Source organism: Phasianus colchicus, chromosome 8 (genome assembly GCF_987193195.1).
Source record: "Phasianus colchicus chromosome 8, bPhaCol1.hap1.1, whole genome shotgun sequence".
Lineage (NCBI taxonomy): Eukaryota > Metazoa > Chordata > Aves > Galliformes > Phasianidae > Phasianus > Phasianus colchicus.
In genome coordinates, this window is record NC_143443.1 from 11,959,731 (window position 1) to 12,427,507 (window position 467,777).

The 467,777-nt window shown below is 47.0% G+C and overlaps 23 protein-coding genes and 3 long non-coding RNA genes across 77 annotated transcripts; 14 read left to right on the forward strand and 12 right to left on the reverse strand.

The window, feature by feature from the left end:
- The first annotated feature begins 8,321 nt into the window (after positions 1 to 8,321).
- On the forward strand, positions 8,322 to 12,261 carry PCBD1 (pterin-4 alpha-carbinolamine dehydratase 1). Of its 2 annotated transcripts, none has more exons than XM_090144929.1 (4): positions 8,322 to 8,393; positions 10,478 to 10,605; positions 10,953 to 11,033; positions 11,557 to 12,261. In XM_090144929.1, exons 3-4 carry the CDS (start codon positions 10,965 to 10,967, stop codon positions 11,653 to 11,655), a joined length of 168 nt encoding a protein of 55 aa, XP_090001055.1. In that variant the 5' UTR covers positions 8,322 to 8,393; positions 10,478 to 10,605; positions 10,953 to 10,964; the 3' UTR covers positions 11,656 to 12,261. The 2 variants fall into 2 exon arrangements, with proteins under 2 accessions (XP_090001055.1, XP_031458944.2); XM_031603084.2 differs by having other exon boundaries at positions 8,364 to 8,393; positions 10,474 to 10,605.
- Positions 12,262 to 13,038: 777 nt separating this feature from the next.
- On the reverse strand, positions 13,039 to 40,171 carry SGPL1 (sphingosine-1-phosphate lyase 1). Of its 2 annotated transcripts, none has more exons than XM_031602921.2 (14): positions 40,111 to 40,171; positions 34,626 to 34,791; positions 32,707 to 32,774; positions 30,679 to 30,826; positions 29,060 to 29,139; positions 27,461 to 27,589; positions 21,254 to 21,342; positions 20,047 to 20,152; positions 19,462 to 19,560; positions 18,286 to 18,435; positions 17,805 to 18,043; positions 17,263 to 17,409; positions 16,174 to 16,294; positions 13,039 to 16,077 (listed from the first exon to the last, which is right to left on the reverse strand). In XM_031602921.2, exons 1-14 carry the CDS (start codon positions 40,111 to 40,113, stop codon positions 15,937 to 15,939), a joined length of 1,686 nt encoding a protein of 561 aa, XP_031458781.2. In that variant the 5' UTR covers positions 40,114 to 40,171; the 3' UTR covers positions 13,039 to 15,936. The 2 variants fall into 2 exon arrangements, with proteins under 2 accessions (XP_031458781.2, XP_031458783.2); XM_031602923.2 differs by lacking the exon at positions 40,111 to 40,171 and adding an exon at positions 39,600 to 39,850.
- A 6,337-nt stretch (positions 40,172 to 46,508) lies between these two features.
- On the forward strand, positions 46,509 to 55,742 carry LOC116235037 (microsomal triglyceride transfer protein large subunit-like). Of its 2 annotated transcripts, XM_031602924.2 has the most exons (18): positions 46,509 to 46,663; positions 47,560 to 47,741; positions 47,831 to 47,956; positions 48,203 to 48,310; positions 48,424 to 48,540; positions 49,154 to 49,293; positions 49,507 to 49,657; positions 49,932 to 50,089; positions 50,207 to 50,372; positions 51,050 to 51,157; positions 51,267 to 51,479; positions 51,577 to 51,791; positions 52,185 to 52,282; positions 52,952 to 53,073; positions 53,280 to 53,507; positions 53,689 to 53,813; positions 53,912 to 54,082; positions 55,069 to 55,742. In XM_031602924.2, exons 1-18 carry the CDS (start codon positions 46,597 to 46,599, stop codon positions 55,217 to 55,219), a joined length of 2,646 nt encoding a protein of 881 aa, XP_031458784.2. In that variant the 5' UTR covers positions 46,509 to 46,596; the 3' UTR covers positions 55,220 to 55,742. The 2 variants fall into 2 exon arrangements, with proteins under 2 accessions (XP_031458784.2, XP_090001056.1); XM_090144930.1 differs by lacking the exon at positions 47,560 to 47,741 and having other exon boundaries at positions 46,535 to 46,663.
- A 1,894-nt stretch (positions 55,743 to 57,636) lies between these two features.
- On the reverse strand, positions 57,637 to 59,198 carry LOC116235038 (uncharacterized). Its single transcript, XR_004168268.2, has 4 exons — positions 59,157 to 59,198; positions 58,397 to 58,500; positions 58,193 to 58,300; positions 57,637 to 57,725 (listed from the first exon to the last, which is right to left on the reverse strand). It is a non-coding gene; the product is annotated as an uncharacterized LOC116235038 (long non-coding RNA).
- A 344-nt stretch (positions 59,199 to 59,542) lies between these two features.
- On the forward strand, positions 59,543 to 62,574 carry LOC116235110 (steroidogenic acute regulatory protein, mitochondrial-like). 2 transcript variants are annotated; one of them, XM_090144932.1, is made up of 8 exons: positions 59,543 to 60,034; positions 60,387 to 60,491; positions 61,161 to 61,297; positions 61,380 to 61,538; positions 61,610 to 61,785; positions 61,866 to 61,959; positions 62,032 to 62,164; positions 62,292 to 62,574. In XM_090144932.1, the coding sequence occupies exons 1-7, from the start codon at positions 59,905 to 59,907 to the stop codon at positions 62,131 to 62,133; spliced, it is 903 nt and encodes a 300-aa protein (XP_090001058.1). In that variant the 5' UTR covers positions 59,543 to 59,904; the 3' UTR covers positions 62,134 to 62,164; positions 62,292 to 62,574. The 2 variants fall into 2 exon arrangements, with proteins under 2 accessions (XP_090001058.1, XP_090001057.1); XM_090144931.1 differs by lacking the exon at positions 62,292 to 62,574 and having other exon boundaries at positions 62,032 to 62,225.
- A 79-nt stretch (positions 62,575 to 62,653) lies between these two features.
- On the reverse strand, positions 62,654 to 83,015 carry ADAMTS14 (ADAM metallopeptidase with thrombospondin type 1 motif 14). Of its 2 annotated transcripts, none has more exons than XM_031602926.2 (22): positions 82,902 to 83,015; positions 82,055 to 82,464; positions 78,999 to 79,137; positions 78,206 to 78,396; positions 73,429 to 73,512; positions 72,187 to 72,334; positions 70,710 to 70,815; positions 70,456 to 70,599; positions 69,969 to 70,101; positions 69,702 to 69,815; positions 69,067 to 69,215; positions 68,792 to 68,967; positions 68,573 to 68,706; positions 68,275 to 68,398; positions 68,066 to 68,149; positions 67,748 to 67,911; positions 67,462 to 67,627; positions 66,743 to 66,875; positions 66,399 to 66,606; positions 66,178 to 66,304; positions 65,817 to 65,927; positions 62,654 to 65,341 (listed from the first exon to the last, which is right to left on the reverse strand). In XM_031602926.2, the coding sequence occupies exons 1-22, from the start codon at positions 82,969 to 82,971 to the stop codon at positions 65,037 to 65,039; spliced, it is 3,420 nt and encodes a 1,139-aa protein (XP_031458786.2). In that variant the 5' UTR covers positions 82,972 to 83,015; the 3' UTR covers positions 62,654 to 65,036. The 2 variants fall into 2 exon arrangements, with proteins under 2 accessions (XP_031458786.2, XP_031458785.2); XM_031602925.2 differs by having other exon boundaries at positions 62,655 to 65,341; positions 72,178 to 72,334.
- A 3,436-nt stretch (positions 83,016 to 86,451) lies between these two features.
- Positions 86,452 to 100,404, reverse strand: PALD1 (phosphatase domain containing paladin 1). The gene is made up of 19 exons (XM_031602928.2): positions 100,272 to 100,404; positions 97,722 to 97,913; positions 97,431 to 97,533; positions 97,176 to 97,355; positions 96,785 to 96,949; positions 96,306 to 96,542; positions 95,366 to 95,514; positions 95,186 to 95,282; positions 94,995 to 95,099; positions 92,741 to 92,836; positions 92,447 to 92,581; positions 92,100 to 92,216; positions 91,841 to 92,020; positions 90,911 to 91,108; positions 90,646 to 90,786; positions 90,310 to 90,381; positions 90,004 to 90,144; positions 88,104 to 88,259; positions 86,452 to 87,355 (listed from the first exon to the last, which is right to left on the reverse strand). The coding sequence occupies exons 2-19, from the start codon at positions 97,904 to 97,906 to the stop codon at positions 87,203 to 87,205; spliced, it is 2,610 nt and encodes an 869-aa protein (XP_031458788.2). The 5' UTR covers positions 97,907 to 97,913; positions 100,272 to 100,404; the 3' UTR covers positions 86,452 to 87,202.
- Positions 100,405 to 102,015: 1,611 nt separating this feature from the next.
- Positions 102,016 to 103,648, reverse strand: EIF4EBP2 (eukaryotic translation initiation factor 4E binding protein 2). Its single transcript, XM_031603088.2, has 3 exons — positions 103,470 to 103,648; positions 103,093 to 103,266; positions 102,016 to 103,019 (listed from the first exon to the last, which is right to left on the reverse strand). The coding sequence occupies exons 1-3, from the start codon at positions 103,606 to 103,608 to the stop codon at positions 102,988 to 102,990; spliced, it is 345 nt and encodes a 114-aa protein (XP_031458948.1). The 5' UTR covers positions 103,609 to 103,648; the 3' UTR covers positions 102,016 to 102,987.
- A 236-nt stretch (positions 103,649 to 103,884) lies between these two features.
- On the forward strand, positions 103,885 to 106,603 carry LRRC20 (leucine rich repeat containing 20). Its single transcript, XM_031602941.2, has 4 exons — positions 103,885 to 104,055; positions 104,211 to 104,360; positions 104,744 to 104,911; positions 106,336 to 106,603. The coding sequence occupies exons 1-4, from the start codon at positions 103,974 to 103,976 to the stop codon at positions 106,485 to 106,487; spliced, it is 552 nt and encodes a 183-aa protein (XP_031458801.1). The 5' UTR covers positions 103,885 to 103,973; the 3' UTR covers positions 106,488 to 106,603.
- A 131-nt stretch (positions 106,604 to 106,734) lies between these two features.
- NPFFR1 (neuropeptide FF receptor 1) lies at positions 106,735 to 110,680 on the forward strand. Of its 2 annotated transcripts, XM_090144937.1 has the most exons (5): positions 106,735 to 107,318; positions 107,639 to 107,782; positions 108,207 to 108,497; positions 109,292 to 109,391; positions 109,701 to 110,680. In XM_090144937.1, exons 2-5 carry the CDS (start codon positions 107,743 to 107,745, stop codon positions 110,473 to 110,475), a joined length of 1,206 nt encoding a protein of 401 aa, XP_090001063.1. In that variant the 5' UTR covers positions 106,735 to 107,318; positions 107,639 to 107,742; the 3' UTR covers positions 110,476 to 110,680. The 2 variants fall into 2 exon arrangements, with proteins under 2 accessions (XP_090001063.1, XP_031458796.2); XM_031602936.2 differs by lacking the exon at positions 107,639 to 107,782.
- A 660-nt stretch (positions 110,681 to 111,340) lies between these two features.
- Positions 111,341 to 119,462, forward strand: PPA1 (inorganic pyrophosphatase 1). Its single transcript, XM_031602937.2, has 11 exons — positions 111,341 to 111,500; positions 111,654 to 111,718; positions 113,119 to 113,172; positions 113,353 to 113,472; positions 114,561 to 114,647; positions 114,937 to 115,063; positions 115,850 to 115,977; positions 117,017 to 117,102; positions 117,306 to 117,375; positions 118,271 to 118,310; positions 119,114 to 119,462. The coding sequence occupies exons 1-11, from the start codon at positions 111,437 to 111,439 to the stop codon at positions 119,143 to 119,145; spliced, it is 873 nt and encodes a 290-aa protein (XP_031458797.2). The 5' UTR covers positions 111,341 to 111,436; the 3' UTR covers positions 119,146 to 119,462.
- A 169-nt stretch (positions 119,463 to 119,631) lies between these two features.
- SAR1A (secretion associated Ras related GTPase 1A) lies at positions 119,632 to 123,835 on the forward strand. Its single transcript, XM_031602938.2, has 7 exons — positions 119,632 to 119,760; positions 119,892 to 119,966; positions 120,380 to 120,499; positions 120,915 to 120,980; positions 121,972 to 122,075; positions 122,394 to 122,525; positions 122,954 to 123,835. The coding sequence occupies exons 2-7, from the start codon at positions 119,909 to 119,911 to the stop codon at positions 123,068 to 123,070; spliced, it is 597 nt and encodes a 198-aa protein (XP_031458798.1). The 5' UTR covers positions 119,632 to 119,760; positions 119,892 to 119,908; the 3' UTR covers positions 123,071 to 123,835.
- A 351-nt stretch (positions 123,836 to 124,186) lies between these two features.
- On the forward strand, positions 124,187 to 127,009 carry TYSND1 (trypsin like peroxisomal matrix peptidase 1). The gene is made up of 4 exons (XM_031602935.2): positions 124,187 to 125,399; positions 126,192 to 126,322; positions 126,479 to 126,658; positions 126,735 to 127,009. The coding sequence occupies exons 1-4, from the start codon at positions 124,435 to 124,437 to the stop codon at positions 126,938 to 126,940; spliced, it is 1,482 nt and encodes a 493-aa protein (XP_031458795.2). The 5' UTR covers positions 124,187 to 124,434; the 3' UTR covers positions 126,941 to 127,009.
- Positions 127,010 to 127,104: 95 nt separating this feature from the next.
- On the reverse strand, positions 127,105 to 130,683 carry SPOCK2 (SPARC (osteonectin), cwcv and kazal like domains proteoglycan 2). Of its 4 annotated transcripts, none has more exons than XM_090144936.1 (10): positions 130,471 to 130,683; positions 129,837 to 129,882; positions 129,593 to 129,707; positions 129,421 to 129,508; positions 129,263 to 129,356; positions 128,882 to 128,992; positions 128,600 to 128,806; positions 128,045 to 128,107; positions 127,784 to 127,924; positions 127,105 to 127,705 (listed from the first exon to the last, which is right to left on the reverse strand). In XM_090144936.1, exons 1-10 carry the CDS (start codon positions 130,666 to 130,668, stop codon positions 127,560 to 127,562), a joined length of 1,209 nt encoding a protein of 402 aa, XP_090001062.1. In that variant the 5' UTR covers positions 130,669 to 130,683; the 3' UTR covers positions 127,105 to 127,559. The 4 variants fall into 4 exon arrangements, with proteins under 4 accessions (XP_090001062.1, XP_090001061.1, XP_090001060.1 ...); XM_090144935.1 differs by having other exon boundaries at positions 129,421 to 129,526; XM_090144934.1 differs by having other exon boundaries at positions 130,360 to 130,683.
- A 548-nt stretch (positions 130,684 to 131,231) lies between these two features.
- On the reverse strand, positions 131,232 to 158,593 carry ASCC1 (activating signal cointegrator 1 complex subunit 1). Of its 5 annotated transcripts, none has more exons than XM_090144938.1 (10): positions 158,510 to 158,593; positions 156,932 to 157,066; positions 155,912 to 156,011; positions 154,990 to 155,087; positions 153,476 to 153,654; positions 146,962 to 147,098; positions 144,872 to 144,991; positions 141,661 to 141,788; positions 140,327 to 140,406; positions 131,232 to 131,565 (listed from the first exon to the last, which is right to left on the reverse strand). In XM_090144938.1, exons 2-10 carry the CDS (start codon positions 157,038 to 157,040, stop codon positions 131,449 to 131,451), a joined length of 1,068 nt encoding a protein of 355 aa, XP_090001064.1. In that variant the 5' UTR covers positions 157,041 to 157,066; positions 158,510 to 158,593; the 3' UTR covers positions 131,232 to 131,448. The 5 variants fall into 5 exon arrangements, with proteins under 5 accessions (XP_090001064.1, XP_090001068.1, XP_090001067.1 ...); XM_090144942.1 differs by lacking the exon at positions 158,510 to 158,593 and adding an exon at positions 158,223 to 158,241; XM_090144941.1 differs by lacking the exon at positions 158,510 to 158,593 and adding an exon at positions 158,016 to 158,171.
- ANAPC16 (anaphase promoting complex subunit 16) lies at positions 158,288 to 165,126 on the forward strand. Its single transcript, XM_031602942.2, has 4 exons — positions 158,288 to 158,387; positions 159,778 to 159,935; positions 162,924 to 162,998; positions 164,879 to 165,126. The coding sequence occupies exons 1-4, from the start codon at positions 158,332 to 158,334 to the stop codon at positions 164,992 to 164,994; spliced, it is 405 nt and encodes a 134-aa protein (XP_031458802.1). The 5' UTR covers positions 158,288 to 158,331; the 3' UTR covers positions 164,995 to 165,126.
- A 3,381-nt stretch (positions 165,127 to 168,507) lies between these two features.
- Positions 168,508 to 169,836, forward strand: DDIT4 (DNA damage inducible transcript 4). The gene is made up of 2 exons (XM_031602940.2): positions 168,508 to 168,657; positions 168,799 to 169,836. The coding sequence occupies exons 1-2, from the start codon at positions 168,561 to 168,563 to the stop codon at positions 169,278 to 169,280; spliced, it is 579 nt and encodes a 192-aa protein (XP_031458800.2). The 5' UTR covers positions 168,508 to 168,560; the 3' UTR covers positions 169,281 to 169,836.
- Positions 169,837 to 172,040: 2,204 nt separating this feature from the next.
- On the reverse strand, positions 172,041 to 187,231 carry DNAJB12 (DnaJ heat shock protein family (Hsp40) member B12). 2 transcript variants are annotated; one of them, XM_031602949.2, is made up of 9 exons: positions 187,056 to 187,231; positions 186,045 to 186,219; positions 184,531 to 184,676; positions 180,406 to 180,591; positions 179,121 to 179,200; positions 178,259 to 178,368; positions 175,715 to 175,887; positions 175,016 to 175,167; positions 172,041 to 173,789 (listed from the first exon to the last, which is right to left on the reverse strand). In XM_031602949.2, exons 1-8 carry the CDS (start codon positions 187,186 to 187,188, stop codon positions 175,046 to 175,048), a joined length of 1,125 nt encoding a protein of 374 aa, XP_031458809.1. In that variant the 5' UTR covers positions 187,189 to 187,231; the 3' UTR covers positions 172,041 to 173,789; positions 175,016 to 175,045. The 2 variants fall into 2 exon arrangements, with proteins under 2 accessions (XP_031458809.1, XP_031458810.1); XM_031602950.2 differs by having other exon boundaries at positions 172,041 to 175,167.
- A 137-nt stretch (positions 187,232 to 187,368) lies between these two features.
- Positions 187,369 to 279,182, reverse strand: MICU1 (mitochondrial calcium uptake 1). 5 transcript variants are annotated; one of them, XM_090144948.1, is made up of 14 exons: positions 279,093 to 279,182; positions 276,585 to 276,681; positions 265,810 to 265,971; positions 251,902 to 252,079; positions 246,311 to 246,473; positions 237,765 to 237,808; positions 224,619 to 224,684; positions 223,288 to 223,402; positions 214,403 to 214,485; positions 209,893 to 210,090; positions 200,351 to 200,488; positions 194,506 to 194,614; positions 189,206 to 189,295; positions 187,369 to 187,716 (listed from the first exon to the last, which is right to left on the reverse strand). In XM_090144948.1, exons 3-14 carry the CDS (start codon positions 265,968 to 265,970, stop codon positions 187,556 to 187,558), a joined length of 1,506 nt encoding a protein of 501 aa, XP_090001074.1. In that variant the 5' UTR covers position 265,971; positions 276,585 to 276,681; positions 279,093 to 279,182; the 3' UTR covers positions 187,369 to 187,555. The 5 variants fall into 5 exon arrangements, with proteins under 5 accessions (XP_090001074.1, XP_031458807.2, XP_090001071.1 ...); XM_031602947.2 differs by lacking the exon at positions 224,619 to 224,684 and having other exon boundaries at positions 279,093 to 279,181; XM_090144945.1 differs by lacking the exon at positions 224,619 to 224,684 and having other exon boundaries at positions 279,037 to 279,097.
- Positions 279,183 to 280,951: 1,769 nt separating this feature from the next.
- MCU (mitochondrial calcium uniporter) lies at positions 280,952 to 362,873 on the forward strand. 6 transcript variants are annotated; one of them, XM_090144951.1, is made up of 8 exons: positions 280,952 to 281,125; positions 349,485 to 349,554; positions 354,163 to 354,333; positions 355,497 to 355,601; positions 357,727 to 357,887; positions 358,338 to 358,541; positions 359,673 to 359,789; positions 360,890 to 362,873. In XM_090144951.1, exons 1-8 carry the CDS (start codon positions 280,997 to 280,999, stop codon positions 361,004 to 361,006), a joined length of 1,074 nt encoding a protein of 357 aa, XP_090001077.1. In that variant the 5' UTR covers positions 280,952 to 280,996; the 3' UTR covers positions 361,007 to 362,873. The 6 variants fall into 6 exon arrangements, with proteins under 6 accessions (XP_090001077.1, XP_031458813.1, XP_090001078.1 ...); XM_031602953.2 differs by having other exon boundaries at positions 280,953 to 281,125; positions 360,886 to 362,873; XM_090144952.1 differs by lacking the exon at positions 280,952 to 281,125 and adding an exon at positions 294,730 to 294,917.
- A 6,495-nt stretch (positions 362,874 to 369,368) lies between these two features.
- On the forward strand, positions 369,369 to 393,039 carry OIT3 (oncoprotein induced transcript 3). Its single transcript, XM_031602954.2, has 9 exons — positions 369,369 to 369,871; positions 373,479 to 373,853; positions 374,360 to 374,470; positions 377,893 to 378,015; positions 381,139 to 381,261; positions 386,204 to 386,364; positions 386,877 to 387,292; positions 390,677 to 390,776; positions 392,135 to 393,039. The coding sequence occupies exons 1-9, from the start codon at positions 369,808 to 369,810 to the stop codon at positions 392,312 to 392,314; spliced, it is 1,653 nt and encodes a 550-aa protein (XP_031458814.2). The 5' UTR covers positions 369,369 to 369,807; the 3' UTR covers positions 392,315 to 393,039.
- A 2,303-nt stretch (positions 393,040 to 395,342) lies between these two features.
- Positions 395,343 to 404,699, reverse strand: PLA2G12B (phospholipase A2 group XIIB). 3 transcript variants are annotated; one of them, XM_090144968.1, is made up of 4 exons: positions 404,331 to 404,699; positions 399,892 to 399,968; positions 398,397 to 398,562; positions 395,347 to 397,449 (listed from the first exon to the last, which is right to left on the reverse strand). In XM_090144968.1, the coding sequence occupies exons 1-4, from the start codon at positions 404,560 to 404,562 to the stop codon at positions 397,331 to 397,333; spliced, it is 594 nt and encodes a 197-aa protein (XP_090001094.1). In that variant the 5' UTR covers positions 404,563 to 404,699; the 3' UTR covers positions 395,347 to 397,330. The 3 variants fall into 3 exon arrangements, with proteins under 3 accessions (XP_090001095.1, XP_090001094.1, XP_031458820.1); XM_031602960.2 differs by having other exon boundaries at positions 395,349 to 397,449; positions 399,880 to 399,968; positions 404,331 to 404,697; XM_090144969.1 differs by lacking the exon at positions 399,892 to 399,968 and having other exon boundaries at positions 395,343 to 397,449; positions 404,331 to 404,495.
- On the forward strand, positions 401,705 to 407,058 carry LOC149917024 (uncharacterized). Its single transcript, XR_016468756.1, has 4 exons — positions 401,705 to 401,774; positions 402,170 to 402,245; positions 405,329 to 405,461; positions 406,875 to 407,058. It is a non-coding gene; the product is annotated as an uncharacterized LOC149917024 (long non-coding RNA).
- Positions 407,059 to 410,601: 3,543 nt separating this feature from the next.
- On the reverse strand, positions 410,602 to 436,002 carry P4HA1 (prolyl 4-hydroxylase subunit alpha 1). Of its 6 annotated transcripts, none has more exons than XM_031602959.2 (15): positions 435,879 to 436,002; positions 432,143 to 432,264; positions 431,151 to 431,247; positions 429,341 to 429,492; positions 427,153 to 427,290; positions 424,824 to 425,063; positions 423,901 to 424,091; positions 422,492 to 422,668; positions 418,595 to 418,665; positions 415,640 to 415,739; positions 414,372 to 414,425; positions 412,512 to 412,577; positions 411,947 to 412,015; positions 411,469 to 411,565; positions 410,602 to 411,089 (listed from the first exon to the last, which is right to left on the reverse strand). In XM_031602959.2, exons 2-15 carry the CDS (start codon positions 432,228 to 432,230, stop codon positions 411,019 to 411,021), a joined length of 1,611 nt encoding a protein of 536 aa, XP_031458819.1. In that variant the 5' UTR covers positions 432,231 to 432,264; positions 435,879 to 436,002; the 3' UTR covers positions 410,602 to 411,018. The 6 variants fall into 6 exon arrangements, with proteins under 6 accessions (XP_031458819.1, XP_031458815.1, XP_090001081.1 ...); XM_031602955.2 differs by lacking the exon at positions 414,372 to 414,425 and adding an exon at positions 414,489 to 414,542; XM_090144955.1 differs by lacking the exon at positions 418,595 to 418,665 and adding an exon at positions 419,768 to 419,838.
- NUDT13 (nudix hydrolase 13) lies at positions 435,775 to 465,210 on the forward strand. 17 transcript variants are annotated; one of them, XR_016468745.1, is made up of 14 exons: positions 438,577 to 438,800; positions 438,890 to 438,998; positions 439,482 to 439,621; positions 440,220 to 440,327; positions 440,694 to 440,803; positions 441,702 to 441,827; positions 441,977 to 442,088; positions 442,682 to 442,836; positions 457,963 to 458,164; positions 458,394 to 458,458; positions 459,451 to 459,548; positions 459,900 to 459,995; positions 460,943 to 461,032; positions 462,271 to 465,209. XR_016468745.1 is itself a non-coding variant. In XM_090144962.1 (10 exons), the coding sequence occupies exons 3-10, from the start codon at positions 438,919 to 438,921 to the stop codon at positions 443,599 to 443,601; spliced, it is 1,035 nt and encodes a 344-aa protein (XP_090001088.1). In that variant the 5' UTR covers positions 435,832 to 435,851; positions 436,257 to 436,345; positions 438,890 to 438,918; the 3' UTR covers positions 443,602 to 444,345. The 17 variants fall into 17 exon arrangements, 11 of the variants coding, with proteins under 11 accessions (XP_090001089.1, XP_090001088.1, XP_090001087.1 ...); XR_016468747.1 differs by having other exon boundaries at positions 457,963 to 458,089; XR_016468748.1 differs by lacking the exon at positions 459,451 to 459,548 and having other exon boundaries at positions 457,963 to 458,089; positions 462,271 to 465,210.
- LOC116235058 (uncharacterized) lies at positions 440,910 to 454,916 on the reverse strand. Of its 6 annotated transcripts, none has more exons than XR_016468754.1 (8): positions 454,848 to 454,916; positions 454,413 to 454,595; positions 452,144 to 452,269; positions 451,406 to 451,491; positions 444,920 to 445,080; positions 444,352 to 444,838; positions 441,931 to 442,133; positions 440,910 to 441,261 (listed from the first exon to the last, which is right to left on the reverse strand). It is a non-coding gene; the product is annotated as an uncharacterized LOC116235058 (long non-coding RNA). The 6 variants fall into 6 exon arrangements; XR_016468751.1 differs by lacking the exons at positions 440,910 to 441,261; positions 441,931 to 442,133 and adding exons at positions 443,396 to 443,482; positions 453,256 to 453,428; XR_016468752.1 differs by lacking the exons at positions 440,910 to 441,261; positions 441,931 to 442,133 and adding an exon at positions 443,396 to 443,482 and having other exon boundaries at positions 444,920 to 445,031.
- Positions 465,211 to 467,777: the final 2,567 nt, after the last annotated feature.

The window sequence follows — 467,777 nt, forward strand, 5'->3', positions numbered from 1 at the left end:
TGGGTGACCTGTATGCCTTGGTTATCTTCTTTCTCTTCTCCCACAAACAGAAACAGCCCCAGCAACCTCAGAAGGGACAGGTTTAAAAAATACAGGGCAGGCTATAGCAGGGAAGGCTCCCCTTCTCCCCTATCTCCCCAAACCTTCTGCTTGTGCCGGATCGCCCTTCCTGCTCACTGGAAGGCTCCAGGCAGCTCGCCAGCTATTCTCACCCATGCCTTCAAGACTTTCCATTGCCAGAAGAGCTTCCAAAAGAATGAGACAGGCCAGAGCCAGCTGGAAGCCCTTCCTCCTCTGGGACAGACACACCAGGCCACATGCAGCTCCAGCTCCCGTGCACAACAGACACCGCTAATTAGATGTTGTAGGGAGGGAACAGTGCTGGGCTGGCTTGCAGAGTTCAGCTTTCTCCCACAACAGGGAAATTTGTGGCATAATTAAAATGAAATGTTGGTGCCTGTGTTCCATGTTGAAATATTGATGGAAGGGAGCATAAAGCATTTTATGAGTGCGTGCTTCCATTTTGTGATTTACTGCCCCCAAACACCGTTTTCACAGAACCAACACAGGAAAGAAAGAGGGAGAGAAGTAAAGGCCATGGTGTTTTTTATTGATGTGGAAAAAAAGGAACGGAACTGGAGCAAGTTAAACACAATGCACCAAGAGATACCCTTTCACTCTGAAGTTCCTGTGCAGCAGGAGCTCCCTCACACCTGGAAGGTTGGCTCAGGTCAGTGGAAGCAAAGTGACTGCAGCTGGTGTGCAAAGACACTCAGGAGGGGCTCTGGACATCAAGACCATGTCCATCACCTCCATTTACCCATCACTGTGCTTTTCTCAGTGGCCCTGCCAACTCTGGTTTGGCCCAGTGAAGGGTGGAGAGGAAATATTCAGAGAGCTCTAATTAGCGATCTAATTATGGCACAGATGAAAACAGCAGCCTTTGCAATTGCTGCAGCAAGGGCAGCAGCTAACTCTGCCTGTAGCATCCTTGCCACAGGAACAAGTAGCAAATTTGCCTACAGAATGAGTGAAATCCCAATTACTAGCCAAAGACAAGACTTCAGCATCCATCAAACCTCGGGCAAGGAGAACACAGAACAGCAGGGTACCATCAGCAACCAGCTCCAAAGAGGAGGAAGGAAATTGTGCCAGCATCCAGGAGGACAATTTAAAATACATAGTTTCACTTCAATCAACTGCTACTGCTTTCCTTTTTGCTTTGCCAAATCAATTAATGGGCTGCAGCAAGCAGGCAGGAGACCCAGAAAACACTGCCAGCCCCAGTGATGGTCGGGCTGGTGGCAGCACTGCCTTCTCCTTTCAGTCCCTCCTTTTCCTCTCCTCTCCCTCAAACCAGCTCATTGCAAGAGATGGGTTTCTTTGGGAGCAGCTCTGCTACAGCAGCAGGGACCAGCAGGCCTGCACTGAAGTGCACAGAGCTGGAAGAAGCTCATGTCCTGCCCCCTTCTGCATCCCAGCCTCCTTTCCTCATCAGCCCTACAGAAAACTCCGCCGCATCATGCAGAGACTTGCTGGCTCCATCCAAGCCAGTCACAGCCACATTACACAGATGTACTGCAGTACTTTGCTCCAAACCATACAAAGAGCACTGTTTTCAAATGCACAGCTAAACAGCCTCCCATGTTGCAGACTGACCACGGCTCACCAAACTGACCGCGCACCCAAAGCAAACGCACTCTTGCTCCTTCAGTTGCAGACCCAGGTATAATCACTTATTTTAATCATTACATGCTGAAAAAAAATAAAGTTTGTTTTCATTAAGACATCATTTTCTACATAGTATTCTTCCAAGCTGCATTCCCTTTGCTAAGCCCAAGAACTTGGCTTTCTGAGATAGCTTAATACATTAAATTCTGACCATATCTTTGAATTCAAGCATTTACAGGTACAGCTTTGAACCTTCAGTACAAAGCACACGTTGTCTCATAAACACACTATAAGGAGAAGCAAAAGAAGCAAAAAAACAGATGCAAACCCAAATTGAATATTCAAAACTGGTTGATTAGAAGATTGCTTGCTAGCTACATACGCTGTGAAAAAAATAAATTTCACTTTTTTAAACACAGATAAATGGGCTTTATACAACAGGGCAACTTTTTTGCAAGATGAATTTTTATATTCAGTGTTCCCTTTGCAAATAATTCACCCATTCCAATGCGCCAAAACACTTTTTGAAGTCCTTCGATTTAGCATTTACTCAGCAGAAAACATCATCCAGAGAGGTCTGTAGGAAATTAAATATATGCACACATTGAGAAAACCGGTAAGTGATAGATACTGCTCAATGAAACTTTATGTGACCAATAGCTGCTGCTGGATACGTGATTTAAGGCATGCATTAAACATCTGAAGCTTTAACTAATCACTGTATAAATAACTTACAGTGGTGGCCCAAAGCAAGTGACTGATAGAGGACCTCAGCAGAGACATCGGAGGTGATCCTGAGTTAAGTTCTATGGTCCAACGGGAGGGGGGACCAACTCCAGCATCCCAGGAGGTCTGAGTTCTTTTAGATCAGAGTCACATTAATATGACAAAAGGAGGAATTCTTTCCCTGAAGAAAGGAAATTACATGGCTTTCCAGTGTGAGCAAATGTTTGCCACGTTACAGCAACAGTTAGGAAGCAAGTTCATAGATGGGTGAGGACAGCAACGCCCTCTGCTCCTGGAGAACAAAGTTGGACGTGCATTGGTGGCTTCCAGGAAAACACCAGGAGTTTGGTGAGCAGCAGAACTCCTCCTTCCTGGTTTCGAGGTCGCACATGCAGTTTTGGTCAATTTTGTGCCACCTACACATAGACACAGTAACACCCCTGGCAAAGCTGGGTTTTGGTATGGAGGAGGGTAATTCAGACATCAATAAGTATCGATCTTCACTTTATTCCTTCTTGACCTGAGTATGTTTCTCAGGTAACTTACTAAATGAGGATGATTACATGCTGTTTACCTACCTTAAAAGAGCATCCTGTCCACTTTTTTTCCCCTGAGGATAATCACCTGGGATAAGAGGACAGGAGCTGAATTTACTGCCCGTCTTCTCCTTTTACCTTTTCTGCCCTCTACTCATTGAGGATAAAACTTTTCACTGAAAATTGGGTCTTCAGCACCACCGAGGGCTTGATTTTTCCTTGTCTCAATTTCCTAGCTGTATAAATAAAACATCTCCACAAGCCATTACAGGCATAAGCCACTCACAGAAGGAAATCTGTCTCCTTATGTGTCTACAGAGCCTTGGAAGAAAAAAAAAATTAAAATAAAAAATAAACCGACTTGTACCAGGGCTTTTCTACATTACTGGAAAACAAACAAAAGAAGAATTAACAAAAGTGACCCCTGGGAGAGAAGAGCTGCACTTAAGATAAGCTTCCCAGGTATCTGGAGGAGTGCAGGGAATGATGATGGAATAGCTGTATCATACATACACACATTTGTTAGAGCAAATACCGACACAGCTGGGAGACATTGACAGCTCTGCGGAGTAAGACTAATTTCCAAGCACTGAAAATCATCTTGGTGGAAGGCTTAGGAGTAAAAATTATCCAGCCAATCTGACAGAGCGGCCGTAATTTCGGTGTCTAACACCTCTGTGATGCCTGAGCCACAAATGACTGCTCTGCATCAGCAGAAAGCAGAGGTCTCAATGCTTTCTGTTGACACGGCAGATTTGATCACAGGCAATAGCGATTTGGAAAATAAGATGGGTGCTGCTTGCATTTTGCACCACGCTTACTGTCAGGGAAGATACAGGCATAGGGGAAAAGAGGGAGAAGATCGTTCTCCCATTTAAGTTTCCTCCAAGCTACAAAAGCAGCTCTGTAAAAAGAAAAAGCAATTCCACACCCTAAAGCAGAGCTAAATCCCCAGCAGCATAAATGAAAGCAAAGTAAAAGCAACGCAGCATTCCTCCATCTTAAACTAAACACGGAGCAGATCTCAGGTCGCCTCTGAAATCTAATTGCAAGATGGGTAAAAGGTTTTCACTGTCTTGTGGTACCAGCTCCTCCCTGCTGGCTGGTTATTTTTGTCAATGAACTGCATGCAAAACATGACCCAGAAGCACAGCGATGAAAGCCCAATTCTTCTGGTTCAGAGCTCGTATGGCAACAATTTTGCAGCACAATTTGATGAAAGCTATATGCCCCTGCTACAAAGAGCAACACTAAGTCGCAGCCTCTGCACCACGGAACTGCGGCAGCACCAGGAGGATTCCCAAATACACAGGTGCTTTAAGAAGTATAAAGCAGTCTTCTCTCCCTCCAGCTGCCTTGAGAGGTAACAGAGATGGCTGGAATTAAACACAGCTCTATTTTACTGTAGCAAACTTCTCTGCCCAGTCTGAGCATCAGCGACAATTTGCAGTATTTCATCTCTCCCCTCCTTGCCATGCTTGCCACAGGAGCTCTTTATCCTCAGACTTTGAAGCGAGCTGCTACGTTATTTAATTTCCTACCCCCAGTGGGTGAAGCATAGTGGCATTTTGTTTTCATATGATTGCTACGTACACTGTTTTCCCATTAATTTTTATCCTGCTTTGAGCAAACAGCATGGTCCAGTGGTCGTTCCCACTGATAGCAAGAACAAGCAAAGCAGATGAATTCTGTTTGTAAGGATCAGTACAAACTCATTAGGTTGGGGAAAAACAGAGGTGGTAATACGAATAGCAGAGTAACCTCATCAAAGGAGATCCAGGAAATAAAACTCACAATCCAACTGCAGAGCAAAGGTCCTGGAGTCAGTCACTGTCCCCTCCAGCAGCCTCACCTGACACTGTCTCCAGGGAAATAATGCCTTAGCACTTCTCTCTCTCCACTCGCTGGTCATCCTCTCTGTACATGGCAGTCACTCTTTCCTTCTAAATCGGCCACACACGGTAAATATCTCCCTAATCTCTGAGCAACAGCTTTCAGTTCATTTGATTTGAACCCTGCCTTCACACTGGAAGGACAGCTATGACCCATAACTTGCCTACCTATTCTAATCCTACGTGCTGGCCCAATCAAAAGGGTGTGTAGACCACAGCCAGCCCCCCTCCTATCCCCACCTGCAAGGCCTGAGGTTAGGAAGCTGGACATAAATCAAGGAACAGGAGAACAGGAGTGGTAGCCCAAGACCTGTAGCAGTCTGGCTGCTAAGACCTGCACCCCAACAGCTGTATGAGTCTGGCCCCAAAAGCATCCTCAGTGCTTTTGGGGTTATACAGGAGAGTGTGCTGCGGGACTGGCAGTGAGGCTTGGCTGGAGCACCAAGGGGTGCTTCTCACAAGAGAGTCTGGCAGTGAAGATTCCTTTCCACTTCACTGAAATTCAGAGCATTCCGGGAAGCTCTCCCATTTCTCAGCATTTTCCTGACCCCTAGTGACAAGACACGGCTGTATCACAGCTGCTTAACATGCAGCACCCAGCTCTCCCTGCATAAACAAGGAGCAACACTCACTTTTTCAGACAGAGAAAGGCTTCCAGATCCATCAAGATACTCACCCTCTGCAACCCTTGTGAGATTTGCCAGAAAATCCAACCTGCTTAGCAAAGAAACACACACGTGTACCAAAAGTCGGGAAGCACGCTGAGTCCCTTTGCAGCAGGCTCCAGCTGTGTCCACAGAGGTCAGTTTATGTGATCAATCTATTACCAGGCTGGACAAAGCAAGGGCTGGGAAGAAGGTAATTTGGATGTATTACCTTCCTCCAGGGCAAACACATCCTGTCACAGGAATCAAAGTCAAAGCAGTACTGTAGCACAACTCTTATGGGGAGCGGCTGAGGGAGCTGGGATGGATCAGTCTGAAGAAGAGGAGACTCAGAGGAGACCTTATTGTTCCCTACAACTGCCTCAATGTGTCAGTGGGCAGGTGAGGATGGACTGACAACTGGACTTGGTGATCTAAGAGGTCTTTTCCCACCCTAATGATCCCATGATTCTATTTGTAGCAGCCGTGATTTACCCTCTCCATTCTGCTGTGGCAAACTCCACTTTAAGGGAAAAGCTCTATGAGCAGAAGGCTCACACAGGGATAATCAGCAGTTTATCTCTATTTATTGGGCCCTTTTGTCAAATTAAACTTGTCACGACCACCATAAATCCCCCCTCCCCCTCCCAATGCTAAAGATATTCTAGTTAAACCTATTGTACCAGCAGAGCAGTTGATGATGGAAGGACAGTGCTCAGCTTGCTGAGCCCTACCATGGGACCAGAGCCCACTCCAAGTCACTCACTCAGATGCAGCTAACATGGATGCAAGCTCTGAAAACATTCCCACTGCATTCCTGAGGCACTGCAGCTAGTTAATTGTTGCCCTGCTGACTAAGCAGCCATCCCTCCCTGCCCACAACACACAGGTTTCAGCCTCATCACAGGAGCGACCTCAAAACTGTCAGCACAAACCTCTCATGCAGCGCTGGAGGACGGCCACCCTTCCTCCAAAGTACAATTTAAAACAAACACACAGCCCTGAAAATTCACCCTGCTTGCCCAGAGCAATCAGCAAACACCACGGAGCTGGGTCAGCAGCTTTCCTAACAGCCACAGCAAAGCCGCCGCTTTCTTTGCTGGGTAATCCTATTTGCCTGCTGAGAGGGCCCAAGATGCAAAAAAATCAGCGTGAATTTAGCAGTGACTGGAACCACACTAATGCTAACACTAACCTCACGCTCAGCTCTTCCTGAGGGATGCCCAGAAAAGCACACGTGCTGGAAGATGACCTAGACCAGTCCTTAATGCTGTTAAGCTGGAAGCCAGCACAGACTGTTAAAAATAAATAAAATAATCACTTGTTACTGTGTCAGAACCCAACGATCCTGCAGGGCTTCCCTTTTATAAGTAGCAAGGGCCATGATTTCCACATCTTTTACTTGATGGCAGTCCCACTGTTGCATCTGGTACACTCACAGGAGGGAGCTGGTGTCCGTCTTTCTCCAAAAGGGACCATCAGGAGGTTTGGGGACTGGACAACAGAACATTAGGAAAGTCAAAAAGCAAATCTTGACATGGATGCCAACTGAAGGAGCTTCCACAGCCAGATGGATTTTGTTAAAAAGGTACAGACAAAATAATAAACATAGATTAGTGATGTGAGATCTCCCTCCATGAGTGCAGAAACCCCCTGGGTATGTTACAGCAATGCACACAAGTTAAGTTGACACTGACCTAGCCTCTAAATAAGCACAGCTCTTAACTAGGCAAGAAAAGAGGGGAAAAGAGCAGAAATCTCTGCCCTGTGACAAGCACAGTCCCACCACAGGGCTGCAAAATACTCTGAGCAAACACCTTACCCAACAGCGCTCAATTAATCATTTAGCAAATTTAGAGTCCCATCTGAATGAGAGAAATGAAAGCAATGCAGAGGGGAATTCATGCAGCCAGCCAAAGGATCGCCCAGCCCCGATTTCACACACACACAGAGGAAAAATCACAACTACCCTGTTGACACTTCTCAGCAGAAACATGTGAGATCACTCTGCCAGAAAGATGTGCGAGGCTGGCAGTTAAAGGCAGATTTATACCCTAGGAGAGAAAATAGTGTTACAAAGGAGCTGGGTAATCAGTAGATACACCGTAATTAGTGTATCCATGATTTTCCACTTTGCTGCTTCCTTAACCTGCCTATGCCACCGTTCACAGGGGTCACGATGCAACCCAAACCAATGTCAAGAGAACACTCTGCTGGCCTTTTCCAACCTTGCAAACAATCCCAGCTCCTGGTTTCATTGCTGGAAGCTGTACAGCACTCCTCCTCCTGTATTCCACATCTAAACCTCCAGCTTGTACTGATCTACCCAAGTACTGAGCTGCCTTCCAAGCCTCCTCTCCCCACACACAGGCACAGGACAGAATAGATGCTCATTTTTCCGTTTTGTTACCACAGCAAGTTTACAATGGACAACAAAGGAAGGATGTGCTTTCCTCTAACATTTCTGCTGGAGAAACAAATTGTCTGCGTGGCACTCAGGGACTCTAAAAGCAGAAAGCAAGATGTGCATGAGCACGCAGAATCCTTAGAGTTGGAAGGGACTTCTGACGGCCATCTAGTCCAACTCCGCTGCAACGCACAGGGACACCACGGCTCAGTCAGGTCGCCCAGGGCCTGATCCAGCCTCTCTGAAAGCCTCCAGCATCAACCACATCCCTACGCAACCTGTGCCGGCGCCTCAGCATCCTCGCTGCGGAGCGACGGCCCCGACGCCCGCAGGAGCTCGAGGGGCTCCCGGCACCAACCCCGGCCCCGGGAGACGCGAGGGGCCGAGGGCAGCCGCCGCCGTGGGTGGACCCGACCCCTCGCCACGCCTCCCGCGGCCCCGCCACGCCGCCCGCCCCGCCGCCCGCACAGCGCCCGGCCCGCACCGCCGCGGAGGCCACGGACAGCCGCGGGCCATGGTAAGTGGGCAGCGGGCAGCGCGGCCGCCGCTCCGAGGCGAGGACGGGGAAGGAGGGCTAAGGCGGCGGCCGCGGCGCTCGAGGAGAGAGGCGGGAGGAGAGGGAGGAAGGAGCGGAGCCGGGCGGTGCGGTTAATGAGTAACGCGTGCAGCTCTGCTGGCCGCCGCCGGCTTACCGGAGTGCTGGGGGAGGGAAAGGCTGCGGCGCGGCGAGCGCGGCTCTGCCGAAATCCTGCCCTGCACGCGTGGCCCCCGCTCGTGCTGCTCCGGCTGCGCAGCCCACGAGGGGCCTCGGCACAGCCTGCTCGTGCCAGGGCCGTCCCTCTGCCTAAGGCGGGTGGCACAACACCCTCACGGGGGCGATGCTGTTAGGGCAGGGAGGGTCGGTCTGTGTCCGGAGAGCCCCGAGAGGTGAGCTCTCCCCATTTCCCGTGCTTAGGTCCTTCGTCTGCTTTGCACGACACCGTCCTGCGGGCAAGGAAATAAACAACCAAACGACGCCTCCGTGGTGGAGAGCCAGCGAAGGAAAACAAAATAATTGCATTCCCCCCGGTGCAAACGGTGTGTTTTAAAAGAGTGAGCACATGAAGGCACGGACGCGGCCCACCAAAGCAGCTCACTGAACGGGGTTCGGCAGCAGTGCCCGGCCCCACGTTGCCCAGTTGCTAAGTCACCCGCCTTACCACGTCACCGTCAGGGCCGAGGGGTTATTGCACTGAGCAGTGTTTGCTCGCCGCCTCGAAAGGTGGAGCTCTGGAGGGGGTGAAAGCCATAATGTGGCACAAAGCAAAGGGCGACATCGGGGGCTTGCAGCAAGGAAAGCTGTCCCCAAATGCAAGAGGGGAGCACGGTGTTGCAGGGGTGGCATCCAGCCCACACAGGTGACTCAGTCTTCCTTAAGTACAAAACCAAGGAAGAGCCCGCAAAAGCAGCATCAGCTCTTCGGCTGTCCTTCAGTGCTTTGTTGACTGGAGGAAAGGATGATTTGCCTTCTCTGGTCAGCAGTCCGAGGAACTCCTTAGGACTCTTTGCTTGGGCATAGACGCTCAGAAGCTGCTCCTCAGAGAAAGAACTACTCAAAGAATGAGCAGGCTGTGTTGGTTGAGACTAACATCTGACTTGCCACACTTTGTCCTTAAGCACAAAGGAAAACTAATTAGAAAAACATGTTGGTCTTTGCTAGTGAGAAGCAACAATCCTCATCCATTAGGAAAGAATTCAACTGCCAGAACAGCATCTTCCATAGAGCAGCACCCATCCCCACTCACCACTGCCCTCCCCACTGAGCTAGCAGGCAGCCTGAAGAACCCCCTGCTTCAGTTTCATCTTTGCCATATGCACTAGCTGACGCCAAGAACTGGAGCTTTTTCCCCCCTTTTAGACCAAAGAATAGCAGCTGTGCCAGAGAGCGGAAGACAACACTAAATCACAGTCCCTCCCTCTGCCCTTTGTTACTCGCAGACAAACAGCCTCTTAAAATCCATCATAACATAAGGGAGACTGAAAAGGAGCTGAACTCCAATGAAGTGTGACTCACCTATGATTCACATCGCTTTTCTTCTCCTCTAGAGGAGGTTTCCAGCACAATTGCCCTGCAAATAATCCTCCTGCTTCCAGAGGGTAACTCACAAACTTCAAAAGCAAGCAGGTCTCAGTTCTGGAAGTCATTACAGATTGCTTCCCCCCCCCCCCCCCCCCCCCGACAGAAGATTAAATATTTTGGAGCTTAACCACACACAGATATCATTTCTTAGTACTGCAGGCTATATAATGAATACATACATACAGCAGTAAAGTGTCCCAGGAGGCTGTATTTGTTAGGTGATGCAGATCAAAAGACAGACTGGACTTCACTTGACCTAGGTGTGTGCCAAAAGGTACCCAAGGTGGGGAGCAGAGGGCAGCACTGGTATCTCCCCATCCTCAGCAGCCTGCAGTTCAAGGGCTGCACATGCATTCCATGCCTCCTAACCACCATGACCTGCAACTCCACAACCCATGGGTTGCCTCATTTCTTTGTGTATCTGCTTTCTCCTACCTCTGCCACGCTGATCTGGTTCTCTTCCCTTCCTTGGTGCCAGGCAGGTAAAGCCCACAGGCTGAATACAGAGGAGAGGGAGCAGCTGCTGCCAAACCTGAGAGCCGTGGGGTGGAACGAGGTGGAAGGAAGAGATGCCATCTTCAAAGAGTTCCACTTCAAGGACTTCAACCGGGTATGAGCATCGGTGATACCAAGTTTGACAGCATGGAAAACCTATTTTACAGAGCAGGGAGTCCCACCTGCATGGCTCAACCACAGATACCCCTCTTTTTCCTAAAAAACAATGGCCGAGCAAGATAATCTACCCAAGACAACTGTCCAGCACACAGTTGGTCTGGGAAAAGTTCCCCAAGGAGAAGACCCATAGAAAAGCCCAACAAGATACAGAACATCCCACGTCTTGCATTTACCTAGATCCCTACAAACACAGGGTCTAAAATTAATAGTAAAGAGGTGAAAAGCAATATAGCACGAGATAAGTGGTTCAGAGCTAACTTTTCTTTTTACTCCACCGAACAGGCCTTTGGCTTCATGACCAGAGTGGCTCTACAAGCAGAAAAACTGGATCACCACCCTGAATGGTTCAATGTGTATAATAAGGTAAGAAGCGTGGATGGCAGGGATGCTCAGAGCTCTTCAGGGAGCCAAACCCATTTGTCAGGCATAAAACAGCACTCTGAGCAGCAACTCCTGGTCAGATCAGCAGAACTTCTTCCTTTGGATGCTGTTCCCTTGGCATACCACAGACAGCCTATAGCTATGACCCACAAACCCTCACCTCCCCCTTTTTTCTGCCCAGCTGGGCAGTAGCTATGGGTGCACTAGCACCAGAGTTGTTTTTTTAAAGTTAGTAGTGGCAGCAAGGGAAAAAGCTTCTGGAGAAGTGAATTGAAAGGCAGGCACAGCTAGATGCTACGACCAATGCAATGGTAGCAGTCACTGCTTGTGGCCAGGAAAAAAACGAGGCAGAATCCCTCAAATCCTCTCCCATCCCAGTAAATTTTGCTAACCAGTTTGGAGAAACTAATAGTGCTACCTGCCTGACCAGATGCAATCAGTTGAGCAGTGGGGGAACGTGCTCCTGCTCTGTCTGCCAGCAGCACTCTCTTTCTGTCCGGTTTAGGTTCACATCACCTTGAGCACCCACGAGTGCACAGGTTTATCTGAGAGAGACATCAACTTGGCCAGCTTCATCGAGCAGGTTGCAGCTTCTCTCTCCTGACCAGAGGGAGAGACGTGTGAAGCCAAAAATCAGCCCTGCTGCAGCCATGACCTGCACCTTGCCTCGCCTCAATGACTGCACCTCACATTTTCTCCTGTTTCCCAGCCAGTGCCTACAGCTAGACTGCCTAAGACTGCCCCAAGCTCCCTGCCCCAGCTTGGCATTTCAGACAGTGGGGGCATCCAGCAAGCCTTTACTCCTGTGCATATACTTCTCTCTCATCTTGCCACTTCCATACTTAAACCCTTCTTTATCTGTGCACTACCCACCTACAAATTGCTGACTCTTGGAGGCTTTCAGGAACCATGCCCTTCTACCAGGAGTAACATTACACAATTGCAGGAGTAAATCTTTCCAGAATATGACCCCATCTAGTCACTTCTATTGCTTCTTACATACCAAAATATGCTTTACTACTCAAAACATGGTACGTTAACCCTTTGGTATCTCTATTACACACTGACAACTGTGATGTGCAATTTGGTTATTAATGTAACCTCTCTCTAGCAGTATTATAAGAAGGCATGTGATCTCATCCCTATTGTAAGTGGCTTTTAGTAGGATACCAGCTGAAAATGTTTACAATAAAGTTCTAGGTTAACCTCATGTCAGTTTGGAAAGTGGCCTCATTGTCAGAATTGTCCCAACAAGTTTTCCCAAGCCAGATGCTGTCCTGATTGTCTCAGGAAGGTGCTTCTTCCATGGAAAAGCTTGATAAAGCAGCATGGAGAAGAGGCACATTGCTTCCCTGGTCCACACTTCAAAGCAAACAGGGTCTGAAAGAGAATGAGATTTTCAGAGCCTGTTTAGAAGCCAGAGCGGATTTGGAAAAACTGCTTGTGCTAAAATCTAAAGTGCAACTATCATATCCAAGGCACAAACACAGGGGAAGCACAACAAAGAGACAGAAGCAGCCAGGCATCAGGCCAGAGGCTGCTTGCTGTGGCATACCTCCCATGAGACGTTTTAGATGGATTTGGTACTGCAAGATCCTCATTTCAGTAACTCATTGTCTTGGCATTCAGGCAGGCTGCAGCCAAACTGCTGCTTTTTGGAACAAGAAGAAGGATTTGCTATGAAACCTTCAGTAGTTTTCAGCAAAACAGCCTGGGAGAAATATTTCTGTAAGTAGTAAGGGAAAATCCATAGCTCTTGAAACACATACAATTTTTGGTACCCTTCAACATCATATGCAAGCAAAAGTCACAGACACCACTTTCATCTTGACAGAATAACAGAGCAGCTCTTGAGAAGATTTAATATAATTCATAAACCATTTCTCCTGCCACAGACTAGGATGAATATAAGCAAAGATCAAGAGCAATAGGTCCCCATCCATTCAAACCAGCACCAAAGCAGAAAAAATAAAGAGTTCAACAAATCTAGGTAGCTCAATGCACCACTTTAATACAAACTAGGCCCATCTTCACCATCTTGTCAGCTATTTCAGCCTACAGTTTTACACTGGCAAACTAGAGCAATACAGAATACTGCCATCAGAGGAACTGATCCCATTCATTCATTAAAAACATTCAGTGCGAGTTTATTGGGCAAGATATTATTGTATTGTATGCAACCCTTCCACTCTTCTAAGTCATCAGAAAAGTGCAGAGGAAATCCATGGCATGAAGACAGACATCTCTTCTTGGTCCATCACACCGGATATTATTCAGTCTAGTACCTTTTGAGCACCCAACTCCTTCAGGAGTGCTTTGTGCAAGTAACAAATCTAGCGTCTCACCTGGAAAACCTGGCCAGTCGGAAATCTCACAGGAATTAACAGTTGGGAAGATCCCTCCAGGTCTAAAGCCATATCCAATTCCAGATCAGAATCCAGTCCATACAATTGTTCTTTTTCACATTTTTTTTTTCTTCCTTTTAAACAATTATTGAACCTGTTACTCTCAATTTTCACTAAAACCATTTGGCATGACAAAGGAGATGCAGATTACATGTTAGATAACAAGGATGAATAAAGACTACACAGCAGTAAATTACAGTGGCCTGTTCTTGACCACAAAATTACATTTATAATAATAGAACAAATACATAATAAACAATTAATCCCACAGATATTACTAGTAGGTGAATCCAGAATAGAATACAGTGATTTACAAATAACATCTTGAAATACACAGGAAAATATGAAAGGGAGCACTGATCCATCAGATCCATCAACCTCCTCTGGGGGAGAAGGCAAGCAGGGAAGAGGAAGGAGTTCCTCTCCTTCACCCCACTCTATTCCTTCCCCATTATCTTTGAAAGCAGGAACAAAAAGACCAGCTCCCTTTTTATGTTTTCCAAATGTTGGTTCAAAGAGAACCATCACAGTAGCCAGACACTTCAGACTCTCCACAGTACAGCAAACTCAGAGATGCAATAATGATCACATTAGTAAGATGTTAACAGAATAAGGAGGTCCAGCACAAATGCCAGAGCTGGAACACCACCAACAGACAATTCAAATGTGATGTTTCCAGAAGAGCTCAGAGCCATGCACAGAGTCATCAACGACAGGCGATGGCCAAAATACTTCATCTCCTAGCACTGAGAATAAACCTGTTAAAAAGCAAGTTATTCTTCCCCACTGGGCAAAAGGCTACACTTGCGTGTGTGATAGCTGTTCAGAAGCCTTCTCACTCTGCATAATTATTGTGCAAGTGTGTGCTTGGGCTTGTCAAACCAGTGAGAGTCGGGTTAGGGCCAAGCAGCCCCTGTGGCAGAGATGCCTTCAGATGCTGTAGTCACGGCACAGTGTTCTCCCAAATGCTGAACCATGCCTGGGAAACTCTACGTAACTTGCAGAAAGCTGAGAGCAGGCACATGGGAAAGACCTCCAGGAGTAACTCCAGCCCTGTTTAACAACTCGAGAGAATCTAGCTCATCCTTAAGGCAACAACCACCTCACGTTGCTCTGTCCCAGTAAAAACAGTGGAGAAAAACAGGAAGGGTGAGACATATGCCCAAAGCTCTTTTACCTCCAACTTACTGCATCCTATCTTCTACCTGTCAGAACTATGCCAGCATCCTTGTAATACTGTGAAGGGACTTGGCTCAACAGCACTACTATTCTACCTTACAGGCAAGCATAGTTTACCTGAGGCCAGTCCACCTTTGAGGTTTTGTTTTCAATATAGTACCATAAGGAAATGGCTGCAGCTAACCTTGCAGTCAACAGCTGACCCCTCAAACCCTCCCTGGCATCCCATAAAAAGCCAGAGAAGCATCAAGGCACAATGGTGAATGCCCTTTCGAGAATGTGCCTTAAAAGAATCAGTGCAAAGAGCAGAGAAATTGCTAATTCCTATTACAAAAGTCACCTTGTTATACTAAAGGACTATGGTTTAAAAAAAGGTCAGCTTTGGTGCCATACATTTGCACATTAAGTCCCCAGCTATCATCAATGCCAGGGCTTGACTGACTCAACTACAGCATTGTGAGATAGTGCAAAACCTTCAAGTTTCAACAGTGAAATCACTGTTTTGCACATCCCTCCAGAACTGTGCAAGGTGCAACAGCACTCTAGGTGGTAAACGCATGTCTTCCAGAAGAGGCAGGGAAGCAAAACAGATACTACGTACCTAAGGTTTTCAGTACCGTTCAGTTCCTCTCTGTATACCACCCACTGGGTTTCTATTTTTGCTGTTATTCAAATGGAGAGATTCCAGAAAAGGATTGTGTGTTGTCCTCCCCTCCCCATCCCTCAACAGATAATGATTGCAGTCAGGTCTCCAGAGGGGATTTTAAAGAGTAACGCGACCATCTTTCCTTTGAATTACATAGATATATAAGGCTTCCAGTACAGTTTGTTAAATGCAGTAGCTAGGAGGAATACTCAAAAGAAAACAACATTTTCGATTTATTTTCTACCTTCAACTCCTGGGAAGAGTGAAGCTTTGGAACACAATGTGAGAATTCAAATCTAATGCTTGGCTTGGCTGGACACCAGCTGAATACACAGTCTGAGGAGAAGAAACAGCAAGGAATAAAGAGACATACAGAATACCTGAGGAATCTGGAGATGTGGAATGGACATTTAGTTCATCATCGGTAACCATGATGAAAATATACAGGGGGAGGAGAAGAAAAGCCTTAGGACTAAAGCTGAGTATGAAAATAATGCAGATTTCAGAGTAGACAAAGATGGGGAACAAAGTTTGACATCAAGCTGCCGACACACCTGCAACTTTAAGAACAAAGGCTTACTGCAATCTCCTTCCTTAGAAAACGTTTAGAACCACCCCAGTGCTAGCTGGCAAGGCACCTATTGTTGTGCTACAGTCAGTTGTGGCCAGGAGAGCCGTTCATGTGCTTTTCACTGCCAGGAACATCCGTGCTGTACAGGCCGTCCAAGTATGCCAGGGAAATCTCTGCTACCAAGCTCCTGTCTGGGATGGACTGGGCCATTCCATAGATGGCTCCCTAAGCAGAGAAGAGGTCATTACATGGGATCATTAATGTCATTCAAGAAACAAGCTCACCCTGCACACACACACTGATCAGGTTCTGGATCCTTACCATGCCTGTGGTCTTGGCGTTGAGATTCTTCATTATGTCCTCAATGCTGTCTTTGACATCTTTCAGGAACTGCTCAGCCACACCAGGTTTCGTGTGCAACTGTGTGATGCAAAGATGAATGCTGGGCAGGCAGGGCAGAGAGGAGAGATTAGCCACTTTGTGTATGTCAGCTGCACATTTACACAGCAACTGACAGCTCCTTCTCTAGCCAGTAACAACTGCCTACCTCCTTAAATTAACATTTCAGTGGTATTAAGGGAAAAGATTATTCATTTCTTTCCAGTTATAGATAACCCCTGCAAAATACTTGTTAGAACCAACCTGCAGGAAGTTCAACTCTTCTTTTGCAAGGTGGCAGCTCACCTTTCCTTCCTGACGTCAGCGTAGATGGTTAAAGGTCTGCACTACCTTACCAGCTACCCCCAGCATGGAAGTCAGCACCCACCAGGAGGAGCAGAGCTACTCACACCTCCAAGCTATTACTTCAGGCTCTCTAGTCTCCTCTTCAAATCTACAACTGCAAGTCTAAAATTTTCAGTGCAGCTCCATTTTAGAACATTTGTCCCTCTCACCCCCAGAAAGGCAAATTCCACCTATTCAAAAAAAAAACCCGAAAACCAAAAACAAAAGGAAAACAAAAAACCCAACCAACTTGGACAAACATTTCTTTGACATCAAGCTGGAAACATCACTGAAAATGACTGGTCCTTCACTGCTCTTTCAATTACCTTTCTCTTCAGTGGGCAGGAATAACATATTTAAAAAACTAACCAAATAAATCTACGTGTACTCACTAGCAGACATGAGATAAAGCCCCAGCAATCTACATTTTTCTGCTTGCACTAAGCAGAGATAAATAGAAAGGGAGCCCAGTTATGCCCTCTGCCAGGCTCATTAATATTACTATCGCTGCTATATAAGAGCAATCACAAACATAATTGCTTCTCCACAGAGAAGAAGTCTACATACAATTTATCAGATAACAGGCAATACCACTCAGCAAATTAAGGTGGCCTAAAGACGACTATCTTGCATACTCTGGCAATGCACATTGCTCCTCTGTCTACAACAGCATGACCACAAACTCACCTCGGTGGGAACTGCAAGATGTTCAAGTTCCATCCTTTTGCAGCTAACAAATTAGATAACCGATAAATGTCAAACATGTCTGAACCAATGGAGAGGACAGACACCTCAGGTTTCCCAAAAATGAAGATGCTGTCAATTTTTCTCAACCTTGAAAGAACATTAAAAAGAAATGACTAAGCAGGGTTACAAGGAAATGGCAGGAAGGGACATTTAGTCTATCTATCTGGGGTCTCAAGGGAAGAGAGGAACAGACCAGAGCACGCGCCTACCGAAGGAAAGAAGAAAAAGCAGAAAACACTCTTGAAGCAAAGAGTCAGAAGAAACTCTTGGAGCAAAACCAGCTAAATAAAGATGCCAGCACCCCTCCACTCCAGGCCCCTCAACAGTCTGGCACTGGGCAGACAACCTGGGCATAAACAAGTATCTTCTCCTGTCACTATCCAGTGGATCCCTGAGTAATATGCAATAGCTTCTCTAGGAAAACAACAAAAAACCCCAGAAAAAAAAAAAACAAAAAACAAAAAGCTAAGGCACACACGTACTCTGATTCAAGGAAGCGAGCTGTTTTTATGATCCTTTTCGTGGCCTCAACGTAGCCCGATTCCCCCATGTGCATCAGAGTTGCCCAGCACGCAGCTATGATTCCACCAGCCCTGGAGCCTGCTATGGAGGGGGAGGCGTATATGCCCCCTTGCCAGTCGGGTGCCACAAAGTACTGGTAGCTCCTGTACTTCTTGTCGCTGTACAGCACCACAGAGGAACCCTTGGGAGCGTAGCCATACTGCAAGGGGGTAACAAGGCATTAAAAAGCAGCAGGACTCAGCAGCACCGTCAAGCGCCTACTACACACGGTTACCACAACCCACTTGCCCACAGGCATGTTGCACAAAGCACCCGAACCCTTGCCCCTGCCCTTCAGCACTCCTCTACATTGCAGGAAAGAAATGCCTGGTGCCAAGGATGGCATCAGAAATCGCTCCCCCAGAATGAAAGCATTGGAAGAACTCTCTCACTCATTTTTACCTTGTGGGTATCAGCAGAAATGCTGGTCACACCTTTCACTCGGAAGTCAAACAGACGTTTCAGAGGGAACCCGGCCTTCTCCATGAAAACAATGAGAAAACCACCTAGGCAGGCATCGACATGGAAGGGGATTTTGTACTTCACTGCAAGCTGCATGCAAATGAGATTTGAGTGAGTAACGCAATCGGAAAAGAACATGAGTTAGTTGGGGTAGCCAGTATTTCACACTTGAAAGCATTCTGAACCTTTTCAGAACATCATGCCACCCTCAACCCGTTGAGGACAGGAGACCAGGAAGGACTGGCTACTTGTTGGATGCCTTCTCCAGCCTCTTCTGCATGTTTAGACAGCACCAGCAAGATAAATCTTTGTGTTTGGGCAGCTTGCTGTATTTGACACAGAGATGAGACGACTTGGTCTGACAGCAGTATCCACGAGAAAGCGTGAGGACATGCTCCAAATGAAAAGAAAGTCAGAAGCCCTGGCTGGTTACATACAACAGAAATAACTGGAACAAGGAAAGCAAAACCAAGAGGCGTGTTTGAACCGAGATCCCGGCCCTTTGATTTCTCCTCACAACACATTCCTCTGACTTCTGCACCAAGCTTGCTATAACCAGTGGCCCTAAATCAAAGCCTTTTTACAAGGTGGACTATTTTGCTGTTATTTCCTCTCAGATATCAAAGGACAAATCCTTTTGGCTGGTTTCACAGAGAGAGCGGCAAAGCTTTAAGTTACAGAAACAATACTTGCCTTCAGTGAAGCAGAAGTTCATGGCAGAGGCTTGGGAGTTCAGAGACAAAGCATGTGCTTGTCACTTTGCCTTGCCACATCACACTGCATGCAGCAGCTTAAGTCCAAATCCAGCACCACGCAAACAGTTATATGACAATGCCCAGAGGTAACATCTGGTATTTAAAGCCTAACCTCCCACAGAAGTTACTGAGTAAGTGCAAAAAAAAGGTAATCCTGCATTCCTCCATTCCAGATCATGTCCTGCATATGCTGCTGTTGACTAACAATTGATTTAATGGCAGTAGCACATTCCCACCAATTTGCGTCTCTCATCAGATTCATGGGTTAGGATCCTGGCACACCTCTCTGCTTGCTCTTCTTGTGTAGAACAATGCAAAAGTATTATTGCTACAGCACTTAGAAGCCCCAGGAGCATCCTACCTCTGCCACCTCTTCGATGGGGTCCATAATTCCATGTGGGAACTGGGGAGCAGAACAGACCAACATGGCTGTGTTCTTCGAAATAGCTCTCCTCATTGCCTGAAGATTTAAAGAGAGAAGATGCTCACATTCCATTTACCAAGTGCCACCCTGCCAAAAAAGATAAAAAAAAATAGAACATGCAGCGCCTGGTCTTAAAATCTAACAGAAAGCCCACAGAAAGCAAAGTGATGAGCTATAAGCATGAGAAGACAGCAGCTGAGTCATTTAACTTATCCACTTGGAAATACTAGAACAGGTTGTTTTGTTCATCCTCATCTGAAACCTGTAACTATTTCTAAAATATGTAAACTATTTCATGCTAAATGAATGGCAGAGGACAAAAGGATGGTTTACATCCACTTATTTCAACCAAAATCTTGTATGCAATGACACTTTTATTCTCACTGTCCTTCCTTATACTCATGAAGCAGTTCATCTCTCTCCATCCACTGACTTGCTACCTGGGTAAGTAGATTCTTTGCTATTACCTGCGTAATGCTAATTTCCCCACAGAAAAGAGTTCCACACTGACTGGAGTGATACCTGAACATCCACTTCCATAGCCTTGGTCAATGGGATGTGAATCAACTTCATTCCAAAGTAGTGTGCTGCCTTGTCAAATGCTGCATGAGCGCTCACCGGGACCAACCTAGAAAAGTAACATATCACATACTTCAACCCAGCCAGCATGTAAGTCTTAACACAGACAGGAGAGTAAAGAGAAAAGAATTCAGCCTGCAGGTATTTCAGTGTTTCTTCCCCTTGGGGACAGGTCACAACCAGGCCAAGCACGTGTTTCAACTGGCACAAGAAAGACCAGGCGCTATTCTGGATGAAACAATCCAAAGAAAGCCTAATAAAGTCATTCTGTTCCAACTGCATTCTCTCCCGCGAATCAGGAGCTCCTAAGAAAGTTAACTTCTTGTCATATCAAACAATATCTTACTGTCTCCAAACCCTCACCCTTCTCAGGAGGGGCACATGACAATACAAAAGCAAGGAGCAAAAAGTACACTGAAATAACATAACATTTGATGTCTGCCATCTCCAGTGGCAGTGTCTGAACCGCTTCAGTTAACCTTGTTTTCTAAGGCACCACATCTTTACCGGGGCCTTTAATAGCATACAAAATTGTTAGAAAAGGAAGAAAAGAGCCACAGGAATTCAGCAGAAGATGAACACCATCATTTTATCTCTCTTTATGTGTTCCCCTCTTAAGCAATTAACCAGAGAAACATTTTTGATGCACTGTCTAGGAAAAAAAAAAGCACATTAGAGAGCAAATCCTCTATTAGAAGTCTAACGATTAGCACAGTTCCTCATTTCAGCCCCAATCAATCCCGGAGTTTTCAGGCTAAACCCTCTTTGATCTGAATAAATCAAAACCCTTAAATACTTCAAAGTGCCTTGCAGTCTCAGCTCAAGAGGAGCTCAGAGCGGCTATGAGCAGGCCCTGGCTACAGCTGCACGCAGGTATTGCAAAAATACTCTGCATGGTGTAGCTACAACAGCTCCGCAGCCAATATTCACACCTGGCACCCCAGCTGCTCCAAGGTCCCTGCGCTTCTGCAATTCCCCTCAACCCAGGGTTCCCTCCTGTATTCAGGGCCTTCAGAAAGAGATGGACAAGGAAGAGGTAGCAGCAGCCTATGAAATGAAGGAATGCTGGGGCCTAGCAGCCACCTCAACTCTGAAGGATAGCGAGTCGCAAGGCCACAAAGAAAAATCCCAGCCACAAAGGATTGCTCACATTTCTGGATGTTTGATGCCTCTCTCATAAGCCAGGTCTCGATACGCCTTGCAAGCCATCAGAATACTCTCTGTTCCCCCAGATGTCATCTGTTGTGAAGAAAAGAAACAAATAAGGAAAATGGCCTCTGATGTGGATGCTGCAGCAGAGGAAAACAGAAAGTGGGATGCTGCCACAGCATCTCTGCCCAGCAGTGTTTGGAGGCAGAAGATGCATAGGACAACTCAGGCTTTCAAGGGCACTGAGCAGCTTAAGGTTGTTTTCTGACATCCAGGTTGAAAGTGCATACTTAACTACATGTTGACTTCTCTGTTTCAAGATAAATAAAATAAAAGCACAGATGCCTAATGAGAGGGAACCATACTGCACAGTCACTAGCTGTCAGAGATGACCATTCCTCATGAAACTACAAGCACATACTTACCCCCTTGATTACCCGGGCACTGTTTATCTGGCCAATCAAAGTACAGCAGAGTTTATTAGGTTTGGAGCAGTGCCACACTGAGGCCTGGAGCCAGCTTGGTCTTGGCACTGCTCCTGAGCCAGGAAACCTTCCCAGATCTGGGAGCGATGCAGAGTGCTGAGCCCGCTCTGCAGAAGCCAGCCAAGGTCTGGTCCTTACAAGGCTGGACCTTGTAAGCCCTCAAGGACCTCAGAAGGAATTTCTGCATCCATACAACCCACTGCCCATGCTGAGCTCACATCCTTCATCCTGACCTCAGGTGAACAAGGAGCTCTGCATCACAAATGGAAGAGAGGAGGGTACATGCCAGCTGTTTGACTAAGTTTACTACTGCATACTCAAGAGCTTCCTGCAAATAAATAAATGAAACGTAAGTTCCTCTAATTGGACAACTATCTCTCTTCAGACAACATTTATGAGTCCTGATGTGCAAGGGACAGAAAAGTGTGAGTGCAAACCTTTCAAAGTACAATTTGAATCCAGTAAAACATGAGGTTGGTTTATCAAGCAGCCTGCAGGCGCCAATGCTTCTGTCACTGCTGAGCTGGGAGAGACATACCTTGGGGAGGCCTGGTACCTGAGACAGGGGTACAGGGTTGGGTGAAAGAAAGGCCAATGTGACAGCACATATGGAGGACTGCTTTGAGATCCCCAAATCTGCAGAATACTCTGATACTTCTCCTTTTAACACCACACCCCAAATAAACAGAAGAAGCATGCAATCACATTTGTATGCCTTGTGACTTCTGCCAGTCTGGGTTTTCTGCTGGTTTTCCCCCACTGACATCGCTGCAAAATGCCAAAACCCAAGAAAGAAGCGTGACTGTGACAATGACTCAACTTTAAGCACAGAGAAAAGGAACAAAGTTCACAGGCACGAAAAGCAGTCTGCCACATATCTTAACAGAATGCAAGCTAGCAGCAGCTGCCACCACAGGCAGCATGGAAGTCACTGTCTCACCACTGAACATTTCTGCTTTTTCTTTCCTCTCCAGTTTGTAAAGCAACAGCTGTTGTTGAGTAAACCTAACGGAGCTTCACACTGGGTAAAGAAATCACTGCATTTGTTGTGCAGCAAATAGATGGCAGGAGAAACACAATGTCCTAAGCATTTTATGGCCTGCGTCATTCACTTCTCAATCCTTGTTATGAAAAGATCTGTAAAGTTGTCAGCTATCATCTTTAGAAAATAACAGCTGGCATAACATGGACTCCCTACTGTGGGGTGGGGGAAGAGGATCAGAATAACTGTATATTTGCAATATAGCTTGCAACACTGCTTACAGCTTTGCAAGGATTGTGAAAACAGTACTGGGCACAATTTGGGTATGTTGGGATTCACAGTGCTGAGCAACAGACACCGTGCATGACCATGTGTGTCCTTGTTGAGCAAGCAGCCCTACCTCTATCCTCTCCAAGAAGCAACCTCCGCAAAAACAGCCTTATTCCTGTTGCAGTCTTTCCACCAACGCCTTGCCCTTACACACAATGCACCGGCTCACCACCTGCATGCAAATATTGAAGCACACAGCACAAGGAGGTCAGTGTCCCACTTTGTCACAGATCCAGGACGGATCCTCCTCGCAGGCACCAGCCCAAGCCTGAACCACCATCACAGGACCCAATATCCCCACCACCCACAGCAGCCAGCCAGCATGCAGTGATTCAGCCCACAGCACATGCAGATGTGTTTCCCCTTCTCAGAATGGAAGTCCAGACGCACAAGCAATGCTGTAGGGAGAAGGGCTGGGAGCTGGCATTGCTTTCAGCAGCTTTCCAATCCCATACTATCTGGGGAAGCCAGATGAACCACATGGGAAAAAGCAAACAAACACACTTTCTTTGTTCTTCCTTGTTTTTTCCAAGTGGAGAGAGGAAGGAGAAAGCACAGGGGAAAAAATATCCCTCCTGCTCTTTAAACTTGTTATGCCCCTCCTACTGCTCACTCCTTCCAGACACCGGCACTCTGGAGCCTCAGCATTAAAACACCAAGAAGGAACAGTCCCCAAAGCAGGCCTTCTGCCACACCACTGTTAAGATGCCTGACACAGAAGAGCCCTGGCTTAGCTCGCAGTCTCTAGAATGTTTTGCTTAGTTCACCACGTTCATTCAGACCCTGGAGACAGATCTGAGCAAAGTTCCCCTGAGGTGAGCTACGTGATGAATAAAATAGTGAGCTACGATTTATTTCTACTGCAGCATTAGAGCCAAAGTGTACCACAACCCATAAGGCCATTGCATAGTGGCAAGCTCGTGTAAAGCCCCTGTAAGCCCACTGCTTGTAAATTCCACCCATTATCTCTCACAAGGTGACCTACTTGTCATCACAGATAAAAGCTGACAGCTTTGCAGAAGGACAAGGCAGAGTCTAAGCTCCCCAGGACACAGCACTCACATCCCACTGCTCAACTCCTGTGCCAAATGAGCAGGCAGCTTTGTGACCCTCTGTGACCAAGTCTGGAGCCCCCAAATTTGGGAGAAAGAGACAAACCAGCTTCTGTAGGAGGCTTGGGTCTGTATCTTCTGATTCTGGCTCCTCGCCTGTGCTCAGCTGCAAAGCACAAAGAATTCACAGGGAGATTGACATCAAATAGACACATGTGCCCCACACACAATTTTCCTCTGCACTTTATTCAAAATTGCCCCTTCTCTAAGTTTAAAAAAACTGCTTACAAATACAAACAAACAAAACACACAGAGGCTTGCACAAAACCTGTGATTTCCCCACATCAGAGGGGAGATCTTCAGAGCCACCACTGCAAAACAAAGCACCTTGTGAGCAGGAATATATCAGACAAGAAAACATTCTCTTCCCATTCCTCCTGTATGTACTGAGCTTAATTAGTCTTCCCCAATCACAATTAGTATTTCCTGGGAGCCAAAAATCACCAAACCCTGTCTCTTGTGTGATGTGATTAAAAGAAAGAACTAAGTCGTAGCTAGTGACAAATAGGAAGCATCTACTCACTGCCAAAAATGATTGCCTTTAAACACTACTTGAAAACCTGGGCCATCTCTTGGTGCAGCTTATGGCAAACTGCAGGCTTGCACAGCCCCCACATAGGAATTGCTAGCATTTTTATGTTCGCATTTAAACTTACAGAGACTTACAGCCCCCACACCTCGCATAAAGGCATCTCCTGTAAATAATGCAAGCTGCTCACCTAATACAACATTCAGAAACCTGAAACATGTTTCATTTTAACATCTGTATAAGATACCAAATATCTTCCAGGAGGAAGCAGACTGATCTCCAGAGATGCCCTCAGGAAGGCATCCACACATTGCACTGCAAGACTGCGTGGAGATGCCCAGGCTGCAGAGAGCCCTGGGAGCAGCACCAACGTGTCAGCTTTTCCCAGACAGAGCTCCAGAGTATTAACCCCCCAAAGTGCAATGTGTCATGGAAATTAGAGCACAAAAAGGAAGTGAATTTGCCTTACTGAGAAGCTCAAACTTTTCTTCTTTGACCCCCAAATAGCAAGCTCTTCAGAAGCACCAGCTCTGTCTGCCTTACAAACCAACAGAACTGGACAGGTTGCCCAAGGTTCCTCCATCACATCAGTAAATACAGCAGACAGGGACCTGGCAACAGACAATGCTTCTCAGAGTGGTGGTGAAATTCAGAGGAAAAAAGCTTTTCCTCTGTAAAAAAAACTTTACAACACTGCAAAACCAAATCAAGAAAACCAGAAACCTCCCTGGAAAGAGCCAGCAGCACAGATCTCCTGAACAGATCAATTCAAAGATAAAGATAACTCACAGCACTATGCCCTGCCTGGCTCAGCCATCTCTCTTTTACAGCTTCACTGGGTACTGGAGCAGAACTGCAGAAGCACAGCCTTGCAGAGACAGAAAGAACAGCAGCAGTTTGGAAAAAAACATTCTTTTTAAATGGCTTTGTTGCTGCCCAAACCTTCAGAAATCATTCTGAAATACTAAATCTGTTTAGGGAAGAAGAAAATAATAAGTCCCTGAGCCCAACTGCCCGAAGAGCACGTGATCCCTATCTCCCCCCATGTCTCTCCAACAGCTGTTAGCTCCACCAGACACAGGCAGGAAGGCAGAAAGTCCAGTGGAGAGACTCTTTTGGACAAGATAATTATAGGGATACAGTTAATCTTTCATTTCCATTCAATCATCTATTTAGCCCTCCCCCAGACCCTACGGATTTGTCTGTTCAACCAGCTATAACGTAGTTTCATGGCAGGCTACACACCTCCCCATTCATTCACACACCCTCCAAGCTGCAGCTCTGTGGCACAACCCTCTGAAGGAAGGGGAAAAGCAAAGAGAGAGGGAAAAGTGGGATTCCCAAGAGGAATAGCAGAGGTCTCACACAGGCTATGATCACTGAGTGATCACTGTGGAGCAAGTTTTTACCATTTTGAACACTTCTCCTCCCATACAATCCTACTTCCCCCACAGACGCACTCCCAGGGCCAAGGTTGACACTTTTACAATGCACAGTTAACATAACAAAAACTGAACAAGCAGATTACCACAAGCAAAGTTTTCCAACTGTATAATTAGCAATACAGAGCTATCTATTTGATTTGTATCAATTAACATCTCCACTATTGATAAAGACGACTTTCAACATCTTTAGAATCAGCCTCTCCCCTCTCCATGGCCAGCCTCAGTTCTGCAGATCAGCAAGGAGAAGAGGTCAAGCTATTTTGAGACACAAAGAAATGCACTGCTTCTCTAAACCTGAGGGTGGCACAAGGAATACATTCTCACTCAGCACGTGGAGGGGGTTGAAGAACTCAGAACCCAAGCCAGGTCACAAGGTGCAACCTCCTGCTATCGAAGGCAATCACACCTTAAATTGCTAGTCACTGCACGATCCAGCTCTGTCTTCAATACAGCTGGAGTTTGGTCCTAACTACCCCTACCATTCAGCTAATCTAATACTTAACTCTTTAACACAGTAAAGTTTCCAACAACCAATTAAGCCCATTCAATGCCAGCTCACCCCATAAACTCGTGTCAACACTGCCTTTCCCCACCGATCTTTAGCCTCTGCAGGCCTTCTCCCTCCCTGACTTATTTACAGCCAGCAGTCATATCATATCACACCCAGCCTCTGAAAAATCACATCTGTATGCTTCTCACAAGCAGAACTACTTCTCTGCAACTTATCAAGCAGTCTCTGTGTCAGCTGCAACACAACACCACGTTAGGAAATAAGACCTCACTGTCGCAGACACCACAAAGAGGGAAAGAATGTGGCCTGAGGAATTTAGAACTCCTATCAGAAAGGCAAACCAAGAGGGAGGAGTGTAAGAAATTATGGCTTATTTTTACAACAATAATTCACAGTGCAGGTTCACAGTTTTTGTTCTTTGACCGGCTTTCAAAGAAATCAGCATTAAGAGATTAAGAGACACATTTGGACTCTTGATATGAACTCCATTGAGGCTTTAGAACTGGTTTCCACTTCACTATACTGGAAGGTCTCATAAATCTGGGAAGAACAAGTGACAGTACAGTACCATGCCTGCTTGATCACCAGTACCTGGAGCCATTTGCTGGTGATCAGCCAGCCAGCCTTGTCCTCAGTCTCAGCATTCTGACATGTTCACAGGTTTCCAGCTCAGAGACGAGACTTGACAGGAGCTACTCAAAGCCCTGGTACACATCAGACTCATAAACTAGAATCTTTGCCTCAGACGGATGGCTAGCACCTCAAGTCAGAAATACCCAAAAGCTCATGTGACACTTGGATACAGGTTACTTACAGCACCACAAGAGCTGGGGCCCCCATGGAAGAGACTACAGGCAATCCTCACTACTTCTGCTTCCATCTTCCTCAAACCAGGGAATATATCTGGATGGAGGGGATTACTCCAGGCAAACTCTTCATACACCTTCAAAAGAGAGACAGAAAATTAGCTGTGCAGATGTAGCTTTGGATTATCAGCAAGAGGTCCAGATTTAGGAACACACTACACACACTGTGTATATAAGCAGACTACCTGTAGTATTAACTCCTGCTGCGAGTGCATACCACAAGCTGGGAAGCTATTGCTGGGAGGAAAAAAAAAATCATTTGTTTTTCTAGGGCATTCTGATCTCTGGAATGCTTCTGTAACAGCAATATTACATGTTGTAAAGGCAGGTTTAATGGTTTAGCTATTTGAATAAGAACACAAACATCTGTTGTTCTTTTGTACTACGCCTAGACCTGGTGTATGCACACCTTACAACTGCTTTATGCAAAGCAGGCCAGTATACAGTTCCCAAAAATTGCTTTGCAGAACCAGTTTTTGAGTTCACTATTAAAGGGCAATTCCAACACAGCCAGAAAAGCACAACTGACCACCCACACTGCAGCAAAAGTGGCTGTGGAAACCAGTATTTCATGCTCGTTCTGCAACTGCAAGCTCACAGGACGAGGCTGGAACAGGCCAGTTCCGACCTCCTGCAGCCACGATCAAAAAGCAACTGCAGGGATGTTGAAAGAAACACTGCAAAATAAGCCAGAGAATAATCAGCACAGACAGAGGGAATGTTTCCACACAGCACTCAGTCCAAGGTGACGCTGCTCTAGCAAGGCAGCTCTGAGCTTTATTTTTGTCCAGAAGAAAACAGCAATAGCAACCACCCAACAGAGCTCATTACAGCTGTTACAAAAGCTGTTCCCAGGAGCAAGAAAGCTAGATTTTCCTTTAGCAAAAACAACTCTTGAAGTACATACACAGAAAAACAGACCTGAGGGCTGCTTATTTTTTTTCCAACCTTCTCAAAGGGGAAGGTTTCAGACTAGGTAAACAGACCTAACAAAGACTCCACTGAAACATGCCAGTGCCCCATTGTTGTACAATTTGGACTGCACACCAATGCGAAACACATTTTACAAACATCCTTTTTTGCTTAAATCAAGACCAATTCTGTTTTGCTTAGTCAAGCTTTTGCAGCCCAAAGTCCCACAGCAACCCAGTAGCAGGAGAGCCAAGGATGCTTTCGCTTCAGCCTACAGCAGTTATATCCATCACAGGGCTTGCTGAAGCTGACCTATGAACATTTTATGTCAGTACCAGTTTCCAATTCACTTGCACTCGGCTTCTTACTTTCTTACTCAAAACACCTTATCAGATTGGATCCTAGTTATCTCCATATTGTTTTCACAGCGGCCAGCTTTGCAAGCCTCAAATGCTTGGCTAATAAATGCCTTTCTACCTACATTTACCCTTGGCTCTGTCTTCAGAGTTGGGCTATCTCAGTTTCAGATCTTTCCTGCTCATCTTGAAATACAGTGGAACAGCGTTGAGGGTTTCTGGTCACCCTGAAGTCATTAAAAACCTCTAAGATGCCAAGTTAGACTGCTTGCACTTTACCTTCACTAACAGACGGGTAAGTTTCTCTTCACCGCTGTACACAGTCCCAGAGACTTTCCCATCCTCCCAGCGTACATCTCCTGAAAGAGAAGGAAGAAGCACACTGGTTGCAAGCACAGCCATTCTCAGAAAGCACATGGAAGAGCACAGAGAAAGCCTCCACAGCATTTCTGCAGATGAGGATTCTGCTTTTGGGTTTCACTGATGAGGAACAAGTATAATTTTTGTGCCACAGAGGTAGCGCCCTGTAATGCTATGCCTCTGGCATCTTGTGCCCCATAGGCACAGCAAATAACAAATAAACAATGAAAAAAGTGTCAGCACAAACAGCTAGCTGCAGCAAGAAGTTACATAACATGCAATCCACTTTAATCCCTACTCAGACTCCCCAGACCCCCGTCCACAAAGCTGAGCTCTTGTTGCTCAAGTTAGTCACATCCAAAGAGCACCCGTCACACTGCTGTAAACTAAGATGGAAAGGCCAAGATTGTATTGCTCAAAACTACAGCGTGGGATATCTCAGTTAAATGCCCCTGATACATTAACAAACAAGAGCAGGTGGATGGACTAGCATCAGTTGGGCACCCTGTGTAACAGTGTTTCAACACACTTAACCAGGCTACTTTCTGTTGCCAAACATCCAAGCAAAGCCTTTCCACCTGTCTCTTTGTATTCTCCTGCATAAAACTCAATGGCATCAGCTTCACAAGAGTACACGAAGTCACAGTCCAGCCTTCAAGTAGCTTTCAAAGGGCATAGCAAATGTGTAAGAAGCCAAAGAAAAAGGAAAAAGGAACAAAAGCCCGGTGAAGGAAGGGAATAATCACAAAGAGGAATAACACAGACAGAAGACAGATACAGAAAGTTGCACAAACAACACAGAAGTAGAAAAAAAGGAAATTGTTAGAGCATATTCTATAGCAAAACTGTTCCTGTATTCAGAGTAGTGTTCCAGCAGAAAATTCCAAGTATTTCTCAGACTGGGGGTAGGGATAGGCAGTCAGTCACTCACATCTGCTCATTAGAAGTAATAGGTAGGTGAACCAGGGTGGAGACATTTACATCAGTCAGCTAACTCAAACTGAGTTTCAGACACTGCTTTTATGGATTCAAGCCAGAGTGGCCTTGCCTTCCTTAAGTGGCATTTTGAAGGTGCAAACCACCATGACTTTGATTAAAAGAGTCCTGGAAATTCCCTAAAAGCACTGCTTGGAAGTTCTTTTTGTTACAAGTATTCCATTGGGCTTCACAGAAAACACATTTCTGGTAAAAGCCAAACATCAAGGCAACTGCTCAGAAATGTATTCAAAACTGCATTCAAATAATTCCCTCTGTATTTCTCTTCTTCTCAGCTCTCCCATCACTGATAGCTCTAAACTCCTAGGGAAGAAAGGGAACTTCAATGTAAATACTTGAATAAACTATTAGAAGATGTAAATACTGGCTTTTGTAACTTCCAGAAGGAAAACAGACATAAATTTGTAAGTGAAGAACATCAGCAAGGAAATATGTAAGACAAAGCTACGAGCAGGAGTCATTAGATCTCATTTAGCAGAGTAAGCCTAATGTTAGGCCTGTGAAAGGGACCCACCCCTGCTGCAGCAGTCTCACAGTCGTACCTTTTGAGCTGTACTCTTTCATCTTCTGTAGTACTTCAGGCTGGTCCATGCCTTGTTCTGGCAGCACTTTGATATAATTCTTCTCATCTTTCAGGAAGGATAAACTGGAAGTGACATCATTCAAGGCTTCATCAATCTTCTTTTGAATCTAAAAAAGAAAGAAAAACCCTATCAACAAAGGTACTGGCCACATTATAAACTATAGTTCAGTGTGTGTGACGTTGAACTCACCGGCCACTTTCAAACCAGTGAGCAGAACAGTTAGGATCTGTTCCATCTCTATGACCAAAACGCGTGGCAGAGTTCACAGTTCCCCTTCCTACCAACCTCTTCCTCCAAAAACAAGCTGTCCTTGTCCAAAACACCTCCTGAAATGCTCACAGCCATGCACTAGTCTCTAAACAGCACTGGGAACTGCCTAAAGGAATGCTACATGGCACAGAACAGAACTGTACCAAGTAGCTAGTACAAGAGACTGCAGAGCAGTGCTCAGCTGCATTTAACATAACAGGGCAGACAACACCACCATGTTCAAAGAGATTGTACTTTAATGGATACTGATGAACAGTGGGAAATCTGAGTCCTTTCTTTAATAAACGAGACAACAAAGCTTAAGGCAAAAATATTTCACTATTATCCACTAAGGCTTTTTAAAAATCACAGTCCATAATTTACAGAAGTCTTCAGATTCATTGTATTTTGTACCTTGTCTCATCTGCCAACACACACACAGTTTAGAGGCTCATGAAAACTGAAACATGAAAGAAAACTCCCTTATAAACATTGTTATGAGATTTCTTCCTTCTTAATCACACCCTACATCCAGGAGGCCCAGAATCCTTCCCAGAAAACATTTCAAAGCATTCTTCTGAACAACACAGGTGTTGGAATATTATCAGCTTTAAAGACTTTTGGACATTGGAATGCCTCAAAGTCAAGGCCTCCTTTCAGCAACTGATAGGTTATCAGGTATCAGCCTAGCAAAGAGCAGGAAGAGCACACAGATAGGACACAGCATGAGTCCTCTGGCACAGGAGAGCTTAACAGTACTAAGCTCTGAGAAGGTAAACCTGGACAAAATAGAATACAAAGGGCCAAGAAGGTGTCCTTTCCTAACAGGCAGGAAACAAACAGAAGCAGGGGGCAACTAACACTTAGTTCATCTGACCAGCCAGAAAGTAAAACTGGGGCACAACGTGAAAAGAAAGAGAGATGTTATTCCCAGAAGGCTGAGGGAGAAACTTGATAGCTGCAACCATAGCAAGGTCAAAAGGAAAAGGTTGCTCTTTACTACTTCCATCTGATAAAGTCACCCACAACAGAGCTGGCACCTTCGTGCTGCCCCAACTGATTCAACGTGTAAATCTGTCTACACACCAAAAAGAATGGGAAGCATCACTGACTAGGGGAAAAAAAAAAAACAACAAGCTGAGCATTTCTTGATGATTAAGTCATGACGTGCTAAAACATGCTGACATCTGTAGTTTCAAGTTTTTATGTAAAAAACATCTTCCAGACACTAAAGTCCATCTCATCTTAATGATTACAGTTACAGCAACTTCTGATATCTTTGTGCTATAAAGCTATTGCTAACAGGTATCTGAGCTCAAGACATGGACAGCCATCTGATTAAAAGATTTATCTTTCCACGTTGCACAACAGACACCTGCATATCTCACACTTGCTCAAGAACAAGACACTGTTTCAGAAGAACAAGAAGAACACACAAGTTCATTCGTGTCCCCTTCTCCCATCAATCAAGCAATTCTCTTGACATCTAGCAAAGAAGAAACACGACTGGAAAATTCTGCCTCTGGACTCACTGATACTTGGTTAAGTGGTACCTCCAATTTATGAGTGCAATATTACTACAAAAAGACTAGGCAGAAATTATGTCTTTCATTAAACCAGGTAGTGGCATCAGTATCCTTGCATCATTATGATTACAGGAACAAGAGACAACAAAGACACACAAAACATAGCTTTGCAGGCTCAAATAACATTGCAATAAGTTGTTCAAATACTTACTATAGCCCCAACAAATGGCATTTTTCTCAACAGTCTGAAGAACTGTTTTTTAGTTCGGGATGTTAAACCTGAAAGGGAAAAGTCGTAAGTTAACCTTATGCTAAAAAAACAAAAACAGTCTCAGAGCACAATAATTCCACTGCAACTCACCACACAGGCTTAGCATTTCTGATCCATGCTAAAATAAGGCAGTCACAAAGGGGATATGGTGAGAGAGAATCATATCAGGCTGCTGAAGGAACTGGTTTGCCCAACAGCAGTTACCTACGGGAACCAACTATTTGACTCATTTTCTTAATTTACTGCTAGGGCTGCTGAGAAAAGTCATGTCAACTGTGAACACAGGTGTACGAAAGGACAGCACCTACTTGAATGGGAATTTACACCCACACATGGAGTTTTACAAAGGAAGGGAGTTTAGGATGTGCTAAAGGCAAGATCTCCAGCAGAAAGGGAAAATACTTTTTGAAAGTATTCTCTGCATCTTCAAACCAGAATAGAACTGCAACACGCAAACGCTCAGCAATGTGAGACAGGCTCCCAGGCCCCAGCAGGATGAACTGAGCTGGAATGCAACAAGTATTCTTCAGGATTCAGCCATCCAACACAGGAGGGAAATGCACCACTACTGCCCAAATACTGAAATGAGAAAAGTCACTGGTGACAAACACCGGAAAACTCCTGGGGCAACTTCAAAGGCAGGAATGCAAGCAGGATGACAGAGATGGTTTACAGCCACCAAAAATGCCTTTTGAGTCATCTGGACATTTCAATCAAGCACTGGCAGTTACAGGACACTTTCAGCAGGAAAGAGTAAATCAGCTTTAAAAAAAAAAAAAAAAGTAGTCAACCATTTTAAAACTTCACAATCTTGTCTACAGCATTAGACTGGCCCATCATTTTCCATTTTATATATGCTTCTATCTATTTTGAGAAGCTACAGGAGGACAGCAATTGCAGCTTGGCACGCTCTAGAGCAAATATTTGTTAGCACTCTGAAAATAACATTTCTGTTGCACATTTCTGTGCAGACCATTTAATTAAGAACTTCCACACTGAGGGAAAAAAAAACACAACTGTAGACTCCCAAAAAAATTCAAACAGCCTTATTAGATTTCCTAACCATTAGTAAATATTTTTAAAACATTGTGCAACAGTACAAATTTTAGACAAGAAGTGAGTGTGACCCTACACTGAGCTAAAGCTTTGTGTTCCCAGTGTTCAGTTATTGAGAAGTAGGCATCAAGTTAAAAACTGGACTATTTTTAAAAAGCTGTCACTACAGCATAACCCTACGGCACAAGGGATTGGCAAAGCACCTTGCTCTGCTCTGGGGACAAGGCAGCTCTCCTGACCATCACCTAGCAGAGCAGACTGCAGGTTCATCAAGAGGTCCTACAGAAGAGCTGTCAGCATGGCAATCACAAAGCAGGAAGAGGCTCGACCACACACAGTTATTTTGAATATCCTGAGGATGAAACATATTCCCAACATCACATCAAACTTCCCTCCTCCGGAAGGGAAGCAATTGAGAGCAAGTACTATCCAAGCACTTGGCTACAGTGCGTGGATATATACAAGGCCCTAAGAATCTGAATCAAATTCCCCAGGTTTTGAGCTGGAGAGCACTGTGACAAATAAGTGAGGTAGCCAGAAGCTCACGGAAGCCCTAAGGAAGGGAAGGAGATGTGGGCACATTCCAGGCTGGCCTGCCACACCCTCTACAGGAATGGGGACATTCCATTGATTAGACAGGACTCGTCCTTAATTTGGAAAAGGGTTTTATTAATTCTCATGGGCAGCAGAAGGCATGTTTTAACAAATGCTTGCTCTCATTCCATCCTTTTCCCTCCATTACACGAGAACAACTGCATCCCCTTCCTTCCCCACACAGGGCAAACCCCATGCCAAGATCTTACTCTCGGACTGGAAGAGGAAGCCATGCATCCATACAGCTAGAAGCGTGGAGGAAAATGTCAGCCCAACCAGCTGCCAGGGCTCCAGTCCGTCACAGCAGGCATTCACGAAGCTTGTCACTTTCTCCCAGTACATCTGGAGGATCTCCTTGTAGGGAGTGATGGCATCCTATGCAAAGGGAAACACAGATGCTGAGAAAAACTCAAACACACACAAACATGGCAGCAGAAATGCTTTAACGACAGAACTCCCTTCCATGTAAGTGGAGTAAAAAGGTGCTTTTCAGCAAACAGACCTCCCACTTTCCTTAACTCCTGAACAGAACACAGAGGTGTCAATGACTTCCAACCAAAAGCCACTGATAGATGTGTAAGTCTCAAGGTCCCAAGTCAGCATCAACAGATCATACCATGGCCCTGGGGAAACAGTTGTGTCAAATCACAATACTATTTTTCCAAGGATCTGTCTGTCCACAGAGCAAGTGAGAGCTAAACTGCCACCACTCAGCAGGTACCACAAAAACAGGGCTATTTGTCCAGCTAAGGCTGGACATTTAAAGATAAGAGTACGAAGCAACACTCCAAGGTTAAGAACTAATTATCATATTCCATACAAAGGAAGGTTAGGTTAGATGTTAGGAAGAAATTTTCTGCTCAGAGGGTGGTGAGGCACTGGCATAACTGCCCAGAGCTGTGGGTGCCCCATCCCTGGAGGGATTCAAGACCAGGTTGGATGGGGCCCTGGACAGCCTGACCTGTGGTTGGCAACCCTGCCCATGGCAAGGGGTTGGAACCAGATGGTCTTTAAGGTCTCTTCCAACCTAAGCCATTCTATGATACCATGATCCCAACATAGTTGGAGAGATTACAAACAGCCTAAAAAAAGCCAAGAGCTTCCAAACAGTCAAAGGAGAAAGTACTTACAAAAAAGTACTAATGAGAAATCACTACACAGGAAAAGCAGTAAAATATGTATAATACAAGAGAATTTAAAAAACAAAAAAAAAAAAAAAAAAAAAGAAAGAAAGAAAAACAAACCACTTAAGCATCCCAAATATAAGGCTAAAAACTTCCAGCAAACCAACAGTGCCATGGCATCACAGAGAAGCAGTGTCACTCACACCCCAACACAGGCAGGAGGAAACAGAATGAGTGGGGCTAAACCAGGTGTCTGGCAAGAGGAACAGCCCTCAGCTACGGGAAGCCAAATTAGCATCCATATGCCTGGCACAGAACAGTTTCCAAATGCCCCAGCCACTTCAGCCCCAAAAGAAGCCAGCCACATAAACCACTGCAATTAAGTAGTGTGGGGTTAGCGCCCAGTCCTCCAGCTCCAGCACCACAAAGATGACTTAACCCACAGATTTAGGGCATTTTTCAACTAACCAAAGGTACTTCTCAAGTTTCATCAAGTTTGCACAGCTTTCTCAGCAAAACCCCTGGAAAGGAGTGCTTAACCAGCAAGGACAGCATTGGTCCACCGCCTGAGAGCTCACGTCTGGATCGCAGCCAGTGCTGGAAGTGCATTTACACGTGTGGAAACCGAGCCATTAATGCACTGGTGCCTCCAGAACTGCTGTTAAGCAGTGGCAAGAAAACCCTACTGTATCAGATACACAGCAGGATGTGGGTTTTCTCTTGACAGTGGAATATTCTGTAAGATTCGTGCCCAAAATGACAAGGGAATGCAAAATTAGACAGAAGTTACTCATGTCAATGGCCAAGTTAAAAACGATATCTGGCAAGACATTCATCTCACTCTTGGAGAAAACTCTGGACAGAAGTTGCCAAATCCATGTTCTGGTGTCAAACCACATGCTCTCCACTGAAATCAGTAGTCAGCAGCACATCAGCATTCCATAAGAAACGGAGGAAAAAATAAGTCAGCGTTCCAGATTCAGCCCAGCTGCACAGCTCCAGTGGCAAGTCCTGCTGCCCAGCACAGGGGTGAGCAAATCCAAGGGTCTCTCCTTTTCAAAAGCCCTCAGCCCAGATGGGATGTCTGCAACCTGTGATGCAGCCTTACAACTATTCCTGTACAGCAGCATTTCTTCATTGACATGATCAGGGGGAAGAGAAAAAAAAAAAAAAAAAAGGGCAGCACAGGTGCATAATGAAGACATCACGGCTGAATGAGCAACACATGCACATTGCCCCATCTTTGTCTCTGAAGTTCAGAAGGCTGGTTAGCAATGCAACACAATTTCTCAGCTCCTTGATAAACTGCACGCTCAGCATTTTCAAAGTGTTTGTTTGCCCCAAAGTATCTACTAAGATATGAGACCTCTGGACTATCAATTACTCACAATACTGATGGTACCACTCAGACATACCCTGTGTCTTCATTACACTCAGCTACGTGCAAAGACATTGCTCCCTCTCTTAGAGAAAGCAGGCGAGGGAAATAAACAGCCTACATTTAGCCCCACTGGAAGATTTATTCTTAATTGTCAGAGCATTAAGACAAACCCAGGTATTAGATATAATACTAACTGCCCCCATTAGGGCTTGCAGTATTCATCTGTACTGACACTAATGCACTCAGCAACCCAAGCAGTTTACATGCTGAATTTTTAGCTACATCGATTAGGAATACATCCTTAGGACTTGACTTCTAAAAGCCATTAGCCAGCTGAACTGTTCCAGGGATACAGCACTCACACCACGACAACAGGGGACAAATGAACTGCAGCAATGCTCCTCTGCCCCAGAAGGTAGGAAAGAAGGAAGGGGAAAATTGCCAAAGCTTGCTACAGCAGATTTGGTAATTTTGCTGGAACAGCACTTCCTCTGCTGCAGATTTAAACCTAAAAGATAAAAAAGATAAAGGCGATATACTGGGGATCCTCACACTGCTGGTAAAGTGCCTTCCCTTTCTGACACCACAAAGTGCAAGCACTGAAAAGTTTACCTGTGCAAAGAGTGGAAAAAAGGTTTATCAGCAGAATCTGCCCTGCCCAGGAGAACACTTCAAGCGGGACAGAAAGTAAAAGCAGCTTTTAAAGGCAAGTTTATTTTAGGTAGCAGCATGAATCTTAGAATCTGTGCGAGGAGGTACTGCTAAGATCAAACCCCATCCTCAGTTTTCACCCCAGTCTATACATTCCCCAGCTATTTATCTAAAAGCACAGCACTCGTTGCCCAGCCTAAAACAAACCAGCCAGGTGGGCACCTGGTACCTCCAGCCCCTGCACACGGTGCCCAGCGCTTGCAAGTACAGCAGTGGCTGGGTGGCCCAGGTTGTCTTCTGCAGACCACAGACAGCCCAGCCAGGTAGCCAACCCAAGAATCCCAAACCCTAACGCTGGGTTTGTTGTCTGTCTGTCCTTACTGACAGGGCTGATGAGCAAGGTGATGGCACACAACTCATCACATCATAAATTATGGAGCAGGGAGGCTGCTCGCTGCACTGCCTGGGTCAAGCCTGACATGGGACACACACATTGCTGTGGCAATGACAGCGTGAGCTGCTACGACTGGTTCTCCCAACACAGCCAGCTCGCTGAGGTCCCAATGAAAAACAAGCCGAAGAACAGCAGTTTGCTTATTTATCGCCTGCCTAAGGAGGAGGAAGACAGCAATTAGCTGTGCCTGCACAAGAGGCACGTCTGACCTGTACGATGACACGGGACCAGCTCTGTTGTGGTGCCATCGGTCTCACAGCCTACTTCCTGCCACGGAGTTGGAGGTTGAGCAATGCCCTGGCTCGCCAAGGGTGCACTGTTTTGGTTTGTGCTTCCAGCCCTCGTGAGCATGACAAATACCTTTACATAAGCGCTAGGCACGGAATATTTGTTAGTCAACTCCTAATTACAGCCCGAGTTGTGGCCTGCACGCTGCCCATCCCCAGGGACGTGGGGCCACGCAGTGATAGTAGACAGGATCTCACCAAAATTAAGACTCACACTCCTTTAGACACACAGGCTGAACCCTGAAAGAAAATCAAGGCCAGGTCACGCTTCTGTGCTGCATTTTTTTCCCACCACTACCATACTAGAAGCCTTTTTTCTCCAGCATTTCTTTTGCTGTACACAGCATGTGCAAAACGATGGCAGGCACACAAACCCACCAGCCCCAGGAGTTCACAGGGAGTTCTCAGTGACGGGCTAATTATAGCACAAAAACAAACAGGCAGCAGCCCGGAGCGGGGCCGGCAGCACCCCGGGGCTCCACACAGAGGGGAATGTAAAGCTATCAACACAAGGATGGGAAAAGGCTGATCCCAGGCTCAAAAAATGTGCAGTTCTACGAGAGCCCAAAGGGCTTTCAAAATGAGGTTAGGTTTCAGATTTCACGTGGGGGCGAGGGAAAAACCACAAAGAGCAGTTATTGTACAAAGCCTAACAGATGCTCCCCTCGGCAAGCTAAGAAACCAAACTGCCTGAAAAGCAAGTACTTAGCCCAAAAAATACACAATGCACCTCTCATTCCCTTTGCTCACTACAACAAATGGATCTATAAAGCCTCTGCACACATCCAGGCACACTCCAGACAGCACAGCTCTCTGAGGGCCTGGATGCACTCACTGCACAGCCCGTGTGAACCCATTACAGCTCTCCCTGGGGTTGCGGCTTCGGGCTCCTGCAATGCTTTCTTCTTTTCCCAGCACCCTGGAGGACATGAGCAGCACTCAGCTCTGTGCTGGGACTCATCCGGACACATTTTGCTGCTTGGCACCCACTCAGATGCAGGTCACGCAGTGCTTTCTGCATGCCTTCTGGAGAACAAAATGGGCATTGATCTGAAACAGCTCGCAGAGGTACCAGTGCAAGAAGGAAGGGGACAGGCTCTTTAGCAGGGTCTGCCGTGACAGGATGAGGGGAATCAGTTTCAGGCTGGAAGAGGGGAGGTTTAGACCAGATAGAAGGACAAAGCTTTTGTTTTTGTAGGAGCAGTGAAGCCCAGGCTGCTCAGCGAGGTGCTGGATGCCCCATCCCCGGAGACACCCAAGGTCAGGCTGGACGGGGCTACGAGCACCTGTAAGCGTCCTGTTCGCTGCAGGGGGTCGGACCGGACAGCCTTTGAGGGTCCCTGGGAGCTACGACGGCAAAGGAAACGGCTCGCAGCACATCAAACACTTCCGAGAGACGGCGGCCCGCGAATTTCTAGGAAGCATCAATCTCTTCTGCAGAAAGGAAGCCGCCGCTGCCCGGGCACCGCTCGCAGGGCGGAGAGCTGCGCTCAGGAGGCCAGAAGGGACGGGCAAAGCCGGGCGGAGAGCAGCCCCGGCTGCACGAGGGGAGTGCGCACACAACAGCCGCCGCCACGGGACGGCACCGGGCGGCCCCGGCGTCCGCAGCACCCTCCCCTCGCCCCGCGAGGCCTGCGGCCGGCTGCACGGCACGCGGAGCCGCGCCTAGAGAAGCCGGGCTGAGGGCCCCGTTGCCGGCCGGCCGAGCTCCGGAGGCCGCGTGCAGCCGCACGCCGCTTTGTCCCTGCCCGCCCCGCGCCCTCCCGTCCCCGCGCCGCCGCCGCCGCCACCGCTCACCATCGCCGCCGCTGCCGCCTCGGCCGCCGCCGCGCTGCGCCCCGAGCCGGCCCGGCCCCGCCCTCGGCACAGCGCCCCCTGCAGGCCGCGCCCTGCCATTAAAACCTGAGCGGCGCCGCGGCCCTCCTGAGTTTCAGAAAGCATCAGGGCTTGAAAGCAACCCTTTTTTTTTTTTTTTTTTTTTTTTTTTTAAGGAATATAATCTTGTTTTACTCTGAAGGATGTGAGAGGAAATCTTATTTGGGCTTTTTTTCTTTATTCCTTAAAGCCCAAATTAGGAACTCTTAGGCTGCATCACCACAAGCGCCCAGACTTACACACGTTCTCACATCACACCAGGAAACAGCCGAACACAGGCAGAAAGGGGTATTAAATCCAGCTATAAACCCGTGGGTGGGGAAAAAGAGTCACTGGGGAAGGGACAACAGTGGCATGAGGACAAAAGCCAAGTTGGGACCATGGGCAGCCCGAGCTGGTGGGGGCAACCAGCCCACGGCAGGGGTTGGAGCTGGATGGGCTTCAGGGTCCCTTCCAACCCAAGCCATTCTATAGTTCTGTGAAACGGACAGAGGTTGGTCGAGAGCTGGTGGCAACTGGAGAGCTGAGAGCCTGCAGTAGTCCTTCAATGTGAGAAAAGTGGGTCCAAAAGAAAGCCCTGCTGTGTAGGTGTGACTGCAGGCGTTATGGAAGTGTGAGTGGAGGAGCTACAGCACAAAAGGGAGCCTGGAACTGGTTTCTAAGGAGCTTTTTCCCCCCTCCATGTCCCTACTGCCCTTGTTATGGGGCAGTGTTACATATGGTCCTACCAACATGAAGAGCTGCTTTGAAAATAAGCAGGGTAAATGGGCTTGAAGGACTTTTGTGGGTTTACACAGAATGTCTGGTTTAACCTAAAATTATGCAGCTGATTTGCTTGATGTATAAGTAAAGCAGGTCCAGAAGGGTGGCTATGTTCTACACCAGCAGAATTCCTTTCCCATAATCTTAGTGGATGCAACCTTATATTGTTCACATATGGGCTCTGCTCCTCAAAATACCACAAAGTATTCTGATTTGGCAGACAGCATTTGTTCTCATCTTGTAGAAAATTCTGCCAGAATGGGTAGGATTAAGAATCACCACTTTTCTTGTTTCCAGTTAGTCTAGGACACAGAAGCTACTCCAAGTGCTGAAATATGAGTGCTTGGATATAATGTTCACATTATGCATTCTGTACACACTAAGTAAGAAACACAAAACTTGGCCTTTGTAGCAAATGTACAGAAGTTTAAAGAATTTTCATTTTCAGCATTTTCCCCCTAGAACTGAAGAAATGACTTCACTTGATGATTACATCTCAAAATCAGGAAATAGCAGACCAGATCAGTAGGTTTTTAGAATAGAAAAAAAAAAAAAAAAAAAAAGTCCAGTGGATTTTTTTTTCTTCCCCTTTTCTTGTCCTCTGCTTTTCAACCCTCCAATACCTGTACCATTTCCCTCCACTCCAGCCTCATTTTCTTCTTTCTGTTTCTGTTTGGTGTTTAAGGGCAGGTGGCACGGAAGAATGGGCTGAAGTAAGTGGCAGTAGTGTGAGCACTGTGTTCCTGGTGCATTTGTGTGCATGCAGTGTCAGCATCGAGCCCAGCCTCAACTGCCTCAGGAAAGCCTCCAGACATACACAGAGAGGTGCCAAAAAAATTAAAGGTCACGTTGCTGCTAGGAGGCAGCCTTTGGCATTCTCAGATGCACTCGGGTACCACAGTGCTGTCCTTTCTTATCAAGCATGCTCTGTGTGCACGAAGCTGAAAAGTTCCCCATCCAAACTAGGGAGTTTTTTGGTTGCTTACAGATCCGCCTTGCTCCTGTCACCCAGTTAAGTCAGCAGTCAAGAACACAGTTCAACATCCTTTGTTCTGCCACCAGCAGCCGTATCAAGCTGTGTCCTGCATGGCTCAGTGGCAATTGGCTCACACTGTAGTGGGAAGTGTATGGGCTGTGATGCAAAGGAGATCTTAATTGCACAGCACAAACAAAATGTGCCAAGGTGCATCAGAGCAGAGGTTCTTATGCTTTGAGCTGGCTTCCAGCTGTCAGTGCTTGCACAAGCACTGCGGCAGTGTTTCATCACCCTGAGCACCAGGAGCCAGCCCACTTTGGAGCAGTGCCATGAGTTACCACATCCTGCTGCACTGCCTTCGGCCAGCTGTTCAAGCTGCACACTGTCATGCTAGAGGATAAATACTTTCTGGGATGATGTTAGTGAGTGATGCTCTTAGAAGTGGTAAAATAGACCATAAAAACAAATCTGACCAGAAAAATCAAAGAGAAAACAACTCCCAGTGTGATGGCAACCGTTCTACCTTTGGATTGAATTAGATCAGTAAGTGTTAATATAATTGGACAAGACTTCTTACCACTCTGCCAGTAGAATAAGCCGAGTCCAGGCTAGAAGGCTGTGTGAGCTGTGGCCAGACAAGCCGACCACAACCGAGACAGCCTCTGATTCTTCCCAGGAGCAGCTGTTTGAGCTGGAAGAACATGATGCTTGCCAAGGCCAAGGTAGAGGCCAGAGGCACCTTTCCAAGCAGATTGGGGTTGTTGCAACAAGAACTTTGTGGTCCTGGGCTCAAAGCAGTGGTAACATCTCCCATTTCAAACTGCTGTTTCTGCAGCGCAGCAATTAGTTTCCCATTGATTTCTCCAAGCATCACGAGAGCCTGGTTCCTATGACACAGCCACATCTGCAGCCATTGGATTTGCTGCACAGATGTGCTGTAGCACTTCTGGTCCCCTTCCAAAGTCTAATCACAGCTCCAAAGTTGCTCTCAGCAGCCCCACGGTGGAGCTGATTTCATTCATTTGCAAATGCTTTCACACCTTTTGTCACACAGTGTGTATTAGCCCAGGGTCATGGTTCAATTCCCAGCTCATGCACTTGAGAGATATATCACCCGGAGTGGGACTTAACACCATAGCTTTTGGAAGATGCAAGACATCATTTACATCCGTCTCTTCCTTCCTGAAGAGCGCCTGAAGGAAGAGAGATGTCCCTCCCTCTGCTGACCATAGGGGGAGCTGACTCTCCAGTATTGGCCTTTCATTAAAAAAAAATAATAGAATCCCAGCGTGCAGCCCAGAAACGGTATTGGCTCCATTCCCCAGCTCAGCACCCAGACCTCACATGTGGAGGAAGAAAGCAACGTGGATTAAATAATTAAGGCCCCTGGATACTGTTTCCCCATAAACGACAGATGATCACAGAGGAAAAACATTTCCTTAAATATGATGGATTGCTCTTGTTGGAAGAACTAGAGAAAAGAAATCAGACAGGAATACTCTCCACCGCTCAGCTGAGGATTCAACAAACACTATAGATCCTGCATTTAAATGAATGATGAATCGCTTGTAAGAAGTGACATGTCAGTGAGCATGTTACTATTGATTAATCTCACACTGGAGAGTCTTTGTAGCCTACTGTTCTGTAAATCATCCACAGAGATCAGAGGTTTCTGTCTAACAGGCTCCTAAACTGTATCTTCCTCGTCAATCTTATCAACCACTTGTTTAATTGTAAAAATGTAAATAAAATGCAGCGGGAGTTGGCTCAACGCCTCACAAGTTACACATCAGTTCTAAAGGGAGAGGAAGAGGAGCTTCCACAGCTGCACTCAGGGCTTTTAAGGAACCACTACAACGCAAGTCTGGCCCTCCCAGAGCCACATCCAGCCTCAGAGCACAGCAGCAGGTTGGCAAGCACCATGACACACATGTCAGAGCCTCCAGGATCTCTTTCTGCCTGCAGAACGGCAGATCAAGCAGCAGCTGAAGAGCAAGTTGTCCTGGAACACAAAAACTGGAACAAAGTCACACATGGCTTTGTTCACCACTCCCGGGACAGCCCATGGTTTTGTTCACTGACCACACGACAGCTATGCTCTCAGTGGCATCAGGGGTTATGAGCAGTAGTGCTACTAAGGGACATGGGTTAGTGGTGAGACTCAGTAAGTCTGGCTCGTGGCTGGAATGGGTGATCTTGGTGTTCTTCCCCAGCCAAAATGATGCTATGAAAGTCTATCCCAGCATGGGCACCTCTGGTCACCCATGCTAACGGAGCATGCTCCCATAGCCAGCCAGCTCCAGCCACACTGGTAAATAAAACATCTCGCTTTCGACATCGGGATGCTCAGCAAAGTAATTGGATGCCCAACACAAAGGGTGATCTGGTAATTACATCCCAGCATGCAAACAAAGACATTGCTGATGATACTGCACACGTTGAAAAATTGATGGCTAAATAAGACTTGAAAAGCCTCACGTTGGTGCATGTTTGTGTCCTCTGGCTACTCCTACCTCTGTGAGCCCAACACCAGCATCTCCTCATCAGATCTCAGGACCCAAGGCTGTGAACAACTCTCAGAGAAGCACACACAGAGTGGAAGATCTTCCAGCAGCTCTCTGCCCTGTTGTTTTTTTACCAAGCATAGTTTTTTACCTCAAGGACTTAGAAAAAGCATTATCAGAGAAATAGAAGTTTCCTACAGTCAGACCTAGGTGCCCAACATAAAGCAACTTTGCAACAGAAAGTCACAGGTCATGTCTCACTGCAGGACCTGCAGTGTGGCGAAGCAGGAGAATGGATATTTTGGGAATGACCACAGCTTCCCGGGGGACCCATTGCCCCAGGCAGCACAACCCACCTGCAGAGAGAAACAGGGTTGGCTGGAGTGATCTAGGGCAGATCAGTCCTAAAACATCTGAGCTGGGTGCTCACAAGAGTTCCACCAATGCTCCCCAGGGGCACAAAGCAGGCCTGGGTGCACCCCAGAGCAGCAGAGATGGGGCAGACAGAACAGCAACCAAGACTACAGGGCAGGCTGAGAAATCCAGCCCACCTGGATGCTAGGCTTACATGTACTCTGGAGCCTAGGAGCTGGTAGGGGCCCCAGGGGGGCTGCTCAGGGCCCCAAAAGCCCATCAGTGCTCTCAGCTTCGCCCTGGGGCACACCTGGCCCTGAGGGTCCCCCTGGAAAAATGGTTCCCATGGGTGGGGTCTTCCTAGGCAAATTGGTGGCCACCAGGTTTCTTCATCTGGACTCCGTATAGATGAGCACCGAATAGTGACCCCCTAGGGGTCTGCTCTCCAGGATGTTCAGGCCAGACAGAGCAGCATCGGGGCTTGGCCATCCCCATTTTCACCCATCGTACTGTGGGAGTCTGGGTGGGGAAGCCATGGGCCAACACAAACAGGAGTCAGGCTGCATGGCTCAGTGTTGGAATAACCACTAGGATTCCCATGTCCTCAGAGACCAGCTCTCCTATCCCAGGCCTGCCCACACATTCTCTCACTGTGCACAGACTCATCATCTCAGATCCTTATGAGCCCTGTCCCAGCAACACAGCACTCAAAGCCTGTGCTCCCACCAAGGGAAACACAGGGATCAGAGCCAAACCAAGAACTGGTTTGACACAACCATCTCTCACTCCTTGAGCTGGCAGACAGATCTGTTCTCATGAGATCCACAGCAAGAATTATCTGTGACTCAGACTGGGACTCAGAACCTCTATAGGCTGTCTTTAGGAAGGCTTTCTCTCCTCCTTTCCATCTGCACCTGGGTGACCCCTAAAACTGGTAGTCCCAGGGTGAGGAGAGCTCGCCACTTCCCAAGGGTATTTCTGGTGAGAATCTGTCCCCTGCTGCCTTCTAGAGGTGCACATGGCGTGTGCAGAGCCATGCCAGCACCGTGAAATGGACGTACCTCAATGCAGTTGTCATCTGCCTTGGGCATGATGACTGCCATGGCCAAAGTCCACCTGGTGTCACATCTTGGCAGACATGTGGCCAGGGGCACAGCGACCTGGTTGTCGTGCCCATCCATGCTGTGCTGCCCTGCCAACAGGACAGGGATCTGCAGGACCCGCAGGTGGGCTCCCTGGTGGCCCGAAGGGTGGGTTCAGCAAGCTGGGGCTCTTGTCCCAGTTCTGTCCTCACCACTGCCACACAGTAGTTTCCAGGCTGGCCTTCAGGGTCAGAAGCTGCTGCTGCACCAGATGGAGCTGCACAGCAGAGGGAAGGATTCACTTCAAAGTCACACATCAAAGCTGGGAATTAGATTTTCAGCATACTGATGGAGTTAAAATAAATGCCATTAGATGGAGATTAACATCACCATGCAGCAGTGTCCGGGATAGGCAGCAGGTCCTATCATCCTCCCGAGATGCCTCTCTTGCTCTGCTTGCTGTGGAAAGACCCTCAGATGAACAAGCAGGACATTACACCAGTGCATGTTAACCAAGGGGCTTCCCTCCACCCAAAATACTTCTCACAGCTTCCCCCCACCCTGCTGCCGCCCTTTGGCAAAGTTCAGCTGATTTCCAAACCCTCTGCTGCTGGGGGTTGGTGCAGAGGTTTAATTATTTGCTTTTCCTTGGGTGTGTGGTGTGAGGACAGGGGAGAGAAGGTCAGCTCCTGTCCTGTTTCCCTTCCTTCCCCACCTCCTGGAGCCCAGCATGGGGTGGTGGGCACTTAGGGGCTATATCTGCCTGCTCTGCTGCTCCTTCCTGAGCACCACAAGAGGTAAGGGGCATCGCGCGGTGGGTCCATGCCAATGGACCCTGCAAATGACCCTGGATGGAGAGGGATGGCAAAATTTGGGGATGGTGGAGGTTCTCCCTGGGGGGAGAATGAAAGCCAAAGCTCAATAAGTAGATCAGATTTGCAAGAGAGTTTAGAGTTTTAGAAAAGAGATCAGACGCAACAGGTCATTGCAAACATGCTGCTTACCCCCAAATTTTGTGTGTATAGGAACAAGAGTGATGACCCCAAGTAATTATGAACAAATTAGTATAATGCAAAGAGGGGCTTTGGCCGAATGCTACCCCACAGCTTCATTTCACCCTACCACAAGGTCAGCAGTTTAATTAAGAATTAGTGGATCTGTACAGTTACTTATCTGCTCAGGAGGGGATAAAGGGAAAACACAAGATATGAGGAGTACAGCCTCTTCTTCCAAAAACAAAGTGAACATACAAGTGTTGCCCCCAAATCAACGTCCTTTGCTTTAATGAATGTGCACTGCTGAAAAGCCCCTACAAAACATCTCTCCTGGTCATGGGCATCCTTAAAATTCTCTTCAAGATTAAAGAGTCTTTCTATGATATTTGCCAAAAGCCCCGAAGTCCCCAAGTAGTGCCCCGTGTTCGGCTGTGGTTTATGAGGCAAGAGTGGAAACAGAGCCAGGAACAAGCTGCCACCCTGAGAACACCCACATTTCCCTTACCCACCTGTACTGCTGAACTGGGAAAGCAGGGAAGGACAGCACAGGTGTAGCGGAGCAGCTTTCTGAGTTGTCCCTGGAAATTTGGGATGTGAGAAGAATGTGCAGCTCACAATTATCCTTAGAGACTAGCATGTGGGGAGCATGGGGACAGTGGCCATGGCTGCATCCCCCTGACGCTTGCCCATGTCCCCAGGCAGCCCATGGATGCTTTCCTTCCAGCCAGGCACGCTGTACCATTACCACTATGCCCTGGCCGTGCACCTGGGCCCTGTGGCTGGCCTGTCCCCATCTGGGGGCTGGCTGCGGGCACAGGCTATGGTCAAGATGCATCAGCTCCACAGAGACCCTAGCAGGGATGACCTGCTCCAGGTGCAGGTACGGCAAGCAGTGATGCTGCATTCCCTTTCCTCCATAAAAATGCATAGCAACTTCACAGCAGACATCCTTGCCTTTTGCTGTCATAGATCCAAGACCTGAAAGCCCAGCAGGAGCCTGAGGGTGCTGGAGGTCCTCCCATGGACATTGCACTGAACAAAGAGCTACAGTCAGATCTCGAAAAGCCAGTTTTCATCTCCTGGAGCAGTGGGAAGGTCAGCTGGAGGTCTTCTGCAGAACTTGGCTATGGAGCTCATTGGAGCTCCTGGTTCTGTATTCCCATCAGATCACAAGGGGAAGAACGAGGTGGTGGGTGCAGCAGCACAGAGTTGTTGTGGTCCAGTGTCACCCCATCCTCCAAAATGGTCCCAAATGTTGGAATGTGAACTCTTTGCTTGGGTTGGAGGGGAGACGCCTTTCCACAAGGAGAACCAGCCTGATGCCAGGTTTCTCCCTCCCAGATCAAAGCCCTGTATGGGGATGAAACAGAAAGAACCCTGATCACCAACCTGAAGCGAGGTGTTGTCAGTCTGCTCCAGCTCCAGGCCCACACTGGCACCATCATGGAGGTAGGGGTGGTAAACAACAATAAGAAAGAATGCTTTTACCAAATCATCTTCCCCTGGATGAAGGAAAAACGTCCACCAGCATTTCTGCCAGTTGGGGTTTATCTGTGTTTCAGGAAGACGCCTCTGGGAGCTGCCAGGTCACGTACACGGTGTCCAACCACTCCATAGTAAAGACAAAAGATCTCCTCAGCTGCACAAAGCCGAAAATGGGATATGCCTCCGTGAACAAAGCAAGTCCATTGCTCTGATGGTGGTGGCTCAGCTTATGGCTAGCATATCAGTGAGGTCCCTCCCAAAATCTCCCAGCAGAGTGGCTTTGACAGGACTCCAGCTCTTAGACTCCAGCATAAATATAGGAAACTGCAGGTCTCCATGCAGCTATTTCTGCCCTGGTTAAAATTAATGGACCTTGTGTTTTGTTTTTGATATTTTTTTTCTACATTGTATTAAATTCTGTGTAGTAAAAAAGAGCAAAAACAAAAAGAAACATTGCTACTAAGATTCCTCGTGAGGTTTGGAGAGGTCTTGACACCTGGCAAACACCAAGTGTTCGTATAATCAAAGATTTCTGGGATGTGAATTATGGCAAACTCACTCCAGAAAATAAGTTCTGCACAGAGTATTTGTTGGAAATAAGGTTTTATCCAGAACAAGAGGTTACAACTCTTAAGGGAAACTGGGAACAGGTCAGCTTTCATGGCTACCTCTCCTCAACAATGCATCAGTGAGAGCTTGCCCAGCACTTCCAGCTCAAAGTGTGGGAGAAGCTGGAAGATAATTCTACTGGGCAGACAGTAAGAGGAATGGTTGATCTCTTTTCCTTCTTGTTTTCACTTTTTACAGATGTTTGGCATCCAGTGGCAGCCCTACAGCAGAAGCCTGTATGTGGTGAAGGACAGCCTGCTGCAGTCGGTGCTGGCAGAGGAGAGCCACGCACTGTCCCTAGTCTTGAGGTCCACCACTGGTGTCAAAATCAGCTCAAAGTGAGTGATGGTGCCATACAAGATTCCCAATTGGGCACACGATAAACACACATCTATGGAGATAAAGCTATTTTCTTCATGGAGTCCACATCAGACACCTCTTGATAGCTTTCAGCGTGAATGTCCTTCTTCAAACCTCCATCATCCCAACCATCCTCCAAACAAGGGTGTGAAGGATGAAGTACCTCTCAATGGTTTCCTCTCTCTCAACAGGCAGGAGCTCAAGCTGGTGTCCTCAACGCCTGGTCCTGCAGTGGCAGCTGAACAGAGCCTTGAGAACATGCTGGCTGGCACAGACGGACAGCACCAGCCCCTGGCCATAGCCAGCCTGCCCTTCAGGAGGGTCTGCACCCACTGCCCTTCGGTTGGTGGCTCTATGCATCCCCATAACCCTCCATGTGTTCGTCCCCTGGTTGTGGGACATGGGGTCAAACCATTGATATCGTGCACAGCTAGCACATCCAGTCAGTTTAAACACATCCCAGGTCTGAGCTCAGGAAATCCAGTCACGCTGACAAGGACCCACACATCTCATAGGGCCACTTCCACTCCTAAATATTTCCTGAAGTATAAACATGATCCCGTAATCCAGGATGTAAAAGGAAGCGGCTGAAATCCCCCAAACATTGTCCTTCCAGCTGAGGGCCTATCTGAAGACCTTTGACAGGCGGCGAGTCAAAATGGACATCTCGAAGGCAGCAACTACATGGCAGTTCCAGAAGTTCATCCAGATGCTGCGCGGTGCCAAGAAGAGAGATGTGCTGCAGCTGCTGAAGAAAGCACCTGAGGAGATGCTGTGAGGCTCCCCGTAGCTAGCCCTCCAAAAGGGGCTTTCTGCACCAGTAAATACTGTGCAGGACCACAGCATGCAGGGTCACTGATGGCACCACTGATCTTGCTCCTCTTGCCCCAGCCCCTTCATGGTGGAGGCAGCGGTGGCCGCGCAGTCGGTACCAGCCTTGGCAGCTCTCTCAGACTTCCTGGATTTCAGCAAGGAGCCCAGGACCCTGCTGGAGACATTCCTCTATGCAGCAGCCTTCTCTCCCCGGCCTACAAAAGAGCTGCTGCGTTTGGTGCTGGTAGGTGGGGATATTCCCTCCAGAAAGGCCTGAGCCCATCTTTAGATCTTTCCCACCCCACCAATCTGCTCTCAAAGCTTTCCTGGCAAAGCCTCCCACTACAGGCACAACGTACAGTTTCCAGCCTGCATACTACACTCATTCCTTAAAAGCAAGGTAAGCCGATGAAAACTCCTCAAAAGGCTGTGGTGACATCATATCATCAGGCAACAAAGTAAATTTTCTGTCTCTCCACAACTTTGAGAACTGACTTTTCATAGCTTCCCTCAGGCTACCCCTCAAAAGTCCAGGATGGGTCCTCCCACTCTTTCAGTCCAGAAGGAATGGCAAAAAAATATGCATAGATTTGTTCTATAAACTGAAATATAACTGTAGAAATAGAGCTTCCTATTTATGTGACTTTTAAAGGGATGCTGCCAATGAGAGTAGTGCACCTCAGAGAATAAGTGTTCAGCAGAAAGTGTTTTATATCAATGTGTTACAAACATTGAAAGCTTAATTAGAGCTACCGAAAAATTTTACCCCACCAAGCCATGCATTGCCCCCCTTGAAGGCAGGTGAGAACTAGTTTCTCCTTACTTTTCTGATAAATGCTTAGAAATAACAGCTGAAACACTTTCCTCCTTTATCTTTTGCCCCATTTTCTCCCATTGTATAATGCTCCTTGCTCTGCCCAGGACAAGCTGGAAGGGAAGCAGATGGTACCTGAGGTCCGGGACACAGGGATGGTGGCCCTGGGCTCTCTGGTTGGCAAGTTGTGCCGGCAGCAGCTGTGTGGGCTGCAGGTGAGTCCTGCAAACCCAGCTCAGGTCCCTCAGCCTTCCAGCTCCTTTAGGATTCCCAAAACTTCCTCTTACCCTCCTTGACTTCTGCTCTCTTGTCAAACCCAACAAGGAGGTGGAGCACAGCATGGAAACCATCCTCATGGGGCTGAGAAGTGCCAAGAAGGAGCACGAGGCAGTCACCCACCTGCTGGCCCTGGGGAATGCACAGCTCCCCAGCACCATTCCCACCCTCCTGGAGTATGCAGAGAAAGGTCCCACTGCCGTGGCAGCTGCAGCTATCAGCTCCCTGCGTCAATTCCCTGACCAGCACATCACCAGCGAGGTACCTAACATACAAACTCCTCTTCCCATTGGGGTCCTTGCCACCACTTGCATGCCAGGACCCTGATATCATCCCTCAAACTGCCCTCTCACGTCAGGTGAAAAGAACGATGAGGAAGATCTTCCATGAGAAGAGGAAGAGCTACGAGAAAACGTGCCGCTTGGCTGCCGCGGAAATCCTCTTGGATAACACACCCTTGCCCATGGATGTCATCAACATCCTGCTGGCCGCTCACCAGCTGGGAACAGAAGCAGCAACTTTCCTGTTGCTGAAGGTGCAGAGCAGCCTGCATGCCAACCACCACCCAGCAAGGTGAGTTTTACTTTTTGTCCTTCCCAACGCTTCAGCTGTAGCTTTTGAGCTGCGGATCCAGGCTCATGTTTTCAGCAGTCCTTGGAGGTCAACACTGTGGCCTGTGGTGCAGCACACAGTGTGTAACCACATTAATCTCTCTATCTGCACAGAACAAGCCAGCACTAATAGTTTTCAGAGCTAAGCAGAAGCTGCACAAAAATATTCAGATGGTTTATCCTAATTTATAGAGGAGAGGGGAATTCCAGGATAGCCTCAGACTACTTGTTTCCTTCTTTGCTTGCATTGTCAGCAAATAGCTCTGAAATTTGTATTTCCTTCTTTTCTTTCTACAGTTCACTCACATTTTCCTATCCTCCCAATCTTTTCAAACCATATCCCTCTTGCTTCCAGGAAGATAATGAATGACATCATGAGAGACCCTCGGATAAACAACTACAACCACTTTTCGAAAGCTGGCATCTCCTCCTCCTTCTCAGGACCTCTGACAGGTGACATCACAGGGACACTTGTCCCACAGCCCCCTGAAGAAGCAAAAGAGGCTGGTGGGGAAGGGCAGGCTGCAGCAGAGGCCTCAGCTTTCAGGAAATACCCCCAAAATCCCCAAAATCTTGGGTTGAGCAGTCTCTAGCACCACCCAAAGTTGGTCAATTGCTACCACCAGATATTTGCCTCCTTCTGATGCCCCTGCTTTGAGCTGAAAGACCACACCGCATACTTTTCCCATATCTTGCTGATTTGAAAGAGGAACTTCATCTGGAAAGAAAGCCAGAAGTAGGCTGTAGGTGGGAGTTAGTTCTCTCCCTGATAAGTCAAAATATTTAGCCCCATTTCTCAGTTCCTTTGGTATTTTTAATAAGCTCTTTTACTGAGCTTTTAATAAGCTCTCTTGTACTGAGATAAAAAAAAAAATCACCAAACTTCAGAGAGACTGTAGCAATCCATGCTTGCTAAATACCTGCCTAAATCTTCACCCTTCAGCCCCCATTTCAAATTATCTCAGCCTAGCTTTATAGGGGACACGTGGGGGCAAAATATCCAACATCTGCAAGAAAAATACTACACTGCCACATCCCTTGCTTATAGCCAGAATGGAAGGAGATGGCACAGCGATTTCCTCCCCGATTAACTTAGCTTCATCAGGTAGCTCTGTCTTTCAGCCACCAAGGAACTGCTCTCCACCTTTGGGCTGGACCTGCTGTTTTTGGAGGGTGGGTTCCTGAGAAAGAGCGTCTCCGACTTCTCGCTGTTCAGCCATGACTGGCATCTTCGTGCAGCTCAGGTAAGAGACAGCAACAGGTTTGGCTTCACCACCCTACCCAGAGGACCCCACCACTGCAGAAGTCACTGATGGGTAGCCAAGCTCTGACGAAGAGTGGCTACCCAAAAGGGTTGGCTAAGGGTAGCAGCTTGAATAGCATCACGGTGCCTGAAATGGACCCCTCAGTCATGCTCTGTGCAGCTCATGTCTCCATTTCTATGGTTTAGGTCACTATAGAAGCACAAGGGATGGAGTCAATGCTGGGAGAAAACACCTTGGAAGGGGAAGAGGGGCCAGAGCTCATGGCTGGGATGTCTGCCATCTTCTTCAATGTCCAGTTGCGGCCGATCATCTTCTTCCAGGGATATTCAGACTTAATGGCCAAGGTTCTGCTGAGCAGTGGGGAACCCACAAATGTGGTCAAAGGGAACCTCCTGCTGATGGACCATCACCAGGTACTGGTGGGATGAACCGTCTTCCTCCATACTGGCCTCAAGGCAGGTCCGTGGTAATGCCTAGGGAATCCCACACCTAAAACTTGCTGGTAGATACTTGTTCACCGTGGCTATACATCTCAGATCAGGGTGGCACTGCCACAGGTCTCTGGGGGTTTGTAAAATCCTCTCCATCTCCCAGGTCATCCCTCTGCAGTCTGGTCTCCAGGCAACGGTCAAACTTCAGGGTGGACTTGGGCTTGATATCTCAGCCAACGTGGATGTGAACATCTGGGAGCAGGAACTGAAGACCAGTGTTAACACCAGGTGAGCAGGTCCAGGGATCCCACCACCCAAGACAATGGTTTGTGGAGTTGTCCAGTGCCCAGAACTCAGTGCCAGACCTTCACTCTCCCTTCCTGCAGGGGAAGCCTCACCATTGATTTCCAGACAGAATTGGATGCTCCTTTCCTCCAAACAACCCTGAGGAGCCAGACTGAGGCAGAGACTTCAATCTACTTTGACACCATCCTGAGGTTTTCCAGCAGCCCTGTACTCATGTGCCTGCAGCTGAGGGAGGAGCAGGTGCCCTATAGGTAAGCTCTGGATGCAGGCTGCTGTTGGGGCCCATGAAGTACCAGTCAGTGCTTATCCCACACAGTGGCTGACAGAGCTCTTCACCAAGTGCAGACCATACCTGTCCTCAGCACCGAACACAGGTGCTAAATCTGCTTTATGTGGGAACCATTTATTCTGCCACTTATCCCTCGACTCCAGACACTGGAGCACTTCTTCCTCATGGACGCACTTGAAATATAACAGCCACTTACAGCTTTTACTGGAGGCACCAAAGGTTCAAGAATCAACGACATTGTACACAAAAAAAGAGATTGAACGAAATCCACTCGCAAAGCAGATGCCAAAGGCTGGGAGAATAACAAAGATTTAATGCATGGCTGCATAACACAGGTTTAACATATATAAGGATTAATGTATATAATGAAAATGTCTTATGAGGCAATAATACAGACACTACACTCAAGAAAACATTGTCCAGAAAGAATTTGGACAGTCTTGGCGAGAACAGTGGCATAGCAGTGTGTCACACAGAGCCCCATGCAAACCCTCCTCCAGCTTCTGCACTTCTGATCACAGCTTGGGTAGGAGCAACCCAGCCAGTGAGGGATCCACACAAGGGATCTGTGCAATGGACAGCAAACCCCATATCCCTCTCCCTCATTCTGCAGGGCAGGGAAAGGTCTCATCAACCACACACTTCCTCTAGAACCATCATGGAGGTGCCCAAGTTCAGTTTGAATGGGGCCCTGGGTAGCCTAATCTGGTGGAAGACAACCAGCCCACAGCAGGGGTTGGAACTTGATGATCCTTAAGGTCCCTTCCAGCACAGACCATTCTATGACTGTGTGCTTGATAAGGAGAAAGACTTCTTGGGGACTGGAGAGATTTAATGGGAGATAAAGGTCCTGCATGCAAATAGGTGTGTGAATAGCCTGGTAGGTGGATGAGGTTCTCCACCACCATCACAGCCTCCTGACCTCCTGCATTTCCCTTGTTCTAACAGAGAGATCTTCACCGTCTCCACATTTGCTGGGAACCAGAGCAGCACTGTCCGAAAAGGCCGGCAGGGCACCATGCCTGCCCGGGAGTTTGCCCTGCACCAGGCCAACTCTGAGATGTGCCACCTGCTGCTGATGGCAGAGGAGGGAGTGTAGGAGACAAGAACATTTGGGACAGGGCTACTGCATCCCTGCCTGCCATGCACCCTGGTTCTCCATGAGCTGGCCAAACCTCTGCCCATCCCTGCCACAACCAGATTGCTGTGTAAAAAAAAATAATAATAATTAAAAAAAAAAAAAAAAAAAAAGATGAAATCATCAGAAGAGGTGCAGGAACTGCTGCAGGGCAGCAAGAGGCACCCTTTGCTTGGGGCCAGGATCTTTTCACCCTTTAGTTTTTTCAACCCGAACTCTTCTCCTCCATGGGCACTGTCTAAGCCTTGTGATACACAGCCTTCTTTTGCAAATAAGCTTCTGATAGCCCAAAAAGGCATGCTACAGTCTGATACAATACCATGGTTTCCCTCCATTTATTAAACAGTTGGAAGGGAACAACACATCTGCAGCTGGCAAGGAGAAAGTTGCCCACAAGGGAGTGAATAACGTCACCCCACATTAATGTAGTTTTGTGGCCGCCAAAGAGTCCAGGAGCATGGAAAATAAATATATTTCTGGAGGAGGTGCAAGTTGTTTTTCTTTCCTTTGTTTGTTTTTTATTTTTATTTTTTAATACAGCCACATAGATATTCATCCCAGAATAATCCTCAGGGAGAGATAGCATAGCAAGACAAAACACTGCATAACCTGTTGCCAATTATTATATGTTCTTTCTAGTGTAATTGAATGTGTTTGAATTCATTTGCATATGAAGGCAACCCAGCTCTCACAGCTCAGACCTTTCCTCTTGTTCCTGCCGGAAAGCTGCTCTCTGTTGCCAGGGATATGGCCAGTGTCACAGCAGGCAGCAGGGATGAGGCCAGGAGGGGAACTGCTGGGATATCAATGAGGTCAGATTTGTGCTTGATGCACGAAGATAAAGAAGGGAGGCAGAGGAACGTGACCCATAGAGCTTAGGGAAAGAAACAAAACATCAGGAAACTTTAAACGCAGAGTGTCTACCCAACAGCAAACACTTTCTATAGGATAGAGCAGCAGGCTCAGTCCTCATCTCAAAGCAGGGAGAAATGTGATAAAGACAGAGCCAAAAAATGGAAACAAATGTGGGAAATCATTTGAAGAAGATGGGGTGGGGGCTGTGGAGCAGGGAATGGCTGCAGGAAAAGAAAAGAGCCATGAGATGTTTCATTACCTTTGGCATATCCACAACTGCTCTGCCTATCCCCCTCAGTATGCTGATCCTCACCAACAGTTCCTGCTCTCACACAAGATTTTAGCATGGAAGAGAGAAGAATTAGAAAGGTGTTTTGAGATTGCACGGGGCAAAGACACAGGAAGAAAACACTGACTCTAGCATAGGTAGCATGCAGAACTTGTCTCAAGTCAGAAAAACTCAGCTGGGGAAACATAAGGTTCAAGCTGTGGGTGCAGGCTGCCAAAGCGTTTGGGAAATTCTCCATCCTGTGGGTATTTGCAATGAATTACTGGTCTTTCAGTCCATCTTATGGGGCAAATATAGATGCTGGATGGTGCAGAGAGCAAGAGATCAAGAAGCTGAAGTGGTCCTTTCTGAAACTGAGGGTCTTCCCAGAAAGCCTGGCCAAGTACTACGGGTCATCGGTGGCCAGATGATCATCTCTCAATGCAGACATTATTCAATCAGAAGTGGAAAAAACAAACCACTGGGGTCACATCTCCATCCCATCCCTTTTCTCCTCCTTATGGAAGCCAGCCAATACCAGTAGACAGGCATTTTCCTTGCACGTGAGGAGTCAAAACCCACCTATTGAGCGATGGCTTCTGCCTGGAGCCTCTTGTCTTCTTTTTGATCCAAAGTTTACATATTAACAGAGAAGCCTCTGGCCCCTCTTATCATCTGAACAGCAGTTCCCCTTCTCTGCTCCTCAGGGCAGCAGATGGAGATAGGATCGCCTCAACCCCACGTGCTGAAGGCAGTGTTCCAGCAACAAAGAGATACAGTAGCTTCCCTTTCGCTTGATATTTGGGATCTTTTGGTGACAATTTATGAAAAATACAATCAGTTTGAAGTAAATATTGTTCTTCTGCTTTGCATTCTCCTCCCAAGTTGGATTGTTATCAGGCACAAATACAGAACACCTCTCCTATACTACAGGGAGGCTCACCAGGGAAAGCAGCACTTCATTCCTTCCTGATAAGAATATGCCTTTGAATTATCTCAGTCCTTCTTTCTATTTTGAAATGCGCTTTTCAGAAAAAAAAAGAAAAAAAGAAAAAAAGAAAAAAAGAAAAAAAAGAAAAAAAAGAAAAAAAAGAAAAAAAAGAAAAAAAGAAAAAAAGAAAAAAAGAAAAAAAGAAAAAAAGAAAAAAAGAAAAAAAGAAAAAAAGAAAAAAAGAAAAAAAGAAAAAAAGAAAAAAAGAAAAAAAGAAAAAAAGAAAAAAAAAAAAGAAAAAAAGAAAAAAAGAAAAAAAGAAAAAAATAGAGGGACTCTGGGATTGCAAAAACGTAGACTCCGGTGTTTAAAGTAGCACAGTCTCCTGGGTTTGTCTGCTTCTTCCTGAAAGACTAACATCATGCACTTAGGTTATGTACAGAAACAAAAGTAATGTGGCTTTTTGTATTTTCTCTTTGACTTTTAACGTTACCAGACATAGAAGTGAAGAGCATTTCCCATACACACTTCCAGCCAGCACAGCATGGCCCGTGCCATCCCAAAGCTATGCTTCCCAGAGATCTGTATTCAGAGTGCCCCAGAGATGCATAGCTAAATGCTGCAATGAGGGTGAGATGGCGACACAAGGCTCCTTCTGCTCCTATCAACCCAAAGAGCACCTTTAGGGACGAGAGCAGCCCTACAGAAGGTCTCTACAGGTCAGGGGATGCTGCCTTATCCTCTCCTTCCCATTTCTGCAAAGGTTTTGGAAGCTATCCAAGACTTGGCTTGAGAACTGGGCTTCCCCTGCACCAAGGCTCTGCTGGTTACAGGACAATCTCATACAGAACCAACCTCAAGGACACAGAAAGAAGCTGACCTGGGTCTTGCCCTCGGCTCTGAACAGGGGGATCCGGGTGACCATGAAGAGGCAGTGCCTATCTCCTTGTACTGCTCCAATTGCTGCCAAGCTGCTGATAGCCAATGGCTGAGTAGGGAAAGAGGCAGTACTAAGCCTCATCTTCCTCTGAGCCCCGCTTGCTCCCTGGGGAAAGGGCAAAAATGGGGAGGGTCACATTATCACCTGCTCCTCATCAGGATTTGGCCATTTCACATATTTCAGTGCTGTTTGCTTGGCTGCTGTAGAGTGTCTTCTGGAGCAATTGCCATCCCAAGAGTGTCCTAAAGCTTTACAATCAGAAATGATGGGTGTTCAGAACATACTCCAAAAAGAGGGGAGAGGCATGGCTGGGAAGGTTAGAGAGTGCCAGAACCCAAACTTTCCCTATTGCTTGAGGTGCTCCCACTTGCCAGCAGCTGCTCAGCTCTCAGGGCCAAGGCAGGATGCTAAACCCAGGGCAGCCCCAGGGGAGCCCCTAGGAGCAGCTCTCCTGCACAGCTCCCCAAGCAGCCTTGTGTGTGGAGCTGCAGATCAGCAGTGACCTCCAGCGGCTGCTGCCAAACCCGACGGAGGTGGCAGGGCAAAATCATCGTGCTGTGCCATACAAGGGCTGGGTGCGTATCCCACCACCAGTACCCAGGTCCATAAACTTTCCTCTTCCTAGCACAGCCCCCCTCATTCAACGGGATGATAAAACATCATCTGTGCGTCTACTGCAGCTTTCTGTACAGAGAAAACTGTGCCAAAGACAGCATGCACAAAATTGAGCAGCATACGTGTGAGAGGATAGACAATACACAGAAGATAGGCACTACTTCACAGTTGTACATTTAAAGTGTTGGGGCAGATTTCTTATCATTCACTGCTTTTCAATCCTAGGCAGCTAGTAATAAATAAAAATAAAATAAAAACACATCAGCATTTCCATGGCAAATCCACTCACCATATTTCCCATGGAGCTCTCAGGCACAGAGCACTAGGGGAGCAGCAGCGTGGGTGGGGATGCTCATGTACCCACTGTAGCAATCAGGAAGCAAGTGGGAAAGCTGTGAGGTGTAACTGGGCACAGCTGTGCCCACAAGAGTGGTGGCGGCATGAAGTTATCCCTGTGGGGACTGTGAGAGGGAGAGCTGTGGGTGTCTGGCTTGAGTGGGATTGGAGTAGGTGACCTCCTGGGGTTCCCACCAACCTTAGCCATTCTGCAATGATGTGATTTTGGACAGCGTAAGACTCTCCTTCCTTGCCTCTTTGCTCAGGAGTTGCAGTGGTCCCACTGTCATTGGGAGTGAATAAAGTAGGTGAGGAGATATTAAGGAGTGGCTTGAGGAGTTATGGTAACAGCAATCACCATCATGACTTCTAAGGAGCTCCCATAGGAAGAAGCAGGATTTTCAATAAGCAGGACTTCCAGCACCTTCAACTGCCACACAAGTGCCACTGGTTGCCTTTCCCAATCTGAGTGTGCAGCTGCCATCCCCAGTAAACCATCCAGGCTGGGAACTGCAGAAGTGTCACATTTCAGCCACATCCCATCTGTAGCCACCCGCAATGAACCACAGTGCAGTGAGTGCTCATTCAGAAGAAAACATACCCCCTTTCTCCAGCCCCTCCTTCTGCTCGCCTTGTCCTTGAGCACTCTTCATTCCCAGCTCCTATCTGTGGCACGCTCCTATAATCAGGTGCTGTCCTTCATGCCTGCTATAAAGGCAAAAGGAGATGCTGTGCGTGCATGCAGGCTGGCAGCCCCAACCCGTGACATGCTGCAGGCCATCATCAAGCTGTGCTGCGGCATTGCCCATGACCACCTCCGCAAGTTGCCCGGTAAGAACCACTCTCTCCTCACGTCCCTAGAAAAATTGTGCAGAAATGAGAATGCTATGCTCTGAAAGTTCCAAAGGAGATGCTAGGGGGAGACGCTAAAGAGATCAAAAAGAAGATACTCAGAGGGCCCTGAAGGAGATGCTAAGGGGGTCCTAAAGGAGAGAGTAAAAGATGCTGAGAGGGACTGCAAAGAGATGCTAAGTGAAAATTGTAAAAGTGATGAAGTTTTCAGCTGGGACCTGGTTGGTTCAGCCAATACTAATGTGGCTTGTTTCCAGACCAAATGAGTGCATGCTTTTGCTTTTTATGGCATACATCTTCCTCAGTGGTCACTAGCACGTCTCTTCCCCAGGCCTGAAGACAGCAGCCACTGCGGTGATGCAGGAGTTGACAGGCTCCCACTGCCTACATTCTGAAGTTCCTCCTTGTATCCAGAGACTCATGGGGAAGGATGCTGGTGAGCAGCCTGGGCAGCCCTGACCCTTGGACAGTGCATTCCTCAGCCCCACTGCAATGAGGGATTGGGAGGGATGAGCCGTCAGATGCATTGATTTTTAGGGGGCAAAGCTGCCTTAAGGATGAGAGGTAATGGTCTTAATTTGTGCCAAGTGAAGTTCAGGTTGCACACTAGGGAACATTTTTATTCAGAAAGAGTGGTGCTGTATTGACACAGGCTGTCCAGGGAGGTGGTGGAGACATCAGCCCTGGAGGTGTTGCAGAGCTGTGGAGATGTGGCACTGAGAGACATGGGCAGTGGGCAGGTGGGGGTGGACTGGGGTTGGGCTGGGTGAGCTGAGAGGGCTTTTCCAACCTGAATGATTCTATGATTCTGGTCTCTGGGCTGCTCTCCATCACTCCAGTGGTATCCCTAGTGTTGATGGGGATGCTGAAAGGTGAATGACCTGTAAAGGCCACCAGAGCGCCTAGTGGAGCTGACAGCCATGTACCAGGGTTTGGTTTGATGTCTGTGGCTACAGACACCACCAACTCACTTGAAGACCCAAAACATGGTGAATTCACCTGGCATGCACTGCTGTACCCACACCCCATCCCTCCAGATATACGCAAAGTTGGGCAGAGAGAGTGGATTTTTCACACTTCTCTGTGTTTCCACCCGCTCCTGAAGCCAGGTGCGCAGAGCCCACAGCAGACACGCAGCCCTCCAGCACGGACCTGTCCTACATCCACCAGGGAGAAAAGGCCCTGCAGCGAGCGCTGGGCATCCTGCAGCAGCCACACTGCTGGCAGCCAGAGGCCGTGCCGGTAACTGACCCGACCCCATGCACACCACAAACCCCACCCCGAGGCGCGGGGTGCAGCCCTGATGTGGGTGCTGTGCCTGCAGAACGCGGGGGCCGCAATGTCCAGCACTGCACTGCCGGGGCTGGGCCGCGTCTTTCGGGCCGAGGCGGTGCTGGCGGTGCCGGTGGGCCGGCTGCAGGGTGAGCTGTTTGAGCGGCTGGAGGAGATGCCCCGCTGGAACCCCAGCCTCAGCCACGTGGAGGTAGGCAGCAGGACTGCCAGCGGGCATTAAGACCCATTGAAATCCCACTGTACACAACGCGTGTGCTGCAGGTGCTCTGCCGCCCGGGTGAGGACACGCTGGTGACACACGAGGTGACAGCTGCCAGCCCAGTGGGACGCAGGGACTTCGTCAGCACGCGGCACCGCAGCAGGACACGGGCAGCCATCTACCTGGTGGGCACCACTGCCCACCTCGAGCGGCCACCCGCACCACAGGGCTGTGTCAGGTAACGCAGGTCACAAAATGGCGGGCTGTGGGGAGGAGGTCTCACCTCCTGTTTTGTGGTGTAACCGCCCTGTCCTGCAGGGCCGAGACGCGGCTGAGCTGTATCGTGCTGCAGCCGCTGCCAGGCAACCCGAGCTGCACACGTGTCACGTGGCTGCTCAGCATGGACCTGAAGGTAAGCTGCACTGTGGCAGTGCCCCCGTGCTGGCCCAGCACCCGCCATCCTTCACGTGTTTCTCTCCCCCAGGGCTGGATCCCCACCTCGGTCACCAATCGCGTCCTGCCGCAGTGTCAGGCCAAGTTCATCGGGCACCTCCGCCAGCACCTCTCCTCCACTGCCTGTCTCTGACCCCAGCACACTGTTATTCATTTGTGGAGAGGTAGCTTTACATTTCTATGTGTATATATATGTGTGCATATGGATAGGATTTCCCATCCTGTGCAACCACAGAACCGAGGCAGGTATCACTGCAAAGCACAGACAGAAACCCATCCTTCCTCTTATAGCTCCTTCTGGAGCCATGAAGCATGACTGCAGCCACTTTGGGGGGCTTGGAGCCTATATATCCCAGTGGCTTTGCTTATTTATTGGAAAGATGAAGCCGCTTGCAAAAGCCATGTGAAACCCCGGCTGATAAATAGGAGCTAAATAAAACACAGAAGTGGCAGCTTACTATGGAAGATCCATTTCAATCACACACTGGTCATGTGCTCCCATACCATACTATTCCCACACTCTAAATAAATCAACAGAAATAGACAGTGATGTGGATTTTTTTCTTTTTTTTTTTTCTTTACATTATGTTAGAGTTCCAAAAAAAAAGAAAAAAGAAAAAAAGAAAAAAAAATTGAACCCAACAAAATTAATAAATATTAAAAGTTAAAAAGCTCTGAATCTGGTATGTACAAAACTTTACACATTGCAGCGCTGACCAAAGAGGCAGGCAGCATGGTGTGGGGTGAAGCGGGCATGCTGCATGCTGCAGCCTCTGCATGACTGGGAGAGAGCCACTGGCACACATCAGCCCTGCAACACCTCCATGGTAGCAAGGCTGAGGCAGCCCCAAGGCACCAACCTCCTCTGCCATACAGCAATGAACCACCGCAAAAACTAACACAAGAAAGCCATAATGCCCAGGACAGCATCAAACAGAGGACTGTAGCTGACAACTTTTTGGAGGTTGGGTGAGAACACATGCATGATGCACCCTGCAGACATTACAATCCTGCACTGACACAGCTGCTGAAGCTGCAGGAGAGATCTGTGCATCCTCCTGCCCTGCTCTGCATGGGGTTGAGAGGCTCCTGGGATTGTAAACAGCACCTGCAGTGAAGCATTATCTTTGGCACAATAAATAAATGCTGGCACTCCCAGAGGAGGGCCCTGTGAGGGGCATGAGATGAGGCAGGATATGAGGTGTGCTGGTTGCTGGCTCAGACACGGGGCTCCATTCCATCTCTCATGGTATCCACTTAATGCAGCAGTCGGGTCATCCTGCCTCAGCCTAGGAGTGATGTGGGGCAAGAGCATCTTAACATCCCTTCAGCTCTTTTGGTACAATTTGGTAGCACCAGCAAAGGGTGATGGGGGCTTGCATGCCAACATGAAATACTCTAGCTTCAAACATCTCCCAGCACCACGTATGTTGTGGATGCAGCGCACTGCTCATGCACTAATGGCACTGCAGCCATTATCATCCCAAAAGCAGCGTGTCCTAAAGCCACTGTGCTCATGGGGCATGCCCAGTACTCTGGCCACCTCGCCAGCAAGCCCTGGACATGCACAGAACCACAGCTGAATTATAGCTGAGTTTGGAAAGTGAATTGGAGATAGTGAAGGACAAAGGAGCAGTTCCCTGTGTATGCACTTTGTGGGCTTCCTTCTTGGAAACTGAGCACCAAAAATAGAGCATTCTGTCCACCTACCATCCTGTCCTCAGCCTCCCACTCTGTTCTCCTGACACAAAAGGAAGGCGCCCAACACCTCCTGTGCTCCCAGGCAAGGAAAAAGTGGATTTGAGGCACCCCCAGAACTGAAGAACACGCTTACTGCTCTAGAGATGCCCATCCTGCCTCTCATGCAGCCAGGAAGGCAACACCATCACTGCCTCAGGTGCACCAAGCCATACACACCTCACAGCATCAGCCTGGCCCTCCTCAGATCTACCTCAGCAGCCCAGAGCCTCCTCTCTACCAGTGCCCACAGCCCTTGGAGGGACAGAGCGTCCTCAGCTGAGGTCCAGCTCCCCTGCAAGCTGCATGGAGCCCTATGCTTCTAAAGTGCTGTGCATATATCTAGTACTTGGCACGATATTTTTAATGGCATTAATCCCAACCCTTTTCCCACCATGGGACAAAAGGTGGAGGTGCAAGAGGGCAGCTCTCCAGCATAGCCATGACCCTAACCCTTTGGTGCTCTTCTTAGAGCTGAGCTCAGCGTGATGTTGGGGACATGGTGGCATCCCTCCCGGCACTTGGGCTTCCTGGTTTTCCCCACAAATCTCCACAGCGCCTTGGTGCTCTACAGACACTGGGCATACGGGAGAAGAGGGTCATGGTCCTGGGAATGCCAGAAGTTGGTATTAGTACAAAGCTGGCCAAGGGCATTATTGGCCGAAAAGTCACCGCTGGGTGATAGGCATTTTGGAAACCCTGTTTTTGGTCTTTGGCCTTGTCCTTATTGCTCGTGCTATGGTTGGTCCTCCTAAAAGAGGTCATAGAAGAGAGGTTTTGCAGGGAGACCCCAGCTTCCTGAGCATCCACATGCTCCTACCCAAAGCTGGGTCCCTGTGAGCACCATGACAAATGTGCCGGTACCTGGAGGAGGCAGGGGCTGGCCAAAGAGCCAGCGTCCTCCTTCCAATCCCCTCCTATTTTACTGCTTGGAGGAGGAAGAGGAAAAGGCAACCTTAAAGCCCCCGGTTTAGCACCTTGGAAGTTGGTGGCCCATGCCTCATGGGCCGGGGCTCTGAGCCACACATGGAGGTAAGAACCCTGTCTAAAGCAGCCAAGCTGCTTTTTGCTCCATTTGACCTTTTTTTCCCTTGTGGCACTGCCAAAAAAAATAATGCCACAGCTGGGAGAGGGGAAATGAAAATCATGAGAAAACAGCAGTTTCCCCAGGAATTTTGGGAAGGGCCAGGTCATTTCCAAACCTGGCCACCCAGGAAAACCACTGCTGGAAGTGGGAGAAAAGGAGAGATGGAGAAGGAGGATGGAGGAGAACGGCTCCAGCTGAGCTCTCAAGCGGGGTTACCTGGCTGCCTGGCCCCCACCCTCACCCTCTGTCCCCACAGATGACTCACTCGGGGCTGGGACCTCCCTGAGAGTGGCAGTGGTGGGGTCAGCACTGGGTGTCCCCTGCACAGAGGAGCTGGGGTCAGTGGGACCGGGCATCCCCATAGCGGTCCCCATGGGGGTGCCGGTGGGTAAGGCAGTGACGGAGGCTTTCTTGCCACAGGACTCGCAGCAGAGCTTGTTGTAGCCAGGGATAGAGCAGTAGCGTGCCAGGACCTCCATCTGGCAGAAGATGGATTTGTCTCCGAGGCAGGGCTCCCCTGGAGAGGGACAAAGCAGAGAACAGAGCATCAGTGAGCACATGCATTCACGGTGGTATTCACCTCCCACAAGGACAACAGGCACCAGTGCTAACTGTGCTCTTTGCCCCATTGCAGCAATTTTTGCAATGCTTGGATGGAAGAGGTGAGGGAACTGGAGCATAAAGCCAATCCCAGGATGGAAGCTGTGATGGATCCCCAACTCCACGAGGTGGCAACCTGGCACCAGGCTGTGCACCAAGGCAGGCTGGATGAGGTTACATCCATCCCAAGGGGGTTGCAGGATACCTCCTTCCCCCAAACACTTGCAAGAAGATGGCAGCAAGCTGGGCTGCAGGCACAGGACATGCAATGTGTGCTCGAGTCGCCTGAGATCTGCCAGCCTTGCAGCCACCTGCCCTGCCTGACAGTGGAGGATGCGTACCTAGTCTGAGGTGAGCAGTGCAGGGATGGGGCTGTGTGTTGGGGCACTTACTGGAGGAGATCTTGCTCACAGGGTTCTGGGGCCTCCCCCGGGGCTCCCACTGCCCTCCAGGTGTGACGTGGTCACTAGCATTGGCGCTGGCGGTGATGCCAGAGGGCTTCCCTGCAGAGAGAGCACCACGTATGAAGGCACTTGAAATATCTTAAAGGTGTACTTCTGGTGACTTCTTTAGATATTTTCTTAAAAACAAGGTCATTTGGGAAATGTCTGGTTGGCCACCCAAAAATAATCCAGCCGTTAACTTCAGAGTGCCCACCTCCATCCTACCCTTGCTCAAGTCAGTGTGACAGAAAATCTGCAGCCACCTGCAGCGAGCCCATGCCACAGACTGTCCCCACACCCCCACTCTCACCCAGACAGACAGCCACGTGGCAGCCCCGGATGGCCTCTGGCTTGTCCCCATGGCAGCGCCCTCCGCTCTCCTCACCCCTGCAGACCACCTGCCGCTGCTGCACACCGTCCCCGCAGCTGGCTGAGCACTGCGCCCAGGGAGAGAAACACGGCATGTGGGTGACAGCCGGGCACCCCCACGAGCAGCTCTGAGCCACACGGCCCCATCCCCACATCGCTTACCTGCGACCAGGCACCCGTCCTCCACTGTGCCGGGCAGGGCAGGCGGCTGCAGGGCCGGCGGGTCTCAGGCCGCTCGGCACTGCAGTACTTAGCGTGCAGGGTGCGGTTGGTGCCATCCCGCAGGCGCTGCACACACTGCACGGCCCGCACCTGCAGTCCCAGCTTGCCGCAGGACTTGCTGCAGGCACTCCACTCCTCGGCCACCCAGCTGCAAGGGGTTGGGGACAGCGTTAGTGGTGGGGGGGAGGAAAGAAGGTCCCTGTAGGGCAAATTGCAGCTCAGATTGCACAGCAGGGTGCGATGGGAGCACCCATCCAACCACCCATCCATTCCGAGGGACTCACGTAGGCTGGGAGCACTCCTGCAAGTTGCACCGCCGCCGGATGGGCTTGGGCTTCTTGCCGTTATCACACAGGTTCCTATGCACCATGCGGTTGTCGCTCCTCCGCCGGCAGCCGTACTTGGTGTACTGGATGCCTGGGAAGCAGGGAGTAGTGTCAGGATTCTCCCACTCCCCATCTTCCGGCAGCCCCACCAGGATGGGTCCCCAAAGCTCCAGGGAACCCAAGCACACTGCTATGATTCACCCAGGAGATACTCACAGGGGTGTGAGCAGAGAGAGGCTGCAAGGGCTGAGCAGACCCAGGGCCTCCTCCACAAAGCCACCCGGGCAGGTAGGGTGGACTGGAGGAGCTCAGCCACATTTTCGCAGCCAGGAAGAACAAGCAGCATGCAGCAAGTGCGGCCAAAGAGCTGCTGCGCTCTGCCAAGTGAACGGTGCTCGCCTGGGAGCAGAGCAGATTGGGGCTAAGCTAGCGTAAAACATGAACTGTCTGTCACCCCGCAGGCAGCCCGGCTGCAGCAAGGTCAGCAGAGCCAGCGAGGGTTCAGCTTCCATCTCCATGAGTCCCAAAATCTTCCAGCACCATGCCAGGAAGGAAAGCAGTAAGAGCCAGCACAGCCCGCTGAAGCCTTTTCATTTATTTCAGCACAGAGCCGTGCTCAGCGTGCCCAGTCAGCCTCACAAGAGCACACGGTAACTACAGTACAAAGGAAAAAGTACCTCCTCCACACGCCTTTGAGCACTGAGACCAACTCTTGAGGGCCCACTCGTAGGAGTCCATCTCCTCCAGCAGGACATTGTTGTTGCCGATGAGCGGCAGCAGGTCCTCATGGATGATATACCTGTACATCAGGCTGCTCCTCACCGCCTCTTCCCTGGGGATGAGCTGCAGGCGGCAAGAGAAGCAGGGAAGGAGGGCAGGGAAGGAAGCATAAGTGATGCCCAAGGTAAAACACCCTCTCTTAAGCCACCCATCACCTCCCACCATTGGGTGATGGCCACTCACCAGAACACTGATGGCCTCTTGCAGAGGGCCACTGGTTTTCAGGCTCTCCTTGCCTTGTTCCACGGTGTATTCCCATTCCAAGCCCATCTCAATGAACACCTTGCTGGTGATTTCTTGACCCTTGGCGTTAAGGATGAAGTTACCAGTAGCTTGATTTTTAACAGCTGGAGGAAAGAAATAAGTACTTCAAGTAAGTCTCTGATCCCCCCCAGAGCGGAAGCACCATCAACACAGCAGTGCCTCCCATAAGTCCCCTGCTCTGCTGCTCCCAGTGCTCAGCCTAAACTGCCCCAAAAGCCACCCATTGGTGGGACGCACCAATGCTGTGGGATGCTGGCTCCATCTCCTCTATCTGCACATGTCTTGCCCCTGCTGGAATCTCAAACATCTTCAGAATGCTCCCTGGATGACAAAGTGGACGGAGGAAGGGGGAAGAAAGCTTTCAGAAACTGAGGGGCAGGAGTAGTTGGTCCCCCAGACACTGCTTCTTTGGGGTGCTGCCATGGGACTGCACACAGCTTCCTCACCTGGCTGCTTTGGGGTCTTGGCCAAGGTGCCCTTCACTGTCCGGCAGTGGGAGTTGTCACCCCCACAGACCCCACACTTGTCCTCCTGCTTCAGGGAGCCGACCTCCTTGTCGCAGCCAACATGCTGTCACCCCAGGGGAAGAGAAGGCAAGCAAGGTCATGGCCCCACGCCCGTGGCATCACCATGACTCAGCCCCACACTGTACACCAGGTCGGTCTCTGGGCTTCATCCCCAACCCCATAGGGTGTAGATGAAGGGAATGCAAGAGCTCCTTCCCAGCCAGGGTCAGCTTCTTACCACGCACTCGCCCCGGACGCAGATGCTGTAGGGATCCCGGTAGCTGCACCTGGTTCCATCGTGAACAACCTGGTTCATGAATACCACATCCCCTGTCCCCTCGGACTGGCAGATCAGCTCGCACTTCTGAGCGTCTGGGCAAAGCAGAAAGTAAACCAGCAAGCTGGCTGTCACCTTCAGGTTCCCAACCTGCAGCAGGTGCCGAGGGATGGCACCCACCGTCGGGATGCTCATAGGGCAGCCAGGCATGCTTGCTGTCACGGTGGGTGTAGTACGAGTCACGCTTGGAGCACTGCTGGGCACGGAAATCCTCATAGGGCCCCGGACATTCCTCGCTGTTGCACACCTGGTGCTCATAGGTGGCTCCTGGGCAGTTGCGCCCACCGTAAGCTGGGCTGGAAAATAAAACAAGGGGGTGAAGGCAGCATAGGAGCAGGGATGCTGCCAGTGCAAGGCGCACCTCCAGCTTCAGCCAGGCTGGGAGGCAAACGTACGGCGGGTTGCTGCAGCTCCGGCTGCGCGAGCGCACACCGCCACCACACGTCCTGGAGCAGGAGCCAAACTTGGACCATGAGCTCCAGCTGCCATCCTGGCTGTAGGGCTGCTCTGATGTCTTCCAGATGCAGTGACCCTTGAAGCACCACTAGAAGAGAAAAGAGGTGGGGGTTCGTCCTGAATCATGCCTGGGTCCAAGACTGAACCAGCGTGGGAGCATCTCACTGCTGGTAGGGGACAGCCCAGGCAGCTGGCATGAAACTTCCGAACAATTTCATTTGCACCCAACATTCAGATTTCCACATCTCCTGGCTTCTCATCCTCCCATCTCCAAAGTCGTGAGCCCTTCCTTAGTCAGTACTCGCACTTTAACACTGTGCTAATGGGCATGCTAAGAGCCTGAAGTAAACCTGATGACATCACGAGCTTGGACACACACATCTCCCTGTGTCATAAAACCAAAGGAGTACTGCAAGGGCAGAGAGTTCAGGAAAAACAAGTCCTTACCAGAGCCATGCTGGGCAACTGGAGGGAGAAATAAGGAATGACATTACATCTTCATGCATGGGATATGCAAAAAAAAACCACAGTGGGCTCTGGAATCCAACCCAAAAGGGGAGAGTACAGCTAGTACCTTGCCCAAGGAACACTCGGTGCCATCCAAGGGGGGCCCTTTCTTGGTCTTGCAGAAGTAAGGGTTGTCCGGGTGGCTGCACCACAGCTGCTTGCAGGGGTCAAAAGTACGGAACTGCAAAGCAAGCAGAACATTGCTGTTGGTATCGTCCTGCCCCACAGAGAGTCTACTCTCAAGGCAGGAGAAGGTCCCAGGCTCGTGGTGAGCACAAGACAAGGTGACAGGGACTGGACAGCAGCAAAGTGGCAGCACAGGGACTATACTCACTGCTGTGCAGGTCTTGTAGCCCACGCCAAAGTCAAAGCGGCACTGTTCATCCATGGAGTAGTTAATGCCTGGCAGCTCAGGGAGTGAGGGCCACTGGTGCTCAAAAGGATCATCCAGCAGGCAGTCGTAGGAACTGCAGAATGGGACAGAGGCAGGGGATTTCTCTCCTTCTCTCACGTCCCAGCTCAGAAATCCCAGTTCTCTGAGTCCCACAAGCTTCCCGCTGCCACAAAATGTGTTTCATAGAATCACAGAATCATAAAAAAGGCTTAGGTTGGAGGGGACTTTAAAGATCATCTAGTTCCAACCCCCCTGCCATGGGCAGGGTTGTCAACCACTGTGTGCTTGCACATCAGCAGCAAAGAGCAACCCAATGACCCACTCCATCTTCAGGCTTCAATGGTGTTCTCCATGGCATTGACACACAAAACCACTCTGGTGTGCTTCTACTGCCTTTTGGAAGGGGAATGGAAAGGAAGCAACCTACTGTATGTAGCGGTTGAGCTCCTGCTTGCTGCAGCGGGACCAATGGTAGCGGTGGAAGGCAGCCTGGACCAGCGGGGCCATGATGCTGCCCATACTGGTCTCATCAGCACAGCGGTTGCCCTGGCCATCATGCTCCATGCCCAACCTGTCAGAAAAAGACAGTGAATCAAGTTGCCCATGGGATTTGGCACCCCAGGAAGGGTGTGGGAAGCCCTCTTGGCCAAGCACAGTGCCAGCTCCATTGCCATCACTTACACGTGGCCGGTCTCGTGGGCCACCACGAACGCCGAGGAGAAGCCATCCTCGTGATTGAGGGTACAGCTGCGGAGAGGGTGGCACATCCCCGTCACTGGTGCATAGCCTGCAGAATGTGAAGGAAGGACAGGGGAGGAGAGGGAAGAGATGGCTTTTGAGAAAGGCAAGAAAATAAAGAGACAAGCAAGAGCCTGTCATAATTCATACTACCCTTCTTGGCATTGAGGGGCAGGAAACTGTCAAAGGAAAAACTCACGGGTCCCAAGGAGCTTTGGCTAAAGCAGGACAAGATCACCCTGAGTAATTCTGCCACAGCATTTGGGATGAAGGCAGAGGGTGAGCTGAGAGGAAGGCTGGGCTCAGCAGGAGACATGGGGAGAGAACAGGAGGATCCCAACCCATCCATCACCCATCCCGCCAATGCAGGCTATCTGGAAGAGCCCCAAAGTCAACAGCAGTTGAGCAGACAGTGTTTGATACTCCACAGTCAAAAGGAAAGCAAAAGTCAAGCTAGGGGGCTTGAGAAAGAGAAGTGTGTAATTGGGTTTAACCGCACAGCAATGAGTCAAATTCTGGATAAGACATTTTGAAACATTTTTTTTTCCATGAAACTTTCCACAAGAAAGAGCAACAACGTGGAAAGTTTTCTGGACGAGAGGGAATATATTTTGTCTAGAATGAAAATGGGATGATGTCCCAACCAAAGAGGTTGTCAGTGTCTGGCAGGGGAATGGGATGAGGAGACACAGAAAGGACACTGACATCCACAATGAAGGCCTGGGTGAGAACTGGGAGAATGAAAGAGTTCTCAGCAGTGACACAAGTAGTACCTGAAAAACATTCAGTTGGTAAAGAGCAGCTCAGCACCTTCCCAGCTCCGAGAGGCTTTGCCACCAGTCATCCCACACTGACCACCTCTTGCCCCTGTGTTTCCCATGGCAAGGCAGTGCCCACACGTGAGGCAGCTCCTGCTCCAGCCTCTCGTAATGCAGAAAGCCAGAATTTCATCAGCTTTCCAAGATTACTCAGTGCTGGCCACTGCTGCTCTCCTCCACACTGTGAGCTGCTGCCAGCACCAGAAGTTTTTACAGGCTCCCCAGGGCTCGGCTTGGCTCTGCAGAGGAGAGCAGTGAGGCTCCAAACCGCAATGCTGCGCAGTGTGAGGATGGAGATAGCGCTGGTCCTTCTTGTGCTGAACAGCCAGAGGGGAGCCTCAGCCACCTTCTGGGAAAAACCCACCGGTAAACCCCCCAGCACTACATCTTCCAGACTCCTGCCCATATGCCAAAAAACATCCTCTCACCACTGCCTTGGGGCACAGTCATTTGGCCAGAAAGCTTCAGAAAAACAAAACAACAACTAAGTCACAGCGAGTCAAACAGAGCCAGGTTCTATAGGCCCCTGACAAGCTCCCTTGCTGGCTCTCCCTTGGCAAACTGCACGTACACGACCGAGATGAATACAGTACCTTGCATACCTGCAGGACCAAAATCTTGCCTGGTGAGGAACACGGCGTGGTCATGGTGCTCAGCGTGATCGGGGTCGGAGCGCTGCTGTGCGTGAGCCCAGCGGCACACCTGCTCCAGGCTCCGGGACGGGTTCCCACGCTCGATCAGGCTGACTGACTGGGAAAAGAAGCAAGAAATCAAAATATAATAAAATAAAATCGAGGAGCTTAGCGTATTGGAAAGCAAGGAGCATTCCGATTCCTGCTCTGGCTCCTTAGCAAGATGCTGATGCTCAGCATTTTTCAGCCTTGCAGTGCTTGAACAACAGGGTTGGAGACCCCATTAGAAAACATCTTCAATATCTTCAATTTTTGTTCAAGATGACCACTTCGCAAAGATGCACTCATGACAATCTCCTCTCTACCTGCTGGACAGACATCTGCTGAGCTCAGGAGTTGAAGAAGGGTCAGAAATGCTGCTCTTCCCATAAGGAGCCATTGCAGTTTTTATCCTGCCAAGTGCAAGGCAGAGACAAAAGGCCCAAGCGGTGGGGTTTCCTGAGAATGGTGGCAACCTCAGCCAGAACTCAGTGCAGAAGCAGAGTCAGCTGTGCTATGCTGCCTGCACCATGTCATCTCCCAGAATGTTCTCGGGAAACATCAAACAGTGGTGGCCTGGGACCTCACCCGGATCCAAACATCTGCACAAGATTTCCACATCATCCCCAAACTTAAACAGTGACACAGCCGGCCATACCAGCTGCCTCTAGCGCAGGGTTCTGCAATGATTAGATCATCCTGACCGCAGCCCCCGAGCCCTCATCCCACCTTCTCCTCCACGCATCACATCATCCTCTAGCCCCAAGCATGGACACTGCTGGGAGGGAGCCAGATGCGCTGCTGGCTTCCCCGGCCAGCAGTGATGTTCCTCTCAGCCAGGATTTGCCAAAAATGAGACTGCCTCTGTTCTCATCCTTGCGCTCCCGAGAACCATCGCCAGGTCTCTAGGATGCATTTTGTTTCTTCTGGCCAAGCAGAAACAATCAGGGCTTTTCTCTAACATCCACTGGGGCCGATTCATGGACCACACACAGACATTACCGCATCGGGCTTGTTAGCATTCTTCCTAGTGCACTTTGTGTAGTGTAGGGGCTTGCCATGAAATGCATAGCAAATTGCATTGTTCTATAGAAAACCTTCTGGCTGAAAACCAAAGAGCAACCTAAGAAACAAGAAACACTCCTATGTCCCAGTGCCTGGTGCTGCCCTTACCTGGCGGTACCCCACCATGATCATCCTGACCAGCACGATGTTGATGTGAACACCCAAGGACTCATCATGGTAAATTTCATCTACCTGAAGAATGAGAAAAAAAGATAAAGCAGAGGGGGGGTCTGAGACCTTCACAGCTAGCAAGGCAGCCCCTGGTCCCTGCTGCTCTCCACGCTCCTGCGTTCAGCATCCTCCCACCCACCACCCATCCCATGCCCTGCAGGAAGAATGGTTTAAAATAATCATCTTGTGGCTTTCCAAGGAAATTCCTGGGAGGTGGAGCTGACATGGGTCTTACGTCCTGCTCATCCAGGGTGCCTGACCCATAACACACAGGGAGGTGCCTGCAGTGCAGAGGCCAGCACGGAGATGCCTGGCCATCAGCTACATGTTTAGCTTCCCACATAAACATGTACATCCCAACACTGGTTGGCAACAAGCATTGCTCCCCAGCTAGGTCCAGCCCTGACGTTCTCATTCCTCTCCACTTTCCAAGACCAGGTGCAAAGACCGCATCTCCCTCCTCCCACCCCCAGCTGGCTTTGTTCTTGTTGTGCTTTAAAAACCACAGAGCAGACCAGCCAAAAAAGCAACATTTCCCAGGAATGGGGGCTCAGATGTTCAGTGACATCACCAGCACCAACAAGAGTGGCTGCCTTTCCCATGGGGCCCCCTCCACCACAGAGCATCTCACAGCAAGCTGCAGCACTTGGTGGATACCAGGAAATGCTTGGGGCTGTCATGTTCTTGCAGTTGGAATAATTAAAAAAAAAAAAAAGAAGAAGAAGAAAAATTGATCTTATCAAAGCAAGGGTATTACTCAGCTGTTGTCCCGGTGAGTCAAATCTGACCTACTGCTTCAAAACCCTGGGAGCAATCCGCAGGAGGAGACAGCACAGCACAGAGAACAGGGAGGGCTTGTGAGTCAGTATGGTAACACATACATCAGTGCTGCTGATAGAGATCACTTTGCAGAGGAAATCATGAGCTATTACCTTCTTTTTCTGCACTTTGGGAAGAAAGAGGTTTGAAAGGGCAGTCCTTAATGGAACTTCTCTCTGATCTTCCTTTCGCAAATACCTGTTCTGCTCAAATATGCTAACAGCAAACAGCAACATCCATCCTTTAACACTCACCACCCCATATTCTGAAGACGTATGGTCAGAATTAATAAGCTCTCCGGCCCTTCAGCAGAAAAACAAGAGGGACAGCCTGTGAATTTATAACTTTCTGTGGTTAGCAGGTATGGTGGTGATGGACTAACAGTTGGGCTTGGTGATCTCAGTCATCTATTCCAACTGTAATGATTCTACAATCAGGAGGAGAAGGACTCCAGGACTTCAAGAAATCATCACTGATTTCAACCATCTTGTTTTATTTCAGGTTCTCCTGGGGTTGCTCTCCTCAAAGCTGGGAGCCATGCGGGAGGACACGATGGTGTTGAGGAGCAGCAGACAAAACCCGAGATGAAGACACAACACAACAGCATGAATATCACGGCATCCTGCCCATGATCCAGCAGTGAAAAGGGGGAACTAATTTCCCTTGGCTCTTCCATGATGAATATTAAAATTAACGTTGTAAACAGAAGCCAGGTTTACAGTTTTTTTCCCTTGGTTTTTTTTTCCCCCTTTTCCCTCTAAGCTTCCACTTGAACAATGGCTGTGGATGCCACATGGATCCAGATGATTTTCCAGGTGACATGAGAGCTTTGTGAGGCCCAGGACTGACAGCAGGCTTCTGTTTGAGTCAGTCCATTCCTGAACCCAGCGTGAGCCAGCATTAGTGCAGCCATGTGACCACCAGCGGCCCAGGGCTATGCAGAGGTAAGAGAAGCCCACTCCTGCCACATCTCAAATGCAGCAAACAGCTGAGAAAAACAGATAACCAAATCCCCAGTCCAGTCCTGCTGAATGCATCGCTTGAGATGGTTCTGCACCACATCCTTATCTCTAAATTGGAGAGGTGTGGATTTGAAGGCTGGACTATTTCGTGGATAGTTGGTTGGATGGTTGCAACCAGAGGGTTGTGGTCAACGGCTCTATGTCCAAGTGGACTCCAGTCAGGAGTTGCATCCTTTAGGGGTCTGTCATGGGACCAGTGCTCTTCAACATCTTTATCACAGAATCACTCAGGTTGGAAAAGACCTTAAAGATCATTGAGTCCAACCACAACCTAACCATACTAACCTAACTCTAACAACCTTCTGCTAAATCGTGTCCTGAGCAGGAATATGATTTGATCATGTCATGATCAACCACATAGACAGTGGAATCTAGTGTACCCAAAGCAAGTTGGCCAAGATGAGTGGTGCAGTTGATGTAATAGAAGGAAGAGACACCATCCAGAAGAATCTGGAGAGGCCTGAGTGAGGTTTAACAAGATCAAGTGCGAGGTGTTACACTTCAGTCATGAAAACCTCAGATATGCATACAGACTGAGAGAAGAACTTGAGAGCAGCCCTGCGGAGAAGGACCTGGGAGTCCTGGTGGATGAAAAGCTGGACATGAGCCAGCAGAGTGCTCTTGCAGTCCAGAAGGCCAATGGTATCTTGGGCTGCATCAACAGAGGGGTGGCAGCAGGGAGAGGGAGAGGACTGTCCCCCTCTACTCTGCCCTTGTGAGGCCCCATCTGGAGTACTGTGTCCAAGCCTGGAGCCCCCAGCACAAGAAGGATGCAGAGCTGATGGAGTGGGTCCAGAGGAGGGCCACTAAGAAGACCAAAGGACTAGAGCACCTCTCCTATGAAGAATGGTTGAGGGAAATGGGTTTGTTTAACTTGGGGAAGAGAAAGCTCCAGGGAGACCTCGCTGCAGCCTTCCAGTACTAAAAGAGAGCACATAAGCAGGAAGGGGACAGACCGTTTCACATGTTTTATAGTGACAGGACAAGGGGGAACGGCCTTATACTAAAAGAGGGGAGATTTAGGTTAAATCTTGGGAATAAATTCTTTACTCAGAGGGCAGTGAGATGCTGGCACTGCTGCCCAGAGCTGTGGATGCCCCTGGAGATGTCCATGGCCATGGATGGGGCCCTGATCTTGTGGGGAACAACCAGCCCACAGCAAAAGTTGGAGCTGGATTGGCTTTGAGGTCCCTTCCAAACCAAACTATTCTATGACTCCACAGCAACCTCTGCAGCTGATTCAGAAAGCAGATAAGGAGCAGACTGTCAGCGCTTTGGGAGAAAAGCCCTCCAGAAAATACCTGTTGTGCAATGGAAGAGCTGGCATGCAGAGCTCCTTACCTAACAGGGTCAGATGCCAGCCCGTGTACTGCCATCATCTGGAAAGGCACACTCTCCAGCTTCATTTAAGAGAGATATACTGCAGAAGACACTAAAAGCACAGTCCAGCCATGGGCTGGAGGCACAGCAGCAAGGCCAGCAGCCTGCAGCACGCTGGGGGGCAGCAGCAGCAGTGTAGCACAGCGCCAGGACCCCGCTCCCACCACGAGCCACCCCGCAGCCGTCTAGACTCCCCCGTTCCTGAGGGAAGGCAAACACAAAGAGAGCACGAGAAGAATTTGCCAGGCGAGCAGAATCGCTGACGTTTCCAAATCCCAGGTCTCGCGGGCAGGGCGGCCAAGTCATCTTCAGCCGCTTGCCATGCGCTCGCATGCCTCCACGCAATGGCTGTGCTGTCCCAACCACACGAGCCCGTGTACGGTGGGGAAAGCGCATGCATGTGTAAGAACAACACCAGAGGTATTTGCTGTTGTTATTGCATCGCCAGCAAGGAGGCGGCTCACGGAGCTGACTTTTATTTTGCAAGCTCCATGGGGAGGGAAGAGAATCTCTGCCTGTTCAGCACAGAAGTTAGGTAACCCCAGGCTAAAAATAAAGCTGGATCTTTGCTCTTTCCCCAAATCCCTCTTATGTGGGGTCTCGGCAACACTTTTTCCCTACAAACAATGAACTCCCAATGTGCTGGAGGGAGTGCACAAGTCAAAGCCTCGCTCTGACTCATGGGGTTTCCTTAGAAACCCGAAACAATGGGAAAACACCAAGCACATCATGCAGTTACCCAAACGGCGGGGCACAAACCCTAGTGGTGCACAGGGTCCCACAACAGCCCTGCTCCCACTCAACGCAATACCTCCAGGGAGGCATTTATCCGCATTACGTTACTTTTCCCCTTTCATTGATGCAGAGCTTCCCACCCTCCTCATTCAATTCCCAGTCCTGGCGCTGCCTTTATCTGAGCAGTCGGCACCCCGGTGAAAAGCGCTGCCGCCAAACCATGAAATGGGGCTGAAAACCGCCTTTTGATGCACACTGGCAGCCCTTGTTCCCCGGTGGGAAGGGGCAATGAGCTCATCTCCGGCACCCCAAGTAGAGAAGACCCCACAACATCCTCCGTGTGCAGGAGGAGCTAATGGGAAAATGGGGAAAAACTGTCAAAAAGCAGTTTGCGGATATGGTGTTGGAATTCCCACCACCCTGCACACCAGTACATAGCATGCGGAAAGCATCAGAGAAGAAAAGGTTGCATGGAAGGCATTGGGCTATGTAAAAGAAACAACTTCATAGAATATACCAACTTGGAAGGGACCCATAAGGATCACTGAGTCACTTCAACTTCTCCATCTCCTTTATGTATTTGGGGCTGGTGGCACTGAAAACACCCTGAGGATCAACCCAGAGGAAGCTCACACCTCTTCTGAAAGGTGGCAAATCAGCACACCCCTCCTGCACTTGGTTTACCCTGCAGCCCTAAGAATGAAGCACGGCAATCCCTCCCCGCAGTCACCCCCAGAGACCCCCCAGCAGTGCCTTACGATGTTCATCAGGGTGAGGACGTAGTTCTGCACGTGCTCCTTCCCATGGAAGCGCACCACCGAGTCGTCAACGGCCAGCAGCACCTCGATGTTGTAGCCATCCCTCCTGGCGTGCCGCCGCCGGCGCTCCGCTTCACCCAGCCGCTCGGCCAGCCGCTCCAGCGAGTTGGGGAGCTCACCCAGGTGCACACCTGGCCACCAGGGGGGCAGGAGGAGAAGGAGAGGAGGTGAGGAGAGCTACTGCTGAGGGTCAGGTTTGGGGCTCAGCACAGCTTTGCTGATGCTGGGTGTGGAGAGGGTTGCAGCATGGTCCAGCGAGCCCATGAGGATGGGCCTGCTGGGGAACATGTGCTGGTGGTGGTAATGAGGTTTGGGTTGGGTTTTTGGATCCATGTCTTCAAGAGTACTACTTCTAATGAAGTCCCCTTGTAATGATAACACCTCAGATCAATGGAGGGGACACAACGAGCATCCCCCTGCTGCTGCATCCTGCTCTCCCCCCCCTACCAGCAACCCTAACCCCAAACACCTACAAGTGGGCAGGTGGGGCTAAGCTGAGTGGGTTGAGAGGGCTTTTAGAACTTGAATGATTCTGTGATTCTATGATTCAATCGACCCAGAAAGTACCAAATCCACCCCCAACAATAAGCCACGAAACTGTTGCAAAGCCAAAGCTAAGTTGTTGCACATCCTGGCACCCCAGACACTAGCAGGGTGCATGCCCCTCCCCAGAGCACCTCCAGCCTGCCACAAGCAGGTACTCTACAGAATGCAGGGGCCCATGGAGCCCTACCTGGGGACTGTGGGGAGCCACGCTGGACAGCCGTGCGGGGATACACCACATGGGCACGGCCCCGTGCTTCCGTGTCCTGCTGCCCACGTTCTAGTGGTTCAATGAAGAACTCACCGCTGTCCGTCCGGATCAGCCCAGCCTGCAGGATGCAAGGAGACAGGAAAAAAGAGGAAAAACGGGAATGTTGCATCCATTTATATACCCACAACTCTTTTTTGGGACTAAATAGGCTCGTTTGGTCACCTCCCTACTAAGCTACCCCACAACCCTACCATTGAGTGCCAGACCCTGCGTGGCACCAGGCTGACTTCACAGCCAGCTGCACGTGGATGAACCTTAATTTCTTCTGTGGGTAGGAAAAAAAAAAAAAAAGAGAGAAACCAATCCCAAAACCCTGACTACACTTCAGGTTATATCTGTACACCACTCCAGAGATCCATCTCATCTCACCAAGTTCCCCTGCATCCCCTGTGCCAGGGAACACCCAGCTGTCCCCACACACATCGTTGTCCCCCAGGCCACCAGGAAGGGAAGCTGCCATTCCCTGCTGAGATGGCAGTGGGAGGAAGGAAAGGAACGCCGCCCATCTCTGCCCTGAAGCATTTGGGATTAACACAGGGGAATACCTTTGGTGACACACTGGACAATGCCACAAGTCCCACTGCTTCCCAAATCCTGGCAAGTGTGGGCAGGACGTACAGATCAGTTCCCCAGTCACACGAGCCCATTCATACAGCACAGCACAGACCCACTGGAGCACTCATTGGGGCATCGTGGATGCATCACCGCATCCCCACGGCATCAGCCAACCTGGCTCTGTTACGCTTCAGCAGATTTCCTGCTCCACTTTGCTTTTCTCAGCTGTTTATCTCCTCCTGAAAGCAGATCTGGGATTGCTGTGGGTTTGGTCCTCCTTCTCAAGGAACCTTGGCACACCACGCTACATCCTTTCTTCCTGCATGCAGCTGCAGCCCCAGCACAGGGCTTCTGGGGTCTGTGCTCCGTAGGGACAGGGGGCTCCTTGAATTCATGGCACTGTGTTTACAGTCCCTGCTCCCCTCAGATACCAAGCAGGAAGCTCTCCCCATGGAGAGCCCCATTTTTTTATGCTTACAGCTGCCAAACCTCATTACCACTGAGGATATAAACAACACAAAAGTCCACAAGGATGCTTGAATTTTAGAATTCACGTAAAATTTCAGAGCTCCCCACCAAGGTGAGCTGTCAGCTACCCCACTGCCCAACATGAACCACAGAGCCCTGAGGGCAGAGCCCTGGGCACGGCCCCAAGCACGGCCGGCACGCCAGGATTCCACATGCGTGAATGCGCCCAGTGCTTCCCACCGCCCGGCGCCCGACACAGAGAGCAGGGCTGCTGCCTTTCCCATAGGATATTCCCCATTGGGACGCAGCGCTTCAGAAGGTCTCTTTGAAGTCAGCCCTACCAGAAAAAAAGGGAAAACACTGATATTTTTGGAAGCAGCCCTCAGCACAGCAACTGCTGCCAGCATGAAGAGAGCTGGGGAGGATGAAGGCTCTCCTCTAGTTCCTCACTGAGCCCTATGGCAGAGGAAGGGGGCTGCCCCCACATCCCCAGCACCCCCAGCATCCCCCAGGGATAAAACTCCCCAGGAACCTTGGGAAACCCTGAGCATGGAAAAAGTCACCAACTGTCCAGGGAAGCAGAGAAGGGGGGAGCGGAGACGTGCCTATGGATTTTTCCTACGCATTTCACACTTCATTTGAACAAACCGTCCCAGAAAGCGGCACTGCAGGAACACGCGCAGCCAGGGGTCGTGTGGGGAGAAGGTTCGGGGCAGTGTGCCCTGCTACCTGCTTCCTACCCAGCCCGCAAAATGGGGCAGAAAATGCCATCTGGGGTCTCACGGCTTCTGGGGGGATGCTCCGCCCAGCACAAATAGAGTCAGTCAGGTTGGAACCAGGAGAGCCAAAGATGCTCAGAGTGGGCACAGCCCCAAAGCTGCCACCCAGCATCACAACCTGCAGCTCCCACTGCAGCAGCAGTGCTACTGGCTGCTTGCTGGAGGCAGAGGAAACATCCCCACTGCTTTCAACCGCATCCAAGTTCACTGGCTGCAGAGAGCTCCGGGTCACAGAGAACTCTCTGCTGTTTCCCAGTCTCGCTGCATTCAGAGGAGATGCTTCCAAAGCTGGGGATGATGAGCTCAAACTGCTGGCAAAAAATAAACTGCCGGATGGACGCGGAGTATTTATTTCTAGCCCTGCCGCTCTATCATTTCTGCTCGTAGAGTAACACCACGCGCCGTATAAAGAGAATGGAATGCCAAATTGTTTGTGCTAGCGGCCAAAAACAGCTGCGGAACTGCCAGAATAAAACAATAAAAAAAGAAGCAAGGGAGAAAAAAAAAGCAAAATGAGAAGTTTAGAGCGACCAAAGTGCAACCTGGGAAGTGATACTGAAAGGAAATAGTAAATGCTGGCCTGGAAAAGGAGAGTTAAATTGGAGTAAATTGGCCCAGAGGAAGTTCGAAGGGCAGTGATTTGAGGCAGAGAAAAGTGAGGACAAACTCCTGAAGCTTATTCAGAGTAGAACCCCACAAACAGGTTTGGTGGTGGGGATGAAGAGGCAACGGGGCTGCTGCATTGCTGGATCACCCTCAGCCATTCCAAGGCCACCAGAAAGCCCAAATATGAGCTATTGCCAAAACCATTGGGGTTGCTCCTCAAAATGATGCCTACAGGATGCACGGGTTTGCTTGGGAGAGGGACATGCGGGCAGAGCTGTAGAACCACTGCATGGTTGGGTTGCAAGTGACCTTAAAGCCTACCCAGCCCCACCCCCTGACGTGTGCTGGGTGCATCCCAGCAGACCAGGCTGCCCAGGGCCCCATCCATGGCAACCAAGCACCTGCAGGGATGCCGTCTGGGTGAGAAAGGAGCAGCAATGCCACCCTCACCCTGGTGGCCATGGTACCCACAGGGTAGTATCCCCTGACCCAGACCTGCCAAGCTCTTCACGTTGGACACCCAACCCAAAGCACAAAGAACCCCAGTGGCGCGGGGCCCACACCTACCAGCCCATCACAGTTGCTGATGGCCACGGCTCCACCCGGCACGCCGGTGATATCCCCGGTGAAGAGGCAGTGATGTTGCAGGGGCTGCCGCAGGCGCAACCCGAAGTCCTCCTGCCACTCAGCCACGGCACGCGGTGGCACCAGGCCGGTGTTGGGCCGCAGCCGGAGGTGCAGCTCGCGGCCCAGCACCGTGACGTTGAAGTAGAGGGGGCGGCTGCCAGCGCCGTGCTGGGAGGACGCATGGCGGGCACCACGGCGGCGGCGGGTTGGGGCGGGGGGACAGGGAGCTTCGGTGGGGGCCGTCGTCGCCGTGCCACCCGATAGCACGTGGGAGAGGAAGCGGCCGCGGCAGTCGGCACTGAAGGGCACGGTCACGCCATACTCGCTCAGCTGGCCGGATAGCAGGAGCTCTGCGGGACACGTGGGGGAGTGGAAGGATGGGGGGAAGGATGGGGGGGTGAGTGACCAGACGGGTGGGTGAATGGATAGGTGAGCGGGTGGGTGGGTGGATGAGTGAACGGATGGGTGAATGCACGGACGGGTGTTTGGGTGAGTGGGTGGACAGGCAAGCGGGTGGTGGATGCAAGGATGGGTGGGTGATCAAACGCGTGGGTGAACCGATAGGTGAGTGGGTGGATGGATAGGTGGATGGAGATGGATTTGGGGTAGACTGGGGTCACCCCAGGCAGAGTTCCTCCCAGCACCACTCCCACACCAACCACCGCTCACATTTTAACCCTCTCTCCAATCCCCGCTGCTGATGCCATCCTACTGCTCGTCCCCAACCCAGCTCACCCTCCCCCAGCCCCGAATCCTCCCTACCACCCCCCGGCTCAGTCCCCCGTACCTGGGCCGCCGGCGGCCAGGCAGCCGTGCAGCGGGACGAGGCAGGAGAGCACCAGCCGCAGATAATCCATTTGGGGCCGGCGGCTGCGGGGCGGGCGGGGCTCACAGAGCTCGGCGCCCGCCTCCCCCGCGCCGCCGCCGCCGCCGCCGCCGCTGCCCGGGGCCGGGGCCGGGGCCGCCGCCTGCGGGGAACGGGCGGCGCCGAGCTGCGCGCCCGCGGCCAACGCCGCCGCCGTGAGGGCAGCACGGGGCGGGCCGGGGCGGGGCCTGGGGAGGGTGGGGAGATGGGCAGGGGACGGGAGGGGGAAATAGGGGCAGTGAAAGGGGAGGTGAAAACAAAAAGGAGACGGTATTGAAGTGAAGGAAAAGTACGCGAAAAGTTAAGGGGGGGAGGACAAATAGTAAATCAAAAGAAAAATGGGAATTTTAAAGAAAAGAGGGGAAAAAAAAAAAAAAAGGAATAAACAGCGCAAAAGTGGAAGAAAAAAAAAAAGAAAAAGGAAAAAAAAGTGGAAAAAAGGAGAAAAAAGTGGAAAAAAAAGAAGAAAAAGTGGAAAAAAAAACATAAAGGGAAAATAAAAGTGGGGGAAGAAAAAAGGAGAAAAAAAGAGGAGGATAAAAAAGAAAAAGAAGGAGGAAAAAAAGTAAAAGTGAAAAAAGAAAAAAAAGGGTGAAAAAGAGGAAAATAAAAAGAGGAGAAAAAAAAAAGAGGAAAAACGGAGGATAAAAGGAAAAAAAAATAGGATATAAAAGAAAAACGAAAAGAAGAAAAAAAAAGGAAAAATAAGGAAAAAGAAGAGAAAAATGAGAAAGGAAAAAAAAAGAGAAAAAGAAAAATGAGCGAAAAAAAAAAAAGAAAGAGACCAAAAAAGTGGAAAAAAAAAAAAAAAGAAGAAGAAAAAAAGAGAGAAAAAAATGGAGGGAAAAGAGCAAGAAAAAGAAAAGAGGTAAAAATATTAAAGAAAAGCAAATAAAGAGCATTCAAAATGTACAAAATAAAAACCAAAGGAATAGCAGAAGAAAAAGAGCAGGGGGGAAAAAAGCAAAAAAGAAAGGAGGTTAAAAAGAAATCGGCAAAAGAAAAAGCAAGGGTAAACAACCAAAAAATAAAGGCAAAACAAATTAAAAATAAAATAAAATAAAATATAAAGCGAAGATTTTGAAAAGGAGAGAAAAAAAAAAAAAGGAAAAAAAAAGTAGAAAATTTACAAAGTTGTTGGTGTGCATTTCATGCACTGCATGACCTCATCCCTCAGGCATGCCGGCCCCGATTAGATTAAAACCCAAAATATTTACTGCCGCCGCACTGGGGGCAGAAGGCACGCATTGGGAGTGCAGCCCCAGCCTGTAGGGCTGCGTGTGGGGCCTATGGGGGAAAGCCCCACGGAGGTGTGGGGAGCTGCTGGGGAGGCTGCCATGCCTGGACAAGAGCGTGGCACCGCAGGGCTGGGTGCTGGAGGCCGTGGGCTCGGCCTCCGTGCCGTGTTCCCATCGTGCCACACAACAGGAGGCCGCCATGGGGTGGGAGCAACACGGGAAGAGGGATCTGTCCGTTCTTCAAGATGGAGATGCCGGCCTTTGGGTCAGGCCGCCCGGAGCCCCAACCGACCCAACCATCAGCCCTTCCCGCGCAATGGGAACGGACCGAGGGAGGTCTGTTCCTGCAGCGCTGGGCGGCTGCCAGAGCCTGCTGGGAAAGGAGAGGGGAAAAAGTTGCTCTCCTTCTAGGAACGGCCGCTCCAGCCAACAGAAACCCCCTGCCATCCCAAATGTCTGGGGGGACCCCAATGGCAGCGTGGGGCAGTGACACAGTGAGCCATGGGTTCCCACAAGCCCGCAAGCCACTCGGCAGGCGAATATCCCAAATAAACAGCAGAGAATCGAAGAGATCAGTGCGACGAACAAAGCTCTGCGCGGCCGCCCTATAGATGCACCTTCCCCTTATTCATTTTTAATCACATCCCACTTACTGCTGCGGGAAGCCCAAAGCCACACTCTGCGTTTCCTCCTCGCCATCCCCTGGGGCTTTGCTCATCCCCACACTGCTCATCACTCCTGCACAGCCACACATTCCCTTCATCTCAGCACAGGGAAGATCAATTTTTCATGTGCAGCCCTTCTCCTCACAATGTGCAAGGAAACACTGCTTCGAGCCCACACTCTGCACCGTGCCCCCAACTTTTGTGATTGCTGCTGTTAATGGATGCAGTCTGGGGCTGCTGGGGGATGGCTTTATTTTTAGTTTTCCAAGCCCTGGCTCTGCAGAAGCATCTTAATTGCTATTCTTTAGCTGGAAAATGAAACACAGATGCGTTGCCTTACCGAGGTCCAGCATCCTCCCGCGTGGCGCAGAAGGGAAAACACAGGAACCTGCAGAGGGCTGTGGGGTCAGGGCTGTTCACCAACATTGGCCCAGCAAAAAAATCCATGCACCCTCTCAATAAATAGAGGGGGGCACCGCCCCATTGATAAATTGAGTGCCCAACGTGCAGGCAGCCCCCAGCCTGCCCTCTGTGCCGCATCTACCTTCAAAGAGAAACTCCTTATGTATATATCACCTCATTATACCCACGTATATTCAATTATACCCTTATTCGTGGCCTTTGAAATGGGAATAAACAAGAAGAAATACTTAAGCACTGGCATGTTTCAGCACACACGAGCACGCCAGCCCCCAGCATGCCATCTCCAGCAGGCAGAGGGCTGGGGAGGCGGCTGCAGTCCCTCCCCAAGCTGCAGGGTCCCACATCCCATCCCTCCCACAAAGCCCACGTTTACTGACGCAAATAGCTTTTTTCCATCAGTGGAACGTGGGTGTTTTCCTAAAGGCGTTGAGTTTCCACATCCCACCCGGGCATCCCTCTGGAGATGCTGTGGGGCACACCTCGAAGCAGAATTTCCTTTCCACTTGCAAACATCACCCTCTTTATCCCAATAACAGCGAGGGAGTGTGCTGGGGGTTGCTGGGTGCAGGCATTCCTGATCCCTGCAGAGCCGGGATGCCTGAGGGCGAGGGCTCTGAATGCCTGCACACTGCAGCCATGACGTTCCCACCCCAAAATAAATAGGGCACGGCCCCTTTTCACACCCAAACGCATTCATACCCATCAGCCCTTTTCTTCCAGACAATTGCTTTTGGCCCGTGTTGGAAATCACTTGTCAGGAAGGTGGGAAAGCGGAAAGAAGCCTTTGAGACCCCAGTGCAGGTGATGCAAATCTCCAGCCTTCAGATTAAAGGGCTGGAGGGCTGCAGCAATTAAAGACTTGCTCATTAAGCCCCTGCTCAGTATCCCCCCCCTTGTTAGGGAGGGGGCACAGCGCACCCCTGCCTCTCATTATGAGCCCAGCCCAATCAGCAGAAAATACTCAGCAAAACAACGATGCAGGCAGAAAGAAAATGCAAAACCAAAAGGTTTGCTTAAGCTGGAAAAATCAAATGCTGTCAAGGGAACCTTGGGGGAAATCGGGGCACGCGCAGCCACAGCAGGAATCAAGCCAAGGAGTTTTCTTTCTTTTTTTTTCTTTTCTTTTTTCATAAAGAATCTTATGCTATTTTTAAATAATTTTTTTTCCAGCCTCCCCTTTCTGCTCTCCACTGTCTGCGCCTCCTGCTGCTGGCAGTGGATGAAAGGAGACTGTTCCAGCCATCCTTAAGCACAGGGGTGCCAGCAGGAGGGAGCCCTGCATCCCTTCTTGATCATTTTGCACCCAATTAAAAAAGAATCCATTCATTATGCCTATTAATTATGTTTTCAGGTGCAATCCAGATGTATTTTCTGAAAGCCTAACGCACAGAGGCAGAAGTCCCACTGTTTTCCCAAGTGCTTCTGTTGGATATGGATGCTCTGAGACTCCAACCACCATTGGACATTGGATGCTCCAATGTATTGCTTCCACAGCTAAAAAGATTAGGAAGAATGAGCAAATACCACCAGCTACTGAGAATTCCCAGTGTGCGAGGAGGGGGAAGGCTGCAAGTCCCAAAGCAAGATGCAAAGCTTTGGGTGTGGATATACACATAGATGTTTGTATAGGTATGCATACAAACACTTATTTTACAAGTGTATGAGTACATACTTACAAATATTGCTGTATGTCAGTATGCAGACACACATATAGACACTCATGCTCCCTCGCAAGCACCTGTCCAACAGCTTCTTGTTCAATTTACATCTTTATTGCATCTCGAAGAACCCCTGACCCTAATTCTCATGCTCAAAGGCTCTTCCCTCCCTCCCTCTCCCCTCTTACTAGTTCTTTTTTTTCCTCCCTTCTCATTTTGGGGGCACGCAGTCTCTGTCCCTACACGAAGTTCCCACGGCTGGGCCAGCCGGCCCCGCTCTGCGCCCTCCAGCGCCCGCGCAGCCTCTGCAGTGGCTCCTCATCCTCCAGCTGCTCCAGCTCAGGGAAGCCCAGCCCATCCAGCACCTCGTACACACCAGCCACGGCCGCCACCTGGAAGCACAGCAGAGGGTGAGCTAGTTTTGCTGCAGATGAATGGCTGCACAGCATCTCCTTGCGTGACCCAAGCCCACCGCGCCTGCATGGCACCGACCCCTCCCCGAGCCTTCCTCCGGCTGCCGCTGCTGGGTTTTATAAGCAGCTTTATGGTTTGTTAGCTTTGGCGCCCTTCCGGAAATAAAGTTACAATGTGGCCTTGTTGGTTTTTTTTTTTTTTTTTTAAATAAATACTGAAAGCACAGCACTTGTGCTGGAGCCAAAGGGACCTTTGATGCTCAGTGGGGCTCAGCATCTTCCCAAATGGGGCACCTGGGGAGGACACCTCAGATTTGAAGTCTTCCCGGAGGAGTCAAGAAGTTGGGGCAGGAGCAGGGACAAGCTGGGCATCCTAGCCTGACTACAAGAACCTAGAAGCCAGGAATTTTTCCCCCATCATAAATTGGTGGCATGGGGCGAGGGATGAGGTTCTGTCACCTTGCAGAGGTGCACTATTTCCCTAACGCTCTGTGTGTCTCCATGCATATAGGTTAATTAATAGCTTATTCAAGATACTGTGTTGAAATAGGAGCTTTCCCAGCGCTGGGAGCACAGCACCAAATGTTGGGTCCTAGCAGCAAGAGGTAGCAGCAGGCTGGGTCCAACACACACTGCACACCTACATGCGAGTGATAGATAAGAACACAGGCACCCTCCCTCCCCAGGCACTGCATCATACCAGATTTTGGCCCAAACAGAAGCCTACCTCACGCATCCAGAGGCTGAAGGGCCGTTGCCAGGAGTCCTTCTTCTCCAGGTGCAGGTAGGCATTGAAGAGGATCAGGTAGATGTAGCGCTCCAGGTACTGCAGGCTCCGCAGCCGCAGCAGCCGCCGCTCCTGCTCATCCTTGCCCGACCGCCCCTGTGAGAGCAAGGAAGAATCTGCTTGGCAACCCAAGCTCTCATAGTGCTGTGGTTTGCAGCATATAAAAAGCTTCCCTTTGTGCCCTGCAGCCTTCAGAAATAGAGGAGGTGTTACTAAATGCATGCCCGTGCCCAGCATCCTGCCTCTCTCCACATGTAAGCTATGCCCTACCAGTTTTGGAAACAAGTGTTCCCATTATTGAAAACCATGCTTTGTTATTTTTTCTTCCCCAACTGATTCAGAGCCCTACTCGTAGCAATACCATGTGATCAGTTCTGCACTGGGAAAGATGTCAGGTGTATGCATGGGTACTTGCACAGAGCAGATCCTGACAAGAGTTTGGCTTCACGTTTGGTTAGAAAAGGTGGGAGAGGGGCAGGAAACAACTGCCTTAAAGACAACAACAGAGCAACATAGCCCCACAGAAATGCCCACTAAGCCAAGGAACCTAATGGATGTCATCATCTTCAGATGGATCATATGAACATGCAATTCTTGTTGGATATCTCTGCTGCTGAGACAGAAGGAAGCAGCTGGCTATTGCTGCCAGCTTCTGCAGAAGCTCCCATCAAGGAAACCTCCCAGAACAACACATCCTCCAGTAGCGGAAGGAAGGCATCAATCTATCTTTTCCTCCCAGTTTAGGATGGGAAGGGGTAGGAAGGAATCTGAGCTGAGCACCAAAACACATTTTCCTTCCATCCTGCTCGCCCTGACCCTGCAAAGGTCCCTTGCAAGAACCAAACACTGCTCCCATCAACCAAAGACGAAACAAAGAGCAGGATGCAACCAAAACCTGCCCACAGTGGGACTGTGTACACCTGGAAGCGCACACCTTTCTTCCAGTTGGAGCAGAGATGTCCCCATGGAGCCTGCCCATCCTAAGCTCAGATTTTGGGGAAAGAAAAAAAAACCGCATTAAAACATTTGCACACAATGCCTCCAGGGCAGCAATAAAAGGCTCTTTGTAGGGCAAGGGGAACACAGGGCAGCGGATGACTCCCTGCTTATCTTCCTTCCCCACTGGGCCATCAGGGCGGGCTGGATGCAGCTGGCTGGGAAACAGGATATGGCCCAGGAACACCCATGCACTGCTCCTCACTGCCAAGTGCCAGCAAGGGCCACGAGGAGGTCGCGGGAACGGGCGGGCAGCCGCCTTCCAAAAAATAATAATGCTAATGAATGGGAGCAGCTCGCACCGTCATCACAGCTCTGCAAAGGCAAGGCTGCCAAGAAGCGCATGGCTCAGCCAGCTGCGACGCCCGGGTGTTCCTCCTCCTCAAATCGGAGGAGCCGGAAGGGATGGAAGGAGAAGAGGACAGAGCAGCCCTGCCCTCTGCCGGCTGCAGCAGGAGGGATGGGATGCGAGATTCAGCACAGCAAGGGATGCTGGACTGGTTTGGACCACCTCGACCCTCAAGCCCCCATTGCTTTGGGTAAGGGACCACAATGAGTAGTAAATCCATCATCAACTTAATCTTCTGCTTTTTGCTCCTCACCCCATAACCAGTTGTGGTGAACAGAGCACGTGGGAGCTGTCAGGCTTTGCTGTATTTTCCTGTTTTGATGGGGAAAAAAAATATCAGTGAAGGAACCCCAAAGCCACCACCCAGGGAGCCCTGGTTTCTCTCTGGTGACATGCCACGCAGCTTTGATGTGAGGCCCCACCCTTATCCATGATGTGGCTGCCTGATGTGGGTTCTGGTGGTTCAGCCATACAGCAGAAAAGGGCATTGCTCACCTGCCGGTAGGTGCAGATGATGATTTCTCGGAGGTGGTAATGCATGGGCGTCATGGTCTCACTGACCGTGTCCAGGGCCATATCCACCTCCTTCTTCATCCGGTGACCGTCAGGCAGGAGTTGGACCACCTTCATCACTACCTGAAACATGGGTAGAGCAGTAGGAGCTTCACCTGCTGCTCTCAACCCAACCACTCCATGCCCACGCTCAACCCCCAGCCCAGGAAAGGACCATCCTCCCCCGAGCATATCTCACAGGACTTTGGAGACTCTACAGCATGGGGCTACACTGGCTGCAGGACTCACCTCGAACTCCCCTTTAGTGTACTTGGCATCAGGCACACTCACAATCTCCTCCTCACTCATCTCAGGGATGCCCTGCAGGAGGCAGAGAAGGACGGAGTGTTACACACTTGGCACATCTGAAGTTTTACCCCCATCTACTCTGAAAGAGAAGAACTACACCTCTCCCACCCTTAACCCTTCATTCCTGCAGAGCCTCCCACCACTCCGCAGGAACATGACAACTGGGGACACATCTCCACTCCTTCTAGAGTTCCTTTGTGGCTACATAGAGGCAACAAAAAAAAAAAAAAAGGAACTGTCCCTACAGCCCCCACCAGCTGAAAGCATGGTACCCACATTGAAGTGCCAGAGTGTGAGGACAGCAATGACCATGGCTGTGGTGGTCCTGCCCCGGCCACTGGCACAGTTGAACACAAAGGCTGTCCGTGAGTCCTCAGCCAGGGCACTCTTCATCGCCTCCAGCAGCCGGTCAAAGTCCTGTGAGAGCAACACCAAGGGTTTTAAGGAGGGTGGTCTCACCCATCCCCTGCCCCCAGCCAAAAAAAAAAAAAAAAAAAAAAAGGTGGAAGGCAGCTTGAGGATGTGGTGGCAGTGCTGCTACCTGCTCCTTTGGAGCACAGAAGTCAGGGATGGGGATGCGCCGGTAGGTCAGGCCCTGGCAGGTGCTTTTGTGCTGGTTGAAGATCTCCTGTGTAGTCAAACAGCTCTTGAACATCTTCATCTGCTTCTCTGCTTCCAGGTAGACCTCCAGCCACTTCTGTGACTTCAGCAGGTCACCCTTCAGTGTGGACTCAAGTTTCTGCAAAGGACAGAGAAAACCTCACCACTAGAACTATAAGACCTACTCCTCTTCCACCCGTTTCCCTTGTTTGTTTTTTCTTTCCCCAATATTTTTATGTTTTAAGATACAGCCTGACACAGACCCACACTCCATGCCCTGGCCACCACTTCTCTCCAGAGACCTTCAGCACTGCCATGCCCAAGACCCCAGAAAGCTTCTCCATGCAGCCAAGATGCTGCTGGCAGCAAAATCCCCTTCACCATCCAAAAGAAAAAAACCAAACAAGTAGCTATAGTGGGTGAGGGGCTAAGACTCATTTCCCAGGGTCATCTCTCTCATGAGGGCTCAGCAGAGAGAGAGATGCCTTTTCCTCATAAGGGACATGATCTACACCTCTGTCCCACATCCAGTTATCTGCAGAAAGCTCACAGGAATGTAATGCAAGGCCAAATTTAGCTGAAATGGGCCATAGAGTAAAATTTTGGAGCAAAGAGACGTGACAGAGGGAAGGAGGAAGCCTGAAGCACCAGCCATGAACACACTAGGGAGCAGATTTCACACAAGCCCATGTGAAACCTTTGTGCATCCTTCCCTTGGCACCATTTGGGGCAAAGCCCCTGTGCTTCCGGTGATCCCCAGCAAAGATGCTCATATGCAAAGAGGAGATGCCTTCAACAGGCATTGCACCAGAATGCATTACCCCAAGGCAGGACCAAGCACACCAACGTGCACCCCAAACCCCAGGCTCACCTCCAGCTGCTCAGGTGTGGATACCGGCACAGGGATGAGCTGGTCGAGGCTTCCTGGCTCCCTGAGTGTGTAGATTTGCTCATTCCCCTCCAACACCACCTCTTCTCGCAGGCTGACCCACAAGATGTGCGAGTGCTTTCTCTTTGCATCTGTCAGGTACCGCAGGACACTGCCAAGGGCCTGGGGGGAGGGGTAACCAAGGTGAGGGGATGGCACCCAAAGGGGTGGCCCTGCCTGCCACAGGGCACCTGCCTCTCACCTTGGAGCTGGGCTGTGCTGTCCCATAGATGGGCATCTTAGGCACCCGTCGGAAATTGGCTACACTCATCTCTTTTGCAGTGCTCAGCACATCCGGGCAGAAGCGCTCGTCCACCACCTGTGGCAGAACAGACAGTGCTGGGCACGCTGGCGTGCACAAGGCATCGCTAGAAACACACCCATCCTTGCTGAGGACATGGACCTGGAGGCCCAAGACTCAACACCTGCCTTACCACGGAGAACCCCTTGCTTCACCCACCCCAAATCTCCTTGAAGTTGAGCATCCCAAGACAGTGCCAGCCCCAGCAGACAACCAGCCCTGTCCCTACACCCCGGCAAGGCACTCACCAACACTCGCGTCCCCTTGGTGATGAGGTCCCCGGTGATGGTGAGCTCGGAGGAGTTCATGCTCGCCTGCAGCCGGTAGAGCTCAGGGTGCCGGCACATCCACCTGCTGAAGCTGAGGGCAAAGCCCAGGGGGTACTGCCGGCGGGGGGCCGGGGAGGGGGCGCGCCATCAGCCTAGGCTCGCCCCCCCACCGCACGCTTCCAAAAATATCAATGGTGATGCCATCCTCCTCCCGTTGTAGCTTGAGACATCGCCCTGCCCTCCCACCACCCAGCCAGGAGACGTGGCCTTTACCTGCTCATGAAGGTAGTAGTTGAAGGCAATCAGGTAGAAATAGCGCTCAAGGCTCTGCAGAGTCCTCTGGAGGAAATAGTCTTTGGTGCTGTTCCCCTAAAAGCAAACACATGGGGCATTCATCACATCCATGGTGGATCACAGGGCAGGAGCAGCTCCTGCTGGAGCCTGGGGACACTGGGCAGGAGAGCACCACATGCCTGCTGAGGAGGAGATAAGCAAGGAAAAACTGCCTCAGGCCAGCTTGCTAAGTACTGTTTTGGGGGAAAAGGAGGCAGAAATGCCATTTAAGTCCCTAAGAAGGTTTTTAGCATTTTCATACCAGCTTCACCAAGCTGCTTTCAAATGAGGATAGGATGGCAGTCAAAAAAAAAAAAAACTACAGAACTATATTTGGAATAGTATTTGGTACCTTTTTTTTTTTTATTCATATTTTAAGTGAAACATTTCAATTTTTTTTTCCATATTAAGCGATGCTTGGAGCTATAAGTTTGCATTTCAGATCAAGCAAAGCCTTCCCTTTCACCCAAGGACGCACCAGGAGCAGGTCCAACACAATACAGCCTGCCTGCCTGTCCAGGAGATACAATGTCCAGATGCTACTGGGAGAGCAAGACCCAAACAGAGGGGTTTGATCAACACAAGATACCAACACTGCCTTGGACACCACTATGGCCTCCAGATGTGATGCTCCAGCCATCAGGTTTCCCTAAGAGCCATGGGGTTTCCCCAGAAACCAATGAGCTTTCCCCTGGGGATGCAGGCTCAAAACCTCAGGACGAGCTGAAGAGAATCCAACTCTACATGAGGTTCTCACAAAGCCTCTTTGGAGATTGTGGTCCATGAGATAGACCCCAGGGGGACACACACAACCTGCCCCTATTCCTAATGAGCCCCGAATCCCAGTGAGCAAAAGCCCCATCCTGGACATGATAGAAACCCCGTTAAGACATGCATTGCAGAAGATCCTTTCCTGCATTGCAGGCAGACTTGGCAAGCAGGCTTTACACACTGCCGACGCGATGGCATTGAGTCATGAATATTTACTTGTGATCCACAAGACAAATCCGGCCTGCTGTCATTTATCAAGAGTCAGAGCAGTACATTGGCTCCCATAACTCACAACAGAGCCCAGGAGCATGGAGTCACACCAGGGTCAGGCCTGGGAAGGGCCAGGCACTGCAGGGATGGGGCTGAGCATCCCACCCAAGACCCTTCACCACATCACTGCTGCATCACTCCAGGAGCTCAAACTCCTTCCCCCCAATACATCCCCCACCCACCCAACTCCTCTGTGCCCGCAGAGTCCTTTCCTCTCCTTCTCTCCCCCCACCCACATCACCCAGCACATTTTCCTGGCCCCTTGCCATTGTTTAAACGTGCTCTTGCTACGTGCAGACTTCAAATAAACACTCCTCTGGGCTAATTTACAGCAATCCCCTGCCATTTGTTTTCCACTGTCGAGGAGGACACAGAGCAGCCCTCCCCAGTGTGAATGGAGGGTCAGCCAGATGACCCTTTGCCCCCAAAGTGCCCCAAAAGGGCACCCATGGGTGCCCCTACAGCTCTCTCCACACTTGGCCCCCTAGCCAAGAGTCCCCCTACAGTACACAACAGCATGTGCCATCACATCAAGGAGCACCAAGCAGACGCAAATCTGCCCCAGGAAATAAACAGGGAAGGATGGAATTTGGGGTTCCTCACTCTAGTGGCGTGTTCCTCACACCCCAATGGAAAAATTCATCCCCAGAAAGGCTGGAAGGGAAGTTAAAAGTGGAGGGCAACTGGGATCTGAGTCTTCTCAGTCAGCCAAAAGAAGCCTGAATGGAAAAGCCAGAGGAGATGCTGGATCCCAACCCACTCATTCTGCAGTTTTAAGGATAGCAAAAAATAAAGGCATAGGGTATGATCTGCCTCAAAGGCATCTGCCAGAATCAGAGACAATGCTCAAAATAAGAAGTCAGGTTTCCCTGAAGCCCCAGCCTGCTCAACTTCATGGCGCTTAAACAGGAAAAACCTTCACAACCTTCCAGGTTCACACACCCCTGGGAAGCTTCCAGAGCACAGGAAGTTTTGAATTTTTATAATTTACATTCTTCCGATCTGCTCATGAAAACATTTCTATAAATTACCATGCACAGAGCGGGGTTATAAAGGCAGCTGAGCAATCCTCTATCTAATGGCTCACTAAGGGGGGCCCTGACTGGTGCTCCATGGAGTTTTGGAGAGGGAGATGTCACCCTAGCAGCAGTACCTGGATCTGGTAGTCTTCTCCAATCCCTTCCAGCTTCTTCTTGGACTCATAGACAGCTTCCTTCATGTCATGCATCTCTGAGCAGGAGGCAATCACGCTGTCCACCTTGAGCAGGGAGAGCCAGTGAGCAGAGGAAGCCCACCTTGCCCACCCTGAGGTCAGCATGGGTTTAGCAGACCCCCCCTACTTACCTCCTCCACCATCTGTTGCCCTTTGGGTACCATCTCAATGAAGCTCTGGATGACCCGAAACCTGGCCCTTGGCGACGTTTTGGGTGGATGCAGGGGGCTGCCCGTGGAAAAAGGAGGAAGAGGCCATTAAACCAATGAGCACCCTGGCCATCCTGGCCACCCTGGGACTGTCTCGCTTACTCAGGCTTTGGTGCTGCTCCCCGGTGGTGGTAGAGGATGAGGGTGCCCAAGGCCATGCCCAGGTTGGTCCTGCCCACACCAGTCTGGCAGCTGAAGAGCAGTGCTGGAGGTGGGCAGCTGGGATCCCGCAGCAGCAGGCCAGGGCTCTCCTAGGAAGTGAGACAGGGATGGATGGTGCCCAGAGGCAAGGAGAGCACAGGCATGGACATCTCCTCATGGTGACCAGGCTGATGGACAGCCCAATCAGTGATGATCCCTTCTTCCATAAATCAATGATGGGATCACCATTAGTCCCACTACCCATCCCCAATCTTCCACACCAGGCCCACCACCAAAAGCATTTGTACCAAACCCAGACCATTTTTCCCAAACAGGAGCTGCGTGTGCAGGAATGCTGGGAGGCATGAGAAATGGTCACTTCCAGCAAGGACAAGCAGGAACAGCACACAATCGCATGCACAGGCTCCCTATTACATGAAGCCAAAAGGGGAAGAAGGTAACCTCAGGGACCCCTTCAGCTGGTGCTTCCCCAGACAGGCTACTTTGCACAGAAAGAACTTCTGTTTTATTTTAGAAGAGGGAAGACTATGGTGACACCGAGCCTGCACATTGGTTTAGTATTGGTATATTGGTATATGAAGGGCTATCAAAATAAAGTCCACCCAAAATTAATCAGCCTAAACAAGGAGCTACCAAGGCCAGGCTGGATGGTGCTGTGAGCAACCTGGTCTAGTGGGAGGGTCCCATAGCAGGGGGGTTGGAATTTAGAGCTCCCCTCCAACCCAAACCATTCTATAATTCCAGGAATATCTCCAGCACTCTGCCAGGGGTGGAGACGGTTCCTTTACTTAAGTGCAGGAGTAACAGCCCTTCCCACCGGTCCCAGAAAACTGGAGAAGCAAATCTCACCCTGAAATCCCCACGGTTTTGCATGGCTCACCCTAAGAAAACAGATGAAAGCATCAAACTGCTCCTCCAGAGGGGCCCCATCCACAGGCAGGGGCAGGCGGTGGTAGCGGTAGGTGGGCAGGAGGAAGATGGGCCGGCGATATACCTCCTCTGTCACATGGATGTCCTCCTCACCCTGCACCCGCACGGTGTGCGGCTCGTCCCGAAAGCGCTCGATGTCATTGTAGACGTAGTAGACTCCCTCGCTCAGCTGTGCAAAGTCGTGGATCTAGTGGAGATGGAGATTGCCATCAACGCCTACGGGCCTGGTAGATGAGTGTGGAGCCCCACGCGGCATCTGTCTGCTTCAAACCCCTCCATGAGATGTCCAAAGGCGGGGAACGGGCACAACCCCCATCTCAGTGCTTCTGATTTTTTGCTTTCTTGGACACGCAAGGATGCAGAGCTGTGCACTAGAAGATGGAGAACCCTACCAAGGCCCCAGCATCTCCCCCAGCCCATGGGGTTCACCTCTTTGCGGATGGTGAGCTCCAGGTCTTCCACACGCAGCCCTTTCTGCAAACTGTGGAGGTTCTCATGGAGGTTCTCCTTGCCCCGTGGTGTGTAGGGCACAAAGTCGCTCTCCACCCGCAAGAACAGCACGGGCTCCTCACGAACACAGAAGAAGACACACTCCTGGGAAGATGGCCACAGATGAGGGATGACACCACACATGCGGCAGAGGAAAAGGCTTCCCAAAACCCTGTGCCAGCCTCCTCCACAGACCAGCCAGCAGCTCTGAGACGAAGCCGCTCTCCCCACAGATATCCCCTCGACTTCCACGACAATCTACAGATCCTCTCCCACAAACAAGAGCAGAAGCACTCAGCTTTAAAGCCACACTTGCTCCCGCTGCACCAACCTTGTGGCCTTCTCTCTGCAGTTTCTGCAGCACAAGCTTGAAGCCATTGAGGCTGGGCTGACCCATACCAAACACCGCATAGCCTCCTTTGGCTTGCCGAAAATTCGGAGCACCACAGCTGCCGGTAGTGTTCAAGACATCCAACTTGCTGTACACATCTCTGACCATGAAATATTTCCCCTGCAGGATAAGAAAGAAGATGGAACAGGATCCAAGCATGGAAAGCGTGTAGGAGCAATGAGCAGCAATGCCAACCTGCACCAGGTAGTGCTCCAGTGTGGCCTCAGAGATGCGTCCCACCGTGTAGTTGGCCTTTAGCAGATCATCATGGATCTGGAACTCCTCCCTGCAGTTATACCTGGAGAAACCACACGCAGAAGGTAAGGTTACCCAAAAATAAATAAGTAGGGATTTCTTCTTGCCAAAAGCATGGAGAAAGAGAGGAACATGCAACAGAGGATAGAGAGGGTTTGAAATGAACCAAGAAAGGATAGTGTCCAATCTGGAGACAGCATGAAGGGCTTGCAGGTGGCTGCTGGGACTCACGTGATGACCACTGGTGCCACTTTGTTGGTGATGATGGACTTGGCCTTGCTATTGTGCAGCCCAAGGGTCTGGAAGGAGTGGATGCTCAGGGAGCGTTGGTCCTCCATGGTGCCAATGCCGTGCACGCTCTCAAAGGCGGAGGCCGAGACAGTCTGCTGAGCCGTGCTGGCGGTCGTGCCCATCATCCACAGGCTGCACGGGGACAGAAAAACAGGGTTGGGGGGAGGGAGGGAGAATGGTAAAGGGAGAGGAATTTTTTCAGCTGCCCCAGCACAGCAAGGGGAGGCCCATTTCCGAAGAAACACGAACCCTGCCCTTCCCGTGCTCTCCAATTTCCTTCCCGCTCTCCTTATGGGCTTTTTCCCCCCTCGTCCTCTAGGCAGGGTCCAGCCCCACCATGGCTGAATTCCCAGCACGGCTTCTCTGCCATCAGGGCTGGGAAGGGGAGAAAAGGAGAAACCCTGGAGCCAGCCCCCAAAATGTGATGAGTCAGCAGATGGCACTGCAGAGTGACCTGCTGCTTCCCGTCCCGGCAGGACAGCCATTAGCCTCCTGTGCCCCAGCGCGCTCCACGAGCATGGAAAATGCGTGAAGAGCAGTGAAATACAGCTAAGTGCTCCAGCACTCTGATTTCTTCCCAGGCTCATTCCCAGCACGCTGCATTTGTTGTTGCACACCAGGATTGCAGTAGGCTTTCCTGTGCTCACAGAGGCACATACATGTGCATGCCAACATGTGCACGCTCATGCATGCACATCCTCATGTGTGAACATGTATGTGCCTGCAGACATGTGCCTGCATGCATACAGAGGACTCCAAAGGGGAGCAGAGGACAGCCAGCAGCATCCCGCCACGCTCGGCCGCTCCAGGACAATGCTGTGCCTGTTCTTCCTGTTAAGCCCAGGAAGAAAAAGGCGCTTTTCTTGCTTCTGTAGCAAATGCACAGCACTGGGGCTCGGCTGCATGGACACAGCATGTGCTGGGAGCTGTGCTCTGATGTGTAACCGGCACCCCAACCCACAGATGCTTCTGCAGTCTGCTCTGCTGCCTTGCAAACAGGCTTTGTCACCAAGACTGGATTTTTGGCCACCTTGTGAAAAGCCACTTCTTTCCTCTAAACCAAAATAAATAAATCCCATTGCTTGTTTGCTACTTGCAAACCATACAGCCCTTCTCCACCAAACCGGTGGAAAAGAGCAGCGCTCCCACTCACCCGTCGGCACTCCTGACCTCGCCCCACTGTTTCCCACCATGTCAGCCCCCACACATGGGTCCAACCCCCACGGCACGGGGAGCTGGCAGGGGCCCAAGGCCAGCACTAACAATAGCCTAAATATAGCGGGTGGGCCCAGCTGCAGGATGCATCTGCCACGGTGGGAGGAAGCGTGCACTTGCCCTGGCTGCCTCATTGTCAGCGGGAGGAGCGAGGACAAACAAACCACTGCTGCACCCCCAGCGTTGCATTTCAGTTAAAATATAGAGAGATTTTTTAATGTTTTGGCGAGGAAAGCACCTCACTGATCCTGGGTGTCCCACCCAGGTTTTGCACTGTCTATAGGGGAACCAGTGCCACGGCCGCTTGTCCTCAGCTCTGTTAACACAGCCTCTCCCTGGGAGAAACCCCCAAATTACACCCTTCCCTGCAAGCTGCTCGTTTACAGCTTCCTAAATTAGGACGGCTACGCCACTACCAAGGGGAAAGCTTTGTGCCAAGCGGGCCGTGGCCCTGAGCTGCCCCACAACCGGGGATTTAACCCCAAAATGGGAAACGTGCGGTGCTCCCCGGAGGGTCGCGGGGGTGGGCAGGAAGCACCGCCGGATGGAGCGGGGAGCACGCGGCATCACCGGAGGGAGGAAGTGATGGAGCGTGGTGCTGCCCCTGCTCTCTCACCCCTTTCCCCAAAAACAAAAATACCCTATGGAAAAAAAAGAAAAAAAAGAAAGAAACAAAAAAAACAACGAAGGGATGGGACAGCACATCCTCTCTGAGGCAGGAGAGAGCCAGCTGGGTTGGAGCGGTCAGGAAGAAAGCACCGCGAAGCACACTGAGTGGCTTAAAATACGTATTTAAAAGTTGGAAAAGGGGAAGGAATCAAGGCCCAGCTCCTCTCGGATTGCAACTGGAGCTGAGCCCGATGACCGTAAGGGTCCCTTCCAACAGGGTCCTCTCGCAGCAGCCTGCGCCGGAAGGAAGCGGCTCGCTTCAGCGCAAAGAAAGCTCAAAGAAAAGGTGAGAAATACCACCGCGGGGCGTCGGAAACGCAGCGCTCACCAGGAGCTGCTCGGCTCCCAAACCCACCGAAACTAGCCAAGCCTCCAGCGCTTCGCAGCGTTCCTAGAAAGCCCGGAGCGGCACCCCGCGGGATAACGACGGGAGAGCAGCCCCGCAGCGCTGCGGGACGTGGCCAGGAGTCCCGTCCCGTCGCTTTGCCCCGCGCACGGCGAGGGCTGCACGGGGCTCCCGGCCCGCGGTTCCCCCGGGGGAGCGACCGAGGGATGCAGACCCGAGCATCCACGCAGCCCCCCGCTCCGCCCCCCAGCGCTTGGTACCTGGCGGCTCCGTGCGGCTCAGCGCTGCCGGGGGCGGCTCCGGGCCGGCCCCATCGGGGCTGCGGGGCCCGGGCTGGCGGAGCAGCCCCGCGGCCGCCCACCGCCTGCGTCCGCGCGTCCCTCCGGCCGTCGGTCCGGGTGCGGGGCGGGGCGGCGGGACGGGTTTAAGCGGCCCCGCTGCCGCCCGGCTCCGCCCGCTGCCGCCCGGCTCCGCCCGCGTCCCGCCGTGGCACCGCCCCGCTCCCGGAGGCTGAGCCTGGGGGCGGGGGGAGAGGGGGGAGGTCGGCAGCCGCGGCCCCCAGGACCCCAGGGAGCGTTGCAGCCCGCAACCCTTGGGGTCGGCACCTTTCCACTTTGGGACCTCACGGCTTACTGCAGCCCCCCGGGGTCTCCCTGGCACTTTGCAGCCCCCAGATCCAGCCCGTTTCCCCTCGAGGTATCCCCCAGAGTGTAGCAGCACCCAGCCCCATTAGGGACCATTAGTACACAGCAGCCCCCCGGTCACAGTCGCCATCCCTTGGGGACGCCCTGGCACATTGCCCCCGAACACCCTACAGCCCCCAGCACATTCATTGGATTGAATTAGAGAGTCATAAAGTTGGGAAAAGACCTCTAAGATCACTCAGTCCTACTGAGCCACGTCCCCATTCCCTCTCCGCAGGCACCCACCATCTCCTGCACCCATCCCCACTCCGGCATCAGGGAGCCACCCAGCTGGCACGTGTTCTCTCGGATGCCCCAGAGCCAAGCTCCACACGTGTTTGTCCTTCCTTTGTAACCAGACAATCCACTTGAAGCACATCGGCCACACAGGGAGGACTCAGGAGCCTTCCCCATTGGAGACCCGAAATGCCCCGGCCGTGCAGCAGGCACCGCCAGCACGGTGCATAAATATTTACAGAAGCCCAACAGGCCGAGGGAAAAGGGAGAAGGAGCTGTCGGTGTCACCAGGAAGGAGGGAAAGGAATGTAAACGCAGCCCAGAGGCAGCCCGAAAATGGTAAAGGCTGGGGAGCAGGGTGTGCCAGCAGCCCCAACACTATGGAGCACCGAGGGCTTCCCCCTGCCTGCAGGAGCCTGAGCTTTGCAGACCCCAGCAACTCAGGTTTGCAGTCTGGCCTCTGCCCTGCAGCAGACTTCAGGCAGCGGTTGGAAATGTGAACCCACAGTGAAGCCATGCCCTGATGCTAAATGCATCTTCACACTGAGCTTGAGGCAAAAATGCATGTCACACCAGCTTGTGGAATGGCTGGGAATTTGCAGTTTACTCAACAGTCAACTGCTACGGGGCACTGCTGCAAACCTCTGGGTGAGATGGGGAACCCCAAAGCACCCCTCGCTCTCCTAAAGTTCAGAAAAGGAGGTGAAAATGTGCATTGGGCAGCTATCTGCCCTCTTTCCCTGCTCCAGAAAACCTTTTATCTATGAGTTTTCTTTTCCTTGGCTGAACAGGGAGCCAGCGAAGGCCTGTGGAGCCATGCCTGTCCCAGCATTGCACCTGGTTTTGGAAGCTACCATCAGAAAAAACACATTTTGGATCATTCTGGAACAGCTTTTTGACATAGCGGCTCGTGGTCGTGCCATCTGCCAGGACGTCCCCAGCGGGACTTTCCTTGGTAGCTCTCCAGCTACACATCCAGGAACCTCCATGCCCTGCAGATGCTTCTGCCCTGCAAACATCCTGTTTTAGAAGAGCAGTCACCACGTGGATAAATGGGGCTAAGGCCAAAGAAACCCCACGCGTGTCGCTGTCGTAGAACCAAGATCTTTATTGACCTCACTGTAACAGCAACCACCGGTGGGAGCTTTCCTCCTCCCGTGCAGGAGACAGGAAAACCAAAAAACCCACCGACAACCCTGAACAGCAGAGAAGCCGCCCCGAGACGCCGGGCACTCCTTGCTTTTCAGCCAGAATCCCGTTTAAAACAAAACAAAAAGAGAAAAATGATCAGTAGAAAGTCGTAGAAACGTCGTAGAAAGCTGTAGAAAGTCTGCTTTGTCCTTGATTGTTTTTTTTTCTTGGCTCGCAGAGCAGCTGTCCCGCAAGGCACCGCGTGGCTGATGGCCATCATCTTCCCCATGCCACACTGCGTCCCCCGGCTGCTCCGGGGCTGTGCCTGACCCCCAAGGGCCAACGTTTTAAGGAAAAATATATTTCTCTCTATATAACATATATATCTGTGTGTGTGTCACAAGCACTCAGCCGCTCGCACATCGTACTTCCACTCGCACTCGCTTGCTCACAGCGTCCCAAAAAGCACCCGGCGATGAAGCCCACCCCAAACCCCATGGCACAGGTTGGGGTTTGAGGGAAGAGACGCTGCCGCTCGGCCCTCCCTTCTCCCCGTATCGTGGTTGTCCCTCTTTTTAGTACCAAAAAGTGGAAAACTGAGGGCTCCGTGCCACGTGCGGCCCCATAGAAATTGGGAGCCCAGGTGCTGGAGGGGTCTAATCTGGACCCAAGAGTTTGCACTGCACGGAGGTGCCAGTGCCTTCCCCGTGCCGTGGCTGCTGAAACTTCCCAGGGAAGGCCCAGGATAGGAGCCCAGCGGGCAGCACCTCTATTTCCAGGCACTGTTCCTTAAGACCAGTTAAGGGCAGGGGATGGAGCGGGGCGATGCGGCGAAAGACCCAAACGAAACGGGAGGGGAAAAAAACAAAACAAAACAACGGACCAATAAACGGGGCAATGGCGAAGGAGAGCGGCGGGCGCCGGGTCAGATGTCCATCTCGAACTGCGCGTCGTCCCCTGCAAGAGACACCAAGAGAGGCACGTGGGCATCCCACGGCTCGGGGACGCCCGGGAGGGGCCGCCCGCTTACCGGCCGCTGGCTTGCCGTCCTGATTGCTGGGGCTGGTGGGCTCGGCCTTGGGCTCGTCGCCGGCCCCGGGGCTGGTGACGCCGGGGATGTCGGGCAGCTGGCACGGCGGGGTCTGCGCCATGGGCGAGTTGCGGCGCTCCAGCAGGAACTTACGGTCGTAGATGATGCGGGTGCCTGCGGCGGGAGGGCCGGGGGACGCGTCCGTGTCTCCTGGGCGCTCTCCCCCGCGGCGTGCCGCCCTGAGGGACCCCCACCGACCCCGAAACCCCCCGCCCGCAGCCTCACCCCCTCCGGGCGGCACGGCCTAGCCTCCCTCCGGGGCCCAGCCGCGGGGAACGCTGAAATCCGGGGCGCCGTTTAGGGCTTCACGCTCTTACCTCCCGGCGTGGTGGAGAAGAGCGTGCCGCCGGGCGTGGTGCAGCAGCCGGGCGGCAGCGAAGCGGCGTCTCCGTGCGGCGCGGGGCGGGCGGGGATGGCACGGCTCTGGCTGTGCTGGCGGCCGCCCGCCGACGCCATGGCCCCGCGCTATTGTCCCCGCGGGGCGGGGCCGCGCCATCCCCGCCCGCCGCCACACGTGGTCCGGCGGGGAGGAGGGCTCCTGGCTCCCGGCTCCCGCCCGGGGGACCCGAGTTCGGCTCCCGGCGCGGGGAGCGGCGCCACGTGGCTCCGTCCGCGCGGTTTTATCTCGGACGGGAGGCCGCCGGAGAGCCCTCGCCCTCCCCGCCGCCCCACGCGAAGCCCCGCTCCCGCGGAGCCTCGCGGATCCCGCGGATCGCAACCCCCCCGCCCGCCCCGGCAGAGCACATGTCCCAGCGCTTTATTTTTAGCAGCGGGGAACGCCGCCTCCGCCTCGCCCGCAGTGTCCCCCCCCGGCCGCCCCCATGCAGAGAAGGATGGGCGAGGCGGTGGCCCGCGTGGCCAGGAGGGTGAACGAGACGGTGGAGAGCCAAGGCGACACGCTGGGTAAGGCCGCAGCCCCGGCGGGGTGCCGCGCCGCTCCGTCCCCGCACCACGCCGGGGTGCGGCGGGGCCCCGCCGTGCAGGAGGGCCGCGTGTTTGGCAGCCCGGGGCCGGGCGCTGTGCAGCTGCCCCCGCCGCTCACCCGGCTGTCCCCGCAGACCTGGCCGACTGTAAGCTGGTGGCTTTCCCCGCCGGCATCTACAAGGCGGTGCGCAGCGTCACGCAGGGCATCCACCGCATCTCGCTGGCTAACAACGAGCTGAAGGCTCTCGGCGCGCGCTTCGCCATCACCTTCAGCCAGCTGCGAGGTAAGCGCGGGCCGGCCTGCCGTCACAGGACCGCTGAGGTTGGGAAAGCCCTCTCGGCTCACCCAGCCCACCGCCCACATCCCTCAGTGCCACGTCCCACGGCTCTGGAACACACTTGGTGGGGGGCAGCCGGCCCACGACAGGGGAGTTGGAGTGCAGTGATCTTTCAGGTCCCTTCCAAACCAACCCATTCTGTGATTCTGTGACACTCCCCAGCATCTCGGTGTCTTTTGTGTAGCGAAGAGACAGCCTGTCAGCACAACACCAGCCTAGAGCACATCCTTGTTACATACAGCTCCGCACAGCAGCCCTGGCTGCTGGAGGAGTCCCCCGCTGGGAGCTTTGCTGCATAGAATGGAGGATCAGCTTTGTTCCCCTTCCAGAGCTCAACCTGGAGGGCAACCTCCTGCACCGCCTGCCCCAGGAGCTGGGCTCCCTGCTGCACCTGCGCACCATCAACCTCGCCCGCAACAAGTTCCGGCACTTCCCCGAGCCCCTGGCGGCTGCCCCTGCACTGGAGAGCATCAACCTGGAAGGGAACGAGATCGCAGGTGAGAGGGAGGGGGCTGGGGAGGAAAAGTAGTGGATGTGACCGTATCCCTTCTCACCACCCCTCCGGGCTCCTCCACTTAATGGCTCGTGGCTCTATGGTCTGGGACCATCATAGAGTCTACTGGGTTACTGTAGAGCCTCCCAAGGCTGAGCTTTTTGTATGATTTATGAGCTTTTATTTACATTTGCCTCTTCTTCACTGTGCTCAACAGCAGAGGAGAGTTAAGGAGAACACATTAGCATGAGCTTAGCCAGCACACATCTTCATTTTCCTTGATGGCCATGCAGGCTTTGAGCCCTCTGCCTGCTGCTGTGGCTGGTAGAAGACCAGCATCATCTCTATGTCTTCGGAGATGATGCTGAAGCACCTGAAAGTTCATCCTCATGCTGTTATCTAGCAGCCTGCACGCTTCCAGCCAGCATACCATGTCTTAGTGCTGTGGAGACGAGGGTTTGTCCACCTTTTATGACTCAGGACCCAGGTTGCACCACTTGGTTCCATAACAAACTGAGGATCCTGCTCTGGATAGAAGCATGACAGTCTACAGAAGGTGGATGGAGGTTGATTGGTGGTGGCTTTGCACACCAGGTTTTGGTGCTGCCATGCCAACCACACGTGGTTCCTGGTTCTGCCCATTCCCTTCTGCTGCACTGGAGACAAAGCTGCTCTCAGGGCCAAACCAGGTTCAAGATATCTGCTGGAGGGGGTCTGAGTCTTCTGGGAGGCGCTGAGCCACAGCTCGAGGCAGGGGGTGATGTTCTCTAGGGAAACGGGAGGATGAGTACATCGATTAGTGCCTGCCTGCAGCCCTAGGCTCCGGAAGGAGCCCTTCAGTACTGCCAGCTCCCCTTTCATTTCAAGGAGCTCTTAACCTGCAGAGTAGTGATGCATATATTAACGTCAGGGCTCTTAACTCTTTCCCTGCTCTTTGCAGTGATACCACAGTATTATTTTTCGTGCTTAAGAGTGATGCCACCATGCAGTTGCACACTCCCCGGTTGGACCATCATTGGTTTCCTCCGATGCCTGCTGGTTCCCCAGCAGCCTTTCATCCCAGCGAGCTGGATTTTTTCACTGTTATTATTATATTCTGATCAAAGGAAAATTACTGCTGGCTTTAATTGTGAAAGAAGCTTCTTGCTTTCTTTCTTGCTGTGTTTTAATGCCTGTTTTCTCCTTTCCACCCATTCTGCTTGGGAAAGCAGGACAAGGAGGGGAAGCAGCTGGCAGCAGGGTGCAGGCAGCTGCAAGCATGGGCACTGCTGCTGCTCTGCTGCTCCTTGCTGCCCATGCATATTGCCATGAGCAGCACCAGGCTTTGCAGCTGCATTTAACCTGTTCTGTTTTTGTTGTTGTTGTTGTTGTTTAAATAAAAACACCCTCCCCTTCACAAATCCTGTTCCCTTTGTTCCCCCCTTGCAGAGGTGCCAACAGAGGCACTGGCCACCATGTCCTCACTGCGGAGCCTCAACCTGCGTGCCAACCCTGTGTGCCCTGCTGTACGCCTGCTCGTCCAGCCCCTGGTCCCCTTTGAACTGCTGCTGTCACCTGAGGGCAATGTCCCCACGGCCTGACATGACCCTGCTGCCCGGCGCCTGGAGGAGTGCCCCCTGGCCCATGAGCTCCCCAGGGCTTCCAGCTGCTGGCACGATGTGCCCAATGCCTGATTAAATGTGTGATGTGCATTGTGTTCGCTGCATTGATGGATTATTGGTTGCCAGCAATGGGCTGGAAGGAGCCCGAGTCCCCACAGAGTCCCCGTGATGGGCACACGTGTGTGCACATGTTCAGAGTGGTGCCCCAAGGTCTCCCCATGGCTGCAAGGAGGGTGTCAAGGGGCGGTGGGGATGTCGCGGAGAGGATGCTGGGGGAGCTGCAGGGGGCGCTGGGCGGCTGTGAACAGGATGCAGGGGGGTCACAGCACGGTGCTGCAGGGCATTAGGAGGACCCTTAGCTCCCAGGCACTGGAATGTAGCAGGGAAAGCTTTCCCTGCATCCTCCGCCGGGAGGAAGCATGCTGGGGGGTTCCCGCAAGGGGTCGTGGGATGGCCACCACCATGCAGGGCAGCATGCGGCTTCTGGACTTGCCTTGCCCTACAGACCCAGGTGCGACATAGTTGGGGGCAAGGGGACCCGAGCAGCCAGGTGACCACATCTGCAGCGCTGGGGGCGAGCAGAACTGCTCCGGCTCCAGCCTCGCTGAGCCGCTTGTGGGTACCCCGGTATCCATGGCGATGGGAGGATGCTTCTCCCCCCCCTCCCCTTTCCCTCGAGCTGCTGCCGCATCCGCAAGCAGCGGTGACGGCGGCACAGGAGCAATGCTCAGCGGCGGGGACCCCCAGTTGGAGGAAACCTCCTTCCCCACCTCCCGATGCAGGCGCTGCGGCACCCAGAGCCAAGCGGGGGTGAGTCACAAAGCAGGGATCCCTTTTCCTCCTTTCATTGCGGGTTTTTCCTTCCCCATCGACCCGGGGATGTCCCCACCGCCGAGGAGTGCGAGGAGGACGCATCCCCATCCAGCGCAGAGCCTTTTATTCTCACCTCTCCTTCCAGTTCCCTCCCGGAGCATCCTCTTATTTCTCACCCGGCAATGCTGCAAGGGATTGCAGCCCAGGGTGATAAAGTCAGGCAAAGTTTTGGGCTTAATATAGGTATCAGGCAATGCTGCTGCGGGCTCTGCTGCTGCCCAGTCCAACATTTCCCTTTTCCTGCCTGAAAACTGCAGCCAATGAGCGTGCAGGGTGACTCTGCCCCTGCTCAGCAGCCTCCCACATCCCTGCCGGGGACCGGTGCATGGATCTGCCCCCCCAGTAGGTCTGCAGTGGCAAAATGACGTTCCCCCATCCAGCAGGAGCTCTCCTGGCCGCAGGTAATTATAATAATTATGTATAATTAAGGCTGCATGTGGAAGAGTACAGGGGGTCCTCCTACCTGGACACTCTGCATGCTCCTGTACCAACTGCGTGGGAGTCCACACAGATGCATCTCCTGCATGGTCTAGCACTGTAGTGCAGTGGGAGATGGACCATGCCCTGCTTTCCTTGCATGATCCCTAGGAAAACCCCATAAGAACAAGATGCCTGCTGGCCTTCTTTAACCTTTCATCAAAAATTAATTCTGAGCTTTGAGGAACATCCACACCGCCAAGCCAACCCACCTGCTGAGCTAACCCAGCCCCATGTGCTGGAAGCAGAGACGTGGCTGGGACTCCCCACCTCTGAGGGCATTGGGAAAATAAGGGAACCGTTGCTTCATACCCTTCCATCTTCATTTTTCTGCTTTCCCTTCCTTAGACCCCTCCAATGGTAGCTGGGCTAACACCAGCGAGAGCCACCTCCTGAAGGAAAATTATACCTTCTTGGCATACTACCAGCACTCCTCGCCTGTGGCTGTGATGTTCATCCTAGCCTACACCTTCATCTTCCTCATGTGCATGATTGGCAACATCCTGGTGTGCTTCATAGTGGTGAAGAACCGCCAGATGCGGACGGTCACCAACATGTTTATCCTCAACCTTGCCATCAGCGACCTGCTGGTGGGCATCTTCTGCATGCCTACAACCCTGGTGGACAACCTCATCACAGGTGAGCAGGGCACGGGGCGAGACGTGATGGGGAAGGGAAGTGTTGAGAGACACCATCCACATTCTCCTTGCTCTCCCTAAGAGGCCGCTTCCAAAACTCTCTCCCATTTTTTGTGCTGAGTTCAAGGAGGTTGGTAGGTGGGCATTCAGCCATATCTGATGGAGGTTCAAAGCCATAACGCTGCTTTCCATTATATTGAGTGGAACAAGCCACAGCCAGGACAGAGTATTTATGTATTGATTGCCACATGCAATTTATTAATTGTGGCCCCATGCCCAGGCAAGGCAGGGTGTCACATCCTCCTGTTTCCAAGGGGCCACAGGGTCTTTTTCCACTACACCGTGTTTCAAAGGTAAAAAGGGTTTGGGTGGTATTTTGGCTCCATGATATCATCTGCGTCCCAGTGCTGTGCCACACCTGCAGATACCTTAGCGGGGAAAACAAATTAAAGCCCAGCAGATCAAGGACCCAAAGGTCAGTCTCTCTGATAACAGCTGGAGTCCAACAGAAACCTTGCTCTATAACCTTCTGGAAAGTGTAATACACATCTTTTTTTTTTTTTTTTTTTTTTTGTACTGCTGAAGTCCATGTCTGTATGAATAAGAAGAAAAAAAATACAGCTCCCCCTCTTAGGACCTCTTAGGATTTACCATGACATGGTGGATGGGGACATCTAGAGGGAATTGCTGATGGATGTTGATAAGCCAAACGTGTTCAACCTCAGGGGTGATTTTGGGGGAGACACGGGGACAGGGGCCAGCCCACTATTCCCAACACTCCCTCTGTGTTTGCAGGGTGGCCCTTTGATAATGCCATGTGCAAAATGAGTGGCCTGGTACAGGGCATGTCTGTCTCCGCCTCTGTTTTCACGCTGGTGGCCATCGCGGTGGAGAGGTACGTTGGGATGGGGGAATCCTGACACCTCATCCTGCACGGTGTTAGGGCAACTCCTAGTGCATGTGACACTCCAGTCCCACCACGGGGCTACCTTCCTTCCTTTGGGGTATTCCATCGTGGGCATGGCCCTCTTCCCAAGCTTGGACACCATGCAGCACCACATCCCCTCTCTCTTCACCTCCCAGTTTGCCCACAAAGATGTGGTGATGGTGAACTGGAAACTCAGAGAGCCTCCAGGTCAAAGCTATGCTAATGCACCTGGCTGCCTCCTTGAGGTGTGATAAGGAGGTCCCACCAACCCCACAGGTTTCGCTGCATCGTCCACCCCTTCCGGCAGAAGCTGACACTGAGGAAAGCCCTGGTGACCATCGCCATCATCTGGGTGCTGGCCCTGCTCATCATGTGCCCCTCCGCCATCACCCTAACTGTCACCAGGGAGGAGCACCACTTCATGGTGGACACCTACAACAACTCCTACCCCCTGTACTCCTGCTGGGAGGCCTGGCCCGAGACAGAGATGAGGAGGATCTACACTACCGTCCTCTTCTCCCACATCTACGTGGCACCCCTCGCCCTCATTGTCGTCATGTATGCTCGCATTGCCTTTAAGCTCTTCAAGTCAGCGGCACCCGCCCGCAGCACCCGGCCCGAGGAGCCCGAGGGGAGGAAGGTGTCCCGTAAGAAGGCGAAGGTTATCAACATGCTCATCATCATGGCCCTCTTCTTCACTCTTTCCTGGCTGCCCCTCTGGACACTGATGCTGCTCACAGACTACGGGCACCTCAGTGAACGCCAGCTGCACCTGGTCACTGGCTACGTCTTTCCCTTTGCCCACTGGCTGGCCTTCTTCAACAGCAGCGCCAACCCCATCATCTACGGATACTTCAACGAGAACTTCCGACGGGGCTTCCAGGAGGCCTTTAGGGCACCTTTCTGCTTGCCACCACGCCGGCGGCACCGTGGGCCCTATGGTGCCCGCAACCGTGTCTTCACCCAGCCCCAGGCCAGCGACTCTCCCCCACACTCAGAATCGAGGCCGCTGGCATCCCGGCGGGCTGGCATCCCTGCGTGGAATGGCTGAGCAGCTGTGGCCACCAGCTTGGCTGATAGATGTGGGTTTGTGTGGGGACCCTCATGCATGGCACTATGGTAGGGAGGAAACCCATTTTGTTATGGTTTTGGGGTCTTGATGTGTTGATTAGTGTGTGTCCAACCCAAGGGCTTGTTGGGGAGTGGAAGGGAATAGGGATTTACACAGTTATTGAAATAAAGGCACGACCCAATGATGTCATGTCTCCAAGTCCCCTGTTTATCCAGCTCATGCCAACCGTTATGGGGTGCACGGCAGTGGGAGAGAAGATCCACGCATGGGCTGTTCCATACTATCCTGGGCCATGCCCAGAGGAACTACATCGTGTTGTTTTGGCCCTGTGCTGCCATACCAAACTAGGTCATATCATGCCCTGCTGCTATGGCCCTACTGGATTGTACAACGCTCTTGTGGCCTTGGTGGACCATGCACTTGTGGCCACAATGTGCCAGACCACACTACGTCACTGAGGCCATGCTGGACAGTAGCGTGTAGTTGTGGCACTGGCAGACCATGCCACCTCACGCTGCCATGGCCACGCAGTGCTGTGCCATGCTGAATCATGACACCCCATACTGTTGTGGCCAGGCAGTGCCGTGCCATGGTGGATCACACCACCCCATCCATACCACCCACGCCACTCTGCACGCACACGTCACCCTGCGCCACGTCATGCCACCGCACAGCGGCAGGGCAGCAGGACGGCTCTTCGCGCCTGCGCGGTGAGCTCGGGGGCGGGGCTCTGGCGACTAGGGGGCGGGGCTAGATGAGAAGGGGCGGGGTAATTGGCCGAATGGGGCGGGGTTGGTGCTGATGGGCGTGTCTAGACAAAGGCGGGCGAGGCTATGAGTGTGGGGGCGTGGCTAATCCGGGGGCGTGGCTATGGCCGTAGGGGAGCGCGGGCTGCGGCGCCTGCGCAGTGAGCCGAGCGGGCGGCGGGGAGCGTGTCGCAATGGCGGGGTACAGCGTGGAGGAGCGTGCCGCGCCGCACAGCCTGGAGTACCGCCTGTTTTTCAGTGAGTGTGGCTGGCACCAGACCCCGGCTCCTCACATCCCTTCTCTCATCCTCTTCTAACCGTCGTTCCCCCCACCCCCCTTCGGGGCGCTCACCTTGGGCGGACCCCAGGCCCCAGGGGCTGCCCCGCTGAGCGCCGCGCTTTGCCTTGCAGAGGACGCGGCCGGGCGGTACATCTCCCCCTTCCACGACATCCCGCTGTACGCGGACGCCGGCAAGGTGAGGAGACCGCCGGGGTTTGGAGGTAGGGGGTGGTGATGGGGAAGGCAGAGAGGCTGCAGAGCTGAGGGCATCCTTCAGAAAGCGGTTGGAGCCGCCTCGACGTTGCGTTTGGCTGCTGAGAAGAGGCGGACTGCCATGGAGGACAGCGACGTGCTGGTCTTCAGAAGCAGATACCGTGCTCAAAAGGTCCTCAAAGCAGGAAAATTCGGGTGATGCTGTGCTCTGCAGGTGCTATTGGAGCAGAGCAGGGTGGTTACAGGGGTGCAGTGCTGCCTGTGGGCTGGAAGGCTGCAAGGGCTGTTTCTCACTTGGCAGGTTTATTAGCAGCAGCAGGCTGTCTCACTGTGTCTGAGCACCCTGATCTTTCTCTGCAGACTGGTAAGCTAGAGAGGATTACTGCAGGGAGCTTTTCCAGCCGTGGGCTGAGAGGTGCTGACCTCATCCGTGTGTCCTGTCTGAGGGACTGACCTTCAGCTGCCTGCTGGGTGTCTCACCCGAGCCAGGTCTGTAGCTTGAGGCAGCAGAGCTGGGGGAGAGGTGTGCAGAGCCCCAAGCATCCTCTACCTGCACAGCCAATTCTTCATTCTCTGCAGCTATGTATAAACAAAACTAATAGCTATCCACTTACATTTTAATTACACGTGGGAAGTGACCCCCTGCAATTAAGGATATGCAATGAACTTGTTAGGAAGGGGTGCGAGCAAAGTCAATGACATAACAGCACTCATTACACAATAGCAATCTAATTATGGTGTGATATTGCCTGGCTGGTATTACCTTTGCAATGCTAATGCTGCTTAACCTGGGAATTAGAAGCCTTGCAGATACTAAGGGGTAAGGTTTGACTGTTTGTTAAAAGCCGTAATCTCTTCTGATAGCAAATGTTAAAGTTCAAGTGTGAAACAGCTGTTTTGTTTTGTTTTTTTTCTGAGGAAAAAGGGACTGAGTCCCCTCAGCACAGCTAGAGACAGGACTCACCCATAAGTGAGATGCTGCACAGCGTGGCTCTGTTTCCACCAACAACCCTATCCCTGCACCTCTTGACCCAGAAGGTCCCCTTCTGTGAGAGGAGGGGCTCAAACACCTGGGAAGTGATGTAAGCCTGAACATTGCACCCGTGCAGCTGTCACTGATCCACTTAAGTTTCCTGTTCTGTAGAAAGGCAACACAGACCTTTCATCTGCTGCCACCTCAGAACACCTGCATCTAGGTTATCTTCATGAGATTAACATTTGAGTGATGATGCAATGGTGATGACTGCAGGACATCTATCAGGAGTATCAAGATTGGCACTAGGGAAAACATAAAGTTCTGTTTTTCACACTTACTTACATGCGCCCTACTTTGAAGTGTGGTACTGAGGTTTCACCTGTTCACTGATGTTTTGCTTTCTTCAGAATGTGTTCAACATGGTCGTGGAAGTACCTCGATGGACAAATGCTAAGATGGAGGTAACTGTATTGCGGTTCCGGGCTGAAGTGTTGAGCTGAGCAGGCTGCTAACCCCAGGCTTTGCCTGCTCTCCCTGTGGGCTCCAGGCTCCGCAGCCTGTGGGTTAGAGCCAGCTTCGTGGAAAAAGCCACTGGTTTCCTAGAGAGCCAGACACAGAGATTTATGTAACTTCTCTTTCAGATTGCAACAAAGGATCCCTTAAACCCAATTAAGCAAGATGTGAAGAAGGGAAAACTGCGCTACGTAGCTAATGTGTTTCCCCACAAGGGCTATATCTGGAATTACGGTGCTATCCCACAGGTACTGGATGTGTCTCACTCTTCAGGTGGGGAAGAGGTGTGCCTATGTGTGACTGACACCATTTCATGAGAGAGTAGAGTCTGAAGTGGAACATTGCATCTGCAACTGTACATATAATCCTGCTAATGAGGAGAACCTGTCAGGAGAGCAGTGATGTTTGCAGGTAGAAGTCTCCGGAGGCAGGCATGTAGGCATTGTAAAGAAGCTGCTGTGATAACAAGCAGCTGCTGTATCACTCCTCACCTTGAGTTTGGCCACAGAAGTCGGTGTTCGTCTTTGGACTCAGGATGTGGTTGCTGCACAAGAGAGCTGAAGGCTCACAGTGGGTGTCTGGCAGTTCTGCGTGCTTCATTCCTGCCTGGTGGAGCAGTAGGACCTGAAGCTTTAAGCTGCAGTACAGGGCCTTGGTGTGCAGCCCCCAGGCTGGATTATCTCAAAGACCCTGTGTGCTGTGAGTTAGCAACCAGTGAATTGCGTCCTTTTGCTCCTGAGCAGAAACATGCTTTAAGCAGCTGTTGTTTTCAGAGGCTCAGCTCCAGTACCTCCTGGAGCCCTGTGTGACTTCAAACACTCACTGCTCCTGCTGAGATGCAGAAGGACACCAGGTAGCAAAGGGTATGGGATTCACGTTCCTACTTCTGCTCTGCTGCCTTCAACTGCTTAACTGAAAGGAAGCAATACACCCGTCTGTCTTCCACCTCTGTTATCTGGGGTTCAGGAAACTTCTGTTAAGAAATGAATAGGGAGAGGAACAGGCAGGAAGCCAAATTGGTGAGCATTCTTTATAGATGTGAACTTCACCTTTATGTGGCTGTTTAATTTAAGAGGAAGTCTGAAAGTTGTTAAAGGGTTTGTCAGCAGGAAAGACCAGTTTACCCTTGGCAGGATAAGAACTTGGATTGAAACTGCGTTTACAGGCAATCATAAAACAGTAATGCAATTGCTAGATGTAAAAGTGAGTGTGAGGTGGACCATCATCTGTATCTTCAAGGCAATTGCATGCATGAAATAAACCACCTGCCTTTCGCTTCTTGAGTCCCTATTCAAGATATGGAGATATTTGCTTTTTTTTTTTTTCTTTCCTGTAGACTTGGGAAGACCCAGGCCATAAGGATGAAAACACTGGCTGCTGTGGAGACAATGATCCAATTGACGTATGCGAAATTGGAAGCAAGGTAATACATTCCGGAGGGTAACTGTTTGTAATTAGTGTCCCTGACATCAGTTGTTCAGAGTCATTATTCATTTCTCGCCACCTGTATCTTAAGAAGATGATGTTTCTTCCCGCTGTCTCTAGAGATCGTTGATGAGATCTTACAGTGCAAGCCCCATGAGCTTAGGCTCATGAGCTGATAAGAGACAGCTGCCTTTGTGGTATGGGACTGCTTGCTGTGCTCTGACAACTTGTACCAATTCCATTGTGCATTCCTTGAATGTGTTCAGAGAACTCTTTTGTCCTTGTAGGTCTGCTCACGAGGAGAAGTGATTAAAGTGAAGGTGCTAGGCACGCTGGCACTGATTGATGAGGGAGAAACAGACTGGAAGATAATTGCTATTAACGTTGAAGATCCTGAAGCAGAAAATTATAACGGTAGGGAGGAACGTGTCTAATCCTTCCCTTCCTGCCTTAAGTGTCTGTAGGAGGCTTTTGGGTCAGCATTTGGACAGATGCAATACAGACCATAGCAGCAGAATAGGATGTTAAGCTCTAGCAAAACATCATACTATTTACACAAATTTAGACCTTTGCATAGCAGGGGGTAATGCTATGATATCAAGTATAGCAATGATAGCAGAGTGGCACAATTCTAGGCTGCAGCAAATAAGAACAAGCCCAAACACAACAGCTGTGGATACAGAAACAGAGGAAGAAAAACTACTTACTTTTGGAAGGCCTCAGGTACACAGGGATCTTCAGAGAGATGCCCTTACCTCCACTGCCAACCCTTAAATGAGGTCTGGGAAGGGGTGGATCCTGGCTCCACCCCTCTCAGCCACTCAGGAGCATTGCATGCACCTGAGCTCCCCTGGCTTGGCCCTGCCTTCCCACCAGGTGCTCAGTCACTGGTCCTGGCCATGACTTAGCATTTCTGATACAGACAGTATCTTGAAGAAAAGGGTGTCCTGTAAGCGGAAGGAAGCATTGTCCAGCAGGTCTCTCATCAAAGTTGTTTAAATGTGTCAGTGTGACTTTGTTCTGAGAATGAAATGCTGAGTTCCTTCTCCGTGCACAGGCATCCAGGTTGTATTTGTTGGAAAGTATCTGGGGTGGTGCTAGGGCTATGTCAGGAGCAGCTGAAAGAGCTCAAAAGACTGGAACAGTAGCAGAGTAACTTCTGCTGTAGGATCTGGCTGACCAACCTTTCTTTCTGGCCAGATATCAATGATGTCAGAAGGATGAAGCCTGGATACTTAGAAGCTACGGTGGACTGGTTTAGAAGATACAAAGTTCCTGATGGAAAGCCAGAAAACCAGTTTGCTTTTAATGGAGAATTTAAAGATAAGGTAGGGTCAGCATTCTTTGTGACTGTGAACGGACAAAGGTATGCTGCCTAAAAACTGAGTTCTGGTGGCATGAAGATGTGAGTGAGTAGTTGCTGACAGAGTGGGTTTCCACAGCACCGGAGGATAGCCACCTTCATTCTTCCTGCTGCTTTTCCAGCCCACCGTTCTGCTTGTTTCTGAGCTGATGCTTGCAGAAATACTAGGAGAAGAAGCACAGGGTTGTTGCCCTGCTATGTTGTATACTATTAGTCTGTCTTCTAAGTGATGTTTACACAAGATCACTTTAGGGCTGGCAGTCTCCATATCAGAACAACAGAAAACGTGGGGTTTATTTGCTCCTAACTGGAGCAAAGGGTATATGATGTCATTCTTTGACTTGCAATAGGCTGCAGTGGAAGGAAGCCAGGAAAGGAGGGAGGCAAACTTGAGAGTTAAAATGTTTCATCATTTCAGGCCTAAAGAGCAAAGCTTGTCAGGTGTTCCCTGGTTCCCTTAGAAAAAGGGCTCTGCCGCAGCAGCATGATCCCTTTGTCTCTGTTTCTTCTCTGTGTGTAGTGAAGTAACTTCCTGCTCCTGAATGAGAGCTCTCTTAACTCCTTGTGTAAGGTTGGGTGGACTGGGACATCTCATTGCCCCTCAGCATGGGCAAAACTGTAATTAAGGCAGAAGGTAGCAACAAGGGCCCTTGCACACGTTGCTGCAGTGTTTTACTTGGCTTTGTGTTGCGTCAAACCAGGATGTTTACTGCTGGCCTTCATGCTGGGACAATTGTGTGTGCTTTCATCTCCAGCTGGCCAGTTAATGTGTGAGTATATACTACTGCTTTAAAGGAAAAAAGCTTGCTATGCTTGGAAGTAGACTCCTTTTCAAACAGTTACAAGCCTAGAATAGCTGTGCATCTCTTCCCGTTGATAGACACAGCTGTTGAATGATCCACCCAGAATGGGGGGAGACCATTTATTGCAGGGAACTCGGAGGTTAGAGAAAATGATTTAGTGCTTATGCCTAACGCAATGTTTGTTCTCATCTTCAACTTTAGGATTTTGCAGTGAACGTTATCAAAAGCACTCATGAACACTGGAAAGCTTTGATAGCTAAAAAAACTGACGGAGGAGAGATCAGCTGGTAGGTTAATGCTTGTGTTGCTATGCTCTCTCTTTTCCCAGAAGCAACAAGGAATTTCCTTTTCCATCTACCAACACACTTTCTGTTAGCTGCTTGCTATCTCTGCAGGCAGCTACAATGATGATGCCTGGTACTCTGTCATCTGATGCCCTTGTGGGATAGACTTGAATTCTGTGTACTCACAAGCAACCTTTCTCTTCCAGCACAAATCTGACAGTCTCGGGCAGCCCCTTCTGCTGTAGTCAAGAGTGTGCAAAAGCTACTGTGGATGCAGTGAGTACAAATGGATGTGTCCTATCCCCAGTGTCGGTGTGAGGCAAGACAGTGTGATTTGTGTAGTACCATAAACCTTCATCTTTGAGTGAATAGCACTCTGTGTGCTCAGAAAGTTTTGGATGACTGAACACAGCATCTATTTCTGGTTAAATAAGATGAACGTGGAGCAAGTAAGATATTTTTCTAGAGGCTACTCTTCACTCTTGGTCATCTGGGAGAGGAAGCCAAACCAGGCTTTGTGTGAGGGGCTGCATTTCTGACCTGTAGCTTGGCTGTCAGCTGCTCAGTGCATGTTCAAGTATTTGACCTTTCACAAGCTTCATAGTACACATTACCCTTTGAAATAAGAGAGTCTACTTTCTGAGATACTCACCACCATGGACCCTGAATGTTTTGCAATGAGAAGCTTGATGTTTCCAGTTTAAGTACCATTATTCCAAGTCAGGACTCAAATGAATCTCCCTACGCTTATGAAATATATAAGCAACTTGAAAGTGGTTGGAGGGGCAGCAAGATTAGAACAGCAATATTGCTTCAGTGCATAGAAATACTACTGGAAAGGAGAATATCTCCTTAGATTTCTGTCATGGTCATCTGCTTAACTCATGGATTGAAAGCCTTGTGTCTTCTGGCCCTGCAGTATGAGCAGGACAAACATCTACCTAAAGCAAAGCACTGCTGGCACGTGGCAGGAGGCTGTGCTATGGCCAGGCTCAGCTGAACATGAACTTGTATGTTCCTTCATAGCTGGCCAGCCCTGACTGCCACAGACAAATTTATGTGGCTCATGTCTAGAACTGTGTTTAGAAGTGATTTGCACAGCTCAAAGTGATCTCTTGTGAGATTAGTCTGCACTAACAGCTGCTACCTACTCTTCTACTTCTCGTTTCAGGCACCACCATGTAAAGCTGCCAACCCAATCCCACCTGAAGGTAAGTTCCCAAACTCACATTCATTCTGGTGAGGACTTCCTCAGGGAAACTGTCAGTAGGAAGAGGAGGATCAAGACTGATAGTTATGGGCCTTGTCAGACATGTCTTGTCTCAGTAATGCTGTTCAGTTGCCACATCACTTGTACTGGGGCCTTACTTCCTTGCTGTGGTACGTGATGCTGGGATGTAAGCAAGAGACCTGGGATGCCACTTCACTGTGAAGTTTGATCTGTAGTAGTCCCTCAATACTGGAAGAAGAGCACTTCAGAGGACTGAAGTGCAATGATAGCAGCAGCGTTTTCACTACTTCCTCCCAAGCAGGGTTTCATCAGTGTCATCAGTCCAGGTGAAGTGAGAAAGGGAAGCACTTCATCTTCACAAAGAGAGGCAGAAAATGGCCATGAGCGCAGTGCTTCAGCGGCTGCTGACAAAGGCTAAGCAAGTGGCAGCTGCAAGCTGGTAGTAAGGTTTTCTGCGTGTCAGGACCTGGTCTGTTGTGCAGTGCACAGCTGCGTAGGAAAATGGCAACTGTGGGACAACTCCTAGACCTGCTGAGTCAGATGGGTGCGAGGGAAGCTGAGCTGGAGATGATGTGTACAGCACCGTGCAAGCCAGCTTTGGGCCAGTTCACACTTGAATCATTGTGCTGGAAAAGCCCTTTCAGATCACCTCATCTCCACCTCCTTTCAGGAGTAGCAGTGAGCGATGAGGTCCCCCTTGAACCTGCTGTCCTCCAGACTGAACCATCCCAGTTCATGGAGTGGCCGTACAGGACTAACCCTGCTTTGTTCTGCCCCATGCAGTTGACAGGTGGTTCTATTACCAGAAGAACTGAAGGCTGAGGATGCCTGGTGCAGCAGCTGCATCCTTCCCACCGCGAAGTCACCACGTGCAGGAGTAGCCCAGAAGAATAGTGCTGGTGACAAGGCGGAGACCTTGCCTGTGACTTACACCAATTAGAACCGCCTGTCTAGCCGTGACGCCTGATGTATTGGCTCTTGCGGAGGCTAGAAGACATAATTTGTCAATCAAAAGCTGCTGCTTGTGCGTGGTCTCGTGGTGTTTTGTAAGTGTCAGCACCTGCACGGCTTTATGTTCAGAGGCTCACCTGGTACGCGTGCTGGATGTTAGAAATAAAACTACTGAACTCTCTTCTGTGCGTCCCGCGCTCCTTTCCCTGCTCTGAGGGAGCGGGGAGGTCGCTGCTCCGGCGGTGTTTGATGGAGGAGCCTGATGTTCGCCACGCTGCCGCTCGCGGGACTCGAACCCGCGCTCCAGAGGCTGGCTGGGCGGGCTGTGGTTGAGGCACGGTGGCGGCGCGCCGTGACGTAGCGCCGCAGGGCCGACGTGGGAGCCAGCGCGGCGGACCGGAAGCGGGCGTGGCGCAGGAGCGACGCACTTCCGGCGGGGAGCTGGCGGCGGAACGGGAGCGGGGTCGCCGCGGCCGGAGGTGGGCGCCGGGCCGGAATAGGCCGTGGGGAGGGCCGGACCGGGGGGACGATCTCGGGGGAAGGGGGGCTTGGAGCAGCGGGGGGCGGGCCTGGCCGCGTCACTGATCCCGGCTGCCGCTGTGCCCCGCAGGCGCTCGATCGTCAGCGATGTCTTTCATCTTCGAGTGGATCTACAACGGCTTCAGCAGCGTGCTGCAGTTCCTGGGTGAGGCCCCGCGGCGCGGCTCCCTGCGGCCCTCCGGCCGCCGTCCCGGCTCCTTGCAGATGCCCGTCTCGTCGTTCTGGGCGAGGGGAGGGGTTGATGTTTAGGCCCCGCTGGCAGGAAGCCGGCCGGCCCGGGGCAGACGGGCTGTCTCCTCAAGGAAGCGAAGCGTTACTCTGTGCCCGGCCTTGGTGTCAGCAGCCTGCTGTTGCCTGATGCATTCTGCCCATCTTCACGTTGAACCCCTCTCTGGGGTAACAGATCATCACATTACCGTACAGCGAGCTCACAGATTTGCAGGCACTGTTTTAGCAAGATTCGCGTCTTTTATTTCTTCTCGGAGCAGTGTGAATGCACAGGTGGCAGCCAGCTTTGGAGAGGGACCCATAGATGTGTTTCTCTCTGCTTGCCTCCAGGGCTCTACAAGAAGTCTGGAAAACTCGTCTTCCTGGGCCTGGATAATGCGGGCAAAACCACGCTGCTGCACATGCTCAAGGACGACCGGCTGGGCCAGCACGTCCCCACACTGCACCCCAGTACGTCTGCCTTGCGCGCTCTGCTCTGGGGCTGATGTGAATCGGTGTTTTACTTTCAAATATAGTGGCCAAGAAGTGATATGGGTTAGCGAATATCACATACCACACCTGGGGAGGGAGAGGGCTTCTGATAAAAATCACAGAACATCTCAAATTGGAAGGGAACCATAAGGATCATTGAGTCCAACTCCTGGATGCACGGTAAGGGATGAAAAAACACAGATTAATAAGCATGTCCTTAAGTAAGAGGCAAGGAAGTTATTTTCTCCCATTTGTGAAGTCATGAAAGAGTTTCAGTGGCTGAGTTCATCAGGAAACAGGGATCTGACACAAGGGCTGTATGATGCTGGTGCACATCCCCAAGAACCACTAGCTATAATAATTCCTTTCTTTTTTCTGTGTTTTTGCTTTCCAGCCTCAGAGGAGCTGACAATTGCTGGAATGACCTTCACCACTTTTGATCTAGGTGGCCACGAGCAAGGTAAGTGCCAGCTCACTGAGAAGGGTCTGCTGATTTCAGTTGTGTTCCCCAGCCACCTTTGGAAAATTGGAAAAATCTCCCAAAAAGAAGTGCTAGGGAGCGATGGGAATTGGCAGTATCTAACTGCTTGTAGCTTGAAAGTGGTTGTGAAGTCAGAAAGATCAACACACTGGAAAGGTGATACAAGTGGTATAGTGATAGAGGGACTAACACAACAGAAAGATGTTATGAGGAAAGGAAAAAAGACTACTTACCTGAAGATCTAGGGTCACAGAGGAAAACTCCATAGAGAAGGAACCTCCAGAAAGAGATCCTTCCCTCATGGCAGTCAGCCCTTAAATGGGGTGTAAGAGAGTTGCAACCAGGCTCCACCCCTTACAGTAACACAGCTGAATTGCCTTCACCTGTGCTCCTGGGGCTAACTGGGTCCTTTTCCCAGGTGATCAATCAGTGGTCCAGGCCATGGCTCAACGGTTACCATACATTCTATTAGTGGAAATGGCCTGGCTCTAGGAAACTGGTTGTTTCAGTGGCTAAATGCTTGTGCTTTATTTTGGCAGCTTGGGAAAAAAAAAAAAAAAAAGCTGCCAGCTCATGCTCTGCTGCCTTAAATATTTTTAGCTGTAGAAGGCTTGTATCTCACAGGCTTATTCTTTTGAATAATCACTGAATTTTTATCTTCAGATTTCCTTTCTAAAAGTCCTAAGAGAAGTTTTTTCTGTGTATTTTTCTGAATACCCACAAGCAGGCTGACAGTCAGGGCTGTTGCTGCAACAGGAATAGCACTCATCAGTATTGCATAGACAAACTCTCTGTGCACAAGTGTTGGCTGCCTGCTGACAAGCGTCTGTCACACAGCAATTATCTGATCACTTGTGAAAGTGGGGAGAGCACGAGCAGCATTGCTGGCTGGCTGTCCCAGCCTGCCCCACGAACCCCAACACAGCAGCCCTGCTGTTCTCACGGGAGTTGTTTGTCTCTTGCCTTCCAGCCCGCCGGGTGTGGAAGAATTACCTGCCTGCCATCAATGGGATCGTCTTCTTGGTGGACTGTGCAGATCACTCCCGGCTTATGGAGTCCAAAGTTGAGCTTAATGTAAACTTCACTTTTTTCTCCTTTCCCTGACACCTGACTAGCTAAATTATAAAGAATGTTCCCTTTTGGTGGCATGGGACTTGAGGCAGCCTACATGCCCTTGCTGTGGGGTGACTGTAGGCTCCTGAGCACACTTTAAGGAATTTTGGAAATGGCCCATGCATCCTGCAAAGCCCTTCTGGGAAGACCCCTCCCACGGGAGCACTGTAGCACCAAGGAATAACCCTTGTGGGTCACAGGGCTTACCGAAACAAAGCTTTCCTCAGATGACAGATGGTTATTCTGCCTCTGTGTAACTTAAAGATGTCTTGCACGCAGGCGCTAATGACAGATGAAACAATATCCAATGTGCCAATCCTTATCTTGGGCAACAAAATTGACAGACCCGAGGCCATCAGTGAGGAGAAACTGCGGGAGATCTTCGGGCTTTACGGACAGACCACGGGGAAGGTAGGGAGGCACGCGGTCTGGGCATTTACAAGTACATGTTCCTTGCAGAGGGAAGTGCCCTCTGGAAGCCAAGTGGTTTGTTCCTGTGGATTTGTCCTAAACATTTGACTAGGCTGAACCTTTAATAAGACTGATGCCCTCAGGCAAGTTTTGAAACATCCAGAGTTGTGCAAAGCACAGCACTCCTAGTTAGGAAATAAGGTGCTGTGCTGGAGTTTGACAGTGGCTAACACGTTGTCAGGCTCTTCTGGTTTTATTACTCCAAATTTTGTTCAGCTTACTGCCTCACCCCGTTGTCAGTGCTTAAAATTAGAATTGATCAGAAGTGCTGGGTAACAGTAGCAAAGCATTCTGGATGCTTGCTCAGCCACTGGCTTCGGGAATCGCCTTGGGCTGGCTGTGCTCCTGACTTGTCTCTGGGCCTTCAGGGAAACGTGCCACTGAAGGACCTGAACGCGCGCCCCATGGAGGTGTTCATGTGCAGCGTGCTGAAGAGGCAAGGCTACGGCGAGGGCTTCCGCTGGCTGTCGCAGTACATTGACTGATGCAGAGCGCGATCCCGGACTGATCCTGCTCGCAGCTCCCTATGGACTGTCCTGTCGGGACACAGAAGGCTTCCCAACCCCAGAGCGGCGCGACTGTGGGACCTGGTGAGCGCCCATCCTTGCACAGTGGTGACACAACTCCTTTCTTTGCTGCGGGGACGCGGTGTGGCTCCATCCCTCGGGTGCCGCGGTTCCAGCAGCGACACGGCCGGCGGGATCAGGACGTGGCACCACTCCGTGCCGCTGGAAGGAGCGCGTCTCACCACTGTGACCAGCTGACTTCAAGAACAACGAGAAAGCAATTCTATTTTTTAAAGAAAGTGTTAATGTAAACGGCGTCCCTTCTAACTCTTTAGTTTTAACATTCATCTTGTTTAGTCCAGAGTCTCTTTAGGGTTTTTTAAAAACATATTTAGACTTTTTGCAAAATTACCAAACAAAGCATCACGATGTGGAAGTCCTCGATGAGCAGCAGCCGGCTCCGGCACTCCGTGGGATGCCCGCACTGTGCCATGCCGACACACAGCGAGGGTCTGGGACAGCACGTGTGGCACAGGGCTGCAGCACTGCCCGCCCTCGGAGTGCCACTGTGGGCCACAGGGCCGCCGGCAGCGGCTGCAGCATGGAAGCGTTGGACGTTGGCATATCATAAGGTTGTTAGTGTAGGCCGCAGCGGTTTCTTTTCTACTCGGTGGGTTTTTTGTCGAAGTTTCCTTGCTGTCTAGCTCACGTTGCGTTCAATAAAGACGTGTCTTTTTGCTCTCGCTGGCGGTGCCCAGCAGGTGTTTCACCCACTGGCTGCTTGGAGGTGCACGAGTGCCGCTGGCTGCGAGCACCTCCTGCCCCTGCTGCTCGTCAGCAGTCACACTTTCTGCCCTTCCAGGAGTTGAAGATGGTAGGAGGAGGAGAGATTTTAACTTTGCCTTCGATCCTGCAGGTGGAGACACAGAAAAAGCAGCGTGGGCGCTCCCTGCTGCTTTGCATGGCGCAACCCTGTGCAGCGCCCACCTACCGTTGTGCAACGCCCCGCCCGCGCCCGGCCTCTCGCCACGTCGGCACGCTCAGCACCGCCTTCGCCAATGGGGTCGGGCCGCGGGGCTGCCGGTGGCCAATGGGCGAGCGGGGCGGTGCGGGGCTGTGCGGGGCGGTGCGGGGCTGTGCGGCCATGGCGGCGGTGGGGCAGCGCGTCGCTTTGCTTTGCTTTGCTTCCGGTTCCTCTGCGTTGCTTGAGTTGCTCCGCATTGAGTTGCAGCGTGTTGTGTTGCTCTGCGTTGCTCTGCGTTGATTTGCTCTGCGTCACGTCGCTCTGCATTGCGTGCTCCGTGCTGCATTGCTCTGCGTTGCTTCGCCCCGCTGCCGTGCAGATGGCTGAGGACGGCACCGCCGTGCCGTGGGAGCTGCCCGGCTGCGTGGTCAGTGTGTCGGACCCTTCGGAGGCGGACGTGGAGCCAAGCAGTTGCAGCGGGGCCATCCTTTGCCGCAGCCCGGGCCTGGTGCTCTGCCCTGCTGCCGTCTTGGTGCCCTACCTGCAGCCCGACGTTACGGCCTGGCCCCGTGGCGATGCCCTGCCACCTTCGGCGTTGCGGCCCGGGCTGCACATCTCGGTGCTGCAGGCTGCCCCGCCGCCTGAAGCCGTGCAGCAGCACGTCGCGTGCCCGCTGGCCCTGCTGCGCTGCGATGCCTTCGCCCGCGCACTGCCTGGCACGCTCAGCACGGCCGAGGAGAGCACCGAGGCCCTGCCCTGGTTCTGCTGGCTGCGGGTGCCCGGCCTGGACACACCTGGTGGTACCTGGACGCCCTGGGCCCCGGCAGCCACGCTGCGCAAGGGCGCGGCGCTGCTGACCTGCGGGACGCCCTTCGGTGCGCTCTGCCCTGAGCTCTTTCTCAATGCGCTGAGCACCGGTGTGCTGAGCAATGCCACCGGGCCTCACCGTGCCCTGCTGCTCACCGACGCACGCTGCCTGCCCGGTACCCAGGGCGGGCCCGTGCTCGCCCTCACTCCCGCATCCTCCCCACCGCGTCTCGTGGCCGTCGTTGCTGCCACTGCCGGCTGCCAGGGCGGCCAGGGGCTGGGGCTGGCGCTGCTCTGCTCCCTGCACGCCCTCCTGCAGAGTGCCCGCGGAGTGCTGCCCGAGCTCAGCAGCCTGCCTCCGCCACTGCCGCTGCCCGACGCCCGCGGCAGCCCAACACCGCGCTGCGCCGTGCTGGTGGAGAGCGGGAGCAGCTGGGGGTCGGGCACGCTGGTGGCCCCGCGGCTGCTGCTCACCTGCCGGCATGTGCTGCAACTGGGCGCCCCGCTGCGCGTCACCCTGCGGCACAGCACCACGTGGTGAGTGTAGCCCTGTGGGGTGATGGGGGCTGCGGGTGGGCAGTGTGTGATGGGTGTGCAATGGTGGTGAAACCCAACATGAGTCTTGCAATGGGCGTGTAACCAAATGTTGGTCATGCAACCCAACATCAGTCGTGCAACCCAGAATGGACCGTGCAATGGGTGTGCAACCCAGCATGGGCCATGCAACGGGTGTGCAACCCAGCACGGTTGGGTATCGCAACATGAGTCATGCAATGGGTGTGTAACCCGACGTAGGCCATGCAATGAGTATGCAACCCAACATAAGCCATGCTACGGGTATGCAAGCCTGTGTAGTTGTGCAACCCAACATGGATCGTGCACAGGGTCTGTAATCCAACACAGCCGTGCAACCCAGCATGGGTCATGCAACTCAGCATGGGCCATGCTATGGGTGTGCAACCCAGCATGGTTTTGCAACCCAACATGGGCTGTGCTGTGCAATGGTTCTGCAACGCAACATGGGTGTGCAGCCCAGCAAAGGTCATGCAACCCAGCATGGGCCACACAATCTGAAATAGGTCATGCAATGAGGATGCAACCCAAAATAGGTCATGCAATAAACGTGAAAGAGCTGGGGCACTGCAGCCAAGAGCTGCTTCCCTTTGGCCACATCCAGTTTGGAAGCAATGTAAGATGCAGTGCAAGGTGCGACTTGCATTTTTGCAGACCAGACTGTTCAGCATCCCCAGGGCCATGACCATTGCTTGACTCACCCCTAACCCTGCTTTTTGCTATTTTCTTTATTTTATCCCCATTTTGCACCCACAGTGACACTATCCTGCAGGCCCGCCTGGTGTTCGCCACATCTGAGGCATCCCCCTTCGACGTGGCAGTGCTGGAGCTGCAGGACAGCGTGCCCAGCTTCCAGCCCCCTGACCTTGCCACAACTTTCCAACCCGGTGAGTGCCAGCTTCGGGCTGGGAGGTACAGGGCACAGTGGGATGCCATGGGGGAGTGGGGCTGGGACAGTGGCATCCTATGGGGACAGTGGGGTCCTGTGTAGGGGTGCCATTGGGGGTGTGATGGAGTGTCCTAACACCAATGTTGTGGTGCAGGGGAGGCGGTGCTGGCGCTGGGCTTTGGGGCGCTGGGCCGTGCGTGTGGCCCCTCGGTGACAGGGGGTGTGCTCTCGGCCGTGGTGGGAACCCCGCCGGTGATGCTGCAGAGCACCTGTGCTGTGCACGCTGGCTCCAGTGGCGGCCCCCTGCTCTCTGCCCGCGATGGATGTCTGCTAGGTGAGCCCCTGTCCCCGCTGCATCCCCCAAGTGTCCCCATTGCGTTAATCCTTTTGGTGACATCTCCCTCCTCCAGGCATTGTGGCCAGCAACGCACAGGACAACGCTGCAGGGACCACCTACCCACACCTCAACTTCTGCATCCCCATCTCCCTGCTGCACACACCCCTTGCCCGCTATCGCTGCAGCGGGAACCCTGCTGCCTTCGCCCCACTCAATGCTGCCAGCGAGGGGGCACAGGCAGCATGGCGGCTGCAGCAGCGGCCCCCCAGCAAGCTGTGACCCCTCCCCCAAAATTGGAGTGCTTCCATAAAAGCCCTCACCTGAGCCCTGGAGTCCCTGGTGGTGGCTGGGGTCAGTGGAACGTGGTGGCCCCCCAAGCGGGGCACATATGGGGACAGAGCCCTAGGGAGGGGGCTGGAAGGGCCAGGAACGGGCATGGAGCGTTCGACACAGCACGGGCGTTTATTTCACAACACCGCAGCAGCAAGCACAGCACGGACAGGGGGTCAGGGGTATGGGGGGAGGAGCAGGTGGGGAGGGAAGGGAGTTGGTGGTGGTGGGTTTTTTTTTTTTTTTGCTTTTTTCCCATTTTTTTCCCAATTTTTGTTTATTAGTGCACTTTCTGACCACGCAGCAGCACGCTAGGTTCTACTCCCCTCCCTCCCACCCCCTCCCCCGAAAAATAAAATTAATTAAAAATAAAACAAAAAAAAGCGCAAACGGGGGGGTGGGGGGCACGAGCTCAGCCCCGCGCTGCTCGCCCCCCGCCCGCCTTGGGGCCCGCCCGGGCGAGCGCCCCACAGCCCTGTCCCGCTTGGAGCGAAGGGCTGCCCCTGCGCTCTGTGCCGGGGGGCAATGGGGTGACGGGCTCCCCCAGCCGTGCCCCCTCCCCCAGCCTCTACCAGATGTAGCCACCATCATCTCCTTCACCCGCCTCGGCCTCCTCCTCCTCTGCCTCCTCGGTTGCTTCCTCAGGCTCCTTCTCCTCCTCGTCCTCCCAGCCCACGCCGCTGCCGAAGTCTCCTGAAAACCCCGCTGCATCCTCTGTGGACACAGGGATTACTCAGTGACGGGGCCCCCCAACCACTTGGGGGTGTCACCACACAATCTCCCCCAGCTCACCACAATCGGGATGACCATGGGAGCGGGTGCCGCTCAGCTCGGTGCCGTGCTGTGGATCCACGCACCAGCACTGCGCGCCGCCTGGCTCACACTGCGCCCGCCGGTAGTAGCCGTCCTCATCGCAGCTGGGCACGAAGGTGCCTGCAGAAAATCGGGCCCCCGACGCACCCCAGAAGACGTGCAGTGCCCGGACTCCCCTGGCACAGAGCACCCCAGCCCCGCCGCATCGGAGGGCCAGGACTCCCCGGGACCCTGACTCACCAGGCTGTGCCTTGGCTGCCTCCTGCATCTGCAGCCGCTCCAGCTCCCGCAGGCACGGCGGCTCTGCGGCACCCGCACACGTTCAGGGGGCAGCCCCATGGTGTGAGGTGCATCCCCACAACCCTGTGGCATGCCTCCTCCCTGCACTGCATCCACCCCCCCATTGTGTCCATCCTCCACATGTCGCATACGTTCCCCCATGGTGTGCATCCCTTGACCCTGCAACGTGCATCCCTCCATGGTGTGCATACATTTCCCTGATGCTGCGCAGTGCATCTGATGACCCCATGGCATGCATTCCCCCAACCCCATAGCGTGCCTCCTCCCAGGACTGCATGCACCCTGTGTTGTGCACACAATGCTGTGCAGTGCATCCCCCTAGCACCACCCTCCCTGCATTGCATGCAACCCCCCTTGTGCACATTCCCCAACCCTGCAGCATGCATCCCCCTAGCGTTCTGCATCTCCCTAACCCTATTATCTACATCCCTCCCCTCTGTCACACCCCAAAACCACAAGGCATGCACCCCCCTGTTACTCTCCAGCCACACGCACTTTCTCTCCAGAAGCAGAGGCACCACTCGGCGGCAGTGACGCGCCCATCACGGGAGGTGTCGCAGGAGTTGAAGAAGGCGCGGATGCACGCCTCGTACTTGTCCAGGTTGATGGCAGCCAGCTCTGGCTGCTCCAGGACGCGGTCCCCGCTGGTGTCCAAGCGCCCGAACATCCACCCCACCGCCTCCTTGCAGCCGGCCGCCAGTGCTGTGGGCAACGCCACCGTGGGACCCGGCCCCAAAGGGACATGGGGACAAGGGGGATGTGGGGTTGGGGTCGCACCGGTGCCGGGGGTCCCTCCGGAGGCATTGTGCTTGGCATTCTCACGCAGCAGCTGGAACCAGTCCCGCAACCGCTCCCCCAGGTCGGCCAGGTCCTGCCCAGTGCATGGCTCTGCGGGAGTGAGGTCATGTTGGGGTGGGGGACACTCCCACAGTGCACTGATACATCACTCCATTGCACACGTGTCCCCAGATTGCACGCGTGTAACCCCGTGCCACCCAAGGGCATCCCCAAATTGGTGGGAACACCTGCACGTTGCATGGGTGCACCGCTACATTGTGTGGATGCATGGGGGCACCCCCACATATTGCACAGGTGAATCCCAAAATTGCACGAGCGCAGCCTCCCGTGGCACGCATACATGCACGTCCCCCCACTCACCCTGCGTGCTGCCGGGGGTGGGGCAGGGGCAGTGCCCATCGCAGCGCACCGTCAGCTGCTTGCCGGCCAGACACGCCTGCTGCTCCAGCTTGCACTGGGGACACAGCGTGGCGTCACGGGGGGCTGCAGCGCCACGACCCCCCCATCCCCGCGCTTACCGCAGAGCTGTACGTGTGTCCGTCGGAGCCGCAGACGGGCGCCGGGTGGGCGGCGTGGCACGGCCTGCAGCCCCCGTGCTGTTTGATCCTGGCGAGGAGAGCCACGCTGAGCTCCGACTCCAAATCAGCTCCGATTCCAAATGCGTACCTCCCCCGCCCTCCCAGCTCCTACCTGTGCTCCAGCTTCTTGCGGCTGACGCAGACGGCGCGCTGCGGGCCCTGCGGCACGCACACCTTGTGTCGACTGCACTTCACCTTCTGGCACGGGTCCTTGGTGCTGTCCTCCCCTGGGGAGCAAGGCAGGGGGGTCGCTTACGAGCCCCCAGGGAATGCAGCCGCGCACGCCCAAGGCTGCCGAAGGCTGGGACGGAGCCGTGCTCCCCTCCCTCCAGCCGGCACCAACCCCCCCCCGGTACCTTCATCCGGGGGCTGCCCGTCCTCCCAGCTCCGGATGTAGTCGTCCTGCGGGCACAGCGCAGGGTGATGCAGTGCACGCAGCCGCTTCACGCGGGGTGCGCTGCACACAGGCTGGCACCGCGCGCGCACGGACGCTGCACGTGCACGGGTACCGCACACGGCTGGGCGCCGCACAGATGGGCGTCGCGCACACACAGGTGCAGAGCACGCTCACGCACCGCACGCGACCGGGCATCGCGAGCTGCGCACACGCACACGCACGGGCACCGCACATCCACCTGCTCGCCGCACGCGCCCGCGAGCACCGCGCTATGCACGCGCTATGCGCCCTCGTGCACTCCGCACGCACCCGCGGCACACGGACGTGCACCACGCACACGCACACGCGCGGACACACGCGTCGCACGGCCCCGCGCGCCGCACACCGCCACGCGCTCACACGGACACCCGCGCGTGGTGCAGAGCGCTGCCCGGCACAGCCCCGCGCACCGCGCACCGACGGCGGCGCACCGCCCCGCTCACCTCCACCTCCTGCGGCGCGGCGCGGGGCGGCGGCGGAACAAAGCGGAGCGGCGGTGAGGACGGGCGAAGGGCAGCACCCCGTGCCCGCCCCCACCCGCGCCCCGCACTCACGTCTCGGAAGCGGTTCCAGTGCCGGATGCGGCCGCCGTACTGCGCGATGGAGGACAGCCACTGCTCGTCCTCCAGGAAATTGCCGCCGGGCGAGGGGCCGGGGCCGGTGGCGGCGGCGGCGCCGGGCAGCAGCAGCGCGGGCAGCAGGGCGGGCAGCAGGGCCGGCAGCAGGGCGCGGTGCCCGCCGCAGCCCCGCATCCTGCCGCAGCGCCGGCGGGGGCCGAGCCGAGCCGAGCGCACCGCACCGCACCGCTCCGCACCGCGGGGAGGCGCCGGCGGCGAGTGCGGCCGGGGGGCGGGGCCGGGGGCTCAGCATCGGGGGCGGAGCATCGTTCCCGCCCCAGCCCCGCCCCTGCCGCAGCCCCGCCGCCCCTCGGGCCGGCCCCAGCCCCGCGCCCGGCGGCCCCGCCGTGCCCCGTACCGGTGCTGCGGGAAATCCGCGCTTTCGTTTGCGGTAGCAACAAGGACGCGTGCAGGGAGCTTGTAAGCGGGAGGGGGAACCGCCTCTATGCGTGGGCAGAGTGATAGCACGAGGGGGAACGGCTGTAAACTAAAAGATCTGAGATTTAGCTTAGGTGTCAGGAGGAAATTCTTCACACAGAGGGGTGGTGATGTGCTGGCACTGCTGCCCAGAGCTGTGGGTGCCCCATCCCTGGAGGTGCACAATGCCACGGCTGGGCAGCCCGAGCTCACCGTGAGCCCTGCCTACACCGTGAGCTGAAGCACAGGAGCCATCAGTGAAACGAGAGACAAACGCTTGCTCGTGGACAGAACTCCTTTATTTGTAGGCTGACACCAGGCAGACACGCTGCTGGAGCTGAGCCCTCACCGTGGTCGAACAGTGCGGGGGTGCTCCACACCCCCCCATTAACCTCCAGACTCCCCCCCTGCAGAACGGCCATGCTACAAGGCAGAAGGTGCCCCCAAGCCACGTGCAGTCGCTACCGTCCATCACTTGTGCAGCAACTGACCCCTAGATCAGTGCAGTAGCAGCCGCCCTGCTGTGCCATAGTACCCAGAGGCATCCGAGGAGTAGCGCTGAGAGAGCAGCACCGCGTCCAGCTGCGCCTCGCCGAAGGAGAAGTTCTCAAAGAGCTGCGTGAGAGGAGAAAAAGCCATTCAGGAACACCAACAGCAGCTCATCCTGCAGCTGCTCCTGTTGCAGGGCCGCATGCCGCTTGCCAAGCCTGCTCCCCCCATCCCAGCACAGCTACGGCACGCACACTGAGGAGAGGGTGTTTGCTCCTGGCCCAGGCCGCAGGGCGTGTGGTCACAGCTCGGTCCTAACCGGGGTCAGCAGGCACCATCCCAGCACTGACCCCGCTCTGCTCAACAATCTTTCCTTTGTTTGGCAAGGGACTGGCAGCGGGCTCATGCATGTGAGCCGTGCCGAGGCCAGAGGCGTGCCTCAGCCCATTCATCCCATCCACGAAGCCAGCCAAAAGATGACATCAGGTTCCCACAGGGAAGCTCAGTGACACTGCTGGGAACGCAGTGCCTTTGAGAGCAACGTGCTGCTCCTGCTCCATTCCAGGAGGACGCAGAAAATGCACCCATGAATTAAAAGCACTGCTCCACGGAGCCGATTCCTCCCTGCATCTCATTGTCAAATCCCCAACAGCTGGCCTGGAGGAAGCACCCCACAGCTCTCCATTGCCCATCACTTCTCCAGAGCCCCACTGGAACAAGGCTATCCCAGGGGAGTTTCTCCAAGGGGTGCGGAGGATGGGAAGAGGAATGACTGCCACCACACAAACTCCATTTGATGCAATTAAAGATGAATACAATTAAAGATTAATTATGTTCCCAAAAGCCTGAGTAGGACTTAAATGCCTCATGAATAAGAGATGTTGGGGAAGAGGATGGTCTCCTTTTCTTCTCGTTTGGGCAGAGCAGAGTGGGAAGGTGCCCCTCGAGCAGCCAGCAAGGCAGCTCCCACTGGATATGGGAGGCCATGGGAGAGCCCCAGAAGGCAGCAGCTGGGGCAAGGCTCCTCCACCTGCACGCTGCTAGAAGTGAAGCAAAGCCTTTGTACTGAAGCACTTGGTATTCCCATGGCCTTTTTTAAGCACTACCACCTCCTGCGAGTCTGAGTGCGTGTGTTTCCCAGGGAGAACACTGCTAGGACTATTGATTTTTGGTAATGCAGCTGTACTTTCTGAGAGCAAATGCACTACAAGATTTAAAGGACAGCCACAGCCCTATTTTTTTCCTGCTCTCCTTTCAAGCCAGCTCCTCACTGATGCTCCTCTGCGCTCGTAGGCAACTGGATACCATGCACGAGTATCAGAGTCATGGCACCACACAGCCCAGATCCACTGCAGGCAATTGAGAATGAGGCCCTGGAGCAGCTCCTCCAAGGGCTCTGTGCCTCTATGACAAGCAGACGTCCCACAGTCATCCCGGGGGCTTGGGAGAGGCTTCAGAGGGCTCAGCCTCCACTTCCTTCTTCCACATCTATTTATCTTAGGGAGAAGCCAAGCAAGAGCTGGGAAAGATATTTATATCTCCCACCACGGAAACGCTCTGCTTGTGGGGAGGCCAATGAAATGGAAGAGCACTTTGTGTTTTTCCTTTTCTTCTGGAAAAGGAGAGCCCTGGAGGTTGGTGCAGTTCCCCTTCCCAGAGGGGCCACAGAGGGGGAGGAGGTGTGGATCTGCAGGGAGCAGATGCCGGTCACTCACAGGGCTGCCACAAGCCGTGGCATCTGGCTGGAGCAGGACTCCAGGCTCAGCAGCAACAAGGCAATGCCCTAAATCCAAACATGCCAACGGATTTACATCCTCACTGCCTGAGGAATAAATAAGGGGGTGGGATGGGGGATTTCTTAATACTATAAATGAAAACAAGCCCAATGGAGGAAAAGCTCAATTTGCAGAGCTGACCCCGCACACGCTGTGCCACCTCCTAATGCCCCTTGAAGGAATAGCATCACTCAACTAAGTACCCTCTGCCTTCCCAAATTGAATTAGATCTCAACAAGGGAGCACACTGCTAACATTTAACCTCGAGCCCTGCACCTCAGCATGAAGGCACTGGAGATGTGCTGAGCCTGCACAGCAGGAAAATACTTGCGCATCAAACAGCAATTGCAGTCATCAACCAAACACGCACCACCAAACATCAGCCCCCAACCACAGCAACTCCTTATCAAAGTCAGAGCAGCACATTAAAACCAGGAGGGCTATTTCTGCATGTTTTCCCCCTTTGCCTCAGCATGTGAAGCAAATATGACCAAAGCACTGGGGAAATAAATGCAAAAGAGGATTTCTGGATGAAGTATGCATTCGGGCGTTTGTCAAACAGCTCTCCTGGAGTGCAGCGGCACCTTTGTGTGCAAACCCAGAAACAGCAGCAATAAATCATGGCACTGCCTCGCACTGGGACGGCTGCAGCACGCTTTGGCTTCGCTGCCAGAGAGCAGAGCTGCCAATGCAAGCTCGTGCCTTCACGTCACCTGTCATGGGCTCAATAAGAGTGAGAAGTATTAACGGCAGTGGGAGGACAGAAGGAACCCAGGTGATGGGAGGAAGGCCAAGGTACTTAAAACTTCCTCCACGTCATCTCTGGCTTGTGCTCACACTGCCTGGCCAGGGTTCTGTGCTGCCGTCAGGGTTATTGATCGCTGTAAAGCCTTACGTTGTCTCCAGCAGTCAGCCAAAAATGACCCATCTGGGATTGATAACGAGCCCATGCTGCCCTGCTGAGAGCTCAGAAAAGCCACGGGAGTAAAAATTCACCACAATGCCTTACAGTTAAAAACTCCCAGCAAAGAACAGCATTACCACAGAAAAAGACACAGAGGTGCACACACACACCTGCTCTGTGGGGAGAAGCTGGCTTTGCTGGAGCTCCAGGCTGGGAAGCAGTGCTCCAGGGCAGGGGCACAATGGCTCAGCAGTACAAAACTGCCCGCAGTGAATCAGCCCTGCAGGCGTGTAGTGTTGTCTGCCTGGGGCCCACTGGCAGGAAAAGCCAGGTACCCTGCTCTCCTTGGCTGGGTTAGAAATTTGAAAGACCAGGTGAAGTCATCCGACTCCAGCAAACTCTCTGTCTGCCAGAGCTCCTCCTCTGTCACAGCTGCTTCCCGCTCACAGACACAACCCAGTGCTGGGAAACTGCTGGTAAAACGGGGACCTGCGGGGTCAGCATGTCTGGTTTCATGCACTTCTGCTAAAAGCTCTGCTGGCCAACCTAACAGCCTCCACCTCCAGAAGCTGCCCCGCAGCTCCTCCCTCTTCACCCCAAGAAATGCAGCAAACCCTTCCAGCAGAGGCCTGAACCGCAGCTCCCTGAGTCCCCCAGACAAACCCGAACCAAATCCTCTGTGGGCTCACAGAGGATGAAACCTAACTGGGCAACCTGTCAAGATCTGGAAAGCTTGTTCAATTAATGGATTTTTTCCTCTTCTATTTTCACTTTCAAAATATGTTTTCTGAGACAGTTTGGTGCCAAGAAAGAAACATCTGATTCCTGTGTTATTCACTGCGGACACCACTATGCCAATGACTATCTGCCAGGGGTTTAATTGCGCTTGGAGGCTCACCAGCAGCAACACAAGACAAGCACCAGAAGCAGGTAGGCAGCACCCATCCACAGCAGTGCCTCACTACAGAGTTCCCACCTCCTATTGACAGTGCTCAGGGCTCCCTTCCTGTGGCTCTTTACACTGCTTGGGCACCCAAAGCCTCCTTCCCCTTACAAAAAAGAAAGCATCCAGACTTCAGGAGGGAGGCAAACTACTCACAGAAGCCCTGGCAGCCTGTCTTGGGGGAGCACAGCAGGTCTGTGCTAGAAGCAGAGCACTAACTCCCTCACCATTAGCATTCAGCCTGTCTCGTCCAGTCATTTATATTCTCTTGCTCTGCAGCAAAGCAACACAAGACCTGAAATTACAGACAAGTGATGGGCACCCAGGGTTAGTGCGAGCCCAGTGCAAGACACGAGTCAGCGGTGACAAAGGAGAAACCCTCCTGCTTAAATCACCCATGCTGCCCCTTGGACAGCAGTCACACATAAACCAATTCTACCTGGAAAAGCACCACTCGTCAGAGTGAGCGATGCACAGAATTCAGGCGTTCTTGGCATGCGTGACAGGCGGTTTGTTACTTATATTTTTATTTTGCTGAGCCAGAGTAAATGCCACCTAAATGCCATGGAGCTTTTGGTAAATAAGCAAATGCCATTTTATGGGTGTTTTGCATCTATTTTACATGGTGATCATAAAGCAACAAGCTCAGAAAGGGCCAAGGGAGCTCATGGCCTCACTGTCCTCTACATCCCTGAGGCAGGAGGAGCTCATTGCTGGGTTCCATCTGCAGGGCAAACAGGGAGGGAGGCTACACGCAGGCTTGCCTTCTTCCCAGCAGAGCTATGTGGGGCCAGATCCAGGCTTTGTTCAGCAGAGACTGTCTGGTTCGTCCTGCATGAGCAGAACCCAGTGACGCTTCTGCCACGCTGCAAAGCCTTTGCTTTAGTGCAGGGTTTTGGGTCGTTTCCCCTCCTTGCTGCAAATCCATGAAAATTCATGCATTTGAGGAAAGCAAGCCCTAGTTGCTATGGTGAAAGGCATTCTGCAAACTAAGAAACAAACACAAGTGGGACATTTGGAGGTTACTGCATCCTCGCACATCTTTCTGACAAGAATAAAACACCCCAGCAAATTAAAGGCTCTGCTAACTTCCAATGTGAGGGATTCATGGTACAACTGGTTTAAGGAATTAATAATCAACCCCTGCATCTCTCCAAAGCAGCCTCACCCCTGTGGCACCCAGCACTTCCCATTAAAAACAGCTGCTGCAGGTGCTGTAGGACCTAGGCTTTGGCTTTGCTGCAGTGATGCCAGGAGGCTTGCAAAACACCTGGGAACACCAGGACAAGGACCCATCAATGTGACCTCCCAGATCTGTTCACAGTCACTGAGAGGAGGAGGAGCCTGGACACAGAGCAAGCCCATTAAGTCAGGCAGAGGGGGAGGATTAGCCAGCAGAAGGGCCAGGGTGCCTTTGTGATGAGCTCCCCACTTTCACTCATCATTGTACTCTTTTTTCTTTTCCTGCACTAAACACAGCCCGCATGTAGGTAGACATTTTCACAGTGACCCAACTACATCTCCTTTTCCCCCCAGAATCATGCATACATTGACTGCCCATCTCTCCCTCGATAGCAGCACGATCAGAACTGAAGGCAGAGATCTCCCCTCTGCGGAGCACACACTTGCTCTAGTTCTCAGAGCTGTGCTGGGTACATACTCTCGTCTCACCACAAAGGACCACCAGATCCTTTTTTCTGCACACTAGGAAGCCTTGATCTCGCCTAACGTAGGTCTTCTGATTTAGAAACTATGATGGGAAAAGAGTCCATCTCCTCTAACTCCCAAAGGAAAGCTGCAGAGATGCAGTCTGGGTGCCAGAGGCTGCAGAACATATGCAGTACTCCTCAGTCCACAGGAGAACTGGCAGCAGTGACTGTGCAGGGGCAGATGTTGCTCTGCTTAACAGCTTGCTGGGCTTAGGGTATTTTCAGGATACAGGAAGGCCAAGATTTTGCTTTCACGTGGTGCTGCATCAAACGTCTTAAACTGAACTGCTGCAATACCACAGCTGCTGCACTACTCTTGCCCGGCAAGACAGAAGAAGCAAGAGACCACCACCAGGTCTGCATGCAACCCACCAGCACTGGTCTGTCACTGAATAAAAACACCAAGTGACAGAAGACACGGCTCCATAACTTAATGCCCTTAAATTCTGGAGCCCCATTGGGTCATGCCTTGACTGTCCCAGCAGCACATGCCCCTGTCCTGATGGACCCAGCTCCAGGCCTGGCACCTCAGCTCAGTGCCTGCTGAAGCTTTGCTCCACAGCACCTGCAGAGCTACTCTCTCTGTCCATAATCTCGTAAGCTGTTAAGGCAGGGTTCACCCTTTTCCTTGCTCAAAACGTGCTTACTTCTGGTCCACACACAGCACAGGCCACCCTTTTACATCCCAAACCTCAAGATACAATCCTTCAGTTCTAACACTGTGTGAGTTCAGATGGCTCTCTTCCTACTGCGAGCCTTTTTGAAGGATCCTGGAACATTTTGGCTGTATCTTCACGTTCCTTTGCATTTCTATTTATTCATCACAGCCTTCGCATTTTCACAGGGGAAAATAAATAAATGACCAAGTAAATAATAAATAAAAGCCTGAAGGCAGCCAAGCCCTGGCTCCGGAGATGCACGCAGCTGCCCCGGCCGCCTCAGTGCCAGCACTGCACCAGCTGCGACACTGGGCACACAGCCACCCTGCAGGGCAGGGGAGGAGGAAGAGGAGGCAGCACAAAGGGGCTGCCAAGCTGGCATCTCCCCGCTGTGCCCAGCCTGACCTTACTCACACGGGAGATGCTGGAGCAGGATTGTGGTCCGTGACTTGGACGTGCGAGGAGCTGGCACACCACCTCCCTGAAAGCAATACATACTGCTCTGTATGAAGTGCTTCATAAAGCAGCCCTGTTCCTCGGGACTCAGCTAGACAAGAACAAAGCCAAAGCGTCTCACACCTTCATGGGAGGCACAAATCACTCACACGCTTCCCCTGGGCTTTCTGCACCAAGCAAACCAAGGAACCTTTTGCACAAATATTCTTCAAGACAGAGGGAATTTAAACTCCTCAATGTAACTCATCCTACAGGATCTATTTTCTGAGCAGTGTGGGAAGGCACCGGCCTGCACAACGATTTATTAGCACAAACAGGAGTGTGTGTTTAACTCCGTGGAATGGGGAGAACAAAGGATTATTCAATAAAATTCTGATGAGTTCTGCCAAAAGCAAAATACCAGCTGGAGCCCGGGGTAGCGCAGGCAGCCTATCGGCAAACACTGCTGCCAGTGCATCTGCACACAGGCATCAGCTGCGGCCCCGGGGAGCAGCAGAACTGGACCATCCTCACCTTGCTGTGCACCATTACCTGCAGGTCCTGCCTTCTGCTTCAAGCCCATGCCTGGCAGTGCCACAGCTGGGCAAGGAGGAGGCCCAGCATGATGACCTGACACCACGCTCCCCGATGCCCTTCGTTTAGATCCTGCTGCAGGAGCTAACACAGCCACTTTGCGAGAGGGCAACGTCGTTGAGCAGCAGATAAATAATGTATATAAAAGAGGACGTGGTGCAGTTCTGCAAGGTCATGCTGGAGCACACTGGCGGCCAGCTGGGGCCGGGCTCCTCGGGTAAGAAGCCTGCAGCTATTTATGACTCATGTAATTAATTAATGCCAACGGGCGCTCTGCTGCAGGCACGTGGGAGACCAAAGGGAAATACAAAGTGAGTAGGTTAGGAAATGTAGTGGAGGTGGGGGAGAAGGATGACAATTCTTGCAGGAAGGCACGCTTTGAAGTAATCATCAACAATCCAAACAGCCAGCAGCTCTTTGGGCTACATCAGTACAGAATCAATTAGGGGTTTTAAAAGTGCTCTGATTTCAGAGAGCAGCCAAATAAAAAATGGCATTTGAGGTAGGGCTGGGGCATTTCTAAGCATCATGCACCATGAGATTCCCGGCCCCACAGTGCAACCCACGAGTGTTGCAAACAGTTGAGTGAGCAGCGTAATGCCTTTCATGTGTTTTTGGATGAGGAATGTTAAAGAACAAGGGCAGCTGAATTTTATGTCTCTCTGAAGCCCAAGGACAAGATCAGCAAATGCAAAAAGGACTGATGGGCAAAGCAAAAAGCAGACACTCCCTGGAAACTGAGTCCCTCCAGGCACTTGAGGCTGCTATCTGCCTTCTACGGAGTCAGCTCAGGTGCTGGGGAGCTGAAAAAAGGGCCACATCCATCACTGGCCTGTTCCACCACGCAGCCCTGAGGTCTCACAGCAAGTGCTCCACACGTGGCAGTGCTGAGTCATGACACCATGCTCACACAGCCGGCGAGAGCTTAACCTAATTTTGTCCCTTTGTTTGTCCTCTGCGCAGAGGAGATCAATCAGCTCTGCTCTCTGTCTTCACATCCTATGCAGCCAACACCTAATGCACGGTGCAGCAGAACTGCAAACACAAAACAGACCTCTTTTGTCCCCTGATGCCCCACAGTCCTTTCGAGCTGTCCATTTCACATCCAACCTGCATCCTCGCTCGTCTCTCTGCTGCCAATTTGTGGCCAGAACATCTATCATTTCATGATGTGAATGCACATATTCATGCGTTCTCCTGCCTCCCTCTTATCGTAAGAAATCAGCTCACACAGTGAGGATTTAAATTGGTTTACAACCCAGCGCTGATTTCCTTCTCCAGGCTTGTCTTTTCTTCCTGGACACTCATGGGACATGAGCACTGCATAACAGCTCAGCGTTGCCACCTCTGCAGCCTGGGGTATCTCGCTTCCTGCCCTCCCATCAATACTAAAGCTGACTCAGACCCCCACTATGCACTGGTTTTCTGGAGTAGAACCATGCAAACTAATAGCAGAGATTTAACAAACAAAAAGAGCATGTGAAATGGCAGTTTTAGCAGCATAAAAACAAGCATGAGTGAGTGAAACAAGAGCAACAAAGTCTGCCTTTCTGGTGGGTTGCAAACCAACAGGAGCCTAAGTCTCTAGGGTAAAACATGAGCAAAGTGAATGACAACACCAACACCCACTTAGCATTTGTGTGATGTATTCCTGATCTGAGCTCACCAGCTTTGAGAACACTTCTGTTAAATACTGTACAGCTCCCAACTAGGAGTGATCTAGATTGTTTATTTCCTAAACAGATGCCCCCCTGCTCTGGGAGATCCTATAAGCCAAAGACAAAAGCAGTTTTAAAGAGATGCTTCAACCTCTTCTGGATATCTAAAATCAGCAGCTGGCTCCATTTCTCTAATTGTTTCACACTGACCTTGAGGATGTTTCGCCCATTAAACGACTCCCTCTCCTTGAAGGATGATTTACCAGTCACTGTGCTGCTTCGTTCTTCAGCTGGAAAGAGAAAAGCCACCACCAGAATGAGCTTCAGATAGGAGAACTGTGTGCGCTCTACTTCACCCGCCAATCCTCTTCTCCTCAAAATCAGCTGCCAGCTGATAAACCATCCTTGCACAGCTCTTCATGCAAAAAAACTGCCACTTTGATCTTAAAGAGATCCGTGCTGACTATGCAGGGATCAGTGCTTCTACCAGGATCACCTGCAACACCTGCAGGAAAGACCCTGCACACAGCTGGTGTTAGGGTGATTCTGGAGGGCACCTGTTGTGGGGAACATCCCTGCATACCATCTACGTGTGCGTATGTGAGGCAAGGAAGCAGCCACCCACTGAGACATGGAGAACAGCGATCCAGGCCTACAGTGAGTGTCAAATGTCTCCATCTCAGATCCATCTCCCCAGAGGACGTCTGAAGTTTTCTATAATCCCTAAGTACATAATCTGTTCTTTCTAAGGGACCTTTGCCACACTCACTGAATACATTCAATATTTCTTCTACATCTCCAGCATTAACTGTGAGTTCCCACTCACAACCAACAATGCTAATCAGATCCCATATCGAACGTAAAGTGATTTCTATGGCTGTCTGGGTAATGCTCTCCTCATTGTCTCCGAATGCCTCACATGCCTGATAGAACAGTTCAGCACACAGACTGGATGCTACTGCCAGCATGCCCCCCCGTCCTAAGGGCAAGATTCCTGTGAGTGCTGCTGGCCAAGAGCGGGTCTGAAATTGTGAGGAAGAACCTTAGAAAGGACCCAGAAGGTACTCAAAGCACGTCTGCCTCCTCCAGCTCTGCTGGCTGCTTTTTCAGTTTTTCTTGGGTTTTATTTAGCAACATCCCCCATACAATCTTCAAGGCACTTTTAAGATTAAAATAAGCACAAAAATAATTACAAAAAAAAAAAGCAACCCAGCACAAAAAGTGTAAAAATCAACAGTTACTGACTAAAACACCTCCTGTTCAGTGGTATTGTGTTAAATGGACATGAGAAAATGGTTTCTAACCGAAAGAGGGGAGATTTAGATATAAAGAAAAAGTGTTTTACAGTAAGGGTGGTGAGGCACTGGCACAGGCTGCCCAGAGAGGTGGTGTCCCTATAGACACCCAAGGTCAGGCTGGACAGGACTTGGAGCTCCTAATGGAGCTGTAGGTGGTCCTGTTCACTGCAGAGCAGTAGGGCCAGATGGTCTTTCAGGGTCCCTTCCAACTCGATGCATTTACCAGTAAATAACAAGAATACTCACCACCGCTTGGGTCTTTCCTGAAGAGTGTGTTCATGACAGTAGCGTGCAGTTTCACCCTATCCCATTCCCTAAGCATCAGACCAGAGGCTACGAACCTCTCCACCAACTGATCAGCAATCACCTGCAGCCTGGAAAGGCAAAAGGAGAAAGAACGGAGCAAAGTAAGCCGAGGAGAAATTCCTGCACTGTCAGTGTTTCACTCTTCTGCCAGGAAGGGCAGCATGTGTGAAATGAGGTCTTTGCATTCACTTGGGAAAAGAGAGCAGGGGAAGCAAACAGAGCCATCAGAATTCATTTATCCTGCAAAAAGTTCTGGCTGTTTCACAAGGCTTCCTATGTCCTTCCTCCATTCACACGGCTTCTGCTGCACACAGTCCACAAAGCAGGGCAGATTTAGCATAGCAAGGAGTTTGCTGCCAATGCCCAAACCTATGATCCCCGGGGCGTTCAGGCACCTCGGCCCCCATGGGACTCACTCGGCACAGGGCCTGCAGCTCTGCAGAGCAGCAGGCTGGAGCTGGGAAAGGCTTGGCTGGCCCCAGGGCTTGGGGTGGCCACACTCCGGCTGCCAGCTCCTACACTGCCTGCTTGATCCTCACCCCCAGTGGGCTGCCGGCAGCCACGCGGCAATTTCTAGACTCTCCAACTTCCGACTGTCATGGTTTTCTGTTATTTTCTGGCTTTACCTCAGTGATTTTTAAAATTAGCAATGACAAAGATTAAATGAATATCATTACGGACAATACTAAAACAAATTAACAGAGAATAGCTCAAGTGAAAATGGGGCTTTATTGCATTATAAAGTTAATCAAGGAAATAAAACAAATTAGAATGAATTATAATGGAAATTATTTGCCGTACGGGAGGCATCAGAGCATGATCTCTCTCTCTCAGTCTGAGCCATTCTATGTGCAGAAGGGCTTGCCATCCCCTAATGCTGTCTGCAGTTATGCAAGCTAAGTCGGGTAAATCAAATCTCCTGCTTTATGGCTTAAGCTGATCAAGATCATCCAAAGATCAGGAAGGAACTCCACCTCCATCCACTCCAAGAGCCACACGGAGCCAGCAGGATGCCTCACAGGAGGCAGGAAGGCACACACCTCTCACATGGGCTGCAGCAGTCTGAGCCAGCACAGCACAGCGTGGCGCAGCATGGCACAGCACATGGCTGCTGTGATCCTCCAGCATTGGCCTTGCAGCTGAAAAACTGCTTCCAGACTGCTTTGCTCATGTCTCTGAGCAAAAAGAGGCAGGTTTTAGCAGGCAAGAGAGACAAGTGCCAATTCATTCTGCTGGGAGAGATGCATCAATTCACAGGTGAGGGCAGGACCTGCCTGGCTGAGAAGAAAACGCTACAACCACATGGCGCTCTCTGAGCCTATTCCCAAGCAAAAGCAACAAACAGTGTTGCAAAACAGAAGCTTGGCAGCCTCCAGTTGCCATGCAAAGCACGAGGTTTGGGTTAAGCCAAAACCTCAGCTAGGGACCTCCGTGAAGGACAGAGGAGGCACTACCTCAGCAGCAAGCCCCTTTCTCCGGAAACATGTCTACAGTTGCAATGGCAGGCGGACTGGAAGGTCTCATTTCTCTCCCCAGCCACAGGCAGACCTGCCAGCCCATCCACATTTTGTTCCAGCACAATGGCTAAAAGGCTCCTCAGCAGAACAGGCAGCACTGGCACCTGAGGGAAGCTGCAAGATCAGTCCCCAGCAATCCAAGCAGTCCCCAGACATGGGCAGACGCTCCTGCCCCATGTTACGCTCCGCTTAGGTTCCACCTGTCTGGTCACAGACACGCACAGAAGCGCAAGCAAACTTGCAAGTGCCACATGTAAGGGGTGATCCGGAGACTCAGAAGAAAAGGGGTCTACAGCTCAGTGAGCTGATACATAGTGATTTCTACAGCACTGACTGAAGGGCACTTCTGTCATCCAGTATCTACCTCATATTTCTGAGTGCTCCCTCATTTCCTCTCCCTGGCTTATGTGGATTGCCCCGGTTCTCCACCCTCCCCCTCTGCTTTATCTCACCTCTGTCAGGGTAGGACAGACTTCAAAGCGGAAGAGTAGAGAATGGGAAAAGAAGATTTGGGTTCTTACCACCTCTCAGCAATTGTTACACTTCCATTTCCCCCAGCCACTTTCTTATCTCACATCCGATCTCTTACTTCAACAGAGCAAATAAAGTGTGTTTTTCCCCAGGGCATTAAGCATGGGGCCCTTGGGGAAAAGAAGATGCTAGAACACATCCCTCCCTCCTTGAATAGGTTCCTGCTGGCACCTTCCTTCTCCAGCTGTACTGTTCACCCCCCCCCCTGCAAGCTCCTGTTGTCCTCCAGCAAGGGGATCAGACAGCAAGGGCAGCACTGCTGGAAAAAGATCAAGCTAAAGAAGAGAAAGCCAACACTCAAGAAGAGAAGGCTGAAGTTCTCCTGGCTGCTCCCCTGCCTCCTTCCCAACCAGCTCACATGAGCAGTTCAGGAAAATGGTGGCTCTTGCATTTCCCCAGTCTTTGAGAAAGCACTTAGAGATTACGCTGCTGTTGGTGATGCACTTGTCAAAAATGAGATGGAGGAAAGCTGTCCAGCCATCACTGCATCCTGGACAGGGCTGTGGCAGAGCCTTCAGCTGAAGCCACGTCAGAACACTGAACAGCACAAACACACCAACCTGACTTTGACATTTCACACCAGAGGTCAGAAGACAGATGTTTCACACCCAGCTTGTGTTTCAGGCTACTCAGAGACACAAAAAACAACTCTGTGATCAAGCTGCATTTTTCTAAGGACTTTTTTGTTTAACTGGTTTTTAAGAATAATGAAATGCTGCAGAATAAATCAGGCTGTCCAGATTCACCTGGTCCATTCATTGGAAACTAGGCAGCAGAGGCCAAGTTGTCCTGTGTTTTAAGTCACCTGGGGAACACCTCCTTGCCTATCTCATCACTGCCTGATCCACAACACCATTACTCACTCCAACAGACTGTTACAGAAACAAATGACATCCTTCATCGCAACACCACGGACTGAGTCAAAGACCAAACACATCACTGCCTTAACTGGTACAGGAAGCAAGAATGACTTAATCTTCTTGACTGCTAGCCCAAGGACTGTGAGCAGCACCCACAGACTTTGGACAGCCGAGGTTTCTCTTGCTGCTGCTCAGTGCTGCCCGCATGCTGGGGACTGAAGGAAAAGGGCACGAGGAACTCACTTGTCTGAGCCATCCTTCATGTGGACTTTGGCATAAAGGACATCCATCATGGCAGGGTCGTCGTTCATGTACTCCACCCCAGTCACCTCCACACTCAGGGGCTTGCCTCCCGTAATTTGGCTAAAATGGAAGAAAAAGCAAAACGTCACACTTGCTTTAGAAACGCAGCATGTAGCATTCCTCCTGCCTAATTTCTAAAGCTCGAAAAGCTACAGCTGCTATTGTCTCATCATCTCAAAAAATACCATAAAAACATTTAAATTTAAATTCATACATTCACTGTTTCAGACATACGGTAAGTCAACTTGTCAGTACTCACAGGCCATCTCAAAGCAGAAATCTCTATTTACTTTTTGCAAAAGCTATCAGTAGTCGAATGGTGTAACTCCTCATTCCAGAGAAGCTGCCGCCTTCCTCACAAAGAGAGCGACTGTGACACAAAGCCTACAGTTCATTGATTTTCACTGGCAAAAGCACTTGATGCAGAATGCAGTTTTAAGTACATTTCAACATCCACTTACAAATGCTGGAAGTAAATAGAATTGCTTTAAAAACCGTCACCAGCTACTCTGGCAGGAACACGAAACCTAAAATGCGCGCAGGATGTAATATGTACTCCCACACCTAGCAGCACCGTGAAGCCTATCTGCTCCCAAACACACCACCTCCTTGCTCTCCAGGAGCACATCACAGGAGGTATGCGCTGCAGCAAGAGCTTCCAGGAGCAAGTGCTTCAGCCTCAATCAGTGCTGAGGTTTTGTGGGCAGTGCAGGGCAGGCAGAAGTAATGACCACAAGTTAAGTGGGAGTGTGACTTTGCTCTAACCTTGCTTGCTTTTGTGCAGCCTGCCTAAGAGGTTCCTAGTAAGACTTCCCAGGTGGAACAGGGGAGTGTGATTACCTCTCCCAGTATGATTACTGGGAGGAAAACAGCACAAGTAAGACTACAAACACTTGAGGCCATGTGTCCAAAAATTGTAAAAAGAGGGCACGCTGACTTTCAGACAGTATTGCCTGCATTTAGTAAAAGTAAATGAATGCTAATGAAGGTTCATATGGGTGGAAGGGAGCCTGAATTGATTTTAAATGCCTATTTATTTGGCTACGGCAGGGAAAATAACCTGTCAACGCAGTCAAGTGTTAACTCCTCCTCCAAGGCAATGGACAGTCAAGATTTTCTCTGTCTCAGTTCAACCCACTCCTGAGGAGGGTGGCACTCTTCAACAACTGTGGGCAGCCCCTTCCCCTGAAAATACTACTGCATTTCTGGTCAGCAGCTGAAAAAAGGAAGCCTTCCATTTAGAGGAGGTAAGAATTTTGGCCATGCATTGATTCCCACAGGTGTCAGCTAGCACAGCATGGCTAATTCTTCACACAGCAAGGTAGAAAATAAAGAAATACAAATAAGGAATCCGTGGCCTCTGTGCAAAGGCATTGCAAAAAAAAATAAATAAATATGTACAGCAGCCCCTCAGGCCATCTCCAATTTCTAAGCTGCACAGAGATAAGCTAATTACAGTGTCATTCAACCACATTTACAGTTTGAGCCATAATATCTGCAGTTCCATGTTAACAGGCTGTGAGAAAGCCCAGTTCCTTGAAGTGGTGCTGAATGGTTCAGAGTGATGACTCACATGGCTCACGCTGCCTTCCCTACACACTCCCTGCACCCAGAAATGCATGTCAAGGACACCTCAGCATCTGCTCTGAGGCAGGAAGGAAGGAGCAGTGTGCTGGAACCCACTGTAGGCAATATGGGAAGGTGCTGGAGCTCGCTCTTCCCCGTGCAGCAGGCAGGGGACAGCAGCAAGGAATTGCTCACACAAAAACAATGGGACTGATGTGAGAAATGTCTGGAGCAGGTCTGCAAGGAACACTGAGGGACTGAGCTGAGAGTACTGCTGTGCCCCCTGGTTGTGATTTCTTGGCGATTTCTGCTGCTCCTACTCAAAACATTCCCAAGCCTCCTAAATTTCTGGAATTTAGGTACACTGTCAGGCTGCTCTCCTCATCATTCCTCATCAAAGACAGCTTGCTTTTTTTCCCCCCCACAGGTGCCTTTTGGTGCTGACATCCCTTTGCAACACTTACTCAACAAAGTCCTCTTTGCACTGCTGCAGGAGGTCACACGCTCTCTGGATCTCCTGTTCGTTCAGCAGCACCAGCGTCCCCAGTGTCAGGTGGAGCTTTGCAGGGTTCTGGAACAGGCTGCTGCTGACCCCATGATCCTACAAATCAATCAAACACAGCATCTCATCTCAAGCATGTACACACAACACCTCTGTCAGAGGGATCCACATAGCAGGGAACAAGCAGCAAGCCACCAGCACCAAACCTCTCATCTCTGCATCACTAGGCAAGTTGCTAGAGTCTCAAAGTTGAAACAAGGGAATTGCACAGACTTTGGGAGTGAGGCAGAGCCCAGCACCACACACCTGCACACCACCTGCCTTTGCAGTGAGGTCCAAAGGCAGATCAGGGCTCTTTAGGGCAGGCTCCAGCTCAGAAAGACCTCCACAGCCATCAGAGCAGTGACTACCACCAGCCATGGACTCCGTGCAAGTCAGTGCAAAATTAGAACTTGAGTGAAGTGTGTTCTCTGTGCCATAAAGCTGGAGCCAGCTGCAGTGGCAAGTTCTGAATAGCCTCTAAATCCTGTCTAAACACAGGCTGCACCTCACAACATAAGCAGAGCCCATACCAGCTCTGGTAATTACATTTTTCTCATTCCCAGGTGCCCTATAGTTTGCTGAGATGAATTAAGTTTAAATTCCCTTTAAAAGAAAAGCTACGTGTTGTTGCTGAGGAAGAACTGTTCCCAGGTGGAGCAGTGCTTACGCTCAGCTTTAAGGAACATTCTTTTCTTTTCTTGAATATTCATAAAAATACCTTGAGGATGGTTAACACACCCATATTAAAACAATTATTTCCAGTTAGTGGCCACTTCCCATCAGTACACTGACGAACCTTCGCTTTAAGCTCCAGAAGAATCCAACACTGCTGAAGCATTTATATGTCCGAAAATAAAAGCCCACTGACTGCGAATGACAGCTTTGAAGTTTCTAACCAAGCTTCAGAGTTTGAAATAAAACCTCTCCGACATTTAAACACTGCATCCCTCAGCTGGTGTAATGCCTCACATCTCATCAGGCATTGTTCATGCTGTGGCAGCACCCATATCCTTGCTGACAGCAGCACTTACAGGCTGGGCTAGATGAGCAAAACTCAGCGTCCCCAGCTGACAGAGCACGTACCTGCCTTCGCCTTGCTAATTGCTTTATTGCTGGCTGAGACCCCAAATCCTGCTAGTGGCAAAGGATGCTGCAAGCCTCAGCACCACGCAGCAACCTGCAACAAGCACAGATGAATTACATTAGGCATGCCCTGAGCATAGGACAGGAAAGGTGGGTGCCTCCATCTCGCTCCTTCCCAGAGGGAAAGCAGCTAAAGCCTTTTTGCTCCCTTTCACTCACACTGCTGTTAATGTGCAGGACCAGACACAATTCCTCTCCATCGATCTTTCTCTTTTAATGGTACCCATAGCCAGGGTATATTTGGCCCAACACAAAACAACAGCTTGGTGATAGCAACCAGGAGAAAGTTTGAGTTGATCTTGCCAGACAAGCAGCTGACATCACTCATGCAGTGCACACAAGTGATGAAGACTGTACAGTAAAGTAGTTCACAGGTCAGAAAGCAAAACCCCAACCCTTGTTTTCTGGGACAGGGACTGACCTGCCCCAGCACAGTTTGTGATGTAAACATCAACCTGCCCCAAAAGCAGCCCTTTCGCATCACCTGAGTGGGGGCTGACAGCTGAGAAAGTGCTGGCATGGCACCTCCGCACACTGCGCTGCCGCTGCTGGGACAGCCAGCAGGGAAGAGCAGGGCAGAGCAAACAGGTCAAGACCCAGACAAGCCTCCTGGTTTACCCCTGATGTTTCAGACAGCTCCTGAAATTCCCACATACAGCACTTACAGCTCTTTCACAGGCCGGAAGATCCCACCTCCCCCATGTGTGAGTGGGATGCTGTGTCTGAAGTAGCTCTCTCTGGAGCAAGCAACATTTCTTCTGGGTTGGGTGCAGCTCAGTGAAATGCAAAAGTGCTTGAACCCACTTATTCCAGTCCCGCTTATGCTACGCTCAACTGCTATGTCCACTGGGACATATGGGCAGTTGGACAGGATGATCTTAGGGGTCTCTTCCAATCTTGGTGATTCTGTGATACCAAGACACGCTCCTGAGTGCCTTGTGGTGACAAACTCCTCCAGCACCAGTTTCCTCCCCTGGATCCTGACAGGTGAGCATTCCTTGCGTCACATGCACAGCAAGGAGCAAAATGAAAAGCACAGCACCAGAGTGGTGAGGATAAGCAGTGGGGAATCCCCTGTATTCGACAGGGGAATGTGAAAGCCGCATGTTTGTAGGGATTTGCTAGCAGATACAAACACATAAAACAGACCCTACTGCTTCTCTCAAAAATTCACCACTCAAGCTATCTAAGGATGCATTGAGGGGCAGGGAGAACATTCCCTGTATGGATCATCTGTGTGTGACTGCCCATTTTAGCTTGTGCCGCTCTCTCAGACACTGACTCGCCGTGGTCACAAAAAACAACACATTTCCACGCCTCTTTTTTTTTCTTTTAATTAGATCTCCCTCTCACTGCTTAGACCTCTACTTTTGCTCTCCTCCTTTGGATGGAACAAGGAAAGAGTTTTATTAGGAGCCTTCACCTCTTTGCAAAGTCTGAGCACACTGTTCCTATAAAACTAAGACACTTTAGCAGAGAAACCAAAGACCAAAGCAGAGCCTTCTGCGTGACAAGGCAAAGGATCACGCTGCTTAGCTTTTCCTCCCTGGCTGCATCCTTTCTGCTGTCTTAAGAGCTTCCAATATTTGCAGACAGCTTTCTGTTTTTTCCCTAATAGCAGGATACTGCATGCCAGCTACATGCCCTCTCCCACCCCAATCCACAAACAAAGGAGCGAGCCAGAAAAACAGCATTTCCTGAACTGACTGAAGAACTGCAGGCTGAAAAACCCCTCCCATTTTTTGTCCCTTCCACTGTGAGATGTAATACCTCATTAACAACATTTGATATTTACAGGTTGGCATTTATTACAGCAATCATATTTCTCTTCCATGCTACATCTGCAGCCTGTTAAGACTGCAAATGCTGCATTTGCACAGCTCCAAAAGCCCAACTGTGATTTTTCATGGCAATTTCACTGCTGAACCTAAACCTCTTCCCTTACCCACCTGCAACAAATGCTTCAGTCCTCCTCACTCCAACACCAGCACGGCTGTGCTAGGAGACTCCCAAGGTCACCCAGACAGCCTGAGCTCCCACTGCACCACAACACTAAGGACCCAAGCCAGGTGAGCCACCTCCTTATCTCTGTACTAAATCAGCCTCAAAACAGCTCTGCTTCGCTGGCTGGCTGCCCTGACAATTCCATAGTATGAACGATACCCGAAGTGTTCTGCATCTCGACACAAGGTTTGCCTAGCAGAAAGTCTCGAGGACAAAAAAGATTGAGTTAGAAAGCATGTACCCACCCACCAACATAACCCTATGCTGTAAAATATAAATGAATGGTTGTCATGGCAACTGCTTCAGAGAGAAACGTCCCTCACAAATGCTCAATGGCCAGAAGAAACCCTCACATGCACACCCCCCAGTCTCTCCCTTCCTTGCCACTATTAGTGAGGTTCATCCAAAGACTAGAGTTTACCTAATGCTGCAATGCTTTGCACCAGCAAATTGCAACAGGAAGAGAAGCTCAACACTCATGTCCCTGAAATCTATTCAGATGTCTCTAAGTATCCTGAGAAATCCCGTTGCTTTGGACAAATCTATAAGCTCTCTTATTGCTCTGTGAGGCACACTTTTGAATTACTGTTTTTCATTACTGATGTGCTTTCCAGCAGACCCCGCTGTGAGATAAAGTGGTATTAGAGTGGCATTACCGGCTGCAGAGTGATTGAGAGACGTACAGGGCTGCAATACACTCCTGAACTAACAGGCAGCAATATATCTAGAAGCCTTTTTGCTAATACCAGGAGAAGGAAGGGTAGAAAAATAAAGCACTGTGTATTCCTTGGCTATCCATATGCCAACCTCCAAATACCTGCCTCTGACTGACTTGTATATTTCAAGCTAAAAATGAAAGTTCTCAAGCCTCCTTGAGAGACATGGGGCACTGAACAGAGCCAACGCAACCCTGCACCACCAGATCAGGGGCACCCTGCATCCATACTGCATGGAGGGCCCTGCTGCAGGGCAGCGCCAGCTGCCACTGCCTGGGGAGATTCCCAAAAGCGCCCAGATGACTCAGCAGCAGCAAAATGCAAAGAGGATGTCTTGAGTGCTGCTGCTGGAACGAGGAGGAGTCACATCTAGGTGCTGGTTCAGAGCACAGTTCCAGCCAGTGGTTCCAGCCTGCAGGTTCCCTAACCACTGAGCAGGGCTTTGCTGATGCCATGCTGTCCAGACACAACATGAAGAGGCTGCAGAAGAAACAGATGGTTAGAGAAGACAAGGTTAGCTTGGTCTCAAGCAGTGGTCTCAGCACTTCTCTGACCAAACCTGAGCTTCTGCAGCCACGGAGGACAAGCAGGCACAGGAAGGTTTGCAGATGTTCCCAGACAGCTCCTTTGGAACGTGACTGACAATGCTGGGAAAAGCACCAGGATAAATTTATGAAAACGTTTCCAAGTGGATGGCAGGCAGTGATATGATGCATACTGATAGTTAAGAGCGAGCAGAGACAAATCATACAACAGGGACAGATTAGGAGGGACGTGGAGAACAAGGCAGACCAACAGCAGATGCTAGGCTGATGGAGAGCTGCAGAGCAAGAAAACCAAGGCAGCAGGCAAGAAAAAATGCATGTTCAGCAAGGAGAGGAGCAAGCTCAAGTGAGGCCCACATGGGGCAGGAATAAAGACACAGGATGACGGTGTGGATGATGGCATTAGTTGCAGATGAATAGAAGAAGCTGCATCGTAGAGATGTTGCACTGAAAAGATTTGCACTCTACTGAGCAGCCAGGAAGCCAGAACTGAGCGAGGTTTTGCTCTACGCAGGAAGATACAAGACCTACTGGCAGACAACCAGAGGTGGAAGATCAGATAAGCAGGATGGTCCAAGGCCGCAAGCAGAGCAGAGCCAGCTATATCTGAAAGGACTGATGGGTAAAAGGAGATTCAAGCAAAGGACTGTAGCAGCCATATGTCTCTTTGGAAGGGGATAAAGGGCAAGAAAAACACCAGGATGAATGCAGTGGTCTTAGTCCAGAGCCAAAGGCATGAGCAGACATTGCCAGAGCCCATGCTGAAGTTAACAGTTCTCCCAAAAGGTGCCTCTCTCCCCATAACTCAGTGACCCCCACAAGCACTGGAACAACCAACAGGGGGAGCCAGGCGACCACTGACACCAGCTCTAGGGCTGGCTCGCTCTGTCCTCATTGTGATGTTTCCATTCCCCTGACTTTAGGGCTTTTATTTAATAAAGGAAAGCTTTAATATAGGATAGTTAATGCTAGATCGTGGGACTGAAGATCAAGACAGTGGTAGTCTCCTAACCTGAGGAATGGGTGCTCACGGCAATGCACTTGTTGCAACTCCTGTATCTATTGGCCAATACCAGTTGTACTTGACATTAGGTGAAAATCTGAGTGATAGAAACCTCTTAGGAATGTCAGAGAAATAAAAAGCTGGGTGGAGAAGAACAACTTAAATCAGAATTGCCTGTAGAAACAAGAATGCAAAGCCAGCCCAGTTCTGCTGTTAGAGATTAGACAATTGGTGTACAAGCAGACATGAAAAATCTTCCCCAGACATCAGGTAATTCACACACAAAGCATAAACACACAGGAAACCATACTTCTCAAGCTGCGCAATTAGGAAGGTTATGCTTTTCCCTTTGAAAAACATAAGCAGGAGCAACGGATGTAACGGTAAAAATACCAGCCCACAAACCCTGCTGCATGCATGCAATCTAACCTTCAGCTGCTGCAAAGGGGAACTCACTCCTCTTGCCTAGAGATGTCCTCCAAGCAGACTCAGAGGACGCAGCAATTTAATAACACCATTCCCTGTTCCCAGGCTGGCCCTATGCACTGAGATACCATTTCTGTCAAAGCAGAAGCACACTAAAATACAACAGGGAATGCTCTACTTTCACTTCATCCCATCCCTATTTTCACTACGCCTAGCTATTTCCTGCTGCTCTCAGATCTGAAGGCAAGTAGGAGGGACTGTCAGCACCGGCTCTCATGGGGAAGAAGGGAAGTGATTACATTAGCAGCATGACGTGTGCTACCGAGTCATTTCCTGACACCCATCCTCATTCACTGTCAGTAACCAAAAGAAAAGTGAAATAGAAGCAGCAGCAAACTTGTGAATCGCTCCCCAAAAGGTTTCCCAATAAATTCACAGCAGAGCCACCAACTTAAGCAAAAGGCCTGTTAGAAATACATTGTTAGGAAAGGAAGCAAAGAAATAAGGCCTCTGAGGTAAAGGGCAAAAGCCTCCCTCAGCAAATGAGAAACCGCTGAAGGGGTTTCCTCCAGCTGGAGCTCTCACATGGATTCTTACCTGTGAGCATTTCTCTAGCACCTCCTCCTTGAACTGCAGGAACTTCTCCTGGATGACGGGCTGGTTGAGAGCAAAGGACAGGAAGTGTGTGAAGGGCTGCTTCTTACGGAAGCTGTCGAGAAGAACATCGATGCGTGTCCGGGCCGAGATGACAGCGCCGCGCTGCTGTCCTGTAATCACTGCAAGGAAACAGAGCGACACCCGGCTGGTTCTCATGATGCTACAGGGAAATTGCTGTCACTCGTGTAAAATAAACAGTAAATAAATGGATCGTGATTTTGCATGATACTGATCTGCTCGATATTGGTGGATCTTGTGAAGGTAAGAACATTTCATTCGGGAGCTGCCAAAAAGGAATTAGAAAAACCTGCACAACAGCACCTCTCTACTGTTATCCCAGACTCACTGAAGTGACAGGAATTAAAACTCCCAGCCACGCACAGAGAAATCTTGCCAGACTCCCTGCTTGACTTCAAAATGCCTGGCACGGCTGTACTTTCCTCTGCAAAGGCAGGATGATGCCATCAAAAGTATCCCTCTGCTCACAAGAAAGCTGCCTCTGTGTGTCTAAAAAACAATTGCAAAGAGTCACTCACTTCAGCAGCTCTTCAGATTTCTAGAGCATTATTTCATGTTTTCATAAAAGCAGTCTCTCAGTAAAAGCGACAAAGGAAATCTACAAAAGATCAGGATGGCCTATGTTGTTTGTGTATGCACCAAACAGAGGACACTTCATCTTGAAAGGAAAGAACTGCAAAGAGCAAGATTTTCTTGGCTTCCTACTATTACATGTTTACAACATCTCTCAGCCTTCCTAACAGTTCTTCACAGTTCTCAGGAAAAAGTCAAGCCCCACTTACTGAGAAGTGCCACCACATTCCTGTGCAGTACGACAGCTGGGTCCCTTGTCACCTAATCCTCCCTACCCATCATGAGTGTAACTCTACGCTGCACAGCAAGAGCCCTCTGGATTCCCACTTAGGCAGCAACCCGGTGAGCAACACCTCCTGTCTTGTTAAGTCACTGCAAGTGATGAGAAGGAACATACGGTACAAGGATGCCTGCTCTCACTATGAGAAAGACAGCAACGTCATCAAAATACTGCTTATATTAAAGAACGTGATGAAGTTCATTTCATGTCTAAGTAGATAACACAACACTTTTTTCTAGATGTATACTGCAAGTCCTTATTAATGGATATGGTATTACAACAACAAAAAAAGCACATTTGGGTTCAAAGCCCAAAGTTCACAGGCCAGTCATTTGTTTCTAAGAAGCAACTTCAGTGAGAGTATTCATAGGCTTAAAAGGGAATTTTTTCCCCTCCCCTCAAGATTCTTACTCTGTTCTGTAGAGGTTTACAGTCAAGGAAAAAAAGCTTAAGAGAGAAGGGAGGTGATTTTCCCAGGGCTATAAAGAAAGCCAGGGCCAGAAGCAGGAGTTAAAGGAAAACGCCCTATTCCTCCTCCCTGCTCAAATTTTGTCCGTGGAAGAGCCAGTGAAAGAACACTTACCAATTTCTCCTTCCACTCCAGGCTTGGGAATGCTGATCAAGGTTCGAGTCTCTGTTTCTAGTCTCTTCTTGGTTTCTCCTTTCTTCCCTATTATGTACCTGGAGGTATAAAAGCAAAACAGCACAGCATGGCTGGACCACTCCTCACCAGGGACCACACCCCAGCTGCCCCAGTGGCTCCCCTGACAGGTGACACGTCCATGCTAGAGGGATGCATGCAGCCAGTTCAGGATGCAGGCCCAGTGGCTGCTATCAGCCCATGGCCACAGGATGACAGGCAGTGGCTCACAACTTGCTTCAGCTGTGGCACATCCTGTCACAGCATTACCATCCACGTTATCACTTTTCCCCCCAGTAACCCCAGACAAAGAGCTAACAACGCTTCCCATTTGGTGTGTTGCTCAAGATAGTAATTCGCCAGCATCCAAAAACAACAGATTACCTTTCCTTCTCTACAGTTCAGTAAAACTATTTAACCCATAAAACTGTCAAAACTAACTGGATAAAGCTTTGAACGTGGCAGGCTTCCCAGTGAACATCAGATCTGAGTCAACAGTCGGTTCCAGGTGCGTGTGCTTTCTCTCAAAGCTTTCACAAATCCCCCTGGCAGGCTGCTCACCCCAGTTCTTTCTCCTTTTCTTCCACTCTTGCTGACACTTTCATGTTCAAGGGAAGAGATGCTCAAACACTCTCCTACCAGCCAGAAAGCACCACCTGCTGTCTCTGCCACAGCAAAGGCTAGGAGTCAAGCGTGGCACTAGAAAGGCATTGCCAATTTTCCTCTCCCACAAGCAGGACAGACACAAAACACAATGTGTTTCAGAGATCTGGCGCTGACCCCGAACCCCACCAAAATGTATTCTGCGCAGAAAAGCTTCCCCAGTCAAAGGCAACTCGCAGAAACCAGAACCCCATAGGCTCACTTGTATAAGGGGCTGGGAACCTCCACTCTGCACTGGAAACCTTTCTCAGTCTCTTCCACCACAAAGGCATCGCATGGTTCATCCGCACAGTCGTTGGGCCCTACCAGGAAAAGCAGCACTATATGTAGGACAACAGCCTCACAGCCTTCCCCTGAGGCTGAAGAAAGTAACAGACACACTCCCCTCTGCTGCAACTAACTGCTTTTTATTTCACGTTGTACCAGCTTCAAAAAAACCATAATGACTGCTTCAAAATCTGCCTGCTTGGGAGGTGCACAGAGCCTGTACTCAGAGCCTAGGCTTTATCCTGGCTGCAATTTGTGCAACAGCTTGGTGGGAACGCCCTCCTCCAAGTTTTGCACTGCTCTCCAAAAACACACGGAGACACCGAAGCAGAAACTTACAAGTCTTCTGCAAATAAAAATAAAAGGTGAGGACAGTTTCAGTTCAAGGGTCCAGAGATTTGTGCCAGTTAAAATCAAATACACTTTCCAGAAAGAGGCTGGGAGGGTTCTCTGTGATTCCCCACACATACAGGGATGCATCTGGGTAGCAGACAGCTTATAACTGCTTTGTTAACCTTCACTGAAAGGCAGGGTGGAAAGGAGAAACACCACGACCAAAATTCTCTCTGAAAGACAACAAAGGGACTTTTCTCTGTCTACAACTCACACAGAACTACAACAAGCATGTAGGCAGAAAGACAACATAAAGTGAAGCAGAACCCACGAAAAACAGATCTACAGAGCCAAGGCGTGGCTTTTTTTCCTTTACTAGAGATCATTTAGAGCCAGCAAAAGTGATCAACAGCCAGCAACAGTCATCCAAACGCATACTGAGTAATTACGGCTACATCCACTCTTTGGTCACAGTGATCACCCAACACAAAGTGTTTTTTTTCTGTTTTTTCACAGCTCATTCCACCACACAGACAGGCCCTCATGCACACAGACACAAGAGGCAACACCAAGTGTCAGCTCTGTCCCCACAGCACTGCAGTGATCCCGTGCGGCACAACACCTGTGTAGAAGTCCTCCTCCTCCTGCTGCTGCTGGACCTGCTCATGAATGATGTTCTTCCTGTACACTCGCCCACCGATCCTGACTAGGGTGGGCCGCAGGACATCCATCACACTTCTCTTCCAAGGACAGCAAGCTGCAAACATACACGCAGCTGTGTGAGGGCAGGCGAGTCCTGAGAGGTATCCCTGAGCTCCTCAAACCCTGCCAGCATTCAGCAGCTCTGCAAGGGCCGTGCCCAACCACCCCAGCATGTCTCCCATTGTCCTTTTGCATAGAATCATTACAGTTGGAAACGACCCCTAAGGTCATCTGGTTCAATCACCAGACCACTGCCCACATCCCTCAGCACCACAGCTCTGCAACACCTCCAGGGACGGTGACTCCCCCATTCTCCCCAGGCAGCCTGTGCCTATGCACCACCACTCTGAGAAGAAACGCGGCCTAACTCCCAACCTGACCCTCCCCTGGCACAACCTGAGGCTGTCACCTCTCAGCCTCTTGCTGTTACCTGGGAGCAGAGGCCAACCCCCACCTCACCACCACTTCCTTTCAGGAGTTGTAGAGAGTGATGAGGTCTCCCCTGTTCCCCAGACTGACCCATCCCAATTCCCTCAGCCACTCCCCATAAAGCACCTGCTCCAGCTCACAGCTGTGTTGCCCTTCTGCGGGCCCTTCATTATTTCTATGGAGGAAAGCTGAGCTTCCCCTCCAGCTGCCCTGCTACAGGACATCAGGACCCAGGTTCCCTTCAGCCTTTAGATATTAGAACGCTAAAAACTCTGTAAGCCCCGTACAGCATTTCTGTGTCTCCTCAGTGCACCACTCTGTGTGGCCCCTGTGCTTCTCAAAGCTTACGTGGTGCTTTTTTTCCCCACAGAAAATACAAAAAACAAGATTCCCTCCGAAAAAATACAGCGAGTTTGAGACAAACGCCGGGAACCCTGGAGGTGTTCCGAGACGCGGGCTGATTTTCGCTGTGGAAAACGCACGCAGGCGTGCAGCAGCTGGGCGAGCAGCACGGCCGGGCAGACCTCAAACCTATACGCGTCACCGAAACGTTCACGTGCAACAACTCCGCGTACCCAGGCGCTTTTAGAACAGATTCCTGCCAGCGAGCAAGAGCTCCGGCAGCACGCCGCCCTGCGTCGGAGCGTTTGTGGGAGCGCTACCACGGCACTGCCAGGGTAGGCACACAGCCCGCACGCTGCGCGCAGAGCCGCGCGGCTCGCCGCCACAAGACTCCCGTTCCCCCACGACCCGCCCCGCCCCGCACGCGCAGAACCACCGACCCACGACCCGCCCCGCGACAGCGCCGTCGCCAAGGTGACCGCCCCCTCCCCCACCGGAAGCCGGCTGGGGCCGCGCGCAGCGCGCGCCCGCCCGCCCTCCCGGCCCAGCATGCACCGCGAGCGCGATCACGCGCGCCGCCTGCGCCAAGCGGTGCGGGCGCCCAGGTGAGGCCCGGAGCGGGCCGCCGAGCCGCGCGGCGGGAGGAAGGCGGAAAGGGGGCGGGCGGCGAGAGGGAGGGCGCTCGACCGGGCGGGAGCGGAGCGTCGGCGGCAAGAGCCGCACTCACCGGGAAGCGGCTCGCTACGGAAGCCGGGGAGGGGCCGCGGTGTGGCGCATGCGCGGCGGTTGGGGGGAGGCGGGGGGGGGATGCCGCCCATGGTGCGCGCGGCGCAGGCGCACTGGCGTCGCGGAGGCCGCTGCGTGCGGGGCAGGAGTGTGGGCAGGGGGCGGGGCGGGCGGGCAACCCCGTCCCACACACAAAATGGCGGGCGATGAGCGCCCCGGGGGGTCATTCACCGCTCTGCGGGCTGGCCGCTACCGTGTCTCGCAGTAAAAAATGTCTTCCAGATATGCACTGTAATAGGGCGCTGTATGATTCATCGATACATAAAAGAGCCTGCCAAAAGGTGCTGGACAGAAACACCCGAACTGGGGAGGGAGGCGCTGTGCGGGAGCAGCGAGCGTTGTCACTTAGAACAGCCCAGCAGCGGCTTCTGTGCACCGAGGGAGGCGTTGGACAAGTGTTAAATATCCCGTTCCCACCAACGCAGCAACAGACAGTCGCTCTAAAAAGACCGAGAGGAAGGCAGGCGAGCAGCGTCCGGCCTTGTGCTGCACAGGCAGATGCTGTGTGGCGCTGCAGGAGGCCCAGCACGCTGTGAGGGCAGCTGACGCAAGGCGGGCGCTGATGCAAGGCAGGGCGCTGTTGCTGCAGCCGGGGCGCGGTGCGCTTCACGCAGGATGTGCACGGGAACCGGCAGTCCCGCGGGCTTCCAGCTTTTATGAGGGAGTGGGGCTTTCTCTGTGTTTGTGCTCCTGGAAACGAGGCCAAAATAAAGAAGTCTTTTTATGGCTCGCGGGAGCGGAGCCAAGCAGCTGACGGCCGGCGGAGCTGGGTCAGCGACCTGCACCGGGTTATTTTTATGTGCTGCGGCGATCCCGCGACATTCCCAAGCCCCTCGCCGTGAGGGTCGGCCTGAGGGCTGCCCACCGTTCGGGGTGCTGCCGTGGGGCGTGACGGCTGCCTGCGGCTAAACAGGGTGCGAAGCCGCAGCCGTTCTCAGCGGCTGGCTCTGGAGTCGGCCGTGATGGGCGTGCCTGGCTGCGTGCCCCGCCGCTGTGATGTGCTGGGGAACTCCAGCGGTGCAACCGGAGCGGATGTGCGCAGGCCAGGGCATGCACCCTGTGGCCAGCTTCCTGCCCCTGTGTGTGTTTGGGACGAGGCTCCCGGTCCTATTTGTACCCGTTAGCACTGACGTCTTGGCCCAGAAGTGGGAAAATTTGCCGCTGAGGTGCCCTTCCTAACTGTGCTCTGCTTCCTTTCCATGGCTGCAGGCTGGGACGGGGTGAAATGGCCGCCTCCTCTTCATCCTCTTCAGCTGGTGGAGTCAGCGGCAGCTCTGTGACAGGATCCGGTTTCAGCGTCTCGGACCTGGCACCACCCCGAAAGGCCCTCTTCACCTACCCCAAGGGAGCCGGGGAGATGCTGGAAGGTGATTGCGCTGGCTGACTTCCGCACTTCCTCCTTCCCCACAAGCGTGGGACCCCAGGGCCTGCTCAGACTTGGGCTGGCAGAAGCCAGGGGGAGGAAGGAAGCTCCAGGGCCAGGCCCTGTCGCAGTGCCTTTTCCCATGGCCTGCCTCGTTGCTCCGGCTCTCCCTGCCTCCCGTCACTTGTGAGGAAGTGACTTTTCTTGCAGTCACCTCAGTTTTAAGTCCGTGACAGTGCTTCAGACAAGGAAGTGATCCACCTGAAAGGGAACATGACAGCATTAATTGCTCATTGTTAGCTGATCCTTTGAAGTCGGACAGGAATTACTGTAAAGATAGCTGAGGCAGGAGTATTTTTCTTGGCAAAAGAAATTCTGGGGTTAGATTGGACTGGCTAGTACAGAAGGCAGCCTGTGTCCCTGCTAGCCAGGAAATGCAAGGCTTGTTTTGGCTCTCAACCCGAGCTGAGACCTTGCTGCAGAGATCTACGTGAGCAGCACGAAGGGATGATAAGGACCCTTGACCTAGCTGGAGGTATGCCTCCTGCTGTATGGCACAAATTCAGCAGCAAATCGGGACTAGACCTCTCTTCTGACTTTTAGAGGCTGAGCACATTTCCCCCTGGGTGTTCTACAGGGCTATATTAGCTGGCCTTGGCCCCGTGGCTCAGACATGCCTGGGTTTCCCTAGGTATGGACATGACATGGCAGCACAGGGCAGCTGGGAACTGAGCTCTGTGTTGTAATCGCTGTTTTTATTACACATTAGAGTCCGTATGCCAGTCTATTGAAGTAATTATGACTAAAGAGTTGTTCATAGAACTTAATGAGTCCTCAAAACAAATTAAAATAATGAAGCACTTCACGTTAGCAAATAGACAGGCAACTGTTCTTCCTGAGAGCTGCTCAGGCTGGATGGCTGGGCTGGAGGCAAATGGGGAATCAGAGGAGAGGGAAGGCAGTTGTCTCCCACAGAGGTAATGAGAGTGTTTGAGCAGTGCTGGTTATGTTTGGAAATGGCACAGCATTAACATAGTATTTTGAGAGCTTGCAAGAGAGGATATTGCAATTGTGGTGCAGCTCAATTCTTCCTTCTCACCCAGGACTCAACTTCAGATTAGTTGTCCAGGCCTGGTGCCAGGGGTCCATCTGTCCCCTCAGCCTTGGAGCTGCTGCTCTTCCTTATCTTTACAGTGAGCAGCATGTACTTGATTTTATTTTGGGCTGACCAATCCATTTTGGGTGGCAGCAGCAATTGTACACTTTCCCTGTCACAGGAAACTTTAGCTTCTTCATTGTGAGATAACAGGTGATGACACTCATACCTTCTTCAGGCAGTTGCTCATGTGGTTGCTGCGTACCAGTTTCCTCCTCAAAAATCCCTGCTAACTGACTGATTTTTATTGCCGCTGTAACTAATTCGCTTGTTGTTAAATCAGTCCTTTTTGGAAAAGGAAGTGGCATAAGCCACATTAGTCCTTGGCACACAATTAGCTCTGTATACCAGGTTGCTTTAGTCTTCAGATGCTGTATGATCAGTTATCTGATTTAGCTTGTAAGATGCACGGTATTTGAAATCCCTTGTGCGGGGTTATGGTCTATGCCCACGTGAAATCATAAAGCATTGTAAGGACATAAGTGTCTGAGCCCTGAGGGAATCAGAGGCTGTCATAATATTTGCTAACTTCTGCTTAGCTTACCTTCTATTTAAAAGCAGACTAAAATTACTTGATGGGGAGAATGTAACAATATTTGTGGATTTGCAGCCTTACTAAGAGCAAAGCCCCTGTGCCAACCTGACAGCACTCTGGAAGTTATTCAGCTTACTTAGAACCAAAATGCCATGGCAGAGTGTGATTCTCCACATGTCTGAGGGAGGTGAGGGCTCAAGTAACGCAGCTCTTTGCAGTTTCCATCAGGTGTGTGTGGCTTGCCGGGTCTGCTGCTGGTCATGAGGACAGGTGCTGGGTTTCAGCAGCCTGCAGAAGGGTCACAGCCTCCTACTGTGAGCCAACACAGGTCCCTTCCAAGCAGCCATTTGCAGCAGAGGAGATTTTCCAGCCTGATGGAAATCCATCTGAATGGCCATTCGTGGCCATTCCTGGCCATTCTCCTTTCTCTTCGAAACCCAGTATGGTTTTATTCAAGCAAGGAGGTGTCAGTGCACTTCATGTCTGGGTGGTTAAGCTGCTGGCACATACAAGCTTCAGTAGCTGGCTTGTTGGTGTTATACATAAAAACAAAGGGAGAGCTTTGAGTTTTCTTCTGTAGCGCATCTTTCACATGTCCTCTCTGGCTGCAAGTGTCATTGCTGCATGCATGCAGCAGCTGCTGGAGCCCAGCGGCTGCAGTCGTGGCCTCAAGCCACCGGCCTCCCAAAGTTGGTGCACGAGCAGCATGCCTGTGTACTGCTTCACATGAATGGGAGCAGCTGGGCTGTAGTGAGCTCCTTGTGGGGCTGTCCGCCTCTGGCCTTGTATATCTTGCACAGCCACATGCCGTCCTCATGCCTGTGAGTGGAGCTTGCTGTGGCAGCAGTTCCAAGGGAGCAGAGCTGCCTCCTGCTCTCTGCTTGGCTGCACAAGACTTAGTGGGGCAGCACTGTCCCCCTTAACCCCCCTTCCTTTGCCACTTGCGCCCCAGGAAGCTCCCCAGGAAGGAAGCGTAGGCTGGGTGGACCAGACCTGCTGACACTGCTGTAGCAGTGGTTGCTTCCCACCCAGCAAGCAATCTGTGCTCAGAAGCGATGGCTCCCAGGTAGCACAGCCACCTGCCTGCCTGCCTGCCCCACTTGAAAACCCTTGGTAGGATTTGACTGCAAGGCCTAGAAACCAAAGCGCTGCACGCTCACTGCAAGAGAAAGCACTGAAACTAGACAGATGGGGAAACCCACAGCTCAAATATAACAATATTGGCCACAGTGCTTGGTTAGGGCTGCTCCATCATAGAGCTCTCAGAACAGATGAAACCACCTCCCTTTTTCTATTTACAGATGGCTCGGAAAGATTTCTTTGTGAGTCTGTCTTCAGCTATCAGGTTGCATCTACATTAAAGCAAGTGAAACACGGTAAGCACATTATGTTTTAGCTGTACGCCGATCAGGGAAGATGGGGGCAAATGCAGCTAAGAGGCTGACATATTCTAGGGTGCCAACCACAAAAAAGCAGAATAGCCTTTTAAGTTTGTGAATTAATGCCAAGTCAGGCTACCAGCAAGTCCTTTTGCAAGCCCTATGCAAAGCAAAGGGAACCCACACAGCCTGGGTGGGAATAGGCCGTGCCTCTTGCAGCTTGTTTTTCCATCACCCTGTGCAGGGTGCCTTCACAGGAGGTGAGGCCAGGAGAGGAGGCTTGGGGCAGGAAACGCCCACGACCTGATGGTGGCCCAGCACCGACTGCCTTTTTGGCCTCAGGCAAGTCACTTGATGCTGCCTTTGTTTCCCTGCTGAGTCCTCACAGCCCTGCCAGGGTCAAGCGAGGTTTCCAGAGGTGTCTGGGAAAGGATGCACTGCTCTGCACAACTATGTGGTGTGAGGTGGTGGAGCTGACTATGCTCTGTCCCTCCCCAGGAGCCTTGCATGAGCTTTTGCTTCTCTCCTGGGATCTGTGCCCTTGGCCCAGGTGATGATAACTGAACGCTGGGCTTAACTGCACGGCTTCATTCTCAGAATGCCGGGCAGAGCTCAGCACCAGAGCCCATCTGTTTCTTGAGGGTCACATCCTTTCTGGGCTCCACCTCTCATCAGTTAGAATGGGCACTTCCATGTGTTGTCTCAGACCGGAGAGGTTTCCTGTCCTTCACCAGTGATGGCTGTCAGGAGGAGGTCTCAGGGTGTGCAGCAGCTTATGAGGCCGTGATCTCTCATTTCTCGGCTGCAGAGCAAAGCTGAACTTTGGAGCCATTGTTTCCACAGCCCCAGCTCTCCTGCACCTGTAACTACCAGTGGCTGTAACTACCAGCGGCTGCCATGCGGACTGGCACCCTAATGAGCAGCAGCTTCTGGAACTGGTTTGTGGAGCGCTGGTTGCCTCCCTGAAGGAAAGGGGAAAGGCTTAAAATAAGATCGAGGTCATCGTTTTGTTTGTTTGTTTGATAGCTCCCAAAATACCAAGTCGCAGGAGGTGGAGTGAGAACAGGCACTTTTAAAAGCGCCCAACCTCTGCGGCTGCAGTCAGCACAAATTGTGCACATTTTATGCTATGCCTTTTGCTAGCAAGTTGGCTCCCGCCAGGCTGTTTTTTTTCAAGAGGCTGCCAAGCTATGAAACTTGCAGTGCAGCCAAGAGAAGGGCTATTCTCATCTCTGTACCACTTCAGCTCATTTAATTGAAAATGGAGCCTGCATGCCAAGCGCACAACTGGTTTTAAATAAAGCTGAGTGGAACAAGTTGTCCCAGGGAACCCCGGGGAGGCAACCTGCCTCTCCTCTGTGAGGTTCTTCGTTGTTAGCACGCTCTGATTGCAGCGCGTTTCTGGTACAGTCATCCAGGTTCTTCTCAAAGGACCATCACTGGCAAGAGATGTTCCTTGCACTGCATCCAGCCCTGCCCGTGGCTCTGTACAGGCCAGGCTTTCTCTAAACTCCTCTGTTCTTTTGTACCATAAATGTTCATGCTAAAGAAAAGAACTCCATGCTGTTTGCACCTCCTTACACTCACTGTCCTCGTGTTTCCCTGTTACAATTTGTGGCAGGGGCAGGGATAGGTAGAAGACAGATTCAGCCTTGCCCAAGCAGAAAAGCCTGTCCCTTTTGCTTCCTTGTGTGATCTGGTGAGGTCCTCTCACCATTCGCGCATGCTGTCATGTACAGTGGGTTTGCATTCAAATCAGCTTTTGGTGGGGTCGATTCTGCGCTCTGTTTCGCACTGACAGCTGGGAATTTACATCTAATTGCAAGGTTTAATTGCAGTGTCGTGTCAAACCACGGTTACCTTTGAACTTCTTGCAGATCAACAAGTTGCGCGGATGGAAAAACTGGCCGGTCTGGTGGAGGAGCTGGAGGCAGATGAGTGGAGGTACAAGCCAATAGAGCAGCTGCTGGGATTCACTCCCTCCTCGGGCTGAGCACGTCTGGATCTCTGCTGCCAGAGAGCAGAAGAAAGGCACTCTCTGGCCCAACTTCAAAACACGCCACCATCTATCAGGGTATTTACAGCTGTGTCAGCAGGATTGGGATGAAAGAAAGAAAGAAAGAAGGGGAGACGTAAAGCTGAATGGCAGGGGAAGGAACCCAGTAAGTTGGTCTGCCGTTTCCCTCCTGCGTGCTGGCCCAGGTTATCTCCTGCCTGGGAAGCGTGCGTCTCTGCCACTCCAGCCAGGCCTCTGCAGAGCACTTCCAGGCCCTGTCAGAAAGGCTCTGCAGTCCCAGCCCTTCTGGAGAATTGACAGGATGAGACCCATCCTGGGTCAGCTGCAAGGGTGACTCTTTGTCAGCGGTTCTCCTGTATTGCTGAAACTGTTTTCTTTCCAGCACTGTTTCTCTTTTGTCTGCACAGTGCTGGTAGTACATCGCTCTTTAATGCAGAAGCTGTATCCTGAATACCCTGAAACCCTTTTCCTCATTATGTGTTAAATTGTTCTGTGATAATAAAATAATTCTGTCTTTGAAACCATTTCTCTTTTCATCACTTGCTATGGGAGGGGGGTGAGGGGAAGGGTGTGATGAAAGGAACAGTCAGCTGTTGAGGTGGAAACGAGGTTTAATGGAGCTCTGAGGCACCTCAGCTGTTGTAATGGTAAAGTGAAGTACAATCAAAAATATCCTCTGAGAGAAAGAAAACAAAGCACGCTTGCTTTATGCTCAGAAGTGAGTTGACTTAAATCAGATTTTAATCCTGGTTTAAATCCATGCATTTTAATCATCTTGTTTTTCATTTGTACCTCAGCTCTGTTCTTAAGGAGAACTGGGTTTCTGTTTTCTGGCATAACCATTTCAACATGTTCATTTTCCATCGGAGCCTTAACGCTGCGCTCGCCAGCAGGGGGATGGGCTCTGTCCTGTACTTCAGCAATCGTACAGCCTAATAATCCAGCTGCCTAATTTTTCCATCTTCATTATCTTACTTACCAGATGATTTTTTAGTTTTTTGTTTTCTTTTTTAAACTCAGCAGTTGCAGTCCAGTCACATCTGGATTGAAACTGAGACACCATTGAATCTGTACACATTTCAGCAGTTTTGCCAGCAATCTGCGGTAACAAAAACCAAAGGGGAAAAGTACACGACTGTGTTTTGCATTTGTTTCCGTTTATACATGAGTTCTGGTACCGGAGCCAACTCTTCATTACCTGGAGAGAGGGGCTGAGATTGCAGACAGCAGGAGAACTCTCACAGTGCAGGACGTGATGGAGAGCATCGCAGAGCCAGCTCCTGGGATGCCTGTGCAAGCAGAGGCCCTGCCCTCACCACCAGATTTCCTCCTTTTACTTGAATGTTGCTTGCCCCAGCCACATAAACCCACCGTGGCCAAAGGTGCTGAAAATACTGCTGCCCTCACTACCTGCCAAAGGTGAGCTCTGCCTGACTCTCACCCACCCTACGTGCCGCAGTCAGCACGGTCAGAAAAAAAACCTTTTGCTTTTATTGCACAAAAAGAAACTTTGCCACCGCTGCGGCTATGGGGATGTCAGGGTGCTGCCTGCAGCAGGCTGGCACAAGGACAGGTCGCAGCTTTGCAGCGAGTGCCAGAGGTGGGCATTTCGGTGCTGAGGTGCACGGCATTGCCCATGTCTCACCAATTAGGCGTCCGCTTGGGGCTGAACCCCCCCAGAGCCCTCCTCCCGTCCTTGTTTTTCAGCCGGTCCTCCGTGTTTGTTGGGCTTGCGGCTGGAACAAGCAAAGCCAGGGAACAACCCCAACCCCCTGCCGTACATGGTGTGTTTGTATGTGCACAGCACCAAAATAGACGTGTGTGTGAGAGCGATTCAGAGGAAGTGAAAAGTTCACCGTGTACAGTACGACAAACGCAAAAACACATCGGTCCGTCCCTCCTCGCGCTCGGTAAACACTTTATGTAAGGCAGGGGGAGAACTGGAGGGCTTGCCGCAAAGCCCCTCTCTCCCTCCGCTCCAAACGCAGGTTTGGGAACGCCCGGTGTGTCCCATTTCTGCTCTGAACATCCGCGGGGCGACTTCGGGGTGATCGAAGCCCACGCTTCCGGCTGCACGCCCACAGCTGGGGGGTCTCGGCAGCCCCCGTGAGCACCGCCAAACGGCTCCGCAATTATTTTGAGGCTTGGCCGCAGCTGGGAGCGGAGGGGGAAGGGAGCCCCTCAGCCGCGAGCAAAAGTTGAGGCGGGGAGGAGAAGAAAAAAAAAAAAAAAAAAAAAGCCTGAACAAAGAGTCCCGTTCAGGCTGCTCGCTGGTTTTCCTGTGGGTGCTCGCGGCAGAACGCCATGTACCGGCGCGGCCCTGGGCCCTCGATGCCGAGCCAAGGCACGCGCTGGGCCCAAACCCCAAACACTGATGCGAGGCCGTCAGCCGTGGGGCGCGGGCACCCAGCGTGCGCGTCCCGGCCGGCCCGGGCTGCACGCCTCGCCCGGCGGCACGGCAGGGGGACGCGCCGCGCTCCCCCCTGCCGCGTTTCATCTCCTCGCCCCCGAGGTGGCCGCCGCTCCTGCTGGCCCCGTCCCCCCCGCGGGATCGCGCGAGCCGCGTACGCGGGGACGATGCACGCGGAACGGCTTTCGGGGAGCGAGCGTGATGTCGGGCGCAGCTGCCACGTCCCCTGGGGCCGCAGCCCCGCGCGGGGCACGGACGTGACCCTTCTGCGCGCCGCGGACGTGCGGCGAGGCACTCGGCGAGCCCCCGCGCGGCGCCTTCCCCCGGCCGCGGCCCCTCGAAAGCGGCAAAGCAGCGTGATCAAGCGGATCATCTTCGGGGGGAGGGAAGGAGGCGGGGGTGTCCCCGAGGGCGCAGCCGGCCGAGAACGGCCCGTCCGGAAGGTCCGCGCGCAAGCAGCCCCGCAACCCTCGGCCGGCTGCCCGCGCGCTGCTGGCAGCTCAGCCCCGGCCGCGCCGCACGGAGCAAAGCGCATCGCTGGGCCCGAAACCTTTCGCGGGGGCTCTGCGGTCGAACGGGGGCACCGTGTTATGCCGAGGGAAGAAACACGTTTACGTTCAGCGCAGCCTTGGATGGCCGCGTTTGAATCCGAGCTTATTTTAGCAAGCTGCGACTGCCGCACCTTCATTTCTGCCCGTTTGCCATTTCCCCCCGCTCTGACCCCAAGCCAGCAGCCCCTCTTTGCTCTCCGCCTATTCTGAGCCTCGCAGTTGGGCAGCGCTCGTACAAGCGCGTCGACAGCAGCTCAGTTGGGAACGAGCTCCGGGCACCGTCCCAGCACGTACACGCGCGATCAGCGGGCGCTACGCAGCGCAGCCCCGCAGCCCCCCCGCCTGCGGGGGCGCCGAGCGGAGCCGAGAGGAGCCGAGCGGGACCGAGCGGCGGAGGACGAGGAGGGGGCGTGCCCGCCCGCTGTCACCGGGCAGGAGAGACGCCGCGGACGTGCCCCGCGCTGCCATTGGCTGGCGCCGCGAGGAGGGGGCGTGGTGGTTCGCTCCGCCTCTATATAAGCGGCCGGTCCGGCAGGCGGCCGGTCAGAGCGAGAGGGCGGCTGGGCGCGGGGGTTGGCGTCATGCCCGGGCTGTGGGAGCGGCTGGCGGGCAGCGAGCGGGGCAGCCTGGAGAGTTCCGACTGCGAGTCGTTGGGCAGCGCCTCCGGCTCGGAGGGAGGTGAGCGGGGGCCGGAGAGCTGCGGGGGGTGGGCCCGCGGGGGGCCGAGCGGCGTCGAGCGAGCGGGGGGCGCGGCGGGCTCTAGGGGCGCGGCGGTCGAACGGCACCCCGAGCCCCGCGCTGACCCGTCTCGTCCCGCAGACCCCGACCAGACCTCCCTGCCGGACCTGGAGCTGCTGCACGACCCCGAGGACGAGCTGCTGAGTGCCCGGCTGCTGGAGCTGGTGCAGGCCGCGCTGGGCAGCGCCCCGCTGGGCTCCCGCCGCCGCTCGCGCCTCCTGATGCCGGCCCAGCTCGCCGCCCAGCTGCGGAGCGAGCTGCTGCGCCTGGCCTGCAGCGAGCCGTGCGGGCTGCGGGGGGCCCTCCTCGACCTCTGCGTGGAGCACGGCAAGGCCTGCCACGACGTGGGGCGCATTGCCGCGGACCCCGCCGTGGTGCCCACCTTCCAGCTGACCCTGGTGCTGCGCCTGGACTCCCGCCTCTGGCCCAAGATCCAGGGGCTGCTCGCCTCGGCGCCCGCCCTCAGCCCGGCCTTCGGCCAGTCCCTGAAGCTCAGCACGGGCTTCACGGTGATGAAGAAGAAGCTGTACAGCTCCGAGCGGCTGCTGGTCGAGGAGTGCTGACGGGAGAGCGCCGCTGGCCTGGAAAGCGAGGCGGCCCGCGGTGCCCGCCGTGCCGGGGGGGGGGGGTGGGGCACGGGCCGTCAGTGTGGCCCCGTGCTCTGTGGGCCCACCAGGAGGGTGGTGGCTGTGGCCGTGCCCCCGGGCTCGGCAGCAGGGCTGCTGCGGGGGGCAGGCGGTCTCCTGCTGATGAATTCTTTTTTTGTAACAATGATTGTAATCAATGGGGTTTGTGGGGGAGGGGGCGTGTGTGCGCGTGTCGTGGGAGTGAGTGGCGGCTGAGCTGAGCCTGGGTCACGAGAAACCCCACTGCTGGCATCTGGCAGCTGCGTTGTGGGTCCTGGTGCGGCAGCGGGGGTCTGAAATCACGTGTGTCTTTGTCACGGGGAGAAGCCTGGTGTGTGAGTGGCACGGGGACGGAGGGCAGGATCCCTCCCTGATGTGGCCCGTGCGCTTCATTGATTACAGTTACACTCATACACTTGATGTTCAAGTGCAAGACTTCCTATGCAATTGTGTCATTTTTTTTACTTTTCTAATAAAACCTGACTCAGTGATAGCCTACTGCGTCCCTGTCCTCGTTGGGCTTTGGGAAGGGATGATGCAAGCACCTCCTCTGTGGGCAGAAATCCCCCTGCTGCCCCACATCCTTGGGGGGGCCTCGGGATGGTGGGAGGGGGCAGGAATTGCAGCACACCTCGATGTGGGGCACGGGGCTGTGACTCAGGCAGGGCTGACTCAGCCCCTGAGCTGCCCAGGTGCACCATTGCCCACAGCCATTGGGACGTGTCTGGGGCTTTGGCAAACAGCAGGAGAGTCTGGTACAGGGGTGAAACAGAATGTGCGTGTCAACTCACCCAGGCAGTGCCCTCTTCCATCTGTGCGCCTGCTTGCATTTGCACCAATGAGTGCAATTATAGCAGCCTGCAATTAGCAGTTATAACAACTCAGAAAAAAGGCTTTCACTAAAGTGTAATTAAGGCAGGCACGCTGGGTCAGGCATGAGGTGCAGAGGATAAAACCAGGTTGGATAAAAAAAACAAAACAGCTGACTTAGTTCTATTAGAATGCAAGTTTGTTCTGGCTCAGACTTCTGTGGTGTGTTTTTTTTTTACCTCAGACACTGAGTGTTGAAAAAACTCACCAAGAAAAGTTACTCCTGACAAAGCCAGCCCTCACCAGAGCACTGGGAGCTGCATTACAAGCACCTTGGTGCAGCTGGAGCTAGGCCAGGCAGCAGCTCACCTGCAGAAAGCCAGGTTGTGCTTCCTATTCCTTGTGTGTCCTGTTCCTGATTTGTTGAGGACCAAGGCATTTCCCCAGCGCTGATGTTCTGGATCATTCCTTGCTCCATGCACAGGGCATCTCTGTTCTGGGGCCTGGACAGAAATCACCCCTGTATGCATCCTAGTGTCACACCAGGTCATGAAACCTGAAAACTGGATCACAGCACTCTGGCAAAGCCACAGTGAGCTGCACAGCTGGCAGCTTGTGGCACTGGTGGCATGGGGCAGGAAAGGCACATTGCCCTGGGCAGCAGCACTGAGAGAGTGACGGCGTGCTGACAGCAGCCATAGCCTCATCCCAGCAGCTTTAAATGCTGAGCCCCATTGTGTCTCACAGCTATATATACACATCTCACGAAGCCTTACAGGCCCACCGTGCCCCGCTGTGGCCCCAGCTTTCCCCTGACCTCACCCAAGGGACTTGGTGTCACTTTCTACTTACAGAGAGCAATCAAGGGCTTTCCAGAGAGCTCCAAAAAAACCCCACAAACAACAGTGAAACGAAACCCCTCTGCACCAGGTCCCCGCATCCCACAAATGCCCCGCGGCAGCCCCAGACACCCATCTCAAATCCAGCCCCAGGAGCAGCTCCTATTTATAGCGAGCTGCCCTTTCTGTGACAGAACCCGGGCTGGATGCACATCAAGGTCCCTGGGGGGCAGCACGAGGCTTTTGGCAGCTCCCAGAAGGTGCCAGAAGCCTTCATTTAGCCTCCCCACGTGGATGCAGGCTGCTCAGTGCCCCTGAGGACACAGAGGGCTGCGATACCTGGGGCTCTCCTCTGCAGCATCGCTCCTGGGTATCATTTCAGGGACATCTGAAACAGGCAGAGTAATTGAGATTATTTATTTTTAGGGCTAAAGAACCGCTGAGTGGGGAAGGAGCTCATGGGCAGCCCCAGTTGCCCACACCAATAAAGGAAATCAAAGAAACCCCCCTCCCAGGGAGCTCTGTCTGGATCACCGTTGCCCCAGGTGCAGTAGGACCAGGTGCATCAGGGCAGTCCCCATCTGCTGCAGGAGCCCAAACTGGGAGCACACAGCAGCTGGCAGCTGCCTCTGGTTTACAGCAGGTCAGGGTGAGACTACAAATTGGGATATTAAGTTATTATTTTAATTGGTTACACAAAATCGGCTTTTAGCAATCTATTAGCAGCCATTAGCAATAATCCCATCTTAAATAGCATCAATTTGTACCTTCAGGTAGACCCGGGGCGCTGCTGGATGGTTTTTCCCACGTGCCCCAGGGCAAGGCTTGGGAGCAGAGCTGGGCCTGGCATTGGCTTTCCCCAAGACCTTGGGAGCTCTTAAAAACCCTCACTTCCCCTGCAGGAGCGCAGAGGTAGGGGGTAATGGTGGGAGGAGAATAAAGCACTCCCCCCACACTCAGGGAAAAGAACGGTTAGAAATGCAGTCCTGGGGTGAAAATTGCTGCCATTTCACACCAGGATCTGCACAACACCACCGCAGCTGAAGCCTTTCACATTACAAACGTTTATTTATAGATGTACAATTTTATAATTAACTCTAAATCAAGAAATACAGCTTCCGTGAAGACCCGTTAGGCTCTATGCTTTCTGGCTCGTATTATCCATGGATGACTACTTGAGAAATCACAAGGTGGGCAGGCCCTGGGCAAGGAACGCTGTGTTGCGAGATGGTCCGCAACTCTTGCAAACATCATTTCTCTCTACAGCCTACAGCCCCCACACCAGGGACTTCTGCCAGCTGCCCTGTGCCGCTACTAAGAGCTATTCCCATGTCACACACTCCACCAAATTCCTTCTGAAGATGGAGATATCATTAAAAAAAAATAATAATAATCTCTTAAAATCAAGTTTGAGCCGCGGTAGCTGTGGGATAATAAGGCTTACAGTTAACGGGAGGGCTGATACTTTGCAAAACAAATAACTGGCTCAAGACAGAGCACGTGGATGCCTAATGCCAAAGACCTCAATCCATGCTGCCGCTCACTGCCGTCCCAGCCTGGCCACCCCACACCCCCACCTCAGCAACCCCCCAGCAGCCGGGGTGGCTCTCACAGGAAATGTCTTCAGGCAAAAATTAACTGCAGGGTACAAAAAAAGATCCAGTTTGTCCCAGTGACGCAACTCCGCTCATTTGACTTTTGCCTCTCGCACGGTGGGGACGGCAGCCTGGAGCTGCTCCAAGCCGGGCCCTGCCTGGCTGAGCAGGTGAGGTGAGCCCGGCACACGGCTCCTGCAGCAACGGGGTCTGAGGAGCCCAGCAGCCGCTGATCTCACCCTGCAGAGCTTCTTTCAACAGAAGCAATGCGACGCTCCGTTCCCTATGAGCTGCCCTAAGGCCACGGCCGTACCGCAAACCGGAGCGCTGCAGGGTGAGGAATCCCAAGTGCAGGACTGGCAAATTAACAAAGGGATGCAGCTCGCGGACAGCCCTGCTCACAGAACGAATGCTGCACAATGACTACGAGGCAAAATTGAAGCAGATGCTGCAAAAAAAAAATTATACACATGACTAAAGCAAGAAGTGATGAGCTAAAAGCATCCAGGATGATCCTTTCCCTCGGCAACACGTGGCTCCAGCACTCGGTTGACCCACAGGTGTTCTTGCCAATGTTGCAAAACCAAACTTCAAATCTGGGCGGTTTCATTAATTGATTTTTTCCCCCTGTGGATTCGGAAATGCTTCACTGGCAGCCTGGCAGGCAGACGTTCAGCTCCCCAGCCACGATTGCTGCCATCCACAGGAAAGCAAAGCGCAACCACCGCGATGTGACTGCTGCCTTGTGCCACACACCACGTGGAGACCTCCTGCTTCTCTGTTCCGGGCGCAAAGCAAAATAATTTAATCATCCAACCCCTGCATAGTTTAAAAGTACAACGTATATACAGCTATAAATTAATTCTAAATAGATTATATTTTCTTTTTTCTTCTCTTTAAAAGTTTTCTTTATCAGCGAATTGTCCGACTTCTCTCTCCAGTGCAGCCACACGAGGGTCTCCTTTCGCCACCCAGGCCGTTGCACGGCGGTGCTGCTGGAAGGGAATGAGGATGACGGCCTTAGTCCTGGCCTAACTGCCGCCTGGGACGTCCACCGGCGGAGACGGGCAGAGAGAAGAAAGAGGGCAGTTGTGCGTTGCTAATCTCAATTCCATTTTAATATAAGGTTTCATTCTTTAAATATAAAGTCTGTCACCTCGGCTCAGTGCACTTCACCAAAAGTCTTCAGGCATGTCAAGGGTCTGGGAACGAGAGTGGTAACGGTGTCAGTCCCCGGCACAGTGCCCCCTCTGTGGCCCACCCGTCCCTGCGTCGCAGCGGCTGGCTCCTGCCCTGCCCCCTGCACGGTCCCTCTGCTCCAGCACCGTGGGCATGCAGGCACTGCCTCTTTCCTGGTTCTTAACACCAGCCTGCCCTGACATGAGAGGTGCAAGGGAAAACAAGAGTGGGTGTACCAAGTAAACCAAAGCCAGAGTACACCAGAAAAGGCCAAGCACAACCCAGCGGATTTGCCTTAAGATGTGCTCCATTAGCCAAGGAAAATAGAGAAAAACTCCACTGCTAAGCCTCCTTACTGGCATCAGAAACTCCAACAGCTAGGTGTCCAGCATCAACCCTCAGTGGTGTCCCTGCAACTCAAACTTGGTGCAAACTTCACCTTCCACTTATTTCCTACAGAAATCCAACTTTCAAGAAATGATGTGGTTAGACAAGGCCTGTATGGGCCTCCAGCTGATAATTAAGCAGAAAAAGAACTCCAAACTCTGTGCCAAAGCTTTCATTATTTTATCAGCTCTCCCATGACCCAGCACACCCGCTCTCTGCTGTGCTGTGTGGGCTCCCTGGACTCCAGCTCTCCTACCCACTGCTCACTGGGCTCCCACTCCGCTGCTTTTACTTTATTTTCCAGTTTAACATGCCGAGCTGCTCCTAGCCCTGCTGTGAGCTCTGACCCGTTGCTCTGTTCTCCTGGAGCGTCATGGCAAGGCAAGAGGTAGGCAAGGAACACTTGCTTTCTAACAGTCACCACAGTGCCAGGGGATAACAACTTTTTCAATAAAACAGACAGGAAAGCAAGAAAAAGGGTTCTTTAAAATGTGGTGGCAGGCTGCCACGGCTGGTCAAGGCTTAGCGAGATAAGGAATAAAACTTCCAACCAGCCAAGGTGCACGCGGCACTGCATCGAAGGCGCGGTTGACAAGAGCTCAGCCAGGCTGCCAGCACGCCTGGGGCTTTTGCTTTGTTCCTAGAGAACCAACACCAGCAACGCGAGCTTTGAGTGAGCCGGGGGTGCTGACATGCAAGCTAAACAAAATCAATTTCCCAATTAAGGAGTGTAGGCTTGACGGAGGGGGCTGCCTCCCCCCGTTACATTTGAGCATCCGGAGGAGACGCGTGAAGACTTGTGCCTCAGAGATTTAAGTGTTAAAAGCACTAGTGTGTCGTGCTCTGCTGCCACAGCTCGTACTTAGACCTCTGCGGAGCGGGCCGGCAGCGACTATCCATGCAGAGAGGCTTGTACGTCTGACAGTCTGCTACAGCTGGGGGTGCCCATCTTCTGTGCTCGCTGGTACAGCTCCGTGTCTCCAAAGTAGCGTGCCCGGTACAACAAGCCTTCCTCTGCAAAGGGAAAAGCCCAGCGTTACAGATCCAAGGCGGAAGGAAACCCATCCTTATCAGGCATAGGTTAGGAGAGGCAGAGGCTCAAAGCTCAGTCCATCAGCGCTGCTTGCCACGCTGTGGGACAGCAGACAGCACAGGCAGCAGGCTCACAGATATGCTTGTGTCAGGGAGCTGGGTGGATACACCAGCAATATTCATGAGGAATTTGGTCCCTCCTTGGACAACTGGGATACGCGGAGAGCTGGCAGGGGCTTTCTGACAAGGTGGCTGCAGCCCTCCCCTCCACTGCACAGCAGATACCCTACTGACAGCAGCAGGGGAACCTCTGGGGCACAACTCCCGTCTGACCAGTTCTGTGGCAGCATGAAAAACCAAACCAAGCCAAAACAGACATGAAGTCATAGGCAGAAAAAACAAACAAACAGGAAATGTGCCTACGCAGTGATAAAATACAGCTTTAGCACAGTTCAGTCACCAAAGTCTTTTCCAAAGCTGAACTCATGCAGTGAACAAAACTCTCTGCTCCTGACCCCACACTACTTACTCTGCTGCTTCTCTTTCCAGCAGTTATTTCGAAGGTTTGCAATGTAGTCATCCTCCACGCTCCTTTCCACGTTTTTCAAGTTCGTGCCCGTGTATTCTTCTGCAAAGTTCTCAGATACGTAGTAGGTAACTTTTAAGTGCTCTGTCATTCTCCTGTGTACGTGACCCACAGACCTAGCCCAAGGAGAAAAGTCACAATGGTGTGGGACTCTTGAAGGGCACAGCCAGCACCCCCAGTTCCTTACCATGAACAATGTTCTGTGAGGGACAGCGACCTCCTGCACCCACAGCCGTGGGGAGGAGAAGCACTTCCGGTGGAAAAGAAACATCAGCACAGGGAGGGACAGCCTGGCAGGCCTCTAGCCAGGTGGGCACAGCTCTGAACACAGACAGAACCCTTTAGGCGGACTGCCCAAGGACTAAACCCATTTAAAATAAAGCGCTCATTAGGATTTTCAGTGCTAATTAAATCTCTGCAGCTTCCTTGCTGCTTTTGGCAGCGAGCTCCAGGGGCACTGCACAGGCTGGAGGCTGATGTGGGCAGAGCAGTGGCTACCACCGTGCTCCCACAGCCCCTGCTCAGCCCCCACCCCTGCGCTCTCCTCAGAAGAGAGCTGCTGACCCTGAGTGTCAGCTCCCTCTAGAGCATCACATGCTGCTGCAAGAACAAAATTAGCTCCACTCTGCACTCGAGCCTGCACCACTCAGAACTTTCTAGAAGGAAATCTCTCCTCGCCCTACCCCCTGGATTTACATTTCAGACAAAGCAATGTTCTTATTTTCCCCAACGCTCCAACAAACCTAGAGATACTCACTGGGGCGTGTGTGCAAGCTGCAACACAGGACCTGTGCCCAAACACTGCATCCACCGGGAACAGCTCCATCTGGAGACATGCCCAAAGTTTCCCATAATAAATACCAGCTGCTGCCGCACTAAAAGCGAGCCCGATTCCTAAGGCAGGTATAAACATTAACCCATCCGGCTCACCCTTCAGCCTGTTATCAGAGCTTGCAGGAGTGATTCAAGCACTCCTGCACGTTTCATCAGCATCCAGCATTCCGGGACAAACGGTGGGCAACCAAGACCAGAAAGCTCTCTGGCTGTTTTTTGAGGTATGGGCAGCGCTTGCTGGCAGAGAAGCAGTTCAGCTCACCGCTTTATCTGTCAACGAGCGGCACTAAAACCCCCCAGTGCCATGAAAGCGCATCGCCTCGGGCTGGCTGGGTTTGGGGCGGCGAGCTGCAGCTTGGTGGCCAGCACAGTGTGTGCGCCGAGCAGCAAAACACGGCTGGGCAGCCGCAGCTAGAGCACAGCACCACCTGCCGGCACAGCAGCCGCCTGCTCTCAGCACCTCTCCCTTCAACGCCTCGCTCATGCAGGAAAGATGACAGCTCGAGCACAGCGAGGCTCAGGGATGACGTTCAGCTCTGACCGCTGACAAAGCTGGAAGCAAAAATCCCCGTCCTCTTCAAAGCTGCCCTCTGCTGAATGCCTCCTGGCCCCACGCACTGCCTCGTCACCCGTACCAGCCAAACAGAAACAACGCACGTGCACTTCACTTGGTAGTCCTCAAGGACAGAAATCACACCTCAACGCTCCTTGGCCTCTCAGAGTTATCCTTAACCAAAAACACTCCATCTTTTGATTCTAAGCACTAACGTCACAGCCTTTACTTTGCACCCAAAGCTAAGGTGGTTTTTGTAGCATTTAACACCACCACCCATAAGCTGTACTATCAGTGATGCTACACAGGGCTCAGGGGCTGCCACCACCCCTACCCCCACCTGCCTTTCACGTATACACAGGGAGCTGCCACTGAAAATACACGAAGCCTTTGTCAGGAATGATGCAAGCAGCCAGAAATCATCATGCCTTTTTGCTCCTGGCTGGCACCACTGAGCGACCAAGAATAGAAACTTGTTTGTCAGCACAATGAGCCGACCAGGGCATTTCCACAGAAAGAACCAGAGCCCAGTTTACTTCTGCCCAGTAAATGTCTGCCCACAGCTATTTCACAGCAAGATGAAAGTTCACAACCAGGGGATTTCTCCAGGGGCGTCTTTCCTTCTATGGGAATGTCTCTTATCCCTTCCCGTCTTCCTGTATTGCTCTGCACTAGACACAAACCCAGCCAAGACTTTTATGATGAATATGACTTTCGTTTTTTACACCTCCATTTAACTCTACATCTCATTTCACTCTGCACATGGGATCTCAGTGCATCTGAACCACCCTGCTGGGCTACAGCTCCCCAAGCTCATTTATTCTATTTCTTTCTAACCCAGTCACGGGCACAGGCCGCAGAAGCTCCCTGGCTAAGCACAATCCCAGCACAACCCTGCACCTTCCATCTCCAGACCCACCTGACAGTAAGGAGCCTTCCCCTGCACATATGACAGCGGAGAGAAGAGCAACGGTGAGATGCGATAAAGCCAAAAGCTGGCAGGGAAAACAGAGCGCCTGGTTCCTCACCCACTGTGCCACCCAGCCCCCCAGAACCCACCCAGCCCCACATGGATAGGTTTCAGAGTATGGGGTACTAACGGCCTCTGGCTCAGGCTGTAGGGTGGGCTGGAGACCATCATCTGGCTGAGAGCAGACACGACGATCAGGATGAGGATAGGCATCAGCTGGACAAACAGCCCAAGGCCGCCCTGAGGAAGGAGAAACGCATGATGGAACGCTGTCCATATACCTGCACACAAAGACCCTGCAGCTAAGCCCTCCCTCCCAGCCCTAGCACATCCTCCATTCCCCTGCCCTTTTGGGCCAGCGAGGTTCCATAAGATAAGCAGGGGGGGAGTACTATTACACAGTACTAGTAGGACACAGTACTATTGGTTATTGAGAATAGGGTTATGTAAATCCTGCAATCTCATTTCATTCGTTGAAAGAGCTCATAGTGCTGGGGACAGATCCTGTGGCAGAAAAACCCAAGTAACTCATGCCATCAATTTTTTTCCTTTGGTTAATTAAGCATCACAAATCAGAAACGCCCCATCCTATATACTGAACTAAAAGGGAGAATGAGTTTGCATCGGGAGGAGCCATGTGTACCCTCGTTATCTGAAAGCTGGATTTGTCTTGAAAGTAGGAAATTAAATATGAAAGGAAATGCTTATTCTCTCTCAAAAACCAGTACGACCTTATTTCAAGGTGGCACTGTTTCAAGACACATCTGTGTTTTCCCTGCTGGAAGACAGTTCTGAAAGTACTGTGAGAACAACTGCCCATAAATGAAGCAGCACAAATTCAGCAGGCAGCGTACTTCCCACAGCTCCAGCTTGCACAGGGAGGAGAACACAGGCAGCTCCGTTTCACGCAACTGCCACACCAGCTAGCTGGTAATGTGTGCTCTGCAAAAACCATTCCAGCTCCCAGCCCCCTGCCTGCCCCCATCACTTACATCACCCTGGTGTTCTCGTCTGTCCTGCCTCTGATGATAGGTGTATCGCATCCTGCCGTTGCTGTACACGTGAACATTACCTACAAGCAAAAGATAACTGTCAGAGCTGGTGCAGGCCTGCTGGGAATGAGCCACAAGAGGTGGCCACACTCCATGTCAGCCTCACCAAGAAAAAACAGACTGCGTGATGAGACAAAGCAGCAAATCCAGGAACTTTGAACACTGCCAGAATGGGCCTGATTTGTTTCTATGGTTCAGACCACACTCAGCAAAGATACAAGAAGAGTGATTTTAAAGGAAATCCATGCTGTGCTGGCACTTGAATCTGCTCTGCTGCCACCACCGCTCCCAGCTCAGCCTGTCACACAGCCAGCAGCACAACAGGCTGCTCAGGGATAGCACATCTGCTGTCAAGCGAACAGAAATCATTCTTGGTTTTTCCACCTTAAAAACCAGCTTTTCCACATCTTGTTTTAAATGTCAAAATTACAGCTGAAAAGGAAAAGCAGCTGCAAAACCAGTCCTGAATTCTCCTGGGATAGTGGGGAAAGGAAAAAAGACTGAGCTAAAATAGCAGCTCTGTTTTTACTGGAGTCACTTTACCTTTGTGACAGGCAGAACACAAATACCACAGAAGGTCTCCAGATGCCTTTGCAAGTGCTTGGCACTGGTGTGTCAGTTCTGACACGGCAAATAGGAAAGAGCTACCAGAGTAAATCTCAAGTGAAACACAGATTTGTTCCCCAAATTGTTTAACAGAGGTCTAGTAATGGCTGCCTCCACACTGGAGACACAGCAGAGTCTCCTACAATATCCCACTGGATACATACGTAAAAGAAACTGCTCGAGCTGCGTGGCAGAGCAGATACAGACTGAGGTCTAGAAGATACCACAGTTCGTTCTGCTGAGAAGATTTAACTTCTAAAGCCACCAGGCAGAAAAGCCTTCCTCAGGACAGGATTATCTTCATGCTTTGCATTAAAGCGTGGCGTTTTTGTTCACGATTTTTGTTCTAACATTCGATCCAACCTAAAAACAGTTAACACTACGAGCATGCAGATACCTTAAGTCGGAAGGAAGCCCGGGTTCTCCAAGTACCTATCTGATCAATTCAGAAACTCAATGTGTTTGGGGAGTTTCTGAAAGAAAACTCTGATCAAATTCAGCTGCAGAGAGGAACACAGCTCTCAAATCAATCCTGGCACTGCCAAGTAAATCCTGCTGCATTGTGACTCTGGTAAAAGGGTCGGGTCCTGTTCAAGAGGTTAAAGTTTGATGTGCTTACTCGAGGGAAAACCACCACCAAAGAACATGTTGAAGAGGTCCTCAGGGGAGATGTCTGCCTCAAAGCCACGGTGGAAGTCCGAATGCGCGTGGCCGTGCCGAGCAGGGTTGAGCTTCTCGTCTCCAAACTGGTCATATTGCTTCCTCTTCTCTGGGTTGCTCAACACTGCATATGCGTTACCGATGGCTGAAACATCGACAATAAGGAAGCAATTAGCTACTTCCTCCTAGCAACAATATGCTGAGCCCTGCAAAAGGATTCGCCTGCCTCAGCCCCTAGATGGGATCCTCAGCAACTCCCGGCCCCCAGCAGGCTCCTGAAGCACCCGGAACGCTTCTCTGCAAACACAGGCAGAAAAAAACACATGGGGAGACTCAGTGCCTATGGCCTTCATTAATCCAAATGAGAAGCTATGATAGGACTGGTATGAATTCTGTATGTGTCCTTAGGGAAACAGGCATAAAAGTATACATTGCTCGGAAATACTGGTAGCAGAGTTGCTACATGTTTCATTTGATTACAGTTGTTATTTCTTTGAACAACTAATAGCCAAAGCCTTCATCCATAAGTAACCGCATAGGAAAGTATGACTTTAGTTGATACATTTTATTTGAAAGTGGTATAAGGGCACTGGTATCACAGCCTAAAATCAGAACTTCAAAGAATTTAAGTACAGATGAGATCACCGAGACACTTTAAAACCTCCAGAAAAAGCCAGTAAGGAGATGTTGGCTAAAAGCTCTATCACTGAGCCGTGGATTTCAAAATGTCCAGATGCCAAAACTAAGGCGCATAATTACAAGGGCTGTTGAGCAGTGCCTGTGACAGTGGAAATGTACTGGAATGACATCCCCCCGTTTCCCAGCCTCAGCACACGCAAGCCTTCCCACCACAACAGCCAGCTGCCACCCTCCTCTTTCTGGGCTTCCCTCCCTAGCCATTCCAGCTCACCACTTCCCTCCGCACCAGCCTACCCAGGAGGCTCTGTACGTGACCACAGAGAGGATCCTCTCCTCCTGTGTTGCAAGGAGGTTAAGAACTTTATCGTACTGGAGCTGACGGATGAGTTAAAGGCAGGAGCAGAAGTGATAGGAAAGGAAAGGAGACACAGGCCCTTCAGAGGAGATTAAGATTCAGAATTTTCCTGATAGTCAGACCAAAGGGTATGGCTTCCTCTTAGACTACAGGTTTGGAGAGAGGGTGTTAATACTTGTTCTAATTCTTGGTTATAATTAGTGCACACAGAACGAACATTTCTTCAACCAGGAACAGAAGTGAGGCAGCAAGGACTGATTCACTCCAACACAGATCTTGTCTTTTCCAACTGCATGGTTAAGCAATGAACATGGAGCAATTCCGGATTCTGTTCATTGTTTAGCCTTCTGCTGACAAAGCCCAAGGACCATCTCATTCCAAGGCAGGATTTCAGCCCCACGTAGCTACGTTCAGCTCTTTTCCTGACGTCAGCCCAAGGCAGCAATGCAAATCTGGTACCACACAGGCTGCAACCAGCTGCAACCCTGGACCGAGACAAGGTCTCTGGACAAGACGTAGCACTTTATCAGCTGTCAGTGGGAAGATGAATGACAAGCCTTCAGCTAACATATCAATGCTAGAAAAAATTAACTAAAACCCTCAGAGCAGTGCACATTTCCCCCAGCACCCTCTGGAACCAAACAGCCAGCCGAACTTCAGCAAGCGCTGTGAACCAGGAGCCCAGCTTGGGGCTGAAGGACAGGGGAGCCCAGGAGACAAGGCCCAGGGGAGAGATAACCCGGCAGCAGATAGCTCTGCAGGGAAAGATAAAGGGCACCTTGCTTAACACACGACTTCTGGCACGTAACTCTTGTCAAAGCCTTTGGCAAACATCACTATTTAAGATTACAGGTGAAGAAACCTGCCTTTCGCCACTTAGCAAGGTGAAGGACAAACTATTGAGCAGGGGCTTACCACACACACGGTGTAGCTACACGTCTGCAGGTGCTTGCTATTTCATTTGGCCCCTGCACTAAAACAGGCTTTTCCAAGCAGCTGAGGGTCAGCTCCTTATTCGCACACAGCAAGATACTTAGCAGTTGTGGATCTAAGTCTTCAAATCCTTGAAACAAACCTTACGTGAGACTTTTACTGCTGAATTCGTGTTTATCCCAGTGCTGTGCCAACACGCTGAGAGCAGGCCAGCCTTGCTCCCTGCTCCAACAGAAGTTCTGCTGCCATTTCAGGAGTGAAAAGCATCATCAGAACACAGTATTTAAATGGCTTCACACACCAAAACCAATGCTGTAAAACTGTCACAGGTGGTTGTGTGTTTAGCTCTCTAACACTCAAACCTCCACAGCCTCTGAAGAAAAAGGGTTCCTTCCAGATGGCACCTCTGCACGCTGCTCCAGCAGTTCTCAACACATCCATCACCACAGCTCAAAACCCCACGGGCAGGATGCCACTGCTGTGCTTCTTCTCCAGGGAGCACTGAAGAGAAAAACTTACCCCATGGGTACAGGTGTCCAGCTAACTGCCTGCAGGGCTGTTTTCAGGGATGATAGTAAGAAAAGCCCTCTTTTACTTCTGAGTGGAGCAATTCCAGAGCGAGCTCAAGGGCATGATCACCAGCCTGCTCCTTTACCTTCCTTCCCACGGTTGAATGAAGATCTTGTGCAACTACAGCATTTATTATACTAAAATACTATATATTTCTACCTGCCCCATAGGTAGAATTTGAGCATGCACAATCAGAGGGCAGAAGCTCAGCTAAGTGTATCTCCAAGCAGCTCCTGCTAAGAATTTGGATGTATAATACAGAATTAAGATGAAAAATAACGCTAAGGAAAAAATTCACAGATGTTGGAGAGAATTTAGCCACCACCTTCCCTACAAATTCAGAAGAGCTCCCAGACAGACATATAATGCTTAGCCTTATTTCATATGTTCCATTTTAAACAAAAGCATTTATCTTAGAAAATGACTCCAGTTTTAAGATGCCTTATTACCCTACAACCATCCCTGCCAGAGAGGTGCTGAGGTTATTCTCAGCAGAACTGAAGCTACTGGTGACTTCCCTGAGTTCTGCCTGGCTTTGGCTGCATAGCGGGTGCAGTTTCACCCACGAAATTTTCACCTGGTGTTGTATCCTGCAATTCCTCCCACAGCCTTTCACAACAGTCAGGTGTCAAGTGCTCAAGTGAAACTGGCAGGACTATGAGTTGCTTGAAGTGCTCCACGATTGGAGGAGCCTAGAAAGGCTGCAAACTCAACAACTGCACGTGGGGCTGCACAGCTCACTGCATCTCTGCTTCAGCTGTCACTGGGCAGGGGTGCACACCAGCATCTGCCCTCTGCTGAGTGGCTGCAGGACTTGGAGCCTCTCCCTGTGAGCTGAAGGCTCTCAGTCCATGCAGGGCAGAGTGGAGATCTGGAGGGAATTCCCTCCCAAGCCACGTGGTAGAAGACCATTTAGTAGAAGACTATGTAGTATAAGACAGGAAGAGCTGCTTGGAAACAAGGAAAGCTTCTCCTCGTCCATCCAGCAGAAGCGAAGCCTAAACGCATTAACCTATGCTTGATACTTTAAGCTTAGCACATACTTTGTTCATAATGTTACCATCTCACAAGAGAGACTACTGACAAAACCTTATTTTGCTCTGCCTGGCTTGTGAGGTTGTTTTGAGGAGATCTTGCTACCCAAGCTCAGCACCATTGCCTGACAGCTGCAGGTAAACTTTCAGTGACAGGCTGACAGAGCTGGGGCTGTGCTGCCTGGAGAAGAGAAGGCTGTGAGGTGACCTGATAGTGACCTGTCAGAACCTAAAGGGGAGCTACAGGAAAGAAGGGGACAGCCTCTCTAGCAGGATCTGTGGTGACAGAATAAGGGGAAATGGCTTCAAGCTCAAAGAAGGTAGGTTTAGGTTGGACATAAGGTAAAAGTTTTACAGTGAGGGCAGTGAGGCAGTGGCACAGGCTGCCCAGAGATGTGGTGGATGCCTCATCCCTGGAGACTTTCAAGATGAGGCTGGATCAGGCCCTGGGCAACCTGATCTAGTGGGACACCAATAGACTAGATGGCCTTTAAATGTCCCTTCTGACTCTAATGATTCTATGACTCTAAATCAAGGGGGAAATATACCTTACCTTTAAATGCCTCTGTAGCCCCTGGTGCATGGTTCTTATCTGGGTGAAATTTCAGTGCGAGTTTCCTGTAAGCCTTTTTCAAGTCCTCATCGGAGGCTTCTCTATTGACTCCCAGAATTTCATAGTAATCCTTGCATTGCTTTACCCTACCAGAAGAGAAATGAGAAAACAGGGGCAGTGAATTCCAGCTACAAAAACTGCTTTGCCACAAACATGTCAACTCTGCAGTGTCTCACGTATCACAATTTCAATTGATGTTGTTCAGCAAACTCCAGTTTACCAGTTCTAATTCCTCAGAGGGTGACCTAATTTTTTTTGCATGCTCATCCACGGAAGACCTGCTTTACGAGCACACAAACATTCCCACAGAACAAGCCATACCTGTAAAGGTAGGAGGGCCTCTCCTCAGACTATGATATCACCTGCACAAGCATGCGATTCACAAACAAGCTTCAGATTCGTCACACTCACGTTTTGGAGGCTGTTCAGGAGGCGTGGGGATTACAAATGGCAAGCTGGGGGACATCTGGGCTTTCAACTTGGTTTTAATAATCCCCCTCAGGCCCCGCTGGTTCAGACTTAACAGGAGAAGGAACAGGAGGAGCTGCCCAGGCCTGTGTGCAGCCCAGCTCCTGCTGCGTACTCCTCACAACTCCATCACAGTTTCTCTTTCTCACGTGACTTTTACAAGACAGAATAAAGTGAGCTGGCTTTCAGGAGAATCAGGTGACGTAGCAAACACACCCGGAAATCAATTAGCCAGAGCAGCTCTTGCACAACCCAGAGCATACCCAAAGGCTTACGCAAAGTTTACCAAGTGACTGCGCACACGGTTCAGTCCTTCAACTTCCAGCACTTACAAGTGGTACAAAGGAATAATGAACAGCTGAAACAGCATTTGAAAAAGGGGTGACTGGATAAACGTGCCCTGGGACTATCCAGTAAGAGCATTAGAAATATATCATCCAAACAGAGCGAAGTGCCCTGCTGTAGATTTCTACTTTGTTGGGCTCTTAGAGGGACCATCTTAGAAGGACACCCACATCCCCTGGCACTTGCTACAGGGCAAAGCTCAGAACACAAGGGCCTCCTGCTGCAAGCTGTGAGCCATGGCTTCCCCCAGCACACCTCAGCACCATATGGGATTTTACACAGAACCACTGAACAGCACCTTCACATGAAGTCCATAGAATGAATGTACTCAAAATGCCCTTTGCACCTCATCAGGAAAACGCCTGCCTGCAGCTCTAGCCTTTGAAGGGAAAGTCACATGCTTGGCAGCTGCCCTGCAGGGCCACCAAGGTCCCCTTTTAACGCCTCACTGAAAAAAGACCACTCCACATGATTTAAAGCTGACCAAATCTCTCACGTAGCACTGAATATGAATAGTTGTCCAACTCCAACCTGTTCTGTGCACCCTTCACGCTCCGCCCCTACATCTTAAAAACGTGGTGAGAAGCAGACAGATATCACGTAATAAACATGGGTGTAAGCCTGGGGAGCAGCACACGCACCTCTTCACGGCATCCACCTGGTCCTGCGTGTAGCCCTTGGGGGCCTCCCCGCCGGCCTCCCCATTGGCTGAAGGGAAGTCCCCGCCCGCCTTCCTGAACTGGGCGTTTGGGGACTCCCGGGCCTGGGACTGCCCGTTGGACGACGGCTCGCTCTTGTTGAGCGACTCGAGGAGAACTGAAAGGAGAAAAGGGAAGAGCAAAACGAGGTCAGAGAACACTGAGCCCAGTCTGCCCTTCCCGTTTCCCTAAAGCCATCCCTTCTTCACCCAGCTCTCAGCCCCCCCCGAAAGGTCTGGGAGCACGGCGGATCTCTGCAGCAACGTACCCTCCTCCTCCTCTCGCTTTTTCCCATCGGATCGCGGAACACCCCGAGTTGGAAGGGACCCGTAAAGACCACGGAGTCCAACCCGCAGCTCCGCACAGGAGCGCACAGAGCTCAGACCCTACATCCGACCGCGTCGTCCAGCCGCTCCTTGAACTCCAGGAGTTCCGTGCCGCGCCCGCCGCCCTCTGGCGGAGCACCCTCCCCCGACACCCGAGCCGAGACCTCTCGGTACCGGCGGAAGGCTTCCAGGCTCGCTCTCCTTTCCCGAGGCGGGATCAGACAGCCGAGGGCTCGGCCTCCCCCCGCAACGCCCGGACGCGGCCCGGTGCAGCGAGCCGGCCGCCTCCGCGCCGCGACCCACCGCGCGGCGCACGCGTCCCCGCCAGGCGGCCACCCGCGCCTTCCCAACGTACGTGTAGCTTTCGCCGGCCGCTCGGCAGGCCGGTCCCCCCGCACCCGCGCCCTCCGACCCCAGGTGCCGCACTGCCATTAGGGAGGCTGCCGCCCTTCCCCCCGTCCCGAGGCCCGCCGTTCCTCCCCGGAGGACTCACCGCCCCGGCACGCCCCGCGCGCCGCCCCGCACGGCGCAGGCGCGGCCCCCGAAGCTGCGGTGGCAGCGCTCGGGCCGCGCCGCCCGCCCCGGCACCCCCCCCCCCTCGCCCCGCCCCGCGCCCGCCGCCGCTCACCGCGGACCCGCGGCGAGGGGTAGAGGCGCTGCGCCTTCTCCAGGAAGCGGCGGGCCCGCTCGGGCTGGTTGGCCTTGACGGCGGCCAGCGCGATGCCGATGCACCGCTCCGCCTCGTCCCTGTTCGACTCCATGGCGGCGGCGGCCGGCCGGGGCGGGGGCGGTGCTGCGCGCGGGGTGATGACGTCACGTCCCCGCCCCCCACGTCCCCGCCCCCCACGGTATTGCCGCGAGGGCGGGCGCGCGCCGCCTCGGAGCGTCCTCGGCGTGGTCGGCGCCCTCCCGGCCCAGCGGAGTGGCGTCAACACACGAGATAGAAGCCGTGCGGTTTGTAATGGCAACTACAAGTGAGCGGGTACAGCGCGTCAGCCCCGCCCTGCCGGTGAGGGCAGCGCGAAACGTCCCCTTCCCTACAAGAGAAAAAGGCGGAGGTGCACGAGGCAGGCGGCAGCAGGTCCCAGCTCTGCGGAGCGGTTCGTCCCTCCCGCGCAGGCAGCACCGTTAGGGCCGGGGCAGGGTGAAGTCCCAGGCCGTCTCCTGGGCGCACTTCCACATAGCGCGCATCAGGCGCGTGAAGCCCATGTCCTTGGGCTTCTCCAGGCCCCGCATCAGCCGCTGCTTCATGATGGCCACAAACTCCTTGTTGCTCAGCTCACCGTTCCCTGCAAGGAGAGGAAGGCATGAGGAACACACGGAGCCACCACCAGCACCAGGGCCCAAGGGAAGGTGCATTCAACGAGCCGCTTTCTTCAGCTCCAAGTGCTTTTTGCTGCATCGTATCTAGACACAAATCTGGGCAAGGGAAGTCTTGTCAAAGTATGGAGGAGTGAGCGGCAGCCTCCCTAGTGCCTGCAGTAATGCCTACAAACACCAAAGCAGTTGTAAACCACAAAGAGTTCAGTGCTCATTTCCATTCGATGCCTCCCTCACACAGAGTGAGTGGCCACCAACAGTTCTTCCCCCCCAGAGCTTTGCTATCTGACTATTTAGCAGATCCTCCTACAAGAGAAAGCCAATGGAGAACATTGGTTCACTGCAGTCTGAGCATCTGCTTTGAGGATGTGATTGGGAAATGACACTGAAGGACAGAAGAAAATAAAACAGATGCAGCACTCCAGCAGGTGGAGCTGAAACCCAGAGGAACTGCAGCCAAGAGGCGGAGCAAGGGATGGCACTTTTTTGTGTCCTTATTTAAATCAGGGAACAGCGGCCTGGCCGTACTTAGCTGCCACTGCATCGGAGCAGGAGGGCCGCAGCACCAGGGCACCAGCAGGGGCTCTGGTTTGAATGCTGTAATTTTGCAGAATTTTGCTTCTCCCAACCTAAAAGCATATTCCTCTTGCCTTCATCAACACATTTCAAAGGCTGCTCTGAAGCTTTCTATGCCCATCCGTGGATGTAAAATGCCAAATGCCACTGAAGCAATGGCAACCAAACCATGGCCTGCGAGCAATGTTTTTTTGGGAAGATCCTCCCAGATTGTCTTGTGTTTCTCTGCAGTGGTGTTTGTAGCCCCACTGCACAACAAGCACTTATCACCCAAGGGCCTCAAAGAGTACGTCCAGTGCAGGAGGTACTGTCTGAAGTATCTCTATCTCAGCGCAAGATCAACAATTCCACTGATTCCCATTACCTCAGCCCAAGATGGTTGCAGGTATTTGCTACCCCAAAGCGTTTGCAGCCTGCATGCGGGTGCAGCACCAAGCTTACAGCAAGGCACAGAGCTGCCATTAATTAATTGGGCTGGCATTTATAGAGGACTTTAGAGCTACAGAGTACCAGATTGGCTGATTTCCAGTACTACAACACAAACACTCATTTTCTTGAACACATCAGTCTACTGAGAAAGAGATAAGCTGCTTCCCACTGCAGCCAGTTTGCATCCAACACTTCTTCCACATGTGATGCTTTAAGATCAATGCGCTAGGAGCTGTGCACAATTGGACACCCTTCCCAGAAAGGCAGCTACAGACCTATGGCCACACGACAAAGCTTAGCACAAAATGGACATCTGCTAGCACAGAAAGACTCTGAGCAAAACACTGGGCAGTTCACATGGTAGGAGCCTTCTCCCTGCACTTCTAGCCCTGGCTCAGCTCTCACTCATGCTGGCTGCAGCCAGCATTGGTCACAGGACACTCAGTCACTCACCATCGCAGTCGAAGAGCGCAAACACCACATCACACACATGGTCTGACAGCTCCACCTTCGCCACTGTCCTGGCCACCTGCTGCATCGTCACTGCATGAGAGGAAGGCACACAGTTAGTGGGACACAAGCACCCACACCTGCCACCAAGACAGCCAGAAAAGTCTCCCTTTTCCATTTTAGCAGCCACAGATTCAGTGCAGGATTATGCAGTTGATTTTGCTGCGCCTCACAGGTCTGGTTTAGCTGTTCCCCACATACATTAGCGCCAATCTGACTGCTTTCTGCTGTCACTTTGAACCTGCTCAGCACCATTTGTTGAGGCTGAATCACTCCACTCCAGTCTCTTGATGTAATGGAAGAGCTCTGCACAGACGTGTTTGCATTTACCCTTCACTCAGTTGAACCCAAGGTGAATGACTGAAGGTTCCCATCAGAAGCGATTTCATTTTGCAGTGCATCACCATGACATGCATTCAAATGGTGCCTTGGGAGGAAACCTTCCAGCAAGGTTGAGAGCTACCCTGTGCTGTGTGCCCCAAAATTCAGCTTTATCCCTATATTTAATTTTAAAGAGCTGCTTTCCAACCAGTTGCACAACAGCTCTGTGGCACTCCACCAAAGCAAACTGGCTCTTGAAGCTAAAGCAGAGCAGTGAGCAGTGTTCACAGGGAATCCTGTCCACTGTTATCAGAATAAAGCTGTTTCCAAGTCACTGCTGAAGAAAACTCAAATTAGTTTCAGCCCCCAAGATGAGATGTCGTCTCATGAACAAACCCAGGTGATGGCATTCCTCAGCCCCACAAAGAAGTGCGTTAATGGTCCAGGATTTAATCAGCTCGCACTGACATCAAATGCTCACAAACTGTAATTAAATTCCCAAGCTGACTTCAGCTTTCCCCGACTTCAGGAAAGGAATAAAACCATAAATCTTTCAACAAGGGCTGGTGCATGCCAGGTCAGAGGCACAGGAGGACATGGTATAATTAGATTATGTCACGCTGTCCTCAGGCTGATGCCAGCCACATCTTCAGACCCTCACAAAATGTCTTCAGTGCAGAACTGCTGCTCTTTGCTGACCTGCCCCTCCCCCCCTCCCCCGCTGTCCTGCCCCAGCAGCTGAGGGCAAAGTCACAGCAAGCTGCCCGTCTGCTTTGCTGAACTTCAGGAATAACTCAGTTGCAGCACTGGGAGCTGCAGCAGAAGAGCATGGCAACAAGGGGAGAGCTCCTTATTAGCTTCCTGTAAAGAGGCTGTGGCCAGTGGGACAAATCAGCATCATCTCAGGTACCCCCACCTGCCCATGTCCCTCAGTGCCACATCTCCACAGCTCTGGAACACCTTCAGGGATACAAGATGCCCACCCCACCTCTGTAGGCAGCCTGTACTCTGACAGTACCATACTTTCAGAGAAGAAATGTTTTGTAATATCCAACCTGAGAAAGCAAGAAAGCCCCAAAAGAGAACTGCCCTTAGAGCAAAACCCTCTCTCCAGTTACAGCACAGCACTGTTCTCACACAGCTTTGTTTTTCTAATAGCATCACACATATGAAACAGAAGAGTTTGCACAGGTACAATATAAGTCTCTGTCAGTGGTACAGAGGTCAGCTCTCATCTTCACGTGCTTCCTCTGCAAGCACAGGAGCTGGAGCCCCCGCGATCTGCAGCACACCTGGAACAAACAGTTGTCAGGGAAGCCTCCTCACCCTTAGCATCCTAATAAATGGAGGGCCTGAGGCTTTCAGAGACCTTCACTGGGACCACAGGATTGGGTTAAGTGTTCAAGCTGTCCCCATGATCGAGCATGTTCATAAATGTGAAAAGCTCAAAGAAAAAGCAGCAGTACTGGTTAAAAAAAAAAACACCACCAAAAAAGCTTACCCACACTTATCTCTCAGCTTAATTTTCCCTACTTATTAGCACATGCTGCAGAGGTGCTTCCCTAGGCTTAGGGAAGGAGAGAGGCTTTAAGTGCTGTAAGCCACCACATATCCAAGATCATTCATCTCCAACAGCTGCAGAGAATCATAGAATTGCTCAGGTTGGAAGACCTTAGAGATCATCAAGTCCAACTGCCAACCAAACCATACTACCCAAACTCTAACAACCCACCAATAAATCACATCCCAGAGCACCACATACAAACAGATTTTAAACACATTCAGGAATGGTGACTCAGCCACCTCCCTGAGGAGCCTATTCCAGTTTGTATTTCCTCAAACAGCAATGCTGAATGCCATAATAGAATCATAGAATGGTTTGGGTTGGAAGGCACCTTTAAGACCATTTAGTTCCAACCCCCATACCAGAGGCAGGGACACCTCCCCCTAGGCCAGCTTGCTCAAAGCCCAGCATCCTTCAGCTCCTTTCAAACACAATCCTGAGAGGTGCCAGCTCAAGCTCTGACCCCACATTCCATTCAGGTGCCCCAGAGCACAAGGTGTGTCAGTAAGGTAAATAGAAGTAACATCAATCTATGTATGTCATTTCTTTGCTGTTTTAGAAAGTGAAACAGGTGCTGTCTGGGGAAAACATCAAGCAGCCTTTTCCCAATTTGGATTTTGTGATAGCTGCATCAATCTCTACTCAGGAATGTCTCCAGAATTTTATGTTATCAAATATTAGTTCTACTTTTATATCTTGAAAGCTATTTTTCTTTTAAGATTTCAAGTGTTGCAGCTTTACGCCAGTTCTTTTAACAAGCCGTTGGAGCATTTCATGAGGGCTAGCTCATGACAGTTCTCTCTTCCATCCAGCTCCCCAGGATCACACCGAGCAATGCCCCACGATGTGCTCAAGACACAGGGTTGTGTGTGGCAGGACTGTGCCAGAGCCCAGGCAGATGGCAAATGCCATTTTTCTGTCTTGAGATTAATTATTTGGGCAAAGTAACAACAGACAGATGTCCTATCTCACTGGAGGGGAAGGCTCTATTTCCTCCTATTGCTAAAGGATACAACTTCCTCTCGCCTCTAATGCAAGTTGCTCAAAGGCATTTTGCCCTGCCCTAAGACGCAGGGCAGCCATACCACAGCACTGCCACTGCCAGCAGGATTGCTGCTCAGAAAGTCTGGCTGTGGATGGTGCCAACGAAGCACAACTCACACCCTTGCCTCAAAAGGGGACTCAGCAATGAATTCTGTGCCAGCCTGCTGCCAGCTGCATGCCTCAGCAAACTGCCTGGGGCTGTCTGCTCAATGATGTATGTTTGTGATTTAAGAGAATGATGGTTGTGTGTTTCCAGAGGAACCAGAGGACAAATGAGGAATCTCCATGTTAGTCTGCGGGTCAGTTTTATCATCCTCTTTAGAAGAGGCTTCCTTAATTCAACACCAAAAAGGAGTCGCCCAGCTATGGCTGTTTGGTGTCATCCATTTTTCCTGTTTCATATTAAGCAGTGCTTCCAGAAACTAACAGCCAGTCTCCTGCATGAGGTTAGCAGCAAGGACACAAACTATCCTTTTGGTCCTCCCAATAGGAAGAACAGCTTTTTTTTTTTTTTTTAATATTTGTTGCTTTTTAATAAGCAACCCTACAAGAACTCGGCTTTTAGAAGAGGTGCAGCCTACTTATTGCTCATTTGATGCGTGGGTGTAACAGACAGATAAGGTGAGAATGAGCATGCATAAGGGAAATGTGTTGCATTTAGTTGTGCAAGCACACAGATTCTTGCTGCAAAACCCAGGCATAGTGCTGCAGGTTGATTTGCACCTTCATTAAAGCTGCAGTAAAACCCTCCTCGTGCATCCTGCCACAACTTGCAGGAGCACCTCTGGGCTGGGCAGCGCAGATGGAGGAGAGGGGTAACTCACGGCAGGTGCCAGACACGGACTAAGCTGGGAATTGCAGCACAGCTCTCCTGCCAAGGCAGGAATGGCTTGAACTTGTGAATGGCAAAGGAGTGGTGGCTGACACTTCTGGAGCCCCCAAACCTTGAGGCTTTTTCCACTCCTCCCCGGTTTGCACAGTGTCAGTGTCAACCAGACCACTCCCTGTGGCTTTCCAGCCCTGCAGACTCCTGGCAACAGACCTGGAAGACTCCTGGCAGAACACAGCAGCTTTAAGCCTCCCACGGCTGCTTCCTTCAGCCAAAAGACTCCTCGATCAATGGCTGTAGCTCCAGCACAAGCTCATTAATTGTATGTAATTAAACAGTAATCACACTGATTTACCAACTGCACGTGGACTTAAGTGCTCCACAAATACATATTTTGTGACTGGGCAATTGCTAATTTACTGTAGATGCTGAGAAAATTGGATTTGCTAGGCTATTATCACCACACTGCAGATAGGGCTCTGCACAGTAGCAGCACATCCATATTTCATATAAAGGTACTTCTTGCTCATTTTTACTTTCAAATTAGAGGGGGGAAAAAACCCAATAACTATACAGTTCTTTTAACTTTAAGTCTTAAGATGCAGTGATCTAAAGGAAAGAGTATAGATGATTCCCCCAAAATTCTGAGATGAGAGCTGTTGTTGCATGCAGGAAGAGATGCAACTCCTATGGCAATTCCACTGCCTAAGAACCTATTCATACCCTAACATTTCCACAACAACTGGATAAATTGCTTCTGAAACATCTGATTTTGCAGCTGCTTTAACTTGTTAAAAGACAGGAGCTTCCACGAAACTTTAACTCTGGACACAGACTTCAGTGCTCAGCCCAGGAACTCACTGGAGCACCAAGTTCAGGTGCCTGGATTTTAGACCAGAAATGCAGCATGTGGCTCTTCTTTCTAAGCAAAGCCTCTTAATTTCAAGCAAAGAAGAACCAGGGGTTGTACAGTGTGTACTACCAGCTCCACTGCTGGTAAGTGCCCAGAGACCTCTGCAGGAGAGAACCTGCAAGAAAGCTTCTTAAAATACCATTTGTCATTTCCAACACTTTTTTCAAGTGTTTGTAAAAGGTTGGAAAGATGTCCCTCCCAAGACTGGTCTGGAGAAGAAACCTTGAGGTGCTTGAGCTGGTGATATATTCAGGAGTTTGCTTTGCCTCTGTATACATCTGACCTGCACAGTTCTTCCGAAGAGCTTTATCACAGCTTACTGATCTATTCAGGCTATACATTTCAGCATTTTTTTCCACTCTGTATCTAAAATGGAAGAAGTATAAAACCCCAAATCCCTGTTTATCCACGCACTGCAGTAAGTTAAAGCTCTCATCACAGGGAAGAGCTGCTGTTTTGTGACACATTTAATCCATCAGACAGGGCTTGCTGGCTAGCTCTAAGCCCAACCACATAGTGCAACCGCTCTGCCTCATGCTCACAGTGTCTGTGTGCCTTACAAGCTTTAATACCTTTATCAAGTGAAGCTCCAGCCATATGGTAAAAGCTCAATGCTGTGTCCACGTCATTTATATTCTTCAGAAAAGTGAAGAAGTTCTCCACCTCCTCAAATGTCAGCCCCTACAATGGAAAAAGAGAGTCTTAAGTGACAGGAAAGGCAGAGTGCAACTCAACAGCAGGAGACTGTAGCTTAGCTTTGAGGCAACAGTACAGGCAGATTCATGCATGAGATGTGCCTAAACTAGCTTTGCTATAGGGTGCCAAAGGATGGGTCTGTTTTCCCTACCTACCTGTACAGCACACAAGCAGAACAGCTGGTGGGAAGCTCAGCTCCTAGCTCCATTTGGCTGCAAAACACAGCTCAACTGCAGTGCTCTTTTGAGCAGGGCTGTGCTGAGAGCTGCAGCCTCCAGATCACCTGAACTAGTGCTCCATCACAGCAGGAACAGGCACCTGGCCTCCTTCCCTGCACTGATCAATCAGCCTGTCACAGGAGTTCTGACTCAGCCCCTCCTGCCACATCTACCCAGAGAGATAGATGTACCAAGATACTGAAACCACAACTGCGTAATGTGGCATGGCTTCAGAGTCCAGATGAGAGAGTACACATTGCAGCTGGTGCTGCCAAATATAAACTTCTACAGTTTGCTGTCACCCTGTTCAAGCTGCTCACAACAGTTTCCTATCAGGGAAGATAGATCTCTTTTTTTTTTTTAATATAAAGCTTTTTTTTTTTTTTTTTTTTTTTTTTTTTTTTTTACTATCTTCTCCTACAGACACTCTAGTACTGCAAAAAGAACTGCAAAAAATTTGTAGAATATTCAGAAGTACTTCAGTTTGTTCCTGTTCTCCATGTAACTGACTACATGGCTGTGCATGGCTGATGCATGCTGCAAAGCATGTGCACCAACTGCAGCAGCAAGGTTTATCAGCACTGGATTCATGGATCCAAACCACAGAGAATGAGGTTTCAAAGCACAGACGTGGACAACAGACCTAAAAAAAAATCCCCAGTCACTGCACAGGGGACTTTCTTCAGATGTGTACCTGCTCTGCTTCTCAAGTGGTATGCTAACAGCAGCATATGGCAGAATCAAATATTATGCTGCCCCAGCAAAAGAAAACATCAGGTGCTTTTGCAGAAGGTAACACAAAGACTCCTGCTTTGTACAACAGAGCTGGAAGAGAACAGATCTTGGCAATTCAGGCACCGACCCATCTCAGCTCCTCCCTGCTGGGTGTTTGCGACTGAGCAGAGCATTAACAATTCAGAAATCCTATGGGAGCTAGGATCTGCACAGCCACCTTCAGGCCTGTAGAAGACATCATGCTCTGACTTACTGACCATATGACATTCCATGGCTGTGACACTGGCCACAATGTACCCCAACAACCACTGTAACCAGAGTCCCAGAGCATAGCATTTTCTTGGCCAGTATTGAGGTCAAGAAGTGTTTCTCTTCATGCCAAGTGGCCCCTTGTTCAACAGCTTATGGTGGTTGCTGTTCTTTCAGCCTGCAGCACAAAGTTACCTGCTTACATACAATCTTGTGGTCCTTGTCATTGAAGGAAGGCAAAAGTAACGACATGTGGAAACGTCCTACTAATTCAGGCTTTCATGGGACACACATGCTGAATCTCCACAACAAAAATCCAGCTGGTATTACAGAATTGAAGAACTAATGAATTCTGTCACTGAGGTTGGCAGCAACACTGACACCTTCCCAATTCTCTAAAACTGGAGAGCTGCAGAACTGTGCTGACAAGCTGACAGCAATGAATGATTGCTATCAGCCAGCAGCCGGGTATGGAGATTTATCTGCCCCATCACTGTGTCTGTCAGCACTGCTCAGCTCTCCATAAGTCGCTCATGTCTCTGCTAAAGGACCAACAGATACTAACCTACCAAAGGTTCTGTCTTTTGTTCCTCAGGGCCATTTCCACATATATCTGCTTTCTGCTGCATCTACCTGAATTTTCATTCCTTCTACTCATAGGGAAATAGCATGCAGTGCAAGTCCTTCACCCATTCTCTCCCTTGCTTTGCTGTCATCAGACTAAGAAAATGAAATCTCAACACAAAACTACACTGCACAGCCCCAGGCAGCCAACAGCCCTGAAGAACATGCAGAAGATGACCTAGATCAACAGCTTCTGAATAGCCAGCTTGGTTTCCTGGTGGTTAGGGACATATAAACCAAATGGCTTGCTTGTAAATACTGCAGACAACGCAAGTCCTTTACTAGAAAGAAAGCAGCAGTGTGAGTAAAATTCAAGGGAGAGGATCATAAACAATTTTATGTGAAGCAGCAGCTCCAGTGAATACACAGAGGAGTTCAGGTATGCAGAGTATGGTGGGATTTTTCAAAAATAGAAGTGAGAGCAGGCAATCAATTATGTAAGAAAATACACCATTCTCAGTGACAGGAACATAGAACAACAATGTTAGAAGAGGGGTAAAGGTTCGCCTAAAGCCACAGCTGCAATGATTTGGGGGCTGACAGGGTCACTGTGCCCAGAATGGATAATTGTAGTAGACAACGTGTGGCAATTTAATCAGAAAGCACTTGAGTTAAATTGCATTTCCAAGGTAATGCTGGGTTAAAAGCTTGTAACATAGTTATGGTTCAGCTCCTGCCACCCCCTCCCCACACCACCCCAAGTTGTATTCCCACTTTGAAAAGAACAACAAGTCACAGCTCCTGCTGCCTTCGGTGAGATTGCTTTAATAAGCCACATGGATAATGGTTTAACATGACTTTTAAAGCATGAAATGAAGGGATCTGGAGAAAAACTTCCCTCAGAACATTTACATCAAGCTGTTGTGACCAAGAAGCTGCCTGGTGACAGGAAACGATTGCAGGACAAATGGTGAAATGGCTGAGTGGCTTCAGCATCTCTTTGATAATTAGGACCCAAAGAAAGGCATGGGAGAGCACCAGCTCCATTCCTTCTCCACAGGCAAGGAGCAAAGCAGAGCACAACACAGCAGCTGCTGGATCTGCAGATGTCTCAGTTGCAGAAGCACTGCCAACACTGAGCTCCTGCTGTTCCCAGTGAAGAGCTTAATGCCACACTCATTTACAAGGGCAACTCTGCAAGCACATCCCTGAATAAATTAGCTGGGAAGCTCAAAAGGCAATTAATGTGATTCTGGCCATGGCAGTCCTATTTCTTAACAGGACAGGAAAATCTAAGTGACATCAAAACACTGACAGCTGCACCTGTGTGATCCAATAAAAGCAGATGAGTACACATAGATACTAAATGCTGCACACAAACCATCAAAGCATACAGTCCTCTGCAACACCCCAGGAGAAGAACAAATACTTTCAGGAAGAGGTTCTCTTGTACAAAAGACAAAATGTTAGGCACCGGGCTGGATTGTCTGTGAGCTAAGACCTGCCAAAACAGATGAATGTTGTGCTTCATTTCCATCTTATATAAGCACAGGCTTTGAGCATGCTGGTGGTTAGAAGGTTTATCTGCTCCTTTGTAAAGAAGCTGCCACTCCTTGCATCCTTTACTTCTCCCTAAATCAATGTGTATCTTGTTAATAGAGGTGCTGTCTCACTTTAGGATTTGGTTGCTTCATCTCCTCCAGCCTAAGGAATTATAGGATTCTGTTTCTTGAAAACATTTCTTTTTTCCCCCTTAAAAGTTATTGGAATGAAGAAATAAAGAGACTTGCTCAGGATCTGTCTGTTACCTACAAATAGAAACACAATCTGGCTGCCTTCAGGATGAGGAGTAAGGCAAAAACAAAAGTTCTTTCTCTGCCACAGATGTCAGGTTTCTGACTGACACATGGAAGGAAAGGAACATCTGCTGTAAGAAACCTTCCAAAAATAACCTTCCCTCTGACTAATTTCTCATACACCTGGCTACTGTACCACATATGTACAATCACAGCAGAGAATCAGCAGTTTGTGAGTGTAACAATTGAGCTGATATTTTCTATTCCAAAGGCATCACAGCCACTCAGTCACAAAGTATTTGTCCCCAAGAAATCAAATAATTCCTGTTAAAGCTCAAGGGGAGCAGAAGTATTAGAGGAGTAAAATCCACAGTGTCTCACTCAAAAATCCAATAAATGGACTCAAAACTGCACCCTTGGAAACACTGATGGTCTTATTAAAGCTAGTGACCAACAGCTTGGGAAGTGAGATTTTCATGTATTGATAGGCAATTTCTTCCTGCTTTTGGGCATTGTTTGCTGTGACAAACAATGTATCCTGAAAGCACCCGAGCTCAGGCCTCCCCAGAGTTGACAGATGAGATGTCTCCGAACTAGACTGCTGATGAAGTTCCGGTTGAGAGATGTGCTTCAGGGATGCCCAAATGTGCTGAGCCTCTGCGCTGTGCTGGGAGAGATGAAAACTCACTTGACATCACTTGTTCAGTTCTCGAAGGAACGCTCCCAGGAGCACCACCTAGGGCTGAGTGGTACATGAGCTATGCTGAGGCTCATGGATGCTGCAGGCTTGCTATTTCTGACCAGTATAACATCAAGAGTTTTGATTATGAAGATTATGCCTTCAGTGAATGTTAATTATTGAGATGAGAAAACTCATTTGTGGCTGAAAGCCCTGGTTCACACCGGTTCACACCTTCCACATTCACAGCTGTGTACAGAAGGGCCTCCCAGCTAAACCAGAGGTTTTCACCTGGCTGCAGCACTATCAATGGGAAAAGTCCCAATAACTTAATGCTGACAAGAGCTTGCCCTCGGGGTATATCAATAGAGACCTACTGGTGTTTGTGCCTTGCTTCAGTGCACCCAAATTCTCCTTTGTAGTTCCGACACCAGCAGAAAAGACAAGGGAAAGAGTCACTGATGTGGTTTTGTATGGACCAAAGATTCCTGAACACTGCAGGAGTTCAGGACAGTTTTATTTACAGTCCCCCACATAAGACAGAAGAGGACAGACTCCAGCCAACACTGCTGCCCTACAACACGTTCTGCATCTAGAACTTCCAGGAAATAAACATCAGATCTGATTTCATGAGAAAGTTGCATTAAGAGTCAGGACAACCCAATGTGCAAAGGACTTCCATCCATTCTCATTTTGGTTAATTGCACATTTATAACCTAGATCATAAAAGAACAATCCACCTTTACTGAAGCAGACATGAAATTCTAATACTGAAGTATTGCAGCACCCCATACTTACTTTACCTGATGAAACACATCCTTTTAAGTATGCATATTTTATTCCAAGGTCTCTCACTAGATTAACTGGTGAAGGATGTGCAGCCTTATTCCTCTCTAAATCATAAGTAATCAAAACCATTTTTCACACAAGTTCATAACTAAATAATAAACTGCCCAGCCAGAGCAGCTAATTAAACCAATGTCAAGCCAGTAACTATGTGCATATCTTCAGCATTTATTCTGGCTTCAGATCCAGAGTGCTACTTCCTAAACATAAGTTTTGTAAACTGTCAATAGGGAGAAGCCTACACCCTAATCAGGACATGATTACTGCACTCCCATCTCCTGCATCTCCCTGCTCCTGGGGAGGATTCATCATCTGCAAAGTCAGCATGCCTCTCCAGACTGCTTTTCTCTGGATGACAGGAATGGCTTGTTACATGTCAACCTATTGCTTAGGAAAGTCATTTCCTGTCCTCAGCCCTTCACAAGGGCATGAAATCCTCAGGGGTTTCATTCATCTCTGCCACAAAACATCACTCAGCCATGCGCAGTTTAGACACATCAGTGGAAAAGACCATCAGTGCATTTCTCCCTACAAGGGTACCCACTGAACCCGACTCGCCAGCTCATCTCTCAGCATGGTGCGAGATAGTTGCCTGCTCCTCTGCCCCCCCCCCAGATTCTTAAATTTGACTGACCTCCCCATCTTGGAAATGTTTCTTGAGCTGCTTCAGCATGACAGTGAGCTTCTTTGACTGCACCCCGCTGTAGGCCAGCAGCATGCTGCCAAACTGCCGCTCTGTGATCCGCCCGTCCACTGGGTCGTGCCGCTCAAACTGCAAGGAAAAGACGACGACAAAAACAAGAGTGTAAAAAAGGTACAGTAATAATAAATGAACATCATAGCAGACATGCTTAGAGAAGAAATCCCCGCACAGTTGATTAGTTGCTTCTCCAGGACTGTTTCCATCAGAATCAATACTTCTTTGCATGGGCAACTTCTTGAGAAATTTTCACATGTAATCCTCCCATCTTATTTCAGTTATAAGTTTCATCTTATTGGAGGCTATTTGTAGAACTGGACTTGAAAAAGCAGGATGATTACTTTAACCCGAATCTAAGCTTGTGACCACAGGTCTCCAAAGGAGTGAGACAAGAAAAAATACTAAGGTGCTCTTCACAGGGCCTTCTAGTTTGGACAAACACCTGAATAAGTGTGTGTTGCAGCAGCTTCTTCCCACCTGCTCAGAAGACTCCAGTTTCACACACCTCAGCATTCAGAATCCCCTACTTGATTTCCATAAAGTATATTGGAAAACGTACAGCTGATTACAAGCCCAAGGATGACATTTAACAACGGAATTAATTTTTAAACTCTTATGGAACAACTCATCTATCTCAAGAGTAACATTAATTTGACATAACATGGCTGTGTTAACCATTCCTGCCTCAATCGCTTTTACGTGCTTAATTACACAGCTAGCACAAAGCCAGCAAGGCACCCAGCTGAGATCAAGGCGGGAGTAGGGGATGAAAGGCAGCAGCTCTGCCTGGGATCTTGAATTGCCTCTGAAGAGGTGCATTTCTCAGGAAAGCCTTGATTCAGTTTCCAGAGGGGCAGCAGCACTGTATCTGACTCTGCATTAAGAGGTGACAGTGTGGCTTCCAGATGGGGAAACAAACATTTAACCAAAACACAGATGCCTCTAGTCCATAGTTGGCAGCCACCTACTACGCTCACTCACACACAGCAGCGTGCACTGCAGCGACAGCCAAGGAGGGGAGTGAAACACCAGTGCTGCAGAGCAGCCACTGTCTGCTGGGCTCCCGTCTCAAGTACAGTACAATCACCACTGAGCTGAAAAAAAAAAACTTTTTTTTTTTTTTAACCAAGCAGCAACATAGCAAAGGGTGAAGGAAGTTCAAAACTTGCCTGCAGCTGGTGTCAGATACACTTGAGTTAATTGTGAGAGGGATGAGCAGAGGACATTGTGTATAGAAGACAAAAATTTCAATGAGAAGAAAAAAGGAAGTTTAAGCAAATACACAAAAATTGGTTTTAAAATAAGCCCTGATGTTTGCAGGAAAACAGGACGAGTGCAATGGGGGCTGCTGCGATCCCCATTTCCACCTCTGGGCTTCACAGGTGCCAGCATTCCTGGACCAAAGCTCTGTGCTCCTAGAAGTCACCAACAAAACACATTTCCTGAGATAGTAAATGTTTTTTTTTTTTCCCCCTTGATATGCTGCCAGTAGTGTTTCTTCATCACAAAGCTTAGCTTCAAATGATTTGAGAGAATAACCTTCTTTTCAGCTTCTAAAAACACACACTCAGCTGCAGCAGCCCTTTCCCACTACATGCTGGGATGCAGGCATGTGTTTTCTCCTGCATGATTAACAGCATATTTCCAGTTATAAATCAAGACTTCAGAACCACTGGCTCTCTCTGGCAGGCAGCAAGCATGGTGAAGGCACCCTCAGTTATTTGTTGGGCAAGCTCTTGGTGAGCTCAGTGCTGCCGGACAGCTTCCAGCCACCACCACTTGGTGCCAGCAGTGGATTCTGCATGCACGCAACAGTAAGGCTGCAAGACTTAATAGAGGCACAGTGCTCTCCAGTGTCACCCGAGGTGCTGTGGAAATTAGCCTAAAATATATTAGGCAATATTGATAGTCATTAGAAAGCAGTGAGATATGCAGGACAATCAGATGTGCTCCCCAGAGGGGAAGAAGGCAGAAGAAATGGGTACAGCCAGAAGTCACCAGAGCAGATGTCCCAGTGCCAATCTGGAACAGCTTCCCCAGCTGGTCCATGCAGCCAGCCCATGTCCACATCAGCCATTAAAGAGACTACCTGTAAGCTGAAAAATACATTTAAAATACTCTTTTTCCCCCCCACACCAAAAAATTAGGTGTGAAAAACACCTCCGTGTTTCTCTAAGAGAAGCTTCTTATATATTTCTAATGATAAGGTTAACATAGCTTTCAGTCTGAATAACTCAGACTACCCTCTTTTGCTTCAGTGCATACAAGAAAGGCTTCATCAAATGAGGAAAGCAGAAGGCAAATAAAAAGAGACTTTTCTTTGCTTCCACATCTCCTTAATTGCAGAACTCCTGACTGAAAGGCAATGCAAGAATTCACCACAGGACAACAGACCTGTAATCACGCTGCTCCCAGACTTCACTGCTTGTTTTGACTATCCCACTCCACCTGCTCCTGGGGGAAATCAAATGCCAGCCCCTGAAAAGCACAAAGCCTGAGCCACTTCAGAGGCAACACCATAGAAAGCATCTTTGTTCAGGAAAATGCTGGGACTTCTTACACACAGAAGTTAATTTCCTCTCATCCTCCTTCTGCTGCCACCACCTGCAGCACTCATGACTGGGTAATGAGGCAGCTCCAAGGCTACAAGCCACCTGATGTAGGCAGCAGGACCTGCTCTGGGTCCTCCCATGCACAGGAAATGGACATGGCCAACGTCACCAGAACTCAAGCCATCTGTCTCACAAATGAGGAGTTCTCAGCTCTGACAAAGAATGGGAAGCAGGAGTGAGTATTAAGCTAAGAGCTTAAGGCACAGCAGCATCACATCTCTAGGAGCTGCTTGCAGACCCTGGGCTCTGCAGGTCTCAGGGCAGGGCTGCACTGCTGCTTCCTGCCTTGCTCCAATACTGCTTTCAGCCACAACACTGCAGTGATTTGGAAAGAAAACTTCAAGATTATATTGGTGCCTTTTTTAATATTACTCCGAGAACACCTAAAATCCTAGTGCTGAAACCCTGGCTCCTCAGCAACTATGAGTACCAGGAACTGCTTCAAAGCAAGAAGCAGCGATGTGGCCACCAGACTTAAGTGTGCAAAGCAGCACCATGTCTGCACTGCCTGAGGAGAGTGTTGGAAAGCCAGGACAGCTGAGCACCACATGCAGCCTGCAGACAAAGTCCAGGGAACGTTGCCATTTGGTTTTTAAACCAAAGCCAAATGCACATCACCCAGATCAGCAAGAGCCTCAGATGTGTTGATGAAAACATAGCTCTGACTTTCTTCAACACCTCCCGAGCTGTTTGCTGATTGCATGCCAAATTCAAGCCCATAAAGACCCACTAAATAAAAATAAAAATAAAAACAGATTCCTGACCAGCAGTGCATAGTTTGAGCCGCTCTTGTCTTGAGTCAATGTGAGCCAAGGTTGATTCTACTCAGTGCTGTGACTTGAAGGAAGTACATGCACACTTTGCACTGGCTTCTCTATTTCTGTGTTACCACTACCTGCCATCATTTGCAGTATGCTCCTGTGGAAGCAGGAGGCCTCCCAGAGAACCAAGCGAGCAGCAGGCAACCAAGAAATGATTAAGAACAACAGAAACTGTACTACTTCTTAGCCTTTGCCTTCATTATTAAACTCCAAATCGATGTCAGTTTTCTAGAATTCCATGTAAAAACAGAGCCCCCACATTTCTTTAACAAAATCAGTCTCCACATACTGCAACATAAAATGTAAATGTGGTTTACGAAGAAGTCTCCTTTTCCTCCAGCTGCATGGATCATCTTCTGCAGCTTCAACCTGGCCACAGCCAGATGCCAAAGCACAAACTGAGCCCTGATTTGCTGCCAGAGACCCCCGCACGTCAAACAGCCAGGAGTGTCCCACGCATGTCATCACCACCTTGGGCAGAAAATTCTATGGTAATTAAAATAGTGCTGGCTGCAGAACTGACCCTCAAGCAAACACAGCACCCCTCAAATCTACTTAGAGGCCATGCTTGTGGAACTCAGAGCTGCAAAATGGTATAGACAGTGAATTCCTGGTAGTTTTTAATGGAAAATACCACAGAGCTTTGAACTCCCAGCTCCAGCAGGCACAGGAGTCGTCTGCTTGGTATTACTTCTCTCAGCAATGCTTCCAGCAGCCCCAGGCACTCAGTTTGTGGTGGGACTTGAACATCTCTATTGCACTGCCTTACCCTGTGACAGTACAATTACAGCACTCAGTTACACAGGGGCTTGCTGAGAGCTGCTGTATGACTGCGCTGGTCTGTAAACACCAGGGAAGGTTATGAAACATGGTCACATCGCACAGCTTTAAAAGGGAGATTAAGCACAAAGCACAGCATTTGTGCAGTGCGGGAGTCAGCATTTTCAAGTTATTGGGTTTTTTCTTACTTTTCGGAAATCTCCTAAACCAATCTACAGTTTGATGCAGATATCTCTGAAAAGTGAACAAACTGCAGCCAGGCACTCCAGCAGTGTAAAGCCTGTCCTCTTACACTGGATGTTCCTATCCAGCTGCATTTTAGCAAGCTGTTAAATTGCTAGAAAGGCTTCTCCTAGAAAAACAAACAATGCATAGAGTCCCTAAAATTTCAAAGCAAGCACCTAAGGAAGAAATGTGTGCTGCTTATTACCTATTGAGATAGCAAGAAAAAAAATCTACAAGGGATTTTGGGTGGAGAGAAGAGCGCAGAAGATATTTTTTGAACTTTGTGTTGGTTAGACAAGCATCAATAACAGAAATATTGCTAATTCTGTCAGTTTTAAGGATACTTGAAAAAGGTGACCTGTTTAGAAAGACAGCAAAGTGTGTATAATAAGGGGCCAAAGGGATCTGGGAAATAATGATTTGTGGGGTAATATTCAGATTCACAATCTCTGACTCTTTAAAGTAGTATTTGCTCAATTCTTTATTGGACAGGCTGTAATGCATTATTTATCTGCAAACTGCTGCAGCACTGGTTCTGTTTACTGCTCTGAAGAAGCACGTTGCCAGGATCTCATCAAGTTGCATATACAACTCTGACAGAGAAGAAAAGCACTGTTCATCTTCCTAAAACCCAGCAACCTCATCTGTCCAGAAAAAAAAAAAAGAACAATCTGGGAGGAAGCTATGATGCTCACAGGGGCACCAAATTAATGCCAGAAGAGAGAGCATGGCAGAAGTTTCTAAACGCTTTTTAGTTGGAAAATCAGAGGTCTCCAAATAGTCACATTTGCACGCTTGCACACCAGGCTGTCCAAGAAAGTCATTTCAGAGCTAGATAACACATGCAGAAACAAATAACTGTTCTTAACATGCAGATATGGCACTGGGGGACATGGTTGAGCGGGCAGGTAAGCCACTTTCACAAAGGAAAAGTCCCATCCTTTGAACGGGTTCCCTCTTCTCCCTTTGCTCTCCAAAAGCAGCTTACGTGAATATGTAGCAGCAAGGTTAAAAATGTGCATCTGTCAGCAGCAGTGAAATCCCTGCAGAAGAAGTGCTTCTTAGATGCTTTTGACATTTCTTTGGCCTTGGCACAGAACCACTGCCTGCAAGGGGAAAAAATTAATTCCAACCACCAGCAACTTGTTACGCTTTAATGAGCAATTAAAAAAAGGTTATGTAAAAATGGCTGTACCTTAACTTCATCCTCATGAATCAAAATAACTTCCTGCCAGCTCTGAAAGGATCTGCATTTTGAAATTTCAAGTGTTGAGGGAATGAAATGAGAAAAATGTAAAGGAGAGGAATCTGTAATACTCATGTCTGATGAATTAGAGAGAAGCATTCACTTGACTGCTGGGGGCTGAGTGAGATGAGACAGAGCACCCAGCTGCTACTCTGCCAGCCAAGAGCCCAACTAACACTGCTGCTCTCTGCCCTGACTACATCACTGTCACTTGTACTGTTGGCAATACTCCCAGTATCCAGACATAAGGAGCAGAGGAGCTGCTCCATCCCATGGGCCCACTGAACAAGGAAAATGCAAAGTTCAGAAATGTAATGAGCTCCTGACCTATCTGCAGCAAAGTCCATTGGCTGGTGGCACATAACCATTCCCAAGTCCAGAAATCTCAATAAAAGTCTCTGTGGAGTCGATGTATGCAGTTTTATTACAACAGGAGTACATCTCTCTTTCACTGCCTGCTAGGAGTTCACACTGTTTCTGCTTGGCCTTGGAGCTCAATTTACTAAGAGAAAATAAGTTAACTGCACTTTAAATCAGTTTAGCAGAGAAAAGGGAGTGAGAAGGGTAAGGCAGCTGCTCAGACCACCTCACATCACACATAACAGCACAAAAATCAGGATTTTCAAGATGAACACAGTGACATGTGGCACCTCAGCCGTATTTTCAGAATCCTGCTTTTTATCTTACTGTCCCAGAGCTGGTTTGATACCACAGGCACGTACCTCATTACTGGCAATAAGAGACTGGGGAAACTTAACAAAACTAAGTATGAAGATTAAATCACTGCTCTTAGCAGATTTGGTGCGGCATTTCAGAGAGCAGAGAGGTGACACAGATGTGGAAAACAAAGAGCTAACACTGCTATATCTACTTACAGAATCACAGAAAAATGTAGGCTGGAAGAGACACACGGGCTGGCTGGGACTCTCAGTCCAAGAGGACCAAGGAGATGGGAAGATTTAGGACAGATACTATCAAGCAGTAAAAGTGGAAACGATCATGTCAAGAACTATCCATCTTCCTAACTCACAGAACTCACTCAAAACAGCACTACTTGAGACAAATACTGCATATGGGACATACTGGCTGCAGAGCCTTCACTGCCTTTTTACTTCAAACTTATCACCCTTTGTGACACTGATAGGAGAAAAGGGAGTTTTTCCAAAGATGGTAATACAACAGAACATGGAAAAAAAAAACCCAAGTACTTGTTTAGGATCCCATCCTGTTGCTGGGTTGGTCTCAGGCATCCAGCCTTAGCTAATCCATATCAGCATGCAACCCAGAAAGGATTCTAGCTCCGCTCACACCTATAGGCACCAGTTCCAGAAGGCAGAGCTGGCACTGATACCTGTCATGGAAGAAGCAGCAGCACTTTGCATGCACTTTCTGCTCTGGAAGACAACAGGGAAAAGCAGTGAGATATCAGGGAAACCACTGAAGCAGCCAAACCACAAGAAGTTATAACGAGTCATCAAAAGCTTCTCTTTGCCCTCTGGTTGTGGTTACATTTCTCATCTCTTCCTTCCATTGCTGAGTTCTCATAAAGTGATGGAAAATGTACTTTCATCAAAACAATAAGCAAAAGGAAAGAAAGTCGCCATGGTTATTTGAACATGCTGTCAGCATTTCACCCAAACAGAATAGGAAATGTCTGGGGCTTTGTCTGACCTAATCATTCTCAGAAAGTTTCTGCATGAATATTTTGGTAAGCAGAAAAAAAAAAACCAAAACCAGTAAGAAGAAAATGGGCTCAGGTGGTCAGAAACTATTCTACCCCCACAGCTGGAAGAACAAACTGATCCTCTTGTATACTAACTGCAGATATGCCTGGATCTGTCTTACCACATTTTAAGAGGCTGTGTTCATTAGAGCACTCCTTAGAAAAGGAATGATATGAACCCACGAGGCATTGCGTGAAAAGCCACTTCACCATGAACAAAACCATCAAATGTGAAACAAGGAGAGAAGGGTTGAGATAATGTCAAAGAAGATAAAAGCATTGGAGGAGAGAGGCCATGTTACATAACACTGAGGACAGAAATAGGTCTGCATTGCCTAAATCAGTGAGAACAACAAACAAAAAATCAGGTGCTTTAATATCCCAAATTCAGGAAAAAACCCACAGGTTTGGCAGAACAAAATCATCAGCACTGCACAGGTCAATTTTTCAGCTGAAATCATTAAAAAATGCTATGCACAGCATGGACCATTCAAGGGTGCATACTCATTCACTTATCAAGACATCAGTACCTTGTACTGCCCACAGTTAACTTGTTAGAAAGGCAACTAACCTTCATCAGAAAGATGTACAACTGACTGATAACACTACAAACTAAATCAGTACTTAACTGTGCAGGAAGAAAAGAACAAGTATGAAGAAGCTAAAAAAAGTCCTATTGCTTATTAATGAGCAACGTGAGAACCCACAGATGAACCACTCATCTCCAGCACTGGGTTAGAAAAAAATAGTTCAGTGCCTGATCACTGCCAAACATTGGAGAGAAAGTGGCAGTGGGAAACCAGAGCAGAATGGCAACAGAGAGATCTCTAGTTCTCTTCCCTTGAAGTTTTATCTTAGGTTTCTTAACCTTAAAAATTATTTCATTGATTTTCAGTTTGTAGAGGAACTGAAGAATCAACACTTTCCAGTCCACTGAGAACATTTTTCCTCCAGTCTACTCCCCCCACAATGCACAGCCATGTCGCCAAGCTTTAATGAACAGTTAAATGAAGCCAGCTAGCTGGACAATTGCCCTCATTAAGACATTAGTCCTTGAGTTAGTTCCTTACATTTGTAAAACTCCAAATAAAAGAGGGAATCAATTCAGGTTCAGTTCACAGGGACCAATTTGATAGCAGCCCATTAAAAAGCTGTATATTAGCTGAATCACACAGCCTGAGCCCGTGGATATTCATGCATCAGACAGAAACACTAGCAATCTCTGAATAATACCTTAACATATCATGGTTGTGAGAGGATCTTCCTGAACACAAAATCCTCACCTGTGATTCAAAGAAGAACCTGGCTTTGCTCAAGCCAACTCAAACCTTCACGCTTTTTCCAGTGAAAGGCAATGCATTAAATGAATCAGTTCCACTTGGGAACCGAGACAGACACCAAGAAATCTGCTGTTGCTGTTCCTGTACTTACATTACTCAGAAGAATAAATGTTGAAGATTGATACTTGAAGTCAAGTTATGTGACCAGTAGGAGTTACTGGGAGTTGCTGTTAACTCACAATAATGGAAAAATAAGGATGCATTCAGTTCTGTTGAATGGCAGAAGATTCAGAACAGACAGGCATTTCTTATTCAATCCTGGGTTAACGTACATTATAACAGAGGTCACCTAGCAGAGAACATGTATTTAGAATATTCAAAAGAAGGCTTGAATGCTTACGCAGCAGAAGTGTTCAAAGTAGTGAAGCAAAGAAGGAATGAGCACAGATGAAGAGCTTTGGGAAGACTATAACCCCCAGTCCTTCAGGGCACAGTTTGCTCAGAACTGAGACAAACCTGCCTTGGTAAAGTAGCAATAGACTGCTCACCACCTCTTATCTTTTTCTAGAGCATCTCATCATTGGGCAGCAACAAAGCAACAGCAAGGCAAGTACGACATGGAGATGAGCATGCCTGGGATCTTGCATTCTGCTTTCACTCCACAAACACCACTACCAAAAAGAGCTGGAGATGTTCCTTGGGAGCATGACATGCACTGAAAAGTTCATCAGAAAACCAGCAGAAGTTATACCACTCTGCCCTCTCCCCATACACAAAAATAACTCAAACCTCCAGCTTCAGAATATCGTGCTGCAGTTTGCGCTGGAAGTCAAGGAAGTGGGAGATTGTCAGCTTCCCCTTCAGGTCTGCCCCAAAGAAGTACGTTGTCAGTGCCGAGTTGAAGCCAGTCTTCAGGGTGTTCCCAGTTGTGGACCGGTCTCTGTGGCGCATGCCCATGCTGGTTTGGGAGCGAATGATGCTCTGAACCTAAAAAACAAGAGGGAGCATGTTAGAATAAAAACCACCAGGGGGAATTGTAAATCCTGGTTAGCCAGCACGAGGTCCACCTAGCTCACATCACATTTCCTTTTCCCCAATATACAAAACAAGTTCAGTTGTTTTTCTTTTTCTTTTTTTTTTTTAAATACTCAAGGCCTCTCTGCTGCAGTTTTAAGCTCCTCCATCACTAGGGCAGGCTGAGCCACAGAGAGGTCCTGTCCAACAGAGTAAAAAGTTCATCAGATTGTATCAGCCCACACAGGCCCCCAGCAGAATAACACACACTGTAAAATATCTAAGTTATCAACAGGCAGATATCTGCCCCAACACAGCCAAATGTGAGATCATGCACTGTAACAGCAATATCTTGCAAAACCTCTGCTCTGGGAACCACAGCAAACCACTCAGCATAGACGTTCTGGTCAAGATCAGCAGTCAAGAGACTAAGTAAATCACTCAGAAAGCAAGATGACAAGGATATGGGAGCAGCCATGGACACTGCAAACATCCTTCTGAATTCTCTGAAAAGCCCCACACAGCTTGAGCAGGTGGCATGATACGGGGAAAGGACACCCAGGACAAATTCACCAGCCCCAAGACATGGCAAAGCATCAAACTGAAAGATGTGATAGCTGAAAAAAAAAAAACAACGAAACACCAAACAACCCAAGAACTAATTATTCTAAGGAGGGTTATTCTCCATGTGACAGCCAACTTCTTCCACTGTACTGCTCAGCCCTAGTGGGAGCAGAGGGAGAAGCTCCAAGGGGCTTTCTGGAGCTCCAACAAAACCCGTGGCTTTGCCCTCAGCCTCCTCCTGCCAGCACACGTTGGAAGGAATGAAAAGCAAAGGCAGCAGCTGCAGAGGGCTTTAGCTGTCAAAAGGATGCTGGAACCTTGGTATGGCAGTATATGGGATGTTACTTTTTTTTGTTACAACCCCAAAGATGATGCTATGGAGAACGTTGTGTATCCTTCCCAAGCTCACTGCCTCTCACTGCAAGGAACATCTGAAGTCACAGGTCAAAACAAAGAAACAAGGGTGGTTTATTTTTTTTTTTTGAAGTATGCTCTGTGATGTGAGGAAAGAGTGTGCCCTCTGGTTTGTAATGCTGCTGTAAATAGCAGCTCCTCCTTTTGCTTTGTACTCCACTTGAACTGTGAGCTCTACACGCACATTCTAGGCAAATATTTAAAAACTGTCTGAAGCAATGCAGTTTATGACCAGCTGGGAAACTGCCCCTTCTGCAAAGCAAACGCTCACCACACTGCAGGCTGGGTGACAGTGTATCTTCTGAGTGTGATTCATACGGCATCTCATGTTGCAGCCAGACCTGTGCCCCTCTTTTCTTCCCATCCATAGCAAATACCAGACAGTCTAAACATCCGTCTGTGGGCACCGGAGCCAAGCAATTAGGGCCTGGTCCCTATTTTGGGTAATTCAGATAGCCAGAAGCACAGGCGCCTGCCGTACATTCTCCAGCCCAGCCAGTGCTGTCCTCCCCCGCATCTTATTGATCACACAGTTCTGCACAGACACTTCACTGTCTTTTTTTTTTTTAAAACATATTTCAGCCCAAGTGTTTGATCTGTTTCAGCTTTTGTACCAGGCAAGGGGAAAAAATAATAAAAACAATCAATGAAAATAGTTAAAAGCAATGATTTGAAGAGAAACTCAAAGTAACGCTGCCTGCAAGTTAACTACTTTTCATTCAACATTTTAATTAAAAATAGAAGTGCAGCCCACCAATTTCTGGTTTATATACCATAGGATGAAAAGGTAAAAATGATAGTGATACAGGCAGCAAGCAATTCAGTGTTCGTACTGAGCATATGTATCAACACCAAAAAAAACCTGCAGCTGTTCCTTGAGGCACAAGAAATTAATACCTTCCTGTCAGGCACTGCAGTCTCTAAGTCACACATCAGCTGCATTACTGAGAGACAGTTTTCCTTGATGAATACTCCAGGTTTTCAGATGTTAATGACAAGACAGACCTGTTGTTGATTTTCTCTGAATGGAGCATGAAATCCGCACCCAGAGCCAGCAGGGATGGCAGAACGCTGAGCCAAACCTTTTCCTTCCCTTTTCTCCAAAATTGCATTGCTCTTTTAACACTACCTCTAGCAGTACACTCCCCAGGAATGGGGCACTTGTAGATGTTCCTACCAGGCCCAGCTTACGGCACAGATTTTCAAGCCCCACCATCCTTTGTGCTCTTACCGAGGCCTTACCATAAGGAGTGAAGAAAAAAGTGCATTTGTTTTATAAATGATTACATCTGCATTTATACACACACACACAAAAAGGACGTGCCTCCCATCGAAGCGATGTGTTTACCTTAATTGTGTTTGCCAAGTGCAGCAAATTGGTTATGGTGTTATCTGCCCAGAGCAGATGGCAGCAATCTGATTTGACTGAGCACTCGAGTCAAAAAGCTCGTGTTGTCAGACACTTCTTGTTTCGATATTGCCACGTTCTTCTCACTTTCTAAAACAGCTCCTGAATCCTTTGACTCAAAGGCTCTGGAAAGATCAGTCTTCACCAATACATCCTGATGCTAAACAGTAATTTTATTCCTTTATATAGATGCAGTGACGCACGTAACAAGCTTAACAAAAATATGTTCTCCTTCCCAGGGATTTTTGTACGGCTTAACACACAGATAACTTCCTGATGATTTGAGATAATTTAATTCTACCAGATGATTGGAGATTATTTAAATCTATTTTGTACTTTCATTTTCCAAGCACTTCCAAAATAGGCATCCTGAGGAAACATTCCTTCTTTCTTTACCCACAAAAAAGCCAAGCGTGACACCTGCGCTAATGCTTTGGCTTCACTGCAATTTTAGCAAGCTGTTAACTATTTTCCACTTTCCTTAAATTCATTTATCTGTGCATTGACCTCACTTTAGAACATTAGTAACTACTGCAAAGTACCTTTTTGAATTGTTAAATATTATTGGATGCCTGTGGTGCAGTACTATTACATTCATTTACTTCTCAAACATACAAGGAAGAACAGTATTCTTGACTGTGAAATATTCTTCATTTCCTATTTAAGCTAAATCAGTTAGGAAGGCAGTGCTACACAGCACAACAACTTGGACATTGCTGTGAATTCAAATTTGCACTCAAAGGCAACTCCTGAATTTATGTCACATGCTACTCCTTCAAGATGTGTCACGTTGGAAATAAAGCATACTCTGCTGTTATTGCAGTCCAAATCTTGCACCTAAAACCACAGCTAATCAAATAAATTGCACAGCTCTGGAGCAAACTGATAATACCAAACCCATAGGAAATAATTTAAGGAGGATGGCAGCAGAAGATCGGAAGCGATGGGGTACGTTTAACAGATCTGCCTGGCCACTTGCTCTCTCCATTTACAGCTAACCACAACCTCTCACAGACTCTTCTGTAGTTAACCACTCATTCAACCAACCTCTGAGTAAGAATTTGTAAGTAGATAAGTAAAAGTAAAGGCAGGTTATTTTTTCTGACCATACAGTCTCCTCCTTTGCCCAGATGCAACATCTTCCAGTTGCCCATTGAATGCTCAGCCTCAAGAAATGTGGAGTAAGAGACAGTATCTGAGGTTCCATGAATACCTGCTAGATGAGATAACAGAGGTAGTGATTTGACATTCCAAATCTTGATGAGGGAAAAGCTGAATCCTGCTACAGCTGGAGAGGTCAGATTGTTTCCCCATTGACCACCCAGGTCTTCGCTTCAATCTGTTCTTGCTACTGCAGTATCACAAGTCACACCACATATGAAGGCATTGTTTATATCATACACACAGGCTACGCTCTTTAAAAAGCCTGCAAACTCTGCTACTGGAACTTTGCATGAAGCAAAGGAAAACTAACGGAAACACCCCCTCAATAAATATTTTTATGTTTACCTTGAAATAAACAGGTAAATTCCTCTTAGAAGCAGATTAGTTCTTGTTATTGTCTGAAGACAAAAGTAATAAATACAGTAAAAGCCACAGAAGAAAGTAAAATCAAGATCTTCTGTCATGAGCAGCAGACACCTTACCAGTGACACTTTGCAAAGATACCTTTGGGACAAAATCTCTGGAAACAAGTTCATATTTAAAGTTGTTCTGGCTGAATGAAAAATTATATCTTTTTTAATAAAAAAGCAGAAATCAAGTCACAAAAGCAGAACACAGAAGGAAAAGCTGTAAGGTAGCAGTAACCACAAATATAAACCACAGCAACACCCCAGAGAAGTGCTGCTGGTACAATTAAGACATAGCAGCATTAAGTCAACCCACCATTCAACTCACCTGCTCAAATTCTTCCATGTCCACTTCACCATCGCCATTCAGGTCAAACATCTTGAAGGCAATTTCAAAATTCCTTTGGGGAGCTACATTGAAGAAACAAAAAAAACAGTTAAAGAAACTACACAAGTTCAAAACAAGGCAGGAGTTACAAGTTTCAGAATGATGCCATCTGAAAGTAGATTTCTATAATGCCTTTTTAAGGAGAAAACGCAGCTCTCAGGAACCTTTACAAGTGTCATGGTGCTGCTTTTAACAGTGGTCTAGATACAGAGATTGAGGGAAAAAATGTTTCTTGGAAAAAAAAAGTACTCATTTTATAGATAGAAAAGGCAAGAAAGCAAAACATGTCATATTTGTAATGAGCAATCAAAAGCAAGTGACACCGTAGCAGGAACTGAAGCCTGTTGGCATGGTGTAATACACACTCAGCCAGCTGATGTCCCTCTGCGCTGGCCAGGGCTTTGGGTAATTCTCTTCCAGACTCAAGCTCCTGCCACTGCGCAAATTTAAACAAATCATTACCAACCCTGTCTCAGTCCAGATATAACATGGAGACAAGACATGAGCTGGAGATCACCAGCAGGAACCCAAATGAGACTGTGGCACCCTATTTTTCATTGCATTTCGTCTATGTTGTTAGGCTTTATCTAGCCAGAGTTGTGTGAATGCATCAGGCCGACAAGTTAGCTTCACAGCAACCTACCACAGCAAAACTGCTATTGGGCATCCTAAGGAATTCCAGAAGATTTCCATTCCAGGTTCTGCAACCCATCAACATTTAAGTTACAACAGTGCCATAATTTTTTCCCCAAATTGAGCTGATGTAGGAGAGTGCATATTGTTCCACTACATTCAAATATATGCCACCTACAAGGATTTTGATGTTCACTAGGATTTGCAGGGAATCCACCAGGCTCTAACTATTGCTCAGGTTACCTTAAACAATGCAGTTCAGCCCTCTGTTCTGCAGGGCGTTCTCCCCCCCAGAGCTGGCAGCAGGATGCAGGTCACCAGTGACGTTCAGCCTCATCCATTTTTATCAGCTTTAATATCTCTTGCAATGCTCGAAAAATAAGAAGTTTCAGCAGCCATCTCTATGCTAGCACCTCTCAGGGATGGGGGCACAAAGAGGAATCATTCAGAGAAATTAACACAGAATTAACTGAACTGGATTTGTGCATTGGTTACAGCTTCAATTGAAGGCCAGAAGACTTTTACATTGTTGCTATAATAAACTGGAGCACTGGAGCACTTCATGGATTCAGCAAACACATGTTAACGAGGTTGGTTTTCCAATCACTTTGAGACTTACCAAGATGTACAACACCATTAAACCCGACAACAGAAATGGCCTGTTGCCCACCACATGAAATATACACCGCATACAGGTCTGCAGTTATCTCTGGGTTTCCAATTTCCCCACACTACACAAGCCATTACCTGGGCTTTAAATCGCAAACACTGAAACACCCTGCATGACAGATGCCCCCTATAACCATGTCAATACCCAGCAGCACGCTATCTGATATTTCCCTTTTCCTGTGCCATTCTGCAGCAGAAGAGAAGCCTCCATCCTGGCTCATTCATCCTGGCCAGGTGAGGGAGACCCCATGGATGGGCCACCCCTAACATAAGTCAACCCCACAAGCCCTCCAATAATGCAATGTCATGAGCCCTCCAATAATGCAATGAGGGATTTATACTAATTCCTCATTTCCTCAAAGAATGACAATATTAAGAACCTTCCAGCTGCTCTACTAATAATGCATCCATTTCATTCATTTTAATTACAAGTTCCACATGAAAACCTGCAGGCATTTCTTTTCATTAGCCCCAAAATCTAGTACTGCACTGCAAGTCATATGCTCCGTGAGGAAATATGGAAATTTCCTCTGTGAGGAAATGAATCCAGTTACAGGATGCTAGCAGAAGAGTAATATACTCACAGGTCTCTTCCTCCCATTTTCCCTGCCACAGTACAATAATGCATATGCTGAGATTACCAGAATTGTTTCTCTTTGTCAAAATACTATAGTTTTTTCTTTTTTCTCTTCCTTAAAGCAAATATATCATGGTCCACTTGTGGAAATATAGCATGAACAAAGAAAGGAAGGCACTTTTATCCTCTGTGCACAAAGGCCTTTCCCTTCCTTTCCCTTCTCCAAAGGCAGAGAATAAGACCCAGAGAACAACACTAAAGCAAGCAGGTCTGCAACAAAATCCTGCAGGAAAGTGACTTTAAATTGGTAAATTCAATTACTTCATCCCTTTAATAAGCCAGACAGACTGTTTTGTCCTCCAGCCCGCGTACCTGCCATCAGCTCTTTGCAAAACCTCTCCCAGCCAACAAGTGTAAATCATGGGAAGGAGAGGGCAGCAGAGGCTATGAGCTCAGCCAGCTCCTGCTCAGGAACACGTGTCCCTCAGTGCGTATGCCCCAGACAGCCTATATTTACAGGTCCCAGGTGAGATGGCTGCTGCCTCTCCACTTGGGCACCATGATGCTGACCAAGACTTATTGGGAAACAACCATTGTGACAGCAGCTAAATGTAGCCCTTTCACACCATGCCCATCACTTGTGATTACATCAGCCTCTGCCGCTTCCACCTTGCTTCCTTTTATGCTTGCAGAAACCTGCACACCATTAAACCCACTGGCAGGAGTCTGCCTGCCTAACACCTAAAACCCACTTCTGGCTTCTCCCCAGTACTACACTGCATTTCCAGCTCTCTGAAGATGTGCAAGCCATCTCCTCACAAGCCTCTCTGACATTAAGAATCAAGAGTTTTTCCTTACAACTAATTTCCCTGGGGAAGCAAGTCAGAAACTGGTCAGGGCAACTGCATTTTTTCTCCAACTTTATTTCTAGTCTGTAACAGTTTAGTAAGAGAGTTCAAACAAGACTATCTGCTCACGTGAACACTTTTAAATTTGAAATTGGTCGACAACTTAAAAATGGCTTGTATTCTTAAAAGAATTTGTTCAAATACAGTGTTTTGAAACAGAAATGCAGTAAGGAGACCAGAAGGGGCACACACACAGCAGCATCGAGAAGACAGCCAGCCTTCACCAACCAGCAACGCTGCCACACTGAACATCCGCCTGGCCTATCAGCACAAAGCCCCAAGGGATCTCTAAGCAATTAGATGAGGCACTTTTACACCAATTCCATCATTTTTAACTGTTTTGAATTATTCAAGGGACCAATTTACAGCACTCAATTGCTTTTTATTGCCATTTACTAACACCAGAAGCAACGTATTCTGAAAGACTCACTCTTGAGAAATGCCACATTTCACTACTTTTGCACTTGTTTCATCTTCCTTTCCCCTCTTTCAGGAGAAAACAGTGTTCTACACTTAAAAAGATGACTCAATAGGTCTTTCTCTGCAACTGCAGAACCTCCTGCAGCACATGACTACAGATACATCTATACAGTACCTGTTTTGGAGGTAACAAGGATTAGGAAACCTATTTCAAACACCCTTGTGAGCTGACAAGATCAGCAAGGCAAATAGAGTCAGGCAAGATCACTTTCTTCCAAGCACTTGGAGTTTGCTTTGTTCAGTATAAACCAATATGTGTGCACTGATAAAGGGATGTTTATAAGGACTGGAGCACCCTCACCCCAACAGCCATCTGCAGCACTCTCCACCACATTGGTTTTTTGGTGAAGGAGGATTAGCATGGCTCCTTTCAGATGTAGTTCAAAAATTACTTGCCAAGGTAGCAGGAGGTCTCAGTGATATTAGTAAAGTACGACCTCTGGCTGCTCTTGTACACTTATGGAACATCTTGTCTTTGGTGGGAACTACAGCAAGAAGCAGCTCAAGACTCCAACACCCATTCTGAAGCCCAGAGCAACCTCACAAGCAAGTCTAACATGGGAAGGGAGATCAAGATTCCAGCTGGGGAACCATTTGGAGGAAAACTAGTCATTAGAAGTTAAACACTCCGATCTCTTCTTCTCCATCTATCACAAAGTTAAGAAAATGCATTTTCTTCAGCTTCGGGGGACGTGCATCTTTATAATCAACCCAAAATTAACAGTCCTCCTAAAGCAGAGGGAAATCATCTACAGAGATGGCTGTTAAAACCTCACAGCTATAACAATACACACATGATGTTTTTCCAGGCCGCATTAAAAACACCTTACCTTCTCCCTCTAAAGATTAATCAAGATTTTTCCACCTTCAGTTATATGAATCAATATGGCTATTATTCTGTCTCTGCATTTTAGCCAAGAAATCTCTCTCTCTGTTGGAACTAGAACATTTTTATCTGAAGGAAAGAATTGGGGTCAGAGAAAAGCTCACCCTGACAAGACTGCAGCCAGCAGCAGTATCTGATTTGGTATATGTGATCACAAATGTAGCAGGGAAGAATTTGACAACACAGCTGAACATAATGATCTCCCAGTACTGCAGTATTTTTTGAGAATAGAGTAGAAGCCCTATGGGAAGCAATTGTCCATGGAATACAGATGTCAGAGCCCTCATTACAATGAAGACAAAATGGAATATCATCATATTCCAGATTTTTTTTTTTATTTGAATTGCTCCTTTATTTCTGAAATGGAACACTAGTCTAACCAACTGAACAGTTCTGTTATAAATAATGTTAATCCAGTAACAGTTATTCACATGGAACTACTGTAATCAAGTCCACAGTATGAAGACTGAGCTACAGGAACTCACTACTGGAACTGGTGCTACCTGTAAACAGCTAACAGTCTTCTCTTATCACAAGGAAGAATCAGAATTACCTCTGACTGAAATAACACAGATGTGTCAGAATTAATCTTAGCGCACAAACCCACTAACACACAGGTTTGAGCTTTAAAGCAGACATGAAACCCCAGGAAAATTATTCTATTTTCAAACTCCAGCCAAAATCTAAAATACAACACTGCTTTCATGAGTGGGAAAGTGTCTTTCCTGCATGGCAGAAGTCCATCCTACTTGCGTTACTAGCAAAAGCTTGGGACAGGAGGCAGAAGCGGCAAAGCTGAGGGTTTTCCAAGTCCTACCTGTGTGCTGGGAAGCAGAAAATGGTAGCTGCAGCAGCCCAACAACTTGCCAAAAATGTTATTTCCCAACCAGAACTGCTTTGGCAGCATTTCCTGGCTTACTCTCGATGTGAGATGCCCGCATCCAGGACAGCTGCACAGCTGCCACCTCTGGGACCCAGGAGGCTGGTGGGAACAAAGACATCCCTACACCTGTGTATGCATACTGGGAGACTGAAGGGCTTGAAAGCTTAGAGTAATGATAAAATTAACGTGAACAAATATTCTTAGTAACTCATAGCAACCTCATTTCCTTTTCTTATAGAAAGCTGCATAGCAGTTGGTGTTGCTTTGCAGGATGAAAACACCACCAGTAAGATTACAGATTTCACTTTAGTGCCAAGCCCCACAAAAGGGCCATGATGCAGTCAAAGTCATTCCCAGAGCTAGTTGCTTTGCCATTCACTCTCTAAACAGGGAAAAATAAAGAAAAAACAACAGATTCAATCTATTCCACAAGAGGCTTCTCAGGGGCCATTCCTGCAACAGCACCGGGACTTTGTGTCACAGCCAGGAGCAGGGAGCAAGGAAATGAGAAATGTTGCTGGCTGGTGTGGCACTTGGGACAGAGCCCATAGGACACAGGAAAAGGAGCTGCACATCAGCTCTGAGAGCACCAGCAAGGGAACAACTACTTTGGCATGAGACTACATTATTTAAACCCCTTTCTTTGCAGAGTAAAGCCAGGCACAGTGACAGTCCAATTATGGAAACACCACTAACTTATTCTGTTAATGTCCAGCTCTTTCCAGTACCTGTTAATCAAGCAGGCATTCGCATGCCTGCACAACAGGCCACGTTCCTTCTAAAAAGCTCCTTCTCCCCTTCCTCCAGCTGTCCTGCAAATCCAAAAGCAAAAACCTCATTGCTTAGGGAGGCGACATCTGCTTTCCTACAGCAATTGAAGGAAGGAGGTGCAATCCCACCTGTGTTCTTCTCACCTCTACTCTGCTTATAATTCTACCTCTGTACCAGAATACAAAGAGCAGCTGAAACACCAGAAGCCACGTGCTCTCCCCCCCAAGGCCATTCAAGCTCTAATTGCCTTTAATAGAAGGCAGGCTTTCTGAAGCCAGCTATTTTATTAGCTTTTTTAAACTACATTTTCACAAAAACACAGCAACTGATGAGAACAGACAGTGCTAAAAGCGAGAAATCACTTGTAAATAGAATGTGGTGACAGACTTCGTTTCATGCGCAATATGCAAACAGCTCTCTGCAAGCAACACGCAGATGAAGGCTTCAGCCCTCTCCTCTCCTCCCTCCCCAAAAGCTGATACTCTGCCTGCATTTCAGGGAATCAAATCAAAGTGAGCTTCAGCTGCAGCTACAGAGATAAAGGAAATGGAATGAACAAAGACAGCTCTAGCAGAGTCCAGCAGCACTTTCAGAAAAGGGCAAGGAGACAGGTATAGGGAGTGCACAGTTTGGGCACAAGCCACCCCAGCACTCACTGGGCACCACCACCTCAAGGAGCACAGCAAGATGCAGCCCTCTGGTTCCTTAAGTTTCCAGTTTCCAAAAGTTAGCATCTTTCTAAGCTCAATAAACCAGACCAGATCATCAGTGATGTCTTCTTGTGACTTCTGAGTACAGCAGAGAAGCATCTCTTCCTCCCACCACAGACTCAACCTCACGGTTCCCTTCTAAGCTTGATATGCCATCTTCCTTCTTCAGAATTTTGCAACTTTTAGCTATATGCTGTGACTTGCATCTCCCTGTCATAGAAACACATCCTTAACATTAGTTATCTTGAACTTTCAGATTCAAGAAACATTCTCTTCCTTGTATTTTATTTAATTCCTAGAAGGAAAACAAAGCACTACTGGATTCCTGCAAGGTAATGTTTACAACCAGATGAGCAGAACAGGCAAGGTTGGCATAACAAGAGATTTCTATCTTTACAACAGAGCAAGATTTAGTTTTATTTTCAAAAAGCAAATGCTTTAAAAATGAAAGCATGAGTCTTCCCGGGGGCAAACTGCCATTTAACAGCAGCTCTGGAGATGGTCCTCTATCTTCAAGAACCACTCAGCACAGTTCTTGAAGGACAAATCAACACAAAAAGGAGCCTAAAAACCATGGAATGTTTTCTTTTTTCCTCCTAACAGAAGTTTCTACCTTGCCTGCCCCTCACATCGTTCTTCAAAGCAAAAACCACCCAGTTCTGTCTCCTCTTGTTAGTCTGATCCCCTAGTAATTGTGGACATGTTTAGCACCCTGAAAATAAAAGTGGAAAACCATCCTGCCTGCACAATGCTCTAATGCAAGGCCAGCTGCTAATCTAGTGCAAGGTGGTAGATTGGTTTAATTTCTTTGTTGTAAGAATAAAACCAAGCAAGAATTTGCATTTATGTCTGCTGTCTGTGGAAGCACACACTGTTTGGCACGGTGCATACTTGCTTTGCAGCTTGTTCACAACAACTGGTGCAGCCATAAAAAGACAAGGCGGTGCCTGCTAAGCCACATTCAGTAATGTGATACATAGGTTTGGGTCTGCCATCTGCAGAGACTCAAATTAAAAGCACTTGCTGTAAAAGTGAAAATAACTCAGATAATTTTGGCACAGTCTGGACTAATAGAAGAAAAGAACGGCAAAAATCTTGAGTCAGCTCTGAGACTCAAAGATGCAGATTAAAAATCCAAAGGAAAATCCTTGGCTCAAAGCAGCGTTACATATCCGTGTTTGTTTTTGCGACACGAAGGTCACATACAAGCTTGCCCTGCCAGGGCAGGGTGACAACAGGGCCTCGAGGCTTGTCCTGTCACATAGGCCCCAGACTGAGGCATTCAGCAGACCAAGGGCTGCCTCTTTCATGCAGCCATGTCACAGCATGCAAGAGCACAGGAAAAAACACAGCACTTATTGCCTTCTACAGAATGCCAGCAACTTACCTGACTGACTCTGAGAATAGCACAAGGCAGGCAGCAGTGGGGATTTATCAAATAAAATGCTAAGTGCCAGGATTTTGGTTTTAATAACTTTGTCATACGGAAGAAAAGTTTGGCCCTATAATGGTGTATTGTATATAAACATTTTTGAAAGTCTGGAAATAAACTGTCTCCATTCACTTGGAAAGCAGCATTGTTATCTTCCAACAGGACTGAAAGACAACAAGGAATTGGTTAACTTCTTTCCTGGTGACATGGCATCTCCTGAGGTGCATCACAAAGATGGCCCTGTGCTTGCTTTCCCCATGAGCAGAGGCTAAAAATGCCATTCAACATCACCAGATTCTTCAGCTTCACTCTTCTTTGCTAGCAAAATAAACATAAGTCCCAGCACTCAGAGAAGTGGTTTTGCTGGGACAGATCAGCAGATCACAGAAACACCCCAAATGTAAGTCAAGCAGTGAGAGAAGACAGAAGGTATCTAATGATGTTTGTTGAAATGTAAACTGCCTAACTTCTCATCAGATTACATCAGCACAAGTGTGACCTTACCAAATACAGCTGAAGAAGAGTGTTTGGATGAACTGTACAAACAACAGTATCATATAGTTAGCAGAGCTCAAGAACATCTGTCCATTTACAGTTTTGAACAGCAGGTCAAAGGACCCGTTCCATAAAAAGCCACATTCTTAATTAAGAAATACTACTCTGGAAGTCATCGATCTGCTCATCTTTCTGAACTACTGGAGCTAAATCTGAGAGAGATGAAGCAATGGCAATTGTTGACCCCACTCATGTTTCAAGCAATCAACAACCCCTTTTAGGGGTTGTTGCAGTATGCAGAGCACAAGGGAAAATTTATTGATGGTAAAACTCCAAAACTTAAACAAAAGCAGTAATTGCAAGGAAAAAAACTGTACTTACTGGAAAGGACTGTTGTGAGGAAAATGTAGTCTGAAAAAGAAATGAGTCCACATTCCCCAAGTGCATAAAAGATGCTGTCTTCATCAGCAAACTTTTCTCGCTCCTGAGACAACTTCTGTTAGTTCATCCGACCCCAGTCCCAAAAAGAGAAAATAAAGCAATCAATTAAATATAGAACCAGAAGGCTTTGTGTCCTTACCACCAAGCCATTCACGTACACACACCCCTACTGTCACCATTCATATTCAGCGGACCTTTTCCAGCCTTCAAATCTGTCAGAATTGGTCTGCAAAGGTCAGTGCTTCCTTATCTCAAATCAGGGATAAGGAATTGCACAACAGTTGGTTAAGACTAACTGAAATACAGATAAACTAGGTCAATTTTGCTTAACGTTGCCTGAATCTATGAGAGAATACAGCACTATATAAATCAGATCTTTGAGAATATAGGATTTCCAAAGGAAATTATCAGATTTCATTAATAGCATTTTCCTTTTAGTTGTACTCTGTAGTAGTAGTAGCCAAGGAAGATCTATTTCACACAAATGTGGAGTATGATCAAAGTTACCATAAGCCTGTAGCAAACAGAAGCACACAGTTCAGGAGTGAGTTTAGCAAGCTCACTGAAAAGGACCAGGACTGAGACCATACTCTGACTTTCTTGTTCCACTTCGTTTCCAACATGTTGAAGTTTTAATAGAAACTATCACGTGTTTTATCACCTGTTCTCCTTTACTAAGCTAAAAATCCAAGCCACTTTGATCCGCTGAAGCTTCAAAGACTGAAAAGGATCCATAAAACTGTTAAGCTGCATACTGAATTCCACACTGGTGACCCGTTTTAAGAACATGGCAGGAGGAGGCACGCACACACACACACAGAGGAAAACAAAATTAATGTAAAGAACAACAGGCGTGGATGGGGTTATTTCATAAAAATCAGTTCATGCAAGCACAGAAGCGTGGTCAAGGCAGGCTGAATTTAGGATCAGCTTTAGGAAAACCACCAGCAAACACCACCACACGAGGGCCCAGCTCCACAGCTGTCCCCCACTGTTACCTCTGTCTAGCGGAGATCCCATCATATACAAGATAAAGGAAAGAAAACTGGTTAACCAACAATACAACAAGCAGACAAAACATAACATCAAGTTGAACAGTTAGACTTGCAAGGAGCAAGAAGGTGTTGAAGCAACCAGGTGGTTGCTTGGACTGAGGGCTGCTACAAAGCCTGGGGCCACATCCCAGCAGGGTTAGCACCTCACCCCTGGGGTCAGAGCCACGGGCTGTAGGCTGGCGTCTCTCATCCAGCCCAGTTTTTGAGAGAACTCACCATTGCAGGTGGCAGCAGATTGGGGATGAGTTCAGCTAATAATTTAGATGAAAATTTAACCCGTATCTGGCTTGGAAATCACAAGAAAAGAGAAAAATACACTTTTCAGGAAAAACATTCAGCTCTATTGATCAAGAACAACTCTTTACAGCAGCTCTTCCTTTATTCTCAGGAGTGCAACAGGAATTTAACAAGAGGTGCATCTCTCACAGCAGACAACATTAACAGCATTCATTTCACGCAAAGTAACTGATTTATGCTTACAGGACATCAGGTTGAAGCATCATTTACTAAAATGCTTTTGCCTCCCCTTCCCATCAAGGCAGCTCCCACACAAAGCAGCCTTCAAGCCAACACACTAAGGACAACACCCAGCTTTCCTTAAAACTGAAGGAAAGATCAAGGAGGAAATTAGTTTCCTGGTACTGCTCCCTGATGGTGCCATCAGTTGTGTCTCACCTGCTCACGTGATTCATTGCCTGAACACCTTTCACCAGCATTTACCACAGACTAGCTGCTAGCATTCACCTGCTTCGTTTGCTCTAGGGACCCCATGAGGGAAGTCCAGAAGTTGATTTATTAATTTCCAAGGGTTCCGCTTCTGTGCTTAAAATTCACAGCTAGCAAACTACTCAAACAAGTCTCCATAAACTTAAAAACCAGATCCATAAAATAACAATAAAATGGATATTAAGTCTGCTGCTCTCTGAAATATAAAGGTTCAGACAGATAGGAGGGATTTATTCATTTGCATCTATCTTTAAATCAATAAAAAAGGCTTAAAAATTTCTTTTTTAATATTTACTTATTTTTTTCTTTCTGGCTTTACTGCTTTCCATGGAGCAGGGTAGAAGCCCTTCCCACTACAGGAAAGGCCAAGAGCATCTTTTCCTCCTCTTTACAGATCACATTCTCAAGATTTATATTTCTTCATATAAAAAAACAATCAGTCAACCCTTTGCTCAGTGACAAGCGGATTTAGGCTTAGCTGCTGTTGTCAGCTCACACACCCCGAGTGTTGCAGGTGCTCCCCTAACCAGAAACCCATCACAGAACAACAGCAAGGGTTGGGATGCATCAGCTCACATCAGTTTAACGCTATTTGGGAAGAGAAGACGATCTCCAATTGGCATTCTGTGACACGTGTAGGGCAAAAGCAGACCAGTAAGCACACCAGCTGAAAACCTCCAGCACCAAGCCCATACTGTTGGCTGGACCCAAAGGAAGTAAGCTTTCACAGACAGATGATGGTTAATTAACAGAGGAAAATGTTATTCCAAAAAGAGGCAAATACTCAGCAGGTGGATTTTACTTATACATACACAAAAAATACATGTCACATATGAGCTAAGGCTTCCCAGCTAGGCAGCACATCAGCCTGCCTGCACTACCAGGCCTGCTGTGGGGGGCACAACTCCCAGCACAAAGTAAATTTTCAGAGTGCTCAGTTACAAGTCGGACATCTTCAGTGTAACATTTTTCTCTATCTTAATTCCATTCCCCAAAGCAGAACAATACATTAAAAACACTCAGTGCTCCCTCAAGCGCATCCCGAGCTGAGCATGTGCAATTGAACAGTGCAAGGCAAAGGGTTTACTACAAGGCAGTAAACTTGTAGCAAACACACACACACACACACACACACACACCCCCATTAACAGCTGCAAAAAAAAGCAAGCCAAATACTCAATTGACTTCAGCCCAAGTACAACTGGGCAAGGTGAGTGACAAACCACCACCAGTCATGGTGGAATAACTCTGTACACACAGGTAAATTATCTTATGGTATCACTAAACATGAACAGCAGGTAAAAAAAATAGTAGCTTTTCAAAATGCCAAGCTTGGTGTGCACCTTCCAACTCAGACACAAAGCAGCAAGCAGCAGCTCAAAGACAAGCACCTCTCATGAAATGACCGGTGTTTTCCCTGCATGTTACACCACACAGGTTAAGTGCTCATCTCAGTGGTACCTACTGAGGGTAGCAAACAGCCCCCCCAGGTGACTGTGAATGAAGTGGAACGCCACACGCCTGCAGCTCCCCAGCCCGTGTGATGCACAGAGACTGCAAGCAAGTAAAGCACCCAGAAATGTAGCAAAATTTCACGTTTTGCCCCAGAACTGATGAACTACAGGAGCATCCCTCAAGCCAAATGCACAGTGCAGCTCCTAAGCACAGGCAAACATACATGAGCTGAATCAAAGCTTCAAGGTACGAAAGATTTGGAAAACCCGCTTGTTCCTTCCTTTCCTTGCTGAACATCACCCTTACTTTGAGTGACAAAGTGGTTTTCCCAGGGATGAACGAGGAGTGAAAGGTGCCAGGGAGATGCAGGAGCAGCAACCCAACCCTACCGCACAGAGCTGGGATCACTGGCATAAATTCATGGTTAATAGATCAAACGACACGCTCAGTCAGTTTAATACTGAATTAAGCAAATCTAGAGAAGGATGCAGTTCTGCAAATTAACTGCCATCTCTGGTTTTGTTCTGCGCTCCTGACAAGAAAGCTGTATCAGCAAAATCCTTGCAGACCCACTTTGTTCTGCATTTCAGAACTCCCTAAGGAGCAGCACTTGACTTGCCACTTTGGGAAGAACACACACTTGGTAAGTCACTTCAAGATGACAGTGCATGCTCCAGTCCAGAGAAGAAAACATGCATTCAGCACCATTGTTCACATAATACCTTTGTGTTTTAATATCACCCTTGTACTTTCTGCAGCCAACCTTCAGGAAGTCATCAGCCCCCTACCCTCACCCACCAGTGATTGTCTTCCAGAACCAACAAAACATGACAGTACATGCAAGACGAGCATATCTCCAGAATCAGAAAGTAATTCTGTGAGTTTTGTGAAAGGAATTTTAGGTGAGCCATAACCATCTCTTACTGATATCATAGAGATCATTCCTTTTTAAAAGAAACATAAAGTTACCAGCATTACTTGAGAAATACAAAATTGTGAACATTTCAAATAGTGACAGCAGCTTTCTGCAAAGCATTCTGTTCCAGTCCCAACTGACCACCCTCAGTTATGCTAACCATTAAGAGACAGCCATTCATACACTTCTCTGACAGTTAACAATAGACAGAGGAAAAGTTTAGAAATGCAGAAATATTTTTGTTTCACAGTAGGGGTTGCTGAAAATCTGTGCTATAAGTTTTCCCAATACATACATTTAAAATCTTTTTGATTAGGTCTGTTCTGAGTTTTCCAGCTTCATAAAGTGAAGGTGACCTGTATTACTGCAGTTTGGGAATATGCATCTCAAAAATGAAGACGCATCTAAAAGAGCACGTGACCAAGATGGATTTTATAGAAAGCAACCCCCTGTAATCTCATGTCAATTTCTACCCTATTTTTATCTGCCTTATAAACTCTTGCTAACCCTAAGCCATGGTCAAAATGGTAAAGCTTGGTAATTTTTTTGGGGGGAGGGCGGAGCTGATGGGGAACCCCATTACTATTTGTGAGCACCACATTAAGCAGTACATATTAAGATTATGCACTATTAGTCCTTCTGGCATCCAGCTTGACCCATGGAGGTTTAATTCAGCAGACAGCATCCCTGCAAATAAAAGCCTATTAGGAGCCCTCCACCGCTGCTGGAAGAACAAATCTTCCCATCACATTTATTGGACAGCACTTTTAATGAATGCATTGTAAATGGTCTTTAGCACCTACCACTGGAGTTGTTTGACATCTTTAAAAGCACTGCTTGGCCCCAGGCAGCATACTGAGGCACCACGTGTAAACACACAGCGAGGAGGCTCAGCTTGCCTTCTCAAAGCCTGCAAGGCATTGGCAGCCCCTTCCACCTGGGATATGGCTGTGCAGGCACTTGCTGCAGCACCGCGTTAGTCCGTTGCAAAAGCAAGAGAAGGAAAAGCTTTAAAGAAATGCCAATGCAAGCTGCAGGCAATCTCACTTCAGTCACTAACAATACTAAACTCTGCCTGCATCCAAACGCTTAGCTAGCTTCTGAAATGAAGGGGACTTATTTTCACTCGTTTTCCTGAAGATGGGAACTTTAGAGAATGAAAGCCATTAATTTAGAAATTTTATGATACAACCCATGCTGGCACCTCATGCCTACAATAAGAAAAGGGAAAGAAATAGAAAGGAAAAGGCTTTCAGAAGCAGACAAACAGAGAGCCTTTCAGCCTCTGTGTTCCAAAACCCTGTGGGGAGAATGGCAGGGCAGGTCCCTGTGCAAGGAAATAAGGACAAAAAAGAATGTGAGGGGGAACAGAGCATTTCAAGGCATTTTTTTAAAGCTAGCTTTAGAATGGAGATGTGAAGTCATTTCAGATACAGTACTTGGGACTTCATATTAATAAAATAACAAAAAAAAAAAAAGGTGTTTAGGTTGTGACAGAAGTCATTACAGCCCACGAAAGTAACTCAGTAATAATAATAAACCAGCAGAGAAGTTTATGGTATCATCACTAGTGGCTCCAGATGATTTATTATGAATTCTACGTATTAACATGGGTAAATGCAAACAGACTCTGCATGGTAAATCAGGGTGGTGTCAGAGCATAGGACAATTTATGACTGCCTGATAAATACTGCAGCTTATGACCTTTCATGAGCACATTTTAATAAAGAGCTTTTAAATTCTCTACTTGTGGGGTTATTTATCTGCCTGCATACACAGGGGACACAAATACACAGCAGGACATTGATGAGGTTCTGCATCTCTCTCTCTCTCTCCAAATTTGAATTTAGACACATACAGAGAATGAAGAATTAGGCATCATTATTAGTACGGGTGGTCCTCTGAGACTGGAAAGAGATTTGCATTCACTCCTTCCAGCCAGGCTGGAAATATTCATCCCCTTGCAACAAATGGCACCTGAAACGCAATGCCAGCATTCGGCACAACCAAGAGAAATGACACAGACTTTCCAGACCCTTGGCAGGCAGCACACCCAGTCATGCACAGGAGGAACCCCTGCTGGGAAAGCAGAAAGGAAATGCTTCTGAAAAGGGACAGTCTACACTGCTGCTCCCTGCACTGTAGTGCCGTGCTGCTGGGCCAGAAAGGGGTTGTGATCGCCCTCAGCTTCTTCAGTCAAAACAAGCCGACTCGTTTATGGCCATTGTTTTGGCTATAATAGCTAGCAATAGCTTCTTAGGAAGTATTTAATCTTTATCCACTGCATGTATTTGCTGCTGATGCACTTTCCCCCCAGTCTCTTAAACATCTGCAGACATGGATTATTTTTCATACAGGGGTAAAGAAAAACCCTCAGTGCTGAAGACAAACTTCCAACCTCTAGGTTTTCTACCCAAACCTACAGGAGATGAAGCTCTTCTACTCCTGCTCTTCCCACAACAGCCCTTCTCACACTGCCTGGCCTACAGCCAGCTCAGCTCCAGCATCAGGTCTGTCCAACCACTGCCACCCTGAAATATTTCTATTAAAAGATCACACACTTTTTTCCCCACTAGGCACAAGGGACAGGCAATGTCTGGGGAAGCATGGACAGGAACTGCCTGTAGGAACACAGACAGTTGTCATGGAAATTTGGTGGGGAAGGACTGAATCAAGGTTCTCCATGTCCCAAATCATGCTTCTGAACTGAAACTTCAACAGGCGCTTATGACTCCAGTTGGGAGACAGGGTGCTGCCTTCCTGCATCTCAGCCTGCATTGCGAAGATTTGTATGCCACATTTAGAATACTGTCCTCTTCTTCCATTAAAAAAATGCTGTGTGATTGCACAAGGTAAATTGGTTTCATTAATATCACAAAATTAGACTGCAAAGCCACTAGAAGCCCTTTTATGAATTCTAGTTCTTGCTACCCTATTCTTGAACATGCTCACCTAACATACTTCTGTATCTCTAAAAAAAAAAAAAAATCAGGGAATTTTGCAAACAGCACCTTCTCCAAATTCATATGCGGTCAAACACCCAATGTTTCCCTCAAGCATTTTACAAGCTTAGGCCAGCAAAATTCCTGTCTTTTCTCACAGAATAAAAGTAATTCCAGGACTCAAGCAGAAAATGTCATTTTTCAACAGAGATAGCCTACTGCTGCCTAAGGAAACAAACAAAAATGTCAGAGGCCTCAAAAGACAGCAAGAAAATAGGAGGGCAGGAGGTGTAGACTTGAGCACTGCCATTAAGAGATCTTAGCAACCTAAACTGGAGTGTTTGGCCATAAGGTCAGGTCTGATGGAGAATGAGTTCAGGATTATTTCTTACAGGGGCAGGGAGAAGGGGTCAGCATACACTGTCCCTTTTACATGAAAAGTGCACATTATGAGGTCTGAAGCACAAAGTAATAAAAGCACATGCTGTCTGCTTTGTACCTGCCAGAAATCCTGGTGGAAAGGGAGAGGGTTAGAAAAGGGAAGAAAATGAGGGAATGCTCAGTTACACCAAAACCAAAGCATCATTAGAATAAAGACAAGTACCACAGATTAGTAGCTGGAAGAAGCACCTGCTGGATACCTAGAAACCAGAATGAAAGAACACACAGAGAAACCAGAGCATTTCAACAGGATCCACCAAAGGAGCCCTGGAAAAACAGGCAACAGAGTTAGTAGTACAAGGCAACAGCAGGGACAGCTCCCTTAAAAATGAAGTATGCCCCAGTGGTTTGGTAGAATAGGTAGGAAGGGATGGAGCATGTACTGTAAGTGGAGGTAAAGCAACTCAGGAGTCCACAGAGATGTTTGTGTGCCATGCATTTACCTATATTAGAAGCAACTAAGCCTTTTCTTTGGTAAGATTCATTTTTTACTGAAAAGGAACAAAGAGTAACATGCAGTTCAGTGTCACACAGATTCCAGTGACCCCCACACAGGAGAAGGCAATAAGGAACACAGAAGTAAATCAGAACAGCCATCAAAAGCAGTGGAGGGCCAAGTTTGGCCAAGAGGAGAAAGCCAACGAGGAAAGAAACTCACAAACAGGCAGCGGTGTCAGCAAAGAAAGCGAAGAGAAAGCACTCAGCTCAGTCTACAGGTTTGCTGATTACCTGCAATAAGCAGCATCCCTGTTTGCTTTCCCCAAGCCACGGAAAAGAACTCTCCCTGCCAGCTGGTTAGAACACTCTGGGGAGTGGCAGAGGAACTTGCATACAGAAGAGTGAAGTTATTACTTACATGAGGTACCTCCTGCTTGTAATGTAAACACAACCAGCACTAAGCAGGATCAGAAGTGGAATGAATTTAAAAGCAGGAAATTTGAAATTAGACACTGCTGTTTCACAGGGATTACAGAACAAGCTAGATGAGTACCTCGAGGTATCTCCAAGCATAAACAGATTTAGCTGTTACTGGCTTACACCAGCATCTCAAATGCTCTTACCAAACACATCAGCAGGACCTCATACAGCTGAGTTCACAGGACTCCTCAACTGTTTCATTCCACCTAAGGTAAGGCCTCAAGGATCTTACTTAGCTAATGAGCTCATTAAATGCTCACACACTTCATACTGCATCCTTTTGAGAAGAGGTACTTAATACCAGTACCTCTGATGTTAACAGAGGCACTTCAACATGATCCAGCGCTTGGCACCCGAAGCAAAGCAGGATCTGAAGCTTACAGCAGCTTACACCATTCTGGTGGAAGTCTTGTGCTCATACACAAACCAGAGGAACCCAGAAATTCAAGCTAATGTATAAAAGGCCATGTTCTTCATCTCCAAAATTAACAGAAAGCTTCTTTGAATCTCCAGAAAAACCTATACTAAGGACAGTTCACCTTCCTCCAGTCCTTTCCATGGAGAGCCTTCCTGAGCACACTTTCAGGCTCCAGAGGATACCCTTTCCATCACCTGGCATGACATATTCCTCCTGCACTGCCTCCCAGCAGCTCTACAAGGCTCAATTCCAAGACAACTCTTCTTTCATGGACACACACACCAGCGACAGGACTAGGCCAATCCTTGTTCTGGTCCCTCATACATGCCTGCTACCTGGATGGCTGAATGATTTGTGGCACACAGAGGCTCTTCACAGCAGGAATGAGTTCCAGGTGTTGTAGTGATCCTTACCTAATTCTTCTGTGCTTACACTTCAATCAAAATGAAGAATATCAGAGAAACCAACACAAAAATACAAGTAGTTTCAAACACATTGCCAGGATACCACAGAGAATACAAACTTGTAATATAACAGCAGTTAGAACATCTAGACACACATCAAAACAGCTCCCCTTTCCTTTTGGGAAGTGGTAAGGACTGAAATGAATGTCTGCAGGCTACAAGCAGCCCTACTATTTCTGGTAGCGACTGACTTACTGCTATCCAGAGAGGGAAAATTTCTTCCAGGAAAGGGTACAGAAACCATCAGAAGTATTCACCTTTGACTTCATTCCGTTACCACTCTGCATTTCTCTCAGGCATCCCAAAATATCTAGAGATGCAAACAAATGCTAGCAGGAAGCACTCCATTTGCAAGTTTAATTAGGGGGCAGTGAAAGCCTCTCTAATTGCTTGCTACAGCAGTGGTAGCACGAGGGTAAGCTGCTGCTAGTAGGTTGTGGGCTTTAGTTTGTATTAAGCAGCAGCAAGACATTCCTCCCACTGGAGTGCAAAAAGGGAAAGTCAAGTTTATTCAACACCAAACAAGCTAGCTAGGTTTTTTCTACATTGTGTGCTCACCACATCCATTTTCTGCCTTTGCTCTTGTGCTTATACCAGGCTGTTCTGCTGAAAGATCCCTGCTCAGGCTCAGCAAGATGGGGACCATGCTGAGTAGAGGCTCCTCTGTGGCAGGGTACGATTCAGAACAAGGTGGATATGCAGCCTGCTTCAGAGGAACACCACTACCAGAATCACCTCTAGGACATTAAGTTTGTCAATCACTAATGCATAAGCCAAAGGAACAGCAATTAAACAATGCATGGAAATGGAAATTTTTTAAATTACATCTATACTACGCACTCAACACCAGCAAAGCCTGTGCACAGAGTTCTGCTTTGTAATGTGAGAGCTTATTTATCACCATCAACTTGCTAAGCAAGGATGAAAGCAATGAGTGATGAAAGTACAAGAAATTAATTTGAAAGTCTGATGAAGGAAGGAAATCTCTATGCCACTCTTGAAAGCGCTCCTTAAGAAGCGCTGATGAGCACAATGCAGCTGAGGAACAGTGTTCTGAAATTCAGGAAGACTCCACTCCTAACCTAACAAGAGGTACACCTTCAAAGATGGCAAAACACAAGGAGGAGCAAATTATATTTTCCCTTCAGCAGCAATGAGCAGAATGCTTTGCTGATGGGCACCCTTTATTGTGTTCCCATGAGACTCCACTTGGAGTACAGTTCTGGACCCCTAACACAAGAAGGACATGGAGTAGGAACAGGTCAGAGAAGGGCCATGAAGATGGTCAGAGTGCTCCCCAACAAGGACAGGCTGAGAGCACTGAGGCTCATCAACCTAGAGAAGACTCCAGAGGGAGGGACCTTATAGTGGCCTTCCAGTACCCGGAGCAGGCCAACAGGAAAGCTGGGCGGGATTTTTTTTTTTTATTAGGGCAGGTAGAGAGGACAAGGGAAAATGGCTTTCAACTGGAAGAGAATACATTTAGGCTAGATATTAGGACAAAATTCTTTACTTTGAGGGTGGTGAGACACTGAAATGGGTTACCCAGAAGAGTTGTGGAGGCCACCTCCCTGCAAGCACTCAAGGCCATACCAGATGGGGCTGTGAGGTTGTGATCAACCTGGTCTAGTGGAGGTGTCCCCCCCTACAGCAGGGGGTTTGGAACTAGATCTTAAAGGTCCCTTCCAACCCAAACAATTCTGTGATATGATAAAATGCAAAAGGAAGAAACACTTAAGGTCTGAGCACCTTAACTTCACAGTATTTAGGGCTACAAGCTGGAATCTGTCTGGTCTCACATCAGCCTAGTGCCTGCTGGGGGAAGGTGCTTTAAATGGCAATCAGGCTCAATACAATGAACACTTAGAGGTGTTGACTAACTCATTTGTCCCCCACTGAACGAAGAGGAATCAAGACCTCTTTCCCTCTGTTTCTAGAAGTCCGTTGGAGGAGAAAGGAGCACAAACAAAAACAGAGCCAGGGACAGAGCTACCTCCCTGCACGTTCAGCATGGCAAAGAAAAAGATGGGGTCATGTTGGCAAACAGATCTGATTAAGGATTCAGTATATGAGTGCCTCTGGGGTTTTTGTCTCAAAATGAGTGAGAGAAAAATATTTAGGATCAAATGACAAGAGCATTATTCCATTAATAAGGCATTATATTTACTTCCATCTTCAACCACTCTCTAAATCATCACTAAGGAAGAGCTGGAAGAGGAAAAAAGAGGTATTGTGTTCTCACTGTGGCATTCAATCACACAAAGCAAGATGCTTCAGAAACCCCACACAGAGGCACATCACTCCAAGAATCATTTGGCACTACCAGTCCTAATCACTGCACATCATTCAGCTGCTCTGATTGCCATTTTAAGTAAATATAATGCTTTCTCTGAGAAGAACAGCTCGTATCTGCATATTAATGGCACAACAGTTCAATCTCAACCATTTAAGTTCAAAATTCACACCCACACTTTAAACTTGGTCTCCTACAACAGGGAGCTGTTGGAGAGGGTCCAGAGGAGGGCCACAAAGATGATCAGGGGACTGGAGCACCTCCCCTATGAAGACAGGCTGAGGGAGCTGGTTTTGTTTAGCCTGGAGAAGGCTGTGGGGTGACCTCACTGCAGCCTTTCAGTACCTAAAGGGAGCCTACAGAGGGGAGGGGAATCAACTCTTTGAAAGGGGAGATAACTGCAGGATGAGGGGAAATGGTTTTAAGTTGAGGGAGGGGAGCTTTAGGTTGGACATCAGAGGGAAGTTCTTTACAGAGGGAGTGGTGAGGTGCTGGAACAGGCTGCCCAGAGAGGTTGTGGATGCCCCATCCCTGGAAATGTTCAAGGCCAGATTGGATGGGGCCCTGAGCAGCCTGGTCTAGCATTAAATGAGGAGGTTGGTGGCCCTGCATGTGGCAGAGGGGTTGGAGATTCATGATCCTTGAGGTCCCTTCCAACCATGGCCATTCTGTGAGGCTCTGATTCCCAAGAGGAAGCAGGAGCTGGACACAGGCAAGAAGGAAGAGGCACAAGGGTTCAATCCATTGGGTGCTGCTCTGCAACTTGAACCTGAATGAGGATCAGTTCTGCAGCACCTTGAGTGCTGCCTGGCAGGGTAACAAGCATTTGTTTTAAACTAAAGCCCACAGCAGGCAATAAAATGAGAAATAAGAGTGCTATCAAGACAGATCAATCTGCTGTCAGCTTTTCTTTACTGAGGGAGAGCCAAGACCAACTTACTTCATGCACTCTTCAAATGATTGCCTTACCTGGACATTACCACCACCCTAACAGCCAAAACCAGCTTTAGTCAGCCCAAGGCACCTTTAAGCAAACAGCTAAACAAGAGAGTCTGAGTCTCTTTCTTCATTTGCAACAGAGCAAACTGCTTCTAGAGTGTTATTAGACTATGGGAAAAGCAGTCCCAGGATAAAGTAATAATGAAGACCATTATACCAGCCTAAATCTGCTGCCTCACCTTCAGACCATCCAAATCAGAACATACAGACATCCAAGTGCTACACTAACACCTAGAAGCTGGTTAAAACCATTTCTCTGCTCTATGGGTCAGAGGAGGTGATGTTTCCATGTAATATACCAAACATGTTCTCAGTTGAGTCCTCAGTGCTGAGTCTCAAAAGAACAAGAAGCTGAGTTAAGCAAACTGTATCCCTTTGGATCTTGTACCTAATATGACTGGAAATGGTTGTACAGAGCTCAAGAACAGAACCACCAGCACAGATTGTGTGGGTTTCAGCATTCCTTCCCTGCAAACCTTGTTTATGTAAAACCTAAGGGATGAACGTGAGAGCTTGACAGGAAAAAGCAATGAAAGCAAGATGATGTAAAACAGACTGCTAAAAACCAGGGGAAGAAACATTTGATGTTTTGCAGTGAACATGTACTTTTTTTTTTAAATCACGAAAAGCAGACATCATAGTTGCGTGGAAGGGAAGAAAACAAGTGTTCACAACACGCTTCACTTTTATGCATCAAAACAGCTGCCAAAACACTATCCTGCAATTGTCTGTTTTCAAGTCAGCTCCCGCCTTGCTGCCTGGGGAAGCAGAACATTGCACAGCACAGATGACAGGGACCCCAGGTACGTGATCACCTTTTTTCTTTACCTTTCCATACCAAACACAATACAAGGCAGGGAACTGCATGCATTCAGCCCACACTGTGTTTATATAAGTCTTTAAATGCAAGTTTCTCTGTCAAGGCCTCCTAGAAACGCCTAACAAATCAGGTACATCACTTCAGCAAGGAGGGGGATCAGAGATGCTTACTGCTCTTTGGAAAAACACAAGCTTTATTTTCAGATGATGCAGATGGAATGAAAATGTTGCTAGCAGCCAAGGTAACAGTATGTGCCTGCAGTGAGATAACAGAAAACTAACCAACCTGCAATTATTTGTATTGGGTCAGTATGGGCTGGTAGTCCTGGGGACAGAGCTACCTCCACACACCAGGGATTACAGTGGGGTTAATCAGGTCTTCAATTTGCATAATAACAGGTAGGATGCCACATGCTCCATTACACAGGCAGACAAAACTAGAGAGTATGCTCAGCGATTTACCAACATGTTTCATGTCAGCACAAACATCCAGAACAGCTGTGCGCCGCTGTGGAAAGGACCTAGGGTTCAGAAGGGGAATGAAGCAGAGGTATCTCATGTGGGGGGGATGGGGGAATACGTGCTTGGGATGCAGAAAGGATCAGGTGTCTCCAGGAACCTGGAGACAAGCTAGAAGGGAAAGATCAGGTGAGTTTTCCCTGAGAAGGTACAGCTCACAGGGCTCACTCATAACAAAGCAGCAAGGAAAAGTGATTGCAACATACAATTTTCTGGCATACCAGTACTTAAGAGGCAGCAATATTTTGACTGTAAACAGGACATCAAGCTTCCTTTGAAATACAGTAACAGTGAATAAGATAGATTTTTTTTTTTAATCAAAAACAGTACAACATTATAAAAGCTCAGAAGACAGTACTTGCACTTACACCTGGGCACAGTTAATAAGTACAGGAGTCTAGGTTAAAAAAATCTTATTGAGTAATTAGACTGTTAAGTGTGTATGTGCTCACCTTCCCATCATAGCGTTTCACTATAAACTGATCCAGCCCCAGATCTGAAAGAGAAAAGAAGAGTATTTACAAAAAATGTTTTTAGACAACACAAACAAGCATTTCTTGGTCTTTCAGACACCGCAGTGATTAAGAAGTAAAACAGTCTAAAGTACAAAGTGGAAAAATTATATTTTACATCTTCCTGTATGTACTTTATTTTGATCACAAAGGACAAACTTAAAGCATCAGAGAAGGAAACATCTATCCAGCAGGAGCAATAGCAGCTCCCAGCACTTCCCACAGGATCAAAAATGCCCACCCCAAAGGTGAAGGTTTCTGGTGTGCCAGTGGGCAGAGATCCTGCCCACAATGCTCCACATAAATGCGCATTCACAAAGCTTGTTCTTAGTAGTATCTTTTGAACAGTTCACAAATAGCAAAATGAAGGATTGTTCCCATAAATGAGAAATACTCATACAAATCCAAACCTTCTTTATGTTGTAGTATAGAATTGTTCAGATGTAATCAGATTCTAAAGGCAAAGAGTTGTAACTGCATTCACAAGTGCTTTAGCTAGAAGGGTGCTTTGGAGAAAGGCAGAAAGGGACGTTATGTATACTAGGAAATTCACTCATACCAACACAAAGTACTTGTCTATCCCCAAGTGGGGAAAACAGCATTTTCAGAAGGGGGGAGCAGAGGCCTCCATCTGAACCACTGTGCATCTTGTACATAAGAGCCAGACCACAAAAAAAAAAATAGTCAGGGAGGTTAATCTGAGGTTTGTAATACAAATCAAGACGATGCATCCTATGGAGATAAAGCAGAACTTGAACCAAATGCTTTCAGCAGTCCAAGAGCACAGGGGCCAATTTTCTTTTCTCTGAAGAGCAAAACCCTCCAAATAGCTACATCCCATGCATTTTCTGTCACTGTTTATGATAATTATCACATGCTCACTTCAATTTAAATTAGAAAAGATGAAAAACAAAATAAAACCTCTTCCAGCTCACTTGAAGGAGCAGCACACAGCCTGCTGCATCATGTGCCTGTGAAGAAGGATGGTAAAACACCTCCCATCCACTGAAGAAACTCATAACGCTTACAGTGCTGAAAATGAAGTTATTCATCACTCCAGGGTGATCTCCTCAACCTTTCTGAGGTTGAGCAGCTACAACTCCTCTGTCAGTGTCAAAAGCAAAGGTGGCTGCCAGAGGGCTTTCTGTGTGTGTGAATAGTCAGGGCACCTTCTCACCATTTTGCATGCCCAACAGAAGAAAAATTGCACATTCAAGCACTTTCAGAACACAATCTTCTCTTCTTCTGATGAACTTTATGTCTGAAGTTACAGGATAAATAGAGCCACGCTGAGAAGCAGGTTTTGCTTAATGCATGTGTTCATTTTGCCAGAGAGGTCACATAGCTGAGGCACAGCCCTCCTGCCCATCCAGATGATGAGCAGGGCTGCTGTATGCCATGCATTGCACACAAGTCATTTCTCCTGCACACTCCATCTTCCCATGCCTGAAAAGAGTGCCTAAGACACATCCCTGAAATGTACTCACAGAAAGCTATAAGAGGACACAGGGTAAAAATAGCAGGTGAAAGTATGCCTTAATGGCAAACTGCTCACACTTGTCACTGCTAGGAAAGCAAACAGGTTTCAAAGGAGACCCAAAATGAAGCAGCATCAAGGAAGGACCAACAGCTGCTTTGATACATACAAATATTTACAGGAGTCTGTACTTATATATGGGAAGTTATTAAAATACCACCTAAAAAAGACAACCCTAGTATGTATGCTAAAGGAAAAGGCAAATAATATAAACTCAGTGCTCTCCACAGATGTAACATGAGGTGCAAAAAAGGAGATGCAAAGGAGCTGTTACTGGAGGCAAATACAGAGCACCACAGAAGTGACAGCAATAGACAGCAGTGGAGAGTCAGCAACTAACCACTGTGATGAAGTTCTAACTGCAGTGGATTGGCCTCGGGACTGGTTCAGCTAGCACAGATGTTTGCTTTCATGCATTTCCCTGCTTGCTATTGCACAGCATGGGAAACGCGAACACCCAGGTAGCATAAAGTTAACCCTGCAAGAGACGTACCTACAGCTTTCTCCAACTCCATCCCAACATCCAAGCTGCCACGTCTGCCCTCAAGCTGCAGAGCTCTGAGCATGTCCATATTCACTGAAGAAACTGCTTCCAATATCAAGCTGCTACAGAACAGTGATCGCTGTTACCTGCATCATGTCAGGATGCTTCACTTCTGAAAAGAGGCCAATAACTTTGTTTTATGCATCTCTCAATGATGAGAGATTCACATGTGCCACTTTTGCTGCCTTTTCTCATGTTGCTATGTCAGCATGGATTGGAAGAAAGCATTACACACAAGCAGCACAAGCACACTGGCTCACAGCAGTTCATTATGTTCACCTTGCCTCCCAGCCACAGATAACAACCCTTCACTTTTGCATTACCTAAACCACACGTTGAATTCATCTATAACATTCCCCTTGCAAGAGCTCCTGACTAAGCTAATTCAAACACTCTGAAAGTTAAGCCCAAAAGGCATGCATATGTTCAAGGCATACAGCTTTATTTCCATACATTTTTCCCTTCTCCAACAGTTTTTTTTTTCTTTCTTTAAATGGGCTTAGCTGCCTATTTTTCCACTAGACCTTAATCTTTCAGGCTGACATAAGGAAAGCAAAAGGTGGACTTCTGCCTGATGCCTACGTTCTTCTTTCTTTACATCACATGCAAAAAACAGAAGCCCTTTCCCAAGGAAACTTTAACACAGAAGGAATTCAGCATATACATATGCTGTAAAGCTAAAGTGAGATCCAGCAAAACAGGAAGGTTGCATGAAGGAAGACCAATGGGAACAAGGAAAGGTAAGGGCATTAGTTGTTACATTTCTGTGATCCAAAAGGCAGTGTTCTAAGCTACAACTGCTGTGAAATTCCTGCATCTGTGCCTGGGGTCATAAAGCAAGAAGCCCCTAGCTGGGCTGCTGCCAAGGAGTTGCAGGAGCACAGGCTAACACATGTGCCTAACAGCAGCATGACCTTTGCCACCATTCTGTACAAAGCCAAGGCTGGAGTGCCATTCTCCCAGAAACAAAGGATTTCCTCCAGGAAGTGACCAGGAAAACCAGGAACTGTTTCAGGAGGTTCCCGCGAGCCATTTGCTTCATTAAACCTCTCATTTGCTGAAAAGCAGTACCATAGATGCCACCAGGGCAGCTCAGCTCATTTCTGCTTAAAATCACCAATGCATTAGCCACAGGAAACACCAGGAGCACCTGATGCACAACAATTTCTTTGTACAAAGAGCCTTCAGCAAGTCATTCAGCCAAAGTAACAGGCCTAGACTCCAGAGAAGAAAAATGTAAAAGCCAACTCCTTAACATATTCTGAAAAAACACAGTATTGCTTGAAGACCAGCCCAACATGACCAACATGAGCCCATTTTGCAGGCCTCCTGCACTTCTCCTGCAAAGTCATCCCATGCCAAAGAACAGCCCACAGCTCACATCAGCTTGATCTCACTGCAGCTATTTTAAACTCCTGAAGGAAACCTCAGAGCTATGAACCACCCCAACCACATCTTTTACTTAAGTGAAGCACTGTGCAGCAGCTCACTCCTTGCTACATACCTGGGTTTCAAGGCTCTTTTTGCTTACCCAGCCACAGGTTCTGCACCAGCCATTCCCCTCCAGGAGCATGAACGATCTGCAATGACTTCCAAACCTGCCTGCCACAGCCAGTCTATTCATGGTCTTCAAGTACCACACTAGTGTACTGTACACTACTCCTACAGATTCTGATGGCACTTGAAACACAATCACAGAACCAAAAGCAGCAGCAGTGCTGCCACAGAGGAAGCAATGAATCCTAGCATCACCCTGTTATTTCAAATTAGATTGACACCACTCCACCACCAATTGCGGAAGTGTACTGCTCCACTCTTATTTGCTTGACAGTAGATTCCCAGCACTAAAAAGAAAAATGCTTTAAAGTAAATCAAGATGACTTATACTTTCTGCCTGCCACACTGGGGAGAAGACCATTCAATAGGAGAACTCTGTACTTGCTTCTTTCATTCACAGGTGGGAGGGATGTCTCATGGAGAAGAAAATATTGCTACAGAGAAAAGAGAAAAAACCCACAGAACAACCTGCTGCTACTCTTGTTCCACTCTAGTAAAAAATAGAGAAATACTGGTTATATTTCTATTGATTAATGAACATGTACACACCACAGGTTCACTCAAAGCTAACTAATTACCATGCTGCTAAGTATCTGAACAGTTACTAAGCTCTTCATGTTATCCTGGAAAGAAAGCCATGGGCAGCAGATTATAGATCACAGTTTTGAAAGGTATTTAACAAATGAGCTTCCAGAAGAATGGATTTCCTCTGTGAAGTCAACAGCTTTCCACTGTGATGGAGCAACCTTTCAGCTCCCTCTGGTTCTTAAATTTTCATCAGATTTTCCATCAATTGTGTAACAGTCATTCAGTGGCTTTTCCTTTCCCATCGGTTATCATGACACAAACTCCTCGCAAGTAGATGAGCAAAAGGACCACTTAAAAAGAATGATGCACACAACATGCTACATTAGGAAAGGATAAAATACTAGACTGAGTTTTCCGATCCAAAGCCATAACCCAGCTTTGGTTTTCAGTTGTTTTTTTTTTTTTTTTGCTGAATTTAAGGTGCCTGAGATTTGTCAGAGGACACCAACCTTGGGTATACACTAAAGTTAGGAACTGTTTTGTTCACATCCATCTCCCCTTTTCCTAGCAGGCAAGTTAGCACCTCTGATGTATGCATTCATAATATAACGCAAGGGGAAATGGTCTTAAACTAGACCTGGCATCTCTAGTTTCCTCTTGGGTCTTAGATATCCTTGTTGCATACCTTTAGGGTTTTATACAAGCCTAGGGAGTCCTTCTCTTCACTTATAAGACTGAGAGAACACTTGTCACACAATTCATGACCGCTTACTCTGTAGAACGTGAAATTTGTACATTTGAAATCCAACCAAAATAACAAATAGCTTCTGAGTTGCTACAATACTGGGTGTAGTTATCTCGTGTTCAACTGCTCATGTTTGCCAAGCATGACAAATCATTTTTAAACCTGGAATTAACCTATACAGTCTCAACACCTTTCCCCTTGCTCCATGCAAAGTTTCAAAGGATTTCTTCCAGTGAGGCCACAAGAGCTTTATTACCTTTCAAGCATTCACACACCAAAGCACTGCAAAGCATGAGGAGCTCTGCTATATACCAAAGAAAGAATGGTGAAGCTCCTAAGCCTGGCACCAAGTATTTAATTTTGCGACTACATACTCCAAAAAGTGATACTGTGTCTAAAGGTCTGTTGCATTAAGTTGATTTTTTTTTCCTCTTTTTACATACTTTGTTACATAAGCCTTCATATTTTTCAAATTCCACTCTGCAGAAGCCTGTACACCAATGCTGCAGTTCTGCCTTAAAACAACATGGCCTCAGCCAACAAGTTGGAAGAGCTCAGGACAGAATACATCAGCTCACTCTGTTCTTCACAGTTCCTCTTCTCCAGCACCATCTTCCTGCCTGCAAACACTGCAGGGGCACAGCTGCTGCTTTTGGCAGCACGTATCTGGTTTCTCGCAGACAAAAAGAGAAAAATATTACAGGATATGTCCAAGACTTCAGGTTTTTGAGCTGCTGCAGTGTGTGGTGGATCCTGAAAGACATCTATTATGCAAGCAGGAGTTTGCATTAACTAGGGATGTTAATATGGATGGAAGAACAGAATTGGTTTGGGTACAATCTGTCTTTTTCTAGTGTGCTGTCAAGACACACAGGTTTTTTCCTTATTGAATCCTTATAACAAAGACAAAGAAGCAAATGAAGGCAGCAGGATTTTCACAACCCAGTCTAGGTTCTAGGCACACAAAGAAGCAAATGAAGGCAGCAGGATTTCACAACCCAGTCCTGCAACGAGCATCAGCACCCCTGTGCACACAGCCAAGGCGTGAAGGCACAGAATTGTGTTATTGCATGGGATGAGGAGGCAATGGCTTTGCAGCACAAACCTAGGAATACCACTTGCAGAATACCTCGGGGTCAGCAGGACTGCAGGGAAGCCCATAACTCAGTTCAAGCATTAGCCCATGATTACAGCCCATACGATTACAGCCAGCTGTGTGACCGCATGACAGATTTCCAAGGAGCACCCAGGGATGAAGGCAGGACGCTCCCACCCAAGCGGAGGGCACACCTAAATCATGACTAAGGGAGAAAGCAGCTCCAGCACTTCCTTAATCATCTATAATCTAGATTACCCTATGAGTCAAAAGTACAAAACAAATGTTCAGTGCAAAAACAAATCAGCCAGCAGGTAGCAGTATGTCTTAATGAAATTTCTGGTTTAAAAAAAAAAAAAAATATCAGATCTCTGATCTTTTACAACCAGCTCGTAAAACATTTGAGAACAAGGTTATGGCTGGTTTGACTTTACTGTGGCACTAAATGTTTTTTCTAGAGTTCATTATGTATTTAAAAAATCATTTACCATGATTGGCGCTCATAAAGAACAAGCAACCTAGCAGTAGCTTTGTCTGTAAGCAAATCCACAACAGTAATGGTCCTCAAGACAGATTTTCAAGCCAACAAGATTAAAGGCTGCCTACCCCCGTTTTACCTGCTGATGGGCAGCCAAGGCCCAATTTCTTTTTCATTCCACTTTCTAAGAGTACCTGTATGACTCATGAATGTAATTTTTTCTTCCTTATAGACTTCTTTGTGGCACTGACCAGCAGCACTTGCAGGCTCTTAAAAGGCTGTGAGGAGCTTCAAAGGGCCATTTAAGCAGCTCACCTAGCCAGAATGATAGTTACAGCATAAAGTTAGCTACTTGTAAGGCTGACAAATTGTTCACCTTGGTTTGCTTCCAAAGCAGATGTTGCTGAGCACTCCTTCACATTTTCCGCATACACTTAAAAATACACCAACAACTTGCATTGCATGGAAGAAGTAGAGGAGAACGAGATGTCCTAAAATTAAGCATAGGACTGCTTCTATTTTTAAACTGAGAAAAAATAATTTAGATGGGAAGACTCACATTCAACCAGGTGCTACTGCTTTTCAGAGCACTAATTCAAGGAGCTTCAGATGTATAAAATAGTAACAAATTCAGTAACTATGAACATTATCTTCTGTTGATTGCTCAAACTATTCCAGCACCAGTGAAACCATGTTACTCATCTGAAGAGCTACAGCCGTTTTCAGAAACTGAAGACATTAATATAAATTCAACAGCATGTTCTAATGCTAATGACAGCACTATTTTTGACTTACCTCCTGCACACGCTTCATGTTGTTGTTTTCTAAGCACAAGTGTACAGGATTTATTTAGCAGCTGTCACATAAGTTACAAAAACAGTTTCATAGTTAGTATATAAACCCCACTCTGAGAAAGTTAACATTTGGGGCTTGAGGCTCTCCATTAATGCCTGCAGTCAGAAAAGGAGTTTCCTCCTTTGGGATGCGCTGTGGGAAAGCAAGCAGCTTTCTTTCCTACAACTCAGCCAAAATAAGTCTCCTCCAAAACAGAAGAGAGAAAATCTTCCCAAGCCCCATAAAATCCAGCCTCTTACCAAATGCACAGGAGAGATTTTCATACTAAGAAAAAACACTGCTCTTCACCCTGTTGCCTCCCAAATCCCTACAGGTGCCACAACTGATATGCTTCACAGCAAACAACAGGGAAACTGGAGCAAGCAGAGAAGAGCCCCACCCCAGCCAGCAGCACCACAGCTCAGTCAGGCACACAGGGCTGCCTGTACCCCTTTATGCATAAGGTTTTCCTTGTCAAAGCACCTCCTTCTACAGGTTTAGGTACTGATCTGTTAGTGCTCCAACTGAAAAAATTCTTTCACTATTAAAAACGCAAGGAAGCTCTCTCTTCATGGGCTCATAATAAAGAGATCTGATATACTGCAGTAGTACTTGAAGCAACAGGAAAGAGATCAGGGCTAATCTTGTTTTTGGGAATAGAGCTGGGACAGCTAGCTTCAGGAGCTGCTTTCTGCCCCTACCCTAGAAACCCTGAGTTTTAAACTCATAAGAGGTGTACTGGGATCAACACTTACAAATCTGAATTATTACCATTATTTGGGAACGCTGCAAGGAAACCTTGCCTACAAGGCAAGTACTACAAGTTTACACGGACACACAGCAGGCTCTGCTGGAGCAATGAGCACAGCTTGTGCACAGCTGAGCTGGTAGCCCTCTGCCTTACTCCTCTGCTCATCATTCCTGTTATCTGCTTGCACTCCATAAAAGCGTGGGTCAAGAACAGCTTCTTTACCAGGGCAGTACCCCAGGCACTAGTCAGAGAGCAGCCCCCTCATTCTGTGCTGTGCACGGCAATATAACAAGACAGATGATAGGCAACAAAAGAACAGTTTGATGAGAAGTTTAAAGATCAGGTAAGAAGAGACTGAAGTTAACTCCCTGTTGCTGTACTAGTTTCTCCAATTACTACACACATACATCACTTACTTTCTGGTTGTTTTTCATTAGGTGTTATTGATCTCACGAAATCCTGCGGTGTCATAAAAACCTCAGATTCACCGTGTTCATTTATCACTTTCAAAGTGGCGAAGTATCGGAAGATTTTGTCTGGTGTGGAGTAGGCTCTGATCCGGTTCTCATATTCCATCACCTGGGAAATAAATTTAACCAGCATTAGACTTCAGACACCAGAACTAGGAGCCACCATAATACTGTCGAAGGTTTTGCCAAATATCCCTCCTATGCTCAGCTTCTGAGCCACCAGAAAAACTGCAGGTATCAGCTCTTGATGTCACAGGATTAAGAACGCTATGAGAATTAACTAATGGTAAGCTTTGCTTCTCCTCCGCCATTATGAAGAATAAGGTGAAAATAACCCTGAAGACACCTCAGTATTCATTCTAAACATAACAAAGCACCAATAGTAAGTTTGTTAACCCAAAGCATCTCTGCATTTTCAACCAAACTCAGTGCTGAAGGGTGTGACCCCTGACTGGTATATGAACTGATGGAAGAAAAGCAATCATTGAGATGGGAAAGAACTTCACTTCCACATTGAGGACTGGAAAAAATCCCTTGGAGCCACAGCTGTTTGCTAGATCAACGGTTTTTTCCCCCCTCTTTTCTACCACCTTGGCTAAAACCCACAGAAATGTTCCTCGGTCAGCCCACTTGCTTATTTGTTTTCTTTTGTTGCCAGTAGTGATTTTGTATCTAGAACTGTTTTCCCCCAAGTGTACAGCTACAATTAATCAAAGAAAACAGAAAGCTTTTATAAACAAAATCATTCCCTCTGAGAAGAAAAGGCACGAAGACCCACACACTGCTACATGTTAGAGCAGACAACTTTGTTAGTTTGGCTTTTCATTTCTGCATTATTATAAACCATGTTTAGTCCATTGTGTACTTGAACCTTCAGTGCTTCTGGCCAAGAGCCACAGAACAAAACCAACAATCTGCTGGAAGACACCAGGCAAGATCAAGGGTACTGCCAAGTCATCTGCAGATATTTACTACTTTAGTCCTCTTTCAGCCTTGTCCTTTAACCTTAACATTTCCACCCTGATGTTTATCAAAGGAAAGCACCCTCTCTAATCTGTCAAGGGACTCAATCCCCTGTCCAGGGAGCACAGAGCCTTTCCCCAGCACATGCTCAGTCCTCCAGCACTCTGCACCAATGCTCTGCTGTGCTGACAGCAAGTCCCACCTGCACCAGTGGAGGTGCTGATGTGGCTCTGATATTATCTTAAGCCCTCCTTCCACTCTTCATAGCACCACGACAGCTGGGTGGTCACACCCATCAGGAACACAGAAACATTCCTACAACCAGTTCCCTTCCCCGCAGCCATCTGTCAGTTCACAGAGCCTCTCTCACCTCTCCCTCTAGCCTTTGCACCCTACAAACTTAACACAAAGTCCTCAAAGATAGCAATACTGGATGGAGACCAATTATCCTATTGCCTCTATACCTGTTCTGAGATATTTCTAAGATGCTACTCGGCAGGTCTGTGACTGCCAACTGCTCTTGGTTTTAGAGCACAGCTCTTGCAGCTGCTCCTCCCCTACTGAAGGTACAAAGTCTGAAGGCTGCCTCCTTACAGGAGGAGAGTCACTGCCAATTCTCCTACCCCTACCTTAGGGAAATCTTCAAGGCCTCTGCTTTACTGCAGCGAGGCAGCTTACATTCTGCATTGACTTCAGACACAGCAACTTTCCAACACGCCACTCAGGTTTCACACTGCATCCTCAAGACCATCACGATCAGCTCTGGCAAGAGAAGCAGAGTGCCCCTTTACTACATCAGCGCTCCCATTCCACCTACACGTACTGCAGAACACAAAGCTTCCCCAGCTGACTCCCAAGCACTCATGAGGATACAGTTATGAACACACGGCTTGAGAGCAGAAAGGATTCCACTCCTTCAAATGAAGCAGCAAAACATCCCTGCAAAAACAGAACGCAAGAATGCAGTATGTGGAGAGCTGACCATCTCATTTTGCACTCAGCCAGAGGAGCAGACAGCAAAGAAGGAAATTTAAGGGTTTTCTTATGGCACATTTTCCTGAAAACATACAAAGAATGATCTTGAATAACTCAATCTGGACCAAAAAGTGTCCCTTCTAACACATTTGTTTAGATTCCAACAGGCTGTTCTCATCACAACTGAAATCACTTCTTCCCCACACTTCCCAGAGAAATGAGCAAATGCAGCAGTACACCAACCCTGCTGCCTACACTGAACTCACCATCACCTCACTGCGGATACATGATCTCACTAACTGGCAAAGACTAACCAGTATGCTGTACAACCTCTGACCACAGGGCTGGGCTGATCACGAAGGCAGTTCCAGAAAGGAGTGGCTGTGATCTGGCAAAGGAGAACAGCTCCCTTATTCAAGATTCTGGAAAGTGGAAAGCAAGCGTTAACAAGGATGCCCTGACTATGACATATTAGGTGTGTTTTTCCTTTCCAAAAGAGAGAAAAGGAGCATTTATGCATGCACACATCCTGTTTGTGAGGTTTTTACTCAACTAATTCTAAACAATCTTGACAAAACCATCCTATATAAGCCTCTTCCCACAGCTCTCTTGCCAAAATACTCCAGGTACACTCCTGGCAAAGCACTCATCCATATAAGCTTCCTTTCCCCGTTCCACAAAACCACAGAACAGTTTGAATTGGAAGAGACCTTTAAAGGCCATCTAGTCCAACCCGCCTGCAATGAACAGAGACCCCTACAGCTCCATCAGGCCCTGTCCAGCCTGACCTCAGGTATCTAGAGGGATGGGGCACTACCACCTCTCTAGGCAACCCACTATATACCAGCCCCAGATGCAGTGGAGACCAGCCAAAAATGGTAGACTTGTCCCCAAAGAACTGCAGTCTCCTGCAGTGAGGGGCCCCCAGACAGTATGCAGCTAGAAGGGAAAAGTTCCTCTTCGGCATTTCTTTAAAGAGCACAGAGAAGAAAGATGAGCTAGTAATCCCTATTGCTTTACAAAACTGAAGCTGCTGTTGAGACTGTCACGTTTATGCTAAGCCTTGGGTTAAGAGGAAAAAAAACCCACGCAGACACAAAAATAAAGCTCTAAATTAACATCTCTATTCACTTCCAGAGCATCACTTCAGCCTCCCTGTCTGCAAGAGAAAAGGATCTCTGGCAGTCCAGCTTCATTGCTCACCCCAGGCACACTAACAAGGTAGATTAATTACTGTTTGTTTTCATGGAGTTTCCTGCTGTACCACACACCAAGATGAAGTCTCAGCAGAATTACTGCTCCTGAGGCAGCATACCTGCTGGACCCAGCAACTGCTGTACACAAATCTCCATAAAGCATGCAAGATCTTTAGCAAATCAATAAATCAACCCACTTGTGTGATATACACCTACTCGTTAACCTCTGAACAAAGAAAACCCTTAAACCACCTTTTCCTTTTCTGCCCCACACAGCACACACTCCAATGGCACATGCTCTGGACGAGTCACACCAGCCCTACACCCAGCGATTTGAATTGCAGTTTCCTCCTCACTGAATCTCTGCCCAAAATAGCAATGTCACTTCTCATTTATTATTTCACCACTGATCAGCTTCATTAAAAGCAACATTGGGATAAGAAACAAGTGTTGAAATTAAGCTTAATTGAAAGCATTTTTCTCAAGGAAAACTCCCACACTATTTTCAATTACAGGAAGAGCTGGAAAATTTTTTATTGCACTTTTGCTTTTTGTTTTACTGAACATACAGAAGAGCCAGGCGTTCCCTGGGTGCTACACCCGACTGACGGGGAGCAGAATGCCCTGGGAACAGCCCTTTGTGAGTCAGGAGCCAGGCACACCTTCCTTTGCCATCAAAGCACCCAGACTGACTCACTGCCCCAGCACCAAGCACCCACCCCCACTGGGTCTGCTCAGCCACAGAGCACAGCACCTCTGTTTCCATCGTGCATTTCATGAAGAAAAGCAAGACCAGCACTTGGTTCAGAAAAGGCACATCTGGTCTTCAGGCTGGAGAAAAAAGGGCCTGCATTTGAAAGACTGTGAAATCTGTTTTAATCTGTACTCTTCCCACTGAAGCTGCTGCTCCCAAGTCAAGCAGGCTGCATGATATTCCCAGCACACCCCTTCGGAACCCTCCATGGCTGGCTCGTGTCTTACTTGGAAGCACAGCCACATTCCTCCTGCCTAATATGGGAAGGAAGAAGCTGCTCAGCATGGGCACTGTCTCCTAACAACTGACTGAAAGTCCTAGCTTGCAAGAGAGTGTTCCCCAGCTTCTTCAGCCAAAGCAACAAACCATGTAAGAGATCAATCGCTACACTCAAAATATTATAAAGTGTTCTTTCTGAAAAATAAAAGCATGTGTGAAGGTGGATCACATCTTTGCTCTCTGCAACCTGCCTCCATCTGTCCACAGTGAAGAAATAATCTACTCTTCTTGAGTGGTACTGGCACAAGTGAAGCCTCTGCTGAGGCTGTCAGGCTACCTGACTGTGAATTGACAAGAAAAAAAATAAGGAGCTGGGAATTCATATTCCCTGGACAATTCTGAAAGTCTCCGTGTAGTAACTTGCAACATAAATTCAGAACAGAATGTCACAACGGGGAAAGCCCACAGCCCCAAACACCACATAGCAACTGAAACTTGTGTAATCTAATCAAGAAGAAAATAAGATTCAGCAACCTCAAACAAAAGTTACAGCGCTTTTTTTGGTTGTCGTATGCTTTTTCTGGTTTTTGCTTGTTTGTTCTTTTTTATGAAAAGCTGTTAAGCCACTCTATGACTATCCACAATTTAACATATAATGTGATGCAGCCTCCAGGATATGGACTTAAAAATAATCACCAGAAACAAATTATACAGAAAAGGAATTGTGAAGAGCATATACTCCCATTGTCCTCTTTGGCACTGCAGAGATATTAAATCATCAAACATAGCCCAATAAAACTGACATCCAGACAAGCTTAAAAAATAAAATACTGCAGCCTGCCAACTCCCAGTTACAGGACATTCCATCAGGCCAAGTTATACATCCTGTAATAACAGCATGCTTACAGATAGCACCAAACCAGGCAGACACTTCTGAACAACCCAAAGCTCTCAGGATTACCCACCAAAGGCAGGTCACAAGCTGATGATACAACTCATTACTCAAACTTTGCTCCTCTTAAGAAAGCTTCTCATACAAAAATAGGCACAGCAAACAGACGAACAGGATGCTTGCAGGTTTAAAGCCATTCACTGGTTCCCTGTTTTGCACTCACCACCACCAGCTATGAAGCAGAGAACCATCCCTCAGACATCCAACAAGAGGGAAGAAAAGGGGTGCTGAGATTCAGAGGCTCTGTACTTCCCAAAAAGGCAGGTTTAAATTTCAAGAAACTCAAGGTATCATGCCAAAGAAGGAAGTTCCCAAAATAGAACAGCCATTTTAGAAAAACAAAGACAAGCACAGCCCAAAAGCCTGACTGAATGTCAGTCAGTGCTATACTAAATGATTAATAAAGCATTCTGCAAGTTCACTCCATTTCTCCACTGCCATACAATTGCTGCAGGTAGAAGATAACCAAGTTTCACACCTTACGATCTCTGAAGCCAGAACGCTGCTTCTTCTTCCCTTCTGGCTGAGCCTGCTCACTGCCCGATGCCACGGCCCTCCTGCCCTCATCGCCGCCGCTCTCTCCCTCCTCCCAGTGCTTCACCTTCTCACCCGACTCTGCCCTTGAGTCACGGTTCACAGAGTCTTCTGCATAGGCCCTGCAACAAGCAGAAAGACGACAGTTCAGTAAGTTAATGAGAGGACTGATTGGGAAGAGCACACCATAATTCCTCTAGCCCTAAATTCCACTAGTTTCTCAAAAAAAAGATTTCTATAGAAGTGACAGACGTGCTTTTGACTACCAGCACTGAAGGATTCAGAAAGAACAGGATCTCCATTTCAGCACAACTGATGTATTTTTTTTTTTTTTTAATATCTCCAACAGCCAACAGGCTGTTTTATTTCTCTCTTTTACCAACAACTTCTCTAAATCCCAATATTTTGGGATCTGCAACAACAAAAACTAGAGTTACTTATCCTCACACTAGAAGCTCTCTGTAGGCAGGGTAAAGAAAGGACCCTCTCTACTGGTCAGACACAAGATCATCAGCAGCCCTGCATGTAGCCAAGGCACTACTTAAAGTCTCTGTCTGAGCAAGGTTTAGAACCACCAGCTAACAGTGTGGGGGTTAAACAGAAACATGATCCACTCACAAGCCAGACAAGGCCACATCTTTTCTACACCTTATCTGTAAGGCAGTTAATAACCAGAGCTCAGACCACATCAAGCATCAGTAGGGTTACAATCCCTACACATGTTAACTTATCACAAACTTTGCAGCTAACAGTTTGGTTAAACTCACTCCTTTCTGAGGGCTCTAACAGCTTGGGCAGCCATCCCAGTCCGCTTGTAACTTCAGCTAAGGTACCATTACTTTTGTGTTCCTGGGGATTTATTTTGGACTAATCACACATACCGGGCTCACACGCAGCTGGGTGCTGCTCATTAGCCAGCAGCCAGCAAAGGAAGGCTGGTGCTCTGTGCTCCCTGCAACCACAAACATGATTATTTACAGCAGCATGACTTGGTTCAAAAAAAAAAAGCTGCCTTTAGAGAAAAACAAAAGTAAACAGGATTTTGGAAGTCTCCCAAGCTTCAAGCAAAAGGCTCTGCTCATTTCATCATTTCATCCTACCAGCTTCCCAACAAACAAGCATGGTATGCAAAATAGAAGTGTATACACCTCTCCAGCAACACAAAGCTTTGCAGCAACTTCAGCAGGTCACATTCCAAGAAGAAACAAAGCAAGTGCTCCTTCAATTAATTTAGATGTTACCAAGGTAAAAAAAACTCCCCCACTAACATTCAATAATTCACTAACAGTTATAGTATAGGATTAATTTCTAAGGGCTAAACAACTCCCAAACCTTGGCCAGGAGAAAAACTTACCCATGGGAAACAATCAACTTTATAGAACAAGCTCCTAAGAAGCATGCTTAAGAACAGAAAGGATCACTATGAAAGCAAGCTGATTTTTGTTTCTATTGTGATAACTGCAGCAGACTACCAAAAGAAGTCCAACAGCTGCCACCGTGTGCCCAGCTTTACTTTGAACACAACAGCCCACTATCCTACAGCTGGGTTAAAGCAGCTTGGAGACTTCTAGCCTGAAGTGGGAGAGAATACATCAAACATAACACTGGGAGAGCTTTATTTAATAAAACACACAAATGCTTGGTGAAGTAGTGTACTAATGAAGCCTCTTTGCACAAAAAAGAGAGTAATGTACCAGTCTATGCTTCCTTTAAGTATCACCATCTTTAAGACTTGCACTGAACCACATCTGGTTCCAACTGCACAGCAGTTGGACAATGTGGGGAGCAGACCAGCAACCACACTGTTTCATTTTGGTCAATGCATGGCTGGCTCCAGCTGAGACTCCAGCAGCAGTACTAACAAGGAAAACCCTTGTCTGCAGGCAGGATATCAGCCCCAGACAGCTTAAAGAGAATCCCTTGGGACAAGGTTCTGGGGACAAAAGCAGCAAAAAATGATTGCTTGTATATACAGCTAAGCTACTCCATATTAAACATGCCAGAGGATAGCTGTATCAGGGAAGATTTGCTCTTGTAACACTTGACTGACAGCAAACCAGAGAAGGGATAAATAAAATTTACAAATCAAACATTTTCAGCAAAACCTACGCGTTCCTTCAATCCATCTTGCTGTCAAGCTAGACGGCTACTGTGATGCAGACAGACTCTTCAAACACAGTAGGCTCCCCATCCTCCCTCCCCACTTCTAGTTGATCTAGGTAATTAACTCTCCTCTACAGATGGATCACCTTCCCACCATACAAGCAAGATGAAATATGAGAATAGAAGCAGAATTTATTGCCTACTTCACAAGCACGGTTGCAAACAGTATCTGTTATTCCTTGCCTCCAGGCCGCAGTCCAAACTACTCACTGAGTTCACCACTGCTCCCCACTACACCTACAATGAGGTATTTTATGTCCTGCACAATCCCCCCCCGTTTTAAATCTTGGCTTTCATCACCTGCAATATCCATACTGCATCCATATAAAGGAGTCCTTCAGTGCAGACACCAGCACAGGCGACAGAATCCCACCTTTCCAGAACCACACCCTGCTACGCTGCCACCAGAGACTCCGCAACCTCTTCTGAGCAGAGCCACTTGCCAGCTGTAACTTTGTTTCCATTCCCCTGCTCAAGTCAGCATGCCAGCTCTTCAATAAGCAAGAACAGGCCTGCTGCTACAACTTCTACATGAAGAGGGGACAAAAGTAATCAAGACTCACTTCACTGTGCATCAAGATAAGATGCCAATCTTTCTCCATTTAGCGTCCTGGATGCAAGCTGCCAGGCTTGGAACCTTCTGGTCTCCTTGGGATTTTTCCTGCCTGCTGAACTAATTAGAAGGCAAAGAGTATTTCTCACCTACCTAGTACTCTCTCCTTGTTAACACTTGGAGAAAGCCAACAATCAAGTCTAAGACAGCATTCATCTCTGTCAACAGAAGATCCTTAGTTACCACAGCAGGTTACTCAGTGCTAACCACTCACTTGGCAAATCATTCAAGAAAGCCAAACACATGCAACCATAGGATCTACATCCAAGAAGGATCCTGCAGTTTGTACCAGGGACTGGAAAAAGGCTCCAGTTGCAGCCTTCTCATTTAAAGAAGTTACAATTCCTCATTTTGAAGAGTTTTTCTAGAGCGTCTAGATAAATCAAATGGAAGTATTTTGAAATAACAAAGCTTTGTGCCAGAGACAACAGTGCTCAGTTATTCTAATCCCAAAAGCAGCAGAAGAGTATTCAGCTACCAGATACCAGATAAGTAGGCTCAGAAGGAAACACGGAATCTAACTAACTTGGGCATCCAGGTGTCAAAGACCTTGCCACAGAACCAGAAGCAGAGGAGATGAATCCTGCCTGACAGACACATTTTTCAGCAGAACAGAGCCACAATACTCCTTGCATACAAACATCTTATCTGGAGACACCTATGTGAGGCTTAAAGCCACTTCAGGCTTTCATAATGAAATGCAAGAGCAAGCTTTGTCTGCTTTGGATACAAGAGACAAAAATATGCATTCTCCAATAATGGAGAGACTATGTGACAAGCTGTCTCATCTTCGCTCCACCACAACCAATTACTAAGATATTAACCTGAAGTGATGAATATCCAAAGCCCAGTTTCTCAGGACTTTCTTTCCCACAAATCTCTTCACTACTTACTCTTTATTTTCCAAAGCATTTGATATTAACACAAGTCAGCACAACTAATTTGTGGCCAGAACTGTAATGAAAACATGACAATATTAAGACAGGCTCCAGAGACTAATAATTAGATTGAGGAGATGGCTCTTGGACAACAGCCATAGCCCAAAATAGGTCCAAGAGTATAAGGAAACAGCAGCATAGTCTGTGAGACATGCACACCCCTCCTTCCAACCCAGCCAGCAGCAGGCATATCCATGATTAGAGCACATTCACAGCCACTAAAGGGACATTCAAAGAAAGGCTGGACAAAACCTAGAGAGCAGCAGGAATATTTAAGAGTCCAGAACAGCATGGGAAAACTTGACCTAAAGTCATCAGGTTGCTATAAAAAAAAAGATGAGAACTGCAATATGCATAAACAGCTGCTGCAGAGCTTATGTTGGCCTGGTAAGGACAGGACAAGCAGCAGATGTGCTTTGGGACATCATAAGGGAAGAGATTTGTACACTAGAGAAAAAGGGAAAAACATGAGTTTACATACATACACAATCTGTGTAAGGTGAGGAGAGGGAAGCAGTAGAATCAGCTGTGGGAGTGCATTTACTCCATCACTGCTCTTTCATCACCAGAGAATTGCTATAAATAAGCACGACAGCTGCCTGTCAGGACCAGGCTGGAGGCACCCAGCATTGTCTTGGCAGCAAACAAGCTGACAGCACACACTCCCTCCCACTCCCTTTACTCTGGGGGCTGGCACCAACATGCAATGCAGATGGACAGGCCAGAGCACGAGGACCTCTGCTAGAGCCCCCTCTGAAGGAGACTGCTGTGAAGAAGGTGAACCTGAACTCTTTTAGGTCAGTCTTACCAGCTAACTCAGCTCATGCAGGATAATGTGCCACTCCTCAGAGACATCTTCCTGCCAGCCTGCAGAGGAAAATAATTGCTTTGGAAAAGGTTGTCAACCCTAATGACACACTGGAGGCATCCCGCTGACATTACCCTAATACCCTCATGAACTGTAAATCTCTGCACCGTAAGTTCTTAAGCCAGGAAACACTGCTTATGTTTCCAAGCAGAGCTCACCAAGTGGCAGACAGGAAGGTGCCCCCAGGTTGCAGCTGACTGATGCACATGGCCAAAGCTTAACTACATCTGCCACAGAAAAAAAAAAAAAAAGCCTGAAGCTACAAGCCTGTGTTCTCCACTTCTCTGATGTGCTGCTCACCTGAGTCTCTCTTCATCCAAACTGTACTTTAAACATCAACAAGCTCAACAGCTCCTTCCCAAAGAAAATTACAGTTGCTTTCACTCAATGCTGCAATTCCCCTTGAGCTTGTCCCTGGGCATTCAGATGGTACAGTACGGTCCAAGAGGGCCAGGTAATCCTATAAAGCGGCAAGGTGGGTGAAGACTGCATGAAGCACAGGAACTCAGTAAGATCAGAGCTGGCATTCCATTCTCCATTCCTGGTCCTCCCAAAAGACAGCAAGCTCACCACCAATCAGACAGCAGATGTTGCTTTCAAGAAATAAGAACATCTTATGTTGGAAAGTAAGGGAAGCAAAGCATTCTCCAATTCCACAGACTTTTTAAGGGGGCCCCACATAAGGACAGAACACACTTAAGGCGATATGAACCTGGCTTCTTCAGGCTAAAAATTGAGCCAGATCACAGTCTAAGAACTACAGTTATCGACTGCTGAAAATGGTTTTATTGGATGTTTAAAGCTTATACTCAAGGATGAAAAGGATGCAAAAAAATTACAACTTGAACTTTGAAAACAAACACTGTAGAAACAGGGTAACAAAAAACAGGAAGGACAAGACAACAACGTTAGACGTACTTAGTATACAACAAAATCTAAGTACGGCACATAACTGGTAAGGGGCACAAACACCCAAGCAGGGAATAACGCCCAACAGAATATGGTCTTTTTACTGTCAAAGTTGTCAAAAACAACAGGAGCATGTAATAAATGAAGGTTGTTTATTGTGTTACCGGAAGTGACAGATCTATAAAAACAGAGCAAGTGTTCATTTTGAAACATCATGGCTTATGTTCTCTGTATCCTGACATTCTCAGGAGAGCAGAGACTTCCTCCACTTAAATGGGGCTAAGACTGACCTTACAGAGCAGCACTGTAGGTATGTAGTTCTACCCTCCTGCAAGAGCCTGAGGCTTAGTTTTAATAAGAGCTGGCCAAGACCTTGTGCCTGGCTGTTGTGGATACTCAGTAAGCTTTAACATGTGTTATTCACATTTGAAAGGAACAAACAGGGCAATGGGTGTAATGACAGATTTGTTATTTAGGCTTTTTAGTTACAGGACTGTAAAGAATATAGTGACAAGGGTTTATAGAAAGCAAGTCTTATGCTAAACAGATGTCATCTCTTGATGAGATTACCAGCACTGCTGATAATCACAATAACACCCGTGTAATGAATCCAAGTTCCCACGTGGCATTTCACTTAGTATTAGATGATACTGTGATGAATAAGCCAGAATAACACAAAAATCAACATGGCACATTCAATGGATTAAAGAGATGAATAACATATCTATACACAAACGTTTGATCATCGAGTGGGTGAGCTTCTCCCGAGCTCTGATAAGGGTAAACTCCCAGCCCTGTGCCATCTCCTACTAATGGCCTCAAGGACAAAGTCACTGAGTCCCTTGCCATCCATCAGCAGAGATCGAGAGCTTCAGTTTTGCTCATTCTGTGAGCTGAGCACAAGCAAGCACACAACACCCATGAAGATGGCCAAAGAGCGAGGGGAACATCTGGGAACAACAAAGACATATCCACAAGAGTGGTTTCATACACGCTAGAACATGTGAAAGTACAGGAATCTCACATCAAGGCTCAACATTACACACTGCTCCTGTTCAGCACTTCTGGGAAGCTGTCTGCATTAGGTCTGTTCTCACCTCCAGCAATCACATGCTTTATTTGCATGACAGCACTACTCATTTAGCAGTGACATTACATACACCAAATATACACTTAAGAAAATACTAACATGATCAGTGACTTTCAGTATTTACTTGCTCTGAGTTTCTTGACAGTATTTAGTTTCTCTAAAGACAGACAAATTAGGTTTCTTGAATAATGTAAAATAAGTCTATTAATCCAAAGACCACTATTTTCCATCAGGCTTAATGAGCCCATACTGATAATTAACCATTGTGAAGAAATCTTAGGCAAGATAGACCCCAGCACCCAGTCTTCTGCTTGTTAGACATGAATTCTTATCAGCATCTGTGCTACAAGCCATGAAGTGAAAATGAACTACAACATTAATCACTGCAGCATCTGGTTCTGTTCTGCCAGCTACAGGCTCAGCCCTGCAAAGCAAGAAGAAATTGGTGAGCCCACTCACGTGCACTGAGAAAGGCACATTTCCACACCAGAGCACTTTATAGGCACCCAACACGCAGCATGTGTCTTCATGATCCTGCTTTTCAATCCATCTTCATTCCCATTAAGGAGGACATGAGAGCAAGAGAGCAAATATAGAGCTAAGGTAAGTGGTGTTGCCTGAGTGCTGAACTTATTTAAGAGAGTTTAGAAATGAAGACTAACTTGAGCAAAACAGGGAGGAAGAAAGGGAAAAAAAATGTTCCAAGCATCTGATGGATGACTTTCATAGTTAACCTACAAGATAGAGTTATTTAGATGCAACACAGACGTTATTGCTTTGGATACTTAAAGGACTCTGCAGTCTGACTTACTGGCAAAGAAAGAGACTTGAGATCCCTTCTTGAGGGAAATGAGGTTGCTTCAGGCTTCTCTTGGTCTTCAGACAGCAAGGGAAGATCCCAGGAGGGCAGCCAGAAACAGAACAAATTTCAGGTCATGCAGTTATCACATCTGGAAGCCCAAAGGCAGCCACATTTGGGACCACTGATGGCTCTCCAGCTTATGAGGTGCTCACAGTAGTGTACCAATGATTTCAGCCTCCCTCCTCTCAGACTCAGTCCTCAGCAAGCAGCTGGGATCATCAGGAGGTTTAAAAGGCTGAACAGCTTGGGAAAAATGACAGCAGTGACAAGACTGGACCCTAAAGCTGAGACAATTGATGCTATTGCCACATCAGGAATTAAAGCTGGATGTTACTTGCACTGTATTAATCCTAAATCTCACTGTTTGTGCTTCCTCTGCTGAGCCAGAAAATCACTCCCTTCACTGCGCTCCTAAATTACTTAGTTTCCTGAAGAGATGCTGCTTTCCAGATAAGTGCTGGAGGACAACAGGGCACTCTAGGGAACGCAGACACGGCGAGTGGGTGCCAACCGTTATTCAGTTTAAAGGACAGGCAGCAGGTGGGAACTCTGCCACCAGAGGGCACCCATATTGTTTTTAAAGAGAGTAAAAAGTGCAACTTAAACAAGATGAAAGACCTAGGGTTCCAACAATGCCTGTCTGTGTTATGAGAAAGAACTTTAAGTGTCACCTTGTAGAAGAAGCAGTCTCCAGGCATCTTGCTTCTTGCATTGCCAGAAGGCTTCCCTGCACAAATCACAGATTAGATTTGCTGTGCAACATTTAAATGATATTATGAACACGCAGTAATCCAACTGCATGGCTCTGCAAGTTTAGGACTATACCTTTGCTTCAAGCTTCACAGTTCAGCTGGGGTCACTCCCCGCAGCATAGTTCAGATGTTTTCCTAATTCACTCACTTGGGCTCATTTCCTGGCATCAGATTCTTTCCTTCCACCAATGCTCATGGGTAAAAATAATGAAGCCAAAAGCCACCAGCAAGGACACAGTGCTCTTTCAAGACACCACTCATAGATCAATGCACTTTCAAGCTTCAGAGAAAATCCCTCAGCGCAACAGTCCCAAGGAGAGTCCCTTAAGGCTGTCATTTGTCACCATGAGAGTTAAAAGATGGAGCAGAGCTCTTAAAAATAGCGTAAGAGGGTAGTACCTACAGATTTTACATCTCTCTCCTGTATCAGGTCAAGTGGTACCTGAGGCAGCTGCAACTATAAAACAGATCTCTCTCCTCTCAAACATGATTTATACATCTTTGTTTTGCTAAAGCATGAAGTCACTTCCAGCTGGCATAAGGTATTTCCAGCAATTTTTCTATTAAAAATGTATTCTAAGCAAATTACTCTAAAACTCCTAAGACTCTGCTGGAAAAAAAAGTAATGCATTCTTAAACAGTTTGCTGAGGGCTGATCTAAGCTTCAAAATTAATTCCAGAAGCATTGAGGGAAAAGCCACACGAGGAAGAAAAGGAGCTGCGAAGGTTAACAAATCAAGGAAAGCAATGAAGAAAGGGTGTCTCCTACAGAGCATATTCTGAGAAGCAACTGGAGAACTGATACCACATAGCCCAAGGAGAAAAGGGTGAAGGGAGGAAGGATAAAGTTGAAACTAATTCTCAACCTATTTCAGCAGAAGTGGCAGCCAGCACCTGAACAGCTCAGCTTGCCGATGAGGAACAGAGACTGAGAAACAAGAACTTGTAACAGAATGAAGGTATACTAACACAGCTGGGAGACAGGTACCTCACACTTGATTGCTTTAAATTACACAGAGGATGGGGCAAGAAACAAAACAAGCAAAGAATAAAAACAAAAGAATGTGTCAGACAAACATGCTGGTAGCAAAGAAACCCATTACCAAAGTTCCAGGGAAAGACAAGTATCTTGCCCCTAGTACTAATATATTTGCAGAAGGATAATACAGCACAGCTGTATTCAATCAGGAACAGCCCCAGAGATCCTTCTACATCCCCAGAGCTACCTCTGCTCACCCATGTCATTCAGTGTTGTGTTGACCATATTGACAAGCTTTAGCACTGAAACCCCAATTTAAGGGCTTTCAGATGCTCACAGACTGAGCCAGGATGTTGTGTGCTATCAAGAAGATAACAGTGGCCAGTTAGTACACCAAACTGGTATTTGGAAACACAAAGAATAAAAGTCTTGCAAGACTATTGGTAATACTTTCTCGCAACCATTAAACTTGCTGCAAGCTAAGGTTCAGTAGTTCCCATCCATATATTAATGCCTTATTCAGATCAGCCAATGACTGCACCAAGATTTATTTCAATTAATTCAGTTCATTATACTAATACCTAGCTACTTAATTGCTTCTGTTGTCAATTGGAAATCCCTTGGGTTTAAGTTATTGCTTAGAAAGAGTAAACTTCATTAGTCTAAGCCCTGTTATTTGCATTGCCAAAGCATACTCCACCACTGCAGAACCGAGCAGCATTAGATACTTGTACTGTATAATTACTTAGATGATAAATACCACCAAAGGCAGCAATTGCTCCTAGAGAGCAGCAAGCCCAAGGATCACAATGGATAATACACAGAAGGCTACTTGCCATGAACCTGGGCAGGTGCAGATCTGACCAACAACACACCCACCCAACCCCACACTTAGGAATTCTGCCCTATCTCATGTTACACAACCACTGGGGTTCAGGTACACCTTCTCAATTCTTGACTTCTACCCTTGTATGAGCTTGCTCATCCCAGCATTCGCTTCTGATGATGCTCAGAGCATACCTTGCAGAATTCATCCAAAAATGTATTATTTCAGGCCACACATGAGATTCAGAAGAACCACCTGAGAAATTCTGTGTCTTCATACTGCTAAGCAGCAAGGGTGAGTTCAGATGCAGGCAGCACCACCTGAGTCCCTTTTTTGCAAGCTATCTTGTCAACAGAAATACAAAAAATCTGTTAAGAATCAACAAGTTCAGGGGGTTATTTTTGTATAAGCACTGGTCAGAGATTCAGTGCTACTTTCAAAAGATAATCAAGAAGCATTAAGACATTTACACACAGCTCCATGCAGAGGACAAAAAATACAAACTCCGTTCATTACTTCTCTTCCTCTAGTACGGCATCACTTCCTACATACCTCGTCCAAGCAGCGTAACATTTTCAACAGCTTCTTGATTTAGTCTATATATCTTCATGCTTTAACTTGCAAAAAAGATTTAAGGAAAGCAATGAGTGAGGCTTCCCACAGAAATGTCATCTTAAAAGAAAATGTCACTGACAGCCTGCAAAAGAGTATCACTTAGTGCCTTTCTCACTCACAGAGTAACTAAGCATCCCAGCTGTATCACCCAAAGGGACATCAATTCTTTGTGATGCTAGGAGAGCTACACTTGGGAAGTGCTGGACCTCACAGGACCCAACTGTGCAGCACAGCAATGTTCCCCCTACCAACAGAAGTGCAGTTTCTCAGCTGAAGGAAAACTAACACTGTATGATTGGTGTAGCAAATCTACTGCCCCAACTGAACTGGTTACACAGACAGCCCTAACTTAGCTCCCAGAATTTAATAAATCAGAATAATTCACTAATGTAAACATGGGCACTCAAACAGATGCACACTTCTGTTTTCTCTGCAGTATACAAACAACATTTTCAGTGACATCTGCCTTATTTAATCCCCACACTCCAGCTGGATGCATTGTGTATTTACCTTCTGTAACTAATTCATTATACTTACTGCTGCTTACAGTAATAACCAAGAGTGTCATTGGGGATGCTTTGTACTCACCTATATTAATACTTAAACTCTATTAGCCACCTGATTTATATATTCTGAAATGCAAAGAAAACTTGGAATTTCTCATCTGTCTTTTTTTTTGGACACAGCTAAAATGCTTATTTAAAAGCCTGTTTAGAAGTGCTACAGATGTTGCAGAAAATATTTCATACAATTATCAGTTTTGTTCCTCATCTTATTTAAGATTTGTATGTCAAGTAACTACATGATTACCATGAGCCTGGATAAACTGCTGTTCTACGACTACAGGCACTGTAGATTTACTGAATAGCACATCAAGGAAGAGAAGTCGTCAAATATTTTGTTTTCTTAAAAAAAAAGCAAAGAAGAGCAAAGAAAAGAGGAAAAAAATCACAACAAGTGACTTTCTCCAAGTTAATCAGGAGATCACAGGCCACACTGCCCCAAAGATGCAGCCTGTCTGCTTTATCTGATGCTTATCAGTGCCTTCAGTTAAGCAAGGTCACACCTGGTGAGAGATCCTAGGGGTCTCAGGAGTAGCTGGGTACTCAAGGAGCTAAAAATCACTTTTGCAGATAACCCCTGACTAGCACTCAGCATATAATTAGTAGCTCCATTCAGGAAGCACTATCTTCCTGATGAAATGTAACAATTTTGCTGTTTTTAAAAAAATAGAAGCAAACCTGCTGCAGGAGGGAGATCACAGAATTGTTAGAGTTGTAAGGGGACCCTTAAAGGTCACCTCATCCAATCCCCCTGCAATGAACAGGTGTACACCATCAGGAGCTCAGAGCCATGTCCAGCCTGACCTTGGGTGTTTCCAGAGCTGGGGCACCACCACCTTTCTAGGCAGCCTGTGCAAGTGCCTCACCACCTTTATTGTAGTATATTTCTTCCTTATATCCTCTGTAAATCCCCCATTCTGGTTTGAAACCATTTCTTCATGTCAGAACCTGAGCAGACCCTGATAAACTATCCTTTTCTTTTGATACTGACAGGCTGCTATGGGCCTTCTCTTCTCCAGGCTGCACAGCCCCAGCTCTCAGCCTGTCCTCACAAGGTGGTCTTCCATCTCTTGGATCAGGTTTGTGGCCCTTCTCTGGACACACCTCAACAGTTCCATGTCTCTCCTGTATTGAGGACTCCCCATCTGGACACAACACTCCAGGTAAGGTCTCACAGTGCAGAGGGACAGATCCCCTCCCTCACCCTGCTGGCTGCACTGCTCTGAAGGCAGCCAAGGATATGGTTGGCTTTCTGGGCTGTGAGGGCACAGTGCTGGCTGATGTCCAACTGCCATCCACCAATACCCCCAGTCCTTTTCAGCAGAGTAATGCTCTGCCTTACATCTCCCAGCTTGTACTGGTAGTAGGGGCTGCACCCCACAGGGATATGTGAAGAGCAGTTGCCAGTGAAGACTGGCGAAAAAGTTCTTCCTCAGCATTCTCCTTGCTTGCTGTTACCAGCCTTCCTTATTGCTCACTAGGGGAGGAAATAAGCCTTCTTGGACTTAAGGCTCTCCCAAAGACACTATGTAGGACATAACATCCTCAATCACACAGAAGATGTTTTAAGTAGAAAAAGTGCTCACTCCACTGACTGAAAAGTGGGTTAATTTGGCCATCTCTACAGAGGAATTAAGCCTCCCCCATGCTGCAAGGCCACACATTCAGGTCCTGCAGATAAAGAAGCACTCCACAAATGCAAATTAGTAAATCAGAGCATGACACTGCTGAATCAGTGTTCTTCCTTGATCTGAGAAATCCTTTTAGCAAGCAATATTGTAATTGACAAGACTAGTAGTAGCCAGAACAATTAGCATCCCCTTCCTCCCATTATATTAAAAAGTACAGCCTTCTAGCCAAACAGTCCAGTAGAGTGGTAACAACTAACCGTACCATACTAGAACAAAAGTAAGGTGGGTTTTGAGCAGGGACTTCTCTTTCATTCCTCAGTGCAGCCTGAGCTCAAGTGGCATGGCTGGTGCTACACCACTTTCATGCTGCAAGATAATGAAATCCTTCTGTATTTATTATATGCTCTGGGCACAGCCCAGAGTTCGGCAAGAACCATCACAGGCAGGGCAAATAGCACCTTCCTCCTCACAGTCATGAAATCAAGATTTGAACTTTGTGAGACCATACACTCAGACTCTGGCACTTAAAAAACACACCTTGCCCACAGCTACCTTACCACTAAAAGATGGGCTGTCTCCTTCCATTCCCTCTGCTACATTTTCTAACTACATCAACCAGAAGAATACAAAAAACACAACAGCGTAGCTTCCCCTGACTAAACTCACTGTTGTTAGTAGGTCCCCCAGAAGCTGGGAGTTTTCACCCAGCCTGGTTGAGTCAGCTGGTTTGTTTGATACCACAGGCCTGTGCAGCACCACCACACAGGATAAGCCTAGCAGCAGACCCCACCAAGGGCAAACAGCCTGTGCTGAGTACAGCCACAGAATTCTTCAGACTAGAAGTTTTCTCATTTCTGACTACTCAGAACAGTGAGAAGCTCCAGGAGGCCACCGGCAGCATTTTCTGTATCTTCCAAGCAGCCAGAGGCAGAACAAGCAACAACACTTCACAAAGCCTCCCACAGATCTTAAACACACCTGCAGGTACTTACCACAGGATCTAGAGCTGTAGGAGATCTTATGAAGAAATAGAAAACCATTACCTCTGCCAAAGGAGCCTGGCACTCGCTGTCACTGCAGTTGTCCCTACGAAAGCTGCCAGCACAAGCCGACTCCGGGCCCTGGGATGATGTGCTGCCCCGTGGTAACGCCGCGAAGCAGCAGCCAGCCCTGCTGCGATGGGAAGAAGTCGAAGACGGAACATCCTGTCAAGGAAGAAGAATGTGTTACCACAGGAATGCCTTCCAGTAGCAGACACTTACACTGACCCTCAGCATGACAGGAGAGGCCAACCAGCAGTATCTGTTGTCCTAAAATCGGAGAAGATGCATCAAGTAGCTGTCACAGTTGTTCATCAGCTGTTCTGAAATAGGATTGTATCTTGTCTAATAAACAGTAAACTACAAGAGTTGCATCTTGGCACACACTTGGCTAACACATACAGCTGTCACATCCTACTTAACTGCTCTTACAGCATTTCTTAAATTCCTCTTCCACCTTTCCCCATCACATTTCATTACAAGGAAATACTTGTACACTCCTGCTTCAGTGCCAGGGCACAGAAGATCCAGGGAGATTCTAAAAGCAACAACAGCAAATGAGTAAGAGCCATGTGGCCAGAGGGAAAGATAGCTGGATACCAGAAAGCAAGAAGAATCAAATAACAAGCAAACCAACCCAGCAAGAAAAACTTCAGCCATTTTGAACCTCCCTACAAGAAGACCTACCATTCTTAAGCTCTTCTTTTTTAGCTAGCCTCAAGCAAAACATTTATATTCAACTTTAAGTAGCAAGCAACCTTCAAAATGTCAACAATCATAAAAGACAACTCCTATCCCATTATGTGCAGCAGTATGGAGACAAATGAGAAACCTCAACTACAAATCTAAACATTATTATAAAGTAGAAATTTGATCTACAAAAATGCCACCTCACAACAGGCACCAGCTACAGGAGTCAGAGCAATTTTTGCCAGCTCACAAAATTGAAGGCTAAGGCCAAACGTTGTCTTCAAAAAGGGAAGTTGCTGCATTGTTTATTTTTTGGGGGAAAGGAAGGTTTTACTTTTAACAGATGTAAATTCAGTCTTCTGATCGGGGGTGGGGGGGGGGGGACGGCAGCCCATGCATGACAAAGCACAGAGATCTTGATTTTAAAAAATCTGGGAGTAAAATGTTAGAAGAATCCCCATGACCACCAAAAAAAAAAAAACACCAGGAATACCCACTCTCACTGTTCTGCTCCAATATTGTCAGCCAGCGAATAAAGAACAACAGAAGACAAAAATAAAATCACCTCTAGTGGTTTCTACTTGCTTTTACAACACAAGATGCTGCCGCATACTTTTACTAAAGCATTAACTTCCAACAATGAGAATCTTGGGAACACTTTACACAAACACATCCTACATTCCAGCTACAAAGAGTAGAATGTATTACTTGTCCTCCAGTGAAGGCAACCTGCAGCTCAGGGTGCCAGAAGATGAGCTAGTGATGCAAATATTCGGAGGAGAAAAGGAGGGATGCAAGATAAACCCCACAACCCCACCAAATATTCAGCAGACAATTAGGAATGCTGTTTCTCTTAAGGCAAAAGGTGGTAAAAGTGCATTCAATGGCTTTACAGAATCAAAGCTCACTTGGTGAGGGGGGGGAAACAAAGATGAGGCAGCTGGCAGCTGCAGCAGCCTGACCCATCGCTCCATGCTGCTGTGTGTGCAAAGAACCACAACCTTGCTTCTCACAGCCAACGTATCTGAAAGGCACTGCATTTATATTCGTCTGTGCACATAATGAAAACTAAGTTTGCAGTCAGCATTACCATTTTGTTTATTCCTTTAAAAATACACAGGCTTAAAATTAAAGTCTTAATGGAATTCAGAAAATCAACATGGCTTATTCCTCAATCCTCTCCAGCACAGAGCAACAGAATATTCTGCTATGAAAAATAGCTCTTATTTCAAATTGTTTTCATCCTACATAAACCTGATGCTTCTATGTCTTCTCCAGGGATGAATTTCTTATACATCCCTTAAACAGGCAGAGAAAAATCCACACGGGGTATTTTCCACAGAGGAGCTGATGGTGCCCTTATTTGGGTTCCCCTTACTAATTACAGCTCTACATGCGTGAGATGTAATGGGGAATGGAAGCATTGCCAATATCATTTAATCATTAAAAATGAAAGATCAAGTGCTTACTCCTGAGCTTGGAAACACCTTGCATTTCCTGTCATCAGCTTTAGTAATGCATAAGCTGACTCTGTGCCCTAAGAAGCACTAAGTTAGAAGCTCTGTCCAACTAATCCCTGTTCCTGATGATGCTGGGACACTCACCCAGGAAGCATTTCCTTGATAGCAATTACCTGGGTGTTGAAAGCATGCAGTTCCTCTCAGAATCCTAAACAAAGAATATGCTTAGTTTAATACAACAACAAAACCTTGGCTGAGTTTTCCATGCTTTCCATCTGTGATTTTACTCTATTTATTTATTTTTATCTCCAATGCCATGCTATTTGGTATGTTTTGTTAAAATCCCCAAGCATTTAAGCCAAGATCAGTTGGTGTTTAAGAGAGATTTAAAACTCAACATCTTGCCCTGATTGCAGCAACCAGAAGCTTAATACCATGACCTCCAATTGGGTAGGAACTAACCTAGGAAAGCTTTGCAGCTCCCAAGATCTGACATGGTTATTGCTTACCCTAGGAAATGGGTCAATTTCTGCATGACTGAATGAAATTAATTTTTTTTTTCCATACAGATACAGACAAATCTTCACCTGAAAACAACAGAAACAGAGACCAGACAAGTTTTCTTGATGTTCCAGCAATCTGCCCAACAGATTAGTGCTACAATCAATCTGTAGACTATAATTTTGTTTGTAAGTGAGAAACCAGTTTCACCTGAAGTTCTTGCTCAGCAGAACTCTCAGAGCTTGGAATGTGCCCAGCTACAGCAGCTGCCACCCAGCAAGCAGGAGGGGGCTCAGGGTCCCACTCTACAGACATGCGATATTGCTGGCAAGTTGAAGACGACTAAACTTTCATACAAGTGTAATTAACAATAAACATGTTGGTGTGTGACATCCTGGAAACAAACACATCAGGAAAGCAACACTTCTGAGTCAGGAAGCAACAGGCATTGCTCAAATGTAGGCTGTGCAGATAGCTTTAAAAATAAATTTTAACAGCTACACACATTCTTGCTTGATGTTAAGGTTTACTTCTCTAATAGCAGGACTCTCTCTGCTAGCGTTTTACAATGAAATTCAGATAGATTCTCTGCCTTCCCCCTCATGCCACGTCCACAGCACCAGCAGCCCAGCCCTGGGTCTTTCAGAGCACAAAAGAACTGGCATATGTCACCTCTTTTGTATTTCTCAGCTACCAAGGAGAATGAAGAGACTCGTTCCCACTTTTCCAGTGCCCTATTTAGCCAATGGTTTTGAGACTGAAGGCCCAGCTTGTGGAAGAGGGACTTCTTTGCATTTGGGTACCCCATAGAACTGAAGGCAGTCTTTGACAGCCCAGAGCAGCCCCCATTTTCCAGACAGAACACACTTAAAACAGCTTTTTGATGTCAAAGCTGGCCTCAGTGGTGCAGGCATGTGAGATGAAGAACAGTAACTGAATAAGCTGACGGATGTTTAATTTTTAATCAGAAGGGTTTACAGACACTTTTTTGAACAATTTTATTAGGACATGGCAAGCTTGCATATTAGTGCAGAACGTCAATTGTGAATATTAAGCACTGAGATCTTAGATTGACATTTATGAGTCATTGCTTGGGCATCAAGTCTTCCGCAGGGATTGGCAGAGATGCTCTCACTGAAAGAACTTTCTGAAGCCATTTGTCTATTAAAATAACAAAGTTTGACATCACCAGAACATCAAGACAGCCCAACACAGCAAAGCTCCTCACAAATTCCATCTCAGATGCTGACCATTCTATAACATGAAAAGGACCAGTGCATTTCCCAGAGTAAACACAGGACAGCAAAGCATACTGCTGCTCATAGTTCACAAGCATTTTGCCATATTTAGTGCTAACAGCCACAAAAGGCATTAAAAATCTTCCCTCACTTGTTCCAGCATAGATATGGCTCTGACAAGGTCAGGGACACTGACTATGAGCAAGCTTAGCCGTTGTTTTTCACGACTGCTATTCATCACACATCACAAGGATCAGCAGCACTGCCTTACATCACCAAAGGCAGCTGCCAACAAAGGGCCACGCTCCCCTCACACTAAGGGACACGTAGGTGGGATGGGCAATCCCCAGAAGTTGTATTAATCCATTTAAAGCTTGAGACCACAAAAGTCATAATGTGAGCAAGCTGGCTTGAAATACTTGAACGAAGGGGAAGAAAGCTCTTTGCATCAACCTGCTCCCACCAAAACCCTCAAATCATAAACTTATCCAAACAGAGAGCGGTATTTATCTTAACAAGAAAATCAGACAAAGAAACCCTTCTGATACAGAGCACCACTCAAGCTGAAGGCATTTTACTTGACTGAGCTCAATTAACTAGCTCTGTAATTCAGCAGCAGGTCCAAGCCACAGCTTTTTCAAAAGTCACATTTGCACATGCACATTTCACACTTATTAATGAACGTTAATTTTGTAAATCGCATACCATGAAATCAAACCAAAGACAAGTCATTAATTTGGATTCTCTTCCCACCAATTCCCTCCATACTTTCAATTTCCAATCTAGCATAATTTAAAGAGATTTGCACAAGTGTAATTCACTGAAAGGTTGCCCAAAGGTGAACAGCAACCGCAAAGCAGCCCAGATCCATTTCTTCCCCCTCCCCAAAAGAGACTAAACTGCTCCTGCTTTTTCCTTCTAACTCCCAATTTTCAGCTTACTTTCTGTAATTTCCAGGTAAAGGATTACTCACATTACTGAAATTATTAACTTACAAAGACACATAAATCAGTTATGAGAAGGAAGATGAAATCTAATAGCAAAAGCAATTTCTTCCCAGGCATGGGTTTAGGGCAATACTCAATAGCATTCATTACCAGAGAGGGGAGCTACATGTGCTTCAGAGCACAATTCAGACTGATTGATAGCCTATAAAGCACCAATCTATAATACAGCCAGGTCTTCAGCAGAAACCTAAGCCACTGCTTGGTGATTTCTTTTTAACTGTCATTACAGCAAGGGTGCACCTCTTCGTGAACAGCTCAGCCCTGAAAATGAACTAGTCAAAAAACAAATAAATCACATGGTCTGAGCCCAAAGATCTCCTTTTATCTAATCTTTCTTCCCTGCACTCTTTCCTTCCCACTAAACTGAAATAGCTTGCATCCTGCCAGCAGGGAGCTCTCACTTTGGCAGATTTCCTCTAGCTTCAGTACAGCATCTTCTCGGTATTGTTGAATCTACTGTGATTCACAGAGAAAAACCTTGCAATTAATTAGGAATCTCTTGGAGATGGGGGCATGCGACATCCTGCACTACTCCAAAACACAGGAGTCAGCCTTCCAGGCTAGTGTTTGGAGGCAAAGGAGTATTCTCAAAAACTGGACTCTCCAATCAAACAGTAATGGCTGTAAGAGCCAGAAATACAGAACTTTGCCTCCTCTGGATTTCTCTTGAAAAGGGAAAAGCTTCCCCTCTCACATACTGCTCACTGATGCCTCCAGGCTGATTTTAAGGCACAGGCTACAGCGCAGAGGATGAGATGGCCCAAACCCCAACACATCTCTGCTCTGCGGCTCTGTGCTACACCACTGGAACAGAAAACACCATTTCTCAGATGCCCAGCATTTACTATCAGCCTTCAACCTACCCTGAAAACAACTGCAATTCAAGATATATGGTAGTATTTCTTAATATTAAAGCTTCAGTCTAATATTAAACTGGAAGATGTTTAGGCATTTAGCAAACACCCTGCTGTTATGTGGCTTATTAGTACAACGATTTTCTCAGATGATATCCATTAATATTCCATTATTTATGGCATGCTTATCTCATCTGTTGCTTTTATACTGCCAAATGGATCCATTTAGCATTAAGAGACACTTGGAACAAAAATAAGACAGTAACAACATAGCTAGCTGGAATCAAGCCTGTTCAACTACCACTTCCACACACAGGTATTCTCCTTCAATTTCATGTGTACATCCTTATTACCAGCTTTATTTGCCTTACGTGAGATGTAGGTTCCTGTTACTATCAGCTGCTCTAGAAACTACAGACCATACTGTGATAGCCAGTACCTCACAGAACAAACAACCATCTTTCACATGGGCTGCACAAGTCAACCATGCTCCTTTATAACTAAATCCTTTCCCCGGTTAAAGTCTTCCTTTTCTATTCCCCTAGCCCAAATGCAGACCCATTTTTCTTGAGCTTTTCTACATAAAGAACAACTGTAAGCCCCAGCGGCGCCAAACTCTTCAAAAGCACTTCCACAGAAGCCAGCTGGTAACTACTGAGGCTGTAAAAAATTAATCTTGTCCCATATTTAGGATCGAAACCCTGCTTTTATCGAGCTGTTTCTACCTTTAGTCATCCCAATGTTATAATTCTATGTTCCAATAGCTTTCCAAATAATCAGGCCACCTCTCAAAACACCTGACCAGCTCCAGCAACAGACCGTGGAAGCATTTTCACAAGAAACAAGAAATACTGTGATTTGAAGGGGCACATCTTTGTCAGAACTCTGCTAGTGAAAGCATAGGAAATAACACTTCTGCCTATCTGCAGAAAATTAAAGCCAGCAGGAATGCATCTGCTTAATGACCCCGGAGATTTAACTTGCCTTACATAGTTAAAGTCAATGGGATACAATCCAGCAATTTGAACCAAGCAAGCAGATGTTTGGGATGCAGAAGAAGTGAACTATTTAGACACACCTGGACAGAGCTAATGCAATTACCTCAGGTTTCCCAACAGTAAAACAAAAACCAACTATATGGGCTAAAAGCAATTCCCAGAAGCATTGTAAAGGGCCTCTTTCTAATAAGCACATTGTGAAATTACAGGGCTTACTTTTTTTGCTTGTGTCACTTCTTACTCCTCAGAATTCATACCTTTCACACCAAACAGAAAGATACTCCCTGAAGCTCCTGCCAGTGACAGCAAGCTACCTGTACAAAACAGCCACCAATTCTATAGCGCTCAAAGGAGATTTAAGATGCGTCTACAGCTCACTTGTTGATAAGAAAAGCGATATTACTCCTTAACAAATAAACATTTCAAAACAAAAATAACTCTGAAAGAAAAATAACTTTAAGTAATTAGAAAAAAATTGAAGCTTCATGATACCATGAACATATTCAAATCAAAACTGAAATATCTACAGATATATGTTCAACTCTAGAAATAAAAGATTTCTTTTAGGAAGTAAACATGCAATAGATAACTTCAAAATTTGTTACAAGACAATCCGCACCTTTATTTCTTCCTAACGTAACAGACTATGATCTGTTAACTCACTGAGATCTTCAGCGTGAGTATAACCACACAACTGCTTCACTCTACCACACCATCCTCAACAGAAACATCACTTAACCCAGGCACAGCCACTTGCTTCCTCAGGGAACTTCATTCCTAGCTAAAGAGTCTTGCTTTGATTTAACACAACCAGTGATTTTTTTAAACACAAATCTTGACAAAACAAACAGGAAGAGCAAAGCAACTTGTAAAACAGTGAAAGCTGCAGCAATAACCGCAGACTAGCAAAACCACAGGCTACAGCAAATGAGAATTTGCTCAAATGCAATAACTATAAATGCAAAAAATAAATGAAAGTAAAGGAAAGAAACTGCTTACCTCCAAAAGACATCAGATACACAGATACTCCAGCAAGTTATCCTTGCTTCCACAGCCAACCCTTAAATGATGGCTGGGAAGGGATGGATCCTGGCTCCACCCCTCCCAATCACTCAGGAGCACTGCATGCACCTGAGCTCCCCTGGGTCGGCCCAGCCTTCCCACCAGGTGCTCAATCACTGGTTCAAGCTGTGACTCAGCATTTCCGCTACACACCTACATTTCATTTACCAGACAGCAGTTATTTGCTAATTCAATGGAAGAGCACTGGTGGCCAAAAAAAGAAAGCTTATCTGTTGCAGTTGCTTTCCAGCAACAGCTTATCAGATTGATTCCAACTTGACAGAGAAAATGAGTATAGGTAAGCCTGATTAGTGCAGGTTGGTTTTAGGAGAAAACAAGCTATCCGAGCAGATCGCTTCCAGCATCTGCAAGCCAGCAAACACTTGGCTGTAGTTAAGGTGGCAAGATAGATAGCGCACTCATGTTCACTTGCTTAGGGAAAAAACACCCTACCAAAGGACGAAGCAAAGACCTGGATGAGTCAGTGCACAAGCAGCAGCCACCCACCATCTCCCTCGCTACAGTGCCTGTCTGCGCAAACAGAAGAGCAAAGTGTCTGTCTGCAGATGGAGGGCGTTTACCTTGAAGTCCACCTAAACCTAGGCTGTAAAGGGAGAAAAAAGGCAGTATTGTAATGGCACTAGCTTAAGTCAGGTTGCAATCCTTACACATCTTACTTGCACTTGCACTGCAGCAATGGCTGTAGCTGAAAGATACTTCTGCTCTTCCAGCGCTTGAAGAAAAAGTGCTGAGACTGAAAGTTTGCATCACATTAACCATAACATAGCTATTAAGTTAAAGTGGTAGCTGATAATAATGCCAGTCAATACTGACACTGGTCTGATTCCATCATTGATGTGCTTGGTCTGAAGGATAGAAGAAAAGTGAGAAGCTGGCACAGGCTGCACAGACAGCAAAGAAACTCTGCAATGAAGTAAAGGCTGCTTATGGAAAGGCCACATATCTAAGCTGCTTACCTAAGACCACACTTTTGTGGTGGTTATACACTGGGATGAGCAGCTCACTGCTCCTGGCCACGTATTCCCAAAATGTTGCTGGTCCCAGTATGCTCAGCTACTCAGTTCCAGTACTGCAATTCCCAGTTGCAAGGAGCAGAGCTCAGACCCAATCTCCTGCCCTTTCCCGCCCAAAGCAGCGCTGCCCCAACCACAAGGATCCCTCTGCGTGGTACTGCTGCAGCCCAAAGCAGTGACAGCACTGCAATTAAAAGCTGCTCTCAGAGATTACACCCAGCACACACGAAAGAAAACCCTGGGGCACGTTTCCATGGGGAAAAACGCTCACTGCAGTTACAGATGAGGAAGAAGGCCAAGATAATGCAGGATTTACTAGCTAAGGACTTTCCAAACAATTTTACAGAAGTTGCAGTAAAACACTGCATCATCTGAACAAACTGCCTATTTTTTCCTTTTTATAGTGCCTTAAATCTCTTTCAGTAAGAGACAAACCTGTCAAAGACTTGCGGACAGTATGTGCTTAGACAATTTGTAGGAACTCAGACTTCACTAGGGCTCCTCGTATTTCTGAAGTGTCAAACATCATTGTGAAGGGAGGGCCACCTTTCTCACCAGGAGGCAGCTGTGCCATGTGCCAAGCACTTCTCAAAATCCATTCTGTTTGGAGAAAGCCTATGACATACATTACAATATTCAACAGCCCAAGACAAGGTGACCCATGAAATATCCCAATTTCTAATTACTATCGCACACAGCACCACCCCACCCAACATCACAACAGCACTACGGGACTTTTTTTATTACTAACATCCTTGCAAAGTCCCACTAAAGATGCTCAGAACCTAGAGAAACTCTGCAGTACTTTGCTAACCTGTACCAAGTGCAGCTCAGATGTACTGTCGAGGATAAACAAAACAGACCAAATGAACTCACATAAGAAAGTAAGGGGCAGCCACATGCCTTTAAAATGACACAGTTGCCCAAAACACCTGCAGCACTCATCTCAAGCCTTCTGAGACTCCAAACAATCTACAAGTCTTGCAGCTCATCCTACTAAAGTAGCAGAGGGTAGCAGAACAATTTGTCCTCAGCAAACACTACCACAAGCCCATCAGGGAGGCTGACCTCTCAGTCTGAAAGCTACAACAGGAATCCTTACAGAGCACTTACGTTAAGGCTGCATGGGAACTGTTGAGTCACAGCCTGAACACTGATTGAGCACCTGGGGAAAGGACCTGGTCAGCCCTGGGAGCACAGGTGAAGGCAATTCGGCTGTGTGACCGGAAGGGGTGGAGCCTGGCTGCACCTCTCTTAGACCCCATTTAAGGGCTGACTGCCAGTGAGGAAGGTTTTCTTTCTGGAGATCCCTCCTTAGTGAAGCTATTCCTTACAAATCTGGAATCTTCTGATACAAGTAAGCAATATTTTTTTCTCCTTTATAGTACCTTTTTATCATGCTAATCCTTCTGTCAGTGTACTTCTGGTGAAACACCTTTTTCCATCACACTGATTTGTCCAGTTGCTAAATAAGACTAATACAACACAGAAAGCTACAGAGAAAGATACTAGGCAGAAATTAATAATATAAACAAATTGTCATTCATTTTTCTCCACAGCAAAAATAGTTTAAATGTCCTTAATTTGTTCTTTTAAGATATCACCTTACCCTCAAACAAGTTTTAAATGAGCACATACAAACAGTTGCTTTTATTCTAATTTATTAATATAGATATGTATTAATATAGCCCATGTAGAACTGGGCTTTGGTTGGAAGGCAGTGCTAGGCAGCACTTCTCAGACTTCAAAAAGGCAACCTACAGTATTAGGAAAATCCTGTGCCAATGAAAACTTCTGAATGAAAGTAATTCTGAGCAGGGCAGTCTGAAGGGTAGATTTCAGCCAGATAATCAGCTTAGTACAGCTAGAAGTAACTCTGTGCAGGGCCCAGCACAGAGCAAACTACACACCCCAACAGGCAGCAGCATCCTTACCTGTACTGCAGGTGTCCTTGTTCCCAGCTTGTGTTTGTAGGTCAAGTGGTCATGAAGAACACAGGGAGTTAGTTCTTAGGGATTGTAGGGCTGTGTTCTACAAACGAAAAAAAGAATAACTATAACTTTGGCTGCCAGCAATACATTTTGCACAATCTCCCTCCTGGTGATCCCAGTCTGCCTATTAGTGGTTGTGCATCTTACCCTCAGCACTCACATTGTGAGCACTAAACTCTGAGTAACTGATATGGAGGAAGGGCCTTGTTGTGTCAGAAACCCACAATCTCTTGAGAGACCTCCCTTAACATAGTGGGCTATACATGCAAGTGTAATATAAACACCTGATTTATTCACCCTTAAACAGACATTTTCAAGGAGTTGGCCTGCAGAACTCTCACTCCACTCTAGTTCAGGCATCCTATGAAGCTCCAGAGAGGGAACTTCTTTTCCTATAGATAACAGTTCTCCAGTACTTCTGCACATGGAACTGTCTCCCCCATCCTGATACACAGAAAACCTTGCTGACTGCCTCAAAAAAACCCAAAAACTTTTCCTAATCATTAAATTCTAAGTAGTAGTAGTTTATTGGTGTATGATGTCCATATGCATTCTAAAGGAGCTCAGGGTAGCCTGATGCTCTCACTCAATTATCCCATCCTTCCCAAGCACCTCATTAAACTAAAGGCAATATGGTGTAGATGAATCATGCCATGATGAGAACCAAGCCTTTCTACACTTCAGCAACTTCTAACCCAAATTCACTCTGCAGAGCTTTCAAAAGACAAACAGCACATCAAATACAATTTAGCCATCCAATACAATCAAAGTCATTTAATGAACAAGTACTAAGAAAAATGGTTTTGATATTAGCTACAAAAGCTAAATTAGCAACAATTCACGTAGCTGTGGCAACACTGTTGGCAATTACAGCAACAAGAAAAACAAATCAGAATTAGTTTGGAAAGACTCAACACATCACAGAGCATGACACATGGAGAGCTGTTGCACTTCAACTTCTCCCTATCCCTTCATTACTACCAAGGCATGTGGCTTTTCCAGCAGTCCAAAGACTGGCGGCACAGGAAAATTACTTTCTATTGCAGATTTTCTCTCAAGGTCTCAAACACAGCAGAGAACAAAACAAAGTCCCAGCAACAATGAGGCACTTCATGAAGGAGCATCACAGACCAGACAACACAGCATTTTAAGGCAATTCTTCTGTGGCTGCTGCAGGAGAAGGCGAAGTCACCATGCAAGATCAGTGCAGGCTTCAGCCACTCCTTCAGCAACACCTTCCAACAAAAGCACAGTGGGTGGCTGTTTTTATTTTTAAAAGGATTTCTAGTTTTTCAGCTGTATATACGCAGCTTTAGGTTGGTGTTGCAATTAGCTGACTGCAGGAGCAAGCTATCACTCCCACACCAGTAGCTACCCAGCACATAAGAGCTGCACTCACTGAACAACATCCCTGTTCTTAAACTGAGTTATGCCTTCCCAAGCCTGTGCCACCTGCCTGGACTGGCAGCCACTGACAGCAAGGGGACACCTCCTCACCTGACCAGCTTTCAGTTTCTTTGAGATGAGGCTTGTGGCCACCCAGCCTTCACCAGGTTTTCATGTTATGCTTTGGGACACGAGGAAAGGCTGGAAGGGGCACTGCCTCACTAATGCCCAGCCACACATCGCTCTCATGCAGAAACATCTGAACGCTACAATCTGTGTAAGATTAACTACTATAGAAGAGATGACAGATCCTGCAGCCACACCAAACAGGCTGACAAGAGAAGAGAAGCCACAACATACTAACAGCTCATTTCACCAGCCCAGCCATCATCCCATAAAACTTTCTGGACACACGGCAACGCTTCTGGGTGCTTTTCTTCGGCAGGCTGCAGGACCACAACCCGCTGAAAGCTCTTCCCCACCCCCAGCAGCTGCGGCAGCACCCGGAGGCCTCAGCCCGCAGGGACCCGCACGGCACTGCCAGCAGGTGCCGGGGCACAGCGCTGTGCAGCCCAGGCCAGCTGCTGCCCTCCAGAAAGGCACCGACCACATGAGAAAGCCTTTGGAGCTGCTGGCCAGAAGCAGGCAGAGGGATTCCGGCAGCGAGAAGCTTTTACGCTACCTAACAACGCACAGGAGGGAAAGGGAGTTAAATTTAGAACCGGCATCGACCCGAAGGGAGGCTCGTCACCGGCAGCCAGCACCAGCCTGAAGCGCGGCTCTTTCCGGACAGCCGGGCTCGCTCCGAGCCGCGCGTCCGACGGCCAGCAGCTTTATTTCCCAACTTTCAAGCTTCGCGCTCCCGGCCGCCACAGCGAGGCTTCGCCTCGGCGGCTCTACGAGCAGCGGCGGGCGGGACAGCCCGGCCCAGCGCACGGCGAGCCGCTGCCCCGTGCCCTCAGAGCTCCCGCCGTCCCCCGGCGGCTCCCCCGGCCCCGAAGGAACCTACGGCCGCCTCGCTCCGCTCCCCGAGGCCCGCAGCCCCGACGCCGCCGCCCCGCTCACCTCAGCGCCGCCACGCCACGCCCATCGCGCCCGCGCTTCCGCGGGCGGCACCGCCAGGGGGCGGGAACGGCTCCGTCACTGCCCGCCCGCGGGAGGTCCTGGAAGGGGTGTAGTTGTGCGGCTCGGTGACGAGTCTGGGTCTCAGCGTGTCCGAGGTCTAGGGGGTTGGGGTGTGTCTGTTGAAGGCTTAATTGCGTGGGAACTGGGAGATATTTTTTCCCGAAGAACACACGTGTATGATATGTACATACGTAGGGTCAGAGGGGCTTATGAATGGGTCCTGGAACGTGAATAAAGTGAGCGGTCTTGTACGTAGGCCCTGAAAGGACTCTGAGTGGGGCACGGTGTGTGTCTATAGAAGGTCGTGAAAGGTGTGTGCGAGAGCCCTTATGTGGAGGTTAGAAGGGATATGTAAGTAAAGGACCTGAAAGGGCTGTGTATAGGGCCTAAGGGACACGTGTATGTATGTGTACGTACATAGGTCCAGCGAGGACTTACACGTGATGTCTAAGGGGTTTGCATATTGGTTAGATTTGATGATTAGAGGATATAACTAGCTGGGGGTTTTTGTTTGTTTGTGTTGGCTAGAAACAGTCTTCTGGGAAAGAAATCTGACTGAGCATCTGCTGTCTCAGAGTAGAAATCCCTGCCTAGAGTGATGCGTGTCCACCTGGGCAGGTTTGGTTCACCTCAGCACTGAAAACCAGTTTAGCAGTTAGAAACTCAAGCAAACAGCAAAAACCCCAAAGCCTCTTGCATCCACGCAGAAGCACATCACTGGAGCTGCTGCACCTGCAGCAGGTGGAGCCTCAAATTAAAACACTCAGGTAAGCTAATTTGATTTTCAAACGTCTAACGTCCTCCTCGTGGAGATGGGCTGGGAACCTGCCGGCGTCAGAGGACAGGCTTTGCTCTAATTGCAGGATCTGATTGCAGCAAACTTCAGGTGGCTGCTGCTGTGCGGAGGGCGTGAAGCATGGCAGCGCTGGGCACAAAACTCTCGATTGCTCGGCTATCTCTGATGTAGCTGCTACACCCTGGAAAGAAAAGGATGTGAAAGCAACTCTGAGGTGGAGATGGCATCCTGGGGAAGTTTTGGGGCAGTTCTGAGTGCGTGTTTTTGGTGTGAATGCAAAACTACATTCGATTCGGAGAGAGCGTTTGCAAAAACAAAGGGTTGCTCTGGAGGAGCTGTTTGTTGCTTGACGCGTGCCGTGCATCGCGTCCTTCTGGTGAGGTGAGGAAACGCTCCGGACTGGGGCAATGGGAGGTTGACAGCTGAGGGGTGTCGGAGTCCCTCTCGGAAGGGAGATTTCCCTGTCCTGATTAATTGTTCTCCCTCCAGTTGCCGTGGTGCTCAGCGTACAGCGGTGCGTTCGCTGACTGCCCTGCCTGCGCTTTTTACCCAGCCCTGCGCGCTGCCCAGAGCGCGGCAGTGCCGAGGGCTCGCCGCACAGCGCTGAGATGGGCGTTTTCTCTGCGCAGGGGGAGCCGCCAGCTGCCACCTCACGAGCGCGCTCCCACGCGCGCTTCCCGCCGCCGCCGTAGCACCGGAGCCCCGCCCCTCGCTCCCAGCCCCCGCCCCTCAGCGCCGCCCCTGAGGGGTTTCCCCGCCCTCCAGCCCGCTCGCGGTCCCGCCCGCCGCCCGCAGGGAGTCGAAGGAGGGGAGGCAAAGCGACGACCAATCGCCTCCCTCGGAACGGCGGCCGCGCGGCGCCGATTGGCCGCCCGGCCCGGCTCGACGCGCCCCGGGCCGGCTGGAGGAGGGGTCCGATTGGCCGCCGCCGCCCGCCGGCCCCGCCCCGCCGCTCCTCCTCTCCCCCACCCCGCCGGGCGGCAGCAGCAGCGACCGCCGCCGCCGCAGCGCGAGTCTGGCCGTGCGCGCGGGGCGGCTCCAGCGCGCGATGGCGGCCTCGGCGGGCCGGTCCCTGCCGCTGCTCCTCTGCCGCCGCCGCGGCGCCGCCGCCACGCTCTCCGCCGCCGGCTGCTTCCCGGCGCTGGGGCGGCGTCGGCAGCAGCAGCGACACCGGACGGTGAGTGAGGCGGGAGCGCCCGCCGCGGGGCCGTGCCCTTCAGGCGGCGGCCGGGGCGGGTGCGGGGCGAGGGGGCGGCGGGAGCCGTCCGTCCGCCCGCCCGCCCAGAGCCGGGCCCGCGGGGGGCTGCGGCGCCGGCGGCAGCTGCGCGTTATTCTTAGCGCCGCGAAACTTGAGCGGGGCGGCGGCCCGCCCCGGGCGGATCCCGGCCCCGTCAACTTCCCTCGGGCAAGGGAGACGGGGGTGGGGAGGAGCGGCGGCGGAGCGGAGCGGGGCCGGGCGGGCGCTCTCCGGCCGCGCCGAGCTAACGGAGGCGGTGGCGGCCGCCAGGTGGCGCGCGGGCAGCCCGCGGGGTCGCGGCCGGCACGCGCCTCGCCTCGCGCCTCGCACCGCGCGGCCGGGGGGGTGCGGCGGGGCTCCGGCTCCGGGGGTTGCGAGGGGTCGCAGCGGTGCGCGGGCTGCGCCGAGCTGGGGAGTCGGCGTGCGTGGAGCTGCCGCGGAGATGTGGCGCTGAGGGACCTGAGGGCGCTTTTCCAACGTCGCTGCTCTTGTAGTTCTGGTCCGCTAAGCAGGCGGGGTGTAGAGTGTGCACAGGGAGACGCTGTCGCTCAGTGCCTCGAAGTGATGATAAATGGATCTCCTTGAAAGGGAGTGAAAATGGTAAATGCTTTTATGGATGAGTCCCTTCAACGGGAGTATGTTGGAAGAAACTGCATCTAATGAGTGAATAAGGGAGAACCGTCTCAAAATGGGTGAAGTGTGAAGAATGGTGTTTAGATAACATCAGAGGGAGTATGAAGGTCTGAACTCTCAGATAAATATTTGGTTTAGGAAGATTCTGATGGCGTTGCAGTCATGCTGGGAGATGTGGGGCTGAAATAAAGCATTTACAGCTTTCTGACTTGTTTTGAAAGCAGTGAATGGACTGCTGTCATGTCCCCTTCTGCCCAGGAGTGGGTGGATGGCTGCAGCTTTGGAGAGGAGAATGGGTGAACCATTGGTTTATGGAGCAAAGCATCAGAGCTGCTGGTGTGGAGGTCTGAGTGTTGCTGTAGCATCGGCTATGGAAGTGGGCGATGGCAGAGGCAGGCAAACAAGATGAGGTAGGAGTCTGGGTCCTTTTTCTATGCAACAGCTACATGAACAAGCTGGCAAAGAATGGAAGCAGGAGGAGTGATGGGGAGAAGTCTGACCAGGGCTTGGCAGAAGAGGTTCTGGCTGACGCAAGGCATGCTGCAGCAGTGCGAGCGCACAATCCCTTGTGCTGGCTTTGTGAGCAATGGCAGGGGAGCTCAATGCTTGGTGGGCTGTCAGGGTGTTGGCTCTGCAAACGTCTAGTAGCACTTGTAGCAGGCCTAGATTGTGAGACTGCCTATTAGCAAGGTCTTACAGTGCTTCCTGCTGCTTAGAACTCGCTGCTGCTTTCCTGTCGGGTAGCTTGTCCTCAGAAGCGTGGAGAGAAAATGATGTAGATGTTCCTGAGAGGAAACTTCCTTAGGAAGCGAGAGCATGTCCTCATTGGCTCCCTGCTTGTTCTGAGGTGTGGGTGTTAAGGCTAAGCTGCCAGAGGTAAAAGCTCTGTGCTGCTGAGATGCGGTGCGGGTGGGAAGCAGCCTTTTGTGAAAAAGCTTGCTTTATGAACCTAGGTTTTGTTTTTTTTTTTTCCTATGCACGATGTTAGGTAGACAAAAGACTTAAATACATCTGGTTTTGCATGTCAAATGCTTAATCTTTATGGCTTTCACCTGTAAAGAATAGACTCTTGTTATTGCATTAGTGTATGTAACCAGCTGGTTCCGTTATGTTGGGTTAAGACGTAATTGGTTGTTTCTGTTCTGGAGAAGAATATCTGCAGGAAATCGAGGGCTCAGCTGCATATGGTGCTCTGTGGTGCTTAATCTTTGTGATTCTGGGTAGATGGCAGACTCCCTTTAGTTCTAAAAAAAGAGCAAGAGAGAACTATAGAGACTGAACTGCCTGCAGTTATCAAGCAATAACAGGCTGGTTTTAAAAGCTGCTGTAGACGAGAACCAGAGTCACCTATGGTGAGAGGTGTGCTGAGTGGAGCAGGATTTCGGTGCTGACACTCCCATGTTGAATCCCACAGTGAGGAGAGATGAGTTCGGCAGGGTGAGAAGTCCCAGGAGGCAGATACGATGAGTGCTGTTCCAAGGCTGCTCCTCACGGGTGAGATGCATACAGCGCAGCTCAGCCGCCCTTCCACGCTGTGGCTGAAACTGTTGCAGCATCAGCTTTCAAAGAAGCTGTTGCTCCCTTGTGTCAGGATAAGGTGGGCCCTGTAGCACCTCATGCCCTGGCTGTTACAAGCCGTAGTTTGTTGCCATTCTGTTACCTATCTCCTGAAACAAACTTATTTGATAGGGGATGCTTGGGTTTCACAGAATTCACCTGGAGGTGCTGACCGGCTGCCAGCGCTGCAATTGCTGGAAGAACATCTTGGTGTGGTGTCTGGATTTTTGCTGAGGATGGAAACTAGCAGGCTTCTTTAATTAAATGCACTTCTGTGTTCCTGATCTCGCCTGCTGCCGATCTTAATTTTAAAATGGATGATTAACAAGCTGAAGAACTGCTGGCTGTGCAATGGATTGCAGGGACATAAAACTGTTGTGCTTACTAGACCTTTGCCTACCTCGACCGCAGTTGTTTCCCATGCTGGGATGTGGAATACTAAATTCAACCCTTCCCCCCTCCCCCAGGGCTTTACTATGGAAGTCCATGTAGATATTTTACAGCAGTTTTGATTATCTCTTTTGGTCTGATTTTTTTTTTCTTTTTTTTTCTCCATAGTGTTGGATAAGTGATGCATTCATTTTCATGGGATCAATGGCGTGTGGGCTGTAGAACGAGAGCAGATGCACTTGATGTCACTTGGAAAGTCAAGATAGGATGTGGCTTGAACTGAAATATAAATAAATCCCATCACAGCAGAACTTCTATAATGTAAAGAGCCCTAGCAATTGTTCACTTTGCTGTTAAGATGGAGCTTTCCACCAGAATTTCCTTTCCTCCTGCTGCTTTCCTCACCCCCTTCCCATAAACATGTACTTGCTGCCCTGCTGACTCCTTGCTCACCTCACCCTGGCAGAAGGTGGCTGAAGAGTAACAATTTCTTGGTAGCTATCATTAGCACTTGCCCACTTTGGTGCTGCCTAATCTAATTAAATGCGAGGCCAAATGAGGTCTGCAGCCTCCTACTAGATTTACAACAGAAGCTACAGCTGAATGCTTGTTTGAACGGTTCAGAAGTAAGGAAACTTTCAGTGTGTTAACCTCAAATAAGAAAAGGGAATCTGTGCTCAGCTACTCATGGAGCAGTGGAACTAAGCTGGCAGTCTTACACTGCTTAGCTTTTTTTATTTTTTTCCTGCTGTTAGATTGCATTGGGATTTCTTGCACAGCCAAAAATGATCAGGAAGACCCATTAGGAGTATGAAAGCGGCTAAACACTGATTCATTCTTACAGAGCAGAGTAGGATTTGAAGGGATGCTGAATTGGAAAAAAAGGCATTTCAGAGCTTTGTTGTGCCTGTGGCACCATCATCTTGCGGGGAACAGTAAAAAGCTTTATTTCACAGAGTCCAGAAAATGCCCTTGCAGGGCTGTGTGCGTGAAAGGCGTGATACTCAGAGAGGGGTAAATATTAGCAATGGGTGACAATTACTTGTTAGCACTGCTTTTTTTTAATAGCCCAGTCTATGGGAATAATCGAGAGTCTGTATGTAGGCTGCGATGGGAAAGGAAGTTACGGTCATGGTAAGGTTGATCCAGCCATTAATACAGAAATTCCAGGGCAGATTTCCTTCCATCTGGGGAATGTTTCTCAGCTATCCTCAGACAGGAGGGGTACAGTTATGCTCAGAGGAATCAAGGGAAAAACCCAACGCTTTTCGTTCATTTTCTGAAGCTGTTTTTAGCCTCATTTTTGAGATAAGATCTTTCTATGAGATTAGCTTGCGTGCAGTCTTGAGGGTGAAACTTACGTTTTAAAGCATTGGTGCTATGAGTCACTTGCTTGCAGTTCTATAAAATAGCAAACAGACCACAAATTGGTCATTTAAAGTACTTCCTTATTTGCAAGTGCTTGCTGTGCATGGAGGTGCAGAAATGATTTTAGTTTGGGGATGTTAATTATTTGTTTGTTGAGCAAGTGTTTGTACTGTTGCCCGACAGTCAGCTTCCCTCAGAGCTCCACTGCTGCTTTATGCTGCCATGGATAGTCCAGGGCAGCTCCCTCTGCTGAGGAAGAACAGTTGCAGTATCTAAAGTGCTCTTGAGATAAGAGATCATCTTTGATATCACTGTCTTGTTGTTGGTTGTATTTTGGTACTGACTTTGTGAGGGCAAACTTGACTGAGCAGGCGTTAAGGAGTGTTCTGCCCTTGAGTATGTAATGATGAATAGAAAATGACTTGTCTTTTTTCTGTTCAAGTTTTGGCAAAGGGTTTTCTTCCCAGTACTAAGGGCTCAAAATGGTATGTCATCTCAATGAAGATGAAAATATGCAGTACTTGAACGTGACCTGGAATAATTTTGCAGTAGGGCAAGCCTATGGGACATCGCTTATGTCTTGTGTAAAATATGAAGTATGGCTGCTATCTCTTTCTGCATTCTTGGCAGCTCTTAAGGAATTAAGAAACATAGAACCGCTTGCATAAGTAGGAGAGGAAAAAATGTGGAAGGCAGCCTTGTTTGAGTGAATCACTTTTATTGGCTTCCCCAGGAGGAAGGGATTGCCATGCCATGAGGTCATTGTGAAACCTCTGAAACTGTTCATTGGAATAATTAAAATGGGATTCCATTTGGATAGATAACTTATGAGGGACCTACTGGAGGATGGCCGTGGCTCCCCACACAATAACCTATTAAACCATGGCTACTGCAGGCTGACCTGAGCTCAGTAGGCTGCTTTCACAGCACTTGTATGAGCTTGTAATTGGGTGCAGAGGGTGAGGGGAAGGTGTCCTGGGCCATCAGCAGACCTCTTCCCTTAAGAGTGCTTAAGGGTTGTCTGGTCTTAATGCTTTCAGAATGGTGAATTTCCATGGGGAGCACAGCATACCTGCCAACCACAACAGAGTGTGGTTAGCTGTGCTTGGCAGGCTGGTGTGCCTGCTGGGCCTGTGCCAGGCTGTGCCAAGCACTGTCAGTTGTCCTGCTGGGATACAAGAGCATCTTACCTGCCCCCCGACAACCATAACACAAACTCTGAATGACCAAGTCTTGCATCCTGTCTTGTAGCCTAGGGAACAAAACAGTGTACTTTGAGGTTTTAGCCTCAAACTTTGTGGCGTTCAAGAAAATTCTTTGTGAAATTTATTGCTGGTTTGAGAGGGCTTTGGTGTAAAATTGTGCTGTGCTAACCATTTCTACTGCTTACATCATGCAGGTATTTAGATGTGTGCATTATTACCTGTTCCTTCCATTAAGTGAAGCTTACCTGGACTCAAAGTAGTGTGAGGTAGTCAAGTGGTCTCCAGATGAAAGTGCAAACCCAATGCTTTTGAAATGTATGTAGCAGTGTATGTATGTGGTGTGGGGGTGGAGGGGAGGTTGGGGACATCTGTAACCTCAGACAGGTGCTGCATGGAGCTTCTTGCTGCACAGCACCCGAATGTGGGGTTATGTGAGGATTCCTTTGCTGCAGCATTTCAATTCTGTTAGTTAATGTAAATGGGTTGAAAGTAGGAAACCAAGTAACTGGATTTATTGTATTAATCTACGTGCAGTTTTGGATGAGGGAAACTCACTGGTCGATCCTGGAGTGAAGTGATCATAGGCAGCAATTGGCAAACAGCACCCTTTTCTTCCAGATGGAATGGAGTTTCCAGCCTGCCTTCCAATTTTCTACGTCTGCTGCTGGAAAGGAGTCTAGCAGAGTCTCTTTTCTCTGTTCTGCATAACCATGTTACCTTGAAAAGCACTGAGCTGGGCAAATCTTTCATTGTTTTATTTTGTTATGTTGTATTTCCTCAAGCTGCGCGCTGAGTTTATTTGCATGGTCTCATGTCAGTGGTGGCTCTACCTTGGAGCTGCTATGGAAAAATGCATTCCCTAAAAAACAGCAGTGTAAATGTTTTGTTTTTACCTTTGAGACTTGTATGTTTTAGCCTGAAACAGCAACTTTAAGAACCATCCAGTTAGGATCTGACATATGTTCCTTGTAAACTCGTCGCTTTGCCAACAATTTGTAGAAGATATGGCTTCCAATGAGCAGGAGGTACTTCCTTGACATATGGGCTCGCTCACTGTCAGCTAAAACGTGACTTGGTGGTGGCTGCTGAGCCGTGCCTGTTTGCTCCTTGTCAGCTGCTGTTCTTTGTGTGGGTTCCTTCCTCTGTTTGTCTACCTGTCACTTGGCTTAGGTACTCTAGACCTCCTAGGTAAGATATGGGGTAAACTTCAAGCCCTCTGTGTGGGGGAGCACTCTAGGAAGTACTTGATAAATCCAATAAAACAATAGTTCTAACTTGAAGTAGAGTTTAGATTTTCATAGAGATTTTTCCCAGAGCTCTTGAAACATAAAAACCCAAGGCTGCATGCAGCCCACGATGTGGTCACAGTGTCTAGCTTTTAATCTTTATGATTAAAGCTTGTCTTCCAACAGATCCAGTAACCTCTTGAGAAGCACTGTTTGCAGTCATGCTATGCAGGTTTTTCTTTTCCAGGCTCATTGCTCCAGGATGCTCTTGCAATTTCTTTGCTTCTTGGAACTGTACAGGTTTGAAAACAGAGAAGAAAAATGACTGTAGATGTTGCTCTTAAATCTTGCTTGTCTTTAACCAAAAATACCTTCTAATGATTCTGAGCTCTTCATGACTTGCAAGTGAAATCTGTAGAGTAAAGAGCAAATGGATATGGCCAGAATGTAATCATAGTAGGCTTTAAGGTACGTCCTGAAATAAGAGATCAGTTTGATGGGTTACTGTAAAAGAAAACAGTTGCTTTCTCTACTTAAACCATTTTAAAAAACCAACAGCTGTGATATTCTCATAATTAGTCTGTCATCTTTCTTAGATGTTTGGAATTAAATGTCAGTGAGTTTTTGGCCTGGCAAAGTACCTCCAGAAATGAGAATTATATATATTACTCTGACAGATGAGGATTTTAAGAGAAAATAAGCAATGTGAAGCAGCGCAGGTGTGACAGGAATATCTCAGATGGTGTATTTGAGAGCGCTGGCCAGGGTCTGCACAGCGTTTCTTTGCGGAGCACTTCTGTGCAACGACTGATGTCATTATGCATGCAATGCTTACTGCTGGGAAGTATCTGGCATACTGTGTCCATTCATGTTTTCTAGATGAAAGGTAGCCAGGAGCAATGTGCTGCAGCAGCTGTTTAAAGGTAATTTAAATTAACTGTGAACCTCTCTGAAACATTGTAGGGATTCTTTTGAGGGGGAGAACTGAGGGGGGAGGCTGGCAGAGAATGTAATCTCTCCCTCAGATAACAGAGGCTGGAAAAAAGGATGAGATTTTGCATGGGAAAAATGATTCCTTTTTTTGTAATGAGAACACTTTAATTCATCGTGTTACTTGGGAAATCCTCTTGGATTCCTGCAGGGGAAGGGGGAGTTGCCTGATGTTCTGCTGGATGATGGAGCACGGCGTGGATGTAATGCATAACAACATCTGCTATGTCAAAAGCTCCCAAGGGAGACTGCTGCTCACTGCAGGGCTATTCTCCTTATCAGAGGACTTGTTTCAAAGCAGCGATAACAGAAATTCCATTGTCCAAATATTGGGTTGATTTGATAATTACCCTAATAAGTGTTGTATTGTTTCCTCTTTGAGTTGGGAAATATTGTATTAAGAGAGCAGTCTTCTTCATTTGGACTTAGGTGTAAGTGATTCAGGAAAACCAACTCAAGTCTCTGTCTTAAGAAAAAGGAGTTGCATTCCAAGCCATGTGTACTGCTAGTAATGAAACCAGCTCTTAATGTTCTCCTCTGAGTTAAATGAATATATTAAAGATTTTTCCCTTCCTGTTGCAAGCTACAGATAAGCTGTTCTTGTGCTTTATGAACTGCCTGGAAAAAATACAGTGAAGTGCTATTTGGCTGTCATTCAGGCTGTGGCCAGCACTGTGTGCAGGGACTGAGATGAGGCTGCAGAGGGTGCGTGGTTTGAGACTGTTTCCGTGCAAGTGAAGGCAATGGGAGCAAACAATGTGAGGATCCAGACTTCATTTTGGCTGCAGCCAAACATGTGGCTGCCCAGGTTTACCTGCGGGTGCTTGCTGCAAAGTGACAAGCTGTGAAATCAGAGGTAGCTTAGCTGCTTACAGGCAGCACTTTCTTTTTCTTCAAAACTTTCTCATTAATGGAGCTTTTCTGATCTTTGAAGACAGTAGTTCCTAGAACTTGCACTCTTCAAAAGTGTATCTGAATGCCACGTTATCCACAGAATTTACTGGTTTGGCATGTTAGGTGGGACTCTGAAAGTCAGTATTCCTGCAGACCTGTTTTCTAGGCACCTGGAAAAGTGGAGTTGAAAGGAGAAACCATTACAAATGTAGGAACATTCCTTCCTAACCGCTTGATGGAGTGATGAGATTGTAATTGCCAAGGAATGAGAAGCTGTTGGTCCAAAGCAGAGCTCTGCTTGGAAGGCAGGAAATCATGAACTTCTCTGACCACAAAATTGAATAGATTTATAGTGTTCGAGATTAATTTAATCTCAAGAATAACTTTATCCGAAGGTAAATACCGTGACTCAAATTTGCACATGTACTCATGAGAAACCTATCACAGTTGTGAATCAGCCAGTCACTCTGGTGTGTAGGAGTGACCGTTTCCATATTTCCTCTTGGCATTTAATGATCGAGAGAGTAATCTTAAACAAACAGTTCCACAGGTACTCCTCTTCATTATTTAGCTAAATTGAGTAGGGCAGGAGATGAGACAATGCAGGTTTGGGTTCTTGAGTTGGCAGGAACGTTAGAGGAAAGGACCGAGGCTTTGGGTGTGAGGCTGAGTTCAGTGGAGCTGCTGTTTTCATGACCTATTTCTTGGGCAAGCATGGAAATAGAAATGGCTGTCAGTGGCACAGATGAGGTTCTGAGGTTGTGCCTCTTTTTTTTTGTCCTGGTCTGAAAAGTCACCAGTTTGATGCAGTCTTACTCCTGGAGGTTAGGAGCTCAGCATCCCCAAATTATTCTGGTATCGGTGAAGAGGAGGAATTATCCGAGTGTAGGTCAGTTTGAAACAAGTACTTTAATCTCCTACAGGACTGTTTGTTGTTGTGGTCAGCCTGTTGTCACTAATGTAGTTTGTACTCCCAAGGAAGGTGGGTGTGCAGCTGACTCATCCTGAATGCTTTCATCCACATTTATACTTCAGGAGATTTGGCAACATCTGTGAGTGGAGTTGCTGTGATTAGGCAGACATTTATGTAACGGAGCGCGCTGTAGAGGGCTGCTCTTGGAATTAGTGCTGAAACACAACGATACTTTTCAAGGCAGTATTTACATAATTTATATGGATTTCTACACTAGACAGCCTGCGTTGCTGTACGCCAGTCAGCTGATAGTTGTATCTCCGTGTTTGCCGTGTTAGTGTACGGGTTTGATGGCAGCAGGGCTCTATTTGCTTCCTTCAGGATGTCATTTTTATAGCCATAAGTTAGTGCCAATGATGCTTCACACTGGATTCTGACCCGAGAATATATGCAGGTTTTTTTTAATATTTGTGGGAATGTGGAAGTGCACGAAGAAAACTGAATTGCTATAATTGTGCTCTGAGATGCCACAAAGCGTATGGAGGCTGTGCTGTGTGGATGACTGACCAAGCTGAATGGAAACCTCGCTACCTTAGAGGTGCTCATCAGTACTCGAATCTGTCACACTGAGTTGTCTTTGCTAAAAAGTGAAGTAAGCCCTCATCTCATTTCTACTGAACACACGCTCAAAAAAGCCCCAAACCGACAAACAGCACATAATTCCTTTTTGATAACTTTTCTGGATGTCCCCCTGAGGTGGGTTAGCCTGCATACTTCAGGCTTTCCTAGAGAAACCTGTGAATGATGAAGCTTTTCAGCTCTTTGTCATGTTTTCCAAGTTTAAGATACTTTCAGTTTTCATAGTATTCACAAATATCTCATGAATCTTTTTTCTTTAAGTTTATGGTGCTTAAGTTCTCAAAAGCATCTACCTTTTTTCTGTTTGTAAACGTGAAGTGGGATAAAACTCATCTAAATGAGTTATTTTGGCCATAATTTGCCTTGAAAAGAGCATATTTGGAATGTTACATTTGAGCATGATTACATTTACTGGCTAATGACTAGCTCAGTTTGCATGCAAAACTTAATACACAGTGATTAGAACTTGTGTTTTGTGAGCTGTGTTTATAACTGCAGCTCTCCAGCTCTGGTCTATGTCGGTGCTGAGATGAAGTTTGCACCTCAGTATTCACTGTCAGCCGTGCCGATTCGCATGACGTTTTCCCATCCTTGTTAGCAATCTCTTCCAGCTTTCCAGCCTGAAGCTTGTAAGAATGAATAGATCTACCTCAGCTTGTCTATTATCTGAAGAAATGGAACTGGTCAACAGCACCTTCTTTCTTATTGCAAAGACATCTTGGTGAGTCCTTCAACTTCTACAGTGGGCTGTTTGAGGTGCATGAAGTGCTGGCACATAAATGTGAGATCAGCACTGGAAATCTGTGTGACTCCATGGGAGGGGAACTCTGATTTATTACGTGCTACTGAATATAAAATCCTTCCAACTCTCACTGTGAAAAATACCTACAGAATTCATTGCAGAACTGAAGAATATTACGCTGAAAAGGCATTGTAAGTATAGTACCTTTATCTTCTTTAAAACAGATAATGAAGTTCAAGGTGAGCAATATTGAAAGTGAACTTGATAACATGCTAATCTGTATAAATCAGTCTCTCAGGTTCCCAGGGATGCCTGTCTGCAGGGAAGGATAAGGATAGTTCCAGAGAGAAGAGAGCACTAAGAGTAGATGAAGAATGGAGTGCAGTTGAACGATTGCCACCTGTTGATGTTCCACTTGGTGATCTCTTGATGTAGTATTGCAAGGTTTTGATGGCATTTTGAAGCACTTGAGTGATTTCTTTTTTAGTTTCTTGACTTAAATTCCAGTAACTCTTGTGAGATGATGCTACTGTTACCTATGATGTGGTCTTTTTGGTGCTGTTGCTGCAATGTATTTTTCCCCCCTACATAATAGTGTACTTACAAAAGAGAATAATTTTTTTTCAGTAGGGCTGTTGTCTAGCGACAGAAGGAGTTTGCTTCCTCCCAGTAAGACTACTGAGTTGTTGTAGGGCTGTGAGTTGCTTTTGAAAAATATAAAAAATAAGTAATGAATAATCCTGGAGGAGCACAACCTTACACATACCACAAAATGTCTCTGCTTTCAGCAGCTATGATTGGTGGTTGCAGGCTTGTGATGTGGCTTTTGCTGATAACTGATCTGATAGGAGAAAAATAACAGGACTCTGACACTTGCTGCTTTTCCACCCACGGGTCTGATCAGCATTAGTCATCTCTTTCTATACACAGTAACTAGGATGGAGTTACGAAGCTCAAAGGTTGGATGTAGTCTGCTAACCATTAGTCCTTAAGAGAAGAGGAAAAGAGGTGTGCCTTCCTGCTGACTGTTGTGGAGATGGTGGCAGAGCAATCGATTCAGTTTGTTAGTTCCAGCTGGTAAGAGTAAAAATACTTCTGTTTAGAGCAGCTTTGAATTGAGGTGAATAAAAACATAAGCAATGCCACACTTAGCTACTAAAAACTGCTGTTTCTCTCCTTGTTTGTTGCATTAGAAACATCCTGAGCTCATCTTCTGTACATGCTTTTACATTGCAGTGTGGGCCATGTGAATGTTAGTGTTTGATTTGTTGGTTTAATCTAGTGCTCAGAGCTTGCTTTGGAGTGCAGGACCTCCTTCCTTTGCAGCAGCAGTCCTTGCTCCATCTCTAGTGAGACAGTCTTCCTGGAGTCTGTGGAACAAAATATGACTCTTGCATATAGGCTTTTTTCTCTTATCTTAAGCTGCTACTTAGGTAGTAATTGCCTTTCAATCTCCAAAACAGGCCCCTGAATGCTCCTTGTGGCCTATGTGGTTGACTGAGCGCCATTTCTTTAGACTGCCAAGAACTCCTTCCAGCCCTTGTGATGCTGGAGGTACCCTTGCTGCTGCCATTGATGTGGCTGCTATTCTGTCTTTGTACGGTGCATACCTGAGTGGGGTACATCTCACCTCGTGCATCAGTCCTTTCTTTCTTTCTAGCACCTATTCTGGTATTTCTGAGATGCTACGGCTCTCTGTAGAGCTACTGAGTGTGACTAATACCTTACTTGCTGAAAAAGCTAAGTACCAGTAGCCAGCAAGATTAATTGCATGTAATGTGCTGACTTGAAGCTCCAGAGCCTCCAGTGACAAATGCTTGCACCTTTCTGTCCTCTCCCTTCTCTTCTGTCTCCTAATAACTGTAGTTTCTGAAAGCCAGACAGACCCACACAGCACACATAGTGGTACGAAGTCCCTGCTTAACCAGCACACGGATTGTTGTGCCTTGCTCCCGGTCTCCATGTTTCTGCAAATTAATTTTTGATTAAACAGTTTGTTGACGATTTTTAAAGCAGCACCCTCACCAGTCAGGCTGTTCTACGGCATTGTTGATTGACTCATCTTGTTGAGACTTTTCAATGGTGATAATTTTAAGCAAGAAATGTACACTGTAATCCTTAGGGCGCTGCATAAGGATCCTAAAACTTGTGGGGCAGTTTTCAGTCAGAATGTGTTGAGAACAATTTTTGGAATACAAAGTTGAGGGTACGTGTTTGCATACAGCTTATCATTCTGTACTTATGTTAAGATTATCCTAGTTTAGAAAAATAACATGGATTTGCTGTCGGTGGCAGTAATCTGGCAGGCTCCTGTAATACTGATGATGTATGCAGTCAGCAACAAATCACTTGCAGTAAATTGCACAGAGGTTCAGCATCAAATATTTCTAGTTTTACTGTTGCTTTATTAATTCAGATGAGACCAAATGCCTCACTTCTATTTTTTAGATGCTGTAAAGTGGGAAGTTTATGTTCAGATTTCTTGATGTTTTGCTGATTCCATAGTAAAGCAAAATGGGAATGACACAGCTTGTGAGTTCTAGGGCCACCGTGATCTTTTTGCCCTCTCTTGGTTTCTTTGAAAGCATTTGTTTTGGCAAAGAGCTGTTTTGCAAGGCATCCATCATGAAGTTGGAAGCATTGGACTACAAACACCTCGCCAATCTTGTGGTTGGTTGTATCACATTCTGGCTTTTCATTCATTCTTTCTGGTGGAAAAGTTAATGTTTGGGTTAGAGGACTCTGAACCTATTTGAATTAAAGGTCTAAAGGTGTTTCTATCTTCAACAGAAAGGGGAGCCAGTGTGCACCTTCCCTTGTCCATATGCCTGAGCTGTGAAACGTGTGTGAAGAGGACAACCTGGTAGGAAGAACTGGTGTTCACATATTCCAGTATCAGTACAAGTTTGCAAACTGGATATTCTCCTGGTTTTCAGGACTTGTAAGTGTGGGTTAATATGCACGAGTTGCAGGGTGACCCTGATTTTGAGAAGCTGCTGCAACTTGCTTTGTGCCCACTCACTCTGTAGCTGTGTGCTGGCAAAGAGGCCTCAGAGGAAGAAACTTTTTATGCAGTTCCTGTGCTGGCAAGCGATTGACCTTCATGAATCCTTCCTTGTCTGGATGCAAAGGAGCTTTTCAGAGCACACTACCACCACTGTGTGGATTTCCCCAGGTATGCTGTAAGTAAATGTTTATTTTCTAGGAATCTCTGCCCTTTGAATGGCATCCTTTGAGTCATTCCTGGAGAAATGGAATATTTCTTGGACCTCGTAAAGGATATTTGACTTGTGATGTTAAACTGGCTATCTGTTCTGTTTTTAAAACTGCCTTTGGGATTGAGTTGTTCATGTTGCTGAAGTCTGAACTGGAAAGGAGGAAGTTTATTGTAAATAAGACTGCAACCAGAATCAGGCTGCCTGTTCTGCTCTCTGGACTTGTGTATGCGTTAACTCCAGGATGCTTTCAGAGGGAGTTTCTTGGTATGCAACTCTCGTGACTTGCCAGGGATAAGCACAAATGGATTGTTATTTAATGCTGTATAATGGAACAGATCTAATTAGCATTATACTTATTAGAGATATATAGTACATAGTGTACAATGGTGTTTTTGGAGGTTATCAGAAGTTGAGTTTTCTTTGCACTGATGACATGTCTGTCACTGCAATGTGACCATAAAAAAAATCACACTCAAGTAAATCTCTGTGCTTTAGGAAATATGACTGTGGTGTCAGGTACATCCACGTGGCTGTAATAGTACTGGAGTTAAATCTTGATTTGTGTGCAGTATAAACACAGCAGGTGTTTTTTGCTTCAGACGAGTGCTAAAAGCTTGGAGGGTGTGAGTGCTTCAAAGCTGGGGAAGCTGGCCCTCCTTGGCAGCATTCAGAAGGAATTGAGTTGATTCTGCTTCCTAAACTGTATGTCTCTTGTACCATCATATTAACTGGGTGTTTTCTCCACGTGATGTCTAGTAAACCTTGCCTTAAGCATCGGTGTTTAATGGCAGAAGTTGGCAAACAGCGAGGATAGAGATGAAACCAATAAAAAACTTAGGTAGTATTACAGAAATCTGGCTTAAAACCAAAAGCCATGCAAATAGCAAGGAGGAATTCAGTGCAGTCCCTTCTGTTGCACCATGTCTGTCTTTCTCCCTTTGTGGGGGATTTTTCAGTCTCCAGCGGCTTTGCTTATTGCTCAGAGTTAAACCAAATGGGTAGAAAGCAGTTGATTTGGAGGGATGAGTCTCACCTGGCCCAGCTCCCTCTTTGTGGTTGGAGGGCCTTACTGCCTGCCACATGTGTGAGGAGCAGCTGTGTCTGCAACAGCAGAATGAGAAGCAGATTTGGAGGGGGCTGTGGCAGCCCCTGGGACAAAGCTTTGGGCATGGACTGAGCAGCACCTTGCTCAGCTGTGCAGCAGCTTTGGCCTTCCTCAGTCCGGAGCTTGTGGTGAGTAATACGTGTTATTTCTGCCTGGGAGTTCTGGGCTCCTGCTTGTATTAGCCCTCTGTGTTATTTAATATGTTGTGTTGTAATTATCTGGCATCTTAAATCCTCTAACGTTGCTTGGGTGTTATGAATGCCCCCTGGCTGGGGAGGGAACAAATTATTTGCAGATCAAGAATGAACTGTTTATTACCAGGACAGTTGCCTCTGGGGAAACAACTAATAAAAGTCAAATATATATGCCTTGTTTTCCCCTTCAGCCTTTCCCCAAGCCTCAAAGAAAGTCTATAGCAACCCTGGAAACTATGGCGTAGATACCTTTGGTACTTGTTTGTGTTGCAGTGGTATCTTCGTGGGAGATCTCTCATTCAGGAGGAAATATTTGAAAACTTTGCAGACAGTACTTGAACTGTTATTGCTTGTGTGTGTGCTTAGATCAGAATAAGCCTTTTATATTGGCGGGGCAGAGGACAAAGATTGGCTTTTTCAAGCATGCAAGTGGCTGGTTAAAGCAAATAAAGATAACTGTATAAATATTTATCTGCTAGTTTGGTTGTGTGATAGATGGGTGTGGTGTGGGTTTATTTAAATTTTTTTTTTAAAGGCCAAAACTTGAATGTGCATCTTAACTCCATATCCAGCTTTTAATGAAGGAAAGCTGACTGAGGTCCTTATGGAGTGTCTATGGACTTACTGGTTCTAGGTGAAGTTCTGAGTAAAATTGGGCCTTCTCTGGTGATTTGTCTTGGGAATGCATGTTATTATGTACGTATTACACACACAACTAATAAAGCTGTGTTGTTTTTTTTCCTTTTCCTGGCTTAGTGCTCTACTCTAAAGCATGTCAGCTCTGTTTGGACAAGGGCAGTTGGTCTGTGGCTTACAGATGTGATGGCTAATTTTTTGAGTTGCTTACCAATGAAGTGAACATGTGGCTTCTGTCCATTGCATATAATGGCATTTTTTAGGACATGCCTGGCTGCTTTGGATAAATAATCTTTTTTCAAGTAAGCCTGTGGCTGTGAAAGGGTGGCAGGAGAAGTAGTTTGCCTTGCTGGTGTTTCACAAATGTGTGTTGAAAAATAACATCTGTAGTTCTCCCAGAAATGAGGTGCTCTGTTGGTAAACAGGTACACTCACGTTGTTTGGTGTTCTTGTTCCAAAGCCCACGTCATCTGATCCAAGTTTATAAATTCCTTTCTCTTGTACACAAAGTTCTCTTTTTGCTCTTTAAGCTAATGAATAACTCAATTTAAAAAAATCTGCAAGTCGCATCATCCCACAAAATCACATAGGGCATGATTGTCTGGGTTTTCCTAGAGATGGAAGTCTAAACAAAGGTTGCTAGCAAATGTTTTGATTAAATCTTTATCCAAAACTTAAGTTGGTTTTTTGGTTGGTTTAAGTTGGTCAACTAAATAGCTCGAAGCTGTTATGTGTTGGTTTTTTGTTGCCCTTTGTTTTTAACTTAAGGGAACAAGATCATGCCAGTCTACATGGGACTTGAAGTACGTACCGTCCCAGCATGAGCAGGAGCACAAAGGAATGCTGCTTCTACAAAAAGAAGCACTAACAAACCCAAAATACAGTTCCTCCATGAGCTTACACTGAACATTCCTGTTCTCCTGTAGAAAGAATGAGCAGGTGATATTGCATATGTGCTTACCCCACGTGAGAAGCGAGGAGGAGTCCTTAAAGAAGCAGAAATGTGAACTAATCACACTTGTTGCATAAAAAGTAGTGCATATAGGCTGGGGATTTTGCTTGCAGTGTGTAAGAGTGTGGCAACAAGCTTTGTGGGGTTGTTACATTACAAGCTGAGAATGGAGAACTCAGTCTTGCAGAAGAGATTTTTGTTATATTTACAATGATTTTGTCAGTGCTGGTAGAAGGTTGCATTTTGCAGGTTTTCCTGATCTCTTAATTAGTGGCAATTTGAAACAGGTGTTGAAAATGACTGGGAAATTGGGTTGGAGAGGACCTCTGGAAGCTGGCAACTTGGAATCTAACTGCACTCTCAGTTAAAGCTACATCAGGTGGCTGATGGGCCTGTCCAGCCCTGCTCTGGCAAGTGACAGCCTTCCTCATCAGTGCCTGGTGTGCTCCCTTCCATTTCATGTAGCCTCAAAACCTGCTGCAAGTAAACTCCAGCTTCAGCCTGGTTGGTGAGGAAGGCTCTGGTGTTGCCCAAGTACAACCTGAATGATATGTGGGTATGCAACTGAAAACAGCCCCACGCTTCCCAGTTTAGAGCTCTGCCTTTGTCTTCAGGTATCTTGCTTCAGTGCCACTTCAGTTGTCTTCCACTGCCTGAAATCTTGGGCTATACACTTTTAGCTCAAAAATCAGTTTGAGCAAGTTGAGTGTTTGAATTTAGCAGCACCGTTTTTTCCAGACTTTAATTAAGCTCTTTCCTGACTAATGAGGTTCTTTACCACTTCCCTGCCACCCCCACTGTGTTCTTTGTTCTTTATTGGTATCTTGTTATTCATCGTTTCAGTACTTCACCTTTTTAATCTTTCAGTTTTTGTCTTCCAGCATAGAAGTAAAAACCTGAAAGTCTGTAGTAGTAAAGATTGCCCCAAAGGTGTGAGCTGTTAGTATGTGTTGAAAGTAACTTGAAAGCTATGCCATGTATTTCGACGTCCAGAAGATTTTTGACTTGGGGACATCCTGCTGTTTGTTAGCAATGTAATCTGGGAGGCACTAGCCTAGGTCTGTTTGAAAAGTATCATTACTCTGATTTTACTTAAGGCTAGCAATTATTGACAAGTTGCTTTACTTGTAATGTAGAATACAATGTGAATTGTTAAGGTAAGTCAGTGAAAGGACGGAATGAGGTTCTCTATTCAGTGTCATGCAGTTTTCCAAGACCCATGAAAACAACAGTCAGCCAGATGATTAATGCAGATACTAATTCAACACTCTTATTCATTCATTAACTGCACTTTTTAATCCTGTTCCCCTATGAATGTAGCAGTGTGTAGAATATCCTGGCTGCTGAAAGATGAAGACAGGATGGTGGATGCTTGTGATCTGGGACCGGTGAGTGCAGCGGTCAGAGCAGTGCTGGCTGGTGGTTACTGCAGTGCCTTACTGTCATGGCAGAAACCAGCCTGCAGCTGGATGATGGCCTCCATGTAGGAATTACTTGTGTATCTTGAGTGCATGCCTTCCTGTCTGAGGAACCAGCTGTGTATTTTGTTAGGTCAAATGCAAGCTTTTATTTAAGTTTTTTTCCTTAGTGGTTGTCTTATTTCTGCAGGTATTTAGATGGACTTTGGGGAATTATAATATTCTTTAGGCTGTAATACTACCTTAGGTGGCTGTCAGCATGAAGAAGCTCTTGAGGACTATAGAAACCAACATTTTTTTCAGTACAAGCAACCAAATGGAGGGAAATTACCAGTGTTCTTGATGAACTCGGAGTGTCTGAGCTGACAAATGTCTCCAGGTGCAGCATGGCACGTCTTGGTAACCACACTGTTGAAATTTCTAGTATTTGACCTGATAAATGATTTAAAGCAAATCAACTGTTTGCATTTTTAATGAAAAATAATGGCATGGCAGATGAAACTGGCTTTCCTGGTTTGTGTAACTGCACTTGACTCTTGCTTTCCTTCGTGTGGATTAGCTACACGCTATGCGATAAGGCTGTTCTGGTAGAATAATGGCGTGCTTGTCAGTTCTGCAAAATGTGTTTTCTTGTTGTTTTCTTCCTCTTCAGGTATACAGTATACTGAACGCTGAGGAGGTGGTAATGAGGGAGTTCTTTTATGGCTGCTTCACTTGTGCTGGAGTCTGTAAATAGCAAGAGCGGGAGGGCTGGTGCTGGGGATGAATTTACGTTCTTGACATCTTGATATGAATATGTGTAACAGCACTGAGGAACCTTTAAGTGCTGGAAGGATTAATTCAGTATGCCCTGTGTATGTCCTTTAGTACTGCCTTGCAGCAGCCTTTGCTGTTGTGACATCAGTTGCTTTTTGCTAATGGTTAAAGTGACAGCAGGTGAGCTGGTGTTTTGTGAGGAATCGCTGATGGCCTTAAATAGTAAGTTGGGGCTGTATTTATGTCTCAGTCGTGTATTTTGGATAATGATAGTATTCTTTGTGTTCTGTGCAGCTGAGCACACATGCAAAACTTTTCCTTTGAACCTGCAACTCTTCTCTCTAACTGTTCAAATTCTGGAGATGAACTTGTAAAATGATTTTCAACATGAACATTTGTCTGTCTCACCTTCATGGCTTTGGTTTGTTCCTGTCTTAGAGTGCTAGAAATATTTGTGAGTATTTATTTTGTGGATGGACTTCAAGCTATTGACTTGTGTATGGTTTATTTTGTGAATGTTAGCAAATGCTGTAATTAATGACTGATTTAGCTGATATGATATAGCAGGCCAAGCATCTGAGGCAAATTCTGTTCAGTGAGCTTGTTGCAAATGATTTTTTACTAAAAATAAACATACTGCAGGGTATTGGGTCTGTTCTCCACCTTGCTTTTGAGGTAGGTTTTTGTAGTAGATGCAATTTGGCATTATCATGAGGCTTTATTTTGTCTAACTTATGCTTTTGTATTTGCAAGGTGCTGCCCTAATGTCTGACCTGTGTTTTGTTGTTACGACATGCATGATGACTTCCTTTTTAGGCAGACTTCTCAGCACATACAGTAGCACTTGTATTTTAAATGGGTAGTGCGTAACGTGTCTTAAAAAGTGTAGTTTGAACATCTACGGTTTTCCAGTTCCTCACCAAAATGTTGCAGTGGTGGGATGGGGGATGGTGGGAGATGTCTGCTTTTTTCATCTGCAATTGTTTTGGCTTAAATCAAACAGCACAATGCTGAGTTGCATAGACAGTCTGCACTGGGTGCTCAGCTCTCTTCCAGCTATACCACTCCTCTTCAAAGCTGAAGTGAAACTCGTCATTTTTTAATTGATGAACATGGTTCACTTACGGCTTAAGAGGGAAAGGGTTTTAATAGGAAGCAGGTAGGATAGCTTTGGGATCAGCTCACTGTTTTCTTGAGGATCTCCCAGAGCTTGTTTCCTTCTAAGATAAACTTATGCAAACCTGCTCTGTGGCTGCATGTGTAAAAGACTATTTTGGTGCTGCTATGAGATATTAATGCTTGCAACCAGCTTGGCAGCCGTGGTCTGGAAAACAAACTTTAAATACCTGCTGTACAGTTAATTGAGCTAACCTCACTCCATACTTTTATTTCAATGCCAAACTCACCTTCAGATAAACATATAGGGGAAGCTGATGGTAAACAATTTGTGGGAGGGAGATAATAGTGTGCATGTGTCTTTCCAGGCTGGCATTTCCCCTAGGTGCTTCCCTTTGTGGGCAGTACTGGTGATGTGAATTAAGGCAGGAGCATCCCCCTGCTGGTGTCTCTGGCGATGTGAAAGAGCATTTCTTCATGCAATGGTTAGGAGCTTTGGTGAAATTTTAGTAGTACTCAATCACAATTTGTTTTTCAGTGCTGTTATTCATTTTTCTCATTTACTGTTCGTACAATCTTTGGTAAATTCTACTTGTAATCTGACCTCAATCAGGTGCAAAGCCTGGCTTGCCATCTGAGCCAGCTGAAATATAGGAATTCTGGTATTGTTCAAGTGTTCCTCACAGATGCAAAGCCAGACAATGTAGGATGTGGAACTGTATGTGAACATGAATTTTGCAGCATTATTACTTATTTAGGGCTTACCAAAAGTCACAGAATCAGTGGGGGAGTACTGTGGATGCTCAGCTTGCATCTGTTTGTGACCAGTTAAGCTGATGTTCCAGGATGTGTTACTTGCATGCGTGTTGTCCTTTGTACTGATGATATCTTTTCTTCAGATCTTTGGTTTGGGGAGTGGTTAGATTTTTTTCTGTTTTGCTTTTACGGCAGTCTGTGTAAATCAAATGAAGTTACTCCGTATTGATGCTGCTGCCATCAGCTGATGAAAGATTGAGAAGAAAAATGAGGTAACTCCATGCTGTGATGTTTTTCAATTTTTCCTTGTATCAGCTACAGTCTCATTCTCCCTAGCCACAGGAGTTGGATACAACAGGGATTTTTGCAGCACCTTGGAAATAGCTTTTCTATTTCAAATGCTTGTGTTCTATGGGCTTTCCTTAGATCTTTGTGTGGACGAAATGTGAGGACAGTTGCCAGCTGGAGAGTGTTTTTCTTCTTTCAAAGTTATGTATTACTGCTGGCATTGCAGGGGTTGTGGGTAGACTGAGGGAAAACAGCTGTGCATTGCAATAAAGGACTGTAGAGGGGACACACCAAGCCATTTTATGCTCTAATAGGAACAGATGGATCCACATTTCTCTTCTGAGTAATGAAGTCATCTAAAAGATTGACGACAAGTTACACAGACATGGTAGTACTTTACAGTACATGAACTGCAGTTATTTACACCCCCTCAGTTTTCTCCTCTGATCCTTGATGGAAATGAACTCCTGACAAATATTGGCTTTTTGCTATAGAACAGCTGCTATTCAGTTAAATGTTTGGGTTTCTCACAGTATTGCTGCCCGGGTTTCCTGCACCAGCTGTCAATAAGAAGCCTGGCCCATTGGGGAATGCTGCAGGTGCCTCGAAGATCCAGATGAGTTGAACTTTGTGGATTAAATCTTCTCTCTTCATTGTTAACTGGAGCTGGAACCTTCCTACTCTGCTGTCTCTAAAAGCTCGTAGACTGGTGTGGTCTTTAGTTTGGGGAAGGTGAAGGGGAAATATTACCCTTAGATGTATTTTTGAGAGAAAATGCCTGTGTGTCTCCAGGCATTTGTTCCATGGTGGTTTTGTTGGCTTGAGGGCTGCCTTTCCTCAGCCCTCCTTCAAACTGAAGGAGTAGGAAAGGAACGGGTGAGATGTGTGGATAATCTTTATTCTTAATAGTACCTCCAGACTGGCATTATTAATCGAGTGGTTGATCCTGGCTCACATGCACTACTTTGATAAGATTTCACGATAGTTAAAATCAGATGCTTTGGGTGCGTCCCCAGCTATAGCTACTGGCGTGCTCCTGCTTCAATGGGAAATTGTGGAGTGGTCTTCTAATCCTGGGCAAAGTGAAAACTGATCCACTGTTGTGTTACAGAAGTGATGCACTGACTGTGTATGAGAAATTGCTCTAACGTATTCCTACCAGCTTGTGTCAAGAGCTTGCCAAGTATAAATAGAAAGATCTTGTTTTCCTCAAAACGTTCCTTACAGGAACTCTTGACTGGATAGTTGGGTTACGCTGTCTGGAGTGGGAGCTCTGCATGTTTTGAAATAAGGGGAATGCTCTTTTCTTTCCTATTATGAATACTCATGCATCCCTACTGTCCATTACTGTGCAGGCACATAGGATATTTTCATTACTGTCTGTCCACATCTATTCCCCAGCCAGCTTCCTCCTTAGAGGTCTGGGAGGCAGAGCTGGTATGTAATAACTGCAACAAATCTTCAGTTCGTTTTCCTCATAAACCTGAAGAGAATTTAAAATGCTATGGGCACTGCCTAGAGTCTGTTGCTGGAAGCATTGTTTGCCTTAAGGCTGTGTAATGTATGTGGTTGGCTGCTTAGCCAGATCTAGGCAGTGGAAATATCAGTCTTGCCCCATCATAGATGAGAGGTTTGGGGGAAAGGATTAGGTGTGAGGGATTAGGATTTCATGCTGAGTGGCTTTAAGAGGAGAAGAGTTCAAGCTCCCTTTCAAATTGCCAAGCAACTGTGTGTTTTGCTTTGTGGTAAGTGTTCCTGTTGATTTAGTGCTGTGTTCACACTGATGTCACTTCATAGAAATGGCACTTTTATCTTGCTCCCATTATAAATACTCAGGAAACGTGTGCTGTAGTCTATATATCTGGAGGTCTGTGCCTTGCCTTGCTTCTGAAAAACAGCTCAGACCCTTCATTTCTGGTGTATAGCTGCTGCCCTAATCCCTGGGTGCCAAGGGCATCTCTGGCTGTGGGAGCTCACTTAGAGCAGAGCAGTGTTCTTATGAAAACTGTCTAAATAAAACCAAAAACTACCAAAATCCCTGGTTTGAAGCTTGGAAGCAAGCTATCCTGGGGCTTTCCCAGGTCTTTCAGTCCTGCCCATTCATTCGGCATGTTCTTAGCAATAGGATAACAATTACCACTCCCTATGAAGTGCTCTGTGTGCTTTGAATCCATACAAGGTACTTGCTGTCAAAATCACAGACATCATTAAAGGCATCTTTCTGAAGGAGAGCTTCTATAGAAATGTTTTGAGATTATGCAAGTTACTTGTTTGTTTTTGAAATATTGGCATCAGCTGGAGCTACTTGCTCTGTGTTCCTCTTTCCCCTTTACAGGGAGGCTGTAACTAGTTCTGATTTTTAAAAACAAAACAAAAACAACCTCCCCCTCAAGTTACTTATTAGCAACGGTTTGGAAAAACAATTACATTTCTAAATATACTGGAAGGGAAACTTTGTTTGAGAAGCCCCCATCTTGAAAAAGATTTATTTTTAGTGTCAGACTTAGCATGCAATTTGTGCCTGGATAAGTTGTGTTGCCCTGAATAAAAAATGTTACACACAGAGGTACTGTTGGAACGGCTTATATAACTATAGCAGCAGCTCTGTGTTCCTTTGACCAGTTATCCATTTTTTTCTCTCACTGGTGTGCTAACGGCATTACTGTAATTGGCCATGTCAGCTCTAACAGCTGAGCCAACTGAGTAGTTTGGGTGCTCTTTGTTAAGGAATCTCTTCTGAACTCCTTCCTGTACTTATTCAAACACGTGGAAGTCTTTCCCACTAGGGTGCAACAATTTTCTTGTAGAAGCAGTTGCGTATCAGTTCGGTTCAGCTTTATGGGGTGAAGATATGGGCGCTGTGTTTCCACTTCTCACTTCTGTTTGGGGAGATAAAAGTTGTGGGCATCTTGCACTTTGCTTTATCTCCTCAGATAAGGACAAACATTCTTCCTTTGTCTGGTAGGTGTGTTCTGGGCTGTTGTGCTCAGCGTTAATTCTGGAGTAAAGCACATGTAAGATGATAACCCAGGATCTCTGAGGTCTCTTCCTACTCGGGCTGCCCTGTAGCTCTTGCCCTGTTTTGTCCTTAGTGGCTTGCCTGCCATGACCATAGCCAGTGCATTGCTAAGTAGTTTGTATGCGAGGGAATGTCACTTTGGTCACCATGACCCCACATTCTCCTACAACTCAATTTTTGCTGGCAATTGATAGGATTGGAAAAAAAAATGGAGTTGAGACAAAGGGAAAAATAGATAAACCTAACCAAAACAAACTGCTCAGCTGCTGCTGTAGCTTCTAGGATGTAGCCAGTTGGTGCCAAACAATTATATGCTCTCAGCTGGAAAGAGACTGCTTCATTCCCTCTAGCAGAATACAAAATTAATTTCCTGTGATTGTTTGCTCAGCCCTACTCGAATATCCTGTTTGGGAGTTCTTGAACTGTCAAAAGGGTGAAGTCAAGGCCAGTGATGAGTTCCCCTGCACTGTGCACAACGTGAGTTGAGAATTTTCTATCTCAGTTGCAGTGCAATTCTGGGGCTCAACTGGCCCAGTCTTGCCATAAAGGAAATGAGTTGTCTTGTACCCCAAATTACTGCCGTGCATATCCTGTTCCCTGAGTTAGACTCCTTTTTGTGTGAGAACAGCCTTTTTTCCATTCACGTGACCAATGTGGAATAGTGTCCCATGTGCACCTCTGGAAATGGTGCTGGAGTACATATAACAAGGAGCTTTCCTTCTGCAAGATGACTGAAGGAAGTTATCTATGTATATCCTTTATTCTCATATCTTTCTGCACTGCCTGACAAGTGTTATGTCAAGTTCAAACTTGGAGAAAGAGTTAGCTTTGACTATAGGATATAAATGTTTGTAACTTGTTGCCAATGATATCTTTGCTCCAGTGTGCACTTGACAGCTGTATCTGAAATGGGAATCACAGTGTTTGTTCATTTAAAGAATGCATTTGTATTCCTGGCAAAGGCAACCACTATTGAAGGGAAGCTTGTGTTGCAGGAGATTACTGATTGCAATGGTCCATTGGTTTTAAATCCACGTAAGCTCTGCCTCTTCTAGTGAAAGGTCTGCACAGCACTGCTGACTGCAAACCCTCACCTCGCCCCAACACAATTAGCCTTAAATCAGGAGCGTGAGGCCGTGGTGAAGGTCCCTACAAATTCCCTGCACTCAGAAAAACCCCTGCATCCTCACATTGTACATCTCACATGAGATGGTTGGTGCAAATGGGTGAAGCTGCTGAAATAAATACACTGCAGGAAGAGATCTAGAGAAACAGTGGGCGTTGGTGCTTTGAGCACCTGTAAGCATGCTGCATTGGGTAATCGGGAAGTGAGCTGTGCAGCAGTTTGGCTCTACCAAAGGGGTTGGAAGGCTTATTTGCTGAACAGAAGCCTTTTTTTCCTCCTGGAAAACCTGTAGCTTGACCTTTCTTTTTTAGGATTGTATACATAATTTTCTTTATACTCTTGTTGGTGTTGCTGTCAAAGTCTCCATCTTGAAACTTGACTCTGTTACCTGGATGAAAACCTTGTGAAAATCAATTCAGTTCTGCAGCATCCAGTTCCCACTTGGTATGGCAAGGAGTTCTTCGTGTCTTATGGCAACTGGTCATCTAAAAAGCTTGTCTCTAATTAGCTGCTTGGTGAAAAGTAATTTAGAATTAATTTTGAGGGAGGATTAAACTGCATTGTCAGCAGGAGCATTTAAGCCTCTGAAATTGCCACTGATACTAAGCCTCATGTAATTCTTCAGTTAAGATGCTCTATACCAAAATGGCCTTAATTTGGTTTAGCTTTCTAGCTTGTGGCCCCGTGTATAAAACCCTTAGTCATTTTATAGCCTGATACCCTAATCTCGCTTGCTTTGGGGTTTAACAGCTGGAAAATACTTTCTGTGGGGTTGTGGAGCTAAATCCTGACTTCCTGCCCTCCTTTTGGAGGTTTTTGCAGAGATACTGCGTTGTCTATTAGGTGACTGAGCTCTGAATCAGAAAGACATTGAAATTTAATTTTTTCTTTTTGTGGAGAGGCCCTTATCAAGTGTTAGGATTAGCCTGAGATGGTATGCACAGTTTGGTAATGGTGCAGAATATCTAACAAATGATGGCCAAGCCCTTTGGCTTTTATACCAGTTGCGTCTTCATGTCTTTGAGCTCTTGATCTGTGCATGTTAGAAAAGCACGTGGGATGCAACTGAGGCCTGTGCTTGAGGAAGTTGAATGCTTGTTCTCAGGTGACTTTCAGCACTACCTGTCTCTTCAGTCACTCTTACTGGAAAAAGTATAATGCCTTCAGCAGAGATTGCTGAAGCTGCTTAGGCAGAGCAGCCAGCTTGAATGTGCCCCTTTCTAGCTGGGAGAGTTGCTTGTGATTGCAGCCATACGGAGCAGCGGAGGCAGCGTGGTGCTTGTGTGGCAATAAACAACTGATGTGTTGCTGTGATGTAACCCTGCTCTTCTCTCTTCTTGCTTTCATTTCCCATTTGTCTTGGGTTATATGTTGACAACTTCTCCTTTTTCTTCCCAAGGAGGTTCTTCTGGGCTGCTCTTCAAGTCCTTTGGTGTGTGTTGTTCCATATGGATTACTGTAAAAGTTAGAGATGTGTCTGTGCCTAGGTAGGTAGGAGGAGAGGAGTCAAAGTCAGCTACATCTCATAGCAGTAGTTATTTTGGAGTTCCTGTAGTGCTGTTTACATAGGACTGCTTTGGTAAGTGGAAACCATTGATGTTAGTGACTTAATGCAGCAAAAGGTGCAGTCACTGAAAAGTACGTACTGAAGATAATGAACTCTCAAGCCTCTTAATCTGCTTACTTCACCGTAGCAGCGGAAGCAGAAACTTCTCAATTGCTTGAACTGTGGTGGGGTGCTCTGATTTTCATAGTAGTCTTCTCTGTAACTGTGCCACGTAGTAACTAAAAGCCTTGAAGTCTTGTTCTTTTAGCCACAAACACTTAGCAAGGAGTGGACTTGCAGCAGGTGCAGGTATGGAGTGAAGCTGAGGAACTCGCTGGCCAAACGCGGGGATGAGTTGCCCTGAGGAACTGTCCATCCCACAGCGCTGTGTTTCTGGGGAATGGTCGCAGAGCTGGGAGGAGGCTGATGTGGCAGACTTGTTCTCTTCCAGTCACTGATGTCTTTGTCCTCAGGGATTTTTTCCGCTTGTTTTCCTTGACTTGTATTCCTATGGTCTCTGCAGTGGACGTGATTTGGCTGATCACAGGGAAATAAATGTTGTCTCTCCAGCTCCGTGGATGCTGTGTAGCTGTTATTGGCACTGTGAGCTGGCCTAATATAATTGGAAAAAATGTTAACGTTGCTCTGCTTCTACCCTTCTGAACAGGATGGAAATACCAGTACAGACTGATGACTGCCAGGTCATTTAATAGTCTGTTAAATCAGGTAATAAGCCTTGTGTGTGATAAGTTTGTTTAGGCAAACAGGTCATCTGTTGACACACAGGACCAGGAGAAGCTTCTAGTTCCATGCCAGCTTGGAAATTAAAGACATGAAGAATTTTTTATAAGGACAGAACAAGATCAGTATTTCCAGTAGAACTCCACAGGAGTGCTCACAAATAATGGCATCTTAATATCGTGTAGCACCACTCTAATCTGTGAAAAAGGATCATCAAATGTTGCCTGAGGTGAGAGTGGGCAACTTGACCTTGCTTTGGTATCAGTATCTCTGACCTTTAGAGGAGGAATAACAAATTGAGACTTGGAGCTCCCCTGGAATTGCATGTAGGCGTTCTCCTCTGGCTGCTTTGTTAGCCTCAGCGCTAACGAGTCGAGTATTTCTATAAACGTGTAGAAAAAGCCAACTACATCTCTTTACTTTTCTGAAACAAACTTGAACCATGAAGGGCTCCTTAGGGTGTGCATTGTGAAGAAGAGTGCCCATAGCATGTCTTTGTTGGAAGCACTGCTGCTTGAGCACAGCACTGCAGTGTGGGTACAGGTTTGGTTCGTTGTCACGTGGGCCAGGAGCAGCCAAGCCTGCCCTCTTCCTCTGATACAGGTCTGTGGGCTCTTAAAATTGTTGTGTTGCTGCTTGGCAAGCACCTTAATCCAGGGATTGTTTCACACCTGTAACTTTAATCTACGAATATTAAACCTATTGTGCTAGATTACAAATTCTTACATGGATGGCAACTGCTACTTCCATTCTTCTGTGATTAATTGGTTAGGGAGCAAGAATGTGTTGTTTGGGGAAGCTTTTTCTTGATAAAATATTTTCATCTACCTCTTCTCTATGTAATTGTTGTCATCTTTTCCTAAAGATGGCAGCTTTTTTGCGCACTACTATTGTTTGCTTTTATTGCTGACTTATCTCTGCATGTGATACTACTGGAGTACTATTAAAAAGTACTACTGAAACAGTACTTTGTTATTTAATGCTTTAAAATTATCTGAGTAATGAGTCAGGAGTTCCCTTAAAGTGGAGAACAGAGTTGTTCTTGTTTTGTGAAAAGAAGAGAGAGAGGAATTTTGTGCAACTGATAACAGCTTTTTCTAAACTGAATTTATATTATCCATATTTACAGTCCTCCTTTGGCAGTTTGATAATCTGTCAGGATTCTGGAGTCAGTGTGGCCTTCCATGCACAGATAAAAAGGATGGGAAGGGCTTTTTCTTTTCCTTGAGCTTCTCCTAGCCCTGCTGTCTTTTTTTGTTCAGATGGTGTAAGAGATGACAGCTGGTTCTTGTGGTTGTGGACTTTGCTTCTGGCTGGCAGAGGGGCACCGCTCTCCTCAGAAGACTTGGCTTCCTGCTGCAGGGAAAGGGTGGGGATGAGAAGCTATACCAAGACAGTCCTCTGGGTTATCAGGGGAAAGTCAGAGGTTCTGTGGAGCAAATGCATCAGTAGGTTTCTAGGTGCTTTAAAAATGACAGTGCAGACACTTCTAGAATAACAGAACTGTTTCTTTGCCCAGTGTCCCATGGTGCATATCTAGCAAATGTTTGTTTTGTTAAACTGTTCTTTTGATGCTGTTGGTGCTGTAAATACTGTACTTCCTCCTGGCTTTTAAGATTTTCTGCAATACCACGGTTCTATTCAGAATTATTCCCGATGAAATTTCACAATTTTGTAAGTCTTGGCTTAAAATAATCTAGCAAAAAATCCAGGGGAAAGAGTTGAGTGTGAGGAATCTTGGTTGTTCAAGGAATGTGACTATAAAAAGATCTGTCTTCTGATGAATAATGCACCATGCTGGCAGCAGTCTCAGAGGCTGATCGTAGCTCTGGGTGCAGCACGGGTGGTGTAAGCCATGGCAGTGCTGCCTGTGCCCTACGCCTGCTGCTGCATCAGCAGCCGTGAGCAGAAATGAAGGCATTGTGGCACTGCTGCATGCGCAGTGGACAATTTTAGTTTGCTTACTAAAATCAAAGATAGCATTCTGGTCCCTGGAAACATGTTCCCAGCTATTGGAGGGGGGGGGAATCTATCATGAAATGCAGGGAAATACTGTAGGAGCAGAAATATTTAGTTTTGGTCAATAGACTATGTACAACTGCGCTCCCCGTTCACATAAACTAATGGTCATATTGGTTTACAGTGTACCATTGAGGCCTTGATTACAGTGGATAGCTGAAGTAACAAATTGTACCCTGAAAACCTTGAGTTATGATGTGGGTTGCTGGGGAGCAAATGTTAGTATATTGTGAGTTCTAATAAAGGGCTGTTATGACATATAGCTGTGTAGCAAACAGCCTGTGCTGTATTTAGTTAGCTTCCAGGGCTGCACACTATGAGAAAAATAGGCAGACTGTAGAAATGCCTTTAGTGTATCAGTTTTGTCTCCTGCTTTCAGAATTCGTTGTTAGGAAACTGGTTGTCAAATTGGAGTGAAGAAATACATTCCAACTTCAGACGTTGCGTCCGAAACTTCAGATGCAGATTAGCAGCTGTTTGCATTACCCAGCAGTAATCGTCAACATGCACCTCTGAGGTATGGCTTTGGTTGCCTTAAGCTGCTGAGCTGTTGTGTGACAAGTGCAGCTGAGTCTAACAGTTGGTGCAGTGTCCAGTTGTGATACATCAGCTGTGCAGTAAGTTTGGTGAGGCACTGGCACAGGCTGCCTAGAGAGGTGGGAGTGCTCCATCCTGCAGACATCCAAGGTCAGGCTGGACGGGGCTCTGAGCTCCTGATGGAGCTGTAGGTGTCCCTGTTCATTGCAGAGGAGTTGGATCAGATGGGCTTTGAGGGTCCTCTCCAGCTCAAATGATTCCATGATTCTGGACTATAAGTTTTTCACTTGAAAATGCAGGTTAGTCAGGTACTGAGAGCATCTGAAAGAGATGTAAAACCACTGAAATCCAAGGGGAATAGTGGATGTGTTTTGTTTTGGATTGTGTGCTATGACTTGGAACAGGTGAAGTTAGAAAGAAATAGTTTTTAAAAAGTGAGGACTTGAGTTCTACCTTGAGACTGGAAGAAAATAAGAAAACTCAACGCTGGTTGAGTCCTATTAGAAAAAAACAAGTATCCCGGCTGTCAACTTAATGACATCAGATTGCTAACATAGAAAATGACTTTGCACATCCATTACATGTTGCCAGTAACCCGGCAAAAATCTCCCATCCTGTAGTACTCTTCTAAAGCTGTTGTGCGCAGAATCATGGAGGGAGTGTTTGGAATGCCATAAGCACTGCTAAGACCACCTTTGTGCATATGTTCTTGGCTTAGGGTGACTCAAGGGCAGCTAGAAAGAGGCATTTGGGCACTGAAGTTGCACTGCTGGAAGTGTTCCCTATCTGTTTCGGCTGGTCCTCCTAGGTGGAGGAGTAAGGAAATGCTGAGTACTTAAAATGTAGCTAATACAGGGGAGGATGACAATAAAAAGCAGTGTCTGACTCTTCTGGTCTTGCAGTTGGCTCGTGCTGCCCATCAGTGCCACAGTGGCAGGAGGCCTTTCTGGTAGAGAGCATCAAGTGCTTGCTGGGGTTTCTGTGTGCGCACCTGAAGGCATGCAAGGCTAATGCAGCTTTGAACAAAGATGGAGCTATTGATTTTGTATTTGAGAGCTGCTAAATACTCATGCTGACTAATATTTAGCTCATGAAAATATCTTGCAGTAATCTCGTTTCTCTCCCTGAAGATATGCAGGAGCAAGCATGAAACAGTAACAGATGTATCTTCACATGTGACATGCTCACGGATCCTTCAAAGGCATGCCATTTCCTCTTCCCTGAAAAACATCTTTCACTTTCTTTTCCTACAGCCAAAAAATCTTAATGCTCTGCAGCTTTATTACTGGGTGAAGGTTTTTTCAGCTGTAGGTACATTAAGCTGGGTGTAGTAAAAAACAAGATGCAGTCAGTTCTGCTAAGGGTGAGATTGATGTACCCTTCTTTCTGAAATGTATTCTACCATTTTTTTCTGTAATGACTTGCACAGTAAGGTGTTTTGTCAGTTCTACCTGCATGGCATTAATTGTAAACGCAGATAGTAATGAAAGTGAGGCGAAATGAAGATTTAATGGGGCTCAATTCTGTGAAGCAAGTTCAGCTGGTGGTTGGAAGAGCGGTTTCTGTGATGTATCTGTAGTAGATAGAACGCTTGCCTAAGTGACCTAGGCTTGAATCTTCCTTCACTAAGCTGCATAGGCATTTTGCATTATTTATTGAAGAAAGCGCGTAATCCAGTCCTGTTTTCTATTTCTGTCCTACAGCAACAACTTCACAGTGAGAGTAACCTTTCAGAATTCCAAATGCAAAGTGAAATCTTTGTTCTGTTTCCAAATGTTTTATTTTAAGTTCTGTTACTTGTAGTCTATTCCTCTAAACCCATGAGCTCACCAATCAGGTAAGGAAATATGTCTATCTCTTAGAATGTTAATTTTCTACTACTTTGGCTGCAGTGAAAATTATTCAAGAGCAACAAAACTCTTGTCCAGCAAAGCCACGCTGGGTAAGGACAGCACTAATGCTGCTTGTCACCTGATTTGTGCATGTCTTCGTTCATGGGGATAACAAGAGCAGCTTACCTGGAGTTTTGTCAGGTGTATTTAGAATGGACAAACGTGCTGTTCACAAAGCTGTACTAGAACTGTAGGCTCTTTGGGACAGGGCCTTTCATTCTGTGCAGCCCAGAAAGTGATACGTACGTGGTGGATCTGGTAGCTTGTCCCACTTGCTCTGGGAGGAGACACAAATACTTGCTCCTTTATAAGCTGCTTAGGTCTAAGACAAAGCTGATAGTCTCATTGCCTTCTCTGTGTATTGCCAAATGCTGCTGTTATTTGCTATTGGCATTTATCATTTGGAGTTCAGTTGTTTGTTTTTTTTTTAAACAAGCAAGAATAAAAGACTTTGTCTGGAGAAGTATCAGTATACAGGAGGAGGGGCTAGCTGAGATAAATTGTTTTATGAGAGTGTTTGCAGAGGGAGAAGGTCATTAGTGAGACATGATCAAGTGTGTTAAGAATTGCCACTTTATTGGATGGGCATCTGCCTAGCATAGGAATGCAGTCTCTATTATTTTCAAGCTGATAGGCGTTTGCCCCAGACTGTGAGTGGCTTTTCCATGCTAGAAATGTGCTGCAAGTCCTGCAGAGTTCTGGGTGAGTCATTCTGGACACTGGGATTGCCTTCTGATTGGAAATTTTTTTTAATGGTACTCAGTAGATTTCAGCTTGGCTTCTAGCATTCCTCAGAGCTGCTGGGGAGCCAGAAGGTGTAATGTGGAGAGAGCTTGGATGACTTTCTAAGCCTTAATGAAAAAACCTGCCATCTTGCTGATCCTGCCTCATAATTTGGGACCATGAGAGTGATCAGTCTGAGAACGCAAACTGGGGGAAGTGTTATTGCTTGTGCAAAGCTAGATGTTGTTCAGAAGCAAACTGAGGTCTGCAATGTGCTTTGCAGTTTGTGAGTAGGTATGTATGACATATAGCACTGCCATGCATGAGAGGATTTGGATCCTCATATTCCTTCAGTGGTGGAAGGAAGAGTGGAGTACAGCAAAAGAAACCACAACCTTTGCTTGGCCTGATGCTGCTTTCCTATCTGCAGCATAGCAGAGCCTGTGCAAATTCCTTACTTGCGTTGCTCTTTGGGTACTGTAGGTAGTATGAAAGCACGGAAGCCTAGGTTTGCAAAAATTGTTTAATCTGTTTGTCAGATGGAAACCGAAGGCACTAAATAGTGAGTGATTGCAGATGTTAATAATACAATCAAGCACTCTTCAAATTCATCAGCTCTAGAAAGAAAAGCATCACTGACTTTAAAAAAAAAAAAAAAAAAAAAAAAATCCCAACATCAGTCAATTCCTTCAGCTCTTGAAATGGGAAAGAGTGAGGCTGATTGCCCTGAATAGGAAACAAATTCTTTGGAGCAGAGCACGGCTTCAGTTTTATTTGGTGCTTAGCATAGCAACCCTGGCATCAGGTCTTGCTTCACAGCTGTTTATGGTAACGTTGCCCAAATTTCCATTCTTCACTCAGATTTTGAATGTAACGAGTGGAAGTATGGGTAGAGTCTTGCTGGCAGGCTCAGCTATGTGAATGGGTATTGCCACAGAAACGCGATGCACCAACCCACAATTGGAGCAATGTAAAATTCCTTGGCTCTAGGGCACAGCTGCAGTGTGTCCTTATTTTCATATATTTAGATAAGCTTTGAGAAGGCATGGTGTTTTCCAGGGTCGAAGTGCATGTCTGCTGAAGTTGAGGCCATCTTAAGCTCTGTGGAGGTCGGTTGGCTCTGAATAGTTTTAAGAGCCTCATAAAAAGCAATAGCTTTCCCTTGGTGGGAGGGAAGAGCAGGCTGCCGCAGGGCACTGGGGCTCTGCCAGGCTGCTGGTGGCTGCAGTGTGGCTCTTATCTGTGGGAGCTGTGGGACTGAGAAACTTGTAGATGGCATGAGAATGATTCTTGCGCCAGCTCGCTTGCATCTGGTCTTTGCGTTAGCACAGGGGATGAAGGCTGCTTTACCAGTTAGCCTGAAAAATGACATTGCTGTGTAAGCTGGAAAAAATGCCTTAAAATCTGTGTCTTTAAGATGCTTGCTATGCAGGAGCCAACATAATGGGGTCATGTTGTATTGTGAGGTTGTCCTACATAAATGCAAGAAAAGAGAATTGGAAGTCATCACTTGGGTATGATAAGATGGAGGGAATTGAGAAGAGATGGCTTTAATGCAAACATGCAGCGTTCATCACGTATGCTGCTGAAAGCTGTTCAGACACCCACATTAAGATCATACAGAATATGTTCTTGCTTCCTGTTCTTCCTGAGTAGCGCAGGGGCTGCTGCTTGTGTCCTTGGTGTGCTGTGTGCCCACCCTGAGTTGTGTGGGGTGAGGGGCTCTGGGGGAGCTGGGTGCCTGCCAGAGTGCTGGAGGGAAGAGCGCTGGCACAGCCTGCGTGACGCTGGCACAGCCTGCATGCAGCAGATGCTTGACACGCTTTCCAAGCAGATCTAATGGAAAGTGCTGCCAGTGCATGTGCAAGTCATCCAGAGCACACGGGGTGAACATGGTGTCCCTTCCTAGAAGGATCATGAAGCGTGGCATGTACAGCTGGAGATGTGTGCAAGGGGAGAGCTGCTGAGTGCTGTCATTTTCCTCTAGGGCTGATCCTTCAAATTGGGCTGTGCTGAGAAACTACACCTGTGAATTTTCTTTTTTTTGTGTGTGTGTTTTTTTTCACTGTTGAGCATATTACCTCCTAACTGCATATCTATTAGGCCATCTAAGTGAAAGCCAAATCTCATTTGAGGAGTGCTGTAGGATTCTCCAGGTTGAGTTACTTTCTTAATGCATATTCCTGATACTGAACTTAAACATTTGTTGTCCCCTATAGACAAGGACATAAGGGGATTTGTAAGGCACTGACAGCTATTTCACTTACCATGCCTATGGTCAGTGTAGCTGGCATTATTTCACGTGAAATGCATCAGGTTTGATGTATGTGTTAGTTGGGAAGTCCAATTGAAAAGCATCCTGCAAAGGACACTGTGACGATGGGTGTGAGCACTGTTATCCAATCAACCTTTACAGCAGTATTGTCTATTCATAACATAGCTTATGTCTTGTTAACAAGAAAGTTTAATTGCCTAGAATACTTACCCAACTGGAGATATTTGGACAGATTTCTTCTGTAAATGTTACAAAGAAATCCATGCTTTTGTTCTTCCTTTTTAGCTGTGTCTCGCAATGCTACGTTCTTTTTCATGGCCATTTGTTGAAATATTTTCCTATCTTTGATATTCCATTTAGAGCCATAGTAAAAAGAGGCTAGAAATACCATGTGAAGAGAGGAGGGAAAAATGAAAGTAAAAAAAGGTATAAGCTTGTGAGTCTTGTGTTGGTGTTTTTTTGTTGTTTTTTTTTTTTTAAAGTGAGCTGCCTACCCAAGAAAATTCCCCATCAGAGCTATAGCTGGCTTGGATTGGTGGAAAGAACAGCTGCACTCAGGGTGGTAGTTGTTACCTAAACACTTATAGAATATCTATTGGATTATAATCCTCAGGTACAGCACATAGTTGTTGTGTTCCTATCCACCCTCACTATCTGACCTGTGGCCAATGCCTTCTGTAGGGAGTTTTTTAAAGATTGCAGCATTCTCTTTGTGTGTGTGTGAGAATGACTTGCATGGACACGTGATGGAACTGCTGCTGTGTGGGGACAACTGCTCTGTTTCCTCTGGGTGCTGTAGCCTTGCCTTGTGTGGCTGCTGGCCTGCCATGGGAGCATCTGTTTGGAAACTACTTTCCACAAGCTACAGGATGACCAGGTGGGATTTAAATATAATTGCACCAGGAAACGCAGCCCTAAAAATGTCTCTGCTCAGAGTCAAGCAAATAAATACCTGAAATCTTTGTGCCCTCTTCCTGTGATGGTGTTCATATGGTGCTTTAGATACCTTCTGGAAAAGATAAAGCTGCCTTAGATTAGTGGAATGACTTAGAGTATTGCCTGTGTTCCTGTTCCTCTAATGCCTGCAAACACAGCAGGTTTTGCTGGAAACGAAGCTGGGGTGGCTCATGCAGTAGTGCTGCTTTCCCTGTTTCCCAGCAGCTAGCAGTGTGTAGTCCGGGGTCTTGAACATCATGGAAACGGCTCAGTGAGCAGTGCTGGGACTCTGCTTAGCATCTGCTGTCAAAGAAGTAGCCTGTTTGGAGAGGAAAACATCACACTTTAAGTGGAGAATGTCTACCCTTCACTTTTATTTGAGAAAAAGAGCAGCTTTAATGAAAGCAGTGCTTCCCTGTGTCTTCTGCCTGACGTGAAGGACCTGAGGTTAGTTAAGCCTCACAGCAGGGAGTGAGATATATTTAGAGACTGCTTCTTGTGTGAAACATAAATGCCATGATGAGATAATGAAACAGTGCAAGGGGTTTCTGGTACAGCAAAGTTAGATAGTTGTGTGATGTAAAAACAGAAGAGATGGGAGCAAAGAGGGGAAGTTTAGAGTCAAACAAGAAACATGAACTCAGACCTGTAGGATGTCCAAATACGTTGCCTGTCCTTTTCAGTCCTATGGTGTGTTTGAAATCCTTCTCCAGTGGCACCTTCAGCTCAGTACTGTGCCAATACATGCTCAGGTAGTGTAGGTGTCACTGAGCCCTTGTCTATTTTTCAGGTGTGCTTTTTGTTGTAGGAGAACTAGCAGCTGGAAGCAGGGTCATGTAATGGTCAGTTTCAGAGACAATTAGAGCAAGAGTGCTGTGTGCTGGGAGTGGTGAGCATGTCTCCCTCTCTCCTGAGATGGGATGGAAGATGCAGTGTTGTCTTTGTGGAGGAGGCAGTGTTGGGGTGGAAATGTTCTGGGGTCAGCTCTGTTTGCTTAATAAGCAGCACCTGCTTGGTGCTCCTGGTTGTGTTTGAACCATGGGGAATGGTGGTGGTTGAGGTTCCACACTGGCATAAATATTCTAAGTTTCTTAAATGTGTATTCAAGTCAGTGCTGGAAGAGGCAAGTGATTCTTATAAGGCAATTTCTGCTTTGCTCTTGTAGGAATGAGGAAGAATACATTTTATTAACTTCCCGAAGGGCTGTAGCTTGTATTTCCCCATTTTCATGTATCTGTAAAGTGAAACATCTAATTTGAGGCTTGGGAGGCTCAGATGAGTTGAGAAATGAAGAGAAGGGCTGTTTTCATTCACAGGCTGCGCAGGGCTGGATATTTTGAGAGCAGTCTCAATAAAACTTCCACACTGCTGGTTGCTATGTGAATGTGAGGTTATTTTGGTATGTGCTTACAAGCCCTGCCACCTCCATAAGTGAAAGCACGGCTCTCTGATAGCAAAATGGGAGCGAAATGGTGAACGCAAGGGAGCAGCAGGCTTATCTGCGCCCGGTGTCGGGCCATCTCTAACCTCAGCAGTCACTCGTGAGCATGGAAGGGTGGTGGTAGCAGAGCAAGGAAGAGTTAATGTATAGCGCTGCTCAGAGATGTTTGCTGCCTGCTGTGCGGCCATAAGGCTAAGATACGTGAGGCTTTCCCTGCGCTTTCATGCTATTAATATCACTCTGGCAGCATAGATGAAGTGTTTTGCTGCGTGTGCTCCCTCAGCTACGCAATGATCTGAAGGCTGCTGCCTTTGGAGGAATCATATAGGAGAGCGAGGGGGAAAAGGAGGGTGTTTATTTTCCTACTGATTTCTAAAATTATTATAGACAGAAATGAGCTAATTATGGTGCATATACGCTCTGATACTGTGGATGTCCATTTTCCACTCTTGTTCTGGAAACAAAACTGACAAAATGGACGTATGCATTCTTGTGAAGAATGGTTGGAAGTATTTTGCTTTTTTTTTTTTCACCCTGCTTCCCAAAGTATTTTTGGCATGTGTAGTATCCTTAACGTGGTCGGCATCCATTTTTCAGTGTCTCGCTTCTGTTCTCCCATGGTTTTCATAAAACAAAGTATATAACAGGATATTGGATAAATACATAAAGCAAAATAATGTTGAACCTAATAAGCTGGGAACAACCAGCAAGTGCATTGTAAAACGTTGTATGCTTTACGTGCTTTGTCTGCAGCTTTTCCTTCTGAGATCTGTTCTCTTCATCTCCCAAGCATAAGCATCGTTGTGAAGAGAGGCTGCTTAGTATTCGGCAGGCTGAAAGCCTTGTGTGAGCAATTGGGTCATAACAGCGTTTCATTGCATGCATTTTTCCTTATTTTGCACAGGGAGAATAGGTAACATTTAACAGTGGTAACTGCTTGGTTTATAGTATCAGTGCTTGTAGCCCCAGAAGTGTGCATTAGTTAAACGAGATGCAGACCCTGGGGAAGGGGCAGTGAGCACTGCAGTTGGAAAGGTCCTACGGGTTTATGCAGGTAACATTTTTGGAGGAGAGTGACTTCATGGACTGTACTTGCTGTGATGGAATCTGGGTGGGTCTTCACGTTCAATCGTTCTTGATCACTTACTGTCCTAAATGCAGCAGGTGATATAACTGGAGGGTTTTTCCTACCTGACAAGGCAGGGTTTCTTACCTTGCGTGTGGTTATCTAGACTCAGTTGGCTCCTGGGTGTGCTGTGGGCACCGAATGCAGACAGCTCACTTTTCCAGCTGCGTTCACTGAGCTAATGTGCAGTCCCAATGGCTGGTGCTACAGCCTCATTTAAGGTCTGACTTCACCCCTGCCCTTCCTGTAGAGCTCTGCCAGGGCAGCAATATGGATGATGAGTTGTGTTCTCTGCTTCCTGCCCTCAAACGGCTCAAATTCCCCATCCCAGCTGTCGTCATGCGCACAGCTCACTGAGATGCAGAGCTGTTGGGCTTCAGTGCCAGCACCCAGGCTTCCTCCTGCAGCCTCAGGGAACGTCTGCAGCAAACACTGCTGCCCTGTGTCACGAAGTGAGCAGGGTTGGATACTGGGGAATTCCTTTCCACTTAAGAAGTGGAACCACTCTCCTGATACTAATGAATATTAATCATCTGCTTTAGGAAACTTCCAAAGGTGGGTGTTGTGCAGGGGTGGAAAGTCTTCAATTCTCAGTTTGTTTGCTGAAAAACTGAAGTTATTTTGCAAACATGAGCCCTTATCTAATCGTATAGTTAGCATCATTAGTTGAATCAGATACTTACCTCCAATACAACAAAACTAAAAGTCATAATACCAAGTAAGCAGCAGGCTGCACAGAAAGCCAGTGATGGACATGATCCCAAGGCCTCACAGTGCCGTGTCCTCCTCAGAGCTGAGCCCTGGCTGGTGTGTGGCTCCTGCAGGCAGGTCTTGGCAGTGGGCTCCAGCACTCAGTTTGGCTGGTGCAGCTGCAGCTGTTTGCTCAGTTCTCCTGTTGGAGGAGTGGGCTTCTGGGGGGTCAGTGTTCAGGTTGCTAGGGATTGCCCTTTGCTCTCTACAGCAGTTTTGTTGTTAGTTATGCAGGGCTTGTGGTGCGTAAGTTTGTTGGTTAGCTGAAATCCTATGTCCCTGAAAAATGACTGTCTTGGATAAATGCAGAACAACTTGAAGGGTTAATGGTTTTCAGCTCGTGTTATTAATAGAGGCAGAAAAAATATGCAAACTGTTGTGTGAGGGTTTCCTGCATCATTTTGGGTGGGTAACTTGGTGCAGTCTCATTGCTGACTGTTTTTCTAACGCTGTCTCCTCTGTATGCTAATTTTATAGGTTCCTTTGCTTTTTTTGTTATTTTTTTTGCATTTGCACAAGAAATGTTGTAATTACCTCTGAGGTAAAATTTCCCAACAGAAAACTGATGAGACAGAATCACAGAATCACTAAGGTTGGAAAAGACCTATAAGATCATCCAGTCCAACCATCCACAGAAGTGTAAAAATGCATTAATATATTTGCTGGGATTGCATGCTTCAGTGCACTCAAAGAACAGGAGTAATGGATGACAAAAACACTCAGATCCGTTCTCCTGCCTCCTGTGGTTGCATATCCCCTTAAATGCCAGGCAGAGATCAGGCTCTGGTCTCAAAGCACCTGGGGAAAGCCCTTACAGCATGCAGCAGTGTGTTGATGAGACTGCAGAATTGCCTCCTGTTTCTGATGCTCGAAGCGGGGTTTCCCTGCAGCGGCGGTAATTCCCCAAAGCAGGGGGTGCTCGCTGTGCTTGGAAGGGAAGGAAGAGGTGGAGTTGCAGTTGAACTGAATTCCAAAGCCTTTTTTTTTTTTTTTAATAAGCTGTATTGAAATGTGTTCTGCAAAGGCTTTTTGTTGCCAGGGGAGCTGGGATTCCTTGCAGCACACCACTCTGCCCCCCCCCTCTTCCCTCTTAGCATGCAAGGAACACTGCATCATCCAGAAGGGTATCTCCCGTCTCCCGCCTACGCGGCACGCTCAGCACGACAAGCAGCAGTGAGCATGGGCAGCTCCTGAGAAAGCAACCTTGGCGTTCCTGTGGCAAGGTTGTACTGCCTGCAAGTTTTAACTTCATTCCCCATCTCAGGTTCCCTACAGTGCCTTTTGTCTCTAAAGCAAGATCCCTTCCAAATAGTAGAAAGAGAGGGGATTGCGGCTGCTTTTTAGAGCATGCTGTGGGGAATGCTGCTGTTGGAGTAGCAATGTTTGTACTAGAAAGCCTGCTTCTAAAGCGTAGCTTTCCATTTTCCAAAGAGGAAAATTGTAGCTGATAAGGAAACTGAAACAGATGGTCTTGGCATTTGGTTCCAGCAAACATAGAAACAGTGGGGTGGGAGAGCTCTTGTCCCAGACTGTGAGTTATGCTGGGGGGGTCTGTGGAGCTGGGATCATGAGCACTTGCTTCCCACAAGGTGCATCTGGGGTGAAAATCCATTTGTATCCCTTGCACCACTCAGCCGTTGTTCTGAGATGAGCACCTTGGTGTGTGACCTGGCTGCTTACAGCAGTTATTATGTGTATAGCTTTCCCAGAAGAGACCTTTTTTCTTGTCATCTTGCCTTTCAAAGTGACACTAATGCTTGAATCTGTAGACAATACACAAGAAAAATGGATGCCGTTAATGAGGATGTTGCCCACCTACATTTTAACGTTACTGTCTCAACTTGTCTCGTGGTTATTGATGTTACATGGTGGAGACTGGAGATGTTAAGTACTCAGCCTGCATTAGAAAATGCCTCTAAAAGTGTGGTGAGTGTGAGACTGTTTCAGACTGACTTTCATGTCTGAATAGGACATGAAGAGATTGGTTCAGTTTGTGTGAGACTTTTCAGGTGCTGTGAGTACCAGCCCAGGCTTTGGTGACTCTGCCAAGCCCAGTAATGCTCAGATTCTGCTCTTGATAGCTTCCATTTAAACCACTAATGCCACTGTAGAGTGGCACTGACCTTGGGGAAGGCATTGCTATACAAAACACACAAACAAAAAGAAACAACCAAAAAAACCACAATACGTCTAGTCTAGCATAAGGTCAGAATGAGAACAGTAGGAAAGAAGTTACCTACGCTGCCTGTCTCTTGGTGGGGAAAACAAACAGAAAAACACTATGAATGCTCAGCTTCAAGGGAACAAGGGAAACTTTGGGTTGTGCTGTCAGGTGGACGTGTGTGGCTATGCTGATGTAGGTGTGCATGTAGAGACTTGCCACGTGTATGCGTGAGTTGCTGTACATTTAAAGTTTATTCTTTGCAATGAGATTTGTCAAGTATTTCTACATGCTACGGCCAAGCATTCTGTGTTGTGAGGTGTGGTAAAATCCCTCAGTAATTCTTCTTGCATCTTTTCCCTATTTGCTTCATAGTTTTCTCTCAAATAAACAACTACGTGCAGGTTGCTCTGTGCATTAAGGTGGAACAACCCTGCTGAGCTGTGAGATACCAAGTAAAGGGTCTACTGTGTGCATGGTCTCTGCAGCTTTGGGCCATCTCCTGAGGCTCTTCCCAGGGTCCAGAAGTACAAACTGAAGGAACAATGTGAAGCACAGCCACAAGTGTTTCTGATGAAGGAGGCAGGCTGAGTGTGGTGAGGTTGCTTGCCTCACATGTGGAAAAGCTGAGTCTCTATTTTGAAGCCTTGTGAAGTTCAGTGGTGAACCAGTGCTGTAGTTGCACACAAGTACACCAAGTGAGGTGGCAGAGCATTGCTTCTCTGTTATTTATTGGCAGAAGTGGAAAATTCGTCACCAGGTTCTCTGCAGTTAGAAATCTAAGAAAGGTCTTGTTTTAAGGGCTTTCATGAGCTTTATTTTCCAAATAAATGCTTTCAAAATGTGTTCTGAAAGCTTATGGTACTTAGAGTTCCTGAGATGGGATCAGAAAGGCAGGGAGGGAGCATGAATTGATTCTTTCTGCTGTGCATCCTGGAAGATGGCAGCTTTATTTTAAACTTACTTTCATGCACACTGCATATGGAAGGTGTTCTGCTTCAGTCAATGCTGAGTGAACCCAAAGACAGGCCTTATACCCTGGCAGGCATTGCACATGTTGCTGGTAAAAACAGTGTAAGAGTTGAACTTCTTTGTTTTCAAATGAATGCTTAGTAAAAAACTTTGCTGAGCAGTCTGAACTGGACAAGAGGCTGGAAGCCAGAGGTTTGTGTGCACTGGTGTTTCATCAAACTTTATTAACTTGCTTGGTTTTTACAGTGCAAAAAAGCAGTAGAGGGATCTGGAAGAGGAAACAAGGAAGAAAAAACATGCCCTTGGCTTATCCTACAGGCTAATCCTGGGAGGAGTACTGGAAACATTCTTGTCTTAGTTGAAGCATAGCATGGATGTGAGACCTTAAAACATCACTGCTCTAGGGCTCTGGCTTCCAAAAGCAGAAGCCCAAACTGGTTAGGTGGGGGCACCTGTCCTGCCTGCATGCTCTTTTCCCCCGAGTGGAACTCCCCATGTAAGCTGAGTTGTGTGAGCAGTTTGTTAGGGGCTGTTCAGGAGCACTGTAGCAGGAGCAGCCTTGCTGTGGTGCAAGGATTGCTATGCTGCAGCTGCCTGGGAATTACAACCTGGCCAATGTGCAAAGGGATTATTTGTCTGTAAGATGAGAAGGCTGGAGGGGTGTGAAATGTGTGCTGTTGTCCTTGCCCATCTGAAGCAGAGGGCTTCAAGTGAATGTTTTAAAAGTGAGTATTTGCTAGAGGAGAGCATATGTTCAGTAAACCTTGCAGCCATCAGTGTGAAACAAAGCTGGGAGTAGTAGATCTGGATTGGCAACTGGGGCATGAGTAGCCCTCACACAGACTGCTCACACTTGGTTTTATGGGTAAGTAGTGGTTGTACAAAAAGCTTTGGCTGTGTTCTCACTTGAGACAGACCTCTACCCTGTTTTACAGAGGATGCAGAATCTGCAATTATTTGAGGTGTGTCCTACTGGCTAATCTGCCTCCAGCTAACCTGGAAAGTAGAGATGTAGTAGTATTATTTGCCTCTCTGTGTGTCATTGCGAGGCTCTGGGTATTTCTTGACTGCCCGTCTTTCAGACTTTGATCATGGGTAGCTTTGTGAGCACTTGCAGAGAGAAACAAGTGGGCGTGAGCGAAGAGTTATGTCATGTAGCTGCCAGCAGATTCACAAGTCTTCCAAATCATAGAGTGGCTTGGGTTGGAGGGGACCTTAAGGGCCATCAAGTTCCAACCCCATGCCGTAGGTGGTATTTCCAACTGCTGGGTCAAGTACTAGGTCAGTACTAAATCCTACTTCATTCTCTTCTTGGAGCAAAAGATGTGAGTTTTTTTTTTTTTATAGCAATTGTAAAGCACACTGTTTGAGGTTGAGATTTGCCCTGGGAGGTGGCTGTGAGGTGGCAAGACTTGCCTCTTCAGTAGGAATACAGCAACAATTTCAGTGAATGGGATTTTGCTTTCTATGGATGACATTGTTTGCTCTCCATGTCAGTTGAACTGCAGGGAAGTGGGCTGGGGGAAAAAGGGAAGAGTTTGTTCATCCTGTGTAACTGCACCCTGAAGTTGGAGGGGGCAGCTCAAGGAGTTGCTTCTTCAGGGCCATGCTGTGTAATGCTTGTTTCAACTGGATGTTGCAGCACTGACAGGCCTGTGTGAGGAGCTCTGGTAGATGCTCACAGGAAATTGTGCAGAACAAGACAAATGAGTTGGGCCCTAAACTTGGGCTTATTACTGGGTGATGTGGGGTTGATGAGGGAAAAATAGCTTTTCTGTGTGTATCCGTAGAGGTCTGATGTATTGACTGGACTCTAGAAAGAGTTGAAGCCTCCAAATTCATAGTGAAGCTTTTATTGGATGAATGTTTTTGTAATTCAGTAATACAGTAATCTTTGAGGTAGCTGGAATCTGACCTTGTCGCTTGACTGTGTTGTTGTGTGGGCTGAAAGGTACCACTGTGCTTTTATGGAAGTAAAACAGGACGATTAATCTGAAGAACCAGTATTCTCCCTTCATGGAGAACAGAGCCCTTAATGGAATATTGGGGATTTTACTTCTTAGCTTTATTCAATTTTAAGCTACTGAAGTTTCAGCTGCCAGTTTCAGCCACACTTCTGTGATTTTCATGGAGGGACAAGCAAAGGTGCAGATGAAGACCTGCTGACAAGTGATACAGTACTTAATAAGATTAAGCTTCTACTAATACTAGCCTTAATTTCTGTTTAGAAAGAAAATGGCAGGCCCAGATCTCGTCAGGGATGAAGAAGTATTTCTCATTTTCCAGCTGTAAGTTCCATAGGGAGGAAGACAAGACATCATGTGGCTGGGCAGCAAGCTGTATTGATTCTTAGCAGCTGATAACTCTCTGCAGGAAGCAATAGCTGAGCTTGATGCCCAGGAGAAGTGAGAGTGCAGTCATGGGCAGGTGATAAGAAGGCAGCCTCTCACAGCAGCAGGGAAGCCTGGGATCTGCTGAATTAAGGTAAGGTTATGAATTGTGCTCTGGTAGGTGTGGCTACAGTAGCAGTACTCATGATTGATGTAATTTGTTTTGGTGTTAGCATTGACTAGTCCAGTGAAGCTTTGCTGAAGGTAAAAATGCTTTGCAGATGCTTGAGCTGGTGCAAGATTATTCTGTTATCCTTGAAGTACTCCACCCTCTGACCTGCAAGTCTGGGTGGGGAGCAGAACAAAATACCCACAGTTCAGGTGGAGATGGGTAGAGACCTACTCAATGTAGGCTGTCAAGTCCATGGGGCCGGATGGGATCCACCTGAGGGAGCTGGTGGAGGTGATTGCCAATGGAGGTGATTGCCAAGCCACATTCTACCATTTATCAGTGTCCTGTCATCCAGAGAGGTCCCAGAGGGTCAGAGGCTTGCCAATGTCATGTTGAAACTGCTGTTGCTGTATTTCTTAATCTAGGGGAGAAAAAACCTGCTTTTCAGAAATCCAGTGTTAACCAAAGAGGAAAATGAAGGCAAAGAGGAAAGTGAGAAGAAAATGAGTTACTTGCTGGTCAGCCACCATTTGACAAATTTGAGGAGAGGTGTGGCTTAGAAGATGGAATAGTGCTGTGATAGGTGCACTTACCCCAGGCTCACATAGCAATATTCTGTGTGGTTCAGCATGGCTGTGGAAAATCTTCACTGTTTGCACTTAGTTTCCTGCTGCTGTGCTGGCAATAACTGGGGGATTCCTTCACATCCCAAGCAGCACACAGAGACATTTCTTGTGGGGCAATTGTAAAGGATAGGTTTAAAATCAGTTTCTGACTCTGCTTGACTACTGTCTGGGCAGAGAGAGAGAAATCACTTCTGGCTTTGGCTGCCTATACAAAATCATCAATTGAATAGTGTTGGCCTGTGTAATCAAAGAATATTAAGATAGTGTATAAATCAAGAAAAATTGTATAAAGGAATATTGTATAATCAAATAATATTATGATGTTATAATAACAAAATAAACAGGAGAGTTAGGCAAAGCAAGACAAAGAGAATAGATAGGATGCTTACCCGTATTGTGGGCTTGCTCAGGAAACTCCAGTGGAGTGGATCTTCAGAAGAGAGATCCTTCCCTGCTGGTAGTCAGCTCTTAAATGGATCTAGGAGGGGTGGAGCCTGGTGAATTGCCTTCACCTGTGCTCCCATGGCTGACTCATTGCTCACCTCAGGTGATTAATCAGAGGTTCAGGCTCAGCAGTTCCCATACAGTGTTGGCCTCAGGTGAATGGAGTTGTCCATCAGGGATGAAGGACATACTCAGAACTGGAGCTCATGGGTTGGGCTTGGAGGCCATCTGCAGAATGGAAGTCTGCTGTTGATCTCACACTACTTGACTGTGTTTCCTTGGGCAAACATTGTTCTTTAAAGAATACAAACATTGCCTACCTGTTGACAGAGTTGGCTTAATTCAGGAAATAACTGCAAGGCAGGGTTCACTGCAGGAGACTCATGGGCAGTGCTTTGAGTCTTGTGGATAGTCTAAGGCTATATTTGATTTTTTTTTTTTTTCCTGTCGCATAGCAGCTTCCAAGCTGGAAGACACCTGTGATTAAAAATGAATACATGAATACATTACTGCTTGTTCACAGTTCATACCTGAAGGAAGAAATGTTTTCAGATGAATACCTGAGCTGTCATGCTGCAGGGTTTATTTGGTTTTTGCTGTAAGAACCACCTGCACTGTGAATGGAGCATTTGGAGCAGTGACACATCTGTGTGGTTACGGGGATCTTTGCCCTTTTGGTATGAGGACAAGCAGTGGACTGGCTGTGAGCAGCACCCCTGTTCGTGAAGTTAGTCTGTATCTATAAGACTGCCCAAAGCTGAAATAAAAATAGGTGAGGTTCAGTTCCTAAAACTCTTTCTGGAGTACTGTGTCCAGGTCTGGAGCCCCCAGTACAAGAAAGACAGAGAGCTGTTGGAGAGGATCCAGAGGAGAGCCACAAAGATGATCGGGGGACTGGAGCACCTCCCCTACAAAGACAGGATGAGGGAGCTGGGCTTGTTCAGCCTGGAGAAAAGGCTGTGGTGGGATGACCTCATTGCAGAATTTCAGTACTTAAAGGGAGCCTACAAATGGGAGGGGAATCAACTCTTTGAAAGGGGAGATAACAGCAGGGCAAGGGGAAATGGTTTTAAGTTGAGGGAGGGGAGATTTAGGTTGGATGTCAGGGGGGAGTTCTTTACAGAGAGAGTGGTGAGGTGCTGGAACAGGCTGCCCAGAGAGGCTGTGGATGCCCCATCCCTGGAGGTGTTCAAGGCCAGATTGGATGGGAGGTTGGTGGCCCTGCCTGTGGCAGAGGGGTTGGAGATTCATGATCCTTGAGGTCCCTTCCAACCCAGGCCATTCTGTGATCCTTAGAATAATTGTTAGACAACTAATATTTTGAAAAATGCAAGTCTGGCTTGCTTGCCAGCTTGCATTTTGCAATAATTTCACTCAGATGTTTGTTTATATCCATTGATCACTGTAACTATAGCAGTGATTTTCAAAGGGAATTTTTTAGTGGAAATTGAAACTGTTTTAATGGGTTTTTCAGTTCAGTGCCAAGCCAGGAGGAAGGCTGATGATTTGCGTAGTTGTAATGGTAGGTCAGAGCTGGCTGGGTGAGTAAACACAGGCATCTTGTGCTCTGGTGCTGTTAGCATAGCAGAAACTCTGAGTGTTCTGGACCAACTCTCCAGGCGACACAACTGCTGGTGCCATCAGCCAGTGTGACCTGCTGCTCTGCTTTGTGTCCTCACTCATCTTGGTGCTGTGTGTATGCAGCAAAGGCTTTAAGAAATGGGGAAACCTCCCCTTGTGTACTGCCTGTCCTTGTCAAAATGAGAATGGTTTGCAGGCATTTGGCAGGAAAGAAATATTGAGCGATGAGTCATGCTCCAGGAAAGACCTTGCTCCAAATCTAGAGGCAAAAAGGAGGTGTCTGCCTTTGGGCTTCTCCTGCACGCACCTCGTTGTGTGCTGGTGCTGGAGAGATGGCAGCATCAGGTAAAAGTGCTGGTTGCTGTCAGCCTTGCTGGCAGAAGGAAATTGCAGAAGCAGCGTTACTGGGGTTCCCTGCTCAATGTTTGTTGACAAGTTCCAAGTACGGCTGAAAGCAGGAGGAGGAAGTACTGGGCATGTGCAGTGACATGCAGCTTTCTGTGAGCAAAGCATGAATGGGTGGTTGCTGCTGAGATTGCAGTTAATATTGATTAGTTATAATAACGTTCTACTTTGTTCTGTAAGTATAATCATTGGCTGATTTCATGAGTGACTTCAGTTACGAGTCACTGTGTTTGAACCGTGAGATAGAAGGTGTAATGGGTCTGCTGAAATATGTCAGCTGATTAACTTTGGGGAGGGTAGCAAATAGGGGAAAAAATAATGTGAAATGGGCCATAGTTATTGCTATATTCTCTCAAGCCTTGACATGTTAAGGTTTCAAAGGTAGCTGCTTTTTGAACGCAGGAAGGATTGTATCTCAACTTTAAGATGACTTTCCAGTCTGTAAATGTCAGAACTTCATATATGATATGAAATGTTCTATTCTGGCAGCAGGAAATGCAGGCACTCCATGGGTGGTGCAAACCCTTCTGCGAGAGAGCTTTTCTGGCTCTGTAGCTCCATTTTTCTTTCTTTTTTGGGGGTGGAAGGGACAGTGTACGGGAGAGGGGAGTTTTACAGAAAATAGTTTAAACTGTAGAGGAAAAAAAAAAAGTACGGGACTGCACTTGCAGAAATTCAGGCACCTAAAAGGCAAATAGGCTTACTTAAGCTCATTTTTCTTTTTTAATTTCCATGGAGGTTAGATATCACACGTGTATTTCTTTTGGAAGTCAGAAGTAACTGATAGTTTAAAGAAACCTGTTTAAAACTGGTATTGGGAAAGCACTTGCCTGCCCCAATCTCCTATTCTGGCTGTTAAAACAAAATTAGAGCCTGGAGGCCAGACATCACAGATCATTTAGCCAGCATTTGCCCACTCCATTTAACCTGAACACTGCACTGTCCAGTGGCTCCAGGAAACATAATGGGTACCAAAACAGAATTTCCTCCTAATAATGCCAAGGTAAATCGCTTAAGCCAGTTATGATCTGTGTTATTTCCACACAATTTATTTCAGAGGATTTGGCATGAAAAATTCTGGAAAAACATTTGATTGCCATTTGAACTCTAACAAAGGTATTTCTCAAGGCTTTTGAGGGAAATGAACAGAACTTTTGCAAAGATGAGACTTCACCTGGATCACTAAGCGTTCGCTGCCAAGCACTTCTTGTGCTGCCTGTGCTAAACCTATGGTACTTCCAAGGTTTTAGATACTTGTAATGAAATGCCTTCATCAGTGTGCATCTCTGTAGTTACTGTCAGCCTTCATGTGAGAGGGGGAGGGAACAGAAGCATGTTCACTAAAGCTAATCCTGGTTTCAGCAAAAATGCTTCTAATTACAGCTTCCTAACCGTATCTTTCCTTTTAAGCTCCAACTCTTAATAGCAGCAAATGTGATCTGGATAATGCAAAGGCTTCAATCTAAATGAACTCAGTTACCTTCACTATGATAGAAAGAAAAAAGGCTGTCTGGAAAGCTGAGAAGGAAAAGGGAAAAAGGCTTCAGTATGGGAGTTGGAAGCAGCAATTGGTGCTCATCAGCTAAAGATTAAAAAGAGCAGAGGGAGAGGTTAGTAGTTACGTTCATTACATAGAGTTTTAACAAAGCAAAAAAAATAAATGTTACTGGATTTAATCAAGCTTGGCAAAACCTCCTTACGTAAGCTTCACGGTTGGTTGAGCTGTACTATAATACAAGATGGCTTGGGACATGACCAAGTAATTCCAAAAGTCTTTACCTTCAACAAAAATGCAAGTCACTAAGTAGGGAAACTCCTATTAAATAACCAATTGTAAATGTATTTGCAGCTTCTGCCTGTATTGTTTTCCTGAAGCAATGCTCATGTGCTGTGACTAGTTTGCCCATACTCAAGTACGTTGATATGGACAGTAATCATCATTCCAAGTGCAGCACTGCATTTACAATCTCAGAAAATACACACGTAGAAATGCTAATCACATGTTGTAAGGTAGATTTAAACTGAAAAAAAAAATGTACTAAGTAAGATATTACTAAGTTTTATTCTACTTTAATTTGAAAAACAGCCAAGTGAAACAGAGCTATTCTAAGAGTATGTGATCAACAGATTTCAGAGACAGCTGTTGAATTGTGCAAAAAAAAAAAAAAAAAATTACATATATATGTGTGAAGTTGGTGCTAACTAAAACAAACAAACAAACAAAACCTGAGCATACACAGGCCAAAAAATACCCCTAACCAGCTGCTGGCCAGCATATTGCTTGGATGCTTATTCCTTCCTCATTCTCTGCACCCTGCCAGACTGCCTTTGAAAGGGTGCATGTTCTTCTAGAAGTCTCTGCTGCAGACATTACTTAGCATTTGCCTTTTTCTAATGCGAGGGCAGGTTTACTGCTGCTGCCCTCCCCTCGTGTCCTTGGGTGAAATGCCGACTTGTAGATCAATTGCAAATGTTTAACAGAAAAATTGCTCTAAAATACTTTTTTTCTGTAATTGGGTTGAACAGCTTCTGCTCTCCAATTTAATCAACTATTTTGTATCCGCTTTGGATAATAGACTGAACTGAATACTTTGTCTTAACTCTTCTGCATTATTCATAGCCTATTGTCTCTGTTCTCACATTGTGAGATAAATGACCTCTGTTTTCAGTAGTTAAATATGATTTATTCTTTCTTCAGCCCATGTAATATTTGAACAAATCCCAGTCAGAGTTGGAAAATAATTTCTCTAAAATGTGAATTGTAGGATTGCAGTCACATAGAATCCACTGATGCATCAAAATGATAGCATCTATTTGAGGAGAGAACAAACTAAGAGGAACCTACTTGAGGACTGCAAGTTTTATCTTTCACAAACCAATTGTTTTCACCATTGGCAGTGTTAGAAAACCAATTTCTTTTAATCTTATCCTAATCTTATCCCAATGATTCATCTGCTGTTGGGTACTATGAAGCTATATAATACCAGGAACTCTGTACTGTGCTTTCTGGGAATAGAACTGTTTTTAAAAGAGTTTGTACCTGCCTAACACAGCCACTGTCTCTCCAACTCTTCTCCCACAGCCAGACAGACTGTTCTGTAAGGAGTGCTGTGCACAGAATTAAAACCTAAACCACCTAGAACAGGATGTGTACCTTGTACTTGTTATTTACCTGAATTCTTCCTTTTGGGTCTTTTCTATCTGGAATCTTAAATTTTGAAGATCTTAATGAGTAGTTTTAGGAGTTGTGCAAACAGATAGTTGTAGATGAAAGCAGTGGCCACTTGTGAAGTGCTACAGCTTATATGTAAGTAGAAAAACATGTTTTCAATTCAGAGATTATTTTTGAATGGTTTCTAATGCAGGCAGTTACTTCAAGGGATGAAGAGTACACATAGGTACATTCAGGGGAATGTTGGGTACTTTGGATTTTTTAATCTGTTTTGGCAAGTCATTAAAAATAATTTTGTGATTAACTGAATTGATGTATGTCAGAATGCTGTGATCTCAAGGATAGATTTGCTTAGAAAGTACTTCAAGGATTATAGTAACTCTAGCTGAACGCTGACTTATTTCAATTTTTTCGTTGCTTCTGTGCCAGTAATATTTTAACTACATTAAATACTCTCAGATATCTTCATGAGAGCCAGTGATAACTTTTTCCTGCTGTCCGTGAGCCAAGAAGCTAATGAAGATTGCACAGTTCAGTAAAATATTTTTCTAGGCTCTGCTGCAGTAGGGGAACAGAGATGTGATTTTCCCTGCACAGTAATGAAGAGCAATGAAATGTGGAATGACAAAAAGCAAGGACACCTGCAGAAGGTGTGCGCTGTGAATGCCTGCACCCTGGCCCAAGGCAGAGTTTTGGTGATGTGCTGTACTGATAGCAACGTGTTATGCTTGCAGGTGATGGAAGACTTGAAGTGGAAGTATATCTTGCTGGTGGCAAACAGGGCCAGAGCAGCCCCTTGTAGCCAAGAAGTGCTAGATAGCTGGTGGCAGCTGATGAAACAGCTGCACATGTCGGGCATGAGGCTGACTAATATGTTACATAGCCCAACCATGCATCACTTGTATTTTAGGTTTGCCCTGAAAAGATGAGTAAATCCACGTGACTGCACTACATCTTTGGACACCTTTTTGTGTGGGTGTCACATGAACTCTAAAGATTTGTTGCTTGTTCTGAAGCCATTCTTGCTTGTTGGAGTTGTCAAAAAAAAAAAAAAATACCCATGGAAGAACTACTCTCTGACAAGTATGTGAGCTGCTTGAATAAAATCTTGACCTGTATGTGTGTATGACATTAGTTGCAAGCTACAGCTGCTGTGCTGAGTAGTGTTCTTGAAGGTCAGAAGAAAAAGTATAGATGCAGTGCTTCAAAGTGTGAGGTGGTAGTAAATTAGCCCTTTGTCTCATCCTTGAAGTTGTTCTTGGTGCATTAATGTTTATAAGCTTATGGAGAGACCCAACTCCCCTAATTTTTGCTTCACGTATAATGGAAAAGAAAAAAAAAAAAGCTGCTTTCAGGTTGTATAGAATTTCTACCAACTTGTTTAAATGTAAGTGGCACGGATGTAGAATCATTAGGGTTGGAAAAGGCCACTCAGATCCTGTAGTCCAACTCACTCAAGTCAGCCCATCACCACTGTGCCCACTAAAACATGTCCCTGCTTTAATAGCACTGCCTGTAATAGCTGATGAATTTGCTATTCATCTTCTTGTTGATGGCTGTTAAAGCTGTTATCAGATGATGGCTGTGGAAATGATGGTGGCGGAGGCTTGAGACGCTCCCACTGCTGCAAAATGTTGTAATGATGCCCACAGTACAAATTTTAAGTGCTGTCAGGAGCAGATTTTAAATCAGCCAGCTGACTTGGACTGCCTTCTCCTGTTTGGACGGCTTGTTCCACAGCTGTGGGGTAGCTTCTGCAAGGGCCAGTGCTTCCTACAGCAGAGCTTGAACCCCGTGGCCTGTGAAGTGCCAGAAGTGGCTTAACTGACATTACAGCAAATAGCTGCTGCAACGCTCAGCATGGCTCTTGCAGTCAGTTGTATTTAAGGCCAAGTCAAGAAAGGAGATCTTTAAAAGTCCATCTGGAATCTTACTTGGTTCTCAGTGGTGCCAGGTGAGCTGGCTGCCCATAGCCTGGGGCTGTGGACTCTGCTACTCTGGCAAAAAATAAAAATAAAAATAAAATATAGGGGTTATAGCAAGAGACTGTGGATTCTTGTCTTGCAGCATGGTCAAAAAGTGTTCTCACACTGTATATACATATATATATTTCATTATGTGAATGCTTTAGGGATTCTTGTCATGTACAGGACAGAGAATGTGTTTGCTTAGTCTCCATCAGACCCGTCTCGACCACGGGTGCCTCAGCACATAAGAGAGCTGCATGAATTGTACTTTCTATGAGGAGCAAACACTGAGCTACCTTAACTCTCCATTGTTATCTCAAACATCACTACGAGCAAGCTCTTTGCTTTTTCTTCCTGTTTTCTTCCTGTTTTCAAGGACCAAATGAAATGACTTACTGATTAGGGATTGTCTGCTCTAACAGGCGTGCCCAGTTCTTTTTGCGCCCACTATTAAGGGGAAAAACTTTGGTTACACAGTTACATAATTTTTGTGTTGTATTAGAAAAGGATTGAAATTGTATCAAGTGAGGTCAAGCCAGGTAACTAGATGAAATTTGAAACAGAGCAAAGTAGGCATGAATGCTGGGGAAGCTGGGAGGAGCAAGTAGGATCGGATGGAAGGAAGAGGGTCATAACTCCAAAGTTGTTGGCGTTTATCAGGTGCTTTCCAGTCAGGGGTGAGACTGTGAAATGCCAGCTGTCAGGCTGTAAATCCATTGCTATGAAACCTTGACTTGGTAACTGCTTTTCATTCCTGCACTGAGGAAGAGGGACTCCTTAATGGCCTGGGGGCAAGGCAGGAGATAGCTGCTGATGCAATTGTGGAGCAAGGCCTTGGCCAGTGTACAGCTGAGGCTGCTGCTGAAGGCACAGAAGAACAGTGATGTGGAGGCCAAGTAGTGCTGGGATGCAGATTTTTGAGGAGTAAATAGGTGTTTTGCACATACCTGCTTATAACTTGTTGCTGTGGGAAGAAATTTGGGCATGATGACTTGTTAAATGATTTCTTGCTACCCTGTTTAACAATATCCTTACGATCCTTGAAAGCGGAATGGGAAGAGAAAAATTCCCTTTGTAGAACTTAGAACTTGTTAGGCAGTGCTCTAACTTGGTATTTGCTTGATTTAGCACAGTTTCTGAGCTAGGGCTGATGTGCTTTAATACTGCTTTTTAGGAGGTGTCACAGGCAAGTCCTAAGCTTCAGGGTTGTACAAAGTAAAAAGGAGGAGATCTGTGCACAGCTGAAGAAGAAATAAGTAAGTCTTCTATTGGCTGTTTCAACTGCTATGTACAGTAATGCTGAAATTACCAGCGCCCAGCTGTTGTGTTATCATTCGTGGCTAACCTTGGGAGGAGTCTTCCAAGCAGGGTGAGCTAAAATCGCACTGCTTGACCTGCCTCTGTTGTTATTGACAAGGTGGGGCTCCCTGTGTAGTGTGTTACCAGCTGTGCTACATGCTGGTGTTATCTGGAGATGGGTGTTGTTTGTCTCTGGATTTCCTCCTCCCCCTGCTATAACAGCGCATTGCTCTGTCAGAGGGTAAAGATGCCACGCATCAGCTAATGATTTGCTTAATAGTGCAATTAAGCACCAGTGAAATCAATTTAGTGACAGACGTAAAATTATCTCCTAGTTACATGGGGAACTGAAGTCTCATCTCAGTGAGGGGAATAGGGTATGATTGCATTTAAATGCATTTCCAGAAAGCGTGGGGCACACGTGGAGGTCTGTCACCCCACTAAGGGGTGAGCCTGACATGTGGGTTAGTTATCTCTAGCTGGATTGAAATGAGCATTTAAAGCCTCTAGCTGGGTTGAAAATGATGTGGGAGAGCTTACTGCAATTGGTTTCAGGCTATGCAGGCTTTATTTCCATTGTTTAACTTCCTAACTTAGTCTAGATAAGCTCCATGGGTGCCTGTTTTCCTTGCCTGAAAACACGCCCTCATCCCATAGGCATTGAATTTTGTGTGCAGGCTTTCTAACTGAGGGGAAGAGCTGCAGTTTTGCATCACCTCCCTGCAGATCTCCCAGTACCCCCAAGAGTACAAAGCAGCTCTCTGCAGGGCAGACTGGGCAGCACAGAGCTGGCTGTAAAATGCCTATGGTGGCTCCTGCAGCTGAGATGCCTAGTGGTGTGCAGTGAGAGAAGTGGCACTGCTCTCATCTGTGGCAGGGGTGGCTGGAGGAACGGTAACATGGAGTGAGATTTGGCTGGTTCTGCATGCTTATTGCTTTGAGACAGCAGGAATGGAAGTTTAGGTCTCCACTGTGATTTCTGGGGAGATGTTGAGGGTTATAACATCATAGGAGCTGGCTGCATCCAGAGAAAATAAATACAGGTGCAATGCTTTGGTAATAGGAATAATTTATGTTGGGTGTTTTCCTTGGGATCTTGCTGTTTTAATGAGAGCAAATACTTATTCTTCCATTATTCCTTCTTCAAGACTTTGTCTGGAGGGCACATGATCCCAAAATAAAAGTTTCAGATTGGGTGGGTTGAGAATGAGAAATGTATGGGGAAAAGCTCCCTCACTCCCAAGCCCTCTCGGCCTCCAGATTTTTTCATGCAAGCCTGCCAACAGGTTTTCTCACCTGCCCCCCCCAAAACAAAAGGATTCGAGTTCAGTGATCTCAGGTAACCCATCTGCATGTCATTGTCTGGGGCATGAAGGTGTAGGCCAGCCTTGATCATCCGCAGTTACCTTGTCACACTCATTGAATTGAATGCTTTAAATTTAAATGCATCTTCTGGGGCATGAAGATTGGAACTTTGATCTTTGGGGTCCCTTCCAATTCAAGCTATTCTGTGTTTCTGCTATTCCCTTCCCACAGTGGACAAGGAAAAAACAGTGGAGGACAGTTATTACTGATCAGACTTCTTGTGTATTCTGTCAAACTTGCTTCTGTATTGTTAAATATACCGTATATATCAACAACAATTCCACCTACTATTGAAAATTAGGATGGGTCTCATAAACAGTCCCAAACAAATGCTCTCAGGCTATGTTCTAGGCTATAAAATTGTTCCTGTATCTCCTTATGATTCAAAGGTTGATACATTGTGCATTGTAAAGCATGCGATGATAGCAGCCTGCTGGTGTAAGCAGAAGCTTGTGGTGGTTTAAACTGGTGATGGTCTCAATCTGGATGGCGTGGCCAACCAGTGCTGTCCTGGCCTTCCCTTAGCAGCTCCAGCTGCACAAATACTACTTAGATGCTGCATGCTGAGAACCTGTCAGTGCCACAAAAACTGAACCGATAAACTTGAATTGATTCTGTTGCTTTTGTCTTTAGGCACATTGGAATGAATCTTTGTCACTTTCTAATATGGGAAGAAAATGCCTTTGAAGGGAGCATTGTGGTGGTGAGCTTGTCTCCTACCAACCTGTCTATGCTTCCGCAGGCTATAGTAAAGCTTTTGCAATTGCAACTTGATCTTCATTCTGTCCCACACAGTTTTCCAATTTAATAGTCATGTCCTTGAATTACAGGAGTGCAGTGTGGAAGTGACACTTCTGCCCTTTTAAGTTGGGTAACTTCAAAGCACTTCTAAAGCACGTTGTGCCCACTGTGGGAGGACAGAGCAAGGTAAAAAGGCTTGCTTGCTTGCTCTTAGCTCACTATTGGTACAGCACAAGGCTATTCCAAATGTCAGCACAGGAGTCATGCTCCTGTGTAAGCAAACAGTTTCTTCTCTAGTCATCCGTGCAGAAAGCACTTTGAGTGGATTTGCTGTGTTTTAATATTCTGAAAAAATACCCCTTGTGATTGCTACAGTGTTCTGCTGCACCATGTATGCATTGCAGCAAGGCTGCAACCTGTCTGCCTTCTGCTTTACTGTTCACTTACCATGGTGCTGCTTTTCAGGCAGTACCTGGTAAATGCATTTGCTTTCCCATCATTACTATTTTCCCTCAAAAATTAATGATCTTTGTTAGATAATCTGTACTTGTTCTAAGTGTTACTGCTTCCTGTGTCTAAAATAACGGTGCCTTACTGACTTTTTTGTATCTAGAGCTATTATAGCATTACCTAGTTTCATGTGGACAGCCATTTATGCTGCTTACAGCCAGCTATTTTAGTACTTCTCTATTAATGCTTTTTCAATGGCTAATGAGTTTGCACTGCTGTGCTGGAAGCTAAGACTTTGTGTGCTGAATCAGAGTGCTATCAAGGGGCTTGGGCTCAGCAAACAAACTCCAGTAAAGTCGTCTTGACTGGGAGTGTCAGCACCTGGTGGTGGCTGCACTCCTAACTAGGAATGTATTACTGCCTCCTGTCTTAAGTAATAAGCTTTGTCTTTGTTTAAAAAAAAAAAAAAAAACAACAACAGGCAGTGTGAAAAGAGGAATCTGCTTTCTGTCTCTTGAGAGTATTTTTGGACATGCAAGCTTTTAGCAGAGGCAGTTGGAAATGATCATAATTAGCAGTTGTGATGGCCAATTGTGATTTACTTGCAAGTTATTTTGACCCAATTCACCCATCGGCCAAATGAAATGAGCAGGCAGGGATAAAGGAAACTACCTGTAATAGAACCCTTAACCTGAGTCATTTTCTCTTTTCTTCTGGATCTTCTGAGCTTGTTGTTATCTATTTAGGGGATGGCTGCAAGCTATGTCTTGGTGTGAGAACAGGATTGCAGCACTGTGAATGAGGAGATGTCACCAGAAGGGTGCTGCTTGGAAAGCAGGGCGGTCCTACCAGCTGTGGAAGTTTGTTAGCTCCCTCCATCATCTGCTTGCTTCACACAAATGAAAGATAATTACAGGAAGATTCATGTAGCAACTCTGGCCTGCTTTCAGATAACAGCATCTTCAAGTGGGAAGCAGCCTTAGACTCTAGGGCTCTTGAGCTTTTTTCAGTAAGAAATGACCTAAGCTGGCTGTTCCGTTCTTGTGGATGCCTTGATCGCCTTTTGGTGTGTTAGCTCTGCTGCTGCATGTGTGAAGGGCCTTTAACGTGGGTGATGTGACTGAGTAGAAGTGCTGCTTGCCCGTCAGAGCTGTGGTTCTCTGCTAGTAATGTGCAAGGCTTGTGTGGTTGGTGGGTTTTCAGCTCCTGGCCTGTCACCACGGCAAGCAGTCAGATCAATTTCAAGCACCCTGTCACAAAGTGTGTGCAGCAGGCCTTTAGCCAATGCATGCAGTTCGCAGCCTCCTAAACTATTCTTGTAGAGGGTAAGAAATTGTGGTTGAAGGAACGCTAACGATCAGCACTGGGTCAGAGGAAAAGTACTGCTTCTCAACTCTACTAGCTTCAGTGAAAAAGCTGTGAGGTTCTTGGGAGTACAGTACGATCTCGTTCTGTGCTGACTGGTCAGTCTCCTTCCCTCAGTGCCTGTCCCTCCCTGGCTTTTCCAGGCTTGTTTTTTTTTTTTTTTTTTCTCTGTTTCATGTGTGTATTTAATTTTCCTGAGGAGGATGATTCAATTTTCATTAACTAGCTGAACCTGTCAAAGAAAATACAAACTCTAAGGGTGTCTCTGACAGTTTGTGTAATTCAGAGCCAAGTGGTAAATTGCCTCCTCCTAAACCACTGAATACCTATCAAAACACATTAAACCAGTTGAAGCAGTTTGGATAAGCTTTAAGGTAGTGACCTAGCGAAACATTTCCATTGCTTTCTATTCCACTCCCACTTCTCCCCAGGATAATCTCTTTCCCCAGGGCTATTAATTCTTCAATGATCTCCATTTTTCTAGCTCTTTGTTTTCAAGGTGTCTCAAACTCTTAATATGAATTAAGCCTCAGCATTGATAATGGGAAGAAGTGAACTGCAAATTCATCTTAGCATGTACGCTGGATACATGGCTTACAGTGTAATTTGGCAAGCTGTTGTTTGGGACTGACTGCTGTAAACTGATTTACGTTGTGTGAAGTTTCTTTGTCTTATTCTTTGAACAAAACTGCAGTGGTTTCTTTTTTAGAGAGAGACATGAACGCTGTCAATGTTAGATTCTGGATGTTTAAAAAACAGGCGTACTTGAGCTGAAACAATCTGAGAAAAATCCACTAAAATCTTACTAAACTCCTTGAAACCTGAATAGCACAGAATTAGTAGAAACCAGTACTTTTAAACTGAAAGACCAAACTATATATTTGGGAACCCCTTTCATAATGCTCTCACAGAATCACAGAATCACAGAATCGTAGGGGTTGGAAGGGACCTCCAGAGATCATCGAGTCCAACCCCCCTGCCAAAGCAGGATCCCTACACCAGGTCGCACAGGTAGGCGTCCAGGCGGGTCTTGAATATCTCCAGAGAAGGAGACTCCACAACCTCCCTGGGCAGCCTGTTCCAGTGCTCCGTCACCCTCACCGTAAAGAAGTTCTTGCGCACATTGGTGCGGAACTTCCTATGCTCCAGCTTCTGGCCATTTCCCCTTGTCCTGTCTCCGCACACTGCTGAAAACAGTCTGGCCTCGCCACTTTGCCCCCCACACCTTAGATATTTATAGACCTGGATCAGGTCCCCTCTCAGTCTTCTCTTCTCAAGGCTAAACAGACCCAGCTCACTTAGCCTTTCCTCATAGGGGAGATGCTCCAGGCCCTTCACCATCTTTGTGGCTCTCCGCTGGACTCTTTCCAAGAGATCCCTGTCTTTTTTGTACTGGGGAGCCCAGAACTGGACACAGTACTCCAGATGAGGCCTTACCAGGGCAGAGTAGAGGGGGAGGATCACCTCCCTCGACCTGCTGGCCACGCTCCTTTTAATGCACCCCAGAATGCCATTGGCCTTTTTGGCCACAAGGGCACACTGCTGGCTCATGGCCAACCTGTCGTCCACCAGGACACCCAGGTCCCTCTCTGCAGAGCTCCTCTCCAGCAGGTCATCCCCCAACCTGTACCGGTGCATGGAATTATTCCTCCCTAGGTGCAAGACTCTACACTTGCTTTTGTTAAACTTCATCTGGTTCCTTACTGCCCAGCTCTCCAGCCTGTCCAGGTCTCGCTGAATGGCAGCACAGCCTTCGGGCGTGTCAGCCAATCCTCCCAACTTCGTATCATCAGCAAACTTGCTGAGGGTGGCCACTACCCCCTCATCAAGGTCATTGATGAAGATGTTGAACAGGACCGGTCCCAGCACCGACCCCTGGGGAACACCGCTGGTTACAGGTCTCCAACCAGACTCTGCACCGCCAATGACAACCCTCTGTGCTCTGCCAGTCAGCCAGTTCTCACCCCACCTCTCCTGTAATCCTGATTTATTGTGGATGACTTGATGACCGTTGAAAATCCATGGGAAGAGTTTTTGGTGTACTTTTCTTTGGGATTCTTGTAACTAGTGATTTAATGCAGGCATGCAGACTTGATCATTATGTAATCAAGGTGCGTTCATGTGTAGCGTGTGTCTATAAACCTAACTTCAGCTCATTTCCCTGAGACAGTGGGGGGAGGTTCATGAAGTGACAGAATTAATTAGCACTGATGAGGACCTGGCTGTTTTTGTACTTGTTTTCCTGAAACTAGTTTAGCTGTTGGGGCCTCCTTTGCTCTTTGAGGCTATTAAGTATAATTATGTTGTTCAGTTTTGTAGTACAGCAATTCCATGCAGGAGATGTTGAAATGAATAGCTTTAAGCTAGCTATTGGGAGATGCTTCAGAATAATTCATTTCCTCAAAAATCAATTAAATCCTTTTGATCTGCAAGTCTACTCCTTACCTTCCTGCAAATGGCTGATGGTGATGTGGCTGGTGCAGGCACTGCAGTCCCTCAGGCCCATTCTCTGCCCAGGTGTGGTTTTGGGGGGCAGCCTCGCAGTTATTGAAAGCTCACCTTCTCCAGAGGAGCAGATCCAAAGCAGCTTCTCCCTGCACTCACTGGTCAGGCTCACTGCTGTTGAGAAAGCTGTAGAAATAGAGCTAATGAGCCTTCTTGAAGCCATACCTAAAATGAGATAGAGTTCTGTATGGCTGTTCCTCGTGTGGTATGGAAGGGGTAAACCCCACTTTTATTTCTCTTCCTCTTGCAGAGGGGACGGTGACATGAACTTCCAGAATTCTGAGTGGGCCTCTGGAGCTGAATCTAACATACTGTTTCATGTCAGATTCAAAATGAGCGTGTGCTTTTATTGCCCTTGATTCATACACCAAAAACGTGCTCCTGCCAGATTTTCACTTGCTTAATTTGTGCTTAGCTGCCTTTTCTAGGCAGGCACAGTGTCTAGTGGAAAGATGTCAAGCATCCACTCTTCATCAAATGAAAGATTTTTCCAGGGCCCTGTGATGAGATTAGCAAAAGGACTGATTTTTACTGATAGCACCTGGTACTATCTGGAAGTAATGTGAATTTGACCGTATGAAGCAAAGAAGCATTTCAAGCTGGGTGCCCTAAGCTTTGGTATGTTTCACAGAATAAACTTGGCCAGTACTAATTGGCACTGGGCATTCGTAACCACTTACTGAAGCCATGGGTTTTGTCTTAGGACCTGCACCTCACCTGAATGTGAGAATATCTGAAATATATTACCCAGAAGTGCCAGATAAGTTTTGGCTTCCCCTACCTAAGTGCCTCATGATGCACCCAGTCCTAAAGCCAACCGGGTGTCTGAGCTCCTTTGGGAGGGCGGAGGTTTGTCTTTCACACTCAGACTGACTGGGTGAATGCTGCCTCATGCTGCCTGAGGCTTTCCTCAGCCACAGCTACTTGAGTTTCTCTGCCAGTTTGTTTTGTGAACTGAAGCCATGTAAGGTTAGCAGAGTTTTTTCTTTCCTGCAGGGAAATGAGCAGGGAATGGGGTGCTGTGAGACCCCTCCAGCACTGCGATGCGAAGGCCGCTGAGGCCTGCAGAATGCTGTACCTCTGTTTCAGAGTTTGCGCTTGCTCTGAAGCTGTGCCGATGCTGGTGCTGGCCTGGAAGTCTGCAGGAGCTGCTGTTTCTTCTTAAGAGCTGAAAGCAGGGGTCCCTCATTCTTGAGTTGGTTTCCCTGGAAAACCAGTGCGAGTTTGCTCCTCCTAAGTATGCACTGAGACAGAGGGAATTCCCTTGCACTTGTGGGAATTCCACTTCATAACTCAGCTTATTGTTTCATTCCTGATCCTATAAATGCCAGGATATGCCAGTAGGCGTTTCCTCACCAGGAAGCTCATCCTGCCTTTATGCAGAATAACAGAAGGTGGGAGAAGAGGGGAAGGAGCTTATCTGCAAGCTGGCTTATATGCAGGGAATTGTCACATGTGGTTAGGTAAGAGCTAGAGCCAAAAACAAACAACAGTGAACTGCTGTGCAAAAATCAATCTGATCCCATCTGTCTGCTTATACCGTTCTCAGATGTCAGTGGCTGAAGAAGGGCAGTCATGCAGCAGAAGAAAACCAAAATGAGTGGCATCAAAGCTAACTAAATTGATAAACTGTTTCTTGAACTAACTGTGGAAGTCCCTTTAATTTGAGAAGAGTTAACAGAACAACATTTGAGTAATGAGTTGAGAAAAATTCCACTTTGCCTTGCCTTTGTGTTCAGGTTGCAAAGGTGACACAGGCTTTAAATATGGAATGGTATTTTGTTAGCTTGAATGTTCACTTGCATTTTGAAAGCCTGAAAAACAGAATTAAATTCTCAGGTTTGTTTTGTGTTTTTTTTCCTAGTAACCATGAGTGCTGTACTGAAAAAATAGAATTCAAACCAGTCTTCTCCAGAAAAGCAAAAATATTTTAAACGTGAATCTGTGAGCTGGCATCACAAACTGCATGGGAAGTGTTCCAGACCCAATTTCTGACTGCTCGAGGTAGAAATGTTTGTGGGAGGCTGAGAAGGAAGGAGTATGATGGTCTGGAGTACTGTGGTTATCTGTCTCAGGTTAAGTAGGAATAGTGTAACACTCTGCAAGCTGTTGGCAGTTGCAATAAAATTATCCTGAGGATTTTTGTTGTTTGGGGGGGGGCGAGGGGGGAAGGAGAGTGGGGACATTGAAAGCATCAGGAAAGCACCTGTTCAAAAGCTCCAGGGGCTGCTTGACCAAAGTGCTTAATGTGTCCATTAAACTTTATCTTGCCTCACCTCCCCTTCTGCTCCTGCCCTCAGAGGCTCTATCAAAGTTACTGCTCGCGGTGATGTTCCCATTACAAAACTCATCGTTACAGCATCTCCACGGCAGCAGTAATGCTGTGAGAGAGGTGCAACAAAGGAGAGGGAGGAGCTGCTTCATCTTCTTTAAATCTCCTTCTCCCTCCTACCCCCATCTCTTCCTGTGGGGGTAGGAATACCTGTGCCTTTGGAGGCAGATGGGCAGAGGAAGCAGGATCAGAAGGGAGTATTTATAGCTCACCTCCTGTTTGTGTTCCTCTCCTAGCAGATGTGATGCAGCTCTGTCCTAACCCTGGGAGAAGAGAAAATTCAGACAGGAATGAGCAGAGTGGTTAACTGAGGACTGCTTGCTCATGTGTAGGTCGTACCAAGTGCTTCAAAATGCCAAGATTAACACTTCCCACATCTCGCTGGCATTGCCTCCTCTCTGTCCATCTCCTCGGCCCAATTTAAAAATAAATACAGAAAACAGTGGTGGTGTTCAGGCTGGTTCTCATTCGCTTGACCTTCATCTGCGGAAGCATTGCCCTGTGGAGGCAGTGGGTGCAAAGTGTTCTTTCTGAGGCAAAATCTGACTTTGCGAGTGGGATATGAGAAAGGACGTGCTTGGTGAAGAGAAAGAAATGAGTTCAAACCAGTGGGATTTGGTCAGCTTCCTGGAGATGAGCTGGATGGTGAGAATGGCAGTGAGGACTTTCTTTCCCTGCCACGTTCCAGTCTGTGCTCAAATGGTTGGCGTTTTTGCTGCAGGGCATCAAGAATTTGTAGGCTGAGCACTTCTCCTGCAACAGTAAGGGCTGTATCAGGGTGGCAGAGCGTACTTTATGGTACGCCACGCTCCCAAACAGAAGCACACCGCGTTCCTTAGAGGAAATGTTTCATGTAATATTTCCTGTGTGGACATCCCCAGAGGCTGTAGCAGCAATAAGTCAGAGGAAGCCTTCCATACAAGGTTACTCTTATTTGTTGAACGAGTACAATTGTAAAATGCCATTTCTAAGTCTGAGAGAAGTCCTGGAAGCAGGCCATAGAGCCCGGATGTCTGGGAAAGGTGGAGGTGGAAAAGAAGACGAGAAAAGCTCTCTGATGCCAGACTGACCCATTTCTATCTTTCAGAAGGCCCTGAGGAGTGCAGGAGGGTGCATGCACAGGAGCAGGGCTGTGCTGGGTGCTGGCTGAGGCAGCGGCATGGCATTATGCTCTGGGCCTGGCTGCTTGCTTGCTGGAGAGGGGTTGTCTCATCCTTATGGCCCCACTTCTCACATCTTGAGTCTGAGCTACAATTCCAGAGCCAGCTTTGGTATAGAGACCTGAAATGGCCTTGTCTGTGCTTAGAGCCTTGCAGTGGTTTGTACATGAAGGACTTCCCTTGCAGAACTTGTTTCAGTAGCTGCAGTTCGGTAAGGCTGCCCTCAGCCAGTTCTAGAACATCTGGGGAGTTTCTGGAGGGTTCCTGTAGTCCTAACCCAGGCTGAAGCTCAGCCCCTCGGTGAGGATGTTGGTTCCCTGTGGAACTGAGAAAAGGACAAGAATGCTGAGAAAGAGAGGAATGAGAGTAAAAGAGAAGTGTGAGGAGCAGCCCTGTGAGCCCTTTGGTAACCTACGCGTTAGATTTCTGCTCATTACACCATTTTCACTCTGTCTACTCTGGCTTGCAAAAACTCACTGGTTTTTTCAAGGAGTGAGCAAAGTGTGAGGGCAGGACCTGATGACTTAGAATAGAATAGAAGCACCACTTGAGAGATATTGGAATGTCACAGGCTGAATATAAAAGGAAAGGATCAAGAAAGGGAGCCCTTCAGCTCTTCTGGGGTGGTTGAATGGGGCAGGTGTGATAGCTCAGGGAAGCTTGCAGCAATTTTTGTTGCTGATATGCAGGCTGGGAGGTTTACTGAGCTGTCATGGTTGTTCTTTTTTTGGTGCTGTGACAGTGGGGAGAGAGAAATAGCAGCTGGGAAGGTGAGCTGCTTCACCTGTGGCTTGGGGCAGCTTCTGCAGAAGGAGGCCCCTTGTTGGTGAGTGATGCAGCTGGTGCTTGCAAATGTACCTTTTTAATTTCTCAGCGTGTGAATTTGTTACACAGACAAGGCTCTATTTCACAGAAGCTCTGTACATGATGGTTAATGGCACTCCAGGTAATGACTTAGCAGCATGTTTTACTTATGTTTTAGGTAGAGTCACCTTTTAATCTTTTGCTTTCTTTTTTTTGATAACCCTTCTCTGACTGCAGTCAGCCTTTGGAGACTCAGTACTCTGTCCTTTCATTTGCTAATTGCACAACACACAGCTCTGACAGGTTGCTCCCTCTTTTCCTGCTGGTGCGTACTTGCTGCCCCCTAAAAGGCTGATTTTTCCAGTTTCAACTGTGATTAACTTTGTTGCTGGTGTAGATTTGAACTAACTAGTCAGACCTCTAGAAATGCTGGTGTTTTACTTTCAGACTGTCTGATGTAGGCCCTGACAAGACAGGAGAGAAAGTGTTATTCTAGACAAAGGGCTGCTGGTGGGTTTTTATTTTGGTGGTTATTGTTGTTTTTAACTCTTGCTCTATTGATCATTCTGGGAGTGAAGCTGCCGTGTAACCCTGAGCCTCCTACCAACACTAAGACAGGAGAGGAAGAACTGAATGGATGCAAGAAGTGAATTCCTGCTCGTGCTGTGTTTGGGTGCACAATGTCATGAAGTTACTTAGAGCTCCTCATTTCAGTATTGGGTGGTTTTCAGACCCAGAGTACCCCTTGCTTTGGAAGTCTCAGCTGAAACCTCGCTGTGGTTATTCCGCACTTCGAAGCAGTGAGCTGTTGATGGTCTGCAGATGGTGAGACCAAGGAGACCAAGTCAGCCAAGCTTGAAACAAGTTACTCTTTACCACCCTGTGCTTACTTTGATCCAAAACTTCAACCTTCTGTCACACTTGCTGTTGAACTGCAGACATAGGATGAAAGGTTCTGGCATTTTTGTCCAACCCTGTTTGAAAATGGTAGCTGCCCCTCAGGAATAAAAATGATCACTTATTCCTTAAGCACGCCCAGATCTGGGATGACAGGAGATGATGTTTAGGTCTCTGCTGAGTTTGTGTTCATTTGTTTCTCTTTTTTGCTCTAACCAGTGGAGTCTGTTTCCCTAGTTGGGAAATTTCTGACAGCAGCATCATAAGGCACAATTCAGATCTGCTGCAGTGAGAGATAGGAATAGTTTAACCAGTATCTCCTTGTCTAAAACATTGTGCTGGTTACTGCTGTGTGCTTGTGAAAGAAATGGTCCGAGACATTAAGCCTGGGGATGCCTCAGCCTTTTCATTAGTCAGCTGACGTGCCCTGTTTTTCAACCCATTTTGCCTTTTCCCGTTCTTGCCTGTATTGTGTGAAGGCAGGGAGACTAAAGCTTATGCCTGTCAAATGCTCATGACCTTAAGGTAAATTCGTTGCAGATGCTAGCTGATAATATCTTTCAGTTATATAGCTATTTTGTGGTGAGATAAAACTGGATTTGGTGCATTTGAGGATTGTCTGAGAGCAGCTAATAAAATGTATGGGCTGCTGTGCAAATGGGGTAGGAAGACAGGCTCCTAGTGAGCAGTATTTCAGAAATAATGGTTGCTGCTATGCAAAAGGGAGAAGGAAAGCAGTGAGAAGCAGCTCTGCCACATGATTGGGTGAAATAAATATGAAAATGGGCCTCTGGGAAAGTGTTTACACAGACCATTCCATGTCCCACTTACTGTTATATTTGGTGTGATTTTTTTTTTTTTTTTGGTAGAAGAATAACAATTGAAATTAGGGATTCAAGTAGGAAAAGGACTGTTGGTTGTGGGGCTTTTTGTTTGAATTTACAGATGTTTCCCCTTCTCAGGTACCACTTGATTCTGAGTTCTAGCTCAAAACTGACTTCACAGTGTAATAGTGATGCTAAGACAGTACCTTGACTTGCCTGGAATGCATGCCTGCATGCGTGGTTTGTTTTTTTCATATTTAAAACATCATTTTTCACGTTGGGTAGATTTCTGGTTGCTTTGTAGTTGCATAGGAGTGTTTATCATTTCAGAAAACTTGTTCTCAAATGTCAGAAGGCAAATTTATGTTTTGGTTCCCAATGTACAGGTGTTTTACATATGTTACATTTTCCAAGTGTTACGTTTTCAAAACGTGCAGTTTCCCACTTGTGTGCAGTTGCAGCTGTTTAAAGCTGAGCTCTCCTTTGCTGTTAACTACTTTACTCAATTGTGGGAAGCTGAAAATGCAGTTGCAGCATCAAGCAAAATTGAAAATGACTTCAGTGATTTTCATTGTCAAGACTGAATGGAGAAATAGAGCAAGTTTCCAGAGCTGTCAGAGCATCGACCTCCTGGGCACAGGCCCCGACTGTAAGACTGATGTAGCTGTGGGACTATCCTGGATTTGTGGAGCAAGCTTCAGAAGAAAAGCGTAGTAGTAAAGATAGTTGAAGGCGTAGTAGTAAAGATAGTTGAAATAAGTTATTGAAAGTAGCTTCATAAATAATCAACAGCATGGGGTTTGTTTGCAGGCTTCCATCAGAAATTTTCTTGAAACAAACCCTATCTGTGGGCTGCATTCATAGAAATGCAGACTTGGCAGCTGAATTTTTGGTGATCGTTGACTGTGTACCACTGTGGGCAGATAGAGCTCAGCAGCAGCTCTCATTCTTTTCTGTAGCGCAGCTCCTGCTTGCCAGAATTGTAATTTTACTGGGTGGATGTGCTGGTTCATGTGTAGCTAATCTAAAATAACATCTTAGCAGACAGATCTTAAATAGACTTTAAATTGGTCTGATTGCCTGTTTTTATGAACGAATTAGTGTCTTACCAAGGCTGAAGAATGTAAGAGCCATTCATGCACTTTTTTTCCATTAGACTTGCTCCTTTTATAACTCATTATCAGGTTTTTTGTTTTTGCCTCAGACAATTTGTTCTATGCCCATGTGTGTTTATATTTTACTACTTGTATCTTAGTTTGGTTTCCCCCTCTGTAAGGAGGAGGGAAAAAGTAGTTCAGCAGAGAGAACAACTAAAGAGAATGAACCTCTTAATCGAGAACTCCCTAATTCTTCACCACTTTACACTCGGAGCACTGAGAGTGAAGCGCATAGAGGTGAGGCTGGCCGAGGGGAGAGCCGTGCTGGGAGGCAGATGGCAGAGCTGGGGCTGTTCCCGCAGGTGCTCCGGGCTGCTGGTGGCTAGGAGGAAATGCCCAGCGCAGGCATTAGGGTGGGGGGGGGCAGGAGGCGGCCGTGGGCTGTGATGCTGTCAGGCAGCGCGACTCAACATTTGTCCTTTTGCTGTGCTTGTGTTTTCTAGGTGCATCAGAGGCTTTCTCCTTGGCAGAGTGTGAGAGTGGTCTATTGCAGTACGGTAGTGCCCTCTGATGGTGAGTGACGCAGAGAAACTCCGGGCTCGCTTTTGGCTGAAGCCATGTTGCTGACCCCCTTTCTGGTTGAGTCTTTGCTGACTAGGAGGTAATCCCATTTTTGAACTGAGAAAGTGACAGGACAAAGTAAGACAAGAAGAATCAAGGAAGCAGTCAACTTCTCTATTGGCTGCCCTTATAGAACTGGACAGGCTTTACAGTGAAGGATCTTATATTGCATTTAATTGTCCAAAGCTTTCGTCAGGCATCTTCCTGATGTGTGGCCTTGAGGTCCATGTTTCAAGATACCGTGTGCCTTGTTAACTTGTGTGTAATGAAAATGCACTTCATCCCAGGCATTTGAGTGGTTGAAAGCACTCTGTCTGCTGCGGTAAGTTGTGAAGCCACAGCAGTTTTGTTCCTTTATTTAAATTCTGGGACAGCTCTAGCATTAAGCTTTTTCTGATATGGTTGTCATAACATAAAGCAAAGGAATGTACTGCTGAGGTAGGTGGAACTTTAAAAAAAATATCAGTATGTGAAATGCAAAGAGGAAACAAACAGCTTAGAGATAACTGCCTGCTTAACATTTGCTTGCTGCGAACAGAGACTGGAGTGCTTATGCTGACTGACACAAGCAGTTAGTGGATCCTCTTACTATTAAGGCTTGTTAATAAAGCCTGAAAGCTAACCAAGTAAAGGGCTTGGCTGCAATTGCTTCCCCTGCTGGGATAGTGACTGTGTGCAAAAACAAAGGGAACAGGACTGCTGTGGAGAACTGCTAGTAATTGAACTGGAAGGCTTAAACAAGTAGAAGAGTAGGGGACGAATGCAAGGTTGAGAGAATAATCTGTGTATAGCTATTGCCTGATTTGATGAATCTCTTGTTATATTATGCTTGAACATTTTCCTTGTTACTTTTTCCAATAACTTTGTGTTTACCAGCAGTGTATGTTCAATATGGATTTCTCTTTTGTCCATACCTTTTTTTTCTTGTAGCTTCTTTATAAAGTGTTCAAGACCCCTGTTACTGGAGCACATATACTACAAAACTGTGGTACATGAATGGAATTCATACCTCAAAGCAAGCTCATGTTTAATATAGCGTGTAAAGCTTTTAAAATCCACCTTGGTTGTCTTTAGCAGTGCTCCTGGCCAGGTTGTAGGTTGTCTGTAAACTGAAGTGCTTGTATACAATTACTTGTACATGCATTTAAATAGCGGCCTGAAACTTGATCAGTAATGATTAGCCCAAGTATTACCTCTAAACTGCAAGTAAATGAATGAAGTATTTTGACACCTCACTAATTATAATTGTATAAATATGATGGAAATATTATACACGTGTATTGTATAAGAAGTTTTGTCCACTTCATGGTCGTTTTCCTCTTGCAGACCATTCATAGCACTGTTGGAGCAGAAGGAAGCAAAGCAGACAGCCATATTGCCAGTTAATAACTTTTAATGGAGCTCTGTTATTCCTTGTTAGGTTTGTGTTATTGACAAGTCCTTCAGGTGTTCTGTTTACTATTGGTTTTGTTTTTAACTTCCTTCTGAGCTCTTCCCTCTCCTCTTCAATGCGGTAAAAACTGGACCAGACCTCTTGTGTGGGGGATGATGAGAGGATCAAATTGTAGACTTTAGTACCAGTGAATTAAGCTAGATAAAGACTTCTGGTAAGGAAAACATAAGGCAGCTTCTTGTAAGGAAAACACAAGACAGCTGTAATTCTGGGCTTGCTGAACCTGTCCTCAGAAGGAAACAATTAGGATTAAAATGCCTCCCTTATGCTGTTGAAGCTAAGAGATTTTGTGCAAGCTACTGCTGATTGTAACTGTTGGGACAGTCTGACCTATTGCATGTCACCATGGTCTCCATCTCCATCTGGGTTGTGAAGAGTTAAAATGTCACCAGACTGGGGCTGTGTGTGCTTTCTTCACAACTGGCACTCACAGAACTGGGCTGCTGGCTTGCACCAACAGGATGAACAGAAAAGAGTTGGTGTAAGTTCTCTTCTCTCCTATTCTACAGTAAACTTGCTCGCTGCCTGTGTGATCGAGGTAGCATTTTAAGTTGTTTCTTGTGTCAGTTGAGTTCTCTGCAGCAGTTGTGTAGTTATATAAGCAGTACATAAGTTAATATTGTATGTGCTGCTCACAGAATCAATGAAGTCAATACATAAGTAGCTGTTATAAGCTTCTAAATACGTTGATCCTTCCTTATGTAGAGAAATCACAAGGGTAAGTTGATGCTGATTTATTTCTTACCAGCCTCTTTCTCAAATACTTGAGTCAAAGACAGCAAAATCTGATGGCTGGTGTCACAACAGCTGCTGATACGGAGCTTGAAATTCTGTCTAACTGTCCAAATAAACTGGCAGTGCTTTATTTTTTCAGTAAATATCTTATTGAATTTTAAGATTTGAAACAGTAATGCTACTGAAATCCTGTCAGGTGTGTTGGAATCTTGTGAATAAGTTTTTATCCCTTTCCAAGTTGTCAGAGCTCTTCAGATGCTTTAGTCATTTTAGATATTCATATCTGGTCACTTCTACCTAGTCTTAATGATGGCATGAGGACATCTCTGTGAGCACTAGATAGCAATCTCCTGGAAGAGTGGAGAAAGCCTGTGTATGCTTATGCTTCATTCAAATTGCGAAGGTGTGTGATGGTAAGCTTGAAGCCTGAGTGAGTCCCTCTGATAGTGTAATAACGTGATACGTTGTGAGCTTTTTTCAACATCCAAGAGTCTCCTTTTTCAGAATAAAACACGTTGCCCCCAGCCTGTGTCCCAATATGCAGATAATCCTGTTATAAATGAGTTCATCATCTGATGGCAGGTAACTCAAAGGGGAGGTATGAAGGCTCGCATTGCAGAGCTTTTTAAATAGCAGAATGCTGAGAATCACTTCATTTGTTGGTTGAATTTACTTCTCTTCTACTTTCTCTGAATTTTTTGGCCTGCTAGTTTTTGTATTAGTTGCTTGACTAGAAGTCAGTACAGGAATTAGATGAGTTAAGGTACGTAGGCTACTCTGACAGTAATGCCTCTTATTATTTTTCTGTGGAAACTGCAACAGATACAAAGAGCACAACAACACTTTGATGCAGCAAATTCTCAGCTACAAACCACTTTTTCAACATAGTCACTGCCATCACCTACGCATTTCCACCGGTGATGAACAAGAGCTTGCATGCTGAGGTCATAACCGTCTGCGCCTGTGGAAGTGACCCACAGTTGCCTCTGCTGAAACACAGCACCCAGCACCTCGCTGTGCTCACATCTGCTGTTTGGTCTCCATGAGTGTTCAGCAAACATCAGTGAATGTCAGTGGGTACCATTATTTCTGCATGGAAGAACTCAGTTCCACGCCTTTACATACCCTTCCATATTAGGCTCCATTTGGTCAGACTGCCCCTGTGCTGCCATCTGTGGCACAGCAACAAAATGGATTGGGATACTGGTGGGAAGGTTCAGCCTATACTGCCGTACCACCGCTGTGTGTCTGCCGTCATGGGCCAACAGAACAAAATGGGAGGCATTAGTTTTGGAGCAGCCCTTATAGATGATGTGGTTTGTGCTGCTGGCCAAAACTACAGTAGGTGGAAATACCAGGTGCAGTGTGGGTGGGGGTGGCTGCATAATCCCCGAGGCACAGTTTGCAACAAAAATGACAGTACATTTTTACATAAGAAAAAAAAATTGCAACAATACCAAGTGAATTGTTTTTAGGTGTGCTCACTATAACTTAACAATTGCTACGCTTGAGGAGATTTTTGACTGTTCATGACTCAGTAGAGGGCTTAGGGAAGTGAACTTCCAACTTTTCAACATATGGATATCCTGAAGTGCCTGGAGTGGGTTGTCTTTCTGGCAGTAAGATAATAACTAGCTTACAGTTCATACGGATCACCATAATAAATTATAGGAAGGTGCACTGAAATCCTTGAGAACGCTTTTGAAAAAGCTCCTGATAACACTGAGGAAATGGAAAAGATTGTTTTATCTACACCGAAGAAATAATGTCTGTCTTCTGAAGTACAAAGTGTATTGATCCCATGAATTTTAAATGAAGTGACCTTGAAACTTAAACTCAGAGTGCTGTTCCTACAACCTCATACTCTCTTAAATATTTGTTGCTTCAGGACAAAGAGCAGGAAACTGGAACTTAACAAGAATAAAAGGATTTGAAGTAAGCCTTCCTTGATATTTCCTAATGTATACCACCTGCCTTTGTCTTTTGGGCCATAAATCCCTCTAAATAGTGCATGGATGGGTCTTGCACAGTCTAAGATACTTTGGTTCTCAAAATCTAACCAATACATGCTGTGCTGCCTTTACTATGAAGGTGATTGTGCTTAGACTAAATAAATACCTTCTTTTACTTTTCCATGGGTCTCTGAGAGCGTAACACATACTGCCAGGTAAAATGGAGTGAAAAACTCTAACGTCATTTAGGGTATTTTTTGTTTCTGAAAGACATTGGTAGAGAGTGAGCTGAAAATTTACTTTGCTTTCTGTTCAGCTCGTAACCGTATTATCCTTGTCTCCATGGGACAAATACAGAACTACTATGAGAAGATCTGCTTATTTTTAAGGATAACTTTATTTTCATCTTCTTTTTTATAGAAGTGACGGTGGTTTACCAAAATGGCTTACCTGTGATTTCTGTGAATCTTCCATCTCGGCGTGAACGTTGCCAGTTCACGCTTAAACCTATCTCAGACTCCGTTGGTGTGTTCTTACAACAGCTGCAAGCAGAGGACCGAGGAATTGATCGGGTTGCGATCTATTCAGCAGGTACTCTTGTTTACAAACTAATTGATTTACTTGTCAGATATTTTTATCCAGCCTTTCCCTTCTTAAGTAAAAGCTTGATATGGTGTGGGTTCTCAAACGTTCCCGAGAAAGTGGAAACATCGTTTCTGGAGTAGGAATGTTCCACTGACTGACTCTGGTGTCAGGTCTGCCAAGAAAATCTGATTGTAGTGTGAAAGAGGAGGAAAATGTTTTTTAACGCTTAGCTTCAGCCTTTAAGATTCTCTCACAGTAAAGACATTTCTTTGTTGCATCTCTATTTGCTGTTTGAATGACTTAAAAACACATAGTGAATGTAGTGGTAGCCTGTGCTGCAAATTTACACCAACATACTGGGGGGATTTCTGTTTGAGGCAATTGATAACACAAAGTTTATATTCAGAATGCACGTTGCTATGTAACAAGGAAGTGAAAAAATTATAAGCCTGTGTTCACACTACTTATAGCACATAAGCAGCTGCTCTAGGTGGTTTGTCTGAAAGCCTTAATTTTGCCAAGGTCCCATTTTTATCTCTATTAGGACTGATGTCCATATTTCAGGTGAGTTTCCAAGTGTTTAATCTGAAGGTGCAGGTTGCCTGTATAGAGTTGCTGATCAATTTGTAGGGTATTAGGTGTGAATGGTGGTACATGGGAATGAATTTCTTACTTATCTGCGAATGCTGTTGTGTTTCATTTAATGGCTTATTTCAGTATTTTGCTTAATTACTATGCATCTGTTAGCCATCAAAGCTCTGGGACATTATTAGCGTGTCTTATGAGAGTCTATCCAAGTGGTTGGAAGTCCTGGCCTGACAGGTGTTTATTAAGTTAATGAAGTCAAAACTGTCCAATACTGGAGATGGAAATAATCATCTGTAATGTCTGTGGGAAGGAGTGAAGGTCCCTTAAATGGATTGTATTGCTTAAGTTTGGTAAAACATTCAAGCTGTGGAGATGAAAGGAATTGCCTTTTATTGGAAAATATTACCAATTTAGAAAGCAGCTTCATCATAGCTCAGCTTGGTTTTGCCCTGCAAGTTCTCTTTGCCTGGCTCCAAAAGGTGTCGCCTGCAGGAAAATGTTGAAGTCTGACAGTCAGATATGAGATAGTGTTACAACTTGTTTGGGTCATTGTACTAATGAATTGTCTATTTGCCTTACAGATGGCACCCGTGTTGCTTCCTCCACGGGCATAGATTTGCTTCTACTGGATGACTTCAAGCTGATCATCAATGACATCACATATCATGTCAGACCACCAAAGAGAGGTAAATCAGCCTGGTACTTATAAACTTCATAAAATCGTTTCATTAGTCAGTTGACAGTGAAAACAACTTAATGTGCAGGTTTGAGAATGTGAAGTAGTTTTGAAGGAAACATTGTAGTTTGTAATCCTACCTGTGCAGTCTAATTTAGCTGTATCCAAGTAGTCATAAAGTAATGATGAAAAGCAAATGTTCATTCTGTTCAAGGCCGTTATTCTCCATAAGAGGAATAAATGAAGAAATGAAGGGAAAAGTAATCTGATAGTTTTAACTTACTCTGAGGTAGTTGAACACAAAATGAGAATTAGCCTGAAACTTACGTTAGCTGATTTAGAAGAATCATTCTCTTGTTTGACAGTGAGGATTGATACTTTAAATGTTGGAAATGAAAAATCAATTGTAGTGTGTTATTGTTCACAGTGTAGAAGTACTATCAGAAATTTTTAATTTTTTTCTGATGATTCAGGGATCTGTATGCTTAGCATGCAGGAACACCAATTTTGGGAGTGCAGCATTGGATGCGGTGCCAGTTCTTTCCTACGTGTGAGTTAGGCTGACCTCTGCTAGAGGTAGATTTTCTCCAGTCTCCTTAAAACCACTGTAAGAGAACTTTTCATGAAGACTTGAGTATTTAACTCACTTGTGGAACCACCCAAAGACTGTTGCTCTCTTCTCTCTCACCTCCTGTGCACTGTATCTTGGTTGTCGTGTTTTTGCACACGTTATAAGCCAGAGTAGTGGAGTGAGGATTTGAACAAGACATCTTTTCCAGCTGTTGTCCCAGGGCAAGCCAATTTGTATGTCCCACCCAGCTACTGCTGGAGAGAGCCAAGTCTGTGTCAGGGAGCTGATATCATCTTGGTTAACTCATTTTTATGGTATACCACAGTGTGTATTGGCAGGTTAGCTCAGGGATCACCTAGGTTACATGAAATTGCTGCCTCTGATTCATTTGCCTAGGAGATTTCTATAGTTAGCTTCTATTAAAATGATTGTGCCTGTAAATAGGCTCTGAGATTAGTTCTGTTCAACTTCTTAGATATTGCTTTTCCTTTTTAACACAATCACCCTCTTGTATATTGAAATGTAAATGCCAGGACAGAGTACCTTTAAATACTAAGACTTCGTAAGGTCACAAAGATTTTTTTCTTCACAGTGGTATAGAAGATGCTTAGATGGGAATGGGTGGTGTTTGCCTATGCCTACCATTTGCCTACCATTTGCCTTGGCACACACTGCTGAGTCATTTCTTTCTCTGGGTATGCTAGTGTTAAAGCTCAAGCTGCTAGGAGTCGAGACTCTTCCATTTGTTGTTCAGGTACAGCCCAAGTCTACCCGTCCCAGAATGTGTGTTGCTGCAAATTTTCTGTTAGTGTTGATAAAGTGATACTTAAGACAACTTAAGCCAAGGGATGCTACAATTTTTTAGTATTTTGATTTTAATTGACTAATGTTGAGATTTTTTGCTTCGAACTTAGTTTTTCCGAATGGAGTATGTAATTCAGTACCACTAGTCACTTCTTTGTAAGCTGATTTCTTTTAGCAATCATTTTTGTATTGAAGTATAGGATTACAGACTGTTCCAGTTAGCAGCCATGTTGCTGTCTTAAATGTAGTGAGAGAGGCTTTTGTTACCCTTAAGCAGTTCAACGGTGGGTTTGTCCGCTGTGTGTTGGGAAACAATTCCAGGCATCAGTACTTGAAGTAGTTATAAGACTGTGTGTTATGAGGCTGCTAACCTAAGATCAATGGCTGCCATTGCCAGTGAGTACAATTTGCAGTCTGAATTCTGGCTGTTTCTTGACAGCTGGTGCAGGGGATCGTACTAGTGGTTCATTTGTCTTTGAGTCTTGCGTACAGGTATGGATCTAAAGCAGCTGTTGATCTCTAGCAAACTACTAGCATACATCTTCTTTGTGTTCTTCTCAAACTTCAGGAATATCCAATACTGAAGCCTAATTTACTTTTGAAGATGTTGCATTGTCTTAGTGTGCTGGAGTTCTTCCAGAAGCTTTTGTGTTGAAAAGATTGTTCCAAATGCTTCTTCTGCAGAATAATAGCGGTTTCTGAAGAGTGTGTAAGGAGTCCTGTGGATAAAAGCACATAAAGCAGTCTTTTTCTTTCCTAGAGCTCTTAAGCCATGAGAACGCGACCACGCTGAATGATGTCAAGACATTGGTTCAGCAGTTGTACACTGCCTTGTGCATCGAGGAGCACCAGCTGAACAAAGAGAAGGAGCTGATAGGGAGACTAGAGGAATTGAAGGAGCAGCTAGCACCACTAGAAAAAGTGAGAAACTTCTCATGGTATTTTACTTATCCTCCAAATGCATGCTTAATTTATTTCTGTTTTTATTAAGCCCTAGCATGCTTCAAATAGTTTTAAAATGACTGAAGGAAAATTTGCCACTTCATATACCAAACCACATCTGTTTCTGATATCTGCAGAAATATTGTTTCCTTCCTCTATAAAAAGAAATGAACCTGTTACTGCAAACTGGGGCTCTTGTTCAACAGAACATTTCTGAACACAGAGACAGAAGAACCTTTGCAAAGTGTCCAAAAAATACTCAGAGTAAAATAAGAGTGATTGCGAGATACTGGTAGAAAAGAAGTCTAAGGTTGTCTATGTAACATAGACTCAGTTATGTCACAATGTAGCATTAAATACAGATGTGTTATTTTTACATTATCTTCTAATGATATTAACTCTCTTTCTTTTTTACCCTGTTTTCGGCAGGTAAGGCTGGAGCTCAGCAGGAAAGCAGAGAAGAGGACAACCTTGGTGTTGTGGGGAGGGCTGGCCTACATGGCCACTCAGTTTGGGATTCTGGCCCGCCTCACCTGGTGGGAGTACTCTTGGGACATTATGGAACCAGTCACCTATTTCATCACCTATGGTAGTGCCATGGCAATGTATGCTTATTTCGTAATGACTCGCCAGGTAGGACTTGTTGTGCTGACATCGATGCTTCAATAGAAGACTTTATTTGAGCTCTACTCCCCAGGAAAATAGCAAAATCATACTCTCTGGAAGTTACTTTGCCTCTTCCTAACCCTATTGGAGTTTATGATGGGGCCTTTTCTGGTGCTGATCCTCATTCATTTCCTGGTTGTGTAATCATAAATGCTCATGTGCATCCTCTGACTGCTTCAGCTGTACAGGTTCATTCACTGACAGACAGCGGTTTCTGCATGCATGCACACACGCTGACTTGCACCAGGGCCTGTAAGTGTTGTGACTTACCAGCCCAAATAATCTGAGATACCTTAGGAATTTCAGGGAGGAACACATCTCTAACGTGAGTTGTCAAATTTTTCTGAAGAGACAAGAAAGGCTCAAAAATCATTTTAGAAATGCCTTTTGCTCAGGTGTCTCATAGATCTGGCCTCCTAACCAAATGAAACAGATACATTTGAATGCATGCTTCTTGGTGCAGTTCCAACTAACTGTCACTTCAGAGTCTGAACACATTTGCCCTTTTCACAGTATTTTTTTCAGGTACAGTTGTAACTTAACATACTGAGTTCAAATATGGTAGAAAACGTTGTCATCTGTATCAGCTAGTACTTATTTGCCAGACTTGAAATCTCATTGTTTCAAAAGTCTGAAAACAGCTTTTTTCTACCTGACAGCCTGATCATTGCATGCATGTCAGATGGAAGCTGTGTGATGCGCCAGTGCAAGGGAAAGTTAATTTCAACAGGCAGACTTGTGTTGAAGCTATGTGGGATTTGGTGTTGACAGCTCTGCTGCTTAGGATTATCTGTGCTCCAAAAAGTTGTGACTTCTTGCAGTAGAGTATCCCTAGAAAAACTGTGGTATTGAACTCTCCTGTTCTTGCCTTTCGTCCTTCTGATTCTTTCAGTGATTCTGCTGAAGAGAGGTGGACGAGTGACTGTGTGGGAGCCTAGCTACCAGCTAGGGTCACCCCACCTCACTGGCAGAGAGCTTAGTCAATGCAGTCTGGTTTTTGTGCCTTAACCATCTTCCAAAAACACATCTGATATGTACTGTACTAATAGTATCCCATGTTGTGATGCTTTATTCTTACCTTCTTTTTTTTTTTTGTAGGAGTATGTTTATCCAGATGCAAGAGACAGACAGTACTTACTATTTTTCCATAAAGGAGCCAAAAAGTCACGATTTGATCTAGAAAAATACAATCAACTCAAAGATGCAATTGCTCAGGTAATAAGAGTTTTTTCCATAGATAAGGCAAATTACTGCTTGCGAGTTCATCTGCTATTAATAGATGCACCTCAAACAAGAATGGTTCTTAGGTTTTCAGCCTACTTTCTTGTCACAGCTCCAGTGCAATCACTGAATTAGCTTTGATGTGCCCAGGAATAGAACAGCTAGAAGTGTAAATCAACATGAAACAGTACCCTGTATCTGTCTGTAATGGCCTTTTTAGAGACTGCTAGCAAGTTTTGAGTTGCTTCAGGCACTTCATGCCTCGAAGGAGCCTAATTCCAAGAGTTGCTTTCTTCTCAGTTCCTACATACCAGATGGATTTAGTGAGGGCTGAAAACTTGCATCCATTCAGTTTGTTTCTCCCTCACAGCAATTCAGTGCACTGAATTGAAGACCTGGAAAATGCTGCTCAAGAAAGTTTTATTGTTAGAAGTGATGGCAAATTTCTTGTAGGGGAAGATACTTGCAGCAAGACTGTTCCCAGTGTGGGATCTGATAAACAGAAGAGTTGAGCAGAGATATTTCTCCTCATTTTTGAGAGACTTTCTATTAAAAGAAGGCATGAGCAGGAAAAGCAGAGCTACCGCTTTCTCTCTGCACTTTCTTATTCTTCTGTATCACTGTTTATTCTTGTGCTCTGGAAATGACAACGTAGGATATCCAAGGCAAGATGCATTATCCCTCTTTTTTTGGAGGAGAGCAGAGAGCTCTTTTGTGAAGAGCAGAGAAAGATCAGAGTAAGGCTGTGTGAAAGACTGAAGGTTTTCTTATACTAATTCAATACTGATAGTCTTAGCCATTGCCATTAATCTAGCTCTTTTTAAAACAAAAACAAAAGTTCAAGGGGATCAGTTCTTTCCCACCATATTCCTTCTGAAGTGGTTGTATGTTAGCAAGTTTGTAGAAATACAGTGCAAGAGTCGTGAACTGATAAAAAGGGTTTTCCCAGATCTGAGCCTGTGACTTGTTCTTCCCTTCCAGGCAGGAAAAATGAGAAAATACATAAATTATTTGCAATTTAGAAAGAGGAGTGGGGTTGGGGAAAGGTGTATTGGGAGCCCCTTCTTTATAATTTTTATTTTATTTTTAGGCAGAATTGGACCTTAAGAGGCTTCGAGATCCGCTGCAGGTTCACCTGCCCATCCAGCAAATTGATGAAAAGGACTGATCAGCAAAGAAGCTCTGAACTCTGGCAAAAAACCTGTTCATAGCTCTTGCCTTTTAAATTAAAGCATTGCAGGTGGAAGCTGGGAGGTGGTGTGTGGGTGGAGGGTTTTTGGTTGGCTTTTTTTTAACCTTTAATCAAGATAAAGGACTTAAGGAGAAATCTCTTAAATTTGAAGATGGGGCATTGTGGAATGTTAGTTCTGAAAAGGGCTTGGCAAATAGTCATATTTAAAACTGTGTGAATGGCAATTGTGTACAAATACAGGATTGGGGGGGGTTCATGAAAAGAATGTAATGCTGGGGTAGGGATGTCTTCTTCCAGCTCTGCAGAGTCTGCCTCTTGATAAGACACCAGCAGCCTGCTTAGCTTTTTAAAGTTTCCTTTACCTGATTCAGTTCTCTCTTTCTCTTTTAACAAAAAATAAAAGGGGAAAAAAAAAAGAACAAAGAATCCACGCCACCTGGAGCTATGGCTGGTGATCAGATCTTGCACTCCACCGCCATTAACACGCACACTTCTGATCAGACCTGGTCTCTTTTATAAAGTCACTACAAGACTGCTTTCTACTGGAAAACCGTGAGCTTTCCCTCCCCAGCCCTGTCCCATGTGCTCCATTGACTTTCCTCCTTTGCTTATTTGTAGCACAGGCTGATTGTGAGCCAAGTGAGAGAAGGAACAAGTTCTCTTTTGGACATTTGATTAATTGGTATTTTGGAATATTCCATAATAACTATATAAACTTGTGTCCCAATGCCCTTGAGTTCCTTCTGGAAATAAATGGCAGCATTGCATGAGAGTTATAATATTCAGTCTTATGGGAGGGAGATTCACCTCTTCTTATACCAAATCTGATAGCCACCTGGACTACAAAATTATGAAGGCTTAAGGGATTATGAAATTGTCTCAGAATCATGACTCCTGCTTAGCTGAACAGTTTTGGAATGTGATATAATTAAACTTGATATTTGATTGTATAATGGAATGAAAGGTCTCATGGTCAAAGCATTTTCCTCACCCAAAGGCTTTTTGAAAGCCCAGGGCTCTTACAGTGTAAGACACATAACTGCTTCAGTTCTCCAGCACTTCCCCTACTTAAGTAGCTTTAAATGACCTTTGCACCCACAGGTCATGATTTCATAGGGTTGGCTCTCATTCTCTCATTCTTAGCTACATCTCTCATTCTTAGCTACAAGAAATGGAGGAAGGAAAATCAACCCATTGCCCTCTCTTCTAGCCAAGCAGATAGAACTCATCTTTATTGAAAGCCGGTCAGTCTCTTTAGAATCCTACTGATAAATACTGTGGAGACAGGATGAAGGTGGGAGAAAGGCACTAAGCTTTATATACAGAAAAGTTTGCTGCTTTTTTGAAATTTCACTACTGTTCCTCACTGTGTCCTGGAAAGAAGCTTCTGTTTTTGGTTGTTTCTTTTTTTTTTTTTTTTTTTTGAGAACTGTGTTTAAAAAAAAAAAAGCCACAAAAGTCAAAGAGAAATCATGTTAAGCAGATGCCAGGTGCCTTGCAGATGTGGAAATACAGCTGGGATTGCTGCCTATTCTCACTCAATGGCATGTTGGACCGAATGGGTGCATGTTTCTAGTTTTTTTTCTCCCTTCCCCCTTTCCTCTGTCTTTCAGTTTAATTATATTGTGAGATTATTTTTTATCTGTTATATCTTGTTTGTGTGATGAGTTTTAAAGGGGAAAAAAAATGAACACAATCCTGTAGCTGAATCCATGGTGTGTGTTTGGGATGAGGGGGAGGGAGCATGGAGAAAAGTCCTTCTTTAAGAAAACACAAAAAACACACACAAAAAAAACTGAAAATGTGTAAAATCCTGTATCATTTATGAAATATGTATAAAAGAGCAATGTACTTCTGGAACAATAAATAACTATTCAATTTTTGAATCGGTGCTCTTGAATAATATCACTTTCCCCAGATACTTATTGTATGTGTGGCAGCCATCTCCTGAGTTTCCTCCATTTCTTTTTGTTTAGGTGGTTTCTTCCTGACCTTAACATCACTGAGGCCACGTGGTGCAGATAATAGCTTTCCTGAAGAAGCTTGGATGGAGATCTTGCTGCCATATCTAGCTGCATAACACAGGGATTTCAAGAGCAATCGAGGTGGTGAGGTAGAAGTAGAGATGCTTGGTCTAACAAAGGTGGCTACCTTTATTTGACCAGCATAGTAGTTCCCTGTGGAGGTTGACAACATCTGTCTGGAGACATGTGACAGGTTGCAGAATAAGAACGTATATAACACCAGCAACCTAAAACATGCCAAGCATATTTCTATAGTGCATTCAAATGCTGTTTCAAAGGAAAGTTCAAGTTTTAAGCTCACATTCCTTCCTTACTGAGCCCTTCAATGGCTGTGATTAATCTAATTAGTCATGATGATGTATCTTTAATTCATTAACATTATATATCAGCAGACTGTGTACTTAATGCTAACTTTATGGAATATTAGGATGAGATGTTCAGTGTCAGAAGATTTTTTATCATGTCTGACTGTAAAATTTCATGATTGTCAACTTTTCCAACAGTGAAGTCTCTTGTCTGTTTTTTAAGTCAGAGATGAGGGACTAGAGGCTGTTAACGGTGGTAAGCTGCTTTTAAACACTGCTGAAATTTACTTCAGCAGTGCTGGCAAACCCTTTTCCTCCAAGCAGCTCAGAACAATTGTGTAAGAATGCTTCCATTTTCTCATCAAGAAGAACTGAAGGTTTTGACACTTAACACCAGAATCCCTATTTTTGAAAGCAAGAAAGCACTAGAAGGCTGTGCTGCCATTGAACAAGACCTTGACAGTCTGGAGAGTTGGGCAGAGTGGGGATTCAACAAGGGTAAATGTAGATTCCTGCACGTGGGGAGGAATAACTGCATGCATCAGTCCAGGTTAGGGGCTGACTTGCTGGAGAGAAGCTCTGAGAAGAACAGAAGAACCTGAGTGTCCTGGTGGACAATGGGTTGGCCCTGAGCCAGCAGTGTGTTTTTGTGGCCAAGATGGCCAGTGTAATCTAGGGAATGCATTAAGAAGAGTGTGGCCAGCAAGTTGAGGGAGGTGATCCTCCCTGTCTACTCTGCCCTGGTGAGGCTGCACCTGGAGCACTGTCTCCAATTCTGGGCCCTGTGGTTCAAAAAAGACAGGGATATTCAAAAGAGAGTCCAGCAGGGGGCCACAAAGATGATGAGGGGTCTGGAGCATCTCCCATATGAGGAAAGGCTGAGAGACCTGGGACTGTTCAATCAAAACTGGAAGATGTTACTGTCTATGTTTAGAAATATCTGATGTGCAGGAGACAAATGGATGGGGCCAGGCTTTTTTCAGTGATGTGTGGTGACAGAACAAGGAGCAGTGGGCAAAAACTGGAACACCAGAAGTTCCATACAAATATGGGAAAAATTATTTACTGTGAGAGTGACAGTACACTGGAACAGGCTGCCTGGATAGGCTGTGGAATCTCCTTCTCTGAGGGTATTCAAGACCTGCCTGAATGCTTTCATGTGCAGCCTGCTGTAGGCTAGCAGCGTGCTTTAGCAGCAGATTAGGCTCAGTGATCTCCAGACGACCCTTCTGACTCCTATGATTTCTGGAGAAGCTGGCAGCCCATGTTTTGGATAGATACACTCTTTGCTGGGTAAAAAATTAGCTGGATGACTGGGCTCAGAAAGTGGTGTTGAATGGAGTAAGTACCAGATGGCAACCAGTCACGAGTGGTCTTCCTCAGGGGTTGGTACTGGACCTGTCTGTTTGATATCTTTAGTGATGACCTGGATGAGGGCATTGAGTGCACCCTCTGTAAGTTTGCAGGTAACATCAAGTTGCCTGGAAGTGTTGATCTACCTTGGGGTAGGAAGACCCTACAGAGAGATCTGGACAGGCTGGATAGCTGGTCTGAGGCCAATGGGATGAGGTTCAACAAGACCAAGTGCCAGGTCCTGCACTTTGGCCACAGCAACCTTGGGCAACAGTAGAGGCTTGGGGTAGAGTGACTGGAAGTCTGTTTAGAGGAAACAGACCTGGGGGTATTGAACAAGGCTTGGCTGAACATGAGCAGCAGTGTGCCCAGGTGGCCAAGAAGGCCAGTGGCATCCTGACTTGTATCAGAAATGGTGCAGTCAGCAGGAGCAGGAGGCGATTGTGCCTCTGTACTCTGCTCTGGTGAGGCTGCACCTTGGGTGCTGTGTTCAGTGTTGGGCCCCTCGCTACAGGAAAGGCACGGAGGCCCTGCAGCACATTCGGAAAAGGGCAGCAAAGCTTTGAAGGGTCTGGAGCACAGGCCTTGCAGGGAGTGACTGAGGCAACTGGGATTTCTCAGTCTGGAGAAGAGGAGGTGCAGGGGAGACTTTATTGCCCTCTACAGCTATTTGAAAGGAGGTTGTGGTGAAGTGCAGGTCAACCTCTTCCATGTAGCTAGCTATAGTACAAGAGGGAATGTCCTCGAGTTGCACCGGGAGAGAATTCAGGTTGGATGTTAGGAAATACTACTTCTCTGAGAGGGTCATCAGATGCTGGAATGGGCTGCCCAGGGAGGTGAAGGAGTCATCATCCCTGGAGGTGTTCAAGAAACGTTTAAATGTTGTACTGAGGGACATGGTTCAGTGGGAAAGATTGATGATTGATGGACTGATGGACTGGATGATCTTGGAGGTCCTTGCCAACCTTGGTTGTTCTGTGATTGTCTGGTTTGTTCCTGTCCCACTGACTCAATTTGAAGTGCAGACAGTGCCAGAATCTTAATGCAACATTGTGTTTTTAAGACCTCATGAAGTATAAACAGTAGCATCTACTGCAATGTTCTGATGCCTCTTTTTCTACCAGTTTTATTATTTGCTTTTAATCTCTCCTCTTGTTTTCTGTGAAGGACCTTTCAAATAAACAAGTTTAAAGTTGTCTGGAGAAATTTGAGATTCCCTTTTGTCATGTCAGCAAGGCTCCAGAGGAGGTGTTCCTGGCCTCTTTCTTGAAGAAGCACATTTTCTTTGACCCTGTAATTCTTCCACCTGGCAGGTAGTCATGGTAATAATCTCTTTGCTGCAACTTCTTACACTGATGTGGGTTGGTGTGTTGGCTGTTAGATCATTGTACTGCATCAGTCAAGTAAAGGTGGCCAAGCTTGCCTCACCTTTCTAAACTGGTGGAGCAGTTTATTTGATCTACTCTGTGGGGTTTTTTTTTGTGGAGCTGTAAATGTAAACTGCATTTCTGTGCCATGTTGTATGACTATTTAGTTTTCACATAAGGAGTAATTTTTGTTATATTTGAAGTATTTTTTATCTGTTCCTATATTGCTCTTAAAATTGGTTTTATTTCTGTATTGACATAAAAAGGTGAGAAATAAAATACGGAACAGGAAACTAAACCCACAGTGTATTGAAACCCTGGACTATTGGAGAAGCTGGTTTGACACTGTGTCCCTGTGAGGTTGTAAAAGACGGATTCTGCTTCTGTTTCCGCCTCAGTTACGTAATTGGAGGTTTGCTGTCTGTCTGTATGGTAATTGAGAGTCATGGAAAAAAACACTGGGTACGGTAGGACTTTTGGAAAACGCTCTTTAACACCAAGTTGTACATCAGAGGCCTTAGAAAGGGAAGGCAGCTAACTGCTCTTATTCACTGGGAGTTGTATAAGTACACAACTAACGTGTCTTTTTAATATGGATTTTGTGATCTACATGTATTGAGTTTGCTCATATTTTGCCAAACTTGTGTTCGCTCTCTGATCTCAGCAGGCTTTCCCATTGGCACTGTGTCCTAGGACAAACTGTTTACAGAAACAACGGCTATCTCGAAGTCCTTGACATTACTGCAATCCATCTCAGCAGCCTGTCAGGGGTTATTGTGAACATACATCCTCAAATCAATTGCAGACAAGGGTGCTGTCACGTGTGTTTGAGCACTTCTTGCTCTTGGTGCAGGAAGTGCTGATTAGCTCTTCCTCCTGGCCCTTCTGGGCGGGCTGCAGAAGCTGCTCATACCCAGCAGCTTCTTGGCACACTACGCTTTCATCAAATATTGATGGCTGTGAAAAGGCTGGTCTCATCAAACACTGATGTCTTGATTCATTAGTCTATTTCATACAGCATAAGACTTTCCAGCCCAGATCTTTTTTTGAAGAGAACAAGTTCCTTATGTAAGGACAGTGAAGCCCCACATCTCTGGGAGGGCTGAGAAACACCTACACCATTTGCACCATTTATAACATTAAGAATAGACGTAGCTAAGCTTAGCAGTAAGACTGGGAACTCCCATCTGTTAGGTACCAAAACAAAATTCCAGCCCCCTTTTTAAGTATTGCCTTCCCTCTTCATGTCTTTTAACCTCCATGGATGACCAGTTTTTAGTAGTAGTATTTTGATTCTCATTCTTACTGCTGCTTGGGAAGTCAGGATTGCACATCTTTGGTGGGAGGAAATGGAAGTCAGAAAGAACAAATTTGTCAGGTCTGCCTAGAAAGTACAGGCTCTAGTGTACTCCACTGGATTACTTTTTGTCTCTTGGAGGGCCTATTTGCAACAGACTTTATTTCTCCCTCCGGAATAATTGCTCCAGCCCCCTGAGGCAGAGATTTGCAGTGTTCTGCTCCAGTACAGAATAGTGTTATTTGTGGTGGAATCAGGCCTATGCATATCACCTGAAGTAACTTGCAAAGCAAAAAAGAAAATGCTGATACTAGCGTTGCCTCAGCGGGTGCCTCTTCTAGAAGACACAGCCTGTCTTTTCTGTGGATCAAAAAGATGTTTAGAGGCAGCATGCTGCTTTCTTCAACTTTATACTGATTTCTTGTTCTAGGCACTTACAGTAATTCAGGTTAGAATTGTTTCCGACAGTGCTGGGGCATCTCCTAGCTTTAGTGCCTTATAGATTACTTAAAAGAGACTGTTTATAAGACTGTTGAGGCTCAAAACTGCTATGATGCAATTTATTTCCATACATTAATTGCTAATAGTCACTTGTGTGTCAAAATACTGCTGTCAGTTCTAATATACTTACAGAATAAAAGCAGCTAGTAATAAAATGGTTCAGAGAGAAGTGCATATACCTCTAACACTAACAGAATATTCAATTCAGTCCTGTCAGTTTTATTTACCCAGGAACTTAAGTATGAATCAACCTGTGAGTGAAAATGGCACTATATGATTTCCTGTGCCTCACTGTATTATTTTATGTTCAAATTTAGTTTCTGTTCTGGGAATTCACATAATCACTTTCTGAGGGTTATCTCCCTTGCTAGCTTTGCATAGTGAATTTTTTTCTCCTTTCCTGTGTTTGAAAAAACTTTCCTGCTACTGTAAGCTGTCAGCATGATATAACAACAAATACTTTTGGTGGTGGCGATGGGAGCGACAGCAGTCATCTATAAAGCAGCTTTTGTTGTTCACTGGAATCATTCACAACTGAGAAAGACCCCAGTGCTGGGGTGGAGCGTATATTGCACTGTACTGCCAAGGGAAGCACAGAGGGAAACCACTGAGAACTTTCTGCAGTGTACAGTGCAGGTGGCGTATCTCCACAAAGTAGTCAAATAGCAGACTCCTTGTCTTATGTAAATTCAAGATGAAAAGAACAAAGCCATTTTTTCCCTCTGGGATTTGAAGTAAGCACATCAGTCTTGACGTTCTCCGTTTTCTCCCTTGCAACAGCTCACTGCAGAAGTGTGGGGTATAATAGTGGGAAAACTGCCTGATTGTGCAATTGCTGTAGGCTTAGCTTTATTCCTTGTGGATGGAGAGCTTGCAGATGATTTCCTGAGGGAAATTGTACAACCACTGTTTGTAAGCAAGGAGGGACCTGTGTATGTATAGAGGTATATATGTACATATATGTTAAAGCATATATTTTAATCTATTCTCTGTAATAGGAGCTACGTCTTAGTGGAATTAGAAAGATCCCTTTGTGTTCCTTCACTCTGTCCTTTGTGTATTGACAATCATGGTGCTTGGTCTGCTTTTGATAGAAAGAGGTTTTGGTAAACTGAGGACTAGTGCAGTCATCTCATCCACAGACAGAGCATAAGGTTGTGGCCTGCAGCTTAGCCTAACTGCCTTTCAACGCATAAGGCAGAGGTCCTCAATTACACAGTCTCACATTGAGGTTAATTCAACACTGTTGGATTCCTTGCTTTTATTATTCAGACAGAAAACATATGATTACTTCAGAAAGATGTCTTTGCCTTGCTTGATAATCTTGCTGCAATGATTGGGTTATGTGATCAGAAGTGGAAAGGGATTTTGCCTAGCATAAGAACAGCTTACTTCCCTGTGGGACACCATTCCATCAAGATGACTGATGTTCCTATTGTAGCCTGAGTCCCAGAACTTATTTGCAATCTCTACTCAGGATGTTCAGTTCTCCTCCTTTTGATCACTATTTCCTGCAGTTAAAGCTCTCTAGCTGGCATTTTCTGGCTGAGGGGGAGCCATGGAGTTGTATGACTTGGGGAAGGAGCAGAGATAACAACAAGCACCCATCTGTTCTTCTTTTCCATCCCTTTGGGATGTCCGGGTGTCCCCTGGTTAGAATTCTTCTCCAGATAAGATAGTGAAGGTGTCACTGTGGGGCAGTCAGGCAAGAAAACAATAGTGAATTGAGTCCAAAACATGAGATCGATCAGTAAGTTGACAGTAAGGAGCAGAGCTCCTCTTTGGAGGTCAAGGCTGGAGCTGTATCCAACATCCCTTCGGCTTCTTCCTCTGATAAACTTCCAGGACAGCTATCCTAGTTGCTTTTCAGAAGCCTTGGGGTCTGCTGAGGAAAGGCAGCACAGAGGCATAGCGTGTGCAAGGTCTGTCAAGGCTCTGTTACCCGAGTATTAACTATTCCTCGGTTGAGTGGGATGTTCCAGTACTTGTTTTTCTGTCTCTGCTTCGTTGTCCAGCCACAGCCAGTGTCTTCAATGGGTGAGTGAAGAGGCATTGTCTTCAAGCTTATTCTGTTCATCATCTTTAAGATCCACGGCAGACGTTAGTATTCTCAGGTGAAAGACTGTGAGAAGTGAGAGTGATCTCTTCTCTTTGAAGGCAGTGTGAGATTCTCTCCAGCTGGAAAGGTCTTTGCAGAACTTGAAGCCTTCCATACTGGGAGAATCTTCGCTGCCAAGCACTGTGAGATTTCCTTGTCCTTTAGAAGGAGAGACTCCACAAGAAGCTACTGAGCTACTTTTTCACTCGCTTCCCTGACAAGTCTTAACTGAATTTGGAGTTGTAACACAGTGCTGCTCATTTTGTTGCTTGTTTGTGCTGGAGCAGAGACTTCCAGTTAGACGATGTGCACGGGATCAATCTCTGCAGAATGGTGGGCTTATGAATGCTTGCTGAAGCCTGATTTGTCATCTAATATATGTGCTAGCATGTCAGCTAGAGAGCTAATGATATCATCAAGGTTACAAATGGAAAGGCTTTACTTGATAGCTGGTGCTTGTCAGGCTGAATTACTTGGTCCATGCAGAAGGCGTTGGGGAGGAAAAAAAATTGAGCCAAGAAAAATGAAAAATGGAAGCGACTGGAGACCATTGTATGTCTTGTGCAAAACCCTAGAGTTTCCAGCCTCTGGGAGAGCAGATTGGTTGGTTTGTCCCACATATTTGTGGAGTTTCTTCTTAAAACCTCAAATTAGTTTTTGGTAAACTGTGGTGCCGAAGAGTGTCTGCAGGGGAGTTGTCCTGGGGCAGCCTTGGTCGTCCAAGGGTGCCTGTGATGGTCTGTGGTGTTCCAAAGAGCAAAGTCTGTTTTTTCTGTGTCTCTGCCTCCCCTTTACTCCTGCCTGAACCCCTCAGGTAAATGGAAGATGGGAGGGTGTGCAATTTCATTTCCCTGAAGTGCCTGCTTCAAGCTCTTTCTGAGCTGTTGCATCTTCATCTCAGTAAATTTTGTCTTTAAACTCTCTCCTGTCTGCTTATGAGACAACGTGAGCTCCCTGAGTGAGTGTTTGCAGGAGTCTATCTACAAAGGATATTTCATGAAGCTAATTATACTGTATGAGAGCTAATGAGCATGTGTATTTTTGGTGCTGCCCAGCTGGGAAACTGACAGGGCATTCCTTGCTTTGCCTCATTTGACTTTTAAGATAAGAAGTTTTTAATCTTAGTGACTCACACTTAGGCCACACAAATCATGTTGTGGAAACCAAATGCGGGAAGCCCAAAGGAAGCTCTTTTCAGCTGTGTGCAAAGAAAAGACAGAACCCAACTTTCACTGTCCTGAGAAGTCAAACAAGCTCTTGGAGGGTGGGATTGAACAGCACTGCTGCTTTCTGTGGTTAGGGGGAGGCAAGGAGAGGCGGGAAAGACAGTGGACAACTGCGTGGTGAATCTCATCAGAGATTCCTGCTGCAGGCCCCCTGCTCCGTGGGAATGCTGAGCGCTGCTTTTGGTGGGAGTGAATCTGCTCCTCTGTGCATCTTGTGAAATACCGCGTTATGGATTCCCTGTGTGACAGACCTGTTCTCGTGCTGGCTTGCAGCTCTGCAGCACCCTCGTGGCTACAGCAGCTGCCCCTGTTTTTATACTGCATTAGAGGCTAAACAAAACGTGTCTGTGGGTGAGAATGGAGTAACGGTTTTGTTCAAGAGAAATGTTATATTTATGAGGAGGTACGAGGTAGCACGCCAGCAAGCAGATGTTTATGGAGGATACGGCTCAATTAGAGTGAAAGCCCATTTTCAGCACGTATAGTTCTCCCTTGAAAGCCAGTGAAGCAAATCAAAATTCTGAAGCAAGATTTGTCTATATCTAGACCACTTTAATAGAATCAACATCTGGGGGTAATGTCCCCCCAGATTGCATCCCACTGTTCTTCAAACACAATGAAAGGACAATTTTGGAACTTGAGATGTGGTGTGGAAAGTACAGCGTATCCTAGGCTTGAGAGGCTTTAATTAGAATGATTGGTTTTATTAGCTTAGTTCCAGCAACCAGAAATCAATTCTCCTTACTTAAGACAATATTAGCATTCGTTTTGTTTATTAGGGGATAGCTAGTTAAGGGTAAGTGGTGCTTTATCAAGTATTACATGTATGTGGAAATGAAACCCCTGGGCTTTTGCTGAGGAAACTGCCAAATCAGGGTTAATGAGGAGAATGCTGAAAATGTAATGAATGCTTCAATTCTATTTTTTTCTTTCTCCCTGTGCTATTCTTCTGTTGTAATTGTTTGCATAAGGCTCAGAAAGGCCACTAAGAAGGGACGTGCTCCTCGAGCCCGGCTCATACGTACCAGGAGGTCTGTGTGTTTAGATTTTGCCCTTGCAGACAATCACTTTGCATACAAGCATCTGAACTCTTGTGGAGCCAGAAAGGCTTAGTTGGCTTACAAGGAGCATGATTGAGTAGAGTTGAACATTTTTTGCTCAGACTTTCACGCCCTCTAGATTTTAAGATGAGAAAGATATGGGGAAGCTGTGTCAGATGTAGTGAGGCAGTGTCATCACACAAAAGCTCAGTAGATGCTGTAAATCATAAAAGTGGGCTGCTTTTGGCAGGGGGGAAAGTGGGTGACAGAAGGTGAAGAAGACCAGGGTACATCTAAGTGGATCTTTAAATACAATGGGCTGCCATTTCTCAGTCTTGCCCCACTGCAGCATTTTACAGAGTGTATGGATTCGAGTTATATCTCTTTAATCTCAGCTTGGTATAAATGTACAGAGCTATACAAGAGATGATAAAGAACAGAAGACCAGGTAAATGGAGCAGGGCCACTTTCTCCTACCTCACTTGCCTCAGTTAGAGGCAGTCTGCTGGGCTATAGATCAGCTCCACTGTGATCTGGGAGAGCAGTTGTTATAATTAGCTGTTTAAAATTGTGCCCTGAAATGAGTAGGAGCTGTTAGATTATACTTACAGATTACTTGCAGTTATACAGGTATCTAATAATTGAATATTTACTTTCTGTACATCTTAAAGATAACATATCTTGCAGTTTGCTTTTGAACTGATGCTTTGCAGAGTGATTTTGACCTGTGGTTATGACAACTCAACTGTGAGGGCCAAAATGAGCTATAGGAAGATTTTCAGAGACTGCTTAACCTGTTTGAATTCTGATCCTCTTCTCCAAGGCATGTGGTAGTGCCACTAGGTGCTTGCAGGTGCTCAGTTAGCATCAGGCACATGGGTGGATGTCCTAGGCTTGATCCTATGCTCTCAGGACACTTTTCCTCTGGCAAAATCATTCTTCAGGCCCCAGGTTTGCTTATAAGTATGTCTATATATATATATATATAATTTTTTTTTCTGTCATTGTCTGCAGCAGCTATAGAACAAGTCACACTGTTGGATAATGTTGTAAGAGCTCTGTTAGTTCATTTCTTCAAAGATGTTTAAGTCAAGCTGTCAGAAATTTTCCACGAGGTAGTTAGCTGGTATTGCTCTCTCACCCCAGGGATCTCTGTCTAAATGATTCAGTTAAGTCAGGAATAGAAAAAGAAATCATTTTGCGTCCTTTGTAATTATAAGTCAACAACTCAATTTGGTATCTACTAGATGTTCTCTCTTGTGTCTTGCTGCTTGCCCCAGCCCTGGACCCCTGCTCTGCCTACATCAGCCTGAATGAGCCCTGGAGGAACACGGATCATCAGATAAATGGCTCCCACGGCCAGCCCACGTGCGATAACCAGATCGATGGGGAGTGGTACCGCTTCACCGGCATGGCTGGCGATGCTATGCCTACCTTCTGCATCCCCGAGAACCACTGTGGGACGCACGCTCCCATCTGGCTGAACGGCAGCCACCCACGAGAGTCGGATGGCGTCGTCTCACGCCAGGCCTGCGCCAGCTTCAGTGGGAACTGCTGCCTATGGAATACCACGATTGATGTCAAGGCGTGTCCGGGCGGGTACTATGTCTATCACTTAACAAAGCCCAGTGTCTGCTTCCACGCGTATTGTGGGCGTAAGTAACTGCAATGGTAGCTTTTCTGAAATCTGTTTGTCCTTGCGATGCAGGAACATTGAGAACATTCATATTCCTCAAAGGGTCTGACTGCATTCTTGCTTTCTTACCCAGAAACATGTCAGGTGATGCAACGCCTGTCTACATGACACTGGTTAGACTGTTCTATGTAGCTGAATTCTAGACTTCGTTCAGCGAACAGAAATCTTCCATAGCTGACCTGGCCACAGTGATTTAATGATCACTGTAGGCCTTGTGGCTTGCCTTGGCATGCTGCGACATTTGCATCTTCATTTTATAGTAATTCAAGTAGATCTAGTAATAATATAATAATAATATAGGAATTAAACTAGATTCTGATCAGCTTCCACCAGTTCATCTTTCTTGTTGTGGGACAGGTCTGTGACTGATAGACTGGCTGCAAGCTGCAAAGCTGACTGTAGAAATACAGTATTTTCAGTGTGTGCTCAGTGGTTTGTGTTGAAAACACTTCTGTTGTGCCCTAGATTTTTATGACATCTGTGATGTGGTGGATTGCCAGGGCTCCTGTCTGGACACCAATGACTGCACGTGTTCCCCGGGGACAACACTTGGACCTGATGGACAGACGTGTCTTGGTAAGTAAAGAAATAAGTGCCATCAGTTACTGATGTTTTCTTTCCCTTTTGTTTTTCATTGCTCACCCTTCAGTCTATTGTCTTGAAAAGCAGTATAAAAAGAATAAGTATGCTGAGATTTATTTTTCCTGTGCTGCCTAGAACGGGTCTTCGATCCTGTAAATTGTCCCTGATCTCCCCCCCCAAGGGGTGATATGCAACATCACACAACTGAATACCTTCCTGTCCCTAGAGCTATCCCAGGTGGAGAGGCTAGATTTGCTTTTTCTGTGGTCCAGCAGTAGGTTGCCTATGCCAAGGACAGCCAGAAGCACAGTCTCTTTGCATCATCCTGATACAGCCTCATCGGTATTCAGGGAGGACTCTGCACTCTCTCATTAGACATTTCCTCTCAGCTGCTCTGCCTAATGCCTCTTTCCTCCAAGAAAAGACTCCTAGCTTGGTGGAGGCTACACATTACTCTTTACCATACTGCTTAGCCCCCTTGTGCAGCATTGTCTAGGGCCTGGGGCTGGAGAAAAGTGAAAAAATTGTAGGTTGCAGCCTCAGGGATTTCAGCTGCATGACGCAGTGGCATTCAGTGACTGGCATTTGGTGGCTGCTCTGGCAGAGACCAGCATGTCTAGGAGGGATGGAGATGGAATGTTGTTAGTGAGAGCAGTGTGAGAAGGTGACCTTCAAGAATTTGAGGGGATCCCCATCGCCCATCATATCCCCTCAAGATATGGACAGCTTATCCATGGTTATCCACGTGATGCTGGGTGGGCTTAGGAAGATAGACTGTGGGGCGATGTAAGGAGCCAGAAAGAAGTGGCTGTGGAGCACCTGCAGCTACACACTGATGGAGAGGAAGAGATGATGTCAGGGGAGGAAGGAGTGCTAGCATTCAGGGGAAGTGGGATCTCATCTTTGAGACTTGGTTTGGTGGAGAAGTTGAGAGCAGAGTTGGTCCAGTAGGCTGCATGGCAGATGAGATTTTCCTCTATGGAGTCTAGCTGACCAAGTAGGTGTGGGTGGGTTTTCTTCACACTCTGTGGGCATGTCTGTAGGCATCGGAGTAGGGGCTATGGTTGTTACAATCTGTGGAAAGAGCAGCCCTCCCCTGCTGCAGATCTATACTTTCTCACACTTTCAACAGGATGGTTTTGCTAAAGCTGCTCCACCTCTCCAGCTGAGTGACTGACTTAGCTCTTACAGCTAATTAAAAGCATCTATCAACTGCTTCTCGACAAGACTTCCAGAGACAAGTGCCTTTGACTTGCACCAGCACTCAGTAAACATGTGGCAGGCTCTCATGAAAGGAATTCCTGTGGCAGAAAGACACACAGGAGTCCTGAGTTTGGAGCCTGTCTGCACATGTTGGAGATGCCTTCATCCCTCTGCAGCCAGGCAGGGCAGGATTTCTGCTCTACTGATTCTCCTCATGATAAACAGATGGCATTGTCTCCTCTGTAGCAATCATGCTGGTTTACCTGCCTGCAGCTCTAGTCATATGGCACAGTCTTCCTTCTAATGACTTTCTGTTGTGCTAGCTGCACAATCACATCTGCTTTGAACACAATCCTGCTGGCCTTCCAAAGAAAACAAAAAAACTATATTAGCCTTTCCTACATGAAGAATATTCCTCCTTTCCCAGCTCACTGGCAGCTGAAGATGCTACAACAACACAAAGCAGCTCACATCTGTCAATATCCTTTACTGTGCTGACTTCTCTTCAGTGCATTATATGCTTTGAATCCCAGAGTAGAACTGCTGAGCCCAATTTATATTTCCATTTGAAAACTTACTTAGAGGTTAAAGATACCTCTTAGATTTTGTCATGGATCTTCCAGCTCCGTGTGTTGCCTTTGACCTCTTGAATACCTGGATTCATCCACAGTTAAAATCAGTTCAGTGCTTTCCCAGCACTGCTGAATGTTGCTGATGTGGAACAGCAGAGACAGATGTGCTGTGTGTTGCAGGGTTTGAAGGACAAGCAAGGTGTACTGCTGGGTACAGCCCTTGATTAAGCCAAGCTCTAGGACCTTCTAGCAGTATCTCTGTGCCTTTGCCGGTAGCCCTTTCCCTCTTCACCCTCTATTTTTAAGCAGCTTTAGTTCTGTTTTTAAAAGGGAAAGTGTGGAGCCTGTCTCTCCTGGACATGCTTCCTCCATCCCAAGGCTGAGGACCAGCCATTCCTTTGGCTAAAAATACTTTATTTGTGCCACTTGTGGAAGGAGACAACAGCACTAGCTTCAAGCTGCAGATGTTGTCTGTGTGTGGGGCCAATTTTATCCAAGAAATCTCATCTCTGACCTGTCTCTTAATTTGAGATTTTTCTTTTTTCTTGTTTTTGGGCTTCTTACAGCTAGTAAATGGTATCTTCTGAGCAGTTTGGGTGAATCCCCCTGTGAACCTTGATTGATAACTTCAACATTCTGGCCTGCCTAAGGGAAATCATCAGTTTTGCGGCTCAGCAATAGCAGTGGTTGCACCTTCCTCTCTCTTGTTTGATTCACTTTTTGCATGCAGAGATTAAATAAAGCTAAAGAATGACGATGTTGGAGAACAAAGTACCTTTTGAAAAACAGATGGGTGTAGACAAACTTTGACCTTTACAAGAGAAAATGAGAAGTTTTCACAGCTTTACCGAAAGATTCAAAAGCATCTTGTGTGCTTTTTCTATCAATAAATCAGCGTCCCAAGGTGCTCTATGCAGCCAGCTCAGAAATGTTTCCTGGGGAAATTCATTGTATGTTTTGCTTTGATTTCAGCTTCATTTATATGTTTACAGCTGTTTTTTTTATTCTTATGTCTTTATTTTGAAATAAAGATTGAATCGTTCAAAATTGCTGTGGGATAATGAGCCACGTGTAGCAGTAGCAGGTGTGATGCAAAAAATAGACTGGGTTTATTTTTTATGGGTTCTTGTGTTCAGTAGTTTTATCAGGCAACGCATGCTCACTCCATTTTAATGTCTTTGTGAGGGGGGTGGGAAAGGGTTTGGGACAAAAATGTGGAAGCAATTTGGAAATTTCCCACTGGGACTTTGTCTGTTTTTACTCTAAAATGGCTGCTGTGAGCATTCAGTCTTTCCTCACAAGTCTGCTCTGTTCTTGGGTTGGACTTAGCATGACAAAACAGTAGAAGGATGGTGCTTTTCACGAGTTTAACACTGCTGCAGGGGATTTTTACAATCTTGTTAGTCGGTTTTATTTCTGAAGATGTGCCCTCAGCTTTGTGAGCTATTGGAGTATGTGATTTACTTGAGCCACTTCACAACAGACAGTAGCTTGTAATATTTGGCAGAATTGCCCTGATGCATACCACAAGCCCAGGTAAACCAGTCTGCAGACCAGTCAGCGCTCCCACTTGGCAGCAGCCTCTTGTTGCCAGCTGTGCTTACTGGTGGCAGACACGTTATGACACTTTGTTCTTTGCAGATGAAAATGAATGTGAGCAGGACAATGGAGGCTGCAGCGAATTTTGTGTTAACCTGAAGAACTCCTTCCGCTGTGAGTGTGGGATTGGGCGCACGCTGGGAAGCGATGGGAAAACCTGTGAAGGTGAGGTTTTGGCTATGGCAGTCTGCTGGGAAAAGTACAAATCTTTAAATCATTCCCTTCCCCTTGCAGTACTAGTTCTGTCTTTGCTCCTTGAAGCTGGGATGGAACATCGCTCCTATTGCTTCTGTGCTTGCCAGTGGTGCTCTTACTGAAACAGACTTCTAATCAAGCTGAGAGGTGCCTCCTGGCTGTTCTCCCTGCCTTGTTCATTTCTGTTAGGATTTGCTTGTATTTATGTCTGTGGGAGGAAAGGCAGCAGTGGATCTGGGAGGTTGGTTGTCCAAAGAGAGCCAGTTATTGCTGAAGATACTGGGATTTGGCTTGACAGATTTGTATGATAGGGGTGCAGGGACAGATGCAGCATTACTCTTTTTTTGACAGCTGGCACTAGGCATAGGGTAATGTCATGACATTAGAATGGAATGTGGCAATTTGATAGCCTCCCAGAGCAGAAATCAAGGAGAGAGGGATCCAGTCTGTGAGCAGAAGCTGGAGTTAAGATGAGTGCTACGTATGGACTGTTTGTTTTTATGTAAGCAGTTAGCTGTGGGCTCTGCCATGAACAATGGCTGCTGCTACCTTCCAGAGATGGCACTGCAAGGTAAAAAATCCTTGAAGAGTTTAGACTGGTGCCTTGGCAGGGACTTAAAAACTAAAGTATTGTTTTGGGCTGTTTTTACTAGCAATGTACAAAAATCTTTGGGCAGAAATATGAAAAGCCAGCAAAAACTGACTGCTGCCTGATGTTTTCTATGGTCAGCTGTGAAAAGCATGGTGGTTCCTCACAGACAAAGCTGCTGTCTTGCGTGTTCACATACTGTGGGATTTCAGGCAAGACTAATAGCTAACAAAGTGCCTTGCTTTCAAGCCACCTATTTGCCAGAAATGAACACATCTGCAGCCTTTGTGCAGCCTTATTTGAGCAGCAGTGTGGCAGGCATCTGTAGTGCAGAGATGGAGAGAGGGGATGCCATTGTATTTTTGGGCTGAACACCACCCACCTTTATGGTGTGCTGACAGATAGCTCCAAGCTGCGGCTTTTGTCCCTTTTTCTCCCATTTGATAGTGAAAAACCTTTCATTTCACTTTTGTGAAAAATCTCCTCTCCAAGCTCTGTTAATAAAACATCAGTCATCCAGAAGACATTTCCCTGAGGAGAGCTGCTGTACAGATTGCTCCTGCACTGCTTGTTCATTTGTGCGGGGCCAGAAGTGATCTGTGGGCTTGGTCCCTTCCACATCCAGCACTGACCTGCTGGAGAGTCACATAAATTGGCTGTGCAACACGATGGTTTTTATTCTCACTCACTGCACACTTCTGACAGGACTGAAAGACTCTGTGCTTGGAGACTCGTTTGTTTTTTTGCTGTTTCCGACGTTGGTTTTTAGCACCCTTGACATATCATTTAATTTCCCCTTCTGTAAGAAGGACAGTGCTTTTCATGAGTTTAACACTGGGATTTTTACAATCTTGTTAGTGAGTTTTATTTCTGAAGATGCGCCCTCAGTTTTGTGAGCCATTGGAGTATGTGATTTACTTGAGCCATTTTACAGCCGTTGCTGAAAAGAATGAATGTAAGAGATTTAGCTTGAGTACATGAACCCATGAGACAGAGTAGGGTTAAGAGTATCTCGGTATTTCCTTCATAATGCTTTACCTGCTGTTTTGACATATCTTGATTTTCACGCTGTTATTGCCATTGCTGAAACATGCTGCCTTGCTGTGCTCACATCCACTGTTTGGTTTCTGTAAACATTCAGAGAGCATTGATGAATGTCAATGGATGTGATTTTTTCCACATGAAGGAATTCAGTGACACTTCTTTGTGACATGTGCACTTCCATGTTGGACTCCATTTGGTCAGACTGCCCCTCTGCTGCCATCTGTTGTGCAGCAGCATACAACAATACTGGCAGGAAGGCTCAGCTTCTACTGCCATACCACCAACATCTGCCTCTGATGCTGTGGGCAAACATAATATAACAGGAGGCATTACTTTCGGAGCAGCCCTCGTATTTTGTCTTTGTGTTTTGTGTGTATTATATTTATTCCTGTTTGGCTGAGAACTAAATGTGTTCATCCCAAAGGGTTGCAGTAACAATCAAGCAGTGAAGGTTACTTAAAACAACTGCCTCCCACTCTGTTGTTTTCTTTCTTATTTTCTTTATAATATAAAACCAACAACAGCTGTAAATGATCTTACCTTCTTTAGATTGACATATATTCAGAGTATTATTCAGAGTATTATTTGGATGAACTTTCCAGGCTCTTTTCTGCTGTTCTAGTGGCTGAGAATATGTTTTGCATGAAAATTCAGATTCTCAAAGAATTGCCTCAACTGAATAGCAACAGTGTAAGAAAAGACATGAAAAATCCCCCAATTAGCTGTGCTGCTGACTTTAGACAGAGAGAATTTAGGAGCAGAATCAATCTTACACCATGAACTTGGTCATTCTGTTCCTGTAATAATGCACCTCAGGGCAACAAGCCAAGCCTTTAACTTGCACTGAACGAGCATAATTTCTGCTAACTCTTATAAGTAGAGTTTCCTCCTCAGTTTACAAAGGGAATGCAGGAGTATGTGGTACATCTGCATCCATCACAGCTGGGAAAACCTCAGGCAAAAAGTGTGTCTTCTTTGCTGTGCCCTGCTAGAGATGGGAGCTGGCTGCATGGTAGTCTATCCTCCCTGAGATACCTGAGTGCTTTAATTCTGATGCGACTATGAGTACAGTTCTATGTGGCAGAAGTTTGGGGAAAGTTTTCCCTTGTCTTTTTGAAGTAAGAAATGTAAAAATTTAGATTAAGAGAATATGTCAGTAGCCAGAAAGGGCAAAGCTGAAGATTGCCTACTCAGCCACATTGTGTATGACAGTTATAGCATACAATTTAATTTGGTAAGTTTTTTCACAGAATTTCTTGTTAACCTCATGATGAAATAGCAAACACAGGAAATTGGACAACTAAAAATAAGTTTCCATTACATTTTCTTGAAAGCAAGCTCACTGTGCTGCTGCCTTCAAGCTTGGTGCTGGCCATGCTATTTGTTAGTCAGCCAGGAGTATTTGCTGAGGCCTGACAGCTACCTGAGGAGCAGTGTGCTGATTTCCCCTTCTTTTGCAGAAATCGAAGGCTGTCACAATAACAATGGAGGCTGCAGCCATACCTGTATTGAAGTGGAAGACACATACCAGTGTGAATGCCCAAGGGGACTTGTTCTGTCAGAAGACAATCACACCTGCCAAGGTAGGTTAACAGATAGGAGACCCAGCAAAGAATCTCCCTTGACAGCCTGTATTCCTTGCTGGTGAAATGTGTGTTTGAAAGAACTTCTCTGCTTTTGTTGTTGTGTGTTCTTAGTATCTCCTTTCCAGTTCAGTTAATGGAGCTTTGTCATGAATCACTGATCATCCAAAACTGTGAGGCTGGGACATTGCTCTTTTTACCAAGTGGGAGAAGAGAGACTCAGGACCCAGTTGGGTGCTTCTTGCATCACTGGCGGATTTAGCATGGTTAACTTATGAATAACTTATGATTAAGATTGCTTAACATCTCCCACTATGCTTCTCTGCTTGAGCTGTGCATGTTTTTGTCAGATTTATGCTGTTAGAACCAAAATTTTCCATGCCTTACACTGTGCTTTTTAAATTTCAGCTGAAGTGGTTCAGACACTTCCAAGAATGAGGTTAAAGAGACAGGCATTTTTTGCTCAACTTAAATTTCTCTGAAGCTATTACAGTCAATGCTGCCATACCTTGTAGGAGGATGCTTTTGCCAGGTTATTCTATGGAAAACTGTCCAAAATAATATCTGAAAATTGACCATTGCTTCTGCTGACCTTACATCTGAAGTCCAATCCCTTCCTGTACACAAGGAGTCCTTCTTGCCAACCTTACTCACACCTGTGGCATATGTCTAGAATAAACAGGTTCCCTTTCTTGAGTTGCTAAGTGGGATTCCCTTCAAACACACCCAGGCTCCCAGGAGTCAGTTCAGCTCTAGCAGTGAATGCAGGGAGCAGAGCATTAAAGAAGGAAGATCCTGAGGACATTGAGAGTTAGCTGAGGGTCTACTCATGACTTCTTACAATCCAGAACTAGCATCCAGGATTCTTCTGAGTCTTAGAATCCTACAGCTACCTGACCCCTGGAGTGCTGAAGGAATGAGCAGCCTGGATGTCTTAAAGAGATCTGCTATGATCCTCTGCTGAAAGGACATACAGTTTAAAACTGCATCTTGAGGACAGCCGTGTGGGTGTGTGAAAGGCAGGCAGATAATACTCTGGTGGGCATCATCTAGCTTGCCAGACTTTTTCAGACCTGGTAGGCTCAGCATAAACGGGAGAAAGTGACTGCTGCTCTGGTGGAGGCAGGCCAAGCTTGATAGCTCTCCGCTTGTGCTCACCTTGGTGGGCCCCCAAGGAACCTGTGCAGTTGACTTCAGATATTTCCATGGGAATTTGCTAATGGGCTTGGGCCATAGTCAGGGCAGGATATAAAATGAAGGAAACAGAGCCTGTCATGGTCTGATGCCCTTGGATTTAGGTAACGCCATGGAAGTTGATGGCCCTGCCTGTGGCAAGGGGGTTGGAGATTCATGATCTTTGAGGTCCCTTCCAACCCAGGCCATTCTGGGTTGGAAGGGACCTCTGGAGAGAAGCAGTCTTGCTGTTGAGACAAGTTGGCTGCCTTCTGGGTGCTACCTCCCAACCTCACTCCATCAGGAGTGACACAGAATCAACGACGGTTCCTTCATCCCTTTCTGTTTTCCCATTTAAGTACCTAAGTGCTTGGAAGTGCTCGTGCAGCAGAAAAGAGATGCCAAGAGCCTGTGAGAAAGTGCTGCATCTGCAGAGATCCTGTGAACACTACTCTGCAGGCAAAGCTAAGGCTCATGGCTGCTTGCAGCAGGGCTGAGTTGCCCTCTGTTGTCTGGGTGTCCTCTGTTTTGGCATGTTGTAATCTGAGCTTCCTTTTCACACATCAGTCTTTTGCACTCCTGTTTACAGGGTGAGCACTGCACATTTGGGATTCAGTACCGCTTACTGCTCTACCAGATCCTGGTGGGAAGGAGGTGATAGGGATTTTCAAGAGCACTGATTATTCATATTGATTGAAGGTATGATTGATGGATAAAAGCCAGAAAGAGCAATATTCTTCAATCTTGGCTTCCTGAGGCAACCCCAGCAGGATTAGAAGGCCATGCATTTCCCAGCCAGCGTTTCTTCTTCTTTGGTGGCTGCTAATGAGAGCAGCAGCACGGCCGGGTGCCAAGCTGAGGCTTGCAATAAGACAACTCATAAAGTGAGATTACTTGTTCTTTTGCATTTCATGAGTATGTGCCCCTATCCAATGGCCTACAATTTTGAGGAGATATGACAGAATATATCTGGAACTGTATCGCACAATTTTTTATGGCATATAACCAAGCTTACAGTTATACAATTAGCAGAGCAGGGCAGGCACAATTGCCTGAAACTATTATATCTGCACCTTATCAACCCTCCCCTGTGCTGCTTATACATTCAATACAAATATTAATCTTCTTCCACAGATATACAGCCTGGGCTGAAATTTCCCCACAGGGATACCAGCCAGTCATATCACTTGGAATTTAGGGGACACTTTTGTAAACCACCTCTTTCTGAAATGTGATTGTGAAATGCTTTTCTCCCCTCTCCCACATCCGAGCCTTGTGTACACTCCACAGGGAATGATGATGCAGCTTATTTCTGCTTGTAGTAGTAGCTCAGGGCTCCCCAGAACTGGAAAGCCTGCACTCAAAGAAATGCCTGCTCCAAGCAGTTGTACTTTGAAAGGCTGAGGAAGGAGCCACAGGCCACATAAGGAACAAGGTGCCAGCTGCTGGAAGCAGCATAAACCACAAAACTTGCCACAGATGCTTTCTACAGTGGTCAAGGTAATATGCAGATATTGACACAAAGGAGACTTTAAAGTGCATAACGAGAAGGCCTTGCCAAAACTCATCTGAGTGATGCTCATCAGTGTGTGAACTGAAATCTTTGACAGGCAAAGTCTGAGTGAGGCCCTAGGGAGCCTTCCAGGCTGGGATGAGTCCAGGGCAGCAACGCACCTAACAGCAAGGCAGGGGAGTGCAGCTCTCTGAATGCATAAAAAATTCCGTGAATAAAGGTGGATTCCTTGGTCCACAGGATAACCCATTTCTGCTGGGCATCTCAGGCCTGGCAGCTGGGAGCTCATCACCTGCAACAGAATAGCATGTTTGCATGCAGTCACTGATACATTGCCAGCTCCTTTTCAGCTCCCTCTGCACTGCTGTTGCTGGCATTGTCTGTTCCAGGGAAATCAGACCTACTCCTAGCTAAATCATGCTGGTGCGAATAGTCTCCCTGCTTGCAACACAGCCACTAAACAGGTACAAGCGAAGCTCAGATCTTGATTGTGATTAGTCTTCTGAGTGCAAATGTCTAATGTGGTTTGAATTGCACTGCCAGTTATTCTGAGGATGTTCCCAGTGTGTTTTGCTAAGGAGAGAGTGAGCTTGAATCAAAAGTACATCTGCGCACAGGTGTAGTCATATGTGCTTTCATTCATTCGTTTCCATGCACAGGTGGTAGGGTGCACATAAATGTCTCCTGCAGCACCAGAGCAGAGGTTGAATGGCACAGTAGACTTACTTTTCTCTCCTTTAGTGCCACTCAAAGACATTTAGAAAGAGAGACAGCAGGAAATTTAGCCCTGAACTTTGGAGAGTTGCACTAGGGATGCAAACCCTTTTGCCCAGAAGTACACCTTTATAAAGGCACTATGTTTCTGTTCATTGAGTCCCTAGAACAGTGAAGCTCTGAATCCACATTGATCCTTTCAGTTCTCCAAAGGATATTCTTGCTGTCTGCATTATAGTGTTCTCAAAGTCCCTTGTCTCCTTGGGAGCTTTGCATTTGACTTGCTCAGTTATTCCCACTTGCCTTCTGTTGTCAGTGGAAGAAAAGTTAAGGTAATTCTTAGTACTTTAGTTTTCTGTTCTAACCCTGCAGTGTCATTAGGAACGCATATTGCTTTGGGCACACTGCATTCATTTTAGCATATCACCTTGAAAATGATGAGGTTTTGTTTTTTTTTTAAATAATTCCCTGCAGGTGCACAGTAGCTGTTACAAATATACATTAGCTGGGACATGAGAATTTTTTAACTGGAGGTAAAAGGCAGGTTTTAGCAGCTTTCCTTTTATCCAAAGTCCATGGATACTAAATCTGATAAATGTGATCAGAATAGGGAAGGCAGATCATGTGAATGCCAAGGATTCCAAATATAATTAATTTTTAGGGAACATCTTATGGAGCTAGCATATTTGCAAAAAGTTTTGTCGTGTGATTTTTAAAACATTCTAGATGATAATTCTGGGGGGGTTTGTTTTTCTGGCTGAGAAGGGTCTAGAATATAAGCAGTAGTATGCTTGTCCTATGTGTATTTAAATAGATATGTACATGCTGTAGGGATATCTGTAGCAATTACTTCTTTAATGGAAATTATTCCCTCTTTCCTTTTTTCATTTTGTCCGGTCTCTACGCTTCTTCCCACTTCTTGTGTAATAGAATTAATTGAAAAAAAAAAAAACATTCACTTGAAGTCATTTATGAAAATTAAATGTAGGTTGGAATGAAGTAGAGTTCTCTAATTGCATTTGTCAGAGCTGGGTATGTTACTCATAAAAATATTGATTATTATGGTATTTTGAGATGCTTTTATTGGCATCTCCATAGAATCATGCTGCCTTGTTTTGACGTTCTCTATTTGATGCAAAACCTGACACAGAGTCTTAAAAAATGTCTTTGCCTGGAGCACTGTGAATTTGCTAGCTGTATCTGGGAAAGGCTATTCCCAGAACACAGCAGTGCTAGGGATCATCAATCAGAACTCTGCTGACCCAAGTGCAGCTGGAAATACAGCATAGCTATGTTTCTGCTGCAGCTCTAGCTGTTGCTGTTGTCATCTTCTGTGGCATCACTGCTTTAGAAGAACTTGGGGCAGTGGTAGTTCAGTATTGCACATATGGCACTTTGAGATAGATAGATTACTGCAGTAAGATGATAATCATAAATGCAATGTATTTCCCCCCAATTTTTGTCCCTCATTAATGACTGGTAGAGTCTTTACCCAATTCTGCTAGATTTGTACCCCAGACTTCTGGTAATTTTTTCTTGTAGTTCCAGTGCTCTGCAAGTCCAGCTCTATTGAGGTGAGCATCCCAAAGGATCTGGTTGGAGGCTTGGACCTTTCTCTCATCAACACTTCCTGCAAAGGAGTATCCAACGGCACTCATGTCAACATCCATTTCTCTTTGAAGTCCTGTGGCACTGTTGTAGATGTATGTATACCCATTGTGTCCTGCCCTTTGGGATCACTCAGATTTGAGGACTTGGTTGGTAGCCTGTCTGGGAAATAAAGTTGATTTAGCTGGCTGAGGCCACTTCTGGTCTTCTGGCCTCAGGGTAGATGTGGTGTGGCATCCCAAAGCAGGGAGAGCTTGTTCCATCTCCTCTCTTGTGGTGTGCATCTGTCAGCATATGTATAAGCTCACCCAGCACTTTACAGAGGTGACTTCACCGTCATCCTGGCACGGAAAGGCCAGTAGTGCCGTTCTTCAGCCTCCTGTGGGGGTACCCTCTGATACTAGATTGTATTCTGAGAGTTGCACTGGCAACTGTTCAGGAAGATGAACGTTGCTCTGTTTGCAGTGGATACGTTTGCATGCTATACTTTCAGTGGATGGTTTATGTCTAAGTTTCCTGCACAAGGCAAATTCAACTGCTGATCTGAACTCAGAGAAGCCCTTCTCAGTTATCTGCCCTTTCCTTTAAGCCCTTTTCTTTCCTGTAGGTCATAAATGACAAAATCATTGCCACCAATCTGGTGACTGGCTTGCCAAAGCAGACTCCAGGGAGCAATGGGGACATCATTGTCCGCACCAGCAAGCTGCTGATCCCAGTGACCTGTGAGTTCCCGCGCCGGTACACAATCTCTGAAGGTTACGTGCCCAATCTCAAGAACTCACCCTTGGAAATAATGAGTCGTAACAGAGGCATCTTCCCCTTCACCCTTGAGATCTTCAAAGATAAAGACTTTGATGAACCCTACAGAGGTGCTCCTCCCACCCTCAAGCTTCGGGACTCTCTGTACTTTGGGATTGAGCCCTTGGTGCATGTCAGTGGACTGGAGACACTAGTTGAGAGCTGCTTTGCTACTCCCACCTCCAAAATCGATGAGATCCTGAAGTACTACCTGATTCAAGATGGGTGAGTTCTCTGTTCCCTTGCTCGTTGGCTGTTAGATGGGATGTGGCAGTGGGACTGAGTCGCATCACCTGTGTGACACAGGAAATGCTGTCACTTCTCAGCAGTGTTATTTACCATGTTATTTGCAGTCACCAGCAGCCAGGCTGTCAGGCTGAAACCACCCCTATTATCACAGCAATTGGGAGGTAGTAAAATAGGTTTCCTCAAGCCTTTACTGGGCATCTTTTTTTTGTAATTAGCTTGTGGATAATTGAGTTGGCTCCTATAAATGAGATTCTTGCTGACAGTCCTCTCTCTGCCAGCCTGCAAAGCACCTGCCCGTTTGGCAGAACCCCTCTGGCAGTGTGTCATTGCCATGCAGCTGCTTCAGCACCGGAGAAGGTTCTTAATTATCTTCCCATACTGGCCTTCCTATAGCATGTGCCAGAAGACTCCCTGGCTCATTCTGGCTGGAGCTCCACAAGCTCCCTTTGCTTTGCTCTTTCTCTAATACCTATCAATCACTGCAGTGGACATAGGGTCCCTCTGGCTGTAATTTTCTAGAGTGTTTGGGGATAGTGATCATTCCAGGATGTGCTAATAAAAAAACCTCAGTGTGGGTCTCTGGATTCACTGATCTCTTTGGGATGGCTTATAAGTCAGAAGCTGGGATCTACTATGACTTCTAAGTGATCCCTGTTCAGATGCTAACATGACAGTGCCATGGTGCTGTCCAGGGAATGTTTGCATCCAGCATCTCCACGTAACAGTCAGCGTGGGAGAGATCACAGCTGGGAGCAAGTCTGTCCTACTCCAGGCAGGAAAGTGCAGCCACATACGGACTCGAGTGTCATAGCCCATCACTTAAATGATTGGGTTTATGTAAGTCCTGGGTTCTATCTTCCAAACTGTTTAATGAGGACAACAATTATTTCCTTGGCTGCCAGGCTGAATTGTCCACTGTCACAGCCAATGACAAGTCCTGTACAATTGCCTTGTAGCAAAAGGGTCCTGCAGAGTACAGCACACAAATGTCCTGTTTCCATTTCTCTTTCACAAAGATTTCAGCATTACTTTCTCTCTCTCTAGCCCAGGCTGCAGTCCTTCAGCTCATGGCATTTATGAATAGATTTGTATTGGGAGGATTGATTTATCATCTCCCTGACTGTCCCTGTGGGCCCTCACAGGCTCAAGGCTCCAAACAGTCCGTCATTTCCCACCATGATTGTAGATGATGAGCATTTAAAATAGTGGCCAAAGCCTGAGCTGAATAGAGAAGGGAGAAAACGTGATCTCTTGAGTTTATCATAGCGCTGGCCTGGGGGTTTACCAAGCAAGAAGCCGGGATGTTTCTGGTAAGGCCTTTGCCTGCTGCTGGGGAAGGCGCGCTAGCAGCCCCTTTGGTATTGTTATCCTGCAGAGGGCATTAAAACTTCACCAAAGGGAAAAATGGACTGGAGCAGGCTAACTGGAGCTTGTCCAGCCTGCTCAGCTCTCAGGCTGTCACTGCAGGCATCACTGCCCCCAGCCAGCCCCCCACACTGGGCTATATTTAAGTGGTACCACTCACTTAGACTAGTGGCTAATGATGTAGTCTTAAGCTACTGAAGATCTTTATCTCTCACTGTGCTCACAGCAATTAAAAAGTAAAATTAGCTGAATACACTGCTGATTTGTCTGTATTCCAAACAGCTCTGCAATAACCTTGTTTCTTTCCATCAACCCAGCGCCAGAGGCCCAAGGCAATAAAGATGAGACTTTTAAATTGGTTTGATTGTGTAGGATCAGATCTGCAGGAGTTAACTGCAGCTGAGACTTCCAGAGGGAAATGCTGTTTACATGTGAGAGGATTTGCCTTAAACTGAGAAATGGGAAAACTCCCTCTCCTGCTTTCTTCCCTGCTATTTCCCGCCATCTCTAGCTGGCAGGAGATGGGACCCCTCAGCCCCTCTCCCTGCACTGCTGTGATCATGCTGGAAATCAAGATTTTCCCAGATCCCTTCTCACGGGCTCTGTAATACACTGTACTGCTGCTAGCCCAGCCAGCCCCAGAGCAGCTCTCCTGCTTCTGCTCTTGCCTTTCCTTTTTGTCAAAACCAAAACAATTAAAAGGCATTGACCAGTTGTATGGTTGATGAACACCACAGTTCTCTGGGGCATCCAGAACCAGGTCATGGCACTGAGGGCAGTCCCATGTGATCTGGTGCGTTCACAGGCTGCAACTGATCTGAGCATTACATAGTTGAGATAGTTCTGCTGTACTGTTTGTCCATTGTGCCTGGAGCTGCTCTGTGTTTGTAGGCTGAGGAGGTTACTGTGGTCCCAAGCACTCCTCCCAGCCCTGCAACTCATCCCACTAAGAGGGTCAGAGTGCATCTCCCATGGCACAGCCACAGAAGTTCTAACAAAAGCACATTATGCACAGAAAAGGATTGTTTTTTTCTCCTTAGCCTGACCAGGCTCACCCATTTTTCCTTCCAAACTTTTGTTTCTCTGCCCCTTCTTGCCTCCCAAGGCAAGAAGAAAGATGCTTGCTTTCCTCCAAGGCTAGAACATTGTATAGCCCCATACACAATGCCAAGTGACTTGACCGTGTGACTTGGGAGCTTTCTGAACTTTTCTGTGGTGCTGCAGTGCTTTTGTGGCAACCTGTTCTGTAAGACAGACCTAAGGATGTAGTAAGGTCTCTGTGCATCTATCTCTGGTTCCTCTTGTTCCTCCATTTTCCTCCTCCATCACCAAACTGTTTGGTTTCTTGCAACCAGAGTTGCAAGAGAGAACCTGCAGAGAAACTGGGATTTAGGAGTTAGTTTGAGATAGTCTTCAACAGTCATCACAACTTACGTGTTCATAAAGAAGGGACATGCTTCAGAGTTGACTTTGTCATTCTTCACGATTGAGTGCCTTTAGGAATGTTGCTTTTACAAGCAGCTTCTCCTATGCAACGCAGTAACATCTGACCTTTGGCCTCGAGGTGGAAGAACCTGTGTCACTTTCCTGGATGCACTCTGCTAATTTATTATCTGCCTGTGGATGACTTGAAATTTGCCTCTCAGACAAGCTGACTTGTAGACAGGGACATCTCTTCAGAAATTCAGAATGTTACACAGGAAGATGAAATGAGGACAAGCTTGACTGCAGCTCTCTGGAGTCCCTCTACTGAAGGGGCTGGACTACTGCTGCTGAGCTGCTTTGTCTGCAGATGCTATTATCATCACTGTTGTTTTTTCCCGCCATTCCTGAATTTTCTCCTGTGGCCAAAAAGGAAGTAAAGGAATGGCTGCTTAGCTTGAGAGGGCCAAGCCCTTCTTTACTTTCTTTGGTTAAATAGACTGGGATTGTTTTTTTTCTTCCTTTTTCCATTTCTGGAAAAGCCATTAAAGCCTATCCCTCTGTTTTCCTCAGCTGCGTTTCTGATGATTCAGTGAAACAGTACACGTCAAAAGACCATCTTGCCAAGCATTTCCAGGTTCCTGTGTTCAAGTTTGTGGGCAAAGACAACAAGGTAAGCTAAAAATACACCTTTCTGACATTGCATCATCCCCGATCTGACTGAGTATCAGCTGTGTTAGAACACCAGCAGGAGGAATGGCAGGCCCAAGACAGGTTCCACTGTGACTGTTATAGCTGCTGTTTCTTTCAGGAGCCTGAAATCAGTTCCTTAAAAGAGAGTAACAAAAACAAGTAAAATTAAACTAAATACAAAGAACAGTTATGGAGTGTCAGTGGTATAGCTGGCTAAAATAGTGTTTTTCCAGTGCAGTCTTTGGGGTCCCTTCATATGCTGGAAGAGAAAGTCACCAAGCAGAAATCTGGGAAGTTAGCCACCTTGCGCAGTATCCTGTCTTTAAAACAAAATGATTTATAGTTTTCAATCTCATCAACTTTTTCTAACGTGTTTGAACAGATGCCCTTTAGTTTTCTAGATAGGAGGTTTCCAGATACCACTGAACTCAGTGTGAAACCAGGCTGCCCAGGCTGGTGGCAGTTTGGGGCAGAAGCTCTCTAGTAGCAGTACAGCTGAAAGGATAATGCCATCTTCCTAATGCAAATAGCTTTCCTTTTCTTTGCCAGAAGAAACCAGATCATTCAATCACTGTTATGCTCAGCCAATGCTGCTTGCTCCTAAAAGCATGAGGTTGCCTCTCCAGCCCCTGCAGAATCTCACTATGGTTACAAAGAATGAGATCTCCCAAAATTCACAGATTTTGCTCAGCCATCTGTTTGACACTGCTGCCTCCATGTGCATCCTCCTGTGCAATGGATTTTGCTTTAAACCTCTCCATTGATTAAACATTCACAATTGTTTGCTTCCCTAATCACAGCTTGCAGGGATCTTATAGTCCTTGTCATTTGGAGGACAAGAAGCAGCAATCCTATCACTGTCTGCCTTACTTGTGCAGAAAAAAGGGCAGCTGTCTCCCTGCTCTTTGTGCTCTCCTTCTTCCCTCAGCTACCAGCCTGAGCCTCTCAGCAACTTGCATTCCCCTTGTCTCTCAGGCACCCATCTTTATGTTTTCCCAGCTCTTGTCAAATTCTCTTGCATGTTTCTATCAGTCCATCTCCTTGTGAAGATGTGCTCTTGGCCTGCTTCCTACCACACAGCTGCTACTAAATCGTGCAAGCTCTTCCAAGCTTATGCCTGGCATTCTCATCCTTTCATTTCACACCTTCCCATTCCCCAGCTTGCCCTTGGCTGAGAGCAGGCACTGTGCTCTGAGTAGACCTCAGCCCTCTGTTAGGCACAGGGGAAACCGGTGGCGCATCCAGCTCACTGTGGATGGCTGTGGTGGCTAAGGATCTTGTTGCTGTGAGACCAGAAATGGCTGCACGGTGTAACTTTCATGCCTGCTGTCTCTCCAGGAAGTGTTTTTGCACTGCCGCATCCTTGTGTGCGGGGCGCTGGATGAGAGCTCCCGCTGCGCCCAGGGCTGCCGGCGGAGGGTGCGCAGGTCGGCTGGGACAGAGGAGCAGGACGAGTCCGGGAACTTGGCAAACCACCTCCTGACAGGTGGCCCCATCAGAATTGACTTCGATGACTGACATCCGACCCCTGGAACTGCATCTCTGCCTGAGACCATTCTTAGCCGTGTTTTCTTTCTTGGTTGTTTGAGAAGTGAGAGGTGTTTGACAAAGCCCTACTTGAACCTCAGGACTTGTTCCCTCGCTGTGTGATGGTTGGTTGTGAAGTAGCCTTGGCACTTGAGGCAGCCATCTGAGTACAAGCCAGATGGCAGAGCAGTTTGGTTTTAGCTCCATTCTGTTGGTTGACAGAATCTTGCTGCTTTGCAGCCTTGAACCGTTACCCAAATTTGTCTTTTCCCTACACCCACCCACAGGTTCCACAGGACTGTTCATCTTGGGCTCAAAGTACTATTCAAGCCCTTCTTTCATCAGATTATAAAAACAGTTTCCTATGCGGTTCTGCGAATGATGCTGAAGCTTTTGAATGTGCTGTGATTTTGGATGACCTTTAATAAAAGTGTATAAAAATATATATTCCATAACGTGCAAGTTCCTCGGCGCTACTGAACAGTTGTCAATTCAGGCAGCTAGGTCTATCTCAGGCACGTTTGTAGGTTATTTTAAAATAGTCATAGGTATTTAATAACGTTTTTTAATTGTCTTTTGATAATTGCATGCAGTTTAACAGTGACTCTTGTATTTAGCGTATCATTGTTCTTTCTTTCTCTTTTCTCTCCATCCCTTCCAACAATGTGGACTTCTGTTTGAAGAAAAAGATAATTAAAAATCTAAACACACCCACCCCAAGTGTGCTGCTACCAAATCTGTGTTTGAAGGTTGTGATGATGCATTACCCTGCACAGGAAGGGCTGTGCCTCTGCCAAAGTGATTTGAGCAATGCATATTTACAAATGATTACTGCAAATACTTAATGTGGATGGTTGCTAGGGACAGAGATGTCCCCAGTGATGCTGGTGACAGGAGACATTGTGGCCTTGTTTGTGGTCACTGTGGGTGAGAAGTGGCTGGAGATGCAATTACTGGTGATGGTGGTGACATGACGCTTGCCAGAAATCCCTCTGAGCCACCAAACTCCTTCCAAAGACAACAAAAAAGGGTGATAGCTCAGGGCCCTCTGAGCATCACTCAGGAGCAGGACTGCTGTGTGGTGAAGGATTACAAGTGCAGATGGACGGAGGTGAGCAGTGAAGAATGAAGAAAGAGGCAGGGCTGGGGGCTGAAGAAGCAGCTGTCCCCACTGGTGGCTATGGCACAGCAATGTGTTCATGTGGTTCTCTGCTAGAAGGCTCACCATGTGCAGCCCCATCATGTGTGGGTTCAGAGGTACGCTGCAGGTCCCCCTTAGTCTGCATTACTGATTTTCTGCTTCAGTTGGAAGCAGCAAATTGCTGCCAAGGCCGAGATTTGTTGCTGCTCTGAAATGGAGGGTGAGACTGTGTGAAGGGACCATTTAGAAGGGAGTCACAAATCATCCTAGCAATATTCCATTCCTCAGATTTATTTCTTCTGGTGACTGACATTTCAGTGATGAATGGGTGTTTGATGGGCTGGGGGTTTTGTGATTTTTCTAAATGGCTTCATGGCTGCTTTTCTGCTTTGGGGATATATGTGTGTGTGCATCCGTGCTAGACAGAATAAATGAAATTTTTCCTGGGAAGGTAAGTGTAAGTGGAAAGACATTTTTCATGTTATCTAACCATATGTAATGAAAAAGAAATGAAAAAGCCCCCTACTTGCATCACTATGCTCTCCTGGTTTTGCTGATTCACTTCTGCATTATGACCACAGTGGCAATTTCCTGCTGTCACTTCTTTGCTCGGCAGCCCCTGTTGCATGTTCTTGTTTTTATAAAACAAGAGCTGGGAAATGAAATTAATTAGCTGGTGCATTCTGGAAAAGCAGTGGGTGTTTTTGTTAGTGTGAGATGGATGTGGGGAGTAGTGGAAGGGGAGATTAGTTTCTCTGCTTGCTTTTGTTACTGTACACATAATTTGGTTCTTCCTGACAAATTCATACAAAGCAGCCTTTCTGCTTCACAGCTTTTTGTTAAATCATTTGGAGGAGCCATAAGGAGGAAACACTGCTCTGCATGGCCATGTGAACGGCACGGTGTCTGGTTTGTCCTGCAAGCAGGGTAGTGGCTCTGCTATCTGCCGCTGCCCTGAGCCATCTCTCCTCCAGCAGAGAGGGAATGGCTTCTAGGCAGAGAACTAAATCATTTCTCAAAGTTTTCTCTCTCCCCGGTTTACATTCTGCTTCCATCTGTCGTCTTTGTCAGCTTTACACCTCAGACGTGAAATCAAAGGCCAAACTCACATAAGAGCCAAGGGATTTGTTCTTCTATTTAATTTAATCACCCATGCCACGGAGCAGAAACAGCCACACTGCAGAAGCAGGCACTCAGCGTGTGGAAGGCACCACACCAATGCTCCTGAGGGCCCCTGGGCACTGCTGAGTGTGGTTCCAAGTCCAAGCAGTGTCAGTGCTGCCTGCCACATTTGGTTGGCATTCTGGCTGGTGTCACTGCATTATCATATGAAATGAAAATCAGAATGGTAGATGTTCAGGAAGAGCCACCCGGTACCTGCCGTCCCAGGCTGTGTTTGTGTCCTCTGTGGAGACGCAGAGATTGCTGTTTGGAGGCACTGCTGCTGGAAGAGAGCACGCTGACCTACCAGCTCAAACATCTGTAGGAGCTGAAGTAATCCTGCCAAAGCACGAAGCCAACAGGAAGCCTCCAGGTAAGCATATTATCTTTGTCCTGTTCAGAATAGAAACAAAGATGACCCAAGCTTTGGGTACTGAGCTGCAGAGTCCCATGTTCCAGTGGCTGCACACTGCTGAGGAGCAGGAGCAGCATGGAGCCATTATTTGTTCAGCTGCAGACACTTTACTATAGTTCATGCATCATTGCTGTCCTTGAGTCACTGCCGCTACTTGAAGTTTTGAGTTTTCCTGTTGAGCTGCTCATGGCTTTTTTCATATTCTCACAGCTTACCTTTGTAGTGAAAAATGTGCTGCTTCAGTACTGCCTCACCAGCAGCAGTCTGAGTTGTTTTGGTATGAATAGCAGTTTGAAAGCATGGAAGAATTATTTATGTTAGGGGTGTCTCCAAAGTGTCAGTGTGTGGACAGAGATTCTGTTCAGAACCCTTGGAATCCTCCAGTGTATGTCATTATCTGTCATCAGTTGCTTGCCCTGGCTTTAATCTGTTATCGGGCTACTGAGCTTAGACAAGATATATTTTTTAAATTGTGTTATTTAATCATAAGTGTGCTAACATTTAGAACTGGCAACAGGCATGATTTCACCAATGAAATGCAACGTTTGGGAAGTGTTTGGAATGAGAAATATTTCCTTCCCGTCCCTAGCCAAAAAAAAAAGTGTTTTTTAGATGGCAAATTAATGTGTCCAGCCTCATGCTCTGATAGACAAATGCTGCAGTGAAACCTGGCAGTGCAGTATTCGCTCTCCACTGGCATTAGCACAGCCAGGAAAGGATGTCGTTGCAACTGACATTGCAACTATAAATGAAGGTCCTCCTCTCTGGAAGACATCTCAGTGCACCTTGTACTATCACTTCCAATTCCCTGTTTTTGTACCTTGGACTTTTGTTGTTGCAGGCTATTTGGGGCCAGATGATTCTCATTACTGTTCACTATGAAGCAAAGATGACTAGCAAGAATAGGAATACAGGGCTTAAATAATTTATAGCTCTACACACCCATTTAAACACAAACTAGAAGAAAGGTAATGAGAACAGACTCTTTCTATTCTTGTTATATTACCTTCTGTAGCCTTAACTTTCCTGTGACATCTGGAAGTACATAGCCATAAATATGTTTGCAGGAAACTGAAGAATTTTTGTGTCATGGCATGCACACCCAATAGCAAATTCCTTTCAGCAAGAAACACAGTTGAAAAATGTCTGCAAACGTTATATGTTGATGAAATTCTGCATACCACCTTAAATTCTCATTTTACACACAATAAAAGCTCCCAGTAGCAGATGGAAGTATTAACCATGTTTTAAAGAATGCCTTCTGAGACGACTGATCGCTCTCAGCTGGCAGTGTCTCTGCCCCCACCAAGATAGCAAGTAAGCCCTGCCATCTGACAGATAAGCCTCCAGGGCTTGGAAAATCTTATCCAAGGCAACTGTGAGCCTTGTGTGTCCTTTGTGTGAAAGATGGAGATGAGTACTCAGCCATTTAGTGTTAACAGAGATCCAGAAGGAAAAGCTTGCTAGAAGATACAGGAAGAAAATAATTAAACAGATACAGTCTGGATGTCGCTGAAAAATAAAAGCAGCTTCCTCTCCTGAGAATGTGTGAGAGTGCTGTAGGTGTGTAAGAGTAGCTGTGGATTAGTGCTCTGCACATCTGAGATGGGATGGGCTTTGGTCCTCTTCTGCCCATGTACGAAGTGCACCAGTATCACAAACATGCCGAGTCTGCCTCACGTTACCAAACCCCTGGGTGTTTTACATTGTTTCATCAAGTATTAAATAAGCAGGGTAGTCAGAGTGTGTAATGATAGAATAGAAAATGTGAGGGGTGTGTGTGAGCATCACACTTAGAGCAAATCACTCCTCTCCTTCAGTCTCCAGAGATGGAAAAACGTAAATAGTGTGGCGACAGGCTGAGATTGTCAGAGGCTGCAGAAGCCTAATGCCTTGCACTGCAAATGAGAAAGTTAAGGGGCAGGGGAAGCTAGCAGAGTGGCAAACAAACAAGTAAAGCCCCTTGTTTATAACCAGCACTGTATCCTGCTTGCCTTTCCAGATCAGTCTGCAGAGAAAATTGGCATCAGATCATTCTGATAGAGCTGGAAAGGGATAGGGCAGTGTAACTGCAGCTGCGGAGGACAGCAGGCATCTCTGCCCTACTGCACAGGCCGCCTCCCCTTTTGCAGTCTTCTGTCCCAAAGCTGCAGCCGATGCGTGTTGCTTGGCCAAGGTCCCCGTGTCTCGTGTGTGGCCAGAGGGCTGCTGGAAGTCACTGAGATGAAGTGCCGTGTGTGAGAGGGAGCGATGGCAGTGGCTCGTGGAGGCCAGGAGGATCTGTTCTGCTTCATAGCTCATCTCGCTCTTCCTCACTGCAAATGCAGGCGCTCCGCTGGCTGTTCATGAAGGGCCGGCAGCCCAGGGTCCAGACTGCATTGAACACTGTGTCTGCGACGGACTCGCAGGCTGTGGGGAAGGAAGAGGTCAGGCACATCAGGAGTGGGCTCTGCAGGACGTTGGCAGGCTGAGCCCTGCGCTGAGTCCTGTGGTATTGCAGTTGGGAGCATGGACTGTTTACTGTTTCTCTTTGGGTATTGTATTTGTACAAATCCAGAAGTTACCTTCAGCAAAACTGGGGACTCTTCCTAGTGTGGCACCAACTTCCCTCCCTGCGAGCCACATCTCTCAGGCTTTTCTGCTTGGCGGATCACTTGCAGCACTGCAACTAGCGCTGTGTACCAGCAGATTTCCTACTGGACATTGGCAGCACTGTTTCTCCCAGCTGCCTTTCCTTACAGCTGTTTATAGCCACTGTGAACTAATCTTTGCAGGTATTTGGAAGGTACAGTGCCAGCATGTTGTGCCTGCAACAGTGTGCCTGACTGCTAGCCCCTTTCTTTCCCCTAAAACAGCCCTTGTCAGATCAACAGGTTAATATAAGGTCTTTTAAGGTTGTGGCTCAGTGGTGCTATCTATAGTGCCATTGTCATATCTTATCTGTGAACCAGAGCCAGTTCCTGGTTCTCCAACTCATTGGCCCTTGGCCATGTACAGGTTTGAGCGTGTGGCTTGCAGGCTCTGGAAGACTTTTTGGTCTTCCATGGAGGCTTCTGAACTCTCAGGGAGGGCATCCAAGGATTAAAAGAATTGCTTCTAGGGGTTTTTGGTTTCCTTTTTCTCCTTTCCACACATCTTTCCTAGCATGTCCAGATGTTAAATAACTTCAGATCTCCATCCCTGGTGCAGGAGCTTGTGTTCTCCCTCAGCTCTGACCCATCTTTGACACTACTGGGCAGACACCCTGCTCCCTCCTGCAGGTTTCTACTTTGGCAAAGAGGTGTCTCCCTGTGCACACCCTCCCTTCCCTGCCACCAGTTGTTCTCTGCTTGGGAGATGTGAGCTGGGGAGCCTACCTTCCACCTTGGAGACAAAGCCAAGGCTGCGCTTGAGATCAGAGCAGATGGAATGGAGGCACCAGCGGAACTTGGCATCGCAGCGGTATTTGTTGGCCCCACAGGTGTCATAACAAACGTCCAGCTGGTTGCAGCACTTGGTCATGGCAGGGATACCCAAATCTAGCTGGGAAAAGAAAGAAAAGGAGCACCTCTTGGCTGCTTCCTCGCCTCAAAATCACACAGCCACAAGTGGCTGAGAATTTACAGTGCCCGACTGGCTCTGTGCCTCCAGACCAGAGATACAGCAGTCTCCATTTCTCTTTCCTTCTTTTTGCACAGCCTGTTTCTTGGCCTAGTAAATCATCTATAAGGGTTATCAATGCCTTGCTTCTTACAGATGTGTTTATGGGACCAAGGACAAATACAGCTCACTTGGAGGAAAGGTGCAGCTTAGCTAATAACTGTGGGTTGGTGGGGCAAGTCTGTCTCCTAGAGGGATGGGACTTATTAGCTGGTTAGAAATTCTTCCTCTTTTCAGCCTTCCTCATGCAATATTTATTTAGGAGATGTGTTTTTTCTTCATTGCGCTCCGTGCTCATGATTGCCTGCATAAGGAAGTGGTACCACAGAAATGCCCACAAGATTTGCAATGAAATGTGGTTTAAGAAACTAATCTAACTTGAAAAATGGGCTTTAAAGGGAAGGTTTTTCAGAGCAGGAATCTGTCTAATTGCTGCTTCATGGGCAGCAGTAATGCACTGGTTGAATAGTAATTCCTGCTCTAAGAGCCTTCTGGGAGAGCTCTTCCAGGTGATTCCAGTATTATTTCATTAATTGCCTTTAAAATGGTGAGAAGGTGCAGTATTAAAGCCTACAGGTTTATTTCAGTGCTCAAGAGAGGCAAAAGGCATGGGAGGGACAAAGGGCCAGGCGAGGATCATACATTCAGCCATTGCTGTTTGTGCATTATGTTAATGCACAATTAGCATAGGCCCTGAGCTGCCCAGTGTTGGGTGTTTTCTGTCCTAAAGGCAGAGAATTGATAATATCACTTTTTTCCTTTTTTTTTTTTTTTTCTTTCCTCACTGATGCTCTGCTTAGCCAGCCCTTTTCTTCTTCTAGTGCTAATCTGCTCAGGAATTTTTCAGTACCTACAGAGCAACAGGTCAGGCCTTCATAAGCCTAACTTCTGCCTACATGATTCCTGCTTCTCTTCCATTAATAGCTGAGGTTTAGTGCTTCCGTGACTGACAATAAAAGAGGCTATGCTTGGGCTGACACCTTCTCCTTGCCTGTTCTCAGCAGCCAGCCTTGTCTCCTGGCAGTCCTGGCAGACAGCTTGTCCCCAGCACAACCTACTGGTACTCCCTTCTCCAGAGCTGGGAGGAGAAGCATCACACTGGCAGCATGCAGCTAAGTATTGTCCCTCCCCCACATCATTAGCTGCTTAGAGATGGTTAGCTGTGAGTAGAGAATTTCATTAGTTAGGAGCAGTACATACACTTTGGGGTACCTTGAGCCCCAGAAAATAGGAGCTGCAGCCATTTGGTTCTTGGGGCTTGTAGTGAGGTCGTGGCATCGGAGCCTTCCCTGAGGAAGAAAGGAAAAATGTGAAGAACACTGATCTTTCCAAGGGCTGTATCAAAGAGCTCTGGGACTCTCCCCAGCTCTTAGCCATGGGTGAGTCCCTCTTCACAGCGTAGGGTTTTGCTGAGCAGAACCTCCGTGCTGCAGCTGGAGCTATCCAGCTGCATTCTTCATTCCTCCAGAATACTCCTCTCCATCCCCAGTGTCCTTGGGGTCAGGGAGCTACGGATCAATGCAGAGCCATTCCTGGCTGATCTTGGACCCTGTGTTTGGTGATGTGCTGTTCTTTTAAGCTCCATTTCCTCTGTTTTCTTCTTGTCAGCACTGATAACCATTTCAGATACTTTTCCCTTTTTTTTCTTCCGCGGTACCTGAATTACCTGCCATTAATACAGCCGTAAGTCTGTTGTGTTCTTGGAAAGGCCTCACAGCAGAATGCTTTAGAAGGTCATATGTGGGAGCACTCCCAGCACCTTCTAAATTAAAAACTGCCTGAGTGGTTTTGTTTAAACAACAGGCTTGCGACAAATAGCAAACCAAAACATTGTCTGGCTGTGGGATGTCAATAGGCAGCTTTCTCCAGCCCTACACAAATGCAGTAGGCTTCAGGGATTTAGCTGTCTGCAGGCTGAGATAAAGCTCTCCTGCTGGCATTCTCAGCAGGCAGTGGCATTTGAGTGGGGAAGTATTTCTCAGTGCTATTGTGTCCCAGTTTTGTCCCCTTCAAATAGGCCATATCTGGTTCCTGCTCCAGATAGTTTTCTAGTGCAGAAAGCATTGTTGTTCTGAGCAGGTAGAACTGAATTAAGAGTAGTGAAAGAACATCAATCAGCTGGTCACAGCACACTGCCATTACAAGATTGCCTTTGCACCAGCACATAACTTAAGTCCATTGAGGTATGTGCTGGCACAAGGTAATTTCTGAGTTTGAAACACATTACACTATTTTGGTGGTTATGCTACAGAGAGAAGTGATTGTGTCTATAGATGGGCTGAATCTTATAACTCAAAACTCGCAGGCAGTACAGTGAGAGGAGGACTGCTCCCTGGATGCATTTCACAGCCCAAGTACAGTTTTGGAAGGGACCAAGAGCTGGGACTCAGAGTTCAACCCAAGCTGAGGAAGGAAGCAGAGGCAAGTTCACAGTTCAAGGTGGATTTTGCAGGATGAGAACAAATTTTAATGACTTGCTTGTAATATTGGCAGTAAGTTATGGTCCTGCAGCACACTGTCAGTTATGGGGTAAGAAGGCAGAGCAGGAGTGGGGCTATTTTTGGATATGGAAATAACTGTTTCCAGAGAAAATCTTCAATAAGCTTAAGCTGCAGCTATTGTGATGTCTTACACAGGTGGCTGAAGTGAAAAAATCTGGTGAGTACTGTGGAATCAACACAAGTGCTCAAGATGAGCCTGTGTAGGAAAGCCACCTCCTCCTCTCTGACAAATTGAGCTTAATCATTTGTCAAGTGCACCTTTCTGAACTCCTTCTCAGCTAGATAAAGTCCAAGACACCACGCTTAACCTTTGTCCCACAGCTTGTTTTGTAGCTCAGGAAAACAAAAACAAAAGCAAGGCACCATTTACAAGTGATCCTCATTCTACACACAGCAACTCTGTGATTGATATCACTTATGCTTGCCTCTCCTATAGGCACGTCTGTGACGGGGAGGGGACGAGGTGAGTCCTGCCAGCTGTATTTCATCACTTGCCACACAGCCCAGCTGAGAAAGCTTCTTCTGTAGAGGATATATTTCAGGGCACGGCCTCATTGGCATCACAGAGAACTGAGGTTGAGCTGCTAATGGAAAGTGAGTTTCCCTGATGCATTTTAATATCTCCAGGCTGCCGTAGCTGTACCAAGGGACTGGAGAACAGCCAGCTGGCTAGAGGAGATCTCTGGCCCATGCAGGAGATCTCAGGCACTGCAGTGCTGGTACAGTGGGGCAGGGGAAGGGAATAATTTTCTGGGTGAATAGATGGTCCTGGGGTCCCACACTGTGACCTTCCAAGTCGTCCTGCCTGCCTAGACAGCTGGGAGAAGATATGCAGGGATTTACTCCCTGTTCAGGACACTGTTCCCCCCAGGATGCTTAGAGAGGTTTCACAGTAAGGGGGAGATATTTTCCAGCAAATACTTGTATAAGCAAAATTTCCTGATTTAAGGGAGTAATCTGTCATGTTGTTTGTTTTCTGACCTCACCAGGTGCTGATAAATCCAATCTAGCAGCCAGAACAGCCAGTGCTTTGTGCTCGGCTGAAGATGGATGTGTCAATTACAGGTGAGTCCTGACCTTTATCATGGCAAAATAAGCAATTATCAGTATCCCTTGTCTGAAATGAAAGAGTCGAATGCATCAATTTTGTTCCTTGGCTGGGGAAAGAGCAGTCAGGCCCTGATTCAGCAGCAAGGCAATACTGGTTGGCATTCTTTCTTCAAGGCACAGGCATTTAGTCTCTCTGGTTTGGGATCCACCCTGCATCCCCTCTGACTGCTTGAGCTAGAGTCCAGCACGGGCAAGTAGTCCTGGGGGGGCCAGAAGGACCCATGGAAGCATGTGAGCAGTGTTTGAGAATTGCTCCATCTGCCAGTGCTTAATAGTTGTTCAGGAGAGGACAAAAACAGTGCTAAAGAAGTGCTTGTTGTTTTCCTTTCAAGGTAAAGTGTTTCTCTGATACGAAGCAGGATGTTCCAGAGGAACAGGCAGGCCTTTGCACAGGATGGGGGTAGTGGGGCTGGGACAGGGAAAGCCATGGCCTGAGAGCAATGACTTCTCTGGAACTTTACAGTGGTGAGTCATGAGCCTCCCTGAAGCGAGCTTTATCACCCATCCTCCCTTCCTTGGCCTCAGCACACTATAGCATCTGTATTTCCTCCCAATGCCCTCCCCACTGTGGACTGAGGAGATGTTTCCATTGGGCTAGGGAACACAGTGTGCAGCCCACTTCCTAGAAGAAGTGTGTGGACAGAAACTGAGCTAGGAGGATCTCTCCAAAGCATAGAGGCCATGTCTGTAAACTGGAGTGCTCAAGGCAAGAAGGAATGGAAACATCTCAGTGCTCACAGGCACCTTGCTCAGGCAGTCACTAGGGATGTGGGATGAAACTGGGAGGAAAGTGGCTGGTGGGCATCTCTGGACGGGCAGGAAACAGAGGGCTGGGCTTTCTCCCAGGACAGACACAGGAAGCTGGCAGCAGGATGCAGTTCCCAAATGGCAAGTTGGATGTTAAGAAAAACTTATCCCATAGAGTGGGAGTGCATTGGAACAGGGTGCTCAGGGGGCTGGTGGGGTCACCATCCTTGGAGGTATCCCAGAGCCACAGAGATGAGGCACTGAGGAACGTGGGCAGGTGGGGGTGTGCTGAGTGAGTTGAGAGGGCTCTTTCAACCTGAATGATTTCATGACTCTATGAAGTTGGTTGGTATCCTGCTGATGGCTACTGCTGCCTGGGCCCATCCAGTGCTCTGTGTCCACCCCAGGGAGGTGCCACAGCCCCGTGGCTCTGTCACCTGCACACCTCCAGGCTGCCTTTGCCTGTTGTCCCTGATCTGCCACCTTCTTTGTCTGCCCCCACAACAAATCAAACTCTTCCTTTTTGGTAAATCTCTCAAAGTCCAAGGCGAGCAGCACTGCCTCGTTCCGCCTTGAGTACTAAAGGTTCCTCCATGGTGACATGGGTCCCGTTTACTTTCCTGTTATCTCCCCTCCTCCAACCCTTTCTATTAGCCAACCTGCAGCTGCTGAATAACCCACTCCGAAGGTTGCTGAGATTACAGCTACCAGTGGCACCACCAATCCCTCCTGCGTCAGGGCTGCTCTTCCTCCCTAGCAGGCCTGGTAGCTGGCAGCCTGGCTGCTTGCATACTCTTCCTACATCCTCTCGTTCTGTTGTGCCTGGTGCAGAGCAGGCTGCTCTCATTTAGAGGGATGAGGGGGTGAGGGTTCCCTGTGCTGGAACCAGCAGCGCAGCCATGACTCATGCCGTGACCCGTCTGTGCTGAGCAGGGCAGGGGTTTGGTTACGGGTTCAAGAGGCTGTGGTCTCAGGGAAGGAGAGCTGTGTGAGTGTCAGGGAATGAAGGAGCAGGGAGAGAAGGACTGTATGGGGACATGAGGTAGCAGTGTGTCTCTGAGGGTTCCATGAGCATCAGATTAGGAAAGTAGTAGAACATATCTGCCACTGGCATAGAGCAATGTGTGCAATGTGTAGCCAGGCTGACTTTGCTGATGGCCTTCCTGCCCACCCCAAGGGCTCCTGTGCAGAACAGACGGACAATGCAATGCCTATTAGAGCAATTGAAGCTGTCCCCAGCCCCTGACACTGTGCTCTGCCCCATGTCCCCAGTGTGGCACACCCCTCACTTACCGTATCGACACCTGTATTGGCAAACACCATTTTTCCCCCCGAGCAGTTCCAAGAAGGAGTCAAAGTAGCTGTTAACTGTCTCGAAGCTGTCCCGGATGGCCCCGATACCCCACTCTGGAAAGTAGGATTCTGTGTAGGAGGTTTGGGCGGTGTTCTCCTGCGTGGTTTCCTCCGTGCCGTGCCCCAGGCACAGGGTCAGGCACAGAATCGCTGCCTCCAGGAGCAGCCGCATCCTGCAGCCCGGCCGCGGGCCCCGCGCCCTCGTGCACGTCGACGTGTGGATGTGTGGGCAGGGAGCAGTGGGAGCGAGCTGCGTGCGTGGGAGGAGGTGAGCACCCTGCTGCCCCGGACTTTAAACACTGCTGAGGGACCGGGATGAGGTCACAGCAATCAGAGTGCAAAGTGCACCACGGGGTTTGGACTTATAGAGGAATACCAGGTTTGCATTTGCACAATCCCACTGGAACCAGCTCAGTTATCACAGCACCAGGGGATTGGCTGCTGTGCCAGGGTCCCCCAAAAAGGCCTTTCCTGGAGGCTGAGCAGGGGCTGCTTGTCTACGAGGAAGCCTTTCGTTGCCCACCATGCCCTGCTGCTGCCTGCGGGGTGGGGAGTGTCTGCCTCCAACCTTCCCTGCACCACAATACTACTCCCATGCTGATCCCGAATGCTGGGGCCTGTGGGGCACATGTGGCCATGGGGGAGTTCGAAGTTACTCATTAAAAGAAAACAACCGAACAAACCAACAGCAACAGACAGTGCAAACCACTGATAAAGAGAAGAGAAATGGCTCCGCTTGGGAAGCTCTGGATGTGTCCTGCTCAGACACAGCCTCTCTGCAGACTGTTCTGCACTGCAGGCACCAGCAACTGCTCCAGTGGCCACTTCTTTTCCAGCACTGCACTGCCAGAGGCTGTCTGGAGTGAAGGGGAGCCAGGCTGTTGGCTTTTCAGATGTATAGCAAATGTAAGTGCAAATCCTGACATGTTGTTTTTCAGGAGGCTCGGCCCCATGTCATGTTTACTGCCCAAGCGCCAGAGCCCTCCAGCACCCTGCCCAGGCCTTTTCCTGCCCTGTGCTCCAGCTACGGGATAAGGAGTGACCATCGCTGTGTCTGGGCTGCCAGTACAGGTCAGTGGAGGGAAGAGCAGGCAGCTGTCCTGTCCCTTTCTGAGCAGTGCAGAGCTGGAGCCAGCTGCTGCCTTCTGGGGCCCGTTCCCAGGCACTCGGGCAGGCAGTGCAGGAGACCCAGGCCTGTCCTCTGCTCAGGCTGTGCTGGGGACGTGGTGGTTGTGCAGGAAATGGGCAGCTGTTGCTGGGATTTGTTGTTAGGCAGCCCCAGTAAAGCCATCCAGGTGGCTGTGCCTGGTGCACAGCTTTGTCACCTCATAGTCCCTGAGGTGATCCATGAGCCACCCAGTGCAGACAAGCAAGGGAAGAACGCTGGCAGGGCGGCAAGGGATGCACAATGCAGCGCCTGGTGCGTGAGCTGTGTGCACTGTGCTGTGCAGGACGTGCAGGCTGGAGGCTCTGGGCAGCGGGCGTGAAGCCAGCGCCACTTGCAAAATCAATCAGGATCTTTTAGGAAAGTTGGACAGGGCTGGGGAGCAGCTGGCAGTGTGCAGGGTCAGGGAAAGAAGCTTCCCTGCTGGTTTGTTGCTTGCGCCGAAGCAAAGGCCTGTGAATGAAAAAGCAGCCCTGAGCTGCTGCTCCAGAACGTGGCGGTCGCTCTGCCCTGCATGGGGTGAGCCGCCTTCCCTCCCTCCTCCAAACGTGGCTGCAGATGCCCCCTGTCTCTGCCAGCTTCTCTCTCCACATGAGGGAGGTCTGGGTGGTGGTGAACTCCGACAGCTGGGTTCTGAACCTCGTCCTGACCTCAGGATGAGCAGCTCCAAACGCCATGCATTCATTTCTAACATTGTAATGCTCAAATATAGAGCAGCCCGGGGCGGGGATGAGTCACTGCTCCTAATGGCACAGTCAGTGCTGGCGGTGCTGCAGCTTGGTGGTGGGGAGCGCTGAGTGGGCAAGGGCCCGTGGGTGGGCTTGGCCAGGGCCTTCCCTTAGTGCTCTGCTGGGGTTGTGATGAAGCATGGGGGGACTGCACCCTTTGGGGGTGAGGTGTTGAAGCACAGCTTGAGGCAGGGGAGCTGTCAGCCCGTGGTTAAAGTTCGTGCTTTAATGGTGGCTGGGTCAAAGCCTGACTTGGGAGCCAGATGAGTCATTGGTTATCCATGCAGCTGCATGATGAAACACCTGCGTCCCTCGAGGGGCAGCCCTGAGTTCCAGCCTGCAGGATGGGTGGTAGGCTCTGCCCCTGTCCCAGCACCCCTGCTGGGTGGGTGGTGTCGCCCCATCATGGCCATGCTGCCAGCACTGGGCAGGGGTAGGGCAACACCTCAGTCCTTGGGCTGCATAAAGAAGCGAGGGCAGTCCCCGGGTTTCAGCCAAGGGTTCTGTCAGCAGCACAAGGCTCCACTCCGCAGAAGGGCTTGTTACCAGCCCTTGCTACGTTTTAGTTATTTACTCATTGATTTTCCCCAGGTTCCTGATGACTGCAAATTAAGTGCAAGCTCCAAAGCTCCACTGTTTTTAGAGAAACACAGGGACAGCTGAGGAGTATGAACTGCAGGAAAAGTCCCAGTATGGAAGCGATCAGCCTGAGCATCCTACGTGTCAGTGCTGTCTCCTGGCATGCTGGTGGTAGGTGGATGGTTGGACTAGATGATCTTAGAGGTCTTTTCCAACCTTAATGATTCTATGACAGTCTGATGTGTTCTCCCTTCCCCAGAATTGTTCAGAACTGGATAATTGACTTCCTGTCAGGAAATGCAGGTATTTACTCTCCCTGACAAAAGGCTCCTCTAGCAGCAGACCCTTTGCAGGGCTGGTTTTGAGTACTGAGCCAGGAGTGCAATTACTTTAACAGCTGCTGTTACATCCCACAGCAGCTACTGAAAAAAGAGACCAAGGGCTGAGCCATGCTCCTCCCTCAGAGCTCTTGCACGCATGCTTCCAGCCTAGCATTAGCTGCCATCCTCTTCTGCAGTCCATTAGAGCCTTATGTTTCCAGGCAAGACACAAAGCTCGAGTCTGAGGACATGCTTTAAAGGAACTAGTGATATGAGCATCCTTCCACACCTGTCTGCCTGGATCATGAAGTGAAGCGAATGAGCTGTTTCCACGAAACACATACTGTGATAGAAGTCTGTGTGATCAGATTTAAGACAGCCACATATGACAAATTTGATGTGGAGGATTTTTCACTGCTAATGGCAGTGGCTTTTATTTTAAGCCCATTTTTTTATATTAAAATTTTTATTACAAAAAATGTAACAGTAAGGCAGTTTCTCAATTCTCAGTCACTGCGAGCCAAACAGTTTTCAATCATCTTTAATACAAAACTAGATTCACACAGGAGCCACGCTCTTGATCCACGACAGCCCTTGGAGAAATGAAGGGATAAGGCAGAGAGAGGAACACTGCCACCTGCATCACCACTCACACACTTAGGACAAGGTGTACAAACATTACTGCAGTGGAAGAGGATGAAGTATGGATTATCTGCAGCTTAAAGGAAAAACCTACGCTTTCTCTACCAATAACCTGGGATGTTTGAGTCTGATGTGCCTCAGCAGACTTGAGATTGAGTTTTGGGAGATCTTCCTTTTAAACCAAGTGAAATTTTCCACTGTCAAAAGACAAACTGTTTTTTCTCTGAAGAACTGCAAGTCGTTGTGTAGTTCACTGATTTAAGAAGTCCTGCACTAAAATACTTGTACTCCCCAAATGCTGCCTCTTTAGAGACCATTCTTAAAATAAAAGTCAGCCCTGGAGCTACCTGATAGCAGCTGAGGGAGGGACCTGCTCAGCAAACTGCCCTGTATGTTCCACGGGTTCTTCTGGGCTCACTGTTCAGCTTTTGGTTTTGACCAGAGATGGTGGAAAAATTGCTTGATACAATGAAAAGGTGATTTCTCATCACTTCAGCCCTCTATTTTTCCATCCAACATGGGCGAGCCCCCAGTATTCTCTTACACCGTCACAGTACTAGAACAATTGCTGCCACATTTATTCAGAATTTCTCTCCTACCTTGTACAAATTTTAGCTTTGAATTATTTTCATGTCAAGTAATTCCTCTGCACACTTCAGAAAGAAACAGCTGCTTTGTTAATAGCAAAACCAGATGCTGCTTTCCAAACACATGCATGGTGGTGATGAACTGATTCTTTCTGTGCTAGTTTACTGTGCAGAGCTGGCTTATCTAAAACCATTCAGAGATGCCTCTGAGCTACTGGCAAAAAATGAATGTCCCCAAACAGGATTCCTAACACCACATTGTTGTCTGTTACTTGCAGGGAAGGGGCAGAACTCACCTCTAGCCACCATTGCCTCCTTCACCTGGAGCTTAAGAAAAGGGAGAAGATGGAAAAGAGAATGCCATGGCTAGGAAAAGACTGTACTGACGCCATGTAGAAAGGTGAAAACTTGGGTAAGTAAGGATGTTACGTATTCTTTTTTTTTTTTAATTGTTACAATTTAGCATTCTTTTTATCACTCTGATTTCTGTGTGTGTGTGTATCTATTTCTATCGGATAGATACTGCTCTGTTGTACCAGCAATTCTGAATAAGTGAGCAGTACAGAAGTGGTGGAGCTGTGTTTCTGATTTCTCCTTTTGCTAAGTACTGGATGGGGCTTTGTTTTGCACCTTTCAAAAACACAAGCACAATACAGGAAGGTGCCGGGCTAAGGGTAAAGTTATGGAGGTCCCACTGCTAACAGGCTGAGTAGAAAGTAAGACATTTTGCAGCAAAGGTTTTAAAGCGTCTTCTGAAAGTATGCAGTATTTCAAACTCAAGTACCATAAACTGTATCCTCCGTATTCTGGAGGTATTTCCCACATGTTAACTGTTGGTTTCTTCTACCTTTTGGCTCAATTTTCAAGATCTTGTAGAGGCAGAAAACCCAATTAACTAAAATTGGAACTTTTTTCCTTGGTAAAGACTTCAGCTTGACCCCTACATCAGTAACAACCATCATCATCCAGAAAATCAGACTGTTTAGGCAGAATCTGGTGCAGCTCACTTTAATTCTTGTTCTCATGCTAGTGGAATACTCAGCCATTTAGCTAAAAATCCCGCTGTTGAAGAAGGATGGCTAAGGAAAGGGAATCTGCTGCAGTCCCTCCTCGCTCTGCTCAGTTCCTTCTGTGCTGGGCGGGAAGCAGGGACAGCAGTTATTCCTCCCACAGGAATCTCAAGAGCAGAACAGAAGTCCAACAGCTGCCACATCTCCCTCAGAGGTTTCAATGTCATCTCAGCTTAAGGAAGGCTCATCACAAACCACAGTCTTGAAAGTCACTGTGAGCTAGTTCTTCTACTGCACTGCTGACTTGGGGACTGTATGTGTGTGTGTGTGTGCGCATGGGATGATCAGCACAGCTCCAGCCTGACTCATGGGACTGGCAACAGCAAAGTGAGCAACACCACAGCCTCTGCTACGGCGCCTTTCCAGTGCTTCCCTGCTCACCAGCACCAGCCCCAGCTGATGGAGCAGCCTCTGTGAGGTGAGCAACAGCAGAGCAGGGAGAACAGGCAGAGCCTTGGCCCTGTGTGAGCAGCATCCCCTAACTAAAGGCATGTCACTGCTGCAGGCTGCACGCAGCACCCACAGCAGCAAAAACATCTGCAAAAGAAAAAGCATCTAAAAATGATCTAGGATTATAAATAGGCCATCTATTTCTCACAGAACTTGAGAACTGGGAGGACAGGGGTGGAGAGCATTCTGTGACAACTGCGTTACCTCATCACCTGAAGTCTCATAACCAATTTGAAATTCCAGTGTCCTAAGGCACAATTACTTCTATTAATGAAGACGGAAACATTCCCATCCCCACTGCCCAAGGAACAGATGTATTTACTACTAAGAAAGAATAAAAGCAGCATTTGTTTCTTTTGATGTGGACAAACAATAGAGAAAAAAAAACAGAGGAGATGGGCCCTGCTCACCGTCAGGCTGTTCTGACGCAGGCATGCGTTTGACGTAACGCTGCTGAAGCATTTCATTGATGCACGTGCAACTGCTGGCTCACGTTTTCATGATTAAGAGCCAAATTCACTGTAGAAGCTAAGAAGGAAGACTGACCAAAAATTTGGGCTTTTATGGAAGTAGGAAAACAGGCCAAAACAGATAACAGGCTCTTTTCCACATGAAGACAAACCACGGCCACAGTTTTCACGCACTCTAGAAAAGCAAGGAGTCAGATGTCTAAAAATAGAAGAATAGAAACTGCTTTAATTCAGCCTTCCTTAGAAAGGAGCCCTCCCACTGAATCATCGGGCAACAGACAGTTGCAACGAGCCCAAAGCGAGCGAGCAGTAGCTGGTCAGAGGGGCTATGGTGGAGGAACCCCACACAACACCACTCTTGGTTGTAGCCCTCATCTGTAATTTGTCCTCTTCTTTTTTCCTGTAACACTCAGAGACCTTAAACTCAATATAATCTGTTTATAAAACCTTAAAGGGAATATTTTAGAAGGAACTAAAAGCATGGGTTTTTTTGTCCACAGATGAAACACTGGTGTAGTTGAAGACTGAATCTGTAGTGGAGTGTTAGTCAATTGTAAACTGTAGGAGATGTGTGCATTTTACACAAACTGAATACAGAGGAGAAGGACGAATCTGCATCACTCCAACTCTGATAACGTGCACGGCCTTCGGAATTCCTGTCCCCGCTCGTGGAGCCATTTATTGGACACTGCAATGACATGAAGGTATTTGGTCACTGCATCCTTCAGTTCATCCTTCTGGCTAAGCTACGAAAATTTTAAAAATCCAGCGCTTCAGAACTTTAACACATACACAAATGTGAATTTGGCCTAATCCATCAAAGGGGAAAAATACCTTTCAATAGCTACAAAAGACTATATTTTAGATATAAATAAAAAATACACGGTATTACATACATAGTAACACTATGTATAGAGAGAGGCAGATTTCTTCAAAAGGGACCTAACATTTCTGCCTGCTTTTTATTCTACTGTGAGGCCCAAAGGAAAAAAGAAAGGCAAAGCAACCCACAGGCACCCCCTGAGCTCCAGGTCGCAAGCAGCAGGAGCATCACCACGGACACTTACCCCATTTGTTTCCAACTAGTACTGGGCAGGCTGCGTGCCGTGTGCTGTAATCTCCTTCTCCACTTGGAAAGAGATTGTACCAGAATACAGCTGTTCCCTGGAAATTGCAGTGGAAATCCTCAGCTTTTTGCTCTGTGTGATACCAACTTACTCAACAATAAGATAGAGGAGCATTTGTATTTCAAAGATTCCTTTTAAATTGAAGGTTGTTTTCCTTATTCTAACATTCTTTGCTATGGAGAGAGACTCTGATTTACTTCATGTCCAAAACGTGACTACGAGCCAACATGCAGCAGCTCAGAGGGCCCTGGAACCACCAGTACAGCTCCAGCAGCTTCACTTGTGAGCAGCCTGTGACCAGGGCTCTTTTCCACATAAACTCACTGTGAAGCTTTCTTTCAAATGTTCAATCATACATGCTTTACCGTTTGTGCGGGTAAAGAGAGGACAGTTAAACTGGACAATAAACCCTTCTTACCTTTTTAGGCCAAACACTTGCTCCTACTTCAGGAAAGACGGTAGCTCCCCCTGCTGACACATCACTCATCTGGAAAGGTGGGAAAAGGCACAGGTAAGCTGCAAGCCACTGCATTCCTCAGATGTCACGTTTTAGTAGAACAAATAATTCAGCGACTTATTTTATGCCTCTCACTTACTGACCAAAGGCTGCACGATTAAAAACATTAAGTAGGGCTAAAACCCACCTGTTTGGTTTGAAGTGCAATAGCCCTGAATGATAAGTGCTGAAATGTCATGGCAATGAGCGTGCTGTAAATCCTGATGCAGATATAAAAGTGAATAGGCAGTCAAATATTTTAAATTACTACCAAACTCTGAGGGAAAAGAACCTCCTTAAGCACTTAAGCACAGGTAAGAGCATGACTTACAGGCAAGTTATCTGTATTTCTTACTATGAAGTGATGGCTGCCTTCATCTGCAGATCACTTCAGTTTAAACAAAAGTAATGAAATAATTCAGCTGTACAGGATGTGCAGTGACAAGACATTATTGGCAAAAGCACATGGCAGAAATGTATCACTTACATAAAACAACCAAGTAGCAATTCTGTTGCCTGTTCCCAGTTCTTTAAAAGCATCTGGCTCATCTTTCTGTGAATAAAAGCAAACAGCTTTGATAAGCATTTCATTTTGATTATTGAGCAGCTAATGACAGACAGCTGCAGAGCCAGCAGTGGACAAATTCATGCAGAAAAATTTTCATTCACTCTAGTCAGGGGCAGAAACAGAAGGTAAGTGTACCTATTTAGAGAAGGCATTCAAAATGCTACTGGACAGGGAAGTCGTGCCCAAGTTGCTAATGGGTAAGAACAACTGTACCATCTGAAAATTAGTATACAAATGCACTTCAGAGCCACAAGGGTAATTATTTCATTACAGCTACTTCAGCCTTCTCATCCTCCCCCAAGAGGAGCACCAATGAGGGCAGCTCTCCAGCCCCAGGCCCAGCCAGCCCCAAGTGAGCCCTGCTCCCTGCTGTTCCTCTGCCCTCGCCAGCCTCCCACCGCTGCACAGCCTTCTGCATCCTGCGCTCCTCCCTGGCACACAAGCATTTGGAGCGCCACAAAGAGCCCCATGAGTGATTCATTCAGCAGCATGCTGCACTGCAGCTGCAGAGCACCCGTGGCAGCCATTCCTGAAGCTTTCAACAGGAGTAAGGTAGGTGCATGCTAAACATGAGCGTGTGGCTGTGGCAACACCAGCCCAGCGCTGTGTTCAGAAGGGAGCACTAGATTTAAGGAACAAAGCCCCACGTTGGGGGGGTATGAGCTAGCTTTTGTCACACTTCTACTTTAGTTGTTTTTTTTTGTTGTTTTCTAAACACTCAGAGCCCACCTCCTGTGCCCGCTATTTGTGTGCGCTAAAATTTCCAGCAATCAGTATTTCAGAAACTAACCCAAGCATTTCCAAACAGAAACTGTTAAATCACTTGCAATGCTTTTGAGCATGTGCTTACAGAGCAGAAATTCTGATTAATAGCTGGTGGCTTGGATTCACAGCACAAGGATAATCTGAAAGCATTAAATCACAAACAAGTGTGCCCAGTAAATAACCAACTGAATTCAGTGTAATTATTTCCAGCACTCTGAAATTTAAGCTGGAAGAGAAATAAGTTTTGAATTTCAGTCAAATAAAAGGGGGATTGTGTGATGAGAACTCAGTAGTAAAAAAAAAAAAAAGAAAAAGAAAAAGCCGTTTCCAATCTGAGTAGTCTGTCAGCAATCAGCAGCTGAAGAACAATAACAAAGAGCGCTTGAACAATTTCTTCAGCAGCATGGAAGATGCCTGCATCTCAACTATGGCAGAAGTAGTGCTCTCTCTGTATGGCATGGCCAGCACGGTAAGCTGCAATGCAACTTTTACTACACTGCCTCCAAAACTTTCCTTCTAGAAAAGGGCATCCAGCTGTGAGCCCAGCAGCCACATTCACCTTAACTGCACTGCAGACCCCTGTGTGCCAGCTCAGTGCATGGATGCGCCATCCTCTGTGTGTCAGGAGCACAGAATATACATGGAGCATCTATGCAGTTTGACTGTATGTTATTCAGTGGCTTTACATTGCCAGTACCTTGGTCAGCTAAAATAATTCTAAACATGGTTCCAGTTTAACAATAAAGCCAGTGCCCTTTGCTTTGTTAAGAAGCGTCTGTCATCTCCTTAAGAATAGCTCCTTATAAATTATGGTTTTGAAGAAGACCCTTGTTGCTCACGATGTCTGAAATGTTTCTCAGTTCAGCTGGTGGTTTAGAGGGCTTCTCCGCTAACATGGATTAGAAAAGTTGAAGAGCTACAAAATTTAATTCACGATAAAGAACACAAGTTGTGCCACAGCCAGGAGGCCCAGGCTTCACCAGGTGACTAGGAGGCTCTCCTCCATCTACTTGCCCGTGCAAAGTCAAAGTGGGGTTCATACTGTCCTCCCACTCCATAATTTGCCACCTGAAAAAGAGAAACACAGCGCTTGTGAAGAAGAAAGAGGTGGAGACTGGAAACAGGACTTACCCTTCCAAAATCAAAATGAGGCTCATATTGGCCTCCTACTCCGTAGTTGGCTACCTACAGCGAAAGGAGAAGCACAAAATCTAGTAAAGCTACTTTATCCAGACAAGAAAGGTCAAGAATTTGACTGTCAATTTTGACTTGAATTTGACTGTAGCCTTTTGATAGATGAGGTTTCATAATTAAGCTATAAGAAATCACAAGTCTCTGTCAGCTGAAATATACCATGCTCCTGGAAGCCACACTGGGTTTATTCACAAATGAATCAGATTTCCAAGAGACATCCCACCAATACACCACCCTGTCCAGAAGCTGCAAACCACTCTGAGCATTCCTGCCTGTGACAGCTCATTCTTTTTCACACCAACCGGTCCTTTCCCCTTCCTCCAGGGCAGAAAAATACTTTTTCTCTGTAGAAACATTATAGGCAATATTCTTTTCCAAATAGCTTGTATTATTCAAATCTAAATCACTTTTTGACCTCTATGCCATTTTCACATCTCTTTTTCCTCTTCCTTGCATCTACTGTGTCAATTTTCAGCTAGATGCTTGGACACTTTATTACCAGGAGGCTTGAGGGAGGGCTCCAACAGCCTTCCTGGAACCACAGAACCACAGTCCTGCTTTCTAGGACTAATGCTTTCTCAGTGGAGCAGCACACTTAAAAGCCTCAAGCAAATGAACAAAGGCACTTCTTTTTTAAACAGAAGATATTCAGGTTACATTGTTGGCCTTTTAGGACCAAGGATGGGACTGCTAATGTAAAGAAAATGGGGAGAGAATGGTTGTTAAGTACCTTTCAAATTAAACTTCTGTCATCCCAGAAAAAAAGTTCCACCCTTCAACCACAAAACTTAGTTTCATTAGTATAAATAAAAAGAAATCACATTCATTCTGATAAACATTGTGAGCTTTGCTTATTCCCTGCAGCAGCAACAAGCTATTTCACACTATAGCAAGTGCTACTCTGCAATTACAACTGCTTCTACCTCCCTGTGAAGAATAAGTCATTCTTCTAATGATCTTAGATCCAACCAGATACCAAATTAGCTGGCCCTGGATGTAATGTGACAACCTCCCATACAGGAGCACTGTTCTACATGCACTACCATCCAAAATGAATTGCACCATACTTGTGGAAGTCAGTCACTTACCTGAAGTTCCTCTGCTGTGGAGACATCGAGCCCTGTTAAGTCCTGTATCCTGGTGTTAATGCGAGATACCACAGGGCTTTCATATCCAGACAACCAAGCACTAAGTGGAAAAAGACCAATACATTACAAAAATACGGTAGAAGTAGCCAGGAGGGTAGCAGTGCAAGTGCTACATTTGGGATTGCTTCAAGTTTGAGATTATCTTTTGTAGCTTGCAAAAATTTGGTAGGTCAATCAGAAATATTTCCAAGAGTGCATACAATAAATGTGATTCTGGTTTAAGGTAGCTCTAAGGGCCCTACTTCCCACGTGGGACCAGCAAGTGATGCAAGAAAGGGTTCCCAACAGTGACCTTTGGTTCAAGCTGTGTCTCTAAAACAGGCACGCTGCAGTTCTGCTCTTACCCGTTCCAAACAGCTAATTTAGACCGCCCGTTTGATGCAGCAGTTGGGAAAAGAAGAAGTAAATTACTTTAGCATGCACAGGTTCTATGTGAACATAACTCAGCTCTTCTACATGTCACCACATCCACTCACAGGTGAATGCTGTGCATTCTGTCTACTCACATTACTTACCTATGCAATGATACTAAACATCATTATGAAAACAATTAAGTAACGCATAAAACACTTCATTTCCCCTGTTGAACAATTTCTACTAAAACAGCCTACCACAAATCTGGTATTCAGCATGTTTCAGGAAGTGATTTTTAAGGGGAAAAGTATATGTATTTCTATAGATACGAAAAGCCAGCCTCAGAGTTTCAAAGACATCTTTAAACATCTTCTGTTGGTAAATCAGGCATCCACGTACCAACACCAGCATCCCAAGGCTCAGCAGTGGTGGCTGCTGCTGTTTTAACAAGACTGTTGGACTGAAACACCTGTGCACAGTGCCTGGCTGCTAAGAACATCGTAGAACTGCTATAAAAATGAATTTTCCTCAAGTCTACAATAAAGATTGATTTGCTTTCATCTAAAAATTTGTATTTACAAAAAAAAACCACACCAAAACGTTGTGTTGGAGGAAGGGTAGCATGACACGTGACAAGACACTGACACAGGTTACAGAATCTCTACGAGCATGGATTTTTTTTGAAAGAAAAAATGAACCACATGTAAACGACTTGCACAAATGCAAAGATTCATCTGCTTCTGCATACTGTTAGTATGTGTGAGAAAGCGTTACAACGCAGCAGCCTTGGAGATCAGGAGAAAGCAGAAATCATCACATGAAGTGCTTCCCAAAGCAGCAGCATCAATGCAGAGCCATGCTTCGCAGCCACATGCAGGCAGCAGCCACAAGCACTGTGCACCCCAAGCTGAGTTCATGCCCAACAGCAGCCCCCGGAGCCCTCTGCCTAGTGTGCCACACAGGCTTTAATAAAAAAAGGAAAACAGCACCCTTCTGTACTATGCTGAGTATTTAGAACTGCAGCGGCTGCCCTGTGTCCCTCCCTGTGGCGAACACTGCCTCCTTCATGAAGTAAAACTACAACACTTTTTAAAAATGAAGTTAATCTTTGTCCTGGGGTACAAAGGCAGCCTGACAGGTGGAGGACCCCGGGACCTGTCATCAGGCCATCCAGCATCAGACTTCACTCACTGGAGGATGTCCCGCCTCAAAAGACAGCCGTGAGCAGAGCCGCTATATTACAGAAACGTAAAGAATTATTTCTCTAGGAGTGCTGAACTCATGCTGCAGGATGTGTTTTTCCTCCCACCATGAGCCAGCTTTTAGCAGTGCTTATGACTGCTGCACACAGCTAGCCACATTTATGCACCACGCCTGTACGTCTGCATCACATCTCTTCTGACACAGATTTCAATAGCACAAAAGCTTTCTGCAGAAATAATGTTATATCACTTGGAAAAATGCAGCCTGCTGCCCAGAGCTACATGACGCATGTGGGCCTATGTGCCCCCTGCACAAGTCAGCCTTGTACCGGGCATCACAACGGCTGTGTCCTCAGCTACAGCACAGCAGCACCACAGCAGGGCAGTTCCAGTCACTGCTCACACAAAACACCGCCTTCCCCATTTAAAAACTTTCTAAAATGTATTTATCTGGGGGAAAAAAAAAGTAAAACGGTGGAGAGGTAACAAGGAACAAATAAAAGCCCAGCCTGGTATTTCTGAATTGGAAACTTTACCACCCGATACGGGTGGCTGCTGGGAGGAGAGGAAAAAAGCAGCTCTTTGAAAGCCGTCTCAGATCCGTGCTGGTGCTGCACACAGCACAGCCTGCCCGTGCTCCGCACCCTGCTGGCAAGGTGCCCCTTTCACACAGCCTGCCACGTCCCACACCGCAACAGCAGTCCTCTCACAGACGAATGCTGTCATTTCTAAGAGCGTTTGCTAGGAAAGAATGTTTGATGAGGGAAAGCAGTCGGCTATTAAAAAAATAAAGCAAGCAGTCTTTTTGGTTTTCAGGAGCAATGATTCATCTGTAATCCAAACCAGCTCCAGCAGCCCTAAGCAGGAGGACACTTCTACCAGCAGCTCTGCACGAGTGCAGCCACCTAGCACTAACAGCACAAGCTCCTCATGCTCCTTTCCAACAAGCTCTGGCTCGCACTACTCGCCTGGATCACAGCAGCACAGCGATGCCTTGTTTTACCCAGCACGTACCAGTACTGAAGATTCGTGGTACAGGTGAGAGACAAACACAGCCTCTTCCATTGTCAGGGTGAGCAGAACATTTTAGTCATTAGTAGCACCAGGCAAGGCATGCTAAGCAAACTTGGGAACCCCCATTTTAGTTACCACTAGCACGTAGAAGTATTTTCTATCTCAGATGACTGCTTGCTTTGTTATGAGACAGACAGCTCAATTAGAAAGACTGAAATTGAAATTAAAATTAGTCCAACTTTGCCCCACACTTAGAGATGAAGCAGTACAGCCACAGAACAGACTTCCTTGGACTGGGAGTACCTTTGGAAGACGTTCCCCTTACCTCTTAGAGACTCTGTAATGTGCTGTGGTCAGTTTCCCAGTCTCGGGGTCATGAACAGTAGCACGGCTCAGCTACAAAAAGAGAAAGGACAAGGGCTTACCCACCTAGCAGGCTGCTTTTTGCCAAGCCACAGGTGTTTGAAAGGGTTCCGATTGGTCTGGATGGTATGCAATGCTCTTAAATTAGCAATATTTGAAGGGCAACAGAAGCTGTAGCTGCCACATCCAAATCAAAACAAATTCGGTGAAAAAATTTGGTTAGATTGTCCTTTCACTTTTTTCCTCCTGTTTTTCCCTTTCCTTTTTGCTGTAAACTACAGACTTTCTGCAAAAAAAAAAAAGTATGATGCTGAGTTTCACAGACAGTTCCTCTTCATGCAGAAGTTTAACTCCTTTGTGAACTTAGGCTTAATGCAGATGGAATGTGTGGCCAATCTTTAACTCTACTGAAAGTGGGAGGGAGATCGGGGGCGCAGTTCCTTTCAGAACCAGACAGCAAATTTTGGAAAATGTTTGTTAAATTCAAGACTTGCACTACTTTATAGATGAAGTGAAAAGAACCAAGAGATCAGTCAAAAACCAAGCTTGCTTTCTGCCAGATTTGTGCTGGCAGGAGGCAGAAGGGCCCAGGAGGAGCAAGGGGCACTCCTGGGCACTGATGCTGTGTGACTAACAGATACACTGCGTGTGCCAGTCCAGCTGTCACCACATGGCAATGCCCTCGAGCACCTCTCCCATGTGTTAAGGCACTTCAGGTGCTCTGCTAGATTTTGCAATGGGAAGGAGGATAATTTTTTGGCTGGTGGCAACAGCAAAGAGAAAGGGAGTACTAAAATCACTGCAGTCCACTGAAGGTTTTGTAGCATTGAATATTTTGTATGCTGAATAAGAGACGTGCTTTTTGCACAGATCATCACTTGAGAATGGATACTGAGAAGGTGATAAAAAACAAACAAACAAAAAAAAAACAATAAACAGAGAGCAAACACTCCTTCTAGCTGAAGGAAAAGACTGAGAAACTCAGCAGTAACAGCCTGTTACAGGATCTGCGTATGATAAAGCGATGGACTACAAAGCCAAAGTTGTCTTTATAGACCACCTCTTTTCTCCCCATAATGAGCAGAACCTACGTACTCATTACAGGCCCAAAACATCTGGCATAGAGCTCTCTTACCTTTTGCTAATTCTGTAATGTGCCGTCTCCAAGGCTCCTGTTATGGGGTTTGAAATGGTGGCTCGCCTCAGCTGTGAAGCGAACCATCAGAACAATTGCATTACAAAGCAAATACTGCATCACAGCAATCCGACCACTCAGAAGCCTAAGGGGAAATGCCACGCAAGCCTCTATGCAGACCACCCAAACCACCCAGTCACCTTTCAAGGTGGTTTTTCTTTTACGGAACCGGGGAAGAAAATCATAAACCATAAAGATGGGAAGGAGGGGGACCCTCCCATTTTATTGTAAAGAGAGTTTAGGAGAGAATTTGTGTGTGGTTTTCCTGTTTGTTTTTAAATGTATGTGTGTGTAGATATTTTTTTGAAAGCAGCAGAGAAGATCAGCTTTTTCAGGAAGCAGCGTTTGCACTTCTGGAGCAAGAGCAGCAGCTGTCTGAATAAAGCAAACTGGAAGCTTTCCTTTTCTTCATACTGCAACAATTGCTGCAAGCAACACAGTATTGGGACAGGTATACAATTGGTCCTTTGTTACTCTGTCCTGCACGTGCGTTTTACAGTTACATTGAATCCAAGCAATGCTGTGATATTGTATACATGAAAGATGAGTAGAAGCCTACCTTCTGAATGCTTCTGTACTAAACGCAACACTGCAAACTTCTTTAACAGTAACTGCTAAGAAAACCTACTTGCTTTGTCCATGGGCACATTCACATTTTGTTCCTGGAGTGTGAACTCCCAGCTCAAGGCTTTGCCCTTCCCTCTACTGCACTCCATTTACTCGACACTGTCCCATCTGTGTTAACACCAATTCAGATTCCTTGTACTGCCAAGACACTCCACTGTTCAGAACGGAAAGCTTCAGTTGCAGAGCTTACATTTCGGAAGAAGTTGCACATTTTGGTGAGCTCTAGGCACAACATGGACATCAAGTCCCACACCAAACACAACTAGCATTTTTCTACTGTTAAAGGAAACTAGGTTCGTCAAAGCCTCCTTATACCAGCTGACAAGAACAGGTGCCAGGGACTCTGAGCAAGCAGCTTCTCACCCCATCCCACACAGACACATGTAAGAATCAAGTCACAAACGTTGACTCCAGACAGAGTCCCAAAGCTGGATGTTAAGCCTCCCTCCCGCCAGCTCATGGCAGAGCAACACACGGCTGGACACAGATCACACTGCAGGATCTTCTAGGAGGCAGCAACAGCAACATCCCTGGGATCAAGCAGGGGACAGGCCATCCTTCTGCCTTAAAAATAATGCTCCTGCTGCATTGGTTTCTGAGCACTACAAAGCCTCGGCCACAGGAATTATATGGAACACTAACAGCGTTAAGATTCTACATCACTGAACTCCGAATCTGCAGTCTTTGACACGAGCCAAACATTTGACAGGAGGAACATCTTGGCAACTCTTGAAGTTTAAAATAGCCACGTGTTCAGAGAGCCATTCAGGCTCTTATTTTCTGCACTAAGACTTATTTCTACATCATCAAGATATCAAGTCATGCTTCACGGCTATAATGCCAGGTTTTGCAGCAGCAAAGGGGCTTTATCACCAAGAGACAAACAATTGGCCTCCAACCTTTCGACCTGCAGCAAGGCTGCTGGCAAATGTTTTATGGGTAAGTGAAAAGAATCATTCGTACCTCCATATAGCTCTGAGCGTAACCTCAGAAACACAACACATCAGCCTTTAGGAAGCTTTAAAATCCACTTCAGGCTACCCAGTACCCAGTGTGGTGGCCAAGGGCAGCCTCAGCTGCCATGTGCTCAGATATAAGGCACCACTGGCTTACTTTGCAGATGAAGCTAACTGTCCTGTACTTAATGCATTTCTTCCCTAATCTTCATTTGCTCAGCTCTCTCTGGACAATAAGCCATTCAGGCTGGAGAAAGGAAGCAGGAAAATTATACTTAGACGACTTCAGATCTTATTTTAGAAATAACTGATAGCTTGGAGAAATTGAGTTATTTCCTTATATCTGCATCTTAAATGCACACGATGCACTCATACCAGCTGGATTCAGCTGGCAACTCAGTCAGTTCTTTGTTTATCTTGGACACTCCTGTTCACTCTGACAGCTGATTTGGCTTGGAACCAGGCCCTCAGAAACAAGAACCTTGGAATCCAGTTTCTGAAACAGAATTTGAAGAGCTGGAATTCTGAATAAGCAGCATAGCAGCACTGATAAGTCTTGCCCTGCTGTAGCTCCTTCACCTGCAGGTAACTTCAGAGCCTGGGAGACAGAAGTCATTTTTATATTTCTATACTGAATGGGCCATTCCTTACTGTCTATAGAGTAACGTGGCACTCCAGAACCAGAGGAAATCCTTTCCCTAGAAGGCTCTCTTATCCATGTCATAATTGTGGCAAACAAACAAAAAAGAGAGAGCCTGATGACAAGTATACTTCAAGGCAGCCTAGCTGCAGTACGTTTGTTTTCTGTTGTATAATGCTCTCCTCCTCTTCTGAAACAGTGTGCACTGAAACTGTCTGCCACAAGAGCCTAACTGTTGCCACCTGGCTTTTAATTACACAGGAATTCCAGCTTCCCCATCGTCTCCTAGAAAGAGTGTCACCACAAGCTGTAAGTGAGAGAAGCAACACGTGAGCACAGTGCACACAAATCTGTGGTCAAGAGAGACAGTCACACACACTCACATAGAAAGCTACATGTGGATTTAAGATTCCAAAAGACAAGGAAGTGTAAGGCATTTACCCTTGGCTTTGCTAGTTCTTTCACAGTTTCAATCTCTTCATCAGAAATGATATCAAGAAAGCGAACAATTCGAGGCTTGTCCCACTCATCTTCCTGTTTGACAGGGCCCAGAATGTATCTAGGATTCCTGTTTCCATCGTAGTAGCGGCAGAACAGTCTTTTTTGTCTCCGAGGAGTCTGAAAGCAAGGTGGAATGAGATAATCAGAAAGCTTCCATTAATATCTCTAAGAAACATAAAGATGTCCTGAGAACAACAGACAGGAACAATTCCCTTTAAGAGATGCTTTAAGTTTGTGAAATCATAGAACAATTGAATCATTTGATTTGGAAGAGACCTTTAAAGGCCACCTGGTCCAACCCCCCTGAAATGAACAGGGGGACACCTACAGCTCCATCAGGAGCTCAGAGCCCTGTCCAGCCTGACCTTGGCTGTCACCAGGGCTGGGGCACCACTCTAGGCAGCCTGTGCAAGTGCCTCACCACCCTTATTGTAATATACTTCTTCCTTATCTCCTCTGTAAATCTCCCCTTTGAAATCATTTCCCCTTGTCTTATCACAGCAGACCCTGCTAAACTGTCTGTCCTCTTCTTTCTTAAAGCCCCTTTTGTTACTGACAGGTTGCTATGAGCCTTTCCTTCTCCAGGCTGCACAGCCCCAGCTCTCAGTCTGTCCTTGCAGGGAGGTCTTCCATCCCTTGGATCATTTTTGTGAACACACCCCAACAGTTTCCGTGTCTCTCCTGTACTGAGGACTCCCCTTCTGGATGCAGCACTACAGGTGAGGTCTCACAGTGCAGAGCAGAGTGGCAGATCCCCCTCCCTCGCCCTGCTGACTGCACTGCTTTGGATGCAGACGAGGACACAGATGGCGAATCAGGCCCAGCTGGCCAGTTTACATACCTACATACATCCCAACTGGCATGGCAAATATGCCTGGCCTATAATTCCTTGTCAGCTGGATCTGGTGGAAGCGTTCACGTAATTTCACCCCACATCAATATCAGTGACAGTACAGATTTGCCCATTTTCGCTGTGATTTTGCAGAATTCCAAGATTAATGCCAATGAAAACTATGGGTTAAGCTTGTCAGTACTTTAAGCAAATTAACGTTACTCTGTAATACTGCAACAAGCAGTATTTCACACAGTCCTACTAAAAACAGTTTTGTCACTAAAGAAATACCAGTTCAGTACAATTACTTAGCGTGTCCAAGCTAGTCAGCAGTAATACTCTTTTCCTATTGGACAGAATCGAACAGGGAATAACTCCACCACACACACCAACCCTCAGCTTGACACACACAGCCACCTGCTGTAACAGTTCCTTGCTTCCACACCACACACAGATTCTGGACATTGTTTTGTTACAGTTGGTTTCACACGTTTCGGAACAGTCTACTCCACTTTACCATTTTGAGACCCTCCCCACGGCACAGCATTTCGTACTTCCTTCTCTCAGGCAGGTAATCCTTTTTCTTAAACTCAGTTTCCTTCTCTGTCTGGTCTTCTGCATCTGTACTGGACTTATTGGCTTCTTTTTCTTTGGCCATGATATATTCAAAATACTTCATGTTTCCATTTGCTCTTTGATGCTCAGGATCTGTTGAAAAAGAGAGAATTATCACCGGCAAGTCTACAGCTTGCAAAAGAAGTATTCAGAAGAGACAATACACAAAAACAAAAGCAACATATGCACGCCACTGCTTCTCAAACAGAAATCAGAAACATCTATTCTGGTCTGAGAGTATTCACAGGATAACCAAAACTCCAAACTAGGATGGAAAAATGCTAGCCTGCAGCACAGCCAGTAGAAAATAACATGAGCTGTCAAAGCAAAGCTCAATTCATTCACAGTTAAGAAAACAATTACTGTGAGGCCAGGATCCTCAGTACATGCAGGTTTCCAAGCACAATAAGCAGGGTTTGGCCATTTCAGCCAACCCAAGCAGAGCAGGAGGGACGAGGAAATTGCAATGGGCAGGCAGAGCTGGAACAGCATGACTGGCTTCAAGCTTAACAGCTTGGGAATTAACATTTCTGGTGAGCAAGGTTTTGTCAATCATTAACCTTAAAAAACAAAAAATGTAAAGCTTCAGTTCACTAATAAGTGGTTCTCATTGGCCTTTGATATACAGATTATGTTTATGTTCTTCACACAGCCCATCAGTGGGATATTTACAGAAGCACAAATTGTTTTGGTATTTCATTTTAAAAAGCCTTAGACAAGGCAAGAAATCAGTAAGACCAAGAGTTCTCAGAACAAACCCCTGGGTAACACCTGCACAACCACAGGGATGCATCTTGCTGAGCCTCAGCTCTCTCCTGCACGTACCCAGTTCAAGAAGGCGCTTGGTGAGCATCATTGCTTTGCTCAGATCCCCCTGCTGATACACAGCATAACTCAGGTAGTCCAGAATATAGACTTTATCTGCAGAAGACACTTCTCCCTCATCCAGCTGTTTCAGAGCTTGCTCCATCCAGAGCTCAGTGTGGTAGTAATCAGCCTCTGTGTACGCAATCTTCCCCAGCTCAAAGCAATCTTCAGCTGTTAAAAAGGATTTGTGCTTTACACCTGTATTTGAAACAAAACAGAACAAAGACTTTACACAGAACACTGTACTGGATCACTCCTCAGAGCCATGTTCAGCTACTTCCTGTTCTTCAGAGCACCATTTATTTCTGTTGCTGTTGTGGTCTTTAACATCTCCCTTCTGCAGTGGCTATTTGTTGAACATCCAGTTTAAGTATTTAAAACCTGCAAACCCTTAGCAGAAGATAAAAGTGGTTACATGCAGTTTGCCATTGCCAGAATACCAGAAACTAGCTAACTGTCTCTACAATTTGTGGAAAAGAAAAGAAACCCTCCTTCCTCAAAACACAGGACTCTTTGAGCAAAAGTAAGCTAAGGAACAAGCTCCAGAAATCTGTTTTCAAAGATACTCTATTATTTCTTCAAAATGTTACTCAAGCACACCTTGTGTCAGCAACAGCTTAGCAAAGGACAAAAAGAAAATGCCAGTGAATTCCCAGCTACTTGAGATTTCTGAAATCAGTCTATTTTAGAAACATCTGAAAGGATCTCTGGAAGATTAAAGTAGTAGTAAGTAAATGACAGATTCCTATTTTTGCCACTGTAAATGAAGGCCCATGGAAAAACCACATTTCTTTTTGTGGTAAAGAAAGCATTTGAGATAAAGTAAAAAAGGAAACTAAGACACAGATTGAAGCTTTTCTTCTTGCCCAGGACTCGTCTGCTTTACAGCTACAGTAAATTCCTGATTACATCTTAATACATCCTGGATTTCTCCCAGCAGCTCCCACTGCTGCGTTCCAACAGGGGAATTCCATTGAAGACATGCCTTAAGAAATTAAAGAACTGAAGAGAGGAATATCCTGCAGATACTAACACCCTGTGGGTGTTGGCCTGGGATGGCCAATGATTTCAGGCTTCTGAACATGAAGCCACCTGTAAGCTGTAAGGCAGTGGAAAGCTTAGGGGATGCAGTATGGAGATAGGCTGAGTGCTCTCAGACAGGCACAAAGAGATCCTCTGGAAGGAATAACAGCTTGCAGAGCTGTACTCTGGTACATTTAGGAGCAACATAACATCCAAATGTGCAAGGGCAACTTAAAAGAGTGCTTAAAACAGCAGCCATCAAATATGGCTATTAACCAATGTAAAGAAACAGCACAGCCTGTGAGGCAAGAAGAGAATCAGTAAGCAACACAAAAGCAGTTCTGATCAAAACTTGCCCACCTCACTAAGGCAAACTCCCTGGGAAAGGAGACAAAGAGCGCAAACAAGTGAGCACGTGGCACGTTCCTCTCCGTAGCTCTGAAGGCCAAAAAAACAACATTCTCTCTTTTATACTCTAGGGCTTTGGGGTTCTGCAGTAACACTTGATCATGCACAGTCTGGACAGCTTATTGCTTCAAAAGAAGCAATAAAATGCAGTCCATCCAAAGCACTTTGTCTTCTATTTCTGTGCTGTCTTAGGAAAAGAATAATGAACAGCTTATTGTAGTAGAACGAATCTGCAGCTCTTTGAGACAGTCTTGAGCGAAGCCCAAAAGCAAGGTTATACAGCATAACATATAAAGCCAATTACCCTTAATTTTATTAGACATCTGACCACAATGAGCGCTTCCAAAAACACAGATGGATTGTGCAAAGTTGATTTTTTGCCAGCTGGCACAGTACTGGCTTCGAGCAGAGGAAACAAGACAAAAAAACTAGCAGAGAAGAGCCTTCTAACAAGGAAGCATGTCTCCTGCATATAAACCTGCTCCTCTTGCATAGTGCCACACAAGCTCACGTTCTTTTGTATGCGTGTGATAATGGTCTCTCCCTTTGTTTTTTTACAGTTTATACACTCTGTGAAGCTGAAGCTCAAATACAACTGAACTTTTTCACCACAAGGAAAATACAGCATATTGATTCTTTTTATTAAAACCTATTAACACTAAATTATCTTACCACCACTAGAAGAAAGACACGTGACTTAACTAAAAGGAGATCTTCAAGCTCAAGTACAAGGAGACTGCTACTGATACATTCACAGAACACAGTTAAACAAGGTGGAACATTGTGAAAGGATTTGTAATCTGGACATTTAGTAGAAGTTCCCAGCGTTACTGCAGATAACACCTGTGATCCTTACCTGGAAGATTCCCTCTTGAGAGGGTGTCTGTATCCAAATTATACGTGTCTTGAAGCCGCAAGAGGGCTTTTGCTGCACCAGTCTGATCTTCATCATTCGGAAAAAACTGCCGCTGGATCGTCATGTTGGAGATGAAGCCTGGAAGAACAGGAAAACACTTGGCCTTCTTTGCCACAAGAACTGTACCAACTCAGTGCATTAAATGAATGACTCCCTATTCCAGGGAAAGCCAACATTTCAGGAAAGGCCATTAGTGCAGATTTGTTTCAAAAGGAGTACGCCTGATGCTTTGCTTTGCTCGGAAACTATTTATGCCATAACATAGCAAAAAATAAAAAAAAATAATGTTACATTCAACACATAGCATAGGCCAGGCCCCAGCACGCTGCAGTGATCTGTGCCTCTTTAGGATCACCAGGGTGACAGCAGACCTTTTCCAAATGTTCTACTATTTTTTTCAGGATTCTACAGCTGTTCAGAGGTGAAGTTCCAATTACTGAGAGTGCCCACCACTCTGGGCACCTGCTCATACCAGCCCACACTCCCTGCCACTCAGATCTGTCCTGCCTGAGGGCAGATCTCTGCATGATACTCTACAATAATTGTTTAATCTTAAACATAACCTGAAACACATTCATGACACATAGCAGTAGGAGCACGCTGGTCTGAACATCCCACAGATATTCAAAATCCTCAAGAGCAACTAGCAACTAGCTCTCGAGCTCTGGGGAGAGAAGGAAAAGAGAACAGGATGCTGAGGAATTGCTGGAAAGCATCTTCCCTATCTCCTCCAAAGCCAGGCTCCCCGAGGAGACAAAGCAGGGTGTAATTACCGACAGTATCAACAATATGGGTTCCAAAGCCCAAGGATGACTGCAATGCCAAATGCATACAAAACAGCAGTTTTTCAGCTGCCTATTTTATCATAATATAAACCAAGGCCACACACAGCACAGCAAAATAAAAACTTTAATCCAACTCCCAGAGATGACAAACAACAGGGAAAATAAGCTGCAAGCAAGGTGCTATACAACATAGTTCCATGAGTCTCAAAGAGCTCCATAAGTAGGGAAAAAACTAACACTGTGACCAGTAATTATCAAACTACTGCAGCACCCTGTGTTAACATGCTCCAGACAAATCTGCTGTTATCTCAACCCTTCGAGCCCGTGTTGAGCACCAAACTGCTGCTGTAATCTTCTTTTCAGTGGGAGGACTGCCCATCTTTCCCCTTCTGCTTCTACAGTCAGGAGACTCACAGGCTGTTTGTACTGTGGGGGGAAACAGAACTCCACAGAGCTGCCAGAAGGAATGGCATCAGCAAAGTCAGCCATGAGGACCCAAGTCTCAACAAACAAACAGCCACTGATGTTGTCAGAAAGTAACTTCTCTACCAGACAAACTCTTTTGTCTCAACATCCCAAAGCACAAGTCTTACAATGTTCCTGCTCCAAGTACAGGGCCAATGAGATGGTTCTTCTTATCAGTGACTAACACTGGATCTTTTCTGACAGCTCCCTTTGTCATTTTCTACTACAAACCTAAACCTAACATCAACTAGTTGTTGAGATAGATTTCCACAGGTCAAATATAATCAGCCCAGCTTCCTCGTTACTCGAAATCTATTTCACAGTCAACTGATATGTCCACTTCTCTACTGAAGAGTTTCTACTCTGGTAAAGGAAGCAAGGCAGCCAATCATTTACTAAACTCCTTCAGATCTATTTCACAAATGCTTGGACTCTACCAGCATTCAGGTTTTGTGCCACTATACCCTAAGGGCACTGAGCACATCAGTAGCGACAGCACTCAAAGACAAGTTCTCCACATTTTGCATGCTGAAGAGGTATTTTCCCCTTTTTTCTTTTCAATGGAGCTGTCAAACTTTTAGATGCAATGTCATGAAAGACAGGTGAGTTCATGAAGCTAGCCCTGACACCTTGCACAATTTAAAGCCTCCAAAGAGATGCCTCTGGTTAAACATCAGTTTTTCTAAAATTTGTGTAAAACTCCAGTAATAGCAGGCTGACATCAAGACAGTGAGCCTTCTGCAAAAAACTTGCTTTTTTATGATAGCCTATCAAAAGCAGACTTACAAACCTAATTCAAAGCACTCCCTGTGAGAGACAGTCAAGGAAGTACAATCATAATATGATCTGATCACTGCTTTTGCTACTAGCATACTTACCATCTGACATGTCCTTCAGAACCAGGCTCTCCAGCTCGCCCCACTCTGTGTTAAGCCGTTTCATCAGCTTGAATGCATTTACAGGATGTCCCAAAAAACCTTCAGGGTCTTTCGTAGCAGTATCTGTCAACTTATCTAATTTCTCTGCCCATCTAGAGTGAAGACACACAGTCATTAAAGTTTCTTGTAAAAGTTATAAAACTGATTTCAAGCTACTCAACAGACTCAGACAATAAAAATCCCAATACAAATTGCAAACTATTTTCTATATATAAAGCACTTCTGGAATGAACAAAAAGGTCTTTTTTTTTTTTTTTAATCATCTTTGGCTGCAGCCAAAATCTCGAAGTTGTGGGGGTTTTTTGTTTTTCTTTGTTGAGATGCTGTTGAATGAACTCTTTCCTACAATGCCAGTGGAGTACACCAGCAGCTTTCGTGAGCAACTAATCAAGAACAAGGCTTTATCCACCTTTTTTCCTAGACACACACCCCTAGATCTACGACAAGCCCATTCCTTCCCCACCACAAGACTGCCTTCCATATCGTAGGCTTGCAGTAAAAAACACACAGCTCTTAGGTTCCCAAATGAGAGCCCGGAACAACTTTCTGGGGCTGTAATTCTGACTCCGCAAACTTCCCTCTTTCCTTGGTGACATCGTCCATTCACAGATCCAACATGCTCTGAAATACGCAACTACTATTGTTCATCTGTCTGTCACCCCAGCAGAAACAGCGAGGGAGTTCACTCCAGCAGGCACATCAGTCACGCTGAAAGCACCAGCGCTGTGCTACTGTGCATCTGCAGACAACGCAGCTTCCCCTCCCTGAACCAAACAATGCATTTGTTGAAGTGAAGGCATGCAGCAATAACCTGATACGTTAGAAGAGGCTGCAACCCACAGAGAATACCAAATGTCAACCACAAAATGAAAAACAAATAGAAAATCTGAAGCTACAGAGGATTCTGTACAAGAGCTGGCATTCAGCATGCTCCGAAATTTGGCGTGCCTGAGACATCTGCTAATGTGCCACACTGCGCTTTCCTTCTTTCCATACTGTCCTGAGATGTTTTTCTATGCTCTGACAGCCCCCACCCGTGGTTCTGTCAGCAGCAAAGTGACCGACAGGGCTCCCAAGCAAATGGTGTGCTCCACTTGCTCCTATGGACCAACTCCTAGCAACACAGGAGGGCTGACCTGAAGCAAGCCCGAAGAAACTCGTGTCAACAACTTGTACATTTACAGTGCACATGCACAAACCCGTTGTACATTTCCCATTCGATGGCTATCTAACTTCACGACTAGTGAGAGTCACTGCCATTATCAAGCCACAATCACGAGTCCAAGATTTCTGCCAAGTACTTCCCATAAAAACCTCGACAAGACACACAAGGTGTGAGCCATCCTCCCCGCTCCGGTGAGTCACCAGCTTTCATTCAGATTAAGTCAAAGCAAGCTACGAATATCTTTGAGTACAGAGCCCAACAAGCTCTAAAGATACAAGAGTTCGTCCCACCTTCTTCTCTCTCGGTCAGTTATTTCAACTTTTTCCCAACAGCTGTCACCTCCAATATAGCAAAAACAAAGCTATCTGATTAGCTATATTTACACATTTTTGTTGTTCAACCTGCTTGGAGATAATAAGACAAAACCAGAAGTCATTACTGGGGACAAAAGCCTGGTAATAACTTCTAGCTTAATCTTTTCCTCAGAGGCAAAATTCCTCAGGTGTAATGAGCCTTGGGAAGCATTTTTTAGATAAGGCCGGACTCAAATTATTAGCTATCAGCGTCATCAAACAAGCTCCTTACTTTTTGATCTGTTCCAGCTTGCTTTCCTCTGCCTTGATGTAATCTTTCAGTGAAATCACCAGATCTTTCTCTGTGTTAATTAAGTCTGTCATATGGCCTAGAAAAAAAAGTTGAACACTTTGGTTAAACAAGGAGAAACAAAAACAAACAAGAAAAACTGAAAACAGAAGAGTCTTATTCTCTTCTGTTTTCTTCCTCTCTTCCTTCCCCAAAATGCTCCCACATCCTGTTAGCTAAACTGGAAGGAGTACTTGAGCAAAGCTTCTTGCCTTTTCTTTTTTTGAGGGAGAAAATCTCATGTTGGACAAAGCTCGTTGCCATGGAAATTAACATAATATCACTTATTTATTATTAGAACTAATTCAGGATTCATTTGGAAAAGGAAATAGGTTGGAACAGAGTAAGCTTCCATCCAAACATACATAATACAGAACAAATAATGACAAAGCTAAATATATAAAGACTTCATCTGTGATACACAATAATACTTCAGATTTATTTTTAAGCTCACTGGCACGACTCCAATAGGACCCAGACAACCTTAGTTATTAATTAACAATTGTTTTCCTTCCTGCAAGCAGGCAGCAGAACAGGTTCACCATGAAGTGATGCAAGTCGCATCTTCAGCTGCGTCCCACAGCACTGGGAAACAAGAGAAGGCACTCTGACATACTGGTATCATTATGTACCTCCAACATTGTTTTGCTTGCTTTTATAAGCATGTATCAAGACACACCAAAACTGTGTTTAAAATTCAATACCCATAGGAATATATAACAAAACAAAGCCTCATCAGACGAATTGCACTGACTGAATTCAAAGATATTGAATTCAAAAGAAAGAAGCCAATCATGCCCTAAAAGCTAGTAAGTGGATTTAACTCTGTACCAATAAAAGCCTTGCACTCCATTAACACATCACTGCAGAATCAGTATGACAGTCATTAAGAAATTCTTTCAGCTATGTAGCATATACACCAAAGCACATCGCACCAATTGAGGTGAAGAAGTCTGTATGGGCATAAGAAAAAGGCAGCAGAAATCCAAGGGCAACGGTGTACCACATCTTGTTGGATGCCATAGCTGTAGCTCACAGCTGTCACCTCACCAGGTACCTACAAAAGAAACAAAGCAGGTGAAACATCCCTACTCACCACACACTCGACTCATGAGACAGCTCATTCTCTCAACTAAGGAATATCTTAGAAGTCATCATGCTGCCTTGGAATTCACAAAACGTTGGGTTTTTTTCCCCATATGTGAAAGCTTCATCTTTCAGGTATCCTGTCTCCTCAGCTGAATGAAAACAACTGCAGGTACTAACAGAAATAGTTTTACAGCTCTTCCGAAGGCAAGATGATTAATTTAGGGAGGAAGAAAGAAAAGAAGAAACATTACTAAGTGGCTCAATCTGCCTGTTTAGGGAAGAAAAGGATTTGCTTTGGACTGAGTTGCAAAGTAAAATCTGGAGAGGGAAAGCTGGAGGCATGCTTTGTGCCCACGCCAAGTCAGAGCCCTCAGCCCCACCGAAGCAGCATTCCTCCCCTCCTCCTCACCTGCTTGTCCCGACCACGGGCAGCCAGGCACCAAGCTAAGTCCAACTATTCCAATTCATCTAAAACAAAACAACCCTGTAGCTCCTTTCCTTCACCCTGGCTCAGCTCCTTCTGTTCACTATATAGCGGCACAACATCCAAGAGAGAGCAGCTAGGAGGCACAACTGGCAGCCAAAGACAATAACATCAGGCAGTGTTATTTCTGGTAGCAGCATAGGTTCAATGTGTTCGTGGAACTGCAGCTCAAAATGCAATGAGCAGAAACCCAACTCTACAGCTAGCCTGAAATGCTTACCTAGTTTTCAAGGTAATCCAGAGATACTGATAACATCTGTATGAGATCCTGTGGCTGATATTAGCCCCATTAAATGAGAGCTCCAATTGAGTAATTGCTTAAGTGAACAAGTCACATCTGAAAGAAGTACTCTCAAAGACAATTATTTTGCTACTCTTTCCTTAAAAAAAGCTGTGTCCAAACACACCTCTCAGCTCCTGCTTTGCTCTGCAGAAAGCTGGATGCCTCCCGCTCACTCGGCAGCCAAGCCAACACATCTGTGAATCAACCACCAAGCACAAACAGTTTGACTGCACGATAAGTATTTGCTAACATTATCAGTACTCAGAATTCACTGAGCTGTTTGTTTACTGGCTGTCTGTTTACCTGCTCCAAGCTTCACCAGCACACTGAAGGAACTGGTGGCAATAATCACAAATTGCAACAAGGGAAACTCTGTTTAAGTATGAAGAGAAACGTCTGTCACAGTGACAACAGTTGGGTATAGAAGAGGCTCCTAAAGAAACCTCGTTTTCCATTGAAGGACTTTCAAATAGGGCAAGCCCACATATAGCCCAGCCCAAGCTCCAAGCTCAACCGGCTCCAAGCAGAAGGTTCAGCTGGATGACATCCAGGTCACCTCCAATTTCATTTGTTCTTCGCAGTCTCCAGCTCTCCTGCCTTTCACAAAGGCTCAGGTCCTGCAGCGATGTGCAGCCACCCAAGATGACTTCCCTCCCAGCCGGAACTCTGAGCTGGAAGCAGAGCCCAGGGCAGCGGCCAGCCGTGCAGCTTTCACTGCCCTAGCAGCAGTTGCTAAGTAGCACGGCTTTCAAAACTTCTGCTAGAGGATCACTATGTGTTCCCAAATCAAAGAAAATAAGGCTCACTTAGGAAAGGTGCTGGAAATCCCTTACACGCATGAACTGCCAAGTAAGTAGGGTTAATCTCTTCCTGTCAGAGACATACAGTAAACCGATATGAAATTGCTCTCTGTCACTGCCGTCAGTCTGGCTCTCCTCCGCAGCTGTGTCACTCTGGAACACACCAACATGGCACATGAGCATCTCAGAGAGGAGGGAGCCTGCTGCCCACATACAGAGCAAACGGTTCCAGTGGGAGTGAGGCTGACAGCTTCAACACAGGAGTTCCTCAACTTTCTGCAAGATGTATGTTTGCTTAGCTTTGAAACTGTGAGACATGACTGAGTGGGAAAAAATGATTGGGAAAAAAAAAGCAAGGAACAGACAAGCACGAAGATACAAGTAAAACAGAGCAGCGATATTGCCGAGTGTGGTGTGGAACTCTGCTAACAGTAGGGACATGCAACAAATGCCATTTCAAATGACGGACCTCCAAGATGAGTTTTATAGAGTTGTCAGGGTCGTATCAGAGAGGATGTGCACGGAGTACCCATGCAAGCAGAAGGGAAAGCAAAACTAAGACCAAGTACACGATGAAAAAGCCTCAGAGCAGCCAAATCAAGACAGATGGTGGCTGAAGACCATAGCATCCCACGAACAATACTATTACACAGCAGTTCTCACCATCCGTCCTAAGCTCCCTGGTGCCCACCAGGATCCAGAAAGCAAGAAACTGCTGACAGGAAACAGAAACTGAGCATTGAGTTCGGTGTGAAATTATTCTGGAACGGCTCTAACTTAATGCCAAAATAGCTTTTTTAAATTCAGGTAGTAAGCAATCTACTGTAATGTAAGAGAGTCAAAGTGAGCAGAGTTTGAGGGCAGAGGAGAGCAACACAAGCAGTGGCAGCTGCCCCTGCAGCAAGGCTCCTTCTCTGAACAGGGCTGCAGCCTGAGACTCCTGACTGGAATCCTTACCCAAAATGAAAGAACCTTCCCAAAGTTCTTAGGCACTAAGTGCCACTTTCCAAAGTTTTTCTGCTGATCTGGAATTTCTGCCTGTTCTGCTGGTTTGTAGTACACGTAAAGGACTTTGTGTCCCTCCTTCTATTTGAAAAGAATCAAAAGCAGCAGAGCCCACACCTCTAAGAACTTAAGTTCGTCTTCCAACTCCTGCATGACAGAAGCTGTTTGCCAGTAAGAGATGAGAACGAATTCCAGAGCCAACATCGGCACCGTGCTTGAAGTTTCAATCCTGCAGAGCAGGGAAGTCCACACACAAGTGTGTAACCCGGGGATGGAAGCACGTTTCCAGTAGGTTTCTGGCACGGCAGGACTGAATGGAGACAGCCCTCTCCAAGCATGCTTGTTTTGGCTTTCCAAGCCAAGACAAAGAGCTCTGGCAACGCAGCAGAGCGCTTATCTTATTAGACGCAACAAGCAGAAGGCTATGCTCCTATTCACGTCTCAGCACAATATCTGCAGAGACGTTTTCAGAATTAAGAACGCTCACAACGAAAAACCCAGTGACCGACAGCTGGCAAGCAGTGACAGCGGGGCTCCTTCCCGCTGAGCGGCACCGCGCAGGCGATGTGCCCCTTCTTCTCCAGGGGAGCAGCAACTCCGCCCGACGTTACTGGCAGCAGGCGCCCAGAAGCGCGCAGAGCGAGTGACAGCGAAGACACCGCGTCGACACGGGCCCTGTCGGCAACCTCCGCGCTCAGAGTCCGCGTATAAAATCGGTCGTGTTTCAACGCGTTCCCGCACCCGCACGCACGGCACGGCGCAGCGCTCGCGAAGCGGCGCCGCCTCTCAGCCTCACCGCCCGCAGTCCCGGCCCCGCGGAGAGGCTCCGCCCGGCGCGGCGCCCCGGACGGCGGTGCGGGCCTCGGGCCGGCGCCGCGCTCCCGCCCCCCCGTTACGTAACGGCCGGCAGGGCCGGGCACCGGCGGCGCGGCGCCTGCCACGTATCGCCCCCACCCCCCGCGGAGCCCGTCCCGTCCGGCGCGGTAAGAGGCGGCGCGGCCGGGCCTCACCTGAGGGAGCGTGCGGGCCGCGTGCCGCAGACGGAGCCCCGCGAGCCGCCCGCCGCCGTCACGCTCCGCGCGCGCGGTGCCGCCCGCCGCGGCTTTAATAGGCGCGCAGGCCACGCCCTCCCGGGCCGCGCGCGGCGGGGGCGGGGCGCGGGCGGCGCGCTACGTGAGCTCGGTCACAGCGGCGGCCGCCCTGGTGCGCAGGCGCCGCCGCCGCCGCTCCACGTGGGCGCGGGGCGCAGCCCGGGGCTCCGCGCGCCGCTTGGCCCCCTCCCTCTCCTCCGGGAGGAGCGCAGTCGCCGTCGGTCCCCGCGCGGTTCCAGCGGAACCGTCCGTCAGAAATAAGCCTCCCTTCCTCTCGCCTTGGTCGCTTTCCAACAGAAACAGAGCTCCTACAGCCGGCAGGAAGCGGGGAGCGGTCCGCCGGCCTCCAGCGTGAAAGGCAGAGAGCCCGGGACACGTGGGCAGAGGTAGAGCAGCAGCTGCTGGAGATGTGGCGAGCTCGCTCCTTAACCCAGAACTCCTCTTTAGGTTCCTAACCTTTAGCTTTTTAATTTTTAACTGGACTTTCTCAGTCTGACATGACCCATCTGTTCATTAACGAGTAGCGTCAATGCCAAAGGTAGGCTGCAGGCAAAATGAAGCTGTGATAAAATGAAACCAAGTCTTTCTCGACTCCTTACAGTTGGAGCAGTCCGTTAAAGGCGACCTGGTCCAGCTCCCTTGCAAGGAACAGGGTCAGCCACTGCTCCATCAGGACCTCAGAGCCCCATCCAGCCTGACCCTGGGAGGCTGCGGGGCCGGGCACCACCTGCCTCTCTGGGCAGCCTCAGCAGTTATAGGTTAGTTTGTATCGCATAATGATGGATGGGAAGACTACTCATTAACTTTCTGTTTAAGAAGTGGTTTGTCTTACCCCAGCCTTTTCCAAGGAAAGAAACAGTGTTCAGCAAGAGGTTCCTTGTGGTGTGACCGCACGTTTTCAGCATGAGCTTGCTAGCTTGATGCATTGGAAGCAGTTAGCAGCTGCTTTGCAATAGCGAGCTGATGGCAGTCCCAGTGCTCATGTCCTCTTGCTGGGAACAGCTGGCAAGAGAGAATAGCAAGAACTAGCAAGATTACTACCACAAGTGTTATTGGCTCAGCAGATCTACTGGCTTGTTTTAACTGCAGGGTGGGTTTACACTGGAGATTACACTTCAGTGCTCTATCTTATTAAGGGAAGATGTTTTGTCCATTAATCCAATTAGCATTGTAGGTTAATAAGATCCTGAAGGAGAGCAATCTAACAACATAATTACACCTAAACTCATAAGCAATGCCAATAACCAGCGTGGTATTTCCATGCATATCCTACTTATTATTTTTTCTGCCTACTCTACTTACTATGTTTACAAGCAACACTCAAGTTACATGACAACTTCTCAATTAGAAAATCACACCAAACAGCTAAAGGTGCTGAAAACATTTACATGTTGACAAAATTCCCTTTCTCCTCAACATAGACAGGTAGGTTCCAGCCCAGGGTAACATTTTCAGTACCAGAGGAATGTATTCAGTTATGAAGGCATGAAAAATACGTGCTGTTACTCTGTCATTTCTCCTGGCAAAGGGCACTTTCTAATCAGAGCTGCTGCAAACTCAGCTGCAGGTCTGGGTGTTAGAACACTCAGCTCCATTCTTCAGATGTGTTCAGCCATTGGCATATTTTCCTCTTCGGGAACAGACGGTCCCTAACTTCGAACAATGCCCTCATGCTACTGACACAGAAAACAGAAACTTGCAAAGAAAAAAAGAAACTAAACAAACAGGAACTAATACTTTCAGAACAGCTCGACTTATTGCAGTAGCATTGTTCCCATAATAGCTTCTGCTTGGCAAATTACAGTATGTGGAATTCTGGCAGAACGAATCATGCAGGGAGAGCAGCCCCACAGCTGCAGGAGCTGACGGAAAGTGGGAGCAGATCCTGTCAGCCACCCAACTGAGCCGAGGGTTTCCGAACTACATTTCCCAGAGCTCCTGCTGGGGGAAGAGCGTCTCAATGTGGTCAGACAGCTGCTGTTTGCTTTGCTTGCTGGAGGAGCAGCGCTTCCAGCTGAGGGCAACGGTGGCCTTTCAGAGCTGTTTCCTGCTGCTGCAGACAGCACGCCTTCTGCTCCGGGCACAGTAAGTGGGCAAAGCGTTTGTGAAGTGGCTGTTCTCGACCCACCTCCTGCTGGGCGGGCAGAGAAGCGACACCTCCACAGCACTGAGCGGAGACTGCCTTCCTGCCTGCAAGGAGAGGAGCCTCTGCTCGGGCACCACCCAGCTCAGGAGCCGTCACCAACCTTCCTCAGACCAAGGACTCACCGCCTCTTCCTTGGTGCGGCTTACACGTCCCAGCCTGTAGGATCAAGGAAATGCAACTTCCTCCTTAGAGAGCTTTGAGATCTGTGGTTGGAAAAGGAAATACTCAACATAATTGCTGAGGATTGTGAATCACAGCTCGTTTCTGTTTCAGATGAATGCCTGAGGTGGCTGTTTTCTGAAGCTGAGTTCAGGCAGCAGTCTGTGACTGCCTGAGCTGACAATGCAGTAGGATCCTTTGGCACAAAAGCCATTCTCAGTTGGAGATGATCCAGTTCAGCTGCAACTGCTGCCTCTCGTTGAGCTCTGGGAATTCTCTTCCACCGCCGATATTTTGTCTTTCATTCCCTTCTGGCATCGATGCCTTTCCCACAGATCTGCTGCTTGCTGCAATAGGATGTTCAGTTGGATGGAGGCCATTACAACTGCGTAGGAAACAAACAAGCAGCCACTCTCGCTGCTCTTTATCCCACTGGTACAGGAATTTAGAGAGAAATATTTAACCTCATCTTGTAGCACTTGAAGACCTTCTGCGACCTTATTTTAGAAAGCAAATGCCAGCATTCTGTAGGTTCTGTAAGCACATAGCATTGGGTTATTGCACGTTTTAAATCAAATTTAAGTTTTCAAGGCCACTGTGTTATGTTCTGTGCTTCTCTTTTCAGACAGAAACAGCTTCCCATTGGTGCTGATTATGGCTGCAATTTATCGAGCAGCGTATAGAAGAGCTGCTCTCTTCTACAGGTCACACTCCACCTACGTTAGAAAAATGAGGTAAGTTCTCATCTAATTCTTGTTTGCACCGAAACCAGGATCTAGCACTCTTGTATTCACTGTCACAAGCAGCCCTACCCAAATCTAACGCCAGCTTTCATCTTGTAGCAGTTCAGTGTTGCAAGAGTCCTGTGTGTGCTTTGTAAATGTGAGCTATCAAAATCTCTACACTCCCTTCACTATAGAGAAGAGCTAGTTGCCTTAGGCTGAAACTCTAAATGAATGCCTGTGCTCACTAAAGAACTCAAAAAAATTCAGGCAGACTTGAAGTGACGCTGCTCACCTCATTTACTACTACATACTACTCCAGACAGTCTGGAAGAAGCACACAAACAATCATGTATTTAGAAGAGCCCTCTTGGATTGAGAGACTTGGGTTACATACCTTGGGTCTGCTCTGAGATAAATGCATCCAAATAAGCATAGCACATGTAATATCAACGTGATCTTGAATTCATCATTCCAACTCTTTTCTTACTGCAGATACTTGAATAAGCTAAAGGAAGATGACAGCTTGTGTAGACAAGCCCAGACCTCAGGAACTTTCTACATCTTTCACAATCTCTCACCTTTCCTGCAGAAAGTCGGGAAGAAATATTTGATACCACAGCTCAGTGCAGCAGGTAAGCAGGTGTCCAAGACAGGACGTCACCCAGGTCATGCAGCTCAAGCAATACAGGGTCATTTGCAATAAGCAACACCTTACATGGGTTAAGAATCAAGACACACATAGAACATCCTGTTATATATTGCATGCTGTTTGTTACCAAAAAAAAGACTATTTGGAGTTAAAACCTTAACACATTGATGTGAGCCCATGCTCCTCACATGCATATGGTATCAAAATACACCTGAGCTGCTTTGAGATTATAAGCTTTGAATATTTGGGACCATAACTTCTGAAGAGCTGGTAGGATAACAGACAACAGATTTTGCTACCAAAGCAGGGAGAAGTTCTGAGGGAAAGGTATCAGCTGGCATAAAAGAATTGGAATGGACAGCTGTTCCTCAAGCATAAAAACATTCGCATCTTTAGTTTGAAGTGGTCTAAAGATACAACATCTAGGAAGGAAGTTACACTTCTCATCTCCACCACTGCTCTCACAGGAGCACCCTGCCTCGAGCCCAGATTTCACAAGCCTTGGCAATGCAGAAAGAGCTTCACAGTCATACAAATCAACTTTCCTTACAGCTTTTCCTCCCCTTTCTCCTGCTCTTTAGAAATGAAAAAGATCCTGGAGAAATTCAAAGAGACTGAACAGTGGATAGAGAAGTCGGTGCTGATCGGTTGTTCAGATGAGCACGTACCACACTTTGCCCTGGATTTAGGTTGGGATGACTCCTCTTCCCTCTGTGTTAGCATCACATTTGATGCACTGAGATGAAGATGCTGCTGAGACAGCATCCCTTCTCCATGCTGGGTGATTATTTACTGCCAAGAGGAATCAGTCGATCCTCTGTAGGAGCTGCTGTGAGCGCAGTGATTGAGCCACCAAACTGTAGCTCAACTGCGCTGTGGTTCCTCTGGGTGTGTTTGTAAAGGTGGGCTGTTTGCAGGTCACTAACATTTGGAAATGTACACCACTGAAGTGATGTCACTTCCATGGGAACTTCCAGAAATTGTATACCGGAACAATGAAGGGTATGAAGGTGGGATAAGAACTGCAGTTCACAGATTTGTTGTTGTTTTTTAAGCAGGAGCCTTGGAAAGATCAGTCATTGAGGTTGAGCTCGAGGGATCGTTCACTGACTTACGAAAGGCTTTCTTTGTAGTGGATGAGAAGGATTCTTCTTTGCTGGCCTCGGTACAGTGCAGGATTTGTAACCTTAATAAGTTATTATTCCTAACATCTTTGTCTTCCACGTTGTTTTATGACTTCATACGTATTGTTAAAGTATCTACTCTCAGTTTTTAGTCAGCTAGGTACAAGGATACTACAAATTACAGCTCTTCTCCCAAATTTGCTGTCACAAAAGTATGCTGCAATGGGAAGAGAAGCAGAGAAGTGGCTTAACAATGATTGCAGTCATTTGCCATTTAGCACCAACCTGCTGTATGCCCAGCATGAAATATACTTATCTCAGCAGCCATGGTAGATTCAGCAATCCCGGTTTGTCCTCAGCAATTAACACACACAGCTTTTCTGTTATCCTCTTGGCAAACTGAATTTCAAGAATGGCCTTACAGATCTTCTGTCAGAGCTGCTCTGTTACAACTGCATACTTACAAATTGTTGCTCTCCAGATGCCCTGTTTGGAAGATCTAAGGAAAGGCCTGTGTGTGAAAATTAGGTGTCCAAACAGATGAGCGGAAATAATTGATGTTTCTTTTCCTGCTCTGTAATGTTTATGATGCTTAGGTTATTTTTCCCCAAAGGTATTTGGGGCTGGCATCTCCTTGGTATGGTTCAGTTCTCATTAGTACTCCCATTATATCGCAATAAGGAACAACTCTTCCTCCACCTCCTCTTAAAATGATGAAATTTGGATGCTAGAGCAGTAAACATAGAACACCAATTGCAGAAGACTCCCTTAATCAAAACAGTGCCCATATTTCATTTACATTATAGAGGCTTTCAAACGTAATCAGAATTCACGCCTGTAACAGCATGCTGGGGACAAAACAGCAAAGCACCACTGGGGGACACTGCTCTGAATCATCTGGCTCCGGGTGTCCACAGACCTGTATTTCCTCCTTCACAGGCCCAGGGCCTTCTCCGGTGGCACGATTCCCACCAGTACTGCAGCAAAACTGGGCAGCCGACCCAGAAAAACGTAGCTGGCAGCAAGCGCGTGTGCCACGCCAGTGGAATCACTTATTACCCACAGGTGAGCACCTGAGCAGCACAACAGGTAAGCACAGGGTCACTGCTTGCCCACACAAACAGTGTGGACCCCCAGCCAGTTAGGAAAAGTCCCCACTTTCACTTACTTGTTTGGTCTGAACTCCTTCCTTTGCTCTTGGTTGCATTTTCCAGATGTCTCCAGTAGTTATCATCTTGGTGTCTGATGGCAGCCGCTGCCTCCTTGCACGACAGGCCTCATTTCCTCAGGGGATGTACACTGCTCTGTCTGGCTTCTGTGACGTAGGTAAGGCAGCCTCTCGTCCAGCACAGTGCCCTCAGATGTGCAGAGCTGTGGGACATCAACCAAGGGCTTGCTCAGAAAAGATAAATGATGCATGGTTGATACCACAAAAAGCAAGGATTGGGTCAGCATCGTTATTCAGATAGGGTTCAAAATAGTATATATGTGAAGAGAATGGGTGAATTATGAGTGTGTATCAGTTACTGTAGTCCCTGATAGTAAATTTAGTTGTAAGACTCCCCAGAATAGAACTTCCAGATACTTCTTGGTCCATTTTGTGCACCCCCAGATACTTCTTAGTCTGTTTTATATCCCATGCCATCTGGCTCAAAAAAAAAAAAGCCCAGAACTACAGACCTCTTATTACAGGAGGGAAAGCAGCTTAAAAAGGGAAACAAAGAGGGATAGCCCCACATTCTGTCCACTGGCTGCATACAGATAAAGCCAAAAGTGTCTGATGGTTTTGGTTAAGGGAGGCAAACACTGGCAGCAAGATGCTCAATTCAGTGAATAAGCATTCCCAGGTCAGCACAGCGTGAGCTCCTGCTCACGCTTGACAGTCAGGCCTGCCCTTACTCAAATATGATTGCTTCTAGGTGAAGCTGTGGAGGAGGCAGTCCGGCGAGAAGTGGCAGAAGAGGTTGGCCTGGAGGTGGAGTCACTCTGGTACTCAGCATCCCAGCACTGGCCCTTCCCCAGCAGCTGCTTAATGATAGCTTGTCATGCACTGGTGAGGAGACAGCAGTTGGAGGTAAGTGGACTTGCATTCCTCCAAGGCATTTCAATGCCAGCTTTACATAGCAGAATCTCTTTTGGTCTGCAGGCTTTAGCTTGGATAGCATCGGCTCCTCTCTAAATGCGTTTTTCAGCTAGCTTCCTACAGGTGAAAAGGAGACTGGAAAATAACGATTGCTTCTGTTGTAACATGCAAAATTTTACACAGGTCACTGAACCTGTGCACAACGCCTCTACGTTTTTTTCCTCTTAACTTTGCAGAGCAGTTACCTCCTAATATTCAGAACATTATCTGCTGTAGAACACGCAGCTTCTGCTACGTTAGTTACTGTGATCAGACACTAGTACTTTGCAGGCCAATGCCACAATGGAACAGGGCTAACTGACTCGTGGCTTCCTTAAGGAAACACCAGTGGGCAGTCACATCCTCTCCTGTGCTGGCATCGACAATTAATTCCAGCGTAGATTATTCACTCCAAGGATTCTAGCATGGGATCTTTGTGGGTGCAAGTACGAGGGACTGCTGCCCACATTTAAAGCTGATTTAAGAAACTGGTACTCCCCTAATTCTTTCCAGATCAGTATGAACAGCCTGGAACTGGAGGAAGCCCGCTGGTTTGGCCTGGAGGAAATCATGGAGGGTCTCAAACGGGAACCCAAATCTGCAAAGCAAGACAACGGGAATTATTTACCCTGGTTCCCTCCCAAACAGGCCATTGCTCACAAACTGATTGACGAGTGGGTTAAGCAGCAGACTTCCCAGCCAACTCAGGTGCTATGACTTCATCAAGCCTATACCTCTACCAGGATTACTAATGCTTGACATGAAGTCTTCCACAGCTGAGATCTGTGCTATAGCAGGTGTAACCTGATGGCAGTCCTACATTTGGATATAGAGACCTATACATTTCTGAACTGATTATCTTCAGATAACTCCTTGCACAATGAACCACCTTTGAGATCCATCAACTTGTAGTAAACATACAATAAAATTCTTTGTCCCAAAGCACAAAACGTTGTCATCTGCTGCTGGTGTTGCCCAGTAAGCAACAGAACAATAAGCCCAGTGCAGCTATGACCATCTTTTCTCCATTTTATCCATCTAGGGGTTGTGATGAATATCTGAACCCACCATTTTTTCAGAAAAAACATTAAAGGAGAGAGGCCTTTTAGTATTCACCTGCACATCAATCTGGATTGACTGTCAAAGAAACAATAGAAAGGCAATGCCTGTATGCTCTCCCCTTCTTCCATTTCCCTTACCATTTAGAGTTCCAGTTTCATATGAAACTTTTTTTGCCCCAAATGATAAGCATACTCCTCCTTTGATGATATATGAGAATAACTAAAACTACTTCTGGAGATACCATTTTCCCTGCCAGCTATACAGAACGTGTCACTTCCATTCCAAGGAAGAGAGAACGGAGCTACCTAGTGGTAGAGAGCAGAAGAGCAAAGCCTATATATGAGCATATTAGAACCCAAAAAACTCAAAGGTGAGATAATATTACTGAAAGATAATATCTCTCACCCTGTGCCAGAAGTCTGTGGCTTGCTTGGAGAACTGGTCTTGCTTTACTGATGAAATGGTATCGTGTTTGTGATGAGAGTGACAAAGATTAAGGGAAAGAAAAGCAGAGGAGGCAGACGAAAGGATCTGCTGCTTTTTTAGGTTCAGTCCTTCCTGTTTACTTGGCCAGAATTCAAATGTCAAGATCGCTAAGCCATCAGTACAGATACTTGAAGGGAGAACAGGACAAGAAGTTGGTACAGATTGGAGCATTATTGGTGCCTCCCCTCCAGCCCAGCCAGACCTTTAGATGAACTCACGCAAAATTGAACTTAACTGCAACTCTCCTGCTTCCAGTTTCCTTTGAAATATGCCTCACTGCCTCTCTTTGTGGTGGTTACTCCTATTTTCTCTCCCATCGTTTCAATACTCCATGATGTTTCTCTTCCTCTCTCATCTCAGGAACATGCCATTTCCATTGCCAGCCCTACTCCTTTCTTCCTCTTATCTGCAATAAATACATAAATACACTGAAGAGTTAGAGCCCAGACAGAAGGATATTTGTGCTTCTCCCCTTCCGCATTCTTACCTCCCCACCTCGCTCCATGCACTTCCATGATGTGACCCAGGCTTGCTTCCAGATTACAGCACTCAGTTTGGTGTGCTCAGTGCTTTCTGAATACCCGCACAGGATCTGCTCTCTGTGGTAGAAAGAGAACTAAGAACAAAAAGCTGAAAAAGGCAATATACCTGAAAGAGAGAAGGAATAGTTGTGGGACTTGTGCAGCAATTTGAACTCTGTGAGTATGCAACTGTTCTTCTACTTCATACTATATGTCCATCAAACAAGCTGCAGCGTGACCAGAATTTGACACTGGAGAAAACTGACCTCTGTTTGCTGGGAACCAGTGGGTTACTACTTAGCAAATGATGCTTTTTACTCCATCAGGCAGGCAGTCAGCAAGCTCCCACTGAAAGAACCAACACCAGCTCCTTCAGAACTGTCGCCTCTACATTGCTGATACACAGCTGGCTTGGCAGAACATCCCTGTGGGGTGATGCGAGCTGATGGGCTGCCCAGGCTGAGGCTGACACCCACAGACTTCAGGACAGCAATAAGAGTTGCAGCTCTGTGTCTCTTCAGAGTGTAACAGGTTTTTAAAGGGATTCACTTTTTTTTTTTTTACCACTTTTTAAAAATTCTTTAGCCTGTGCTCTTGGGATCCCTCTTCAGTTATTTATATTGTGGCATTCACAGGGAAGCACTGCTGAAATGAAATCAACAGCCCAGCCTGCAGCTGCCATTTAGAACATATTCACCTTGGCTTAGTAACAGATGGCAAGCAGCTGTGTGAGAGTAAAAACCCTGCCAGATGTCATTCATGCAATGTGATGCTAAATGAATGTGCATCAGACCAGGACAAGAGCAGTTTTGCAGCTTTATCTAGGAAAAGCTGTTGGTTATTTGTGTCACAGGAACACAGCAAAAGCAAAGAGCAAGCACACAAATTCAGCCTCACTGGTCTGAGCTACAAAAACCTGGAGAGGTTTATTAGTGAAGCTATGTACATCTCCAGTCACAAGAGGTTTGCAGCAATGATCTGCAGGAAATATGATAGTTAAATATGGATGTTGCCAGTACACAAGCCTGTAGAATCCCACAGCTAAATCACATCCCACTTTACGACCAAACTAGGAGTGTCAAAGCAAGTGCTATTGCAGAAAAATAAACCCTAAGAAAGTGACAGGAAAGACCACCAGCAGAGAGCAGGAATAAAACTGTGTCATCTCTTAAATTCTCAGCCATCAGTATTAACAGTCAATGAGGTATAGTTTCATTTAACATTTAATCCTTCATCGGCCCTATAACTATAATATAGCCTTATGACTGCAGGTACAGTTAATAACCCTCACCAAATTAAAAACATCAGGGCTATGCTCAGCTAACTTAGATTAGCACAGCTGCCACGTCAGCCTCACACCTGAGCCCACAACACTGCATGTCACAGAGCAGTTTCCTAGCCTGGAAGCACGGCCAGCATGTATTCCTACACCTGTACATGGTTTGTCTTACATCAACAGAACAGCTCATCTATATTTTGCTCTAAGATTACATACAAAAGATAAGCTGAAATCACAATGGCTATCTCAGCTATGTGCCCTAAAGGCACAGGTTTTGCTATTGAGTTTATTATCATCAGCACCTGGAATCCACAATAGGAAATCTTACCCATCTTTACAAGGCAGTAATCTTGATGGCAGCTGAGAGCACACTCAATGCACATCAACCAAAGCTTCGTGCTCCCAACTCTTTATATTCTTGAGCAGTTCACTGATTTTTTTTTTTTTAAGTGGCTTTGTATTTGCTTGTTTACACCAAGATTCCAACCGTCTTCCACAACAGTATTTTCTTGGAGGAATAAAATAAAGTTGGAGGAAGAAATACATTTCCATCTCAGACTTGCCAGAACAGATGCACTTGTGTTCCGTTCCAAGACAGAAATGCCAAGGGGGAGGAGCAGCTATTGCTGCAGCCTCTGCAGCATCCCACAGGACCCTGAGGTGGTACAAAGGGCCTGCTCTGACTCCTGCTGCTATTGAAAACAAACTCCAGTTTCTCAAGTTACGTAAGCTGCAGCAGGAGCTGTGCAAATATTCATGAAAATTGCTTGTCCACTATTGCAAGTAATGCATGTTCTGGAGGTAATTGTTACTCTTATTTTACAAGGAAAGAAAAGGAGAAAAGTCCTACACAGGGTGGCAATCCCTCATGGCAAGAGGGGAGGCTGCCATTTGCTTACTTACACAGCAAGGATTCTGATAACAATTTATTTGCAGGCAGAGACTCCAAATAGCAGGCAACACCCCCAAAGCTGCATTTGCACAGAGTTAGCTGCACTTAAACACTGCTCCTTTTGAACAGCACCTCCTCTCCCCAGTGACCAGAAAGGAGCTGAACTCACACCAACAGCATCGCTGGCCTGTGAGCTGCCAACTTCTGAGCTGAACTGCACACCCCCTGCTAACAGTGATTAGTTAGAGGTTCTCTTTCTTTGGTTCCCATCTACTCCATAGAGCTGACTGGGGAAAAAAGTGGCAGCTGCCAAACTCTCCAGGTTTTCTAGAGAGTCTGAACAAGTTCAAGATCTCTACCATCTCATGGGATTGGTTTACATCTGGTATACTGAAAAGGAAAGATCAGTTAGTTGTCTTCTTGCTTGCAGCACACCAGTCAACAACCACTCCATTCAAAACCTAGGCTACATGGATTAGGCCACAAACAAGAAAACTGCATTTCTGGAAAGGGTTAGAAGTCCTGGGATAAGCAAAGCTGTACAAACATTGGATGCTCTAATGAGTGAAGTGAATAGTTAGTTGGAATGAAGTACTGGTTCATAATAATCACAATATAATGGAAACTTTGATATCAAGCCATTGAAAGGGAACCATGCTGCACTTGTCTTCCCTAATTAATTCCATCAGGATTCCTTTGCTGAAAATTCTTTCAAAATTAAGAGCAGAAACGCCTCACGTGCTACTTCAGAGCAGTGCAAGAGGCAGCCTGCAAGTCCTGATTCTTAGATGAAGAATTTTAGATGAAGAGTTCTCCAGTACTACAGATCTACTCACTGAAGGTCTCCATCATGAAGCTGCTAAACAAATGGAAGGTATTTACTCCAACTCCATCTGACTGAAATAGCAGTGCAGTTGATAAAGTCATACTATCTAAGAAACAAGATCAGCTGGAGCGCCTCCAAACAAGCTGCTTTGTTCTGAACTTAGCTCAGTTTTTTTTAATGTTTTCCTTTTTCAGAAAACACTTAGAGTCCTCTGACATTTTTTGACCTGTACAATACAGGCCATGGGCAATTCAAACTCTCAAGTCTAAGCATATTTGTGGAAGTATTTATCTAACAACTCAGTGAAAAATGTTAGGTAGCTTCCTTGTAAATTATGCTGCATGTCTAATGTTGAAGGTCTGTTTTCCAACAGTAACTGCTGGTTATCCTTGCCTGCTAGATGCAAGAACCACTTCTCAGTTTCTGGATTTCAGCATGGGTTTGTCTAACCCCCATAGCACCTCACCACTCTGCAATCTAAACTCCTCAAACTTCAGTAGCATCATTGTAGCCCCTCATTCTTACACATCAACAGGTGCCAAATGCAGAGATGGCACAGCTACTGCACTCCTTGTTCACACTCATTTCATTCATGTATAGTCTCCATGTTTTTATTTGTACTGAAACTACTTACAAGAAATTCCTCATTTACAAAACAAAGAGGCCCAACCCAACAAACAGTAGAAAAACAACCAAACCCAACAACAAATAGGAAAATGCCAAAACCACGATAGTACAGAGCAGTTGAAAAGTCAGCAAGCATTCGATATAAATTGTGAAGGGCTCTTGGATTTCAGTGGACTGATGGCAGTGTATTACTTTCAAAGAACTTTTTGTACTTTATTGCAAACTTTGTGGCACAGCAGTTGGGTAATGATACCTGCCATTGTGTTTCTGAATATGTTCCAAAAAAGCTCACCAGCAACAAAAGCTCAGCCACTGAGCTTCTCTTCTGCCTGCTCAGACACTTGTCTAGTTACATGGAAGGAAAAACAGAAAAGATATGGAAAAGTCCAATGGATCCAGCAGATCTGCCTTCTTGCTCCCTACAAATCAAAAATTGCTACGTATTTTTTTTTCATATTTACCTGGTTAAAATGAAGTCTTTGTATCCAGAGTAGATTTACTCTATGTGAAAGCATTTCCAGGTTGTATTTTCCCAAAACAACAAAACCAAGCTCTTCAGACTGAGCTCATACACATCTATTACTGTCACCCAGTCAGTCATAATGGAATCCAAAAAAAGGCCCCCACAGTGAAAGTGCTTTAGCTCCAACAACTTCCAACACTTTGCTACAGAAGTTATGCATATCTTTGAGAGAAAAAAAAGCTTCAGCAATCAAGTTGAACTTCTGTTTCTATTTTAAATAAATTCAGTATTATAGCAATATTTACATATTCTATCAGATTACTCAAATACTCCTAATTAGTAAAAAGCATTTTTACAACAGTTATCAAAAGTTTTTACAATGCAATATTTGCATTTTCAGAAAAACAATTGAATGTGTAATAAACATTGAATCAGCAGTCCCAAATCCACACAAGAGAACACTGTCCCTCCTGCATGATATTCTTGTCTCCCCATGAACGCAGCAACATTTTTCAGATATTGAAAGCACATTGCTATGGGTAAATGATATGTTGGAAATACAGCAAATTGGAACATCAGCTTTAAAGAAAGGTTTTGTAACAAGAGTTTCATTCAAGCCACAACAGCATTTTGCAGTTTTCTGAAGACATATTACTAGTGCAAAAATCCTAATCCTGTCTAAGACAGTATGCACATAGACAGCATTTCCAGGTAAATTCACTTTATGCCTTAAATCCACACTTAATACATGTACAAAAACGCTTTAAATTCAGACCTCATCTCTTCTCCCAAATGGTGCTACTCCTTCTCTTTTCCCAGTCAGCCATGTCTCCTGAATTGAGACAGCCTCTTATTCTGTTGCACCTTTACTAGAACCAGTACCATCTAATTTCAGGTAAATACATGCACATGCTCCATAAAGTGTTAGAGGTGCATCCTGCCAGTCCAGCCTGAGCCCTATGAGATTCAAGCAGGTTAGTTACTAGGTTCATATCCACATCAGCTAGTGTCAACTCAGCATCTTTCTCTTCAGATGCATGGCCAGTATTTTCAGATGTAGTTGCTTTAACAGAACTTGTCTGTAGTTGCCTATAGTAAGTACAGAGAAGTTTCATTAACAGAAACCATACACAAACCACAAGTACTACTGCCATCAGAATAGACTACATACTAGTAAAGCTCTGTATTATCAGGGAATTGGTTTTACATGTTTCAAAGCTTTCCATCTGACAGTAAATGCAAACAACTTGATCTGGTGCATGTGTGCATGGTGTTCCTGACCTACTGCTATCAAAAAATCAGAAACTGGATTGCATATCTCGCCAGTTAACAAGTCCAGACTTTGTGGCTTATATAAATAAACAGGATGTGTCAAGCAGAAGTGACTGCCCACAAGTAACAACTAACAGCCACAGGACATGACAGAAGTAGGCAAAGAGACCATACAGTTGCTTCTCTTTTGCCACAAGTAACTGATGGGAAAAGTGCATCATCCTGCTTACCATCCTTTGGAGGAAGACGAGCAGCTTCTCTCCAACTCCTTCACATCAAATGTTGGCCATAGCAGTGTCAAGATTTCATTGCTGTGACTCACTTCAGAGCTAAAAGGAAGACTTCACTTTCCCAAAATGAATTTTTGTCTGCATTGCCGTGCCAACACTTCCTGACACCTCATACTCGTTTTCACTGAAATTCCACAGTATTCCTTCTACGCAAATAAGTAAAAAGACAAGCGAATTGTGGGGAACTACCAGAGTGCTACACGATATTAGCCGAAATAAGAGAATAAATTAGTAACATTCCTTGATGCCTCTCCAAAGCATGTTTCCCTCCCACCTCCTTTGCTTTTAATGCTTATTTTGTCTCGGTAAACTTGGTACAGATAGACAGATCCTAAACAGCACACACTGGAACTTTAAGCAACTAGCAGTCAAGGTATTTTGATCTGGCAAATGCTCAGATATTTTTTGCAACGGTTTATTTTTTTATTGGATCTTCTGAAGATAGTCATAGCCAGCTCTGAGTAAAGGAGACAGATTACTACTTGTTATTCACTGGGATTGCTTCTCAATGAAGCTTAAGCAATTTCTGCAGCCAATCAACCAGATGAATAACACCTTTCAGTCACCTCCTAACTCACTTAGAATAGCTTAATACTTTACAGAACCAAGATAAATAGTGAAGCCATAACTTTTACTGATAGATAGCATAGTAGAGAATTAATACTCACATGCAGAAGGCACAGCATGTATATTAAGCACACAAAGGAGAAAGGGTTCCAACTTCTGAGAAAGTCTTAAGAAAAACAAACAAACTTAAAGTACTTGCAGGTATTATGTATTCACCAATTACATGTAGCTCTTACCTTTCTGACTTATTACTTCCAGCAATCTGTTAATGTTCTGCCATACGCAACAAATACAAGTACTTTGCAGAGCCTTCTATTTCTCCCTGTTCAACACACAAGCAGGAATGTAAGCAATTGTCCCTCCACTTGCCTTCCATAGTATTTCATAATGACTGCTATTCAAACTGATTTCTTGCTGAGAAAAATCAGAACAAGTTACATAGTGCTTTGCCACTTATACTTGGAGAAAAATACAGGAAATGGGCCTGAGGTGCTTTCAGTCAGATATAGAAGATATTCCACATATGTAGTCTACATGAAGATCAAAGTGAATATGGTAATTCCCACAGCAGGGCACTGAAGTCACAGCTATATATATTGTGAATAAATTGCATGATGCGTGGGAATTACTCTCTGAAACAGTATTGTGATACTGTAAGAATTCTCCCCTCTTCCAATAACTAGAAGATATTAACCTAACCATTTCAATGGAATTTCTCAGTTTTACAATCTACAAATCTCAAGTAGTCAAGACTTTTTCTTCCTACTTTCCCATTTTTAAAATCCAAAATAAATAGATGAATTCTGAAGGGGAACAAACCACACAGCCCTCCTTTGAACATATTAATGGGTTTTTGCATAGGTAGAAGCATTAGGTTTTGTGTCCTGCTAGAAATAGTTGCATAAGTTCAAGAGCTAAATGAGGTGTTATTTTTTCCTGGAATGCATACAAAATGCATGCAGACAACACTTCACCTTAAAATAATCTTTTTCCTTCAGGCTACTGAAGTCTCTCTCCCACATGGTGCCTCTGAACACATTTCTCTTCAAAGATCAGGATATGCTTTACTGCATTTAGAGCACAATTTCAAAGCCACAAGCCTGTATAAGAGATGCAACAAGATATTCTCAATACATGAGAAATTTAAGCACAGCTCTAAACGACTGCATCAAGATCTCCCTATCACTGAGCATCCAGTTCTGCCATTTGGGATGGAGAGACCAAGGCTGATTACAAGACCAAAATGGTTTATTACTGCTGCAGGAAGAGAGATTCCACCTTCCAAAGCAAGATACCACAACCTGACGTACAAAGCCTGTCTACAGGGAAAGTAATTAAAAAAACAAGCCATAGGAGACCTATAGCTCACCAACTGCTGCTCATGTAAGCACTAATACTGTAACTGTATTAATATTCTTTGTTGAACTGCTAAGCTGTGTAGCCTATACAAATGTGCTGCACCGAGGCACAAGCTTCAGGGCAGGCAATTTCAGAAAAGAAAACTTGGTCTCAGATGCGGCTGTGTTTCTACTTGGAGCAGAGACCAAAGGCACACTGGGCCTTCTGCATTTCCAGCAAACAAGTCCCACGCTGTTCCTATTTCAGATGTTGCCTACATCTACTCTGTGCTGCAAAGACACACTGTAGCAAGTTCTACATGCTTCATGCCAAATTTGACAGGCAGGACATGGCCACAGGCTGTACCAGCCTTGAGACTTCAACCCCGAATGGAATGGTTGGGAGTGGAAGTACAGGAGTACTCTATTCTGTAAGTAGTCCTCCACAATACTGCATTTACAGAAAAATCAGAACTGACAGCTTGCTCATGCCGCTCTGTAAAAGCAGGCCATCTACAAGCAAAGGGCCACCTCTCGGACCAAACCCCAAACAAAACTAAGTACAAAAATCAATAGAAAGTAATTACTAGCTTCATGCCAAACTCATGGGCTTTGTACTAAGGGCAGAACAAAAGGAGCAGCGTGTATCCATTGCTCCTGCCTGGGTCAAACTTCTGCTGTATAAGCTGTGCATTCAAACGCTTGGTGAATGTAACCTGAAAAGGCCAAAGCAAGAGAAAAATACTCACACATTGTAACTGTGCTCTGTATGGGCATCAATTTTCCAACAGTTCCATCCAAATTTTGCTTTAAGTCACCAATAGTACTGACCTTATCTGAGATAGTATTTCAGATACATATATTTGCCTAAGATGAGTCACTTTTCAGACTTCACAAAGAATATTCCAGGTTCCCGGCGTCTCTAAATAAACGTGAACTTCATTCAACATAATGCATTAAAAATGCAAAACAGTACTTACACCAAAAAGGTATATACTTTAAAACAGTATAAAGCCTTAAGTAATTTCCCACAGAACTTAAGTGATTTCTCTAATGCAGCTTGTCACTTAATTATGGTCATCACATGCTCATCTGAGGGAAGGGTGTGAAAAGAGCAACACGCCTGCAGATCAATGGGATCCCACAGGTAGAAAGCCTGGACTGCTGCAGCCACCACCAACGGGTGCTGCTTCAGCACTGCCACAGTGCCTGCTGTGCACTCGGTGTTAAGAGGCCTGGATTTTCTCAGGATAGCCGTGCCACCAAATTGCAACACTGCATTAAGAGCATTGCAAACCTCAAATGCTCCTTTTTAACTATTGTTGCCATTTCCACTGGAGTATTGAAGGACAGGAAGAAAGGTAACTCCTGCCATGGGTAGGTGAGGCATCCCAGCAGGGAACCATCACCAGAATCCACAAGTATTGCAATAGCTTATAAAGGCAGTGCTCCCCACTAAGTGCAATGCCCCAGGAAAGCTTCCAGCTGAAAGAGTACCAGCTTTACCACAGCTGATAAGAAAATAACTGAATACAGCAGAGATCCAGGGCCCCATCCACAGTGCTGGATGTCTCCAGGTTTGATTGAATACCTCTTTTTTTCCTTAATACCAGCAACACTGAAAGTTTCCCTTCAGCTGGCGATGTGCCTCAGGAGAACCTCCCAGCAGAACCATGGGCACAGGCTGCAAACTCTCACAGAGATCTCAGCCTAACAACAGAGGGCTCCTGACTAGAAGGTACTATATAGCAGTATGCTTAGAAACCATGCTGTTGATCAGGGCAAGCCTTGAGACCTGATCTCATCAACAACAGCCAGAAAACTTGAATTTTCAGCAGCTAGAGATGCAAGGGAGTTGAAAAAGGTACCCAACAGGTTGTAGCAGGCCACCTGCTATTGCACTCACCCTGTTCCCAGGAGTCACCGCTTGAGGCAGAACCACTTCAGGTGGAAGTCAGCTGCTTCTATCAGTAGTAGCCTTTAGGTTTCACCTCAGCAAGGTATCATTTCAGAATACAGCCTCTTTTTGAGGCATCAGTGCATAGTTGTGCCCTGCTCTTAGCTCACAGATAGCCTGGCTCATCTAATTCTATGACAGAAACAAAGGGGGAAAGGAGAAGAATAATTCTTAAGTGGAACTGGGACTAGAAATAGCATCCAGCTCCACAGAAGCAACCAGGGAGAAAGGTCACATTCTGCTTTACCACTGGACATGACATCTTGCATCATCGTGGCAAATAGACAGACCAATACAATAGAAAAAGTTTTACAACAAACAAGCAATGATGGAAGAACTAGCACAATAGAGAGGTGAAATAAAAAGGGGAAAAAAATTGCTCACCATAACAGAAGATCCTAGGATTGCAGGAAAAACCTTCACCAAGGAGGGATCTTCAGAAAGAGATCCTTCCTCGCTGGCAGTCAGCCCTTAAATGAGGTCTAAGAGAGGTGCAGCCAGGCTCCACCCCTTCCAGTCACACAGCTGAATTGCCTTCACCTGTGCTCCCAGAGCAACCCTGATCCTTTCCCCAGATGCTCAATCAGTGGTTGAGGCCGTGACTCAACAGTTACCATACAATCATCAAGGCCATCAGGAGTCAAAACTAATACAACTAAATGCATGCTATGCTTTCCGCATAAATGTTCCTTGAATAAATAATGTACCCCATGAAAACTTCTAGAGAAGCATTGCAAAGAGCTATTCAATACCAGGAACTGGACTGCATCCTTACAGGTCCCTTCCAACTAAGAATGTTCTACAATTCAGGGTTTGTTTTGTTTTGTTTGTTTGTTTGTTGTTTTTTTTTTCTCTTTTTACAAAAGGAAAAGCCTACTTATCTGTTTCTCTGTGATAGTGTGGTTGGCCTCTGTTTTATTTTTTCTTCTTTATTCCCCCCCACAACATGTGCATCTCATTGAGTGTGAAATCTCAGAGGAATGGATTACCCTTCTGTTACTCCAACTGATGATGGGAATTCATGGTCTGCTTGCCCGAGTCATGCAGCTGCCTCCACCGAGGACAGCTCCATCTTCTCTTGGGGCTATGATGTGACACCTTTTTCGAGGTGTTTCTGGTAACTTGAGAACTGATAATGGGCGGGCAAATGGAAAAGAGTCATCTCTGCTTTTGGCACTCAGGGTTTCTCTTTTGCCAGTCACTTTCCTTGTTTTTCTTCTTTGCCTCTCATTCTGTTTTCAGTTAAAAAACAGCAAAGCAAAATCTTTGGGAGAGATCTTTTGGTATCCCGTATTTAATCTTTTCCACTGAGAAAGGAATCAATCTGGTTATGGTCGTTGGATGATTTTTGGTTTTTTGTTTCTTTAAATACATGTAAGCAATAGGAATATGATAAAAGTCCTCAGGATGTAGATGAGGAGTGGAGCCCCTTTTAGAGAGCAGTAGTAGAGAAATTGTTCCAGTTCTCTCTGTAAGGGTGATGTAGTACTTCTCTCCTCAGGGCAAAGTTCTGCCTGAAAAGATTTCTTGAACGTTAAAATATGTTGTTCATTCCTCAGTTCAGGAAGTGCTGTTAGTTTTACTTGCTGACAATCCTTTTTATAGCAATTACTATGGCCATAGCAGTCCTCTGTACATCACCTTTATCTATTCTTGATGCTGAAGCTTTGATTGTGAGTGCCAGTAACATACATACAAAGTCTGGTACGAGCTTCCTGTCTCTCAGGACTCCCTTGTCACTCCTGGTAGTTGCAGGTACTGAAGTTTCTTGTACATTCTCTTTTACTCTATCATTTTCTCTCATGCTCCTTGTGCTCAGTCCTCCCTTTAATTCTGCTCTCTTTAGCTCTTTTGCTAAAGAAGTCCACTCTGTTGCACATTTGATACTCAAAAAAGCAAGCATTGCTTTCTGGAAACAACAGTATTTTCCTTTATCTACGCCTCCAGCATCCCACATTTCTCCTTTTTATATTTAAGCTTGCTGAATTCACGTATGTGCACGTGTGCACTGAAGCACCTTTCTTCAGTTTTTATCCTTGTCTCTCTCTATTCAGTGATTTCATTTCCTGAGTTTAACCTTACTAAAGTCTCCCTTAGCTTCCCACCCAAATCTCATCCTTCTCAACTTATCGGTCACTTTCAGTACAACTGTTATTTCTTTATTTGAATTTCTTTTTTCCCCTCGTTCTATTACACCTGCAGTTTTGATAGATTCTGGGGAAAACAAGAAAATTCTTTGTAATATCCCTTCCAGTTTTCTGTGGGCTCTCATTGTGAGGCTAAATTCTTCTCCTCTTTCTTGTTAGGGTATTCACAAAAACAACACAAATCCCTACCAGCTTTGAGTTTTATAATGTCATAGGAAAAAGATATAAAGCAATAAGATGTTATTTGAGGTTGATTAAATGTGTCAATCATGTGGAGGAAAAGAGAGCAAAACCCATATGCGTGCAAAGGTACAATATTGCAAGCGTTATGTTATTAGATAAAACAGTATATAAAAGTAATTTCAGGTCAGCATCCTGGTTACTAAGACTGCACTTATTTTCCATTTGCAATACTGTGGTTTAAGAACATAAAGACTTATATTTTAAGAAAGCTTAAACTGGATACAACAGGAAGTTAGGCATTAAATATTTGTTATGTCATAGTTTTGTTTAAAATAGGAATTTAATAGTGTAGAGGAAAGGCTAAGTCAGGGCTTAAGACAGTGATTGAGCACCTGGTGGGAAGGCAGGGCCAACCATGGGAGCTCAGGTGCATGCAATGCAGCTGAATGACTGGGAGTGGTGGAGCCAGGATCCACCCCTTCCCAGCCCCCATTTAAGGGTTGGCAGTGGAAGGAATGGTATCTCTTGTTGGAGGTCCTTGTGGAATTTGTGGTCTTCTGAAGGTAAGCAGTTTTGTGGTTGTACCTATAGCTGTTCTATTTGAGCAAATTCTTGCTTGCTGTAGCTTGGGACTTTGCTGCTCTGTTGTTGTTGCTGTGCTTTCCATTGTGTTACATATTTACATATGGGTATTAAGTAAAACTGAGTTTTGGTAAGTTTAGCATGCTTTGTTTTTAGCCAGAAGGAAATGTTAAAGCTGAGTGAATAACCAAGTGACTTTAACTTCAGTCTGTACAAAACAGTTGTAACTTACCAAGGCAAACTGCTATTGTATTAAACATTTCTTGTATGGAAATCTTCTGAGCAGCTTGTTAAAAATACCCTATGGGTAAATGCTCTGTTAAGCCCAATATCCTTTAGAGAGTAACTAAAACAGTAAGTGCTTGAGGGGGTTCTGTTTTTTCTGTCAAGTAGAAGTATTGTTCTGTTTTTTAGAGTCAGAGTTTACATTGCTGTCCGTTTGGATGAAGTGTTTTATTTACTTAGTCTGCTATGAGGGGGTAAAAACAATGATTAAACTGCTGTGCACGCTGTAGAAGCACCTGAGGATGCTGTCTGTCTCTTTCTAATGCATTTAAATATATGTTTTTCTCTCCTTAATGTAAAAGGTATGCTGAAATACTGCCTGCTATGAAGAGAAATCACCTGGAGGAATTGCTGTCAGCAGGCTGATGTCCCTCCTTTCTTATACAAAGGATTTTAACAATCTTGTTATATAGGACTGAAAAAGCAAATGTATGGGCTCTTCTCTGCACTTTCTGCTTTTCTGAATATCTTGCTGTTTTGTTCTGCGGCCTCTTTGGAATTAAGGTTTGTCCTATTTGTGCTCCTGACTGAAATTAATGCTAGATGTGGTGTCAATACCTGTAGGTAATTGTTCTTTTACACGCTCTGCCTTAAAAATAGTTCTTATTTGTTAATGTGACTTGTGCAGAGGGCATGCTCTGCATTTATGAAAGCTAATTAACATTACATTGCAAATATTAACAAAACCACCTTCCATTGTCTCCTAAATTTTCCTGAACTCTTCTTCACACAGTTGAGCAGATGTTAGAGATCAAGGTCAGCTGAGAAACTTCTGATGAAGTATCTGTCTATGGAAAGGTATGTACTGCTAGGATAGGAATTTCAGCCAACAGAGCAAAGTCAATAAGACTTCTGCTCACTAAGTTCCACTTTGTATCTTCCCTTCTATGTGTGAAGTGTTATTGAAGCCTTACTGTGTGCTAAACAAGTTTTTTAGAAACTAGCAATTCTCTGAGGGATTTTGTTAATGACCCCTGCATGTTCCTTTTGCATGGTGAGCTGTCTGCACTATGAGAGGGAAAAAATTTCTCCCTGGCCTTCTAGATTCTTACAGGATGTCTTTCAGCACAATCAGTCAAGCCCATATTTACAGGAAAGAATAAAGTGTCTTTTGCTTGTGGTGATATTCATATGCAATTATTTGGATAAAGGGTTTCCGCATCTGTGAAAAAAATTATAACCTTTATAGAAATGCTCATGTAAATTACAACTGATAACTGAAGAGCTGCCAAGGGGGAAGGACTCTGCTTACCATTGGTCCTACTGAGCAGTCATCCATCTAAGGTAATGAGGAGGGTAAACCTTGGCTACTGAGTTTAAACAAAGTGGCTTTTTACAGGAAACAAGCTGAACTAATCTATGTCATGGTTAAAGGTACTTGAAAGAAAATATAAGATGCAAAAATAACAAACCAGAAGGTTCCAGAAAAGCAATGTTGGCAAAATGTACTATCTGATTTCCAGCGGCTTTATGCTACCAGAAGCTTAGAGATAAATAGTTGTCTGTTCTCAATTCAATAGAGAAGAAAAAGCTCCTTCAACCTCCCACACCAGGAAAGAAAGAAAGGAAAAGAAATCTGGAGCTGCTACAGTTTTTTGTAAAATTAGTTGTTCTCAATTCAGCTATTTATTGGAAATATTAAACTTGAATGTTTTCCTGTGTCTGGTGCAAAAATAAAGTTTAATGTCTAGAGAAAGGAGGGCATTCTAATTGTGTTAGAATGAATTAGAATTAGTTCCTGCTTAATATTCATTTTACCTAATTAACTTCTTACTAACTGTCCTCACCAGAGCTGTTGGCATTAACCCCCTGAATGGGTCAGAAGAGATACGGATAAACTGAAGGCAAATGAGGAGAGCAGATTGCTCATGGTGTGCTGAATGCTTTGGTACGTCTTTGTGCTGTGAATGTACAAGGCTGACAAGCAGAAAGCATGTGAAAAAGGAGTTGTTTGTGTGAATGTCAAATACTAACCTATATTTTAGAGGAATGCTTTGCAATCTTGCTGTTTGATATTGATCAAAAAGCCTTAGAATCAACTGGTTTGGTGCTTTTATTTCCTTCCAGAGCGTAGCAAGCATCTCTCGAAATTGCTTGTAATGTAATCAGAAAGCACTGACCCATAACCTACAAATGTCATGAATAATAGGTTCCAGCTTAGTGAGTCTTGTACTGGAGACAAGCTGGAGTGATAATATATGAATTACTCATTCTTTCTTCTCCATTTTCTTGCTTGTAGATGTGGCAAGGTACTGCAGTTCTTTATGGCTCCAAAGCACTACATGCATCGTATGGACACAGATGTCCTGAGTGTTTCACCTCATTCACCAAACAGGTAAGTGTCCTTCACGAATTCTTGAAAATTAAGTACTCAGAGCAAAAGTTATGAAGTAGCGTTGAATGTTACTTGTGAATACAGAGAAGTTTTCTGTACGCTTCGGAGTTACAGTTCTCATTTGATGGTAAGTTGTCTTGTTAATGTGAGTCACTGGAATAACTTGTACAGTGGAGGTCTACTTTCTGGTGTTTATTTTTCTCCTTGATTTTCACTTTAGTACACTTAAGATTTCAGTGTGACTTCTACAGGGCCAGCGGAGGGAAAGGTACAAGGCATGTTACTTCTATCATAGCTTATCACAAAGTGCTTGCCCTACGATAACATACCACTTCTGTGTGAGATAAATTGTACATTAATTATAGTTAAGGTATGCTCACATGGCTTTGAAGTTACAGAAATATTTTTCATTTTTCACACAAATTTCAAAGATACACGGAGCAACAATGAACTACGGTGCCTCTGGGTTTTTAGAAACCCAGTACCTTTCTGCATACTGAGCCACCTAAGTAATACATTCTGATTCTCTCTCATGTAGAGGAACGTAACTTTGCTAAGGTTAAGTGGGGTAACAGATCCCTTTAGATGAGGGAAAACATACCCTACAAGACTTTGGCATCACGTGCATAACGTGATGATAACGTGTGATTGAATCACGAATACCTACGTATTCATGGTAGGTGTTTGTAGGAATGTTGCACACTCTCTGGCTAGACTTTGGAGAGATCTCTAGCGAATACAGTTGAGGATGGAAAATGGAAAGGACAGAGGGGGTTAAAAGGGGGCTGCCCATCCAAAAGTGACTAGATGCATTTTCTCAAAACAGTCCTGAGCTCTGACTGTATGTTTACCTAGTGACGTGGCATACAACGGTCCAGTTGTTTGAAAAGAGGATCTTTTCATTGGAAGTAACTGGGACTTCTTTCCCCTCTTTTTCCCTCATGCAGCAGGAAGGTTACGCACAGTAGAAAACATCTTCTTCCAGAAGACCTTGAAAAACTGTTGGAATGATGCCACGTCCTATAGAAGCTGTGCTGGTAATTCAAATGTTTTTGATATGTGATTCCTAATCTTAGAAGTTGTGCTTGATTTGCTTTGCTGCGGTGTTCCAGGTAGGAACTGCAGTTCATGAAATTGCGTGAACTACGAATGTGAGTAAGGTGTGTTCATCAGAAAAGGTTCATTTACTGTTTCTTAGCAGAGCAGAGCCGGTCCAACATCTCACCAATCTGTCTGTTGTCTACCTTCCTTCAATTCTTTCAGAAGTACTCTCTGGTTAAAGTGTGGTGCTCCAGAGCAGTAGTCCATGTAAAATTCCACAGAGCAGGGATAATATCCAATTTCTTGTTTCCCTAATATAAAATCACAGAGCTGTAGGGGCTGGAAGGGGCCTCCAGTGAACAAGCCCAGCCCCCTGCAAAGTGGGCATGTTGGTGTGGATCTTTCTATGCCCCTGTTAATGGCTGTTAAAATATGAATGAATTTTTATCAATATTTATAATTTATTATTTTTGTATTTGAAATTTTTTTATTTCTTTTAATTTTTAATATTAATCGTAAATAAATGTAACTTCTGCTGGAGTGAAAGGCAACAGAAACAGCACATCTTTAGTAAATCTTATGACATTACAATGAATCTTTGGATGCTATGAGCTGAGTTTTAAAGTATCCTTCTTCATTAAGGCAAAAGGTACCCACCCAATCTGTTTCTGCTCTGTTGCAGCAGTGTTTGTTTGTTTTTTTTTTTTTCAGGGAAAAATGCAATTAGGTCACTGAACAGTGATTGTTTTCATCACCTTTTCTGCCCAAGTTTAATGTGTTAGAGATGGGGGGTGATGAAGACATAAGATCTTTCAGTTTTGAACTAGCTATATAAAGGGATGTTTTGGTAGTGGGCTTGTGGTGGTTTTTTTTTTTTTTTTTTAGTTTTTGTTGACTTTTGTTATCTAGCTTGAAAGTTTTGCCTTAGTTTTGTCCTTGACTGTGTTGAATTGCTGGTGAATCGTCTGCCTTGTAGCCTTGTTGTACCGAGTGCTCAAAATGGGATGGCCTTTTCAAGTGCACACCTTGCCATGTACTGAGGAGGTGGAGCTTAATTCTTAATCTCTCAAACTCTGTTGGAAATGGGAAGACTTAAATGCCTGGCTCATTCTAAGTTGGGCTTAGTCAGTGGGAGTGTTAACTATGGAATTGATTCTTATCGTGCTGTGTTGTTAGTGTTACATGTGTTTTTTCTGCCAGTGCCTGTAGCTCATTCTTTCCCTGCCTTTTTCAGTGCTTGAGGATATCCTTGGAATGAGAAACACATCTAAGATTCAAGTCCAAGTTCAATGTGGTTGTTGAAAAGCATCAATGTTCAAGCTCCTTGTTTGCATCAGGCTTCTCTTGCTTCAGTTCTGAAAACAACAGATTCCAGCTGCAAGCTTAAGAAGCAGCTGGATATAAGTGATGTGCCCTATAATGTGTTCAAAGCTGCTTGTACTGTAACACTTCTGTTTCAAATAAACTGCTAATTTTTTTTGTTTCAAACTTTTTGATGGTTTATCTGGAAATTGCCCAGTCTATTTATACTGAAGTTTCTGTCCTTGAGGAACTGTAAGGGCTGGGTTCTGTTTTGTCCTGTTTTTCTTCTCATGGTGTAGTGTGCAAGCTTTTCATTTTGTGTGTGTTAAGATATTGCTTGAGAATGTTATTACTGGACTACTTCTGGAGTTCAAACTACCTGTGGAAATAACACATGCTGTAATGCTGCTGTTATACTATAATTATATGCTTTAGATGTTGTAATTTTTCTATTTTACAGTGTGTCTCCCCTAAGGCCAGTGAAATAATGTAACAGAGAACCGCTAGGATATCTGAAGCAGTCTAAAGGTTCTGGATGAGCAGACCAGCTCCTGGAAGTAGGTTTCATGGGAGACCTATTAGACAATAGGTTGAGAAAGCTGCTGGCAGCTGCTAATGTTTGGGAAACGGGCTGTATAATATGTGTGACAGGGTTTAAAGAGCCCAAGGATAGCATTTTGATTATGATAGGGGAGGAAGCTTCATACCTCCAACTACTCAGTATTCCTGTGGGGAGTGTTTTTTGGTTTTTGAAGTGTTTGTCTTCTCTCAGGAAGAGAGGTAGAGCGGTTGGATATGTTTGTAGCATGCCTGCTATTATGTAAAACTATTTTTTTAATGTAAAACTATACATTCTTTTGGAGCAGTTCTGAAGTTACCATGTATTAAGCATTCTTAATCATAATGAATTGTTAGTTTGTAATGCTTTGAAAACTAAGTAAAATCACCTCTGGGACATCACTACTACTGCTTCTACACGTACATGATGGTGCTATGCTGATGCAGCCTATCTGACTAAAGTGAAATAATGCTTTCTTTGTAGTGTTTATAATGCAGGCCTTAATCATACTTCATTTGTAAACCTAATCCTAAAGTAAGGGACAAACAAGTTTGTATTGGTTTGGTTGGCATCTTCTTGAGCAACAGATGAGTTTCTTGTAGAACCAGTATTGCAAATGAGAAACGCTATCCTGGATGTTTTACAGTGTGGTCACTGTGACTGAGGAATCTGTTGAAGACATGGAAGTGGACTGCTGCTGGTGGTGTACTTGCACGTAGGGCTGATCTGTAACAGGAACTCAGTTACTAAAACCTTGGTGAGAAAATCTTGGTGAGAATGCCAATGGCTGTGGTAACTGAAGCATAGTGTAAGAGTATCAAAATGATCAAAACACTTTCAAAAACACTTTCAGTTTTGTTTTAATAACCTATTAAATTTCACTAGCAGATACTGTGGGGGGGGGGGGAAGGAACTTCAAGGCATGTTTTCAGAGGTTAATGTTATTGAAACTTGGGGAAATAATTTCCCTGCTCTTAATCTTCTGTGCAGAAGCTCTTGCACGAGGGACAGTGGATTGAGTTCCCCAAAGTTTTAATGCCAGAGTTAAATGAAAGCCCAGAGATAAGGGTCTGTCACTGCTTCTGAAGTTGCACTTCTGATCCATTCTGTTTTCTAATTAATTGTGCTCTGAGAATACGAGCTTGAAAGTACTGTAACTTAAAATTTTAGTTGAAATAGAAATATCCACTATTGCAGACAGTGTTTGAGACTAATAGGCTTGCTTTTTTTTTTTCCTACCCACTATGGTAAGTTTTTTCAGCAGAGACTTTTAATTAGCTTTTATATTTTACTCCATTGCTGCTGTTCTCTATAGGGCAGCAGTATAAACTGTACAGAACAGGTTATTTCTATCTGTGGTACTAGATCTGCAGAATTCAATGCTATGCTGTGTCAGTGTTGACCTTATTCTCGCTACCTCTTAGTAAATACCTGAGCGGTTGAATCCAAATGTGGAGTTAAATAGCTAAAACCTCTTGGGAATTGATTGTGCTGAATGACCTGGCAAAAGAAAGTCCTGGGCTTGCTGCGTGAAAAATATCTGTTAAAAGAATTTCATCTTGTATCAGTAATGTCACCTTACATGTGTTTCCAAAGTCCTTGTGATAGCATATCTAGCGCTTGTGCATTTAAGCATGAAGGTTTAGATTTCCTGTGATGTCATTGTTAATGATGAATTTCCAGAGTTGTCATGGTTTTTATGTTTTGTTATTGGTATTCCACATCATGACATGATGTAGTGCACTGGGAGTTAAAGTTTTAATGCTCCGCTTCTGTGGATCGTCGTTATTTCTGGTGTAGCTGCCTCTGAAGAGAAAGAGAACTACGTAACCCAGAAGATTGTTTGCTGTTCTGTTTCCATTCTACGTTCAGAGGGAATGACAAAACTGTTCACAGATCACAAGATGTCCTCTTTTTCCCTTTCTGTTTGTCTCTGCAGTGTATGTGCTTCCTAGCTCTCGTCTTCAGCATTTGAGTAAGACCTTTGGTCTTTGGACACAATCTCTCTCATTGTATGTATTGGTCTCAATTCGAATTGTATTATTATGTTGTCATGCATTGTGATATCATATTTAGTAAACTAACTTTCCTCCTCAGCTTGTTGCTGCTGTTTCATTTTTAGGTCTATCTCCCTTTTCTTGCCACTCTTTCCCCTTTCCTGGGGCATGGGTTTGTGGGTCCCGCTGCCCCAGTAGTCGTGGAACTGCCTGTAAACTGTTCAACATGGGTACAAAAAAAAAATGCTTTCATGCACTATGCTCTTGCAGAGATAAACTCTGGAGCAAATATCAGCACTAAGCCCCATGAAAAATAAACTCAACCCTCCAAACCTGAAATATTAATGCCTTGTACTGACTGACAGCAGAAAATGATGGATCCTGGGTAAGGATGAAACAGGATCTCTCTCAAAATCCCTAGATTCCATCATCTCAAATGCCACAGCTCTAAAACACATCTCTGTCTTAAACAGCTACTAGAACTGAAAGTAACACCAAGGATTCAGTAGGTCAGGGAGAATGATAGTAACAGAAGCAGACGCAGTCCACCAGTGTTACTTTAAACAATCACCTTAAAGTCATTTGATTATAGAAATGTAATACAGATGCTTTAGTTAAATTCCAGTTACAGGGTCAGGTCAATTAGACAGGGTCGTGAGTGTGTAAGTGCTTCAATAAGCGCATTCTCCTGTCGTATAACCTCAAAAGCCATCGTGTGCAAATCCAAACACATTGAGGAAGTGGTGGTAGCGTATTACATAGATGCAGTGAGAATCTAAGCCTAACCAACAGTAGTCAGATCTATAATGCTTCAAGTGTAATGAGATCAGGCATCCAACTTGGCTCCATGTGTACCAGAGCTGCTATTTTGATACGGTGCAGGTCAAGATGCAGCACGTCACGCCTCCTGGTGTTTCTGTATCAAGCACACAATGGCCTTACATCCACCTCTTGCTAGAAGTATGAGACAACACCTGTGAAGGTAATCTTCAGCTTGTCTGTCACATCCAGATCACATGGAGGAAAACAGTCGGCACGAACAAGAAGAAAGCAGTGCTCGGCTTTCTCCTTTACTGCCTTCAAGTCAGCCACCTCAAAGGCCAGGTTAGCTCAGCACTTTCAGTTGGCTTTTGATAGTTAATGAGCACATCTAAAAATCACCTCCGTTTCATATTTGTTCTCACAAATATACCAACCTAGGTATAGCCACACTCTTCCTCTCTCTATATCTTTTGTCTTTAATCTCAGTATGGCTCCATTTTACCAAGACTGTCATTGCAAGAATAAAGTGGGTTATTGCACGCATCCCAAGAAAAAACTGGGGTTAAGCTAGTTAAATAGCCTGTGCAATTAAGCTCATAATAAAAGTGGATCCTCGAGTGCGCTGCTTCAAATGGAGAGATGCATTTTTTCATTCCGTATCACAGTTTTCAAATACAAAAATATATTTCATGTCGTTACTGCAGAACTTTTTCCAGGTGCAGTATTGTGAGGAACATCATCTTTTAGCAAATATCCAAGTTACAATAGGTAGTTTAGAGCAGCAGATGTCGGATTCATCTGTTCCAGTCAGCCACATTCTGGGACGATACGTGGCGCTCCTAACGAGAGCGGTCTCTGGTTAAGTAACGCTCAGATCAAGTTTAAGGAATGCTTGAAGTTCATTGAAAATTGCTGCCTGGCTCTGGTGAAATTCCCCAAAGCAGCTTGTCCCAGCTCTCGTCTTCTAAGAATGACTGTATCGCTTTACAGTTTCGAATGTACGTCTGTTCAACCGCGATGTAATCAATTATTCTAGGTAAAATTAACGTTAAAATAAGAACTGCTGTCTTGCTTGAGCTCATTACTATATACCATCAATTATTTTATGTGGATGTTAACTCAAAAACTCATAACTTGTCTCATTTGTGTATTTTTAATAGAATTTAAATGCGTATGGATTACAAAAAGGACACTTTAAAAAACATTAAATAGGGACACACACTTCATAAATGCATCTGCTACTTCTTACCGGATGGAATCGGCCTCTTGATGCAGTCACAGTTGAAATCGACAAGAATGTTTCTCCTTTTTCTTTAAAGAAGTAATGATTGAGCAACAACAAATCGCTCAGAATAAAACTGAGCAGGTTACAGAAGGCCCGGAGCCCATTCTGTTTTATGTACTGCAGCTTCTGACGGCGTTAAATCAGCCGGCGGTTTGTAGGCACAAAGCGGTCTGAGAGGAACCCACCACAACTTCTTTGGGACTCTCGGTCGGTTCTATAGCCCAGGACCTCTTTTCTTCAAGCAGACGTGCCTGTTCACAGACAGTAGGTTCTGAAAGCAAGGGATGCATGTAAATAACTCATCCACGAGCTGAGTAGTTGTATGACCCAGTAACCAGTCGTTGGAGTGTACAAATACACTAACTAGATAGCTCTGGGAGGCAAATGTTTTCACAAGCTGTTCCCGAAGCTGTGTTTGCACGGGAAGATCGTTATCATTGTTTTTCTTAATCTCGCCAGGACAGAAGCGTGGTGAGAAATCACTTGTTTTAATTATTTAGAACAGCAGACTATCACTGCTGTCAAAATATTCTATTTGCATCTTGCGTAGTCCACTGTGAAACCATCTAGTGTTTATAATGCTGGACTACAAATTGTTTCATGGAAGAGTTTCGATGTCGAAGTGGCTTCCAATTAGTGTTGGGTGACAGCTCTGAGGAGTGTTTAACGCCCACGTTTCCTCCAAGTATCTCCTCGTTCTGACCGAGGATTCAGAGGGTCTCTTTTCAGCTCATCCTTTGCATGCAACTCATTGTAACTCCAAGTTCAGTTTGGATGTTCAGATACGTGAGGTGAGGCGTGTTGCATTGATTGAAATAGGCAACTATTGGTAAAGA

Bases quoted from the DNA above. Each gene is read 5' to 3' on its own strand.
- PALD1 (XM_031602928.2), bottom strand. From the start codon at position 97,906: ATGATGGGCACGACCGCCAGCACGGCTCAGCAGACTGTCTCGGCCTCC. The intron at 92,837-94,994 runs GTACTGCTGCTA...GTTTGCTTTTAG, and splicing joins GAGAAGACTACCAGATCCAG to GGGAACAGCACCAAAGACTA. The intron at 90,382-90,645 runs GTGGGTACCATG...TGCCTCCTGCAG, and splicing joins TCACACTCTGGCACTTCAAT to GGCATCCCTGAGATGAGTGA.
- PCBD1 (XM_031603084.2), top strand. The intron at 10,606-10,952 runs GTATGAGCATCG...TCCACCGAACAG, and splicing joins ACTTCAAGGACTTCAACCGG to GCCTTTGGCTTCATGACCAG. The intron at 11,034-11,556 runs GTAAGAAGCGTG...TGTCCGGTTTAG, and splicing joins GGTTCAATGTGTATAATAAG to GTTCACATCACCTTGAGCAC.
- ADAMTS14 (XM_031602925.2), bottom strand. From the start codon at position 82,971: ATGGATTATCTGCGGCTGGTGCTCTCCTGCCTCGTCCCGCTGCACGGC. The intron at 69,816-69,968 runs GTGAGTATAGTC...CTTGCTTTGCAG, and splicing joins GCTACAAGACCTGCACAGCA to TTCCGTACTTTTGACCCCTG. The intron at 69,216-69,701 runs GTACTAGCTGTA...TTTCTCTTCTAG, and splicing joins CCGAGTGTTCCTTGGGCAAG to TGGTGCTTCAAGGGTCACTG.
- LRRC20 (XM_031602941.2), top strand. From the start codon at position 103,974: ATGCAGAGAAGGATGGGCGAGGCGGTGGCCCGCGTGGCCAGGAGGGTG. The intron at 104,361-104,743 runs GTAAGCGCGGGC...TTCCCCTTCCAG, and splicing joins CACCTTCAGCCAGCTGCGAG to AGCTCAACCTGGAGGGCAAC. The intron at 104,912-106,335 runs GTGAGAGGGAGG...CCCCCCTTGCAG, and splicing joins GGAAGGGAACGAGATCGCAG to AGGTGCCAACAGAGGCACTG.
- PPA1 (XM_031602937.2), top strand. From the start codon at position 111,437: ATGGCGGGGTACAGCGTGGAGGAGCGTGCCGCGCCGCACAGCCTGGAG. The intron at 113,173-113,352 runs GTAACTGTATTG...CTTCTCTTTCAG, and splicing joins GGACAAATGCTAAGATGGAG to ATTGCAACAAAGGATCCCTT. The intron at 114,648-114,936 runs GTAATACATTCC...TTGTCCTTGTAG, and splicing joins TATGCGAAATTGGAAGCAAG to GTCTGCTCACGAGGAGAAGT.
- SAR1A (XM_031602938.2), top strand. From the start codon at position 119,909: ATGTCTTTCATCTTCGAGTGGATCTACAACGGCTTCAGCAGCGTGCTG. The intron at 120,981-121,971 runs GTAAGTGCCAGC...CTTGCCTTCCAG, and splicing joins TCTAGGTGGCCACGAGCAAG to CCCGCCGGGTGTGGAAGAAT. The intron at 122,526-122,953 runs GTAGGGAGGCAC...CTGGGCCTTCAG, and splicing joins ACGGACAGACCACGGGGAAG to GGAAACGTGCCACTGAAGGA.
- ANAPC16 (XM_031602942.2), top strand. From the start codon at position 158,332: ATGCACCGCGAGCGCGATCACGCGCGCCGCCTGCGCCAAGCGGTGCGG. The intron at 159,936-162,923 runs GTGATTGCGCTG...TTCTATTTACAG, and splicing joins AGCCGGGGAGATGCTGGAAG to ATGGCTCGGAAAGATTTCTT. The intron at 162,999-164,878 runs GTAAGCACATTA...AACTTCTTGCAG, and splicing joins ATTAAAGCAAGTGAAACACG to ATCAACAAGTTGCGCGGATG.
- MICU1 (XM_090144948.1), bottom strand. From the start codon at position 265,970: ATGTTCCGTCTTCGACTTCTTCCCATCGCAGCAGGGCTGGCTGCTGCT. The intron at 252,080-265,809 runs GTAATGGTTTTC...TGCTTGTTGCAG, and splicing joins GCCAGGCTCCTTTGGCAGAG to GGCCTATGCAGAAGACTCTG. The intron at 194,615-200,350 runs GTCAGTCAAATT...TTTCCATTGTAG, and splicing joins AACATTTCCAAGATGGGGAG to GGGCTGACATTTGAGGAGGT.
- MCU (XM_031602951.2), top strand. From the start codon at position 296,041: ATGTGTGAGGAGCAGCTGTGTCTGCAACAGCAGAATGAGAAGCAGATT. The intron at 354,334-355,496 runs GTACTCTTGTTT...TTTGCCTTACAG, and splicing joins GGTTGCGATCTATTCAGCAG to ATGGCACCCGTGTTGCTTCC. The intron at 355,602-357,726 runs GTAAATCAGCCT...TTTCTTTCCTAG, and splicing joins TGTCAGACCACCAAAGAGAG to AGCTCTTAAGCCATGAGAAC.
- OIT3 (XM_031602954.2), top strand. From the start codon at position 369,808: ATGTTCCAGTACTTGTTTTTCTGTCTCTGCTTCGTTGTCCAGCCACAG. The intron at 369,872-373,478 runs GTGAGTGAAGAG...TGCTTGCCCCAG, and splicing joins ACAGCCAGTGTCTTCAATGG to CCCTGGACCCCTGCTCTGCC. The intron at 387,293-390,676 runs GTGAGTTCTCTG...TGTTTTCCTCAG, and splicing joins TACTACCTGATTCAAGATGG to CTGCGTTTCTGATGATTCAG.
- LOC116235037 (XM_031602924.2), top strand. From the start codon at position 46,597: ATGGGGTGGTGGGCACTTAGGGGCTATATCTGCCTGCTCTGCTGCTCC. The intron at 53,074-53,279 runs GTAAGAGACAGC...TCTATGGTTTAG, and splicing joins GGCATCTTCGTGCAGCTCAG to GTCACTATAGAAGCACAAGG. The intron at 54,083-55,068 runs GTAAGCTCTGGA...TTGTTCTAACAG, and splicing joins GAGGAGCAGGTGCCCTATAG to AGAGATCTTCACCGTCTCCA.
- PLA2G12B (XM_031602960.2), bottom strand. From the start codon at position 404,562: ATGCGGCTGCTCCTGGAGGCAGCGATTCTGTGCCTGACCCTGTGCCTG. The intron at 399,969-404,330 runs GTAAGTGAGGGG...TTTCTTCCTCAG, and splicing joins CCAATACAGGTGTCGATACG to GGAAGGCTCCGATGCCACGA. The intron at 397,450-398,396 runs GTAGGCTCCCCA...CCTTCCCCACAG, and splicing joins CTTTGTCTCCAAGGTGGAAG to CCTGCGAGTCCGTCGCAGAC.
- P4HA1 (XM_031602959.2), bottom strand. From the start codon at position 432,230: ATGGCATCCAACAAGATGTGGTACACCGTTGCCCTTGGATTTCTGCTG. The intron at 422,669-423,900 runs GTAAAGTGGAGT...CCTTGCTTTCAG, and splicing joins GTGGGGAGGGTCTCAAAATG to ACTCCTCGGAGACAAAAAAG. The intron at 415,740-418,594 runs GTAAGGGGAACG...TTTTCCACTTAG, and splicing joins CATTACAGAGTCTCTAAGAG to TGCTTGGTTGTCTGGATATG.
- LOC116235110 (XM_090144932.1), top strand. From the start codon at position 59,905: ATGCCTGCTATAAAGGCAAAAGGAGATGCTGTGCGTGCATGCAGGCTG. The intron at 60,035-60,386 runs GTAAGAACCACT...TCTCTTCCCCAG, and splicing joins CCACCTCCGCAAGTTGCCCG to GCCTGAAGACAGCAGCCACT. The intron at 61,298-61,379 runs GTAACTGACCCG...CTGTGCCTGCAG, and splicing joins GGCAGCCAGAGGCCGTGCCG to AACGCGGGGGCCGCAATGTC.
- SPOCK2 (XM_090144933.1), bottom strand. From the start codon at position 130,668: ATGCGGGGCTGCGGCGGGCACCGCGCCCTGCTGCCGGCCCTGCTGCCC. The intron at 128,993-129,262 runs GTGAGTGGGGGG...TCACTCCCGCAG, and splicing joins CACCCCCGGCAGCACGCAGG to AGCCATGCACTGGGCAGGAC. The intron at 127,925-128,044 runs GTGAGTCAGGGT...GATTTTCTGCAG, and splicing joins GGCAGCCAAGGCACAGCCTG to GCACCTTCGTGCCCAGCTGC.
- TYSND1 (XM_031602935.2), top strand. From the start codon at position 124,435: ATGGCTGAGGACGGCACCGCCGTGCCGTGGGAGCTGCCCGGCTGCGTG. The intron at 125,400-126,191 runs GTGAGTGTAGCC...TTGCACCCACAG, and splicing joins CTGCGGCACAGCACCACGTG to TGACACTATCCTGCAGGCCC. The intron at 126,323-126,478 runs GTGAGTGCCAGC...GTTGTGGTGCAG, and splicing joins TGCCACAACTTTCCAACCCG to GGGAGGCGGTGCTGGCGCTG.
- DDIT4 (XM_031602940.2), top strand. From the start codon at position 168,561: ATGCCCGGGCTGTGGGAGCGGCTGGCGGGCAGCGAGCGGGGCAGCCTG. The intron at 168,658-168,798 runs GTGAGCGGGGGC...CTCGTCCCGCAG, and splicing joins CGCCTCCGGCTCGGAGGGAG to ACCCCGACCAGACCTCCCTG.
- SGPL1 (XM_031602921.2), bottom strand. The intron at 32,775-34,625 runs GTAAGATCTTGG...TTTCCCTTTCAG, and splicing joins CTTCCTCTTCCAGTCCGAGA to GTTTAACATCCCGAACTAAA. The intron at 19,561-20,046 runs GTATCACTCCAG...TTAAATCTTCAG, and splicing joins CTATGGAAGTGGATGTTCAG to GCAATGAGGAGAGCTATTTC.
- DNAJB12 (XM_031602949.2), bottom strand. From the start codon at position 187,188: ATGGAGTCGAACAGGGACGAGGCGGAGCGGTGCATCGGCATCGCGCTG. The intron at 186,220-187,055 runs GTGAGCGGCGGC...TTCTCCTTTCAG, and splicing joins CCCCTCGCCGCGGGTCCGCG to TTCTCCTCGAGTCGCTCAAC. The intron at 179,201-180,405 runs GTAAGCACATCA...TTTTGCTTGTAG, and splicing joins TGGTGGTGGTTTTCCCTCGA to GTAATGTTCACGTGTACAGC.
- ASCC1 (XM_090144939.1), bottom strand. From the start codon at position 157,076: ATGTTTGCAGCTTGCTGTCCTTGGAAGAGAAGTGTGATGGATGTCCTG. The intron at 147,099-153,475 runs GTAAGAATCCAT...ATTGATTTGTAG, and splicing joins TGCTAGAGAAATGCTCACAG to GATCATGGGGTCAGCAGCAG. The intron at 131,566-140,326 runs GTCAGTGTGAAA...CCTCTCACGCAG, and splicing joins ATGGGCGAAACATCCTCAAG to CTCTTTGAGAACTTCTCCTT.
- EIF4EBP2 (XM_031603088.2), bottom strand. From the start codon at position 103,608: ATGGCGTCGGCGGGCGGCCGCCAGCACAGCCAGAGCCGTGCCATCCCC. The intron at 103,267-103,469 runs GTAAGAGCGTGA...CTCCCGCCGCAG, and splicing joins CTTCTCCACCACGCCGGGAG to GCACCCGCATCATCTACGAC. The intron at 103,020-103,092 runs GTAAGCGGGCGG...TGTCTCTTGCAG, and splicing joins GGACGGCAAGCCAGCGGCCG to GGGACGACGCGCAGTTCGAG.
- NPFFR1 (XM_090144937.1), top strand. From the start codon at position 107,743: ATGACGTTCCCCCATCCAGCAGGAGCTCTCCTGGCCGCAG. The intron at 107,783-108,206 runs GTAATTATAATA...TCCCTTCCTTAG, and splicing joins AGGAGCTCTCCTGGCCGCAG to ACCCCTCCAATGGTAGCTGG. The intron at 108,498-109,291 runs GTGAGCAGGGCA...CTGTGTTTGCAG, and splicing joins GGTGGACAACCTCATCACAG to GGTGGCCCTTTGATAATGCC.
- NUDT13 (XM_090144957.1), top strand. From the start codon at position 438,779: ATGCCAGCATTCTGTAGGTTCT. The intron at 441,828-441,976 runs GTGAGCACCTGA...TGCATTTTCCAG, and splicing joins GAATCACTTATTACCCACAG to ATGTCTCCAGTAGTTATCAT. The intron at 442,089-442,681 runs GTAAGGCAGCCT...GATTGCTTCTAG, and splicing joins GTCTGGCTTCTGTGACGTAG to GTGAAGCTGTGGAGGAGGCA.